The sequence below is a fragment of the Magnolia sinica genome, chromosome 14 (assembly GCF_029962835.1).
Source record: "Magnolia sinica isolate HGM2019 chromosome 14, MsV1, whole genome shotgun sequence".
NCBI lineage: Eukaryota > Viridiplantae > Streptophyta > Magnoliopsida > Magnoliales > Magnoliaceae > Magnolia > Magnolia sinica.
Genome location: NC_080586.1, coordinates 81,166,026 through 81,742,741, shown reverse-complemented (window position 1 = coordinate 81,742,741; position 576,716 = coordinate 81,166,026). Strand labels below are relative to the sequence as shown.

The window sequence follows — 576,716 nt, the reverse complement described above, 5'->3', positions numbered from 1 at the left end:
TACTTCGTAGATTTCTATATCCATCTTAATAACCATGTATAGGGACTATGATTCAAGCTTTCTACTTTAAATGTATATGTAATGGTCATAGCCGCAGTTGAGCCCAATGAATTACTCAATCTTAATAATCCATCGATTAGATCTAAACCGATGATCGCATGTGGCTCACTTGATAAGATTCTTACAATATATTCCAATGATGCTATAATAAGTACTTTATTAATAGATGTTATCTTTGGTTTCATCTAAGCAATAGTAGAAGTAATGGCCTTTTCCGGACGGATGCCTAATGCTGTGGTTATCAACCTAGTCTAGTACAGAAATGGATTCTTGGCAAGAAATAACGACCTTTACCTAAAAAGATCTATAACCATCTTTCCAGCAACTCGTGCAAGTGAGGTCAAATCACATCATTTTTCATCAATTGCCTTGAAAATGAAAAGAAACGGTCAGTATTTAGTAGAGGAAGTGAAGAAAAGAGAGGGATAGGTTACTTAACACATGAAAATTTAAAAATATGGATGCAGCTTGCATGTAGCTCCGGTTTATAAAAGTCGCCTGTGACCTCAAGCTCTGTAGGGGCAGGGCTGCTGTCATGTTTGTGTATATCTAATCCGTCCATATGTTTTGGTAGCTCAATCTAGGATAGTAGCCCAAACATGAGGGAGATTCATAACTCGAGTTGGCCACACCATAAAAAATAACAACGATTGACTGCCCACCATTAAACCTTGGTGGGAGCAAGAGAAGTTGTGGATCATGTTGGTATCTGTCATTTCCCTTCATCCAAGTGGAAGTCACCTTTTGAACGGAGTGGATGGATTCTAAGAAGGTTTCAACAAGATGTTTTCATCCTGCTCTTTTTTGGGGTGTGGCCCACTTGAGTTTTGGATCTTTTTTATGTTTATGCTAACGTTCTAAAATGATCTGAATAGATGAATGAACGGAGTGGATATAACACAAACATCACGGTGGGCCCCACAGGGCATGGTGTTACACGGAATTTCTGTAAAGTCCAAGTTACAAGCAAGTCACGCCCTTGAAATATAGGCCATCCATGATAAGTACCACTAAATGAAGGACTGCGATTGATGCATCATCTGGCCACGTGTATGATGCACTGTGGTCTATGTAAGACCCATCATGGTCATAAGGTTGGTGGGGACATATGATGGCATAGGCAATGAATGGTATGTATGATAGGTTTGGTCAGATGCATGTCTCCTACCTTTTCCTTGTCACCCATCTTTGAATTTGTTTTGTGTGGACAACCGAAGGCATGTAGGGAAAGCTGACTTGAAAGTGGCATGCAAGGGTAGATGCATGTGAAAAGAAGGACATGGCCCACCAATAGGAGATGAGTGGTTGTACTGTTAGCACGGACGCGGATTTCCTGCCAAAGCGAATTTCCTACACGCTAGTAACCTAAGTAGGGCCCACCGTCATGTTTTTGAGAAATCCATACCGTCCATCTGTTTTCTGAGATCGTTTTAAATCTTGAGAGTAAAAGTGAGCAGGATCCAAAACTCAAGGGGGGCGCACTAAAGGAAAATCTAGGTAGGGAAATTCCTACCGTTGAAACCTCCCTGGGTCGACAGTTATGTTTACATGACATCCATACCGTTCATAACGTCATTTCTACTGGGATGAGCTGAGAAAACAAATATTAGACTGATTCAGAACTTCTGTGGCCCCATGAATATTTCAACTGTGGAAGTTCAATCCTCACGTTTTCAGCCCACTTGAATATTGTATCCGGCTATTTTTGGCAATGTAGATTAAAATTAGCTCACAAAAATATATGAACGGAGTGGATTTCTCAAAAACATGACTGTGGGCCCCACTTAGGTTCCCAGTTAGCACATGCCATATGGTGGTCCACAAACATGATGTTTTGAAGCTTTAAACAGGCATTTATTTCCCAACAACACCAACAGGATGTGGTGTGGGCCACACCATGGGGGAAAATTGAGAGGGAACAGCCACCTTTGATTGCATGTGGGGCCATCTTGCTTTGCATGCATACGCAATCCAATCCATTCATCTGATACATCCCACCTGGATGACTGGACAGGTTAGAAATCAGACCTTCTTTAAGCTCAGGTGGGCCCCAGCGAAATCAATGGTCGGTGATCCCTCCCAACTATTACTGCTGGCGTGAATCTCATTTGAGTCTTGGATTAGCTTGTCTTTTCCGCCCCTGGCCAAACATGGGACACTTATGATGAACGGGTGGGATGTTATGCATACATCATGTGGGGCCCATTTCAAGCCATTACCACCCTCCGTGTCTTTGGGCCCACTTTAGTAGCTCATAAATGGAGAAAAGTACACTGATCCGATTTTTTTACTAAATGGTTGGTGGAAATTAATTCACAGTAAAGATGAAAATAATCAACGGTCTAAATTCGACGAAACAATGCCCACTAATCAGAGGTTAGGACCTAGGTTTGCCACAACTGGGATGGTTTAATTTGAGTTTTTTCCGAGTGCTGTGTATCAACCATCCTACTCTACTCGAGTATCAAATAACTCGTCTTCTCTGCGTTTCTTTTGAAGTGGGCCCGCGGTTCAGTGATCCAAGCCGTTGATTAATGCGTGTCAGTGTGGATGGTCTATGCTGACCATTGCCAGGATTGTACGATGAGAGAGTACGGTGTTAAACTCATAATCCCAGTTGTTTATCAACGACTGAATTCAGTACACGTGGCATATCCGCACGTGTGATTAAGATCCAAGCTTGTCACCCCCTCTATTCGCATCTTGGATGTGCTAGAGCCTAAAAATAACCTGGATTGTTCAATCCTAACCATTCGTTAGAAGGACTGTATGGTTTCTCGTCCATGGCCCATCACCATTGCAGTTACCGAACGAACGGTTCAGATCTCGTCCATATGTATCACGTATGTGACGATGACAGTGACGGCACGGTGCCCCATTGGCCACTACAGGCTACAGCCACCGGACTAGCTCCCATCCGATCTTCAACGTTTCCCATCAGGTCCTCCGAAATATTCAATTACAATATTCAACCCTTAGTTAGATTTAGACCGTTGATCAATTAGACTTACCTTATTCAATTCTAAATATATTTTAAGCACTAGAAAATAAAGTAGTTGCCAAACAAATGTTTCCTGGTGAACATACCTTTAAACTACCAAAAAGCTATGTTCTTCTTTTTTGTATATACATTATTATGAAAGTATAGTTATGAAAGATGTGGCATCGATGCATTTCTAGCATAATTGGATCAAAAGAAAGCGAACTATAAATTGATAATAACTTTTGATCTGGGTATTGTCATGGTGCACCTAATTGAGTATCAAAAATTGAAATATCACAAGAACTCGAAAGCAAGTTCTTTGGAAGTGGAGGAGACTACTGTAGAGCGGGTCGCGAACACTTTCAAAGAAGGCTTGATCGAAGGCAGAAGTCATCAAGATCATTAAAACTTTAGAATAAGTTACTCGACATACCATATATGATTTTAGAGTGGGGCAAGCTACTTTAGCCAACCAACTCGGCCACGTTGGGTTGCCCATGCTGAATTTGCGAGATTCTATTAGATCGACAGTTGAATTCCCTATTTATTTCTATTTTTACTATTTTTAGTAAGTTTTGGTTTGATTGTAAGTCTTCATCCGTTGGGCTTTAGGAATTGTGTTCAACGTAAAAAAAGTGTTTAGAAAAATTAGGAGGATAACATGGTTAAGCCACATGTGACACTTACTATAAATAATAAATTTATTATTTATATTAAGTTACAAATTTTAGGAAATTTTAATTGTAGTTTAATTCCAAAACTTCTTTTAAGGCTTGGTATCCCTATTTAAAAGGGTTGTAGACTCGTTTATTTCAATCAATCAATTACATCGTGAATTTTATAGAATTTATTTTCTATTTTCCTCCTCTTTTTTTTTTATTGTAGATTCTAGAAATCTTTATGAGGATTCCAGAAAAGCTTAGTGGATTTGAAGTAGTTATCCTTGAGAAAGACGGTGATTGACCTCATCACGTTCATCCCTGCGTCGTATGAACATGATGAGGTCAATCACCATCTTCCTCAAGGATAACTACTTTGAATCCACGAAGCTTCTTTGGACTTCTCATAGAGACTTTTCGAATCCACGGAAAAAAGGTAAGAAAATAAAAATAATATTCATGAAAATTCATAAATTGATTGATTGAAATAAACAAGTCTATAACCCTTTTAAATAGAGATACATACCAAGCATGGGAAGAAGTTTCGAAATTAAAGTACAACTAAAACTCTCTAAAATTCACAACTTACTATAAATATGGCTTAACCACGTTATTCTCCTAAAATTTCTAAACACTTTTCATGTTGGACACAACTTCTAAAGCTTAACGAATGAAGAGTTACAATCAAATCAAAACTTACTAAAAATAATAAAAATGGAAATAAACAGGGAATCGACCGTCGATCTGATGAAATCTCGCAAATTCAACATGGATGACCTTGCATACCCAGGTTGGCTGGCTAAAGTAACTCGTCCTACCCCAAAATCACATATGGTACGTTGAGCAACTCATTCCAATTTGCGAGATATGCCTGTTTTAAGATTTTGATGGTCTTGATGACTTTTGCATCCAATCGGGCCTTCTCTTGTCCATCTTGGACATGATGGTGTCCGCGACTCGCTCTACATCATAGAGGCCATATGATGCCACTGTGATCATTGTATGAACATTTATTGCACCACCTGAAGCTATACCTTTAGCCTAACTCTGATGTAAATATAAATTTGAGAGTGGGCCACCTCATAAAAAAAAATGGAATGACTAACCCTTGATTAGAAAAACATCTCTCTTTTTATAAGATTACTAGAAGACATAATATATTATAATAAGATATGTGGAATTGTAGCCAGTGGATTTAGGGCATTTTTCAATGATACAAACTATTTATTTAATAGACTTTTCCTTGATGGGATGCTACTGGATTATAAAAGGTTTACGGTGACTAAACCATGCTCAGAGCAAAAGAACCCAATTATTATAAGGTGGAAATAATCTAATTTAAGAAAATTTTGCTAAATACAACAAGCAAAACCAGAGTTGTCATATATAAAAGGTCATGATCAATAAAAATTTGCTTAGATTCAAAGGCTAAAGTTTATTTGTATCATATCACAATACATTGGGGAGTATTCGGGCTAACTTTCTTCACGTAGTGTGCAACTGCACCTTTTACCCTGGGTTGTTTGGGGTGAGTGATTTATTCAGGGTTTTAAAAATTTCAAATTTTAATAGTTTGTTTTTTTACCATGGGATTTATCAAGTCTTTGACATTTTCCAAATCTACACCTCAAAAATCCATGGGTATGGGACAAATCCTTAAATAAATAAATAAACTAAAACTTATCAAATCCTTAAATAAAAAAAATAAACTAAAACTTATCAAATCCTTCAAATAAAGGATTTTTAAAAATATAATAATAATAATAATAATTCCTTTGCAATAAATGTTCCTCAATTTTATAAATATGTAGTTAGATTCTCAAATGATGAATTTTTGAAAATTTTCAAATCCCACTCCCATGTCAAGTTCATGGATTCACCGAATCCCCAATCTCGATTCATTAATCCCAAACAGGGCCTATCCCATTCTCTCATTTTTATTTATTTATTTTTTCTTTCTTTCTTTTTCCTACTCTTCCTCACGTGCCTTGCACGTGCAATACCCCCCTAGTATTGTATTATATGGATGCTTAATTGGGATTAGTTGGAGACAAGGACATTTTCAGAAGTGCCAAGGATATGGTGGGCCCCACCTTTGCATGGAGAGAACAAGGTCATCCAAAAGACGATTATTACAAGCTTCCATCTCTAGGCTTACCTATAATGAGGAGAGCCAACAGAGGGACAGCTTGCGTACAATGTGCGTCTCTGATTAATTTAAATTATTGCAAACCAATCTCCCTGTTTACAGTGAGGATTTATGGTGTCTGAATGCACGAGGCTCTGTAATGTGTCCGGACGCACCTCCATTGCACTAGTGGGACCCATGGCAATGATCTAATGGGCCCCACCATGGTATATCCTAAAAATATCCCAAGCTGGATGATCCACATAAAGGGGAGCGGATTAGGTATGGCCCTTAGTGTGGGGCCCATCTTGATGTATGTATTTAATATCCATGCCTTTGATCCATTTTGCAAGATCATTTTATGGTATGATCCCAAAAATGAAGCAGTTCCAATTTTCAGGTGGACCATATCATGGGAAACAGTGGTGATTGACTATTATTGGGCGACAAAAGTTTTGGATCAAGCTGATATTTGTTTTTTTTTTCCCTTCATCCGTGTTCATATGACCTCATCAACAGGTTTGATGGAAAATAAATATTATGAAAATGTTATATTAGACCCTGAGAGTTTTTAATGGTAGGGCATTCAATCACCATTGTTTCTTGTAGTATGGTCCACTTGAGATTTGAATCTCTTCATTTTTGGGCTCATGACCTAAAAAGATCTCGCAAAACAGATGGAGAACATGGATATATAATACATACATCAAAGCGGGCCCATGTTTAGAGCCTGTGAGGGCCGCTCCTAATCTACTCCCCAAATAAAGGGACCAGAACTCTAACATGCAACTTGTGTTCCCCATCCGTGGTGGGATCATCAGATCAACGGTATGGATCACCCAATCATGGGTCCCACTTCTATGAAATGGGCCATCACGACCCTCTACACCACATGCATCAGGGCCCTAGAGTAGGCCTGTAATCTAGTGATCCAGACCGCTAACATGACTATACCTAAAATATCCTAGTTGGGAAAATATAAACCATTCAAAGACTTCACAAATAAGATGCTAAAAAATAAAATAAAATACCGTAGCGGTCCACAAGAAAAGACTAAAGATTCGATGGCTAAGATCTTCAAATCTACGGAGAATTTTTGGTACATCACCTTCCATTGATTGGGCCCATCATAGAAATGGCTGGAATCACACATGATCTGACCGTGGTATCAAAGATCCCGAGAAACATGGAGCCAAATGTCTAGATTGAGTTAGATTTTTTAGTGACCTCCCTTTATTCTTTCCTTGACTATGGAAGTACACTCCAAACATTTGCCGTGTCTCCAGACATCTTCTGACATAGAATATCAATGTTCTCCAGTAAGTGGTCCTCCAGCCTGATTTTCTATTAGACCATGGCTCATTTTTGTTAGTGGTTTAGACCAACTGTCGGACCCACATCATTTCAGCTACTTAATCTATAATTCTAATTAAAAAATGGGACTTGTTGGAATTTGTGAGTGCATTATATTTGGGCGGTCCTCAAACTACCATTATTATTATTATTTATAAAGAAAGGGAGGGTAGAGAATCCTAAGTCTGAGATTTCCATCACTAGGACTTGACAAGTAATCTGTTATTAGCATGCTTGGTCCTTTTAGGGTCTATTTGGGTATGGAAAATCATGATTTTGGTGGGCCCCATCCCCTTGACAGAAGATTCGCCTCAAGAAATCAGTGCTAGTGCGGCGCCGAATCCTACGTGGCTACACTTAATCCTGATTACGCGTGATCCGCTATAACTTTTTTTTTTTCTCTTTTTACATGGTGGTGATCCACCATCAACAATTGCGAGAATTAGTAATCATATTGATCGTAGGGCGACGCTATCAGTGAACCACAGGATCCCTCCTAATAAAGTGGGATCTAGCGACATGATTTTACAGCATCCTAGACGAGCCTTTGATCAGATGGATCGGATGGATCAAGAATTCAAGATGAAAGTCGATCTTCCTAGTTTTAATGGTCAACTCTACTTTAAGGACTTCCTCGATTGGTTGCTTAAAGTCGAATGTTTCTTCGACTACATGAACATAATGGAAGAAAAGAAAATTAAACTCGTGGCCTACAAGTTGACGGGTAAAGCTTCAGATTGGTAGGAACAACTTCAACACGAGCGAACGAGACGAATGAAGGCGCCAATCCGCATGTGGTCACGGATGAAGAAGTTATTGTGCATACGATTCTTCCATACCAATTACGATCAAGTATTATTCCAACAAAATCAAAATTATTGGCAAGATAACCAATCATTAAAGGGTTATGCAGAGAAATCCTATTATTTGTCGGCGAGAGGTGACCGGGTCAAAACGGAGTTGCAACAAACCACAGGATTCATCAGTGAAAAACATGTGACCCCTATGAGAACGGTGAGCCAACTCAAGACTTCTAAAGTGGAGGGACAATATATACAGTAGTTGAAGAGAAAAAATATGTGGAGCCTGTGAATATCCTAGAGGATTTGGAACCAGTATCGCAGGAGTTCAAGGGGGTTGTGCTTAATGACTTAGGGAATTTCAATTTTTACTATTGTAGCTGCATTCATTGAACAAAATAGCTGTCCACTTAAATGTCTGTAGTTTTATTGACCATTCTGGTGAAAGGGACCCATCTGTTCATTCTAGTGGTGAGTTGGGAAGGGTAGGTCAATCTACTCAAGCTGGAATCAAGCTGGAAGTGAATGGTTTAAGTGACTTGTGCTGATGAACTGGTGCAGGTCCAAAGGAATTTAAGTGACTAAAACAAGTCACACACAGCTCATTTGAGTCTTAAAACCATTAGTACTGACATAGCCCATGTTTTTGTGGCCAGTCCTAGTGCGGCTACAGCTCCTATTCAAGGAGAACTATTGCATGGAGTCAGCTCCACAACTGTGGAGTTGAGTCCAATTGGGACACTTTGTCAATGAACTGATCCTCACTGTTCATTCAGTCCAACATACATTTCACAGCTATCATGAAAAAAAAATCAAACCAAGCAGACCATCCTAAGCATCTGATCAACAAAATGGATGGTCAATATCATTTGTTAAGAAATTAGTGGGATCAACACTTTGACACATTTATCTGATAGGGGGTGTTTGGTATCATAATTTCACTAAGTGTGATCTGCAGTAACCCTTCCTAGTCAGTGCATAGGAGCGAAAAAATATGAAGCAAATCCAAAACTCAAGCAAGTTACATCATCGAAAAGGTGGGTAGGGAAATATTTCTATGGCCCCATAAATATTAGCTTGATCCATCTTCAATGTTTCTTGTTATGCAGTCTATTTAAGTTTTGGATCTACTTCATTATTGGACCATGTTATTCAATGACTGGGGAAAACGAATGGACAGAGTAGATTTCTTACTAAGATTTTGATTATTCCGATTTAAGTTCCAGTCATAAAAAGCTATATATTGTGGAAGTCTTTTGCAGACAATCCACATCTTCTAAATTTAATAGATGGCATAATTTGAATGTCCTAATAAAGTTGATGCTTTAGAACCACAAGTTATACATGATGAATTACAACAAACAAATGCATCCATTGGTTGGTCCTACTTTGACATCAATGATCTTGACCTTCTATTTCAGTAGGGGTGTACATCGAGTCAAACTGAGTCGAGTTGCTTGAACTCGGCCCAGCTTGGTCCTCAAGCTTGATTGGCCAGCTTGGCTCGGTTCGGTCAGCAGCTCAGGCCAGTTCGAGTCAAGTTCGCATGTGCAACATTTTTACAAACATATAGACTGTACCTTTAAAATCTCACTGTATGTAAAATAACAGTAGTGATTTTATAAGTATTTTATCAAATACCTTCTTAGCAACATAAAAATCAAGAAAAAAAAATGATATTTGTTTCATATACATGCCTTCCTTGCCACCATCCATACTTCGTTGAGTCATTTTATCAAACACTTTTTTTTTTTTAGCAAAATATCTTTCGTTGAAAACTCTAATTACATGGATGTACTTCGGGTTGCCCAAAATCTCAAAAAATGACAAAGGGCAACCTATCATAACCGACTATACATGGACTCCCCTCCTAATGGCACCAATGCCCGAAAAATCTAAAGCCACCCTACCCCTAACCTCCTGAGGAAGCTCCCTCACATTTTATCAAACGCTTGGTGAACAACATCAGTATCAAACTAACCGAGTCACTGAACTGGTTTGATACGAGTTTGATTTGAGTTGGGTTCGATCCGAGTTGAGTTGAGCTGGGGTCAGCTTAAACTCGGCTCGAACTCATTTTCAAGTTCAAAAAGTCAGCTTGACTCGGCTCTATCTCAGCTTCGAACCAAGTTGAATCGAGCTTTTTCGAGTCGATTCGGGCAAGCTAGCCAAGCTAGCTCGGTTCGTGTACCATGCTATTTTTCAGATTGGTTAGAGGTATCCTATTGGCATAGATTATACATTGGATGCTATGAAATATGTGTTAGGCCTAACGGATAATCTAGTCCGTAATCTATTAATAATTACTTTCCCTGGCATCTGTATGCATCCAATGAAGGAATTTTGATCACCAAAATCATATGTACTTACCCTATTTGAGGAACCTTTAAAACAACCTGATTAATCCTCACCTTTTTCCTCTTGAGCACTTTGAAAAATTGGAAAATCATCCTACATTGATAAAGTAGGTCCTACCAAAATTCCCCATACACAAAAGATCCGATTTAATCAAAGCCATTGATTTTATAATGGCCCACCTAATCAGGAAAAAGCTTACACAAGTGTCCTGCCACAACTAGAGCAATATAATTCATGTGGTGCATATCCATGCATCATTTCTCATCAAATTAAGTTTACTAATTTAAAATTTATCATGTTATATAAGCTTTCCAATATAAAAAACTAAAGGGTGTGTTTGGTTGCACAAATTTCATAAGATGCTATGAAATTTTGCACCAAATTACAATGATTAATCATTAAATATCATGAAATTTGGTTCAACCAAACATACCAAATAAAATACCAACATGAATCGAGCTAAGCATAGATTGCACAAGTCAATGAGGGCCGTTCATGATTAGGTAGGGCACATGTGAGTGTCCCCTGGTCAAAAAATTCAGGCTGGCCCACATGCCAAACTTGTATGAGGAAAAAAGAAAAGAAAAGAATGGTCAGAAAAACAAACCATCCATTCAGACCGAAAATGCACCTTTGACCTCTCTGATAAGTGGGCCAACCCACCCTGTGGTATATAGGGCATGGACGCGAATCAGATGGTGGTGGTGTGTTGATGTGTTGGGCGCTGTGGGGCTTAACGTGATGCATGTGTTTTATATCCACGCCTTTCATACTTTTTGCTCCCTCATTTTAGGGCATGTACCAAAAAATGAAGTAGATCCGAATCTCAGGTGGACCACACCAGAGAAGAAACTGGTAACTGAACGCTTACCATTAAAAGCTTCTTGAGGTTCTCAAAAGTTGGATCGGGATGATATATTTTTTTTTTAAAAATAAAAAATAAAAAATTCATCCATGTCTGATTGACCTTATCAATAGGTTGGATGACGAATAGACATTGCGGTGGGCCTTATAAAGGTTTTAATGGTACTGTCATTATCTGCATTGTTTTGTGTGGTCCATTTTAGCTTTAGATCTTCTTCATTTTTGGGTTTATGTATAAAATGAGCCAGAAAAAACAGATGGACGGTATGGATATAAGACATATGCATCAAGTTGGGCCCCACATCACCCAATACATCTCAAGCGAGCGAGTAGACATGCAATTCCTCTAGTTCAATAGATTAGGGCGACACAGGAGACCGGTTCCTCCACCCCTACTGTAGAATAAGCTTATTCTACAATGTTTTTGTGTGGGGCCTACTATGATGTAGGGCCCACGTCTACTCCATCCATGGACGTGGATTGCGTCATACCCCTACCCGTCTCCAGCTGGGAACGAGCAATAGCTTTGAGTGGCTACCGTGATGTATGGGTCTCATCCACACCGTCCATCCATTTTTTTCGTATTATTTTAAGGTAATATCTCAAAAATGAGGCAGATCTAAGGCTCAAGTGGACCACACCACAGGAATCAGAGGTGATAATGATTAGTACTGTTGAAACTATTTTAGAGCTCACCGTGATGTTTATTTGCCATCCAACCAACATAGACCTCGATGAAGAGAAAACAAAAATATCAGCTCATCCAAAACTTCTGTGGCCCCCCAAGAAGTTTTCAATGGTAAGAGTTTAATCTCCATTTTGTAGTCCACTTGATCCTTGGATCTGCCTCATTTATGGGTTTACAGCCTAAAATGATACAAAAAAATGGCTGGACAGTGTGGATAAAGCCCATACATCACGGTGGCCGCTCAAAGTTGCTGCCCGTTCCCACCTTTAGACGGTGGGGGTAGGACGCAATCCACTGAAATCGGAAGCGGATTGGCTAGTGTACCATACATCAGCTATATAGCTGGTGTATTGACGTCAGCAAGTTTTGTGGGTCTCATCATGAGGTATGTGTTATATCCAAACTGTCCATCTATTGGGCCAGAACGTCTTAAATCTTGAGACTAAAAATATGATAGATCTAACTATTAAGTGAACCACACTACAAAAAGCAGTGGGGATTGAATGTCTATTATTGAAACTCTTTTGGGGGTCACAGAAGTTTTGGATTAATATGAAATTTGTTTTTCCTCTTTATCTAGGTCTTTGTGACATTATAAACAGATCGGATAGAAACCAAACGTTATGGTGGACCCTATAAATTTTTTAATGGTAAAAATCATTATCCCCGCTGCTATTTGTGGTGTGGTTAAGTTGATCTTTGGATATCATTCATTGTTTTTTACAATGCTCCAAAATGAACTCGAAGAATGGATGAACTGTGTGAATATAATAAATACATCACTTTAGGGCCCATGTAACGTATTCTAGCACAGGCGGATCACGCCACGTTGGGTGAGGACGCCCACCGTTAAAACCTTCCGGATATTATTTGTGTGGCCCACCTTCTTCTGTTTATACCATCTAATCCATTCATGAGATGCGCCCCACCAGGATGAATGGACAATAATAATCAAGCTAATCTACAACTGACGTGGGCCAGATCTTACATTTGAGATCAGGACAACATGAAGGGACGTGCATGATGGACGACGAAGTGGATGTCATGCACACATCACGGTGGGGCCCACACACAGAGTTGTGGAGGAACCAGCCTCCCCTAATTAGTTATTTCATATGTGTGTGACAATGTCACAATCTTCTGTGAAGTCACAACCACCTCCTTACAAATCTCCATCCTTAAACAATGACAGGCGTGGATGGTAGTCGTTGTACGTCTCATTTGGTTCACTATCTCTACCATCAGACCATTCATTCACCATCTGTATGCATGTGGGTCCCACAGTTCTTCCATGATGGTATCATGGGTGGTCCACTTCCATGCATGAATGGTCGAATCCTAATGACGCATCAGATGATGTTAGGATTAGATATGTACACGATGTGGGGCCCGAAGGCCTATGGAAGGTGATACATCCATCCATGCATATGTATGGTGCGTACATGGAAATACATGGGTGGCATCCAATGCCCATCCATCCATCCACATTACAAAATCGATCGATCGTTCTGAACCGTCCATTAAGTACAGAAACCATTTTACGGGTAACCATGAAGAAACCACAATTATCCAACGATCCAATCCATCGTTGATTTTGGCCCTTTTACTCTACCATCGATTTTTCAAGACCTGGATGGGATGGCTACGATTGCATGGAAAACGTGATTCTTTAGAATCATAAGCAATCCATAATGGGCCCTTACAAATAGTACGGTCAAATTGTTGATTAGATCTATATTTTCTATAAACGATCTTGACCGTTCGTATTAAATATCATTGATCAAATGCTTATTATTTTCATATGATTGTAATAATTACTTGGTAGTGAATGTAATGGGCCTTCGATCTAATGAACAGTCTAGATCAAAGGATTGGATTACCAGAATGTACCAATACAACAAGGAGCACCATAACTTACAGTGCTCTGAGCGTACTGGAGCATTTCTCAAAAAAGAAAATCAGCTAAATTGAGAGCTATTTACCTACATCCAGCTGTCTAATATATTAATAATCATCCCTCTTTATTCTACTAAATTTTTGTACTTGTAGGACATCTGAACCGTTAAAATGTTTTACAGAGTTCAAATTACGTTTATAGGAAATAATATTGATTATTATTAGGTTTAATATATCTTACATTGAATCCACTGTAGACTATTCTTTCATTTCATTATTGTGAGGTACTGATCCGTAGATAATTTTTGAGAGTAATATTTGTAGAATTTCACACCAGTTAAATGGATTGGATTTTATTAAAATACAAAATTATAGCATAAATATTGGGGATGTATAATGAGTTATCATGCAGCCTGCTGTAGCTCATTTGCTCTCATCTAAATTTGGAAGGGTTAACAGTCACCTTCTTAAAATAGGGGCAAGATGGTCATTTTGTATTACTATTCAGCGTCTTTCTCTAGGGTAGTTTTGTCGATTTAAGGAGGGCGGCCCTGCCGTATACTCCATCGTACCATATGAAAATGGTGGTCCACCTTAATATCCACAACATATGCTGTACATACTGTCATCACAACCGTTCATCCTATGGACCTCACTGTGGATGACCCTCCTAAGAATTTCAGTAATCATAACACTTCAAATTCGAAGGAGGAAGGTGGGCCATGTCCAAAAGATAACATCGTCCATACAAGTAATATCCCTGGGCCCACAGATTGTACAAGCGGAGACCATGGTTCAGTTGCCAAACCCCAAGAAAAATAAAAAACGGTGGTCGGTATTCAATCTCAAGAGAAGGCTAGAGTTTGAATGGCTATGATCTTATGGATCCTATAGCCCTCCATCATGCTATATCTGTTACCATTTTTTGGGCCATGAGTTACTATGAGTGGACTCCATAGATCTGTAACCGTTCAATTGATCGTTCGTCCATTGATGGACCAGACCCAGATGCCTAGCCGTCCAAATTTCGGTCTATTCGATTAGATGTGCACCGTTGCTGCATTTCTTCTCAACCATCCGTTTGCATGTCACTTGTCAATAGATTAGGATTGTCCCACCAGTAGAATTTTTAGTCATGCTCTATCCACGGTGGGTCCCACTTGTGTTCGAATTAAAAACCCGAGTAGGTACTATGCATATCCACCGGATGATCAAATGCATTTACTCGACCAGTAGGCATCCATACGTTTTATCCAACGTTGAAAAAACCAAAAGAGAGATAATCAGATGCAGCAGCTGTATCTGAATTTCCTATATAGTCATCTTTTTCTGACTGAATACCATATATTTAAAATATCTAAACTGTTAAAAAGGTGGTCCACATGTAAATATATCATGTGATTTGAAAATCACCGGTCTTGCGATGACAGAAACTGAACAAAAAATCAATGGACGGAAAATGATATGACTGGATGTATTTTTGTGGCCCAAATAATGGGTGAATCGTATTAAATTCATAAAATACCATCATAATAGTGAGAATACATCTTTATCACGGATTGGATACTGTATACATCGATACTGTAGTGGAAAAAAATGGCTGAATTAAAACCTCTGATACAGCCGTTGTATATCATTGTTTCTCAAGAAAAGAAACTCCAATCCATGGTCCATCCACCGAGTTGCATGAAGGAGTTTTTACATATGTGAACTTCCACGTACAATGTTTACTTCTTGCTAATGCATCACTTGCAATGGAAAATCTGATACGTGAAAAATATGGGCCCCACGATGAAGATCTCTTGAAGAAAAATTAGTTCAATCAACCTATAAGGTGGGCCATTCACATACATTGAGATAGATCGTCAGATGTCCATTGATATCAAATGTGTAGCCTTCCTGATGAATGAAACATCCTGGTTTTCATATCAAGTGATCTATATGTTGTGATCCACATTTTGCACGGTTTGGATGTTATTTGGCAGGAAAGAAATCATTGTATGTGATAGTTCACATACAGGGTTGTACCGAAACATTGAGAGAGTGAAGAGAGACAGAATCCCTTTTGGCTTGTTTTGCGTGTGGAATCAAACACGCTTTGGGGGACCGCATTGGTACGCAACACTCGTTTTGCGAATCGTGGGACCCACCATGATTTTATGTGTCAATCCACTCCGTCCATCATGTGAGAACCACGATTTTAACCGTACACAAGAAATATCAGACCAATAAAAACTCTTAAAGGCAAAAACAATGGAAATAATATAAGACTGCCCCTAAAACCTTTAAGTCCACACGGTGTGGCACAAGTGAAACTTGATTCAGGCTTATTTTTGCATTTTAATTCCATCCTATTGAGATACACCTGATTAACGAATCTGATGAAAGATACACACCATGGTGGCCCCACACAAAAACCAAAAGTAGGCATCCCATCCCCATTGTTCCATGTGGTGTGGTCCACCTGATCTATGGATGTCACTGATTTTCCACCCCATACCCAACAAGAACAGAACCTGATGGACGGAGTGGATTTTACAAATACTACATGGTGAACTCCACAAGCTCGGTTGTTTTACCCACTACATAATTAAAACATGTGTTGTGGAGAACTTAGTCCATTGCATTTGTGGGATATCCATTAACAGAAAGTTAGGCGGTTTTCCTCTCTATCTCTTTCTGGTCTTCAATTGCTGCCACCACCCAAGAAAACCCATGAAAGAAAATAAACAAAATCCAACCGTCCATTTAAATGTCCCCACACAAAAACATTCTAAACCGTTCGAATACAGCCAAGGTCAAGAAATTCGTCGGAGAGACGCGCAGCAGCTGTGACTTCATAAGTCATATTAAGCAATTCCAGTTCTAACGAAGCAGTGTGAAATTCCAGGCCACGCGGCGAAATCAATGGTTGACAAATCTAGGAAGGAGAACAGCAATCACCGTCCATGCCTTTTTTCAAGATCATCAATCTTGAAGTCTGTCAATAGGGGCGAATTCAGTGGTTCAATTTCCCTTTGTTTGAAAGGTTTATTGAATTGAATTGCATCAAATAGATAGTGAAATAGAAAGAGATTGAATTTATTTTGGAATTATGGTTTTGATGTGGAATGAAAGGGTGTGAATTTAGTAGAATTTTGTAAGAGTTTGGTTTTTGATCGGTGAAAAATCATTTGGGTTTGTGAGGATTCCTTGTTTTGTTGGGAGATTAGAGAGGGTGAGTTGGATTCTTAACGGGAGAAGGAAAGGTGATTGGGTTTCTTGAGATTGTTAGTCAATAGAAAGAGATTGAATTTATTTTGGAATTATGGTTTTGATGTGGAATGAAAGGGTCTGAATTTACTAAATTTTGGAAGAGTTTGGTTTTTGATCGGCGGAAACTCATTTGGGTTTGTCAGGATTCCTTGAATTGGAAGAAAGGGTGGATTCTTTTTTAACTGGGAGAAGGAAAGGTGATTGGGTTTCTTGGGACTGTTAGTTATTTGAAAGAGTCTTGTTTTAGATTGGATTATTGAGGTGGTGTTGATGTTCTTCTTCTTCTTCTTCTTCGATGTCATCGTTTCGAGATTGAAGTTTGGAGTTTTCAGGTATGTTTTTTTATTGTGCTTTCATTGATTGGTTTTTCTTCTGAATTTCTGTGTAATTCTTGTTTTGTTTTTGCATTTGTTTTCATTTCTGTGAAGAATGCATGAATTGGGAGAAGTCCATTTTCATGTTGAGAGATTGAACAGGGGATCCATGTGCACGTGTGTGATATCTGGGTCGTTTGTCTGGTGGGGCCCTCTGGGAGATCTACTCTGTCGTGGGGCTGATACACATATGAAGACAGATGTTTTTACATGTATGGCCCACATGATGAGTGGACCTGTCGGATTTTTGGGCCATAGCAAGTTGATGGTGGCCCCCATGTGATGAGGAGCCTGTATCCCACACACCAGGTTCAATCTAGCCTCTTGAAAATCATCCTTAATATTTCTAAGGATTTCGTCACTTGTTTTTGCGTTTGTGCCATATCCACCGGTGATCTATACCGTTCATCTTGTAGCTCGTCATGAATGGGCTGTAACCCACAAATTGATCTGATCGGATGATCCTCACCATCGGATTAGTGTACTTTTTGCATGTACCATTCTGAAAATCTTCTTCTTCTTCTTCTTCTTCTTCTTTTGTTTTTTTTTTTTTTTGACGGTCCATTTTGAATGGTTGGGATGTAAGGAGAGGAGGTGGTCAGCAGATAGATTTTCTGTGGACGCGCCATCTCCGCCGTTCACATGGCTCTACTGCAGCGACTGGAACCGTTTACTGGTGGGCCCCACTTTGTATGAGACATGCACCCATGGTGTAAAACTAAGGATAATTTTAATCTTCCTGTAAATGGCCAGCAAACAGTGAATTAATTGATCAAACGGTCAGGATTGTCTGATTGGTTGGATGTTAGCACAGTACCCGTCCTTGATAGAGCCCACCGGATGAACGGTTCCAATCTCCGTGCATGGGCTACTTGTACGGTGGAGATTGCACCTAAACATTTGTAGTGTTGTGGCAAACTGCCAAAACAGTAATCATGCATTCATAACTCTGGATGCTCCTCTTTCTTTACATAAGGATGAATTAGTGGGAGATCTAGACCGTTGTCATGACGGCCCCCACCATGAATGGAACATCCACCAAAAGTATCATTGGGCATGAAAAACGACATTCCACAAATCGTCCCCATAGGATCATCCTAGCCCTTCAATTGCCAACAAATAGCAATCAGATACATCAAGGTCCACATTTAACAGAAAAGATCGCAAAATGGATGGCTAAGATTTTTCCAACTTGAGAGATTTCTGGGGCATGGTCCATCCATTTTACTCGCTGGACCAGGTACATGAATTTGTGGTGTCAGCAGGTCTGGCCTGGGCTAGTGTGGGGGCCGGGCACAAGGCCAACCAACTACAGACTGCATGGGCCTGAGGCCCATTGAAATTTTATCAGCCCAAAACTCAGTAGATAAGCATGGTACTAGCACACATCATGATCATCAGACATGCCACAGCTTGGAGGTGATCCAATGGACAGATGTACTTGATCCAAGCTGGCCCAAATTGCTGATCAGACCCGACAGGAGCCTTGGCCTGAACCCAGACTGTAAATGGCCAGACCCATGGCTGATGGGGTGGCCCACAGATTTTAAACTGGGCCCTTTTATAGTTCAAAATGCCGGCATCAGAATATGTATCTATACAGAATTTGGGTCATCTACCGCCATACAATGGTACATGTTACACACAAATATTGTATCATTTGGTTCACTAAATCAGATCTGTTGGTTATACACACCATCGTCCATGTTGGTGTGAATTTTGAATGATTTATTGCCATATAAAATTGAGTTAGTGATATTTTATTGATTGCTTGGGCTCAAAAGCATATACATCTCTGTTGATGGATATCAGACCATCCTCCTAAGATGGCCGGATATGGGTTCAGCCAAATGGGTGTAGGTACAGGTTGGGGTGTTATTTTTGAGCCTGATTAATAATCAGAACGGGTATGGGCACCAGGGCATACGCTGATAACTGAAACCGTCTGTGAAATTCAAATGGACAGAAGATTTTATCTGTTTCTAATCATGTGATTGATTTACAAAAAGAAACTAGAAAAACAGCATGAACATATCTTATTTTCTATTTATTTATTTTATAGCTGACTAAATCAAACTTTCTGCAATCAAAATGCATAGATAATCATAGACGATTCTAATGCATTCTTAGTTTTATATATGTATGTATGTATTTTTTTTTTTTCTGTAATGATTTCTTCAAGTAGAAGCTATGATTTTCTTGCATGCATTTATATATGTAATAATATTAAACATTTATTCACACTGTTTATATTCTTCAATCATACATCATCATATTGAGTTGAGTCAATTTCATACTCCTTTGAGTCTTCGAGTCGACCTGACCCGAAAGAACTTGGAATTTTTAAGATTTGGACCATGGTTGACATAATGGAACTCACCATGGATGACCCATACACCAAAATTTTCCAAGATTGGAAGATCCTAGATAGAAATTTTGGCTTTTAATTGATTGAATGAGAATTGAGAACCATTGCTGTATTTCTATCTTGATAATTTCTTTGTTGATTGCCTCCAAATGTTTAGGGGATTTTTGGTGAGTGGACCATCCAAGGTGGGGCACATGATATCAATGGTTCTGAATTTGGTTATTTTTTGACAATACAAATGATAAATTTGAACGCTTGAAATTTCTAATAGACAGTGATTTTCTGTGCTTTCATACTTCCATCTTTGGTGAATGAGAGAAAGAAATGCTTTTTTTTTTTTTGTTAAAAATCATCTATTGTGATCACCATTACCATTACTAAGGCAGTTTTTTTGTTTTTTTTTTTTTTCTTTTTTCCGATCCAGATAGAGCAAGCCGTAGAGTCAATTGAGTGAGAAGTTAGGTTCCAGACTAAAAATTCAGCTCTGTTATGGCGAAGAGAGTGTACAAGCAATCTCTACAGTTTGAAAAGGATCACCCAGGCTGTATGGGTGGTTTGATTAGTATTTTCGACTTCCGAACTGGCCGCCCTGCGCAGAGAATGATTTCAGATAAGCAACCTGGAAGCAGCGGCAGAGACGCTCTTGGTAAGGCATCAGTTATAATATAAGGGAGGGAAATTCCATCTTTGCTAGATGCATCTTTTTCTACTTTAGACAATGCCATAGTGGATTTTTACAGCAAAATGGCTTCATTTTATTTTATTTTTTCCCTATGAAAAAGTAGTAAAGTTGATAATTGTGGGCCCACATGGCTATTATATGAAATCCAATCAGTCCGACATATGCAACCCCACCATGATGAGGAGGCGAATCAAAATATGGCTGATCAAATTACCAGATGAGCTGCTCATGAATTCGTTTTTTTTTCTCTGTGGCACGGCCCACCTGATTATTGGACTGTACAGATCTTTGGTTCATCTGATTATCATGGTGGGTTGCGTTTGTTGTATGAGGTAAATATCATACACAGACAACATGGCCCCCACAACTCTTGACTATTCCACTTCTTAAAGAAAAATAAATAAAAATGGCATTTTGATCATTTTATTCCTCGGAAATCACCATTTCAAAATTTTCATGCTTTGGTGAAATTGAAATTTACTGAGTAATTGTGCAAAAATAAAAAATAAATAAATTCGGTAGTGCAAAAAATCCCTAGTACTCAACCTCTACTACCCAACTCCCCAATCAAAGACCCTTTTTCCTTTCTTTCATTGCTTTTTCTTAGTTTTGTTAACATAGAATAAGGGAATGTAGAAACGTCCCCAAAATGTATAAAATGACACGTGTGACAATCCATCTTTGATTTGAACCAGTTCATCCATTCATAAAAATATAGGAGCAACCCCGGTGCAAAAATCATGCCAACCAGATGATCTTAAGCATCAAATCAAAAGCATGGAAAATGGACAGTCACAAAAACAAAGTAGGTCCAATCATCATCTTGAAACATCTATATGATAAATCCCACTTTTTATTACTTTCCAAAGTAGCACTTTGGTTTGATGACTCAAACATGTGATCTATGACTCATAAAAAAACAGGCATAACAAATTGGCCTCATTCAAAGGTGAGGATGCCGTGCATCAATCTCTAAGACCCAAGCATCAGTGGGTCCCACAGCCCAAAGAATCACACCCACTGGCCAATCTAAATGTCCTGTCAGCAACTACAAATGGACAAAACACACCGATACATAGCTCAAGTGGTAGACTGCGTGAAGATGACCTTGTTTCAACACTGAAGTCTTGGTATCGATTCCTAAGTGGGGTGTGGCTAACAGTGAGGTGTGTGCGCTAATAAGCTAATAAAAAGAAAAACTACAAACGGACAAAACAAAACTGGGCTATGACCAGAAATTCATTGCTTGATGATTAGATCTTCAGACCCATGCAATTTTCTGAGACATGGCTCATCCAAAGGGAAGTGATTGTTTCAGATTCCCATAGACATGACCACTTCTATGGTGGCATCTCCTCGCATTCTTCTACAATAGAATGCAATGAATTTTTCGGAGCTGTAGGAAAACATTCCACAATGGCCAAAACAGAATAGTAATTACGCAGAGAACACAGAGAAAACCCTGCTATAAAAATGACTAATGCTGCTTCTGCAGATGACTGGAGTTGGTGGACTGAATTGATGGTCATGATTATGTGTGGCCCACTTCATATGTAGATAATGACAAGAAGGTTATAAATGGTCCACGTGTCTTTCCCTCAAAAGCTTTTAGTCTTTATGAGTGATGATTTAGCTTAGTCTTGTACTTGCATGTGTATTAAGAAAACCTTAATATATTAAAGAGAGACAGCCCATCATGGTCCACCGACAACTGGCATAGGGTAAGAATATTCAAGATCTCCACAAACACCCAATTGTGCAGAAAATATTCACTTATGTTATCAAAATGGACTGTATCAGTTATAATGTATTTGATAAATGATCTATTCCTGATGCTATGTGCATTGTGTTTTGGCTACTGATAAAGTGCTAATATTCGAAATGTTGATGTTGATGATGTTCATGCTCAGGTGCTGGATATCCAAGGACCAGACTCAATTTGCTAGCGAATGGTAGTGAAACACAAGAGGGAACGGATGGGAGCATTAGCGATTCATGTGTAAGTTGATGGAAAATGAATAACTGTGGTTATCTCTACGTAGTGTGTTTGGACTCTCAGTTGGACCAGATTGTTATACCTAAAAATAAATACAGAGGAAATGAAAGAAAAAATGGTGGAGAATTTTAACAATGATGACTAACGCTTAATTGCAACTCCATGCGTTCAAAGATGGAGTTGGAACGATCCGGGGGAATCATCATAAGTGCTGTGGAGCTACTTCTTAGGGCCTGCATGTAGAGGAAATAAAAAAGGAAAGAAAGAAAGAAAAGAAAATGGATGAGTTTTCCCATGATGGGACATTTCAATATTGTTTAGCAAATGAATATTGAATTTTAAGACAAATCATTACCCAAACACCATAGACAAATTCTCATGAACAAGATATAAGGTGATCATTTTGTGGACTGTATAAGACTTCCACTTGCTATCCAAATTATAGTTGCATGAAGCATGACGCAAAGGGCAACAAATTCGGATGCGAGAGTAGGGAAGTGTCCCTTTCAAAATGTAAACTAGTACAAGTAGGAAGCAGGAGTGAGAGTGGGAATCTGAAGCGGGGATTCGAAGTGGGAGTGGCACCTAATTAGAAGAATTCTGCAACTAAGATCCAAACAAGACCCACATAAATGGAATACACGGAATCCATATTTCAATACTCATGAAAATCTTGGAAAATCATCATTGGATAATCATTAGAATTTATTTATTATCATTTTTTTCCCCATTTTTCTGCTATCCAAACAGGCCCTAGGTCATTTCCACTTAGTTGATTTGAATGATTGCACTTCAATTTGGTTGGGCATTCAAGCCCAATTGATTTCTTCTCAGTGCTTTGAATAGCACTCACGACCGAGCCAAGCAAAGCTAAAATTGCATTTGCATCTAAAATCAAGCTAGGACAAGAATCAAGCGACTAAGTCAAAGCTGACACAGAACCAACATCACCATTTTAGGAGCTGAGATTTTGATTCTATTAAGGTAGATACCGATCACTGTCAGTATAACATAGGATTGATTATTTTTTTTCTCCTTTTCCTTTTCATTTTTAAGAAAGGAGAATCATCCCAGTTCACTATAGGAATCCTTCCATTATCCTCAACACCCATCCATCAACCTTTTCTAGTTGCTCTCCATTGATTTTGCCAACCAGGCATCTGATGCAGCTAGAGATAGAAACCAAAAAGGTTACATTCAAGTCACATTTCAGAAAATCAATCTTTCAAGATATGTTTGTCATTACTAATGTGTTTGTTTATGCCTCCTCATCTGTTTGTAATTATAAAACAAAAATGATAACACACCCTCAATGGATGGTAAGTTACTGTCCAACATAGGTTTGTATGACACCCAATCCATGCAAAAGGTGGGCCATACCATGAAAATCCCCCAGGCACAAACATCAGGAAGTCAAATCACCAAGAGATCAGACCATCCCATACAACATTGATGGTAATAATCAGAATTACAAGTGTAATTCAAAATACATGTGCAACTAGCTAATGAATCCACCAGCCCAATTATCTTCATTGCAGGGCCCGCCTTTTGCATGTCACATACATGACATGCTGTCACGTGTGCCATGGTGTATGGTTTGCCACCCATTAAGGTGTCTGTTATCATTGGTTATGAGATATGGATTTTTAACATAAGTGAGTGTTTCAGGACTGTGAAGAAAGCAGAACAACCAATGTTGGGTCCCAAAGGACAAGCGTAAAAGCGCTCATGGATGAAGAGATGTCGAAACCTCAGCCCTTAAAGAAGCAGATTACTGGAGCTAGCAATGAACAGATAAGATCCAATTCAGGACGTCGAGTCCGTTTGGGGAAAAAACGTAAACAGATAAACAAGACCTGCAAGGTAATCTGTGATCTACACCCAAATGATTTCGGAACGTCAGCAAGCTCGGAGCCTCGACAATCTAATCATCCAAAGTTGATGGAAAGATTTTCAGTAGTGGAAGAGTCTGGTGGTCCGAAGTGTCAAATTAAAAAAATGCATCCAAACCTTGAGAAGAGGACTGATTCTTCTAGCCGGAAAAGCTCAGGTCTTACTAAGCGTGGCCCACCTCATAAGCTTCAGAAGCATCCTATCATCGAAGAAAAACTAAGTGAGGATGCCGAGTCATTTCTAAATCAGAAATTTATCCATGCAAAACAGCTCATCAGAGATGGGGCCCTCCACCGGTCAAAAGAATACATGGACCTGTTAGAAATATTGAATTCGAACAAGGAATTGTTTCAGAAACTCTTACAAGATCCAAACTCATTGCTGGTGAAACACATTCAAGAACTACGAAATGCTCAATCAGAGAAACTATCAAAAGTTGAAGGGGTCGGAAATTCAAAGCAATGCAATGATGAGACTGTCAGTCACAAACAGTCTGGGAAACAAAACATGCATAGCTTCTTTAGAAGAAAAGATAAGACAACACAGATTAAAAATGTGTCGAACAAGATAGTCATTTTGAAGCCCAAGAACCCTGTAACCATTCGAGATTCTATGACTCTAACCAGTTCAAGCTCTTCGTCACAATCCCATTACACCTCGGGAAATCAAGCAGAGAGTGAAAGATTTACGTCCCATTTTTCCCTTACAGAAATTACACGCAAGTTGAAACATGCAATCAGAGAGAGAAAAAAGGAGCAGAATTCGACATCAGCAGACGGAATTCTACATAGGATTCCAACCAGGCTCCAGGATTCAAGAGCTATTTGTAGTACATCTTCCCAAAGTGAAAGAACCTCCGAGCATTCTAAGTTGAATGAATGCCAGTCAAGCATCGAATATGAAGCTGCATTCTCTAGTTCTGATAATCAAGGAGATTCAAATCAGATGACTGTCGTCTCCCCCCATCAAAGAGATTGTAACGTCTACAACGAAGCTAAAAAGCATCTTGCCCAGATGCTGAATGCCGGGCATGGAGGTGAGGATTTGCCGACTGGACAGTCACCAAGAACGTTGGGGAGAATACTTTCAATGCCAGAGTGTAACATGTTGTCTCTGAGATCAAGTCCTAGGGACAAGGAACCTGGCACTGTATCTGGTTTGACTCGTGACAGTTATCGACTCTGCGGTGAAAATGTATGGTTTTTCAACAAAGGAAAACCTGCCAACCGTTCAAGTCGAAGTCTGTTGACACAGAAAGCAGAGGATTTGTCATGCACTGAAGGTGGATATCCAGATGGGAAAATACAAGAGCGTAACTCAGATTCAGAACTTCCCAAGGGGAATCTTCCTGATCCTGAAATCCAGGAGAGCATCTGGAGTAGAGGAGAGTCATGGTGTAAGTTTCAATGTGGATCATGCAAAATGATAAGGAGATTCAGTTGATGAGGATTGAAGAGAATAGAATCTTTGCCTCACATGTGCTAGCAATTGCATGCATGAGCAAGTGCCTGACAATTCATCAAGTGGGCCTCATCTTGCACATGCATTGGTGCAAAAAATAAAGCCAGTCCCTTATCAGGTGGGCTACACGCATATGAGAAAATGGAGGTTAGCAAAAACAACCAACAGGCTTATACCCAATGCTCACGTGTGACCCCCTGATTAGATTGAGCCGACTTTTGGACCTGGACATGGTCACAGTGGGCCCCACCAGATGAATGAACCAGATACCACATGTATGATGCAAAGATCCACCTCGTGTGGATCTCCTTAGTGGGTTCTTCATTTCGTTCATTGCGTCATGATTTACTGACTGATGAAATTTTCTGAAGGTGACATTGAGATCGTAGAAGTAAGAGATGATGTACGCATCGAAGAGAATACTCCCTTAAACATACCGTCTGAACTACAAAGCAATACACCGATTATCGACAACAATCACAGCAGCAATGTACCTGAAAAGTGCGAGCAAGACGGATCCTCTGAATTTTTGAAACCGGTAAATGACTGATTCTTAGAGAACTCTAGAATTACTTCATTAGTCAAACTATCTGAGCTCAAATCACAGTAAACCCGATACATGGAATGGGTGTGCAAAGATCCAGGGAAACCAACTAGGCTCCCACCATACACGGTTTTGTGGCCCAAAAGATCAGGTTGGTCCTGTCATCAGGTGGTCTCCATATATGATGAATATGGACCATTGGTTATAACCATCCATTTTCTCACTCAACTTGGTCCACCTGATGACTGGATGAGCCTCATTTTCAGGCCACAGTACATACATGGTGAGCCCCTTTGATGAATAGACCAGTTCTCACACAGACGCCCAGTTCTCACGCAGACACATACACACATGGAGAGGACTTACACTGCTACTCTATTGAGCAGCCAACACAGATATCTTCTTGCTCCATTGGTAATTTTCCCTGTCATTTCAATTGTTTTGTTGAAGGAAGCTGATTGCTTGATGCTACAATTCTATTTTTATCTTTTCAGGACCCGTCCAAAGAGAAGACGACACCCACATCCACATTATCTCCCTTCTCAGGAAGCCATTTACTTATCGATAGAACAGAAGCTCCAGAGAACATAAGTGAAAAGCCAGAACGTCCAAGTCCGGTATCTATTCTTGAACCATTCTTCGTAGACGATGTTATCAGTCCTGCAAGCCCCCAAATAGGTATGCCTTATATCTACTGTAGAGCAATGTCACTTCTGCATATTGCATATGTGAATGATGATTCGAACCACTCATTAATCGTAGACCTAAATTATTAGTGAACAGACAATCCTAATCATGTAAAAAATGCTCTTCAAAAATCATTGGCCAATTTTAGTGGACTTTGTATACCTCTTTCTCAAATGGTTAGGATTTGTCTAAACTCTGTGATTTTTGGTCCATGGCCCATTCATGGTTGTCCCTAACGAATAAATAGATTGTAAATTGTAACACACACTTGGCACATGAATGGTATAGAAAGTGGGAGGACGAAAATTTGGTCCTAATGATAACTTCTTTTTTCAAAATTGGCACATTCAAATGTTATTTTTAATCTAGTATTTATACATTATAATGTTTTATTATTTAAATATTGAGTTGGCTTTTCCATGTCAACCTGAACAAAATCTAATAGCAAGAATAATCTAATGGACATCTGCAGCTAAGCTGCCAGTGGAACCACGGAGAATTCATTTCGACGAACGAGACAATCGTGATATTGATATAGCCACCTTAGATCCTGAAATCAATCTAAAAGATTGTGTGGTAGATCCTGAAATCAATCTAAAAGATTGTGTGGAGCAGAAGGAATTGAAGTTCAAGTATGTAAGAGCTGTATTGGAAGCGTCTGGTCTACAATTCGATGAATCCATCGAGTGGCGGCATTTTGCACACCAGCCGCTCAATCCATCTTTATTTGATGAAGTAGAAGCCTCATCTACCAGATCATCACACGAGTGGAGGCTCCTCTTCGATTGTATAAATGAAGTTCTCGAGGAGGTTTATCAGCAGTTTTTCAGCATCTCGCCGTGGACGTCGTTTGTCAAGCCAAACATTCGACCAACTCCAGTGGGGAAAGATGTCGTCCATAAGGTTTGGAGAGGCATTGATCGGTATCTCAACCCAGAATTTCCCCATACATTAGATGAGATCACGGGGAAAGACATGGAAAAATCTGGAAAATGGATGGATCTCCGAATCGATGTTGAATGCATTGGCATTGATATGGGAGAGGTCATTCTAGAAGAACTAATGGAAGAGGCGATACTCCAACTGCAGAATTGAATTTAGGTACCAGCATAGAGCTTTCATAGAAGGAAGCAACAGAGGAAGGGAGAGATCCAGCATGACACGACAATCTCAAGATTTCTCTCGAGTGTAGATTCTTGGGGCTAAAACGTATGTGGACATGTCATTTATCTTTGAGTTTCATGAAAATGTAAACATGAGAAATGATACAAGAACTTGCATAGCCATTGGATGATGGTGTCCAAATGGGAAGCTTTACAAATTCGATCCCCTCTACATCACCACTCAGCTCCCTCTCATCCAAATGTTATAAGTTCGGTTGTATGGCAACTCTCATGTAACATGAGTAGTGTATCATTTCCAATCAAGCAATCAATTTGCCTTGGCTAACAAATTATACATGTGGGACCAAGATTTTGGTTATCTATACCTACTTATGGTAGGCCTACGGCCTACCTGAAAAAGCCTCCCCCATCAGATGATCCTGAACATCCTAATAGGCCATTTTTCTCATGATCGTATGTGGACCATTGGCCATAATCATCCTTCTACCAAATGGCCCACCAAAGGAATGGCTCAGATTGCTAAAAGGTGAACCCCACCAGTACCGTAATAGGGTCGAATTAAAGAAAACATCTTTCAATCCAAATCATATGGTACCTGCTTATTTTATGTTTCATGTTCATGAAGGTTGAAACAAGCATTGCAACGATGATGTCAATGAAGTTGTGGAACGTGATCCTTGAGGAATTAACGGACGCACGACTGTAGGCTTTGCAAAATCTACGCAGGTTTTCAATTCTAATAATTGGAGCCATTGGTTCAGTGTCTAGAGCACCCATCTGTTGTGTCCCACTTTGGGTGGGCCATGCAAAAGATCTCCTCAATATGACAATCATAAACTTCCTATTCATGGCTTATAAATGATGATTAAGAAAAGAAACTGAAAAGAGTCGAAGGGTGGGTAGCTAAGATCCTCTAACCCTGACCATATCAATGGTCGCGATTACAGGAGCATGGGCCCCACTTATCAGAATTGAAAACCCATGAATAATGTGCAAAGCCTCAACCTGTGTATCCTAAAATTCATCATCCTTGGTACAGTAAGAAGTATTTTCATCACCGGGATTCAGAAAAGTATCTTCAGTTCAGATGGTTGAGGTCAACAGTGGTAAGCTATTGAGTGTATCAGTAGTGTGTTTGTTTGTCATCATTCCCTTCTTGTGTGTTGCTTCCATCAAAGGTGTTGTAACTTCTACTTGTTTGATACTGTTGTGATTAGGAAGTAATTGAAAAGAAGAATCCGAATCAGTTGTTATACGTGTATATGAAAAGCTCTCTTTGTTTTATTTGTATTAATTTTTTGTTTGTCTCCTTAGTACATGTACAGCAATCCAGACTGTCCACAAATAGTCATTTGTGGAAGGAGCAAAGTGCAAGAATCTCATTGATCAGATAGTGTCAACACTCAGATTTATCCTGTTGAATTCAGACAGGTATCTGCTGACCAATTTATCTTGACTAACCATCTGATTAAAACCAATTGGATGGTTAGAATCGTTCTGTCAGTGTAAATTTCAACATTTGCTCTAAACACAAAGCCCAAAAATTCAGACTGCCTGGATCGGCATACATCTATGACATGTGACATGAATAAGTCACCACCTTTGCAATGATGGTGAATCTGAAGACTACATAGAGAAAGGAAAATGGCCAATGCACTCCAAAAACTAAAAGAAAATAATGGTAAATCATAGAGAAAAATGTATTGATAAAAAAAAAGTATACAAATATAATAGAAACATTGTCCATCTACTTGAAAGGTGTGGGAGAGATTTTTCTCCATTGTCCATTTGCTTGAGAGGTGTGCGAGAGATTTGTCTCCCTTTTCAAGGTGTCTTAGGTGATGCTGGGGTCCATAGAGAACTTGTTTTTAGCATAGCACGGATGGGGTCAGTAAAAAAGAAAGGGTGGCTTGGAGGTTAGCCATGTTGGCGGTTATTCGGGCTCTATGGGGAGAAATGACCAATCAGTGCTTTTGGAATCAATATGGGTCGGCACCATGTCTTTAGAAAGGCAAAACTAGATACCTAGGGTTGGGCTTCTTGTTTTAAGGGTTTTGACATATGTAATTCTTCTATTGACATATGTAATTAAGGGTTTCGTATCTGCTGCTAACATGTTTTTTGGCGCTCTTTTTCAATACAAATTTTCATTACCTTTCTGAAAAAAAGAAAAGAAAAGAAAAGGGCAAACATAATTTAGGCTCGGCCAGAATCAATGGCGCGTTTAGAGATGATAAAGGGATCATTTTCGGATTCAATTGGTATTAAACCTTCCAAGTGTATACATTTGTGTATGTGTGTGCGTGTGCGAGTAGGATTTTGCAACAAGTAGGGAGAAAGAGTAGGATTTTGCAACAAGTGGGGAGAAAGCCATGGTACGAAAATCGCACCAGTCGGATGATAGTAAGCACCCCATCAATAGTATGGAAAATAGACAGTAAAGATTGAACAGATAAACAAAATAGGTCCAAGTATCATAACCATCTATCCAATAGATGCCATTTTCTATTGCTTATGATTCCAAATTAGCACTTTGATGATGATAACTATGTGATCTGTGTCTCATAAAAAATATAGATAGTTCGAACAAATCAGGTTAGGATCATCCAAATGAAATGATTCTTGCACCACGGCTTGCTCCCAATGGTACCATTGGATGAACTGTTAGGATTGATGATTGGCCATCCCATGTGGCAACATCTCCATGAAGTTGGGGATGGATGTTAGTAAAACCCATATATTTGGATATATATACATCCCCACCTTAATGGGGCCATTAGCAGCTTCCGCAAAGCTTTTAAATGGCACATGGCATGACCTATCATCAATTTGAATTGTCAATTCATTGATACAACTAATGGCTAGCCGTGGTGCAAAAACATGCCAGTTGGATGGCTGTAAAATCCAATCAATAGCATAGAAAATGGACAGTAAATATTGAGTGGAGAAACAAAACATGTCCAAATCATAATCTTGAAACATCTATTTGATATATCCAGCATTGTACTGCTTATGATTCCAAGGCAGCACTTTGGTTTGGAGACTCTAAATATGTTATTTATGGCTTGTAAACAATATACAATTGTAACATATTGGCCCCATTCAAAGGGTTAAATCATCCAACTGGATTGATTCTTGCACCATGGCTCTCCTCCAATGGCATTATTGACTGAAATGTCCAGATTGATGATTGGGTGTCCCACATGGCATTCAAAAGGTTTGGGGACGTTATATGACAAGCACCTCCAGCACGTCAATTACCTTAGAGGTAAATCGACAACTGAAAGCTTGCCCCAAGAGACCTCTTTCGCTAACATGCAAATCAGCATCGTAATTTTCCTTGGGATGGATTTTTTTTCTTTAATTCTTTTGAAAGCTTGCAAAATTTATTAAAACACCTGCGGAAGCTTAGGGAAAGAATACAAAGAAGGAAAGACAAAATTACAATCCTTTGGGGCTTCCAAGTTAGAAGCCCACTAAAAAACAAGCAATTTGACCCTCCAAACTGCACTCACCTAGAGCACACTAGTTGCGAAAGCAAGGTTTGTTATACTCTCCCGAAAGTACCAAAAGGCTCGCTATTATGGCTAATGCCAAAGTGCTTTACCCACCTTCCCAATCCCTCCAACATTTCAAGCTAAGAGGTAGTCTTCTATTGAGTTAGGCATCTCTCACACTTCGCCAAAAAGGGACATGGCTGAGGCCCAGACTGATCGAGCAAAGAAACAATGAATGAATAGGTGGTCTATTGACTCCACATCTCTCATACACTTCAAGCAAACATTTGGAATGACCATAGACTGCTTTTGCAGATTATCTATGGTGAGGATCCACTTCCTTCTAACCAAAGGAAAGCCACAACTTTAGGAGGCGTACCGTATCTCCAAGAACAATAAGGGTTGGTCTTCAAACTTGACTATATGTTCCAAATCAGACCATAGAAGGAACGAAATGAGAACTGACCGGATTTGTGACTGCACCAAGCCATTTTTTCTGGCCTCCCTATAATAGGGTGATGGTCTTTAAGAATGCCCAGCAGCCGCAACAAATCCTCCACTTCCTCTTCCCAAAGATCCTTCTGTGTAGCGGAGCCCAAACCACTTGCCCCTACACATTGAGTAGGATGTTTTTCTTACAAATATAGAATAGCTAACCCGGAAAACTCTACCATTAGAGGCCTAACACCATTCACCACACCAGGAATCCTCCCAAAATCAAAAGCAAGACCTGATGCAGGATAATTAATCACTTGCTCTAAAAGCTCGAACTGTTAGAGTATGGTGAATTAATCCCTTTATCTTATAGCTCAGGCCTCACATCTCATGGGTTTAGGACCTCGGCTGAACCCCCCTCATGAGCCCCAAATCATATGGGCCGCCCACCCCGAGTGTGTCTCCGCATCCCACGGGCTATCCCACTCGAGCTCGGTGTGAAATGCGCATTAATCACCCCTAGTGAGGAGTCTCGAACACGAGACCTCCCCTCGTGGGCCCCAAATCACATGGGTCACCCACCTTGAGTGAGCCCTTGCATCCCACAGGCGACCCCACTCGAGCCCAGTGTGAAAATGCCCCTACATTAAGACCCCTCGTCCAGGATGAAAGACACCCCCTCCTCCAAGGTATGGAAGCTTAATGTTGATAGTCGCTCTCATGGAAATCCAAGATGATCCAGTATTGACAACATTGTCAAGGACAATCAAGGCAGAATCAAATTCTTCTTTTCAGGTCCATGTGAAACGTGGGATTCCAACCATGTGGAATTATAAGCGATCAAGACAGAGCTTAGCCTTCCCAAAGCAAATCCCAATTCCTTCGCCCACCTTCATGTTGAAGTTGAAGGGAATCTTGAAATTATTCTATCTTGGACCATGAGTTATACCGAGACCCACAGAAACTGTTGTTTTGCATAAATGAAATCAGGTCCAAATGTGAATTAAGCTAGAGATACATTTAATAGTGTGTTATATAAGGAAAATGCTGCTGCTGAGAAAGGATTTGATCAAATGATGTTCGGAAATCAACATATTCCTATCTATTAGTGGCTAAGGATGTGCCCATGGCTATCAACAGTCTCAAATGACTCATGTGGAATTCCTGAGCCCACTGTCAAGAACAGCTTTTAAAGTCATCCTAACTCGATTCCTAAATCACAGTAAACTAACAACCATGCTTTTACTCTTGCGCCAGAGTATCAATGAGGGTAGACCTAATGTTGGTAGTTGTCCCACCTTTCCGTGGGCCTCCACGCATATGTACTAATGATGCACATCGGAATGCAGAGACTACTAAGGCAATGTTAAATGGTTAGACAACCACAAACATGACCGTGCATAAGGCACTGGCGTGCAGGGAATGCACCCAAGCCGACTAATGGCCCCATCCATTCTTTATGCGGGCTGCAGGTGAATGAGATGATGGACATGAAAAATGGATAACCAGTCCCTCACATTCAAAATACATGTGTCGGCTAGCCTAAATTTAAGCTACAGATCCCTGTTGGGTTCACCGACTCAAAAACCCAGATCTCGCACAGGTTTACCACACTAAGACAATGGGGCATGTGTATTCAGCTTTTGCAAGTGTCCACTCTGCATGCAACATTTCTCCAGGAAATTAGATGTTTTACACCTGCATTTTTCACAATTAAATTGGGCCACTCGCCACCATATTCCATCCTAATCTCAGCATTGTGATTGTGAGCCTAAGTTTGGGAATGGCTGAACTAGCGCATCCAGCTTCCTAGCCCTACTCACCAAAAGTTGGGTTGGTCCCAAAGACTGAGCATGAGCCTGAAATCAGACTTGATTAATAACTTTGATGGACCAGGCCAAGGTTCATCAGCATTGACACCCAAACCTGGCCCATGGCCATTTATGACTGATATGGGAGAATCCCTGCCCTGAATTTCAAGCCCAAATACTAGAAGGGTTCTAGCTGGTGTTCCCTTGCCTACTCTCCCATGAGAGATGAATGAGATGTATCTTTGCAAGAACAGCCAAACCAAAGCTATATGTGCTCTCGTTTCGTGAGGTTGGCTACATAACCAGTGTCACTCAATGACCAACAGAACCACAACATCACTTTGAGATTTTCTGTTTTCTCATGTTAGAATTGCTTGGGAAATGCTAACTATAAATGTGCATCTGCAGCCGCCAAATGTTAGTATCCCACATATGCCAACATGGCACACGTGGGATATCTGGGTTGTTTATCAAGAAAAGCCCAATGAACATCCTCCATCAAGAAAAGCCCAATGAACATCCTCCAACCCAAAATCAAGTCTGCCACGTGTATGAGGCGGGGCGTTGGCCATCCTTTCTGGACTGACCATTTTTGCTATTGTATGGCCCACATAATGACTGTACCGACCTAGTTTTTGGGTGATGAGATCATTTATCACGAGCCACATGCTGAATGGTTTGGATCTCACACGTGTGCTGCATTGGAATGTGCTGTGTTGTGCCTGGTTTTTGCAGATGTACATCTGAAAGTAGCATGCTGCTCATCTAAAATTGTTAATAATGGAAGTGTTACAGATTGGCTACTATTTAATAATACCCTGACATAACAAAGGAAACTGCATTGAATTTAACAAAGACTAGAAGCACACCTCATTAATTCAGTTAACAGAATTTCATTTGTGTTTCTTCTTTGGCTGCAAAGATGTGGCCACAAATATTGCTTTCTTCTTGACGAAAGCATTTGTTCTGCTCTCTGGATCACCATCTTCATCATCACTATGTTCTTCATTTTTCTCGGCTGTGTTGGACTCTTCTTGAATTTTGGCAGCTCGTTTTTTCCCACCTTCCAACTTAGCATGCAATTTCCTTTCAACAGGATCAGTTGAAACTGCAACTTTCGACTTGGGTGTAATTTTGGCCCCCAGTCCTAGCCTTCAGAAAAGCATGCAAGAACAAGCTTTACAAACCATAATGATGAAACAATGAGAAGATGATTGTTAATTCCATTTGCATGGATTCCATCCCCCTCTCCACACTGCCACATGTGCCAATGTACAAGATCCAAGCCATCCAACATCTGAGTCCCCCAAATGTGCCTTGGCCCAAGTATTAGGCCCCGGTCTACTCAGCATGTGGGCCACAATATACAAAACAAATAAATGGCTACCAAGCTTGACCACGTTCTTCTAGTAGTTTGTGTTGTCTCCAACTGATGGTGGACCCATCCTATGGACAGCTTGGATGTTCCACAAGAGTGCCAGCTTCGCCTTGGTGGTGGTATGTAAAGGGGCTATCATTTACAAGCATGTGGCATGCATGCAATGGGAAATGCGCGGACATGCAAGATTCACAATAAAAGAAACCTGGAAGGATGACCCTCCAATTCGACTTCTGCTGATTCATCTGTAGCTGATCCAGTCATATTATTCACCCATGCTTCGGCCTAAAAATGAATTACAGACATGAGTTTGACCATGGCTTTGCTCCCTAGTTACTGGTAATAATAATATGCTTATTGGGTGGAAGATGGATATGGGTGCTGGTAGTAGTTTTGGTAGATCTCCTTTGTATATCTTATGAACAATTCTGGAAATTTTCAACACACATTCTTAGGATGCCCTAGATGATTTTTTTTAAAAACCATTTTTTGGTACAAAACTAGGTATATTTTCTTTGTCATGAATTGAGTATGTCATGGATATGTTCCAAGTACATTTTAGGTTATAGTTTTTCGTGAATTTCATCAGTGGCGGATGTAGCCAAATTTTTCTCACTTCATTTCAAAGAAAACTGGAGATTCATATTTTTTTTTTCATAGTTTATGCTAATGTACTCCTTAACATCTTTTATCGATGAAAAACACAATGATGTTAGAGACACAGTCAGACAAAGCAGGTAAGCTGCAACCATTAGAAGACAACATATATTACTAAGAAATTAAGCAAGCATTGAAATATTCCCCAGGATGAGATACACAGAGAACCAAACCATGCAGCCCATCATGAGAATATGACAGCTTGCTTAATCTTTAGCCCAATGTAGTGCGTGTATGATTTCATTACACTCCGAATACTCAATGGATGATTCCTCTAAAATATCTCCTCAGCCATCTGGACACAAAAGGCATGACCTTCCAACAATATGAGGGGTTGGGGTTCTTTGATTGTTGAAGGTAACAATGGTGCCAATTATCGATATGAGCATGAGAACTACCAAGGATATCAAAGCATCAACAGCCTCAATATCCCTTGGCAGGGACCATAGGCACCATTGCCCCTCATCAAGATTATCCTGATTGTGCCTGACTTCCTCGAACAGAAGACCCAACATGATGAGTGATGATTGAAGTTGAGGATGATTCTAGTAACCTATAAAATTAGCTAAAACCATTGGAAATTTACTTTATGTGGTGTCAGATGACTGACAATGTCAAGCTATGACTCATGCTAGAAAATATAACACAAGCCCACCACTTCATGTAATGGAGACATACAAATGGCAAAAAGATACCAATTATCCATGAAAAAAAATAATGAAAATTAGTGCACATACATTCATTCCCATTCATGAAGACCGTATCCTATGCATATTTATGTATGTTATTAAGAACCCAAACAGCCCATCAGCTTATATCATGAGGCATACAAAATTTCTGTTCGTGAAATGAAAGATTGGTATGGAAGTACTTTGTTCTTCAAACCAAGAAAGCATAAAGGAATCAACATTTAAATTTTTTGAATGTGTGTTGGATGTCTGCCAAATAACAAGGGGCTTGAATGTTTTGCCGAATGGGGGGGTTATAATTTCCAGTGTTTGGGGCGGCAGAAATAGGAAACCAAATTACATCAGATACTGTTCTTTCCACTTTTTTCCACCCCAAATCACCATTGAGGACATTCATAAGAAGGCAGGTCCAAAACACTACAGCATTAATTTGGTCAGCAAAGCAACTTGCCTGCCTCTTGATTGTACCGACATGCAAACAGATGCTTAAGCATAATAATCCACCACAGTAGGGATAAAAGCTACAGCTGAGTACATATTGCATAATCATTCTACAAGTATGAAAACATCAAGGGAACTGTGATGCATTGACATGCATTTCCATGAGTTGGAAGGAGATAGATCTTACTATTTTTAGTGCCTTTTCCAATTTTACCACTTGAGGACAAGCTTTCAACCGTGCCTCAGTGCTTGTCATTGAGAAAATTGAGATTTTGAATCAAATCAGCGATTTGCAACTCCAAGAGATCACAGTTCATCTACTTGACCAAAACAAAAAAAAGAAGTTATCATATGAACGTAAATCACGTACATACAAGTACATAATGTAAAAGTGAACTACTCAAACAGAAACAAGGACAGAACTACCCAACTCCTCAAAATTATATAGACTGATTTGTACGGCCCGTCCAATGTAAAAAACCAAGACGAGGATTTGAGTATTTTGTCACATTCATCAACGATTACTCTTGATTCAGTTCCCTGTACTTAATACATAATAAGTCAGATGTCTTTGAGACATTCAAAAGGTACAAGGCCTAAGTTGAAAGACAATTAAAAGGAGTATCAAAGTCTTGAAGTCGGACCAAGGAGGATAATATTTGATTGAGTGAATTCGAAGAGTTATTAAACAGAGAAGACATTGTCGCTCAATGGACCACGCCCTACACTACTAAAAAAAAATGCCAACAAATATCGGGCAGCATAGAATGAAGTAGCCAGCCTATAGCAGTAAAGTAATCACATCCCAGTCCTCATGAGATGGGTCTCCTACTAATGGTGGCAGTTTCCCTCCAACATATAAACCCAATTTCCTTTTTAGTATATTTTGAGAGATTGGAGCAACAAAGATAGCTGTGACCATCCAATTTAAATGTAGTGATGAACAGGCTAGGATGTTTATCTGATGCAGCAGATCCACTCTTTTGACTATCCATATGTTATCATGATAATACAGAAGTACAAAGAGGAATGATGATAATTAGAAATGAATGCATTTGAGGGAATTTAGGAGTAGCACTAATAAGTAATAAGATGAAGGAAAGTAGATTTAGATGATTTGGCCATGTGCAACAGAGTTCAAGAACCACGCCGGTCAGGAGTGAGTAGGTAGAAATTGAAGGTGCTAAGGGCAAGGGACTGGAGGTAGTAAGAAAGGCATTAATGGGCTATGATCTAACTGAAGTTATGGCCATTGATAGAGTGGAATGGCGGAGCAAGATTCATGTAGCTGGCTCTAATTAATTGGGATAGAGCTTAGATGATGATGGTGATGGTTGAATAGAGAAGGACAATGATAGAAAGAAACCAACTGACAACAGTGAGAAGTTCTTAAACATGATGTGATGAACGGTAACAAGATTACGTACATAGGGCTGATACGATGCAGCGACAGTTGCTGGGCGACGGCGACGGGGTCTGATGCGGAAGAAGCGGCGGCGATGGCAACTTAGACGCGGCGCAAGGCCGTCGCTGTGGCGCTGCTAGACGACACGGAGATGGCTGGAACGCCGTTAGGGGCGGCTGCGTGCCGTCAGCTGAGGACGGAAAAGAGAAGTAGGAAGAAGGAGAAGAGGTTTGGCAGGGGAACGGATTTTTACCGCTGCAACTCCTCGAGGAATTGGATTTTACCAAACAACGCTTCAGTGGACGCGGATTGCGTAACGCAGTACGCTGTAACTACTGAGTAAATTCTACGGTACCCACCATGTATGTGTCTTATCCACGGAAACGGATTGGCTACTCCCCTGCTACCAGCCAATGGCCAGTGGTCGGCACTATGTGGGACCCACCATGATGTATATGTTTCATCCATGCCGTCCATCTATTTTTATAAATCATTTTATGATATGAACCCAAAAATTAGGTATATCCAAATCTCAAGTAGACCACATTACAGGAAACAGTGTTGATTGAATGTCGATTATTAAAAACCTTTCGGGGGCGATAAAAGTTTTGGATTAAAATGATATTTGTTTTTTTCCCTTCATCTAGGTATGCATGACCTAATCAACATATTGGATTTCAAATAAACAGTACAGTGGGCCTTAGGAGGATTTTAATGGTAGATATCAAATCATTATTGTTTTCTTGTGGTGTGGTACACGTGAGATTGAAATCCCTCTCATTTTTCACATCAAGCCCTAAAATAATCTGTTAAAATGAATGAACCGCATGGATAAAAGAAATAAATCATAGTGGCCCCACAGAGCACTGATCACTACAACTAGTGGCCGGGGAGTTTATCCACACGGTCCATACAATTTTACAGAAGGAACCCAAAGTTTAAGCGTATCCAAAGATTAAGTAAACCATACCCATACGAAACAATGGAAATTGTACACTTACCATTGAAAACTTCTCGGTAGCCACTTCAATTTGTATTTTCCCTTCTTCCATGTCGGTAGCAGGTTGGATGACAAATAATTGATCCTGTGAAGGTAGCATGTTGGATAACAAATAATGAGTCCTATGAAAGTTTTAACGTAGGGCATTACTGTCCACACTATTTCATATGGTGTTGATGTGGAGTGAGTCGCTAACACTTTCATGTCCAAGAGCGATTAGAGAAAGTTCCATTGAAGGCAGAAGTCGTCAAGACCGTCAAAACCTTAAAACATGCATATCTTACAAGCTAAAATGAGTTACTTGTCATAACATATATGATTTTGGTAGGACGCGCTGCTTTACTGAGGTTGCCTACGCTTAATTTGTGAGATTTCATCTAATCAATTGTTGAATTTTATGTTTATTTAAATTTTTACTAATTTTAGTAAGTTTTAATTTAATTATAGCTCTTAATACTTTAATAGTTATGTCCAATATGAAAAGTATTTATAACTCTTCATTACGTTCATTCCTGCGTCAAACGTGGTCCACTTGACATTCGGATATGCTTCAATTTTTGTCTGCATAATATAAAATGAACTGATAAAATAGATGGACGGCATGGGCAATTTGTAGCCCTACAGATTTTACTCAGTACGCATCCAGCGTCCACTCACGGTAACCGATATTCCGCCGAGCTTTTTAAAGAATGTAAATTACATTACTACCCTCTTTTGCTTTTCTCCGTGAGATAGTGGAAAATCAGTAGCGGTAACCCAACGTGGTGTATGTCTCACGTTCATCGTGGTAGACGAACCAAAAATACGCCGGATTCAATCCTAAAATGAGTTACACAAATTCATGATATACCAATTCAAGTGTTTGCCTATTGATGATCTGAGTAATTTGTGTTTTCCTCGTGTTATAATACTTTTAATGGGTTGGATGGTATACACATGTGGCCCACAAGTGTTAAGCTTCGCTACATTTTAAAGAAAAAAAAAAATTTAGATAAAAGCATTTTTATAAATTCATTCAAAAATTGCTCCTCCTGTGCTTACGTTGAGCTGCACTTTTTTTTCCAGAGCGGATTAGGTGTCATGCAAGTAACACCTCAGTGGAAGCCACCTGTAGGACTCTTACCAGGTGGGCCACACATGATCATCAGTTTAAATTTGACCATTGAATTATTCAAATTAATCAATTCAATGGACCTTACTATAGTTGTGATTATTGTAAATAATTTTGGGCAGGATGTTTGAACCGTTGTCATATGCGCTTATTAAGCTGAATATTAAAACCTATTATATGGATACCCTAAAGAGGAGAAGTGTGATGGGTAAGTTTTTCTAACCCTCTTTCTTACAAATACATGTTTTTGTCCCTTCACCCACATAAGAAAGAAAAATCCCTATTTCTATATTAAAGCTTCTCCTCAAGGTGTTGAGGTGTGGAAGACCAAGCATCCCTCGATTACAAGCACAAGATCACATTTGAGTGACTAAAGAACCAAATTTAACCATTGATTTACATGGACAATGTTTCGACCGTGTAGATCATCTTATTAAAGTAATTATAGTGATGCAATTGATAATCTAATTATTTTGGAACATCATTAGTGGGCCATGTGCCTAATAAATTAATAGTCTAATAACATATATGTTACACATGCAACTCTAGGAAGAATTTTAGATGCAATCTAAGCTTTCAATGTGGATAGCAAACCCCCTCTTTCAAGGGATTTGAAACCTCCGATTATTTTATGGTGCCAAACAAACCATGGAATTTGAAATACCCTCAAATCCATGGTGCCAAACAACCTCTAAGAATTTCGGCTACTCCTAAGATAATTAAGATAATATATTACGCTAAGATAGATTAATATATTTGATTTGGTTGGCACGTGTCATTCTGCCAATTCTTAGTTATAGTAATTGAGGCATTGTCTTTTGGTATTTCAATTCTTCTTCTCCTTTTGCCACATGTACTTCTAACCATTCTTCTTCCCTAGACCACTTCTGAATCTCTCGGTTGCACCACATTGTCTACTAACGTACATCAACTCGATCAACACCAGCTGTAATTTTATGAAAAGTGCTCCAAATATCTTTCCTCATGCAGTATCTATTCTATATAATGCCACATGTCATTCTCTCATTGGTTATTTCTGAAACGGTTAGAAATATAATACAGCAGGTACTACAGAGTCTGACTCAACTAGTTGTCCAAGTCATAAAATCATGCTTTCATTTCATTCCTCTGCCTTACAAGCGGCTCTTCTACAAGTCAACATTAACACTTGCGTGGTGTGACAAATTGATATCTACAAATGTTTGTTTTTGTTTTTTTGTTTTTATTTTTTTCCCACCAGCAATAGAAGCATCGATAGGGATGACGCAGAACTGAAAGTTTCAAAAGCCAAAAACACCACGTACCCCATAACAGATACAACGATAGACTAACTACAACATACCAACACAACATAAACCCTAATACCACGATAGACTAGCTACAACACAACATACCTATCTCATTTCATCAGGTTCTTATTGTTTCTTGACAAAGTGTGGCTGGGGGCATTAAGGGAGTCATGATTTTCCTGTCTCTAGTTTTATCAAGTCTGGAGTCTGCATAGAGATATGATGGGTGGCCGGGCCTCTTTTTTTGTTTGCTTGTGTCCGCCCGAAGCTGTTTGTAATTTTCCTGTTGGATTAATATATATACAACTATTTCCTTTATAAAAAAAAAACCCTAACATATAAAAAAGAAAACAACGCAAGCAGCAGAAAAGAAACATATGGCCTTTTGTTATGTGATGTCGAGTGGGTCACGGATACTTTCATGTCCTAAATGGACCAGAGAAGGCCCGATCAGAGGTGGAAGTGATCAGGACCGTCAGAATCTTAAAGCAGACATATCTTACCAACCTGAATGAGTTATTTGACATACCATATATGATTTTGGGGTAGGAGAAGCTACTTTAGCTACCCAACCCTGCTATGTTGGGCTGCCCACGCCGAATTTGCGAGATTCTATCAGATCAAGAGTTGCAAGTCCATTTTAATTTTGTTTTTACTATTTATAGAAATCATGACCGTCTATAAATACTAAGTTTACCCTTTATAGTAAGCCACATTTTTTAAAGGGAGTTTGAGTTGGAGTTTGATCCTGAAACTTTTTCCTAGGTTTGGAATCACTATTTAAAGGATTGTAAATTCATTTTTATCATCAATCAATCTTCATGGATTCAAGGAATCTCTGTGAGGAGTCCAAAGAAGCTCCGTGGATTCAGAGTAATTATCCCCTCGCGGAAGACAGTGATGAACCTTATCACATCCATCCCTGCGTCATTATGCGTGATTGTTTTGTATCCTGATCCTAATGTTGTAGATAATGGGCCAACATGTAGATGCATTATGGCCATTACTGGTTCAATTGGATATGCAGTATGCAATTAAGATGAGGATCACTTATCAGAATTCAACAAAGAAAATGTATATCGTGATTTACATCTACAATCTCTCCTCATGCATGTCACCTTGGTCTTTCCCAAATAGTTGGTATTTCTATGGTGGATGACTGCCTTGAGGACCACTGAATGGACAATTAGAATTTGCTGACCATATAATCTTATGCATAGAGTTCAGACAATAATTCTTGCTATGCTGAACAGGACAATTGTGTATAAGTTGGAATATTTATTATGATTATTCTATCACAGAAAGGTGGGAGCACACCACCTGTAATTTTATTGATACTTGAAAATTGTATACAATATATGGTGGCAATACTGACCAATTCCCTTTCACAAATTCTCATTAATACTTATCTATTACAACTCTCATAAAAGATACTAACCATTAAAAGGAAAAAAAAAAAAAACACTGTAAAGCAGCCAAGGTTACAACAATTATTGATTACTAATGACATAGCTTTTCAAGAAACTTCTTCAATCTAACATCCCATAAAGCAACAGTTACAAAAAGTCTTTCTTTCATCTCATCAAAGAAGCGGTAATAGGCAATCCTCCAAGATTTCTTGAGCACTAAAACGCCACAGAAGGCTCAAAAACCCACAGGAAATCCTAGTCCCATTGCAGTGTAAAACCAACGCATTTCATACTCTTTTTCATTTTCTTTTACATCAGTACTACCAGGAAGTAGACCTTGAGGTGTCTCATCGCCAGCACAATTATCTGTAAGAGGAGGTCCACAGAGTCCATTGTTGCCAATATAATTAGACGGATCTTCAAGTGTCTGGAGCTGATTTCCTGATGGAATTCTTCCCGACAAGTTGTTATAGGACAAGTTCAAGTAACTTAGAAAAGTTAAATCTGAGATGCTCTGTGGAATTGTGCCTGAAAGCTGATTTTTAGAGAAATCAAGAGACTCCAGCAATGTCAATTTACCAATCTTATCTGGAATCTTTCCGGTAAAATGATTTCTAGATAAGTGTAAGACATGCAATCCCAAAAGACTTGTGACTCCTTCAGGGATCTCTCCCGTTAAGTTATTGCTTGAAAGGTCCATGCAAGTAACAAGTGAAACTGTTCTTGTATATTCACGCATTTGCCCCTTCACTCTCATAAGCAAGTTTTCCTCGTAATTAAATTCTGCCCATCCAGAGGTAAGGTTGATCCTTCTAAAAGAAACAAAGTCATACCTCTTCTCCTCATTTTTCATTGCGATGAGATTTTCAAAACTTTGAGGAATTGTGCCACATAAACAATTTTGTGCCACATCAAGGATATGAAGAGAAGTTAGGTTTGATAATTGCGGTGGTATGTCGCCAGTAAACATATTGAATCGTAAACTCAGAATTCTTAAAGCTGGAAAGCTTTTGCCAATCCAAGTGGGAATATGACCCAAGAAATTGTTGTATCCAAGGTCGAGAGCCTTCAACCTAGAACAGTTCTTCAAAGATGAAGGAACTTCTCCTGATAGGGTATTGTTATTCAAGTGCATTGTTTGGAGTCGGCTTAACAGACCCAAAGACGTGGGAATTCCTCCCAATAACCTGTTTTTGCTCAAATCAAGCGCTTCAAGGGCTACACAGTTACCCAATCTCGACGGAATGGTACCAGTTATATTGTTTCGGGAAAGATCAAGGACAACTAAATATTTCAATTCTTCTATGGATGAGGTAATTATGCCACTGATTTGGTTACCTGCGGCATAAAAGAACTCTAGATAACGCATTGTGGATGTAAAATTTGGTGGGATTGGCCCAGAAAATTGATTGCTGGAGATATCAAGTACTCTGGATCCATTCAATATGCAAGGTATTTGACCACTGAAACGATTCGAACTCAAATCGATGAAGCCATGAGACTGCATCTTTAAAAGCTTGGGCAATTGGCCAGAAATCTCATTATTTGAAAGATCCAGTATAAGAAGTTGGGGAGTTAAATCCCAAAACCAGGTGGGCATGATGCCAGAGATGGTTGTGTTAGAGAGATCCAACCTCTGTATGTATTTTTGTGTGCGTAGCCAAGCAGGAAATTGAGGACCTAAATGAGATGATCCCAGCCTAATGGCCAGAAGCTGAAATGGAGGGACCCAATCTGGGTGTAGATCAAAAACCAAAGAATTGGAGTACAAACGCAAGCCCTCCAACTTCTTGAGGTTTTCAAAAAGACTTTCAGAAACATTTCCTGTCAAGGAATTGTTTGAGAGGTCAAGAGAAGACAAGTTAGAAAGTTGTCCTAAACTTGTTGGAATTGTCCCATTCAACTGATTATCATCGAGGAATAAATATTGTAAAGAAGACAATCCTCCAAGAGCTGCAGGGATATTCCCATTCAATTGATTCCCACGGAGACATAAATACTGTAAGGAAGACAACCCTCCAAGACCTGCAGGGATACTCCCATTCAACTGATTCCCTGCGAGATCTAAAAACACAAGGCTACTAATGTTAGCAATCCAGTTTGGAATTCTAGAGTTGAAGTTGTTGTAACTAAGATCAAGGACGTGGAGAGATGTGAAATTAACAGAAGGAAGAGTTGGAGAAATATATGAAAGATCACAGTATGGTAAACGTAGCTCAACGAGGGAAGGACATTTGTTCATTACGTGGACCCAATCATCGGTTGCCATGGAAAGGTTCACATAAGACATGTCGAGGTACTTTAGAGAAGGTAGGCTTCCCAACCACCACAGGTTTTTGGCACTCAAAGAAGAATAAGAAAGATTCAGGGAAAAGAGTTTAGAGAGGTTTCCAAGCTGATGAGGGATTCTCCCGCTGAACCCTGCATCTGACAAGTCCAAATGCTTCAACTCCTTAATGGAACCCAACAACTCTGGAATTGGGATACCATTAAAAGCATTATGGCTCAAGTTCAAGTAACGGAGATGTTTCAGTTCAAGCAAAGATGGATTGATTGAGCCACTCAGGCCCAAACCACTGCAGTCAAGATGAACAACGTACCGTGTTTTGGTGTTGCAGGTAATTCCTGTCCAATTGCAGCAGTCTGAGGCATCATCCCAAGAAGAGAGATGATTGAAGGACTCGTTGAGTGCCTTCCGAAAGCTAGTGAGAGCCTTTCTCTCCCAATCCAAGCAACTACTCACCTTCCAATATCCTCCACAACATAATAACAGTTTTAATAGAAACAGGGAAATAAGAAAGCCTCTTCTCTCCATTCCTTCTCTCTGTGCTGTGGAGAAGGAAATAGCTATGCTAATTTCTCCTTCCGCTGTCCTTGATTTATAAGATTTCAAGGATAGCCGATTAGATGAGACCCCGGCCTCACCCAAGACTGTGTGGCTCTTACCGTCAGGTTACCTTGGGGTCCACCTTGATGTATGTATTATTGATCCACACCGTCCATACGTTTTTACAGATCATTTTAAGGCATTATTCCAAAAATTAAGCAGATCCAATTATGATGTAGACCATACCATAAGAAACAGTGTTGATTGATCATTAATGAGTTACGAAAGTTTTTGATCAAACTGATAATTGTTTTTTTCCCTCATCCAGGCTTATGTGACCTTACCAACAGATTTGATGGTAAATAAACGCTGTGAAAATATTAAATTGCACCATAAGAAGTTTTTAATGGTAGGATAGTCAATCACCACTGTTTCTACTGTTTCTTATGGTATGATACACCTGCCAATTGGATCTGCCTAATTTTTGGGATAATAACCTAAAATTATCTAGAAAGACGGATGGACGTCATGGATAAATAATACATACATCCACGTAAGGTAACCCGACAGTAAGGGTGCCACCTCTCAATCAGTGAGGCCTGTATCTCACCTAATCCGCTCTCAATTTGAAGACCGTATCTAATTAACCATGATGCTAGTTAACCACCATTTTCTTCTGATGTAGAGCTGGTCGTGGACAGTTTCATGGCCAAGATAGATCAGAAAAGGCCCGGTCGACGACAAAAGTGATCTAGACCGTCAAACCTTAGATGGGGCATATCTTGCAATCCGGAATGAGTTATCGGGCGTAAAATATATGATTTGGAAGTAGAACGAGCTACTTTAGCCACCCAACCCTACTGCACAAGCTGGATTTGCGAAATACCCCCAGATCGACGATCGTTTCCCTATTTTAATTCTGTTTTTACTATAAATAGTAAATTTTAGTTTGATTATAACTCTTCATCCATTGGGCTTTAGGAGTTGCGCCCAATGTGAAAAGAACTTAGAATAATTAGTAGAACATCTTAGTGAAGCTAAATAGGACACTTACCCTTTTTTTTGGGCCAAAAACCTTGCGCACTAGTAGACATCACGACTGTCTTTAAATAGTATATGTTTAATATATAAAGTAAGTTGCGATTTCTAAGAGTTTTAATTATAGTTTGCTTCTGATTTCTGTCTCATTACTTGGTATCCCTATTTAAAGGATAGTGAACTCGTTTATTTCATTTATCAATTAAATTTCAAATTTATTAGAATTTATTTTTATTTTCTTGCTTTCTTTCCTCGTGAATTCGAAAAATCTCTATGAGGAGTCTAAGAAGCTCCGTGGATTCGGAGTAGTTATCATTGAGGAAGACGGTGATCGACCTCATCATGTTCATCCGTGCGTCATCTTCTAACACGATGCTATTCTTATTTTGACTATCCAGACGTCCAAAATTTAGGGAACACTGTGATATCTATGATCTTTTGTTGGCATGCTTTTCTGCCTTTTGATTTCTGCTTGCTTGGGGCAGCAGTCTTATTTAATTTCTGTACAAGTAGTTGTTTGGGTGATGTTGGTAGGCACAGGTTCTTCTATATATATAAAAAAAAGTCACAGGTTCTTCTGTACAACCATGGCTATGATAGCAACTGTACGTTTGAAATTCTATCCCCTCTTTGTTTGTGTGTGTCCTACTGGCTAGATGGAATATTGTCCCCCAGTTAGGCAGGCTTGAGAGGAGTATGCTGCTGGATGCTGGAAGAGAAAGTCACCATAGGCACACTGTAACAGGATCTGCTGGATTGAGCTGGTCAGTCAGTGGGTTTCGTTTTTTGTTAACCCCAGGGCCTGCTGGATTGCTGATGTGAAGGCTGTTTAAGGTACTGCTTCTGTTGTGGTTGATGCAGCACTCCATGGAGGCTTTGAGTGTTGGGTACGTGTACCATGCATGGTTCTTTTATAGCATGAATAGTTGGGTGTAAGTAAGGTGACCTATATTCTATAGACTATACTGTATCTTATACAGGTCCAGTCTTTCCTGCATCCTGGCTTGTTTTGTTTTCTACTGGTAAGATAGGTGAGGCTTGTTTATTTTGTGGTGTCCAATGACAGTGCTAATCCAAATGTAGTACAGTATTTTATTTTATTATCAAGATAAAGATATAAGTGGTGTGCTCCCACCTTTTTCGAAAAGATTTTTATAAAAAAAACTTGCTGATCAAGCGTGACTAACCATCCACTTGAAATGGTCAAAGAGTCACAACCATTTTTTAAAATGATTGATGTAGAGTGGATGGCAGACACTTTTATGGCAATGATGGACCAGAGAAGGTTCGATCGGAGGTAGAAACAATCCGGACCATTAGAACCTTAAATCACTCATATCTCGCAAATTAGATGAGTTTTTCGACATATTATATATGCTTTTGAGTAGAACCTACTTAAGCCAACCAATTAGCTATGTCGGGTTCCCCATGCCAAATTTGCAAGATTCCATCAGATCAATAGTCAAAAGTCCTGTTTAGCTTTGTTTTTACTATAAAAAGTAAATTTTAGTTTGAGTATAACTTTTGATCCTTTGAGTTATAGAAGTTATGGCCAACATGAAAAGGGCTTAGAAAAGTTAGGAGAATAATGTGGTTGGGCCAAATTGGACACTTATTATTTTTTGCTGAAAACCATGAAGTCTAGTAGGAATAGAGGTCTATATAAATTGTAAGTTTATTATTTATAGAAAGTCACATTTTTAGGGTGTTTGAGTTGGAGTCTAAGTCTAAAACTCCATCCTAGCTAGGTTTGAGTTCCTTATTTAAATAGTTGTAATTTTGTTTATCAATCAAGTTATTTTAAATCATCGTCATAGGTTTGAGTTCCTTATTTAAAAAGTTGTAATTTCGTTTATCTATCAAGTTATTTTGAATTGCCATCTTAAGTTTGAGTTCCTTATTTAAAGAGTTGTAATTTCGTTTATCAATCAAGTTATTTTGAATTATTCTAACTTTTATCCCCTGTGGATTCGAGGAAACTCCGTCAGGAGTCTAGAGAGCTCATGGATTCAGAGTACTTATCCCCTGAGAAAGATGGTGATTGACCTCATCACATCCCTCCTTGCAGCAAGGGGTATCAGAGTGAAGACTCCTCTTGGGCCGATAGCAACTAGTGATGGAGTCAAGCAAAATCCCATGGATGGTGATATCGGGATTCATTATCTAACAAAAAGAATGAAAGCATTCTACTAAGAGAGTTACTTGACTATGCAAGGGCCGGAGGAAACCATTGATCGTATTACAGATATGCTAATTCTGCCCCCACCCTAAGGTGACACTTAGCTGTCCATGATCGATGTACGACACAACCCTGTTTTCCGTACAATGCTTTTGGAGGCAAATCATAGTGCTATCTCAGAAGAGTCAAGCTCCAGCAACGAGGACGCCAGTAATGTCATTGCTTGACGGTCAGTTCATGGAGACGATTGAATAGATCATGCTGAAAGAAACTATCGAGGTAAGGTCAAACTTTATAATTTTAATAGCTTATTGCATGTAGAAGACTTCCTTAATTGGTTAGCCGTAATAAAGTGATATTTTAATTACACGAACATGTTGGAAGAAAAGAAAGTGAAGTTATTGCATTCAAATTGAAATTTGGTGCTTCAGCATGGTGAGAGCAATTACAGCTTTCACGTGCCCGACATAAAAAGGAGTCCATCTGATCATGTCCATGGATGAGATGCCTCTTCGATTACGATCCTCTTCAGTGATTATGAGCATGTATTTCTTCATCAATAACAAAATTGTCAGCATGAGAATCAGATCGTCACAATTACATCAAAAAATTCTAGCGGTTTGCAACATGGAATGATTTGTCGGAGACTGAATCACAGAAGGTAGCATAGTTTATATGGAATTTATGACTGCTAGTTCAGGACCAAGTTCAGATGTACCAGGTCGGGACTGTGTATGAAGCGGTTCAGTTGGCGGGTAGGGTGGAAATGCAGCTTGCAAGAGTCCCTACTTAAGCTTATCCTTTGACTCGGGCCCCCATGATGGGTCCCATGCAAGATTCAACGCTAGCCACAGGAAAGAAATCTGTAAGAGGGCGTCCTTAACCTCATACAATCACAAACATGCATGTGACATAGGGAGCTACTCATCTAGGCCTCAACGTGTAGCGCCCATAGCAGCAGAGCAGGATTCCAAATTCTTATGGTCGACCAAGGCTGGACCATTGTTTCCGCTGTGACCAACGGGGCCACTTATCGAACATCTATCCTCAATGCCCCACAACCCACTATGTCCATAAGTCCTTATTCAACACCAAACAAGTTGATCCCAGTTGCTGAGTTTTATAACCATGTACCCATGCTTCTATAGTTGAAATGGAAGGGAAAATGTTAACAACATATGCTTAGTAGGGTGAGTGATTTTGTCCATAATGGTGATTCGATGTGATCCGGCCATTAATGGTCTAGTGGAATCTTATGGATAGACCATATCCCCAACTATGCCACATTGGAAGATTATAACCACAAATCTTATGTGAATGTTGAACAATCTTGCTCGGCCTAATTGAAGGTAATCAACTGAATAATTATCTTTAAATGTTGTTATGTGTGAGGCCCACCTTGTGTGTGTGATTATGTGCACACCACACATTTGTTTATGCAGGCAATGGGCCGCCTTATACAGGCCCACCATGATGTATGTGATTATAATCATACTTAGTATACTTCATGATACATGTCCATACGCATCATTCACATACTTGTTATGAGGAGTGATTGAGCATAGCATGTGCCATTGGGCTGATTGTTTATGGGACTCCCTGAGAGGCGGAGTTGCCCCACATGAGCGCACGGTATGCGCAGGTTTGATGCATGATTGGATGGTATGACCCATGCATATCACATTTTGTGATATGACCACCGTACGCCCTAGCGACATTAGGGCCATGACCTCCACAAGCATATTGTGGATGGTTAGATGGGACATCGAAAATGTTTGGTCCTAGCATATGGGCACTTTGGATATCCGTGGGTGAAAGTTCCTAAACTCCCATGGTAAGGGGATGCTCCAACGTCTACACCAAGTGGAAGACATGAGCGATGAGTGCCGAATACTACGAGGTTGTGCTTTCCACTATGTCGTGGTCGGTTAGGAGGGGGTGTGGCCTTACCTGCCCGAGGGTGGGGGCAAAGCTAGGTTGAGTTTGACCAGTTCATAAGTGGGTCCGCTATCAACGAGCCGGATCGATATTGGTAGGTGGGTAGTGAGGTCTTTTCCACTCGGTGGGCTGCGGGGCCGGCAGGGGCCACAACCAGCTTAGAGTGTAATAGACCCCGGTGATAATCCTCGAGATGTATAGTACTGATATGTGGACTTACTGAGCAGGAGTTGCATACTCAGTATTTTACTCATTCATTCATTTATTCACTATCCACTCGGGCTGGTGGTGCGCAACTAATTTGTTATGTGTACCTTCGCAATGGCCATGATTTCGGTTGGGGCGCGCGACCAACCTGAGATTAGGAGTTTACCACATTGAGTCTGGCTATCCAAATTTAGGTATGAGACTGGTTTGGATAGAAGTCTCTTGTGATGAATCCCATAGTCTGCGATACTTTGTACTATTATCCCGACTTCACATTTTCTCTTGATCATTTCTTTTGCACCACATATTGCATTGCATCCCTAATACATAACATTTGGTTTACCACGAACTCGCATGTCATAGCCGATCTGCATTGCATACTTTGATATTGTATAACTCATGGACTTGTTAGTATTTCTGTATACTTTGATATTATATGATGCATGGACTTGTTAGTATTTCTACATAATCGGATATTATATGACTCATGAACTTGCCAATATTTCCGCTTATTCTGATATTGCATTTTGAGCATGTTTATACTGCGCACACACTTACACTACCCTCTAAGCTTTTTATAAGCTTATGCACGATAAATGCATGTAGATGATATTAGGGCACGGTAGAGCTGAGGCAGGAGCGTACGGCTGAGCTTCTGGAGTTTTCTTTTGATATCTCTATATTGTATTTTCCCTTTATGCCTTGTACTCAAAGCTTTTGATTATAGTTGATATGTGGTGGTGTTGTTGTTTGTATCTGGGTTATGCTCATTTGTATGCTTATTATAAGACAAATTCATGTTGAAAATCCTCATTGTAGGATCCCAGGATCAGAATTTGACGTATTTGCGTTGGGAGCCAAGAATGGGGTACTACGGAGGCTGTTGGCGCTGGATTTGACGATTGAAAACTTTGTGAGCTCGGTTTACGAGTTTGGGGCGTGACATAAGAGAATCTACTTTAGCCACCCAACCCCACTACGCTAGGTTGTTGATGCCGGATCGATCATAACTCTTGATCCTTTGAGCTTTAGGAGTCGTGCCTAACATGAAAAGGGCTTTAAAAAATTAGGAGAACAACATGATTACACCAAATTGGACACTTACTATTTTTGGCCAAAAACCATGAAGTCTAGTAGAAATCATGACCGTAAATAGTAAGTTTTCTGTTTATAGCAAGTTACATTTTTTAGGGAGTTTGAGTTAGAGTTTGATCCTGAAACTTTTTCTTAGGTTTGGTATCACTATTTCAAGGATTATAATTTCATTTTTATCATCAATCAATTTATTTTGAATTTATTACAATTTATTTTTCCCTCATGGATTTGAGAAGTCCAAAGAAGCTCCATGGATTCAGAGTAATTATCCCTTGAGGAAGACGATGATCGACCTCATCACGTCCATCACTACATCATCCTCTATCGCGTTTTTATGTGATCCAGGCCATGGGTCTAGTGGACATTCCCTAGATGGACCATGGTCCCCAAATATCCCATGTTGGAAGATCACCGCCACAAATCTTATGTGATGTTGAACAATCCTACCCAGTCCAATTGAAGATCATCAACTCAACAATTATATTTTAATTTTGAAGTTATTGAGAGAACTCAAATGGTTACGACAATTTGATAAGAGTATATTTGAGCCTTGGTCTAAATTGAGGTCCATGATCTAGACCGTGGGAATGGCTGTAGATGTATGTCAAGCTATAGCGAACTAATTGGGCAACATCTAGTCTTGCTGGATCAACATCCATCAGCACAGGGATATTTCAATGGCACGTCATGACCTATGAATACTTTTGCTTAGTATTCAATATTTCTACATGTCATAGAAAATGAGTCCATATAATGAGAATAGTTTATCTTACAAGCAATTAAGCATGGATATGGTTGTGATTAAAGTCAAAGTCAAGCAATCAACATTTGAGTGGGACCAATGCTCCTTTAATGCCATCATGTTCACTACCTCACCATGCTGAGAAATGAAGACTTATAACACACTCTTTAACAAGTTCAAAGTATATGTATAACAATCATTAATAGCATAACAAGGACACATTTAGGTTCTTCCACGTTGTCGCATTCATAGGCTAGACTAATAATCAACCTCATAAAGGAAAGGGAAAACAAAAAAAATAAAAAAATAAAAAAATAAATCATATAAGCAAAACCTCATTTTTTAAAAATCTTCCCTAGAGTCTACAGTTGGGAGAGTCCATGTCGAGAATATAGATAACATTCATTAATAGCATAACATGGACACATTTAGGTTTTTTCAAGCAGTCACATTCATATGCTAGACTAATAATCAAACTCATAAAGGTAAAACCAAAAAAATAAAAATAAAATAATAATCATATAAGCAAAACCTCATTTTGTATCTTCCCTAGAGACCACAGTTGGGAGAGTCCATGTCGAGAAATGTAGACTTATAACACACTCTTTAACAAGTTCAAAGTATGTAGATAACATTCATTAATATCATAACATGGACACATTTAGGTTCTTCCAAGCAGTCACATTCATAGGCTAGACTAATAATCAACTTCATAAAAGAAAGGTAAAATAAAATAAATAAATCTTATAAGCAAAACCTCATTTTGTATCTTCCCTAAAGTCTACAGTTGGGAGAGTCCATGTCTAGAATATAGATAACATTCATTAATAGCATAACATGGACACATTTAGATTCTTCCAAGCAGTCGCATTCATAGGCTAGACTAATAATCAAACTCATAAAGGAAAGGTAAAAAAAAAAAAATTAAAAAAAAAAAAATCATATAAACAAAACCTCATTTTGTATCTTTCCTAGAATATAGGGTTGGGAGAGTCCATGTCGAGAAATGAAGACTTATAACACACTCTTTAACAAGTTCAAAGTATATAGATAACATTCATTAATAGCATAACATGGACACATTTAGGTTCTTCCAAGTAGTCGTATTCATAGGCTAGACTAATAATCAACCTCATAAAGGAAAGGTAAAAAAAATAATTACATAAGCTAAACCTCATTTTGTATCTTCCCTAGAGTCTATAGTTGGGAGAGTCCATGTCGAGAAATGAAGACTTATAACACACTCTTTAACAAGTTCAAAGTATATAGATAACATTCATTAATAGCATAACATGGACACATTTAGGTTCTTCCAAGCAGTCGCATTCATAGGCGAGACTAATAATCAACCTCATAAAGGAAAGGTTTAAAAAAAGAAAAAAATTTATATAAGCTAAACCTCATTTTGTATCTTTCCTAGAGTCTATAGTTGGGAGAGTCCATGTCGAGAAATGAAGACTTATAACACACTCTTTAACAAGTTCAAAGTATATAGATAACATTCATTAATAGCATAACATGGACACATTTAGGTTCTTCCAAGCAGTCGCATTCATAGGCTAGACTAATAATCAACCTCATAAAGGAAAGGTAAAAAATAAAAATAAAAAATCATATAAGCAAAACCTCATTTTAATTTGTATCTTCCCTAGAGTCTACAGTTGGGAGAGTCCTTACATAGGTAGGGATTAGATCTAATGAAAATTGATAAAGGATGATGCAATTATAACCAATTTTTCTAGAGTTTTGGTGGAATCAAACGTCCTTTTTTACTATTTTTAGTAATTTTCATTATTTCAAAAAAGATTTCAATTTCTACTCAAATTAAGATCTAGCTTTTCTTTTATGTACAAAAGTACATTTGGTACATTTTAAGTGGCACTTTCATTCAATAACATAGATTTATTTGTCAATTTTAGAGATTTCTCTTTCCTTGATTAGATTTCATGAATGTAAAATCTAGCAAATATGTTCAGTAGGTGGGCGGCACATGATATAATTAAACCTATTTCAGAATCTTTTTATTTTTTGCGGTTATGGCCTATCCGATGATCTCATAGGCTTGGCATCCATGTTGATGGATTGTTTGTTGATCGGCTCTAAACCAAGGTATTCAAAATTAGTTATGTAATGGCCGTAACCGTAATAGCTATTACATAACGGTAACGGTCATAACCGTTACGCATTACGGGGCCGTGGACAGTGAAGGATGCACAAGGACTTTAGCCTTTGGATTGAGTTCATTTCTAACGATCCAAATTGTTTTAATTTGATGGTCACTCTCACCTTAGACGAGTTGTATGAAAAAAATAAAACTTCTTAGATTGTTATCTTTTTAATTATTTCACTCTTTTCTTTGCATTTGGATCATCTCCATGACATTTAAGTAATCAAAATGTTGAACCGAATGCAGACGAGAACTTAAGGATGAGTTTTTTTGAAGTGGAAGGGTTTGATGTACAGCAGGTCGTGGACACTTTCACGTCCAGGATAGACTAGAGAAGGCCCGATTGGATGCGGAGGTGATTCGGACCGTCAAAACCTTAAAACAGGCATATCTCACAAACCGGAATGAGTTACTCAACTTAACATATATTATTTTGGGGTAGGAGAAGCTACTTTAACTAACCAACCCGGTTATTCTGGGTTGACCATGCCCAATTTGCGAGATTCCTTTAGATCAACGGTCGAAAATCCATTTTATTTCCACTTTTACTATTTATAGTAAGTATTAGTTTGATTATAACTTTTCATCCAGCTTTAGGAGTTGTGTCCAACGTGAAAAGTACTTTTATAATAAGTTAACGAATTTTAGGGATTTTGAGTTGGAGTTTGATGCTGAAATTTCTTTAAGGTTTGTATCATTATTTAAAGGGTTGTGAATTCGTTTTTGTTATCTACCAATGAAAATTTGAATTTATTAGAATTTATTTCTATTCTTTTCTAGTTTTCCTCATGTATTCGAGGAATCTCTGTGAGGAGTCTAGAGAAACTTCATGGATTTAGAATAGTCATCCTTGAGGAAGATGGTGATCAACCTCATCACGTTCATCCTTGCGTCCATACGCCACTGGCAGAAGACTCATATCAATTCCCATCTCATATTGATACATCAGCCTATCAAATATACCATCAGGAGATGGTTATATGATATACATGTTCTGCGAGCTCTACCATATATTTCGGGCTGTCCAAGATATGGTTGTGCCTTATCCTCCCCACGTGTTACTAATGTAAAGCTATGTATACAATCTGTGGGTCCTATTGTGAATGGAGAATATATGCAAAATCACAATGAACAACAAACCCTACCCATCCAATTAACAGGTATCAAATGGATGGTTAAAGTTAAAATAGCGCGTGGTCGAAATTCAAAGGAAAAAATTATATGGTTACTATTATCTTCTCAGTGCAAGTTTATATAGCTGTCGTGCATAAAAATCTGGCCGTTAACCAAACAATATGAGCATAAAACCAACAATACAAACTCTTGGCATGCATGTGGCCCACCTGATGATCAGATTGATAACTGCTTTGATCCATTCTGCCTGTAGCCTTCCATGTTGGTGCCCATAGTTGGAAGCCCCGTCCAAGTTTTAACTGACACAGTGAAAGTTTTATGCTCTCTAACCATGATATAGGTGGTTTTCTTTTTTAGAGGAGAGGTGTGAGCTCACCACCTGTAGCTTTATTGATATGAAGAACTGGCTGTACAACCAATTGGGTGGATGTCACAAAAAATAATCAGCCCTTGCCTATCATATCACAACACTATATGGACCAAACCAGCTGCCAACTGCAGGATATGGACCACAATTAAGGTGGATTATAATAATCTCTAACATGTTGTAGGTAGTGGTTACAAGATTCGAACTCTGTTGGAATGGCAATCATATTTGATTAAGGAGGTATCTTTCTAAAAACCTTTTTAAAAAAGGTGCTGGATATCCAGATTTATCAGCAGGAGCAGCATTGTTTATAACAATCAGGCATGGCAGCAGCCTCCTCCATCACAACATCACAGAGCATTAAGGGGATGAGCCAAGCAGGGGAAATTGGAAGATTAGATACAACAGAAACCACCATTGACTGCAGCTTAACCGGAATACACCTTGAGAAGAACGACTTTTCCATTACACCAACTCGGTGCCACTGAGGACATTCAACAACAGAACTGAGAACATCATGCATTTCAATGCACTTTCACAGGCCCTGAATTTACATCAGCTAAAACCGTTCCGAACAGAGACAGCCACACCCTCATCCCAAACCATCCAACAACAGCTAGCCACTCCTAGTGCTTCTTCAATGATTGACATTCATGCATTGCAATGCACTTTCACAGGCCCTGAATTTACACACACCCTTCCCCTACCCACAACACACACAAGGCTTCAGCATCCTTACAACATATGCACCCCTGTCACCTGCTTACAAAATACACATGCACGCGCGCGCGCGCACACACTCTGATGTAGAGCAGGTCGCGGATACTTTCATGGCAAAGATGGATCAGAGAAGGCCCAATCGGAGGCGGAAATGATCCGGATTGTTAGAACCTTAAAACAATTGTATCTCGCAAACCGGAATGGTTTTCTCGATGTATCATATATGATTTTGGGGTAGGAGAAGCTACTTTAGCCAACCAACCCCGCTACGCCGGGTTGTCCACACCGGAATTACGAGATTCCATCAGATCGATGGTCGAAAGTCCCTTTTTAATTTCGTTTTTACTATAAATAGTAAATTTTAGTTTGAGTATAACCTTTGATTGATTGAGTTTTAGGAGTCATGTCCAACATGAAAGGGCTTAGAAAAATTAGGAGAATAGCGTGGTTTGGCCAAATTGGACCCTTACTATTTTCTGCCAAAAACCATGAAGCCTAGAAGGAATGATGACCATCTATAAAGTTTACTATTTAGAGTAAGTCATGTTTTTAGGGAGTTTTGAGACTAGAACGCCATCCTAGGTTTGAGGTCATTATTTAAAGGATTATAATTTATTTATTATTATTTTTTATATCATCAATCAATTTTTTCCAATTTATTAGAAATAAAATTTTTATTCCTCGTATATTCGAGGAAGCTCTCTGAGGAGTCCAGAGAACTCCATGGATTAGGAGTAGTTATCCCCAAGAAGACGGTGATCGACCTCATCACATCCTTCCCTGCGTCACACACACACTTCCCTTTAACAGCTTACCACGAAAGCAGGGAGGCAGATATACATCCCCCCCCAGAAAGTAAAAAAAAAGGACTCTATTGACAACCTTTAGCCCTGCCAACCTTGAATGAGAATTTACTGACAGACTGCAGATCCCTTCCCATTCTTGCTCCCAACTATCATCCATACATCCGAAACATCCAGTCCCAAACAACTAAACATCTGTTCAAACCATTGTCATAGAAACAGATCAAGTATCTCCTACTGGGTTAGCCAAAACCAAACTGAGCTCTACCTTTCATCTATATCTGGGCCACCTGTGATCGCCAACATAATCATTTGCCTCAGCCAATTGACATCAAAGCTCAACGTTTTATGCCCTCAGCCATCAGAATCAACCTAAGCCAATTGATATCCAAATGATGCCAACAGCAGCACTCATATATAAACATATAGAATTCTCCCTGTATGGTAGAAACCAGTGAGATGAGAAGGTGCTGATTAGGACCCTGGAGAGCTGAGCAGAGGGCTACTAATAAACAGACATACTCTTCACTAAAAACATCAGCAGGGCAAGAAAGAACCCTGATCATTTGCTAACAAAACAGGGCTTTTAAGAAATTATTACTTCAAAGAAAATGATCAATGATGAACAGGGCTTTCAATTGGAGAATCAATGAAAAAAGCTCAACAATGAACATGTCTGTTGATGAAACCCTACGATGATCCAATCAACATAGGCAGATAGATGGGGGTCTTGAGTTTTTCAAATGGGCTGGCCTACATATTTGTTTTCCTGGCCAGGGCCTGATCCCTATCAAATGCAAGGACTTTCCACTGGGACATCTATTTCCTGTAAATCTAAGCTCTGTGGGGCCTGCCATAATGTATGTGTTATATCCACTACATTGTAGATCATGTTAAGTGGACCTTTTTGGACCAAGCATGTTCACATAGAGACCCAACTGGGACATGACCTAGATGGAGATGGTTGCCACATTGTCATGTGTATTGTCATTTGCATCTACAGTCTCTCCTTATGCTTGTCGCCTTATTCTTATACCCTAAATAGTTGGTATTTCTATGGTGGATGACCATGTTGAGGCCCAATAGAGGGATGATCAAAATCCATTGACTATCATATGCATAGAGGTCAGACAATAATTTTTACTACGACAAACAGGATAAATGTTTGGAGAATGCAAAGAATGACAAGGCATTCTACTTACTAACCAAACTCTCTACATATCACAATAGTTCAACTAAAGAATTTTAGGAAGTGTCCCACTCCATACATATGTTACTTGGTCCAAAAATAAAGCCAGTGCACTCATTAGGTGGGTCACATCCATACATTAAATGTGGACCATCGACCTAGTTTAATAGCCATACATTTCCCTTGCAGCTGTGGCCAAAATGAAGAGTAGAGCAGGAATATTTAAAAATTGATGAGCAGATGAAGTGGGTAAAGCAGGAATATTTATTCTATTTTTATTTTATTTTATTTTTTTTACAGAAGGTGGGAGCACACCACCTGTAATTTATTGATACTTGAAAATTATATACATTAGTGGAGGCAATACTTAGCAATACTTAACGGAACAAAAAAAAAAAAAACTCCATAATGAAGTGACTTGGGTTACTAACAATCATTCATTACTCATGACCTGAATTTCCTTCAAACTTCTTCAATCTAACATCCTGTAAAGCGGCAGTCACAAAAAGTCTATCTTTCACATCATCAAAGAAGCGGTAATACGCAATCCTCCAAGACTTCTTGAGAATTAAAACGCCGCAGAAGGCCCAAAACCCTTTGACAAATCCGAGTCCCATGGAAGAGTAAAACCAAAGCATTTCATACTCCTCTTCATCGTTTTCTATGTCACCCTTGGCAGGCATTGGACATTGAGATGTCTCGTCATTGACACACTCATCTGTAAGAGGAGGTCCACAGAGTCCACTGTTGCCGATATAAATAGATGGATCTTCAAGTGTCTGGAGCTGATTTCCCAATGGAATTCTCCCAAACAAGTTGTTATTAGACAAGTTCAAGTGACTTAGAAAAGTTAAAATTTGGCATGCTCTGGGGAATTATACCTGAAAGCTGATTTATGGAGAAATCAAGAGACTCCAACAAAATAGGTCCAAGTATCATAACCATCTATCCAATAGATGCCACTTTGTATTGCTTATGATTCCAAATTAGCAATTTGATGATAATAACTATGCGATCTCTGTCTCATAAAAAAACAGACGGTTGGAACAAATTAACCTCATTCATAATGTTAAGATGATCCAATTGACATGATTCTTGCACCACGGCTTGCTCCCAATGGTACCATTGGATGAACTGTCAGGATTGATGATTGGCCACCCCATGTGCAACATCTCCATTAAGGTGGGGATGTTTGTTAGTAAAACCCATATATTTGGATATATATACATCTGCACCTTAATGGGGACATTAGCAACGTCCGCAAAGCTTTTAAATGGCACCTGGCATGACCTATCATCGATTTGAATTGTCAATTCATTGATACAACCAGCAGCCAGCTGTGGTGCAAAAACATGCCAATTGAATGGCCGTAAAATCCAATCAATAGCATAGAAAATGGACAGTAAATATTGAGTGGAGAAACAAAATAGGTCCAAATCATGATCTTGAAACATCTATTTGATAGATCCTGTGTTGTACTGCTTATGATTCCAAAGCAGAATTTTGGTTTGGAGACTTTAAACATGTGATTTATGGCTTGTAAACAATAAATAATTGTAACATATTGGCCCCATTAAGGGTTAAATCATCCGATTGGATTGATTCTTGCACCATGGCTCTCCCCCAATGGCATTATTGAATGAAATGTTCAGATTGATGATTGGGCGTCCCACACGGCATTCAAAAGGTTTGGGGATGTTATATTACAAGCAGCTCCAGCTCATCAATTACCTCAGCAGTAAATTGACAGTTGAAAGCTCGCCCCAAGAGACCCCTTCGCTAACATGCAAATCAGCATCATAATTTTCCCTGGGATGGAAACTTTTTTTTTTTTTTTTTTGAAAGATCACAAAATTTATTAAAACACCCGCCAAAGCAAAGACTTAGGTAGGTAAAGAGTACAAAGAAGGAAAGTCAAAATTACAATCCTTTAGGGCTTCCAACTTAGAAGCCCACTAAAAAATAAGTGATTTGACCCTCCAAACCACACTCCCCTAGAGCACACTAGTTGTGAAAGCAACGATTGTTCTGCTCTCCCCAAAGTATCAAAAGGCTCACCATTATGGCTAACTGCCAAAGCACTTTACCCACCTTCCCAATCCCTCCAACATTTCAAGCTATGAGGAAGTCTTCTATTGAGTTAGGCATCACCCACACTGGGCCAAAAAGGGACATGACTGAGGCCCAGACTGATCGGGCAAAGAGACAATGAATGAATAGGTGGTCCATTGACTCCACATCTCTCATACACATCAAGCAAGCATTTGGAATGACCATAGACTGCTTCTGCAGATTATCATTAGTGAGGATCCACTTCCTTCTAACCAACCAAAGGAAAGCCACAACTCTAGTAGGTGCACCATATCTCCAAGAACAATAAGGGTTGGTCTTCAACCCCGACTGTATGTTCCAAATCAGACTGTAGAAGGAACGAACCGAGAACTGACCGGATTTGTGACTGCACCAAACCAATTTTTCTGGCCTCCCTATAATAGGGTGATGGTCTTTAAGAATGCCAAGCAGCTGCAACAAATCCTCCACTTCCTCTTCCCAAAGATCCTTCTGCGCGGTGGAGTCCAAACCACTTGCCCCTACACATTGAGTAGGATGTTTTTCTTACAAATATTGACTAGCTAACCCGGAAAACTCTACCATTAGAGGCCTAACACCATTCAGCACACTAGTGATCCTCCCAAAACCAAAAGCGACACCCCTCGCCCAAGATGAAAGACACCCCCTCCACCAAGATATGGAAGCTTAATGTTGATAGTCACTCTCATGGAAATCCGGGATGATCCAGTATTGACAACATTGTCAGGGACAATCAAGGCAGAATCAAATTCATCTTTTCAGGTCCATGTGAAATGTGGGACTCCAACCATGTGGAATTATAAGTGATCAAGACAAAGCTTAGCCTTCCTAAAGCAAATCTCAATTCCTTAGCCCACATTAATGTTGAGGTTGAAAAATTATTCTATCTTGGACCACGAGTTATATCAAGACCTGCAGAAACTGTTGTTTTGCATAAATGAAATCAGGTCCAAATGTGAATTAAGCCAGAGATACATCTAATAGTGTGTTATGTAAGGAAAATGATGCTGCTGAAAGGATTAGATCAATCGATGTTCGGAAATGAACATATTCGTATCTATTAGTGGCTAAGGATGTACCCATGGCTATCAACAGTCACAAATGACTAATTTGGAATTCCTAAGCCCACTGTCCAGAACGGCCTTTCAAGTCATCCTAACCTGATTCCCAAATCATCCTAGAGTTGTGGCTGATTTTTGCAGATGTACATCTGAAAGTAGCATGCTGCTCATCTAAAGTTGTTAATAATGGAAGTGTTACAGATTGGCTACTATTTGATAATACCCTGACATAACGAAGGAAACTGCATTGAATTTAATAAAGACTAGAAACACACCTCATTAATTCAGTTAACAGAATTGCACTTGTGTTTCTTCTTTGGCTGCAAAGATGTGGCCACAAACATTGCTCTCTTCTTGACAAAAGCATTTGTTCTGCTCTCTGGATCAGCATCTTCATCATCACTATGTTCTTCATTTTTCTCGGCTGTGTTGGACTCTTCTTGAATTTTGGCAGCTCGTTTTTTCCCACCATCCAACTTAGCATGCAATTTCCTTTCAACAGGATCAGTTGAAACCGCGACTTTTGACTTGGGAGTAATTATGGCCCCCAGTCCTAGCCTTCATAAAAGCATGCAAGAACAAGCTTTACAAACCATAATGATGAAACAATGAGAAGATGATTGTTAATTCTATTTGTGTGGATCCCATCCCCCTCTCCACACTGCCACATGTGCCAATGTACAAGATCCAAGCCATCCAACATCTGAGTCCCCCCACATGTGCCTTGGCCCAAGTATCAGGCCCCGGTCTACTCACCACGTGGGCCACAATGTACAAAACAAATAAACGGCTACCAAGCTTGACCAAGTTCTTCTATCGGTTTGTGTTGTCTCCAACAGATGGTGGACCCATCCTATGGACAGCTTGGATGTTCCACAAGAGTGCCAGCTTCGCCTTGATGGTGGTATGTAAAGGGGCTATCATTTACAAGCACGTGGCATGCATACGATGAGAAAAACAGGGACATGCAAGATTCACAATAAAAGAAACCTGGAAGGACGACCCTCCAAATCGACTTCTGCTGATTCATCTGTAGCTGATCCAGTCATATTATTCACCCATGCTTCGGCCTAAAAATGAATTACAGACATGAGTTTGACCACGGCTTTGCCCCCTAGTTACTGGTAATAATAGTATGCTTAAGGTCTTTTTTAACAATCCCTGAAGTTTCATTGAAAAATTCAACTATTTTCCCAATGTTTCCCCATGTTATCCAAAAAGTGTAATAAATTATCCGATAAAAATGATATATCCCATGCAATAACCAATACGTATCTGTATCCCAAGGATGCGATAAGTAACACGATACCGATATTTCGAACATTGGTTCCAAGTACTTTTTAGGTTACAGTTTTTCGTGAATTTCATCAGTGGCGGATGTAGGCAAATTTGTCTCACTTCATTTCAAAGAAAACTGGAGATTCATATAATTCTTTTCATAGTTTATGCTAAAGTGCTCCTTAACAACTTTTATCGATGAAAAACACAATGATGTTAGAGACCCAATCAGCCAAAGCAGGTAACCTGCAACCATTAGAAGAATACATATATTACTAAGAAATTAAGCAAGCATTGAAATATTCCGCAAGATGAAATACAGAGAGAGCCAAACCATGCAGCCCATCATGGGAGTATGGCAGCTCCCTTAATCTCTAGCCCAATGTCATGCATCTATGATTTCATTACAGTCCGAATACTACACGGAGGTTTCCTCTAAAATATCTCCTCAGCCATTTGGACAGAAAAGGCATGACCTTTCAGCAACATAAGGGGACAATCCTAGGATCCAATTAAGACCTGTGTGTGAGGGCATGCGTGGAATGAGCACGAGACCTACCAATGGTATCACTGCATCAGCAGCCTCAATGCCCCTTGGCAAGGACCATGGCCCCACATCAGGATTATCCTGATTGTACCCAACTTCCTTGAACAGAAGACCCAACATAGTGAGTGATGATTGAAGTTGAGGATCATTCCAGTAACCTTCAAAATTAGCTAAATGACTGACAATGTCAAGCTACAATTCATGCTAGAAAATATAACACAAACCCACCAACTTCATGTAATGGAGACATACAAAATGGCAAAAAGATAGTAATTATACATGAGAAAATGAAAATTAGCGCCCATTCATTCCTTTCCATTCATGAAGACTGTATACTATGCATATTTATGTATGTTATTAAGAACCTGAACAGCCCATCAGCTTATATCGTTAGGCATACAATATTTCTGTTATTGAAATGACAAATTGGTATGGAAGTACTTTGTTCTTCAAGCCAGGAAAGCATAAAGGAATCAACATTTAAATTTTTTGAAGTTGCATTGGATGCATGCCAAATAACAAGGGGCTTGAATGTTTTGCGGAATGGGGGGTTATAATTTCCAGTGTGTGGGGCAGCAGAAATAGGAAACCAAATTACATCAAATACTGTTCTTTCCACCCCAAATCACCATTGAAGACATTCACAAGAAGGCAGATCTAAAGCTCTACAACATTAATTTGAGTAGCAAAGCAACTTGCCTGACCCTTGATTGTACAGGCATCCAAACAGAAGCTTAAGCATCCCTACAGTAGTGATAAAGGCTACAACTGAGTACATATTGCATCATCATTCTACAACAAGTTTGACAACACCAAGGGAACTAAGATGCATTGACAAGTTTTTCCATGACTAGGAAGGAGATAGATCTTACTATTTTTAGTGCATTTTCCAATTTTACCACTTGAGGATAAGCTTTTGACTGTGCCTCCGTGCATGTCATTGAGAAAATTGAGATTGTGAATCGAATCAGCTTTAGACGCAGCGATTTGCAACTCCAAGAGATCACGGTCTTCTACTCGACCAAACAAAACACAGTTAGTATATGAACGTAAATAACATACATACAAGTGCATAATGAAAACGGGAACTACTCAAACAGAAACAATGACGAAACTACCCAACTCCTCGAAATTGTATAGGTTGATGCGTACAGCTTGTCCAACATAAAAACAAGAGGAGGATTTGAGTATTTCGTCACATTAATCGATGATTACTCCTCAATTCAGTTACCTCTACTTTACATAATAAATCATGTCTTTGAGACATTCGACAGGTACAAGGCTCAAATTGAATAACAATTGAAAGGAGTATCAAAGTCTTGAGGTCAGATCAAAGAGAATAATATAGATCGAATGAATTCGAAGAGTTCTTAAACAGAGAAGGCATTGTCTCCCAATGAAGTAGACAGCCTATAATAGAAAAGTAATGGCATCCCCAGTCTTCATGAGACAATTCTCCTACTGATGGTGGCGGTTTCACTCCGGATATAAAACCCAATTTCCTTTTTAGTATATTTTGATGGATTGGGACCATGAAGATAGCTGCAAATATCCAATTTAACTGTAGTGATGCACAGACTAGGATGTTAATCTGATGCAGCAAATCCATGCTTTCAACTATCGATATTAATACGGACACACAAAGAGGAAGTTTGAGAATTAGAAATGAATGTATTTGAGGGAAATAGGAGTACCACCAGACTTTAGATGGTTTGTTCATGTGCAATAGAAATCAAGAAGTCTAACTGAAGTTATGGTCATTGATAGAGTGGAATGAAGGAACATGAGTCACGTGGCCGGCCCTAATTAATTGGTATAAGTCTTAGATGTTGAAGCACAAACATGAAGCGATGAACAATAACAAGGTCACTTACAAATGGCCACTGCGATGCAGCGACAGTTTCTAATCGACGCTGACGGAGTCTGATGCGGCAGAAGTGGCAGCGACGGCGATTTAGACGCGGTGGACTGTGGCGCTGCTAGACTACACGGAGGTGGCTGGGCGCTGCTGACTGAGGAGGCAAAGGAGGAGAAGAAAAAGGGAAGAGAGGTTTTGCCAAAATCGGATTGCGTACTGAGTTACGCAGTACGCTCTTGTCGTACTGAATAAACTCTGTTGGGCCCACCATGTATGTGGTCTATCCACGGTCTACATCCGTTTTTTCCGAGCCCAAAAAAGGAAGTATATCCAAAGATGGGGATAATGATTTGCACCGTTGAAACCTTGTTAGGTTCATTAGTGATGTTTATTTGTCATCCAACCTGTTTATAAGATCATACGTACATAAAAAACACAAATGTAAGTTTGATCCAAAATTTCTATGGTCCCAAGATTTTTTTCAACGGTAGATGTTCAATTCAACTGTTTCCTATGGTGGGGTCCATTTGAACATTATATATGCTTGTTAAAAAGGAGGATTGTGCGGATAAAATACATAAATCATGGTAGAACCCACAGAGTTTACTCGGTGCGCGTAGTGACTGATGGGATTTCTATGCGGACGCAGATTTCATGCCAAAGCCGTTGGCAATAAGTTCCTGCCAAAGTATGCTGGTTGGGACCCACCCATACGTTTTTGATAAATCTAGTGTGTCCATCTGTTCTGCAAGTTCGTTTTAGTATGTGTGACAAAAAATGAAGTGTATCCAATCCTTAAGTGGGCCACAAGAGGAGAAACAGTGGGAATTCAGTGAGCACCATTGAAGCATTCTTATGGCCATACAAGTGTTGTATCAAATATATTTTTCATGTTTTCACTTCATCCCATTTGGAATAACCTTATAAATGATTTGGATAGCATATAAATATTAAGGTGGAGCCGAGGAAGGTTTCAACGGTAGAAATTTCTTTCCCAAATTTCCCTCCAGTGTGACCCACTTGAGTTTTGTCTCCACCTCATTTTTAGTCACATGTATTATAATGAGCTCACAAAACAGATGAACGGAATGAATTTCTCACGTACATTGCAGTGGCCCTAACCAGCATCCCTTATGAGAATTTTGTGCACAAAAAAGCCTTTAGCATGAAATTCCCGTCCGAGCTTTACCAAATTGTGCTCCCAGTGTAGGTCCACTGTAATGTATGTGTCTTATCCATACCCTTCATCCATTTTTCCAGCTTACTTTTTGGTGTGATTCTAAAATTGAAGTATATCCAAAGCTTAAGTGGATTATACAACAGGAAACTATGCAATTTTACACATACATTTGAAAACTTCTTAAAGTATCACAAGTTCAAACTGACATTTGTGTTTTCCTTTCATTCATGTATTTGTAAACTTATAAATAAGTTTGGATAACAAATAAAGATCACCATGGGCTCTAAAAAGGTTTCAACGATGCATTGTATGGTGTGGAAGCGGATGTGTTGACGTCATCAAGTTATGTGGGTCCCATCATGAGGCATGTGTTATATCCCAAAAGTCATTTCATTTAGCAAGATCATCCAAGTCTTTAACCGAAAAATAAGACAGATCTAAAGATCAAATAGACCACATTGCAAAAAGCTGTGGAAGATTCTACCATTGAAACCCTTTTGGGTCAGAGCAAACGATGTTTGTTCTGGTTAGAGTGGTCGGTTGGCAGCTTGGGAAAGTGGAGGGTGCTGTTTATGTACATTTGGTCAAGTGAGGTTTGCTTTGGTCAGCTATGTATCCAACCCTTTTGCCTCTAGTCACTGCAGCCATGCACTCTGTGTGGACCAGGATTCGCTCTGCTCTCTCCGCAGCTTCCCTCTGCTACGCTGTCGTGGTTTTGCCATGCTGCAGGCAGATGGGCTGTGTCAAGATCTCTAAGCCATGGTTCAGTCTTCAGGCTGATATGTTTGGCCTCATGATTCCTGTCGGCCCTCTCAAACTGGCCCTATTTTACAGTCATTTTCATGATGGAAAATGGGGACTGTTTACCTGTCCTAGGTGTGCGATCAAGTATCTCGGGCTGAATCCTCGCTGGATTAGAATCTTTATCCTCCTAGTCCATGTGGTATTGGAGGGTTAGGATCGAGTCCCTTAGGAGCAGTTTGGAGGTGTGCTGCTGGAGATGGAGAGTGACGGGCAAGTGGACTGCCGGTACAGAGCAATAGGTGATCTCCCCCCAAACATTCGTGGTTTTTTGTTCTTAGACAAAATCGGCCTGGAAAGCCTGTGGTGGGGCTGATTTGTTTGTTTCCGTTTCTGTCCGAATTTTCCTTAGCTTCTCACAATATGTGGGCCCAACCAGTTCGGGCCTGCCCGAATCTTAGGCTATATAGCTGTTGTAATCTCATTGTGGAATGAATATATTGCATCTTTTTTGAAAAAAAAGAAGGCATGCCCCCTTTTGTTTTTGCTGGGGCATGCATGCCTGAATTGATGCATAGATCTTTTGTCGTATCAATAATATTACAGGTAGTGTGCTCCTACCTTTTGCCTGAAGAAAGAAAACACGAAAAAGAAAAAAAAAAGAAAGTTAGGCCCAACTAGGCTGGTTTGGGCCAAGTCCGGCTAAAATAACTTGAGCCCTACCTTGGCTAAAAAATTGATTGAGCCATGCATGTCAAGACTAAGCCCGACACACAAGCCACCCTTACCCACAACCACATATGAGAAATATGTGACTCAAAATAAAACAATTCAAATGGTGGGCCTTAGTATAGATGGGTAATAAACTGATCTAGAGTACATGAGAAATATTTAACTCAAATTAAATTATCCATATAGTGTAACCCATTTTAGATGAATCATAAACCAACATAAAATTGTGAAATGATAATTTATTTATTTGATATGTGGATGCTTGATGGATAATACTGATATATTTAATTTCAATTTAAGAGGAGCACATTATTTTTGAAATAGAGTTCAAAGTTGTTCCATGTTAACATGTGGTTCCATGTTAACATGTGTTAACCAAAATGAGTTAAGAAATTGTCCTGAATAAAACTACTTTTTATTAATAATTTGTGTTATGGTCTTTTTATTAAGAATTAGTCTAGAATAATTTCAACATGAAGGCGTGCAGGCTCTAAGGGGCCGTGAGATTGAGAAGAATGGATCTAATATGTATTGGAGCCGTGGATGATGATAGTTGATTTCTTTCTTTAAAAGAAAAGAAAAACTAAACTCTCTATGTATGACAATGGATCAACTTGCCAAATCATTGAAAGTGTCCCACTCCGTATGACTAGGCTAAAAATTAAGCTAGTGCATTCAATAAGTGGGTCACATCCATACATTGAATATGGAATTTCACTAACCATATGATTTCTCTTACAGGTGTGGTCCTATTGATGAGTAGAGTATCTGATGCATATAAAGTAGGAATATTTATTATAATAATAACAACAACAATAATAATTATTATTACAGAAAGGTGGGAGCATACCACCTGTAATTTTATTGATACTTGAAAATTGTATATAGTAGAGAGGGTAATAGACCAATCTCCTCCCCCAATTCTTATTACTAAGCATTTTATTACAACTCTCATATTAAAAATAAAAATAAAAATTACAAAGTAACCTATATTACAACAATTATTCATTACTCATGACTTGAGTTTCCACAAACTTTTTCAATCTAACATCCAGTAAAGCCACAATTACAAAAAAGTCTATCTTTCATCTCGTCAAAGAAGCGGTAATAAGCAATCCTCCAAGACTTCTTGAGCACTAAAATGCCACAGAAGGACCAAAACCCCACTGCAAATCCTGGTCCCATTGCAGAGTAAAGCCAACGCATTTCATACTCTTCTTCACCTTTTTCTACATCACCACTAACAGGCATCGGACCTTGAGATGTTTTATCGCTAACACACTTATTTGCAAGAGGAGGTCCACAGAGTCCATTGTTGCCGATATACATAGATGGATCTTCAAGCGTCTGGAGCTGATTTCCTGATGGAATTTTCCCCGAAAACTTGTTGTATGACAAGTTCAAGTGACTTAGAAAAGTTAAATTTGACATGCTCTGTGGAATTGTACCTGAAAGCTGATTTTTAGAGAAATCAAGAGACTCCAGCAATGTCAATTTACCAATCTTGTCTGGGATCTTTCCAGTCAAATGGTTTCCAGATAAGTTTAAGACACGCAATCCCAAAAGACTTGTGAGTCCTTCAGGGATCACTCCAGATAAGTTATTTGTTGAAAGGTCCATGCATGTAACCAGTGAAACCGTTCGAGTATATTCAAGCATTTGCCCCTTCATTGACACAAGCATGTTTTCCATGTAATATAATGTTTCTGTCAGTCCAAAGTTTTTCCCATAACGTGTTGTCTCCATCTCACCATAGGTAAGAAACAGGCTTAGCTTCTGCTCATTCTTCATGGCCGTGAGATTTTCAAAACTCTGGGGAATTGAACCAGATAAAAAATTCTGTGCCACATCAAGGAACTGAAGTGAAGCCAGGTTAAATAGTTGTGGTGGGATGCTGCCAGTAAACATATTTGACCGCAAGCGCAGAATTCTTAAGGCTGGAAAGCTTTCGCCAATCCAAGTGGGAATATGGCCTGAGAAATCGTTGTATCCAAGGTCGAGAGTCTCCAAACTAGCACATTTATTCAAAGGCAAAGGGATTTTTCCTGATAGGGCATTGTTGCTCAAGTGCAATGTTTGGAGTCGACGTAACAGACCCAAAGACCTGGGTATTCCTCTCGACAACCTGTTCCCGCTCAAATCAAGTGCCTCAAGGGCTACACAATTACCCAATCTCGATGGAATGGTACCACTTATATTGTTTTGGGAAAGGTCAAAGGCAGTCAGGGAGTTCATTCCTTCTATGGATGAGGGAATTATACCACTGATTTGGTTACCTTTAGCAGAAAAGATTTCTAAATTGTGCATTGTGGATGTAAAATTTGGTGGGATTTGCCCTGAAAATTGATTATTGGAGAGATCGAGTATCGTGGCTCCATTCAATATGCAAGGTATGGAACCACTGAAATTATTCCTACTCAAATCAATGGTGGCCTGAGACTGCAGTTTTAAAATGTTGGGCAATTGGCCAGAAATATTGTTATTTGAAAGGTTCAGTGCAACAAGTTGGGATGTTAAATTCCAAAACCAGGTGGGGATGATGCCAGAGATAGTTGAGTTAGAGAGATCCAACGCCTGTATGTATTTTTGTGTTCGTAGCCAAGGAGGAAATCGAGGACCTAAATGAGATGATGTTAGCCAAATCATAGAAAGTTGAAATGGAGGGGCCCAATCAGGGTGTGGATTAAAAACCAAAGGATTGGAAGAGAGGCGCAAGGTGTTCAAGTTTTTGAGGTTTTCAAAAAGAGTTTCAGACACGTTTCCTGTCAAGGAGTTGTCAGAGAGGTCAAGCCAATACAAGTTAGAAAGTTGTCCTAAAGTTGTTGGGATTGTCCCATTCAACTGATTCCTACTGAGATCAAAATATTCTAAGGAAGACAATCCACCAAGAAGAGTTGCGGGGATTGGGCCCAGTAGCATGCAATTGTGGAGAACAAGGATTCTAAGATTTTTTAGCTCAGGTAACCAATCAGGAATGGCTGCATGCATATGGTATCCAAGCAATGCCAGGATCTCTAAATTGATAAGCTTAGTTATGGCTCTTGGAATGCTACCTCTTGTATTCTCATCGAAAGACAGTAAGAGAGACTCAAGTGATGTCATATTGCCAATAGACACTGGGATTTCTCCATATAGATGACCCAAATACAGTTCAAGTATCTTGATCCTACTCCAGCTGCCTTCAAGGAGTTCTGAACAGTTAGCACTGAGTTTATCAAAACCTCCTCCCAACCCCAACACTTCCAAGTTTGGAAGTTGTGAAAATTGGTAAGGAACTGGACCATGAGAATTGGTATGCATGAGATCTAAAAACTCAAGGCTACTAATGTTCGCTATCCAGTTTGGAATTCTAGAGTTGAAGGGGTTCCAACTGAGTTCAAGGAGACCGAGAGATGTGAAATTAACAGAAGCAAGAGTTGGAGAAATATATGAAAGACTAGAACCTTGTAAGCGTAGCTCAATGAGGGAAGGAGAGTTGTTGATTACGGGCACCCAATCACGGCTTGCCATGGAAAGGTTCACATAAGACATGTCGAGGTACTTTAGAGAAGGTAGACTCGTCAACCACCACAGGTTTTTGGCACTCAAGGAGTAGTCATAACGTGAAGAAAGCTGCAAGGAAATGAGGTGAGAGAGGTTTCCAAGCTGATGAGGGATTCTCCCACTGAACCCTGCCGATGACAAGTTCAAATGCCTTAACTCTTTCATGGAACCCAAAAACTGTGGAATTGGGATACCATTAAAAGCATTAAAGCTCAAGTCCAAGAACTGAAGATGCTTCAGTTCAACCAAAGCTGGGTCAATTCCGCCACTTAGACTGAAAGCTGGATCTAAGAGGCCTCCATCATCCAAATAACTGCCGTTATAAGTGTGGAGATCGAGTTTAAGAACATACCCAGTCATGTTGTGGCAGGTAATTCCTCTCCATTTGCAGCAGTCTGAGGCATCATCCCAAGAAGAGAGAAGATTGGAGGGATCGTTGAGAGCCTTCTGAAAGGTGGTCAGCGCTTTTCTCTCAGAATCCAAGCAATTACTACTCACCTTCCAAAATCCTCCGCAATATATTATCACTTTTATTAGAAAGAGGGAAACATGAAAGCTTCTTCTCTCCATTCTTTATCTCAGCTGTAGAAATACAAAATAGCTTCTTTGATAATTTCTCCCGACGCTATCCTCAATTTATAAGATTTTAAGACCGTATCCATCCATCAAGTTAATTAACCACCATTTTCTCCCAACACGTGCCATTCATATACGACTAAACAGACGGACGCGCATATCCTGCGAACTTGCACCGGAAGTTCCTGCGCTGGGAACCCAGTGGGGCCCACTGTGATGATTTTGAGAAATCCTCTCCGTCCATCCGTTTTTTGAGTTCATTTTAAGACATGAGGACAAAAATGAACCGTACCTAATTCCCAAGTGGGCCGAAAATGTGAGAATTGAAGTTCGACAGTTGAAATATTCGTGGGCCAGAGAAGTTTTCAATCCTTCTAATATTTGTTTCTTCATTTCATCCCAGTATGAATGACGTTATTAACGGTATGGATGGAATGTAAACATCACTGTAGAACCCAGGGAGGTTTCAACGGTATGAATTTCCCTAACTACCTTTATCCTTTAGTACGGCCCACTTGAATCGTGGAACCTGTTCAATTTTACTTTCATAGCGTGAAATGAGCTCACAAAACCGATGGACGAGGTGGATTCCATACAAACATCACGGTGGGCCCCACCTGGGTTCCCAGCGCAGGTAGAAATCCGCCTCCTAAACTGACATCCAAGGTGCCAGAGACGAACGGTCCTGTCGAGAGCTCCGTGGGCCCACCGTGATGTATATGTTTCATCCACGCCGTTCATCCATGTTGAAAGTTCATTTAGGGCATAAACCTATAAAGGAGGCAGAACGAAGGCTCAAGTGAACCACACCGTGGGAAGGAATGGGTATTGAAAGCCTACCGTTGAAAACTTCCTTGGGGGGCAAGTTTTGGATCAACTTGATCTTTATGTTTTCCTTATAAACAGGTTGAATGGCAGATAAGCATCATAGTGGGCCTAGGAATTTTTCAAGAGTAGAGGTTCAATCACTAGTGCTTCCTATGGTGTGGTCCAGTTGAGCCTTCCATCTGCCTCCTTTTTAGTTACATGCCCTAAAATGATCTCTGAAAATAGATGGACGGCATGGATAAAATATATACATAACAGTGGGCCCGACGAAACCCCTGACAGGACCGGCCGTCCGTCTCTACCTAGGTCCTCGCATCCACCAGGCGAGTCTCCTCAAACCATAGATAAAATGACCTGCCACTAAGGTTTTAACGGACAGCTGAGGCCAGGCCAAGCTCTATTAAGTACAGCCCATGATATTAAAATTAAGTTCGCATCTGGCCTGGTTCATGTGTTAAAAATGAGATGCTTCCGATCTGTGCTAAAAGAGGGGCCTTCGACCAGTCAAAATTTGGTCGAACAATTAAATGACATCGAATTAAATTGATTTGTAGGCAAAAAAGAATTGGACAGTTTTTTTGTATTTTCAACAGATCAAAATGTTGGTCGACAATTGATCCCATTTCAAAATGTTGATGTATTGTACATTTTGCACTTCTCTTCTTTATTTTTTTTTTCTTAATGTGATTTGTTTCTATTTTCATTTTTTTTTCTTATTTAAGACAGTGTAAATGGGATTATGGTTAATGCAAATAGTGCTAAAAACCTTTGAGAGAGTTTTGGAGAGAGGAAAAGCTTAGAGCTTTGATTGGTGAGATTCCATCTCTCCTAGCTTGTTTTCGTAGTGCATTTTTGCCGTGATTTTTTTCCTTAATGGTACAGATGAGATGGCACGGTGTGGTACCTTTTTTTGTCCAGTACACCATGGCTCATTTTTCTCAACTTTCGTACTGGTGTGGCCCAGCTGTTGATAGTCTTGCTGGGTCACTAGATCAGAGTAAATTTAAGCCATGGTCTAAGCCTATGATATTAATGGTGGGATTAATTACATGCATGTCAAGTTATAGTGGACTGGACATAGATGGGTAACATACTGTCTTGCTGCATCTACTGCTCTGGTGAACATTTACCTCTACAAGGGCCCATTTTTTAAGACTACCCCATTTGAATAGGAGTCATGCCTCTTTAATATGATCTTGTATGCAGTCCCATCATTTGAGAGAAATCAAAGTGCCCATTTGGCATCTTTACTGATAAGAACTTATTTGCTGATTTAAAAAATAAAAAATAATTAAACTCCTATTTAAATTTAAATAGTCCATTTGAAAAGCTCTAATTTTAGAGTTTATTGGTCTTAAAAACTAGTTAAAAAGCTTTTGAAAGCAAATTATGAGGAGGTTACTTGTTTTTTTAGAGATAATTTAGCTTAAGCAGATAAACTTTTTAAATAATTTCCATCTTACCTTCCTCTCTTCTTAATTTCTTTAAGGTGGATTCACGTGGTTAGGAACTTATATTGAAGGTGGGGCTCCATATGATGAATGGTCCACATCAAGGTGGGCTCACAAATGCACGTTCACATCAAAGGTGGGCCACACATGATAGAGGACCCACGTCAAAGGTGGGACCTATATGATGGATAATGAGAGACCACATGATAGAAGGTTGACATCAAAGGTGGGCTCATATGATGAACGATCAGTATTGAAGGTTGGGCCCCACGTGATTCTTGGTCTACACAAAAGTGGGATCCACATGATGGATTGTAAACATCAAAGATTGGACCTACATGATAGATGGCCCACATCAAAATGTGGCCCCGCATGATGAACTATCTACATCAAGCGGGCTCCACATGATAGACGGTCCACTTATTAGGTAGCACACCTGGAATATAACCATTAGAACTGAACACATGCAGGAAACCATTCCACAACTTGTGGTGCGTACAATCTTCCTGGCCAATATGCTACTTGTGTAGAATATCAGTTGGTGCAGTCAAAACAGTAGGCCCCACTGTGAAGATCACCCTACTTCACAAATTAGCAGGTTGATACTCTGAAAGGTGGGCCGGTCCTCTATGTTTTATTAGATCAGATTCCAGCTGCATGTCCTGATAAGGAGTAGATGGGCCTAATTTTTATTTCAGGTGATCTTCATGGTCGGGCGACATATGTCCTATGATGAGTGGATGAGCCTAATTTTTATTTCAAGTGATCTTCATGGTAGGGCCGCCATATCACTCGTGTCTCATTTTTCTTACCTTTCAATCACATTCATCCAGGTGTGGCCCAGTTGTAGACGGTCTTGCTGGGTCATTAGTTTAGAGTAAATTTGAGCCATGCTAAAAACACGAGGCCTATGATATTAATGGTGAGAAATGGTTGTACATTTATGAATGTCAAGTTATAATGGACTTAGACAGCCAACATATGAGTCTTGCTAGGTCTATTGCTCGGGCGTGAACATTCACCTCTGCTATGGGCCCACTTTTTAAAACTGAACCATTAGGACATTGCAGATATGGCAAATCCGGACCTCATGAATCTTCTTGCCCGGTAGAGGAGATTACCTGTATCATTTATGTATTAGTAACATCAGCGTATCGTATCAGACACGCTGATGGGACTGGTGTGATTCAAGTCCAAGTCAAGATGTCGTCGAGTCAAGCCTATTTAATGTGATCTTGTATGCTGTCCCAACATTTCAGAGAAAAGAACGAGCTCATGTCTCTTTAACGTGATCTTGTATGCAATCCCACCGTTTGAGAGAAACCAAGAAAAATAGCATAATCTTTAATAATTTCCAAGTTGATATTGTACCGTTACATCAACGGTATCACTCATAGACCCCACAATGGAGAAGTCACGGCCCAATAATCCAGCCCATAAAGTCATGCAAACTACACATCATGGAAAAGTAAGATAGAAAATGGACATAGACAAGAAAAACTCAATTTGAATGTATAGGGAATAATATATCATAGCTAATAATGGTTTAAAAACACGTATGAGTCCACGGTGACTTATCTGAGTTGACTCAAATTCAGAAGCATCTGAGCTAGTTCCACACCATGAGTCAACCCTTGAGCCACTACCGACTCAGCCGAGTTGTCCTATTCAGCCCTGTCTTGGGTGAGTCCTGGCTCAACCAAAGACCAAATGAGTTTATCTAAGTTGTGAGTTTTGTAACCATGTACCTATAGCTTCTATAATTAAAATGGAAAGGAAAATGTTAACGTATTTCCTTAGTATAGCTAGTGATTCTATCTTCTGGGGGGGCGTGGTGATCGGAGGTGGAAGTGATTAGGATCGTTAGAACCTTAAAACAAACATATCTCGCAAACCGAAATGAGTTATTTAACGTATCATATATAATTTTGAGGTAAGAGAAGCTACTTTAGCCACCCAACCTCACTACGCTAGGTTCCCAATGCCGGATTTGCGAGATTCCATTAAATCAACGGTCTAAAATCCTTTTTAATTTCGTTTTTACTATTTATAGTAACTTTTAGTTCCATTGTAACTCTTGATCCTTTGAGCTTTAGGAGTCGTGCCCAACATGAAAATGGCGTAGAAAAATTAGGAGAATAACGTGATTAGGCCAAATTGGACACTTACTTTTTTTGACCGAAAACCATGAAGTCCAGTAGAAATCATGACCGTCTATAAATAGTAAGTTTACTATTTATAGTAAGTCATGTTTTTTAGGGAGTCTGAGTTTGATTCTAAAACTTCTTCCTTAGGTTTAGTATTACTATTTAAAGGATTGTAAATTTATTTTTATCATCAATCAATTTATTTTTGAATTTATTAAAATTTATTTCTAGTTTCTATTTTTTCCTCTTGGATTGGAGGAGCCCAAAGAAGCTCCAAGGATTTGGAGTAATTATCCCCCTTGAGCAAGACGGTGATCGACCTCATCACGTCCATCCCTGCATCATCCTCTGTGCCGTTTCCATGTGATCCAGGCCATGGGTCTAATGGACATTCCCTGGATGGACCATGGTCCCTAAATATCCCATATTGGAAGATCCTTGCCACAAATCGTATGTGATGTTGAATAATCCTACCCAGTCCAATTGAAGATCATCAACTCAACAATTATCTTTTAATTTTGAAGTTACGGAGAGAACTCAAATGGTTATGATAATTTGATAAGAGTATATTTGAGCCCTAGTCTAAATTGAGGTCCATGATCTAAACTGTGGGAATGATTGTAGATGTATGTCAAGCTATAGCGAACTAATTGGGCAACATCTAATCTTGCTGGATCAACATCCATCCAGCACAGGGATATTTCAATGGCACATCATGACCTATGAATACTTTTGCTTAGTATTCAATATTTCTACATGTCATAGAAAATGAGTCCATATAATGAGAATAGTTTATCTTATAAGCAATTAAGCACGGATAGTTGTGATTAAAGTCAAAGTCAAGCAATCAACATTTGAGTGGGACCAATGCTCCTTTAATGCCATCATGTTCACTACCCCACCACGTCGAGAAATGAAGACTTATAACACACTCTTTAACAAGTTCAAAGTATATAGATAACATTCATTAATAGCATAACACGGACACATTTAGGTTCTTCCAAGCAGTCGCACTCATAGGGTAGACTAATAATCAACCTCATAATGGAAAGGTAAAACAAAAAAAATAAAAAAAATAAAAATCATATAAGCAAAACTTCATTTTGTATCTTCTCTAGAGTCTACAGTTGGGCGAGTCCATGTCGAGAAATGAAGACTTATAACACACTCTTTAACAAGTTCAAAGTATATAGATAACATTCATTAATAGCATAACATGGATACATTTAGGTTCTTCCAAGCAGTCGCATTCATAGGCTAGACTAATAATCAACCTCATAAAGGAAAGGTTAAAAATAAAAAATCATATAAGCAAAACCTCATTTTGTATCTTCCCTAGAGTCTACAGTTGGGAGAGTCCTTACATAGGTAGGGATTAGATCTAATGAAAATTGATAAAGGATGATGCAACGGAGGATTTTAAAAGTCCATGTTATAACCAAATTTTCAGGGGTTTTGGTGGAATCAAACGTCCTTTTTATTATTTCAAAAAAGATTTCAATTTCTACTCAAATTAAGATCTAGCTTTTCTTTTATGTACAAAAGTACATTTGGTACATTTTAAGCGGCACTTTCATTCAATAACATAATTTTATTTGTCAATTTTAGAGATTTCTCTTTCCTTGATTAGATTTGGTACATTTTAAGCGGCATTTTCATTCAATAACATAAATTTATTTGTCAATTTTAGAGATTTCTCTTTCCTTGATTAGATTTCATGAATGTAAAATCTGGCAAATATGTTCAGTAGGCGGGCGGCACATGATATAATTAAACCTATTTCAGAATCTCTTTATTTTTTGCAGTTGTGGCCTATCTGATGATCTCATAGGCTTGGCATCCATGTTGCCGGATTGTTTGTTGAACGGCTCTAAACCAAGGTATTCAAAATCAGTTATGCAACCGCCGTAACCGTATACGGGGCTGTAATGACTGTTACAGAAAAAAAAGGCTGTAACGGTCTCATAACAGCCCCGTAACAACCCATAACGGCCCTGTAATAGTCCTATAACGGTCTTGTAACAGTTTTTTCAAAAAAATTTAAAACGGTTGTAACGGCCATTATGATCCGTACGTAGCATAACAGTAACAGTGGTGGCCATTACGACCACCATTACCGTTTTGAAACACCTTGCTCTGAATCCATACTCATGTTCCTTATTTTCCACTAGCGATATGCGCCAGTACATTCAAATGGACATGAGCTAGTGCAATTATCATGGTGACTATAGTCTTACACCATTCAGTCCACGTGTTACGCACACCGTGGAGTCATAAGATTTCTCTGCAATTGAAGAATTAGGAGTTGGCATTTCCAAGCCATTCAACCTGATTCATTAATTTTCGACCGTGTAGCAAATGGAGTGGTGGTGAAGGACCCAGCCCATATCTACATTACACCTCAGCCCATGAGCTAAGTAATTTCTCTATAGCACAGTTGGGCTCGCTGGTGAAATACTGAGCCCAACAATGTAAAAATGCTCCGCTTGGGCTACATCTCCTGGTTAGGCTTAGGCCTATATCTCATACACAGGCCTCAAGTCCCAGCAAGAAAAATGATCAACTTGACTTGGACGGCCCTGGTAAACCCAGCCCAGTTGCCACTCTAGTTCTCAAGGGATCTCTCGACATTGGTTATTTCTTGAAAGGACTATATACAGTGTTGAAGTTTTCATCTTTGATATGATATTTCCAATAGAATGCAGCAAAACCCTCTACAAGTTCCCTAAGCCAACACTGGTATAAATCTGGCCATCTGCACGGCATCACACGTGCCAACATGCAATATCAAAGCCGTCCAACACGTATCATATGGTGTTGCCCACACAACCCCAGTAGTGGGGTGGTGATGTTGGGGCCCACCATACATGTATGTGTTTTATAACCACAACAAACGGTGGTGATTGAACGCTTGCCATTGAAAACTTCATACAAAAGTTTTGGATCAAGCAGATATTTATGTTTTAGGTTCCCACTTGATCTTCGGATCCACTTCATTTTTAGATTCACGCCCTATAATGGGCTGGCAAAATGAATGGATGGCGAGTATATAAAACACCAGGACTTTAGCCTTTGGATTGAGTTCATTTCTAACGATCCAAATTGTTTTAATTTGATGGTCACTCTCACCAAATTTGCAAGATTCCTTCAGGTCGATAGTCGAAAATCCATTTTATTTCCACTTTTACTATTTATAGTAAGTATTAGTTTGATTATAACTTTTCATCCTTTGAGCTTTACGAGTTGTGTCCAACGTGAAAAGTACTTTTATAATAAGTTAACGAATTTTAGGGATTTTGAGTTGGAGTTTGATGTTGAAATTTCTTTAAGGTTTGTATCATTATTTAAAGGGTTGTAAATTCCTTTTTATTATCTACCAATGAAAATTTGAATTTATTTATATTCTTTTCTAATTTTCCTCCAGTATTCAAGGAATTTCTATGAGGAGTCTAGTGAAACTTCATGAATTCAGAGTAGTTATCGTTGAGGAAGATGGTGATCAACCTCATCACGTTCATCCCTGCGTCAATACACCACGGGCTGAAGACTCATATCAATTCCCATCTCAAATTGATACATCAGCCTATCAAATATACCAGGAGATGGTTATATGATATACATGTTCTGCTAGCTCTACCATATATTTCGGGCTGTCCAAGATATGGTTGTCCCTTATCCTCCCCACGTGTTACTAATGTAAAGCTATGTATACAATATGTGGGTCCTATTGTGAATGGAGCATATATGTAAAATCACAATGAACAACAAACCCTACCCATCCAATTAACAAGTATCAAATGGATGGTTAAAGTTAAAATAGCGCGTGGTCGAAATTCAAAGGAAAAAATTATATGGTTACTATTATCTTCTCAGTGCAAGTTTATATAGCTGTCGTGCATAAAAATCTGGCCGTTAACCAAACAATATGAGCATAAAACCAACAATACAAACTCTTGGCATGCATGTGGCCCACCTGATGATTAGATTGATAACTGCTTTGATCCATTCTGATGCCAGTAGCCTTCCATGTTGGTGCCCATAGTTGGAAGCCCCGTCCAAGTTTTAATTGACACAGTGAAAGTTTTATGCTCTCTAACCATGATATAGTTGGTTTTCTTTTTTAGAGGACAGGTGTGACGTCACCACATGTAGCTTTATTGATATGAAGAACTGGCTGTACAACCATTTGGGTGGATGTCACAAAAAATAATTAGCCCTTGCCTATCATATCACAACACTATATAGAATTTAAAAAAAAACAAAAAACCAACACAACACAACACAACACAACACAAAGCAACCAGAAGATAAGAGTTGAGATGGGTCAAGAAATAGCCTGAAACAGGTCCTTGCCAAAATGTCCCCAGCTACACTAAGAAGGCCCAAAGCACTCGACATCCAACTCCAATAGACGATCACCTCCTCAGTCATTCACTGTAAGACTCTTATCAGGTGGGCCACACATGATCATTGGTTTAGATTTAACCGTTGGATTATTTAGATTGAGTGATTTAGTGGGCTCCACTACAGTTGTGATAATTACAAATAAGTTTGGAACGGGACACTTGAACCATGGTTATTAAGCTGGATATGGAAACCAATGGTGTGGAGACCCTAGAGGAGAGAAGCGCGATGGGCAAGCATCTCTATCCCTCTTTCTTATAAATAGATATCTTGGTCCCCTCATCCATATATAAGAGAAAACTATAGTCTCATTGAGATATTCTCCAAAAGATATAAGGTGCGGAAGACCTAACATTTCATGGTTACGAAGGAATGTCTTCCCAATCAGGTATGCAATTTAAGATTATTGTGTTGAATCCCCATTATTGATGTATAAATGATCCGTCAATTCTGCAATATAGAAATAACATTCACATCTCCTCGACATTTAACAAGACCACGCCTAACCCGTTACACCGCCCGGTTGAAACTGCAGCCACATTTAGGCCTCATCTAACCAGTGGACGAGCTGACTCTAAGCAAAATACAGAGCATAGAACAAAAGGAGCAGTCACATTACCACAGAACCCGGGCAACAGCAATTAACCCCCAGCTGCATAATACAAATAACTCTGGAGCTCGACCACACCCCCTAGCTGCACATGACAACAGAACACACCCCTCAGCAGCCATCTGCTGACAATGAAAAAACCAGTGGCAAAAGAAAACCCCCATCCAATCAACAATTTTCTGCCATACAGCAAGAACAGGCAGCAATCTGAATCAGTTGGGACCACCAGAATGCATGAGTCCTGGAACCAATGGCTCTGCATGCGTCATGAAGATAGTTGGACCACACAACAGGCCAAACAGGCCCACCATCAGGCCATCCATTCACCCCACTGCCTCTATAGAATGTCTTCCGTGCCTTCGAGACAGAGTAGTGGCTATGTGGTCTCCGTCAATTTCATGTCACCCTAGATTCCAATCATAACCACTTCCCTTAGACAGCAGCTACATCCCAAAAAATCCCTAAAATCAACATCACGACACCTTATTTCACCGCTTTCCTGAACCTTGGTGCCTAACGTTTTCGTGCTATTGAATCTATCATGCGAACTGACTACATCAACAAATGCACCGGCCTAAACAGACCGTGCTCTTGAAACTAATTAAGGGAGAAAGGAAAAATGTCTTCATAGAAGCAGCATCTGGCACCTTCAACTGGGACAGAAGGAATCTGACAGCATCAGATACAACACAAGCGAACAGCACCAAGCCTGAGACAGGAAGAAGGAAAACAGAGAACCCTCTATAAGGGATGGGCCACTGAGGAAACAAGATTCAAAAGACACTCAAAAAACATCAGAGACAAGCAATCCCACACTACATCTGCCAAACCCTCCTACTCATGAAGCACATCGGCCTCAAACAAAGAATAAGGCAGGTAGCAGAGCACTATCCCTATAGCTCCACACGAAATTGGTAATCCCAGTTCAACTATAACAGTGTGAATCACAATTGTAGCACTCCACTCCTCACACGATTTTCTAGATGCATTACAACTTACAGGGGTCCACTGGTACACCCGATTACACTATCCAACACTTAGAACAATCTAGACCGTTGATCAATAAGGCCCACCTTATAGAATTCTTACACATCCACCCCAAACAAAGCATAAGGCAGGTAGCAGAGCACTCACAGGTACAAAGCTTCCCGAGAAAATCTCCAGCTAATACCAACCACATACAGACCTACTTCTAAAACACTTCTAAAGCCAGCCAGCCACAGCAACATGAAGCACCAAAGAAACAGCACTGCACATTGACTACAGTCCGTGCCAAACTAGAAGCAGGAAGCTCAGCTGCATCTGATTAAGACATACCCGAAGCTGTAAAAATGACAGCACAGGATGGCAGTTAAGACTCTTTGCAGACACCTTCTTGCATGATGCATTACCATGACACCAGGACCAAACCAGCTGCCAACTGCAGGATATGGACCACAATTAAGGTGGATTATAATCATCTCTAACATGTTGTAGGTAGTGGTTACAAGATTCCAGCTCTGTTGGAATGGCAATCATATTCGATTAAGCAGGTAGCTTTCTAAAAACCTTTTTTAAAAAGGTGCTGGATATTCAGATTTATCAGTAGCAGCAGCATTGCTTATAACAATCAGGCATGGCAGCAGCCTCCACCATCACAGAATCACAGAGCATTAAGGGGATGAGCCAAGCAGGGGAAATTGGAAGATTAGATACAACAGAAACCACCATTGACTGCAGCTTGGCCAGAATACACCTTGAGAACAACTTTTCCATTACACCAACTCGGGGCCACTGAGGACATTCAACAACAGATACTGAGAACATCATGCATTTCAATGCACTTTCACAGGCCCTGAATTTACGTCAGCTAAAACCATTCCGAACAGAGACAGCCACACCCTCATCCCAAACCATCCAACAACAGCTAGCCACTCCCAGTGCTTCAATGATTGACACTCATGCATTGCAATGCACTTTCACAGGCCCTGAATTTACACACACCCTTCCCCTACCCACAACACACACAAGGCTTCAGCATCCTTAAAACATATGCACCCCTGTCACCTGCTTACAAAACACACACATGCACGCACACACACACACACACTGATGTAGAGCAGGTCGCAGACACTTTCATGGCAAAGATGGACCAGAGAAGGCCTGATCGGAGGCGCAAATTATCCGGATTGTTAGAACCTTAAAACAATTGTATCTCGCAAACCGGAATGGTTTTCTCGACGTATCATATATGATTTTGGGTTAGGAGAAGCTACTTTAGCCAACCAACCCCACTACGCCGGGTTGCCCACACCAGATTTATGAGATTCCATCAGATCGATGGTTGAAAGTCCCTTTTTAATTTTGTTTTTACTATAAATAGTAAGTTTTAGTTTGATTATAACCTTTGATTGTTTGAGTTTTAGGAGTCATGCCCAACATGAAAAGGGCTTAGAAAAAAAGGACTCTATTGACAACCTTGAATGAGAATTTACTGACAGACTGCAGATCCCTTCTCATTCTTGCTCCCAACTATCATTTATACATCCGAAACATCCAGTCCCAAACAACTAAACATCTGTTCAAACCGTTGTCATAGAAACAGATCAAGTATCTCCTACTGGGTTAGCCAAAACCAAACTGAGCTCTACCTTTCAGCTATATCTGGGCCACCTGTGATCACGAAACATAATCATTTGCCCCAGCCAATTGACATCAAAGTTCAACGTTTTATGCCCTCAGCCATCAGAATCAACCTAAGCCAATTGATATCCAAATGATGCCAACAACAGCACTCATATATAAACATATAGAATTCTCCCTGTACGGTAGAAACCTGTGAGATGAGAAGGTGCTGATTAGGACCCTAGAGAGCTGAGCAGAGGGCTACTAACAAACAGACATACTCTTCACTAAAAACATCAGCAGCGCAAGAAAGAACCCTGATCATTTGCTAACAAAAAAGGGCTTTTAAGAAATTATTACTTCAAAGAAAATGATCAATGCTGAACAGGGCTTTCAATTGGAGAATCAATGAAAAAAGCTCAACAATGAACATGTCTGTTGATGAAAGCCTATGATGATCCAATCAACATAGGCAGATAGATGGGGGTCTTGAGTTTTTCAAATGGGCTGGCCTACATATTTGTTTTCCTGGCCAGGGCCTGATCCCTATCAAATGCAAGGGCTTTCCACTGGGACATCTATTTCCTGTAAACCTAAGCTCTGTGGGGCCTACCATAGTGTTATATCCACTACATTGTAGATCATGTTAAGTGGACCTTTTTGGACCAAGCATGTTTGCTTAGAGACCCAACTGGGACATGACCTAGATCGAGATGCTTGCCGCATTGTCATGTGTATTGTCATTTGCATCTACAGTCTCTCCTTATGCTTGTCGCCTTATTCTTATACCCTAAATAGTTGGTATTTCTATGGTGGATGACCATGTTGAGGCCCAATAGAGGGATGATCAGAATCCATTGACTATCATATGCATAGAGGTCAGACAATAATTCTTACTATGACAAACAAGATAATTGTTTGGAGAATGCAAAGAATGCCAAGGCATTCTACTTACTAACCAAACTCTCTACATATGACAATAGTTCAACTTGCCAAATTATAGGAAGTGTCCCACTCCATATATATGTTACTTAGTCCAAAAATTAAGCCAGTGCACTCATTAGGTGGGTCATATCCATACATTAAATGTGGACCATCGACCTAATTTAATAACCATACATTTCCCTTGCAGCTGTGGCCAAAATGAAGAGTAGAGCAGGAATATTTAAAAATTGATGAGCAGATGAAGTGGGTAACACAGGAATATTTATTCTATTCTATTATTTATTTATTTATTTATTTTACAGAATGGTGGGAGCACACCACCTGTAATTTTATTGATACTTGAAAATTATATACAGTAGAGGAGGCAATACTTAGCAATACTTAACAGAACCAAAAAAAATAAAAAAATAAAAAAAATAAAAAAAAAAGAACAAGAAAAAGAAAAAACTCCATTATGAAGTGACTTGGGTTACTAACAATCATTCATTACTCATGACCTGAATTTCCTTCAAATTTCTTCAATCTAGCATCCTGTAAAGCGGCAATTACAAAAACGTTTATCTTTCACATCAACAAAGAAGCAGTAATACGCAATCCTCCAAGACTTCTTGAGAATTAAAATGCCGCAGAAGGCCCAAAACCCTTTGACAAATCTGAGTCCCATGGAAGAGTAAAACCAAAGCATTTCATACTCCTCTTCATCGTTTTCTATGTCACCCTTGGCAGGCATTGGACATTGAGATGTCTCGTCATTGACACACTTATCTGTAAGAGGAGGTCCACAGAGTCCATTGTTGCCAATATAAATAGATGGATCTTCAAGTGTCTGAAGCTGATTTCTAGATGAAACTCTCCTAAACAAGTTGTTATTAGACAAGTTCAAGTGGCTTAGAAAAGTTAAAATTGGCATGCTCTGGGGAATTATATCTGAAAGCTGATTTATGGAGAAATCAAGAGACCCCAACAAAATAGGTCCAAGTACCATAACCATCTATCCAATAGATGCCACTTTGTATTGCTTATGATTCCAAATTAGCACTTTGATGATAATAACTATGCGATCTCTGTCTCATAAAAAAAAAAAAGAAGATGGTTGGAACAAATTAACCTCATTCATAATGTTAAGATGATCCAATTGACATGATTCTTGCACCACGGCTTACTCCCAATGGTACCATTGGATGAACTGTCAGGATTGATGATTGGCCATCCCATGTGGCAACATCTCCATTAAGGTGGGGATGGATGTTAGTAAAACCCATATATTTGGATATATATACATCCCCATCTTAATGGGGACATTAGCAACGTCCGCGAAGCTTTTAAATGGCACATGGTATGACCTATCATCGATTTGAATTGTCATTTCATTGATACAACCAGCGGCCAACCGTGATGCAAAAACATGCCAATTGAATGGCCATAAAATCCAATCAATAGCGTAGAAAATGGAGAGTAAATGTTGAGTGGAGAAACAAAATAGGTCCAAATCATGATCTTGAAACATCTATTTGATAGATCCTGTGTTGTACTGCCTATGATTCCAAAGCAGCACTTTGGTTTGGAGACTCTAAACATGTGATTTATGGCTTGTAAACAATAAATAATTGTAAAATATTGGCCCCATTAAGGGTTATATCATCTGACTGGATTGATTCTTGCACCATGGCTCTCCCCCAATGGCATTATTGAATGAAATGTCCAGATTGATGATTGGGTGTCCCACACGGCATTCAAAAGGTTTGGGGACGTAATATTATTATATTTATTTATTTACTGATTTATTTAAAAATCACTATTCATTTCAAAAGATATAGGCTATACAGTGAACTGCACAAAGAAAGCAAAAACAGACACCTCGCAACAAAAAAAAAAAAAAAACTGAGAGGGCCGAAACCGAAAAGAGGGGGTACAGCAGGGGGCACAGGCGATCCAGACTACCAGAAAAGGCCTAAGATAAGGCAAGAGAAAAGCGGAGGCCGAGTTAGGCAACAAATCTGAGCGATCCAAGGCCGGCCCTATCCAAGAAAATCATCCCACATACGAGAGGAGGAAGGGATGACAAGTGCAGGGAAATCGAGGAGTGCTGAAGGACGCTCCCTTCTTTTGCCATGCCATCGGCAGGGCCGTTACCTTCTCTGAGAATATGAGTGAAAGAAAATTCTCCTCGTCGGCGAAGACTATTCATCTGCGACAACCAATTTTTCCATTTCCAAGGGGGCTTAGACTGGTGAGTGAGGCAGAGGAACACCAATCGAGAATTTGTTTCAATAATTACTCTGTCCAAACCTTTATCCAAATAGAGCGACATCCCATCATGAATGGCACGATGTTCCGCCATATTATTTGAACTGACCCCGTATGCTGCGGTGAAGCCGAAAAGAAAAGAACCATTGTCATTCCTGCAGACGCCACCCCCGCCAGAGGGCCCAGGATTTCCTAGAGCCGAGCCATCGACATTTAATTTGACCCAACCTGGGGACGTAATATGACAAGCAGCTCCGGCTCATCAATTACCTCAGCAGTAAATCGACAGTTGAAAGCTCGCTCCAAGAGACCCCTTCGCTAACATGCAAATCAGGATCATAATTTTCCTTGGGATGGATTTTTTTTTTTGAAAGATCACAAAATTTATTAAAACACCTGCCAAAGCAAAGACTTAGGTAGGGAAAGAATACAAAGAAGGAAAGAAGAAATTACAATCCTTTAGGGCTTCCAACTTAGAAGCGATTTGACCCTCCAAACCACACTCCCCTAGAGCACACTAGTTGTGAAAGCAACGATTGTTCTGCTCTCCCCAAAGTATCAAAAGGCTTACCATTATGGCTAACTGCCAAAGCGCTTTACCCACCTTCCCAATCCCTCCAACATTTCAAGCTAAGAGGAAGTCTTCTATTGAGTTAGGCATCACCCACAGTGGGCCAAAAAGGGACATGACTGAGGCCCACACTGATCGGGCAAAGAGACAATGAATGAATAGGTCATTGACTCCACATTTCTCATACACATCAAGCAAGCATTTGGAATCACCATAGACTGCTTCTGCAGATTATCAATAGTGAGGATCCACTTCCTTCTAACCAACCAAAGGAAAGCCACAACTCTAGGAGGCGCACCGTATCTCCAAGAACAATAAGGTTGGTCTTCAACCCCGACTGTATGTTCCAAATCAGACTGTAGAAGGAATGAACCGAGAACTGACAGGATTTGTGACTGCACCAAGCCATTTTTGTGGCCTCCCTATAATAGGGTGATGGTCTTTAAGAATGCCAAGCAGCGGCAACAAATCCTCCACTTCCTCTTCCCAAAGATCCTTCTGCACGGCAGAGTCCAAACCACTTGCCCTTACACATTGAGTAGGATGTTTTTCTTACAAATATAGACTAGCTAATTACCCAGAAAACTCTCCCATTAGAGGCCTAAACACCATTCACCACACCAGGAATCCTCCCAAAACCAAAAGCGACACCCCTCGCCCAAGATGAAAGACACCCCCTCCACCAAGATATGGAAGCTTAATGTTGATAGTCACTCTGATGGAAATCCAGGATGATCCAGTATTGACAACATTGTCAGGGACACTCAAGGCGGAATCAAATTCATCTTTTCAGGTCCATATGAAATTTGGGACTCCAACCATGTGGAATTATAAGTGATCAAGACAAAGCTTAGCCTTCCTAAAGCAAATCTCAATTCCTTAGCCCACATTAATGTTGAGGTTGAAGGGAATCCCAAAATTATTCTATCTTGGACCACGAGTTATATCAAGACCTGCAGAAACTGTTGTTTTGCATAAATGAAATCAGGTCCAAATGTGAATTAAGCCAGAGATGCATCTAATAGTGTGTTATATAAGGAAAATGATGCTGCTGAAAGGATTAGATCAATCGATGTTCGGAAATCAACATATTCCTATCTATTAGTGGCTAAGGATGTACCCATGGCTATCAACAGTCACAAATGACTAATTTGGAATTCCTAAGCCCACTGTCCAGAACGGCCTTTAAAGTCATCCTAACCTGATTCCTAAATCATCCTAGAGTTGTGGCTGATTTTTGCAGATGTACATCTGAAAGTAGCATGCTGCTCATCTAAAGTTGTTAATAATGGAAGTGTTACAGATTGGCTACTATTTGATAATACCCTGACATAACAAAGGAAACTGCATTGAATTTAATAAAGACTAGAAACACACCTCATTAATTCAGTTAACAGAATTTCACTTGTGTTTCTTCTTTGGCTGCAAAGATGTGGCCACAAACATTGCTCTCTTCTTGACAAAAGCATTTGTTCTGCTCTCTGGATCAGCATCTTCATCATCATTATGTTCTTCATTTTTCTCGGCTGTGTTGGACTCATTTTGAATTTTGGCAGCTCGTTTTTTCCCACCATCCAACTTAGCATGCAATTTCCTTTCAACAAGATCAGTTGAACCCGCAACTTTCGGCTTGGGAGTAATTTTGGCCCCCAGTCCTAGCCTTCACAAAAACATGCAAGAACAAGCTTTACAAAACATAATGATTAAACAATGAGAAGATGACTGTTAATTCCATTTGTGTGGATCCCATCCCCCTCTTCACACTGCCACATGTGCCAATGTACAAGATCCAAGCCATCCAATGTCTGAGTCCCCCCACATGTGCCTTGGCCCAAGTATCAGGCCCCGGTCTACTCAACACGTGGGCCACAATGTACAAAACAAATAAACGGCTACCAAGCTTGACCAAGTTCTTCTAGCAGTTTGTGTTGTCTCCAACTGATGGTGAACCCATCCTATGGACAGCTTGGATGTTCCACAAGAGTGCCAGCTTCGCCTTGATGGTGGTACGTAAAGGGGCTATCATTTACAAGCATGTGGCATACATACGATGAGAAAAACAAGGACATGCAAGATTCACAATAAAAGAAACCTGGAAGGACGACCCTCCAAATCGACTTCTGCTGATTCATCTGTAGCTGATCCAGACATATTATTCACCCATGCTTCGGCCTAAAAATGAATTGCAGACATAAGTTTGACCATGGCTTTTCTCCCTAGTTACTGGTAATAATAGTATGCTTAAGGTCTTTGATAACAATCCCTGAAGTTTCATTGAAAAATTCAACTATTATCCCAATGTTTCCCAATGTTTTCCAAAAAGTGTAATAAATTATCCAATACAAACGATATATCCAATGCGATAACAGATACGTATTTGTATCCCAAGTATGCAATAAGTAACATGATACCGATATTTCGAACATTGGTTCTAAGTACTTTTTAGGTTAACAGTTTTTCGTGAATTTCATCAGTGGCGGATGTAGGCAAAATTTTCTCACTTCATTTCAAAGAAAACTGGGGATTCATATAATTTTTTTTCATAGTTTATGCTAAAGTGCTCCATAACAACTTTTATCGATGAAAAACACAATGATGTTAGAGACCCAATTAGCCAAAGCACGTAAACTGTAACCATTAGAAGACTACATATATTACTAAGAAATTAAGCAAGCATTGAGATATTCCGCAAGATGAAATACAGAGAGAGCCAAACCATGCAGGCCATCATGGGAATATGGCAGCTCCCTTAATCTCTAGCCCAATGTAATGCATCTACGATTTCATTTCAGTCTGAATACTAGATGGAGGATTCCTCTAAAATATCTCTTCAGCCATTTGCACAGAAAAGGCATGACCTTTCAGCAACATAAGGGGACAATGCTAGGATCCAATTAAGACCAGTGTGTGTGCGCACGCGCACGGAATGAGCACGAGACCTACCAACGGTATCACTGCATCAGCAGCCTCAATACCCCTTGGCAAGGACCATGGGCACCATGGCCCCTCATCAGGATTATCCTAATTGTGCCCAACTTCCTCGAACGGAAGACCCAACATGATGAGTGATGATTGAAGTTGAGGATCATTCTAGTAACCTTCAAAATTAGCTAAATGACTGACAATGTCAAGCTACGATGACTGACAATGTCAAGCTACGATTCATGCTAGAAAATATAACACAAACCCACCAACTTCATGTAATGGAAACATACAAAATGGCAAAAAGATAGAAATTATACATGAGAAAATGAAAATTAGCGCCCATAAATCCCTTTCCATTCATGAAGACTGTATCCTATGCATATTTATGTATGTTATTAAGAACCTGAACAGGCCATCAGCTTATGTCGTTAGGCATACAATATTTCTGTTATTGAAGTGAAAAATTGGAATGGAAGTACTTTGTTCTTCAAGCCAGGAAAGCATAAAGGAATCAACATTTAAATTTTTAGAAGGTGCATTGGATGTACGCCAAATAACAAGGGGCTTGAATGTTTTGCGGAATGGGGTGTTATAATTTCCAGTGTTTGGGGCAGCAGAAATAGGAAACCAAATTACATCAGATACAGTTCTTTCCGCCCCAAATCACCATTGAAGACATTCACAAGAAGGCATATCTAAAGCTCTACAACATTAATTTGGGTGGCAAAGCAACTTGCCTGCCCCTTGATTGTACAGGCATCCAAACAGATGCTTAAGCATAATAATCCCCTGCAGTAGTGATAAAGGCTACAACTGAGTACATATTGTATAATCATTCTACAACAAGTATGACAACACCAAGGGAACTAAGATGCATTGACATGTTTTTCCATGACTAGGAAGGAGATAGATCTTACTATTTTTAGTGCATTTTCCAATTTTACCACTTGAGGATAAGCTTTTGACCGTTCCTCCGTGCTTGTCATTGACAAAATTGAGCTTGTGAATCGAATCAGCTTTAGACGCAGCAATTTGCAACTCCAAGAGATCACGGTTCATCTACTCAACCAAACAAAACACAGTAAGTATATGAACGTAACTAACATACATACAAGTGCATAATGAAAACGGGAACTACTCAAACAGAAACAATGACAAAACTACCCAACTCCTCAAAATTGTATAGGTTGATGCGTACAGCCTGTCCAACATAAAAACAAGAGGAGGATTTGAGTATTTCGTCACATTAATCGATGATTACTCTCAATTCAGTTACCTCTACTTTACATAATAAGTCATGTCTTTGAGACATTCAAAGACATTCAAAAGGTACAAGGCTCAAATTGAACAACAATTGAAAGGAGTATCAAAGTCTTGAGGTCAGACCAAGGAGAATAATATAGATTGAATGAATTCGAAGAGTTCTTAAACAGAGAGGGCATTGTCTCCCAATGAAGTAGACAGCCTATAATAGAAAAGTAATGGCATCCCCAGTCCCCATGAGACAATTCTCCTACTGATGGTTTCACTCTGGATATAAAACCCAATTTCCTTTTTAGTATATTTTGATGGATTGGGACCATGAAGATAGCTGCAAATATCCAATTTAACTGTAATGATGCACAGATTAGGATGTTGATCTGATGCAGAAAATCCATTCTTTCAACTATCGATGTTAATACGGACACACAAAGAGGAAGTTCAAGAATTAGAAATGAATGTACTTGAGGGAAATAGGAGTACCACCAAGAAGTAATAAGATGATGAAAGTAGACTTTAGATGGTTTGTTCATGTGCAATAGAAATCAAGAACTGCACACTGCTTAAAAGGTGTGAGTCGTAGAAATTGAAGGCGCTAAAAGGAAGAGGAGATGGAGGTAGTAACAAAAGATTTGATGGGCAATGATCTAACTGAAGTTATGGCCATTGATGGAGTGGAATGGAGGAACATGATTCACGTAACCGGCCCTAATTAATTGGTACAAGTCTTAGATGTTGAAGCACAAACATGAAGCGATGAACGATAACAAGGTCACTTACAAATGGCCACTGCGATGCTGCGACAGTTTCTAGTTGACGCTGACGGAGTCTGATGCGGAAGTGGCAGCGACGGTGAGTTAGACGCGGTGGACTGTGGCGCTGCTAGACTGCACGGAGGTGGCTGGGCGCTGCTGACTGAGGAGGGAAAGGAGGAGAAACAAAAGGGGGGAGAGGTTTCGCCGAAATCGGATTGCGTACTGAGTTACTAAGTACGCTCTTATCGTACTGAGTAAACTCTGTTGGGCCCACCATGTATGTGGTCTATCCACGGTCTACATCCGTTTTTCCGAGCCCAAAAATCGAAGCATATCCAAAGATGCACACGAAGTGGGGATAATGATTCAACCATTGAAACCTTTTTAGATGTTTATTTGTCATCCAACCTGTTTATAAGATCATACGTACATAGAAAACACAAATGTAAATTTGATCCAAAACTTATATAGCCCCAAAGAATTTTTCCAACGGTGGATGTTCAATTCAACTGTTTCCAATGGTGGGGTTCATTTGAACATTATATATGCTTATTTTTTGGCTCAAGCCCTAAATTATTTGTTAAAATGGATGGGTGGTGCTGATAAAATACATAAATCCTGGTAGAACCCACAGAGTTTACTCGGTGCGCGCAGTGACTGTTGGGATTTCTCTACGGACGCAGATTTCATGCCAAAGCTGTTCGCAGTAAGTTCCTGCCAAAGTATGCTGGTTGGGATCCACCCATACGTTTTTGATAAATCTATTGTGTCCATCCATTTTGCAAGTTCGTTTTAGTATGTGTGACAATGAAGTGTATCCAATACTTAAGTGGGCCACAAGAGAGGAAACAGTGGGAATTCAGTGAGCATCATTGAAGCATTCTTATGGCCATACAAGTTTAATTTGTATCAGAATATATTTTTCATGTTTTCACTTCATCCCATTTGGAATAACCTTATAAATGGTTTGGATAGCATATAAATATTAAGGTGGAGCCCACGAAAGTTTCAACTATAGAAATTTCTTTCCCCAAATTTCCCTCCGATGAGTTTTGTCTTTACCTCATTTTTAATCACATGTACGAAAGTGAGCTCGCAAAACAAATGAACGGAATGAATTTCTCACGTACATCACAGTGGCCCTAACCAGCATCCCTTCAAAGAACTTTGTGTGCCAAAGCCTTTGGAATGAAATCCCCGTCCCATTTTTACCACATTGTGCTCCTAGTAGGCTGAGAAAACTCTATAGGTCCACTGTGATGTATGTATCTTATCCATACTGTCTATTTTTCTATCTTACTTTTGGGCGTGGTTGTAAAATTTAAGTATATCTAAAGCTAAAGTGGACCACACCATGAGAAACTATGGAATTGAACAAATACAGTGGAAAACTTCTTAAAGTATCATGAGTTCAAACTGACATTTGTGTTTTCCTTTCATCTATGTATTTGTAACCTTATAAACAAGTTGTATAACAAATAAAGATCATCATGGGCTCCAAAAAGGTTCCAACGGTGCATGTCACTATCCCACTGTTTCTGTGGATTGCTCAGCTTGACATTAGAGCCCTAGTGCATTGTATGGCGTGGAAGTGGATGTGTTGACGTCATCAGTTTGTGGTTCCATCATGACGTCCCAAAAGTCATTTCATTTAGCAAGATCATCCTAAGTCTTTAACCAAAAATAAGACAGATCTAAAGATCAAGTGTACCATATTGCAAAAAGATGTGGGAGATTGAACGTCTACCATTGAAACCCTTTTGGGGTCAGAGCAAAGGATGTTTGTTCTGGTTAGAGTGGTCCGTTGGCAGCTTGGGAAAGTGGAGGGTGCTGTTTATGTGCATTTGGTCAAGTGAGGTTTGCTTTGGTCAGCTATGCATTCAACCCTTTGCCTCTAGTCACTGCAGCCATGCATTCTCTGTGTGGACCAGGATTCGCTCATCTCTCTTGGCAGCTTCCCTCTGCTATGCTGTCGTGGTTTTGCTATGCTGCAGGCAGATAGGCTCTGTCAAGATGATATAGGCCATGGTTCGGTCTTCAGGCTGATATGTTTGGCCTCATGATTCCTGTCGGCCCTCTCAAAGTGGCCCTATTTTACAGTCATTTTCATGATGGAAAATGGGGACTGTTCAGCTGTCCTAGGTGTGCGATTGAGTATCTCGGGCTGAATCCTCGCTGGATTAGAATCTCTATCCTCCTGGTCCATGTGGTATTGGAGGGTTAGGATCGAGTCCCTTAGGAGCAGTTTGGAGGTGCGCTTTGCCCACACCCATAGGATGGAGAGTGACGGGCAAGTGGACTGCCGGTAGAGAGCGATAGGTGATCTCCCTCCAAACATCCGTGTTTTTTCGTTCTTAGACAAAATTGGCTTGGGAGGCCTGTGGTGGGGCTGATTTGTTTGTTTTAGTTTCTTTCCGGATTTTCCTTAGCTTCTTACAATAGGTGGGCCCAACCAGTTTGGGCCTGCCCGAATCTTAGGCTATATAGCTGCTGTAATCTCATTGTGGAATGAATATATTGCATCTTTAAAAAACAAAAGAAGAAGGCATGCTCCCTTTTGTTTTTGCTGGTGCATGCATGCCTGAATTGATGCATGGATTGTTTGTGCATCAATATTATTACAGGTAGTGTGCTCCCACCTTTTGCCTGAAAACAGAAAACACAATAAAGAAAAAGAAAAAAGTTAGGCCTAACTAGGCTGGTTTGGGCCAAGTCCGGCTAAAATAACTTGAGCCCTACCTTGGCTAAAAAATTGATTGAGCCATGCATGTCAAGACTAAGCCCGACACACAAGCCACCCTTACCCACAACCACATATGAGAAATATGTGACTCAAAATAAAACAATTCAAATGGTGGGCCTTAGCATAGATGGATCATAAACTGATCTAGACCACATGAGAAATATGTAACTCAAATTAAATTGTCCATATAGTGTACCCCACTTTAGATGAGTCATAAACCAACATAAAATTGTGAAATGATATTTTATTTATTTGATATGTGGATGCTTGATGGATAATACCTGATATATTTAATTTCAATTTCAGAGGAGCACATTATTTTTGAAATAGAGTTCAAAGTTGTTCCATGTTAACATGTGTTAACCAAAATGAGTTAAGAATTTGTCCTGAATAAAACTACTTTTTATTAATAATTTGTATTATCGTCTTTTTATTAAGAATTAGTCAGCTGGCTCTAAGGGGCCGTGAGATTGAGAAGAATGGATCTAATATGTTTTGGAGCCATGGATTATGATAGTTGATTTCTTTCTTAAAAAATAAAAAATAAAAAAATAAACTCTCTACGTATGACAATGGTTCAACTTGCCAAATCATTGAAAGTGTCCCACTCCCATGTGACTAGGCTAAAAATTAAGCTAGCACATTCAATAGGTGAGTCATCCATACATTGAAAATGGACCATGGACTGATTTCACTGACCATACGTTTCTCTTACAGGTGTGGTCCGATTCATGAGTAGAGTATCTTATGCATATAAAGTAGGAATATTTATTATAATAATAACAACAATAATAATTATTATTATTATAGAAAGGTGGGAGCACACCACCTGTAATATCATTGATACTTGAAAATTGTATACAGTAGAGAGAGTAATAGACCAATCCCCTCCCCCAATTCTCATTACTAAGCATTTTATTACAACTCTCATATTAAAAATAAAAATAAAAATTACAAAGTAACCTAGATTACAACAATTATTCATTACTCATGACTTGAGTTTCCACAAACTTCTTCAATCTAACATCCAGTAATGCCACAATTACAAAAAAGTCTATCTTTCATCTCATCAAAGAAGCGGTAATAGGCAATCCTCCAAGATGTCTTGAGCACTAAAATGCCACAGAAGGTCCAAAACCCCACCGCAAATCCCGGTCCCATTGCAGAGCAAAGCCAACGCATTTCATATTTTTCTTTACCTTTTTCTAAATCATCACTAACAGGCATCGGACCTTGAGATGTCTTATCACTAACACACTTATTTGAAAGAGGAGGTCCACAGAGTCCATTGTTGCCGATATATATAGATGGATCTTCAAGCGTCTGGAGCTGATTTCCCAATGGAATTTTTCCCAAAAAATTGTTGTGTGACAAGTTCAAGTGACTTAGAAAAGTTAAATTTGACATGCTCTGGGGAATTTTTCCTGAAAGCTGATTTTTAGAGAAATCAAGAGACTCCAGCAATGTCAATTTACCAATCTTGTCTGGGATCTTTCCAGTCAAATGGTTTCCAGATAAGTTTAAGACACGCAATCCCAAAAGATTTGTGAGTCCTTCAGGGATCACTCCAGATAAGTTATTTGTTGAAAGGTCCATGCATATAACCAATGAAACTGTTCGAGTATATTCAAGCATTTTCCCCTTCATTGACACAAGCAAGTTTTCCATGTAATATGATGTTTCTGTCAGTCGAAAGTTTTTCCCATCATGTATTGTCTTCACCTCTCCATAGGTAAGAAACAGGTTCATCTTCTGCTCATTTTTCATTGAGATGAGATTTTCAAAACTTTGGGGAATTGAACCAGATAAAAAGTTCTGTGCCACATCAAGGAACTGAAGAGAAGCTAGGTTTAATAGTTGTGGTGGGATGTTGCCAGTAAACATATTTGACCGCAAGCGCAGAATTCTTAAAACTGGAAAGCTTTCGCCAATCCAAGTGGGAATATGACCTGAGAAATTATTGTATCCAAGGTCGAGAGTCTCCAAACTAGCACATTTCTTCAGAGGCAAAGGGATTTTTCCTGATAGAGCATTGTTGCTCAAGTGCAATGTTTGGAGTCGACGTAACAGACCCAAAGACCTGGGTATTCCTCTCGACAACCTGTTCTCACTCAAATCAAGTGCCTCAAGGGCTACACAATTACCCAATCTCAATGGAATAATACCACTTATACTGTTTTGGGAAAGGTCAAGGGCAGTCAGGGAATTCATTCCTTCTATGGATGAGGGAATTATACCACTGATTTGGTTGCCTTTAGCAGAAAAGACTTCTAAATCGTGCATTGTGGATGTAAAATTTGGTGGGATTTGCCCAGAAAATTGATTATTGGAGAGATCGAGTATTGTGGCTCCATTCAATATGCAAGGTATTGGACCACTGAAATTATTCCAACTCAAATCAATGTTGGCCTGAGACTGCAGTTTTAAAATGTTGGGCAATTGGCCAGAAATATTGTTATTTGAAAGGTTCAGTGAAGCAAGTTGGGATGTTAAATTCCAAAACCAGGTGGGGATGATGCCAGAGATAGTTGAGTTAGAGAGATCCAACATCTGTATGTATTTTTGTGTTCGTAGCCAAGGAGGAAATCGAGGACCTAAATGAGATGATGTTAGCTTAATCATATAAAGCTGAAATGGAGGGGCCCAATCAGGGTGTGGATCAAAAACCAAAGGATTGGAAGACAAACGCAAGGTGTTCAAGTTTTTGAGGTTTTCAAAAAGAGTTTCAGACACGTTTCCTGTCAAGGAGTTGTCAGAGAGGTCAAGAAAAGACAAGTTAGAAAGTTGTCCTAAAGTTGTTGGGATTGTCCCATTCAACTGATTCATACCGAGATCTAAACTTTCTAAAGAAGACAATCCTCCAAGTAGAGCTGCAGGTATTGGGCCCAGTAGCATGCAATCGTGGAGATGAAGATCTCTAAGATTTTTTAGCTCAGGTAACCAATCAGGAATGGCTGCATGCATACGGTATCTATACAATCTCAGGGTCTCTAAATTGATAAGCTTAGTTATGGCTCTTGGAATGCTACCTCTTGTATTCTCATCGAAAGACAGCCGGAGAGACTCAAGTGATGTTATATTGCCAGTAGACACTGGGATTTCTCCATATAGATGACCCAAATACAGTTCAAGTATCTTGATCCTACTCCAGCTGCCTTCAAGGAGTTCTGAACAGTTAGCACTGAGTTTATCTGCATCTCCTCGGAGGCGCAGCTCTTCCAAGTTGGGAAGTTGTGAAAATTGATATGGAAACTCACCATGAAAATTGTTATATGAGAGATCCAAGAACACGAGGCTACTAATGTTAGCGATCCAGTTTGGAATGCTAGAATTGAAGTTGTTGGAACTGAGATCAAGGACACGGAGAGATGTGAAATTAACAGAAGGAAGAGTTGGAGAAATATATGAAAGACCACAACCTGGTAAGATTAGCTCAACGAGGGAAGGAGACATGTTCATTACGTGGACCCAATCATGGCTTGCCATGGAAAGGTTCACATAAGACATGTCGAGGTACTTGAGAGAAGGTAGGCTTGTCAACCACCACAGGTTTTTGGCACTCAAAGAATCTGACGAAAGGCGCGAGGAAATGAGGGGACGGGGGTTTCCGAGCTGGGGATAATTAAGGCGCAAGGAAATGAGGTGAGAGAGGTTTCCAAGCTGGTGAGGAATTGTCCCTCCGAACCCTGCCCATGATAAGTTCAAATGCCTCAACTCCTTCACCGAACCCAAGAAATCTGGAATTCGTGTGCCATTAAAAGCATTAAAGCTCAAGTCCAAGAACTGAAGATGCTTCAGTTCAACCAAAGCTGGATCAATTCCGCCACTTAGACTGAAAGCTGGATCTAAGAGGCCTCCATCATCCAAATAACTGCCGTTATAAGTGTGGAGGTCGAGTTTAAGAACATACCCAGTCATGTTGTGGCAGGTAATTCCTCTCCATTTGCAGCAGTCTGAGCCATCATCCCAAGAAGAGAGAAGATTGGAGGGATCGTTCAGAGCCTTCCGAAAGGTGGTCAGAGCTTTTCTCTCAGAATCCAAGCAATTACTACTCGCCTTCCAAAATCCTCCCCAATATATTATCACTTTTATTAGAAAGAGGGAAACAAGAAAGCTTCTTCTCTCCATTCCTTCTCTCAGCTGTAGAAATACAAAATAGCTTCTTTGATAATTTCTCCCGACGCTATCCTCAATTTATAAGATTTGAAGACCGTATCCATCCATCAAGATAGTTAACCACCATTTTCTCCTAACACGTGCCATTCATATACGACTAAACAGACATCCAAGGTGCCAGAGACGAATGGTCCTGTCGAGGGCTCTGTGGGCCCAACGTGATGTATATGTTTCATCCATGCCGTCCATCCATGTTGAAAGATCATTTAGGTCATAAACCTATAAAGAAGGCAGATCGAAGGCTCAAGTGAACCACACCATGGAAAGGAATGGGTATTGAAAGCCTACCGTTGAAAACTTTCCTTCATCCAGGTCTATGTGACCTTATAAACAGGTTGAATGGAGAAAAGCATCACAGTGGTCCTAGGAATTTTTCAAGAGTAGGGGTTCAATCCCTAGTGCTTCCGATGGTGTGGTCCAGTTGAGCCTTCGATCTGCCTCCTTTTTGGGTACATGCCCTAAAATGATATCTGAAAATAGATGGACGGTGTGGATAAAATATATACATAACAGTGGCCCAACAGAACCCCTGACAGGACCGTCCGTCTCTACCTAGGTCCTCGGCGTCCACCAGGCGCCTCCTCGAACCATATATAAAATGACCTGCCACAAAGGTGTTAACGGACAGCTTAGGCCGGGCCAAGCTCTATTAAGTACAGCCCATAATATTAAAATTTAGTTCATATCCAGTCGGTTCATGATGTTAAAAATCATATGCCTCAAATCTATGATAAAAGAGGAGCCTTTGACTAGTCAAAAATCTGATTGAGCAATCAAAAGATATCGAATTAAATTGATTTTTTGGCAAAAAAAATAAAATAAAAATTAGACAGTTTTTTGTATTTTCAACCGGTCAAAATGTTGGTCGACAGTCCATCCGATTTCGATAGATCGACGTGTTGTACAGTTTCCACTTTCTTTTCTTTATAATGTGTATTGTTTGTATTTTCATTTTTTCTTCTTATTTAAGAGAGTGCAAATGGGATTATGGTTAATGCAAATAGTACTAAAACGTTTGAGAGGGTTTTAGAGAGAGGAAAAGCTTGGAGCTTTGATCGGTGAGATTCCATGCATCTCTTGTAACTTGTTTTCGTAGTAGTGCATTTTCATTTTGTGCCATAGTTTTTTCCTTTAATGGTACAGATCATATGGTACGGTGTGGCTCTTTTTTTTTTTTGTCTGGTACACCATGGCTCATTTTTCTCAACTTTCGTCTTCCTACTGGTGTGGCTCAGCTGTCGACAGTCTTGCTGGGTCACTAGATCAGAGTAAATTTAAGCCATGGTCTAAGCCTATGATATTAGTGGTGCGATTAGTTACATGCATGTCAAGTTATAGTGGACTGGACATAGATGGGTAACACACCGTCTTGCTGCCTCTACTGCTCTGGTGAATATTTACCTCTACAAGGGCCCCTTTTTTAAGACTGCCCCATTTGAATAGGAGTCATGCCTCTTTAATATGATCTTGTATGCAGTCCCACCATTTGAGAGAAATCGAAGTGCTCGTTTGGCATCTTTACTGATAAGAACTTATTTGCTTATTTAAAAATAAAAAATAATTAAACTCCTATTTAAATTTAAATATTCCGATTGATAAAGCTCTAATTTTAGAGTTTATTAGTTTTAAAAACTAGTTAAAAAGCTTTTGAAAGCAAATTATGAGGAAGTTACTTGTTTTTTTTAGAGATTATTTAGCTTTAGTAAATAAACTTTTTAAATAATTTCCATCTTACCCTCCTCTCTTCTTAATTACTTTAAGGTGGATTCAAGTGATTAGCAACTTATATTGAAGGTGGGGCTCCATATGATGAATGGTCCACATCAAGGTGGGCTCACAAATGCACGGTCACATCAAAGGTGGGCCACACATGATAGAGGACCCACATCAAAGGTGGGACCCATATGACGGATAATGAAAGACCACATGATAGAAGGTTGACATCAAAGGTGGGCTTACATGATGAACGATCAGTATTGAAGGTTGGGCCCCACGTGATTCTTGGTCTACACAAAAGTGGGATCCACATGATGGATGGTAAACATCAAAGATTGGCCCTACATGATAGATGGCCCACATCAAAATGTGGCCCTGCATGATGAACTATCTACATCAAGTGGGCTCCACATGATAGACGGTCCACTTATTAGGTAGCACACCTGGAATATAACCATTAGAACTGAACACATGCAGGAAACCATTCCGCAACTAGTGGTGCGTGCAATCTTCCTAGCCAATATGCTACTTGTCTAGAATATCAGTTTGTGCAGTCAAAACAGTAGGCCCCACTGTGAAGATCACCCTACTTCACAAATTAGCAGGTTGATACTCTGAAAGGTGGGCCGGTCCTCTATGTTTTATTAGATCAGATTCCAGCCGCATGTCCTGATAAGGAGTAGATGGGCGTAATTTTTATTTCAGGTGAACTTCATGGTCGGGCCGACATATGTCCTATGATGAGTAGATGAGCCTAATTTTTATTTCATGTGATCTTCCCGGTAGGTCCGACCAAATCACTCGTGTCTCATTTTTCTTACCTTTCAATCATGTTCATCCAGGTGTGGTCCAGTTGTAGACGGTCTTGCTGGGTCATTAGTTTAGAGTAAATTTGAGCCATGCTAAAAACACGAGGCCTATGATATTAATGGTGGGAAATGGTTGTACATTTATGAATGTCCAGCTATAATGGACTCAGACAGTCAACATATGAGTCTTGCTAGGTCTATTGCTCGGGCGTGAACATTCAACTCTGCTATGGGCTCACTTTTTAAAACTGAGCCATTAGGACATTGCAGATATGGCAAATCCGGACCTCATGAATCTTCTTGCCCGGTAAAGGAGATTACCCTGTATCATTTATGTATTAGTAACATCAGCGTATCGTATCAGACACGCTGATGGGACTGGTGTGATTCAAGTCCAAGTCAAGATGTCGTCATTTGATTAAGAGTCAAGCCTCTTTAATGTGATCTTGTATGCGGTCCCAACATTTCAGAGAAACGAACGAGCTCATGTCTCTTCAACGTGATCTTGTATGCAATCCCACCGTTTGAGAGAAACCAATAAAAATAGCATAATCTTTAATAATTTCCAAGTTGATATTGTACCATTACATCAGCGGTACCACTCATAGTCCCCACAATGGAGAAGTCACGACCCAATAATCCAGCCCATAAAGTCATGCAAACTACAAATCATGGAAAAGTAATAAAAGCTAGGGACATAGACAAGGAAAACTCAATTTGGTATCTTCTCCACGGCCTATTTTGTGGAAGTCATTGAATGTGTAGGGAATAAAATATCACAGCTAATAATGGTTTTAAAACTCGTACGAGTCCACTGTGACTTATCTGAGTTGACTCAGATTCGGAAGCATCTGATCTAGTTCCAGACCATGAGTCAACCCTTGAGTCACTACCGACTCAGCCGAGTTGGCCTATTCAGCCCTGTCTTGGGTGAGTCTTGACTCAACTAAAGACCCGATGAGTTTATCTAAGTTGCCAATTTTGTAACCATGTACCTATAGCTTCTATAATTAAAATGGAAAGAAAAATGTTAATGTATTTCCTCAATACAGGTAGACGTGATCTATCCTTTGATGTAGGGTAGGTCACAGACACTTTCATGTCTAAGATGGACCAGAGAAGGCCCAATTGGAGGTGAAAGTGATTAGGACTGTCAGAACCATAAAACAAGCATATCTCGTAAACCGAAACGAGTTATTCGATGTATCATATATGATTTTGCGGTAAGAGAAGGTACTTTAGTCACCCAACCTCACTACGCTAGGTTTTCGATGCCAGATTTGTGAGATTCCATCAGATCAATGGTCTAAACTCTTTTTTAATTTCATTGTTACTCTCTATAATAACTTTTAGTTCCATTATAATTATTGATCCTTTGAGCTTTAGGAGTTGTGCCCAACATGAAAATGGTGTAGAAAAATTAGGAGAATAACGTGATTAAGCCAAATTGGACACTTACTGGTTTTGACCGAAAACCATGAAGTCCAGTAGAAATCATGACCGTGTATAAATAGTAACTTTACTATTTATAGTAAGTCATGTTTTTTTAGGGAGTGTGAGTTTGATTCTGAAACTTCTTCCTAGGTTTAGTATCACTATCTAATGGATTGTAAATTTATTTTTATCATCAATTAATTTATTTTTGAATTTATTAAATTTTATTTCTAGTTTTTATTTTTACCTCATATGCTCAAGGAGTCCAAAGAAGCTCCATGGATTTAGAGTTATTATCCCCCTTGAGGAAGATGGTGATTGACCTCACCACGTCCATCCGTGCATCATCTGTTGTGGCATTTCCATGTGAACACATTCCCTAGATAGACCATGGGGTCCCCAAATATCCCATATTAGAAGATCCTAGCAACAAATCTTATGTGAAGTTACGTTGAACAATCCTACCCAGCCCAATTGAAGATCAACAACAGGGGATTGAAAGTCTATTATTGAAACCCTTTGGGGAGGCACACAAATTTTGAATCAATATAATATTTGTTTTTCCTCTTCATCAAGGTTTGTGTGACCTCATGAACAGATTGGATGGAAAATTTACGTTATGGTGGGCCGTGATAATCATTTTCCCTCTATTATTTGTGGTGTGGTTTACTTGAGCTTTGGATGTGACTCATTTTAGGGCTTATGCGCTAAAATGATCTCTCAAATGGATGAAGGAGATCAAAGTTACATGGCCCCACAATGATGTATTTATTATATCCACACTATTCATCCATTTTGCGAGATCAAGCTCTGGTGTTGTACCAACCGTTCAAAGGATATAAAAGTTACATGAGCCCCGCAATGAAACATTTGTTATATTCACAACGTTTTTGATTTTGGAAGATCATTATAAAACATGAGGCCAAAAATGAGTAATATCTTAAGCTTAAGATCACCACACCATAAATAGCAGTGGGGACATAGGGCTGAGAATAGTGTTTATTTCCTAAGGTAACGCAGAACTAGTTGTAGAGGAAAAACAAATATAACGTCGATGGAAAACTTCTGTGATCCAAATTAATGAGTTTCAATGGTAGACGTTCAATCTGCCGCTGCTTTTGCAGTGAGGTCCACTTGATCATTGGATGTCTTAATTTTCGGCTCAAGCCTTACGATGAGCTCACCAAATGGTCGGACGGTTTGGATAAAATACATGCCTCATGATGGGACCCACAGAACTTGGTGACAACAACACACCAGTCAGGTGGGTGGTGCGTGGTACACCGGCCAATCCGCTTCCTCAAGCAGAGGATCTATCCAATGTCCCGGTGCTTTCTGCCTTGTGTCTGTACAACTGGGGCCGTGGCCTAGCGATCCAAACCGTTAATCTTATTTGGAAATGTAATGGATATAGATTCCTCAAAACATTCCTAGTTGAATGATCCTGAACCTTTTATTGGTGGTAAGGAAATAAACAGATAGGAAGAAAATACAGCAATGGTCGAAAGCAAAACATTTGATGGACATAGTCGGGCATGATCTATCCATCAGATCAATGCTTAAAGCTACTCGTTCCAACATATAATTGCTCCGTAAACATAGCCCGTGCTCCACATCCAATCTGATACTTTCCTCTAATCGGTACCTAAGATAACTAGAAATGCGTGGGTGGCCCATCCACGGTGGTACCCCATCAATGAATGGTCCAGATATCACACGTGTAAGATCCAAGCATATCACATGGGCATCAAATGTACCACAACCTCGGATGCGGATTGCCTACCGACGCTGGCAGTGAGTTGGCTACCGAACAATACAATGTGGACCTACCATGATATATATGTCTTATCCAACTGTCCATCTATTTTTCCAGATCGTTTTAGGTTATGAACTAAAAAATGAGCTAGATTCAAATCTCATGTGGACCACACCACAAGAAAACAGTGATGATTGAACGACCACCATTAAAAACTTCCCACGGCCTACAATAATGTTTATTTTCCATCCGGCCTGTTGATTAGGTCACATACAACTGGATAAAGGTAAAACACAAATTTCATTTCATCTTCATCTTAAAAAAATTTAAGCCCTACGAAGTTTTTAGTGGTGGCGTTCAATCACCATTGGTGTGATTACCGTGAGATTTGGATCTAATAAATTTCTGGGCTCATGACCTAAAATAATGAGAAAAAAAATAAAAATAAAAATAAAAGAAGGAAAAAAGATGGCTAGCATAGATAAAACACATGCATTATGACGGTGCTCACAAACACCATGCAGAAGTGACTGGCCTTTCACGCTGTCATGGGCAATCCCTATCCTTCAACTTGCTCTATTATGGGATCATAGGCAGTCAAATCCATGACCTCAATTAATCGTAGGCACTCAAATCCATGACTGGAGTATTAAAATACACTCTTATTTACCGCTAAGCCATATATCAGAACTTTGTCACAAAATTACAATCCCAAGATCAGATGGATTGAACAAACCTATCCTCTGATTTATGGACATTTGTTTGTGTAAATAAGACGGTTAAATATTTTTCATTTCTAATAGTTTAATAAGTGCCACCAATTTGGTAGTCATGTAACCAAATAAGATTAATTTTTGGTTCATGGTACATCAAAACTAGGTACCATAATTTCGAAAGTTTAGTTGTGGTGCAAGCAAATATCTATCAATATGGATTATTATGAGCCATATCTGGCGTGAATTACGGCGATTGAAGTCAAAGTCAATTTGTCAATATATAAGTATAGCTGTCTAAATTGTAGACCTACAAGTCTCATCTAGAGAAAGTTTGTTAGAGTGGATGAAAAGAAAGCAATAAATAGCTCATACGAGTCTTAATCAGTAAAACCCTTACCTAGACGTTCGGGAATTTGAAAATTAATGACCTTGATTTGCATGCATAATGCAACCAAATGCATGAAAGAAAAAAGAGATCTAAGGACAGGGACTTTGATTTGACATATGCGTGTAACCAACTGCATGGATGTAGCCTTTTGTCTCTCGTCCTCGATCGTAGCCAAGTTCTACCAGTCGCTGTTACCAATTAAGAGAGTACTTTATATATATCGCAGCAGTAAAAGGATAAAAATAGATAATTAAAATAAAATAAATGAAAAAATAGAGGAGCCATTTGGCATCTCTATTAATAATAGCTTGTTCGCCTAATTTAAGAAAACAAAAAAAAAAAAGTAAACTTTAATTTTGAAAATAGACTGTCCGATAAAACTTTGATTTTACCACTTGACTGTTTAAAAGCCGGCTAAAAATAAGTGATGGATGGGTCATTTACCTTTTAAGAGCTCATGTTAGACATATATCCGGTTAATTACGAAACAATTTTATTCTCAAAACTTTGTAAGTAATTCCCAACTTGCCTACTTATTTTCTCTTTACAATCTCTTTAAGGTGGGCCCTACATGATGAATGACACATATTGAAGGTGGCGCTGCATGATAAATGGTCCACATCAAGGTGCTCATGTCTCTTTAACGTGATCTTGTATGCAATCCCACCGTTCGAGAGAAACCAAGAAAAATAGCATAATCTTTAATAATTTCCAAGTTGATACTGTACCGTTACATCAGTGGTATTACTCATGGACCCCACAATGGAGAAGTCATGACCCAATAATCCAGCCCATAAAGTCATGCAAACTACGAATCATGGAAAAGTAAGATAGAAAATGGACATAGACAAGAAAAACTCAATTTGGTATCTTCTCCATGGCCTATTTCGTGGAAGTCATTGAATGTGCAGGGAATAAAATATCACAGCTAATAGTGGTTTTAAAACTCGTATGAGTCCACTGTGACTTATCTGAGTTGACTCAGATTCAGAAGCATCTGATCTAGTTCCACATCATGAGTCAACCCTTGAGTCACTGCTGACTCAGCCGAGTTGGCCTATTCAGCCCTGTCTTGGGTGAGTCCTGACTCAACTAAAGACCGAATGAGTTTATCTAAGTTGCGAGTTTTGTAACCATGTACCTATAGCTTCTATAATTAAAATGGAAAGGAAAATGTTAATGTATTTCCTTAGTACAGCTAGTGATTCTATCCTCAGATGTAGCCTGGGTCGTGGACACTTTTATGTCTAAGATGGACCAGAGAAGGCCCGATCGAAGGTGGAAGTGATTAGGACTGTCGGAACCCTAAAACAAGCATATCTTGCTAATCGAAACGAGTTATTCGACGTATTATATATGATTTTGAGGTAAAAGAAGCTACTTTAGCCATCCAACCTCGCTATGCTAGGTTTCCGATGCTGAATTTGGGAGATTCCACCAGATCAATGGTCTAAAATCCTTTTTAATTTCGTTTTTACTATTTATAGTGACTTTTTGTTCCATTATAACTCTTGATCCTTTGAGCTTTAGGAGTCATGCCCAACATGAAAATGGCTTAGAAAAATTAGGAGAATAACATGATTAGGCCAAATTGGACCCTTAATATTTTTAGCTAAAAGCCGTGAAGTCCAATAGAAATCATGACCGTCTATAAATACTAAGTTTACTATTTATAGTAAGTCATGTTTTTTTAGGGAGTCTAAGTTTGATTTTGAAACTTCTTCCTAGGTTTTGTATCACTATTTAAAGGATTGTAAATTTGTTTTTATCATCAATCAATTTATTTTTGAATTTATTAAATTTTATTTATAGTTTCTATTTTTCCCTCAGAGATTGGAGGAGTCCAAAGAAGCTTCATGAATTTGGAGTAATTATCCCCCTTGAGGAAGACGGTGATCGACCTCACCACGTCCATCCCTGCATCATCCTCTGTGGCGTTTCCATGTGATCCAGGCCATGGGTCTAGTGGACATTCCCTGGATGGACCATGGTCCCCAAATATCCCATACTGGAAGATTCTAGCCACAAATCTTATGTGAAGTTGAACAATCCTACCCAGCCCAATTGAAGATCATCAACTCAACAATTATCTTTTAGTTGTGAAGTCACTAAGAGAACTCAAATGTTTACGACGATTTGATAAGAGTATATTTGAGCCCTTGTCTAAAATGAGGTCCATGATCTAGACCGTGGGAATGGCTGTAGATGTATGTTAGGCTTTAGTGAACTAATTGGGCAACATCTAGTCTTGGTGGATCAACATCCATCAGCATTGGGATATTGCAATGGCACATGACGACCTATGAACATGAGTTGGGATATTGCAATATTTCTACATGTCATAGAAATGAGTCCATATAATGAGAATATTTTATCTTACAAGCAGTTAAGCACGGATGGTTGTCATTAAAGTTAAAGTCAAGCAATCAACATTTGCGAGGGACCACTGCTCCTTTAATGCCATCTTGTTCACTACCCCACCACGCCAATAAATGAAGACTTATAATACACTCTTTAATAAGTTCAAAGTATATAGATAACATTCATCAATAGCATAACATGGACACATTTAGGTGCTTCCAAGCAGTTGCATTCATAGGCTAGACTAATAATCAACCTCATAAAGGAAAATTTTTTTAAAATGTTGGGAAAATTTTGCTTACTCTTGCTCTTGATTTCTCATTTTCTTTTTTCTTTTAATGATTTTTTTTTTTTTTTTGCTATTTTGAGTTTCTGTTGATTCGTGACTTTAGAAATGGAAATTTAGAGAGTGGAACTTGAAATTTTGCGAATTTCTTTGAAAATACTTCTCATTGTTCTTATTTTTCATTTTCTTCATTTTGATGATCTTTTCTCTATCCTTTGTATACATTTTTTCCTATATGAGACCCTACATTTTCGAACTTGGAGAGAAGAATTTGGTTTCTAATGGCAGTTAGGTTCAGATCTTAGTACTGGAACAAGATCTATTGTATTTTTTTTCCCAAAATTTTGAGTCTCCCTATTATCTAGATCTGTAGATAAACGGATTAGTGCTTTCCTAAAAAATCTCACATTGTAAAGAGCTCGAAGGATTGAAAAATCTGCTCCAGCGCCATCATATCTTTAACTTGGATTATTGTCATTCTAAGCTTTTAGATCAGATCTGTAAAAAATAAAATTAAAAAATTAAAAATTTAAAATTTAAAATTTAAAAAAAAAAATTTGTTGCTTGCTATGAATGGCTCTACATGCCAACCTAGCACAAATCTAATTATAGGTACAATGTTTTAAGTTACTTTGTAAGACCCGTATCGTAGACCGTACCATTCCATAGGCTTCCGCGGTCCTCCTGGTCGAATTCCTGCGACTTGCGATCTGTTACCAGCATTTGCGTGCGATCCTGAGTCTTGTCCTGTATATTTAAGTCGGCTCAAGTCGAAACTTGTACCATCACGACCGCGCCGTCGCCGCGGTTCCGATGTCGTGTCTCGCGCACCAAGGCGATACTCGAGCCAGGAGATGTGGGCCAGCGTTCAGTTCGAGGAAAACACCGCGCGTTGCAAATCCCAAGAGAATCTATCAAATCCATCACATCAATCACTTCACTTGTCAAAAGTACACTCATCACTCAACCCATTACTCTCCCCATGCCCAAGTACAAAAGCAACCCCAAGAAAAGTCAACAAATACCTTACCACTCATGTCACTCCACCATCCCTCTCTCCCATCACTCCTCTCCCATTATCTCTCTCTCTCTCTCTCTCTCTCTCTCATTCTCTCTTCACTCAAGCAACTCCCAAGAGAAGCCAACGTCCAAGGAATTTCCTAGCTCCATGAGAGGCTTTGTGTGGCCCACTTCCTATCTCCTATCCCCACCCTCCAAAAACAATCTCAACCGTTGAAGTTCGTCCTTTGGAGCTCTAGATCGTGTTGGCAGAAGAAGGAAGAGGAGATCAAAGGTGGGTGCTTTTATTTGTTGATTTTATGATTTGAGGGTCCACATATGTGGGACCCATCTTGATGTATGCAATGTAGAGAGGGGCCCATAGTGGCGGGGTCCCTCTATCTCACCGTTTCTCTCTTCTCTCTCTCTCTCTTATATGGATGGTGTGTGTGTGCGGCCCACCATGAAGTATGTATTTTATTTATGCCGTCCATCGAGTGGCCCACATGGCAGTCCGTTTGGACGGGCCTTAATGAAAGAAAACACAAGTATCAATTTGATCTGGATCCGACGTGGGCCACACGTGTGGACCCCACTTGATGTACGTCTCCATCATATGATAGCAGGGAGTGGGGATCACTCCACACGTGCTACACGTGTGGAGATGGCCCACAATGGTGCAGCCACTCCAGCCATCCATCCAATGTCCAGAGAGCCTGGACGCTGGCACCTCATTCCGTCTCATACATACACATGTGCATATATGATATTACATCATTTAATATTTTATTATTGTTGTTATTATTAATACCTGTTACGGTGGGCCACCCTCTCACATGGGACCCACCATTATCATAAGCAATCTGCACCGTCCAGATGGATCTGGACGGTGGGCAGACACTTCATCTCTGTGTGTGTGTGTGTGTATATATATATATGTGTGTGTATATAATATAATATACATTTCTGTGGGCCCCCACGTGGCAATCATCCACGTTGAAGTGGAATGCTGGTTGTCGGTACACCAGCTATATAGCTGATGTATTGACGTCAGCAAGTAGGTGGGGCCCACCCACACCATGACGTTTATATTCCGCACCGTCCACACCACAGGACGGTGGGACCCCACATGTATGCTGCTGCACGTACAGCAGCAGTTGCATACCCCCACGGTGATGTATTCATTGTATCCACGCCGTCTATCTGCTTCTCCAGCGTGGGGCCCGCTGTAATTTTGTGGTGATCCACACCATCCAAATCATGGGACCACCATGATATGAGTTGTATCCAGGTCGTCTATCAGGGCCCTGGACGTGAGAAAACACAAATTTCAGCTTGATCAGAACCGTTGTGGCCCACCACACGGCACCACGATGTACGTGGTTTACGCTCGCTGCTAGTCCCTTTTTAGGGCGTGGGGGACCCACCTCACACGTGTGGCACATGTGAGGGTGGTATGTTTTATATATTCTAGCTGTCCGTCCAATTGCCCAAGACGGTGGGTCCCATTTCTTGGACGTCAGCACGCTACGTGCTTCATCTATACCGTCCATCAGTGACCCCATGACGCCATCAGGTTCTGTGGACCCCGCCGTGATTTATCTGTTAATCCAAGTCGTCCATCCAAGACGTCAGCAAGCTCGATGGACCCACCTATGATGTACGTGCTCCATCTGTCCGTCCACCATTTGGACGCTGGGACACTAGCCCAGCTAAATGCTGCTATGGCGACGTCAGCGAATTTTGTGGGGACCACAGTAATGTATTTGTATATCTGCACCCTCCACGTGGGCCCCCCCGGATGATGTGATGTGCATCCACGCCGTTCATCTATTTTACATCTCAACCATCCATCTGGACCATGGATCACACCATGATATATATGTTTCATCTGAGCTGTCTGTTTGGTGGGACCCACCTCGATGTATTTATTTTGTATCCACACTATCCATTCGAACGTGCTGCGTGGGCCCCTCTATGATGTATGTGCTGAATATGCACACCATCCATCTGGACGTTGCTACGTTGACTGACCATGATGTATGTATTTTGTATCCACCCTGTTCATCTGGTGGGCCCATTTAGAGGTGCAGGCCGACCTTGATGTATTTATGGCACATCTGTGAGGCCCACCTTGATGCAATTGCAGCCCATGTGATGCGACCCACTTGATATGTATAAGGCCCATTAGTGCGACCCATTGATGTAGCTCACTTAATGTGTATAAGGCCCATTAGTGCGGCCCATTGATGTAGCTCACTTGATGTGTATAAGGCCCATTAGTGCGGCCCATTGATGTAGCTCACTTGATGTGTATAAGGCCCATTAGTGCGCCCCATTGATGTAGCCCACTTGATGTGTATAAGGCCCATTAGTGCGGCCCATTGATGTAGCCCGCTTGATGTGTATGAGGCCCATGTGTAGGGCTCACCTATTGTGTATTCGAGGCCCATGGGCGTGGTCCATTGTGATGTATTCATGGCCTATGGGCAAGGCCCATTGTGATGTATTCGAGGCCCATGGTTTAGGCCCAATGCAATGTTTGCATAGCTCGTTACGTTGTGTATGGATCCTTTGTATGGGCCACTCCTTCGGAGCAATGTTGGTTGAATGTCCACATTGATGGATAATGATGGTTGGATGTCCACATTATGACCTTCTCTTAGGCCTTGTTCGGCCGATTGTCGATTATCGTTTGAGGCCGATCATCATGACCGATTTGCCGATTCTGATTACCGATCGATTTAGATTGTTGTGACCGATTTGCCGATTCTGATTACCGATCGATTTAGATTGTTGTGACCGATTTGCTTATTCTGATTACCGATCGATTTAGATTGTTGTGACCGATTTGCCAATTCTGACTATCGATCAATCCCAATTGTCGTGACCGATTGCCGACTCTGATTGACATGACCGATTTACAGATTATGATTATCGATCGATTCCGATTGTCATGACCGATTGCCGATTCTGACTATCGATCAATCCCGATTGTCGTGACCGATTGTCAACTCTGATTAACATGACCGATTTGCAGATTCTAATTATTGATCGATTTCGATTGTCGTGACTGATTGCCGATCTCGATTATCGAGGCCGATTATTTATTGATTCTGATTGTCATGGCCGATTACCGATTCCGATTGTCATGGTCGATTGACCAATTAGCAATCGAGGCTGATTGTCGAATCCGAGCATCGAGGCCGATTCTGATTGTCGAGGCCGATTGTATAGGTCAAATATCGGAGTCGATTCCGATTGTTGAGGCCCATTTCGATTGTCGAGGCCGATTATCGAGACCTATATGATGTATATGCAACCCGTGTTTGAGGCCCAGTATGACGTATATGCGGACCGTATTTGAGGCCCATCATGATGTGTATTAGGCCCTTATGTGAGGCCAAGGGTCCACTATATATTAGGCTCTATGTGGGCCACTCCTTGGTGGCAATGTTGGTTAATTGTCTACATTGTCAAGTCCGATTGTCGAGGCCGGTTATTGATACCGATTATGAGTATGTTACAGTATAGCATCACGATACATGCCATACGCATCATCTACATGTTTGTTATGAGATGTGGTTGACTATTGCATATGTCATTGTGCATGTTGTTATGAGACTCCCTAATAGGCGGAGATTGTCTCCCATGAGTATACGTTATGTGCAGGATTGATGCATGACTGGATTGTATAACTCATGTATCTTGCATTGTGTATTGTAATTACTGTACGCCCTAGCGACATCAGGGCCGTAGCCTCCACAAGTATTTCGTGAATGGCCAGATGGGACACCAAAAATCTGTTCTACATGGGGTGTTATAGATATCCCTGGGTGAAAGTCCCTAAACCCTCTTGGTTCCAGAGGTTGCTCCAACGTCTAGACCGAGTAGATGCATGAGCGCATGAGGGCCATATACCGTTAGGCCACGTCTCCCACTGTGTCGTGGTCGGTTGGAAGGGGGTGCGGCTTTACCTGCCTGAGAGGAGGGGGCAATGCTAGGCTGAGTCTGACCAGCTCGAGGAATGGGTCCGCTATCGATGAGTCGGGCCCGATATTGGCAGACGGATAGTGAGGTCTCTTCCACTCACCATGTTGTGTGCGATGGGGAGGCAATCTGGTTTGGAGTGTAATAGACCCCGGTGATTTTCTAGAGAGGAACCGTACTGATATGTGGACTTATTGAGTGGGAGTTGCATACTCTTTCATTCATTCATTCACTATTCACTCGGGCTGGTGGTGCATAACTATTGTTACGTGTACCTTCGCAATGGTCAGGATTTCAATTGGGCGCATGACTAACCTGAGATTAGGAGTTTACCACATTGAGTCTGACTATTCAAATTTAGGTATGAGACTGGTTTGGATAGAAGTCCCTTGTGGTGAACCCCGTAACCTGCGATAATGTGTACTATCATCCCGACTTCACACTCCAGCTTAGTCATTTCATTCGCATCGCATATTGCATTACATCCACATGTATATAGCATTTTGGGATTTGTTATGTTTCTGCATTTATATGGTTTAGATACGGCATCTAATATATGACTCCTCATTTGTATAGTTGATCTGTATCGTGTATTCTGATATTGTTCCTCATTTGTATAATTGATCTATATCGTGTATTCTGATGTTGTTCCTCATTTGTATAGTTGATCTGTATTACGTATTCTGATATTACTTGACTCATGGACTTGTCAGTATTTTCGCTTACTCTAATAACATATGATTCATGACCTTGCGCGTGCACACACTTACACCATCCTCTAAGCTTTCTATAAGCTTATGCACGATAGATGCGTGCAGGTGATGTTAAGTTGCAGCAGTGTTGAGCTTGGAGCGTGCAACGGTCTTCTGGAGCTTGATTTTCGATTTATGTATTTCCTTTTTAGCATTGTACTCAAGTGATTATCTTATTAGATATGTGATGATGATGTTGCCTTTGTGAATTGGGTAATCTTGTGGTTATGCTTATTACGAGTTAAATGTACAAAAAAAATAAAAAAAATCATCTTAGTAGGATCCCAGGATCGGAACCTGGCGTATGGACGCTATGAGCCGAGAATGGGGTACTACGGAGGCTGTCGGCACCGAATTCGGCAATCGGGATTCCTGTAAATCCGGTTTCCGGGTTTGGGGCGTGAAATACTTGCTAGGAATGGCTTTACTAATTATAAGCACAATGTTTTAGCTTTCGTTTTATTTGAAGTTATTATAATTTTTGTTGTAGGCCAATGATAATTATGTTGATGATGATTTATATTGCTATGAATGCCAGGTCAACCAAGGTGGACTCGATAGACTAATTAAACTTTCGTCTATATTTTCTGAAGACCCATCTGTGCTACAAGAGGTACATTGAGAGATGAGTTGTACCAGACTTAAAGTTGAATATATACGATAAGACAGATTACTATGCACTTGCAAATCCATTACTTTGTTTTATGAGAAATGCAAAAGGGACCAGCCTGAGTGGCATTCCATGGAACTTCCATTCTATAAACATGTTTGAGGATACATTTGAGACTGTTATATAAGCTTTTTTAACATGTATGGTGATCTATTTAGCCTTTTAAGCATGATAGGCTATCCTTAGGTAACTGTTGCATTAACTGTATACTCTATACTGATTTTTCTCTTTATGGTAGTGTAATAGTGCTTGAGGAACTACTTACATGTTGTCTATACAGGATGGCATGTGCACTACATGACTTTGCATGCACCTATATTGGCTCTAAAAGTCCACACAGTTATTAAAAAATAAGAAGGCTTATGCATAATTCATTTTACTTTTATTTTTATTTGTCTTGACCGAGTCTTGCACAAGAAATTTGGATCCTCATCGCACATTGGAGCATTGTTACAATGATCATTTTTACATGTTGGTAGCTACCTCAATGTCACATAGCTGCCACATGTACACTTAGTTTTTTTGAGATGACAATCATTCATGGTGTGGATGTTTAGGGGTTTTGTAATTTAATTAGGTGTCGTGCTCCCTTAGTAGTAGCTAAGGGATGTGTTGGTGACTCTAAAGGAGTCTTGAAGCCTTGGCGACCAATTTATACTAGAATATAAGATAATAGTAGGACCAATGTTGAGTAGAGTAATAACTACAGTGGATTGACATGAATTTTCAGCAGAGTATTGCATTGTTCAAAGTTGGATACAAGTGATGGATAAGAGCTGGATACAAAAGTCAAGGTAATGTGTTGAGCAATACTTTCTCCTTCAATTTGGTTTCCTTATAAAGTTGCATTGTTTTAAGAGTTCCCTTTGTTTCCTTGGACAATATAGGGTGAGCTTGGAATATGTTAAGGGCATGAAGGAATTCATTGAGTTTGCATTCAACAATGCTGCTAGCGAGGGGAAGATCTTATGTCCATGTGTAAAGTGCGCCAACCTCTTTTGGCGTGCTCATAAAGAAGTGGTAGATCATCTTGTGTGTGAGGGAATTATGCCGAATTACACCCGTTGGGTGTTCCATGGGGAGGCGTCTTCTTCATCGACTTCCGGCCCTGCAACTAGTACAAATGATGATATGCCTCCACGTGATGACATGCATGGATTGTTGCATGATGTGTTTGGAATATCAGGTGTGGATGACATGCCAACTGAGTTGCCATCACAGGAGCCAATACAAGAGGAACCGAATCCTGAAGCTGAAAGATTCTTCAGGTTGTTGCAAGATGCCGAACTAGCCTTGTACCTGGGATGTAAAAAGTTCGCGAAACTCTCATTTGTTGTTCGAATGTATCAACTTAAGTGCTTAAATGGATGAAGCAACAAGTTATTCACCATGTTGCTTGAATTGTTGAAAGAAGCACTCCCCGAGGGTAAGACGTTGCCGAGTTCCTTTTATGAGACCAAGAAGATTATTAAAGAACTGAGCCTCAGTTATAACAAGATCGATGCACGCCCCAATGATTGCCAGTTGTATTGGAAGACTAATGTGAACGATGAGTCATGTGCTGTGTGCGGTATATCCAAATGGAAAACGATGGAACATAATTCTAATGACGATGAGGCAACAACTATTCCCTCCAAAGTTAAGAAGATTCCAGCAAAGACATTGTGGCATTTTCCATTAATACCAAGGTTACAAAGGGTATTTATTGAAGCACAAACAGCTAAAAACATGAGATGGCATGACAAGGGACGAACCAAGGATGAGTGCATGAGACATCCTGCTGATTCTCCTATATGGAAATCTTTTGACGAGCAACACCCGAATTTTTCATATGATAGTCGTAATGTCAGGCTTGGATTAGCAACTGATGAATTCAATCCCTTCGGGACGATGAGTATTGCTCATAGCACATGGCCTGTTGTTTTGATGCCGTACAATTTACCACTGTGGATGTGCATGAAGTAGCCTTACATCATGATGTCTCTACTTATACCAGGCCCGCATGGTGTTGGCAATAATATCGACGTGTATCTACAACCGTTGATAGAAGAATTGCTTAAATTGTGGGAGGTTGGTGTTGACACTTATGATGCATTATCGAAGTTGAATTTTCGAATGCGTGCTACTTTGTTATGGACTATTAGTGGCTTCCCTGGATATGCAATGTTGACAGGATGGAGCACAAAAGGTAAGCTCACTTGTCCTAACTGCAATAAGGACACAGAGTCCCAGTGGTTGACACATAGCCATAAGTTTTGTTACATGGGTCATCGTCGATTCTTGGATAGAGATCATAGGTATAGACATGATAAAAGGAACTTTAATGGAAAGCTGGAGTTGAGAGAGGTGCCGAAACAATTATATGGAAATGAAGTGTTAGCTCAAGTGAGCAAAATTAACATAATATTTGGAAAGAAGTCTGATACCAATATTGGAAAGAAGAGAAATCGAGACAATAATAAAGAAAAGGGAAAGGCATCTTGTTGGAAGAAGAGAAGTATTTTTTTCGATTTACCATACTGGGCAGGTAATATGTTGCGTCACAGCCTTGATGTGATGCACATCGAGAAGAATGTATGCGACAATGTTCTTGGGACGTTGTTGAACATCGATGGGAAGACAAAGGACAATGTGAAGTCTCGTCTAGACCTCTAAGAAATAAAGATAAGACGAACACTTCACCCAAAGCAGAGACCATCAGGCAAAGCATATTTGCCCCTTGCGTGCTTTACAATGGCGAATAAGGAGAAGGATGATTTCTGCAGAGTCATAAAGAACATGAAGGTATCAGATGGTTATGCGAGTAATATCTCACGATGTACCAATCTCAAAATGAAGAAGATTTTAGGACTCAAGAGCCATGACACTCATGTTTTGATGCAACAAATACTTCCGATCGCCGTGCAAAGGACATTACCTCCAAACATGAGCTCAATCCTAATTGAATTAAGCTGATTCTTTAGAGATTTGTGTTCCAAGGTTGGCCGGATGCAGGATTTCAAGTTTCTTGAATCTCAGATTGCTTTAACACTTTGCCATTTAGAGATGATCTTTCCGCTGTCATTCTTTTGATATCATGGTGCATTTGCCTATACATTTAGCCAGCGAGGCAATGTTAGCCAAATCACTTTCTATTTCTTGTTATGACTAATACATAAATTTGCAGGTGAAACCGAATGCAATGGTTAAGGACAGCTTTCTTAGGGGCATCGCTCTCTGATCATCTCAAACCTGACTTCAATCCTCTTATCATGAAGAAACCCCACACCACCTATTTTGATGGATACAACTCCACTGATCATGTCAAGTCCTTTTAACTTCGGGACATTCCAAAGAAACCTGTGAAAACAGGAAACAAGTGGGAGTTTTGTAGAATTATAAGGTAACTTCATCCACCTTTTTTAATGTACCATTTATTTCAATAAATTTACCTGAAACATTGTCCAGTTGTTACTACTTTAAGGTTTCAAATTTTCTTCAGGCAATGTGTGGTTGTAATTTCACGGTTATGTTTCAGCCTTCCGCGCTTTTCAGAGTGATATTTTTATCTCGATTTTTTTTCGAAGTCATGAAAACTTTGCAAGATTATGTGAAATAAATTTTTATGCTTCTATTTAGGTTCTTCTATGAATCAAATATGTATTTGCAAAATGGTCTTGCTTGTACATCTTGATCATTAACTCTGAGCTTTCTACAGCTTGTGGAGAAACTTCTAATTGCTGCCATTGCAGATGCTGATGTTAGTGTTCGTCAGTCAATCTTTCTATCTCTGCATGGAAATGGAGGTTTCGATGAATTTTTGGCATAGGCTGATAGTTTGAGTACTATCTTTGTTGCTCTAAATGATGAAGTATAATTTTTGGCACAACCTGCCAATGGCTCTTCTATGAGCATTTGAACTGTTATCTTTATTTGAAATGTTTATGAACATAAGGGCATGTTCACTATCTTTTTCTTCTTTTTTTTTCTTCTTTTCCATGTCATAGGATTTTGATGTTTGAGAGTTTGCTATATTAGTTGCTGACAGATTGTCTGAAAAGAATCTAGCATATGTTCTGCTTGCACTTCGTCGCCATCTCATACAATTGTTGATGCATCTTGAGCAAAGGTAATCTGAAAGATATCTACTTTCCAATAATATTATTGATTTATGGGGAAATGGATGCCCTTTTATTTGTTTCACATCATTATCTTTGAAATATTCAGATCACAACTCTCTTGCTATTTAAGCAGTGCAGATAGCAAATGCAGAGAAGAAAGTGCTAAACTCTTGGGTTGCCTAATTCGCAGCCTAATGTTGTATTAGATGTAATCGAAAATCAAAAGTAGCCTTCATATACGGAGGTTAGTTTTTTCTAGTTGAATATTTAATACAGAAATGGCATTTTAGTGATGTCTCATTAGTAGGTTGCTGTCCTGCAGATGGGTAGCTATGATGCAATGCTTATGCAGAAGCTTGCTGCCATGCAGCAGTTGGAACGTGAGCTTGAGGCCATCTCTGCCATTGATTACCGGGGAATTATGTTATTCCTAGTGAAGAAGTTCTTGTAGGTCTGTATTGATTTAGTTTAATCGCTTCATTGAGGTTGAGTTTAAATGTTGTTGGTGGTTATCTTCCTTTGGCAGGAACGTTTGGAGGATCTAGCAGGTAAAGATGCCCAAGAGAAATCTGATGCTGCTATAGAAACCCTTTTACTAGAGCTTCCAGATGAAAGAAATGTCAATAAAAGACCGGATGATTCAAAACAGATACAAGAAAAGTCAAAGAAAAAGAAAAAAAAGATTATAGAAGAGATAAGAATATAAATATTTGTGGAACCTAATATTGTGTAACAGTTTGATTGTGTTTGTTTTGAAAACGTTAAGTAGACTGTTGTTAACTATTTTGTTGGTATTATGGCTTTCATGATTAATTGTTTCATGAGTGGATTGAATGAATGGATTAGTAGTTTAAATAAATATTTTTAAAAATTAAACATTTTTAGCCTCAATTTGTAACCGAGGCTTGGATTAGCCTCGGTTGTAGAGAACCAAGGCTGAAATTCCCGTGGCTAAAGACTTTAGCCTCAGTTGTTGAGAACCGAGGTTAAAAATAGATTTAGTTTCAGTTTGAGGCAATTGAGGCTAAAATTTGGATTTAGTCTTAGTTGAAAACAATGGAGGCTAAAATTTGGATTTAGCCTTGTTTCAAGAAAATTGAAGCTAAAAAGGTTTTTAGCCTCACTTAAAGAACCGAGGCTATAAATGTCATTTTAGCCTCGGTTGCTAAAACTGAGGTTAAAGCCTTTAGCCACAGGGGTTTCAACCTCGGTTTGGATAACTGAGGCAAAACTGAGGCTAAAGGCTTTTAGCCTCAGTTTTTAACCTTTTTAGCCACAGTTTTGAACCGAGGCTAAAACCCCCTTTTCTTGTAGTGACTTCTGACCATGATGAGAAATTCATCAACCACTTCTAATGGACTTTTTGGAATCGGTTTGGTACGCAACTTCAGTTCAATAGTGCCCACTACCTGCAAACTAATATGGGCACAATGAAGTTGTGAATCGCATTTTGGGAAATCTCATCTAGTGTATTTCAGGTGCTAAGCTAAAGCAGTGGGATATGACCTTGTCTCAAACGGAGTTTGCATTCAATAGTTTGGTGAACCACTCAACAGGAAAGTCATCGTTCCAGATTATTTATGGTCGAGTGCCTCGCCAGACACTTTTAGTCCCTTTGCCCAAGCTCCCGAGCATGAGCATTGCAATAAAACATATGGCAAACCGAATCATGAGCATTCATGCAGATATGAAAATTAAGTTGCATACTTTGAATGACAAGTACAAGGAGCAAGCCAACAAATAACGTCAACAAAATGTGTTCGAGGTGGGTAACAATGTTATGGTTCATCTACGTAAGGAGAAGTTTCCAACCGAGACCTACAATAAGTTGAAGAACAAGAAGATTTGACCGGTACCAATCCTCTGAAAGATCAATGATAACGCTTACGTTGTTGATCTTCTGGATGACATGGAGATCTCGCGTACTTTCAATATTGTGGACCTGAACAAGTATCATGAACCGAAGCAGGATGAGAAACTCGAGGTTAAGTTCTTCTGAAGTGGAGGAGACTAATGTAGAGAAGGTCACAGACACTTTCATGGCAAATTAAGATGGGCCAGAGAAGGCCTGATTGGAGGTGGAAACGATCCTTACTGTCAGAACCTTAAATCAATCATCTCGCTACCTGGGATGAGTTTTTTGACATATTATATATGATTTTGGGGGTAGGAGGACCTACTTAAGCCAACCAACCTGCTATGTTAGGTCCCACACAAGATTTATGAGATTCCATCACATAGATGGTCAAAAGTATCGTTTAGTTTCATTTTTACTATAAATAGTAAGTTTTAGTTTGAGTATAACTTTTGATCCTTTGAGTTGTAGAAGTCGTGCCTAATATGAAGATGGCTTAGAAAAGTTAGGAGAATAACTCGGTTGGGTCAAATTGTACACTTACTATTTTGTGCTGAAAACCATGAAGTCTAATAGGAATAAAGGTCATCTATAAATAGCAAATTTACTATTTATAGTAAGTCATGCTTTTAGGGTGTTTGAGTTAGAGTTCAAGTCTAAAACTTCATATTAGGTTTGAGTTCCTTATTTAAAGAGTTAATTATAATTTCATTTTTTTAATTATCAAAAAAATTATTCTAAATTTGTTAGAAATTATTCTTACTTTTATGCTTTATTGATTCCTACTTTTATCCTTTATTGATTCAAGGAGCTTTGTAATGAGTTTAGAGAGTTAACACATTAGTAGTTATGCCCTGAGCAAGATAGTGATCGACCTCATCACGTCTCTCCCTATGCCAATGGTGGTAGACTATGATAATAGTATAACTCCTGTGTAACATAGAATGACGTGGTACGTGCGATTGTAGCTTTGCAAGAAAATACAGTCTCCCATGTAGCCATCTACAATTTCTCAAAAACAGAGAAGGGCTGTTTGTGTTTGGTCCTCAAGCCCATAACATATAGTCTCCTCACACCTTATGTCTTTACAACTAGGGTCCATGGTTGATCTTAATGAGAAATGTAATGGATGGAGATTCCTATCCATTGGTGGTTTGGAAATAGATGGATAGGAAGAGAACATAGCCTACACTACCTACACTACCAAAAGTAGATTGTCACTTGTTCACTGCCTACACCACCAAAAATGGATTAAAGGCTACAGATTAAGGTCGTGGTTGTAATGTAGTAAGGATCGAGGTCGTGGTTGTCATGTTATATAAGTCGTGATTGTCATGTTATATGGATCGTGGCTATAATGTGGCAATGGTCGTGGTTGTCATGTTATATGAGTCGTGGTTGTCATGTTATATGGGTCGCGGTTGCTATGGGTCGTAGTTGTTATGTTATATTGATTGTGGTTGTCACATATTCACTTTCTTTACTACCAAATGAAAGGATAGCTATTGGTACTATAACCTAAGGCCCCCAATGGGGTGATCTGTTTCATCCACTTTATCGGTCAGCTCGCCATGGGCCCAAAAAGTTTTAACTTGGACAGTGTCCACTTATAACAAACATCACGGTGAGCCTGAAAAGTTCCAACCATGGGTGCCATTGTCATCATTATTTTCTATTATATGGCCCACACGAGCTCTAAATCAAGCTGATATTTGGGCCCTAGCCCTAAAATGACATGGTAAAAAGGATGAGATGCATGGATTATATATACACATACATCAATGTGGGCCCCACGAGTTGGGCTTGCCCATACTGAAAAAGGCTTCCGTCTATGTCACTTTATTGGGGATTGAAATAACAAGTAATTTCTTCTGCACTCTAAACCGTACAACTACTGATCCAAGGACAAAGGTTTTTTGTTCGAAATTTTTTCCAAATCTTGTCAACAAGCCACCCTCGGAATATTTGAAAAGTTGAATCCCTTTAAGAAATTTGACCATACAACAAAGCTAGTGGAGTCAAAATCCCAAAGAAATATTAACCATTTGCCTGTCAACCAGAGTAGTTGAGAAGTAAACATGGAATAGTCCATGCAAGCCTAATTTGAAGAAAACTTTTTATATCCTTGGAGGTAGTACGAGTTGTTACGACTCTAAACTAGTAAAATTGGAAAAAAATAAAAAGGCACAAAAAAAAAAAAAAAAAAAACGACCATCATAAAGTCAGGTTCACATGCATCCATTCACATGATACAAACAGCAAATTATTATTATTATTTTTTATACCTTATGTTATGGTAATTGATGTACTACCTTGACTTGTACTTTGTATGCATGCACAAGCACTCAGAAACAGTGAAGGGCTGTCCCTGTCTTGTCCTCAACTAGGGCCCATGGCTTGGTGATGCAAACAATCGATTCTAATAATAATGGTAATGGATAGAGATTCCTCAAAACAGTCCTGGTTGAATGAGTCTAAACCTTTTTTTAGTAGTTCAGGAAATGGATGGATGCGAAGAGAACGCAGCAATGACATACTTGAGCAAAGGAAGCAAAACATGTAATGGTCGGTCGGGCATGTTTTATCCACGATGAACTACATCAGATCAGTGCTCAGAGAACCTATTGGTCTCAACAAAAAGCTTCAGGATTATGTAATTGATCCGAAGAAATAACTTAGTACCTATAATGTTTTAAGTTGTAAATACATTACACCTAAAAAGAGTTTTAGGTGTAATCGGTTTATATGTTATGCTGTTTGGTTAAGTGGTAATTTCTATACAGATAAACAGATTGTGTGTTTGGCTATGAACCTTTCAAAATCTACAAACCATATAAGAAGAACATGGTTAAGAAGGCATTAAAGCATGCATACATTAAATGGATTAGATGTCTTCCACCCATCATGATATGTCCTAATTGCAATGTAGAAGTTTTTAATGGTGGCCATCCCATCTTTCCCTGATGTGGTCAATTTGATAATCAATGGCTGTTTTTTCAGAGCCATACGCATTACGATGTACTATATACATTAATGGAACTACATGATGGATAGATTAATTAGATGTACCATACACATTACAATAGACCCCACATATCATGAGTGCGTATCGACCATTTTGTTCTAACATGTATAATGCCTTTTAAGTTATAAAGACTTTACCAGTAATTTAAAACATAACTTTTTGCTAGTTTTAGATTACACCTAAAAGTTGTAATATTTTACAGCCCATAAAAGTCTTGGCAAACAAATACATGCATCCATACAACTCTTTAGGACTTTAAGTAATCCAAATCCAAACAACCCCTCATGGGTCCACATTCAAGCTGGTCAAGACGTGCTGGAAACTTTCCTATCATGTAATTGCTCGGAAGAAACAACCTTTGTCCACATTCAAGTTGGTCAAGCGTGTGCCAGAAATTTTCCTAGACCCAAAAGTCCAAATCAGTAATTCATAGAGAATTTGTTCAAGTAGCTCAAAAACCTGAAATTTCAACTGGAACTCCATGTGCAATTAAGTTGGTCGGCTCAAAGGCTAGACTGAATCTTTACTTGACTCCAATTGATAAATAATAACTAATTAAAACATAAAACTACGGTTTAATAATTAATATTAAACATTATAGAAATAGGTAAAATAAATAAAAACTACAAAGACAAGCATGACGGATTTACCCGGTCTCCCAATGGCAGCGTGTATCCTGAGTCACAGAATGAAGTCTTGAGTTTGAGTTGCATGGTCCCATGAACTACTCAAGTGGAAGAACAGCGGCCGAGTGCAACCCTTTCAATACTAGGCTAGTCTTTTAATCAAACAATTAGGGCCATGCTATGCTGAGTATGGCATGACCCTAATTGGACTCGGTTCTTTACACCTAGCAAGGTAGCCTGTATCTGTTTGCCTCTGTATCTGCAGTTTAGCATATGATAGATGAGGCCTAGAACCTTTTTGTTGGGGTCCACCTGAATAGCTGTAAATCCCAAAAAACACACACACACACACACACACACACACACACACACACACATATATATATATATATATATATATATATATATATGAAAATTCTGACAGTACATCTGGATGACCCTGCCAAAACTAGGCTAGTCTTTTAACCTGATGACTTATAAATATTCCATGAAGATGGCCATCAGTCAAACGACATTAGCCATCTTAATACGCATGGCCAAACACGTTAACGGACCTTTCTTTTCGAAAGTACGACTATAACTAATCCCGGTATAGTATGGAGGCGCAGTTATTTGAGCTTAACGTGGAAAAAAGTAAAAAGTAAAAAGTTAGGAAAGAAATGCTTGCAGATAGAAATGGTTTGGTCCCCATGTGTTTGCCAAGCTGGCATGTTGCACGCGAGTAGGATACTGTACAAGCAGTGCCCTGATGACCTAACACTAGCCTGTCGAAGCTATACGGCCCCACCATGATGTTTATGTTTCATCCACCAAGTCGGCCAAGGAAACGGATTGGCTACTCCCCTTGCCACCAGCCAACGGCTGGTGGACGGTGCTCTGTGGGCCCCACCATAATGTATGTGTTTCATCCATGCCGTCCATCTATTTTTTTAGATCATTTTATGGTATGAGACCAAAAATGAGGTATATCCCAATCTCAAATGGACCACATTAAAGGAAACAGTGTTGAATGAACGTCAACTATTAAAAACTTTTTGGGGTAATAAAAGTTTTGGCTAAATCTGATCTTTCTTTCTTTTTTTTTCATCTTGGTCAATATGACCTAATCAACAGATTGGATGTCAAATAAACTGTAGTGGGCCTTAGGAGGATTTTAATGGTGGATATCCCATCACTATTGTTTTCCTGTGGTGTCGTCCACCTGCGATTTATATCCCTCTCATGATCAATCCTTAAATGATCTGTAAAAATGGATGAACGGAATGGATGAAACAAATATATTATGGTGGGGCCCACAGAACACCGACCACCAGTCACCGGGCTGGTGGCAGGGGGAGTAGCCGATCCGTTTCCGTCTGCCAATATATATTGACAGCTCATTTAACGGCATGAATTCAAAAACAGGCAGATCTCGAACGTTGAAACTTCCCAAGGCCTACAATAATGTTTATTTGTCATGCAACCTGTTCACAAGGTCTCACAAATCGGGATGAACGGAAATTACAAATATCAGCTTGATCTAGAACTTATGTGGCTCTCAAGAAAATTTCAACGGTAAATGTTCAATCCTCACCATTCATGTGATATGGTCCACTTTAGCTTTGGATCTACTTCATTTTTAGGCGTATACTTTAAAATGAGTTAGAAAAATGGATGGATGGTGTGGATGAAACACATATATTATGATAGGGCTCAAAGAGGCGTTAGTGTCACCAAACAAACTGCGTCCAACCAACGCCCAACGGCTAGTTTGCAGAATCAAAACCTGTGGACCCTGGGATATACCTGTGGCCGCGCTGTGTGGATCCACAGACATGTCGGCGATAAATCTACTCCGTCCATCCGTTTTGCAAGAACACAATAGAGCATGTGTTTAAAAATCAGGCAGATCCAAAACTCATGTGGGCCATACCATGCGAAACAGTGGGATTTGAACGGTGGGTGGTGACAGATGTTTTTTATAAGGATGATATTGGTACCTACAGTTTATCTGAGTAGTAATAATCCTATGAACGGTTTGGATTCCATATAAACAATATGGTCGGCACGAGGAAGGTTTAAACGGTTTCTGTTCCCACTGCTTCTTTTGGCGTGGTCTACCTGAGTTTTGGATCTACCTAATTTTTGGAATATTATCACATTGTGGTCTTCTAAAACAGATGGATGTAGTGGATTTTCCACGAACATTTCTATTGCCCCACACAGCCCGGGTCACAGAAAGATCTCTGTGCCCAGGGCACAGGCAATCCATTTCCTCATTTTTCCTTTCCTCCATCTATCTCGTTGTAACTGATCATCTCATTATCTTTTTCTTCTATCTTCCGTTGTGTACACGATTCATTTTGATTTATTTTATTTTTAGCAAGACTAAATGAGTTGATCTAAGTTGCTGAGTTTGATAACCATGTACTGTGGCACAGCAGGAACTCTGACGTCTCTTGCCTAACATACACAATTTTTGCATATCACAGAAAATGTGTCCATGTGGTAAGAACACCGTATCATACAAGCAATCACACGTGGATGGCTGTGATTGAAATAAAAGTCAAGCAGTCAACACTTGAATGGGTCATATTCAAATGCTCCTTAAAATATGACATCACGTTCACAGCCGCACCATATGTCAAGAAATGAAGACTTACAACACACCCTTCAACAAGTTCACATTATATAGGTAGAATATATTAATAGCTTAACATGTATACGACATTTACGTGCTTCCAAGAGGTCCCATTCATAGGTCCCATAGTTGATAACCAAATAATTAAACTCATGGAGAAATGCCAAAGGTAAATAAAAAAATGGTAATCATACAAGCGAAACCTCATTTATCTGGTTCACAGCCTGGCATTGGAAAAGTCTTTAGGTATATGGAGATTAGATCTGATGTAGAAAGAGCAATGATTGCACTAATTGGCCAAAAAATGAAAAGATTAAAGAAAAAAAAAAAAAGGACGCTTAAATAGGACTAGAGCTTTGAATGGTGATAACTTTGCAATTGGTTGCTATGACATGGAAATTGACAAAGTGGGTTGTCCTAAAGGATTTCTTAGAAGAAAAGGTTGTTTTGGGTGGCTAAATTGCATTTTAGTACAAAACTTACTGTTTTGATTAAGTTTTTCCTTTCTTAGGATTTTAAAATTCCATTTATGATATTTAGTTGTTAATGAACGTAACAAATCATGATGATCATCCACCGAAAACTATGGGCAATGGCTCCCATATATCAGAATGTGCAAAATGTACTTACAGACATGTTTTCTAGATTTAAAATATAACATTGATTGTTTACTATATATGCAATGCTTATATATATTAAAATCAATGCTTTTAAAAACTGGAATTAAACAACTGTTAGAAAGTACCTTCATGCCCCGCTTAGTCATGTGGCCTAGGCGCACAAGTCATATACGTGCAGATGTGGAATCTGCTACCGCTGTTACAACTCCACTTAATGAAGTACTCCTGATCAACTTATAAAGGTTTCTATTCCTATATGCCTTCATGACTATGAGTGCACTCTTTAAAACTTTAAGGATACGATCGAACACGGTGAATTTGCACCCAAACACCTCTAGTGTTAATAAAAATACCAGACTCTTCCTCAGCTCAGGAACATATCTCACATTTGTCAAGATACACTCCATTCTATTAAACATCTTAATGCACATCGATCCAACACCAACCATGTTACAGATATTGTCATTGCTCATAAACATCTGGCCACCATCACACTTACTATAATTAGTGAACCAACTAATATGAGGAGTCATGTGATACAAAACCTTTGTATCCAAAATCCATTCATCGCTAAAATATCCGAAATTTGATGTGGTTAATATGCCACTACCACCCGCCTCCTTACTAGAATCCACAATGTTAGCATCTCTAAAGGAACTTTCTCCTTTCTCCTTTCTCGACTTAAGATTTTGACAATCGTTCTTCATGTGCCCTGTTATGTTATAGTTTTAACACTTCAGCTTGTCTTACCATTGGATTTGAATCGTGATCATGAAGATTCACTATCCCCCTCAGAATTTTTCCCTCTCGTAACCAGTACATCTGTAGAAGCACCCACGTCATCGCTTTTCTTTCTCATTGCCTTCGATTGAAGTACTGAGATAACAGTTTCAACGCTGATAGTTGTCCTATTGGTGCACATAGAGTTTTTAAATGACTTATACAATTCTAGAATAGAATTCAACAAAATATATGCTTGATCTTCATCTTTCATCATCTCATCTACATCCATCAATTTATAAATGAGCCTATTAAAGTTACTGATGTAGGCTTTAACATCAGCCCTTTCTATTTTCTTCAAATTGAACAACAGTAGGTTCAAAATTAAACGATTTTCAAGAGACTTCTTCACATAGATGTTTTCTAACTTCGCCCATATATCATACACAGTCTTTTCTCTCATAACATTGTAAAGGACCTCATTTGTTAGGTACAACTGGTTTGAGATATTGGCATTCTTATCCAACTTGTTTCATTCTTCTTCTTTCATAGATTCTGATCCCTTTCCAAGGAGTCCATCTTCCAATCATTGTAGAACTATGATGCCGTTCATCTTAACTTTCTATATTTCAAAGTTATTTTTATCGGAATACTTCTTTACGTCAAAATTCATGTTAGATGTCATTGATACCTTACTTTCAGATTCGATTTGCTTCCCAATGTTCGCTCTAATACCACTCGTTGGGACTCATGAAAACACAAAGGAGAATCAAGCAAAGTAATTGTAACCACACAAACAAACCTAACAAGAAGACAATCTGAATTTTACATGAAAAAATTCTTACGGAGAAAAACCACGACACAAAATGATAAGTAATGCACTATAAAAGCAAAATTACAAGAGATAGTAAATCTTATCGATTCAAACAACCCTCGAAATCTTTCGAAGCCTTAGCTATGCCATTGAACCCTTTAGAACACCTTAAAAAGCCTTAATCCTCTTCATAATCCCGATTATACCCGATTATATATATATATATATATATTACCCAATTGGAACAGGAAACAAGTTGTGCACTTATGTTACTCTACGTGCAGGCTCGATGGGACCTTCGATGGCATCGTCAAACATCGAAGACCAGTCGATGACATTGAAGATCCCTTGATGCCATCGAATAGCAACTTCCAAAATTGTCCAGTAATCAAATAGAATTTTTCTAAATTTTCTTGACAGGATCGAGCGATCTATCAATGGCATCAACATCATCTACATTTGTTCGATGGGATTGAATGATCTGTCAACGACATCGATAAACCCTATTACAGACATATTTAAGACATTAGACAACACAATCTTCCCTACAATATGCTACTTGGCAAGATACCAATACCGTGAAAACGGTTGGCCTAGCCGTGCCGTGAAGATCACCCTCGTCACTCCTGTATGTTTTGCCGGATCATTAGTTGTCCATTGATTCCAGCCATATGTAAGACTAATGAGTGGACGGGCCTTTCAGCTGATCTTCATGATAGGGCTCGCCATCTCCATGGTACTGATGTACACAAGTGGCTATTAGCAGACGGTGTGGTACCTTGGCTGTATCTGATGAGCTCTGATACGCCATGACTCATTTTTCTTAGTTTTCGATTGTCTTAATACAGGTGTGGCTCAGCTGTCAACAGTCTTGTTGGGTGATTAGATCAGAGTAAAATTGAGCCATACTCTAAAATGAAACCCACGATTTGATGGTGGGAATGGGTGTACATGCATGCAAGCTATGGTGGACTTAGATGGGCAACATACACAATCTTCTGGGTCCCTTGCTGTAATATGAACATCCACCTCTGCTATGGGCCCACTTTTGCTGACTGACCCATCAGGACATTGCAAATATCACAAATCAGGACCTCTGGAATTTTCTTGTCTAGCATATGAGATTATGGTGTATCATAGTAAATTGGGATGGCTGTGAGTCAAGTCAAAGTCAAGATATCACCATTTGAATGGGTCTTGCCTCTTTAATATGATCTCAGCAGCAGTCCCACTGTTTGACAGAAACCAAGACTCATAGCATACTCTTTGATAAGTTCAAATTTGATATTGTACCGTAACATCAACGATATATATCACTTATAGACCCCACAGGGGATAAGTCACAGCCCCATAAAGACATGGAAACTACTCATCATGAAAAAGTAAAGCAGAAAATGGTAATCAGACAAGCAAAAATCCTATTTGGTATCTTCTCTACAGCCTTCCTGGGGAAGTCCTTGTATGCGTAGGGAATAATATATCACACCTCATCATGGTTTTAAGACTCGTATGAGCCCACCGTGACTCATCTGAGTAGACTCAGATTCGGTAGCATTTGATCTGGTTTGATACCATGAATCACCCCCTGAGTCACCACCGACTTAGGCAAGAAGGCGGATTCAGCCCTGACTCGAACGAGTCTTGACTCAACTCAAGACTGAATGGGTTGATCCAAGTTGCCTGGTTTTGTAATCTACCTATGGCTTCTATAATTGAAATGAAAAGGAAAGTGTTAATGTACTTAGTACGGGGAGTGATTTTGTCCTCAGTGGTGTTTCAATGTGATCTAGGCCATGGTTTGGTAGACATCCTGTGGATGGACCATGTCCCCAAATATCCCACATCGGAAGATCCTAACCACAAATCTTATGTGGATGTTAAACAATATTCCTACCGGCCTAAATGAAGATCATCAACTCAACATTTATTTTTAAATTTCAAAGTCATTGAGAGAACTCAATGGTTAAGATAGCTTGATAAGAGTAAATTTGAGCCGTGCTCTAAAATGAGGTCCATTATCTGGACAGTGAGAATGGCTCTAGATGTATGTCAAGATATAGTGAACTAATTTGGCAACACCCAGTATTGGTGGGGCCCTTGTTCTGCTATCAACATCCACTTCTGTTATTTGCAAGCTTTGGCATGCCACTAGCACACTGCAAATCATGGCACTTAGGACCTTTTGGATACTCTTACCTTGCATACGAGAGATTTCTGCATGTCAAAGAAATGAGTCTATGTGGTAAGAATAGGAAACGAATTGGCTACTCCCCCTGCCACCAGCCAATGGGTGGTGGTCGGTGCACTGTGGGCCTCATCATGATGTATGTGTTTCATCCATTTCGTCAATCTATTTTTTTTATATATCATTTTATGGTATGAGACCAAAAATGAGGTATATCCCAATCTCAAGTAGACCACATTACAGGAAACAGTGTTGAATGAATGTCGACCATTAAAAACTTTTTGGGGCCATAAAAGTTTTCGATCAAGATGATTTTTGTTTTTTCCTTCATCTAGGTCTGTATGACCTAATCAACAGATTGGATGTCAAATAAACGGTACAGTGGGCCTTAGGAGGATTTTAATTGTGGATATCCAATCACTATTGTTTTCCTGTGGTGTGGTCCACCTAAGATTTATATCCTTATTAATTTTGGGATCAAGCCTAAAATGATCCGTAAAAATGGATGAAACACATACATCATGGTGTGGCCCAAAGAGCACCGATGGCTGGTGGCAGGGGGGGTAGCCAATCCGTTTATGTAAGAATATAGTGCATCTTATAAGCAATTATGCATCGATGGCTGTGATTGAAGTAAAGTCAAGCAATCAACATTTGAATGGAGCCAATGGTCCTTTAATGCCATCATGTTCACAACCCCACCATGTCGAGAAATGAAGACTTATAACAGTCTCTTTAATATATAAGCTCAAAGTATATAGGTAGCATACATTGATACCATAATACTTAGTGCTTCCAAGCAGTTGGACTCATTGGCCCCACAATGGATAAGGCACGACCCAACATCAAACTAACAGAGAAATGCGAAAGGAAAGGTAAAACAAAAAATGGTATTAAGATCTATGTAGAAATGGTACCCAACGGAGGGCCATGATCATTACATAAATTGGGCAAAAAGGGTTTATCAGTGAGAAGAGGATGATGATCTCTTCTTTTTAATCCATTCACCTGCTACATTAAGATCATACCTCATAGGTTTCAGAATTTGCAATGGAGAGAAAAATGTTAATGGCATGGGTTAGTAAGTGTACAATCATTGGCATAAGGGATTAGCCGGTATTAAGTGGATAACTTCAAATCCCCTGGTAAGAAAAATCATCCCTTGTTTGGGTCATCATAAGTTTCTGACATTGGGTCCTGCGCGGGAAGTAGGGAGGGCTACGAAGGGCTTTATGCAATCCTGACAGATTTTCGGAATCCATGGGATTTCCTCCTAGAAGCTTTTGGGCAAAGTTCCTACTGTGGAAAGGGTGGTGGGCCCCCCTTGATATTTGTGAGGAATCCACCCCGTCCATCTGTTTTACAGTATCATTTTACATTATTAAAAAAAAAAAAAAACCAATTCCATCCCACTTAAAACCATCTAATTCCTTGCGCCAAACACCCCTTAAGTGATTATTAAGAGATGCCCCTTGGAGGCTATATCTAGAACAAAAACTCAACATACACTTTAATGTATAGGGCCCAACATGACGTCCAACCAGGCCATCATGTGCACGCTCTCCTAGTCTCCATGCTTTCCAAATAACAGGTCAATCCAAAACTCATCTGGGCCACACAATGTAAAATTATGTCTAAAAACCTCTAAAATGACATATATGTTGTGGCTTACCCAAGTTTTGAAATGGCATACTTTTTTGGGATCAATTCTTCATGGTCAGATGCATCTTCTGAATGGTTTAAATGGACTATATGAAAGACATTGAGTCCCACATGTACAGTCTAAAAGGTTTTTAATGGTTTGTGTACCTCTCCCAACTGCTCCAAATGGTGTAGGCCACCTGAGTTTTGGATTGAACTCAATTTTGGGCGCCAATGCGAAGGATAGGGGCTCAAGCTATGGATGATTGGATATCAATGAAAAGGCAAAATGGAGCCCAGACGTTGATTTACTTTAAGCTTAATGCAGAAATGATTAGTGCATTAAACAGATCCACATTGCTTGCCTCTCCTTGCTTAAGGAAGCTCGCTCGATTAGGGAGCCTGAGGCATGAGGATCTCCTTTTCCAAGGCTTGGAAGATCTCCCCACCAAGATTCATGGGCTGATCTTCCTTGACAGAGCAGGCCTGGGCAGTCTTCGCATCGCTTAGGTTAGCTTTCGTATTCATGTATATGATAGGTGTGGTCCGTTACCTTTTTGTTGGGACCCGCCCGAATGGCTGCATCTCCAATTCACATATATATATATATATATATATATAATTCAGTCTTCTTTATTAAAACAAAAAAAATATAAAATGAAAGAAAGGAAAAAGAAAAAAGAGGGAAGCTCTTGGAGAGTGCCAGAGCCATGTATATGAGAATGCTCTTGTTTCCTACTATGTAGGATCTCTGCACATGTCAAGGGAGGAATCCTTAATTGGTTATAAGTTAGTTATGCTAACAAATCTTACAACCATGGCTTACTCCCTATAGCACTATTGAACAGACTGCCTTGATTGATGATTGGGTATCCCATGTATCATTTAAAAGCTTTAGGATGTTGCTAACCTCCCTATGATGGGGATTCGGCAAAATGTACTACTTTTCTCTAAATTTAGTGAGATGGCCCGGGCTAGAGTTTGTACCTATATTTGATTATTTGTTTCACAAAATATGCAGTCATCTTCCACATTCAGATGTGACGCAGGGATGAACGTGATGAAGTCGAGCACCGTCTTCATAACTGTTCTGAATCCACGGAATTTCTTTGGACTCCTCACAGAGGCTTTTTGAATCCATGAGAAAGAAAGCAAGCAAAATAGAAAAAAATTCTATAAAATTCGAAGTTGATTAATGAATGAAATAAACGAGTTCACAACCCTTTAAATAGGGGTACCAAGCAATGGGAGAGAAATCAGAAGCAGACTACGACTAAAACTCCTAGAATTCATAACTTACTATAAATAGTAAATTTATTTTTATAATAAGTGTCCTATGTGGCTTAACCACGTTATTCTCCTAATTATTCTAAGCACTTTTCATGTTGGACACAACTCCTAAAGCCCAATGGATTATATTCAAAATAAAACTTACTATTTATAGTAAAAATGGAACTAAACATGGAATTTGGCCGTCGATAGGATGGAATCTTGCAAATTCGAAGTGGGCAACTCGGCTATTCTGGGTTGGTTGGCTAAAGTAGCTTGTCCTACCCCAAAATCATATATGGTACGTTGAGTAACTCATTCCGTTTTGCGAGATATGTCTGTTTTAAGGTTCTGACAGTCTTGATGACTTCTGCCTCTGATCAGGCCTTCTCTAGTCCATCTTGGACATGAAAGTGTCCGCAACCCACTTTGCATCAGTCCCCTCCACTTCAAAAGAACTCGTCCTCGAATTCTCGTGTTGCTTCGGTTCATGATACTCCGTCTGGTGTGCCGTAACGATACCCAGATCAAAAGTTATGATCAATTTATGGTCCACCTTTTAGTCCAACCATGCTAGGAATGTATTTGTAAAATTTCTACATCAGACCCAACCGATTGAAAAAAACTCGTTATCGAGTTACTCAAGGGATTTGATTCATGATTCTGAGATAACTTTTAATGCCGATTTTTATTAGCCATTTTCTTATACTTGGCATTAGACTCTTGAGTTGTCACAATACATGTACTCATGCTTTCCTTGACTTGACTAGTATCGATCAGATCCTTCACTCCTACCTTCAAGATTTGACATTCTTTCTGACTCACCTGACAGTGAAGGCAGTTGGGCAAGTTAGCCACAGGAACAAGACTTATGTGATGTTGGATGTCATTCATGGGGGGTAATCCATCGAGTAAATCTTCTATACATAATAATTCATTAAAACTGTGAAGTTCGGCTTTAATTACCTTGATAGTATCTTTCAATATGATCTAGACGATTTCCTCCATGGACTGGTTGTCGGGTAAAGCCGTTATCGAGGTCCTCGTCGCTAGAACTCGCATTATCTGATATAACTCTACGATTCACCACTGGTAATGCTCTATGAAAATCGAGGTTGTGCCGTATTACAACCACGGGCGGTTAAGCATCACATAGGGCTTGTGGCGGAATTAGCGCATCCGCAATATAGTTGAGAGTTGGCTGCAGCCCTTGCATGGTCAACTGACACTTCTGGTGGAAAGCTTCCATTCTTTTCGAAAGATAATGAATCCATGAATTATCGTCCACAGGATTTTTGTTCATACCTTTGTTGTTTGCCATCGGTTCGAGGGGAGTCCTCGCTTTGAAACCAATTGAAGCAGGGATGAACGTGATAAGGTCGATCACCGTCTTCCTCATGGATAACTACTCCGAATCCACGGAGCTTCTCTGGACTCCTCACAGAGACTTCTCGAATCCACGAGGAAGAAAGCAAGAAAATAGAAATAAATTCTAATAAATTCGAAATTTAATTGATTGATTGATTAATAAAATAAACGAGTTAACGACCCTTTAAATAGGGATACCAAGCAATGGAAGAGAAATCAGAAACAAACTATAACTAAAACTCTATAAAATTCGTAACTTACTACAAATAGTAAATTTACTTTTATAATAAGTGTCCTATGTGACTTAACCACACTATTCTCCTAATTATTTTAAGCACTTTTCATGTTGGACACAAATCCTAAAGCCCAATGGATGAAGAGTTATAATCAAACTAAAACTTACTATTTATAGTAAAAACAGAACTAAACATGGAATTAGGCCGTCGATAGGATGGAATCTCACAAATTTGGCATGGGAAACCCGGCTATGCTAGGTTGGTTGGCTAAAGTAGCTCATCCTACCCAAAATCATATATGATATGTCATATAACTCATTCCGGTTCGCGAGATATGCCTGTTTTAAGGTTCTTAGAGTCCCCGAGGACTTCTGCCTTTGATTGGACCGTCTCTGGTACATCTTGGACATGAAAGTATCCGAGACCCCCTCTACATCAATATGGAAACAAGAAACTTCCAAACAAAGAACGCATTTAGATTCTTTGCCTGTCCAAATTAGTCAGGAATCTCAGTTTTGTTGAAATACTCGTGTCGTGATATTACTTTATCTAAGCTGCAATGCCGATTCTCCCACCTTCCCCAACTTTCTCAATTTCATGCCAGCCACCAATCATATCCACTACAATACTCACCGTGCTGCAACCCAGCATCTCCATCCCTGCCTTCCAGTCGGGAAATTCAAACCTGCCCTAGAGAATCCCTATTCCTTCTAGACAGGCCGCCTCCAACTCATCTGGGAAAGGGAAACTGTTGCCATGGCAGGATCCAGACATGGAAATTAACCTGTTGACACTATTGGAAGGTGGGACAGGATCTGGGCCCACTTATAACATCAACGTGGGTGTCAATGGCAACGTTGCTAACCTGAAGGAGTGCAGTCAGCTCATAGAGGATGAGATGTAGAGCTGGTTGCGGACACTTTCATGGCCAAGACGGACCAGAAGGCCCAATTGGAGGCGGAAGTGATCAGGACCGTCAGAAAACTAATGCAGGTGTATCTCGCAAACTGGAATGAGTTATTCTACATACAATATATGATTTTAGGGTAAGAGAAGCTACTATACCCAACCAATCCCCCTATGGTGGGTTGCCCACACCGAATTTGTGAGATTCCATCAGATCGATGGTCGAAAGTCCATTTTAATTTTGGTTTTACTATTTAGGGTAAGTTTTCGGTTGATCATAACTCTTGATACTTTGAGATCTAGGAGTCATGCCCAACATGAAAGGGGCTTAGAAAACTTAGAAGAATAACGTGGTGGGGCCAAATTGGACACTTACTATTTTTGACCAAAAACCATGAAATCTAGTAGAAATAATGACTGTCTATAAATAGTAAGTTTACTATTTATAGTAAGTCACTTTTTTAGGGAGTTTTAAGTTTTGATTATGAAATTTCTTCCTAAGATTGATATCACTATTTAAAGGATTGTAAATTCGTTTTTATCATTAATCAATTAATTTTCGAATTTCTTAGAATTTATTTCTATTTCCCTTGTGGATTTAAGGAATCTCTGTGAGGAGTGCCGAGAAACTCCGTGAATTTGGATTAAATATCCCCTAAAGAAGATGGTGCTCGACGTCATCATGTCCATCCCTGCATCAGGCTGTGAGACTGACAAGAACAAATTTGACTTATGTTGGAGTTGTGCATGATGATAGCTGATTTTTTTTATTTTTATTTTTTGCATATGAATTTTTGGCAGTTTACTGTTGGAATTGCTGTTTTATATATATAGAGAAATCGTTTTTATTATTATCTTTTGAAGAGGTTGAGACAGGTAATTATCCTGAGAGTGGTCTTTAGTTGTTTTAGAGCAGAACCCCCCTTCTTCACTTTGTTCTGATCTTATCATTCTTTCCCATGTATGCTGCCATCACATGATCAGGCATCCAATTTTCATTCAGCCCTGAGTCAAGTCAGGGCTAAATTCGGCCTGTTCGCCTGAGTCAGGGGTGACTTGTAATCCGGTGCTACTGAGTCCAAGTCAACTGGTCGTCCAAGTCTTAAAATCATGCTCTCAGCTCTCTACCTTTCAAGTGACATGATGGCTCTTCAGCAAGGCAGACACTAACACTCATACCCACACATGGACGTTTGTTATGCATGTTTCTACTGTACCTTGATCCAAACGGTCAGACAATAATTTTCTCTATCCTGAACAGGATAATTGTTTGGAGAATGCAAAGAATATTGTCAGTGCATTCGACTTTGCAGACCAAACTCTCTACGTATGACAATAGTTAAACTTGCCAAATCATGGGAAGTGTCCTACTCCATATGTGACTTGGCCCAAAAATTAAGTCAGTGCACTCATTTGGTGGTTCACTTCCATACACTGAATATGGAGCATCGACCGATTTTACTAACCATACGTTTCTCTTACAGGTGTGGCCCAATTGATGAGTAGAGCAGGCGACGCATATGAAGAATCAATATTTAATAATAATATTATTAATTTTTGTTTTACAGAAAGGTGGGAGCACACCACCTGTAATTTTATTGATACTTGAAAATTATATACATTAGATGGCACACTATTGACCAATCCCCTCCCCAAATTCTCATTACTAAGCTTTCTATTACAACACTCATCAAAGTACTAACCAAAAAAAAAAAAACACCAGTGTATAGTGACCTAGGTTACAAAGATTTGTTCACTACTCATGACATGGGTTTCCATCAAACTCCTTCAATCTAACATGCTGTAAAGCAACAATTGCAAAATAGTCTATCTTTCATTTTATCAAAGAAGCGGAAATAGGCAATCCTCCAAGACTTCTTGAGCACTAAAATGCCAAAGAAGGCCAAAAACCCCACGGCAAATCCTGGTGCTATCGACGAGTAAAACCAAAGCATTTCATTCTCTTCATCTTTTTCTACATCACCACCAATAGGCATTGGACCTGGAGATGTCTCATCACTATCACACTTATTTGGAAGAGGAGGTCCACAGAGTCTGTTGTTGCCGATATAAATAAATGGATTTTCAAGTGTCTGGAGCTGATTTCCAGATGGAATTCTCCCCGACAAGTTGTTATATGACAAGTTCAAGTAACTTAGATAAGTTAAATTTGACATACTCAAAGGAATTGCACCTGAAAGCTGATTTTTTGAGAAATCAAGAGACTCCAACAGTGCCAATTTACCAATCTTGTCTGGGATCTTTCTGGTCAAATGGTTTTGAGATAAGTTTAAAACACGCAATCCCAAAAGACTAGTGAGTCCTTGAGGGATCTCTCCAGATAAGTTATTGTTTGAAAGGTCTATGCATGTAACCAATGAAATTGTTCTTGTGTATTCAAGCATTAGCCCCTTCACTGACACCAACAAGTTTTCCTTGTAATATGATATTGTCATCTCTCCATATGTAAGAATGAGGTTCGTCTTCTGCTCATATTTCATGGCCATGAGATTTTCAATACTCCGAGGAATTGAACCAGATAAACAATTTTGTCCCAAATCAAGGACCTGAAGAGAAGTTAGGTTCAATAATTGTGGTGGGATGTTGCCAGTAAACATATTGGATCGTAAACTCAGAATTCTTAAAGCTCGATAACTTTTGCCAATCCAAGTGGGAATATGACCTGAGAAATTGTTGTATCCAAGGTCGAGAGTCTCCAAACTGGTACATTTCTTCAAAGATGAAGGGACTTGTCCCGATAGGGTATTGTTGCTCAAGTGCATTGTTCGGAGTCGACGTAATTGACCCAACGACCTGGGTATTCCTCCCGATAACCTGTTCTTGCTCAAATCAAGTGCCTCAAGTGCTACACAATTTCCCAATCTCAACGGAATGATACCACTTATATTGTTTTGGGAAAGATCAAGGACAACCAAAGAATTCATTCCTTCAATGGAAGGAATTATGCCACTGATTTGGTTACCTTTGGCATAAAAGAATTCTAAATTGTGCATTGTGGATGCGAAATCTGGTGGGATTGGCCTAGAAAATTGATTGTTGGAGAGATCAAGTATTCTAGCTCCATCCAATATGCAAGGTATGGGATCACTGAAATGATTCGAACTCAAATCAATGTAGGCCTGAGGCTGCAGTTTTAAAGGGTTGGGCAATTGGCCAGAAATCTCGTTATTTGAAAGGTTCAGTGAAAGAAGTTGGGGCGTTAAATCCCAAAACCAGGTGGGGATGATGCCAGAGATGGCTGTGTTAGAGAGATCCAACTCACCTAGGTATTTTTGTGTTTGTAGCCAGGGGGGAAATTGAGGACCTAAATGAGTTGATCCTAGCCTCATGAGATAAAGCTGAAATGGAGGGGTCCAATCAAGGTTTGGATGAAAAACCAAAGAATTGGAAGACAAAAATAAAAACTTCAACTTTTTGAGGTTTTCAAAATGACTTTCAGACATGTTTCCTATCAAGGAGTTGTAAGAGAGGTCAAGCCAAGCCAAGTTAGAAAGCTGTCCTGATGTTGTTGGGATTCTCCCATTCAACTGATTCCCTGAGAGATCTAATTTTTCCAATGAAGACAATCCTCCAAGAAGAGTTGCAGGGATATTCCCATTCAGCTGATTCTGACTGAGAGATAATCTTTGTAAGGAGGACAATCCTCCAAGAGCTGCAGGGATATTCCCATTCAACTGATTCATTGAAAGATCTAATTCTTCTAAGGAAGACAATTCTCCAAGAGATGCAGGGATTGGACCTGTCAACATGCAATCGGAGAGAACAATGTTCTTTAGATTTTTGAGCTCATCTAACCAATCCGGAATGACCGCATGCATATCGTATCTGATCAATGACAGGCTCTCTAAATTGATAAGCTTAGTTATGGCTCTTGGAATGCTACCTGTTGTGTTTTCTTTGGAAGACAGAGAGAGATGTACAAGTGAGGTAATATTTCCAATAGACTTGGGGATTCCTCCATACAGATGACTGAAAGACAGAGCAAGTAGCTTGATCCTACTCCAGCTGCCTTCAAGGAGTTGTGAACAGTTAGCACTGAGTTTATCAACATCTCCTCCGAACCCCAACTCTTCCAAGTTTGGGAGTTGTGAAAATTGATAGGGAACCTCACCATGAAAGTTGTTATATGAGAGATCCAAGGAAACGAGACTACTAATGTTAGCTATCCAGTTCGGAATTCTAGAGTTGAATTCATTCCCGTAGAGATCAAGGACGCAGAGAGATGTGAAATTAACAGAAGGAAGAGTTGGAGAAATATATGAGAGACCACAGTTTGATAGGTGCAGCTCAACAAGGGAAGGAGACTCGTTCATTACATGCACCCAATGATCGCTTGCCATGGAAAGGTCAAGAAAAGACATGTCGAGGTACTTGAGAGAATGTAGGCTTGTCAACCACCATAGGTTTTTGGCACTCAAGGAATTTGAAGAAAGCTGCAAGGAAATGAGGTGAGAGAGGTTTCCAAGCTGACGAGGGATTCTCCCACTGAACCCTGCCGATGACAAGTTCAAATGCCTCAACTCATTCATGGAACCCATCAACTGTGGAATTGGAATATCAGTAAATGCATTATAGCTCAAGTCCAAGAACTGAAGATGCTTCAGTCCAACCAGAGCTGGATCAATTCCACCACTTAGCTGAGGCATACCCAGATAACTGTCATTATCAGCATGGAGTTCGAGTTTAAGAACATACCCAGTTGTGTTGTGGCAGGTAATTCCTCTCCATTTGCAGCAATCTGGGGCATCATCCCAAGAAGAGAGAAGATTGGAGGGATCGTTGAGACCCTTCCGAAAAGTGGTCAGAGCCTTTCTCTCCGAATCCAAGCAACTACTCACCCTCCAATATCCTCCCCAACATAACAGTATTTTTAAAAGGAGGAGGGAAACAAGAAAGCCTCTTCTCTCCATTCCTTACGTCTGTTATAGAAAAGGAAAATAGCTTCTTTGCTAATTTCTCCCTCTGCTATCCTTCATTTATAAGATTTTCAGGCCCACCATGGATGACGCATATTCTAGAATCACACTCTTGAAGCAATGTTGACCATTTGTTTATTGGCCACTAGATGAATAATTGAAAAGTAAGCTCGAAATAGTCCATATAAGCTTAATATGGAGAAAACATTTTCTACATGTCGGAAGACTTTAGTAGATGTATATTTATTCAAATGAGTTTTATGACTTCAAATCAGAAAAATTGAGAGAAATATGAACAAAAAATTATCTTTACATGGTGCGAAAGTTCACATGCATCCCTTCACATAGAGTAAGCGAATTCAATTTTTTTGTACCGTATGTATATGTTGTGGTAATTTATATGCTGATAGGACTTGAATCAAGACTATTATTTGTTCTCCACCATTTAAAAACTCGTGGTATCTTTTTAAACAAATATGTATTTGCACGTGGGAACATGGTGCATCTCATTAGTTTGAACCATTGAACAATGGGCCCTTAAAAGTACCTAAGAATGGGTGTCCCGGGATGACAAGAATTTGAGTGCTAGCATTCATGACTTGGTTGGGTATCCCAATCGATAAAATTTATCATGAAGTAGAATTTATCAATTTGTACCAACACATCTTCCACTACCCCTCCCTGTATTTTCACAAATCGATTAGCAAGTTGCAACGTGTTGATGCTGATGTCTGGTCGTCCCTGCTAGTCCTTCACATGCCTGCAATTGTTCGGTCCAGTTTTACCCATAACAGATGCCTTTTACTATATTTTTTTATTCTTTTTTATAGAGCAGTTTTTAATTTTTTAATTTATTTGGATCAAATTAAAGTCTAGGGATTATTTTTCTTATGCAAGAACATTACATTTTTATTTTTATTTTCAAAAGATGATGCTATTCTTTATGAGGGGCAAATGTACAATCAGATTCACATTCCGGCTGACCCCTCACAGAAAAGGAAGGAAAGGCCAGCCTATCATATCTAACACTTCACTATTAGAAAACAGAAGGAATCTAGCTTACTCCCTTTTCTGTGAAGACAAAGGAATCTAACATTAGATATGCTGATATAAACAACACTTTTATTCAATGATATAAATTTTGTTTCTCATTTTTAGAGATTTCTCCTTCCTTGCAAATTCAAAAGTTATTTTTAAGGAGACTTCGCCTATCTTAGCCACTCAGCCATGATAGGTTCATCTCTCATGCAACGGAAAGCATAATGTTAATGACCATTGGCTAGTAGCCGTATAATCAGTAATTTTATATTCATCATATCACCCTAAAATGGTTCTTAAGAGATGCCCTCCGATGCTCAATCGTACGGAACAACATTTTTATGTGAATATGAAGCTTAACGCACACTTGATGTAGGAGCCCACCATGACATTCAATCCATCCATCATGTGCATCCATTCCTTGTCTTCTTGGTTGCCTAATATCAGGTCGATCCAAAATTCTTGTAGGCCACACAGAGAAAAATCATGTTTAAACCCTGAAAATTCGCATGTTGTGGGGCACCCAAGTTTTGGAATGGCATAAATTTTTAGGTGTTCGTTTTTGGATGCATATACTGAATGGTTTAGATTGAATATATGAAAGGCATTGGGCCTCAGGTGCAATGTAGAATGTTTTTAATGGCTTGGGTCCCTATCCCAACCGTACACTATGGTGTGGCCCACCTGAGTTTTGGTTCGGCCTGATTTTTGCGCACTAAGGTGAAAATAGGCGCTCAGATGATGGATGATAGGACATAAAAAGTAGAAAAAGAAGAAGAAAGCCCCATAAGATTGATTTGCACATTAAGCTTAATGTGAGTCCTTGCTTATGCCCGCATGGTGGGTAGACTGGTAAGAGTTTCAACACAAGGTTATAGGATCCAACACCCATTTTCGTGAAATCCCATTGTGGTGTGAGTGTGTGTTAAATTTAAAAAAAAATAAAAAATAAAAAATGTATGGTCACATCAAAGGTGAGCCACACATGATGGATGCCCCACATCGAAGTGTGGCCTCATGTGATGGACGGCACACATCAAAGGTGGGACCCCATGATGGATAATGGACATTGAAGGTGGAATCACGTGATAGAATGTTGACATCAAAGGTATGCTCACATGATGAACGATCGATATCAAGGTTGGGCCCCACATGATTTTTGGTCTACACAAAGTTGGGACCCACATGATGGATGGTGAACATCAAAGGCTTGTCCTACATGATAGATGGCCCGCATCAAAATATGACCCCGCATGATGGACTATCTACATCGAGTGGGCCCCACATAATGGACGGTCTACTTATTAGGTAGCATACCTGGAATATAACCATTAGAACTGAACACATACAGGAAACCATACCACAACTTTGTGGTGCCATATAATCTTATATGCTACTTGTATAGGATATCAATTTGCACAGTCAAAACAGTAGGCTCCACGGTGAATATCACCCTTCGTTACAAATTAGCAGGTTGATCCTCTAAAGGTGGGCCAGTCCTGTCTGTTTTATCAGATCATTGGTTGTCCAGTGATTCCAGCCGTATGTCCTGATAATGAGTGGACAGGCCTAATTTTTATTTCAGGTGATCTTTATGGTTGGGCCGACATATGTCCTGATAATAAGTGGACGAGCCTAATTTTTATTTCAAGTGATCTTCATGGTATGGCCGATCATGTCAATCATGTCTCATTTTTCTTACCTTTTAAATGTATTCATCCAGGTGTGGCCCAGCTGTAGACGGTCTTGCTGGGTCATTAGATCAGAGCCTTGCTAGGTCCATTGCTCTGGCGTGAACATTCACCTATACCATAAGCCTACTTTTTAAGACTGAGGCATCAAGACATTGCAGATATGGCAAATCTTATGAATCTGCCTACCACTAATGTCATTGCTTGTTTGGTAGGTGGGATTAGGTGGGATGAAATTGCATTTGGTTCCATATAAATTCCATCCAACATTTGGAGAGGATAGGAAGGGTTGAGATAAGATGGATGAAATTACATTTGGTCCCAAGTTGGATTTTTGATCGGTTGCATTTGGTCCCAAGTTAGATTTTTGATGGATTTTGAAATCACCACACATGTGGGCCCTACATTGATGTATATTTCTTATTAATATTGTTCATCCATATATATCCTTTATACAAGACATTCTAGTTATATACATAGACAAGTGACTGACATTCATTGTGAATTTGGTTCATTGGTTACAGTTCCATGATTCTACCAAACAAGGTTTTCTTTAATCCAGTGTTTTTCAAGGAGCAAATTTTTTTTCTCAAATGTTAGGATTAAATGGCCAAAATACCACAAGTAATTCCAGACATACAATCATTGTGCAATAATATTTTTAATCATATATAATGCAATTTCATACCACTTAATCCCAGGGACCAAACAAACCTTCAATAATACACCGTATGAGTCACGGTGATTGGACAGATATGACTTAGGTTAAAGTCAAGATGCCCCAATTTGGATGGGGTCACGCTCTTTGACGTGTTCTTGTTTGCGGTCCCACCACTTGAATGCAGTCATGTCTCATGTATCGTAAGGGTCACGGTGATTGGACAGATGTGATTCAAGTCAAAGTCAAGATGTCGCCATTTGAATGGGGTCATGTTTCTTTGATGTGATCTTGAATGCAGTCCCACCATTTCATAGAAATGAAGGGGGTCATGTCTCTTTAATCTACGGTCCCACATTTAAGAGAAAACGAAGACTAATAACTCTTTAATAATTTTCAAGTTGGTATTGTACAGTTACATCAACGGTATCACTCACAGACCCGTAATGGATAAGTCACAGCTCAATAATCCAGCCCATAAAGTCATGTAAACTTCTCATCATGGAAAAGTAAGATAGAAACCGACATAGACAAGAAAAACTCACTTCGGTATCCTCTCCGAGTAGGGGTGTATACAAACCTAGCTAGCTCAGTCAACTTGCTCGACTTGGCTTGAAAACGCTTGAATTGGCTCGGTTCGAAGTTGAGTTCGATCCGAGTCGAGCTGGTTTTTAGAGCTCGAAAATGACTTTGAGTCGAGTTCGAGCTGGTCCCGGCTCGACTCTGATTCGGTTCAATATATAGCTTGAACTCGGCATGACTCGAGTATTATCTGATGTTGCTCACCAAGTGTTTGATGAAATGACTCAACGAAGTGTCGATTGGTGGCAAGGAAGGTATGTTTCATCAAACAAATTTTTTCTTGATTTTGATGTTGCTTACAAGGTGTTTGATGAAATACCTGTAAAAACACTGCTGGTATTTTACATTCAGTGAGAATTTGAAGGTGCAGTGTTTATGAAAATGCCGCATAGGTGAACTCGGCTTGAACTAACCTGAGCTGCTGACCGAACCGAGCCGAGCTGGCCAGTCAGGATCAAGGACCGAGCCAAGTTGAGTTCGAGTTGAGGCCAGCTCGACGCGGTTCAACTCATGTACACCCATATCTCCAAGGCCTATTTCGTGGAAGTCATTGAATGTGTAGAGAATAATCCTCCTAAAGGAACGGATTCGCGGGTGTACCACACACCATTTCAGAGGGAAGCGAATTGGATGGTGTACCACACACCAGCGATATAGCTGGTGTGTTGACTTCAGCAAGTTCTGTGGGTCCCATCATGAGGTACGTCTTATATCTAAACCGTCCATACATTTGGAGAGCTACTCTTAAGGCTTGAGTAGAAAATTAAGATAGATCCAAGGATCAAGTGGACCACACTGCAAAAAGAAGTGGGGGATTGACCGTATACCATTGAAACCCTTTTGGGGGTCACAAAAGTTTTGGATCAGTATGATATTTGTTTTTAATCTTCATCCTAGTCTTTGTGACATTATGAATAGATTGGATGGAGAATAAACGTTATGGTGAGTCCTGTGAATGTTTTAATGGTGAAAATCATTCTCTCCGCTGCTATTTGTGGTGTAGTCCAGTTTAGCTTTGGATACGATTCATTCTTTTTGTTTTTTGGATCTTACTCTAAAATTATCTAAAAAATGAATGAACAGTGTGGATATAATAAATACATCATTTTGAGGCCCATTTAACTTTGATCTCTTTTAAACCGTTCGTATAACTCGGAGTCGGAGGAGCGTCAGTCGCTCGTCTTCGCACAACACGTGCCCACACTAGCTATATGGCTGGTGTATGGTACACCAGCCAATCCGAGAAAACGAAAACTAATAACTCTTTAATAATTTCCAAGTTGGTATTGTACAGTTACATCAACGGTATCACTCAGAGACCTGTAATGGATAAGTCACAGCTCAATAATCCAGCCCATAAAGTCATGTAAACTACTCATCATGGAAAAGTAAGATAAAAATGGGCATAGAGAAGAAAAACTCACTTCGGTATCCTCTCTGAGTAGGGGTGTATACAAACCGAGCTAGCTCGGTCAACTCGCTCAACTAGGCTTGAAAAAGCTTGAATTGGCTCGGTTCGAAGTTGAGTTCGATCCAAGTCGAGCTGGTTTTTAGAGCTCGAAAATGAGTTCGAGTCGAGTTCAAGTTGGTCCTAGCTTGACTTGACTCAGTTCAATATATAGCTTGAACTTGGCTCAACTCGAGTATTATCTGATGTTGCTCACCAAGTGTTTGATAAAATGACTCAACGAAGTATCGATTGGTGGCAAGGAAAGTATGTTTCATCAAACGAATTTCATTTTTTCTTGATTTTGATGTTGCTTACAAGGTGTTTGATGAAATACCTGTAAAAACGCTGTTGGTATTTTACATTCAGTGAGAATTTGAAGGTGCAGTGTTTGTGAAAATGCCGCATAGGTGAACTCAGCTCGAACTAGCCTGAGCTGTTGACCGAATCGAGCCAAGCTGGCCAGTCAGGCTCGAGGACTGAGCCGAGTTGAGTTCGAGCTAAGGTCAGCCAATTCGACTCGGTTCAACTCATGTACACCCGCATCTCCAAGGCCTATTTTGTGGAAGTCATTGAATGTGTAGAGAATAATCGTCTAAAGGAGCGAATTGGTTGGTGTACCACGCATCATTTCAGAGGGAAGCGGATTGGATGGTGTACCACACACCAGCGATATAGCTGATGTGTTGATGTCAGCAAGTTCTGTGGGTCCCATCATGAGGTACGTCTTATTTCTAAACCATCCATACATTTGGAGAGCTACTCTTAAGGCTTGAGCAGAAAATTAAGATAGATCTAAGGATCAAGTGGACCACACTGCAAAAAGAAGTGGGGGATTGACCGTATACCATTGAAACCCTTTTGAGGATCACAGAAGTTTTGGAACAGTATGATATTTGTTTTTAATCTTCATCCCAGTCTTTGTGACATTATGAACAGATTGGATAGAAAATAAACGTTATGGTGAGTCCTATGAATGTTTTAATGGTGAAAATCATCCTCTCCGCTGCTATTTGTGGTATAGTCCAGTTGAGCTTTTGATACGATTCATTTTTTATTTTATTTTTTAAATCTTGCTCTAAAATTATCTCAAAATATGAATAAACGGTGTGGATATAATAAATACATCATTTTGAGGCCCATTTAAATTTGATCTCTTTTAAACCGTTCGTATGACTCAGAGCCGGAGGAGCGTCAGTCGCTCGTCTTCACACAACACGTGCCCACACCAGCTCTATGGCTGGTGGATGGTACACCAGCCAATCCGCTTCCATTTCAGAGCACCGAAGGGGGTCATGACTCTTTAATATGATCTTGTAAGCGGTCCCACCATTTCGGGGAAAACGAAGACTAATAACATACACTTTAATAATTTCTAAGTTGGTATTGCATCACCGGTATCACTCAAAGACCCCACAATACATAAGTCATAGCCCAATAATCCAGCCATAAAGTCGTCCAAACTATTCATGATGGAAAAGTAAGTAAGAAAATGAACATCATAAAAGAAAAACTCAATTTGGTATCCTCTCCATGGACAGCTCCAGTAAGGAATATATATATATATATATATATATATATATATATATATATATATATATATATATATATATATATATATATATATATGGGAAAAGGTACTATGCGCTCGACCTCACCATAAGGTCCCGTGAGGTCGAGCTGTGTGGACCCCACCGTGATGCGTGTCGACCATCAACACCGTCCATTTGATGGGTCCCCTCTAAATTATGGGATATCCCAAAAATCAGCCATATACGGAACTCAGGTGGGCCATACCATCTAAAATCATGTGAAGACATGCCAAAAACATATAAAAGCACTTGGTGGGGCCCACCTGAGTTTTGAATGCTGCTGAAACTTGGTCTAAACCCTCATCCAAGTGGGACACACATAATGGATGGGCTAGATTTGCAAAACACATCTCGGTGGGCCCAAAAAATGATTATGAACGTTTTAATGGTGCACGGCCCCTCCCCACTTTTGTATGTGGTGTGGGCCACAAAAGTCATGGATTGACTTGATTTTTGAGATCTAGGACCACGATGGAATGGTGCATCTGACTGATGGGGTAGATGTTCGAAACGCATCACGGTGGGGCCCACACAACTCGACCTCATGGGACGGTCTTGTGAGGTCGAGCGCATAGTACCTTTTCCCTATATATATATATATATATATATATATATATATGTGTGTGTGTGTGTGTGTGTGTGTGTGTGTGTGTGTGTGTGTGTGTGTGTGTGTGTATATATATATATATATATATATATATATATATATCACAGCTAATCATGGTTTTAAGACTCTTATGTTGTCCACTGTGACTTCTCTGAGTAGACTCAGATTCGAAAGCTTCTGATCTAGTTGGACACCATGACTTAATTCCTGAGTCACTAGCGACTCAGTTGAGTTGGCCTATTCAGTCCTGACTCAACTCAAGACCGAATGAGTTTATCTAAGTTGCCTGAATTTTGTAACCACGTACCCATATATAGCTTCTATAATTGAAATGGAAAGTTAAATGTTAATGTACTTGCTTAGTACGGCTAGTGGTTTTGTCCTCCGTGGTGTTTCTATGTGATCCAGGCCATGGGTCTACTGGATATTCCCTGGATGGACCATGGTTCCCAGATATCCCATATTGGAAGATCCTAGCCACAAATCTTACAGGATTCTGATCTATACTACCTAGTCTAATTGAAGATCATCGACTCAACAATTATCTTTAATTTAATTTTGAAGTAATTGAGAGAACTCAAATGGTTACGACAATTTGACAAGAGTATATTTGAGCCCTGGTCTAAAATGTGGTCCATGATTCTGGACCATTGGAATGGCAGTAGATGTACGTCAAGCTATAATGAACTAATTGGGCAACATCTAGTCTTGGTGGATCAACAACATCCATCAGCACTGGGATATTGCAATGGCACATCACAACCAGCGTTTTAAGTAGTGAATAGCATGTAGCGTAGCGTTCATCCTTATAAAGCGTGAGAGGTAAGCTACATAGCGTGTAACGTAAGCTATATATTACTTTTAGATTTTTAATCAGGGTTGCTTTTAGTTGCATCAATTCATGATATTCTACACCAAATTAAATTGATTAATAATGAAATTTAACAAATTTTTATGATATTGACATTTGGTGCAACCAAATGCAACCTGAAGTAATAGGAAATGACAGTGATTAGTACAGAGGTAAAGAAAGAGCAACCAAACTAACATATATTATTTTACTACAAGCATTGAAAAGAATTGTTAATTTTTAATAAAAAATATATATAACAAATCATTAAAAGTATTAATTGATTTATTATTGTCGTGAAAAATAACTTATAATGTGAGCTATATTGCGTGCAGCGTGGTCTATGTAACATATGGCATACACAAATTATCATGTAGCGTAGGCTATACACGACTTAAACTATTTTCAGGAGTTACATAGTGTTAAGGTTATGCTACACTACGTGGTGTAAGCTGCACACTAAATAGCGCTGCTACACTACGTGGTGTAAGCTGCACACTAAATAGCGCAGCCATTTAAAACACTGGTCATGACCTATGAATACTTTTGCTTAGTATTCAATATTTCTACATCATAGAAAATGAAACGATATAATGAGAATAGTTTATCTTCCAAGCAATTAAGCATGGATGGTTGTGATTAAAGTCAAAGTCAAGCACTCAACATTTGAGCGGGACTAATGCTACTTTAATGCCATCGTGTTCACTACCCCACCATGTTGAGAAATGAAGACTTTTTTTCATCGAAAATCAAACTTTCTTCATTTACATATCATCATCATCTGAAATTAACATCCAAATCCCTAACTCTAAAAGCCCTATTTCTCAACAGGAAAAATACCAAATGATGTAGAGTGGGTCACGGACAGTTTCATGGCCAAGATAGATCAGAAAAGGCTCGGTCGATGACAAAAGCGATCCGAGCTGTCAAACCTTAGATCAGGCGTATCTCGCAATCCGGAATGAGTTATTGGGTGTAAAATATATGATTTTGGGATAGGACGAGCTACTTTAACCGACCAACTCGGCAGAAGCCGGGATTCGCACATGCAGAATTCGCGAGATTCCATCATATCGACAACCAATTTCCGTATTTAATTCCGTTTTTACTATAAATAGTAATTTTTAGTTTGATTATAACTCTTTGTCCGTTGGGCTTTACGAGTTGCACCCAACGTGAAAAGAGCTTAGAATAATTAGGAGAACGGTTTGGTGAAGCCAAATAGGACAGTTACTACTTTTGGCCGAAAACCTTGCACACTAGTAGACATCACGGCCGTCTATAAATAGTAAGTTTACTATTTAGAGTAAGTTGCAAATTTTAGGAGTTTTAGTTGTAGTTTGCTACTAATTTCTCTCCCATTGCTTGGTATCCTTATTTAAAGGGTTGTGAACTCGTTTATTTCATTCATCAATTAAATTTCAAATTTATTAGAAATTATTTCTATTTTCTTGCTTTCTTTCCTTATGGATTCGAGAAGTCTCTGTGAGGAGTCTAGAGAAGTTCCATGGATTCAGAGTAGTTATCTTTGAGGAAAACGATGATCAACCTCATTACGTTCACCCCTGCGTCAATTAGTATCAGAGCAAGGTCTCCCATCGGGCCGATGGCAAACAACAAAGGTATGAGCCAAAATCTTGTGAAAAATGATTCAAGGATTCATGATCTTACGGAAAGAATGGAACCTTTCCACCAGGAGAGTCAGTTGACCATGCAAGGGTTGCAGGCAACCCTCGACCGTCTTGTGGATGCACTACTTCCGCCATATAGGTGCTTCGCCGCCTATGATTGTTCCACCGCCCGTGGTTGCTATACGACACAACTCCGATTTCGGTAGAGCACTACCAGTGACAAACTGTAGGGATACACCAGATGATTCAAGTTCTAGTGACGAAGACCTTAATGAAGGTTTTGCCCGACGACCAATCCATGGAGGCGGTCATCTAGATCGTGTTGAAAGAGACTATCGAGGTAAGGCTAAACTCTCTAATTTTAATGGTTTATTATGCATAGAAAATTTTCTCGATTGACTAGCCGAAGTAGAAAGATATTTTGATTATATGGATGTGTCAAATCCTAAAAAGGTAAAATTAGTAACGTTTAAATTAAAATCTGATACTTTTACATGGTGGAAGTAATTACAACTTTCACAAGCTCGCAAGAATAAGGCGTTCATCTCATCATGACCACGGATAAGATGTCTTCTTCGATCACGATTTCTCCCCGGTGATTATGAGCAGATATTATTCCAGCAATACTAGAATTGCCGATAAGAAAATCGAACCGTCACAGATTACACTGAAGAATTCTAGCGGTTGACAACAAGAAACGATCTGTCAGAATCTGAGTTACAAAAGGTGGCACGATTTATAGGAGGGTTGCGATTGACAATTCAGGATCGAGTTTAGATGCACCTAGTCGGGACCGTAGATGAAGCTGTTCAGTTGGCAGGTAGCGCAGAAACGCAGCTTGCAAGAGTTTCGACTCGGCCTTATCCTTTAACTCGATCCTCTATAACGGGTCCCACGTAGAATCCAGTGCTGGCACAAGGGAAAGAACTAGTAGGAGAACGTCTTCAACCTCCTGCAACTGCAAACCATGATACGGGGAGCGGTTCATCTAGGCCTAAACATGTAGCACCCACAACAGCGGACCCGAGTAGAATTCCTAATCCTTACGTTTGGCCAAGGTCGAACAATTGTTATTGTTGTAGCCAACCAGGCCACTTATCAAACACCTGTCCTCAATGTCCAGCAGCACACTTGACCATAAACGAAGGAGGCGCTGAATGTAATGCCACAGAAGAAGACCCTGACTTTGATAAACATGAACAAGCCACTAAGGAAATAGCAGATGGCGAAGAATTGACGGGCGAGAATCGTGGCAAATCTTTACTTGTGAGGCAATTACTGTATAGCACTCACGACCGAGCCAAGCAAAGCTAAAATTGCATTTGCATCTAAAATCAAGCTAGGACAAGATTTAAGCGACTAAGTCGAAGCTAACACAGAACCAACATCACCATTTTAGGAGCTAAGATTTTGATTCTATTAAGGTAGATACCGAGCACTATCAATATAACATATGATTGATTTTTTATTTTTATTTTTTCCTTTTCTTTTTTAAGAAAGGAGAACTATCTCAGTTCACTATAGGAATCCTTCCATTATCCTCAACACACCCGTCCATCAACCTTTTCTAGTTGCTCTCCATTGATTTTGCCAACCAGGCATCTGGTGCAGCTAGAGATAGAAACCAAAAAGGTTACATTCAAGTCACATTTCAGAAAATCAATCTTTCAAGATATGTTTATCATTACTAATGTGTTTGTTTATGCCTCCTTATATGTTTGTAATTATAAAACAAAAATGATAACACACCCTCAATGGATGGTAAGTTACTGTCCAACGTAGATTTGTATGACACCCAATCCATGTAAAAGGTGGGCCATACCATGAAACCCAAGGCACAAACATCAGGATGTCGAATCACCAAGAGAGCAGGCCATCCCATACAACATTGATGGTTTAAATCAGAATTACAAGAGTAATTCAAAATACATGTGCAACTAACTAATGAATCCACCAGCCGAATTATCTTCATTGCAGGGCCCGCCTTTTACATGTCACATACATGACATGCTGTCACGTGTGCCATGGTGTATGGTTAGCCACCCATTGAGGTGTCCGTTATCATTGGTCATGAGATATGGATTTTTAACATAAGTGAGTGTTTCAGGACTGTGAAGAAAGCAGAACAACCAATGTTGGGTCCCAAAGGACAAGCATAAAAGCGCTCATGGATGAAGAGATGTCAAAACCTCAGCCCTTAAAGAAGCAGATTACTGGAGCTAGCAATGAACAGATAAGATCCAATTCAGGATGTCGAGTCCTTTTGGGGAAAAAACGTAAACAGATAAACAAGACCTGCAAAGTAATCTGTGATCTACACCCAAATGATTTCGGAACGTCAGCAAGCTCGGAGCCTTGACAGTCTAATCATCCGAAGTTGATGGAAAGATTTTCAGTAGTGGAAGAGTCTGGCGGTCGGAAGTGTTAAATTAAAAAAATGCAACCAAACCTTGAGAAGAGGACTGATTCTTCTACCCAGAAAAACTCAGGTCTTACTAAGTGTGAAAAACTCAGGTCTTACTAAGTGTGGCCCACCTCATAAGCTTCAGAAGCATCCTATCATCGAATAAAAACTAAGTGAGGATGCCGAGTCACTTCTAAATCAGAAATTTATCTGCAAAACAGCTCATCGGAGATGGGGCCCTCCACCGGTCAAAACAATACATGGACCTGTTAGAAATATTGAATTCGAACAAGGAGTTGTTTCAGAAACTCTTACAAGATCCAAACTCATTGCTAGTGAAACACAGTCAAGAACTACGAAATGCTCAATCAGAGAAACTATCAAGAGTCGAAGGGGTCGGAAATGCAAAGCAATGCAATGATGAGACTGTCAGTCATAAACAGTCTGGGAAACAAAACATGCATAGCTTCTTTAGAAGAAAAGATAAGACAGCACAGATTAAAAATGTGTTGAACAAGATAGTCATTTTGAAGCACAAGAACCCTGTGACCATTCGAGATTCTGACTCTAACCAGTTCAAGCTCTTCGTCACAATCTCATTACACCTCAGGAAATCAAGCAGAGAGTGAAAGATTTATGTCCCATTTTGCCCTTACAGGAATTACACACAAGTTGAAACACGCAATCAAAGAGAAAAAGGAGCAGAATTCGACATCAGCAGACGGAGCTCTGCATAGGATTCCAACCGGGCTCCAGGATTCAAGAGCTATTTCTAGTACATCTTCCCAAAGTGAAAGAACCCCCAAGCATTCTAAGTTGAATGAATGCCAGCCAAGCATTGAATATGAAACTGCATTCTCTAGTTCTGATAATCAAGGAGATTCAAATCAGATGACTGTTCTCTCCCCCATCAAAGAGATTCTAATATCTACAACGAAGCTAAAAAGCATCTTGCCCAGATGCTGAATGCCGGGCATGGAGGTGAGGATTTGCCAACTGGACAGTTACCAAGAACGTTGGGGAGAATACTTTCAACGCCAGTGTAACATGTTGTCTCTGAGATAAGTCCCGGAAGGGACAAGGAACCTGGCACTGTATCTGGTTTGACTCGTGACAGTTATCGACTCCGTGGTGAAAATGTATGGTTTTTCAAACAAAGGAAAACCTGCCAACCGTTCAAGTCGAAGTCTGTTGACACAGAATGCAGAGGATTTGTCATGCACTGATGACAGATATCCAAATGGGAAAATGCAAGAGCGTAGCTCAGATTCAGAACTTCCCAAGGGGAAACTTCCTGATTCTGAAATCCAGGACAGCATCTGGAGTAGAGGAGAGTCATGGTGTAAGTTTCAATGTGGATTATGCAAAATGCGGAGGAGATTCAGTTGATGAGGATTGAAGAGAATCTTTGCCTCACATGTGCCAGCAATTGGAGCCTGGCAATTCATCAAGTGGGCCTCATCTTGAACATGCATTGTTGCAAAAAACAAAGCCCGTCCCTTATCAGGTGGGCTGCATATGAGAAAATGGATGTTGGCAAAAACAACCAACAGGCTTATACCCAATGCTCATGTGTGACCCCCTGATTAGATTGAACTGGACCTGGACATGGTCACAGTGGGGCCCACCCAGATGACTGAACCAGATACCACATGTTTGATGCAAAGATCCACCTTTTGTGGATCTCCTTAGTGGGTTCTTCATATCTTTCATTGCATCATGATTTACTGACTGATGAAATTTTCTGAAGGTGACATTGAGATAATAGAAGTAATAGATGACATCTGCACCAAAGAGAATACTCAAATTATCTGAGCTCAAATCACAGTATACCCCATACATGGAATGGGTGTGCAAAGGTCCAGGGAAACCAACGAGGCTCCCACCATACACAGTTTTGTGGCCCAAAAGATCAGGTTGGTCCTGTAATCAGGTGGTCTACATATATGATGACTATGGACCATTGGTTATAACCATCCATTTTCTCACTCAGCTTGGTCCACCTGATGACTGGATGGGCCTCATTTTCAGGCCACAGTACATACATGGTAAGCCCAACTGATGAACAGCTCAGTTCTCACACAGACACACACAAATGGAGAGCACTTGCATTGCTACTCTATTGAGCAGCCAATGGAGCTATCTTCGTGTTCCACTGGTAATTTTCCCTGTCATTTCAATTGTTTTGTTGAAGGAAGCTGATTGCTTGTTGCTACAATCCTATTTTTATCTTTTCAGGACCCATCCGAAGAGAAGAAGACACCCACATCCACATTAGCTCCCTTCTCAGGAAGCCATTTACTTATTGATAGAACGGAAGCTCCAGACAACATAAGTGAAAAGCCAGAACGTCCAAGTCCGGTATCTATTCTTGAACCATTCTTCGTCGACGATGTTATCAGTCCTGCAAGCCCCCAAATAGCCGTAGATCAATGTCACTTCTGCATATTGCATATGTGAATGATGATTCAAACTAATCATAGACCTAAATTATTAGTGAACAGACAATGCTAACCATGTAAAAAATGCTCTTCAAAAATCATTGGCCAATTTTATTGGACTTTGTATACCTCTTTCTCAAATGGTTAGGATTTGTCTAAAGTCTGTGATTTTTGGTCCATGGCCCATTCATGGTTGTCCCTAACGAATAAATAGATTGTAAATTGTAACACACACTTGGCACATGAATGGTATAGAAAGTGGGAGGACAAAAATTTGGTCCTAATGATAACTTCTTTTTTCAAAATAGGCACAATCAAATGTTATTTTTAATCTAGTATTTATACATTATAATGTTTTATTATTTAAATACTGAGTTGGCTTTTCCATGTCAACCTGAACAAAATCTAATAGCAAGCATAATCTAATGGACATCTGCAGCTGAGCTGCCAGTGGAACCACGGAGAATTCATTTCGACGAACTAGACAATTGAGATATTGATATAGCCACCATAGATACTGAAATCAACCTAAAAGATTGTGTGGAGCAGAAGGAATTGAAATTCGAGTATGTAAGAGCTGTATTGGAAGCGTCTGGTCTACAATTCGATGACTCCATTGAGTGGCAGCATTTTGCACACCAGCCTCTCAATCCAACTTTATTCGATGAAGTAGAAGCCTCATCTACCAGATCATCACACGAGTGGAGGCTCCTCTTCGATTGTATAAATGAAGTTCTTGAGGAGGTTTATGAGCAGTTTTTCAGCATCTCGCCATGGACGTCATTTGTCAAGCCAAACATTCGACCGACTCCAGTGGGGAAAGATGTCGTCCAAGAGGTTTGGAGAGGCATTGATCAGCATCTCAACCCACAATTTCCCCATACATTAGATGAGATCACTGGAAAAGACATGGAAAAATCTGGAAAATGGATGGATCTCTAGAAGAACTAATGGAAGAGGAGATACTCCAACTGCAAAATTGAATTTAGGTACCAGCATAGAGCTTTCATAGAAGGAAGCAACAGAGGAAGGGAGAGATCCAGCATGACACGACAATCTCAAGACTTCTCTCGAGTGTAGATTCATCGTGGCTAAAACTTATGTGGACATGTCATTTATCTTTGAGTTTCATGAAAACGTAAACATGAGAAATGATACAGGAACTTGTATAGCCATTGGATGATGGCATCCAAATGGGAAGCTTTACAAATTCGACTCCCCTCCACATCATCACTCAGCTCCCTCTCATCCAATTGCTATAAGTTCCATTGTATGGCAACTCTCATGTAACATGAGCAGTGTATCATTTCCAATCAAGCAATCAATTTGCCTGGGCTAACAAATTATACATGTGGGACCAAGATTTTGGTTATATGAACCTACTTATGGTAGGCCTATGGCCTACCCGAAAAAGCCTCCCCCATCAGACGATCCTGAACATCCTATTAGGCCATTTTTCTCATGATCGTATGTGGACCATTGGCCATGATCATCCTTCTACCAAATGGCCCACCAAAGGAATGGCTCAGATTGCTAAAAGGTGAACCACACCAGTACCGTAATAGGGTCGAATTAAAGAAAACGTCTTTCAATCCAAATCATATGGTACATGCTTATTTTATGTTTCATGTTCATGAAGGTTTAAACAAGCATTGCAACGATGATGGCGATGAAGTTGTGGAACATGATCCTTAAGGAATTAATGGATGCACAACTGGAGGCTTTGCACAATCCACGCAGGTTTTCAATTCTAATAATTGGAGGTATTGGTTCAGTGTCTAGAGCACCCATCTGTTGTGTCCCACTTTGGGTGGGCCATGCAAAAGATCTCCTCAATATGACAATCATAAACCTCCTATTCATGGCTTATAAATTATGATTAAGAAAAGAAGCTGAAAAGAGTTGAAAGATGGGTAGCTAAGATCTTCTACTCCCTGACCATATCAATGGTCAGGATTACAGGAGCATGGGCCACACTTATCAGAATTGAAAACCCACGAATAATGTGCAAAGCCTCGACCTGCGTATCCTAAAATTCATCATCCTTGGTACAGTAAGAAGTATTTTCATCACCAGGATTCAGAAAAGTATCTTCAGTTCAGATGGTTGAGCTCTACAATGGTAAGCTCTTGAGTGTATCAGTAGTGTGTTTGTTTCTTATCATTCCCTTCTTGTGTGTGTTGCTTCCATCAAAGGTGTTGTAACTTCGACTTGTTTGATACTGTTGTGATTAGGAAGTAATTGAAAAGAAGAATCCGAATCAAGTGTTATACGTGTATATGAAAAGCTCTCTTCGTTGTATTTGTATTAGTTTTTTGTTTGTCTCCTTAGTACATGTACAGCAATCCGGACTGTCCACAAATAGTCGTTAGTGGAAGGAGCAAAGTGCAAGAATCTCATTGATCAGATAGCGTCAACACTCAGATTTATCCTTTTGAATTCAGACAGATATCTGCTGACCAATTTATCTTGACTAACCATTTGATTAAAACCAATTGGATGGTTAGAATCGTTCTGTCAGTGTAAATTTCAACATTTACTCTTAACACAAAGCCCAAAAATTCAGACTGCCTGGATCGGCATACATCTATGACATGTGACATGAATAAGTCACCACCTTTGCCATGATGGTGAATCTGAAGACTACACCGAGAAAGGAAAATTGCCAATGCACTCCAAAAACTAAAAGAAAATAATCGTAAATCATAGAGAAAAATGTATTGATAAAAAAAAAAAAAAAAGTATACAAATATAATAGAAGCATTGTCCATCTACTTGAAAGGTGTGGGAGAGATTTTTCTCCATTGTCCATATGCTTGAAAGGTGTGCGAGAGATTTGTCTCCCTTTTCAAGGTGTCTTGGATGATGCTGGGGTCCATAGAGAACTTGTTTTTAGCATAGCACAGGGGTGGGGTCGGTAAAAAAGAAAGGGTGGCTTGCAGGTTAGCCATGTTGGCAGTTATTTGGGCTCTATGGGGAGAAATGACCAATCAGTGCTTTTGGAATCAATATGGGTCGGCACCAAATGTCTTTAGAAAGGCGAAACTAGATGCCTTGGGTTGGGCTTCTTGTTTTAAGGGTTTTGACATATGTAATTCTTCCGTTGACCATTAGGTTTTGCATCTGCTGCTAAAGCCTTTTTGGCACTCTTTTTCAATACAAATTTTCATTACCTTTCCAATAAAAAAAAAAGAAAAAAAGAAAAAGAAAAAAAGAAAAGAAAAGGGCAAACATAATTTAGGCTTGGCCAGAATCAATGGCGTGTTTAGAGATGATAAAGGGAACATTTTCGGATTCAATTGGTACTAAACCTTCAAGTGTATACATTTGTGTGTGTGTGCATGCACGAGTAGGATTTTGCAACAAGTAGGGAGAAAGCCATGGTACGAAAATTGCACCAGTCGGATAATTGTAAGCACCCCATCAATAGTATGGAAAATGGACAGTAAAAATTGAACAGATAAACAAAATAGGTCCAAGTATCATAACCATCTATCCAATAGATGCCACTTTGTATTGCTTATGATTCCAAATTAGCACTTTGATGATAATAACTATGCGATCTGCCTCATAAGAAACAGATGGTTGGAACAAATCAGGTTAGGATCATCCAATTGACATGATTCTTGCACCACGGCTTGCTCCTAATGGTACCATTGGATGAACTGTCAGGATTGATGATTGGCCATCCCATGTGGCAACATCTCCATGAAGGTGGGGATGGATGTTAGTAAAACCCATATATTTGGATATATATACACCCCCACCTTAAGGGGGACATTAGCAACGTCCACAAAGCTTTTAAATAGCACATGGCATGACCTATCATCGATTTGAATTGTCAATTCATTGATACAACTAGTGGCCAGCCGTGGTGCAAAAACATGCCAATTGGATGGCCGTAAAATCCAATCAATAGCATAGAAAACGGACAGTAAATATTGAGTGGAGAAACAAAACAGGTTTGGAGACGTTATATGACAAGCACCTCCAGCTCATCAATTACCTCAGCAGTAAATCGACAGTTGAAAGCTTGCCCCAAGAGACCCCTTCGCTAACATGCAAATCAGCATCATAATTTTCCTTGGGATGGATTTATTATTATTATTATTATTATTTTTTGAAAAATTGCAAAATTTATTAAAACACTTGCGAAAGCAATGACTTAGGTAGGGAATGAATACAAAGAAGGAAAGACAAAATTAGAATCCTTTAGGGCTTCCAAGTTAGAAGCCCACTAAAAAACAAGCGATTTGACCCTCCAAACCGCACTCCCCTAGAGGACACTTGTTGCGAAAGCAATGTTTGTTCTGCTCTCCCCAAAGTACCAAAAGGCTCGCTATTAAGGCTAATGCCAAAGCGCTTTACCCACCTTCCCAATCCCTCCAAGATTTTAAGCTAAGAGGTAGTCTTCTATTGAGTTAGGCATCACCCACACTCTGCCAAAAAGGGACATGACTGAGGTCCATACTGATCAAGCAAAGAAACAATGAATGAATCGGTGGTCCATTGACTCCACATCTCTCATACACATCAAGCAAACATTTGGAATGACCATAGACTGCTTCTGCAGATTATCTATGGTGAGGATCCACTTCCTTCTGACCAAAGGAAAGCCACAACTTTAGGCGGCACATCGTATCTCCAAGAACAATAAGGGTTGGTCTTCAACCCCAACTATATGTTCCAAATCCGACTATAGAAGGAACAAACCGAGAATTGACCAGACTTGTGATTGCACCAAGCCAATTTTTCTGGCCTCCCTATAATAGGGTGATGGTCTTTAAGAATGCCAAGCGGCCACAACAAATCCTCCACTTCCTCTTCCCAAAGATCCTTCTACGCGGAGGAGCCCAAACCACTTGGCCCCACACATTGAGTAGCACCGAGCAACTGTGATGTTTTTCTTACGAATATAGACTAGCTAACCTGGAAAACTCTACCATTCTAGGGGCGGGGCTCTTGGGGATTAGACAGATGAGAGTGGCGGTGAAAGCTCTCGGAAGAGGACCTCCAGAAAATAGATAATGTGCAGCTGTGAGGATGTTGGGGCCCACAATGTCACAGCAACTAAGAAAGAAAGAAGCGGAGAAACCGTTGGGGCCTGGAGTGCTGTCCGTAGGGATGCTCTTGATGGCCTCTAAGATTTCATCACTCAATGGAGCTGCCATCAGTGATACATTGTCCTCTGTTGAGATAGAGGAAGGAATGCAATCCAGGAGATCAGCAGGGACATCAAAAGGGCTCCCCTGCAGCACCGAGGAGAAGAAATCTGTAGCCGTAGATTTTATTGAAGCCTGGTCAAACAGAACAACCCCATTATCCAGCTGAATTTTCGAAATGTTTGATCTTCTAGCATGGCAAGATGCAACGCTGTGGAAGAACTTAGTGTTGTGGTCCCCCTCTTGAAGCCAACGGTTTCTGGATTTTTGTTTCCAGAAAATTTCCTCGCATAGCTCCATGTGAGCAAGAATATCTCTGGCCTAATTCAGCTTAAGGGTATTCTCTGGATTGTTAACTTGAAGTATTCTGTCTTCAGCAACCGCGAGTTCCTCCTCGGCGATCTTGACGTTCTTGAAAACATTACTGAAAGTGTCCTTATTCTAGCACCTAAGGGCTGTTTTAACATTTCTAAGTTTAGACTGGAGGGTAGCCATGGGATCGCCTACGAAGTCCACTTCCCAGGTGCATCGAATAAGGTCCTGGCATGTGTCGTGAAGCGTCCACATTTGCTGGAATCTGAAGGGCTTTGGGAAGGATCTGAGCGTAGCTGGGGAAGAAAGGAGAAGTGGGGAGTGGTCTGAGTTCACCCTGGATAAATGTTGTACCTGAAAGTTTGGAAAAGAAACCTGTCAGGGGCCATTGCAGCAGATTCTGTCTAATCTGACGCACGATCTGGCCTGACCACTATGGTTATTACACCATGTGAATTGGTTTCCTGAAAAACCTGCGTCAAGAAGGCCTGCCCTGTTAAGAGCATCTCCAAAGTCTGAAGCACTGACACTATCGAAGGTGCCTCTCCCACGCCTCTTAGACGCAGATCAAACTGCATTAAAATCTCCAGCTACAATCCAAGGAAGAGCAGGGCCAACACCAAGCACTGCAATCTGGTCCCATAGGTTCCTACGGAGTAAGGTGGAGCATTTCACATAGACGAAGGAGAATAAGACAGTGACTGGGCTGCCCTGAGGAGTAACCGAGAGGGAGAGCATTTGGGAGGAAGCTGCAATGAGATCAACTGTTAGAAAGGGGCTATAGAAAACCCAAATCTTACCTCCCTGAGAAGTGTTAGATACTGAAGAATGGAAACCAAGCTGAAGGCCAACATGCACTCTCTTGTCCTCCCCGAACATTGGTTCAAGGATGGCTATAATGGAAGGCTTGAACTTGGTAATAAGGTGATGGAGGGTTGAGGTAGTTGCTGTGTTTCCCACTCCCCGAGCGTTCCGAATAAGTAAACTATCCATTAGTAACGGTCACCGAGAGAGATTTTCGACGCCTGAGTTTCCTCAATCTACCATTCCAGCTATCCTGAGATCTTGAGCATTCTGAGGGAAGGATGTCCCGGGGTTGGACATGAGTCTGATCATTGGTCTTCATTCTCCTGCGGTAAATACGATGAACAGGGTTGGACTTCTTAGGAGAGAAAGGAGGATGATTGTGGGGGGGGGGCGGAGCGGGGCGGGGCTGATTTCTCCCTTGAAAGGCAGAGAGGTGAGGCAAGAGGGGAAAGAAAGGAACCGTTGAGTTGGTTTGAAGGGGAGGCCTGAGGACTAGGGGAGGAGAGGTGTTGGTGTTGGGAGGCCTGATGAAGGGGTGAGTTGAGGGGGGTATTAGGTAGCTGTTTCTGGGGTTGGCTTTGATTAGGGAAAGGCTGAAAGGGATGGCCTAATGGAGATAGTTGAGTTTGAAAGGGCTGCTTGGGAGAAGTAGCCAGGTAAGATGGGATATAAGGGGTAGGTGAGTGGCAGGGAGAGAGTCTGAGGGTAGGGAGGGGATGGGATATAGGGGGTTTTAGAGCTTGAAAAATGGGGATAAATCAACCGTGAGGTGAGCATCCTCCACCGAGTCGAGCCTAAGGGTGCGAGCAGGGAAGGAGTTCCACGTAGCCACTTCGCCATCATCCTCAGATTCTTCAAACAAGGAGCCCAGTTTGAGAGGGTTATTCCCCTCAGAGAGGGCCTTCTGACCTGACCCAAAAAAACGAAGAGGCCAGCAATGGGTCTCCTTGAAATGCTGATGAGATTCCTAACAAGGGATCAATGGATGGAGTCAAGTGAGCGTGGAGTTGGGGGTTTTTGCAAACAGTTAGGATCTTCTGAGGGTTAGAAGAGGTGGGAGTAGCCCTGGTGGAAGGAGTAGGCGAGGGGATCGTGACCAGAAGATCTTCAAGTGTAGGAGTAGTGGCTGGTGGGTTAGGTAGATGGTTGGACATGTGATGAGCAGGGACAAAAGCTAAGAGGTTGGCATCATCCCAGGAGAGGTCACAAGTAGCAATGGATGAGAGAGAAAGGGTAGGTTCCAATGCTTGATGAGGAATGCTAGATACCTGATCTGGTATATTACCTGGGAGGGAAACGATGCAAGGAACATGAGGGGCTGGAAGGATGTGGGAAGGACTTGGTATGGGGGTCCGACCCATGAGAGGGACCTGGCCCGAAGTAGAGCCCTAAACTACAGCAGCAAGGTGGGATGTATCAAGATGCCTAATAGCATTGGGAGAGTTCTCAACATTGGTACGAACATCTGGTGGGCAGGTTGCAGTGACTGGGCCATTATGACAAATAGGTGGTGAGGGTCGAATAAGAGGCTCTTCTCTGCATACGGGATGGTTGATAACTGGGGTTTCTGCTTGGGATGGGTGACGAAAGGCCTTCTCCACCCATTACTTGGTAGATAGGATGGCAGCAGAGGTGTTGTCAAGCCGAGGGACATCTCCTATTGAGGAAGGGTGGATGGGATCAAAAACACCCCAAATGGGGTATTCTTTGCCTGCCACAAACAAGCTACGGATCCTGTGAATATTTGTTCCTGGACAGATCTTGACTTTACCCTAGCACCGATCTGAACTAACCCCACTAAGGAGCATCTGTCGATCTCCAGCACTTCCTCGAATGTATTTCCCAGACCAGTAAAGACTGATTCCATCCAAGCCTGTGCCAGAATATCATAAATGGTGATCCAAATACCTTCCTGGAGAAAGGAGGGCTTAGGACTCCATGCCTCCACCCGAGAGAATCCTAAAGAGGAATGCATTCTGAGATCGCGGTGGAAGGAGATGAGCTCTTCGCGAGTCTTGAATACTAGGAGAAAGCAGTCCTGAGAAAGGCGAGCAATCTCGATCACCGATGCAACATATCTGGAATTGGCTAGGGCACGAGAGATGTGTAACTGAGAGATTTCTCTGTTGACGGAATATGCAAATAGTGCCATGGATAGTTTACCCTGCATAAGGCGGACTTCTGAAGGGTCCGCTACAAAGGAGATAGAAGCCAAACCTGCTCTTGTGATTGGACGAGAAGCATCGCCGTTGCTGGAAGGGATGGCTGTGATTGGACGAGAAGCATCGTTGTCGCTGGAGGGGATGTCCCTGATGGGAGCTGAAGAAACGATGTTGCGATAGGAGCCCTTTTGTGATTTGTTCCCCTGATAGGTGGGATCAACTAATCGCCTCTTCGGTTTGGGGTTATCAATGGGGGGGAATTTCCTGGGGTTGGCCATAGCCGCTGTGAGGACCTTGCCATCGACCATCTTCCCATTCAAAACCCCAATGGCCGTGTAGGCGTCCACAGCGTAGAGGAAACGGACGAAGGCGTAGCTCTTGCGTCGATGGAGCCTTTCATTCCATGGGGAGAAGACATCTACAAGCTTCCCGAATCTCCCAAAAATCCTAAAGGGGTCATCTGGAGAGGTATCGAGCGTGATCTTCCAACGAAGAGGCTGAAGCTTCTAGGTTGGTTGGCCATAGATTTGGGGAAAAAAGGGGTTTTATCTCAAAAGGAGAAGCGAAGAAATCATCGCCCTAGAAATCGAAGGAGAAATCACCCAGCCTTCATCGCCCTAGAAATCGCCCCAACTGTAGAGGTTTAGATGTGTGTGCTTCAGCAAAAGGATGCAATAGATGTTAACATCGGATCTCCATCAATGCAGTTTCTTTAGGTTAAAAAAATAAAAAAAATGATGGTTTTGATGCATGGCATAGGGTTTTGGTGCATGACCCTAGTCTTAGGCAATGTAGGTTGTATGGGAAGCTGGAAGAGTCTTTTATCCACCTCCTGCCATGGCTAGTCAGACCTTGGTTCAGAAGGCTTTAGCTCTTTTTCGTAGTTGAATGAACATGAAGTTCTTCTATCAGTTTGTTTTGTCTCCAACTGATGGTGGACCCATCGTATGGACAGCTTGGATGTTCCACAAGAGTGCCAGCTTCGCCTTAATGGTGGTATGTACAGGGGTTATCATTTACAAGAATGTGGCATGCATACGATGAGAAAAACAAGGACATGCAAGATTCACAATAAAAGAAACCTGGAAGGACGACCCTCCAAATCGACTTCTGCTGATTCATCTGTAGCTGATCCAGTCATATTATTCACCCATGCTTCGGCCTAAAAATGAATTGCAGGCATAAGTTTGACCATAGCTTTGCTCCCTAGTTACAGGTAATAATAGTATACTTAAGGTCTTTTTTAACAATCCCTGAAGTTTCATTAAAAAATTCAACTATTTTCCCAATGTCTCCCCATGTTTTCCAAAAAGTGTAATAAATTATCCGATACAAACGATATATCCCATGCGATAACTTATACGTATTTGTATGCCAAGGATGCGATAAGTAACATGATACCGATATTTCGAACATTGGTTCCAAGTAGTTTTTAGGTTACAGTTTTTTGTGAATTTCATCAGTGGCGGATGTAGGCAAATTTGTCTCACTTCATTTCAAAGAAAACTGGAGATTCATATATTTTTTTTCATAGTTTATGCTAAAGTTCTCCTTAACAACTTTTATCAATTAAAAACACAATGATGTTAGAGACCCAATCAGCCAAAGCAAGTAAACTGCAACCATTAGAAGACTAAATATATTACTAAGAGATTAAGCAAGCATTGAAATATTCCACAAGATGAAATACAGAGAGAGCCAAACCATGCAGCCCATCATGGGAATATGGCAACTCCCTTAATCTCTAGCCCAATGTAATGCATCTACGGACTACGATTTCATTACAGTCCGAATACTACATGGAGGATTCCTCTTAAAATATCTCCTCGGCTATTTGGACAGAAAAGGCATGACCTTGCAGCAACATAAGGGGCGCACGCATGGAATGAGCACAAGACCTACCAATGGTATCACTGCATCAGCAGCATCAATACCCCTTGGCAAGGACCATGGGCACCATGGACCCTCATCAGGATTATCCTGATTGTGCCCAACTTCCTTGAACAGAAGACCCAACATGGTGAGTGATGATTGAAGTTGAGAATCATTCCAGTAACCTTCAAAATTAGCTAAATGACTGACAATGTCAAGCTACGATTCATGCTAGAAAATATAACACAAACCCACCAACTTCATGTAATGGAGACATACAAAATGGCAAAAAGATAGTAATTATGCACGAGAAAATGAAAATTAGCGCCCATACATTCCTTTCCATTCATGAAGACTGTATCCTATGCATATTTATGTATGTTATTAAGAACCTGAACAGCCCCATCAGCTTATATCGTTAGGCATACAATATTTCTGTTAATGAAGTGAAAAATTGGTATGGAAGTACTTTGTTCTTCAAGCCGGGAAAGCATAAAGGAATCAACATTTAAATTTTTTGAAGGTGCATTGGATGTACGCCAAATAACAAGGGGCTTGAATGTTTTGTGGAATGGAGGGGTTACAATTTCCAGTGTTTGGGGCAGCAGAAATAGGAAACCAAATTACATCAGAAACTGTTCTTTCCACCCCAAATCACCATTGAAGACATTCACAAGAAGGCAGCTCTAAAGCTCTACAACATTAATTTGGGTGGCAAAGCAACTTGCCTGCCCCCTGATTGTACAGGCATCCAAACAGATGCTTAAGCATAATAATCCCCTACAGTAGTGATAAAGGCTACAACTGAGTACATATTGCATCATCATTCTACAACAAGTATGACAACACCAAGGGAACTAAGATGCATTGACATGTTTTTCCATGACTAGGAAGGAGATAGATCTTACTATTTTTAATGCATTTTCCAATTTTACCACTTGAGGATAAGCTTTTGACCGTGCCTCCACGCTTGTCATTGAGAAAATTGAGATTGTGAGTTGAATAAACTTTAGATGCAGCGATTTGCAACTCCAAGAGATCAGACCAAACAAAGCACAGTTAGTATATGAACGTAAATAACATACATACAAGTGCATAATGAAAACGGGAACTACTCAAACAGAAACAATGACAAAACTACCCAACTCCTCAAAATTGTAGAGGTTGATGTGTACAGCCTGTCCAACATAAAAACAAGAGGAGGATTTGAGTATTTGTCACATTAATCGATGATTACTCTCAATTCAGTTACCTCTACTTTACATAATAAGTCATATGTCTTTGAGACATTCAAAAGGTATAGGCTCAAATTGAATAACAATTGAAAGGAGTATCAAAGTCTTGAGGTCAGACCAAAGAGAATAATACAGATCGAATGAATTCGAAGAGTTCTTAAACAGAGAAGGCATTGTCTCCCAATGAAGTAGACAGCCTACAATAGAAAAGTAATCGCATCCCCAGTCCTCATGAGACAATTCTCCTACTGATGGTGGCGGTTTCACTCCAGATATAAAACCCAATTTCCTTTTTAGTATATTTTGATGGATTGGGACCATGAAGATAGCTGCAAATATCCAATTTAACTGTAGTGATGCACAGACTAGGATGTTGATCTGATGCAGCAAATCCATTCTTTCAACTATCGATATTAATACGGACACACAAAGAGGAAGTTTGAGAATTAGAAATGAATGTATTTGAGGGAAATAGGAGTACCACCAAGAAGTAATAAGATGATGAAAGTAGACTTTAGATTCATGTGCAATAGAAATCAAGAACTGCAACTGCTTAAAAGGTGTGAGTCGGTAGAAATTGAAGGCGCTGAGAGGGAGAGGGGATGGAGGTAGTAACAAAAGATTTGATGGGCTATGGTCTAACTGAAGTTATGGCCATTGATAGAGTGGAATGAAGGAACATGATTCATGTAGCCGGCCCTAATTAATTGGTATAAGTCTTAGATGTTGAAGCACAAACATGAAGCAATGAACGATAACAAGGTCACTTACAAATGGCCACTGCGATGCAGCGACTGTTTCTAATCGACGCTGACGGAGTCTGATGCGGCAGAAGTGGCAGCGACGGTGATTTAGACGCGGTGGACTGTGGCGCTGCTAGACTACACGGTGGCGGCTGGGCGCTGCTGACTGAGGAGGGAAAGGAGAAGAAGAAAAAGGGCAGAGAGGTCTTGCCGAAATCGGATTGCGTGCTGAGTCACGGAAACGGATTGGCTACTCTCCCTGACACCAGCCCCGTGGCTGGTGGTCGGTGCTCTGTGGGCCCCACCATGATGTATGTGTTTCATCCATTCCGTTCATCCATTTATAAAGATCATTTTAGGTCTTTTTTCTAAAAATAGGAGGGATATAAACCTTATGTGGACCACATCACAGGAAAACAATAGTGATTGGATATCCATCATTTAAATCCTCCTCAGGCTCACTGTACTGTTTATCTGACATCCAATCTGTTGATTAGATCATAAAGACCCAGATGAAGGGAAAAAAATAAAGATCAGCTTAATCCAATACTTTTACGGCCTCCAAAAAGTTTTTAATAGTCGATGTTCATTCAACACTATTTCCTGTAATGCGGTCCACTTGAGATTGGGATATACCTCATTTTTGTATAATTTCATAAAATGATCTATAAAACTAGATGGACAGCATGGATGAAACACATAAATCATGGTGGGGGCCACAGTGCACCGAACACTAGCCATTTGCTGGTGGCAGGGGGAGTAGCCAATCCATAAACTCTGTTGGGCCCACCTTGTACGTGGTCTTTCTACGGTGTACATCCGGTTTTCATCTAATTTAAAGAGTTGAGCCCAAAAATTGAAACATATCCAAAGATAGAGTGTATCTTACACACGAAACAAACATTGGGGATAATGATTTCTAACATTGAAACCTTGCTAGGCCCCTAGTGATGATTATTTATAACCTGTTTATAATATCATACAGACTTAGAAAACACAAATGCAAGCTTATCCATAACTTCCATGGCCTCTAAGATTTTTTCAAAGGTAGATGTTCAATTCAACTATATTGCCTGTGGTGGGGTCCATTTGAACATTATATATGCTTCAATTTTTTGTCTCAAGCCCTAAATTATTTGTTAAAATGGATGGACAGTGCCGATAAAATACATAAATCACAAGGGTTTACTCGGTACGCATGGTGACTGTTGGAATTTCACTGGGGACAGATTTCATGCCAAAGTATGCTGGTTGGGAACCACCCATATGTTTTTGATAAATCTAGTGTGTCCATCCATTATGCAAGCTCATTTTAGTATGTGTGGCAAAAAAATGAAGTGTATCCAATACTTAAGTGGGCCACAATAACGAAAACAATAAGCATTCAGTGAGCACCGTTGAAGCATTCTTATGGCTATACAAGTTTTGTATTAGAATATATTTTTCGTGTTTTCACTTCATCCCATTTGAAATAACCTTATAAAGGCTTTGGATAGCATATAAATAGTTTTGCATCAGAATATATTTTTCGTGTTTTCACTTCATCCCATTTGAAATAACCTTATAAAGGCTTAGCATATAAATATTAAAGTGGAGCCCAAGAAGGTTTCAACGGTAGAAATTTCTTTCCCCAAATTTCCCTCTAGTATGACCCACTTGAGTTTTATCTCCACCTCATTTGTAGTCACATTTGCTAAAATGAGCTTGCAAAACAGATGGGTGGAATGGATTTCTCACGTACACTGCAGTGGCCCTAACCAGCATCCCTTCAAAGAACTTTGTGCGCAAAAGCCTTTCGAATGAAATCCCCGTCCGATTTTTACCAAATTGTGCTCTTAGTAGGCTGAGAAAACTCTATAGGTCCACTGTGATGTATGTGTCTTATCCATACTGTTCATCCATTTTTCCAGCTTACTTTCTAGCGTGATTCTAAAATTTAAGTATATATAAAGCTTAAGTGCACTACACCACAGGAAACTATGAAATTTTACACATACATTTGAAAACTTCTTAAAGTATCACTAGTTCAAACTGACATTTGTGTTTTCCTTTCATTCATGTATTTGTAAACTTATAAACAAGTTGGATAACAAATAAAGATCACCATGGGTGCTAAAAAGGTTTCAACAGTGCATTGTATCGCGTGGAAGCGGATGTGTTGACGTCATCAAGTTATGTGGGTCCCATCATGAGGTATGTGTTATATCCCAAATGTCATTTCATTTAGCAAGATCATCCTAAGTCTTCAACCGAAAAATAAGACAGGTCTAAAGATCAATTGGACCACATTGCAAAAAGCTGTGGAAGATTGAACGTCTACCGTTGAAACCCTTTTGGGGTCAGAGCAAAGGATGTTTGTTCTGGTTAGAGTGGTCGGTTGGCAGCTTGGGAAAGTAGAGGGTGCTGTTTATGTACATTTGGTCAAGTGAGGTTTGCTTTGGTCAGCTATGTATCCAACCGTTTGCCTCTAGTCACTGCAGCTATGCACTATCTGTGTGGACGGATTCGTTCAGCTCTCTCAGCAGCTTCCCTCTGCTACGCTGTCGTGGTTTTGCTATGCTGCAGGCAGATGGGCTCTGTCAAGATCTCTAAGCCATGGTTCGGTCTTCAGGCTGATACGTTTGGCCTCATGATTCCTGCCGGCCGTCTTAAAGTGGCCCTCTTTTACAGTCATTTTCATGATGGAAAATGGGGACTGTTCCCCTGTCCTAGGTGTGCGATCAAGTATCTCGGGCGGAATCATTGCTGGATTAGAATCTCTATCCTCCTGGTCCATGTGGTATTGGAGGGTTAGGATCGAGTCCCTTAGGTGCAGTTTGGAGGTGCGCTATGCCCACACCCCTTGGGAGGCGAACACCGCCGCGGATGGAGAGTGACGGGCAAGTGGACCGCTGGTACAGAGCGATAGGTGATTTCCCCCCAAACATTCGTGGTTTTTTTTGTTCTTAGACAAAATTAGCTAGGGAAGCCTGCGGTGGGGCTGATTTGTTTGTTTTAGTTTCTTTCCAGATTTTCCTTAGCTTCTTACAATAGGTGGGCCCAACCAGTTCGGGCTTGCCCGAATCTTAGCCTATATAGCTGCTGTGATCTTGTAATCTCATTGTGGAATGAATACATTGCATCTTTTTTATAAAAAAAAAAAAAAGAAAAAAAGATGGCATGCACCCTTTTGTTTTTGCTGGTGCATGCATGCCTGAATTGATGCATAGATCGTTTGCGTATCAATAATATTACAGGTAGTGTGCTCCCACTTTTTGCTTGAAGAAAGAAAACATGAAAAACAAAAAATTTAAAAAAAAAGTTAGGCCTAACTAGGGTGGTTTGGGCCAAGTCCGTCTAAAATAACTTAAGCCCTACCTTGGCTAAAATAATTGATTGAGCCATGCATGTCAAGACTAAGCCTGGCACACAAGCCACCCTTACCCACAACCACATGTGAGAAGTATGTGACTCAAAACAAAACAATTCAAATGGTGGGCCTTAGTATAGATGGATCATAAACTGATCTAGACCACATGAGAAATATTTAACTCAAATTAAATTATCCATATAGTGTACCCCACTTTAGATGAATCATAAACCAACATAAAATTGTGAAATGATATTTTATTTATTTGATATGTGGATGCTTGATGTATAATACCTGATATATTTAATTTCAATTTCAGGGGAGCATATTGTTTTTGAAATAGAGTTCAAAGTTGTTCCATGGTAACATGTGTTAACTAAAATGAGTTAAGAATTTGTCCTAAATAAAACTACTTTTTATTAATAATTTGTATTATAGTCTTTTTATTAAGAATTATTCTAAAATAATTTCAACATGAAGGCGTGCAGCTGGCTCTAAGTGGCCGCGAGATTGAGAAGAATGGATCTAATATGTATTGGAGCCGCGAAGTATGATAGTTGATTTCTTTCTCTAAAAAAAAAAAAAAAAAAACTAAACTCTCTTTGTATGACAATGGTTCAACTTGCCAAATCATTGAAAGTGTCTCACTCTGTGTGACTAGGCTAAAAATTAAGCTAGTGCATTCAATAGGTGGGTCACATCCGTACACTGAATATGGACCATAGACTGATTTCACTGACCATACGTTTCACTTCCAGGTGTGGTCCGATTGATGAGTAGAGTATCTGATGCATATAAAGTAGGAAGATTTATTATAATAATAACAACAATATTACAGAAAGGTGGGAGCACACCACCTGTAATTTTATTGATACTTGAAAATTGTATACAATGGAGAGGGTAATAGACCAATCCCCTCCCCCAATTCTCATTACTAAGCATTTTATTAAAAATAAAAATTACAAAGTAACCTATGTTGCAACAATTATCCATTACTCATGACTTGAGTCTCCACAAACTTCTTCAATCTAACATCCAGCGAAGCCACAATTACAAAAAAGTTTATCTTTCATCTTATCAAAGAAGCGGTAATAGGCAATCCTCCAAGACTTCTTGAGCACTAAAATGCCACAGAAGGTCCAAAACCCCACCGCAAATCCTGGTCCCATTGCAGAGTAAAGCCAACGCATTTCATATTCTTCTTCACCTTTTTCTTCATCACCACTAACAGGCATCGGACCTTGAGATGTTTTATCGCTAACACACTTTGCAAGAGGAGGTCCACATAGTCCATTGTTGCCGATATACATAGATGGATCTTCAAGCGTCTGGAGCTGATTTCCTGATGGAATTTTTCCCGAAAACTTGTTGTATGACAAGTTCAAGTGACTTAAAAAAGTTAAATTTGACATGCTCTGTGGAATTGTACCTGAAAGCTGATTTTTAGAGAAATCAAGAGACTCCAGTAATGCCAATTTACCAATCTTGTCTGGGATCTTTCCAGTCAAATAGTTTCCAGATAAGTTTAAGACATGCAATCCCAAAAGACTTGTGAGTCCTTCAGGAATTACTCCAGATAAGTTATTTGTTGAAAGGTCCATACATGTAACCAGTGAAACTGTTCGAGTATATTCAAGCATTTGCCCCTTCATTGACACAAGCAAGTTTTCCATGTAATATGATGTGCCTTTCAGTCGAAAGTGTTTCCCATGATGCATTGTCTTCATCTCTCCATAGGTAAGAAACAGGTTCATCTTCTGCTCATTTTTCATTGAGATGAGATTTTCAAAATTTTGAGGAATTGAACCAGATAAATGATTTTCTGCCACATCAAGGAACTGAAGAGAAGTTAGGTTTAATAGCTGAGGTGGGATGTTGCCAGTGAACATATTTGACCGCAAGCACAGAATTCTTAAAGCTGGAAAGCTTTCGTCAATCCAAGTGGGAACATGACCTGAGAAATTGTTGTATCCAAGGTCGAGAGTTTCCAAACTAGCACATTTCTTCAAAGGCAAAGGGATTTTTCCTGATAAGGCATTGTTGCTCAAGTGCAATGTTTGGAGTCGACGTAACAGACCCAAAGACCTGGGTATTCCTCTTGACAACCGGTTCTCACTCAAATCAAGTGCCTCAAGGGCTACACAATTACCCAATCTCGATGGAATGATACCACTTATATTGTTTCGGGAAAGGTCAAGGGCGGTCAGGGATTTCATTCCTTCTATGGATGAGGGAATTATACCACTGATTTGGTTACCTTTAGCAGAAAAGACTTCTAAATCGTGCATTGTGGATGTAAATTTTGGTGGGATTTGCCCAGAAAATTGATTATTGGAGAGATCGAGTATCATAGCTCCATTCAATATGCAAGGTATGGGACCACTGAAATTATTCCAACTCAAATCAATGTTGGCCTGAGACTGCAGTTTTAAAATGTTGGGCAATTGGCCAGAAATATTGTTATTTGAAAGGTTCAGTGAAACAAGTTGGGATGTTAAATCCCAAAACCAGGTGGGGATGATGCCAGAGATAGTTGAGTTAGAGAGATCCAACATCTGTATGGATTTTTGTGTTCGTAGCCAAGGAGGAAATCGAGGACCTAAATGAGATGATGTTAGCATAATCATATAAAGCTGAAATGGAGGGGCCCAATCAGTGTGTGGATCAAAAACCAAAGGATTGGAAGACAAACGCAACATGTTCAGGTTTTTGAGGTTTTCAAAAAGACTTTCAGACACGTTTCCTCTCAAGGAGTTGTAAGAGAGGTCAAGAAAAAACAAGTTAGAAAGTTGTCCTAAAGTTGTTGGGATTGTCCCATTCAACTGATTGCTACTGAGATCTAAATATTCTAAGGAAGACAATCCTCCAAAAAGAGCTGCAGGGATTGGGCCCAGTAGCATGCAATCCTGGAGAACAAGTCTTCTAAGATTTTTTAGCTCAGGTAACCAATCAGGAATGGCTGCATGCATATGGTATCCATACAATGCCAGGGTCTCTAAATTGATAAGCTTAGTTATGGCTCTTGGAATGCTACCTCTTGTATTCTCATCGAAAGACAGCCCGAGAGACTCAAGTGATGTTATATTGCCAGTAGACACTGGGATTTCTCCATATAGATGACCCAAATAAAGTTGAAGTGTCTTGATCCTACTCCAACTGCCTTCAAGGAGTTCCGAACAGTTAGCACTGAGTTTATCTGCATCTCCTCCCGCATCTCCTCCCAGGTACAACTCTTCCAAGTTGGGAAGTTGTGAAAATTGACGAGGAACCTCACCATGAAAATTGTTATATGAGAGATCCAAGGACACGAGGCTACTAATGTTAGCTATCCAGTTTGGAATGCTAGAATTGAAGTTGTTGGATCTGAGATCAAGGACACGGAGAGATGTGAAATTAACAGAAGCAAGAGTTGGAGAAATATATGAAAGACTAGAACCTTGTAAGCGTAGCTCAATGAGGGAAGGAGACATGTTCATTACGTGCACCCAATCATGGCTTGCCATGGAAAGATTCACATAAGACATGTCCAGGTACTTGAGAGAAGGTAGGCTTGTCAACCACCACAGGTTTTTGGCACTCAAAGAATCTGAAGAAAGGCGCAAGGAAATCAGGTGAGAGAGGTTTCCAAGCTGATGAGGGATTCTCCCACTGAACCCTGCCGATGACAAGTTCAAATGCCTCAACTCATTAATGGAACCCAAGAAATCTGGAATTGGGATGCCATAAAAAGCATTAAAGCTCAAGTCCAATAACTGAAGATGCTTCAGCTCAACCAGAGAAGGATCAATTCCGCCACTTAGACTGAAAGCTGGATCTAAGAGGCCTCCATCATGCAAATAACTGCCGTTATAAGTGTGGAGGTCGAGTTTAAGAACATACCCAGTTATGTTGTGGCAGGTAATTCCTCTCCATTTGCAGCAGTCTGAGGCATCATCCCAAGAAGAGACAAGATTTGAGGGATCGTTGAGAGCCTTCCGAAAGGTGGTCAGAGCTATTCTCTCGGAATCCAAGCAATTACTACTCACCTTCCAAAATCCTCCCCAATATATTATCACTTTTATTAGAAAGAGGGAAACAAGAAAGCTTCTTCTCTCCATTCTCTCTCAGCAGTAGAAATACAAAATAGCTTCTTTGATAATTTCTCCCGACGCTATCCTCAATTTATAAGATTTGAAGACCGTATCCATCCATCAAGATAGTTAACTACCATTTTCTCCTAACACGTGCCATTCATATACGACTAAACAGACATCCAAGGTGCCAGAGACGAACGGTCCTGTCGAGGGCTCTGTGGGCCCACCGTGATGTATATGTTTCATCCATGCCGTCCATTTGAAAGTTCATTTAGGGCACAAAACCTATAAAGGAGGCAGATTGAAGGCTCAAGTGAATCACACCATAGGAAGGAATGGGTATTGAAAGCCTAAACTTACTGGGGGCACAAGTTTTGGATCAACTTGATATTTATGTTTTCCCTTCATCGAGGTCTATGTGACCTTATAAACAGGTTGAATGGCAGATAAGCATCACAGTGGGCCTAGGAATTTTTCAAGAGTAGGGGTTCAATCCCTAGTGCTTCCTATGGTGTGGTCCAGTTGAGCCTTCGATCTGCCTCCTTTTTAGGTACATGCCCTAAAATGATCTCTGAAAATAGATGGACGGTGTGGATAAAATATATACATAACAGTGGGCCCCACAGAACCCCTGACAGGACCGTCGGTCTCTACCTAGGTCCTCGGCGTCCACCAGGCGAGTCTCCTCAGACCATAGATAAAATGACCTGCCACTAAGGCGTTAACGGACAGCTTAGGCCAGGCCAAGCTCTATTAATTAAGTACAGCCCATGATATTAAAATTAAGTTCATATCCAGTCGGTTCATGAGGTTAAAAATCATATGCCTCAAATCTATGCTAAAAGAGGAGCCTTTGACTAGTCAAAAATCTGATGGAGCAATCAAAAGATATCGAATTAAATTGATTTGTTGGCAAAAATAAAAATTAGACAGTTTTTTGTATTTTCAACCGGTCAAAATGTTGGTCGACAGTCCATCCGATTTCGATAGATTGACGTGTTGTACAGTTTGCACTTATTTTATTTTTTATTTTAATGTGAATTGTTTGTATTTTCATTTTTTCTTCTTATTTAAGAGTGTAAATGGGATTTTGGTTAATGCAAATAGTGCTAAAACGTTTGAGAGGGTTTTAGAGAGAGGAAAAGCTTTGAGCTTTGATAGATGAGATTCCATCTCTTGTAACTTGTTTCCGTAGCAGTGCATTTTCGTTTTGTGCCGTGGCTTTTTCCTTTAATGGTACAGATCAGATGGTACGGTGTGTTACCTTTTTTTTGTCTGGTACACCATGGCTCATTTTTCTCGACTTTTGTCTTCCTACCGGTGTGGTCCAGCTGTCGACAGTCTTGCTAGGTCACTAGATCAGAGTAAATTTAAGCCATGGTCTAAGCCTGTGATATTAGTGGTGGGATTAGTTACATGCATGTCAAGTTATAGTTGACTGGACATAGATGGGTAACACACCGTCTTGCTGCGTCTGCTGCTCTGGTGAATATTTACCTCAACAAGGGCCCATTTTTTAAGACAGCCCCATTTGAATAGGAGTCATGCCTCTTTAACATGCTTGCATGCAGTCCCATCATTTGAGAGAAATCGAAGTGCTCGTTTGGCATCTTTACTGATGAGAACTTATTTGCTTATTTAAAAATAAAAAATAATTAAATTCCTATTTAAATTTAAATATTCCGATTGATAAAGCTCTAATTTTAGAGTTTATTGGTTTTAAAAACTAGTTAAAAAGCTTTTGAAAGCAAATTATGAGGAGGTTACTTGTTTTTTTTTAGAGATTATTTAGCTTAAGTAGGTAAACTTTTTAAATCATTTCCTTCTTACCCTCCTCTCTTCTTAATTTCTTTACGGTGGATTCACGTACGTGATTAGTAACTAATATTGAAGGTGGGGCTCCAAATGATGAATGGCCCACATCAAGGTGGGCTCACAAATGCACGGTCACATCAAAGGTGGGCCACACATGATAGAGGACCCACATCAAAGGTGGGACCCATACGATGGATAATGGAAGACCACATGATACAAGGTTGACATCAAAGGTGGGCTCACATGATGAATGATTACTATTGAAGGTTGGGCCCCACATGATTCATAGTCTACACAAAAGTGGGATCCACATGATGGATGGTGAACATCAAAGATTGGCCCTACATGATAGATGGCCCACATCAAAATGTGGCCCTGCAGGATGAACTATCTAAATCAAGAGGGCTCCACATGATAGACGGTCCACTTATTAGGTAGCACACCTGGATTATAACCATTAGAACTGAACACATGCAGGAAACCATTCCACAACCTGTGGTGCGTACAATCTTCCTAGCCAATATGCTACTTGTGTAGAATATCAGTTTGCGCAGTCAAAACAGTAGGCCCCACTGTAAAGCTCACCCTACTTCACAAATTAGCAGGTTGATACTCTGAAAGGTGGGCCAGTCCTGTACGTTTTATTAGATCAGATTCCAGCCGCATGTCCTGATAATGAGTAGATGGGCCTAATTTTTATTCCAGGTGATCTTCATGGTAGGGCCAACATATGTCCTATAATGAGTGGATGAACCTAATTTTTATTTCAAGTGATCTTCATGGTAGCTAGGGCCGCCCATCTCACTTGTGTCTCATTTTTCTTACCTTTCAATTATGTTCATCTAGGTGTGGCCCAGCTGTAGACGGTCTTACTGGGTTATTAGATTAGAGTAAATTTGAGCCATGCTAAAAAATGAGGGCTATGATATTAATGGTGGGAATGGTTGTACATTTGTGCATCTCAAGCTATAATGGTCTTAGACAGGCAACATAAGGAGTCTCGCTAGGTCTATTGCTCTGGCGTGCACATTCACCTCTGCTATGGGCCCACTTTTTAAGACTGAGCCATTAGGACATTGCAGATATGGCAAATCCGGACCTCATGAATCTTCTTGCCTGGTAGAGGAGATTACCTGTATCATTTATGTATTAGTAACATCAGTGCATCGTATCAGACACGCTGATGAGACTGGTGTGATTCAAGTCAAAATCAAGATGTCGTCATTTGATTAGGAGTCAAGCCTCTTTAATGTGATCTTGTATGCGGTCCCAACATTTCAGAGAAACGAACGAGCTCATGTCTCTTTAACGTGATCTTGTATGCAATCCCACCGTTTGACAGAAACCAAGAAAAATAGCATAATCTTTAATAATTTCCATGTTGATATTGTACCATTACATCAACGGTATCACTCATAGACCCCACAATGGAGAAGTCACGGCCCAATAATCCAGCCCATAAAGTCATGCAAACTACACATCATGGAAAAGTAAGATAGAAAATGGACATAGACAAGAAAAACTCAAATTGGTATCTCCTTCAAGGCCTATTACGTGGAAGTCATTGAATGTATAGGAATGTATAGGGAATAATATATCACAGCTAATAATGGTTTTAAAACTCGTATGAGTCCATTGTGACTTATCTGAGTTGACTCAGATTCGGAAGCATCTGATCTAGTTCCACACCATGAGTCAACCCTTGAGTCACTACTGACTCAGCCGAGTTGGCCTATTCAGCCCTGTCTTGGGTGAGTCCTGACTCAACTAAAGACCGAATAAGTTAGTCTAAGTTGCGAGTTTTGTAACCATGTACCTACAGCTTCTATAATTAAAATGGAAAGGAAAATGTTAATGTATTTCCTTAGTACAGCTAGTGATCCTATCCTCAGATGTAGCCTGGGCCGCGGACACTTTCATGTCTAAGATGGACCAGAGAAGGCCCGATCGAAGGTGGAAGTGATTAGGACCGTTGGAACGCTAAAACAAGCATATCTTGCGAATCGAAACGAGTTATTCGACATATCATTTATGATTTTGAGGTAAGTGAAACTACTTTAGCCACCGAACCTAGCTACGCTAGGTTTCCGATGCCGGATTTGCGAGATTCCACCAGATTAACGGTCTAAAATCCTTTTTAATTTTGTTTTTACTATTTATAGTGACTTTTAGTTCCATTATAACTCTTGATCCTTTGAGCTTTAGGAGTCGTGCCCAACATGAAAATGGCGTAGAAAAATTTGGAGAATAACGTGATTAGGCCAAATTGGACACTTAATATTCTTAGCTGAAAACCGTGATGTCCAGTGGAGATCATGACCGTCTATAAATACTAGGTTTACTATTTATAGTAAGTCATGTTTTTTTAGGGAGCCTAAGTTTGATTCTTAAACTTCTTCCTAGGTTTAGTATCACTATTTAAAGGATTGTAAATTTGTTTTTATCACCAATCAATTTATTTTTGAATCTATTAAATTTTATTTCTAGTTTCTATTTTTCCCTCATAGATTGGAGGAGTCCAAAGAAGCTCCATGGACTTGGATTAATTATCCCCCTTGAGGAAGACGGTGATCGACCTCACCACGTCCATCCCTGCATCATCCTTTGTGGCGTTTCCATGTGATCCAGGCCATGGGTCTAGTGGACATTCCCTGGATGGACCATGGTCCCCAAATATCCCATATTGGAAGATCCTAGCCACAATTCTGATGTGAAGTTGAACAATCCTACACAGCCCAATTGAAGATCATCAACTCAACAATTATCTTTTAGTTGTGAAGTCACTAAGAGAACTCAAATGGTTACGAAGATTTGATAAGAGTATATTTGAGCCCTAGTCTAAAATGAGGTCCATGATCTAGACCGCGGGAATGGCTGTAGATGTATGTTAGGCTATAGTGAACTAATTGGGCAACATCTAGTCTTGTTGGATCAACATCCATCAGCACTGGGATATTGCAATGGCACATCATGACCTATGAAAATGAGTTGGAATATTGCAATATTAGAAATGAGTCCGTATAATGAGAATATTTTATCTTACAAGCAGTTAAGCATGGATGGTTGTCATTAAAGTCAAAGTCAATCAATCAACATTTGAGCGGGACCAATGCTCCTTTAATGCCATCGTGTTCACTACCCCACCACGCCAATAAATGAAGACTTATAACACACTCTTTAATAAGTTCAAAGTATATAGATAACATTCATCAATAGCATAACATGGATACATTTAGGTGCTTCCAAGCAGCCGCATTCATAGGCTCGACTAATAATCAACCTCATAAAGGAAAGGTAAACAAAAAGATAAATATCATGTCGGAAAACCTTATTTTGTTTCTTCCCTAGAGTCTACAGTTGGGAGAGTCCTTAACATAGGGAGGGATTAGATCTAATGAAAAATGATAAAGGATGATGCAATGGACGATTTTAAAAGTCTAATTATAATCCAATTTTAAGGAGTTTTGGTGGAATCAAACGTCCTTTTATTATTTTTAATAATTTTTATTATTTCAAAAAAGATTTCTATTTCTACTCAAATTAAGATCCAGCGCTTCTTTATGTACAAAAGTACATTTGGTACATTTTAAGAAGCACTTTCATTCAATAATGTAAATTTATTTCTCGGTTATAGAGATTTTTGATGTAGAGCACGTGCGACCAGAGAATGACCGATCAGAGGCGGAAGTGACCGTGATTGACAGTCGAAACTACATTTTAATTTGTGAGATTTCATCAGATTGATGGTCGAAACTACATTTTAATTTCGGTTTTACTTTTATAGTAAAAACGAAATTAAAACGTAGTTTTCAATCATAACTCTTGATCCTTTGGGCTTTAGGAGTCATGCCCAACATGAAAAAGGCTTAGAAATTTTAGGAGAATAACGTGGTTAAGCCAAATTAGACACTTACTATTTGGCTGAAAACTATACGTCTAGTAGAAATCATGACCTGCTATAAATAATAAGTTTACTATTTATAATAAGTCACGAATTTTAGGAAGTTTGAGTTGGAGTTTGATTCTAAAACTTCTTCTTAGATTTGGTATCACTATTTAAAGGGTTGTAAATTCTTTTTTTTAAAAAAATAAAAAAAATAAAATTATCAACCAATCTATTTTTTGAATTTATTTCTATTTTCGTATTTTTCCTCATGGATTTGAGGAGTTTTTGTTTGGAGACTAGAGAAGCTCCGTGGATTTAGAGTTATTATCCCCCTCAAGGAAGAGGGTGATCAACCTCATCATGTCCATCCCTATGTCAATTTCTCTCTCCTTGTTTAGATTCCATGAATGTAAAATCTGGCAAATATGTTCAGTAGGTGGGTTGCACATTATATAAATAAACATATTTCAGAATCTCTTTATTTTTTGCAGCTGTGGCCTATCTGATGATCTCATAGGCTTGGCATCCATGTTGCTGGATGCTTGTTGATCGCCTCTGATCCCACACGCATGTTCCTCATTTTCCACTAGCAATGTGCCTGTACATTCAAAGTAGACCTGAGCTAGTGCAATTATCATGGTGACTATGGTCTTACACCACCCAACCAACATGTTACGCACACCGTTGAAACATAAGATAATTCTCCGCAATTGAAGAATTGGGGCATTTCCATGCCATTCAACCCAGAATGGTTCCTTAATTCTTGACCGTGTAGCAAATGGATTGGGGGTGAAGCACCCAGCTCCATATCTACATTACTAATCTAAGTAATTTCTCTCTAGCCAGTTGGGTTCGCAAGTGATATACTTAGCCCAACAATGTAAAAATGCTCCGCTTGGGCTGCATCTCCTGGTTAGGCTTGTTAGACAGCTCACATACCTTGCATAACTAATATACCTAGTATAACTTGTTTCCATAGGTAGAGGATTTTGAGTTTATTGTTTTCCTTGTATAAATAGTTGTAATCTTTATATATTCAACCCCATTGGGTTGTCTCAAATACAGAAAACATTTTGGCTTCACTGTTTTCATGGTATCAGAGCCCTACTGATCCAAATCCGGCCACCCCCTCGTCACCGGCCCCACCTCCTACCAGATCCGGCCCCTCCTGCATCAGAAAACCCTGCTCCAGGCAACCCCTGCACTCCTTCTGCATTATCTCTGCTGCGTCAACAGATCCGTCCGCCCATTCCACACCCCATCCGATCTCCCCAAGCCCATCCGCTCTCCCCAGGCCTGTCTGATCGCACACCCTGGCTAATTCCCTGTTGCGCAGGCCCGCACGCTCCCTCCCTGCTGCATCTCTGCTACGCCCCTGCTGTTGCACTGCGTCCCTGCTACTGCGCACGTCCCTGCTTGAAATGGCCAAGCTTATATGTCCTTGGGGGGGAGGGGGGTGTGAATAGGACTATGCAAAATTTAAAATAAATACAGCGGAAATAAAGAAAGTGAGATAGCTAAATAAATTAATACACAATGCTGAATGCAATCTCAAAATATTGATTGTTCTAAGGACAACCATGCACCATAAAAATGGCAGGGCTACCTAACTAGAACAATTAGAGAAACTGAAGCTCAAACTAATAAAGAGATAGCAAGGAATAAATTGCAGAAATATAGATCTAAACTATTACAACATTCCCCACTGAGCTTTGAAATAAAATCATTACAATTATTCACATTCACATATATATCCCACAAATGAATAATTAAAAATATTAAATATAAATCACACAACCACAAAACACAAGGGATTATAGTGGTTCGCCTGTGTGTACACCAACTGTTACTAAACAGCCACACAACACTACTCCACTCCTAATATCCTCACACGGGGGTTATCGGCGTTCACTATCAAAGATAGGTTTTTCAGGTTCACTCAAAACCTTTATAATTGTGTCTTTCTCACATACCTTGTATAACTAGTATACCTTGTATAGTTTGTTTACATAGGTAGAGGATTCTGAGTTTATTGCTTTCCTTGTATAGATGGTTGTAATTTCTATATATTCAACCCTATTGGGTTGTCTCAAATATAGAAAAAAATTTGGCTTCACTGTTTTCAAGGCCTATATCTCATACACGGGCCTGAAGTCCTAGCAAGAGAAATGATCTTGACTTGGGACGGGCCTGGTTAACCCAGACCAATTGCCACTCTAGTTCTCAATTTTTTGAAAGGACTATATACAGAGTGTTGAAGTTTTCATCTTTGATATGATATTTCCAATAGAATGCAGCAAAGCCATCCACTAGTTTCCTAAGCCAACACTTGTATAAATCCAGTCATCTGCACGGCAACACATGTGCCAAGATGCAATATCATATGGCGTTGCCCACACAACCCCAGCGGTGGGGTGGTGATCATGTTGGGCCCACCATGCATGTATGTGTTTTATAACCACACCATGTATCCATTTTGCCAGCACATTCGGGGACATGAACTAAAAAACGAAGCAAATCCAAAGCTCAAGTGGACCACACCACAACAAACGGTGGTGATTGAATGCTTGCCATTGAAAACTTCATAGGAGCCACAAAAGTTTTGGATCAAGCAGATATTTATGTTTTAGGTTCCCACTTGATCTTCGGATCCACTTCATTTTTAGATTCACGCCCTAAAATGGGCTGGCAAAATGAATGGATGGCGAGTATATAAAACACATATATCATTGTGGGCCCCACTGTGCCCAACACATCTCCACACCACTGCTTGGGAGTTGGTGTGGGTGACACCACCCATTCGGCGTCCATGTTCAGAGGACGCTACCCTCCGCGCCAACGATAATAAAAAAGAGGGTTGCTAGAATACACCTGGTATATCAATGAAGGATGCACAAGGACTTTAGCCTTTGGATTGAGTTCATTTCTAACGATCCAAATTGTTTTAATTTGATGGTCACTCTCACCTTAGACGAGTTGTATGAAAAAAATAAAACTTCTTAGATTGTTATCTTTTTAATCATTTCACTCTTTTCTTTTCATTTAGGGCCGGTTTGATTTTTAGATGCAAGTGTAAATACTTGGTTAATTATGACACGTTCACCCGTTTGGAAATTTTTGGCAATTCCTACCTTGGAAACCGGTTCACAAGTGTTAGTTAAAATTTTTGGACCTCATGGTGATGTATATGACATATCTGTTCCATCCATCCATTTTACCACAACATTTTGAGATATGAGCCAAAAAATTATATAAATCCAATTCTCAATCGGTCCACACCAAAAGAAATAGTAGCCCTTAGAAGTTTTTTACAGTAAGTGTTTGATTCACTTTTTTCTGTGGCATGGTCCACTAGAGCTTTGGATATGCCTCAATTTTTTGGCTAATGCCATAAATTCAACTGGCATAATGGATTAACGGTGTGGATAAGTGATATGCATTACAGTGGGGCTCACAGATATTTTGCAATGTTCTCAATTTTTGTGTCCAAAAAGTAGGTAGTCAAATCAAGCACAGGTGAACATGTTGTAAATGCACATTAAAATAAATATTACCCCCTTTACAGGTATTTACCCCTGTACTAAAAAATCAAACAAGCCCTTAGATCATCTCCATGACGTTTAAGTAATCAAAAGGTTAAATCGAAGCGAGATGAGAACTCGAGGACGAGTTTTTTTGAAGTGGAGGGGACTAATGTAAAGCAGGTCGCGGATACTTTCATGTCAAAGATGGACCAGAAAAGGCCTGATCGGAGCGGAGGTGATCTAGATTGTCAGAACCTTACAATAGGTGTATCTCGCAAACCAGAATGAGTTACTCAATGCACCCTATATGCCAGGTTGATCACGTCAAATTTGTGAGATTCAGTTGGATCGACGGTCGAAAATCCATTTTATTTCCATTTTTACTATTTTTGTTAAGTTTTAGTTTGATTATAACTTTTCATTCTTTGAGCTTTAAGAGTTGTGTCCAACATGAAAAGTGTTTTTATAGTAAGTTATGAATTTTATGGAGTTTGAGTTAGAGTGAGATGCTGAAACTTCTTCCAAGGTTTGGTATCACGATTTAAGGGGTTGTAAATTCGTTTTTATTATCTACCAATGAAAATTTGAATTTATTAGAATTTATTTCTATTCTTTCATATTTTTTCTCGTGGATTCAAGGAATCTCTATGAAGAGTATAGAGAAGCTTCGTGGATTCAGAGTAGTTATCTTTGAGGAAGACGGTAATCGACCTTATCACGTTCATCCTTGCATCAATTGATATCAGAGAGAGAACTGTCCTTGGACCGATGATAAATAACTAAGGTATAGACAAAAATCCTATGGATGGTGATTCAGAGATGTATTATTTTTTGGAAAGAATGGAAGCTTTCCACCGGAAAAATCAGTTAACCATGCAAGGGCCGCAGGCAACCTTCAATCGTATTGCGAAAGCACTAATTTTGCTCCAAGCACAAGGCGATGCTCAACCGCCCATAGTCGTTGTACGACACAAACTCGATTTTCGAATAACACCACCCAATGATGGTAAATCGCAGGTCATCACTTTGATCGTGAGGAAGACGTTGTACATGCCAAAAGTAGAGATAGATATACAGCGGCGTGACATTTTTCGAACGAGATGCACTGTAAACCAAAAAGTCTGTAATGTGATCATCGATGTCAGGAGTAACGAAAATCTCGTGTCGAAAACAATAGTAGAAAAGCTACAACTCCATATGTTATTAGATTGATCAAAGAGGTCAACAAAATAGAGGTAACCGAATGATGTCGTATATCTTTTTCCATTGGTAAATATTATAATGACAAAGTAATGCGTGACATAGTCAAAATAGAAGCTTGTCACATGTTACTTGGTCGACCATGACAATAAAATATTGATGCTACGCATAAATGCTAAGATAATGTATTTATATTTATTAAAGACAGTGAAAAGATTATCCTTATCCCTATGGGAACGAAGAATCAATCCAAGACTTTTAAAGTGGAGGGTCAACAATCTCTCATAACCGAACATAATTTTGTTAAACAACCTGAGGAAACGGAAAATGTAGATGCATTAGTTAAAAAAGAAAACTATATGGAGCTTGTGAACATCCTAAAGGATTTGAAACTAGTGTTGCAGGACTTAAAGACGATTGTGATCAATGAATTCCCTAATAAATTACCTCCCATACAAGATATACAAAACCACATTGATTTTGCCTAGGGGCAAGTCTTTCTAATTACCCACATTATTAGAAAGAATGTGAGATCTTGTAAGTACAAATGAAGGAACTGATCCATACTAGTCATGTCAAGGAGAGCATGAGTACATATATTGTGTCAGCTCAAGAGCATAATGTAAAGTATAAAGAAAAGGTTGATAAACATCGGCGCTAGAGATTATTTGAGTATCATGAGCGAAGTCCCTAGAATAATTCGAGGATGATTTTTTCCCAAGTGGAGGGGTCTGATGTAGGATGTGGTACCGATACATTTCTAGCATGGTTGGACCAAAAGAAGGTGAACCGTAAATTGGACATAGCTTTAGATCTACGTATCGTTACGGGGTACACAACCTATCAGTGATAAAAGGTGTTCGATGCAGGCGACCAAGTTATGGTACATCTATGCAAGGAGAGATTTCTGACTGGGACTTACAACAATTTGAAGAATGAGAAGATTGGATAAGTACTAATTCTCCGAAAGATCAATAATAACACTTATGATGTTGATCTTCCGGATGACATGAAGATTTTGCGTACTTTCAATGTCGCTGACCTGACCGTATCATGAACCATATTCGGACGAGTTCTTTTGAAGTGGAATGGACTGAGGTAGAGCGGGTCGCGGACACTTTCATGTCCAGGATGGACCAGAGAAGGCCTGATCGGAGGTGGAGGTGATACGGACCGTTAGAACCTTACAAGTTGTGTCCATGCCGAATTTGCAAGATTCCACTAGATCGACAGTTGAAAATCCATTTTATTTCCGTTTTTACTATTTATAGTAAATTTTAGTTTGATTATAACTTTTCATCCTTTCACCTTTAGGAGTTGTGTCCAACATAAAAAGTGCTTTTATAGTAAGTTTCGAATTTTGGGGAGTTTGAATTGGAATATGATGTTGAAAGGTTTGGTATGACTATTTAAAGGGTTTTTAATTCGTTTTTATTATCTACCAATGAAATTTCAAATTTATTTCTATTCTTTCTTATTTTTCCTTGTGGATTTGAGGAATCTCTGTGAGGAGTGCATAGAAGCGTCCTGATTCGTAGTAGTCATCCTTGAGGAAGGTGGTGATTAGCCTCATCACGTTAATCCCTGCATCAGTACACAACCGACAGAAGACTCGTATCAATTCCCATCTCAGATTGGTACATTGGCCTATCAAATACATCATCAAGAGATGGCTCTATCATGTACATGTTCTACTAGCTCTACCATATCAAGGCATTAGGCTGGGTCCTCGGTTATTTCAGGCTGTCTAAGATATGGCTGTGCCTCATCCCCCTCCACGTGTTACTAATGTAAAGCTATCTAGACAGTCTGTGGGTCCTACTATGAATGGGGCATATTTGTTAAATCACAATGATCAACAAACCCTACCCATCCCATTAACAGGTATCAAATGGATGGTTAAAGTTAAAATAGCGCGTGGTCCAAATTCAAAGGAAAAATAAACTCTTGGCACGCATGTGGCCCACCTGATGATCAGATTGATAACTGCTTTGATCCATTCCGATGCATGTAGCCTTCCATGTTGGCGCCCATAGTTCGAAGACCCGTCCAAGTTTGAATTGATACAGTGAAAGTTTTATTCTCTCTAACCATGATATCGGTGGTTTTCTTTTTCAGGGGAGAGTTGTGACCTCACCACTAGTAGCTTTATTGATATGACGAACTGGCTGTACAACCATTTGGGTGGATGCCACAAAAAATAATCATCAGCCCTGGCGTGTATATATATATATGGAAAAGGTACCATGCGCTCGACCTCACAATTAGCTCCCGTGAGGTCGAGCTGTGTGGCCCCACCGTGATGCGTGTCGACCATCAACACCGTGCATTTGATGGATACCCTCTAAATTATGGGATATCCCAAAAATCAGCCGTATATGGAGCTCAGGTGGGCCATACCATCTAAAATCATGTGAAACACAGTTAAAACATATAAAAGCACTTGGTGGGGCCCACCTGAGTTTTGAATGCTGCTGAAACTTGGTCTGAACCCTCATGCAAGTGTGACACACATAATGGATGGGCTGGATTTGCAAACCACATCTCAGTGGGCCCAAAAAACTGACTATGAATGTTTTAATGGTGCACGGCCCCTCCCCACTTCTGTATGTGGTGTGGTCCACACAAGTCACGGATTGACTTGATTTTTAAGACCTAGGCCCACGTTGGAATGGTGCATCTGACTGATGGGTTAGATGTTCGAAACGCATCACGGTGGGCCCACACATCTCGACCTCATGGGAGGGACTCGTGAGGTCGAGCGCATAGTACCTTTTCCCATATATATATATATATATATATATATATATATATATATATATATATATATATATATAAACAAAAAAAATAAAAAACAAAAAACGAGAAAATGGAGCTGAGACGGGTTAAGAAATAACCCAAAACAGGTCCTTGCCAAAATGTCCCCAGCTACATTGAAAAGGCCCAAAGCAGCTGACTCAACCTCCGACTCCAGTAGACGATAACATCCCCTGCCATTCACATCTCCTCGACATTTAACAGGACCACGCCTAACACATTACACCCTCTAGTTGAAACTGCAGCCACATTTAGGCCTCATCTAGACGGTGGACAAGCTAACTCCCTCTAAGAAAAATACAGAGCATAGAACAGAAGGAGCAGTCACATTACCACAGAACCCAGGCAACAGCAATTAACCCCCAGCTGCATAATACACATAACCCTGACCCCCTAGCTGCACATAACAACAGAACCCACCCCTCAGCAGCCATCCGCCCGCTGACACTGAAAAAACCAGCAGCAAAATCCAATCAAAAATTTTCTGCTATACAGCAAGAACAGGCAGCATTCTGAATCCGTTGAGACCACCAGAATGCATGAGACCTGGAGCCAATGGCTCTGCAGGTGTCCTGAAGAAAGATGGACCACCCATCAGGCCAAACAGGCCCACCACCAGGCCACCCATTCACCCACTGCCTTGACAGAATGTCTTCCTTGCCTTCGAGATAGAGTTGTGGCTATGTGGTTTCCCTGAATTTCATGTCACCCTAGATTCCAATCATAACCACTTCCCTTAGACAACAGCTACTTCCCAAAAAAATCCCCCAAAATCAACATCACAACACCTTATTTCACCACTTTCCTGAACCTTGGTGCCCAACATTTCCCTGCTATTGAATCCATCATGCCAACTGACCACATCAACAAATGCACCAGCTCAAACAGAGCGTGTTATTGAAACTAATTAAGGGAGAAAGGAAAATTGTCTTCATAGAAGCAGCACCTGGCACCTTCAACTGGGACAGAAGGAATCTGACAGCATCAGATACAATACAAGCGGACAGCACCAAGCCTGAGACAGGAAGAAGGAAAACAGAGAACCCTCCATAAGGGGTGGGCCACTGAGAAAACAAGATTCAACAGACACCCAAAAAACATCAGAGACAAACAACCTCACGCTACATCTGCCAAACCCTCCCACTCATGAGGCACATCCTGTAATCTATATGTGGAATTGCAAAGGACCTTGCAATGCATTGGATATGGAGATCAAAAGAACTAGATAGCATACCTTACTCTGATGGGAATTTTAGCTTCAGTTGATGTGTTGGATTGAGGACCCAGCCCTGTTTTATAGTTATAGAGGGTAGTGGTTTGAAACCATCCAAACATCTTCTCCTAAAGCTCCACACGAATTTGGTAACCCCGGTTCAACTATAACACTGCGTGTGAATCACAGTTGTCGCACACCACCCCTCACATGATTTTCTATATGCATCACAACTTAGTGGGGTCCACTGGTACACCCAATTACATTATCCAACACCTAGGACAATATAGACCGCTGATCAATAAGGCCCACCTTATAGAATTCTTATACATCCACCCCAAACAAAGCATAAGGCAGGTAGCTGAGCACTGACAGGTACAAAGTTACCTGAGAAAATCTCCAGCTAATACCAACCATATACAGACCTAATTCTATAACACTTCTGAAGCCAGCCAGCCACAACAACATGAAGCACCAAAGAAACAGCACTGCACATTGACTACAACAGCCCGCACCAAACTAGAAGGAGGAAGGTCAGCCACATCTGATCAAGACATACCCGAAGCTGTAAAAATCACAGCACAGGATGGCAGCTAAGAACTCACTGCAGACACCTTCTTGCATGATGCATTACCATGACACCAGGACCAAACCAGCCGCCAACTGCAGGATATCGACCACAATTAAGGTGGATTATAATCATCTACAACATGTTGTAGGTAGTGCTTACAAGATTCAAGCCCTGTTGGAATGAGAATCATATTCAATTAAGGAGGTAGCTTTCTCAAAACCTTTTTAAAAAGGTTCTGGATATCCAGATTTATCAGTAGCAGCAGCATTACTTATAACAATCAGGCATGGCAGCAGCCTCCTCCACCACAGCATCACAGAGCATTAAGGGGATGACCCAAGCAGGGGAAATTGGAAGAATAGATACAACAGAAACCACCATTGACTGCAGCTTAGCTCGAACACACCTTGAGGACTTTCCATTACACCAACTCAGCGCCACTGAGGACGTCCAACAACAGATACTGAGAACATCATCATCCAGGCCCTGCGCCTGCTAAAACCGTTCCGAACAGAGGCAGTCACACCCTCATTCCAAACCATCCAACAACAGCTAGCCACTCCCAGTGCTTCTTCAATGATTGACACTCATGCATTGCAATGCACTTTCACAGGCCCTGAATTTACACACACCCTTCCCCTACCCACAACACACGGGGCTTCAGCATCCTTAAAACACATACACCCCTGTCACCTGCTTACAAAACACACATGTGCGCGCGCGCGCACACACACACACAAATTTAGAGCGGGTCGAGGACACTTTCACGGCAAAAATGGACCAGAGAAGGCCTGATCGGAGGCAGAAATGATCCGGACTGTTAGAACATTAAAACAGTCGTATCTTGCAAACTGGAATGATTTTTTCGATGTATCATATATGATTTTCCCATCGAGGATTTGCAAGATTTCATCAGATCGACCATCGAAAGTCCTTTTAATTTCGTTTTTACTATAAATGGTAAGTTTTAGTTTGATTATAACTTTTGGTCCTTTGAGTTTTAAGAGTCATGCCCAACATGAAAAGGGCTTAGACAAATTAGAAGATCATTTTTTATCATCAATCAATTTTTTCCAATTTATTAGAAATTATTTCTATTTTTATTCCTCGTGAATTCCAGGAAGCTATATGAGGAATCCAAAGAGCTCCATGGATTAGGAGTAGTTATCCCTAAGGAAGACGGTGATCGACCTCATCACTTCCTTCGACCTCATCACTTCCTTCCCTGCGTCACACACACACTTCCTTCTAACAGCTCACCAATTACATTTAAAGATAGAATAACATTAAAAAAAATGATGATAATAATAAATAAATAAATAATCAGGCCAGACACAGAGCCACCACTGGACAGAGAACTGCGAAACAGAAGACAGCAGGGAGGCAGACATATATAAAAATAAAAAAATAATAAGGGACTATTGGCAACCTTTAGCCCTGCCAACCTTGAATGAGAATTTATTGACAGACTGCAGATCCCTCCCCTATCTTGCTCCCAACTAGCATCTATACATCCGAAACATCCAGTCCCAAACAACTAAACATCTGTTCAAACCATTGGCATAGAAACAGATCAAGTATCTCCTACTGGGTTAGCCAAAACCAAACTGAGCTCTACCTTTCATCTATATCTGGGCCGCCTGTGATCACCAAACATAATCATTTAGCTCAGTCAATTGAATCAAAGCTCAACATTTTATGCTCTCAGCCATCAGAATCAACCTAAGCGACTTGATACCTAAATGATGCCAACAGCAGCACTCGTATATAAACATACAGATTTCTCCCTGCATAGTCGAAACCAGCGAGATGAGAAGGTGCTGAACAGGAACCTGCAGAACTGAGCAGAGGGCTACTAATAAACAGACCTACTCTTCACTAAATAGATCAGCAGGGCAAGAAAGAACCCTGATTATTTGCTAACAAAACAGGGCTTGTAAGAAATTATTACTTCAAAGAAATGATAAATGATGAACAGGGCTTTCAGTTGGAGAATCAATGAAAAAGCTCAACAATGAACATGTCTGTTGATGAAAGCCTATGATGATCCAATCAACATAGGCAGATAGATGGGGGTCTTGAGTTTTTAAAATGGGCTGGCCTACATAGTTGTTTTCCTGGCCAGGGCCTGATCCCTATCAAATGCAGGGACTTTCCACTGGGACATCTATTTCCTGTAACCCTAACTCTGTGGGGCCTGCCATAATGTATGTGTTATATCCACTACATTGTAGATCATGTTAAGTGGACCTTTTTGGACCAAGCATGTTCACATAAAGACCCAACTGGGACATGACGTAGATCGAGATGCTTGCCACATTGTCATATGTATTATCATTTACATCTACAGCCTCTCCTTATGCTTAATGCTTGTCGCTTTATTCTTATACCCTAAATAGTTGGTATTTCTATGGTGGATGACCATGTTCAGGCCCACTAGAGGGATGATCAGAATCCATTGACTATCATATATATATGTATAGAGGTCAGACAATAATTCTTACTATGACAAACAAGATAATTGTTTGGAGAATGCAAAGAATGCCAAGGCATTCTCCGTACTCACTAACCAAACTCTCTACATATGACAATAGTTCAACTTGCCAAATTATGGGAAGTATCCCACTACATATGTTACTTAGTCCAAAAATTAAGCCAGTGCACTCATTAGGTGGGTCATATCCATACATTAAATGTGGACCATAAAGCGATTTTAATAACCATACATTTCCCTTGCAGCCGTGGCCCAAATGAAGAGTAGAGCAGGAATATTTAAAAATTGATCAGCAGATGAAGTGGGTAAAGCAAGAATATTTATTCTATTATTTTTACAGAAAGGTGGGAGCACACCACTTGTAATTTTATAGATACTTGAAAATTATATACATTAGAGGAGGCAATACTTAACAATACTCAACGGAAAAAAAAAAAGAAGAAGAAGAAGAAAAAACTCCACTATGAAGTGACTTAGGTTACTAACAATCATTCATTACTCATGACCTGAATTTCTTTGAAACTTCTTCAATCCAACATCCTGTAAAGTGGCACCAGTTATAATAAAGTCTATCTTTCACATCATCAAAGTAGTGGTAATACACAATCCTCCAAGACTTCTTGAGAATTAAAACGCCGCAGAAGGCCCAAAACCCTGTGACAAATCCGAGTCCCGTGGAAGAGTAAAACCAAAGCATTTCATACTCCTCTTCATCCTTTTCTATGTCACCCCTGGCAGGCATTGGACATTGAGATGTCTCATCATTGAAACACTTATCTGTAAGAGGAGGTCCACAGAGTCCACTGTTGCCGATATAAATAGATGGATCTTCAAGTGTCTGGAGCTGATTTCCAGATGGAATTCTCCCAAACAAGTCGTTATTAGACAAGTTCAAGTGACTTAGAAAAGTTAAATTTGACATGCTCTGAGGAATTGTACCTGAAAGCTGATTTTTGGAGAAATCTAGAGACTCCAGCAATGCCAATTTACTAATCTTGTCTGGAATCTTTCCAGTCAAATGGTTTCTAGATAAGTTTAAGATACGCAGTCCCAAAAGACTTGTGAGTCCTTCAGGAATCTCTCCAGATAAGTTATTGCTTGAAAGGTCCATGCATGTAACCAGTGAAATTGTTCGAGTGTATTCAAGCATCTGCCCCTTCACAAACACAAGTAAGTTTTCCTTGTAATATAATCCTGACTTTCCATCGTAAAAAAAGCGGCTGATCTTCCGCTCATTTTTCATTGCAATGAGATTTTCAAATCTTTGGGGAATTAAACCAGATAAACAATTTTGTCCCACATCAAGGACCTGAAGAGAAGTTAGGTTTAATAATTGTGGCGGGATGTTACCAGTAAACATATTGGCTCGTAAACTCAAAATCCTTGAAGCTGGAAAACTTTTGCCAATCCAAGTGGGAATATGACCCGAGAAATTGTTCTGTCCAAGGTTGAGAGTCTCCAAACTAGTACATTTCTTCAGTGATGAAGGGACTTCTCCCGATAGGCTATTGTTGCTCAATTGCATTGTTTGGAGTCGACGTAGCAGACCCAAAGACCTGGGTATTCCTCCTGATAACCTGTTCTTGCTCGAATCAAGTGCCTCAAGGGCTACACAATTACCCAATCTCAGTGGAATGATACCACCTATATTGTTTCGGGAAAGGTCAAGGACAGTTAAGGAACTCATTCCTTCGATGGATGATGGAATTATGCCGTTGATTTGGTTACCTGAGGCTGAAAAGAATTCTAATGTGTGCATTGTGGATGTAAAATTTGGTGGAATTGGCCCAGAAAATTGATTGTTAGAGATATCAAATGCTCTGGTTCCATTCAATATGCAAGGAATGGGACCACTGAAATGATTCGAACTCAAATCAATGTAGGCCTCAGGCTGCATTTTTAGAGGGTTGGGCAATTGGCCAGAAATCTCATTATTTGAAAGGTTCAGTGAATAAAGTTGGGATGTTAAATCCCAAAACCAGGTGGGCATGATGCCAGAGATGGTTGTGTTAGAGAGATCCAACTCCATTAGGTATTTTTGTGTTTGTAGCCAGGGGGGAGGTTGAGGACATAAATGAGATGATCCTAACATAATAGCATAAAGTTGAAATGGAGGGACCCAATCAGGATGTGTATAAAAAACCAAAGAATTGAAAGACAACAATACATGCTTCAAGTTTTTGAGGTTTTCAAAATGACTTTCAGAAAGGTTTCCTGTCAAGGAGTTGTAAGAGAGGTCAAGCCACAACAAGTTAGAAAGTTGTCCTAAAGTTGTTGGGATTGTCCCATTCAACTGATTCTCCCTCAAAGATAACCTTTCCAAGGAAAATAACCTTCCAAGAGCTGCAGGGATATTCCCATTCAACTGATTCATTAAGAGATCTAATTCTTTTAAGGAAGACAATCCTCCAAGAGCTGCAGGAATATTCCCATTCAACTGGTTCTCCAAGAGAACTAATTATTCTAAGGAATACAATCCTCCAAGAGCTGGAGGGATTGGGCCTGTCAGCATGCAATCATAGAGAAAAAGCTTCTTTAGATTTTTGAGCTCATCTAACCAAACAGGAATTGCCTCATGCATATGGTACTGATACAATGTCAGGCTCTCTAAATTGATGAGCTTAGTTATGAATGCTGCCTCTTGTATTCTTATTGAAAAACAAAGAGAAAGACTCAAGTGATGTCATATTACCAATAGACACAGGGATTTCTCCAAATAGATCACTCAAATCCAGATAAATTAGCTTGATCCTACTCCAGCTGCCTTCAAGGAGATGTGAACAGTTAGCACTGAGTTCATTTGGAAATCTTTCAGACAGCACCAACTCTTCCAAGTTGGGAAGTTGTGAAAATTGGTGAGGAACTGAACCATGAAAATTGTTATATGAGAGATTTAAAGAGACGAGGTCACTAATGTTAGCTATCCAGTTTGGAATTTTAGAGTTGAAATGGTTCAAATAGAGATCAAGGACATGGAGAGATGTGAAATTAACAGAAGCAAGAGTTGGAGAAATATATGAAAGACCACAATATGGTAAGCGTAGCTCAACGAGGGAAGGGCACTTGTTCATTACATGCACCCAATCATGGCTTGCCATAGAAAGGTTGACGGCAGTCATGTCGAGGTACTTGAGAGAAGGTAGGTCTGTCAACCACCACAGGTTTTTGGCACTCATGTAGTCATCAGAATATGAAGAAAGCTGCAAGGAAATGAGGTGAGAAAGGTTTCCAAGCTGATGAGGGATTCTCCCACTGAACCTTGCATCGGACAAGTTCAAATACCTCAACTCCTTCATTGAACCCAAGAAATCTGGAATTGGGGCACCATTAAAATCATTACGGCTCAAGTCCAAGAACTGAAGATGCTTCATTTCAACCAGAGCTGGATCAATTCCACCACTTAGATTGAAAGTGTGGAGATCGAGTTTAAGAACATACCCAGTTATGTTGTGGCAGGTAATTCCTCTCCATTTGCAGCAGTCTGAGGCTTCATCATCCCAGGAAGAGAGAAGACTTGAGGAATCGTTGAGAGCCTTCCGAAAGGTGGTAAGAGCTTTTCTCTCTGAATCCAAACAACTACTACTCACTTCCAAATATCCTCCGAAACATAATAGCAGTTTTAATAAAAAGAGGGAAAGAAGAAAGCTTCTTCGCTCCATTCCTTCTCTCTCTCTCTAGAAAAGGAAGATACCTTGTTTGATTTCTCCTCTACTGTCCTCTATTAATAAGATTTGATGGCCGTATCAGTCAAAGATAATGATTAACCACCAATTTTTCTAGCCAGTGCTTGTTTGATTTCTCCGCCACTGTCCTCAATTTATTAATAAGATTTGATGGGCGTATCAGTCAACGATATTGATTAACCACTAATTTTTCTAACAAGTGCTTGTTTGATTTCTCCTCTACTGTCCTCAATTTATTAATAAGATTCGATGGTCGTATCAGTCAAAGATAATGATTATCCACCAATTTCTCTAACAAGTGCCATTCATATAAGACCGGAAATGGATTGGCTGCTGTACCACACACCAGCTATATAGCTGGTGTATTGACATCAGCAAGTTCTGTGGGTCCCATCATGAAGTATATGTTGTATCCAAACTGTCCATTCATTTTGGGAACTCGTCTTAAGGGTTGAGCCAAAAAATAAGACGGATCTAAAGATCAATTGGACCACACTGCAAAAAGCAGTGGGGGATTGAACGTCTACCATTGAAACCGTTTTGGTGGCCACTGAAGTTTTCGGATCAATATGAATTTGTTTTTCCTCTTCATACATGTATTTGTGGCCTTATTAACAGATTGGATGGCAAATAAACGTTATAGGGAGCCCTGGGAAAATCATTATCCTTGCTGTTATTTTTGGTGTAGTCTATTTGAGATATGGATATGATTCACGTTTCTGTATAATGCTCTAAAATGATCTGGAAAAATGGATGAACAGTGTGGATATAATAAATACATCATCGTGGGGGCATGAAACTTTGATCTCCTTTAAACCGTTGGTAGAACTGGGAGCACCGGGAGCGTCTGCGCTCGTCTTGGCAGCGACAGATATCTACAGCAGCCATGTAGGCACCAGCAATATATCTTGCGTAGGTACGTGTCGTGAGAAGAGGAGCGCTTACGCTCCTTGAGCTCCGATTTGTACCATTCATGGCCCCCTAAAGGATGTATTTATTATATCCACACCGTTTCATCAATTTTTTGAGATCATTTTAGGGCATGAGCCAAAAAATGAATCATATCCAAGCTCAAATGGACCACACCGTAAATAGAAGTGGGGAGAATGATTTTCACCATTAAAACATTCATAGACCCACCATAGTATTTATTTTCCATCCAATTTATTCATAAGGTAAAAAAGACTTGGATGAAGAGTAAAAACAAATTTCATATTGATCCAAAACTTATGTAACCCCCAAAAGGGTTTCAATGGTAGACGTTCAATTCCCGGCCGCTTTTTGCAGTGTGGTCCATTTGATCGTTATATCCATCTTATTTTTCATCACAAACCTTACCACTTAGGATGAGCTCTCCAAATGGATCGACAGTTTGGATATAGCAGATACCTCATGATGGGATCCACAGAACTTGCTGAAGTCAATACACTAGCTATATAGTTGGTGCGTGGTACACTAGCCCAGTAACCGGGCGGGGGTAGTGACGCTACTAGTAGCCAGGTGGGGTAGTGACGCTGCCCGTAGTCAAGTGGTAGTGGTCGGTGCTCTATGGGCCCAACCATGATTTATGTGTTTCATCCACACTATGGATCCATTTTAACACATCATTTTAATAACTTATACAACAAACGAGGCATATCAAAATCTCAGGCGGACCACACCATGGGAAAACAATAGTAATTGAATGTGTACCATTAAAAACCTCCTAGGGCCCACTATAATGTTTATTTGACATCCAACCTATAGATTAGGTCATACAGACCTAGATGAAGGTAACAAAAACAAATATTAGCTTGATCTAAACCTTTTGTAGCCCCCAAGACCTTAAGTTTTTAATGGTGAGAATTCAATCAACACAGTGTGGCCCAAGTAAGATTTTGACCTAGCATTCATACCATAAAATTATCTAGGAAAATGGATGGACGACATGGATGAGACACATACATCATGTTGGGGGGCACAGAGCACCAACCACTAGCCATTGGCTAATGGCTGGGTGAGTAGCCGATCCATTTCCCATGTGGACAGACTGTATCTCTCAAATTACACTGTTCAAGCAATCCTAACCATCCACTTAAAATGGTTGAAGATTCACCACCATTTTTTAACACAGTGGTAGATAGAGGTGGGCATCGAACCGAGTCGGACCGAGTTAGGTCCTACTTGACCTAATCCGGTATTGTGAAAACCCTGACCCGAACTCAATCTGAATTGAATCTTGGTTGGGCTAATCCGAACCGAGTTCGACTCAATCAGAGATACCGAGTCAGATCGAGTTGGCTATGGTTCGGATCGGGTTGACTTTATAAGTCCGGCCTTACCGTACCGCGCGCACCCAAACTAGGCCACAGAGAGCCCGAACTCACTACTCCGGCGCACCCGAACCAGGCCAGGCACACCACACCCAGCACGAGCAAGGCCGACCGTACCGCAAAGCGAACCTAGGTTGATCCCAAGTCGACCTGAATGAACCACAGCAGGCTAGGCCGTTCAATCATAGTGGGCAATTCAAATTTAAAAAAAAAAATTACCCGTATTTGTATGTCACTGTGCGGATGGGTGGCCGGACCAGGGCTGCTGCCGGTGCGGACTGGTGGTCGGATTGTGGTTGCTGCCTATGCGGACAGGTGGAGGGGAGAGAGAGAGAGAGAGAGAGAGAGAGAGAGAGAGGAGGAGGAGGAGGAGGAGGAGGAGGAGGAGCATCCGAACGGAAGAGTGCCGGAGAATGCGACTCCGGGATCGAGTTAGGTGCGGCAGCTGACTACTAGGGTTAGGGACTGGTAGGTTTAGTTTAGTTTTTTTTCTTTCTTTCTTTTGAATATATAGTAACCAATTATCAGTATGAGTCGGATTTCGGATCGGATCGAGTCTGACCGGATTGAATTTCGGTTCGAGTCGGGTTGGGTTACTGTATAACCTGAACTCAACTCAATCGGGATTAGGATCCGCGTGGGTCTACTCAATCCGATCAGAAAACCAGCATTCAGTTTGGATCGAGTCCGTGGAGTCAGGTCCTACCCGGCTCTAGCTGTGGATTATCACTAGCAATACATACAAGTGCAGTGCAGCACTAGACGAGAGGAGCGGATTACGGACCATTTTCATGTATTTATTGTTTATCTACTCGGTTTATCTGTTTTTCCAGCTTGTTCTGTACCAAAATGAAAGCTCATCCAAATCTCCTGTGGAACAAAGGAAAACTAAAGCAGATCCAAATATCCGGTGGAATAAAGAAATGGCGAAAGTGATTCTTGACCATTAAAAACAATTTGTGGGCCTCAGCAGTTTTGGATCGATATGATATGGCGTGCGTGACAGGATCCATCCAAGCCGCGTACACCGACGGGGTGATGTGGTCTACACCACGCAATCCAAATCTACCGACAGGATCCACTTGCGTGCTCCATTGTTATTATTTGTAGGAGTAGTGAAGGGCTGTCCTTTTCCGGTCCTCAAGCTGAGGACATACACAGTGTCCTCAAGCCTAATGTCTTTAATTAGAACTGGGGGCCATGATTTCATGATCCAAACCGTTGATCTAAATGGTTTGTCATGTTAATGAGCAGATGGGCCTGATTTTTATATCAGGTAATATTCATGATAGGGCCTACCACCTCTGTAGTACCGATGTCCTGCACAAGTGGCTGTTGCGGGAGAGAGTACCTACACCATTAGCCATTTTTCTTGGAAACGGCCCTGATACCAGCCCCGTGGCTGGTGGTTGGTGCTCTGTGGGCCCCACAATGATGTGTGTGTTTCATCCATTCCGTTCATCCATTTTTACAGATCATTTTATGGCTTGATTCCAAAAATGAGAGGTATATAAATCTCAGTGGACCACACCACATGAAAACAATAGTGATTGGACATCCATCGTTAAAATCCTCCTAAGGCCCACTGTACTGTTTATTTGACATCCAATATGTTGATTAGGTCATACAGTCCCAGATGAAGGGAAAAAACAAAAATCAGCTTGATCCAAAACTTTTATGGCCTCAAAATGTTTTTTTAATGGTCCACACTCATTTAACACTGTTTCCTATAATGTGATTCACTTAAGAATGGGATATACCTCATTTTTTTTCTCATACTGTAAAATGAAGCAGGGATGAACATGATAAGGATAACTACTCCGAATCCACGGAGCTTCTCTGGACTCCTCACAGAGACTTCTCGAATCCATGAGGAAAAGAAAGCAGAAAATAGAAATAAATTCTAAGAAATTCGAAATTGATTAATTGATGAATAAAAACGAGTTTACAACCCTTTAAATAGGGCTACCAAGCAATGGGAAAGAAATTAGAATCAAACTACAACTCAAACTCTTAGAATCCGCGACTTACTATAAATAGTAAACTTACTATTTATAGACGGTCGTGATGTCTACTAGTGCGCAAGGTTTTCGGCCAAAAATAGTAAGTGTCCTATTTGGCTTCACCAAACCGTTATCCTAATTATTCTAAGCTCTTTTCACGTTGGGCGCAACTCCTAAAGCCTGACGGATGAAGAGTTATAATCAAACTAAAACTTACTATTTATGGTAAAAACGAAATTAAAACAGGGAAACGACCATCAATCCAGGGGTATTTCGCAAGGCGTAGCTGGGTTGGTTGGCTAAAGTAGCTCGTTTTATCCCAAAATCATATATTTTACACTTGATAACTTATTCCAGATTGTGAGATACGCCCGATCTAAGGTCCGACGGTCCAGATCACTTCTGTCGTCGACCGGGCCTTTTCTGATCCATCTTGGCCATGTAATTGTCCACGACCCGCTCTACATCAGTCTCCTCCACTTCAAAAGAACTCGTCCTCGAGTTCTCGTCATGCTCTGGTTCATGATACTCGGTCAGGTCCGCGACATTGAAAGTCTATGAGATTGCCATGTCATCTGGAAGATCAACAATATAAGCGTTATCATTAATCTTTCGGATGATTAGCACGGGTCCAATCTTCTTATTTTTCAACTTGTTGTACGTCCCGGTCGGAAATCTCTCTTTGCGCAGATGGACCATAACGCGGTCGCCCACCTCGAACACTTTTTGTCGCCGATGCTTGTCCGCTTGTTCCTTGTACTTTTCGTTCGAGGCATGTAGCTTGGTCTGCACTTCTGCATGGATGCTCATGATCTTGTCTGCCATATGTTCTGCTGCAATGCTCGTGCCCGGGTGCTTGGGTAGAGGGACCAAGTCAAGTGTGTGGCGAGGCACTCGTCCGTAGATAATCTGGAACGGTGATCTCCCTGTCGAGCGGTTCACCATGTTGTTGAATACAAACTCTACTTGGGACAAGGACAAATCCCACTGCTTCGATTTTTCTCCTGAAATACAACGAAGGAGGTTTCCCAATGTGCGATTCACAACTTCGGTCTGCCCATCAGTTTGTGGGTGGTAAGCACTGCTGAATTGAAGTCGTGTATCGAATCGATTCCATAAAGTCCGCCAAAAGTGGCTAATGAACTTCGTGTCACGATCGGAAGTAATGATCTTGGGGACCCCGTGTAGCCGAATGACCTCCCTGAAAAATAAATTCTCCACGTGTGTTGCATCGAGGGTCTTCTTGCATGGGATAAAGTGCATCATCTTTGAGAAACGATCTACCACCACGAACACCGAATCCATGCCACGTTGTGTTCGTGGGAGACCAAGCATGAAGTCCATTGATAAATCCTCCCAAGGACCGTTAGGCACAGGTAATGAGGTGTAGAGGTCCGTATTCTGAGATTGCCCCTTAGAGGTCTGACAAACATGACAACGTTGTATGGCTTTTCCCACATCACGTACTAACTGCAGCCAGTAATACCGCTCTTCCACAAGAGCTCGCGTCTTGTCTCGCCCCAGGTGTCCACCAAGGCCACCTCCATGTAGCTCCTGAATAATCTTCTCCCTCAAAGAACTTTGGGGGATGCACAATCGATTCCCTTTGAAGAGAAAATCGTCCTGTATATGAAGGTCACTGGGGTGACCTTCTTGACACTTCATCCAAGAATCTTTGAAGTCCTCATCCTCAGCATACAGCTCCTTGAGACAGTCGAAGCCGACTAGCTCGTTGCTCATTGTAACTAGTAGTGATGCACGACGGCTAAGTGCATCAGCCACCTTGTTCTGCTGCCCTGACTTGTGCTTCAGAATGAACGTGAATTCCTGTAAAAACGCAACCCATCTAGCAAGCACACGATTCACGTTAGTCTGACTATTAATAAACTTTAATGCTTGATGGTCAGTGTACAAAACAAACTCTCTTTGAATCAGATAATGCCGCCAATGTCGCAGCGCCTGAACAACTGCGTACAACTCAAGCTCATAAGTCGACCACTTCTTTCGGGCTTCGTTGAGCTTCTCGCTGTAACGAACTGCCTTCTTGTGATAATACTCCTCCAATTCCAACGTATGAAGCGTCACACTCAACCTCAAACAATTTGTCGAAATTAGGAAGCACCAAGACCGGTGTTGTAGACAAACGATGCTTGATCTCATGAAAGCTCTTATCAGCTTTATCGGTCCACTGGAACGGTCCTTTTTTCATGCAATCTGTGATAGGCGGGACTATGGTGCTAAAATCTCACACAAATCGACGATAGAAAGTCGCCAACCCGTGAAAACTCCTCACCTCATGAATGTTTGTCGGGATCGGCCATTCCCTAATAGCTCGCACCTTTTCATCGTCCACACGAATGCCTATGGACGTTACAACAAATCCTAGAAACAATTGACTGTCAGTCAAAAAACTACACTTCTTCAAGTTGAGGTACAACTTGTTAAGTTGTAGGACCTGTAGCACCTGCCTGAGATGTTTCCTGTGCTCCACCTCATCCTGGCTATATATCAATATGTCATCAAAATATACTACCACAAATCGGCCAGTGAACGGTTTTAGAACTTGATTCATTAAACACATAAAAGTACTTGGTGCGTTCGATAGGCCGAAGGGCATGACCAGCCACTCATACAACCCTTCATTGGTCTTGAATGCCGTTTTCCACTCATCACCGGGTCGAATACGGATTTGATGGTACCCGCTCCTTAGATCTAGTTTAGAGAACACCTTGACCCCTTCTAACATATCGAGCATGTCGTCCAACCGTGGTATTGAAAACCGATATTTGATGGTAATTTTGTTGATTGCTCGGTTGTCGACACACATGCGCCAGCTTCCATCTTTTTTTGGCGTTAATAATGCTGGTATGGCACATGGGCCCATGCTCTCTCTCAAGAGACCCTTACGGATCAATTCCTCCACTTGGCCCTGAAGTATCTCACACTCCTTCAGACTCATCCGATAATAAGGGCGATTGGCAGGCTAGCCCCAGGGACGAGGTCTATGTGATGTTGGATGTCCCTCATGAGGGGCAATCCATCAGGTAAATCCTCAGGCCAGACTTATTTGAATTCGTTTAGCAACAATCTTAAACTTGGAAGGATGTTTGAGGGTTCCTCTTCCTCGCCCTTCACCACCACAGCGTATACCTCGCCGATTTCCTTGGATTCTTCCATAAAATCTCGAATGGTCAAGAGAGAACTCCCGTCCACTTTAGAGGCTTCAGGGTGGTTCTCTGGTGCCATAGGGGCAAGGATTATTTTTCGACTATCCTTGACGAATATGTAAACATTATCTCGTCCCCGATGGGTCGCATCACGGTCCGACTACCAAGGTCGACCAAGTAACATATGACAAGCTTCCATATCGACCACGTCACAAAGTATTTAACTTTATAATTTTTGCCAATTGAAAACGAGATAGTGCATTGTTCAGTTACCTTAGTCTCATTCACCTTTTTTATCCAGCCAATTGAGTACGGGGAAGGATGTTTCATCGTTGGTAGCCGCAACTTGTCCACCATCACTCTTGAGACGATGTTCTCGCTACTACCACTGTCTATGATCACGTCACAGACCTTTCCATTGACGGTGCACCGAGTACGAAATATATTGTGTCGTTGTGGATGTAATTCCTTTCGTGGGGCATACAGCAATCGCCTCACAACTAGAAATTCGCCACGATCCTCGCCCGTCATTTCATCGCCACATGCTATTTCTTCAGTGATTTGTTCATGTTCATCAAAGCGATGGTCTTCTTCTGCGGCCTCATCTTCAGTACCCCCTTCGTTTATAGTCAAGTGTGTTGCGGGACGTTGAGGACAAGTGTTTGATAAGTGGCTTGGTTGGCCACAGCGGTAACAATTGTTTGACCTTGGCCGAGCATAAGGATTTGGAATCCTACTCGGACTCACTGTTGTAGGTACTGCACGTTGAGGCCTGGATAAGCCGCTCCCCGTATCACGGTTTGCGGTTGTAGAAAGTTGAGGTACTGGGTCTTTTCCTCGTGGCAGCACTGGATCCTACGTGGGACCCGTCATGGGGGGTCGAGTTAAAGGATATGGACGAACAGGAGCTCTTGCAAGTTGTGTTTCTGCCCTACCCGCCAATTGAACTGCTTCATCCACAGTCCCGACTAACTCGTTCTTGAATTGTCGGTCGCAACCCACCTATAAATCGTGCCACCTTTTATGACTCAGATTTTGATAGATCGTTTCGTGTAGCCAGTTGTTAGAATTCTTCAGTATAATCTGTGACTGTTCGATTTCCTTGCCTGCAATTTTGATATTGCTGGAATAATATCTGCTCATAATCACTGGGGAGAAATCGAGATCGAAGAAGACGTCTCATCCGTGGCCATGATGAGATAGGCGCCTTGTTCTGGCGAGCTCGTGAGAGTTGTAATTGTTCCCACCATGCAGAAGCACCAGATTTTAATTTAAACGCTACCAATTTTACCCTTTTATGATCTGGCACGTCCATGTAATCAAAATATCTCTCTACTTCGGGTAGCCAATCGAGAAAATCTTCTATACGTAATAAACCGTTAAAACTAGGAAGTTCAGCCTTACCTCGATAGTCTCTTTGAGCACGATCTAGATGATCACCTCCATGGATTGGTCGTCGGGCAAAACCCTCATTAAGGTCCTTGTCCCTAGAACTTGAATCATCTGGTGTAGCCCTACGGTTTGCCACTGGTAGTGCTCTACGGAAATCGGGTTATGTCGTACAGCAACCATGGGTGGGGGAGCCACCACGGGTGGTGGAGCACCGCCTAGGGCTTGGGGCGGAAGTAGCGCATCAGCAAGACGGTCGAGAGTTGCCTGCAGCCCTTGCATGGTCAACTGACTCTCTCGGTGGAAAGCTTCCATTCTTTCCGAAAGATAACGAATCCCTGGATCACCGTCCACAGGATTTTGATTCATACCTTCGTTGTTTGCCATCGGCCCGAGGGGAATCCTCGCTTTGATACCAATTGACGTAGGGATGAACGTGATAAGGATAACTACTCCGAATCCACGGAGCTTCTCTGGACTCCTCACAGAGACTTCTCGAATCCATGAGGAAAAGAAAGCAGAAAATAGAAATAAATTCTAAGAAATTCGAAATTGATTAATTGATGAATAAAAATGAGTTTACAACCCTTTAAATAGGGCTACCAAGCAATGGGAAAGAAATTAGAATCAAACTACAACTCAAACTCTTAGAATCCGCGACTTACTATAAATAGTAAACTTACTATTTATAGACAGTCGTGATGTCTACTAGTGCACAAGGTTTTCGGCCAAAAATAGTAAGTGTCCTATTTGGCTTCACCAAACCGTTATCCTAATTATTCTAGGCTCTTTTCACGTTGAGCGCAACTCCTAAAGCCCGACGGATGAAGAGTTATAATCAAACTAAAACTTACTATTTATAGTAAAAACGAAATTAAAACAGGGAAACGACCGTCAATCCAGGGGTTTTTCACAATTCCGGGCTGCGCAACCCGGCATAGCGGGTTGGTTGGCTTCAGTAGCTCATTCTACCCCAAAATCATATATTTTACGTCAGATAACTCATTCCGGATTGCAAGATACGCCCGATTTAAGGTTTGATGGTCTGGATCACTTCTGTCGTCGACCGGGCCTTTTCTAATCCATCTTGGCCATGTAATTGTCCGCGACCCGCTCTACATCATAAAATGATCTGTAAAAATAGATGGACGGCATGGATAAAACACATACGTCATTGTGGGGCCCACAGAGCACCAACCACCAGCCATTGGCTCTTGTCAGGGGGAGTAGCCAGTCCGTTTCCATTTTTCTTCGTACAGCTGTGGTCTGCTGTCAACATTCCGCAGTAAGTGGAATTGAATCATGCAGCATTAGTCTTCGTACAGCTGTGGACTGCTGTCAACAGTCCACAGGAAGAGGATTTGTATTATACAGCATTAGTCTTCCTACAGCTGTGGTCTGCTGTAAACAGTCCACATGAAGAGGGTTTGTATTATACAGCATTACTCTTCGTACAGCTGTGGTCAGCTGCCATGAGTGTAGGGGGAATTGTATCATCCAAACATTAGTCATTTTTCTTAGATCCAATCGCCTAAGAACCACGTTGTATTCAGCTGTCAACTTTATAAAAGAAATGAATAGTATAATTGTAGATACCCCACCTAAAATTAAAATTACCACAAGTTACTCTTTGAGTTTTAGCTTAGCTTAAATAAAATTATCTCCTAGACTTAAAAATTATTGAAAATTTAAATGGATTAAACATGGAGCATCCTCCGCACGTCTCGAAAATAGCCGATAGAACCGGCTAACAACAAATCAAGTGAAGATTTGTTCACGACCGTGCATTTAAACTCTATAATCTTGGAAAGTCTCTATACATATCAACTGATGTATGAAAAATGAATAAAACAATCAAAAGGACAATCAATCAAATTGTCAACAATTAATTTCATATACTAGATGATTATACTTTTAATAAGTCAAACAAAATCTGCTCCAAGTGATTGTAGTCTCATTAGGAAGCTTATCTAATTATCTTTACAAAGAGAATAAAATTAGCAAAAACAGACAAACAACAAACAAGATAAATGTATTTGAGTAATTTACTTTAAAAAATTAAAATTAAAATCTTAATATTTTAATGTTTAAGAAAGGTAATCATTACGATTATATATATATATACAATTATTATCTTTATATAAATATTTATTATAAAATAAATATATGCTTTTAAAATAAATATAAATAAAGACATCATTACTTTTAAATTATATATATCATATATTATATATTATATATTAAAATCTTTATTGCATTTAGATGTAAGATATATAATATGTTAATTTATAAATTAAATAGAGACACCCACAACGTCATCCTAAAAACTACGGCCATCTTAAAGATTTGTGTCATCAAATCGTGTCTGCCAATGTCTATATAAGAAACTTGTTGTCACAAGAAGAAAAAAGAAGAAAAAAAGGAGGGGAAATGGAAGCATGAGGGAGATCAGTGAGTCGAGAGTAGGAGAGAACAAGAAAAAAAGAAGAAGAAGAGATAAACAGATAGGAAGAGAGGTACAAAGAAAGAAACAAAGAACAGAGAAGGCGATAGGAAAATATAGAGATATTCCGAGGGTTGGATTTCACCCAGAAGTGCTGCTCGAGGTATCTTAAAGATTTTTAACTTGCCAACACGTTGCTTGAGATGGGAGAAAAAAAGTAATTACGAAGTCATTGAAGATAAGAATTTGTCTACATCAATTTAAGTCATATTCTATGCTACACATTTTAAGTGCATCAATTACATTCACATTTTCTTCTATCTCATTCTGCATTGTTCTCCTTCTTTCATTTTCTTTTAATTTATTTGTCTGCCTATCATGATCTTAAATCTTTGGAAGCAAGGCGAATTTGTACTTCATCTTATTTACTGCATTTTCAATATATATATATGACTGGCCACGTCGTCACTTACTAACCTTTGACGCTCGAGGTGAGCTTATTGGCAGCTGGTACCAATAAAGAACCGTATAAATAAGATTAATTAACCGTAGAAAACTAATGAATCCAACCGATCACTTAAACATCGAGTTTAGCCCCATGATTTGAGCCTGATTAATAATCGGAACGGGTATGGGCACCAGGGCATACGTTGATAACCGAAACCGTCTGTGAAATTCAAATAGACATAGAAGATTTTATCTGTTTCTAATCATGTGATTGATTTACAAAAAGATAATAGAAAAACAGCATGAGCATTTCTTATTTTCTATTTATTTATTTTATAGCTGATTACATCAAACTTTCTGCAATCTAATTGAACACAATCAAAATGCATAGATAATCATAGACGATTCTAATGCATTTTTAGTTTCATGTATGTATGGTTTTTTTTTTTTTTTTTCCTGTAATGATTTCTCCAAGTAGAAGCTATGATTTTCTTGCATGCATTTATATATGTAATAATATTAAACATTTATTCACACTGTTTATATCCTTCAATCATACATCATCATATTGAGTTGAGTCAATTTCATACTCCTTTGAGTCTTCGAGTCGACCTGATCCGACAGAACTTGGAGTTTTTAAGATTTTGACTATGGTTGACATAATGGAACTCACCATGGATGGCCCATGCACCAAAATTTTCCCAGATTGGAAGATCCTAGATAGAAATTTTGGCTTCTAATTGATTGAATGAGAATTGAGAACCATTGCTGTATTTCTATCTTAATAATTTCTTTGTTATTGCCTCCTAATGTTTAGGAGATTTTTGGTGAGTGGACCATCCAAGGTGGGGCACATGATATCAATGGTTCTGAATTTGGTTATTTTTTGACAATACAAATGATAAATTTGAAGGCTTGAAATTTCTAATAGACAGTGATTTTGTGTGCTTTCATACTTCCATCTTTGGTGAATGAGAGAAAGAAATGCTAATTTTTTTTTTTCTTTTTGGTTAAAAATCATCTACTGTGATCAACATTACCATTACTAAGGCAGTTTTTTTTTTTTTCGATCCAGATAGAGCAAGCCGTAGAGTCAATTGAGTGAGAAGTTAGGTTCCAGACTAAAAATTCAGCTCTGTTATGGTGAAGAGAGTGTACAAGCAATCTCTACAGTTTGAAAAGGATCACCCAGGCTGTATGGATGGTTTGATTAGTATTTTCGACTTCCGAACTGGCCGCCCTGCTCAGAGATTGATTTCAGATAAGCAACGTGGAAGCAGCAGAGACGCTCTTGGTAAGGCATCAGTTATAATATAAGAGAGTAAAATCCATCTTGGCTTGATGCATCTTTTTCTACTTTAGACAATGCCATAGTGGATTTTACAGCAAAATGCCTTTAATTTTAATTTTTATTTTCTTCGATGAAAAAGTAGTAAAGTCGATAATCTTGGGCCCACATGGCTATTATATGAAATCCAATCAGTCCAACATATGCAACCCCACCATGATGAGGAGGTGAATCAAAATATGGCTGATCAAATTACCAGATGAGCTGCTCAGGAATTTGTTTTTTTTTTTTTTTTCACGGCACGGCCCACCTTATCATTGGACTGTGCAGATTTTTGGTTCATCTGATTATCATGGTGGGTTGCATTTGTTGTACGAGTTAAATATCATGCACATACCACACGGCCCCCCCAACTCTTGACTATTCCACTTTTTAAAGAAAAATAAATAAAAATGGCATTTTGATCATTTTATTCCTCGGAAATCACCATTTCAAAATTTTCATGCTTTGGTGAAATTGAAATTTACTGAGTAATTGTGCAAAAATAAAAAATAAATAAATTCGGTAGTGCAAAAAACCCCTAGTACTCAACCTCTACTACCCAACTCCCCAATCAAAGACCCTTTTTTCCTTTCTTTCATTGCTTTTTCTTAGTTTTGTTAACATAGAATTAGGGAATGTAGAAACGTCCCCAAAATGTATAAAATGACACATGTGACGACCCATCTTTGATCTGAACCTGTTCATGCATTCATAAAAATATAGGAGCAACCCCGGTGCAAAAATCATGCCAACCAGATGATCTTAAGCATCAAATCGAAAGCATGGAAAATGGACAGTCACAAAAACAAAGTAGGTCCAATCATCATCTTGAAACATCTATATGATAAATCCCACTTTTTATTACTTTCCAAAGTAGCACTTTGGTTTGATGACTCAAACATGTGATCTATGACTCATAAAAAAAAAGGCATAACAAATTGGCCTCGTTCAAAGGTCAGGATGAACCTGCCAGGGTGAATGAAATAAGGGGCCGTGAATCAATCTCTAAGACCCAAGCATCAGTGGGTCCCACAGCCCAAAGAATCACACCCACTGGCCAATCTAAATGTCCTGTCAGCAACTACAAATGGACAAAACACACCGATACATAGCTCAAGTGGTAGACTGAGTGAAGATAACCTTGTTTCAACACCGAGGTCTTGGTAGCGATTCCCAAGTGGGGTGTGGCTAACAGTGAGGTGTGTGCGCTAACGAGCTAATAAAAAGAAAAACTACAAACGGACAAAACAAAACCGGGCTATGACCAGAAATTCATTGCTTGATGATTAGATCTTCAGACCCATGCAATTTTCTGAGCCATGGCTCATCCAAAGGGGAGTGATTGTTTCAGATTCCCATAGACATGACCACTTCTATGGTGGCATCTCTTCGCATTCTTCTACAATAGAATGTAATGTATTTTTCGGAGCTGTAGGAAAACATTCCACAATGGCCAAAACAGAATAGTAATTACACAGACTCACAGAGAACACAGAGAAGTCCCTGCTATAAAAATGACTAATGCTGCTTCTGCAGATGACTGGTGTTGGTGGACTGAATCGATGGTCATGATTATGTGTGGCCCACTTCGTATGTAGATAACGACAAGAAGGTTATAAATGGTCCACGTGTCTTTCCCTCAAAAGCTTTTAGTCTTTATGAGCTATGATTGAGATTAGTCTTGTAATTGCATGTGTATTATGAAAGCCTTAATATATTAAAGAGAGACCGTCCATCATGGTCCACCAACAACTGGCATAGGGTAAGAATATTCAAGATCTCCACAAACACCCAATTGTGCAGAAAATATTCACTTATGTTATCAAAATGGACTATCAGTTATAATGTATTTGATAAATGATCTATTCCTGACGCTATGTGCATTGCATTTTGGCTACTGATAAAGTGCTAAGATTCCAAATGTTGATGTTGATGATGTTCATGCTCAGGTGCTGGATATTCAAGGACCAGACTCAATTTGGTAGCGAATGGTAGTGAAACGGAAGAGGGAATGGATGTGAGCATTGGCGATTCATGTGTAAGTTGATGGAAAATGAATAACTGTGGTTATCTCTACATAGCCGTGTTTGGACTCTCAGTTGGACCAGATTGTTATACTTAAAATAAATACAGAGGAAATGAAAGAAAAAATGGTGGAGAATTTTAACAATGATGACCAACCCTTAATTGCAACTCCATGTGTTCAAAGATGGAGTTGGAACGATCCAGGGGAATCATCATAAGTGCCGTGGAGCTACTTCTTAGGGCCTGCATGTAGAGAAAAAAAAAAAAGGAAAGAAAAAAAAAAAAGAAAATGGATGAGTTTTCCCATGATGGGACATTTCAATATTGTTTAGCAAAGGAATATTGAATTTTAAGACAAATCATTACCCAAACACCATAGACAAATTCTCATGAACAAGATATAAGGTGATCATTTTGTGGACTTTATAAGATTTCCACTTGCTATCCAAATTATAGTTGCATGAAGCATGACGCAAAGGGCAACAAATTCGAATGCGAGAGTAGGGAAGTGTCCCTTTCAAAATGTAAACTAGTACAAGTAGGAAGCGGGAGTGAGAGTGGGAATCCGAAGTGGGGATTCGAAGTGGGAGCGGCACCTAATTAGAAGGATTCTGCAACTAAGATCCAAACAAGACCCACATAAATGGAATACACGGAATCCATATTTCAATACTCGTGAAAATCTTGGAAAATCATCATTGGATAATCATTAGAATTTATTTATTATCATTTTTTTTTTCCATTTTTCTACTATCCATACAGGCCCTAGGTCATTTCCACTTAGTTGAATTGAATGATTGCACTTCAATTTGGTTGGGCATTCAAGCCTAATTGATTTCTTCACAGTGCTTGGAATAGCACTCACGACCGAGCCAAGCAAAGCTAAAATTGCATTTGCATCTAAAATCAAGCTAGGACAAGAATCAAGCGACTAAGTCAAAGCTGACACAGAACCAACATCACCATTTTAGGAGCTGAGATTTTGATTCTATTAAGGTAGATACCAATCACTGTCAATATAACATAGGATTGATTTTTTTTATTTATTTTTATCCTTTTCCTTTTCTTTCTTAAGAAAGGAGAACCATCCCAGTTCACTATAGGAATCCTTCCATTATCCTCAACACCCATCCATCAACCTTTCCTAGTTGCTCTCCATTGATTTTGCCAACCAGGCATCTGATGCACCTAGAGAGATAAACCAAAAAGGTTATATTCACGTCACATTTCAGAAAATCAATCTTTCAAGATATGTTTATCATTACTAATGTGTTTGTTTATGCCTCCTTATCTGTTTGTAATTATAAAACAAAAATGATCACACACCCTCAATGGATGGTAAGTTACTGTCCAACATTCGTTTTTATGACACCCAATCCATGCAAAAGGTGGGCCATACCATGAAAATCCCCCAGGCACAAACATCAGGAAGTCGAATCACCAAGAGAGCAGGCCATCCCATACAACATTGATGGTTTAAATCAGAATTACAAGTGCAATTCAAAATACATGTGCAACTAACTAATGAATCCACCAGCCCAATTATCTTCATTGCAGGGCCCACCTTTTACATGTCACATACATGACATGCTGTCACGTGTGCCATGGTGTATGGTTTGCCACCCATTGAGGTGTCCGTTATCATTGGGTATGAGATATGGATTTTTAACATAAGTGAGTGTTTCAGGACTGTGAAGAAGGCAGAACAACCAATGTTGGGTCCCAAAGGACAAGCGTAAAAGCGCTCATGGATTAAGAGATGTCAAAACCTCAGCCCTTAAAGAAGCAGATTACTGGAGCTAGCAATGAACAGATAAGATCCAATTCAGGACATCGAGTCCGTTTGGGGAAAAAACGTAAACAGATAAACAAGACCTGCAAGGTAATCTGTGATCTAGACCCAAATGATTTCGGAACGACAGCAAGCTCGGAGCCTCAACAGTCTAATCATCCAAAGTTGATGGAAAGATTTTCAGTAGTGGAAGAGTCTGGTGGGCGGAAGTGTTAAATTAAAAAAATGCATCCAAACCTTGAGAAGAGGACTGATTCTTCTACCCGGAAAAGCTCAGGTCTTACTAAGTGTGGCCCACCTCATAAGCTTCAGAAGCATCCTATCATCGAAGAAAAACTAAGTGAGGATGCCGAGTCATTTCTAAATCAGAAATTTATCCATGCAAAACAGCTCATCAGAGATGGGGCCCTCCACCGGTCAAAAGAATACATGGGCCTGTTAGAAATATTGAATTCGAACAAGGAATTGTTTCAGAAACTCTTACAAGATCCAAACTCATTGCTGGTGAAACACATTCAAGAACTACGAAATGCTCAATCAGAGAAACTATCAAAAGTCGAAGGGGTCGGAAATTCAAGGGAATGCAATGATGAGACTGTCAGGCACAAACAGTCTGGGAAACAAAACATGCATAGCTTCTTTAGAAGAAAAGATAAGACAGCACAGATTAAAAATGTGTCGAACAAGATAGTCATTTTGAAGCCCAAGAACCCTGTAACCATTCGAGATTCTATGAATCTAACCAGTTCAAGCTCTTCGTCACAATCTCATTACACCTCGGGAAATCAAGCAGAGAGTGAAAGGTTTACGTCCCATTTTTCCATTACAGAAATTACACGCAAGTTGAAACATGCAATCAGAGAAAGAAAAAAGGAGCAGAATTCGACATCAGCAGACGGAACTCTACATAGGATTCCAACCGGGCTCCAGGATTCAAGAGCTATTTCTAGTACATCTTCCCAAAGTGAAAGAACATCTAAGCATTCTAAGTTGAATGAATGCCAGTCAAGCATCGAATATGAAGCTGCATTCTCTAGTTCTGATAATCAAGGAGATTCAAATCAGATGGCTGTTGTCTCCCCCCATCAAAGAGATTGTAACATCTACAACGAAGCTAAAAAGCATCTTGCCCAGATGCTGAATGCTGGGCATGGAGGTGAGGATTTGCTGACTGGACAGTTACCAAGAACGTTGGGGAGAATACTTTCAACGACAGAGTGTAACATGTTGTCTCTGAGATCAAGTCCCGGAAGGGACAAGGAACCTGGCACTGTATCTGGTTTAACTCGTGACAGTTATCGACTCCGCAGTGAAAATGTATGGTTCTTCAACAAAGGAAAACCTGCCAACCCTTCAAGTCGAAGTCTGTTGACGCAGAATGCGGAGGATTTGTCATGCACTGATGGCGGATATCCAGATGGGAAAACACAAGAGCGTAACTCAGATTCAGAACTTCCCAAGGGGAATCTTCCTGATTCTGAAATCCAGGAGAGCATCTGGAGTAGAGGAGAGTCATGGTGTAAGTTTCAATGTGGATCATGCAAAATGCGAAGGAGATTCAGTTGATGAGGATTGAAGAGAATAGAATCTTTGCCTCACATGTGCTAGCAATTGCATGCATGAGCAAGGGCCTGACAATTCATCAAGTGGGCCTCATCTTGCACATGCATCGGTGCAAAAAAGAAAGCCAGTCCCTTATCAGGTGGGCTACACGCATATGAGAAAATGGAGGTTAGCAAAAACAACCAACAGGCTTATACCCAATGCTCATGTGTGACCCCCGATTGAGCCGATTTTTGGACCTGGACATGATCACAGTGGGCCCCACCAGATGAATGAACCAGATACCACATGTATGATGCAAAGATCCACCTCGTGTGGATCTCCTTAGTGGGTTCTTCATATCTTTCATTGTGTCATGATTTACTGACTGATGAAGTTTTCTGAAGGTGACATTGAGATCATAGAAGTAAGAGATGATGTACGCATCAAAGAGAATACTCTCTTAAACATACCGTCTGAACTACAAAGCAATACACCGATTATCGACAACAATCACAGCAGCAATGTACCTGAAAAGTGCAAGCAAGACGGATCCTCTGAATTTTTGAGACTGGTAAATGACTGATTCTTAGGGAACTATAGAATTATTTCATTAGTCAAACTATCTGAGCTCAAATCACAGTAAACCTGATACATGGAATGGGTGTGCAAAGATCCAGGGAAACCAACTAGGCTCCCACCATACACGGTTTTGTGGCCCAAAAGATCAGGTTGGTCCTGTCATCAGGTGGTCTACATATATGATGAATATGGACCATTGGTTATAACCATCCATTTTCTCACTCAGCTTGGTCCACCTGATGACTGGATGAGCCTCATTTTCAGGCCACAGTACATACATGGTGAGCCCACTTGATGAATAGCCCAGTTCTCACACAGACACATACACACATGGAGAGGACTTACACTGCTACTCTATTGAACAGCCAATGCAGATATCTTCTTGCTCCATTGGTAATTTTCCCTGTCATTTCAATTGTTTTGTTGAAGGAAGCTGATTGCTTGATGCCACAATTCTATTTTTATCTTTTCAGGACCCATCCAAAGAGAAGACGACACCCACATCCACATTATCTCCCTTCTCAGGAAGCCATTTACTTATCGATAGAACGGAAGCTCCAGAGAACATAGGTGAAAAGCCAGAACGTCCTAGTCCGGTATCTATTCTTGAACCATTCTTTGTAGACGATGTTATCAGTCCTGCAAGCCCCCGAATAGGTATGCCTTATATCTACCGTAGAGCAATGTCACTTCTGCATATTGCATATGTGAATGATGATTCGAACCACTCATTTATCGTAGACCTAAATTATTAGTGAACAGACAATCCTAACCATGTAAAAATTGCTCTTCAAAAATCATTGGCCAATTTTAGTGGACTTTGTATACCTCTTTCTCAAATGGTTAGGATTTGTTTAAACTCTGTGATTTTTGGTCCATGGCCCATTCATGGTTGTCCCTAACGAATAAATAGATTGTAAATTGTAACACACACTTGGCACATGAATGGTATAGAAAGTGGGAGGACGAAAATTTGGTCCTAATGATAACTTCTTTTTTCAAAATTGGCATGTTCAAATGTTATTTTTAATCTAGTATTTATACATTGTAATGTTTTATTATTTAAATATTGAGTTGGCTTTTCCATGTCAACCTGAACAAAATCTAATAGCAAGAATAATCTAATGGACATCTGCAGCTAAGCTGCCAGTGGAACCACGGAGAATTCATTTCGACGAACGAGACAATCGTGATATTGATATAGCCACCTTAGATCCTGAAATCAATCTAAAAGATTGTGTGGTAGATCCTGAAATCAATCTAAAAGATTGTGTGGAGCAGAAGGAATTGAAATTCGGGTATGTAAGAGCTGTATTGGAAGCGTCTGGTCTAGAATTCGATGAATCCATCGAGTGGCAGCATTTTGCACACCAGCTGCCCAATCCATCTTTATTTGATGAAGTAGAAGCCTCATCAACCAGATCATCACACAAGTGGAGGTTCCTCTTCGATTGTATAAATGAAGTTCTCGAGGAGGTTTATGAGCAGTTTTTCAGCATCTCGCCGTGGACGTCGTTTGTCAAGCCAAACATTCGACTGACTCCAGTGGGGAAAGATGTCGTCCACAAGGTTTGGAGAGGCATTGATCGGCATCTCAACCCACAATTTCCCCATACATTAGATGAGATCACCGGGAAAGACATCGAAAAATCTGAAAAATGGATGGATCTCCGAATCGATGTTGAATGCATCGGCATTGATATGGGAGAGGTCATTCTAGAAGAACAAATGGAAGAGGCGATACTCCAACTGCAGAATTGAATTTAGGTACCAGCATAGAGCTTTCATAGAAGGAAGCAACAGAGGAAGGGAGAGATCCAGCATGACACGACAATCTCAAGACTTCTCTCAAGTGTAGATTCATCGTGGCTAAAACTTATGTGGACATGTCATTTATCTTTGAGTTTCATGAAAACGTAAACATGAGAAATGATACAGGAACTTGTATAGCCATTGGATGATGGCATCCAAATGGGAAGCTTTACAAATTCGATTCCCCTCTACATCACCACTCAGCTCCCTCTCATCCAATTGTTATAAGTTCGGTTGTATGGCAACTCTCATGTAACATGAGTAGTGTATCATTTCCAATCGAGCAATCAATTTGCCTTGGCTAACAAATTATACATGTGGGGCCAAGATTTTGGTTATCTGAACCTACTTATGTTAGGCCGTAAAGCCTCCCCCATCAGACGATCCTGAACATCCTATTAGGCCATTTTTCTCATGATCGTATGTGAACCATTGGCCATAATCATCCTTCTACCAAATGGCCCACCAAAGGAACGGCTCAGATTGCTAAAAGGTGAACCCCACCAGTACCATAATAGGGTCGAATTATAGAAAACGTCTTTCGATCCAAATCATATGGTACCTGCTTATTTTATGTTTCATGTTCATGAAGGTTGAAACAAGCATTGCAACGATGATGGCGATGAAGTTGTGGAACGTGATCCTTGAGGAATTAATGGACGCACAACTGGAGGCTTTGCACAATCTACGCAGGTTTTCAATTCTAATAATTGGAGCCATTGGTTCAGTGTCTAGAGCACCCATCTGTTGTGTCCCACTTTGGGTGGGCCATGCAAAAGATCTCCTCAATATGACAATCATAAACTTCCTATTCATGGCTTATAAATGATGATTAAGAAAAGAAACTGAAAAGAGTCGAAGGGTGGGTAGCTAAGATCTTCTAACCCTGACCATATCAATGGTCGCGATTACAGGAGCATGGGCCCCACTTATCAGAATTGAAAACCCACGAATAATGTGCAAAGCCTCAACCTGTGTAACCTAAAATTCATCATCCTTTGTACAGTAAGAGGTATTTTCATCACCAGGATTCAGAAAAGTATCTTCAGTTCAGATGGTTGAGCTCAACAGTGGTAAGCTAGTGAGTGTATCAGTAGTGTGTTTGTTTCTTATCATTCCCTTCTTGTATGTTGCTTCCATCAAAGGTGTTGTAACTTCTACTTGTTTGATACTGTTGTGATTAGGAAGTAATTGAAAAGAAGAATCCGAATCAGGTGTTATACGTGTATATGAAAAGCTCTCTTCATTGTATTTGTATTAATTTTTTGTTTGTCTCCTTAGTACATGTACAGCAATCCAGAGTGTCCACAAATAGTCATTTGTGGAAGGAGCAAAGTGCAAGAATCTCATTGATCAGATAGTGTCAACACTCAGATTTATCCTGTTGAACTCAGACAGATATCTGCTGATCAATTTATCTCGACTAACCATTTGATTAAAACCAATTGGATGGTTAGAATCGTTCTGTCAGTGTAAATTTCAACATTTGCTCTGAACACAAAGCCCAAAAATTCAGACTGCCTGGATCGGCATACATCTATGACATGTAACATGAATAAGTCACCACCTTTGCAATGATGGTGAATCTGAAGACTACACCGAGAAAGGAAAATGGCCAATGCACTCCAAAAACTAAAAGAAAATAATGGTAAATCATAGAGAAAATGTATTGATAAAAAATAAAAATAAAAAAGTATACAAATATAATAGAAACATTGTCCACCTACTCAAAAGGTGTGGGAGAGATTTTTCTCCATTGTCCATTTGCTTGAGAGGTGTGCGAGAGATTTGTCTCCCTTTTCAAGGTGTCTTGGGTGATGCTGGGGTCTATAGAGAACTTGTTTTTAGCATAGCACAGATGGGTTCGGTAAAAAAGAAAGAGTGGCCTGGAGGTTAGCCATGTTGGCGGTTATTCGGGCTCTATGGGGAGAAATGACCAATCAGTGCTTTTGGAATCGATATGGGTCGGCACCATGTCTTTAGAAAGGCGAAACTAGATACCTTGGGTTGGGCTTCTTGTTTTAAGGGTTTTGACATATGTAATTCTTCTGTTGACCTTTAGGTTTTGTATCCACTGCTAACGCATTTTTTGGCACTCTTTTTCAATACAAATTTTCATTACATTTCCGAAAAAAAAAAAAAAAGAAAAAGAAAAGGGCAAACATAATTTAGGCTCGGCCAGAATCAATGGCATGTTTAGAGATGATAAAGGGAACTTCAAGTGTATACATTTGTGTGTGTGTGCATGTGCGAGAAGGATTTTGCACCAAGTAGGGAGAAAGCCATGGTATGAAAATCACACCAGTCGGATGATTGTAAGCACCCCATCAATAGTATGGAAAATAGACCATAAAGATTGAACAGATAAACAAAATAGGTCCAAGTACCATAACCATCTATCCGATAGATGCCACTTTCTATTGCTTATGATTCCAAATTAGCACTTTGATGATAATAACTATGCGATCTCTGTCTCATAAAAAAAACAGATGGTTCGAACAAATCAGGTTAGGAACATCCAAATGAAATGATTCTTGCACCACGGCTTGCTCCCAATGGTACCATTGGATGAACTGTCAGGATTGATGATTGGCTATCCCATGTGGCAACATCTCCATGAAGGTGGGGATGGATGTTAGCAAAACCCATATCTTTGGATATATATACATCCCCACCTTAATGGGGCCATTAGCAGCTTCCACAAAGTTTTTAAATAGCACATGGCATGACCTATCATCGATTTGAATCGTCAATTCATTAATACAACTAATGGCTAGCCGTGGTGCAAAAACATGCCAGTTGGATGGCTGTAAAATCCAATCAATAGCATAGAAAATGGACAGTAAATATTGAGTGGAGAAACAAAACAGGTCCAAATCATAATCTTGAAATATCTATTTGATATATCCCACATTGTACTGCTTATGATTCCAAAGCAGCACTATGGTTTGGAGACTCTAAATATGTTATTTATGGCTTGTAAACAATATACAATTGTAACATATTGGCCCCATTCAAAGGGTTAAATCATCCAACTGGATTGATTCTTGCACCATGGCTCTCCCCGAATGGCATTATTGAATGAAATGTCCAGATTGATGATTGGGTGTCCCACATGGCATTCAAAAGGTTTGGGGATGTTATATGACAAGCACCTTCAGCTCATCAATTACCTCAGAAGTAAATCAACAACTGAAAGCTTGCCCCAAGAGACCCCTTCGCTAACATGCAAATCAGCATCATAATTTTCCTTGGGATGGATTTTTTTTCTTTAATTCTTTTGAAACCTGTGGAAGCTTAGGGAAAGAATACAAAGAAGGAAAGACGAAACTACAATCCTTTAGGGGCTACAAGTTAGAAGCCCACTAAAAAACAAGCAATTTGACCCTCCAAACTGCACTCACCTAAAGCACATTAGTTGTGAAAGCAAGGTTTGTTATGCTCTCCCCAAAGTACCAAAAGGCTCGCTATTATGGCTAATTTCAAAGCGCTTTACCCACCTTCCCAATCCCTCCAACATTTCAAGCTAAGAGGTAGTCTTCTATTGAGTTAGGCATCACTCACACTTTGCCAAAAAGGGGCATGACTGAGGCCTAGACTGATCGAGCAAAGAAACAATGAATGAATAGGTGGTCCATTGACTCCACATCTCTCATACACATCAAGCAAACATTTGGAATGACCATAGACTGCTTTTGCAGATTATCTATGGTGAGGATCCACTTCCTTCTAACCAAAGGAAAGCCACAACTTTAGGAGGCGTACCGTATCTCCAAGAACAATAAGGGTTGGTCTTCAAACTTGACTATATGTTCCAAATCAGACCATAGAAGGAACGAACTGAGAACTGACCGGATTTGTGACTAAACCAAGCCATTTTTTCTGGCCTCCCTATAATAGGGTGATGGTCTTTAAGAATGCCCAGCAGCCGCAACAAATCCTCCACTTCCTCTTCCAAAGATCCTTCTGCGCAGCGGAGCCCAAGCCACTTGCCCCTACACATTGAGTAGGATGTTTTTCTTACAAATATAGAATAGCTAACCCGGAAAACTCTACCATTAGAGGCCTAACACCATTCACCACACCAGGAATCCTCCCAAAGTCAAAAGCAAGACCTAATGCAGGACAATTAACCACTTGCTCTAAAAGCTCGAACTGTTAGAGTATGGCGAATTAATCCCTTTATCTCATAGCCCAGGCCCCACATCTCATGGGTTTAGGACCTCGGCCAAACCCCCCTCGTGGGCCCCAAATCACATGGGCCGCCCACCCCATGTGTGTTCCCGCATCCCACGGGCTACCCCACTCGAGCCCAATGTGAAATGCGCATTAATCACCCCTGGTGAGGAGTCTCGAACACGAGACCTCCCCCATGGGCCCCAAATCACATGAGTCACCTACCCCGAGTGTGCCCTCGCATCCCACAGGCGACCCCACTGGAGCCCAGTGTGAAAATGCCCCTACATTAAGACCCCTCGCCCAGGATGAAAGACACCCCCTCCTCCAAGATATGGAAGCTTAATGTTGATAGTTGCTCTCATGGAAATCCGAGATGATCCAGTATTGACAACATTGTCAGGGACAATCAAGTCAGAATCAAATTCATCTTTTCAGGTCCATGTGAAACGTGGGATGCCAACCATGTGGAATTATAAGCGATCAAGACAAAGCTTAGCCTTCCTAAAGCAAATCCCAATTCCTTCGCCCACCTTAATGTTGAAGTTGAAGGGAATCCTGAAATTATTCTATCTTGGACCACGACTTATATCGAGACCTGCAGAAACTGTTGTTTAGCATAAATGAAATCAGGTCCAAATGTGAATTAAGCTAGAGATGCATTTAATAGTGTGTTATATAAGGCAAATGCTGCTGCTGAGTAAGGATTAGATCAAATGATGTTCAGAAATCAACATATTCCAATCTATTAGTGGCTAAGGATGTGCCCATGGCTATCAACAGTCTCAAATGACTCATGTGGAATTCCTAAGCCCACTGTCAAGAACAGCTTTTAAAGTCATCCTAACTCGATTCCTAAATCATAGTAAACTAACAACCATGCTTTTACTCTTGTGCTAGAGTATCAATGAGGGTAGACCGAATGTTGGTAGTTGGCCTACCTTTCAGTGGCCCCCCACGCACATGTACTAATGATGCACATTGAAATGCAGAGACTACTAAGGCAACATTAAATGGTTAGATAACCACAAACATGACCGTGCATAAGGCACTGGTGTGCAGGGAATGCACCCAAGCCGACTAATGGCCCCATCCATTCTTTACGCAGGCTGCAGGCGAATGAGATGATGGAAATGAAAAATGGATAACCAGTCCCTCACATTCAAAATGCATGTGTCGGCTAGCCTAAATTTAAGCTATAGATCCCTGTTGGGTTCACTGACTCAAAAACCCAGATCTCGCACAGGTTTACCACACTAAGACAATGGGGCACGTGTATTCAGCTTTTGCAAGTGCCCACTCTGCATGCAACATTTCTCCAGGAAATTAGATGTTTTACACCTGCATTTTTCACAATTAAATTGGGCCACTCGCCACCATATTCCATCCTAATCTCAGAATTGTGATTGTGAGCCTAAGTTTGGGAATGGCTGAACTAGCGCACCAAGCTTCCTAGCCCCACTCACCAAAAGTTGGGTTGGTCCCAAAGACTAAGCATGAGCCTGAAATCAGACTTGATTAATAAGTATGATGGACCAGGCCAAGGTTCAACAGCATTGACACCCAAACCTGGCCCATGGCCATTTATGACCAGTGTTTTAAATATCGATGATATCGGCCGATATATCCCATGATATATCTTGTATCCCACCTGTGCGATACGAAACACACAAGTAGCGGGATATATCCCACATGTTCGATCCGGTGAGCATTTTTCAAATTTTGATTCCTTTTTTTTTCTGTAAATCATGTTAAATCGATGTCAAATTGTTACAAAACATGAAAAATCATGGATTGGGAGCTTCGATTTCGAGATTTGGAGGAGAATGACAGAGTTGTGGAAAATTGAAAAAAATCAAAATTTTCCCAATTTCTCGCAAATCGGTCTCAATCTGTGTCTAAACATAAAATCAAACATGTATGTAACCTAATCTAGTGATTCTTCTTCAGCTTTTGAATGTATTTGTTGTGTTTTCACATGTCTTCTTACATTTATAAATTATATGAATATACTTGCATCAATTCAGTCAGACAACGCGTAGATTAGGACCACATACAAAGAAAGCCTATTATGTGCACTTGTTTTTTGTAATGTTTTGATTTGTAAGTGTGTATTGATGTCTTTTTTAACAATCACTGAAATTTCATTAACAATTCAACCAATTTCCAATGTTTCCCCGTGTTTCCAACAACAACGATACATTACGCGATACAACCGATATATCCCATGCGAAAACCGATACGTATCCGTATCCCAAGGGTGCGATACGTAATGCGAAACCGATATTTCGAACACTGTTTATGACTGATATGGGAGAATCCCTGCCCTGAATTTCAAGCCCAAATACTAGAAGGGTTCTAGTTGGTGCTCCCTTGCCTACTCTCCCATGAGAGATGAATGTGATATATCTTTGCAAGAACAGCCAAACCAAAACTATATGTGCTCTCTTTTCATGAGGTTGGCTACATAACCAGTGTCACTCAATGACCAACAGAACCACAGCATCACTTTGAGATTTTCTGTTTTCTCATGTTAGAATTGCTTGGGAAAATGCTAACTATAAATGTGCATCTGCAGCCGCCAAATGTTAGTGTCCCACATATGCCAACATACATGGCACACATGGGATATCTGGGTTGTTCATCAAGAAAAGCCCAATGAACATCCTCCAACCCAAAATCAAGTCTGCCACATGTATGAGGTAGAGCATTGGCCATCCTTTCTGGACTGACCATTTTTGCTATTGTATGGCCCACATAATGACTGTACCGACCTAGTTTTTGGGTGATGAGATCATTTATCATGAGCCACATGCTGAATGGTTTGTATCTCACACATGTGTGCTGCATTGGAATGTGCTGTGTTGTGCCTGGTTTTTTGCAGATGTACATCTGAAAGTAGCATGCTGCTCATCTAAAATTGTTAATAATGGAAGTGTTACAGATTGGCTACTATTTAATAATACCCTGACATAACAAAGGAAACTGCATTGAATTTAACAAAGACTAGAAACACACCTCATTAATTCAGTTAACAGAATTTCACTTGTGTTTCTTCTTTGGCTGCAAAGATGTGGCCACAAATATTGCTTTCTTCTTGACGAAAGCATTTGTTCTGCTCTCTGGATCACCGTCTTCATCATCACTATGTTCTTCATTTTTCTCGGCTGTGTTGGACTCTTCTTGAATTTTGGCAGCTCTTTTTTTCCCACCTTCCAACTTAGCATGCAATTTCCTTTCAACAGGATCAGTTGAAACTGCAACTTTCGACTTGGGTGTAATTTTGGCCCCCAGTCCTAGCCTTCAGAAAAGCATGCAAGAACAAGCTTTACAAACCATAATGATGAAACAATGAGAAGACGATTGTTAATTCCATTTGCGTGGATTCCATCCCCCTATCCACACTGCCACATGTGCCAATGTACAAGATCCAAGCCATCCAACATCTGAGTCCCCCACATGTGCCTTGGCCCAAGTATCAGGCCCCGGTCTACTCAGCATGTGGGCCACAATATACAAAACAAATAAATGGCTACCAAGCTTGACCACGTTATTCTAGTAGTTTGTGTTCCAACTGATGGTGGACCCATCCTATGGACAGCTTGGATGTTTTACAAGAGTGCCAGCTTCGCCTTGGTGGTGGTATGTAAAGGGGCTATCAATTACAAGCATGTGGCATGCATGCAATGAGAAATGCGCAGACATGCAAGATTCACAATAAAAGAAACCTGGAAGGACGACCCTCCAATTCGACTTCTGCTGATTCATCTGTAGCTGATCCAGTCATATTATTCACCCATGCTTCGGCCTAAAAATGAATTGCAGACATGAGTTTGACCATGGCTTTGCTCCCTAGTTACTGGTAATAATAATATGCTTATTGGGTGGAAGATGGATATGGGTGCTGGTAGTAGTTTTGGTAGATCTCTTTTGTATATCTTATGAACAATTCTGGAAATTTTCAATGCACATTCTTAGGATGCCCATGATGATTTTTTTAAAACTATTTTTTGGTACAAAACTAGGCATATTTTCTTTGTCATGAATTGAGTATGTCATGGATATGTTCCAAGTACATTTTAGGTTAAGTTTTTCGTGAATTTCATCATTGGCGGATGTAGCCAAATTTGTCTCACTTCATTTCAAAGAAAACTGGAGATTCATATTATTTTTTTCATAGTTTATGCTAATATACTCCTTAACATCCTTTATCGATGAAAAACACAATGATGTTAGAGACACAGTCAGACAAAGCAGGTAAGCTGCAACCATTAGAAGACAACATATATTACTAAGAAATTAAGCAAGCATTGAAATATTCCGCAGGATGAGATACAGAGAGAACCAAACCATGCAGCCCATCATGAGAATATGACAGCTCCCTTAATCTTTAGCCCAATGTAGTGCATGTATGATTTCATTACACTCTGAATACTCAATGGATGATTCCTCTAAAATATCTCCTCAGCCATCTGGAGACAAAAGGCATGACCTTCCAACAATATGAGGGGTTGGGGTTCTTTGATTGTTGAAGGTAACAATGGTGCCAATTATTGATATGAGCATGAGAACTACCAAGGATATCAAAGCATCAACAACCTCAATATCCCTTGGCAAGGACCATAGGCACCATTGCCCCTCATCAAGATTATCCTGATTGTGCCCGACTTCCTCGAACAGAAGACCCAACATTATCAGTGATGATTGAAGTTGAGGATGATTCTAGTAACCTATAAAATTAGCTAAAATCATTGGAAATTTACTTTATGTGGTGTCAGATGACTGACAATGTCAAGCTACGATTCATGCTAGAAAATATAACACAAGCCCACCACTTCATGTAATGGAGACATACAAATGGCAAAAAGATACCAATTATCCACCAAAAATTTAAAAAAAACGAAAATTAGTGCCCATACATTCATTCCCATTCATGAAGACCGTATCCTATGCATATTTATGTATGTTATTAAGAACCCAAACAGCCCATCAGCTTATATCATGCGGCATACAAAATTTCTGTTAGCGAAATGAAGGATTGGTATGGAAGTACTTTGTTCTTCAAACCAAGAAAGCATAAAGGAATCGACATTTAAATTTTTTGAAGGTGCATTGGATGTCTGCCAAATAAAAAGGGGCTTGAATGTTTTGCCAAATGTGGGGTTATAATTTCCAGTGTTTGGGGCAGCAGAAATAGGAAACCAAATTACATGAGATACTGTTCTTTCCACTTCTTTCCACCCCAAATCACCATTGAGGACATTCATAAGAAGGCAGATCCAAAACACTACAGCATTAATTTGGTCAGCAAAGCAACTTGCCTGCCCCTTGATTGTACAGGCATGCAAACAGATGCTTAAGCATAATAATCCGCTACGGTAGGGATAAAAGCTACAGCTGAGTAGCGGGTGTGTGTGCGTGTGTTAAAAAAAAAAGAAAAAAAAAGCTACAGCTGAGTACATATTGCATCCAGTGTTCGAAATATCAGTATCGTGTTATGTATCGTACCCTTGGGATACGGATACGTATCGGTTATCGGATGGTATATATCGGTTGTATCGCGTAATGTATAGCTGTTGTTGGAAACATGGGGAAATTGGTCGAATTTTTCAATGAAACTTCAGTAATTGTTAAAAGAGACATCAACACACATTTATAAATCAAAACATTACAAAAAACAAGTGCACATAATAGGTTTTCTTTGCATGGAGTCCTAATCCATGCATTGTCTAACTGAATTGATGCAAGTATATTCAAAGTCTATTCATATAGTTTATAAATGTAAGAAGACGTGTGGAAACACAAACAATACATTCAAAAGCAAAAGAAGAATCACTAGATCGGGTTATATACACATTTGATTTAACGTTTGGACACAAGGATTGCAACTGATTTGCAAGAAAGTAGGAAATTTTGATTCTTTTTTTTTTTTAATTTTTTTAATAAATTTTCCGCAACTCGGCCCATCTCCTCCAAATCTCAAAATTGAAGCTCCCAATCTATGATTTTTCGTGCAAAACATGAAAAACCATGGATTTGCAACAATTTGACATTGATTTAACATTATTTATAGAAAAAAATTTTAAAAAAAAGGATCGAAAATGCTCACCAAATCGAACATGTGAGATATATCGCACTACTTGTGAGTTTCGTATCGCACAGGTGGGATACAAGATATATCGTGCGATATATCGGCCGATATCGTCGATATTTAAAACACTGATTGCATCATCATTCTACAAGTATGAAAACATCAAGGGAACTGTGATGCATTGACATGTATTTCCATGACTTGGAAGGAGATAGATCTTAATATTTTTAGTGCCTTTTCCAATTTTACCACTTGAGGACAAGCTTTCGACCGTGCCTCAGTGCTTGTCATTGAGAAAATTGAGATTTTGAATCAAATCAGCGATTTGCAACTCCAAGAGATCACAGTTCATCTACTTGACCCAAAAAAAAAAAATAGAGTTATCATATGAACGTAAATCACATACATACAAGTACATAATGTAAAAGTGAACTACTCAAACAGAAACAAGGACAGAACTACCCAACTCCTCAAAATTATATAGACTGATTTGTACGGCCCGTCCAATGTAAAAAACAAGACAAGGATTTGAGTATATTGTCACATTCATCAACAATTACTCTCGATTCAGTTCCCTCTACTTAATACAAAATAAGTCAGATGTCTTTGAGACATTCAAAAGGTACAAGGCCTAAATTGAAAGGAGTATCAAAGTCTTGAAGTCGGACCAAGGAGGATAATATTTGATCGAGTGAATTCGAAGAGTTCTTAAACAGAGAAGACATTGTTGCTCAATGGACCACACCCTACATTACTAAAAAAATTGCCAACAAAAATCAGGCGGCATAGAATGAAGTAGCCAGCCTATAGCAGTAAAGTAATCACATCCCAGTCCTCATGAGATGGGTCTCCTACTAATGGTGGCAGTTTCCCTCCAACATATAAAACCCAATTTCCATTTTAGTATATTTTGAGAGATTGGAGCAACAAAGATAGCCGTGACCATCCAATTTAAATGTAGTGATGCACAGACTAGGATGTTGATCTGATGTAGCAGATCCACTCTTTTGACTATCCATATTTTATCATGATAATACAGAAGCAAAAAGAGGAATGATGAGAATTAGAAATGAATACATTTGAGGGAATTTAGGAGCAGCACCAATAAGTAATAAGACGAGGGAAAGTAGACTTAGATGATTTGGCCATGTGCAACAGAGTTCAAGAACCACGCCGGTCAGGAGTGAGTAGGTAGAAATTAAAGGTGATAAAAGGGCAAGGGAATGGAGGTAGTAAGAAAGGCATTGATGGGCTATGATCTAACTGAATTTATGGCCATTGATAGAGTGGAATGGCGGAGCAAGATTCATGTAGCCGGCCCTAATTAATTGGGATAGAGCTTTGATGATGATGATGATGATTGAATAGAAAAGGACAATGATAGAAAGAAAACTACTGACAACAGTCAGAAGTTCCTAAACATGATGTGATGAACGGTAACAAGATTACTTACATAGGGTTGATACGATGCAGCGACAGTTGCTGGGCGACGGCGACGGAGTCTGATGCGGCAGAAGTGGGGGCGATGGCAACTTAGACGCGGCGCAAGGCCGTCGCTGTGGCGCTACTAGACGACACGGAGATGGCTGGAACGCCGTTAGGGGCGGCTGCGTGCCGTCAGCTGAGGACGGAAAGGAGAAGTAGGAGGTAGAAGAGGTTTGGCAGGGGAAGGGATTTTTGCCGCTGCAACTCCTCGAGGATTTGGATTTTACCGAACAACGCTTCAGTGGTGTACACGGGTCAAGCTAGCTCGAAAAACTCGCTCGACTCGGCTCGACTTAGCTCGGTTGACTCCGCTTGAAAGGTTAACTCAAGGCGAGCCAAGATTGGTTACTAAAGCACGAGTTGAGTTCAAGCCAAGTTCGACCATGGTGTATTTCAACTCAACTCGACTCAACTCGAAGCTCAAGCTCAAGCTTGACTCGGCTCAAGTAATATATATTATATATATTATATTAATATTAAATATATATAATATATATATTTAAGTTTTAAAAAAAAAAAAAAAACTTAAAAGTTTTACTAAAAAATCCTACCCGACCCTATCCGTCCCCATTCCTTCTTTTTCTTTCCCTTATACTAACGATGTAAACTCGACTCGACTCGAGATAAACTCGACTTGACTCGAACCACTAGCTTGACTCGAACTCAACTTGAAAGCTTTGGCAAACAAGCTAAGCTTCAATGTTGAGCTCGAGGACGAGCTCGAACTCAATTATAACATGACGAGTCAAGCTGAGCTTGGCCCACCTCGACTCGACTTAGCTCAATGTACAGCCCTATTTAGTGGACGCGGATTGCGTAACGTAGTACGCTGTAGCTACTGAGTAAATTCTACAGTATCCACCGCTTCCCATATGTGTCTTATCCACGTAAATGGATTGGCTACTCCCCTGCCACCAGCCAATGGCCAATGGTTGGTGCTATGTGTGACCCACCATGACGTATATGTTTCATCCATACCGTCCATCTATTTTTATAGATCATTTTATGGTATGAACCCAAAAAATAGATATATCCAAATCTCAAGTGGACTAGGAAACAGTGTTGATTGAACGTCAATCGTTAAAAACTTTTTAGGGGCGATAAAAGTTTTGGGTAAAACTGATATTTGTTTTTTCCCTTCATCTAGGTATATATGACCTAATCAACATATTGGATTTCAAATAAACAGTACAATGGGCCTTGGGAGGATTTTAATGGTAGATATCAAATCATTATTGTTTTCCTGTGGTGTGGTCCACCTGAGATTTATATCCCTCTCATTTTTGGGATCAAGCCCTAAAATGGTTTGTAAAAATGGATGAACAACATGGATAAAAGAAATAAATCATGGTGGCCCCACAGAGCACCAACAACTACCACCAGTAGCAGGGGAGTTTATCCACACGGTCCATACAATTTTACGGAAGGAATCCAAAGTTTAGAGAAATTTACCACTGTAAATGCCACTTTTTATCCAGTGTCTTTTAGTTGACATCTGAAACTTAACTTACTAACTTAGACCTTGCTCGTACGAACAACGCATTTGAGGACGAAAATACCCCTGGTTTACCAAGCAAACCTATAGCTACGAATTATAACCATAGCTATAGGTGGGGTGGGCTCGCGGCCCCCGCCACTTGCAGGCCTGTCCAGTGGGGTCACGCCGTTATAGCGGCCCCTATGGTTACGGATTATAACCGTAGCTATGGGTGCCTTAAGCTGGTTTGACAGCCTCTCCCCCACTCCTTTATATATATATATATATATAGGGAAAAGGTACTATGCGCTCGAGCTGACAAGACCGTCCCATGAGGTCGAGCTGTGTGGGCCCCACCGTGATGCGTTTCGAACATCTACCCCATCAGTTAGATACACCATTCCATCGTGGGCCTAGGTCTCAAAAATCAAGTCAATTTGTGACTTGTGTGGGCCACACCACATACAGAAGTGGGGAGGGGCCGTGCACCATTAAAACATTCATAATCATTTTTTGGGCCCACCGAGATGTGGTTTGCAAATCCAGCCCATCCATTATGTGTGTCCCACTTGGATGAGGGTTCAGACCAAGTTTCAACAGCATTCAAAACTCAGGTGGGCCCCACCAAGTGCTTTTATATGTTTTAACAATGTCTTCACATGATTCTAGATGGTATGGCCCACCTGAGTTCCGTATACGGCTGATTTTTGGGATATCCCATAATTTAGAGGGGACCCATCAAATGCACGGTGTTGATGGTCGACACACATCACGGTGGGGCCCACACAACTCGACCTCACGCGGGCTTATCGTGAGGTCGAGCGCATAGTACCTTTTCCCATATATATATATATATATATATATTCTTTTTCACACACACTCATGCCTTGTTTTGTTTGGGCGTTGAGACCAAAATTGAAGTATATCCACACCTCAACCGTACCATACCACATGAAACAGTGGAAGTATTGATTTCCACCGTTGAAATCTTTTTAAGGCATGCAATGATGTTTATTTTTCATCCAACATGTTCATAAGATCAAACAGAAATAGATGAAAGGAAAAAAACAAATATCAGCTTTGTCACGCCCCATACCCAGAAATCGGATTCACAGGAATCCCGATCACCGAATCTGGTGCCGACAGCCTCCATAGTACCCTATTCTCGGCTCCCAGCGCCCATATGCCAAGTTCCGATCCTGGGATCCTCTAAGGAAGATTTTCCAACGCACATTTATCTCGTAAGAAGCATAACCACAAGTTTACCTAATCACAAATGCAACATCATCATCACATAAACATTTGAATACAATGCTAAAAGGAAAATACATATGTATCGAAAATCAAAGCTCTAGAAGACCGCTGCATGCTCTAAGCTCAATGCTACTGCAACCTAACATCACCTATATGCATCTATCGTGTATAAGCTTATAGAAAGCTTAGAGGGTGGTGTAAGTATGTGCATAAGATAAGTGTTAAGTATTCAATACAATGCCATAATCATACACTATCGGAAATACTAGCAAGATCATGAGTCATACAATATCAGAGTACGCAATACAGATTAGCTATGCAAATGAGAAATCATAAAGAGTCATATATCAGATGTCAAGGATTCAATGCAATATGCGGTGCGAATGGAATGCCCATGCTGGATTGTGAAATCGGGATGATAGTACGTAGTATCGCAGGCTATGGGATCTACCACAAGGGACTTCTATCCAAACCAGTCTCATACCTAAATTTGGATAGTCAGACTCAATGTGGTAAACTCCTGATCTCAGATTAGTCGCGCGCCCCAACCGAAATCCTGACCATTGCAAAGGTACATGACAATTAGTTGCGCACTACCAACCCGAGTGAATAGTGAATGAATGAGTGAGTATTTAACTCCTGCTCAATAAGTCTACATATTAGTACGGTTCCTCTCTGGGATCATCACCGGGGTCTATTACACTCTACGTCAGCTTATCGTCTCTATCCGAGCACACAACTGGGTAAGTGGAAGAGACCTCACTATCTACCTACCAATATCGGGGCCGGCTCATCGATAGCGGACCTATTCCTCAAGCTAAATAAACTCAACCTAGATATTGCCCCCTCACTCAGGCGGGTAAGGTCACACCCCCTCCCAACCAACCACGACACAGTGGGAGTTGCGGCCTACTGGTATAAGGCCCTCATGTGTTCATATATATCCACTCGGTCTCGACGTTGGGGTGTCCTCTGGTACCAAGAGGGTTTAAAGATTTTCACTTAAGGCCATCTATGGCAGCCTGATGCTAGTAACAGATTTTCGGTGTCCCATCTGGCCATCTACGACATGACTGTGGAGGCTACGACCCTGATGTCACTAGGGCGTACAGTAATCACCATCATACAATGCGAGATGCATGAGTCATATAGTTCAATCATGTATCAATCCTGCCCATACAGTGCGCTCATGTGAGATAACTCCGCCTATTAGGGAGTCTCATAAACCACATGCACTATGGCATATGCAATTGTCAATCACATCTCATAACAAACATGCAGATGATGCGTATGGGCATGTATCATGATGTTATGCTATCACATACTAATAATCGGTATCAATAACTGGCCTCGATAATCGACATCGACAATCAGCCCCGACAATGTGGATATTTAACCAACATTGCCCCCAAGGAGTGGCCACATAGAGCCTAACATATAGTGGACCCATGGCCTTACAAAGGGCCTAATATACAAGACCATGTCTCCCACTCAAGGGCTTAATACACATCACGATTGGCCTCTCCCATGGGCTTAAGATACATCACAATGAACTCCATCACCTGGCCCTTAAATGCATCGCAATGGGCCTCATCACATAGGCCTAATATACATCACAATGGGCCTTCAACACCAGCTGAATACATATCACAATGGGCCTCAAATACAGGCCGCATATACATCACATTACGTCTCGTCAATCGGCCTCGACAATCAGAATCGGCCTCGATAGTCGGAATCGGCCTCGACAATCGAAATCGGCCTCGACAATCGGAATCGGCCTCGACAATCGGAATCGGCCTTGACAATCGGAATCGACCTCAACTATCGGCCTCGGCCTCGACAATCAGAATCGGCCTTGACACTTGGAATCGACATCGATAATCAGAATCGGCCTCACAATTGGAATCGGCCTCGACAGTCAGAATCGGCCTCTACAACCGGCCTCGGCCTCGGCCTCGACAATCTGCCTTGGCCTTGACAATTGGAATCGGCCTCAATAATCAGAATCGGCCTCGACAATCAGAATCGGTCTTGACAATCAGCCGAACAAGGCATAAGGGAAGGTCACAATGTGGACATTAAACCATCATTGCTCATTAATGTGGATGTTTAACCAACATTGTTCCCAAGAAGTGGCCCACATAGAGACAAACATATAGTGGGCCTATGGCCTCACACAAGGGTCCCATACATCAAGTTGGTCATAATTCATCACATCGGGCTACTCCCATGGGCCTTAAATACATAACAGGTGGGCCCTACACATGGGCCATTAATATATCTCAATGGGCCACGACTTATGGGCCATAGTACATCACAATAGGCCTCAACCCACGGGCCCCAAATACATCTCAATGGGCCTTACCAAATGGGCCAAAAATACATTACAGTGGGCCTCTTCACACGGGCCGAAAATATATCACAATGGGTCACACCAATGGGCCTCATATACAATAAGTGGGTTATATCAATGAGCCGCACTAATGGGCCTCATATATAACACGTCGGGCCTCATGGATAAGCTACAAATCCATCAAGGTGGGCCTCATGGATGGCCACAAATACATCAAGGTGGGCCTCATCACATGGGCCACACCAAAAATCATTTCAATAGTTGTAGGTGTAACATGTGTATCACTGCACACTATCATTCTATGGGGCACATGGCCACTAATGATGATCAACGGTGTCCAACATTGGGCGTGCAAATCAACACCGTCCAACCATTGTCCATGTAAATCAGCACCGTCCAAAAGATTTCCCATGTAAATCAGCACCATCCAACCATTGGGCGGTGCCGATAACACATAAATCAAGTGGGCTCCACGGATCTTGCTGACGTCCTTCCGCATAGCAGCCACATCGCCGGGGCCTACTGTCCAGATGATGGACGGCGTGAATAAAGTACATACATCAGGGTGTGCTCACACCGCACCGTCCATCATAAAATACATACAACAATGTGGTCCCATCCCACACGTGTGGGTGGGCCCACATGTGCGCTGAAATGGATGGACGGTTATGGTTGTAACCATACCTCCACGGACATTGCTGACGTCCCTAGCAACTATAAAGCTGGTGCGTGAGTGGCTAGCCCACCGTCCAGATGATGGACGGTGAGGATACAACGCATGCATCATGGGGGGGTCTACAAGCATGGCCCACCATCCAATACTATATATATAATAATATATAATATTAATATTTATTATATATATAAAAATATATACGCGTCCAGGCCCCTGGACGGGCGACCTAGACAAAACACTTGGATGATGTGGGCCCCACGTCATCTGGGATGGACGACCAAGATAAAATCCATACATCGTGGGGTCCACATGATCTGCATGGACGGTCGGCGTGTAAGCAACACATACAAAAGGGGTGGGTCCCACAGAACCTTGTGACGTCGATGCAGCAAGTGCTGCTAGTGTGAAGCATTGTAGCCACTCTGCTTCCCAAGGTGGATCCCATGTTGGGCCCACAACTGCTGACGACAACTGGGTGGGCTGCTGGCCCACCGTCCATCATGTAATAAATGCATCAGGGTCCCACCACTAAAAAAAGGACGGATGGTCAGGATATAACAGATACGTCATGGTGGGGTGGATCTCCACTGTCCAGATCTGTTGGACATATAATAAATACATCATGGTGGGGGGCATCAGGGTGGGCCACACACATCAAAAGAGAGAGAGAGAGAGAGAGAGAGAGAGAGAGAGAGAGAGAGAGAGAGAGAAATAGGTTATGGGAGGGGCCCCACCACTATGGGCCCCTCATCCATACATTACAACATACATCGAGTGGTCCCATTACATGTGGGCACTCAAACCATCAAAATTACATAAATCAAACCTTAGAAAACACCCACCGTTCTTGCTTCTTCTTGGGCTCCTCCTCATCTTAGCTCCAATGGGACATGATTCAACGGTTGAGATCGATTATGGAAGGTGAGACGGGTGGTAGGAAGTGGGCCACACTAGCTTCTCTCTATGGGAGGCTCTCTTGCTTGGACGTTTCTTGCTTGGAGAATGAGAGAGAGAGATGATGGGAGAGAAGTGATGGGAGAGAGGGATAGTGGAGTGACATGAGAGGTAAGGTGCTTATTGACTTTAGGGTACTTGTGTAAGGGATAAGTAAGGGTAGGGTAGGGTTGCTTGATGTGTTGAGTGATGGGTTAAGTGATGTAGTACTTGACTTGTACGTAATCCTTAATGGGATTGATTGATTGATTGAGGTGACATTCGGGTAGAGATTCTCTTAGGTTTTGCAACGCGTGGCGTTTTTCTCGAACTGAACGCGGGCCTATATCTCCTGGCCTGGGTATCGTCTCGGCGCAAGAGATACGGCATCGGAACAGCGACGACGGTGCGGTCACTAGGGTACTAGTCTCAGATTGAACCGACTCTGGAATACAGGACACGACTCAAGGTCGCTCGCAAATGCCGATAACCGATCGCGGGTCGCCGGAATTCGACCGGGAGGACCGCAGAGGCATACGGAACGGTACGGGATAGGATACGGGTCTCATAAGCTTGACCTAAAACTTACTGAGCCCCGAGAACTTTTCAATGGTAGAAGTTCAATTCACACTATTTACATTGGTGTGGTCCACTTGATCTTTTTATAGGCTTAATTTTTGGGTTAAAGCCATAAAATTATCTGGTAAAATGGATGAACGGATTGAATAAAATACATAAATGAAGGAGGGCCCCCATAGAGTTTACTCAGTACACTTAGGGTACTGAGTTCCTCAGTATGTAAGCCACTTCCTGACGCTCTTTGAACTCTGAGTTGTACGAATGGTTCAAAAGATATCAAGGTTACATGGCCCCATGGTTATGTATTTATTATATCCACAAAATTCATCCATATTTCGAGATCATTTCAGAGCATTATCAAAAAACCAAAAAATAATAATCATATCCAAAGATCAACTGGACTACACCACAAAAAGCAGCGGGGAAATTGATTTTCATTGTTAAAAATTTCATAGGGTCCACCATAATGTTTATTTACCATCCAATCTATTCATAAGGTCACAAAGACCTAAATGAAGAGGAAAAACAAATTTCATATTGATCTAAAACTTCTCTGACTCCTAAATATTGAGTGAGGCAAACTGAAAATGAAGCAGGGCAAACTAAAAATTGAGCGTGACAAACTAGAAATTGAGCGGGGCAAACCAAAATTTGAGCGGGACAAACTAGAAATTGAGCGGGGTAAATCGTAAATTGAGCTGGACAAACTAGAAATTGAGCGAGGCAAACAGAAAATTGAGCAGGGCAAACTAGAAATTGAGCGGGGCAAATTGAAAATTGAGCGGGGCAAACTAAAAATTGAGCGGGGCAAACTGAAAATTGAGCGGGGCAAACTAGAAATTGAGCGGGGTAAATTGAAAATTGAGTGGGGCAAACTGAAAATTGAGCGGTGCAAATTGAAAATTGAGCTGGAAAAACTAGAAATTGAGCGGGGGAAACTAGAAATTGAGCTGGGTAAACCGCAAATTGAGCAGAGCAAACTGAAAAATGAGGGGGGCAAACTAGAAATTGAGCGGGGCAAACTAAAATTTGTAAAATCCTGTTTGGTGGACCATGAAATTGTAATCAACGGACCAAATTCACAACGAATGTCATTCACTTGTACACATATATAAGTAAAATGTCATATGTAAATGGTGTATATGGACGAACGACATAGAAAAATGCATGCATCAATGTGGGGCCCACATTTTTAATGGATTTCAAAATCCATGAAAATCCTTCATGGACCAAATGCATGCATTAGTTTGCCTCGCTCAATTTCTAGTTTGCCCTGCTCAATTTTCAGTTTGCCCCGCTCAATTTCTAGTTTGCCCCGCTCAATTTTCAGTTTGTCCCACTCAATTTCTAGTTTGCCCCGCTAAATTTTCAGTTTGCCCCGCTCAATTTCTAGTTTGCCTCGCTCAATTTTCGGTTTGCCCCGCTCCATTTCTAGTTTGCCCCGCTTAATTTTCGGTTTGCCCTGCTCAATTTCTAGTTTGCCCCACTCAATTTTCAGTGTACACTTGTAACGCCCCGAATTTTCAGGAGCCGAGTAGGAACTCGGCTCCCGAATTCTCGGGTGCCACGTATGCCCTAATGAGCTCTAGATTCCAATGCATTTATGTTTATTATTAGCAATGACGGGTTTATCAAACTATAAGCATGAGGATACATTTAATGAACAACAATAGGTACACAATTTATCATGCATAGGATACATTTAATAAATAGCAAACAACATAGAATCCTAAACACTATTGTTAATGCAAATGCATAGTTATGATATGATGCATACTCCTCTCAAACCAACACTCCCTTAAGTGACGACATCTTACGTTCGCAATGAACCAACACTCCCTCAAAAGTGACCTTGACTGCATAATCGCCAACAATAATAAATGCAATGTCATGGAACATGTTAGCCAGGTTGATTAGTTAAGTTTATTCATTTAGCAGGTTAGGGAAATCGGAATACCCTAATGGAGTTATTGCCCTAACCCGATCATGCGACTTAAGGGCCGTGGTCATGTGACTCTCGCGACTCTTAGCCCTATATTGGGGTCGTCAATCCCGAAAAGTAGTATAAATATAGACGAAACAGATTGGAACTTAAATGTCATACTCGTGGTCACTATAGGGAGGTTATCACCCTAACACAGGCCGACAACACGGGTACAATGTCCCATACCACCGTTCCCGGCTCACGTCACCCTAGCGTAGGACGACAGCACGGGCATAGTGTTTCATACCACCATCCCCAATTCATTAGACTTTGTGGGGCATAAATTATAGTTAATAAATGAGCGCGATGGTCTTACGATACTTCAGGTTTGTACAGGCGTGACCAAACATGGTTAACGTACGAGGATGATCGACTAGTAATCAATGTGCCCCGACGGGCTAAACCGTAACTAATCGGCCTGAGAACATTGCCTCGTATAGTCCAACTACGGCCAATAACCTACGGTTCAACTATTCGGGCCAGATTCACTCATGGATAGGTCCAATAAGGACCGCCCAAGGAATTCCAAGTAATCGGCCGATCCATAGGAGAATATACAACAATTTACAACAAAATATGGATTCCTTGAATGTAATTCATATATGATAGACACAATTTCCGTATAATCAGTACATGAATAGTCACACACAAAGTTCTACTCAAATTTACAGGTTCTACATAACATATTCCAGCCAATACAATTATGTGGACAGGCATATAGCAATGCACTAAAATAAATCTTCCGTAGGTCAACATACATCATATAATTCAGCCATGCATTGAAAATCCAAACAAGTGACTCGACCCAATCAACCAATCCTCATCATTACATGCCTACACTCAAGCATATTCAATCACAAATTCAGGAAATCAGAGAATCAAACATCAAACAGCAATTCATGTCTTCTTTCTAAGCAAATTAACTCCAAATCAGGGAATCAACAGTAAATCAACAACAATTTGGGAAAAATCAAATACTTGCATCCTACACGACATGCAAATCATTAAGTCATATGATTGGAATATTAGGGTCTCATCCCTTTTTATAATTTTAGTAATTTCTAGTCCCTTATCCTAGTTATGTAACTCAAACATAAATTCAGCCACATGCACAGACAATTCACCAATCACGTTCATTAAACCTACTATAGGTACAATAATCGGTCGCCTAAAGGTAATGGTCTGCACTTATTCTTGGCCGGAGGTTACTGAGATTGTCTTAGTGTTGCCGGGTTCGCAAGCTCGAGGTGTCGAGGCCCTGCATTGCATAGAACGGAAGATAAGACACATGCATGTTGTAAAAATTAGGAAAGATGTAATTTGGAACCCCATCTTACCATAGATGGGTTGGAATCCCACTCCAACAACGATTGGAGTTGGCGTGGAGAGGTGAAAGTGCCAGGGTTTCAATATCTCAAGCTCCAAGCTTGCACGCAGCATTAGAGGAGACCCTTCTTTCTCCTCTGACGCAGGGATGAATGTGATGAGTTCGATCACCGTCTTCCTCAAGAGGATAACTACTCCGAATCCACGGAGCTTCTCTGGACTTCTCACAGAGACTTCTCGAATCCACGAGGAAAGAAAGCAGAAAATAGAAATAAATTCTAATAAATTCGAAATTGATTAATGAATTCCAATAAAAGAGTTCACAATCCTTTAAATAGAGATACCAAGCAATGGGAGAGAAATCAGAAGCAAATTACAACTAAAACTCCTAGAATTCGCGACTTACTATAAATAGTAAATTTACTATTTATAAATGGTTATGATGTCTACTAGTGCGCAAGGTTTTCGGCCAAAAATAGTAAGTGTCCTATTTGGCTTCACCAAACCGTTCTCCTAATTATTCTAAGCTCTTTTCACGTTGGACGCAACTCCTAAAGCCCGACGGATGAAGAGTTATAATCAAACTAAAACTTATTATTTATAGTAAAACGAAATTAAAACAGGGAAACGACCGTCGATCCAGGGGTATTTCACAAATGCGGCTTGTGCAACCCTGCATAGCAGGGTTGGTTGGCTAAAGTAGCTCGTTCTACTGCAAAATCATGTATTTTATGCTCGATAACTCATTTCAGATTGTGAGATACGCCCGATCTAAGGTCCGACGGTCCGGATCACTTCTGTCGTCGACCGGGCCTTTTTTGATCCATCTTGGCCATGAAACTCCACGACCCGCTCTACATCAACCTCCCTTGCTCTCTCTCTCTCTCTCAGCTGCTGGAGTTTATAGGAGTGAGAGAGAAAGTGCTGGATATTTATATCAAGAATTTAATTCCGTTAACCCTGCAGTTTGGTGAAATTCCTCCAATGACCCTGTGGGCCCATTTTTGATTATTGGGGCTGCCCTGATGGCCCCCTTACCCATCTAATTTATGGGATAGGTGCCCCATGGCCTGATGAAGGCTATGCAAAGTTTGACGGCAAACGGATGCTGGGTTTTGCCACAATGGTCCGATTTGCGATTAATGGTCACAGTTTCTCGATCGGGGGTCAAATTTGGCGGATGAGTGCCTGAAAATATCTTCAACCTATGGTACAAATTTAGGTGGAATCCGACAGCTGAAATGTCCTAATTTATTGTCTTAAGTGGCGGGCCATTTGCTTTAAAATTTAGATTTTTGGACAATATTAGGGAGAGTTGCATTTTACAAGTGCCGACAGGACGATGCAAATCGTCTGTTTCCAGGCATCGTTTGAGTCCATATTCCGTGATGGACCATAAGCCCAGTGAGACGTGCATTACTCTATAATTTTTGGAACTAGTGGCCCACTAACGAGCGACATAGAGCTTGTTCAGGTAATCGGAGCATTTTTGGAATAAATTGGGTATAGAGACTTCTTGAGCGCAGTGGTTGAGGCATGTATTAACTAAGTTCATGGTATGACCTATTCGAAATTAGTGAAAGTGGAGATTTGATCATGATCACTTTAAACCGCCTGTTTTAGGTTAAAAGGGTTACTGGGTTGATTTGGTTAATTAATTAAGGTTTGACACATAGCTGGCTCGACTTTGGGTAGTTTTTTTAATTTAGTTGCGGTTGTTTGATTAGTGAGTGGCAGGTTGGTTAGATTTGGAGTTCTATGTGAACGAATCATGGGGCTAAACTTGATGTTAAAGTGATCGGTTGGATTCATTGGTTTTATATGGTGGATCAATTTAATTGTACGGTTCTTTATCGGTACCAGCCACGTGTAAGCTCACCTTGAGCATCAAAGGTCCGTAAGTGATGATGTGGCTACTCATTAAAAAAAAATTTAAAGGATTTTTGTAAATCCAAAACAACGAAAATTTAGGGTGTTATAGCCCCGTTCAATTTTCAGTTTGCCTTGCTCAATTTTTAGTTTTCCCCGTTCAATTTTCAGTTTGCCCCACTCAATTTTCAGTTTATTCCACTCAATTTTCAGTTTGCCCTGCTCAATTTATAGTTTACTCCGCTCAATTTTCAGTTTGCCCCGCTCAATTTCTAGTTTACCTTGCTCATATTTTAGTTTGCTCTGCTCAATTTCTAGTTTGCCCCGCTCAATTTTCAGTTTGTCTCGCTCAATTTCTACTTTACCCCACTCAATTTCTAGTTTACCCCGCTCAAATTCCAGTTTACCCCAATCAATTTTCAGTTTGCCCCACTCAATTTCTAATTTGACTAGCTGGATTGGCTGGTGCAAGTTATGTGGGTCTTATCATGAGGTATGTATTACATCTAAACCGTCCATCCATTTGGTGAGCACATATTAAGGCTTGAGACTAAAAATAAGATAGATCTAACTATCAAGTGGACCACATTGTAAAAAGTAGTGGGGGAGTGAATGCCTACCATTGAAACCCTTTTAGGGGTCAGAGAAGTTTTGGATCAATATGAAATTTGTTTTTCCTTTTCATTCATGTCTTTGTGACCTTATGAATAGATTGGATGGTAAATAAACGTTATGGAAGACCCTAAAATAAATAGTATAGTGGGCCTTAGGAGTATTTTAATAGTGGATATCCAATCACTATTGTCTTAGCAAGGTGTGGTCTGCCTGAGATTTATATTCTTATCGTTTTTTGTATCAAGCCCTAAAATGATATGTAAAAATGAATGAACGAAATGGATGAAGCAAATATGTCATGGTGGGCCCACAGAGCACCGACCATCAGCCATTGGGCCCGTGGCAGTGGAGTAGCCAATCCGTTCCCCGGATGCGGATTAGGTAACGACAGGTTGAGTAGCGAGTAAGCAACTGAAGTGACGTCACCAAGTTCTATGGGCTCCACTATGATATATGTGTTATATCCACACCATTCATCCATTTTTAGATATCATTTTAGGGTATAAACCAAAGAATGAGGCAAATAAAAATATGTAGTGAACCCTACCAAAGAAAACAGTGGGGAGAGTGATTCCAACCGTTGGAACTATCCTAAGGCCCATCATAATGTTTATTTGAAATTTCAACCTGTTAAAAAGTTAAAAAAGACATAAAATAAGGGAAAACACAAATATCAGCTTGATCTAAAACCTTGTGGCCTTTATAGTTTTTAATGTTGGACGTCACTGTCCCACTGTTTTCTTTACTGGGGTCCACTGGAGATTTGGATTTAACTCGTTCTTTGGATATTGCCCTAAAATGATCTCTCCAAATGGATGATAGGTGTGGATACAAAACATACATCATGGTGGGGCCCACGAGCATCAGCGCTCGTCTTCGCACACCGGCCAATCCGCTTTCGAAAGGCTGGGGTATTTTGGTCCTCAAATGCTCGTCCGTAGGTCCACCATCTAAGTTGGTAAGTTAAGTCTCATATGCTTCATGAAAAATGCTGGATAAAAGGTGGCGTCTACGGTGATAAATTTCTCCAAAGTTTGAGCATATCCAAAGATTAAGTACACCATACCCACCGGAAACAATGGGAATTTGGACACTTACCATTGAAAACTTCTCGGTAGCCACATCAATTTGTGTTTTCCCTTCTACCATGTCGGTAGCAGGTTGGATGACAAATAATGGGTCCTATGAAGGTATCAGGTTGGATGACAAATAATGGGTCCTATGAAGGACTTGCTGTTCTGCAAGTCAACACTAACACTTGCGTGGTGTGACAAATTGGTATCTACATATGTTCTTTTTTTTTTTTTTTTCCACCAGCAATAGAAGCATCCATAGGGATGATACAGAACTGAAAGTTTCAAAAGCCAAAAACACCACGTACCCGTGACAGATACAACGATAGACTGGCTACAACATACCAACACAACAAAAATCCTAATATATTAAAAAGAAAACAATGCAAGCAGCAGAAAAGAAATATATAGCCTTCTATTATGTGATGTCGAGCGGGTCACGGATACTTTCATGTCCTAAATGGACCGGAGAAGGCCTGACCGGAGGTGGAAGTGATCAGGACCGTCCGAATATTAAAATAGGCATATCTTACCAACCGGAATGAGTTATTTGACATACCATATATGATTTTGGGGAAGGAGAAGCTACTTTAGTTACCCAACCCTACTATGCCGGGCTGCCTATGCCGAATTTGCAAGATTCTATCAGATCAACAGTTGCAAGTCCATTTTAATTTCATTTTTACTATTCTTAGTAAGTTTTAGTTTGATCATAACTCTTGATCCTTTGAGCTTTGGGAGCCGTGCCCAACATGAAAAGGGCATAGAAAAATTAGGAGAATAACGTGGTTAGGCCAAATTAGACACTATTTTTGGCCGAAAACAATAAAGTCCAGTAGAAATCATGACCGTCTATAAATAGTAAGTTTACCATTTATAGTAAGCCACATTTTTTTAGAGAGTTTGAGTTGGAGTTTGATTCCGAAACTTCCTAGGTTTGGAATCAATATTTAAAGGATTTCAAATTCATTTTTATCATCAATCAATCTTCATGGATTCGAGGAATTTTTGTGAGGAGTCCAAAGAAGCTTCGTGGATTTAGAGTAATTATCCCCTCGCGGAAGACAGTGATGAACCTCGTCACGTCCATCCCTGCGTCATTATGCGTGATTGTTTTGTATCCTGAACCAAATGTTGTAGATAATGGGCCAACATGTAGATGCATTGTGGCCATTACTGGTTCAATTGGATATACAGTATGCAGTTAAGATGAGGATCACTAATCAGAATTCAACAAAGAAAATGCATATCGTGATTTACATCTACAATTATCTCCTCATGCATGTCACCTTAGTCTTTCCCAAATAGTTGGTATTTCTATGGTGGATGACTACCTTGAGGACCACTGGATGGACGGTTAGAATTTGCTGACCATATAATCATATGCATAGAGTTCAGACAATAATTCTTACTATGCTGAACAGGACAATTGTGTATAAAGTTGGAATATTTAGTATGATTATTTTATCACAGAAAGGTGGGAGCACACCACCTGTAATTTTATTGATACTTGAAAATTATATACAATATATGGGGGCAAGACCAATTCCCTTTCACAAATTCTCATTAATACTTATCTATTACAACTCTCATAAAAGATGCTAACCATTAAAAGAAAAAAAAAAAAAAACACTGTAAAGCAGACAAGGTTACAACAATTATTAATTACTAATGAGTTACAACAATTATTGATTACTAATGACCTAGCTTTTCAAGAAACTTCTTCAATCTAACATCCCATAAAGCAACAGTTAAAAAAAGTCTTTCTTTCATCTCAACAAAGAAGCGGTAATAGGCAATCCTCCAAGATTTCTTGAGCACTAAAATGCCACAAAAGGCCCAAAAACCCACAGGAAATCCTAGTCCCATTGCAGTGTAAAACCAACGCATTTCATACTCTTTTTCATTTTCTTTTACATGATCAGTACTACCAGGAAGTGGACCTTGAGGTGTCTCATCGCCAGCACAGTTATCTATAAGAGGAGGTCCACAGAGTCCATTGTTGCCGATATAATTAGACGGATCTTCAAGTGTCTGGAGCTGATTTCCTAATGGAATTCTTCCCGACAAGTTGTTATATGACAAGTTCAAGTAACTTAGAAAAGTTAAATTTGAGATGCTCTGTCGAATTGTGCCTGAAAGCTGATTTTTAGAGAAATCGAGAGACTCCAGCAATGTCAATTTACCAATCTTATCTGGAATCTTTCTGGTGAAATGATTTCTAGATAAGTTTAAGACACGTAGTCCCAAAAGACTTGTGACTCCTTCAGGGATCTCTCCCGATAAGTTATTGCTTGAAAGGTCCATGCATGTAACCAGTGAAACTGTTCTTGTGTATTCACGTGTTTGCCCCTTCGAAGTCACAAGCAAGTTTTCCTCATAATACAACATTCTTGTCTGTATATAGGAAAGACAGCCATTTGGCTTTAGCTTATTTTTCATTGCAGTGAGATTTTCAAAACTTTGAGGAATTGTGCCAGATAAACAATTTTGTGCCACATCAAGGATTTGAAGAGAAGTTAGGTTTGATAGTTGCGGTGGGATGTTGCCAGTAAACATATTGGATCGTAAACTCAAAATTCTTAAAGCTGGAAAGCTTTTGCCAATCCAAGTGGGAATATGACCCGACAAATTATTGTATCCAAGGTCGAGAGTCTCCAACCTGGAACAGTTCTTCAAAGATGAAGGGACTTCTCCTGATAGGGTATTGTTGTTCAAGTGCATTGTTTGGAGTTGACTTAACAGACCCAAAGACATGGGTATTCCTCCTGATAACCTGTTCTTGCTCAAATCAAGTGCTTCAAGGGCTACACAATTACCCAATCTTGACGGAATGGTACCAGTTATATTGTTTTGGGAAAGATCAAGGACAACTAAATGTTTCAATTCTTCTATGGATGAGGGAATTATGCCACTGATTTGGTTATGTGCAGCAGAAAAGAATTCCATATAACGCATCGTGGATGTAAAATTTGGTGGGATTGGCCCAGAAAATTGATTGTTGGAGAAATCAAGTAGTGTGGATCCATTCAATATGCAAGGTACAGGGCCACTGAAACGATTGAAACTCAAATCAATGTAGACATAAAACTGCATCTTTAAAAGGTTGGGTAATTGGCCAGAAATCTCATTATTTGAAAGATTCAGTAAAAAAAGTTGGGGAGTTAAATCCCAAAACCAGGTGGGCATGATGTCAGAGATGCTTGTGTTTGAGAGATCTAATTTTGTTACGTATTTTTGTGTTCGTAACCAAGGAGGAAATCGAGGACCTAAATGAGATGATCCCAGCCTAATGGTCTGAAGCTGAAATGGAGGGACCCAATCTGGGTGTAGATCAAAAACCAAAGAATTGGAGGAAAAATGCAAGCCCTCCAACTTCTTGAGGTTTTCAAAAAGACTTTCAGACACATTTCCTGTCAAGGAATTGTCTGAGAGGTCAAGAGACGACAAGTTAGAACGTTTTCCTAAACTTGTTGGAATTGTCCCGTTCAATCGATTCTCCTCGAGCTCTAAAGATTTTAAGGAAGACAATCCTCCAAGAGCTGCAGGGATATTCCCATTCAACAGATTCTCACTGAGATCTAAATATTGTAAGGAAGACAATCCTCCAAGAGCTGCAGGGATATTCCCATTTAATTGATTCATACTGAGAAGTAAAGATTGTAAGGAAGACAATCCTCCAAGACCTGCAGGGATATTCCCATTCAACTGATTCCTTGAGAGATCTAAAAACACAAGGTTACTAATGTTAGCAATCCAGTTTGGGATTCTAGAGTTGAAATTGTTGTAACTAAGATCAAGGACGCGGAGAGATGTGAAATTAACAGAAGCAAGAGTTGGAGAAATATATGAAAGACCACACTGGAATAGTTTTAGCTCAATGAGGGAAGGAGACATGTTAATTACGTGCAGCCAATCATAGCTTGCCGTGGAAAGGTTCACATAAGACATGTCGAGGTACTTGAGAGAAGTTAGGTTTGTCAACCACCACAGGTTTTCGGAACTCAGGGAGGGGTAATAATCTGAAGTTAGGTAAAATGAAGAAAGCTGCAAGGAAATGAGGTGAGAGAGGTTTCCAAGCTGATGAGGGATTCTCCCACTGAACCCTGCTTCTGACAAGTTCAAATGCCTCAACTCCTTCATGGAACCCACAAACTGTGGAATTGGGATACCATTAAAAGCATTGTAGGTCAAGTCCAACAACTGAAGATGCTTCAGTTCAACCACAGCTGGATCAATTCTGTCACTCAGGCCCAAACGACTGCAGTCAAGATGAACAACGTACTGTGTTTTGTTGTTGCAGGTAATTCCTGTCCAATTGCAGCAGTCTGAGGTATCATCCCAAGAAGAGAGACGACTGGAGGAATCGTTGAGAGACTTCCGAAAGGTGGTGAGAGCTTTTCTCTCCCAATCCAAACAACCACTCACCTTCCAATATCCTCCGCAACGTATTAGTATATTTAAAAGAAAGAGGGAAATAAGAAAGCCTCTTCTCTCCATCCCTTCTCTCTGTGCTGTAGAGAAGAAAATAGCTACTTTGCTGATTTCTCTCTTCGCTGTCCTTGATTTATAAGATTTGAAGGAGAGCAGACTAGGTGAGACCCCGGTCTCACCCAAGATGGTGCGGCCCTTATCTTCAGGTTACCGTGGGGCCCACATCGATGGATCTATTATTGATCCACGCAGTCCATCCGTTTTTTCAGATCATTTTAAGCAGATCAAATTATCATGTGTACTATACCATAATAAACAGTGGTTATTGACCATTAATGGGCCACGAAAGTAGTTATTATTATTATTATTATTATTATTATCAAGCTGATATTTGTTTGTTTGTTTGTTTTTTTTTCCCTTCATCCAGGCTTATGTGACCTTACCAACAGATTTGATGGTAAATAAACGCTATGGAAACATTAAGTTGCACCCTAAGATGTTTTTAATGGTAGGAGGGTCAATTACCACTGTTTCTTATGGTATGGTCCACCTGAAAATTGGATCTGCTTAATTTTTGGAATAATAACATAAAGTTATCTGGAAAAACGGATGGACGTCATGGATAGATTATACATACATCAAGGTGGGCCCCATGGTAAACAGACGGTAAGGGCGGCACCTATTGATCAATGAGGTCGGGGTCTCACCTAATCCGTTCTCGATTTAAGTATCTAACCATGATGCTAGTTAACCACCATTTTCTTCTAACACGTGCTATTCATATTTTGATTATCCAGACGTTCAAATTTTAAGGCACGCTGTGATATCTGTATTTTATTGGCATGCAGGTTTTTCTGCCTTTTGATTTCTGTCTGCTTGGGGCAGAATAGTCTCATCTTCTGTACAAGTATTTGTTTGGGTGATGTTGGTATATATTTGGAACAGGTTGTTCTGTACAACCACCGCTGTGCTAGAAGATGTACGTTTGAGATTCTGCATGCCCCCTCTTTGTTTGTGTGTGTCCTACTAGCTAGATGGAATTGTCTCCTGTTAGGCAGGCTTGAGAGGAGTGTGCTGCTGCATGCCCCCTCTACAGCACCGTAGCTGCTGCGTGGTACTGGGACGCGGATTGCGTACTGAGTAACTCAGCACGCTAACCATACTGAGTAAACTCTGTGGGGTCCACCATGATTTACATATTTTATCCACTCTGTCCATCCATTTTAGAAGATAATTTGAGGGCTCTGGACCAAAAACAAAGTATATCCAAATCTCAAGTGGGCCTCACCATGGGAAACAGTGTGAATTAAAATTACACCGTTGAAAATTTCTTAGGGGCCACAGAAGTTTTGGGTCAATCTGTTATTTGTGTTTTCCTTTCATCCATATTTGTGTGATCTTATGAACAGGTTGGATGACAAATAAACATCACTGTGGGGCCTACCAAGGTTTCAACGGTGGAAGTCATTATTCCCACTGTTTCCTGTGGTGTGGTCCACTTGAGCTCTGTGAATGCTTTAATTTTCAGCTCAACCACTAAAATTAGCTGGAAAAACAGATGTACGACGTATATAATCCACACACATTCATGGTAGGCCCAACTGAGTTTACTCAGTACGTTAAAAGCGTAATGAGTAACTCAGTACGCAATCCGATTTCGTGGCATTGACGCTGACGGAAACGGATTGGCTACTCCCTGTGTTTGGTGATCTGTCGGCCCACCATGATGTATGTATTTCATCGATGTTGTTCATCCATTTTTACAGATCATTTTTAGGCTTGATACAAAATATTAGAGGGATAAAAATATCAGGTGGACCACACCACAGGAAAACAATAATGATTAGATATCCTCCATTAAAATCCTCTTCAGGCTCCAAATTGGGTCGGATCTGATCGGATCGGATCCATTCGGATCGGGTTTCGGATCGGATCGGTCCAGATTGACCATGATCTGATCCCGATCCGAAAATCATTCGGATCTAAAATGCCTAACTCGATCTGTACTGATCCAGGCCGTCGGTTCGGTTAGGATTGGGTCGGATCCACCGGATCGGATCAGTTTTGCCCAACTCTAGTCGTGGCCTTTTGATGAATGGCTGGGTTATTTCACTTGTCTAACTTGTACACTTCGCAAAGTTGTCATTTCTTCGTTTCAATGAATTCTTTATCTTTTCAATTTTTCTATGGTGCAGTGCCTTCAAATTCTCATGTTTATCTTAAGATATTATTATTATTATTATTATTATTAAAGACTTTAAATTCATGTGTTTGTCTTAAGATTTATTTTATTTTATAAAAGACTTTAAAATTCATGTGTTTGTCTTTATAAGATTTATTTTAATTTATTAAAAACTTTAAATTCATGTGTTTGTCTTCAGAATTTTTTTTATTAAAGATTTCATATTCATGTGTTTGTCTTGAGAAATTTTTTTAATAAAGACTTTAAATTTATGTGTTTGTCCTAAGACGTTTTTTATTCAGAGGAGAAAAGGACGTTTAATTGTGAAATAATAAGAAGCATTCTTCTTCTTCATCTTCATCAGCACCATCTTACTTCTTCTTCTTTTTTTCTTTTTTCTTTTTTTTAAAATAATGGATTTCCATTTAATATTGTTATAACAACAATTCTTTATTCATCTGTCATGATTTATTTATTTTTGACGCAGGGAAGGGTGTGATAAGGAAGACCACCGTTTACTTCAGGTGTGTAAAATGTTGAATCCACGAGGCTATTCTTAAATGCACAAGAAAGAAAAGGAAAATCAAATTTTTTATTAATGAATAATAATCTTTAAATCTCCGATTATATAGCTTATAAAGAAATATAATGTAACACCCCAAACTTTTCAATACTCGAGTATTCAAAATTCTCGAGTGTTACTATGAAATTTAACTTATTATGTACATGTGTACGATACCAATCTAGCTATTCTAACCTTACATCTATTCTCCAACACGAATATAACCGCTGAGAACAATCTCCATTCATAGATCAAGCCATCTAACCGTTGATTTTAAGATAAGATCATTATATACCAAAGTATTCTCACTTGTCTATCATAACCTATTGTTCAGTCAACTATTCACCACTAGGTAAAGATATCTAACCGTCCACTCCGAGTTTGGACCACCTGATAGTAAACTAACTAATTGATCTCTACATCTGCACTCGTACACATATCGAATTGATATTCTGATCTGTTGATCTCGTTCACCTCTTATGAATATACTTACCCCACCATCAAAACTACAATTTGAGAAATTACACATGTGGACAAGTCACTTAAATCTAACAGTATACATGTTCTGCGCCTTAATCACTCTAAAAACCCACTTGTGATCATCCAGTTATAAAAATGACCATACACCCATTTACATATATGATCAGAGTACTAATCATCAAGTTTTTTTATTCTTAACATGTCATCTGGCCATCCATTATGTCGGTTGATATATGTACATTCCCTTAATTAATTTGGTGAATAATTCTTTATTCATAATGATTTAGATATAAGTTCTTTTATAGAATTACTTAGAAATGTGCTTCTAACCATGTAGAACCATTAGATTTTCTAAAACTCTCATATCAACAATAATTACGAAAATGTCATTAACCTAGACCCTTGAATTCTAGATCACATGGTTCTCACTATCTGTTTGATGTGAAATTTTATATCATGCGTATGTATCATAAATTAACCATACATATCAAATTTCAGCCTTTAGATCAATGTAAAAGTGACCCAATTGATAAATCAACCCTTTAACTATTGATTTTGGTGTCCATTAGGTGAAGAAACCTCCTGGGTAGTCATTGTAGGATATTTCCCTTCATATGAACGACTTGGATTGCTTATAATATGGACCAAGTGTGAAATATGAAGACCCCACTTTGATAGGCTTTCCCTTAGGTGTGAAGTTATCCTTTCGAGGTTTACCAACTCTTTATAAATCTGGATCTTCTGATTTAACCACTTCCTATCGTCAATAGTAACTCGAATTTAAACCACACTTTGTCCTTGTATGACTACCATATCATACAAAATTTATACCCCGATTTATGATCCTACATCGTTAAATGATGACCACCTTGACTCCAATTCCTTTCTTTTGGTGCAAAAGGTGAAATTTTAGATTTAGGCTTCTTTTACCATTATTAACCATCAAATTTTGTCCAATCCTGTTCCTATCCTGACTACACATTTCTCCCAAAATTGGGCCCAGATCATTAAGTGTGGACCGTTAATTGAGAGTTTCATGGCCAAGATGGATCATAAAAAGGCCGATCGATGACAGAAGTGGTCCAGATCGTCGAACCTTAAATCGGGCGTATCTCGCAATCTGGAATGAGTTATCGGACGTAAAATATATGATTTTGGGGTATAACGAACTACTTTAGCCACCCAACACTATTATGCGTGGTTAATTACACAAGCCGGATCTGCGAAATACCGCCAGATCGACATCCGTTTCCCTATTTTAATTTCATTTTTACTACAAGTAGTAAGTTTTAGTTTGATTATAACTCTTCATCTGTTGGGCTTTAGTAGTTGCGCCCAACGCGAGAAGTGCTTAGAATAATTAGCAGAATAGTTTGGTGAAGCCAAATAGGACACTTACTATTTTTGACCGAAAACCTTGCGCACTAGTAGACATCACAACCGTCTATAAATATTAAGTTCACTATTTATAGTAATTTGTGAATTCTAAGAGTTTTCGTTATAGTTTGATTCTGATTTCTCTCCCATTGCTTAGTATCCCTATTTAAAGGCTTGTGAACTCGTTTTTTTTTTTTTTAATTTTAAGGAACACTCATTGTATTCATTTGTGGGAAAATTACAGTATTTTGGGAAAACCACGGGGAATAAAATGGCCCCGATGGATCCTATCATGCAGACCTATACAATTTCGGTTTCTCTAATGGAACCTAGCCCAACCTTATCTAGAAAGATCAGCCCTCTAATCAACGGAGGGAGATGACGCGCCTCACTATACCAATGGCTCTGTTGGCACTCGCTACCTTCATGCGCCAACCCATTGGCTTCCCTTCTGATGTGTACGAATTGGTAAAGCCCAAGGCGATTAAGGGAAGAAATCTGAGTTATCCAATGCCTCCATTTCCAGCCAGCTTCGGACTTGTGGTTCAACGCATTTACAACCACACTAGAATCTGATTCGACCACAACCTTCTCGAGGCCTTGGCTGGTGTAATACAACAGGCCCTCATACATGGCTCTCAGCACAGTAGGCCCTCATACACAACTCATTTAATTGATTCATTAATCAAATTACGAATTTATTAGAATTTATTTCTATTTTCTTGCTTTCTTTCCTCGTGGATTCGAGAAGTTTTTGTGAGGAGTCCAGAGAAGCTCCATGGATTCGGAGTAGTTATCCTTGAGGAAGACGGTGATCGACCTCATTATGTTCATCCCTGTGTAAATTGGTATCAAAGCAAAGACTCCCCTCGGGTCGATGGCAAACAACGAAGGTATGAACCAAAATTCAATGGACGTTGATACAGGGATTCACTATCTTTCGGAAAGAATGGAAGCTTTCCACCAGGAGAGTCAATTGACCATGCAAGGGTTGCAGACAACCCTCGACAGTCTTGCAGATGCGCTGCTTCGGCACCGAGCCCTAGGCGATGCTCCACCGCCTATAGTTACTCTATCGCCCGTGGTTGCTGTACGACACAACTCCAATTTCCGTAGAGCACTACCAGTGATAAATCGTAGGGCTACATTAGATGATTCAAGTTCTAGCAATGAAGATCTTAATGAAGGCTTTGCTCGACAACTAATCTATGGAGGCGATCATCTAGATCGTGCTGAAAGATACTATTGAGTTAAGGTCGAACTTTCTAATTTTAATGGTTTATTACGCATATAAGATTTCTTTGACTGACTAGCCAAAGTAGAGAGATATTTTGATTACGTGGAAATAACAGATCATAAAAAGGTGAAATTGATAGCATTTAAATTAAAATTCAGTGCTTCTGCATGGTGGGAGCAATTACAACTCTCACGTGCCCGACAAAACAAGGCGTCCATCTCATTATAGCCACGGATGAGACGCCTTCTTTAATCGCGATTCTTCCCCCATGATTACGGGCATATATTATTCTATCAATACCAGAATTGCCGACAAGGAAATCGAACCGTCACAGATTACACTGAAGAATTTCAGCAGTTGTCAATACGAAATGATCTGTCAGAATCTAAATCACAGAAGGTAGTATGGTTTATAGGTGAGTTATGATCGATAATTCAGGATTGAGTTCAGATGCACCCAGTCGGGACCGTGGATGAAGCAGTTCAGTTGGCAGGTAGGGCAGAAACGCAACTTGCATGGTTTTTGCTCACAAGGATCGCCAGGCTGGTAGCAGAACAGTGTGGTTTCTGCTTTCAGAATAGCACCACATGCACCCCGCTTGCGCCAGTCATTGTACGCATGCACATGAGCACGGGTTTGTGTAAACCATGGAGTCTAGGTCATTTTTGAGTGATGCACACGATGAACGGTTCAGATCATGAAAGTGGGCCCTTCTTAGTGGGTCACATTCGGTTGAAAATGAACACTGTCCATCTGTCTGTTTTGGTAGAAGAAAAATCAAAAGGAGGGAGAAAATCTCCTTTTCTTGGTTGGCTCAGTCAAACTCATTTGACCGAGTAGCCTAACTCAATGCACATTGGGTGTGCACCATCTGTCCACACGCACCACATAGGCTGGGGTCCACTGTGATTATTTTGATCGAATCCATGCCGTCTATCGAGTTTTGCTTGCCTTATTGGGACATCTGGCAAAAAATGAGGTAGATCTAAGGCTTAGGTGGGCCATACTCTTAAAATTCTAGTTCTAATAGTGGATTCCTGTCAACCTTATAGTCGGATTTAGGTTAGAATGAGGGTGAACGTTCAAGTAAGCTAGGTTAGTGTCCATACTAGGTTAGGTGACACGATAACACCCGAGTATTGATATGTTCAGGGTGTTACAATTTACCCCCCTTAAAAAGAATTTCATCCCCAAAATTCAGTACTTCTACTTAAATGGGATGAGGATAATCTATTTTACCATGTCCCTTAGCATTCACCACCTTTCCCATGAAGTATGTTTGTATGCTCAATTGTTCGTGACTGACTACTAAGACTGGGGTTATTACAATATACCCCCCTCAAAGATGAATCTTGCCCTTGAGATTCGGCAATGCTTGCCCCAATTATTAATGGTATGAATACTAGGGTTATCCTAATCATGTACCTTATTTCGAATATGTCCAAGTGTACTATTACAACTTGGTTTTGACAAGTTATATCTAAAATTTCCCAGAACTATTATTCCTTTATTCTAACAATTCAACCAATGTATATATGTTCCCCTAGAGATTGAAAATCTTTTTAGTATCTACCTAGGACTAGAGATTTATTTCAATGCCTAAAACGTCAGAATTCCACATAGTATTTACTAGGTTTAAAAGTTCATTTAGGTGACAACTAATAATGATATTACGTCCCTTATTTTTTCTTTTACTTTTAATGGTACTTTCCCTGCTATCTAAAGTACAATATAATTATCAGTTTTCAGTGCTTGAGCTAACATGAACGGATGGTTGTAGTAGGTTTGAGTCTGATAGATTGATCCTCTGCATGCGCAGAACAGAGGACTTATTATATCATTTCATAACTCTAGTAAATCTCGATCTTCTACCTAATCAGGACATTGAGATCATTAGAATTTGCTAGGATATGAAATTTGGATCAAACAATGCAACTTCACTTAAATATGGTTCCATTAACCCGTGATCCTAATTATTCTAGACTCTCGGAGAATATTATGTGATCATCTATTTTCATAACATATAAGTCTATGGGGTTCATTACGCTTTCATTGCGCACTCTGATAATATAAGTGCTATGGGAAAATTTTAGGACCGTGATTTTCTACATGGAATCTGAGTTTAAAAGTTGCCAAATTCACATAGGATTTCAAATCTAGTCTCGGTATGCTTAGTCTAGGGTTGGAAATTTATCCAAAAGTCTAACCTCACCTTTAGTTAACCCTAAGTGATGTGAATTATCGTTTCTAACTAATGAGATGTATTAGGGAATTCAAATTATAATTCCTAACATGATTCTTAAGTTTAGGGAACGTTCACGTCCGATCTAATGTACAATGTGATGGGTAAGGAATTCCCCACAAAGCCTAAGTTTGATCCATTTGCTGATTATTATAACAATGTTATTCCTAACTATAGAATTTTAGGAAAGTTCATATCCTGGATTTTCAGAAAATTTTCATTTGAAAGTCAAGTATAAGGAATGTCCTTGTCTAGCCTTACGTACATCATAGTGAGAATTTATCCTCCCATGATACCTAGGTTTAATTTTTAAGCTCAAATGACTAAACATAAAATTTTCAAGGGAACTTAAATTCATTTCTAAGTTTTACAATTATCCAAACAATGTTCTAGGGACCCTAACATTTTGAGTTTCTATATCCTCAATTTTTATTTTATTTATTTATTTATTTGATTTGTTCGAACGGCTATACTAATAATTTCTAAGGGGACTTCAATTTGGGTCTCTAGATTTTCCAAAATTTCCTAAGTCCAGGTGAGATTCAACTAGGTTCAAATCTATAATTTCAACATTCTAATTTGAGACTTTTAAGGTTTATATAAGTTCATTTTCCAAGGCCTGGTTTGTCTAAACTCGCTCTGATACCAACTTGTAACGCCCCAGTTTTCGAAACCCTACCTTGGACACAAGCAAGTTTGGTCTAGCTGGGCTGGTTTGGGCCAAGTCCGGCTAAAATAACTTGAACCCTACCTTGGCTAAAAAAATTGATTGAGCCATGCATGTCAAGACTAAGCCCGACACACAAGCCACCCTTACCGACAATCACATATGAGAAATATGTGACTCAAAATAAAACAATTCAAATGGGGGGCCTTAGTATAGATGGATCATAAACTGAGCACATGAGAAATATGTAACTCAAATTAAACTGTCCATATAGTGTACCCCACTTTAGATGAATCATAAACCAACATAAAATTGTGAAATGATATTTTATTTATTTGATATGTGGATGCTTGATGGATAATACCTGATATATTTAATTTCAATTTCAGAGGAGCACATTATTTTTGAAATAGAGTTCAAAGTTGTTCCATGTTAACATGTGTTAACCAAAATGAGTTAAGAATTTGTACGGAATAAAACTACTTTTTCTTAATAATTTGTATTATGGTGGTTTTTAGGCATCATCCAAGAAGTCACACCTGTGGGACCAAATCATTTAGCCCTGAGTCGAGTCAGGGATAAAATCTGCCAAATTCACCTGAATCAAGGGTAACTTGTGATCGGGTAAACTAGTTGTGGGAGTTTTAAAACCATGCTCACAGCTCTCAGCCTTACTAGCTAGTGACATGATGGATCTTCAGCAAGTCAGACACTAACACTTGCATAACACTTGCATGGTGTGACCATTGATACCTACACTACATGGCCGTTTGTTATCTGTGTTTCTTTTGTGCCCTTATCCAAATGGTTCAGATAATGGGACACCATGTAGATGCATGATGACCATTACTTGTAACCCTAAGTTCTATGGGGCTCACCGTGATGTCTATGTTGTATACTCTCCAACCATTGGTTCTGGTAGATCATGATAGAACAATATGAGCTCTAAAAGCATACATATTTAGTACCGATCATGTGTGGCTCGGTCAATGAGTGGGTAAGTTGGCCTATTTGGACAAGCATGTTAACACAGACCCAATTGAGACCCGGCCTAGATCTTGCAGATGCCTGCCACGTTGGCATGTGTATTGTGATTTACACCTACAATCTCTCATACAGATCGCTTTATTCTTAATATTGCTTGGTATTTCTATGGTGGATGACCATGTTGAGGCCCAGTAGATGGCTGATCAGAATCCACTGACCATATAATGATATGCACAAAGGTCAGATGAAGAATATTTCATACTATGATGAACATGACAATTGTTTGGAGAATGCAAAGAATGTCAATGCATTGGACTTTAACTAAACTCTCTACGTATGACAATGGTTCAACTTGCCAAATCATTAAATAGGTGGGTCTTTTTCTTTCTTTTAAAATTTTTTTTTTTAATTTTTTTTTTTTTTTGGGATTCACCAGCTATATATTGATAATGGAAAATGTACATGTTGGAGATGGGCGGGTCCCACAGACAGACAGGCCACACCTATCATGTGGAAAAAAAAAAAAAAAAAAAACAGAGGAAGAGAAAAAAGATGAAGAGGCTGAAATTCGCTGATGGGAAGGAGATAACAGGCAAAAGCCTCCATCAGGAGCTGAGGAAAGACACCCAAAATTGTAATAAATGGACACAACCAAGAAGAATGGGCAGGAAAATGGCAGAGGCCGCCCCCAGCGTGAGGCGAAGGGAGACATCTGTATAAAGCAGGGTCAGCCGTCCCCTGTTTTGGGTTTGGATAGTCTGATTTGGCCAAGGTTTGATCTATCAAGAAGCATGAAACCTCTTATGGGCCTTGGAAGGTCATTCGGAACAAGAAAGAGCATGTTCGGGGCACCCCCGCTTGCCAATTTGGCCAGTCCATCAGCTATAGAGTTACCCTCCCCGTATGTGAAACAGAAACGGGTGTTGAGGGCCTGGGTAAGCTGTTGAATTATTCCCGAATAGTACCATATGTTCCGGCTGTTGGATTTGTTGGTATTGGTCACATCCATACATTGAATATGGACCATGGACTCATTTCACTGACCATACGTTTCTCTTGCAGGTGTGCCTGATTGATGAGTAGAGTATCTGATGCATATAAAGTAAGAATATTTATTATAATAATAACAATAATAATAATAATTGTTATTATTACAGAAAGCTGGGAGCACACCACCTGTAATTTTATTGATACTTGAAAATTGTATACAGTAGTAGAGAGGGTAATAGACCAATCCCCTCCCCAATTCTCATTACTAAGCATTTTATTACAACTCCCATATTAAAAATAAAAATAAAAATTGCAAAGTAACCTAGATTACAACAATTATTAATTACTCATGACTTAAGTTTCCATCAAACTTCTTCAATCTAACATCCAGTAAAGCCACAATTACAAAAAAGTCTATCTTTTATTTCATTAAAGAAGCGGTAATAGGCAATCCTCCAAGACTTCTTGAGCACTAAAATGCCACAGAAGGTCCAAAACCCCACCGTAAATCCTGGTCCCATTGCAGAGTAAAGTCATGTTGCGAAGCACGCCAACAGCGCAGTGAGTCTAGATCCAAACTCAGGCCTCACCCACAAACGATAAGCAAGAAGAAATATAAAGTAGAAACAAATCAAAGCAATCCAAACAAACCATAAGACAAGATATACGTGGAAAAACTCCAAAACTAGGATAAAAAACCACGGATGCAAACTTTTACTATGAAGAACGAAGATTACAAGGTAATATACTAACCTCTCCCTTGGAAGAACATAGAAAATCCCTTACTCACACCTTAGAATTATTTTCCAATATTCACCTTAGCCCTAAAATAGCCTTAGGGACCCCAATTATAGTTTTGGCAACTTCCCTTTCTCACCCTTGCGAAAGGCGACTCAAAAATTCGCAATCCGCATCAGATTCGAAAACGAATCTGCGTAACCACGACCGGTCAAGCAGACCGCACGACCGGTCAAGCGGACCGCACGACCGGTCGAGCATGGGTCATGACCGGTCGAGCACCTCGGAACCAAAAAACTTATGCTCGCTGGACTTTGAATCGTATCAGTCCACGATTGGTCAAGCAGGGGCCACGACCAGTCGAGCAGGGCCCACGACCGGTCGTGCGGCCCCCATATGTGGCTCCACATCTCAACAATCTCTCACTTGGAGACACATCGCTATAAAACTTTGTCTTCTTCATCCGGAGTGCACCACCTCCTCGTCTTCAAGCCTGAAGACCAATTAAAGCTGAACAGAGCTTCATCTTCTCTAGTGTGACTGCCTTAGTCAACATATCCGCAGGATTCTCACTTATATGAATCTTCTCTAGAGCAATCGATCTATCTTCTAGTAACGAACGTATAAAGTAATATCTGATGGCAATATGCTTGGTCCTTGAATGAAAGGCTGAATTCTTAGCCAAGTGTATTGCACTTTGACTGTCACTGTACAGCTTGCAATCTGCTTGCTTCTTACCCAATTTTTCTATGAAACCTTGCATCCACACCATCTCCTTACACGCTTCTATAGCCGTAACATATTCTGCTTCCGTCGTACTGATAGATACTATCTTCTGTAACTGAGAGACCCAACTGACTGCAGCACTACCCAGAGTAAAGACATAACCTGTAGTGCTTCTTCTGCTATCGATATCTCCTACCAAATCGGAACCCATGTAGCCTTGTAGCTTGATTTTCGATCCACCATAGTACAGCCTTACATCCTTAGTACCTACTAGGTATCTAAAGATCCACTTCACAGCTTCCCAATGTTCCTTTCCGGGGTTGTTCATGAACCTTCTAACAACTCCCACTGCTTGAGCAATGTCTGGCCTCATGCTCACCATAGCATACATAAGACTCCTAATAGCTGACGCGTATGGGACTTTAGCCATGTAATCTCATTCCTCCTGTGTCTTTGCACCGCTCCTTAGATGGCTTGAAGTGGTTGGCTAATGGAGTGCTAACCAACTTAGCACCTCCCATATCGAATCGATCAAGTACCTTGGCTATGAACTCTGCCTGTGACAAAACCAATTTCTTATTTTCCCTATTACACTTTATCCTCATGCCTAGAATTTATTTTGCAGCTCCTAAATCTTTCATGGCAAATTCTCTAGACAGTTGTCTTTTGAGATCTGAGATGTCTTTCATGCTTGAACCGGCCACAAGGATATCATCAACGTACAGAAAAAGTATGATGTATGGCATATTAAACTTCTTCAAATAATAACAGTGGTCTGTATGACATCTCATAAAACTATCAGATTTCTTGTACCACTACTTCGAAGCCTGCTTCAAGCCATATAAGCTCTTCTTCAGTCTGCATACTTTATTCTCCTTTCTTGGTGCCACGTATCCTGTTGGTTGATGCATATATATCTCTTCTTCAAGGTCTCTATGAAGAAAGGCTGTCTTAACATCTAGTTGCTCTAGATGTAAGTCCTCTGTAGGCACTATACTCAAGACCATGTGAATCGTAGACATTTTCACCACCGGTGAAAATATTTCAGTGAAATCGATACCTGCCTTTTGTTGAAACTCTTTCACAACCAATCTAGCCTTGTACCGTTTCGAACCATTGTGCTCTTCCTTCAGTCTGTAAACCCACTTGTTATGAAGAGCTTTCTTATCCTTAGGTAGAGTGACTAGCTCCCATGTACGATTAGACTCAAGAGAGTCCATCTCATCATCCATGGCCTGCTCCCACTTAATCCGTGTATCCGACTGTAATGCCTCTTCAAAACACTCTGGTTCACCATTATCTGTCAGCAGTAGATAATGTAAGGAGCGTGAATATCGGATCGTGGGTCTTCTCTCCCAAGTAGACCTCTTCACAACTGGTGTATGCAGCTCTGCCTCATAATGCTCTTGAACATGATCATCCTGTGGCGCTGTAATACCCATGTCCTGTAACTCTTCCAACTCTACGAATTCTTTCTCCTCGGCCTTATTTTCCTACACACTGTCCTTATGCTTCACTTTTTCATTAAAGACTACGTCCTTGCTTCTAATGATTTTTCCTGTTTTCTGCATCCCAAAACCTGCAGCTAAAATCATGCTGCTCGTAGCCTATAAACGTGCACCTCCTGGGCTTCGCATCCAATTTGTTTTTGTGCTCTGCATCAATGTGAATATATAAAGTGCAACCAAACACTCTGAGATGTACAAGGTTCACTTTTTTCCCAGTCCACGTTTCTTCTGGTAGCCCACCATTCAATGGTGCTGAGGGACTTCTATTTATGAGATATGTGGCAGTATTCACAGCATCTGCCCAAAAAGTCTCGGGTAACCCTGCATGTAACCTCATGCTCTTGACGTGTTCAAGGATTGTCCTGTTAATGCGCTCAGCCACACCATTCTGCTGTGGTGTCCCTAGAATTATTTTCTGATGTTTAATTCTATTTGCTACACAATACTCCTTAAATCTCTTATCACAGCACTCACCCCCATTATCAGATCTGAGACATTTTACTGTTTTACCTGTTTTATTTTTTACCATAACTTTTCACTTCTTAAATACATCAAATACATCAGATTTATGCTTTAAGAAATAGATCCACAGTTTTCTACTAACATCATCAATAAAATAAACAAAATAACGTGAGCCACCAAGAGATAATACTTGTGCCGGTCCCCACACATCAGTGTATACAAGTTCCAACAGATGCGTCTTTGGAGTGCGTCCCGTCTTCTTAAAACTTACCCTCTTCTGCTTGCCATACATGCAGTCCTCGCAAAATTTCAAGTCAATAGACTTCAGCCCTGGTAGCTTCCCTTTTGACAATAACACTTTCATCTCTTTCTCACTCATATGTCCCAACCTCTGATGCCATAACTGCCCATTCACTCCAGTTGATGCAACTGCGAGTGAACTATACGATCCTAAAGTCACTTACAAAGTACCTTTCTTCTTACTTTGAGATATCATCAATGCACCTTTTGTGATCTTCTAAGAATCATTGGTGAATGTCGTCACATAACCGGTATCGGCCAACTGCCCCACTGAGATCAGATTCCTTCTTAAACTCGATACATGTCTAATATCCTTCAATTTCAACGCCGTTCCGTCTTTCTGATTTATATAAACGTCTCCCTTTCTAACAATACTGCACGGCTCATCACCACCCAGGTAGACTCTCCCAAAATCACCTAACACATAATGACGCAGAACTTCCTTATACGAGGTGGCATGAAACGAAGCACCCGAGTCTATAACACAAGACTCATTCCTCGCATCAAGAAACAAGACCAACGCCTTTGTGTCACTTTCCTCAGATAGATTCACTGAATCCTTCCCTCCTTGAGAGCTTCCTTCTTGTTTCTTGAGTGCCCTGCAATCACGTTTCATATGCCCCTTCTTGCCGCAATGCCAACACCCGTCTTTGTCTTTCGGTCCTTTGGACTTCTTCTTCGACTTAGAACACCCATGTTTATTACCTCATTTGTTCAGGGATCTTCCTCTTCCTTCAATGTTTAGAGCATTCCCTGAATCCCCTGAAACTCCTGATGTCTTTCTTCTAGATTCTTCGCTAAGAATTAGACTGGCTACATTATCAAATTTCAGCTTTGTCGACCTTGAAGAATTGCTTACAGTAATCACCAAACCATCCCAATTGTCTGGCAAACTGGACAAGATCAATAACGCTCTTACCTTATCCTAAAAAATAATGTCGACAGATTCCAACTGGCTCGTGCGTGACTGTATTGAACTCGTTTAGATGTTCAGCCACACTCCCATCATCTGACATCTTCATGTTGAATAGTTGTTTCATAAGATGAACTTTGTTAGATGCTGATGACTTTTCATACATGGTGGCTAGGGCTTCCATTAATTCTTTTGTAGTTTTCACCTTGGATATATTGAAGGCGACGCTCTTAGACAAAGAGAGTCAGATCGTTCCTAAAACCTTCCTATCCAGTAAAAACCATTCATCATCTGTCATCTTTTCTGGTTTCTTCTCTTTTCCTCCTAGAGGAATCTAGAGATCCTTCTGATACAAATAATCCTCCATCTTCATCTTCCAGAAGGCAAAGTTTGAACCATCAAACTTCTCAATTCTAGTTTTCCCTTCTTCCGTCATTGCTCCCAATAGAACTAAACCAATAGCTCTTATACCAGTTGTTGCGCAGCACGCTAACAACGCAGTGAGCCTAAATCCAAACTTAGGCCTCACCCACAAACGATAAACAAGAAGAAATATAAACTAGAAACAGATCAAACCAATCCAAACAAACCACAAGATAAAATATATGTGAAAAAACTCCAAAATTAGGGTAAAAAATCACGGATGCAAACTTCCACTATGAAGAACGAAGATTACAAGGCAATATACTAATCTCTCCCTTGGAAGAACATAGAAAATCCCTTGCCCACACCTTAGAAATATTTTTCAATATTCACCTTAGCCCTAGAAAAGCCCCAGGGACCCTAATTTATAGTTTTAACAACTTCCCTTTTGCACCCTTATGAAAGGTGACTCAAAAATCCGCAGTCCGCATTAGATTCAGAAATGAATCTGCGTAACCACGACCGGTCGACCACCTCGGAATAAAAAAAACTTATGCTCGCTGGACTTTGAGTCGTGCCAGTCTACGACTGGTCGAGCAGGGCCCACGACCGGTCGTGTGGCCCCTAGATGTGGCTCCACATCTCAATAGCCAACGCATTTCATATTCTTCTTCACCTTTTTCTACATCACCACTAACAGGCATCGGACCTTGAGATGTTTTATCACTAACACACTTATTTGCAAGAGGAGGTCCACAGAGTCCATTGTTGCCGATATATATAGATGGATCTTTAAGCATTTGGAGCTAATTTCTTGATGGAATTTTCCCTGAAAAGTTGTTGTGTGACAAGTTCAGGTGACTTAGAAAAGTTAAATTTGACATGCTATGAGGAATTGTACCTGAAAGCTAATTTTTAAAGAAATCGAGAGACTCCAGCATTGTCATTTTACCAATTTTGAATGGGATCTTTCTAGTCAAATAGTTTCCAAATAAGTTTAAGACATGCAATCCCACAAGTCATGTGAGTCCTTCAGGAATCACTCCAGATAAGTTATTGCTTGAAAGGTCCATGCATGTAACCAGTGAAACTGTTCTACTATATTCAAGCATTAGCCCCTTCATTGACACAAGCAAGTTTTCCATGTAATATGATGTTTCTGTCAGTCCAATTTTTTTCCCATAATGTGTTGTTTTCCTCTCTCCATAGGTAAGAAACAGGTTTATCTTCTGCTCATTCTTCATGGCCATGAGATTTTTAAAACTTTGGGGAATTGAACTAGATAAAAAATTCTGTGCCACATCAAGGAACTGATGTAAAGCTAGGTTAAATGGTTGTGGTGGGATATTGCCCGTAAACATATTTGACTGCAAGCACAAAATTCTTAAGGCTGGATCTTCCAATCCTTGTTGAATTAGGACGACCTTCATTTTCACCTTTTATATTTTCCTAGAATACTTCTCTACAGTGAACTTCATGTTAGATCAAAAGTCCAATATCTTAATGCAATTGTGTTTGATGGATGAGGTCCTCTATAATGATATGAGAGAGAAGACTACAACAATTACATGGGTGAAGTTAGAGAACCATCTATGCGAAGAAATCTCTTGAAAACCGTTTGTCTAATTTGAAGATGATTGAGGGGGCTGATGTTGAGGCCCACATAAGTAACTTCAATGAGCTCGTTTGTAAATTGCTGAATGTGGATGATACGATGAAGGATGAAGATCAAGCATGTATTATGTTGAATTCTCATCTAGAATTGTATGAGTCATTTAAAGACTTTTTATGCACTGGTAGGACAACCATTAGTGTTGAGATCTTAGATCAGCACTTCAGTCGAAGGTGATAAGAAAGAAAAGCGGTGATGTGGGTGCTTCTACAGATATACTGGTTATGAGAGAGAGAAATTCTAAGTGTGATAATAGATTTTTGCGATCGAAATCCAAATTCAAAGTAGGGGCAAAGGCAAGTTGAAGCGCTGGAATTGTGACATGTCAGGGCACATGAAAGACTGTCAGAATCCTAGACCTACTTTAGTCCAGAGATATAGACTGGTGGTAGAAGATTATTGTTAAGTATAGAAAGGAGAAATCGGAGAATTCTTCTAGAGAGACAACCTATCATAAGCCAACAACTCGGACATAGTGTCCCATGTCACAATTTTCTGCTCATGAGACTCTAGTAAGTAGGATTATAATAAATTTTAATGGTTACATGTAGCGTCTGTAATATAATGAATTCAGGGTGTTCTATTTATATAAACCTATACAACTAGGGGCCACTCATAACCCAACATGTACACATTACGATCACAAATCCAGATATAGTCCCAGTAAAAAGGTTCTCCCAACAAGCCACATTGCTACCAAGTCCCTTTAAGGACATAACAAAATAATACAATTTACAAGCCACATGGTCACAAATAATCCACAATATGGTGATGCTATGACCAAATAATATTTAATATGTTCACAAACTGCCACTACTTTAAGGAACCTTCAATAACCTTCAAGTAGCATAACAAGACAACACATACAACCCAATACTTCCATTCAATTGCAACATCAATAGCATTACATGAGTGAGATCGTTTATATTGTGATCATGTGTTGAAACTCCTGAGAGTCTACCACCCGAGTAAGAGTAAGGACCCAATTCCACAATATAAAATATATTAGATTCGACAACATATATACAATAATATTCAAATTATATTCTCTAGCATGTAAGATCTAATCAAAATTAGAATATTCAAGTAAACTAGCATATATAATAGATTAACCTTGGAAAACAAATAAAAGAAACTAATTCAACTATTCAAATGGGAAACGCTTGAATGGTGGTCCTCAGCTCAGGTGCTTGTCTAAATTTCAACTCAAATCGGACTCCAAATTCAACATCTTTACTATAAACATAAGTGGGGTTATTCCAATTCACATATGTTTAGGCTTCCATTCCTCGTGAAGTAGGTTTGTATGTACAAGTCTATATAATTGACTACCTAAATTAGAGCTGTTACATGATATGATTATGGCTATGGAATTGGTGGACATTTAGTGCAGATTCTAAAAGAAAAATTATTCAATAGTCCTATTTCTGGTAGCTAGCATACCCGAATCAAAGGCTAGGATTGTTTAACGAGTATGACTGTGTATTATAGACGGGGTTTCAAATTTTAGTCGGTTTAACTTGGGTTAACAAGTGCCATTTTTATAATATGGGAGTGCATGTGTATCAAGGGTCACACACCGACTGAGTATCATATAACTACTCTTTTGAAAATGTTGGTAAACCCGTCAACAGCGTGGTTTTACAACGACCAGGCCGGCCAAATCGCTGACGTGAATGTGGACAGTCCATAAACCAAAATAGTGCACTTATAAATAATAATGACCATTAAAATTTTTCCCTTGAAATTAAATCTTTTTTGTGTCCGTTTCATAGCCATCAATTCATGATTAGGATTTCTTGATCAGTGTGATTTTAGAGATATGCTCCATTCTTGTGACCCATAGTTTGAATGGTCTGGATAGCTATAAGGGGATGCCACATGTTAGGAACAAAATATTAGTGAATTATATCAGAGCCCGTAAATAAATCAAGACCATGCATGCTAAGTATAAGGTGGGCCCTAGGAAGTTTCAATGGTGGAAGTTCAATCACCACGGTTTCCTGTGGTATGGTCCACCTGAGATTTGGATCAACTTCATTTTTACAGTCATGCCCTGAAATGAGCTGAAAATTTTGAATGGACAGTGCTGACATACAGTACAGACATCAAGCTGAGCCCCACAGTCAGGTCTGCACCTTTGTTTGGTAAGGCCAACGCCTACCTAATCAGCCGGGAAAACTAGCTATGTGCGGAGGGATGCCAATTTTGTAGACCTCTGTATGGAGCCAGGGTAGCCAAAACCTCAGTGGAGCTGGCTGTGATGTCTGCGATGAATCCACTCAACGTATCCGTTGAGCCAGCTCATGCTAGGACGTATGCTCAAGAAGCAAGCAAATTCAAAACTCAAGGGGGCCACACAACAAGAAACAGTGGGATTGATTCGATTGAACTCCTACCTTTGAAAGCTTCATTGGGCCCACATAAACTTTGGATCAGGCTGTTGTTTGTTTTTCCTTCATCATCTTATGGATGGGTTAGATGGCATAGAAATATCACGGTGGGCCCCAAGAAGGTTTCAATGGTGGGCTTTTTCATCCCAACCATTTCCTGTGGTGTGGCCCACTTTTATTTTAAGTCTTCCTCACTTTTGGGCTCAAGCTCTAGCATGAGCTAGGGAAGCTGACAGAAGGAGTAGAGTTCACTTGGATTTTTTTATTTTTTATTTTTTTGAAAAAATTAAGCTTTAAGTAAGTTTTACTTTGTAACTTGTATTAAGATTGGAATTTTGATATTTTTGGTTGCTACGAATTAGGGTTTATTTTTTCTTCACTAGTGGTGTAATCGAGAGTTGATCATAGACGATCTGATATTAATAAAGTATTATGAATTTCCTTTTAATTTTCTTGGATTCAAGGGCCATTACACCTTTTGGGTTCAAAGTCGTGGCCTTTTGATGAATGGCTGGGTTATTTCACTTGTCTAACTTGTACACTTCGCAAAGTTGTCATTTCTTCGTTTCAATGAATTCTTTATCTGCAATGCCTTCAAATTCTCATGTTTATCTTAAGATATTATTATTATTATTAAAGACTTTAAATTCATGTGTTTGTCTTAAGATTTATTTTATTTTATTAAAGACTTTAAATTCATGTGTTTGTCTTAAGATTTATTTCAATTTATTAAAGACTTTAAATTCATGTGTTCGTCTTTAGAATTTTTTTATTAAAGATTTCATATTCATGTGTTTGTCTTGAGAAATTTTTTTATTAAAGACTTTAAATTTATGTGTTTGTCTTAAGACGTTTTTTATTTAGAGGAGAAAACGACGTTTAGTTGTCAAATAATAAAGAAGCATTCTTCTTCTTCATCTTCATCAGCACCATCTTCTTCTTCTTTTTTAACCATGGATTTCCATTTAATATTGTTATAACAACAATTTTTTATTCATCTGTCGTAATTTATTTATTTTTGACGTAGGGAAGGGCGTGATGAGGAAGACCACCGTTTACTTTAGGTGTGCAAAATATTGAATCCACGAGGCTATTCTTAAATGCACAAGAAAGAAAAGGAAAATCAATTTTTTTATTAATGAATAATAATATTTAAATCTCTGATTATATAGCTTATAAAGAAATGTAATGTAACACCCCGATTTTTTCAATACCCGAGTATTAAAAGTTCTCGAGTGTTACCATAAAATTTAACTTATTATGTACATGTATACAATATCAATCTAGTTATTATAACCTTACATCTATTCTCCAACACGAATATGACCGCTGGGAACAATCTCCATTAAAAAATCAAGCAATCTAACCGTTGATTTTAAGATGGGAACATCATATACCCAAGTATTCTCATTTGTCCATCATAACCAACCGTTCAGTCAACTATTTACCGATAAAGATATCTAACTGTCCACTCCGAGTTTGGACCACATGATAGTAAACAAACTACTTGATCTCTACATCCGCGCCCGTACACATATCGGATTGAGATTCTGATCCGTTCATTTCGTTCACCACTTATGAATATGCTTACCCCATCATCAAAACTACAATATGAGAAACTATACATGTGAATAAGTCACTTGAATCTAACGGTATACATGTTCTGCCTCTTGATCACTCCAAAAACCCACTTGTGATCATCTGGTTACAAAAACGACCATACACCCATTTACATATATGATCAGAGTACTAATCATCAAGTTTTTCTATTCTTAACATGTCATCTGATCATCCATTATGTTGGTTGATGTATGTACATTTCTTTAATTAATTTGGTGAATAATTCTTTATCCATAATGATCTAGATATAAGTTCTTTTATAAGAATTACTTAGAAACGTGATTAAAACCATGTAAAATCATTAGATTTTCTAAAACTGTCATATCAACAATAATTACGAAAATGCCTTTAACTTAGACCCTTGAATTCTAGATCATGTGGTTCTCACTATTCGTTTAATGTATATCATAAATTAACCATACATGTCAAATTTCAGCCCTTAGATCACTGTAAATGTAAAAGTGACCCAATTGACAAATCGGCCCCTTAACCATTGATTTTAGTGTCCATCGAGTGAAGAAACCTTGTGGGTTGTTATTGGAGGATATTTCCCTTTATATGAACGACTTAGATTGCCTATAATATGGACCAAGTGTGAAATATGAAGACCCCGCTTTGGTAGGCTTTTCCTTAGGCGCGAAGTTATCCTTTCGAATCTTACCAACTCCTTATAAATCTGTATCTTCCGATTTAACCACTTCTTGTAGTCAATTGCAATTCAAATTTGGATCACACTTTGACCTCATATGACTACCATATCATACAAAATTTATACCCCGATTTATGATCTACACCGTTGAATGATGACCGCCTTGACTCTAATTCCTTCATTTTGGTGCAAAAGGTAAAATTTTAGATTTAGACTTTTTCCACCATTGATTAATCACAAAATTTTATCCAACCGTTTTTCTATCCTGACTACACATTTCTCCCAAAATTGGGCCTTGATCATTAAGTGTGGACCGTTAATTGAGAGTTTCATGGCCATGATGGATCATAAAAGGCCCGGTCGACGACAGAAATGATCCAGACCGTCGGACCTTAAATCGGGCATATCTCGCAATCCGGAATGAGTTATCGGACGTAAAATATATGATTTTGGGGTATAACGAACTACTTTAGCCACCCAACCCCGTTATGCCTGGTTGCACAAGCCGAATTTGTGAAATACGGCCAGACTGACACCCATGTCCCTATTTTAATTTCATTTTTACTACAAATAGTAAGTTTTAGTTTGATTATAAGTCTTCATCTGTTGGGCTCTAGTAGTTGCGCCCAAATAGGACACTTACTATTTTTGGCCGAAAACCTTGTGCACTAGTAGACATCACGACTGTCTATAAATAGTAAGTTTACTATTTATAGTAATTTGCAAATTCTAAGAGTTTTAGTTATAGTTTGATTCTGATTTTTCTCTCATTGCTTGGTATCCCTATTTAAAGGGTTGTGAACTTGTTTATTTATTTTTTTTTTTTAAAGCAACACTCATTGTATTCATTTATGGGAAAATTATAGTATTTCAGGAAAACCACGGGGAATAAAATGGCCCTGAGGGATCCTATCATGCAGACCTATACAATTTCAGTTTCTCTAATGGAACCCAGCCCAACCTTATCTAGAAAGATCAGCCCTTTGAACCACGGAGGGAGATGATGCACCTCACTATATTAATGGCTCTGTTGGCACTCGCTACCTTCATGCGCCAGCCCATTGGCTTCCCTTCTGATGTGTATGAATTGGTAAAGCCCAAGGCGATTAAGGGAAGAAATTTGAGTTATCCAATGCTTCCATTTCCACCCAGCTTCAGACTTGTGGTTCAACTCATTTACAACCACACTAGAATTTGATTCGACTACAACCTTCTTGAGGCCTTGGCTGGTGCAATACAGTAGGCCCTCATACACAGCTCTCAGCACAACAGGCCCTCATACACAACTCGTTTAATTGATTCATCAATCAAATTACGAATTTATTAGAAATTATTTCTATTTTCTTGCTTTTTTTCCTCGTGGATTCGAGAAGTCTCTGTGAGGAGTCTAGAGAAGCTCTATGGATTCGGAGTAGTTATCCTTAAGGAAGACGATGATCAACCTCATTATGTTCATCCTTGCGTAAATCGGTATCAAAGCAAGGACTCCTCTCAGTCCAATGGCAAACAACGAAGGTATGAACCAAAATCCTGTGGACGATGATAAAGGGATTCACTATCTTTCGGAAAGAATGGAAGCTTTCCACCGGAAGAGTCAATTGACCATACAAGGGTTGCAGGCAACCCTCGACCGTCTTGCAGATGTGCTGCTTCGGCACTGAGCCCTAGGCGATGCTCCACCACCTGTGGTTACTCTACCGCCCGTGGTTGCTATCCAATACAACTCCGATTTTCGTAAAGCACTACCAGTGATAAATCGTAGGGCTACATCGGATGATTCAAGTTCTAGCGATGAGGATCTTAATGAAGGCTTTGCTCAACAACCAATCCATGGAGGCGATCATTTAAATCATGCTGAAAGAGACTATCATGGTAAGGCCGAACTTTCTAGTTTTAATGGTTTATTACACATAGAAGATTTCTTCGATTGACTAGTTAAAGTGGAGAGATATTTTGATTACGTGGACATGACAGATCATAAAAAGATGAAATTGGTAGCATTTAAATTAAAATTCGGTGCCTTTGCATGGTGGGAGCAATTACAACTCTCACGTGCTCGATAAAACAAGGCGCCCATCTTATCATGGCCACGGATGAGACACCTTCTTCTATCGCGATTCTTCCCCCATGATTACCAGCATATATTATTCCATCAATATCAGAATTTTTGACAAGAAAATCGAACCATCACAGATTACACTGAAGAATTTCAGAGGTTGTCAATACGAAATGATATATCAGAATCTGAATTACAGAAGGTAGCATGGTTTATAGGTGGGTTATGATCGACAATTCAGGATCGAGTTTAGATGCACCCAGTTGGGACTGTGGATGAAGTAGTTCAGTTGGCAGGTAGGGCAGAAACGTAACTTGCGTGGTTTCTGCTCATAAGGATATTCAGGCTGACAGTAGAATAGTGTGGTTTCTGCTTTTGGAATAACATCGTCGTTGTACGCATGCACATGAGCATGGGTTTGTGTAAACCATGGAGTCTAGGTCATTTTTGAGTGACGCACACGATGAATGGTTCAAATCATGGAAGTGGGCCCTTCTTGGTGGGCCACAATCAGTTGAAAATGAACACGGTTCGTCTGTCTGTTTTGGTAGAAGAAAAATCAAAAGGAGGGAGAAAATCTCCTTTTTTTGGTTGGCTTGGGTCAAACTCGTTTAACCGAGTAGCCTAACTCAATGCACATCAGGTGTGCACCAACTGTGCACATGCACCACGTGGGGTGGGGTCCTGTAACGCCTCGAACTTTTCAATACTCGAGTATTGAAAGTTCTCGAGCGTTATCAGGAAATTTACTTAGTATGTATGTGTGTACGATACCAATTCAATTATCTTGGCTTTAAATCCTTGTCCTTACACAAATCTAACCGTTGGGAATGATTCCCATTCACAAAACAGGTCATCCGACCGTTGATCATGTGGATTAATATACGTACATTCCCGTAAGTCAAATCGATGGTTGATCTTGCATCCATAAATATTTGGACATAAGTTCTTTCATAAGAAATGCTTAGAAACACGACCACAATCGTGTAGAACAGTTAGATTCCACAAAACTTGCACATCCGCAATAATTATAAAAATGCCACTTAACTGAACCCCTTAATTCAAGAACACATGATTCCCACTATCCTTTTGGCATAAAAACTTATACCAGGCCTAAGTATCATGAATAAACCCTACATGACAAAGATCAGAAGTTGGATCAGCGTGATCGGTGGTTAACATGAATATTCCTTCAAACATGGGCCACCCGACCTTTGGATACGCCTCAAATTTGGGCTTAGCCCTTAAAATGGATGAGAAAAATAATTGGACGGTGTGGATTTCTTCGGAACACCACCGTGGACCCCACATACAAGGTGAACATACATGGATCACATGCAACCGCAATTGCACAGCGACCGTGAGCACGGTCAAAGCAGGGTAGACCCGTGCTTTCCATGCTGAGAGGAAGAATCCTCTCCCTAGCGGATTCCCGTGGCGAAGATGTTTAAACCGAGGATGCGGACGATGTTGATGGGCCACCACTCCGACCCAAACGCTCAATTCGGACCGTCCATTTACCTCCAAAGGACCGTCTGATCAAAGCCTAGAGGGAGAACTTGCAAAGAAGCAACGAGAACGGCTTCACCAATTCAAGCGTAAGATAGATTACACCATAGGGAGATCTTGCGGGTCACCACGGATTCGATCCCTACAGCACCCTATTCGGCAAGTATTTCAAGGGAAATCTAATGGAGGGTGTGGATTTATCAACACACTGGAGAATGTGGGCCCCACAGACACCACTGCAGCCTTACGCACAAGAGCTGAGTCTGAGCATCCCGGACGAACCAGCTAGAAACAAGATCGGATCTGGAATCAATATGATGATTAAGACCGTCTAGACGTTGGGAAATGGAGTTTCGACCGTCCCCATGAAGTCAGATTGGTCGGATTGGTAGGCCATCCATGCCAACCGCGGATCAAACGCAGGTTTTCCGTGGTTTCGCTGCGCAGGAGCGGAAATTCGTCTCCGAACGAGACTCTGCTGGAAACAGAGCACCCACCCTATAAAAGGGGGCGTCCTGTCCAGCGGAGGAAGGAGAAAGAAAGGAGAAAACGTGAGAAAGAGAAAGAGAGAGAGAGAGAGAGAAGACATGTAGCCGAGCAACAGTAGGCCTGCTGCCATCCAGCAGGGGAGGAAGAAAAGAAGGAAAAGAGAAGAAGAAAGAAAGAAAGAAAGGAAAGAAAGAAAATAGAAGGAAAGAAAAGAAAGAAAGAAAGAAAGAGAAGGAAAGAAAAGAGAAAGAAAGAAAAGAGAAAGAATGAAAGAAAAGAAGAAAAGAAAGAAGAAGAGGAGCTCTGACGCGCCGTGTCAACTCGGCTGAGTTAATCTGAGTCTGGAAAGCTGGAGTGTCGATTTAGTTATCCTACCCAAGTCCGGTGTCACGCCCCAAACTCGGAAACCGGGCTCACAAAATTCTCGACCACCAAATCGGGTGCTGACAGCCTCCGTAGTATCCCATTCTCGGCTCCCAGCGTATATACGCCAGATTCCGATCCTGGGATCCTACAAGGAGGATTTTCCAACATACATTTATCTCGTAATGAGCATAACCACAAGATTACCCAAATCACAAAAAAGCAGCAGCATCATCACATATCCACTAATATAATCGTTTGAGTACAATACTGAAAGGGAAATACATATATAAAATAAATCAAGGCTTCAGACGACCGCTGCACGCTCCAGGCTTAAGGCTGCTGCCACCTAACATCACCTGCACGCATCTATCGTGCATAAGCTTATAGAAAGCTTAGTGGGTGGTGAGAGTGTGTGCATAACGTAAGTGCCAAGTAAGCAATATCAGAGTAATCAGAGTAAGCGGAAATACTGAAAAACCCATAATCATACAATATCAGAAACACTAGCAAGACCATAAATCATACGAAATCAGAGTAATACGAAGACATGCTAATAGGCCCATAGATACCATCAGTCTTATCCAGGCTATGCGACGCAGAAATATAATAAAAACAATATCATATACGGATGAAGCAATGTAAATCAACTATGCAATGCGGAGACAATAAGCCAAATATCAGATGCCGCTGATACAATGCAATATACAAATCCTGATGAGTCCATGAATACCGTCAATTGTATTTGGGTCATATAATGCATAAACATAGTAACCCGAAATGCCATATGCGGTGGATGTAATGCGATATGTGGTGCGAATGGAATGACCATGCTGGAGTGTGAAGTCGGGATGATAGTACGTAGTATCGCAGGTCACGGGGTCCATCACAAGGGACTTCTATCCAAACCAGTCCCATACCTAAATTTGGATAGTCAGACTCAATGTGGTAAACTCCTGATCTCAGGTTAGTCGCGCGCCCAACCGAAATCCTAGTCATGCGAATGTACACGTAACAAATAGTTGCACACCACCAGCCTGAGTGGATAGTGAATGAATGAATGAATGAGTATGCAACGTCTGCTCAATAAGTCCACATATCAGTACAGTTCCTCTCTGGGAAATCACCGGGGTCTATTACACTCTAAACCAAATTGCCGCCCCATCGCGCGCAACAAGGTGAGTGGAAGAGACCTCACTATCCGCCTGCCAATATCGGGCCCGGCTCGTCGATAGCGGACCCATTCCTCGAGCTGGTCAGACTCAGCCTAGCATTGCCCCCTCCTCTCGGGCAGGTAAGGCCGTACCCCCTTCCAACCGACCACGACACAGTGGGAGACGCGGCCTAACGGTATACGGCCCTCATGCGCTCATGCATCCACTCGGTCTAGACGTTGGAGCAACCTCTGGAACCAAGAGGGTTTAGGGACTTTCACCCAGGGATATCTATAGCACCCCATGTAGAACAGATTTCCGGTGTTCCATCTGGCCATCCACAAAATACTTGTAGAGGCTACGACCCTGATGTCGCTAGGGCGTATAGTGATCACAATGCAAAATGCATGAGTCATACAATCCAATCATGCATCACTCCTACGCATACCATGTGCTCAGGTGAGACAATCTCTGCCTATCAGGGAGTCTCATAACAACCTGCCCAATGACATATGCAATGGTCAACCACATCTCATAACAAATATGTAGATGATGCGTATGAGCATGTATCATAATGCTATGCTGTCAAATACTCATAATCGATATCAATAACCGGCATCGACAATCAACCTCTACAATAAGAACATTTAACCAACATTGCCCCTAAGGAATGGCTCACATAGAGCCTAACATATAGTGGACCCGTGGCCTCACACAAGGGCCTAATACACATCACGATGGGCCTCATATAGGTCTCGACAATCGGCCTCGGCCATCGAAATCGGCCTCGGCAATCAGAATCGACCTATACAATCGGCCTCGACAATTCGGAGTCGATACTCGGCCTCGACAATCGGAATCGGCAAATCGGTCACGTCAATCGGAATCAGCAAATCGGTCACGACAATTAGGATCGATCAGAATCGGCAAATCGGTCACGATAATCAGAGTCGGCAAATCGGTCACGTCAATCGGAATCAGCAATCGGCTACGACAAGCAGGATCGATCGAAATCAAAATCGGCAAATTGGTCACGACAATCGGGATCGATCAATAATCAGAATCGGTAAATCAGTCACGACAGTCGGGATCGATCGATAATCAGAGTTGGCAAATCGGCCACGACAATCGAGATCGGTTGATAATCAGAGCCGGCAAATCGGTCACGCCAATCGGAATCGGCTACGGCAATTGGGATCAATCGATAATCAGAATCGGCAAATCGGTCACGACAATCGGGATCGATCGATAATTAGAGTCGGCAAATCGGTCACGACAATCGGGATCGATCGAAAATCAGAGTCGGCAGATTGGTCACGACAATCGGGATCGATCGAAAATCAAAGTCGGCAAATCGGTCATGACAATCGAGATCGATCGATAATCAGAATCGATAAATCGGTCACGATAATCGGGATCGATCGATAATCAGAGTCGGCATATCGGTCACGACAATTAGGATCGATCGAAAATCAGAGTCGGCAGATCGGTCACGACAATCGAGACTCGATAATCAGAATCGGCAAATCGGTCACGATAATCGGTCATAACAATCGGAATCGGTAAGAATGAACTTAACAAGGCTTAAGGGAAGGTCACATGAGGACATCTAACCATCATTACCCATCAATGTGGACATCTAACTAACATTGCTCCCAAGGAGTGGCCTACATAGGGCCAAACATATGGTGGGCCCATGGCCTCACACAACAAGTGGATCGCATCAAAAGGGCCACATATACATCTTATCGAGCCGAAAATACGTCACAGTGGGCCTTACCAAATGGGCCGAAAATACATCATGAAGGGCCTTATCAAGTGGACCGAAAATATATCACAGAGGGCCTCGTATACATCAAGTGGGCCGCACAAATGGGCCTCATAAACATCAAGTGGGCCACATCAATGGACGGTATAGATATATAATGCATCCATCACGGGAGGCCGCATAAATGGACGGTGTAGATGTACAATACATGCATCAATGGTAGGCCCTTGGACGGTGCGAATATAGAATACGTATACCAAGGTGGACCCCATCACATGAGCCTTAAATACAAGGCAAGTGGGCCCTATCGCACGGGTCTCAAATATACATCATGATAGGCCTCATGGATGGGCCGCACCAATGGATCTCAAGTGGGCTTGGACCACAAAATTCCTTTCAATAATTGTCGGTGTAACATGTGTATGTACACTGTCATTCCATGGGGCACATGGCCCACTAATGATGATCGGCCCTGTCCAAACATTATCCAGGTAAATCAGCACCATCCAAACACTTCTCATGTAAATCAACACCATCCAAACATTTCTAGCACCGTCTAGCACTGTCCAGACGGCGTGGAGGAAATAAATACGTTACGTAGGCCCTATGGTGATGGACAATTGGGATCCAACACATACCACACGTACAAGCATATATATATACTTGTTGTGTCAGACCCTCTGATCGGCTGACACGGGACCACTAGCGAATGGTCACCTGATGGACGGTCACTCTTTGCTCGTCTAGCTGATGAACGGTGTCTATACATCACATGCTGCTGGTGGGGGTCCACGTGCATGTGCTGGACACAGCACACATCAGGTGGGGTCCATAGATGGTGCAAATGAAACACATCCATCACGGCGGTTCTCACAGTCCTAACTGGACGATGTGCACATTCAACACATACCATAAGGTGGGCCCTACCCCTCACACGTGTAGTATGTATGGGCGGGTCCCACGTCCCGCAAGAGGATGGGCAATGTGGGAATACAATATATACATACAATATTGCGGGGCCATGGACGGACGGTGTGGAAGGACCACAGCAATAAGGTGGCCCCACGTGGATGGCATGGATGTAAGCACACACATAAAAAGTGGGGTCCACACCCTATCTGGATGGCGTGGATGCCACACGTGCATGATGGTGGGCGTCGTAGATGGAGGGCGTGGATGAAATACAAACATCATGTGGACCACGTCCACGAAACTTGCTGTCGTAGTACGACATCTTGCTGCTGGGATCCACTGTCCTTCCAACGGACAGCGTGGATACAGAATGCATACATCGATGTGGGCCCCACCTCCACATGTGCAGCATGTGTGGAGTGGGTCCCACGGCTTCCAAAACGGACGGACGGTATAGATATAACATGTGCATCATGGTGGGGTCCACACACGTGGCCCCCCAAATATATGATATTATATGCATATAAAGTCTCCAACGTCAGGAACGGATAGACGGCTGGAAAGGAAAAAAGAAAAAAAAGAAAAAAGAAAACACATGAAAAAGGGTGGGTCCCACGTAGGGCCCACCATAATGTTTATTCACCGTCCAATCCATTCATAAGGTCACAGAGACCTGGATTAAGATGAACAATAAATTTCATATGGATCCAAAACCTATCTGACCAAAAAAGAGTTTCAATGGTAAACGTCAATCCCACTGTTTCCAGTGACGTGGGCCACCTAAGTTCCACATACAGCTGATTTCTTTTGGGGTGGCCCACACTAGAAGGGGCCCAATAAAATGCATGGTGTGGATGCTCCACATGCATAACGCTGGGGGCCAGAGATGGGGTCCACACTTCCAGCGACCAACCAGGCTGCGGACGCTGCTTGCTGCAGCGTCCTCTGGACGCTGACAGCAACAGGTCTGCAGTGACATTATTTTTTTTTTGTTTTTTTTTTTTTTATTTTTATTCATATATGGGACCCACATCAAGACAATCCAGTCCGTCCACTGGGTTCACCTGCTCGTGATGGGTCTAATAAGCCCGATATTCAACATATTTGATGTATAGAAACATCGCAGTGGGCTATAACAGATATTAGCCATAAATATCACTATTCTCAACAACATGGCCTGCCGAAGATTTGAGTTGGCTCCGTTTTTCGGCTCAACGCCTGAATTGAGCAGGGAAATAGGGTGGACGGTGTGGATTAAACACATGCATCATGTATGGGGCCGTTGTGGGCCCACTCTCCTCTCTACTTAAAATAAACCAGACGCTGCTTGCAGCAGCGTTATGTGGACGCTGGCAGCAGCGTCCTCCATGCCGCATCACACTCACGCTGTAGTGGGATTTCGCCAAATATGTGGGCCCACCTGGTGGATGGTCCGAATAAAATACATACCTTATGGTGGGGTCCATCAAGGTGGGCCACAAGGCCTGATCATCATCATAAAGTGAAGGAGAGAGAGAGAGAGAAAGAGATCGATGAGAAGGGGAGGGACCCGCCACTGTGGGCCCTCTTATACGATGCATATATCAAGATGAGTCCCACCATAAGTGGGCCCTTAAATCACAAATTAAAGCATAAGATTACCTACCTATGATCTTCTCCTCCTTCTTCCACCAACGAATCATAGAGCTCCAATGGACGAACTTCGATGGTTGAGATGGACTTTGGATGGTGGGATTGGGTGGTAGGAAGATGGGCCACACTAACTTCTCCCCCATGGAAGCCATGGACGTTGGATACACATGGGTGTTGCTTGGAATGGAGTGAAGTGAGAGAGAAAGGAGTGATGTAAGGGAGTGATGGGAGAGAGGGATGGTGAGGTGATGGGAAGGTTGACTTTGGGGATAGGTAGGGTACTTGACTTGATGGGTGTACTTGACAAGTGAAGTGATTGATGTGATGGGTTCTCTACGGATTTACAGCGCGCGGCGTTTTCCTCGAACTGAACGCGGGCCTACATCTCCTGGCTTGGGTATCACCTCAGTGCGAGAGACGCGATATCGGAACCGCGGCGACGGCGCGGTCGCCAGGGTATAAGTCTCGGGTCGAGCCGACTCTGGAATACAAAATACGATTCGGGGTCGCACGCAACTGCCAATAAAAGATTGCGGGTCGTCGAAATTCGACTGAAAAGACCACGGAAGCCTACGGAACGGTACGAGCTAAGACACGGGTCTTACATCCGGCCCATCTCCTTGATGTTCAGATCTTAGCAATCCAAAAGAAGGAAGAGAAAGAAAGATAGAAGGCATTGTAGTGTGACTCACTGAGTCAGAGTCGAGTTCGGATAAAGGTAAGGTTTTAATTAGAAGTGTTACAACTATTAAATCTAATTCTAACATCAACATAAACAGACCCTAGATAAATCCTATTTGTTCAAACCATGTGATTTAGGATATAGTCTGATATACAGGGGCATACATGGACATCTAGCCTTAATTGAGGACGATTCAATTTAAAGGTGAGGGTTTTATTCTTTAAGCTTACACTAATTTAAGTTACTATGTTTATCTTGCCTTTCCATGCCTTTTGTGATATGAATTATCTTGCATTTTCATACTTTTGATGATCAGAGTTATCATGCCTTTTCATACCTTTAATGATGTGATTCATCCTGCCTTCCATGTTTATATTTTTCTGAGAATTATCCTACCAATTGATTTAGTTAATATCATCACAACTAATGACCCTTTTAGGATTATGACATGATGTCAAATATAAGTAATTTCTCTGAATTTATGTGAGGCCATGGAGACAAGCCTTGCCCCTGCCTCGTCTTTTTATTTGAGTTGGCCTTGCCACTCGTTTCTAAATTGAGTTGACCATTGCCACTCTCCTTATTATTGAGTTGACCATTGTCACTCTTTTCTTATTATTTTGGCCATTACCACTTTTATTGAGTTGACCATTGTCACTCTTCTCTTTATTATGTTGGCCTTGTGTAAGACCCGTATCCTAGTCCATACTGTTCCATCGACTCCTGCGATATTTTCCGTCGAATTTCGGCAACTTGCGACGTATAATCGACGTTTGCGCGCGACCGTAAGTCGAATCCCGTAAATTTGAGTCGGCTTAATCCGAGACTTATATCATTGCGACTGCACCGTCGCCGTGGTTCTAACACCGTGACTCACGCATCGATGCGATACCCTGGCCGGAAGATGTGGGCCGACGTTTATTTCGAAGAAAACACTGTGCGTTGCAATCCCAAGAGAATCTGTACAACATGTCACATCCATCAATCAATTAATCCCATTAAGGGTTAAGTACACCATCACCTCACTCACATCCCCAAGCAACCCATAAGTCAAAAGTTTTTTACACACCCCATACCCTTCTTACATCATCTACCCCTAAAGTCAACAAAGTCCTTACACACCCATCCCTCTCTCCCATCTATCACTCCATCACCCATCACTCTCTCTCCTTACAACCCCTTCTCTCTCCTTACAACCCCTTCTCTCTCTCTTTCTCAACACTCTATCCCAAGCAAGCAAGAGAACTCACGTCCAACCATTTTTAAGAGAGAAAAAGTGATTTTTGGTGGCCCACTTTCCCATCCCAAAACCTTCATCCTAGCCATCCATCCCTCATCACCCTCCATCAAAGTGAAGGATAAGGAGATTGGCTTTCCAACGAACTAAGAAGATCAATCGGTGGATGCTTATTAGGCTAGATATTATATATATATATATATATATATATATATATATATATATGTTTTGATAATGAGCCAAGTGAGGCCTACCGATTGATGTTATGGATCTCACTTTGGACCCTTGATGTGGCCGATGGACCACCTTGATCCTCATGATCATTCCATAATGGGGCTATTCTCCATGGACCCCATTATGATGTTTATCTTCTTTACATAAATAGGGTCATCTAGACCGTACATTTTGGTGGAGAAAGGATTTCCACCATTGATTTCGAATCGGTGGGCCATATGTATTGTGATCCACTTTAATTTATGTTGTAAACATGGAAGGGAGGGCCCATAGTGCCGGGGTCCCTCCATCACTCGATCTCTCTCTCCTTCTCTCTCTTTCCCTCTCTTTCTTTTATTCTTGTTGAGTGATGATGTAGTGTGTGGCCCACTTGGATGGACCCCACCTTAATGTATGTTTTATCCATACCACACATCCATTTGGTGGCCCACCCGAGCAAGGCCTACCTTATGCATGTGTATGCCAAGACCGTCTAGCATCCAAGGACGCTGGACGTGGAAAGAAAACACAAATATTAGCTTGGTTATTCAAGCTTTTGAGTGGACCGCTTGTGTAGGCCCCACCTTAATGTAAGTATCCAATCCACGTCGTCCATCCTATTTACCAGCTCATTTTAGGCGTTGAGCCGAAAAATGAAGCTGATCCAACTTTCTGGTGGGCCATACCTTAGCAAACACTGATTCTCACCGTTTAAAGTCACTTGAATTTTTTTACACGCCAAAAGATGCCCAATATTGGGCTTGATGGGTGGATTATGGACTATGGAATCCATTGGGTGGGTCGGATTCACCTGATGCGGGCTCTACCACGAAAAAACCGTGAAAAAATGCGATTTCCAAAAAAAAATTCATGCAGCAGGCGCTACTGCTGCCAGAGGCACAGGCAGCGCCTGCGGCATCTGGCGGACGGACGAACAGGGACCCACGGTCCCAGCCATGGGCCCCACCATGATGTGTGTTATGTATCCACTCCGTGGGCCCTTAGGACAGCGGGCTGCCCTCCAAAAATCAGGCCCATCCAAAGCTCAAGTGGTCCACACCATAGGAAACAGTAGGGTTGAACCGTCTGCCATTGAAACCCTTTTTGGGTCCACAAAAGTTTTGGATCAAGATGAAATTTGTTTTTACTCTTCATCTAGGTCTGCGTGACCTTATGGACAGATGGGATGGCATATAAGCATTATGGTGGGCCCCACATGGGACCCACAGTGATGTATGTGTTTATTCTCACCGTCCACTGACAGTGGACAGTGAAACCAATCCCCCCCCCCCCCCCCCCCCCGTGTTCCATCCACATCGTCCAGGAGACGGTGTGTGTGCACGTGTGTGTGTATGCGTGTGTGTGTGCGCGTGTGTGTGCGCAAATATATATATATATATATATATGTATATATATAATATTATATTATATATAATATTGTATATATATGTATATATATAATATTATATTATATATAATATTGTATATATATACTGTATATAAATTATCTATTATATTATACATAATATATATATATGATGGTGGGCCTTCATGTGGACCCCCCCACCATGATGCTTGTGTTGCATACAAACTGTCCAACCATTTTGAAAGTTCTTTTTACAGGCTTGAGACTAAAAATAAGACAGATCTACAGTCCAAGTGGACCCCACCTTGGTATATATATAAGGCCATCGGATTAGGCCCATCTTGATGTATTATGGCCCGTTGTTGGGGCCCACTTGAGTATAGACATGGGGCCCAATTGGTGTGGCCCATTTGATGTACATAAGGCCTATGTGATTAGGCCCATTCGATGTATTTATGGCCGTTGTTGAGGCCCACCTTGATATGAATGTAAGGCCTATGTTATAAGGCCCATTTTGATGTATTCAAGGCCCATGGGTTATGGCCCATTGCAATGTATTCTAAGGCCCATTGATGTGGCCCACTTGATTATATAAGGCCCATATGATACAGCCCATTTGATGTATTTGAGGCCTATGGGTTGAGGCCCAATGAGATGTATATAGGTCCATTGCAATGTGTGATTCCCTATGGTTTGTGTAATGATGTTTTATGGGAGGCCATGCCTACGGAACAATGTTGGTTTGACGTCCATATTGTAAGAATAATGTTGGTTAAATGTCCACATTATGACTCTCCTTAGGGCCCATTGATAGGCCCATACTTGTTGATAATTCATCACTTTATAACATGCTTAGTATAACTCTATGATTCATGCCCATGCACATCATATATATGCTTGATATGAGGAATGTTTGATCATAGCAAAGCCATTGGGCTGAGACATTTACGGGACTCCTTATGAGACGGAGTGCCCCCACATGAGTGCGTGGTACGCACAGGATTACTACATGATTTGACGATGTGACTTATGCATTCTGTATATGTGTGACTTGATCACTGTACGCCCTAGCGACATCAGGACTGTGGCCTCCACAAGCACATCGTGGATGGTCGTATCGGATACCGAAAATAATGGCTCTAGCATTGTGGGCACTTAGGATGTCCTTGGGTGAAAATTTCAGAACCTTTTTGGTACCAGGAGATGCTTCAACGTCTAGACTGAGTGGATACACGAGCGCCCGAGTGCCGAATACCAGTAGGCCGCCTCTCCCACTGTGTCGTGGTCGGTTAGAAGGGGGTGTGGCCTTATCCGCCCGAGTGAGGGGGCTATAAGCTAGGCTGAGTTTGACCAACTCGCAAATGAGTCCGCTAATGACGAGCCGGGTAGGTATTGGCAGACTACTGGTCAGGCGAATAGTGTGGTCTCTTCCACTTGCTTGACTGTGCAGCTAGGGAGGAGGCAGTCAGTGTAAGGTGTATTAGACCCCGGTGATATCCAGAGAGGAACTGTACTGATATGTGTACTTAATGAGGACTGACATGCTTGTTTTGCATCTCGCATATGACATTTGGCTACATAGGCCTCGCATTGCATGGCCTTGGTATGACCGATAGCATTCATGCCTTGCATTATATAGCTTTGGTATAGCTGATAGCATTTATGGACTTACCCCATATTTCCGCATTACTCTGATATTGCACACTTGGCGCTTGCATTGCGCACACACTTACACCACCCTCTAAGCTTTTAAAAGCTTATGCACGACCGTTGCATGCAGGTAGCATTGGATAGCAGCAGCGCTGAGGCATGAGTGTGCATCTGATCATTTTAGAGCTTTTGATCATCTTGTATTACCCTTTCCGCATTGTATTTAAAAGTTTTTTTGATATAGTGGATACGTGGTGATGTTGTTTTGGTGACTTGGTTATGCTTGTGGTTATGCTCCATTACAAAAAAAATTCATACCGAAAATCCTCCTTGTAGGATCCCAGGATCGGAATCTAGCTTGTGAGTACCGGGATCCGAGAATGGGGTACTACGGAGGCTGTCGGCGCCGGATTCGACGACCGGGAATTTTGTGAGCCTGTTTTTCGAGTTTGGGGCGTGACACCTTGTGCTGTCTATCTTTATAGCTTAGGCATATGTCTCGCTATTCCAGGACCTCCATAATTCAGTTTATATCCTTCATGATTCAGATTCAGTTTTATGTTTTAAGATTCAATTTATCTCTGTAAGTGCAAGTGATGTGTAAGATGTATCACAACTAGTGATTCAAATATTCTATCATAGACGTAATGCGCTCTGGGTAGTGACCCTCTTGGGGCACATAAGTCCTTGAGCTTTCGGGTAATTGTGCACAAATCGATGTGTGAAAGTCGCAACAGCGTCACATCAATCCGGGATTGCATGTCACAAATAGTCGCTCCATGAACAAATTGTGTCACGTAAATCACCCAGCCCATGTGTTGTGCATTCTGAGGAGTTCTCGTAAATCCATAGTAGCGTCGACCATGTCGGTGAATATCCATATAGTGAGAGTGCGGGTCGAGTCGGTTATCTATAGATTGTATTCCACATTATGATGATCACTACGTATGATGTGCCCCACATACTTTGGTAGGCATTCATCTCACGTAGGTTGTTTGCGCATGCTGATACCCTCCTGTTAGTGGAGCACGGGACATATCAGACCCTTACTTTACCTGTTATGAATCTCTTGAATTATTGTTAATCTTAAAGGATAACCTTTACTATGAGTACGACATTGACTCTCTCCCAACCGTACAGATTATGCAGGTGACATACAAATTGAAGACCTAGTGAATATTCTCCCTAAGGAAGATTATCTTGAAAGAACAAAAAGATAACTTAGGATTTAGTTTTATTCTTCCGCTGTGAACTCGATGAATGTAATAAGCTTCCATTGAGAAGGCCTTTCATTGTTCTTTTTACATTGATGAAGTATAATCAATATAGTTAGTATTATTCTTATGAATGCTACCTTCTGAATGTAACTGGATGTGATCCAAATGAAAAAAATAGGGTGCGATTTTCAAAAGCATCCAAGTTATATATTATTAACAATCGGTTTCCTCGGGCACGAGTATAAACTCTGGCCGTGAAAATTCGGGATGTTATAGGTCTACTGTGATTATTTTGATCGAATCCATGTCGTCTATCGAGTTTTGTTTGCCTTATTGGGACATCTGGCAAAAAATGAGGTAGATCTAAGGCTTAGGTGGGCCATACTTTTAAAATTCTAGTTCTAATAGTGGATTCCCATCAACCTAATGGTCGGATTTAGGTTAGAATGAGGGTGAACATTCAAGTAAGCTAGGTTAGTGTCCATACTAAATTGGGTGACAAGATAACTACTGAGTATTGAAGTGTTCGCTAAAGGCTGTAAACAATTTTTTAAAAAGTTTGAAAGGTTTACTTTTAGCTACGTAAATTTTTGTAGCTAAAAAATGCGGATGAGACTTTTAGCGACGAAAATTTTCGTCGCTAAAGGCTGTAAACATTTTTTTCAAACAATTCGAAAGGTTTACTTTTAGCTATGAAAATTTTCGTAGCTAAAAAATGCGGATGAGATTTTTAGCGACGAAAATTTTCGTTGCTAAAGGCTGTAAACAAGACTTTTAGTGATGAAAATTTTCGTCATTAAAGGCTATAAACAATTTCTCAAAAACTTCGAAAGGTTTACTTTTAGCTACGAAACGTTTCATAGCTAAAAAAGTGGATGAGACTTTTAGCGACGAATAGTTTCGTCGCTAAAGGCTATAAACAATTTAACTTTTACCTATGAAAATGTTCGTAGCTAAAAAATGTGGATGAGACTTTTCCCGATGAAAATTTTCGTCGCTAAAGGCTGTAAACAATTTTCTCAACAAATTCGAAAGGTTTACTTTTCGTCGCTAAAGGCTGTAAACAATTTGTCAAAGGTTTCGAAAGGTTTACTTTTAGCTACGAAACTTTTCGTAGCTAAAAAACGTGGATGAGACTTTTAGCGAAAAAAATTGTCGTCGGTAAAGGCTGTAATTTACTTTTAGCTATGAAAATGTTCGTCGCTAAAGGCTGTAAACAATTTTTTTTAAAATTCAAATAGTTTACTTTTAGCTACGAAAATATTCGTAGCTAAAAAATGTAGATGACACTTTTAGCGACGAAAACTTTCGTCACTAAAGGCTATAAACAAATTTTCAGAAAATTCAAAGGTTTACTTTTAGCTACGAAAATCTTCGTAGCTAAAAAACGTGGATGAGGCTTTTAGCGACGAAAATTGTCGTCACTAAAGGCTGTAATTTACTTTTAGTTATGAAAAGTTTCGTCACTAAAGGCTGTAAACAATTTTTTTGAGCTACGAAAATTTTCGTAGCTAAAAAACGTGGATGAGGCTTTTAGCGACGAAAATTGTCGTCACTAAAGGCTGTAATTTACTTTTAGTTATGAAAAGTTTCGTCACTAAAGGCTGTAAACAATTTTTCAAAAAAATTGAAAGGTTTACTTTTAGCTACAAAAAGTTTCATAGCTGAAAAACGTGGATGAGACTTTTAGCTACAAAAAGTTTCATCGCTAAAGGCTATAAATAATTATATATATATATATATATATATATATAAAATTAAAAGGTAATATTTAAATGATTTGTAGTATCACATGAAAAAGAATATTGAAAGTTTAGAAATTTTAACTATGTTTAAGAAAAATTTTGTGAACAAAATAATGCTTTTGAAGAAAAAAATCGGCATTTTGAAATTTTTGAGAAAAAAATAAAATATGAGAAATTTTTTGAGATTTTGAAAATAAAAATTCAAATTTTGTATTTTAAATATTTTTGAAATATTTTATAATAAAAATGATATTTAGTTAAAAGAGTAAAAAAAATATACATTTTGAAAAAAAAATGTTATTTTTAAAAGGAAATTGAAATTTATTTGTGAAAAATAAAATTACTAAATTATTAGGCACATCCACTAATTGATCCTTTAATCGTTTTTTGACAATCTAATCAGTTCAAATTGAAGAGTAAATAATTTCAGATGTTTAAATCAAATTTCACTGAAATTGTTGATTAATCTTGTATGCCCAATATCTTTCTCATATGTAGCTTGATTGAGGTGAGTAACTAGTCAAATTGAGAGTATTGATCAGTAAAATAGAGTGAATGGACCAGACATGTAAAATGGGTCAAATATTCTGGTCAAAATTGTGACCCAAGTTACTGACCTCATGAGAACCTAAGAATTGATGCTAGTAAGTTTTGTAGGCCCCATCATGATGTGTGTCGAACATCAACATAGTGGATTTGATGTGTCCCCTTTAAGTTATGAGATATCTCAAAAATCATCTGTATACGAAGCTCAAGTGGGCCATACCATCTAAAACTATGTGAAGACATCCTAAAAAATATAAAAGCACTTGGTGGGGCCCACATGAGTTTTGGATGCGGTTGAAACTTGCTATGACCCCTCATCCAAGTGGGACACACATAATGAGTGGGTTGGATATGTGAATCACATTTAGGCAGGCCCAATATATGATTATGAATGTTTTAAGGAAACCCCTCTCTACTATATTATGTGGTGTGGCCCACCCAAGTCATGATTGACTTTATTTTTAAGCTCTTGGCCCACCCAAGTCATGGATTGACTTTCTCCATATCGTTCAACGCTTTTATCGGATCATTTTAAGATATTAACTAAAAAATGGGGTGGGTCAAAGGCTTAAGTGGACTACAAAGTGGGGATTGAACATCCGCCATTAAAAATAACATTCACAGAAGTTTTGGATCAAGCTGATGTTTGTGTTTTCTCTTCATTTATATCTTTTTAATATTCTAAATATATATATAGTTTTTATATTATATGAGTGATTTTTTTTTTTTGTTTTTTATAATTAAAAAGTAATATTTAAATGATTTGTAATATCACATGAAAAAGAATATTGAGAAGTTGAAAATTTTTAACAATGTTTGAGAAAAATTTTGAAAACAAAATGATGCTTTTGATGAAAAAAAATCAGCATTTTGAAATTATCGAGAAAATTTTACCGAAAATTCGGGATCAACCCATGCCGGCGTTCATCCATTTTTCGAGATCATTTTAGAAAATTTTTCAAAAAATGAATCATATCCAAAGATTAAATGGACCATACCACAAATAAGGGGAACAGATTGGCTACTCCCCCTGACACCATCCAATGACTGGTGGTTGGTGCTCTGCGGGCCCCACCATGATGTACGTGTTTAATCCATGCCGTCCATCTATTTTTAAAGATCATCTTATGGCATGAGACAAAAAATGAGGCATATCCTAATATGAAATAGACCACATTACAAGAAACAATGTTGAATGAGCGTCAACTTTTTAAAACATTTTGGGGGCCATAAAAGTTTTGGATCGAGATGATTGTTGTTTTTCCCCTTCATCTAGGCCCGTATGACCTCATAAACAGACTGGATGTCAAATAAATAGTACAGTTGACCTTACAATGATTTTAATGATGGATAACCAATAACTATTGTTTTCATGTGGTGTGGTCCACCTGATATTTGAATATGATTCATTTTTGGGCTTATATCATACAATGAGTTGGCAAAACAAATGGATCATATGGATATACAATATATAAATCAAAGTGTGCCCACATCTACCCCATCAGTCAGATGCACCATTCCATGGTGGGCCTAGGGCTTAAAAATCAAGTCAATTTGTGACTTTTTTGGGCCACACCACATACAAAAGTTGAGAGGGGTTACCCTTCATTAAAATATTCATAATCATTTGTTAGGCCCACCGAGATGGGGTTCACAAATCTAGCCCATCCATCATGTGTGTCCCACTTGGATGAGGAGTCAGACCAAGTTTCATATGCACAAAAATTTTAGGTGGGCCCCACCAAGTGCTTTTATATGTTTTAGGCATTTCTTCACATGATTTTAGATGGTATGGCCCACCCAAGTTCCGTATACGGCTGATTTTTGGGATATCCCATAATTTAAAGGGGGCCCATCAAATGCACGGTGTTGATGTTTGACACATGTCATGGTGGGGCCCACACAGCTTGACCTTTGTGTTTAATCCATGCTGTCCCCATGAGGTCAAGCGTGTGGGCCCCACCATGACATGTGTCAAACATCAACACCATGCATTTGATGGGTCCCCTTTAAATTATGGGATATCCCAAAAATCAGCCCATACGGAACTCCGGTGGGCCATACCATCTAAAATCATGTGAAGACATGCCTAAAACATATAAAAGCACTTGGTGGGCCCCACCTAAAATTTGGATGCATCTGAAACTTGGTATAACCCCTCATCCAAGTGGCACACACATAATGGATGGGCTGGATTCGTGGACCACATCTCGGTGGGCCCAAAAAATAATTATGAATGTTTTAATGGAGGGTAACCCCTCTCAACTTTTGTATGTGGTGTGGCTCACACAAGTCATAGATTGATTTGATTTTTAATCCTTGGGCCCACCATGGGATGGTGCATCTAACTGATGGGTAGATTTTTGACACGCATCATGGTGGGGCCCACAGAGCCATACCAGACCCTGGCCTAAATTTGGGGGCCCGCTTAAAAATAGAGCGGTGCCCAAAAAACCCCCAAATCCCAAATATGCTCTCTCTCTCTCTCTCTCTCTCTCTCTCTCTCTCTCGTTCCTGATCTCTCTCTGTCTCTCTCTCTCACTCATTACATCTACCTACAACAAGAACAATGATTCTCGAGCCTTTCATCTGATCAATCTTTCAACGATCGGAGTTTGCAAGCTTAGAGTGGTTGACGCTATGATCTGGTCCTTATTTTGAGGGATTTTTCAGTTTTTGTGGTTTTTCTGAGGATCAGAAGTGGTTTTTGGAGCTGGATTTAAGGTTTTTGTTGTGAAAAGTATGGAGAGAGTTTTAGGGACCTGAAGATCTAATTCTCATCTGGTTGATTTGATTCTGGTAGGAATCGTCGTGGAGATTCTGGCATCAGTGAGCGGTTAGGATTATGCAGCAACAAGGAGGATCGGTTTAGGTATTTTTGTAATTTATTGGGAATTTTTGTGTTGCAGCTAGTGCACCCTGTTGGGGATTTGCTCTGCGGAATCACATAGATCTAGATCTAGATCTAGGATAGCAATTCAATAGTAACAAGCAATCACAGAAGAACACAGAGTTTTAACGTGGAAAACGCTTGCGGGAAAAAACTACGGCACAAAGCGACAAAAATCCACTATGAAAAGAAAGTTATAAGAGAGAGGACTTACTCGATTCAAACAACCTTGAATCTTACTCTTGCTACACCCTTTGATAACCCTAAAACCCCTTTAGAAAGCTTTAGAATAATTTCCCACCCCTAGACAAACCTTAGGGACACCTATTTATAGTTTAGGCAACTTCCCTTTCGTATCCCAGTTACAAAAGGACTCAGATTTTCGCAATCCGTAAAATCGCGGAATGAATCTGCGTAACCACGACTGGTCGAGCATCCTGGACATCAAAAGACCCAAGTCGCTGGATTTTGAGTTGAGCAGGCTACGACTGGTCGTGTAACTCCCACGACCGGTCGTGCACGGTAATTTTCAGATTTAAGACATCTGACAACAATCTCCACCATGTCCTCAATCTTCAACCGTATAGCTCCTGGATCTCTTCTCTTATCTCTTCATCGCATTATAGCTTTAATCAACGCTTCTCGTTCATACTTCGTCCTTCTTTTACGCTATTGCCAAGCCCAGAGAAGTTGCACAGAACTTGAACTTCTTGATAGGAACGACCTTAGTGAGCATGTCTGCTGGATTCACGCTAGTGTGAATCTTTTCCAGTGTAACGCCTCCTTCCTCAAGCACCTGCCGGATAAAGTGGTGACGAACATCAATGTGTTTAGTACGTGAGTGATAAACAGAATTTTTAGCCAAATTAATAGTGCTCTTGCTGTCACAATTAACCAGCACGGCCTCCTGCTGAAGTCCCAATTGATTTATCATGCCTCTGAGCCAAACACCTTCTTTAATCACTTCCGTCACTGCCATATATTCTGCTTCGGTCATGGAAAGAGCCACCACAGACTGAAGCTTCGACATCCAACTGATTACTCCACCTGAAAGTATAAACAAGTATCCTGAAGTAGACTTCCTGGAATCTATACTGCCTGCATAGTCAGAATCCACATACCCTACCAACTTTGTCCCTATTTTTTACAAAGTTAAGACGCAGTCTTTCGTACCTAGAATATATCGAAGTAGCCATTTCACCGCTTCCCAATGTTGCTTGCCGGGGTTTGACATGTATCTGCTCACAACACTAACTGCCTGTGAAATATCCGGTCTCGTATAGACCATGACATACATTAAACTGCCAACTGCATTCGAATAGGGCACATGAGACATAACCTGCTTTTCCTCATTGGATTTAGGACATTGTTCTGAGGAAAGCTTGAAGTGAGTCGCATGGGAAACGCTCACCGACTTTGCCTGATCCATCCCATACTTGATCAATACCTTTTCAAGGTATTCTGCCTGTGATAACTAAAGCCTGCTTCTCTCTCCATCTCTATGAATATCTATGTCGAGAACCCTCTTTGTAGCCTCCAGATCTTTCATCTCGAATGTCCCTGATAACTGAGTCTTCAGTACGTTGATTTCAGACATATCATGACAGGCGATCAACATATCATCAATATACAGTACTAGGATGATGAATTTTGCATCACTTAGTGTCTTGTAATAGACACAGTGATCGTATTCACTCTGAGCAAATTTCTGACTCATCATGAAAGAATCAAATTTTTTATACCACTGCCTAAGCGACTGTTCCAGGCTGTACAATGACCTCATTAACCTGCAAACCTTTTTCTCTGCCCCTTTAACTTCGTAGCCCTCTGGTTGCTTCATGTAGATCTGCTCTTCCAATTCCTCGTCAGGAATGCAATCTTCACATCCATCTATTCTACCTCGAGATCGTATTGGGCAACCAGCGCCAATACGAATCTGATAGATACCTGCTTAACCACTGACGCGAATATCTCTGTGAAATCGATTTCTTCACTCTGAGCATAACCCTTCGCTACCAACCTTGCTTTGTATCTATCCTGTTTCTTTTTGAATAACCACTTGCATCCGATCACTTTTCGGCTCATAGGAAGCTCCACCAGCTCCCATGTGTGATTTTTGTGCAACGAGTCCATCTCATCGTCCATAGCCGCCTTCCACTTTTCTGCATCAGGCTCATCAAGAGCCTCCTGAATAGTAGATGGGTCACCCTCATCTGTAATGAGGGCATATGCAATATTGGAGTCGTCCCTATATCTTGCCGGTAACATGCGATCACGCGGTGGATTCCTTCTCACAGGTGGCTGCTCCACCTGATCATGTACCTCTGTCTTCGCATCTGTCTCTGCCTGTGTATCATCTGTATCAATCTGGACGTCTACGATCACCTTTTCCGGTTCCTCTTGCTCCTTTTGATCATTCTTGCGAAATAGGGAGCTTTCATCGAATCTGACGTCACGGCTAGTGATGACCTTGCGTGTGACCTTGTCGAATAACCTGTAACCTTTCACACCAATGCCATAGCCGACAAAGATATACTTTTTGGCCCTATGGTCTAGCTTATCTCTCTCAACTGACGGTACATGAGAGTAAGCCTCACAACCAAATATGCGTAGATCTGAGTAGTCGAGTTTCTGACCACTCCATACTTCCTCTGAGATTTTACATTCAATTGCCGTTGAAGGAGAACGGTTCACCAAATAACAAGCCGTGTTAACGGCCTCAGTCCATAGGTCCTTGCCCAACGTAGCATTACTTAACATGCATCTGGCCCTCTCTAGGAGAGTCCGATTCATTCGCTCAGCCACACCGTTTTGCTTGGGCGTGTGGTGCACTGTGTTGTGCCTGATGATCCCTCCGTCCTTACAATAATAATTAAATTCAGTGGAAGTAAATTCTCCACCATTGTCAGTCCTTAAAATCTTTATTTTTTGCCCTAACTGTTTTTCCACCATTACCTTCCATTGGTTGAATATGGTGAAAACTTCGGATTTACATTTCATGAAGTAAACCCAAACTTTCCTGGAGTAGTCGTCAATGAATGAAACAAACCATGACGACCCCTCAATGGAAACTTCTGGCGATGGCCCCCATATGTCAGAGTGCACATAATTAAGCACTCCCTTACAAACATGTTTTCCAGATTTAAAAGACAGTCTAGATTGTTTACCATATATACAATGCTCGCATATATCTAAATTAAAAAATTTAAAAACTGGAATCAAACACCGATCAGAAAGTACCTTCATGCCCCGCTTGCTCATGTGGTCCAGACGAGCATGCCACATACGTAGAGACATGGAGTCTGCAATAGCTGCTGCCGCTCCACTTGCTGAAGTTCTCCCAATCAACCTGTAAAGGCTTCCGTGCCTCTGCGCTCTTATAACTACGAGTGCCCCTTTTGAAACTTTAAGGACACCATCAATACCAGTGAACTTGCACCCTATAGCCTCGAGTGCACTGAGAGAAATCAGACTTTTCTTCATATCAGGAACGTGCCTGGCGTTAGTTAAAGTATGCTCCATCCCATCAAACATCTTGATACTCACTGTACCAATAGCCACAACATTACAAGCATTGTCATTGCCTATAAAAACCTGTCCACCATCGCATTCCTTGTAACTGGCGAACCAACTCCGATGAGGAGTCATGTGATAAGATGCTCCTGTGTCAAGTATCCACTCATCTTTATGATTGTTGTGTAAGTGACCAATCATGAAAACAGACAGAACATCACCACCACTTGATTCTTCATCAGATGTGACCATATTGGCCTCCTTGGAAGAAGCCGCTGAATTTTCTTTCTTCGTTTTAGGATTTCTACAATCCTTCTTCATGTGTCCAGATAACTCACAATTCCAACACTTTAATTTTCCTTTGCCCTTACCCTTAGATTTGGATCTAGGTCTTGAGGATCCTGTACCTCTCTCAGAATCTCTGCCCCTCATAATCAGTGCATCGGAAGATGCCCCCATGTCACCGTTTAACTTTCTCATAGCTTTTTCTTGAAGGGCTGAGATAATGGTGTCAACACTTAGGGTTTTATTTGCGGTGCACATCGTGTCCCTGAAAGACTCATTTGATGCAGGAAGAGAATTCAACAATATACATGCTTGTTCCTCATCTTTGACCGCTTCCTCCATATCCAGCAATTTGCACATCAATTTATTAAAGTTGCTGATATGGGCTTCTAGATCTCCACCCTCTGTCATCTTGAAGGAATAACACTGTAGCTTCAAGTGTAGGCGATTTTCAGAGGACTTCTCTGCATATATGTTCTCTAACTTTGTCCATATACTAGCCGCAGTTTTCTCCTTCAAAACATTATAGAGAACTTCATCCGTGAGACATAAACGGATAGAGGCTAAAGCATTACTATCAAGGTTTTCCCATTCATCATCTTTCATGGTAGATTTCCGCTCCTCAAGAGCCTTAATCTTGCCTTGCTTGGTTAACAGGCTAATCATCGTAACCTTCCATAACTCAAAATTATTTTTGCCTGAGTACTTCTCAATAACAAACTTGCCGTTTCCTAGTATTACTAATCCTGCAGATTCAGATCTGTGCCCCAACGATTTTCTCTGATACCACTTGTTGGGGATTTGCTCTGCGGAATCACACAGATCTAGATATAGGATAACAATTCAATAGTAACAAGCAATCATGGAAGAACACAAAGTTTTAACGTGGAAAACCCTTGCGGAAAAAAATCACGGCACAAAGCGACAGAAATCCACTATGAAAAGAAAGTTACAAGAGAGAGGACTTACCCGATTCAATCAACCTTGAATCTTACCCTTACTACACCCTTTGATAACCCTAGAACTCCTTTAGAAAGCTTTCGAATAATTTTCCACTCCTAGAAAAATCCTAGGGACACCTATTTATAGTTTAGGCAACTTTCCTTTCGCATCCCAGTTGCGAAAGGACTCAGATTTTCGCAATCCGCAAAATCACAGAATGAATCTGCGTAACCACGACTGGTCGAAGGATGGCCATGACTAGTCGTAAGACCCCTATGACCGGTCGTGACATCCCCTCGACCGGTCGAGCATCCCGGACATCAAAAGACCCAAGTCGCTGGACTTTGAGTCGAGCAGGCTATGACTGGTCGTGTAACTCCCACGACCGGTCGTGCACGGTAATTTTCAGATTTAAGACATCTGACAACACCCCCTTTCATTTACTTCTCTATGTATTTCATATTTCTCCATAAGGGGGTTGATTGTTGAGTTAGAACCCCTTCAGTTTGGGAACACTCATCATTTGTTTCTTTGAGTTTTTAGGACATTGCTAGAGAGCACCCGGAAAGATTTTTTGGTGGTTGTACTTTCAAATGCACTGTAACTTTCCTGGTCCATGTAATTTTCAAGAAGAAAATTGGGTGCATGCACCTGGTAACGTCTTTTCTTCAATAACTTCTTTAACAATACAACTAATGATGGGAAGATTCAGACACTTGGTTTTGTTGTTCTTGTTGAGCAGCATTGAAAAAATCAGAGGAAATTCATGCATAAATATATCAGAGTTTTTTTCTCTATTTTTTTTGGCAATATGAAACGTTGGTTTTGGTTGTTTTTCAAAGCAATGGTACACACCAGTTGTTTGATTGAGTGCTTCATAGAGTTTTGGAAGTTGGTTTTTGTCCTGATGTCGGGATTTGATAGTTTGATCATTGAAATTGAAAGATATATACAGGTTCTGGATGTAAATCTATATGAAGCACCATTCAGTCAGCTGTTGCTGCACTGATCTTAGATAGAAATTTTGATTCTTGGAAATTAGGTTGGAACATTTAGCCTCTCCATTGTATATTGTCTACGTTCCTTCATTGCTTCCTTTCCTCTGTTTTCTCAATAAAATTTCATTAAATTTTCATTGAAAGATAACCATTTTTAGGTTGTGTATGGTGCAACTCATTGTATCTATAAAATAATCGTATATATTAACAATATTTAAAAAATATATACTTCATTTGGATTGTGCCCAACAGAATCAAGTTGGAAGTGTGTTGTTCAGTCAAATAGGAAATGTCAAAAAATGATAATTTTTAGTAGTGTTTGTAATGAGGAAGAAGCCCTTCAACTCTAATTGAAGTTGAAGTATGGAGTGACCCTTCTGGACAGATTGGATACCTTTTATACATAATGGTGGTATCCACATGTGAGCAAAAATCGAACGCCTCAAGATGAGGGTATTGTTGTGTTATTTTTCTGTGAAAGAAATATCACATCCTGTGACGTAAGGGACCAATGCAATGGATAATTCTTCGTTATTTCACATTACTGGGAAACATTAATAACTTTCATCTTCTCCATTTGAAACAATGGTCGTAATTCAATTCACTTGCGCTTCTAAAAACCGCTTAATTAATGGTTTTGGAATTTGTTTTTGGGCATCTGAGTTTCTTCCATGAAAGTGTTGCTTCTACAAATCTAATCACTTAAAGAATGTTGCACACTCCAGTTTTCCTCATGATATGAGTTTACACAATTATCTCCAAGAAAAAGAGGTTGTTTTGTTCCCTGTTGTATTGATATCACCTTCCTTGGATGATGATAGGTTTTCTATATGCATCAGCATCAGCATCAGCATAAAAATAATATATGTTTCAACACTATCACATAGTCATATACAGCACCATGTCGGATTTTCCAACAGTGACAGGTTTAATTGTCTGGTACAGTCACATGTTTTTGTGCCTATGTTACTTTGAAGATGACTCCTTTCTAGTATTATCTTAAATGAACCCATTCTTTTTCATCACAAGTATATATAAATACTTCTAACGTTGATGACTATCTTGTGGAATCAATAATTAGACTAGCCACAGACTCCAATGCAGGAGAAGTTTATTACAGGTACTCAATTAGAACCAAGCATCATTTCATCCAATCCCCAATAAGAATTTCTGATTTTTCTTGGAAAATGTATTTTAACTTTAACAGTTGCCAGCTTATGTTGGAAAATGTTTTGTTTGAATTTTGAAATTTGATTTGGATACTACAATGGATGGCTCCATCTTACATGTGATTATATGGTAGGATGTTATTTTTCCACCTTATACACCGTTTCTAAGTCATTCTCTATATATCGGTATTTTGATTAAATAAATGAAGTTTGAAATTGTGTTGATTGGTGGCTCTCTCTGTAATAATCTTATATTTTAGAATGGTATTTGGTGCTCTACTGATATCTGTCGAAGAAGACAGATTTTGCAATTTCTCATTTGGTAGAACTGATTGTTTGAATATCTTGTTTCCATACCAAGATTTCTCATTTTTCTGTTCCCCATTGTTTTTTGTGATTTTCACTTTGTACCTTCTTCTTTGAATTCTTTTATAATAGTTAGCATGTTGGCAAATAGTTCTTTGTGGCATTGGCAATGGAATTCAGCTCAGTTCTAGATATAAGGCATTATATTGAATGGACAGTCAAATCTTGGTGTAAATATTTTTATTAGTTGATTTTTTCTTTCCCTTTTTTTTTTTTTTTTTTTTTCTGTGTGGCATTGGCAATGGAATTGTGCAGCATGGGATTTTGAACAATAGAAGGCAGAAAGCAGGTCTTGACTAAGGTGAGTACTGCGGTTTTATCCTTGACAAGTTTTTTCTCAACATCACTTGACAGTTTCGTCCTCTTGAGTACTTGTCATTGCCTCTGGTGACTATTGTAGTAGCAAAGAAAAGGTCTTCACCTAAAAAAAAAGGTTCTTATTAAACAATTTTATAAGACAAATATTGACTCGGCTAAGTTTTCATGGCCCGGTGGATTGGCCAAGTCAATGCAAAACTTGGCCGATTTTTGTATAGGACTGATGCATAGTATGAATCAGCCGAGTGGTTGCAGGTTTACATATCTGGGGCTAGTGCTTTTTCAGGATGAGTAGTGGCTCGAGCTGTTAGTGAGGTTGTAGTTGGCAATCCGGTCAAGTGAGATCTTACACATTTCATTCCATGTTAGCATTATGTTGCTTGTTCTATTTTATATTTGAATGTTGTTTATTTATTTATCTCTCTCTCTCTCTCTTATATATATATATATATATATATATATATATATATATATATATATATATATATATATATATATATATATATATATATATATATATATATCTATAAGGCCCATTTGATGAGGTCCGATTGTTACATGGGTGTCCCTTAACATATGGTGGAAGTGTCTTCTTACCGAGAAATTAGTGTTGAGGACCACCATCTATGTGATCTAAGATTCCCTTGTTACATGGGTGTCCCTTAACATATGGTGGAAGTGTCTTCATACCGAGAAATTAGTGTTGAGGACCACCATCTATGTGATCTAAGATTCCCAACCAAAGGGAATTACATGAACATCTCTTTGATTGATTGTTGGGGTCACAACATGACAACCTCTCATGCATTTAGAGGCAAGATCATGTCCATAACATCTGGCTCTGATTTCAGCTGTGGCCTATTTGCTGAGAACAGGAATGCTTTTTGTTGGGGGTGATGAAACTATGAGTGGGGTTTTGAGCTTGATTCCTAGACATGCAAGGTTTCAGATGATTTCAGCTAGTGAGTTTCTGTTCCTGGCCCTTTTTGTTTTTAATTTACAGGATGTTTCATCATTTCTTGAATTGTATTTTTTTTTTCTTGGAATGTTTTGAATTTCTTGAAAGTTGAAAATATTTGTTTCATCATTTCTTGTTTTTATTGTCTAAAACTAGGAGTTTCTTCTATAACAACATGTCTAAAAGTTCAATGATGTATGTTCCAGATGGAATTGCCGGACTTGCTTCATATTCGAATCAGCTGGTATCCAGTTTCAAATTTTCTCTTATTTACATAACTTGGAAACAAGCCACACACATTAATTTCTATCTGATCATCTCTTACCTCTTGTCATTTCTCATGGTAGGACATGGAACATTTTGGAGATGTTGGTTCCTTGGATGATAATGTGGAATCGTTCTTGTCACATGATGATGGAGATGCAAGGGACATATTTGGTACATTAAAAAGAAGTCCAACAGAGCACAATACAACGTCTTCAAAGGGTAATTGATTTTCTTTTATGTCATTTTTGGACAGACACTGCAATTATCTGAAGCTATTATAAATTGGGGTGCAGCTTGGTTAGGTGGGGTCATGTTTAGGGTCAATCTGAGCCCAACCTGACCTCAAGAGGACCCAACCTGCAATCTGACCCAGCCCTAATTCCAACCTTAGGTGCCCAACCCAAACCGAATCCGAACCAACCCAAACCGAATCCGACCTAAATCTAAAACCTAAATGTATTCTCAAATCCTTAAACCAAACCTACACCTAATCCTAATCTCAACTCCCTAACCTAAACTTAAACCTAACTTGAAAACCCAAACCTAAACCCGATCCTGAACCTGAACCCGATTTCCTAAACCTAAACTTATAACCTTAACTTAAACCTATTCTCAAATCCCAAAACCTATAACCTAAACTTAAACCTAATCCCAGATGAATTGGACTTCTATCTTGAGAAAACGCCATGATTTCAGGTAGTTATTATTGTAATGGAAAGTTAAAAAAATTAAAAGAGAGAGAGAGATAATGAATTCATGGAAAGAAATGTTATTTATCATGAAGGCTGCTTTCGCCGGGTTTGATGTAGAAATCGTCGCTAACTTCACAGAAAGACAAATAGCATCAGTGGCCACATATTGCAACCTGGATTTAAACAATGTTCGAGGTGCCGTCAACAATGTTAACAGAATCTTCCAGGTCAGATTGTTGATTGGACCTGATTTTATTTAAATGATCTTGATAATCCATTTTATTTAAATGAGCAGACTCGGATGTGCGTCGGAGCTATTCGGATATTGAGTGGGGGTCCTTGGAAGGTGGGAACCACTGTTATGACCATGATGAAGCTGTTCATTTCCTATGGACAACATTGGAGTGGCCTGACTATTTGGACAGGTCGTGTTTATATCTGTATTTGCTCGAAATCGATGGAGCAGACCCAGATGTGCGTCGGAGCTATCCGAATGTTGAGTGGGGGTCCCTGGAAGGTGGGAACCGCTGTTATGACCATGATGAAGTTGTTCATTTCCTATGGATAGCATTGGAGTGGCCTAACCATTTGGACAGGCCGTGTTTATATCTGTATTTGCTCAAAATTGATTGAGCAGACCGGATGTGCGTCGAAGCTATCCAAATGTTGAGTGGGGGTCCCTGGAAGGTGGTAACCGCTGTTATGATCATGATGAAGCTATCCATTTTCTATGGACAGCATTGGAGTGGCCTGACCATTTGGACAGGCCGTGTTTATATCTGTATTTGCTCGAAATTGATGAAGTAGACCCGGATGTGTGTCAGAGCTATCCGGATGTTGAGTGGGGGTCCCTGCAAAGTAGGAACCGCTGTTATGACCATGATGAAGCTGTCCATTTCCTATGGACAGCATTGGAGTGGCCTGGCCATTTGGACAGGCCGTGTTTATATCTGTATTTGCAAGGACCACACCCTTAACCTATAACCTAAACCTATTCTCAAATCCCAAAACCTATAACTTAAACCTAAACCTTAACCAAAAACCTATAACCTATAACCAAAAATCTATAACCTAAACCTAAACCTACACCTAATCCTAATCTCAACTCCCTAACCTAAACCTAAACCTAAACTTGAAAACCCAAACCTAAACCTGATCCTGAACCCGAACCCGATTTCCTAAACCTAAACTTATAACCTTAACCTAAGCCTATTCTCAAATTTCAAAACCTATAACCTAAACCTAAACCTATATAACCTTAACCTCAACCTAAAACTTAAACTATAACCTAAACCTCAACTTATAACCTTAACTTATAACCTAAACCTATAACCTAAACTCAATTTCCTAAACCTTAACCTATAACCTAACCTAAACCTAAACCTATAACCCGAACCTGATTTCCTAAACCTAAACCTTAACGTATTCTCAAATCCCTAAACCTAAACCTACAACTAATCCTAATTTCAACTCCCTAACCTAAACCTAAACTTGAAAATCCAAACCTAAACCTGATTCCGAACCTGAAACCGATTTCCTAAACCTAAACTTATAACCTTAACCTAAACCTATTCTCAAATCTCAAAACCTATAACCTAAACCTAAACCTATATAACCTTAACCTAAACCTAAAACTTAACCTATAACCTAAACCTTAACCTATAACCTTAACTTATAACCTAAACCTATAACCTAAACTCAATTTCCTAAACCTTAACCTATAACCTAACCTAAACCTAAACCTATAACCCGAACTAGATTACCTAAACCTAAACCTTAACGTATTCTCAAATCCCTAAACCTAAACCTACACCTAATCCTAATCTCAACTCCCTAACCTAAACCTAAACTTGAAAACCCAAACCTAAACTCGATCCCGAACCCGAACCCGATTTCCTAAACCTAAACTTATAACCTTAACCTAAACCTATTCTCAAATCTCAAAACCTATAACCTAGATCTAAACCTATATAACCTTAACCTAAACCTAAAACTTAACCTATAACCTAAACCTTAACCTATAACCTTAACTTATAACCTAAACATATAACCTAAACTCAATTTCCTAAACCTTAATCTATAACCTAACCTAAACCTAAACCTATAACCCAAACCTGATTTCCTAAACCTAAACCTTAACGTATTCTCAAATCCCTAAACCTAAACCTACACCTAATCCTAATCTCAACTCCCTAACCTAAACCTAAACCCAAACTTGAAAACCTAAACTTGAAAACCCAAACCCAAATGTAAACCCGAACCCGAACCCGATTTCCTAAACCTAAACTTATAACCTTAACCTAAACCTATTCTCAAATCCCAAAACCTATATAACCTAAACTTAAACCTATATAACCTTAACCTAAACCTTAACCTATAACCTTCACTTATAACCAAAACCTATAACCTAAACTCAATTTCCTAAACCTTAACCTATAACCTAACCTAAACCTAAACCTATAACCCGAACCCGATTTCCTAAACCTAAACCTTAACGTATTCTCAAATCCCTAAACCTAAACCTACACTTACACATAATCCTAATCTCAACTCCTTAACCTAAACCTAAACTTGAAAACCCAAACCTAAACCCGATCCTAAACCCGAACCCAATTTCCTAAACCTAAACTTATAACCTTAACCTAAACCTATTCTCAAATCTCAAAACCTATAACCTAAACCTAAACATAAACTTGAAAACCCAAACCTAAACCCGATTCCGAACCCGAACCCGATTTTCTAAACCTAAACTTATAGGTTATAGTTTAGGTTTAGGTTTAGTTTTAGGTTTACGTTTAGGTTATAGGTTATAGGTTTTAGGTTTAGGTTAAGGTTTAGGTTTAGGGTATTTTTGTTTATGATGTTAAGCTTATATGTATTTATGCGTGAATGAATGTGATGTGGATAAGATTGTTTGTGTTTAGATGAATGTAGTTTATGTTTGGATGGATTTACTAGTTTGACTTTAGATGGATGTGAATGTGAATATGATGAAATATATTATATAACAATTGTATATCAGGATGAATATGATGAAATATATTGTAACAGGTGTATATCAGGAATTTTGTGCTAGAATATTTTTTTTTTTTTTAAAAGAGACTTTTAACGACGAAAATTTTCGTAGTTAAAAGTTATGCCAGCAATTTGTTAGCGAACTTTTCGAAGGTAAAAGTTATGCAAATATTTTTTAGCAACGAAAATTTTCGTAGCTAAAAGTTTTACAAAATATTTTTAGCGACGAAAATTTTCGTAGCTAAAAGTTATGCAAATATTTTTTAGCAATGAAAATTTCCGTAGCTAGAAGTTTTATAAAATATTTTTAGCGACAAAAATTTTCGTAGTTAAAAGTTATCCAAATATTTTTTTACGACGAAAATTTTCGTAGCTAAAAGTTTTTTAGCGACGAAAATATTCTTCGCTAAAAAGTTTACCTTTGTCGACGATTCAAATTTTTCGTCGATAAAAACCTCTTGTGTCAGCCTTTTATTGACGAATTTAGCGACGAAAATTTTCGTTGCTAAAGGTATTTAGCTACAAAAATTTGGAATTTCGCGACGAAAATTTTCGTCGCTAAAGGTGGGATTTCTTGTAGTGAGGGTTGTGATGTAGTAATAAACTTAGTGAGACCGAGGTCGAATCCCAAGGGACTAATACTTGTACGTAATCTGAAACTAAGTAGAACTAGAACTAGATTAAGATGAAATCTAAATTGATTGTAATTTGAGGAATAATGATAAAATAATTATCTAAAACTTAAAGAATTCAGGGAAAGGAAACTAGGGATTCAGAGGATCCACTTATAGAGATCAGGGAGATCTTATGCTTGCTTCAAGAACTCAACTGGACTTAGAGTCATATCTTCGTCCAGTTGAAGGGTGTAACTATGAGACCCGTATCCTAAACCGTATCGTTCCGTAGGCTTTCGTGGTCATTCTGGTCGAATTCCTGCAACCCTCGACCGGTATTCGACGTTTGCACGCGATTCTAAGCCGAGTCCCGCATATCAGAGTCGATTTGACTTGAAACTTGTACCTTAGCGACCGCGTCATCGTCGCGGTTTCAACGCCGCGACTCGCACTCCGATCCGATACCTGGGCCAGGAGATGTGAGCCCACGTTTATTCCAAAGAAACGCCGCGCATTACAAATCTCGATGGAATCTCTATAACGTGTCACATCCATCAAGTCAAGTATACCACCCTTACCTTAATGCTACCTCACCTTATCCCAAGTACAAGCAATCATCACTCTTTTTCCTTAAGTCAACTCTCTCTCTCCCCACCCATCATTCTTTTACACAATTTTCAACTAAGCCCATACCCTATCCATCCTTTTCTTACAACACCCATCCCATATCATCCCATCACTCCTCTCTCTCTCATTTCTCAAACACTCTCTCAAGCAACAAAATCTCACACGTCCAAGCTCCCCAAGTTTCCAAGAACAACCCAATGTAGCCCACTTCTCTACCACCAAAAAACTCTCATCCCCACCATCAAAACTTCATCAACCTCCATCAAAATTGAAGGCAAAGAGCATAGGTATCGAAGGAGCTAAGGAAGAAGGCCGATAGGTGGGTGATCCACCGTTGATTTTAATTTTTGGGCCCACTTGTTGTGGGACTCACATTGATATATGCAAAATGTAGAGAAGGGCCCATAGTGGCGGGGTCCCTCTATCTCACCGTTTCTCTCTCTTCCTCTTTCTCTTGTATGGACGGTGTGTGTGTGTGGCCCACCACCAAGTATATATTTTTATCCATGCCATCCACCTTGTGGGACCCACCTAAAGGATCCGTTGGACGGAAAAACACAAATATCGGTTCTTCGTGAGCTGGTGGGTTCCACACGTGGGACCCATTTGATAATGGATTGGCTAGTGGCCATTCTCATGTGGGTCTTTCCTCATTTGAGGTATGAGATTTATCCCCACCGTCCATCGAGGATGGTGGGATTTCACCATAAAATTTGTCCAGCACAATGGACTATCTCGTTTCAAAAAAAAGAAGAAGAATGTATATATAATATAATATATATGCATGTGTATATATATAATATAATATATATGTATGTAATATAGTTTATATAAATATATGATGAGGTGGGCCACACGTGTGGACCCACCACGGCAGGCGCATTAGATCTGCACCGTCTAGAACCTCCAGGGGTCTGGACGGTGGGCTCCTTATGTCTTTTATATATATATATATATATATATATATATATATATATATATATATATATATATATATATATATATATATGATATTATATTATAATATAATACAATATTATATTATATTATATTAAAGTATGTATAGGTATGCATACCTGCTGGGGGTGGGCCATGTACGTGGGACCCATCTTAATGCAAGCGATCTGCACCGTCCAGAGTTCTGGACGGTGGGCTGACCACCAGGCGTATGTTATATCAAGCCGTCCATCCAGCTTGTATCCCCACCGTCCATCTGATTTGATGGTGGGCCAGCAGTTGACGCCAGCTGCTGCTGCACGTGCAGCAGCAACACTTTAGAATAATAATAATAATAATAAATGAAGCTGATACACGTCAGTGGTGGGCCACATGTGGATTCCCACCCAGACGCATGAGTTGTATCCCTACCGTCCATCCCCTACGTGGGACCCACCGAATGATGGATGTGCTACATCTAGCCGTTCATCCATTATGCTAGCTCGTCTCAAGTCTGAGACCGGAAATGAGATAGATCTAGTATCAAGTGGACCACACTATAGAAGGCAGTGGAGTTGACCGTCTACCATTGAAACCCCTTTTGGGTTACAGCAGCCTTGAATCAATATGATATTTGTTTTTCCTCCCTGTTTAGGTCTCGGTGACCTTATGAGATGTATGGATGGAAAATAAATGTTATAATGGGCCCTCTAAAATTTTAACAGTGTGAATCATTATCACTACTATCGCTTGTGGTATGGTCCAGATGATCCTTGGATATGATTCATTTTGTGATAATACTCTAAAATGATCTCTATCTATAGATGAATGGTGTGGTTAGTTTCGGCCCATTTGATTCGGCCCATTCGAGTCGGCCCATTTCATTCGGCCCATTCGACTTGGCCCATTGATTTGACCCATTTGATTCGGCCCATTCAACTCGTCCTATTTGATTCGGCTCATTTGACTTGGCCCATTGATTCGACCCATTTGATTCAGCCCATTCGACTCGGCCCATTTAATTCTGCCCATTCGACTCGGCCCATTTGATTCGGCCCATTCGACTCGGCCCATTTGATTCGGCCCATTCGACTCGTCCCATTTGGTTCAGCTCATTCGACTTGGCCCATTAATTCGGCCCATTTGATTTGGCCCATTCGACTTGGCTCATTAATTCGACCCATTTGATTCAGCCCATTCGACTTAGCCCATTAATTCGACCCATTTGATTGGCCCATTAGGTTCGGCCCATTTGATTCGGCCCATTCGACTTAGCCCATTGATTCGACCCATTTGATTCGGCCCATTCGACTCGGCCCATTTGGTTCGGCCCATTCGACTTGGTCCATTGATTCGGCCCATTAGATTTGGCCCATTTGACTCGGCCCATCTGATTCGGCCCATTCGACTTGGCTCATTGATTCGACCCATTTGATTCGGCCCATTTGACTCAGCCCATTTAATTCAGTCCATTCGATTCGGCCCATTTGATTCGGCCCATTTGATTTGGCCCATTTGATATGGCTCGTGTGAGCGGCCCACTTGATGTATATGTGGCCTATATGATGTGGCCCACTTGATGTATGAGAGGCCCATGGATGTGACTCATCGTGATGTGTATTAGGCCCTTGAGTGAGGCTCATGGTGTTGTATATTAGGCCATTGTATGAGGTCATGGGCCCACTATATGTTTGACCCTATATAGGCCACTCTTTGGGAGCAATGTTGGTTAAATGTGTACGTTGATGGACAATGATGGTTGAATGTCTACATTGTGACCTTCCCTTAGGCCTTGTTAGGTCCATTCTCATAATTCTCTTGTGGGTTAACTTAGATAAGTGGGCCCCATTCGCCATAAACGGATGGTTTTGCGCTATTGGATTTGATATAACCCCGGCCGAAGGCCGATTCTTATATTATGGTTGATTGACTGTTTCTTTATGGACCCCGACTTGTTTACATGCTGATTATCGGTGCCGATTATCGATCATTGGTGCCGATTATCGAGGCCAATTCAGATTATCGAGGTCGATTCCGATTATCGAGGTCGATTCCAATTGTTGAGGGCGATCATTGAGGTCGATTCTGATCATCGAGGTCGATTCTGATTATCGAGGTCGATTCCGATTGTCGAAGCCTAATGTAATATATATAAGGCTCATGGGATGTGACCCTTTGTGATGTATATTAGGCCCGTGTTAGAGGCCCATTGTGATGTATATGTGGCCCATGTGATGCGGCCTACTTGATGTATACGAGGCCCAATGTGACGTATTTATGGCTATCCATTGAGGCCCACCTTGATGTGATGCATAATGGACTCGTGTGAGAGGCCCATTGCGATGTGCTTGGGGCCCATGGGTTGTGGCCCATTGTGATGTATTCGGGGCCCATGGGACGTGGCCCATCCGATGTATATATGCCCATGTGATGCAGCCCATGTGATGTGTATTAGACCCATGTGACGCGGCCCATTATAATTGTATGAGGTCCATTGTGGTGCATTTGAGGGCCAGGCTATGGAGCTCATTATGATGTATGTTAGGCTCATGTGAAAGGCCCATCGTGATGTGTATTAAGCTCTTGAGTGAGGCCCATGGTGTTGTATTTTTGGCCGTCTTGTGAGGCCATGGGTCCACTATATGTTAGGCTTAATGTGGGTCATTCCTTAGAGGCAATGTTGATTAAATGTCTACGTTGTCGAGGTCGATTATTGATGCCAGTTACTGATACCGATTATGAGTATGTGATAGCATAGCATCATGATACATACTCATACGCGTCATCTACATGTTTGTTATGAGATGTGGTTGACCATTGCACATGACATTGGGCAGGTTGTTATGAGACTCCCAGATAGACAAAGATTATCTCACATGAGCGCACGGTATGCGTAGGATTGATGCATGACTGTATTGTATGACTCATGCACCTTGCATTGTGTGTTGTGATTATTATACGCCCTAGCGACATCAGGGCCATAGCCTCCACTGGAATATCATGAATGACCAGATGGGACACCGAAAATCTATTATTAGCATCGGGCTGCCATAGATGGCCTTGGGTGAAAATTCCTAAACCCTCTTAGTACCAGAGGACGTCTCAACGTGTAACGCCCTGAAAATCGGGGGTCAAGTAAAAATCCAACTCCTGAGTTCCAACACATCACTTATGCAACATATTTAATGATGATTAAATGTTGTCTGTGTTAGTGCATTAATCATGAGTGGGATTATATCAAAATAGTAATTCATACTCCAGATCAATTCATATAACGCAAGTGGAAGACTGGAAAATATATATAAATGTGTATGAACCAAAAGATCATGATCAGTCTCCAGAGTATGAATACATCACTGAGTCATCATATACATGTAATAGTTCAAACAGTTCAACTACAAAAATAAACCCTGTAGCCCCGTCGATCCGGATGGCCTAGGCCAAACTCCCGGAGAACTGCATATACGAGAACTCGTCCTGATCATCATAGAAATCAGGCTCCGCCTCTTGAGTCGCATCATCATCTGCAACTAAGACAGAGTTTGGTAGGTGTTCAGAACACCATCCCAGAACGTGGGAGTGAGTGATCAACTCAGTGGAACAATAAAGCAAAGGTTAACATGTTATCAATTCAGTCAAGCAGTAATGATAACGTAATTCAAGCAAACATCCCTAAGTACTGTGATTAATGCAAGAATGATATGAATAATAATGCATGCCCTCGCCTATGCTCCTTCAGCGACTTCATCTTACGATAGCGCATGCAACACTGCCACAGTGCTTGACCTGCTACGCCAAATGCACGCGTAATGCGGTGCATGAGCATGATTACCAAGTTCTTATTAGTCCTTTTCATACAGCAGGATTGGGAAGCTAAGGTACCTCCCTTATATCAATTCTCAAACAATGATCCATTCTAGGGTCGTCAATCCTAATAAATCTCATATGATAATACGGTTCTAGGTCACTGCAAAGGGCTCGTCACCTTATCAGTGCAGGCCTAGTGTACTCTTCTTGCTACGTAAGGGCTCGTCGCCTCTACGTAGTTTTAGTGTACACTCGAGGTCACTACAAAGGGCTCGTCACCTTATCAGTGTAGGCCGATAGCTTGAATACAGTGTCCCATACCACCGTATTCAGCTCACGAGTCTGGGTTGCTCATTGGTCACTACGGGGAGGCTCATCACCCCCGCGTAGGCCGACAGCTCGACCATGGTGTCCCATACCACCATGTCCCGTTCATGAGTCTTAGCGGATCGAGGCAGCAAGGTTTAAAAGGATTTTCAATGGTGAGTTTGGTATCTTAGATTCAAGCAGTAGCGTCCATACATGGTGAACATACATCGGGTCAATCGGATTACTTGACGAACTCGATTAGTACGAGCGCACGTTGAGTTGATCGATATGAAGTGCGTAAGCACTCCGTGTGGCCTAACCACTGCCGACATCCTAAGTACAGCACGGATTCATCGATCACGTCCTATGTGGCGAGACAACCTCAGCCACCAATCAGAACCTGTTACCGATTGTCTGGACTATTTCATAGTCCCAAACACCTTCAATGATAACAGATAATCATACAAGCAAATCAGAACAGTAATGGATCAACAATTCCAATCATACAAGCATGTGAGCATTGATGGATTTCAACCTAAACATGAATTCATACATAAACAGCGTCTAAGTAAAACAGAAAAAGAATGTAAGTTGCATGGAGGAAATCATACACATCGTTAAGGTAGTTGAGAATCTCTTCTCAACGCCCATAAAAAGTACAATATATTACACACTTATTCATTCAGACATTTCTACAAACACTTAGACTCCACATCCCAACATACATGACGTATGTTGGTGATAACACATATTAGGACCAATCCTTTCACCAAGGAGTTGTTACACATACAACTAGCACAAACACACGATAACAAATCATGGCAAACCCTTGTTCATATTTCATATGTATACGATACTTTCTACATATACATGGAATACACAAATCTCAATATAGTTCATATATATCAGAAATGCAATACAAATATCGCATTTTGCATGTGAAATTGCACCCACATCAGTACTAAACCATTAACCGACATTGAAAGCCTCGAAAACCATAACCTATACGTTTAAAGTCCGCACCTTTCGTCGGTTGACTTGTAATGAACTCAGTTTAAAGCTAAGTCTTTTTCTATGGTAGATTTGGCAACCTATATGATAAATTAGGTTAGCTATTTGATAACCTACACTATCAGAAACCCTAGAACAGATTAGAGTTAGGTTTTCTTACCTAAGAACATAATCGAATTCGCCGGAATAGCGATCCAATAGCGATGAATAAGCACGGGAAGAGGCAAGGTAGAATACCAAGAATCTTCTCCAAGTTCTCTCTTACTTTCTCTCTGTTTACTCTCTTCTCTCTCCTAGGGTTTTTCTCAAATTCGTATGGAGTGAATGAGAGAGGGTTTAAGGTCCTTATATAGGCCCAGGTTTGATTGAAATGGCCCCAGGGCCAAGGTATACTTAGGTTATAACCAAATATAGGTCGTTCCGGTCCAACGGAGCACTTCTGGTGGCCCCTTTTCCACGTGCGGTCGGACTTAAGCTTCCTAACCATGGATCTAGGTCAGGCTGAGTTTTCGTACCGATCGGATTTACCGATCAGCCGTGTCGGACCAGTTTCAGTTCAGTGGTCACAGTCACTCGATCAGGGCCACAAGTACATCGACATGTGTGGGACATTTCTCCTGATCCGAGGGTATATTTGGGTCGGATTCTGACGATCTGAATCCTTATATTTGGCCCGCAAGTGACACGACTCAGATTACTTAAATTTGAATTTTATTTCTAAATAGTTTCACGTTTCTCACACTCTTCGCTCCGGGCTCAAGTTGTGCATTTCTAGACACAGTTAAGACTTGATTTCCAAGGGGGTTGTCAAGTCCAGTAATGCGGTCATAACCGTATAGTTTTGGGGTAATCGAATTTTCGACGTGCAGTTCAGGTCCGATACGGAGTTTCAAGATGCTCCCGAGAGCAATCAGGCTTAAGGATGGATTCTAGATTTCAGGGTAATGTAGCGTCAATGATTCTGCATGTTTTAGGTCTTGCAGATCATATTTAAAGCGATTAGTGCTAATTTCATAAGCACTCTAGCTTAGCACTTGCTAATATTAACCTAATTTCTAAAGGATTTGGTTCTGGGTGATTTCTGCCTGAGGTGGTACTCGGGTCTTTGTACGAATTTTTTTGAGACGTTGCACAATGTCGAGACCGAGTGGATATATATGAGCGCATGAGGGCTGTATACCAGTAAGTCGTGTCTCCAACTGTATCGTAGTCGGTTGGGAGGGGGTGTGGCCTTACCCGCCTGAGGGAGTAGGTATAGCTAGGCTGAGTCTGACCAGCTCCTAAATGGGTCCGCTATCGAAGAGTCGGGTAGGCAATGATATACTGCTGGCAGGCGGGTAGTGAGGTCTTTTCCACTCGCTGGGCTACTCGGTTTGCAGGGGAATAGCCAGTTTGGAGTGTACTAGACCCTGGTGACGATCCCAAAGATGTACAGTACTGATATGTGGACTTATTGAGCAGGAGTTGTATACTCATTCATTCATTCATTCACTATCCACTTGGGCTGGTGGTGCGCAACTACTTGTTACGTGTACCTTCTCAATGGTCAGGATTTCGGTTGGGGCGCGCGACTAACCTGAGATCAGGAGTTTACCACATTGAGTCTGACTATCCAAATTTAGGTATGTGATTGATTTGGATAGAAGTCCCTTGTGGTGGACCCGTAGCTTGCGATACTACGTACTATTATCCCGACTTCACACTCCAACTTAGTCATTTCTTCGCATCGCATATTACATTACATCCGCAGGTATATGACGTTTTGGGTTGTTATGTTTATGTACTTATATGGCCTAGACAGACTTAACATGATTTACATATTGCTTTGCATCCTCGGCATTTGATATTTGACTCTATATAACTCCTCATTTGCCTAACTGATTTGTATTGCGTACTCTAATATTGTATGATTTATACACTTGCAGTATTATCGCTTACTTTGATATCGTATGATTCATGATCTTGCCAATAATTTCTATATTGTATGATTAAGGCATTGTATTGAATACTTGACACTTATCTTGTGCACACACTTACACCACCCTCTAAGCTTTCTATAAGCTTATGTACGATAGATGCGTGCAGGTGGCATTAGGTTGCAGCAGCGTTGAGCTTGAAGCGTGCAGCTAACTTCTGGAGCTTTGATTTTTGATATATGTATTTCCCTTTCAGCATTGTATTTAAATGTTTATATTAGTGGATATGTGATGATGATGTTGCATTTGTGATTTGGGTAAACTTGTGGTTATGCTTCTTATGAGACAAATGTACGTTGAAAAATCTTCGTTATACGATCCCAAGATCGGAATCTGGCATATGCGCACTGGAAGCTGAGAATGGGGTACTATGGAGGCTGTAGGCACCGGATTCGGCGATCTGAAATTTTGTGAGTCCGGTTTCCGAGTTTGGAGTGTGACAGTAACCATGAAAATCAAATTGAACTTCCTTTGATATAGTTTTCAAGAGATGAAAGGTATATGAATTAGAATGGATTCCATCACTAAACCATGCCCAGGAGACAAAGTAAACAACAGAATTAAACTAATTACCAACTAATCAACAATGTATGAAGGTTAGGAAGGATATCGTCATCCGACCATGCCCAGGAGACGCTGGTGAACAACAGGGCTTCCTGACGTCGTAAACATTAAAAGGAAAGGAACATGCTCAAAGCTATCGCAAACCCGTTGTAATTTTAGTCACAATGGACCATTAAAAACTAAAAACATTCCCTATTAATCAAACAAACATCAAAGTAATTCAACTAACATAATCCAAGCCATAGAATCTTCCCATCACTCCACAAGCTTCTCCTCTTAGCCCTGGCTAAGAGGTTTACCTAAACATGATTGGGCTAGAACTCTTTAAAAAAAACAGTAAATAAAATAAAATAAATCTAAGAATACTCTCTTTCTCTCTCTGACGTCCCAGGAGATAGCCCCCATTAACTCTCTCCTCTCTTCTCTTTATAGCTGCCAAGGGCAGTGAAGAGGGAGTCGGTTTGGAGAACCGACATTACCGCTGGAGTCGATGGAGACTTTCGCAGTGCAATTCGCAGCCTGCGCAGAAAACGCAGAAACACAAGAGGAGTTGCATTTTGACTCAACCCATGGACGTTCCTCATACAAGATCTGAGCCATTCGGTCGTCTTGGCGTTGGTCGGTCCCACCTTGGGAACAATTTAGACAGTCCAGATGGACGGACCGATCCTAACCACGTCTGCAAAATGGCCCGCAGTGTTTGGGTCTCGGATGTTGAAATAGAGCCTGTGTAACAGGCCGTACGTTGTGACGTTGGTGGGGCCCATGATCCCTGTTGTTTGAAAAATCCACGCAGTCCATCAGCTTTGTGGTGAAATTTCAATCAGATGCACAGTTTTGGCTATCTTTTGACGCGGCCCACCTGATCTTTTGTATCCATCGTCTGTCTTCCGTTTGGATGGTTGGAAACCATTCTTCACTGTCTTTTGAGGGTTCATCACATAGGCTTTGGCCAGTGGCCCTGTGTAATTCCAATGGACAGTCCGGATCAAACCACCGCATCATGATGATGGCCCACAAAAACTCCTCCGCACGCTCTGTTTGAGCGTTCGGAAGTGGGAGAAGGATTTGAATTCCTAAAAAAAAAAAAGGAAAGCTCGGTCAAAGCTTTGTTGACTGAGCTTCTGGTTTGGTACTTTGCGAGTGCACAGCCACTGTGCACTCCCATTCACGTAAGGTGGGTCCCACCTTGATGTATATGTGAAATCTGCTCCATCCAACCATTTTTCCACCTCAATTAAGGGTTTGAGACCAAAAGTGAAGCATATCCAGATGTCAGGTGGGCCCCAGATTGATAATTCATAGGCTGATCTGACCGTTGGGCCACTTCCACAGGGATCCAAGGACTGAAATTTGACGTGTACGGTTAATTTGTGGTCCTCAAGCCATAAGGAACGCCTCAGGTGGTGCACACTATAAGGAACGCCTCAGGAAAAGATCAGGCCAACCAGCTCATGGGGTGGGCCACAAATGTAATCTTGATCAAACTACAGCCTGTCCATTGATTTCAACGGTTTAGCCCATATGATGAGTGGGCCATCCTCCATCTGATCTTTATGGTTAGGCCCACTTTTTGCACGGCTCAGATACAACATTGTATATGAACACGTGTCCTTGAGAGAGAGAAATAGAGAGAGAGAGAGAGAGAGAGATTTACTGTAAGTTCCCAAGTAGAGATATTTATTCCCGAAAACACGACCGATCCTTGCTTCCCACCATCCATTGTGATGATGCCTGCCAAAGTTCGGTAATGTGCTAGAAACGGTCATCAGAAAACTCAATTTCCGATTATGCGTCAGATGCCTTATTTATGCCCGCAGCCTTACTCTCCACACGTGTCATTGTGGCATACATGAATTAGCTATAGAGGCCTTTCTTCCATCAGGTGGGCCTCACTATGCATCTCCAATGGTGTACGGTTAATTTGTGGTCCTCAGGCTATATATGAAGTCTCGAGCCAAACGGATGATGAGAACCTTGTGATCTCACATTTTGGACCTTTTTAAGCCACTTGAGCTTCAGTTTCTCGATTTTCTCGGATCTCTGGTGTGTAAATTTATCGATCTCGGTCCCCTAGGGTCCGTCCCCTAAATTTTTCAGAAGGTTTTTCAACAAGATCATCCAAAAGCCCATTTTGCAGTAGGCTTGGATGTCCTGGAGCGTGAATGCCTAGAGAAATTGAGGGACCTCAGCATAAAGTTTTCTTTTAATTGTCTGGAGTGTCCAAAGTATATACGATTCACCTGTGGCAGAAAAAATTTCGAAGTTAGTACACCATGATGAATCAGATACTACAAGTAGATGAAATTCAGAAAAATTTGTAGTAGGTGGTGTAGTCTCATCACACGCCGAAGTTTCACTCTTTAGTTCAATTTTCAGTTCCTCCTTTAATGGTAAACATTCAGGATCTGGGGGAGGAGATATTTCAGAATAAGGGCTCTTTCGGTCCGTGACAACTACCGAGGTATTGTCTTGCGAGGTATCTATTATTTCTTGTATCATGGGATCATTTGAATCTTTAAAGTATGCAAAGCAATCATCCAAAGAGTCGAAACATTCAGTTGAAAGGAATTCATTCATCCTATCGAGATCTGTGATGATATGTCTAATAACTCATTTATCTTCTTCGAGAGTAGAAATGAGCATACTCTCTTGATTGTTCTCAAGGTGAGATGAAATCACCACTGCGTATATCTCTTCTTGACCTAAATAGGCATATTCTAAATCAGAGGGTAAAGATTTTAGGTCAAGCTTCGGTGGCTTGAGGATAGACGATAAAAGCACGATATCAGTTTGGGGCAATTCTTCAAATTATGGCCTCCACCAGTTAACTTCAAGTACTGACGCAGTATCAAGCAAGGCACACGTCTCCCTAATCATGTCATCATCCAAGTCATGGGAGTGTGCTAGGCACGTCTCTAGAGGGTCAAAGGATAAGGTTAGATGCGTTCTATCTTCCACGAAAGAATCAATCATGTTAATGTCGTGAAAATCGTCATCATCCTTGAAATTTCTGCTGTTATTGAAAAAGATGTTTGACTCCAATGTCATATTCCCGAAAGACATGCTCATGACTCCATTTCGGCAATTGATAATTGCGTTTGAAGTGACCAGGAATGGACGACCAAGAATGATAGGAATCTGAGTGCTTCCATTATTGACGGGTTCAGTTTCAAGGATGATGAAATCTACAGGGTAATAGAAGCTTTCAACTTGAACTAACACATCCTCAATTATCCCTCCAAGTATACGAACAGAACGATCAGTAAGTTGTAATGTGGTTAAGGTGCTTTTCAATTCATTTAACCTTAGCTGTTTGTATACCGAGTAGGGAATCAGATTGACGCTCGCTCCTACGTCAAGAAGTGCATGCTCAAGTTTTTGTTATGTGAATGTTTCAATCACAAATGCTGCAAACAATTTCATTAACCTTATCCTTCTTTCCTTCCATGGCCTTGAATTTTCTTATGAGATTAGTCACTTTGTAATTGAGATCATCCTCTTCTTTCAGGAGATACAATCCACCTTTCTCCTTAGATTAAGTCAGCCTAGACGTGGTGTTCGAATTTGGGTAATGGTCCCATGATTATGTTTTTTCAGCAAGTCTATCGAGGTAATCCCATACCTCATCGACATCTTTATTCATGATTCTCCATTACACATTGTCTCGACCAATTGGCACATGGAAGATGTCAGTCCATCATAGAAAACATTTGTAATGCGCCACGTTTCAAAGCCGTGTTGTCGACATGAGCTGACAAGATCCTTAAACCTTTCCCAACATTGGAAGAATGTTTCATCCTCCTTTTGGGCGAAGTTCATGATTGCTTTTCTAAAGGTAATCGTTTTATGATGTAGAAAGAATTTCTTTATGAATTCCCTCTGCATATCATTCCATGTGCTAATGGATCTAGGATGCAGTGAATGTAGCCACGTCTTAGCCTTCTCCTTCAAGTAAAAGAGAAAGAGTTTTAGCCTGACTGTATCCTCAGATACATTAGGAAAGTATAAAGTGGCTATGCTCTCATCGAACTTTTTCAGATGTAAGTATGAACTTTCTGATTCAAGCCCATGGAATTTAGGAAGGAGTTGGATAACCCCTGGCTTGATGTTCATATGTCCTATATTTTCAGAAAAAATCATGCATGAGGGCGTACTTACCCCCGCTGGTTATAAATAATCTTGTAAAGTATGAGGCGAGGGTCCTTGATGCACCTCATTCTCATCCTGGATGACCTCCAACCTAGGTGGGGGTAGTGTTTCCGGTTGATTTGTAGTCATTACTTCAATTAACTCTGGGGACCTTAAGCGGTGTCTAGTCCTGCGATGGATAGTCAACCCCTCAACTAATCCTCCTTCAGTCAAGAGACGTCGAGTGTTATCACAAACCCACTTGGGCATGAAACACTCGCAGCTCTCAATTTAGATTCTAAACCTAGACCTAAGAGGAAGAATAGAAAGGAATTCTAAAAATAAAGAGGAATGATGGAAAGAAGTTACCGAATTCAAAGTCCTAAGTTAAGATCCTACAAAACAAACAAACCAAGTTAGTATTTAGATGAAAACAATCTAATCTAGAAAATAGAGAAAGTAAAAAAAATTAGAACGAAGTTACCAATTTTGAAGATCTATCAACAACCCTATAAAACAGGAAAGTTAGTTTTAAAAACCAAATAAAAAGAAAAATCTAAAACTAAAGTTAGTAAAATCCTAATCTTAAACTAATTCTGAAACCAATTAATTTCAGAGAATCGTAGTCATCAGTCCCCGGCAACGGCGCCAAAAACTTGTTCACTCCCCAAGTATAGAGTTGTGATGTAGTAATAAACTCGGTGAGACCGAGGTCGAATCCCAAGGGACTGATACCTGTACGTAATCTGAAACTAAGTAGAACTAGAACTAGACTAAGATGAAATCTAAATCGACTATAATTTGAGGAATAATGATGAAATAATTATCTAAAACTTAAAGAATTCAGGGAAAGTAAACTAGGGATTCAGAGGATGCACTTGTAGAGATCAGGGAGATCTTATGCTTGCTTCAAGAACTCAATTGGACTTAGAGTCCCATCTTCATCCAGTTGAAGGGTGTAACCATGAAAATCAAACTGAACTTCCTTTGATATAGTTTTTAAGAGATGAAATGTATATGAATTAGAATGGATTCCAGCACCAAACCATGCCCAGGAGACAAAGTAAACAATAGAATTAAACTAATTACCAACCAATCAACAATGTATGAAGGTTAAGAAGGGTACCGTCATCCGACCATGCCCAGGAGACGATGGTGAACAACAGGGCTTCCTGACGTCATAAACATTAAAAGGAAATGAACATGCTCAAAGCTATCGCAAACTCATTGTAATTTTAGTCACAACAGACCATTAAAAGCTAAAAACATTCCCTATTAATCAAACTACCATCAAAGTATTTCAACTAACATAATCCAAGCTGTAGAATCTTACCATCACTCCACAAGCTTCTCCTCTTAGCCCTAGCTAAAAGGTTTAGCCGAACATGATTGGGCTAGAACTCTTAAAAAAAACAGTAAATAAAATAAAATAAATCTAAGAGTACTCTCTCTTTCTCTCTCTGACTTCCCAGCGGATAGCCCCCATTAACTCTCTCCTCTCTTCTCTTTATAGCTGCCAAGGGTGGTGGAGAGGGAGTCGGTTTGGAGAACCGACGTTACTGCTGGAGTCGGTGGAGACTTTCGTAGTGCAATTCGCAGCCTGCGCAGAAAACGTAGGAACGCAAGAGGAGTTGCATTTTGACTCGGCCTATGGACGTTCCTCATACAAGATCTGAGCCATTCGGTCGTCTTAGCGTTGGTCGGTCCCACCTTGGGAACAATTTAGACGGTCCAGATGGACGGACTAATCTTAACCACGCCTACAAAATGGCCCGCAGAGTCTGGGTCTCGGATGTTGAAACAGAGCCTGCGTAATAGGCCGTATGCTGTGACGTTGGTGGGGCCCATGATCCCTATTTTTTGAAAAATCCACGCCGTCCATCAGCTTTGTGGTGAAATTTCAGTCAGATGCACAGCTTTGGCTATCTTTTGACGCGGCCCACCTGATCTTTTGTATCCATCGTCCATCTTTCGTTTAGACGGTTGGAAACCATTCTTCACTGTCTTTTGAGAGTCCATCACCTAGGCTTTGGCCAGTGGCCCTGTGTAATTCCAATAGACAGTCCGGATCAGACCGCCACATCATGATGGCGGCCCGCAAAAACTCCTTCGCACGCTCTGTTTGAGCATTCGCAAGTGGGAGAAGGATTCAAAATCCTTTAAAAACATAGGAAAGCTCGGTCAAAGCTTTGTTGACCGAGCTTCTGGTTTGGTGCTTTGCGAGTGCACAGCCACTGTGCACTCCCATTCATCGAAGGTGGGTCCCAACTTGATGTATATGTGAAATCTGATCCATCCAACCGTTTTTCCACCCCAATTAAGGGTTTGATACCAAAAGTGAAGCATATCCAGATGTCAGGTGGGCCCCAGATTGACAATTCATGGGCTGATCTGACCGTTGGGCCATTGCCATAGGGATCCTAGGACTGAAATTTTATCTGTACAGTTAATTTGTGGTCCTCAGGCCATATATGAAGTCTCTAGCTGAACAGACCATGAGAACCCTGTGATCTTGCATTTTGGACCCTTTTTAGGCCACTTGAGCTTCAGTTTTTCAATTTTCTCGGATCTCTGGCGTGTAAATCTATCGATCTCGGTCCCCTAGGGTCTGTCCCTTGCTTTGGTGATTCTGGAGCGTTAAATCCATGTATTTAGCACCCTTTTTTAGTTCAAACTCCTAAATTCACCTTGCAGCACAAACACGATTAAAATAGAGCGTTAAACGGTATCCGGTTCGTAAAATCAGGTAATCATTAGGGTCTAATATGCAATATTCGACCCTCAATACTAGAATCTCGGGGAATATCATATGATCATCTATTTTCATAGCATATAAGTCTATGGGGTTCATTATGCTTTCATTGCGCACTTTGATAATCAAAGCCCTATGCAAAAATTTCAAGACCATGATTTTTTACATGGAATCTGAGTTTGAAAGTTGCCAAATTCACATAGGATTTCAAATATAGACTCGGTATGCTTAGTCTAGGATTGGAAATTTATCCAAAGTCTAACCTCACCTTTAGTTAACCCTAAGTGCTGTGAATTATCGTTTCTAACTAACGAGATGTATCAGAGAATTCAAATTATAATTCCTAATATGATTCTTAAGTTTAGGAAACATTCACGTCCAATCTAATGTACAATGTGATGGGTAAGGAATTCCCCACGGAGCCTAAGTTCGATCCATTTGCTAATTATTATAACAATGTTATTCTTAACTATAAAATTTTAGGAAAGTTCATATCCTGGATTTTCAAAAAAATTTCATTTGAAAGTCAAGTATGAGGAATGTCCTTGTCTAGCCTTATGTACATCATAGTAAGAATTTATCCTCCCATGATACTTAGGTTTAATTTCTAAGCTCAAATGACTAAACCTAAAATTTTCAAGGGAATTTAAATTCATTTCTAAGTTTTATAGTTATCCAAACAATTTTCTAGGGAGCCTAACATTTTGAGTTTCTATATCCTCAATTTTTATTTTATTTTATTTATTTATTTTATTTTTTTTCGAATGGCTATTCTAATAATTTCTAAGGGGACTTTAGTTTGAGTCTCTAGATTTTCCAAAATTTCTTAAGTCTAGGTGAGATTCAACTATGTTCAAATCTATAATTTCAACATTCTAATTTGAGACTTTTAAGGTCTATATAAGTTCATTTCCCAAGGCCTGGTTTGTCTAAACTCGCTCTGATACCATCTTATAACGCCCTAGTTTTCAAAACCCTACCTTGGACACAAGCAAGTTTGGTCTAGCAAGGCTGGTTTGGGCCAAGTCCAGCTAAAATAACTTGAACCCTACCTTGGCTAAAAGAATTGCTTGAGCCATGCATGTCAAGACTAAGCCTGACACACAAGCCGCCCTTGCCGACAACCACATATGAGAAATATGTGACTCAAAATAAAACAATTCAAATGGTGGGCCTTAGTATAGATGGATCATAAACTGAGCACATGAGAAATATGTAACTCAAATTAAACTGTCCATATAGTGTACCCCACTTTAGATGAATCACAAACCAACATAAAATTGTGAAACCAACATGTGTTAACCAAAATGAGTTAAGAATTTGTACAGAATAAAACTACTTTTTCTTAATAATTTGTATTAAGGTGGTTTTTAAGCATCATCCAAGAAGTCACAACCTGTGGGACGAAATCATTTAGCCTTGAGTCGAGTCAGGGATAAAATCAGCCAAATTCACCTGAATCAAGGGTAACTTGTGATCGGGTAAACTAGTGGGAGTTTTAAAGCCATGCTTACAGCTCTCAGCCTTACTAGTGACTTGATGGATCTTGAGCAAGTCAGACACTAACACTTGCTTGGTGTGACCATTGATACCTACACATGGCCGTTTGTTATCTGTGTTTCTTTTGTGCCCTTATCCAAATGGTTCAGATAATGGGAGACCATGTAGATGCATGATGACCATCACTTGTAACCCTAAGCTCTATGGGGCTCACCGTGATGTCTATGTTGTATACTCTCCATCCATTGGTTGTGGTAGATCATATGACAGAACAATATGAGCTCTAAAAGTATACATATTTAGTACTGATCATGTGTGGCTTGGTCAATGAGTGGGTAAGTTGGCCTATTTGGACAAGCATGTTAACACAGACCTAATTGAGACCTGGCCTAGATCTTTCAGATGCCTGCCACGTTGGCATGTGTATTGTGATTTACATCTACAATCTCTCATGCAGATCTCTTTTTTCTTATTGCTCAAATAGTTGGTATTTCTATGGTGGATGACCATGTTGAGGCCCACTAGATGGATGATCAGAATCCACTGACCATATAATGACATGCACAAAGGTCAGATGAAGAATATTTCATACTATGATGAACATCACAATTGTTTGGAGAATGCAAAGAATGTCGATGCATTGGACTTTAACTCAACTCGACAATAAGCCCATGGTTGCTGCAGTTTCTATGGCCCAGATCAAATGGTGGGCTAAATCGTTGTTTGAAGGTAAGGAAAAGATTGGCTTCATTCGGGATCAGATTTCACCCCCAAGCGGAGTTTCCGGGCCGAAATATGGACGAAGCTAGTCAGGGTTTGGGTCAAGTTGAATGTAGATGGCTCAGCAAGAGGTAACCTGGGTATGTCAGGGGGAGGAGGTATTTGCGGAGGAGACCGAGGTAACTTCTTTTTTGCCTTCTCGACCGGGTACGTGATGGGATCCAACAATAGAGGAGACTGAGTTTTAGTTGGAGTTTGATTCCGAAACTTCTCCCATGGCTTAGTATCCCTATTTAAAGGGTTGTGAACTCATTTATTTCATTCATTAATCAAATGATGAATTTTATAGAATTTATTTTTATTTTCCTTGCTTTTTCCTCGTGGATTCGAAAAGTCTCCGTGAGAGTCCAGAGAGGCTCCGTGGATTCGGAGTAGTTATCCTTGAGGAAGACGGTGATCGACCTCATCACGTTCATCCCTCCATCACATACTCTTTAATAAATTCCAAGTTGGTATTCTATCGTTACATCAACTGTATCACTCATAAACCCCATAATGGATAAGTCACAGCCCAATAGTCCAGCCCATAAAGTCATGCAAACAACTCATCATGGAAAAGTTAGAAAATGGACAGAAGGCAAGAAAAACTCAATTTGGTATCTTATCCATGGCCTATTTCGTGGAAGTCATTGAATGTGTAAGGAATAATATATCACAACTAATCATGGTTTTAAGACGGTCTAGCCAAGATTGGGAGTGAGGTCCAAGGTAGGACTGTCTACCACTCAACGGCGAACCTCCCCCCTCATGCTCAAGGCTCTTTTTTCCTTGATAGGGTGGGGTTAGGTGCAGTCAGGATGGACCAGGAGTAGTAGTTTATTTATTTTGTGGATACTTAGTAGAGCTTTAGGATAGGTGAGGCAATCAGCTTTTTGTTGCCCACCCGAAAATTTGTAAATTTCCACATATGAATGCTATAATATTAAAAAATAAATAAATAATCATGGTTTTAAGACTCGTATGAGTCCACTGTGACTTATCTGAGCAGACTCAGATTCGGAAGCATTTGATCCAGTTCGACACCATGACTCAACCCCTGAGTCACTACCAACTTAGTCGAGCTGGCCTATTTAGCCCTAACTTCGGTGAGTCCTGACTCAACTCAAGACCGAATGAGTTTATCTAAGCTGTCGAGTTTTGTAACCACGTACCCATAGCTTCTATAATTAAAATGGAAAGGAAAATGTTAAGGTATTTCCTTAGTATGGTTAGTGATTTTGTCCTCTAATGTAAGGTGGGTCGCAGACACTTTCATGTCTAAGATGGACCAGAGAAGGTCTGATTGGAGGCAGAAGTTATCAGGACTGTCAGAACCTTAAAATAAGCATATCTTGCAAATGGAAATGAGTTATTTGACGTACCATATATGATTTTGGGATAGGAGAAGCTACTTTAGCCACCCAACCCTGCTACGCCAAGTTGCCAATGCTGGATTTGCGAGATTCCATCAGATCGACGGTCGAAAATCCTTTTTAATTTTGTTTTTACTATTTATAGTAAGTTTTAGTTGGATCATAACTCTTGATTAGAGCTGAGCATTCTTGACCAGATCCGACCCGATCAGAACAGAACCGACGACCTGGATCGGTGCGAATCGAGTAGGATTAATCAGATCCGACCGTCTTTTGGATCGATCTCGGATCGTGATCCATTCGGACCGATCTGACCCGAACACCGAACCAAATGGATCCGACCGATCCGGAATGGGTACTTCCTATATATATAACTTTTAAATTTTTTACCCTAATACTTTTACCCCTCTTTCTTTCTTACCCTACCCATCAAACGAACTTTTACCCTCTTTCTTTCTAACCCTACTCATTGAACGATCCTCTCTTCTTATTCTTTAAATCTCTCGATCCAAAGCCGCAACAACAATTCCGGCCATCCCTAATTCGAAGAAGACATGTATACTTTTTTGTTTTTTGTTTTTTTTTTTTTAATTTCTTTTCCCTAAGTCCATAACCAAACGATTCCAAACCCTAACCTAAGTTAGATAATTAGATCCACTAGGTTGGAAGTTGGAACCATTATGACGTTCATCTGGTGCAAAAATCAACCCTATCGGCTCCTCAGGTGGGCCACACATGAGAACAATGTGTAGCCATTGATAAATAGAAAAATGTAAATGTGGTCCACCTGATGAGTCGATATGGAATATTTACATATAAGGTGATCATCATGTTGGTGCCAACATATTGGATGGTTTGAATGTTGTACAAAAATGAAAGTTTGGAAGTTATCTACTAGTTGTACCATAACTTTCAATCCAACCCGTTGGACTTAAGACTTGCTATATATATATATATATATATATATATATATATATATATATATATATCAGTCAACCTGTTAGAAATCAGATTGCGTACTGAGTTATACTATATGCTTTTATTGTACTGAGTAAACTCGGTTGGGCCCACTGTGAATGTATGTGGTTTATCCACACCGTCCATCTATTTTTCCTGCTAATTTGAAGGGTTGATCCCAAATTTGAAGTAAATCCAAAGCTCAAGTGGACCATACCACAGGAAATAGTGTGGAATAATGATTTCCACCGTTGAAACCTTCCTAAGGCCCACAGTAATGTTTATTTGTCATCCAACATGTTCGTAAGATCACAAAAACATGGATGAAGAGAAACCACAAACATCAGCTTAATCCAAAACTTCTGTGGCCTCCAAGAAATTTTCACTGGTAGAGGTTCAATCACACTGTTCCTGTGGTGTGGTCCACTTGAGATGTTTATATGCTTCCGTTTTGGGCTCAAGTCCTAAAATTATCTGTTAATATGGATGATAAAATAAATAAATAATGGTGGACCCCACAGAGTTTACTAAGTACAACAAGGGTACTGGGTTACTTAGTACGCAATCCACTTCCAACCTGTTAATAGCTAATCCGCATCCCACACGCCAGCTGCATAGGTGACAGGCTGTTGCCTGTTGTAAATACGTGTAGTGCGAAGACGAGCGCGTACGCACCTTGAGCTCCGAGTTGTACGAACGGCTCGAATGAGATCAAAGTTACATGGCCCCACCATAACGTTTATTTTCCATCTAATCTTTTAATAATATTAAAAATACATGGATGAAGTGGAAAAATAAATTTCATATTGATCTGAAAAAGGGTTTCAATGGTAAACGATCAATCCCCCACTATTTTTTGCAGTGTGGTCCAACCGATCTTTAGATCTGTCTTATTTTTTGGCTCAAGCCTTAAAACAAGCGCTCCAAATAGATGGACGGTTTGGATATAACACATACCTCACCACCACCAGCCAATCTGCTTCCAGTTTGTATCGCCCACTTCTCTCTTCCGATCCGAACGTTACTCAACCCGATCCGATACGATTTTTCTGACTGAGCCGAACTCAGTTTGGGTCAGGCTAGCAGTGCATCGGATCGGATCGAGTCAGATGATCCGGATCCAGTCCCGGATCGGATCGAGTTTGGATATGGCCATGTAGAATACAGACCAAGTCGAGTTGGACCCAATCCGGTCCGACTCGGTCCGATGCCCAGCTCTACTCTTGATCCTTTGAGCTTTTTGAGTCGTGCCCAACATGAAAAAAACTTAGAAAAATTAGGAGAATAATGTGATTAGGCCAAATTGGACACTTACTATTTTTAGCCAAAAACCATGAAGCCCAGTGGAAATCATGACCGTCTATCAATAGTAAGTTTACTATTTATAGCAAGTCACATTTTCTTAGGGAATTTGAGTTAGAGTTTGATTTTGAAACTTCTTCCTAGGTTTGGTATCACTATTTAAAGGATTATAAATTCGTTTTTATAATCAATTAATTTAGTTTCCAATTTATTATAATTTATTTTTAGTTTCTATTTTTCCTTCATAGATTTGAGGAGTCCAAAGAACCTCTGTGGATTCAGATTCGGAGTAATTATCCTCTTGAGGAAAATGGTGATTGACCTCATCATGTCTATCCCTGCATCACCCTCTGTGGTATTTTTATGTGATCTAGGCCATGGGTTTTGTGGACATTCCCTGGATAGACCATGGTCCTCAAATATCCCATATTGGAAGATCCTATACAAAAATCTCATGTGATGTTGAACAATCCTACCCAGCCTAATTGAAGATAATCAACTCAACAATTATCTTTTAATTTTAAAGTCACTGAGAGAACTCAAATGGTTACGACAATTTGATAAGAGTATATTTGGGCCCTGTTCTAAAATGAAGTCCATGGTCTCGGGAAAGGTTGCAAATGTAGGTCAAGCTATAGTGAACTAATTGGGCAACATGTAGTCATCCATCAGCTTTGGGATATTGCAATGGCACCTCATGACCTGTGAATACTTTTACTTAGTACTCAATATTTCTACATGCCATAGAAAATGAGTCCATATAATGAGAATAGTTTATTTTACAAGCAATTAAGCACGGATGGTTGTGATTAAAGTCAAAGTTAAGCACTCAACATTTGAGTAGGACCAATGCTCCATTAATGCCCTCGTACACTACCCCCACCATGTCAAGAAATGAAGACTTATAACACACACTTTAATAAGTTCAAAGTATATAGATGATGTTCATTAATGGCAAAACATGGACACATTTAGGTGTTTTCAAGCAATCGCATTCATAGGCTAGACTAATAATCAACCTCATAAAGGAAAGATTTTTTTTTTTTTTTTTTTTTTTTTTTAAAATCATGTACGAAAAACCTCATTTTCTATCTTCCCTCTACAGATTGGTAGAGTCCTTACATAGATGAGGATTAGATCTAATGAAAAATGATAAAGGTTGATGCAACGGAGGATTTTAAAAGTCCAATTATAATCCGTTTTCAGGAGTTTTGGTGGAATCAAACGTCCTTTTTATTATTTTTAATAATTTTTATTATTTCAAAAAAGATTTCTATTCCTACTGAAATTAAGATCCAGTCTAGTTGTCCTCGAAATCTCGACCCGCTGCCCACAGGTGCTTCACTGATGTAGAGCAGGTCGCGGACAGTTACATGGCCAAGATGGATCAGAAAAGGCCCGGTCGACGACAGAAGTGATCCAGACCATCGAACCTTAAATCAGGCGTATCGGGCGTATCTTGCAATTTGGAATTGCGAAAAACCCCTGGATCGACGGTCATTCCCCTGTTTTAATTTCGTTTTTACTATAAATAGTAAGTTTTAGTTTGATTATAACTCTTCATCCGTCGGGCTTTAGGAGTTGCGCCCAACGTGAAAAGAGCTTAGAATAATTAGGAGAACGGTTTGGTGAAGCCAAATAGGACACTTACTATTTTTGGCCGAAAACCTTGCGCACTAGTAGACATCACGACCGTCTATAAATAGTAAGTTTACTATTTATAGTAAGTCGCAGATTCTAAGAGTTTGAGTTGTAGTTTGATTCTGATTTCTTTCCCATTGCTTGGTACCCCTATTTAAAGGGTTGTGAACTCGTTTTTATTCATCACTTAATCAATTTCGAATTTATTAGAATTTATTTCTATTTTCTGCTTTCTTTCCTCGTGGATTTGAGAAGTCTCTGTGAGGAGTCCAGAGAAGCTCTGTGGATTTGGAGTAGTTATCCTCATCACGTTCATCCCTGCGTCACTCACTCCACTATCAGGAAACCTAGCCAACGCCAAGCACGACTTCTGTTCCCCACGTCCACCCCAGCAATCCCAGAACCCCCCATTCCACACCTCCGCCTCAGCTTTTTAGCCCCCAAGTTGAAGACCTAAACCACTTACTCTGTCACAGCAAGATAACATCCCCTTGTCTGGGATCATTTTGCCAACATATGGCTTCTCCCCCTCAATCCTTATGAGTCCATTAAAGCCAGAATCCATCACTGGACCTCAGCGGAGTCTTTCTCCTCCTATCGGCGTTTGATACGCGGCCTGGTCCCTTTCATCATCATCTGGGAAATTTGGATTAGAAGGAACGGTGCTAAATATGAAAATCGCCATTTCTCAGCAGCCTCCATTATCAACAGGGTGTCCAGCTGGCTCCTTAAGATCGGATCCCAGCTTCCAGACATAGATATGGTTGCCTGTTCAAGGTTGATCCAACAGGGATTTGCTAAGGCAGCCCACTCCCATCATTCACCGTCAAGGAAGGCTTCAATTGTCAGATGGATTAAGCCCACTGAGAGCTGGTTGAAATTGAATGTTGATGGCTCTGCGTGGGGCAATCCAGGAGCTGGTGGTGGTGGAGGAGTATGCCGAAACAACGCCGGTAATTTTATCTTCGCCTTCCATAAATCTTACGGTCAAACCTCGAACACGCTAGCAAAAGCCCGTGCCATGCTCGATGGCCTCAATTTATGCAAGAGGTTGGGGCTCAATTCAATCATTGTTGAAACTAATTCCCGTGTCCTCTTTGATGCGGTCTCTAATCATTCAGCCTCCAGCGGTTGAATACTTTGGTACATCCTAGATTCCATTCATCAGCTTGCTCATCTTCTTAACCTTAGATTCCGCCACACCTTCCGGGAAGGTAATTCTGTGGCGGATGGTCTTGCCAATATCGCTAGTAGACAAAGTCTTCCTCAATCCATCCGAGCTCCCCAGGCACGTTAAGGGTTCTTTGGTTCTTGACAAAGCGGGTGTTGGTCAGATTCGACTCAGCAAAAACAAGATAGGTGTTGGCTGATTCCTATGTTAAGGATTCCAGTCCTGTCTGGCTCGCTGGCCAACGCATTTCTGGGATCCCCTTCCTTTTGCCCGTTCTTGTTTTTATTGTTCATTGTCTAGATGCTCCGCATGATAGGCTTGGCCCGGATTCAAATTTTTTTTTTTGGACCAGCCCAAATGATTGTACATCTCAAGTTTAATGAATATAATCCAGTTTATTTTTTATTTTTTTTTAAAAAAAACATCCAGCGTTTCTTTATGTACCAAAGTACATTAGGTACATTTTAAGAAGCGCTTTCATTCAATAATGTAAATTTATTTCTCAGTTATAGAGATTTTTGATGTAGGGCAAGCGCGGTCCAAGAAGAACAAGAGAAGGCCTGATTGGAGGCAGAAGTAATCATGATCTTTAGAACCTTAAAATAGTCATATCTGGCAAATCGGAATGAATTATTCGACGTATCATATATGATTTTGGGGTAGGAGAAACTATTTTAGCCAAGCAACCCTTCTATATTGGGTTGCCCATGCCAATTGTGAGATCCCATCAGATCGATGGTCGAAACTCCATTTTAATTTCATTTTTCTATTTATAGTAAGTTTTAGTTTGATCATAACTCTTGATCGTTTAAGCTTTTGGAGTAGTGCCCAACATGAAAATGGCTTTAAAATTTTAGGAGAATAACGTGGTTAGGCCAAATTGGACACTTACTATTTTTTGCCAAAAACTATGAAGTCTAGTATAAATCATGACATTCTACAAATAATAAGTTTACCATTTATAGGGAGGGGCTGCTGGACTTGAAGGTTAGGGAGTTTCTTGGCCCAACTGCGCCCCCCGTCCCCCCCCCCCCTCCCCCGTTTTCTCTTTTCTCCCTGAGGAAGTCAAAGACTTCATCTTCCAAGGTGGATTCTGCACCTCGGAGGTCCCAGACTCATACATTTGGTCGTTGGAGCTGTCGGGTGAGTTTTCTGTCAAGTCAACGTGGCAGGCTACCCATTCGAGTGGGCAGAGAAAAAGTTGGGCAGTTTGGGTCTGGTACTCAACACTTCCCCCAAAGATATCCTGCTTTATGTGGAGGGTTCTACAGGACGCTATTCCAGCAGATTCCATAGTGCAGGCTAGGGGCATCTCAATGGCCTCAAAGTGTGATTGCTGTGGTTCGACCGGCAGCCATAGCCCATCTGAGGAGTTGCTACCGCATCTCTTCATTGAGAGCTTCCTAGCTAAAACAGTATGGAACCATTTTGGAATGATTTTCAGCATTGCCTTAGTGAACAACCAGTCGGTTGAAGACAGAATGAAGGCTTGGTGGGCTGCCTCCTCAGCTATGGGTAAAACATCACTCTTACAGGGCCTGGCCCCCCTATTCATCCTATGGGAATTTGGAAATCCAGGAACAAAGCGAGGTTTGAGGGAATGGAAGTCCTTCCAACGAATACTATCTTTAGTATTATTGGGTGGTTTAAATCTATTTGTCAGGCGTTTCCATCTAGCTTCAACCGTTCCTTGACTAGGGGTAGTATACTCAACGACCTGGGGATTGAAACTCCCTCCTCGCAGAGGTTGCGCCCGTCAATTGTGTCGATTGTGAAATGGCTGTATCCGGTTGGGGATTGGTGTAAATTGAATGTTGATGGTTCGAGTAGGGGTAACCTGGGCCTTTCGGGGGGTGGCAGGATCTGCAGAGGGGAAAAAGGAAAATTTGTGTTCACTTTTGCCATTTGGTATGGCCTCAACAACATTGCCGAGCTTAGAGCAATATGGGATGGCCTAGTCATGTGTCTTCACATGGGGATCAGAAAGGTCCAGGTTGAATCAGATTCAAAATTAGTGGTGGACTTAATGAACGGCAAGGGTCAGGGGAATGCAAGCTAGAGCTACTGGCTGTCCCGTATTCAGAATATCAAGGCTGGAGGTCAGTTTTCCTTTTCCCATATCCTCACGGAAGCAAATGCCACGGCCGATGGCCTGGCAAAGTTGGAGAGCTCTCAATAATCCCACTCCACGTTCACCGAGCCCTCAGCCCTTCCTCATCGCATTCGAGGCTTGGCCCTGTTAGACAGAGCTGGTCTGGGCTCCACCAGTCTTTTCCCAAGTGGGCCTTAGGTTTGCTCCTATGTTAGTCGAGCTGCCCTATTTTGTTTTGCTGTTTTTTTGGCTTTTCTCTTGTCTGTAGTTTCCTCATGATAGGCTGCTCTTGGTCATTTTTCCGAGAGGCACCCTGAAGCATTGCTTTCCCTGTAAATCTTTGCAGATATATATGATATAAAGAGAGGTCTTTTGGTATTAAAAAAAAGTTTACTATTTATAGTAAGTCACGAATTTTAGGGAGTTTGAGTTGGAGTTTGATTATGAAACTTCTTCTTAGGTTTAATATTACTATTCAAAGGGTTGTAAATTCATTATTATTATCAATCAATCTATTTTTTTGAATTTATTAGAATTTATTTCTATTTTCCTATTTTCCCTCGTAAATTCGAAGAGTTTCTGTTTGGAGTCCAGAGAAGCTCCATGGATTCAGAGCAATTATCCCCCTCGAAAAAGAAGGTGATCGACCTCATCACGTTCATCCTTGTGTCAATTTCTCTCTCCTTGTTTAGATTCCATGAACGTAAATCTGGCAAATATGTTCAATAGGTGGGCCGCACATGATATAAATAAACCCATTTCATAATCTCTCTTTCTTTCTTTCTTTTTTTTTTTTTTTTTTTTTTTTTTGTAGTTGTGGCCTATCTGATGATCTTATAGGCTTGGCATCCATGTTGCTGGATTGCTTGTTGATCAGCTCTGATCCCACACTCATGTTCCTCATTTTCCACTAGTGATGTGCCCGTACATTCAAAGTAGACGTAAGCTATCCCAATTATCATAGTGACTATGGTCTTACACCATCTAGCCAACATGTTACGCACACCATGAAAACATAAGATTTCTCTGCAATTGAAGAATTGAGACTCTAGCAAAATGTCGCCCTGCTGCCTCCCAAGATCTCGCTCCTGGCATGGAAAACCATCAAAGGCGCATTCCTGGTAGAGTTCGCAGTGCAGGCCAGAGGGATATCTTTAGCGTCGCAGTGCGTCTGCTGTGACAGGGCAGCGGGTCAGGTCCCAGCGTGTGAGACATCCCTTCATCTCTTCCTCCTCAGTGATCGGGCTGCAGCTATTTGGTCACACTTCGCAGCTATTTTCGGCAGGAACAATCTGGCAGCCAGTTCAATTGAAGACAGGATGCGTGATGGAATGGGCCTGCTCTTGGGGGTTGGGGTGGGGTCCTGAATAAGCTGATCCCCTGTATCATTCTATGGGAGATTTGGAAGGGCAGGAATGAAGCGAAGTTTGAGGGGAGGCATCCCTCATGTCAGATGCAAATCTCGCGGGTCAACGGGTGGGCGCAAGCGATCATCAAGTCCCGGAATCCTACGAAGTCTAACTTGTGGGCAAACAGTCGTATCCTAGCTGATTTGAGGACCGTACATCGTGCCTTCCCAGCTAGAAGGGCCCAGGTAGTGAAGTGGCTTAAGCCTCCTGCTAACTGGGTTAAGATGAATGTAGATAGGTCTTCTATGGGAAATCCAGGCAATGCGGGGGGAGGAGGAATTTGCAGAGGGGAGCTAGGGGATTTTATTTTTGGGTTCTCTGCGGGATATGGGTTGTCATCGAACACTAGGGCAAGAGCAGTTCATGACGGGTTGTTTCAATGTCTAAGCAGGAGCTTGGCTAACATTATCATAGAATCGGACTCCTTCCCGGTGGTGAACATGTCCACAGGGAAGTCCAATCCTGGTTGGAAATGGAAGTATTGGTGTAGCAGGATTAAGGGCCTAATGGCCAAGGGCCAGGTTAAATTTCAGCATATACTTAGGGAAGGGAATGGGCCTGCAGATGCTTTGGCTAGGCTGGGCAGCTCCTCTCAATCCTCAATTCTTTTCAACGCTAGCCCGTGCCTTCCTCGGGAGGTCAGGGGTCAGCTTTTTCTTGACAAGCTAGGATTAGGCTTGGTTAAGGCTTAGATTCCAGCTCGGGTGGCCCCTCCTGCTGCGGGGTTTTTCTTTTCTATGTTTCTTGTTGATAAGTTAGGCGTTACGATAGGCTTCTCCTGGTTTTTTCGTCAGGGGATCCCGAATTTGTAAAATTTGGGTGCGGCTCCCCTTTTGTGTTGCCCACCTGAAGATGGAATATATATAGTCTCTCTCAAAAAGAAAAAAGAAAAAAGAATTGGGAGTTGGCATTTCCAAGCCTTTCAACCCGAAATGATTCATTAGTTCTTGACTGCGTAGCAAATGGAGTGATGGTGAAGCACCCAGCCCATATCTACATTACTATATCAATACCTGCCCATGAGCTAAGTAATTTCTCTGTAGCTCAGTTGGGCTTGCAAGTGAAATACTCATTCCAACAATGTAAAAATGCTCTGCTTGGGATGCATCTCCTGGTTAGGCCTATATCTCATAGGTAGCCCCAAGTCCCAGCACGAAAAATGATCTTGACTTGGGACTAGGGCTGAAAGTCAGGCGGGTTCAACCCGACTGACCCATGACCGACCTGACATTGAGTTGGGCTTGGGCAGGTTGTATCGGGTTTGGTCTTGAGCTTGGGCTATATAAACACCAACCCAATAAAACATGGGTCAGGCACGGGTTGAGGTCCTGGGTTGCCCGACCCAACCCGAACCCGATCGATATATAAGTTATAAATTATAATTGAGTGTGAATGTCTCCGTTGAAGGTACAAGAAGTTCCAATGTCATCGGGTCTCATTGGTCCATGCCATTTCTGATTACTCAAGCTAACAAGATATGCCGGATTTCTCTCCCACATAGATTGCGTGCTACACAACACTACTGTCCTATATTTTAGCTTGTTTGTTTAGAAAAAATAAAGTTCTTTATGATAAATAACTACGTATATAATTAATAAAATTAAAATAATAATAATAATAAAATCATAGGTACAAAAAATAAGATGTGTATTGAAATACGATAGACTAATGTAATCACAAAAATATTAGCATGCATCCACCCAACCAACCTGACTGATCCCGCTTGGGTTGGGCTTGGGTTGAGAATTTCCAACCCGAGGTTGGGTTAGGGTTGAGGTATACCTTGGGTTGGGCTATGGTTGAGTAACAACCCGACCCAACCCGCCGGATGGGCCTGGTTAACCCAGACCAGTTGCCACTTTAGTTCTCAATTTCTTGAAAGGACTCAATACAAGAGTGTTGAAGTTTTCATCTTTGATATGATATTTCCAATAGAATGCAGCAAAACTCTCCACAAGTTCCCTAAGCCAACACTTGTATAAATCCTACATACGGCCATCTGCATGGCATTACACGTGCCAACATGCAATATCGAAGCCGTCCAGCACGTATCATACGGTGTTGCCCACACAACCCCAGCGGTGGAGTGGTGATGTTGGGCCCACCATACATTTATGTGTTTTATAACCACACCATGTATCCATTTTGCCAGCCCATTTTACGGCATGAATCTAAAATTGAAGTGTTTTGAAGATCAAGTGGGAACCTAAAACACAAATATCTGCTTGATCCAAAACTTTTGTGGCTTCTATGAAGTGTTCAATGGCAAACGTTCAATCACCACCGTTTGTTGTGGTGTAGTCCACTTGAGCTTTGGATTTGCTTAAGGTTGAATCGAAGCGAGACGAGAACTCGAGGACAAGTTCTTTTAAAGTAAAGGGGACTGATGTAGAGTAGGTCGCGGACACTTTCATGTTAAAGATGGACCAAAGAAGCCCCGATCGGAGGCAGAGGTGATTCGGACCGTTGGAACCTTATAACTGGTGTTTCTCGCAAACCAGAATGAGTTACTCAACATACCCTATATGATTTTGGGGTAAGAGAAGCTACTTTATCCAACCAACCTGGCATAGCCAGGTTGATCACGCCAAATTTGTGAGGTTCAATTGGATCGACGGTCAGAAATCCATTTTATTTCTGTTTCTACTATTTTAATTAAGTTTTAGTTTGATTATAACTTTTCATCCTATGGGCTTTAGGAGTTGTGTTCAACATGAAAAGTGTTTTTATAGTAAGTTACAAATTTTAGGGAGTTTGAGTTAGAGTCTATGCTAAAACTTCTTCCAAGGTTTGGTATCACTACTTAAAGGGTTGTAAATTCGTTTTTATTATCTACTAATGAAATTTCCAAATTATTAGAGTTTATTTATATTCTTTCATATTTTTCCTCATGGATTCAAGGAATCTCTATAAAGAGTCCAGAGAAGCTTCGTGGATTCGGAGTAGTTATCTTTGAGGAAGACGGTAATCGACCTCATCATGTTCATTCTTACGTCAATTGATATCAGAGAGAGGACTCCCCTTGAACCGATGACAAATAACGAAAGTATAAACCAAAATCTAGTGGACGGTGATTCAGGAATGTGTTATTTTTTGGAAAGAATAAAAGCTTTTTACCGGGAGAGTCAGTTAATCATGTAAGGGCTGCAGGCAACCCTCGACCGTATTGTGGAAATGCGAATTCTGCCCCGAACACAAGGCAATGCTCAACCGCCCGTAGTCGTTGTACGACATAATCCCGATTTCCATAGAGCACCACCCGATGATGGTGAATCGGAGGCCACCACTTTGATCGTGAGAAAGACATTGTACATGCCAAAGGTATAGATAGATTTACAGCCGCATAACATCTTTCTAACAGGCCAAACATGCCCACCACCAGGCCACCCATTCACCCACTGTCTCGATCTATAGAATGTCTTCCATGCCTTCAAGACAGAGTTGTGGCTATGTGGTCTCCGATCAATTTCATGTCACCCTAGATTCCAGTCATAACCACTTCCCTTAGACAACAGCTACTTCCCAAAAAATCCCCCAAAATCAGCATTACAACACCTTATTTCACCACTTCCCTGAACCTCAACATTTCCCTACTATTGAATCCATCATGTGAACTGACTACATCAACAAATGCACCAGCTCAAACAGAGTGTGCTCTTGAAACTACTTAAGAGAGAGGAAAAATGTCTTCATAGAAGCAGCACTTGGCACCTTCAACTGGGACCGAAGGAATCTGACAGCATCAGATACAACACAAGCGGACAGCACCAAGCCTGAGACAGTGACGCAGGGATGAACGTGATGAGGATAACTACTCCGAATCCACGGAGCTTCCCTGGACTCCTCACAGAGACTTCTCGAATCCACGAGGAAAGAAAGCAGAAAATAGAAATAAATTCTAATAAATTCGAAATTGGTTAATTGATGAATAAAAACGAGTTCACAACCCTTTAAATAGGGGTACCAAGCAATGGGAAAGAAATCAGAATCAAACTACAACTCAAACTCTTAGAATCCGCGACTTACTATAAATAGTAAACTTACTATTTATAGACGGTCGTGATGTCTACTAGTGCGCAAGGTTTTCGGCCAAAAATAGTAAGTGTCCTATTTGGCTTCACCAAACCGTTCTCCTAATTATTCTAAGCTCTTTTCACGTTGGGCGCAACTCCTAAAGCCCGACGGATGAAGAGTTATAATCAAACTAAAACTTACTATTTATAGTAAAAGCGAAATTAAAACGGGGAAACGACCATCGATCCAGGGGTTTTTCGCAATTCCGGGCTGCGCAACCCGGCGTAGCGGGTTGGTTGGCTTCAGTAGCTCGTTCTACCCCAAAATCATATATTTTACGTCAGATAACTCATTCCGGATTGCAAGATATGCCCGATTTAAGGTTCGATGGTCCGGATCACTTCTGTCGTCGACCGGGCCTTTTCTGATCCATCTTGGCCATGTAACTGTACGCGACCTGCTCTACATCAGTCTCCTCCACTTCAAAAGAACTCGTCCTCGAGTTCTCGTCATGCTCTGGTTCATGATACTCGGTTAGGTCCGTGACATTGAAAGTCCGTGAGATGGCCATGTCATCTGGGAGATCAACAACATAAGCGTTGTCATTGATCTTTCGGATGATTGGTACCGGTCCAATCTTCTTATTTTTCAACTTGTTGTACGTCCCGGTCGGAAATCTCTCTTTGCGCAAATGGACCATAACGCGGTCGCCTACCTCGAACACTTTTTGTCTCTGATGCTTGTCCGCTTGTTCCTTGTACTTCTCGTTCGAGGCATGTAGCTTGGTCTGCACTTCTGCATGGATGCCCATGATCTTGTCTGCCATATGTTCTGCTGCAATGCTCGTGCCTGGGTGCTTGGGCAGAGGGACCAAGTCAAGTGTGTGGCGAGGCACTCGTCCGTAAATAATCTGGAACGGTGATCTCCCTGTCGAGCGGTTCACCATATTGTTGAATGCAAACTCTGCTTGAGACAAGGCCAAATCCCACTGCTTCGGTTTTTCTCCTGAAATACAGCGAAGGAGGTTTCCCAACGTGCGATTCACAACTTCGGTCTGCCCATCAGTCTGTGGGTGGTAAGCACTACTAAATTGAAGTCGTGTATCGAATCGATTCCATAAAGTCCGCCAAAAGTGGCTAATGAACTTCGTGTCACGATCAGAAGTAATGGTCTTGGGGACCCCGTGTAGCCGAACGACCTCCCTGAAAAATAAATTCGCCACATGTGTTGCATCGAGGGTCTTCTTGCATGGGATAAAGTGCGCCATCTTTGAGAAACGATCTACCACCACGAACACCGAATCCATGCCGCGTTGTGTTCGTGGGAGACCAAGTACGAAGTCCATTGATAAATCCTCCCAAGGGCCGTTAGGCACAGGTAACGGGGTGTAGAGGCCCGTATTCTGAGATTGCCCCTTGGAGGTCTGACAAACATAACAACGTTGTACGGCTTTTCCCACATCGCGTACTAAGTTGCGGCCGATAATACCGCTCTTCCACAAGAGCTCGCGTCTTGTCTCGCCCCAGGTGTCCACCAAGGCCACCTCCATGTAGCTCCTGAATAATCTTCTCCCTCAGAGAACTTTGGGGGATGCACAATCGATTCCCTTTAAAGAGAAAATCGTCCTGTATATGAAGGTCACTGGGGTGACCTTCTTGACACTTCATCCAAGAATCTTTGAAGTCCTCATCCTCGGCATACAGCTCCTTGAGACAGTCGAAGCCGACTACCTCGTTGCTCATTGTTACTAGTAGTGATGCACGACGGCTAAGTGCATCAGCCACCTTGTTCTGCTGCCCTGACTTGTGCTTCAGAACGAACGTGAATTCCTGTAAAAACGCAACCCATCTAGCATGCACACGATTCACGTTAGTCTGACTATTAATAAACTTTAATGCTTGATGGTCAGTGTACAAAACAAACTCTCTTTGAATCAGATAATGTCGCCAATGTCGCAGCGCCTGAACAACTGCGTACAACTCAAGCTCATAAGTCGACCACTTCTTTCGGGCTTCGCTGAGCTTCTCGCTGTAGAAGGCTACCGGCCTGCCTTCCTGTGATAATACTCCTCCAATTCCGACATATGAAGCGTCACATTCAACCTCAAACAATTTGTCGAAATTAGGAAGCACCAAGACCGGTGTTGTAGACAAACGCTGCTTGATCTCATGAAAGCCCTTATCAGCTTTATCGGTCCACTGAAACGGTCCTTTTTTCATGCAATCTGTTATAGGTGCGACTATGGTGCTAAAATCTCGCACAAATCGACGATAGAAAGTCACCAACCCGTGAAAACTTCTCACCTCATGAATGTTTGTCGGGATCGGCCATTCCCTAATAGCTCGCACCTTTTCATCGTCCACACGAATGCCTGTGGATGTTACAACAAATCCTATAAACAATAGGTTGTCAGTTAAAAAACTACACTTCTTCAAGTTGAGGTACAACTTGTTAAGTTGTAGGACCTGTAGCACCTGCCTGAGATGTTTCTTGTGCTCCGCCTCATCCTGGCTATATATCAATATGTCATCAAAATATACTACCACAAATCGGCCAGTGAACGGTTTTAGAACTTGATTCATCAAACGCATAAAAGTACTTGGTGCGTTCGATAGGCCGAAGGGCATGACCGGCCACTCATACAACCCTTCCTTGGTCTTGAATGCCGTTTTCCACTCATCACCGAGTCGAATACGAATCTGATGGTACCCGCTCCTTAGATCTAGTTTAGAGAACACCTTGGCCCCTTCTAACATATCGAGCATGTCGTCCAACCGTGGTATTGGGAACCGATATTTGATGGTAATTTTGTTGATTGCTCAGCTGTCGACACACATGCGCCAGCTTCCATCTTTTTTGGCGTTAATAATGCTGGTACGGCACATGGGCTCATGCTCTCTCTCAAGAGACCCTTACGGATCAATTCCTCCACTTGCCCCTGAAGTATCTCACACTCCTTCGGACTCATCCGATAATGAGGGCGATTGGGCAGGCTAGCCCCAGGGATGAGGTCTATGTGATGTTGGATGTCCCTCATGGGGGGCAATCCATCAGGTAAATCCTCAGGCCAGACTTCTTTGAATTCGTTTAGCAACAGTCTTAAACTTGGAGGGATGTTTGAGGGTTCCTCTTCCTCGCCCTTCACCACTACAGCGTATACCTCGCCGGTTTCCTTGGATTCTTCCATAAAATCCCGAATGGTCAAGAGGGAACTCCCCTCCACTTTAGAGGCTTCAGGGTGGTTCTCTGGTGTCATAGGGGCAAGGATTATTTTTCGACTATCCTTGACAAATACGTAAACATTATCTCGTCCCCGATGGGTCGCATCACGGTCCGACTGCCAGGGTCGACCGAGTAACATATGACAAGCTTCCATATCGACCACGTCACAAAGTATTTGATCTTTATAATTTTTGCCAATTGAAAATGAGATAGTGCATTGTTCAGTTACCTTGGTCTCATTCACCTTTTTTATCCAGCCAATTGAGTACGGGGAAGGATGTTTCATCGTTGGTAGCCGCAACTTGTCCACCATCACTCTTGAAACGATGTTCTCGCTAGTACCACTGTCTATGATCACATCACAGACCTTTCCATTGACGGTGCACTGAGTACGAAATATATTGTGTCGTTGTGGATGTAATTCCTTTCGTGGGGCATACAGCAATCGCCTCACAACTAGAAATTCGCCACGATCCTCGCCCGTCATTTCATCGCCACCTGCTATTTCTTCAGTGATTTGTTCATGTTCATCAAAGCGATGGCCTTCCTCTACGGCCTCATCTTCAGTGCCCCCTTCGTTTATAGTCAAGTGTGCTGCGGGACGTTGAGGACAAGTGTTTGATAAGTGGCCTAGTTGGCCACAGCGGTAACAATTGTTCGACCTTGGCCGAGCATAAGGATTTGGAATCCTACTCGGACTCGCTGTTGTAGGTGCTGCACGTTGAGGCCTGGATGAGCCGCTCCCCGTATCACGGTTTGCGGTTGTCGGAAGTTGAGGTACTGGGTCTTTTCCTCGTGGCAGCACTGGATCCTGCGTGGGACCCGTCATGGGGGGTCGAGTTGAAGGATATGGACGAGCAGGAGCTCTTGCAAGTTGTGTTTCTGCCCTACCCGCCAATTGAACTGCTTCATCCACAGTCCCGACTGGGTACATCTGAACTCGGTCCTGAATTGTTGGTCGCAACCTACCTATAAATCGCGCCACCTTCTGTGACTCAGATTCTGACAGATCGTTTCGTGTAGCCAGCCGTTGGAATTCTTCAGTATAATCTGTGACTGTTCGATTTCCTTGCCTGCAATTTTGATATTGCTGGAATAATATCTGCTCATAATCACTGGGGAGAAATCGAGATCGAAGAAGACGTCTCATCCGTGGCCATGATGAGATAGGCGCCTTGTTCTGACGAGCTCGTGAGAGTTGTAATTGTTCCCACCATGCAGAAGCACCAGATTTTAATTTAAACGCTACCAATTTTACCCTTTTATGATCTGGCACGTCCATATAATCAAAATATCTCTCTACTTCGGCTAGCCAATCGAGAAAATCTTCTATACGTAATAAACCGTTAAAACTAGGAAGTTCAGCCTTACCTCGATAGTCTCTTTCACCACGATCTAGATGATCACCTCCATGGATTGGTCGTCGCGCAAAACCCTCATTAAGGTCCTCGTCGCTAGAACTTGAATCATCTGGTGTAGCCCTGCGGTTTGCCACTGGTAGTGCTCTACGAAAATCGGGGTGATGTCGTACAACAACCATGGGTGGTGGAGCCACCACGGGTGGTGGAGCACCGCGTAGGGCTCGGGGCGGAAGTAGCGCATCCGCAAGACGGTCGAGAGTTGCCTGCAGCCCTTGCATGGTCAACTGACTCTCCCGGTGGAAAGCTTCCATTCTTTCCGAAAGATAACGAATCCCTGGATCACCGTCCACAAGATTTTGATTCATACCTTCGTTGTTTGCCATCGGCCCGAGGGGAATCCTCGCTTTGATACCAATTGACGCAGGGATGAACGTGATGGGGATAACTACTCCGAATCCACGGAGCTTCCCTGGACTCCTCACAGAGACTTCTCGAATCCACGAGGAAAGAAAGCAGAAAATAGAAATAAATTCTAATAAATTCGAAATTGGTTAATTGATGAATAAAAACGAGTTCACAACCCTTTAAATAGGGGTACCAAGCAATGGGAAAGAAATCAGAATCAAACTACAACTCAAACTCTTAGAATCCGCGACTTACTATAAATAGTAAACTTACTATTTATAGACGGTCGTGATGTCTACTAGTGCGCAAGGTTTTCGGCCAAAAATAGTAAGTGTCCTATTTGGCTTCACCAAACCGTTCTCCTAATTATTCTAAGCTCTTTTCACGTTGGGCGCAACTCCTAAAGCCCGACGGATGAAGAGTTATAATCAAACTAAAACTTACTATTTATAGTAAAAGCGAAATTAAAACGGGGAAACGACCATCGATCCAGGGGTTTTTCGCAATTCCGGGCTGCGCAACCCGGCGTAGCGGGGTTGGTTGGCTTCAGTAGCTCGTTCTACCCCAAAATCATATATTTTACGTCAGATAACTCATTCCGGATTGCAAGATACGCCCGATTTAAGGTTCGATGGTCCGGATCACTTCTGTCGTCGACCGGGCCTTTTCTGATCCATCTTGGCCATGTAACTGTACGCGACCTGCTCTACATCAGACAGGAAGAAGGAAAACAGAGAACCCTCTATAAGGGATGGGCCACTAAGGAAACAAGATTCAAAAGACACTCAAAAAATATCAGAGACAAACAACCCCACATTACATCTGACTTCAACAGCCCTGCGACAAACTAGAAGCAGGGAGCTCAGCTGCATCTGATCAAGACATACCCGAAGCTGTAAAAATGACAGCACAGGATGGCAGCTAAGAACTCACAACAGACGCCTCCTTGCATGATGCATTACCATGACACCAGGACCAAACCAGCTGCCAACTGCAGGATATCGACCATGATTAAGGTGGATTATAATCATCTACAACATGTTGTAGGCAGTGCGTACAAGATTCAAGCTCTGTTGGAATGAGAATCATATTCGATTAAGGAGGTAGCTTTCTGAAAGCCTTTTTTAAAAAGGTGCTGGATATCCAGATTTATCAGTGGCAGCAGCATTACTTATAACAATCAGGCATGGCAGCAGCCTCCTCCGCCACAGCATCATAGAGCATTAAGGGGATGAGCCAAGCAGGGAAAATTGGAAGATTAGATACAACAGAAACCACCATTGACTGCAGCTTAGCTCGAACACACCTTGAGAAGGACTTTTCCATTACACCAACGCGGTGCCACTGAGGATGTCCAACTACAGATACTGAGAACATCATTCAGGCCCTGCGTCAGCTAAAACTGTTCCGAACAGAGGCAGTCACACCCTCATTCCAAACCATCCAACAACAGCTAGCCACTCCCAGTGCTTCTTCAATGATTGACACTCATGCATTGCAATGCACTTTCACGGGCCTGAATTTACACACACCCTTCCCCTACCCACAACACACACAAGGCTTCAGCATCCTTAAAACATACACACCCCTGTCACCTGCTTACAAAACACACATGCATGCATGCACGTGCACACACACACACACACACACACACACACACACACACACACACACACACACACACCGATGTAGAGCGGATCGCGGACACTTTCATGGCAAAGATGGACCAGAGAAGGCCCAATCGGAGGCGGAAATGATCTGGATCGTTAGAACCTTAAAACAATTGTATCTCGCAAACCAGAATGGTTTTCTAGACATATCATATATGATTTTGGGGTAGGAGAAGCTACTTTAGCCAACCAACCTGCTATGCCAGGTTGCCCACGACGGATTTGCGAGATTCCATCAAATCGATGGTCGAAAGTCCCTTTTAATTTTGTTTTTACTATAAATAGTAAGTTTTAGTTTGATTATAACCTTTGATTGTTTGAGTTTTAGGAGTCATGCCCAACATGAAAGGGCTTAGAAAAATTAGGAGAATAACGTGGTTGGGCCAAATTGGACCCTTACTATTTTTTGCCAAAAACCATGAAGTCTAGTAGGAATGATGACTGTCTATAAAGTTTACTATTTATAGTAAGTCATGTTTTTAGGGAGTTTTGAGTCTAGAACTCCATCCTAGGTTTGAGGTCATTATTTAAAGAATTGTAATTTCATTTTTTATCATCAATCAATTTTTTCCAATTTATTAGAAATAAAATTTTATTCCTTGTAAATTCGAGGAAGCTCTCTGAGGAGTCCAGAGAGCTCCATGGATTAGGAGTAGTTATCCCTAACGAAGAGGGTGATCAACCTCATCACGTCCTTACCTGCGTCACACACACACTTCCTTCTAACAGCTTACCACGGCAGAATTTACTAACAGACTACAGATCCCTTCCCATTCTTGCTCCCAACTATCATCTATACATCCGAAACATCTAGTCCCAAACAACTAAACATCTGTTCAAACTATTGGCATAGAAACAGATCAAGTATATCCTACTGGGTTAGCCAAAACCAAACTGAGCTCTACCTTTCAGCTATATCTGGGGCAGCACTCATATATAAACATATAGAATTCTCCTTGTACGGTAGAAACCAGTGAGATGAGAAGGTTCTGATTAGGAACCTGCAGAACTGAGCAGAGGGCTACTAATAAACAGACCTACTCTTCACTAAAAAGATCAGCAGGGCCAGAAAGAAAGCTGATCATTTTGCTTAAAAAACAGGGCTTTTAAGAAATAATTTCTTCAAAGAAAATGATCAATGATGAACGGGGCTTTCAATTGGAGAATCGATGAAAAAAGCTCAACAATTAACATGTCTGTTGATGAAAGCCTATGATGATCCAATCAACATAGGCAGATAGATGGGGGTCTTGAGTCTTTCAAATGGGCTGGCCTACATATTTGTTTTCCTGGCCAGGGCCTGATCCCTAAACCCTATCAAATGCGAGGACTTCCACTGGGACATCTATTTCCTGTAAACCTAAGCTCTGTGGGGCCTACCATAATGTATCTGTTATATCCACTACATTGTAGATCATGTTAAGTGGGCCTTTTTGGACCAAGCATGTTCACATAGAGACCCAACTGGGACATGACCTAGATCGAGATGCTTGCCACATTGTCATGTGTATTGTCATTTGCATCTACAATCATTGTCATGTGTATTGTCATTTGCATCTACAATCTCTCCTTATGCTTGTTGCCTTATTCTTATACCCTAAATAGTTAGTATTTCTATGGTGGATGACCATGTTGAGGCCCAATAGAGGGATGATCAGAATCCATCGACTATCATATGCATAGAGGTCAGACAATAATTCTTACTATGACAAACAGGATAATTGTTTGGAGAATGCAAAGAATGCCAAGGCATTCTACTTAGTAACCAAACTCTCTACATATGACAATAGTTCAACTTGCCAAATTATAGGAAGTGTCCCACTCCATATGTTACTTGGTCCAAAAATTAAGCCAGTGCACTCATTAGGTGGGTCATATCCATACATTAAATGTGGACCACCGACCTAATTTAATAACCATACATTTCCCTTGCAGCTGTGGCCAAAATGAAGAATAGAGCAGGAATATTTAAAATTTGATGAGCAGATGAAGTGGGTAAAGCAGGAATATTTATTTTATTTTATTTTTTACAGAAAGGTGGGAGCACAGCACTTGTAATTTTATTGATACTTGAAAATTATATACATTAGAGGAGGCAATACTTAGCAATACTTATCAGGAAAAAAAATAAAATGAAGTAGAAGAAGAAGAAGAAAAAACTCCATTATGAAGTGACTTGGGTTACTAACAATCATTCATTACTCATGACCTGAATTTCCTTCAAACTTCTTCAATCTAACATCCTGTAAAGCGGCAGTTACAAAAAAGTCTATCTTTCACATCATCAAAGAAACAGTAATACGCAATCCTCCAAGACTTCTTGAGAATTAAAACGCTGCAGAGGGCCGAAAACCCCGTGACAAATCCGAGTCCCATGGAAGAGTAAAACCAAAGCATTTCATACTCCTCTTCATCGTTTTCTATGTCACCCTTGGCAGGCATTGGACATTGAGATGTCTCGCCATTGACAAACTTATCTGTAAGAGGAGGTCCACAGAGTCCACTGTTGCTGATATAAATAGATGGATCTGCTGATTTCCCGATGGAATTCTCCCAAACAAGTTGTTATTAGACAAGTTCAAGTGACTTAGAAAAGTTAAATTTGGCATGCTCTGGGGAATTATACCTGAAAGTTGATTTATGGAGAAATCAAGAGACTCCAACAAAATAGGTCCAAGTATCATAACCATCTATCCAATAGAATAGATGCCACTTTGTCAAATTAGCACTTTGATGATAATAACTATGCGATCTCTGTCCCATTAAAAAAAATAATAATAATAAAAAAAATCAGATGTTTGGAACAAATTAACCTCATTCATAATGTTAAGATGATCCAATTGACATGATTCTTGCACCACGGCTTGCTCCCAATGGTACCATTGGATGAACTGTCAGGATTGATGATTGGCCATCCCATGTGGCAACATGTCCATTAAGGTGGGGATGGATGTTAGTAAAACCCATATATTTGGATATATATACATCCCCACCTTAATGGGGACATTAGCAACGTCCGCAAAGCTTTTAAATGGCACATGGCATGACCTATCATCGATTTGAATTGCCAATTCATTGAAACAACCAGCGGCCAGCCGTGGTGCGAAAACATGCCAATTGAATGGCTGTAAAATCCAATCAATAGCGTAGAAAATGGACAGTAAATATTGAGTGGAGAAACAAAATAGGTCCGAATCATGATCTTGAAACATCTATTTGATAGATCCTGTGTTGTACTGCCTATGATTCCAAAGCAGCACTTTAGTTTGGAGACTCTAAACATGTGATTTATGGCTTGTAAACAATAAATAATTGTAAAATATTGGCCCCATTAAGGGTTAAATCATCTGACTGGATTGATTCTTGCACCATGGCTCTCCCCCAATGGCATTATTGAATGAAATGTCCAGATTGATGATTGGGTGTCCCACACAGCATTCAAAAGGTTTGGGGACGTTATATGACAAGCAGCTCCAGCTCATTAATTACCTCAGCAGTAAATCGACAGTTGAAAGCTCACCCCAAGAGACCCCTTCGCCAACATGCAAATCAGCATCATAATTTTCCTTGCGATGGAAATTTTATTATTATTATTATTATTTTGAAAGATCACAAAATTTATTAAAACACCTGCCAAAGCAAAGACTTAGGTAGGGAAAGAATACAAAGAAGGAAAGACAAAATTACAATCCTTTAGGGCTTCCAACTTAGAAGCCCACTAAAAAATAAGCCATTTGACCCTACAAACCACACTTCACTATAGCACACTAGTTGTGAAAGCAACGATTGTTCTACTCTCCCCAAAGTATCAAAAGGCTCACCATTATGGTTAACTGCCAAAGCGCTTTACCCACCGTCCCAATCCCTCCAACATTTCAAGCTAAGAGGAAGTCTTCTATTGAGTTAGGCATCACCCACACTCGGCCAAAAAGGGACATGACTGAGGCCCAGACTGATCGGGCAAAGAGACAACGAATGAATAAGTGGTCCATTGACTCCACATCTCTCATACACATCAAGAAAGCATTTGGAATGACCATAGACTGCTCCTACAGATTATCTATAGTGAGGATCCACTTCCTTCTAACCAACCAAAGGAAAGCCACAACTCTAGGAGGCGCACCGTATCTCCAAGAACAATAAGGGTTGGTCTTCTACCCCAACTGTATGTTCCAAATCATTGTAGAAGGAACGAACCGAGAACTGACCGGATTTGTGACTGCACCAAGCCATTTTTGTGGCCTCCCTATAATAGGGTGATGGTCTTTAAGAATGCCAAGCAGCCGGAACAAATCCTCCACTTCCTCTTCCCAAAGATCCTTCTGCACGGTGGAGTCCTAACCACTTGCCCCTACACATTGAGTAGGATGTTTTTCCTACAAATATAGACTAGCTAACCCGGAAAACTCTACCATTAGAGGCCTAACACCATTCACCACACCAGGAATCCTCCCAAAACCAAAAGCGACACCCCTTGCCCAAGATGAAAGACACCCCCTCCACCAAGATATGGAAGCTTAATGTCGATAGACACTCTCATGGAAATCCAGGATGATCCAGTATTGACAACATTGTCAGGGACAATCAAGGCAGAATCAAATTCATCTTTTCAGGTCCATGTGAAGCGTGGGACTCCAACCATGTGGAATTATAAGTGATCAAGACAAAGCTTAGCCTTCCTAAAGAAAATCTCAATTCCTTAGCCCACCTTACTGTTGAGGTTGAAGGGAATCCCAAAAATATTCTATCTTGGACCACGAGTTATATCAAGACCTGCAGCAACTGTTGTTTTGCATAAATGAAATCAGGTCCAAATGCGAATTAAGCCAGAGATACATCTAATAGTGTGTTATATAAGGAAAATGCTGCTGCTGAAAGGATTAGATCAATCGATGTTCGGAAATCAACATATTCCTATCTATTAGTGGCTAAGGATGTGCCCACGGCTATCAACAGTCACAAATGACTAATTTGGAATTCCTAAGCCCGCTGTCCAGAACAGCCTTTAAAGTCATCCTAACCTGATTCCTAAATCATAGTAAAGCAACGACCATGCTTTTGCTCTTTCCTATAGCATCAATGAGGGTAGCCCTGATGTTCGCAGTTGTCCCAACTTTCAATGGGTCCCCACGCACATGTACTAATGATGCACATCGAAATGCAGAGATAATTGAGGCAATGCTAAATGGTTAGACAACCACAAAATGACCATGCATAAGGCACTGGTGTGCAGGGAATGCACCCAAGCCGACTAATGGCCCCATCCACTCTTTATGTGGGCTGCAGGCGCATGAGATGATGGACATGAAAAATGGATAACCAGTCTGTCACATTCAACATGCATGTGTCGGCTAGCCTAAATTTAGGCTACAGATCCCTGTTGGGTTCACCAGCTCAAAAAACCCAGATCTTGCATAGGTTTACCACATTAGGACAATGGGGCACGTGTATTCAGCTTTTGCAGGTGTCCACTCTGCATGCAGCATTTCTACAGGAAATTAGATGTTTTATACCTGCATTTTCCACAATTAAATGGGGCCACTCGCCACCATATACCATCTAAATCTCAGCATTGTGATCGTGAGCCTAAGTTTCGGAATGGCTAAACTGGCACGTCGAGCTTCCTAGCCCTACCCACCAAAAGTCTGGTTGGTCCCAAAGACTGAGCATGAGCCTGAAATCAGACTTGATTAATAAGTATGCTGGACCAGGCTCAGGTTCAACAGCATTGATACCCAAACCTGGCCCATGGCCATTTATGATTGATATGGGAGAATCCCTGCCCTGAATTTTAAGCCCAAACACTAGAAGGGATCTAGCTGGTGCTGCCTCGCCTACTCTCCCATGAGAGATGAGTGTGATATATCTTTGCAAGAACAGCCAAACCAAAGCTATATGTGCTCTCTTTTCGTGAGGTTGGCTACATAACCAGTGTCACCCAATGACCAACAGAACCACAGCATCACTTCGAGATTTTCTGTTTTCTCAGGTTAGAATTGCTAGGGAAAATGCTAACTATATATGTGCATATGCAAGCGCCAAATGTTAGTGTCCCACATATGCCAATATGGCACACGTGGGATATCTGGGTTGTTCATCGAGGAAAGCCCAATGAATATCCCCTAACCCAAAATCAAGTCTAACACGTGTATGAGGTGGGGTGTTGGCCACCCTTTCTAGACTAACCATTTTTGCAATTGTATGGCCCACATTATGACTGCACCGACCTAGTTTTTGGGCGATGAGATTATTTATCACGGGCCACATGCTGAATGGTCTGGATCTCACACACGTGTGCTGCATTGGAACGTGCTGCGTTGTGCCTGGTTTTTGCAGATGTACATATGAAAGTAGCATTTTTTTTTTCAAAAGGCAAAATATCATTCAACAAAAAAGGGGGATACAAATGTACTTCGGGCAGGCCCCACAACAAAAAAGGAGGGGGGCCCACCTATCTTGAGAGAAAAGAAAAAAGCACGAAAACATCAACAAGGATCTACCCCTGCACCGGTGTTTCTTGCAAGTTACCCAGCCCCACACGATCCAGGAAGTCGAGGCCTCTCGTAATGCGAGGGCGGCTTGGAACAGACACAAAAAAGAATTTGGCCTGGCTTTCACTACCTAAGGGGGCTAGGCTATCGGCGACCCCATTAGCTTCTCTAGGGCAGTGGGAGATAGATAGACACATCTGAGCTTTGAGATACTGGATCCTGGCCCGGTTCCAAGGAGGGGAGGAGACCCCATTGAGGATGTCCACCACTACCCTGGAATCACTCTCGACCTCCACTTTGAGGAAACCCCTAGACTTACTGAGGGAAATGCCCTCCCAAATGGCTCGGATCTCCGCCCTGGAATTGGAACCAAAGCCAAAACAGGCAGCAAAGGCAAAGAGGAAAGAACCGGTGCTGTCCCTGGCCACTCCCCCACCACCTGACGAGCCTGGATTGCCCTTGGCCGAGCCGTCCACATTTAGCTTGATCCAATCAGGTTGAGGTTTCTTCCACTTGACAATACGAGCAGAATTTTTGTGCTGGATATTGGTTGCCGGCCGAAAAACAGAGAGGGCCGCCATTAGGGACCTGTTTGGAGTTCTAGGAGGGGGAAGGGAGGGAGTGAGACGGCAAATCCAAAGGAGTATGTGGGATATTGTCCTGGTTTGAGAGGAGACAATGCCATCAAATCTAGCCTCATTTCTGGAGCGCCAGATCTCCCAGAAAATGAACATGGGCAGCAGCCCCATTAACATAAGATTGCCGTCCGACTGTTTAGCCGAGAGCCACCACCTTAAAGCCCTGCCTAGAGCCGTGTTAGTAGGAAAAACAGGGATGTGGAAAATGGACTGGAAGTGGTTCCATACTCCGAAAGAAAGGGTCGCTCTCGCAAAAAGGTGGTCCAAGGACTTAGAATTTGGGCGGGAATAGCAACATTCACATTTAGAGCTCAACTGGACGCCCTTAGCTTGGACTCTACCGTCGACCGGGACTGCTTTCTGGATGATTTTCCATGTTAGCAAGCTGATTTTGAGGGGGATTTTAGAATGCCAAACCCAGCGGGCCCAGGGAGAAAGAGGCCCCTGTGGACGGGATAGCTACCAAGCGGATCGGAAGCTGAATTCTCCAGATGGTGACTGCGACCAGATCTTCTTGTCGTCAGCTTCGGATGTGCAGATGCCGTCCTCAATGACATGGTCCACCACAGCCCAAGGAAGAAGAAGACGCACCGCAACCGGGTCGTGCCAACCAAGAGGGCCAATAAAAGAGGAGATTTGCTGCGTCGACTGGGGGAGAGTGGGCGCTGACCACTGACGCAGGGGGCCCAGGCCGCTCCAATCAATGCCCCAAAAATCAGAATTACCCATGTCAATCAACCAGGTTGAATTTGCTTCAACCAGTTGAAAGTGTTTTCTGATTTGCTTCCAGACAGGGAAGGCCCACGCAGCAACATTACCTTCGACATGGGTAGGCGGGGGGCTGTTAGACTGATAAGCAGGGAGGTATTTACCTTTCATGAAGTTAGCCCAACTGCTATCTTGGCCTCTATACAGAATGGTCCAAGCCAATTTCATCCTGAGAATTTGCATAGTCTCCTTCAAACCACGGACACCGAGGCCACCTTCCGTTTTCGGGTGGGAGATCCGTTTCCAGCTGATCCAATGTAAGCGTTTCCTGTCCCCTTCCCAGCCCCAGAAAAAATCAGCAAAAGCGGCTTCGAGGTCCCGTAACAAGGAACGAGGAATGTCCGCAGCCGCCAATGTGTGAACCGGAATACTCGATAGGACATGATTGATAAGGGTGATCTTGCCTGCTTGGGAAAGAATTTTGGCTTTCCAGCTAGTGATCCGATGCTGAATCTTTTCAAGAATGGGATGGAAGAAAGATTTTTTGCTTCTACCGTTAAAAATTGGAATACCTAAGTAGGTGAAAGGAGGAGCGCATCTCCTGAATCCAAGGATATTCTGAACGATTCGGGCTCTTGTTTCGGACTGGTGAGGAGACAGAATGAAGAAACTTTTGTTGGGGTTGATGCATTGGCCTGAAACAAGGTGTTAGCATTCAAGGAAAATCTTTATTCTTTGTAGAGTTCCATTAAGGATCAGATTTTTGTAGCCTCTACTCAGGACTTCATCAGCCAAAATGAAAAGGGCTGGAGAGAGGGGATCCCCCTGACGGAGGCCCCTCGTAGAATTGAAGAATCCACAGGAGTTGCCGTTAATTAGGACGGAGAACCAAGCGTTCGACCAGCACTTCTCGACCAGCTGAATCCAACCTTCGTCAAAACCAAAATGCCTAAGGACCGCAGTGAGGAAGTTCCAGTCTAACTTGTCATAGGCTTTCTCAATGTCGAGTTTAATGAATATATTACCCCCTCTGACACGACATCTGAAAGTAGCATGCTACTCATCGAAAATTGTTAATAATGGAAGTATTACAGATTGGCTACTATTTGATAATACCCTGACATAACAAAGGAAACTGCATTGAATTTAATGAAGACTAGAAACACACCTCATTAATTCAGTTAACAGAATTTCACTTGTGTTTCTTCTTTGGCTGCAAAGATGTGGCCACAAATATTGATTTCTTCTTAACAAAAGCATTTGTTCTGCTCTCTTGATCACTGTCATCATCATGACTATGTTTTCATTTTTCTCGGCTGTGTTGGACTCTTCTTGAATTTTGGCAGCCCGTTTTTTCCCACCTTCCAACTTAGACAACAGGATCAGTTGAAACTGCGACTTTCGACTTGGGTGTAATTTTGGCCCCCAGCCCTAGCTTTCAGAAAAGCATGCAAGAACAAGCTTTACAAACCGTAATGATGAAACAATGAGAAGATGATTGTTAATTCCATTTGTGTGGATCCCATCCCCCTCTCCACACTGCCACATGTGCCAATGTACAAGATCCAAGCCATCCAACATCTGAGTCCCCCCACGTGCCTTGGCCCAAGTATCAGGCGGCAGTCTACTCAACACGTGGGCCACAATGTTCAAAACAAATAAATGGCTACCAAGCTTGACCAAGTTCTTCTAGCAGTTTGTGTTGTCTCCTACTGACGGTGGACGCATCCTATGGACAGCTTGGATGTTCCACAAGAGTGCCAGCTTCGCCTTGATGGTGGTATGAAAAGGGGCTATCATTTACAAGCATGTGGCATACATAAGATGACAAAAACAAGGACAAGCAAGATTCACAATAAAAGAAACCTGGAAGCACGACCCTCCAAATCGACTTCTGCTGATTCATTTGTAGCTGATCCAGTCATATTATTCACCCATGCTTCAGCCTAAAAATGAATTGCAGACATAAGTTTGACCATGGCTTTGCTCCCTAGTTACTGGTAATAATAGTATGCTTAAGGTCTTTTTTAACAATCCCTTAAGTTTCAATGAAAAATTCAACTATTTTCCCAATGTTTCCCAATGTTTTCCAAAAAGTGTAATAAATTGTCCAATACAAACAATATATCCCATGCGATAACTGATACGTATCTGTATGCCAAAGATGTATAAGTAACACGATTCGGATATTTCGAACACTGGTTCCAAGTACTTTTTAGGTTAACAGTTTTTCGTGAATTTCATCAGTGGCGGATGTAGGCAAAATTTTCTCACTTCATTTCAAAGAAAACTGGGGATTCATATAATTTTTTTTCATAGTTTATGCTGAAGTGCTCCTTAACAACTTTTATCAATGAAAAACACAATGATGTTAGAGACCCAATCAGCCAAAGCACGTAAACTGCAACCATTAGAAGACTACATATATTACTGAGAAATTAAGCAAGCATTGAAATATTCCACAAGATGAAATACAGAGAGAGCCAAACCATGCAGGCCATCATGGGAATATGGCAGCTCCCTTAATCTCTAGCCCAATGTAATGCGTCTATGATTTCATTACAGTCCGAATACTACATGAAGGATTCCTCTAAAATATCTCTTTAGCCATTTGGGCAGAAAAGGCATGACCTTTCAGCAACATAAGGGGACAATGCTAGGATCCAATTAAGACCAGTGTGTGTGCACGCGTGGAATGAGCACGAGACCTACAAATGGTATCACTGCATCAGCAGCTTCAATACCTCTTGGCAAGGACCATTGGCACCATGGCCCCTCATCAGGATTATTCTGATTGTGCCCAGCTTCCTCGAACGGAAGACCCAACATGATGAGTGATGATTGAAGTTGAGGATCATTCCAATATCCTTCAAAATTAGCTAAATGACTGACAATGTCAAGCTACGATTCATGTAATGGAGACATACAAAATGGCAAAAAGATAGTAATTATACATGAGAAACATGAAAATTAGCACCCATACATTCCTTTCCATTCATGAAGACTGTATCCTATGCATATTTATGTATGTTATTAAGAACCTGAACAGCCCATCAGCTTATATCGTTAGGCATACAATATTTCTGTTATTGAAGTGAAAAATTGGTATGGAAGTACTTTGTTCTTCAAGCCAGGAAAGCATAAAGGAATCAACATTTAAATTTTTTGAAGGTGCATTGGATGTACGCCAAATAACAAGGGGCTTGAATGTTTTGCGGAATGGGGGGTTATAATTTCCAGTGTTTGGGGCAGCAGAAATAGGAAACCAAATTACATCAGATACTGTTCTTTCCACCCCAAATCGCCATTGAAGACATTCACAAGAAGGCAGATCTAAAGCTCTACAACATTAATTTGGGTGGCAAAGCAACTTGCCTGCCCCTTGATTGTACAGGCATCCAAACAGATGCTTAAGCATAATAATCCCCTACGGTAGTGATAAAGGCTACAACTGAGTACATATTGCATCATCATTCTACAACAAGTATGACAACACCAAGGGAACTAAGATGCATTGACATGTTTTTCCATGACTAGGAAGGAGATAGATCTTACTATTTTTAGTGCATTTTCCAATTTTACCACTTGAGGATAAGCTTTTGACCGTGCCTCCATGCTTGTCATTGAGAAAATTGAGATTGTGAATTGAATCCGCTTTAGACGCAGTGATTTGCAACTCCAAGAGATCACGGTTCATCTACTCGACCAAACAAAACACAGTTAGTATATGAACGTAAATAACATACATACAAGTGCATAATGAAAACGGGAACTACTCAAACAGAAACAATGACAAAACTACCCAACTCCTCAAAATTGTATAGGTTGATGCGTACAGCCTGTCCAACATAAAAACAATAGGAGGATTTGAGTATTTTGTCACATTAATCGATGATTACTCTCAGTTCAGTTACCTCTACTTTACATTAAGTCATATGTCTTTGAGACATTCAAAAGTTACAAGGCTCAAATTGAATAACAATTGAAAGGAGTATCAAAGTCTTGAGGTCGGACCAAAGAGAATAATATAGATCGAATGAATTCGAAGAGTTCTTAAACAGAGAAGGCATTGTCTCCCAGTGAAGTAGACAGCCTATAATAGAAAAGTAATGGCATCCCCAGTCTTCATGAGACAATTCTCCTACTGATGGTGGCAGTTTCACTCCGGATAGAAAACCCAATTTCCTTTTTAGTATATTTTGATGGATTGGGACCATGAAGATAGCTGCAAATATCCAATTTAACAGTCGTGATGCACAGACTAGGATGTTGATCTGATGCAGCAAATCCATTCTTTCGACTATCGATGTTAATACGGACACACAAAGAGGAAGTTTAAGAATTAGAAATGAATGTATTTGAGGGAAATAGGAGTACCACCAAGAAGTAATAAGATGATGAAAGTAGACTTTAGGTTTGTTCATGTGCAATAGAAATCAAGAACTGCACACTGCTTAGAAGGTGTGAGTCGGTAGAAATTGAAGGCGCTGAAAGGGAGAGGTGATGGAGGTAGTAACAAAAGATTTGATGGGCTATGGTTTAACTGAAGTTATGGCCATTGATAGAGTGGAATGAAGGAACATGAATCACGTAGTCGGCCCTAGTTAATTGGTATAAGTCTTAGATGTTGAAGCACAAACATGAAGCGATGAACGATAACAGGGTCACTTACAAATGGCCACTGCGATGCAGCGACAGTTTCTAATCGACGCTGACGGAGTCTGATGCGGCAGAAGTGGCAGCGACGGCGATTTAGACGCGGTGGACTGTGGCGCTGCTAGACTACACGGAGGTGGCTGGGCGCTGCTGACTGAGGAGGGAAAGGAGAAGAGAAAAAAGGGAAGAGAGGTTTTGCCGAAATCGGATTGCGTACTGAGTTACTCTGTACGCTCTTATCGTTCTGAGTAAACTCTGTTAGGCCCACCATGTATGTGGTCTATCCACGGTGTACTGTCTTTCCATAGGGTTGAGCCCAAAAATTGAAGCATATCCAAAGATCAAGTGTATCATATACGGAAAACAGTGGGGATTGTGATTTCTACCATTGAAACCTTGCTAGGCCCTTGGCGATGTTTATTTATCATCCAACCTGTTTTTAAGATCGATGTTTATTTATCATCCAACCTGTTTATAAGATTATGTATAAATAGAAAACACAAATGTAAGCTTGATCCAAAACTTCCATGGCCCCCAAGATTTTTTCAACAGTAGATGTTCAATTCAACTGTTTCCTATAACGTGGACCATTTGGTCCATTTGAACATTATATATGCTTCATTTTTGGGCTCAAGCCCTAAATTATTTGTTAAAATTGATGAACGGTGCCGATAAAATACATAAATGATAGACCTCACAGAGTTTACTCGGCACGCCTAGTGACTGTTGGGATTTCTATAGGGACGCAGATTTCATGCCAAAGCCGTTTGCAATAAGTTCCTGCCAAAGTATACTGCAGGTTGGGACCTACCCATGTGTTTTTGATAAATCTAGTGTGTCCATCCGTTCTTCAAGCTCATTTTTTATGTGTGACAAAAAATGAAGTGTATCCAATACTTAAGCAGGCCAAAAGAGAGGAAACAGTGGGAATTCAATGAGCACCGTTGAAGCAATCTTATGGCCATACAAGTTTTGTGTCAGAATATATTTTTGGGGTTTTCACTTCATTCCATTTGGAATGAACTTATAAATGGTTTGGATAGCATATAAGTATTAAGGTGGAGACCAGGAAGGTTTCAACGGTAGAAATTTCTTTCCCCAAATTTCTCTCTAGTGTGACCCACTTGAGTTTTGTCTCTACCTCAGTTTTAGTCACATGTACTAAAATGAGCTCACAAAATAGATGGACGGAATAGATTTCTCACATACATTGCAGTGGCCCTAACCAGGGTCCCTTCAGAGAACATTGTGCACAAAAGCGTTCGGCATGAAATCCCCGTCCCATTTTTACCAAATTGTGCTCCAAGTAGGCTGAGAAAACTCTATAGGTCCACTGTGATGTATGCGTCTTATCCATACCATTCATCCATTTTTCCAACCTACTTTTTAGTGTGATTCTAAAATTTAAGTATATCTAAAGCTTAAGTGCACTACACTACAGGAAACCATGCAATTTTACACATACATTTGAAAACCTCTTAAAGTATCACAAGTTCAAACTGACATGTGTTTTACTTTCATTCATGTATTTGTAAACTTGTAAACAAGTTGGATAACAAATAAAGATCACCACGGGCTCTAAAAAGGTTTCAACAGTGCATTGCATCGCGTGGAAGCGGATGTGTTGATGTCATCAAGTTATGTGGGTCCCATAATGAGAAATGTGTTATATACCAATAGTCATTTCATTTAGCAAGATCATCCCAAGTCTTTAACCGAAAAATAAGACAGATCTAAAGATCAAGTGTACCACATTGCAAAAAGATGTGGGAGATTGAACGTCTACCATTGAAACCCTTTTGGGGTCAGAGCGAAGTATGTTAGTTCTGGTTAGAGTGGTCGGTTGGCAGCTTGGGAAAGTGGAGGCTGCTGTCTATGTGCATTTGGACAAGTGAGGTTTGCTTTGGTCAGCTATGTATCCAACCCTTTGCCTCTAGTCACTGCAGCCATGCACTCTCTGTGTGGACCAGGATTCGCTCAGCTCTCTCGGCAGCTTCCCTCTGCTACGCTGTCATGGTTTTGCTACGCTGCAGGCAGATGGGCTCTGTCAAGATCTCTAAGCCATGGTTCGGTCTTCAGGCTGATATGTTTGGCCTCATGATTCCCGTCGGCCCTCTCAAAGTGGCCCTATTTTACAGTCATTTTCATGATGGAAAATGGGGACTGTTCACCTGTCCTAGGTGTGTGATCGAGTATCTCGGGCTGAATCCTCCTGGTCCATGTGGTATTGGAGGGTTAGGATCGAGTCCCTTAGGAGCAGTATGAAGGTGTGCTTTGCCCACACCCCTAGGGATGCGAATGCTGCTGCTGATGGAGAGTGACGGGCAAGTGGACCGCCGGTACAGAGCAATAGGTGATCTCCCCCCAAACATTCGTGGTTTTTTGTTCTTAGACAAAATTGGCTTGAGAAGCCTGGGGTGGGGCTGATTTGTTTGTTTTAGTTTCTTTCCAGATTTTCCTTTGCTTCTTACAAAATGTGGGCCCAACCAGCTCGGGCCTGCCCAAATCTTGGGCTATATAGCTGCTGTGGAATGAATATGTTGCATCTTTAAAATACAAAAGAAGAAGGCATGCTCCCTTTTGTTTTTGTTGGGGCACGCGTGCCTGAATTGATGCATAGATAGTTTGTGTATCAATAATATTACAGGTAGTGTGCTCCCACCTTTTGCCTGAAGAAAGAAAACACGGAAAAATAAAATAAAATAAAATTAGGCGTAACTAGGCTGGTTTGGGCCAAGTCCAGCTAAAATAACTTGAGCCCTACCTTGGCTAAAAAAATTGATTGAGCCATGCAGACTAAGCCCGACACACAAGCCACCCTTACCCACAACCACATATGAGAAATATGTGACTCAAAATAAAACAATTCAAATGGTAGGCCTTAGTATAGATGGATCATAAACTGATCTAGAGCACATGAGAAATATTTAACTCAAATTAAATTATCCATATAGTGTACCCCACTTTAGATGAATCATAAACCAACATAAAATTGTGAAATTATTTGATACGTGGATGCTTGATGGATAATACCTGATATATTTAATTTCAATTTCAGAGGAGCACATTATTTTTGAAATAGAGTTCAAAGTTGTTCCATGTTAACATGTGTTAACCAAAATGAGTTAAGAATTTGTCCTGAATAAAACTACTTTTTATTAATAATTTGTATTGTGGTCTTTTTATTAAGAATTAGTCGAGAATAATTTCAACATGAAGGCATGCAGCTGGCTCTAAGGGGCCGTGAGATTGAGATGAATGGATCTAATATGTATTGGAGCCGTGGATTTCTTTCTTTAAAAAAAAAAAAAAACTAAATTCTCTACGTATGACAATGGATCAACTTGCCAAATCATTGAAAGTGTCCCACTCCGTGTGACTAGGCTAAAAATTAAGCTAGTGCATTCAATAGGTGGGTCACATCCATACATTGAATATGGACCATGGACTGATTTCACTGACCATACGTTTCACTTCCAGGTGTGGTCCGATTGATGAGTAGAGTATCTGATGCATATAAAGTAGGAATATTTATTATAATAATAACAACAATAATAATTATTATTATTACAGAAAGGTGGGAGCACACCACCTGTAATTTTATTGATACTTGAAAATTGTATACAGTAGAGAGGGTAATAGACCAATCCCCTCCCCCAATTCTCATTACTAAGCATTTTATTACAACTCTCATATTAAAAATAAAAATAAAAATTACAAAGTAACCTATATTACAACAATTATTCATTACTCATGACTTGAGTTTCCACAAACTTCTTCAATCTAACATCCAGTAAAGCCACAATTACAAAAAAGTCTATCTTTCATCTCGTCAAAGAAGCGGTAATAGGCAATCCTCCAAGACTTCTTGAGCACTAAAATGCCACAGAAGGTCCAAAACCCCACCACAAATCCTGGTCCCATTGCAGAGTAAAGCCAACGCATTTCATATTCTTCTTCACCTTTTTCTACATCACCACTAACAGGCATCGGACCTTGAGATGTTTTATCGCTAACACACTTATTTGCAAGAGGAGGTCCACAGAGTCCATTGTTGCCGATATACATGGATGGATCTTCAAGTGTCTGGAGCTGATTTCCTGATGGAATTTTTCCCGAAAACTTGTTATATGACAAGTTTACGTGACTTAGAAAAGTTAAATTTGACATGCTCTGTGGAATTATACCTGAAAGTTGATTTTTTGAGAAATCAAGAGACTCTAGCAATGTCAATTTACCAATCTTATCTGGGATCTCTCCAGTCAAATGGTTTCCAGATAAGTTTAAGACACGCAATCCCAAAAGACTTGTGAGTCCTTCAGGGATCACTCCAGATAAGTTATTTGTTGAAAGGTCCATGCATGTAACCAGTGAAACTGTTCGAGTATATTCAAGCATTTGCCCCTTCATTGACACAAGCAAGTTTTCCATGTAATATGATGTTTCTGTCAGTCCAAAATTTTTCCCATTATATGTTGTCTCCATCTCACCATAGGTAAGAAACAAGTTTATCTTCTGCTCATTCTTCATGGCCATGAGATTTTCAAAACTTTGGGGAATTGAACCAGATAAAAAATTCTGTGCCACATCAAGGAACTGAAGTGAAGCTAGGTTAAATAGTTGTGGTGGGATGTTGCCAGTAAACATATTTGACCGCAAGCGCATAATTCTTAAAGCTGGAAAGCTTTCGCCAATCCAAGTGGGAATATGACCTGAGAAATTGTTGTATCCAAGGTCGAGAGTCTCCAAACTAGGACATTTCTTCAAAGGCAAAGGGATTTTTCCTGATAGGGCATTGTTGCTCAAGTGCAATGTTTGGAGTCGACGTAGCAGACCCAAAGACCTAGGTATTCCTCCCGACAACCTGTTCTTGCTCAAATCAAGCGCCTCAAGGGCTACACAATTACCCAATCTCGATGGAATGATACCACTTATATTGTTTTGGGAAAGGTCAAGGGCAGTCAGGGAATTAATTTCTTCTATGGATGAGGGAATTATACCACTGATTTGGTTACCTTTAGCAGAAAATATTTCTAAATCGTGCAATGTGGATGTAAAATTTGGTGGGATTTGCCCAGAAAATTGATTATTGGAGAGATCGAGTATTGTGGCTCCATTCAATATGCAAGGTATGGGACCACTGAAATTATTCCAACTCAAATCAATGTTGGCCTGAGACTGCAGTTTTAAAATGTTGGGCAATTGGCCAGAAATATTGTTATTTGAAAGGTTCAGTGAAACAAGTTGGGATGTTAAATCCCAAAACCAGGTGGGGATGATGCCAGAGATAGTTGAGTTAGAGAGATCCAACATCTGTATGGATTTTTGTGTTCGTAGCCAAGGAGGAAATCGAGGACCTAAATGAGATGATGTTAGACTAATCATATAAAGCTGAAATGGAGGGGCCCAATCAGGGTGTGGATCAAAAACCAAAGGATTGGAAGACAAAAGCAAGAAGTTCAAGTTTTTGAGGTTTTCAAAAAGACTTTCAGACACAATTCCTGTCAAGGAGTTGTAAGAGAGGTCAAGAAAAGACAAGTTAGAAAGTTGTCCTAAAGTTGTTGGGATTGTCCCATTCAACTGATTCGAACTGAGATCAAAATATTCTAAGGAAGACAATCCACCAAGGAGAACTGCAGGGATTGGGCCCAGTAGCATGCAATCTTGGAGAACAAGTCTTCTAAGATTTTTTAGCTCAGGTAACCAATCAGGAATGGCCACATGCATATGGTATCCATACAATTCCAAGATCTCTAAATTGATAAACTTAGTTATGGCTCTTGGAATGCTACCTCTTGTATTCTCATCAAAAGACAGATAGAGAGACTCAAGTGATGTCATATTGCCAATAGACACTGGGATTTCTCCATATAGATTACCCAAATACAGTAGAAGTAACTTGATCCTACTCCAGCTGCCTTCAAGGAGTTCTGAACAGTTAGCACTGAGTTTATTTGCATCTCCTCCGAGGAGCAACTCTTCCAAGTTGGGAAGTTGTGAAAATTGGTAAGGAACTGGACCATGAAAATTGGAATACCTGAGATCTAAATACGAAAGGCTACTAATGTTAGCTATCCAGTTTGGAATGCTAGAATAGAAGTTGTTGGAACTGAGATAAAAGACACGGAGAGATGTGAAATTAACAGAAGGAAGAGTTGGAGAAATATATGAAAGACCACAACCAGGTAAGATTAGCTCAACGAGGGAAGGAGACATGTTCATTACGTGCACCCAATCATGGGTTGCCATGGAAAGATTCACATCAGACATGCGGAGGTACTTGAGAGAAGGTAGGCTTGTCAACCACCACAGGTTTTTGGCACTCAAAGAATCTGAAGAAAGGCGCAAGGAAATGAGGTGAGAGAGGTTTCCAAGCTGGTGAGGAATCGTCCCTCCGAACCCTGCCCATGATAAGTTCAAATGCCTCAACTCCTTCATCGAACCCAAGAAATCTGGAATTCGGGTGCCATTAAAACCATTAAAGCTCAAGTCCAAGAACTGAAGATGCTTCAGTTCAACCAAAGCTGGATCAATTCCGCCACTTAGACTGAAAGCTGGATCTAAGAGGCCTCCATCATCCAAATAACTGCCGTTATAAGTGTGGAGGTCGAGTTTAAGAACATACCCAGTCATGTTGTGGCAGGTAATTCCTCTCCATTTGCAGCAGTCTGAGCCATCATCCCAAGAAGAGAGAAGATTGGAGGGATCGTTGAGAGCCTTCCGAAAGGTGGTCAGAGCTTTTCTCTCGGAATCCAAGCAATTACTACTCACCATCCAAAATCCTCCCCAATATATTATCACTTTTATTAGAAAGAGGGAAACAAGAAAGCTTCTTCTCTCCATTCTTTCTCTCAGCTGTAGAAATACAAAATAGCTTCTTTGATAATTTCTCCCGACGCTATCCTCAATTTATAAGATTTGAAGACTGTATCCATCCATCAAGATAGTTAACCACCATTTTCTCCTAACACGTGCCATTCATATACAGACTAAACAGACATCCAAGGTGCCAGAGACGGACGGTCCTGTCAAGGGCTCTGTGGGCCCACCGTTTTGTATATGTTTCTTCCCCGCCGTCCATCCATGTTGAAAGTTCATTTAGGGCATAAACCTATAAAGGAGGCAGATCGAAGGCTCAAGTGAACCACACCGTGGGAAGGAATGGGTATTGAAAGCCTACCGTTGAAAACTTCCTTGGGGCACAAGTTTTGGATCAACTTGATCTTTATGTTTTCCTTATAAACAGGTTGAATGGCAGATAAGCATCATAGTGGGCCTAGGAATTTTTCAAGAGTAGAGGTTCAATCCCTAGTGCTTCCTATGGTGTGGTCCAGTTGAGCCTTCGATCTGCCTCCTTTTAGGTACATGCCCTAAAATGATCTCTGAAAATAGATGGACAGCATGGATAAAATATATACATAACAGTGGGCCCGACAAAACCCCTGACAGGACCGACCGTCGGTCTCTACCTAGGTCCTCGCATCCACCAGGCGAGTCTCCTCAAACCATAGATAAAATGACCTGCCACTAAGGTTTTAACGGACAGCTGAGGCCAGGCCAAGCTCTATTAAGTACAGCCCATGATATTAAAATTAAGTTCACATCTGGCCTGGTTCATGTGTTAAAAATGAGATGCTTCCGTTCTGTGCTAAAAGAGGGGCCTTTGACCAGTCAAAATTTGGTCGAACAATCAAATGACATCGAATTAAATTGCTTTGTAGGCAAAAAAGAATTGGACAGTTTTTTTGTATTTTCAACAGATCAAAATGTTGGTCGACAATTGATCCCATTTCAAAATGTCGATGTATTGTACAGTTTGCACTTTTAAAATTTTTTTTTTTTAATGTGATTTGTTTCTATTTCAATTTTTTTTCTTATTTAAGACAGTGTTAATGGGATTATGGTTAATGCAAATAGTGCTAAAAACCTCTGAGAGAGTTTTGGAGAGAGGAAAAGCTTAGAGCTTTGATTGGTGAGATTCCATCTCTTGTAGCTTGTTTTCGTAGTGCATTTTTGCTTTGTGCCATGATTTTTTTCCTTAATGGTACAGATGAGATGGCACGGTGTGGTACCTTTTTTGTCTAGTACACCATGGCTCATTTTTCTCAACTTTCGTACTGGTGTGGCCCAGCTGTTGATAGTCTTGCTGGGTCACTAGATCAGAGTAAATTTAAGCCATGGTCTAAGCCTATGATATTAATGGTGGGATTAATTACATGCATGTCAAGTTATTGTGGACTGGACATAGATGGGTAATATACTGTCTTGCTGCATCTACTGCTCTGGTGAACATTCACCTCTACAAGGGCCCATTTTTTAAGACTGCCCCATTTGAATAGGAGTCATGCCTCTTTAATATGATCTTGTTTGCAGTCCCACCATTTGAGAGAAATCAAAGTGCCCGATTGGCATCTTTAATGATAAGAACTTATATGCTTATTTAAAAAATAAAAAATAATTAAACTCTTTTTTAAATTTAAAAAGTCCGTTTGATAAAGCTCTATTTTTTGAGTTTATTGGTTTTAAAAACTAGTTAAAAAGCTTTTGAAAGCAAATCATGAGGAGGTTACTTGTGTTTTAAGAGATTATTTAGCTTAAGCATATAAACCTTTTAAATAATTTCCATCTTACCCTCCTCTCTTCTTAGTTTCTTTAAGGTGGATTCACATGATTAGGAACTTACATTGAAGGTGGGGCTCGATATGATGAATAGTCCACATCAAGGTGGGCTCACAAATGCACGGTCACATCAAAGGTGGGCCACACATGATAGAGGACCCACATCAAAGGTGGGACCCATATGATGGATAATGGAAGACCACATGATAAAAGGTTGACATCAAAGGTGGGCTCACATGATGAACAATTAGTATTGAAAGTTGGGCCCCACATGATTCTTGGTCTATACAAAAGTGGGATCCACATGATGGATGGTGAACATCAAAGATTGGCCCTAAATGATAGATGGCCCACATCAAAATGTGGCCCCGCAGGATGAACTATCTACATAAAGCGGGCTCCACATGATAGACGGTCCACTTATTAGGTAGCACACCTGGAATATAACCATTAGAACTGAACACATGCAGGAAACCATTCCACAACTTGTGGTGCGTACAATCTTCCTGGCCAATATGCTACTTGTGTAGAATATCAGTTGGTGCAGTCAAAACAGTAGGCCCCACTGTGAAGATCACCCTACTTCACAAATTAGCAGGTTGATACTCTGAAAGGTGGGCCAGTCCTGTATGTTTTATTAGATCAGATTCCAGCTGCATGTCCTGATAAGGAGTAGATGGGCCTAATTTTTATTTCAGGTGATCTTCATGGTCGGGCGACATATGTCCTATGATGAGTGGATGAGCCTAATTTTTATTTCAAGTGATCTTCATGGTAGGGCCGACCATATCACTCATGTCTCATTTTTCTTCCCTTTCAATCATGTTCATCCAGGTGTGGCCCAGTTGTAGACGGTCTTGCTGGGTGATTAGTTTAGAGTAAATTTGAGCCATGCTAAAAACATGAGGCCTATGATATTAATGGTGGGAAATGGTTGTACATTTATGAATGTCAAGCTGTAATGGACTTAGACAGTCAACATACGGAGTCTTGCTAGGTCTATTGCTCTGGCGTGAACATTCACCTCTGCCATGGGCCCACTTTTTAAAACTGAGCCATTAGGACATTGCAGATATGGCAAATCCGGACCTCATGAATCTTCTTGCCCGGTAGAGGAGATTACCTGTATCATTTATGTATTAGTAACATCAGCGTATCGTATCAGACACGCTGATGGGACTGGTGTGATTCAAGTCCAAGTCAAGATGTCGTCATTTGATTAAGAGTCAAGCCTCTTTAATGTGATCTTGTATGCGGTCCCAACATTTCAGAGAAACGAACGAGCTCACGTCTCTTCAACGTGATCTTGTATGCAATCCCACCGTTTGCGAGAAACCAAGAAAAATAGCATAATCTTTAATAATTTCCAAGTTGATATTGTACCATTACATCAGCGGTATCACTCATAGACCCCACAATGGAGAAGTCACGACCCAATAATCCAGCCCATAAAGTCATGCAAACTACAAATCATGGAAAAGTAAGGGGACATAGACAAGAAAAACTCAATTTGGTATCTTCTCCATGGCCTATTTCGTGGAAGTCATTGAATTTGTAGAGATCGAATAAATATCACAGCTAATAATGGTTTTAAAACTTGTACGAGTCCACGGTGACTTATCTGAGTTGACTCAGATTTGGAAGCATCTGATCTAGTTCCAGACCATGAGTCAACCCTTGAGTCACTACCGATTCAGCCAAGTTGGCCTATTCAGCCCTGTCTTGGGTGAGTCCTGACTAAACTAAAGACCGGATGAGTTTATCTAAGTTGCCAGTTTTGTAACCATGTACCTATAGCTTCTATAATTAAAATGGAAAGAAAAATGTTAATGTGTTTCCTTAATACAGCTAGACATCATCTATCCTTTGATGTAGGGTGGGTCACAGACACTTTCATGTCTAAGATGGACTAGAGAAGGCCCGATTGGAGGTGGAAGTGATTAGGACCGTCAGAACCCTAAAACAAGCATATCTCGCAAACTGAAACGAGTTATTCAACGTATCATATATGATTTTGGGGTAAGAGAAGCTACTTTAGCCACCCAACCTCACTACGCTAGGTTTCCGATGCCGGATTTGCGAGATTCCATCAGATCAATGGTCTAAAATCTTTTTTAATTTCTTTTTTACTATCTATAATAACTTTTAGTTCCATTATAACTCTTGATCCTTTGAACTTTAGGAGTCGTGCCCAACATGAAAATGGCTTAGAAAAATTAGGAGAATAGCGTGATTAAGCCAAATTGGACACTTACTAGTTTTGACCGAAAACCATGAAGTCCGGTAGAAATCATGACTGTCTGTGAATAGTAACTTTACTATTTATAGTAAGTCATGTTTTTTTAGGGAGTGTGAGTTTGATTATGAAACTTCTTCATAGATTTCGTATAACTATCTAATGGATTGTAAATTTATTTTTATCATCAATCAATTTATTAAATTTTATTTTTACCTCATATGCTGGAGGAGTCGAAAGAAGCTCCATGGATTTGGAGTTATTATCCCCCCTTGAGGAAGATGGTGATAGACCTCACCACATCCATCCCTGCATCATCTGTTGTGACGTTTCCATGTGAACACATTCCCTAGATAGACCATGGGGTCCCCAAATATCCCATATTAGAAGATCCTAACAACATATCTTATGTGAAGTTACGTTGAACAATCCTACCCAGCCCAATTGAAGATCAACAACAGGGGATTGAAAGTCTATTATTGAAACCTTTTGGGGAGGCACACAAATTTTGAATCAATATAATATTTGTTTTTCCTCTTCATCAAGGTTTGTGTGACCTTATGAACAGATTGAATGGAAAATAAACATTATGGTGGGCCGTGATAATCATTTTCCCTCTATTATTTGTGGTGTGGTTTACTTGAGCTTTGGATGTGACTCATTTTTGGGCTTATGCGCTAAAATGATCTCTCAAATGGATGAAGGAGATCAAAGTTACATGGCCCCACAATGATGTATTTATTATATCCACACTATTCATCCATTTTGCGAAATCAAGCTCTGGTGTTGTACCAACCGTTCAAAGGAGATAAAAGTTACATGAGCCCCCCAATGAAACATTTGTTATATTCATAACGTTTTTGATTTTGGGAGATCATTATAAAACATGAGGCCAAAAATGAGTAATATCTTAAGCTTAAGATCACCACACCATAAATAGCAGTGGGGACATAGGGCTGAGAATAGTGTTTATTTCCTAAGGTAACGCAGAACTAGTTGTAGAGGAAAAACAAATATAACGTCGATGGAAAACTTCTGTGATCCAAATTAATGGGTTTCAATCGTAGACGTTCAATCTGCCACTGCTTTTGCAGTGAGGTCCACTTGATCCTTGGATCTCTTATTTTTCGGCTCAAGCCTTACGATGAGCTCGCCAAATGGTCGGACGGTTTGGATAAAATACATGCCTCATGATGGGACCCACAGAACTTGGTGACAACAACACACCAGTCAGGTGGGTGGTGCGTGGTACAACGGCCAATCTGCTTCCTCAAGCAGAGGATCTATCCAATGTCCCGGTGCTTTCTGCCTTGTGTCTGTACAACTGGGCCGTGGCCTAGCGATCCAAACCGTTAATCTTATTTGGAAATGTAATGGATGTTGATTCCTCAAAACATTCCTAGTTGAATGATCCTGAACCTTTTATTGGTGGTAAGGAAATAAACAGATAGGAAGAAAATACAGCAATGGTCGAAAGCAAAACATTTGATGGACATAGTCGGGCATGATCTATCCATCAGATCAATGCTTAAAGCTACTCGTTCCAACATATAATTGCTCCGTAAACATAGCCCGTGCTCCACATCCAATCTGATACTTTCCTCTGATCGGTACCTAAGATAACTAGAAATGCGCTGGCGGCCCATCCACGGTGGTACCCCATCAATGAATGGTCCAGATATCACACGTGTAAGATCCAAGCATATCACATGGGCATCAAATGTACCACAACCTCGGATGCGGATTGCCTACCGACGCTGGCAGTGAGTTGGCTACCGAACAATACAATGTGGACCTACCATGATATATATGTCTTATCCAACTGTCCATCTATTTTTCCAGATCGTTTTAAGTTATGAGCTAAAAAATGAGCTAGATTCAAATCTCATGTGGACCACACCACAAGAAAACAGTGATGATTGAACGACCACCATTAAAAACTTCCCACGGCCTACAATAATGTTTATTTTCCATCCAGCCTGTTGATTAGGTCACATACAACTGGATAAAGGGAAAACACAAATTTCATTTCATCTTCATCTTAAAAAATTTTAAGCCCTACGAAGTTTTTAGTGGTGGCGTTCAATCACCATTGGTGTGATCCACGTGAGATTTGGATCTAATAAATTTCTGGGCTCATGACCTAAAATAATGCGAAAATAAAAATAAAATAAGGAAAAAAGATGGCTAGCATAGACAAAACACATGCAGTATGACGGTGCTCACAAGCACCATGCAGAAGTGACTGGCTTTTCACGCTATCGTGGGCAATCCCTATCCTTCAACTTGCTCTATTATGGGATCATAGGCATTCAAATCCATGACCTCAATTAATCGTAGGCACTCAAATCCATGACTGGAGTATTAAAATACACTCTTATTTACCATTAAGCCATATATCAGAACTTTGTCACAAAATTACAATCCCAAGATCAGATGGATTGAACAAACCTATCCTCTGATTTATGGACATTTGTTTGTGTAAATAAGACGGTTAAATATTTTTCATTTCTAATAGTTTAATAAGTGCCACCAATTTGGTAGTCATGTAACCAAATAAGGTTAATTTTTGGTTCATGGTACATCAAAACTAGGTACCATAATTTCAAAAGTTTAGTTGTGGTGCAAGCAAATATCTATCAATATGGATTATTATGAGCCATATCTGGTGTGAATTACGGAGATTGAAGTCAAAGTCAATTTGTCAATATATAAGTATAGCTGTCTAAATTGTAGACCTACAAGTCTCATCCAGAGAAAGTTTGTTAGAGTGGATGAAAAGTAAGCAATAAATAGCTCATACAAGTCTTAATCAGAAAAACCTTACCTAGACGTTCGGGAATTTGAAAATTAATGACCTTGATTTGCATGCATGATGCAACCAAATGCATGAAAGAAAAAAGAGATTTAAGGACAGGGACTTTCATTTGACATATGCGTGTAACCAACTGCATGGATGTAGCCTTTCGTCTCTCGTCCTCGATCGTAGCCAAGTTCTACCAGTCGCTGTTACCAATTAAGAGAGTACTTTATATATATCGCAGCAGTAAAAGGATAAAAATAGATAATTAAAATAAAATAAATGAAAAAATAGAGGAGCCATTTGGCATCTCTATTAATAATAGCTTGTTCGCCTAATTTAAGAAAACAAAAAAAAAGAAGTAAACTTTAATTTTGAAAATAGACTGTCCGATAAAACTTTGATTTTACCGATAAAACTTTGATTTTACCACTTGACTGTTTAAAAGCCGGCTAAAAATAAGTGATGGATGGGTCATTTACCTTTTAAGAGCTCACGTTAGACATATATCCGGTTAATTACGAAACAATTTTATTCTCAAAACGTTGTAAGTAATTCCCAGCTTGCCTACTTATTTTCTCTTTACAATCTCTTTAAGGTGGGCCCTACATGATGAATGACACATATTGAAGGTGGCGCTGCATGATAAATGGCCCACATCAAGGTAGGCCCACATAATGCATGCATGGTAACATCAAAGGTGGGCCCCATAAGATGAATGGTCGACATCAAGGTGGTCCCATATAATACACTGTCACATCAAAGGTGGGACCCATATGATGGATGGCCCACATCAGAGTGTAGCGCCCACATCAGAGTGTAGCCTTACATGATGGAGGATCCACATCAAGTAGGTCCCACCTAATGGACGGTCCACATCAAAGGTGAGACCTACATGATGGATGGTGGACAATAAAAGTGGGACCACATTATAGAAAGTCGACATCAAAGGTAGGCCAACATGACAAACAACCCATATTGAAGGTTGGGCCCCACATAATGAATGGTTTACATAATGGTTGGGCCCCACATAATGAGTGGTTTACACCTATTTTCAGTGCCCTGAGATAGATCAATGAAAAGCTACCATGTGTTGGAACTACAAGTTTATTACTCATGAAAATCTGACTTACACTTGAAGATATGACCAACAGATCTTCCTTCAGCGATAAGCATTTCGTTAACAATGTGGTGGTATAAACCCTTATGCATTCCTTTAGGGGAGTGAACCATTGCATGCCACATGGCTACAATTAACAAGCCAATTAATGCGACAATGCGTCCAACATGTATATAAAGATCCACCAAGAGAGGACGAATCCTATCACAAATGTAGTATAATATACTCAGTAAGACCATCTCTCATAGTCCTTTTAAAATGAGAGATTTTCCCATACACATTTGACGAATTTAAAAATACTTCGATGATATCGAATATCAGAAGATCGGTCCAATATCCAAACAAATCTGGTCATTGTTTAGACCTAAATCAGGAAAAAGTGAATATCAGGCAAATAAGATCCCAAGTCATACATTGATCAAAATTAAGAGAATGGGATAGCTGATGAATCTTTTTCAACTTGTTCAATAACAAATCAGGATCAGGTAGACACACTCCATCAACTCCACCATGGTCTCTATTAGAAAGGACATAGAGTTCAAGATAAACACATGAGGCGGTTTGATCGGGCTATCAAGATGCATAGCTTTGATTGATTTGAAATTCGGAATCAATGGTAGAGATTTCCTCAATGGATTCCTATACTCATATGCAGTTCATATAATTATTTCCTAAAAGAGATCAACTATTGTCCTATGTCCACTGCTACAATACTGTAGGATTATGACGTAGAGCGGGTTGTAGACACATTCATGGAAAAGGACCAGAGAGAAGGCCCGATCATAGAAGACACCTTCATGACAAAGATGGACTAGAGAAGGCCTAATCGGAAGTGGAAATGATCCGGACCGTCAAAACCTTAAATCAATTGTATCTTGCTAATCGGGATGAGTTTTTTGACATATTATACATGACTTTGGGGTAGGAGGACCTACTTAAGACAACCAACCTTGCTATGCTGGGTTTCCCATGCTAGATTTGCAAGATTCTATTAAATCGATAGTCAAAAGTCCCATTTAATTTCATTTTTACTATAAATATTAAGTTTTAGTTCTAGTGTAACTTTTGATCCATTGAGTTGTAGAAGTCTGCCAACATGAAAAGGGCTTAGAAAAGTTAGGAGAATAATGTGGTTGGGCCAAATTGGACAATTACTATTTTTGGCCGAAAACCATGAAGCTTAGTAGGAATAGAGGTTGTCTATAAATAGTAAGTTTTCTATTTACAGTAAGTCACGTTTTTAAGTTTTTTAAGTTGGAGTCTAAGTGTAAAATTCTGTCCTAGGTTTATGTTCCTTATTTAAAGAGTTGTAATTTGCTTCTTCTTTTTTCCATCAATCAAGTTATTTTAAAAAAAAATTAGTAATTATTCCTGCTTTTATCCCTTGTCGATTTGAGGAAGCTCTGTGAAAGGCCCAGAGAGCTACATGGACTCAGAGTAGTTATCCCTGAAGAAGATGGTGATCGACCTCATCATGTCCCACCCTATGCAAGATTAGATTAAATGTATACAACCTTAAGTTGTGGAACTCCGCAGATGAACATATATACTAGGTAAAGGTGGAGGTACACTCACACTCACAATTTCTAGCAACTATTCATCTGTCAAACAAACTACATAATTAGACTTCTAGCAACTATTTTCATTGGCGTGTGTGATTGGTAACAACATTGTCTCACAATTAAGCTAGTCAAAACTCAAAATAACAAACTTCATAACACCCCTTTTTTTTTCTGTTCTGTCAATTTGTCAGCTCAAGATTGAACTCAAAACTAATGCAGATGACGACTTCAAAAACTTTTTAATAATAGAACTCACATGTTCAAAAATTTTCATCAATCAAGTATCTCAATTTACAAAGATTGTCACCAGCATTCATCCTAGAGAAACAAAATGTTTGTATGTCCCGAACAAGAACTCAGTGAATATCACATAAAATTGAGAAACTACAGACAGTACGAGAAGAAAGAAAGAAAAAAAGAAAAAAGTAAGAACTTCGATGGGCCTAGTTTGAGATGTAATTAGGCCGGCCAATTTATTTGAGGGGCCACAAATTCAAGCATAGGCTCAAAACTCAGATCAATGACCAAGCATGGCAGTGGACGGGCTGGTCTATGTCTTTTTATACATGCATATTGTTAGGCAAGCTGGTTAGGCTTGGGGCCAAACATCAGGCACGGTTAATACGTTGATCATGGACCAAGTTTACATCATATTCAATTGAGGCCTATCAGAAGGCTATGCCATTCCCATTTATTAAAAATAGGTTTTTTTTTTAAATTTAATTTAATTTTATTAAACACACACGCTTACACTCACAAACAACATATGGGCACTTGAATCCATGATCTCAGCGTTGAAACTCCCAATTTAAAATTAGACCCAAGTTATAAAGGACTGTGATTAGGCCCAATTCCGAATGAGTTGATACAGGCTTGGTCTAAAGTCTTCCTTTGTAACTTCACCGATGCAAGTCCCCCAATGGACCACGGAGAAGACTTAGACAGACTTCGTCTAAAAATAAATAAACCCGTCTCCGGGCTAACTATGGATGTAAATCAAGTTTATGGAATCATGGTGTGAACCCAAACCATGGTGTGAGCCTCAGAAGCCCAATCGGCCTGTAAAGTCCACTGCTAGAACTAACCGTAGTTAGCAATTTGACATAGGCCAAAAATATGGTATACAAATAATACACGTACTATGCATGAATTTGCTATAGAAGAAAAATAGCACATTCTTGTCTCTCACTAGATGGGAGCTGATTAGCAGTTACTGGGTAACAGCTTAGTGGGTGTTACCTAACTGTGTGGGGCCACCTTGATGTATTCGTTGTATATCCGTGCTGTTTTTCTGTATTTTAATTTCATCCTATTTTAGGACGTACTACCAAATCATAAGAAGGTATAATTCTCAGGTGAGCCATACCAATGGAAAAAATGATGAATAACCATTAAAAGCTTTTTGTGGGCTACAAAAGTTTTGGATCAATCTGCCTTTCTATATTCCCTTCATTCAGATATTCTTGACATTATCAACAGGTTGGATTGCAAATAAAAGTTATCAAAATCATACAATGGGCCCTTTGGAATTTTTAATGGTGAGGCACTCATTCGCCGCCTTTTCCTGTGGTGTGGTCCACCTGAAATATGGATTTGTATATTAATTTTTGGTACTCCATCTTATAATGGTCTGTAGAAACGGATGGATGGCATGGATAAGCAACACAACATCAAGGTAGGCCCTGTCATGCTGGTAACACCTAATCCGCTCCCTCGCTAGGAGACGTTCCCACGTCTCCACCACCACAACATGGTGTGGTGTCCCATGCATCATTTAAAGCATGGGGACATCTCTAACCTCTCATGATCGGGACGCTTGGATTCCCCTTTGCCAAATACACTACCTTCTCTGATTTAAGTGAAATAACTCTGTTTTTGTTTATTTGTTTCTAATATATGTTGCTATCTTCAACCATTCACTTGGAAATAGGGCTGTTAACGGGCTGGGCCTGGATAGGTGTCAGCCCTGATTTTGAACTGTTTCGGGCTGGCTCTATTTAAAATTCCGACTTTTCTGGCCCTACTTGGAAACAAGTAACTTCCAAAAAAAATGAAAGGGTTACGTTCAATTTTTTGCCTGTCAAAATTAGTCCAGAATCTCAGTTTCAGTTAAAAACTCGTGGCAAGATATTGTTTTTCTCCATCTGCAGCCCGACTTGGATCACATGCAGCTGCCTGCTGCAACAATCCAATGGCATCTCCAAGCTACAATGTCGATTCTCCCACCCTCCCTGACATTCTCAATTTCGTGCCAGCTCCCAATCACATTAGCTGCAGCACTGGCCACGTTGCAACCCAACGTCTCTATCTGCCTCCCAGTCCGGAAATCTGAACCTGCCCTTTTTTAATTTTTTGGGTTAGCTTGTTAGTACACACCCATGTCAGTACACACACTCCATGTTAGCCACCCCTGCTAGTGGTCGATACCAAGACCTCAAGTGTTGAAACCAGGTATCTCCACTCAGTCTGCCAGTTGAGCTATGGATCTGGGTGTAATCTTAACCAGATGCATAGAGAATATTGGAATGTGCAAACCAGATGCATAGAGCTGTACACGAGCCAAGCTTGCTTTATATATATATATATATATACATATATATATATATATATATATATATATATATATATATATATATACCTTAAACCCTACTTTACCTGTCTGTCCCTTTCTTACCCAACTCACTGCGCCCGAGCTCCACGATCTTGACCCCACCATGATGTATGTTTGTATCCACATTGTCCATCTATTTGGAGAGATTATATTAAGGCGCCTCATCACAGAAAACAGTGGGGACACCCACCATTAAAAACTTCTAAGCACCACGAAAGTTTTCTATCAAGCTAATATTTATGATTTCCCTTTTTTCATGTCTCCGTTAACACATGAACAGGTTAGAGCATCATGGTGGACCTTAGGAAGGTTTTAACAGTGGGCTTCACTCTCCCCACTGTTTTATGCAGTGGGGTCCACTCCAGCTTTGGATCTGCCTCATTCTTAATTCTTTATATCATGCCCTAAAATGCTCTATCCAAATGGAGGGCCAGTGCTGATACAATACATACGTAATGGTAGGGTTCATAGGACTTAGAGACGTCACTTTAGTAGCGAGTCTCTCTACTCAATCTATCAGTGCCTAATCCGCATCCGAAGGAAAACGGATTGGGATCCTTACTCTTGCTTGGGTGGTAGACTCTCAGGAGTTTCAACACCCGGCCAAGGGTTTGAGTATCCATAGTGGTAAAATTCCACCGGCGTGAGTGTGTAGGGTGTGTGTGCGTGTGTAAAATAAAATAAAATAAAAGGAAATGGATTGGCTACTCCCCTGCCTCCATCTCAATGGCTAGTGGCCAGTGTTCTATGGGCCCCACCATGATGTATATGTTTCATCCATTCTATTCATTCATTTTTACAAATCATTTTAGGACTTGATCCCAAAAACAAGATGGATATATAAATCTCAGGTGGACCACACCACATGAAAACAATAGTGATTGGGTATCCGCCATTAAAATCCTCCTAAAGCCCACTGTACTATCTACATGACATCCAATCTGTTTATTAGGTCATACACACCCAGATGAAGGGAACAAACAAAGATCAACTTGATCCAAAGCTTTTATACACCCCAAAAAGCTTTTAATGGTCCACGTTCATTAAACACTATTTCATGTAATGTGGTCCACTTGAGATTGGGACATACCTCATTTTTTGTCTCGTACCATAAAATGATCTAGAAAAATAGATGAACGGATTGGATGAAACACATGGATCATCATGGGCCTATAGAGCACCGGCCATGAGCCATTGGCTGGTGGCAGGGGGAGTAGCCAACCCGTTTCCCGACTGAAGAGGATTGGCTGGTGTACCACACACCACCAACCTGGCTTGTGTGAGTACGTGGATTACACTCCTTGAGCTCCTGAGTTGTAGGAACGGTTCAAAGAGGATCAAAGTTACAAGGCCCCATAATGATGTATTTATTATATCCACACCGTTCATCCATTATTAGGGATGTACACGAGCCAAGCTAGCTCGAAAAGCTCGCTCGGCTTGGCTCGATCTAGCTCGATTTGACTCGACTCGAACTATGAATCAAGGCGAGCCAAGCTTTATATGACCTAGCTCGTTTTGAAAACAAGTCAAGTTCAAACATAGTGGAGTTTGACTCGACTCAACTCGAACTCGGCTTGGCTCGAAGCTCGAATATATTATTATATATATTAATGTATATTATATTATATTTAAAAATTAAAAAAATTAAAACATAAACCCTATTGTATCCGTCCATTCCTCTCATACCATTTTCCTTCCTTACTTAACCCGCCTCTCTCTCTCTCTCTCTCTCTCTCTCTCTCTCCACTCGGCCACTCGCCTAAGCTTAACTCAACATTTACCTGGCTCGTCTCAGCCGTACGGCCTACACTCACCTGAGCTCTCTCTCTCTCTCTCTCTCTCTCTCTCTCTCTCTCTCTCTCTCAATATCAACAACAAAGTACCATCTATAGTTTTATCTAATATTTTATATATGTGTGTGTGTGTGTATTATTAATTAAATATTTGATTTGGGGGTTGGGTCAGTTGGGTCGGGTTGCTGGGTTAAGTCAAGTGCGGCTTACGGCTTGGATCAGGTTAGGAGTAAGCTTGACTCAACTCGAGGTAATCTCACCTCGACTCGATCCATTAGCTTGCCTCGAAAGTTTTGCCAAACAAGCCAAGCTTCAATAGTAAGCTCGGGGCAAAGCTCGAGCCCGAGAAGAGCATGGACAAGCCAAGCCAAGCTTGGCCCACCTCGACTCGGCTTAGCTCGATGTACAACCCTATCCATTATGCGATATTACCTTAGAGCATGATACCAAAACTGAGTCATATCTAAAGCGGAAGTGGATCACATAACAACTAGTGGTAGGGACAACAATTATCACGGTTAAAACATTCGTAGGGCCCACCGTAACGTTTATTTTCCATCCAATCTGTTCATAAGGTCACAAAGACCTAGATGAAGAGGAAAAACAAATATCATATTATCCAAACGTTTGCAGTTGCTTTCTGCACTAAGTGCGCGTGCGTGCTAGAATTGAAATTGCAGCTTCAATTCAATTCGAACAATAATGACCCCGTGCGTTAAGATCATATGGAGACATGTAGTATATGACTGAGGTTCAAAGAGATCGATTGCCCATTCAACCACTTCCTCGATGTGTAAAATCAGATCAGTTGATATTCAGAGTGTAGGGTTCGTCCGCTGGTGATAGGTTGCACATTTGTCTTCTGTACGAAATGAATTTTCAATACAAATAAAAAATAGAAAAAGAGATCCTTATAATCGGTTGCGAAGAATAGCTGAGAAACACATTTTCGATGGATGAACTAAATTCAATGCGAGAGCTTGGACTCGTATTACAACTAAAGATTACCAGCTACCTGGTTACTGTTATGAATTACACTACAGAATGTAAAACGGTAAACTCAAAAAGTAATGATTACACTATGAGATGTAATTCACTTAGTAACGCTACCAAAAAAAGGGGCAAAGGATTCAGACCACGTTACTTTTTTGCTACGGACATAAACCTTAACTATGATTGCTATGGTTTTAATCTGTAGCTAAAAAGTTTATACAACATTACTAATTAATAGTATTATAAGGGGCTCTATAAGGCCTAAGAAAAACAATATGTTCTATCTGAGCCGTCTATATATTTTTAAATATGACGAAAAAAAATCAGCTTGATCTAAGGCTTAAGTGGACCACACGGTAGGAAACATTGATATTAAATTACTGTTTCTTCTTATGGTGTGGTCTACTTTGGCCTTCAATATATCTGAAAATTTCCATCATAAAGTAAAATAATTTATTAAATTTATGGAGCAGAATGGATTAATGAAATACGTCATGATGGGCCCCACGGATCCCCTGATTGCAGCTTCTACGTCCGTCCGTTAAGTAAAACACCAAATTTGGGCGCGTGCTCAAACAGAGCCGTGCCTAAACACCCGTCTTTCAGTCTATCTGTCTCGGTCTCTCTCTCTCTCTCTCTCTCTCTCTCTCTCTCTCTCTCTCTCCGTTCCCTAATCAGAGCTTTGGGAAAGCTCTTCTTTCCCTAATCCTCTCTCTCCCTCCCGATCCTTGCTCCATCTCTCTCATTCTCCTCCCTCTCTCTCTCTCTCCAATGCATCAGCCATGAACGCCCTCTTCTCTCTCTCTCTCTCTGTTCCCTAATTAGCCCTAACCTCTCTCTCCCTCCCGATCTCTACTCCATCACTCTCATTCTCCTCCCTCTCTCTCCAATGCATCAGCCGTGAAGAAACATAGGCCGTGAACGCCCTCTCTCTCTCTCTCTCTCTCTCTCTCTCTCGATTACGGTAGCCGTGAATCTCCTACTCGAAGAAACACACGCCGTGAAGCTCCTCTCCATAGGTTTGATATCTTCTTCTATTTGTATCTCTTTTCCTGTCTTTCAGATTTGATATGCGCTAACTGGTTGATGAAATGGCATGCTATATGTTTGTTGAAATGGGTGGATGTGATTTTTTTTTTTTTAATCTTCTGTAATAGATACATGATTGGAGAGTTAATTTGAAATGGTATGCTATATGTTTGTTGAAATGGCTGGATAAGAAATCATATGATCATAGAAAATTTCCACTAGTATTAGTAACAGACATTTGAGTTTACCTCCTATGCCTCCAACGGTCAAAATAGATTGCATAGCCACACCACTAGCCTCAGCTGAAGCCATCAATCTTAGTACAAGGAGACCCACGGATGAGAGTTAGTCTAAGGCTAGCAACCTTTCTCGATCAGGCCCAGTTATGTTTTGGGTGGCTAGAGCACGAGTAAATACATTTGTCTTCCACCTATGCAGAAACCATACAAATGCAAGAATAACTGCTCCTCTGCAAGCTTGTGGAATATATTGCGATGCAATTGTGGTGGGCGCAATCATCACACCTCTGTTGAAGAAAATGAACAACAAAAACTCTACCGATAAGTTATAAGCCACTGAAAAGAAATGCAAACATAAGAAAGAGATGGTCTAGTTTATGCTTATAGCACTCAATGCAGCAAATCTGGAATACAAATTCTCAATCCAAGCAATTCTTTGCAATTGTGATAGAACATTCATAATCTCAATATAACGAGCATTTGAGGAAGCCTAGGACTTGTGCAGAGTGCATCCAATCAATTTAAAGGTCATCTCTGGAGAGGCAAACTCTGAAGTGGACTCTCTAGCCAAACAAGGCGTTGTATGCTCTGATGTACATATCATATATATGCATTGATGATTCTGTAGGCTTGGGTTCTTGTTCTGAGTGGCGGCTGGTGCCTTTTCTGATGTCCACACGCGTGCGCGGACACACACACACACACATATATGTATGTATATATGTTTATATTTATTTATTTATATATAATCATTTGAATGTTCTCTGTCAAAGTTTACAAATTCAAACTCAACTTGACAACAAGTTAAAGATTAGAAGCAGTGCAACCCTAGAAGGCTTGAGAATGCCGCATGGCATGCATTGGGACTAGTTTGTGAAATCAGTTTCCATACTTTGAATTTGTTTTCCTATATACATTTATATTTATATTTATATTTATTTATATATAATAATTTGAATGCTCTCTGTCAAAGTTTACAAATTCAAACTCAACTTGACAACAAGTTAGATATTAGAAGCAGTGCACCCATGAATCTTACATAGATTAAACAATCCATGATTGAGACTTGAGGAAAAGTTGAGGTGTATTGTTGTCTCCAGTCAAGTCATTAATGTTTGAGGTAAATTTGTGTTTGGATTCTTATTTGTTGTAGTTTGATGCAAGATAGGTTTTTATTACCTAGGAGTTTCTGAGGATGTTGCAGCGTCTTCTCAGCCATGGACTTCAAGCATGTTGTTATTGTTGAGCGTTAGTAATCTCTTTTAGCCATGTAGTGGTGTCGTGGTTATAACTGAAGATAGCTGTATAGCCTTCTTGACCTTAGGTAGTAAGGATCCTTGGAGTCTTTGTCCCCAATGTTGATCATTCTTAATTCTTTCCATTAAGTCATGCATGATATGCTTGATACAAACCCATGAACATGCCATGCTAGAGGTCGACCCCACATGTGTCAAAATGGCATTTATGTCCAACATATGAGCTTGGTGCCAAGTCTGGCACTACATATACATGAACATGCCTTGTACCTTTTTTTTTTTTAGAAATAAAAAACAAGTTAATATCCTTCACCATCATGTCTTAAACCACACTTAAAATTTCTAAAATATAAAAACCAATAAAGAAAAGCTTATGCCATATAGACCAAAATCCCAAATAATTTGGAAGCATCTCAACTTTCTAATAGTTTCAACGAATCTGATCTGGCAACATAAAGTCGCAGACATCATTGATCAGAATTACATGAACAAATTAGCTAGGCCTCGATGCCTTGAATGTTGTCTTAAGCTTCCTAGTTGGTGGCCTAACCTTCTTGAACACCAACTTGAACTCGATTTTGGAATCATGAAATTGCTTGGTATTTTCTCTCTTGCAAAGCGAGTCAGGTATGGTAGCTGTCTTGATGATCCGAATGCAAGGAGACCTTACACTGTGGTGAGAAGTCATCTCGTCATACATGTGCTCAACAACACCATTAAGAGTGGTGTCCTGGTATTCCTTGTATATATTGTGGTAACAAGTTCTGCTCTGGTATCGCAACCAAATTCCGTAGTTCTCAACAATGGTGGGATTCCTCTCAAAAATCTCATTGATGGCAAGCACTTGCTCGATACTGATGGAACATGCCTTGTACCTAAATCCAAGTTGGTCCCAACCCTCAATATGGGCAATCCATCAAATGGGTCCATCCTTGATTGCCCCTCTCTCTCAAAAAAATCACTTTTGACTAGATGATCTTAACTATCCAATCAATGGCTAAGGAAATTGATGGTTTATATTATTCGTACTACAAACAGTCATTAATCTAGACTTTCCATGATGTGGGTCTTGAGCTTTATTGTCCATTCATTTTTCCATATCATCGCGGGTCACGAGCCCAAAAATGAATGGGCATTCAATAATCATTGTTTCGTCTTATGTAATCCACATAAGATTTGGATCTTCCTTTTTTCAGTCTCATGCCCTAACATGATGTAGAAAAATGGATGAATGGCATGGATGAAACACATACATCATGTGGTGACCCACACAACACCGTAAGTAGGCAATCCAGGTCCCTCGTGATATGCCCATGAAAACTTAAAGCTATTAAAAGACTAAATTCCAATGATATTCATAGATGCATGTGTTTAGAATTAGATCCGTGAATGGGTGAAAAATAATAATAATAATTTTTTTTTTGTAAGGTGCAGGTTCAAAATGAACCCAGCGGTTAATTAGGATTCGGCTATAACAGATAGGGAGTGGATGACACTAAGTTTTCCGAACCCTCGTTTTATTTCTGGAATCAGAAGCTTTGTGAAGTTTGCACGAGAACACCTTCCTGGTAGAGAAACCATTCTTTGTCCATGCGCCACTTGCAAATGTTTATGATTACCAGTTTCTTATGATGATTTGGAAATACATCTAATGAAAAATAGATTCGACTCAAGCTATAGGGTTTGGGACATGCATGGTGAGTATGTATCGCCTAAGCATACTGAATATGCATCAAGTTACCAACAATACCACAATGTCCTGAACTTAAATGAGGTTCACAACGTGATTGTTCAAGAACTCGATGGTAATAACCTAGATGAAGTTGTATAGGATGAGCCGAATGTGACCCTTGTAGTCGAAGGCGTCTTTGGGAAAAATGAAACTGATGAGTTTGAAGAAAATCTACGAGACGCAATGATTGAGCTATACCCAGGGGCCCAAGATTTCACCGTGCTGACTTTTATTGTACAACTTTTCAAATTAAAGGTGAACCATGGATGGAGCGAAAAAAGCTTTATAGAGCTCCTTCAACTAATAAAGAAGGTGTTACCTTCCAGTAAGAAGGCCCCTACTAATACCTACCAAGCGAAGAAGATCATTACAAAGTTGAGTCTTGATTATGTGAAGATCTATGCTTGTCCACATGACTATATCTTGTACTAGAAAGAGAACGAGATGAAAATCAGTTGTCCAACTTGTAATACAAATGAATGTTGAGAAAAAACAATCTCGAGTACCTGCTAAGGTGTTAAGGTATTTTTCATTAACACCAAGGCTACAAAGAATGTTCAATATGCCATGGTTAGCGAAAGAAATGTCCTAACACTCAACCAGAAAATTGCAACCTGAAAAGATGGAGCATCCGGCTGATTCTATTGCATGGAAGAATCTTGATGAGAAGTATATGGATTTTTCAACTGAGCCTTGTAATGTTCGATTGGGCCTGACTATAGATGGGTTAACCCATTCGGTGCTTTGACTACAGCTCATAGTTCATGGCCCGTTATGTGTGTGACGTATAATCTTCCACCAAAGCTTTGCATGAAACCTCAGTTTACTATGTTGACTTTGTTCATTGAGGGATCACAACAACCAGGAAAGGATATTGATGTTTATTTGCGACCATTGATTGATAAATTGCAAGACTTATGGCATAAAGGGGTCACGACGCTTGACACATATCATAAAAATAAATTCAAGATGCGTGCCGTTTTGCTCTGGACAATCTATGACCACTACCAAAAAAAGGGAGAAAGGCTACGGATATAGCTATTCCGTAACACGACCGTCGTCGTAGGTGCCATAACAATAGGTCTGGAACCTATGGCTACGGATTTAATCCGTAGCTATAGGTTCAATAGCTACAGATATAATCCGTAGCAATTCTACCTGTAGCAAAAACTTCAAACAGCTACGGATATTATTTGTAGCTGAAAGTCCATAGCAATAGGCCAAAATTGAAAAGGCTACACCTGTCTGATTAGTGGCTACGGATTTAATCCGTAGCTATAGGTTAAATAGCTACAGATATAATCCGTAGCAATTATATCTGTAGCAAAAACTTCAAACAGCTACGGATATTATTTGTAGCTGAAAGTTCGTAGCAATATGTCAAAATTGAAAAGGCTATACCTGTCGGATTAGTGGCTATGGTCAATATCCGTAGCTATTTTGTACATTGAAAAATTAAATCATTTGTTCATTCAGTTACCACCTGTACAATCATATATTCATTCAATTACAATCATTCATTCATTCAATCAATTACATCATTCATTCATTCAATTACAATCCTTCATTCAATCAATTACATCATTCATTCATTCAATTACAATCCTTCATTCAATCAATTACAATTATAATCCTTCATTCAATCAAATTACAATTACAATCAATTACAGTTACAATTACAATAATGCTGAAAATACAAATCTTTAGCTTCATTAGAGAAATGTGCTCGACTTCACCCTGAAATTTCAACAGCTTCGTATATTCCATCATCCTACAAACAGTCATGTCATTCATAAATTAGAATGCCCATTGGGGAAAAGAAAGACAGTGAAAGAAGTGCATCACGTATAACCACTTTTTTTTCCTTAATGAATTAAAAAAAAAAAAAACTCAAAGAGGAATGAAATTAACATAAAAGAAATGGTCTCACCATATGATTATAGGTTTTGGTTTAGGTTTAGGTTATAGGTTTAAGTTAAGGTTAGGCTATAGGTTATAATTAAGTTTAGGTTATAGGTTATAGGTTTTAGTTTAGGTTTACGTTAAGGTTGAGGTTTATGTTATAGGTTATAGCTTTTGGGAACTTGATTATAGGTTAAGATTTAGGTTTAGGAAATCGGGTTCGAGTTCGGGATCGGGTTTAGGATTGGGTTTTCAAGTTTAGGTTTAGGTTAAGGAGTTGAGATTAGGATTAGGTGTAGGTTTGGGTTTAAGGATTTGAGAATACATTTAAGTTTTAAGTTCAGGTTTAAGTTAAAGGTTTAGTGAAAGGTTATAAGTTTAGGTTAGGTTTAGGTTTAGGTTTAAGTTTAGGTTATAGGTTATAGCTTTAGGGAATTGAGAATGGGTTATGGTTTAGGTTTAGGAAATCGGGTTCAGGTTCGGGATTGGGTTTAAGTTTGGGTTTTCAAGTTTAGGTTTAGGTTTAGGTTAGGGAGTTGAGATTAGGATTAATTGTAGGTTTAGGTTTAGGGAATTGAGTTTAGGTTATAAGTTTAGGGAGAGGTTAGGTTTAGGTTATAGGTTTTGGGATTTGGGAATAGTTTTAGATTATAAGTATAGGTTTAGGTTAGGTTATAGGTTAAGGTTTAGGGATTTGAGTTTAGGTTATAGGATTAGGTTACGGTTTATGTTTAGGTTATAGGTTTTGGGATTTGAGAATGGGTTCGGGTTTAAGTTATAGGTTTTGGTTTTGGTTTAAGTTATAGGTTTTGGTTTAGGTTATAAGTTTTTAGATTTGAGAATGGGTTCGGGTTTAGGTTATAGGTTTTGGTTTTGGTTTAGGTTATAGGTTTTGATTTAGGTTATAGGTTATAGGTTTATGTTAAGGTTTAGGTTTAGGTTAAAGGTTTTGGGATTTGAGAATGAGTTCAAGTTTAGGTTATAGGTTTTGGTTTTGGTTTTGGTTTAGGTTTAGGTTTAGGTTATAGGTTTTGGGATTTGAGAATGGGTCGGGCTTAGGTTATAGGTTTCGGTTTTGGTTTAGGTTATAGGTTTTGGTTTAGGTTATAGGTTATAGGTTTTGGTTAAGGTTTAGTTTACGTTATAGGTTTTGGGATTTGAGAATGGGTTCGGGTTTAGGTTATAGGTTTTGGTGTAGGTTATAGGTTTTCAGATTTGAGAATGGGTTCGGGTTTAGGTTATAAGTTTTGGTTTTGGTTTAGGTTTAGGTTATATGTTTGTGGATTTGAGAATGGGTTATGGTTTAGGTTTAGGAAATCGGGTTCATGTTCGGGATTGGGTTTAAGTTTGGGTTGTTTAGGTTTAGGTTTAGGTTAGGGAGTTGAGATTAAGATTAGGTGTAGGTTTAGCTTTAGGGAATTGAGTTTAGGTTATAGGTTTAGGGAAAGATTAGGTTTAGGTAATAGGTTTTGGGATTTGGGAATAGTTTTAGGTTATAAGTATATGTTTAAGTTAGGTTATAGGTTAAGGTTTAGGGATTTGAGTTTAGGCTATAGGTTTAGGTTTAGGTCTAGGTTTAGGTTTAGGGAATTGAGTTTAGGTTATAGGTTTAGGGAAAGGTTAGGTAAAAGTTATAGGTTTTGGGATTTGAGAATAGTTTTAGGTTATAAGTATAGGTTTAGGTTAGGTTATAAGTTAAGGTTTAGGGATTTTAGTTTAGGTTATAGGATTAGGTGTAGGTTTAGGTTTAGGGATTTGAGTTTAGGTTATAGGTTTAGGTTTAGGTTTTAGGTTTAGGTTTAGGTTTAGGTTTGGGTTTTGGGATTTGAGAATGGGTTCGGATTTAGGTTATAGGTTTTGGTTTCGGTTTAGGTTAAGGTTTTGGGATTTGATAATGGGTTCGGGTTTAGGTTATAGGTTATATGTTTTGGTTTTGGTTTAGGTTATAGGTTTTGATTTAGGTTATAGGTTAACGGTTTAGGTTAAGGTTTAGGTTTAGGTTATAGGTTTTTGGATTTGAGAATGAGTTCGGGTTTAGCCTATAGGTTTTGGCTTTGGGTTAGGTTATACGTTTGGTTTAGGTTATAGGTTATAGGTTTAGGTTTAGGTTTAGGTTATAGGATTTGAGAATGGGTTCGGGTTTAGGATATAGGTTTTGGTTTTGGTTTTGGTTATATGTTTTGATTTAGGTTATAGGTTAAAGGTTTAGGTTTTACGTTTTGGTTTTGGTTTTGGTTTTGATTTAGGTTATAGGTTATAGGTTTTGGTTAAGGTTTAGGGAAAGGTAATAGGTTTTGATTTAAGTTATAGGTTATAGGTTTAGGTTTTGATTTTGATTTAGGTTATAGGTTATGGGTTTAGGTTAAGGTTTATGTTTAGGTTATAGGTTTTGGGATTTGAGAATGAGTTCGGGTTTGGGTTATAGGTTTTGGTTATAGGTTAAGGTTTAGGTTTAGGTTTAGGTTATAGGTTTAGGGATTTGAGAATGGGTTCGGGTTTAGGTTATAGGTTTTGGTTATAGGTTATAGGTTTAGGTTAAGGTTTAGGTTTAGGTTAAAGGTTTTGGGATTTGAGAATGAGTTCAAGTTTAAGTTATAGGTTTTGGTTTTGGTTTAGGTTATAGGTTTTGGTTTAGGTTATGCGTTTAGGTTTAGTTATAGGTTTTGGGATTTGAGAATGGGTTCAGGCTTAGGTTATAGGTTTTGGTTTTGGTTTAGGTTATAGGTTTTGGTTTAGGTTATAGGTTATAGGTTATAGGTTTAGGTTAAGGTTTATGTTTACGTTATAGGTTTTGGGATTTGAGAATGGGTTCGGGTTTAAGTTATAAGTTTTGGTTTTGGTTTTGGTTTAGGTTATAAGTTTTTGGATTTGAGAATGGGTTATGGTTTAGGTTTAGGAAATTGGGTTTAGGTTCGGGATTAGGTTTAAGTTTGGGTTTTCAAGTTTAGGTTTAGGTTTAGGTTAGGGAGTTAAGATTAGGATTATGTGTAGGTTTAGGTTTTGGGAATTGAGTTTAGGTTATAGGTTTTGGGAAAGGTTAGGTTTAGGTTATAGGTTTTGGGATTTGGGAATAGTTTTAGGTTATAAGTATAGGTTTAGGTTAGGTTATAGTTTAAGGTTTAGGGATTTGAGTTTAGGCTATAGGTTTAGGTTTAGGTTTAGGGAATTGAGTTTAGGTTATAGGTTTAGGGAAAGGTTAGGTTTAGGTTATAGGTTTTGAGATTTGAGAATAGTTTTAGGTTATAAGTATAGGTTTAAGTTAGGTTATAAGTTAAGGTTTAGGGATTTGAGTTTAGGTTATAGGATTAGGTTTAGGTTTAGGTTTAGGGATTTGAGTTTAGGTTATAGGTTTAGGTTTAGGTTATAGGTTTAGGTTTAGGTTTAAGTTTGGTTTAGGTTATAGGTTTTGATTTAGGTTATAGGTTAACGGTTTAGGTTATAGGTTTTTGGATTTGAGAATGGGTTCGGATTTAGGCTATAGGTTTTGGCTTTGGTTTAGGTTATAGGTTTTGGTTTAGGTTATAGGTTTTAGGTTTACGTTTAGGTTTAGATTATAGGTTATAGGATTTGAGAATGCGTTCGGGTTTAGGATATAGGTTTTGGTTTTGGTTTTGGTTTTGGTTATATGTTTTGATTTAGGTTTAGGTTATAGGTTTGGGTTTTAGGTTAAAGTTATAGGTTTAGGTTAAGGTTAGGGTTTAGGTTAAGGTTATAGGTATAGGTTAGGGTTTAGGTTTAGGTTTAGGTTTAGGTTATAAGATATAGGTTTAGGGAATTGAGAATAGGTTAAGGTTTAGGTTTAGAAAATCGGGTTCGGGTTCGGGATCAGGTTTATGTTTGTGTTTTCAAGTTTAGGTATAGGTTTAGGTTAGGGAGTTAAGATTAGGATTAGGTGTAGGTTTAGGTTTAGGGATTTGAGAATACATTTAGGTTTTAGGTTTAGGTTTAGGGTTTAGGTTTTAGGTTAAGGTTTAGGTTTAGGTTAAGGTTAAGGTTTAGGTTATAGGTTAAGGTTTTAGGTCATAGGTTTTGGTTTAGGTTAAAGGTATGGTCCCTGCAAATACAGATATAAACACGGCCATCCGACGCAAATGCCAGGCCCTTCCAATGCTGTCCATAAAAAATGGACAGCTTCATCATGGTCATAATAGCGGTTCCCTCTTTCCAGGGAACCTCGCTCTTCCGAATAGCTCCGACGCACATCCGGGTCTGCTCCATTAATTTCGATCAAATACATAAACACGGCCTGTCCAAATGGCCAGGCCCCTCCAATGCTGTCCATAGGAAATGGACAGCTTCATCATGGTCATAACAGCGATTCCCATCTTCCAGGGACTCCCGCTCATCCAGATAGCTCCGACACACATCCAAGTTTGCTCCATCAATTTCGAGCAGTGGTTCATAAATACAGCATGTCCAAATGGCCAGGTCACTCCAATCATGATTCAAAGAAGAGAACTCGAGGGTTTTCCTTACCTTCCATTGTATGCTTCCAAGGTGCAAATGACCCCTGAAAGACACATACATCCTAGGAATCGATCGCTTCTCAAAACCGCAGACTGTTTTGTTTTGAAACTCGTTCATCTCACCTGAAAAACCAGCTGAAGCAGATCACTCTGAAAAACAGAAACAGGTGCAAAGGCAACAACTATGAAGACAAATTGTAATTAGAGTTTCAACGCTCAAAATAAAAAGAGATGGTATGAAATACCTCAGATATTTCATGGCCAACGTTTCGGACATGAATAACCTTAGAAGGCTCTGTCATCTTAGCAGATCTCTGCAGCAAGCAAAATGGCAGAGAATCCAGGAATTTCACTATTTACTATTTACATACAGGTAAAATATAGTTGAATTCAATGTAAAGAAAAACAATCACAACCAATTCATGTCATTTACTTCAACATATAAATTTAGGGGGAAAAAACCAGTAATCTTTATAGATGAGGGCCATGAAAGCCCAACTTTCATTGATCCAAACCGTACATATGGTGATAACTAGACACTCTAGATCCAGACCGCTGCTAGAAACTAGACACTCTACCCACAGAAGATTCCAGCCAATCCATGTCCATGGAGAGACCTTTTGAATTAATGAACAATCAAAAGTTTCAATTAAGCGAATCGAAAATTAGGTGGCATGGCATGCAACAAGGTTATTACATGCCATCTCACAAAGACTACACAAAAGGGTAGGCTAAATCAGATGATCCCAGCCCTTTAAGTGTGGGTTTATTTTCTCACCACCATCTGTTTTTACATATCATAGATAATTAGCATCATTAAAACCAACAACATATAAGTATACATGTTATCAAATGTACAGTAAGATCTAATCACTTTAAGACCTGGCTGAACATCGAATCTAAATTCTCGAGTTTTTGAACATGTCAGAGTTTCTCTGATGGCAACTCACTATTAGGATTTTATAATGAGGATGGTGTTAGTAGCTTCCATTGGCCTTCCATGTATATTGAACAGTCCCATAAAGTGGCACACATGAAGAAGATGAGATCTGTACACTATGCATCTAGTGGCCCTGTTATGGATGGTATGATGGACCATACAAAAATCACATTGCACTAGACAATACAAACTGCTGATTACTAAATTACATTAACCAACAGATTAACCTTTTGACACTGTGTCTAAAAGGTAAACTCTGTAGTCTAATCCAGATAAAGCAATCCAAGAGATATTGAATCAATGAAAAAAGAAATCCAAACTCACTTGGCTTGTAGATGTTTATAGAACGACACACTTCCCCTTCCTTCATGAGTCAAGATCAACATCGGCACCATCTTCCTCAGCTTCATCTTCTGGGTCATTTCCAAGATCTAAAAAAGTCAATGAATAACCATTAAAATGCTTCATCTTCTAGGTTCATTTCCAAGATCTTATATAAGTTCATTTCCTGCTACATCCTTTTGATTCTAAAAATCATTAATTAGAAATGGAACCAATTCTCTGCAAAGAACAAAGTTTAACATAAATACTCTTGAACCATGTAAGCAACACTTCAAATACATGAATACTCTAGCTCCAGCTTCTTGGCATTCATGATGCATTACATTCCCCAATAAAGGCTGCCTACACTATTTAACAAATCAAATATTTAAAAATTATTGCATCTGGATGAATAATTGCCTATGGAATCATGAAAGATTTGAAAATATTCAAACATATAAGAGAACTATCCTTCTATTTTTGAGGTAGCATTTGGAGTTACTGACAAATCATGGATGACAGTTGGTAGGGCTTTCAGCTACCCACCCAATCATAATCATAAACATTTAAAGAATAAATATCCAAATATATAAGAAAAAGAATGAAATAATGATGTAAATGTAAGTTAACTTAGTGAAACATATTTTTCCAAACATGTCATCTTGGCCTTTGGATGAAATATTGATTTAAATGTAAGTTCCTAAGCACACTTCCTTCTTAGGAACTTGCAAGCTCCACAAGGAGATCCAAACCCTGTCATCTTGGCCTTTGGATGTTTGGTTTTGATATCTTTTCCAGACCAGTGCAAGCACTATCACCATGTTTATAAACACTAGAGAGATAAAAGGTGGGCCACCTTATATGGATATTTTAAGTACACCTGGTCTGCTAAGTGGCCTTTTTTTTTCCTGGGTCGACCTTGTCGACTTGCCAAAAACCAATCTGCGAGTGGATTTTTTTTAGCTCCCATTTCACCAAGTGGTGACCCAACAGAGTTGGCAGAAATGAATCCATGGAGGTTGGCTCAAAACAACAATTAGCCATCAAAATGCCCCTTTTGAGGATGCGTTGAAACAGGCCCTGAATGAGCAAATATGCATGTCCATGTGTTGATAGACAGGTTTCCATCAATGTTTCATGCATTCCAATCACCGAAAAACTACAAACTAATGTTGATAGACAGATTTCTGAAAAGGATTTAATGGTTTTAAATCCATGGTTTTCTGGAAAAGGTCCATTTCCTGGACGTCAAATTCAACGGGGAAAGTAAGATGGTTAATATTACTTTTCACAGTGTAAAGTTTCAGTTATGTCTCTTCTTTACCTTCCATTTTCTTCTTAACAAGAAAATCCATATTTACTAATATTCCCATTTTTCTATTTTTCAAAAGCATGAGTTCGGACTCCGAACTCATTGATGGGGTGTAAATAAAATAACACAGGAGAGAAATTATGGGGCCCTGTACATCAGTCGATGTGAATAGTATAGCACACTCCAAAAGTTGGCTGCCAAGAACCTATTTGTCTGTATAAAAAAGAAAACAACACATGCCATCACCACTCCCACATACAAGAAAAGGACTGGACCAGTACTAACAATAGAGATGCACACACTAATATGAAATGATCATATTTTTCTCTATTTTTTCCCTTCTCCATCATAAAACAAGCAGTTATTTCTTTGCGATAGGAATTTGGAAGTAAACAAAAATAAGGGTAAGCACTAGCAAAAAGAAAAAACAGAAGAAGAAGAACCATATACTTAGAAGCATGAAAAAGAACTACCAATCAGGCCATGAAAAAGAACTAGACCGAAGACCCATTTGTCTTTCAGAATCAGATTCTGAGTTGCTGGATGAATTTATCTTATATGTAAAATTTATCTCCCAAATTCAAATTAGAGCTTGGTGAAATTTTCCCAACCTAGATCCTTAGTTGTTTAATTTTCTTGTGTGTAAATTGCTAAATCTATCACCAAAAATCAGATTCTTCTTCTAGGTGATCAGATTTCTTTTGCCGAATGGTGTTCATTTTTGTGTCTTTCCCAACCTGATTCTATATGTGGATTTGTACGTATTTTTTGAAACCTGATTTTTTTTTTTCTACTGATCCATAGATAATACCATGTTGACTTTGAATCATCCAAGATCATATTTTTTTCCCATTGAATTGTTCTCTGCACACGTGCTAAATTTTAATTGAATTGTGAACGTCATTCACAGTAAACTTGCTGGCTTTGCTGAACTTTCAGGGCTCACCATATGTGTTGGATCACAAAGCTCCAACTAGTAGAAGTTTTTATCAATATCTGAACCATATATATAAATAACAAATGACATAATACAAATATTAAAGGCAAGAGAAAGGGAAAGAAAGTTCAGGCAAAGTCATCTTGCAACGAGGAAATTTACTTGTGTAAAATATGTAATCAACTGTGCCAATGAAATCTCTAGTGCACTTTGTGAACTATGGTTCATTAGTCGTGGGGTCCATTTTCCTTCTTTGTTGCTCCAAACCAATTCCAACTCCCACCATCCTTACAAAGGATGAGTATGCACTGACCTGTAACAAACACATTGTCACAACTTGTGCAAAATAAGTGGGTGGTTGAAGGGAAGTGGCAGCAGGTTGAAGTTTTACCATTGGAAGTTGATGAATTAATTTGTTTGCAGGATGCAAGATTCCAAGAGTGTCTACTGTCAAGTCAGGATGCAACTCATCCACCTTCCCCATAGCCAGATGTTCATTCAACACTTGTGATGTAAAATTATACATTGGCAATTGCAAAGAATGCAAAGAAATCAATTGACACTGTGAATTGGAAAAATGAAAAATTGAAGATCATCTATTCTGAGATTCCACATAGAAAGCACACACCTTCCCAGCAATCAATTTAATCCTCATAATGCTAATAGTTTTACATGTACTTCCATGAATGACTTCGGAACCTTTTGCATTCTTTTTCAAATGATGGAAAGCTATTTCACCCTATGAACATTAAAATAATCTGAAAGAGATTGCTTGATCACAATCAAATCCAACAATAAATAAAACATGCCACCAAATTTCATGGAATGGAATCATATACCTACTTTACACACAACAACACCCCTATATGAAGTGTAACTAGAGCACATTCCCTACTTCAATGGATTCAACTTTTGCAACATAAGCAAGTAAAAATCAAGCCACAAGTCAAACTGAAAAGAGTGCTCAACTAAGTTACAATTTAGGTGTGGCGGTAAGGATTTTTTTACTTTTTCTTTTTTACTTTTTATGGCATTACTATGAGGGATTTACAAACTATTGCAGTAAATAAATGGAGATATGCTGTCTGTGACTCTACATGCACATTAACATTACAATAACATATGAGCAACATTTGCAAGACAATTCATGAAGGTCTTGCAGGATACACTATGGTATTATTACCAACTCAATGATATCAACATGCACAAAAAATAACATAAACTATCTCAACCAGAAACAAAGTCACAATGCAATAACTTCCCAATCATTATACAAAGCATTGTTACATGATTAATCCTGAGAACAGTAAGGAAGAAAATGTGAGGGACCAGCTGAACAAGGGCATTGTACCTGATGATGCCTAGCAGGTCTAAGTAAGGCCTGGTTCAGGGAGCCACCTGCAGGAGTACTCCGAATGCCATTTCAAAGTCTTCTAGAAAGAAAAGTGGAAAAAAAAAAGGAAAAGAAAAGAAAAACCCACTTGAGTTCTTTGAAACCCGTACCATAAAGCTTGAGTTGTGTTTCAAGATCATGGCTCCCACTCGAATCACCTGCACTACTGCCAATGGGCTGTTTATCAATCAACCGCCTCCTTTTCTTGGTCATCGCTTCTTTAAGAATTCAACTTATCAAATATCAAAATACTATCAAACAGATCTCAAACCAATTTCCAAAGAAAAGCAATGAAATCATCAATGAAAATAGAGAATTCTGCATAAAAAAACACTAAAAAAAACAAATGAACTTTTTCTGTGGCACTCTTTCTTTGCACCAAGGCCACATCTCTTCTGGTAAGCTTTCACGTCAAATTAATGTGTATGATAACCATCAGTAATTTTTCAGCAACGATCTAGAATAAGAAAGAAAGAACCAACATATAGAGGTGAAAGAGAAGGAATAAACATACACAAGTGTAAGACATGCAAAGTTGTAGGGTCTCTCCAATTACAGCTAGCAAATGTCTTCTTTGCACACACAACACAATTCGATAATGATATTCAGACAATCACTGTAAGAGTCTCTCCAATTACAGCTACAAGAACATTTGTGTCTAGGTCCCATAAAGTGACAATATCCTCTGCAGCAATATAGCTAGAACAGAGCCATCGCCAGAAGATACAGCAGTTGTCATTGACCTTTTCTTGCATGGAAATCAAGTTCTCAATCAAAACGTGGACTAGAGCAGTCCAATCTCTGTCATTTTTGGCTCATTGCTCACCAATGTAGTGACAACCGGTGCACAGTCCCAATCACTATAAATAAATAGAAAACGAGATGTGAAAATCTTATTTAAGGCATGCATTTGTAAAACTAAAGATTTTACATATATTCCAACCATCCACATTCAAAAGAAAAGAAAAAAAAATTGCTAATTTTATGAAGTGACACATTTCATTACAGAGATTATCTGAAAATAAACAATTATAAATAAATAGAACATGAGATGTGAATATCTGAGCTAAGGCATGCATGTGTAGATCTAATGATTCTATGTGTACTCCAACCATCCACACTCAAAAGAAAAGAAAAGAAAAGAAAAATCTTCTCTTTTTTTTTGGCTGAATTTTATGAACTAACACCATTCATTTGAAAAATTAGCTGAAAATAAAATATAAAAACAATAGAAAATGAGATGCAAAAATCTGATCAAAGGCATGCATTTGTACATTTAATGATTCTACATGTATTCCAACCATCCACACTCAAAAGAAGAAGAAAAGAAAACTAATTTTGCTGAATTTTATGAATTGACACCATTAATTCCAAAAATTACTTGAAAATAGAAAGTTAACAAAAAATGAAAATGAGATGCAAAAAATTGAACTAAGGCATGCATGTGTAGATTTAAAGATTCTACATGTATTCCAACCATCCACGCTCAAAAGAAAATAGAAGAAAAAGCTGACACTATTCATTACAGCTGACACTATCCATGTATTTTGTGAATTTCAGTCCATGTAAGATGAACAAACATCCCTTGTAATACGATGAGCCAAAAGAGCTCGAAACTACTCTACACATGATAGGAAAAGTGATAACAGGCGGGAAAAAGTTTCAGACCTTGAAGAAGGCTCCTTAGCTGACTCTTCGATCACCTAAGATGACTCAGACAAAGGTGTAGAGCTCTTGTCAGTATTTGGGCCATTTGTGAAGATTGCATTAAGCCCAAAACTAGCATCAAAGCTTCCGAAACTCAATCCAGTTCTCTCAGCTTCAGGGACATGAAGATGGTTTGGAATGATGACGTGTTTGTCTGAGAAATGCAAATCCTTTAGCTTCTTTTCCAGCTTCACTGTTACCTCTTGAGTCTGCAGCACTAGACACAAATAGTGACTGAGAACTGACTTCTTAGTAGCCTTGATGCATAAATCAATCAAGCAAAACTCAATGACCTAAACTTGAATCAGCCGTATTTTCAAAGCACAATTTGACATGCCCGTGCAGCAAATGTTTATAAAAAGATCAACCATTGAAACCTTAGAAATGAGTTGTATATTCACATTTTGAACTTTATCTTGGCACATACAACTGAACAAGCAAAATAAATTCAGATCAGTGCAACTGCTTTTAGTGTACTATGAAGTCAGATTCTAAGGTTTTTTTTTTTTTTTGAATGGTAGCTAGTAGCTACTAAGAAGTCAAAGAGTGAAGTTTTGTATGAAAGATATATATATATATATATATATATATATATATATATATATATATATATATATATATATATAGATATATAAATGAATGGATAGAAATTATAAACAGATTCAATACCTGAAAGTTGCAAAATGCAAATACAGTCTATTAGTTCTAATTCCAGAGCTTATCTGCAAGTTGCGTGCAAGTGATAATGGAGAGATCTATGAGCCTAGATGCAATATCCTGATACCTGTGGCCATCAATGGCAATTGTACACACATTAGTACTAAGATTTAGTGACTAAAATCATCCACTGAAAGAGTCATCATCCAAGATCATATCTAAGGCATAATCATAATAGGGAACCTGTCCTTGCAGTCCACATAAATTGAAGTCATCTTGTATATAATCCTCATGAACTTCACAAAGGAGCTCATTTCGTCTCAAGCCACAGAACCAAGAGATCCATGATGAATCATCTCTCTCATAACAGCTAAGTTCTGTCTCTTCGTTGCCTGTCTCTGAGAGGTCTTTAAAATAAAAATAACCCAGTTCAGAAATTAGGATTCAGAGAAATAAAATAATGCAAAGATATAAGAAAAGATATACCCATAACAAGTTGTTAGGAGAAAAGGCCTTTTATTTGAGACAAGCAAATGCATTGCAATGAATTTGAGACCATCCAAGTGCTAAAGCAAGCTTCAACAGTAACCAAGTACACCCACATCCCGCAGTTGATCCTAGCATTAGACTCATCATAGAGCAGGTTAGTAGAATTACTAGAAGCGACAAATGGTATCTTGGAGATATGTATATAACTAATACAACTATACAAAGATATTCTCTTTTGTGGACTAGTTCCATATCAATGAATAATACACACAACATTTACAATAGTGGATCAGGTCAGAACGGGTGCCTTTAGTCACCTACCACAATTCAATATCATATCCTCAATCAGTCAACATTTTTTCCTTGCAAATATTTTTTTTTTTTTTTGAAACAACACCTTTGGAAAAGATTGTTATCATTCATAATCCTTTTACAACAATAACACTTCAACATACAACATTATTCAAATAAAATTCATGCCTAAAAAATAGCTTATCCAATCTCATCTCCAGCAAATACAAATTCATGCCCACATCTGGCTATATTCCAAGTTCCAACATCTTAAATGGTGGCTCACATATGTTGACTCATCACTACTACTAACTACTATGATGATCCACATTCTTACTCATGACTACATGCAATGGATGGCTGACAAGGATCATATCTAGGATCAAATGACAATTGACAATTGACAGCACGATATGAAGCATCAAGCGATCTTATTCTTATTGCTACATCAATCTATAGGATCCTACCAAAATCTAAAAATCCCAAAATAAAGCTTAAATGGGGAATTTATCAACAACTGAGATGGCCTGCATTTTGCATGCTTGCAATCCCCAAATTGCATTGGCTTGCGTCATTAAACATTAGGAACGTTTCAACTACTACCTTGTGAAGGGAGACTATGTCTTTAGATCTATGCAGCAAGCTGAAGCAAGTTATCAAGCACCACCTGTCTAGCAACTGAGTGCTATATGCAGCAAGCTGAAGCAAGGCATCAAGCACGACCTTTCTAGTCAGTAATGCAGGAATAGCTCCCCTCTCCATCACAGTCAATGCCCCACATGCATTTGCAAACTTGAGAGCCCCTCTCAATCGATCTTCATCTTGAAGCAACAAAAAATCAGAAGCAAAGAAGAAAATCAATACAAAAAAAAATAATAATAATAATCTTGAGAGCCCCTCTCAATCGATCTTCATCCTTGCATAGAAATTCAATACAAAAATAGATTCATCATCACGTACCTAAGCGAAGAAGAAATTGCAATCAGATGATTGTTAAATGCCTGGAACTTCTAACCACCTGGGACTCCTAGGAGGATCAAGCAAACATGAACAGGGGCGGTGGCTGCCGACGAAGGCTTTGGTGGATGAGCCGGGGCAGTGACGAGGGTTGGATGAAAGGAGTTTTGAAAACCCTAGCAGATCAATGTTGAGTTTGCGGCGAAAGGGGAAACCCTAGCGAGAGAGACAGAGAGATTGAGAAACAGAGAGAGGGAAATGCGACTGAGTGACAGAGAGTGGATGAGGGAGTGCGAGAGATCGCGAGAGGGAGAGGGAAAGGGAGAGGGTCAGTGCGAGAGAGAGAGAGAGAGAGAGAGAGAGAGCGGGGGTTTTGGTTTTGGGAATTTGGGTGCGCGCGGGTGAGGAGTGCGGTTCGGGATTATTTTAGGGGTGACGGACATCACCGTCTGGATTTTGTTTCGAATTGTGGGGCCCACCGTTGTGTATTTTATCTATCCACTCCGTCGATTCATTTTAACGGCTCCTTTTTATGGTTTATTCAACATATGATTCAGATCTAATATTTAGGTGGACCACACCACATATTAACGATATAAATTTATTTTTTATTCTTTCTCATTGTGTGGTCCACTTAGACTTTTGATCTTTCTAATTTTTTGTCCCATGCACTGAAATAATATTTCAAAATTGATGGACCGATTAGATAAAACAAATATATTACAATGGGCCTCATGAAGCCCCTTAAGCATAGTCAGTCTCTAATAAGGTCCTATGGGGAGGTATGCTTTAGCTACAGATTAAGTACGCTTTAGCTACGGATTAAATCCGTAGCTACTTAGCTACAGATTAAATCCATAGCCATAGACCTCTATAGACCGCAGCCTTTGCTCATTTTTTTGGTAGTGGACTTTCCAGCATATGGTAATGTTTCTAGTTGTAGGACCAAGGGTAAGTATAGTTGTCCTGTATGTGGTCCCAACACAGATTCCTTGCGACTCCAATATGGAAAGAAACATGTTTATAAGGGTCACAGACGATGGTTGCCAATGTCAGACCAGGCAAGGAAGGACACAAGTGCTGGCACATTTAATAAGAAGGTGGAGATACGATGTCAACCCATTCGTCTGGACGGGATTGAGGTCGAAAGACAGACTGCGAACCTGCATATGCAATGGGGGAAGACTGAGAAGAGGAATATGATGGGTATTAATGGAGGCCGACAAGAGCTAACGGGTGATATTGAATCACTGTGGTTCTTTAAACGGTCTATATTATTTGATCTGGAGTATTGAAAAGATATTTTGGTGTGTCACAACCTTGATGTTATGCATGTCGAGAAAAATATATGTGAAATCTTTATCGCCTTATTGTTGAACACACCTGGCAAGACCAAGGATGATGCTAATATACGCAGGGACCTGAAATGGTTGGGAATTAAGAAGCGTCTATGGTTAAAAAAGAGCAATGGCAAGATGATTTAGAAACAAGGTCCTTTTTGTTTAAGAAAAGAAGAGAAAAAACTTTTCATCTAGACTTTGCATGACATGTGTGTTCCAATCGGTTTTAGTGTGAATTGAAAGACCATCATAAAGGGAGATTGCGTGGATTTAAAGGGAATGAACTCTCATTCTTACCATGTGTTGATGCAACATTTGCTCCCAGTTCTCATCCAGCATGCATTCAGGGTTAGGAAGGTCATTCATTCTATAATTACAAGCTTTTGCACTTTCTTTAATGCCTTGTGCTCGACAACAGTAGACGTTCAAACGCTCCTCACTCTTGAGAGGGGTATGGCTAGGACGTTATGTCAGCTTGAAATTATATGCCCTCTATCTATATTTGTCGTGATGATGCATCGTCGATCCACTTGGCTTATGAGGCTTACATATGTGGTCCTGTATACTATCGATGGATGTATCCATTCGAAAGGTATGCTATAAATTTAGTAAGAATAATCTGGCTTAACATCTACGGTTGTATGTATTTGTAATATATCATTATCTTTGTCAGGTTCATGAAGACATTCAAGGCCTATGTCCGTAACAAAACGCGACCTGAGGGTTGCATTGCAGAACAATATATCTAAGAGGAGACAATTATATATTGCAACCAATATAGAGGAAAACAAAAAACAAGTCTCTTGGAAAAATTGGAAAAACGGTTTGATGGAGTCATTTCAGGACTACAAAAGTTGCAAGATGTCACTGATGACGATAACAATGATGACAATGTTGGTCCAATAGGTTCAGGTCAAAGTGTTATCCTAGCGGGTATCGAATACAAACAGGCTCTTACATGGGTACTGAAGAGTCATCCCAGCTATGATGTGTGGGAAGGGTATGCATAATTAGCTCATTTGTATATATCTTCTTTACTTTATGCGATTTCAATATAACAATGGTATCAAATAACGCGCAGGAAGCACAAAGATTTCTTGTAGCGATGTTACAGGAGGAACAACAGGGTGCCTAGTGAAGATGAATTCATACCTTGGTTTAAGAGGTAACCAGAGTTTAGCGAATCTGACAATAAAGAATTTAAAGATATAGTGAGAGGACCTTTAGCTTTTTGTACTCAATACAATAAGTATTGTATTAATGGTTTTCTCTATGTCACTAAGGACTATGAGGAGAATAAAACGAACCAAAACAGTGGGGTTATGACAGAGGGTATGACCACCTTCCGATCTAGTGCTAAGGATATGAATACAGTGGATGAAAATCAACCTTACTACGGAGTCCTTCGTAGAATTATCGAATTGGAGTACAGAACAGGGTACAAGCCCGTCTTGTTTAAGTGTGATTGGGTGAAGGTGACGCATCTTGGTGTTTCTTTTAATGTCGAAGCAAATCTGAGATTAGTAAATTTGTCCAGTCTTTACGGTTCAGACCAATTGGGTGACGAGCCGTTCATTCTTGTGGAGCATGCCACGCAAGTTTTCTACTCCGGAGATCCAAAAAATCCTGAATGACATGTGGTATTGGAGGTTCCAAAAAAGATTTTTATTGAAGAAGAGACATGCCATCTATCGGAACGATTTAAGGATATAACTGATGCCGATGCAGGACCTAATCTCACCTCATTGACAATTGTTGATGGGTTGATATTCAATGAACCTGAAGACATTAGTGTTGTAGTCGAGAAAACAAAGAAAAGAAAGCGACCAAGGAGAATCTCTTGAATTGTTTATATTTTCTAAGCATGTAACAATATGATATTTATTAGAGGAAATCCAATCAAGGTATGGATAATGTAGTGAATTGTTTGTACTCTATCTGTTATCCAAATTATTGTATTAATCATTAGTGTTTTTATTTTAATTTATTTATTTTAATTTAAATAGGCACATGGATTCACCACCAAAGGCATTGGGTGTGCACTTGACCGAGACTACAGATGCAAGTAAGACCAAAGGTAATATGATAGTTCTCCTTAATTAGATATGTAAATTTTAATTTTCTTATATATTGGCGGTAATCAACGATGTGTATATATAACTGTTATTCTTTTTATGTTGTTGTGCCAGCTTCTTCTTCTTCATCTAGAAAGAGAGGTCCTACTAGGGGTGCTTTTTTACATGAGCAACCTGATAGGAAAAAAGTCCTAAAGACGAACCCGAACCAGATTTCCTAAATCAAAACCTTAACCTATTCTCAATTCCCTAAAACCATAACCTATAACCTATAAACTAAACCTAAACCTAACCTAAACCTATAACCTAACCTAAACCTAAACCTAAACCTAAACCAAAACCTATAACCTAAACCTTAACCTATAACCTCTAACCTATAACCTAAACTTATAACCGATAACCTAACCTTAACCTAAACCTAAAACCTAAACCTAAATCTATAACCTAAAACCTAAACCTAAACTTATTACCTAAATGTATTCTCAAATCCCTAAACCTAAACCTACACCTAATCCTAATCTCAACCCCCTAACCTAAACCTAAACTTGAAAACCCAAACCTAAACCCGATCCTGAGCCTGAACCTGATTTCCTAAACCTAAACCTTAACCTATTCTCAATTCCCTAAACCTATAACCTATAACCTATAACCTATAACCTATAACCTAAACCTAAACCTAACCTAAACCTATAACCTTAACCTAAACCTAAAACCTAAACCTAAACCAAAACCAAAACCTATAACCTTAACCTATAACCTAAAACCTAAACCTAAACCTAAAACCTAAATGTATTCTCGAATCCCTAAACCTAAACCTACACCTAATCCTAATCTCAACTCCCTAACCTAAACTTAAACCTAAACTTGAAAACCTAAACCTAAACCTGATCCCGAACCCGAACCTGATTTTCTAAACCTAAACCTTAACCGATTCTCAATTCCCTAAAGCTATAACCTATAACCTATAACCTATAACCTACACCTAAACCTAACCTAAACCTATAACCTTAACCTAAACCTAAAACCTAAACCTAAACCTAAACCTAAAACCTAAATGTATTTTCAAATCCTTAAACCTAAACCTACACCTAACCCTAATCTCAACTACTTAACCTAAACCTAAACTTGAAAACCCAAACCTAAACCCAATCCTGAACTCGAATCCGATTTCCTAAACCTAAACCTTAACCGATTCTCAATTCCCTAAAACTATAACCTAAACCTAAACCTAAGCTAAACCTATAACCTAAACCTAACCTAAACCTAAACCTAAACCTTAACCTTAACCTAAACCTAAACCTAAACCTAAACCTAAACCTTAACCTAAACCAAAACCTATAACCTAAACCTTAACCTATAACCTATAACCTATAACCTATAACCTAAACTTATAACCGATAACCTAACCTTAACCTAAACCTAAAACCTAAACCTAAAAGTTAAAACCTAAACCTAAACCTAAAACCTAAATGTATTCTCAAATTCCTAAACCTAAACCTACACCTAATCCTAATCTCAACTCCCTAACCTAAACCTAAACTTGAAAATCCAAACCTAAACCCGATCTTGAACCCAAACCTGATTTTCTAAACCTAAACCTTAACCTATTCTCAATTCCCTAAAGCTATAACCTATAACCTACACCTAAACCTAACCTAAACCTATAACCTAAACCTAAACCTAAAACCTAAACCTAAACCTAAAACGTAAATGTATTCTCAAATCCTTAAACCTAAACCTACACCTAATCCTAATCTCAACTCCTTAACCTAAACTAAAACTTGAAAACCCAAACTAAACTCGATCTCAAACCCGAACCCGATTTCTTAAACCTAAACCTTAATCTATTCTTAATTCCCTAAAGCTTTAACCTATAACCTATAACCTAAATCTAAACCTTAACCTAAACCTAAACCAAAACCTATAATCTAAACCTTAACCTATGACCTATAACCTAAACTTATAACCTATAACCTAACCTTAACCTAAACCTAAACCTAAAACCTAAACCTAAACCTATAACCTAAACCTATAACCTCAAAACCTAAACCTAAACCTAAAACCTAAATGTATTCTCAAATCCCTATACCTAAACCTACACCTAATCTCCCTAACCTAAATCTAAACCTACACCTAATCTTAATCTCTACTCCCTAACCTAAACCTAAACCCGATCCAGAACCCGAACCCGATTTCCTAAACCTAAACCTTAACCTATTCTCAATTCCCTAAAGCTATAACCTATAACCTATAACCTATAACCTAAACTTAACTGTTGAGGGTCAAATATTGCATATCAGACCCCAGTTTTTGCCTGGATTTACAAACATAGTACTGTTATCGGCCTGATTTAATCATGTTTGTGATGCAGAAAGTATTCACGAGCCTGGACTGGAAAAGGGTACTAAAAGCATGGATTTAACAGTCTGAAGTCACTAAGGCAAGCAACGGACCCTAGGAGACCAAGATCGATAGATTTGCACGCCAAGGATCCAAGAAAATCGAGGAATTGAAGCTCAAGTGGCTTGAAAAGTGTCCAGAATGCAAGATCATAGGGTTCCCACCATCTGATCAGTTCGAAACTCCATACGTGGCCTGAGGACCATAAATGAACCGTACACGTAAAATTTCATCCATTGGATCACTCTGGAAGTGTCCCAATGGACAGATCAGCCTATAAAATAGTGATATGGGGCCCACCTGATCTTTGGATACACTTCAGTCCTGGACTCAACGTCTTAATTTAAAGGAGGAAGTGGATGGACGGAGTGGATTTCTCGAATACATCACCTGGGACCCACATCATACAGTGCATGTGCACGGCACACACACCAGCCGCGCCGCGCCGGACGGTCAGCCCAGGCAAAACAGGGCTGACCCGTCTTCTTCTCCCGCACCAACAGCGGATGGACAACATCTGTCCGTTTTTCAGTAGTGGGCCCCACTCGCTCTCCAGATGACAAATCTAGACCATTCATCATATTCCCATGGTCCATATTACCAAGGCCTAGGTGGAAGAGTTTCAAAATACCAGTGACAATGGTGTCTCAACCATTTCAACGCAGGTTGAACGGCTTAAGATTGATCATGTGGGCCGCACCAACGGACGGAAAAAACCATTCTTTTCCGACCGAAATTTTGGGAGAAAACCGATGGACGGCGTGGATTCTCCATTGCTGTCAGTATTGAGCCCCACCAACGTCACAGCGAGAGCCTTTCGCAGGCCCTGTTTTAGCGCCGGACGCTGCTCGGTTTTTGCGGGCCGTTACGCAATCTCAACGGCGATCAGATGGGTAATCCAGACCGTCCATTTTATAGGGATAGAAAATCTGACCAAGATAGGGAGGATTGCTCGCTAATCAGCAAGGAAAGTGGGTGATTTTCTGCACGCCTTCTTGGTTGCGTAAGAAGATTTACACAAATCTCGTGGCTGCGTAAAGAGTTTGGATCCGACTCCAACACGGCATGTCCTCTTGGGCGTGAGAACAGTCAGCCGGCGGTATCAACCTATATGAAGGAGAGAGAAGAGATGAACCAAGGAGCGTGGAGACTCTTTGGAAGGAGGAACGTGGAGGCTGAAAATGGGAGCAAAAGCAGTTGCTTTTGGCTGGACGTCAGGGAGAGAGAAAGAGAAACAGAGAAGACAGGTAGCGTGGAGGAAGCATTAGAAGGAGGGGTTACTGGAGGCTTGGGCTGGACCTGGACCTGGTTTTTTCCTTTTTCCTTTCTCCTTCTTCTGTTGTTGATTTTGAATCAAGCCCATTCATGTGTGGCTAAACCTCTTAGCTAGGGCTAAGAGGTGAAGCCTGTAGCGAGATGGGAGACTACTTTATGCTTTTAATGTGAATGCATGAACTGAATTTGTTCTTTGATGATTATGAAAGGACTGTTTTTAGTCTTTAATGGTCTGTTATGACTGAAATTACAATGGGTCTGCAATGGCTTCGAATATTTCCTTTTTTCCTTTTGATGTTATGACGTCAGGAAGCCCTGTTGTTCACCATCGTCTCCTGGGCATGGTAGGATGATGGTACCCTTCCTAACCTTCATAGCATGTTGATTGGTTGGTGATTAGTTTAATTCTGTTGTTAACTTTGTTTCTGGGGCATGGTTTGATGATGGAATCCATTCTAATTCATATACCTTTCACTTCTTGACAACTAATCAAAGGAAGTTCAGTTTAAATTCCATAATTCTTGATGCAGGCATAAGATCTCCCTGATCTCTACAAGTGGATCCTCTAAATCCCTAGTTTCCTTCCTCTGAATTCCTTAAGTTTTACATTAATCTCTCACCATTATTCATCAATTTACATTTGATTTTGATTGCATCTTAGGCTAGTTCTATTTCTACCTAGTTTCAGGAAACGTACAAGTTTCAGTCCCTGTGGATTCGACCTCGGTCTTACCGAGTTTATTACTACATCACAACCCTATACTCGGGGAGTGAACAAGTTTTTGGCGCCGTTGCCGGGGACTGACGGTTACGTTTTTTTGAAATTAATTAGTTTTAGAATTAGGTTAGGATTATGATTTTTACTAACTTTAGGTTAAAGGTTTTTTATTTTTTAGGAACTAACCTGTTTTCTTGATTTTGTAGGACTCTGACATGAGTTTCTAAATTGGTATTTCCTTCGTAATTTCTCTACTTTTTCTGTTTTTAGAATTAGGGTTTAAATCTTAGAAATTTTCTAACTCTAGTATTTCTCTATTTGTAGGAAATAGTTTATTTTTAAAAACTTTCCTCTTTTGTTTTTAGAAACTAGGTTAGTTATTTCCCTTTTTAGAGATTAACCTTCTATTTTTGCTTTCTAGTAACTTTCTAATTCTAAACTCTTTTAGAATCTAATTTTTTTCCTAACTTTCTACTCATAGAATTTTTGTTTAGAAACTAACTTTCCTATTGTGTAGGCCTTTAAGAAAGAAATTGCTAATTCGGTAAGTTCTTTCTCTCCACTTTCTATTTTTCATATCTCTTAGTAATTTATTTTCTAGTTAGACTTTCCTTCTTTTAGAAACTAGTTTACTTCTATCTTCCTTTTTAAAGATTTTTTTATTATTATTCTAGACATTCTCTTCAAGAACTAACTTGTTTGTTTTCTTTTGCAGGTCCTTAACTTAGGGGCTTCAATTTGGTAATTTCTTTCCAACTCCCTCTCTCTTTCTTTTTAGATATTCTTTTCCTTTCTTAGGATTAGGCTTTAAATTTGATTGAGGGCTGTGAGTGTTTCATGCCCAAGTGGGCCCGTGACAACACTCGATGTCTCTTGACTGAAGGAGGATTGGTTGAGGGGTTGACTATCCATCGCAGGACTAGACACCATTCGAAATCCCCTGAGTTAATTGAAGTTATGGCTGAAGACCAACCTCCTCTACTTCCACTCAGGGTGGAGGATACCCAAGATGAGAATGAGGTGCAACAGGCACCCCCGCCTCGTACTTTACGAGATTATCTACAACTGACGGGAGTGAGTACGCCCTCATGCATGATTTTCCCTGAAAACACAAGACAAATGGACATCAAGCCAGGAGTTATCCAACTCCTTCCCAAATTCCATGGACTTGAATCAGAGAGTCCATATTTACATTTAAAAGAGTTCGATGAGATTATAGCTACATTATGTTTTCCTAATGTATCTGAGGATACAATTAGGCTGAAACTCTTTCCTTTTTCCTTAAAAGAGAAAGCTAAGACGTGGTTACATTCACGGCGTCCTAGATCCATTGGCACATGAAACGACATGCAGAGGGAATTCATAAAAAAATTCTTCCCACATCATAAAACGATTACCCTCAGAAAAGCAATCATGAACTTTGCCTAAAAGGAAGATGAAACATTCTTCCAATGTTGGGAAAGGTTCAAAGATTTGGTCAGTTCATGCCCACAACACGGATTTGAAACATGGCGCATTACAAATTTTTTCTATGATGGACTGACATCTTCCATGCGCCAAATGGTCGAGACAATGTGTAATGGAGAGTTCATTAATAAAGATGTTGACGAGGTATGGGATTACCTCGATAGTCTTGCTGAAAAAATAAAATCATGGGACTATTATCCAAAGTCGAACACCACGTCTAGGCCGAATCAATTAAAGGAGAAAGGTGGATTATATCTCTTGAAAGAAGATGATGATCTTAAGTGTAAAGTGACTACGCTCACAAGGAAAGTTGAGGCCATGGAAGGAAAGAAGGATAAGGTGAATGAAATTGTTTACGGCATCTGTGATTGCAACATTCATACAACTAAAAATTGTCCTACAATACCCGCCTTTCGAGGAGTGTTGAATGAACAAGCTAATGCCGTAAACAACTATCAAAGACCTTTTACTGGACCTAACTCAAATACATACAATCCTGGTTAGAAAAATCATCCAAACTTTAGTTGGAGGAATGGACAAACGGCTACTCCTCCAGGTTTCTTCAATCAAAATCCAAATCAAGTGAAACCTCAAGAGGAACCGGTTCAAAATTCCATACAAGAACTAGCTCAGGCAATGCGGGGAATTATAGATTTTATGCAAAAGATAGATTCTCGGATGACGGTTATAGAAAAGGGGATGCTTCCTGCACAACCTCTCCCCAATCCTAAACCGCAGTACGAGATTAATGATCCCAGCTCTTCAAATCAGATGGGGCACGCTAAATCCATCACCACTCTTAGGAGTGGAAAGATCATTGATAAAACTCTTCCGGTTAGGCCCGAAAAGCCTCAAGAACCAGAAGAGGGCAACAATGATGGAGCTAGTGATGCCCCACAAAAATTAGAACCGGAACTTCTAGAGAAGCCAGTTGTTCCATTCCCCCAACGGTTGGTTTCACCAAAACCTCTTTCTAACTCTCAGGATATCCTAGAGGTGTTGAAACAAGTGGAAGTCAACATTCCTCTATTAGATGTCGTGAAACAGATACCTTCATATGCCAAATTCCTGAAAGACTTATGCACGACCAAAAGACGGCAAAGTATTCAAAAGAAAATTTTCTTGACTGAGAAAGTGAGTGCCATCCTAAAGCAAGACGTGCCACAGAAATTCAAAGATACCGGTAGCCCAACCATATCATGTGTAATCGGGAACCATCGAATTGATCACGCACTTCTTGACTTAGGAGCGAGCGTCAATCTGATTCCTTACTCGGTATACAAACAGTTAGGTTTGGGTGAATTAAAACCCACCCTAACCACACTACAACTTGCTGATCGCTTTGTTCATGTACCAAGAGGGATAATTGAGGATGTGTTGGTCCAAGTTGATAGATTTTACTACCCTGTAGATTTTATCAATAACATAAGCACTCAGATCCCCGTCATTCTTGGCCGCCCATTCCTTGCCACTTCAAATGCAATTATCAATTGCAGGAATGGTGTCATGACTATGTCTTTTGGAAATATGACATTAGAGTCAAACATATTTTTCAATGACGGCAGAAACTTAGAGGATGATGACAATTTTCACGACATTGACATGATTGACTCTTTCGTGGAAGATACGACACCTCTAACCTTATCCTCCGACCATCTAGAGACGTGCCTGGCCCACTCTCATGATTTTGATGATGACATGATTAGGGAGATGTGCACCTTGCTTGATACTCCACCGGTACTTGAAGTTAACCGGTGGAGGCCACAATTTGAAGAATTGCCACAAACCGATGTAGCGCCTCTACCGTCTAACCTCAAGCCGCCGAAGCTTGACCTAAAAACTTTACCCTCTGATTTGAAATATGCCTATTTAGGTCAAGATGAGACATACCCGATGGTGATCTCTGCCCACCTGGAGAAAGAACAGAAGAGTATGCTCATCTCTACTCTCATCGAGCATAAAGGAGCCCTGGGATGGATGATAGCGGACATCAAGGAAATCGATCCCTCGATTTGTACTCACCGCATATATCTTGAGGATAATGTAAAAACCGCTCGGCAACCATAACGTAGACTAAATCCAAACATGAAGGAAGTGGTTAAGGCCGAGGTTCTTAAATTATTGGATGTGGGTATCATATACCCTATATCTAATAGTCAATGGGTGAGTCCAACTCAAGTGGTCCCTAAGAAGTCCGGAATCACCATCGTAGCCAATGCTAATAATGAACTCATGCCAACTAGAGTCACTACTGGTTGGAGAATGTGCATTGACTACAGGAAGTTGAATACCGTCACGAGGAAAGACCACTTTCCTTTACCATTCATTGATCAGATCCTGGAAAGGTTAGCTGGTCATTCCTATTACAGTTTCCTTGACGGGTATTCGGGCTACAACCAGATAGAGATATCCCCTGAAGACCAGGAAAAGACCACATTTACATGCCCCTACGGTACCTTTGCCTATCGAAGGATGCCATTCGGACTATGTATTGCCCCTGCCACCTTTCAGCGATGTATGCTTAGTATCTTTTCTGATATGGTGGGGCAATATCTAGAGGTCTTCATGGATGATTTCTCTGTTTATGGTCCATCTTTCAGCAAGTGCTTGGAAGGTCTTAAATGTGTGCTGAAAAGATGTGAAGAAAAGAACTTAGTACTTAATTGGGAGAAGTGTCATTTCATGGTTCAGAAGGGAATTGTCATTGGGCACATCATCTCGTCCAAGGGAATCGAGGTAAATAAGGCAAAAATTGATCTTATCTCTAACCTACCTCCACCCAAGAACATCAGAGACGTGCGATCCTTCTTAGGACACACAGGATTTTACAGGCGATTCATAAAAGACTTTAGTCTCCTCTCTCATCCTTTATGTACTCTTCTTCAAAAGGATGCTCCGTACGAGTGGACTGAGCAATGCCAGGAAGCTTTCACCAAGCTTAAGGGCACGTTAACCACTACACCTATCATGCAGCCACCCGACTGGAGCCTTCCTTTTGAGCTTATGTGCGACGCTTCTGATTATGCTCTTGGGGCGGTCCTAGGCTAGAGAAAAGATAAGAGGCCCTACGTCATTCATTACGCAAGTAGAACTTTAAATTCTGCCCAGGTGAACTACTCGACTATGGAAAAGGAACTCTTAGCTGTAGTGTTCGCCTTGGACAAATTTAGGTCCTACTTGATCGGATCCAAGATCATTTATCTACACAGATCATGCAACACTTAAGTATCTTCTTTCTAAGAATGATTCTAAGCTCCGTTTGATACGATGGATCCTTCTACTCCAAGAATTTGATTTGAAAATTAAAGATAAAAAAGGAGTAGAGAACATAGTGGCCGATCACCTTTCTCGCCTTAATACCTCTGATTCCCTTGAGATGACCCATATCAACGACATGTTCCCTGATGAACAACTGTTCCGAGTTTCCCATTCACCTTGGTTCGCTGATATTGCTAATTATCTTGCTACAGGTGTCATACCGACACAGTGGACTGCGCAAGATAAGAAGAAATTCTTCACCGAGGTGCGCAACTTTTTCTGGGATGATCCTTATTTATTTAAATATTGCCCAGACCAAATCCTAAGGAGATGTGTACCAGACGATGAGCATCAGAGCGTCATCTCCTTCTGTCACTCACAGGCCTGTGGTGGTCACTTTTCTGCTAAAAAGACCACGGCCAAGATTCTGCAATATGGCTTTTACTGGCCCACTATGTTTAGGGACACTCATGAGTTTTGTAAAGCTTGTGAGTGTTGTCAGAAATTGGGAGCATTGTCCCGTCGAAATATGATGCCTTTGAATCCCATCCTTATCATTGAAGCATTTGATTGCTGGGGCATCGATTTCATGGGACCATTCCCCCAATCATTTGGAAATCTGTATATTTTGCTCGCCGTGGACTATGTCACTAAATGGGTTGAAGCGATTCTGTGTCGAACTAATGACCATTGCACGGTCATTAAGTTCCTAAAAGAAAACATCCTTTCTCGATTCGGAATGCCTCAAGCCATCATTAGTGATGGGGGCTCACACTTTTGTAATAGATCATTCGAGAGCTTAATGAAGAAATACGGTATCTCTCATAAGGTGAGCACCCCATATCACCCATAGACAAGTGGGCAAGCTGAGATTTCTAATAGGAAAATTAAACACATTTTAGAGAAAACGGTTAACCCTGACCGTAAGGATTGGTCAATCCGATTGACCGATGCCTTATGGGCATACCGTACTGCCTTTAAAACCCCTATTGGAATGTCCCCCTTTAGACTTGTCTATGGGAAATCTTGTCACTTGCCTGTGGAGCTGGAACATAAAGCGTACTGGGCGATCAAAAATCTTAATTTCAATCTGGACAACGCTGGCTCGCTACGTAAACTTCAATTGAATGAACTTGAGGAAATCCGGAATGACGCATATGATAATTCGAGAATTTACAAGGACAAGATGAAAGCATTTCATGACTAACACATTTTGCGAAAATCATTCACGCCTGGTCAAAAGGTCCTTTTGTACAATTCTCGATTACATCTCTTTCCGCGTAAGCTTCGATCTCGTTGGACCGGCCCTTACCTTGTTGTTACTATTTTTCCTCATGGGGCCGTTGAGATAAGAGATCCCGACAATGGCAAGGAGTTTAAAGTCAATGGCCATCAATTGAAACCATTTGTCGAGAAATTTGATTCAAAGGACATGTCCATGCCCCTGACTGCTCCTGTTTACCAGGATTGATCTCCTAGTCTGATGGAGGTATAGGTAGGTTTATCGCTTTCATAGGACTAGGGGAGTTGCTTTATTTGTCTGGCTGAAGGCGGTAAACTTAGCGCTCCTGGGAGGCAACCCAGCTCTTCCTTTCATTTCTATCATTAGCCAGTTCAAAGTTTGTGGGTAACATTGCTGCAAACCCTCACGAGACTACAACTCGTCCACTAGGGGCAACCTAGGGGTTTAAAGGCTTGATGCATAAGCTAAATGCAATCGAGAGCACCTACGAAAGTGGTATATGTAGGATTTTATTTTTGTTATTTTTGTGTTGCCTTCTCTCTCGTGCTGACCGACGCCCATGCTGCGATATCTTTGGAAAGCCTCTTGATTCTTTCATCCAGGTACTATCTTTCCATCACTCCTCTTATATTTTCGTTGTCCCATGTGCATTGCATGCTTATTTCTTTTATATTTAAGACAATGTAGATTTTAGGTTGGGGGTGGGAGATTAGGTTTCCTAATCTGTATTTTCTTGGTCTTGAGCGAAAATTGTGAAAATTTTAAATTTTTCTGAAATTTCGTATGAATTCAAAGTGATTTTGATGGCCATCTAGGACACTTGGAATTACAAAATACATGATGTTGGTAATTTATGACTCTTGGATTAAGAGTTTGAACTATTAATCCATGATTAGAAGTTTTAAATATTGATTGAATCATAATTTTACATGTCACATCTCGCTTACACATTAAGGTTTCATTCGATATTGAAGGATTAATTTGGTGATCACTAAGCTTGAAAGGAACCAACCTGAGAAATTGAAAAGATTGGGCGAATGGTTTTCACCATAGGTTTGCTCCCTACAGGTGAAGGTTTGATTCCCCAATGTTGACATTCATAAACTTTTTGGCGACCGGTCTTTACCATAGGTTTGCTCCCTATAGGTGTAGATTCGATTCTCCTCCTTGGCTGTACTTTAAAAAAAATGTTGACATAGTGTGCAAATCATTAAAAGCTGGAAGAATGAATCAAGCTGTGGTTTAGGTGTTGGTTATCATGAATTCTCTTGTGGTTACCAATGATTACCTGAAATAGAGAAGTGAATCTTAATAATGTTAAGCTGAGATTACACTATACACTCATGGAACTCAATATTTTGAATCGTTCTAATTAATGGATTAATATCTGAGCTTGATTATGAAGGTTACCGTGAGCTTGATTCCAGGAGAAAGTAATGCCAACATTCATGAATCTTAGAATTCGAATATCTGAATTGTTTTTCATAAATCTCTTGAGTTTGTAGAAATTGTCCTGTAAGTCTTAATTTATTTTTCGCATACCTTGCTCGGGACTAGCAAGATGCTGGTTGGGGGTTGTGTTGAGGGTCAAATATTGCATATTAGACCCCAGTTTTTGCCTGGATTTACAAACATAGTACTGTTATCGGCTTGATTTAATCATGTTTGTGATGCAGAAAGTATTCACGAGCCTGGACTGGGAAAGGGTACTAAAAGCATAGATTTAACAGTCTGAAGTCACCAAGGCAAGCGACGGACCCTAGGAGACCAAGATCGACAGATTTGCATGCCAAGGATCCAAGAAAATTGAGGAATTGAAGCTCAAGTGGCCTGAAAAGTGTTCAGAATGCAAGATCATAGGGTTCCCACCATCTGATCAGTTCGAAACTCTATACGTGGCCTGAGGACCATAAATGAACCGTACACGTAAAATTTTATCCATTGGATCGCTCTGGAAGTGTCCCAATGGACAGATCAGCCTATAAAATAGTGATATGGGGCCCACCTGATCTTTGGATACGCTTCAGTCCTGGACTCAACGTCTTAATTTAAAGGAGGAAGTGGGTGGACGGAGTGGATTTCTCGAATACATCACCTGGGACCCACATCATACAGTGCATGTGCACGGCACACACACTAGCCGCGCCGCGCCGGACGGTCAGCCCAGTCAAAACAGGGCTGACCCGTCTTCTTCTCCTGCAGTAACAGCGGACGGACAACGTCTGTCCGTTTTTCAGTAGTGGGCCCCACTCGCTCTCCAGATGACAAATCTAGACCATTCATCATATTCCCATGGTCCATATTACCAAGGCCTAGGTGGAAGAATTTCAAAATACTAGCGACAATGGCGTCTCAACCATTTCAACGCAGGTTGAACGGCTTAAGATTGATCACGTGGGCCGCACCAACGGACGGAAAAAACCATTCTTTCCTGACCGAAATTTCGGGAGAAAACCGATGGACGGCGTGGATTTCTCCATCGCTGTCAGTATTGAGCCCCACCAACGTCACAGCGAGAGCCTTTCGCAGGCCCTGTTTTAGCGCCGGACGCTGCCCGGTTTTTGCAGGCCGTTACGCGATCTCAACGGTGATCGGATGGCTAATCCAGACCGTCCATTTTATAGGGACAGAAAATCTGACCAAGATAGGGAGGATTGCTTGCTGATCAGCAAGGAAAGTGGGCGATTTTCTGCACGCCTTCTTGGTTGCGTAAGAAGATTTACACAAATCTCGTGGCTGCGTAAAGAGTTTGGATTCGACTCCAACACGGCATGTCCTCTTGGGCGTGAGAACAGTCAGCCGGCGGTATCAGCCTATATGAAGGAGAGAGAAGAGACGAACCAGGGAGCGTGGAGACTCTTTGGAAGGTGGAACGTGGAGGCTGAAAACGGGAGCAAAAGCAGTTGCTTTTGGCTGGACGTCAGGGAGAGAGAAAGAGAAACAGAGAAGACAGGTAGCGTGGAGGAAGCATTAGAAGGAGGGGCTGCTGGAGGCTTGGGCTGGACCTGGACCTGGTTTTTTCCTTTTTCCTTTCTCCTTCTTCTATTATTGATTTTGAATCAAGCCCATCCATGTGTGGCTAAACCTCTTAGCTAGGGCTAAGAGGTGAAGCTTGTAGCGAGATGGGAGACTACTCTATGCTTTTAATGTGAATGCATGAACTGAATTTGTTCTTTGATGATTATGAAAGGACTATTTTTAGTCTTTAATGGTCTGTTATGACTAAAATTACAATGGGTCTGCAATGGCTTCGAATATTTTCTTTTTTCCTTTTGATATTATGACGTTAGGAAGCCCTGTTGTTCACCATCGTCTCCTGGGCATGGTAGGATGATGGTACCCTTCCTAACCTTCATAACATGTTGATTGGTTGGTGATTAGTTTAATTCTGTTGTTAACTTTGTTTCCGGGGCATGGTTTGGTGATGGAATCCATTCTAATTCATATACATTTCACTTCTTGACAACTATATCAAAGGAAGTTCAGTTTAAATTCCATAATTCTTGATGCAGGCATAAGATCTCCTTGATCTCTACAAGTGGATCCTCTGAATCCCTAGTTTCCTTCCTCTAAATTCCTTAAGTTTTACATTAATCTCTCACCATTATTCATCAATTTACATTTGATTTTGATTGCATCTTAGGCTAGTTCTATTTCTACCTAGTTTCAGGAAACGTACAAGTTTCAGTCCCTGTGGATTCGACCTCGGTCTTACCGAGTTTATTACTACATCACAACCCTATACTTGGGGAGTGAACACTAACCTAAACCTATAACCTAAACCTAGAACCTTAACCTAAACCTAAATCCTAAACCTAAACCTATAACCTTAACCTAAACCTAGGTTTTGAGTTTAAAAGTCTATCCTAAGTTTGAACACATTACTCATGTTGGATTTTGCCATAGTTTAGAAGATTTGTAGGTACATTTTTTATTTCTTTATATATAAGTATTTTTTTTTTTTGTCTTTCGTCCTTTTAAGATGTGTACAAAGGCATGCTTGTTTAATTGTGTCTACAAATGCTATTTTATAGAGGCTGACAAACTAAAGAAGTCAGTGGAGGATGAAATTTATTTTCTCAAGGGAAGGGTTTTAGAACTTGAAAGTGATCTTGTGTCGAAGTCTACAAAAGTTACATCTGCAGTTTCAAGGAAAGAAGAAGCTCTATCTTCTGCATTTGCTAAAATTGACCGTTTGAAGGAAGAAAATTCTGTAAAAATGTGGGCATTATTGAATGCATATGGAGGGTGTTTACTGTGTTGGAGTGTATTTGTTTCTTGCACATGAGGGCACGCCTTAGTTGTAATTCTTATGATATGTTGAGCAAAGTGAAGTATTGTTTATTTAGAAATGTGAATGTAGGATGCATTGTATGATTTGATTGCTATTTATAATAAACACATCGTTTCATTTTTTTCTAATTGCATTTTATGTTCTATTTCTATCAGCATTAAGCTTAGATGAGTTATCAATCACAGCAGGTTCTTGCAATGGAAACAGGTCGTATTATTACAATTTTTTAAAAAATAACTACAAATATAATCTGTAGCTATAGCTACGACTTTTGTCCGTAGCTATTGGTATCTATTGTTACGGATATTATTAGTGTTATTGGTATATATTGCTATGAATAAAATCCCTTTTGCTAAGGATACGATCCGTAGTACGTCCGTCGCTATTGGTGGGGTAGCTAAAGGTATTGCTATGGATATAATTTGTAGCGATTGGGATCTATTGCTACGGATATAATCCGTAGCGATTGGTATCTATTACTACCAATATAATCCGTAGCGATTGGCATCTATTGCTACGGACTATATCCGTAGCGATTGGTGTCTATTGCTACGGACAATATTCGTAGCAATTGGTATCTATTGCTATGGATATAGTTCATAGCTAGACCTTTAGCTACCCCACCAATAGCGGCAGACGTGCTACGGATCATATCCGTAACAAAAGGGCTTTTGCTACGGTTTTTGGTTGTAGCCTTTGCCCGTTTTTCTTGTAGTGGAAGTAAAAGATTATGCTACGGAATGTAAATCGACAAGATAATTGAAAGGATAATTTAGAGGGTAGATTCGGTTGGGTTGGTATGAAACCATTTCCTTTATTACATTCTTCTTCCATTTATAGCTATGATCCACCCAATTTGGATTCTTCCCATGTTCTGACAGTTTCCATAGCCATTTTCCATTACTTCTCTCTGGATGCTTCCCACGCCTTAGCTTCATTTCCTTCTCCTCTTGCCACCTGTCATATAACCGTTCGAGCACAATTGCTTCTCTATCGACCGCTCAAGCAGTACAAAGCACCTCTTGAATATACTTATCGAGAAATCTCCTAAGTACATATCTGTAGATCTTCGAATGCACCATGCATATCGATACAGATCACATGTAACTCCACCCAATTGGTCGTGGCAGGGTATGACGATAATGAGGACGAACTTTGCTCCCACGTCACTTCACCTCTTACAGAAAGGTGACCGCGACATATGACCCCGCATTAATAATGCATTTATTATGTACACGGGTCATTAGGGCATCAACCGCCTTTGGCCAACTCATCGTAATATGTCAACAACAATCGCGTTTGATCGAAACGAGGGAGGAACCTTGTGCTGACACATGTACTTTCATTGATTCTTAAAAAATCATAATGATGCCCTAATAAATTCTTCATTCCTATGGCCGATATAAACATCGTTTCGAATTTCTATCCTCGTACTCTCATTTCGTCTTCCTACTCCGAAGCTTACTTCTCCGAAAACCTCATTTCCTTGTTTCAATCTTCAATAATGTTTACCTCTTCTTCATCTGCTCCTTCCTTTGAACAAACGGATCTAATAGTCATGGTGGACGCTCTTGAAGACAAGTGTGTTGAGAAGATGGTTTTCGAATCGCCCTTGGGCGACTATATTTGCTTGGGTCTTGCGTTCTCCCCTGCAACGAAGATGGAAGAAGTTCAACCGATGGATCCATTATTCCCCATATGGCCCAGGGAGACCCTCCTGATCCAATTTGACTTCATCCCTGATGCCACAAATGTCTTGTGGCCAAAGCCACTCATAGAATAGGAGTCCAGGTTTGCTTGTGTGTCTTCCTAGCATGAGGAGACTTAGAGAGAAGCAGGTATCTATGAATGCATCAAGCTCTCTGTCCAATAGTATCCTTTGAACCCAACCCTTCTCCTTGTTGCTTCAGCTTTCTAGATCACGTCGACGAACACTTTCTTTTTCGACTATGGTCTGATGAGCCCGACCATTTTGGATATCTTGGCTCTAGCCCAGCTACTTCCCTTCGACAAAACTATTTATCCGAGTTTCGCGCCCAATCGTAGCAATGATTTCCCCAGTAAGAATGCAAGAGCCTACACCAATGTCATAAAGGCTTATCACAATCTCAACGACCCGGGCGATGAAGAGGAACACGTAGCCTTCTTGCTTCTCTAGATCTGCCGACATCTGCTATGTATGAATGCTCCGCAAGTCACCATAGAGTATGTTTCTTTGGCCGAGAACCTCTCAAGGATACAGACTTGCCCTAACACCTTTTGTGCTCGGCCACTTATACAAGGGGCTTTATAAAGTCACCCACAAGGGTTTGTACTATGTAGGAGGACCACTATGGCTCCTGTTGATGTGCCTTTATTAATATTTCCACCCCTCCCTTATACATCACTCCATGCATTCTGACATGACTTACACTTCGTTTGGTGAACGGATACTCCATTCTCTTCAGGAGCATCACTCATGCGAAGTGTATCTGTCTACATTATTTTTTTCCCTTTGAATAAGACCAAAAAGAATTGGTCTTTCATGCCTTTATCCGAAGGAGAATACGGCCCAAGCTGGCTCACCGGCCTATTTACTTCAGATGAAGAGGAGTATGCAACCCGATCGCATCAAGCCAGGGAAAGCTATCTCATCAGCTGGGATCTTTCATGTAAGGGGTCGGTGAGCTAGGTTATTTATAGTCATGGTCTTTTTATTATTCATTTGTATTATGGTCTTTTTATTAAGATTTTGTCCAGAATAATTTCAACCTGAAGGCGTGCAGCTGGCTCAAAGGGGTTATGAGACTGAGAAGAATAGATCTAATTTGTATTAAAGCTGTCGACGATGATAGCTAATTTCTTTCTTAATATTATTTTTTGGCAGAGGTGGCATGGGTCCCACCAAAAGTTTTGTATTGACTTTGGGTAGATGTTGGAAGATTTTAATTAATTTATTTCTTTTGTCTAGAAGGTAGTTGTAATGAGGAAGAAAACCGTTCCTAAATAGGAATTTTGGTGCAGTGAAGTCCTCCGCTTGATAGGCAACTGGATGTGATTAGGCAGCTAACCATTGGAATAACCTCCTTTGTCGCTGTGCGCCTTTGCTAAGGCCTGGTTTGGAAGTTGTATATATACAGAAATTTATTTATTTACTTATTTTTTACCAGAAGTTTGATATGATAAAATGTCTTGAAGATGGCCTATAGCTTCTTTTTTTTTTTTTGGCTCAGTTCCCATTCTTTATCTTGTTCTGGTCTATCCATTTCTCCCATGCATGTGTGTAACCATTACATGATTAGGCTATTCATTTTTTAGGTGGACCACAAAAATGGTATAAATCTGAACCATTGGTTGAACTTCTTCAATGACACATCTCTTCAAGATTTTTTGGCTTTAGTAATGAAACCAAATGGCGTTTAGGAATCATCCAAAAAGGTGCTTAGATTCTCTCATCATTCTCTACCATGGTTACGACTCGGAGACTTTGGACCAGATCATTTAGCCCTGAGTAGAGTCGGGGCTAAAATCAGCCAGATTCGCCAGAGTCAGGGGTCACGTGTGATCGGGTGCTGCCGAGTCTGAGTCAAATGGTTGCCGGAGTCCTAAAACCATGCTCTCAGCTCTCTTCCTTACTAGTAATTACATGATGGCTCTTCAGTAAATCAGACACTAACACTTGAATGGTGTGACCATTGATACCTACACATGGTCGTTTATTAATTGTGTTCCTTTTGTGTCCTGATCCAAACGGTTCAGATAATGGGCCACCATGTAGATGCATGATGACCATTGCTGGTTCGGTTAGAGATATAGTGCATGGTTAAGATAAGAATCAATCAGAGTTTAGCAAAGAAAATGTCCAGTGAAGAAAGCCTAGGATCTTCCAATCAATCCAAACTGGAGACTAGTAGTTCTTGCTATTTGGACAGTTTGGATTAGCTGCATTTATGTTGCCTGCACATGCGTTTGCATGCATGGCTCATACCCTACCATTGTATAAGCAATTCTCAAGTGATGACTACTTGCTAGACTCTCTGCACGTGTCAATATGTGACGTTATGCGAGATCTACACCATCCATAGCTGTATTGAGTATCAACGTTCAACAGGCGGGTCGCAAGTGCAATAATTACATTCAACATAAGCAGATGGATGGGGTTCCTGAATTTTTCAAATGGGCCATCCCATTTAATTGTTTTCCTAAGTGGGGTCTGAACCCTATCACATGCGAGGCATTTCACAGGGACGCCCATTACTTATTACCCTATGCTCTATTGGGCCCACCGTGATATCTGTTTTATATCCTCTCCATCCAATGGTTGCAAAAGATCATGTTAGAAGCATCTGTTGTTGTGTCTCAGTGGTAAATTTTATGGAGTTTCAATATGAAGTCATGGGTTCGATCATCCCTTGTGGTGTTAGTGGTCGAGAGTGCATGGGAGAGAGGTGTGTGTGTTAAAGAGAGAGATTATGTTAGAATATGAGCTCAAAAAGCATGTATATTCTAGGGCTGAAAGTTGGGCGGGTTCAACCCGACTGACCTATGACCAACCCGACATTGGGTTGGGCTTGGGCAGGATGTATTGGGTCCACTCTCAGGCTTGGGCTATACAAACACCAACCCGATAAAACTTGGGTCGGGCTCAGGTTGAGGCTCCCGGGTTGCCCGACCCAACTCGAACCTGATCTATATATAAATGTAACAATATTTATTATTATTATTATTATTATTATTATTATTATTATTTTATTTTTTACGGAAAGGTGGGAGCACACCACCTGTAATTTTATTGATATTTGAAAATTGTACATTGTAGAGTGATAATATGAAACAATCCCCTCCCCTAATTCTCATCACTAAAAGCTTTCTATTACAACTCTCATAAAAGTACAGTAAAAAATAAAACAAGAAAAAAAAAAAAAAAAACTATTGTGAAGTAACCTAGGTTACAACAATTATTCATCACTCATGATTTTGGGTTTCCATCAAACTTCTTCAATCTAACATCCTGTAAAGCGCCGGTTATTAAAAAAGTCTATCTTTCATCTCATCAAAGAAGTGGTAAAAAGCAATTCTCCAAGACTTTTTTAACACTAACACGCCACAAAAAGCCCAAAACCCCACCGCAAATCCTGGTCCCAACCCAGAGTAAAACCAACACATTTCATGCTCTTCTTCACCTTTTTCTACAACATCACTAACAGGCATTGGACCTTGAGATGTCTCATCATTGGCACACTTATTAGTAAGAGGAGGTCCACAGAGTCCATTGTTATTGATATAAATAGATGGATCATCGAGTGTCTGAAGTTGATTTCCTGATGGAATTCTCCCCAACAAGTTGTTGTATGACACGTTCAAATAACTTAGGAAAGTTAAATTTGACATGCTTGGAGGAATTGTACCTGAAAGCTGATTTTTAGAGAAATCAAGAGACTCTAGCAATGCCAATTCACCAATTTTGTTTGGAATCCTTCCGATCAAATGGTTTCCTGATAAGTTTAAGACACGCAATCCCAAAAGAGTAGTAAGCCCATCTGGGATCTCTCCAGATAAATTATTGCTTGAAAGGTCCATGCAAGTAACAAGTGAAACTGTTTTTGTATATTCACGCATTTGCCCCTTCATTCCCACAAGCAAGTTTTCCTCATAATGTAATTCTAACCTTCCATAGGCAGGGTCGATCCTTCCATAAGAAACAAAGTAATACGTCTTCTCCTTATTTTTCATTGCAATGAGATTTTCAAAAGTTTGAGGAATTGTGCCAGATAAACAATTTTGTGCCACATCAAGGATTTGAAGAGAGGTGAGGTTTAATAGTTGTGGTGGGATGTTGCCAGTAAACATATTAGATCGCAAACACAGATTTCTTAAAGCAGGAAAGCTTTTGCCAATCCAAGTGGGAATATGAACTGAGAAATTGTTGTATCCAAGGTCGAGAGTCTCCAAACTAGCACATTTCTTCAAAGGCAAAGGGATTTTTCCTGATAGGGCATTGTTGCTCAAATGCAATGTTCTGAGTCCATATAACAAACCAAAAGACCTTGGTATTCCTCCCGACAACCTGTTCTTGCTCAAATCAAGTACCTGAAGGGCTACACAATTACCCAGCCTCGATGGAATGATACCACTTACATTGTTATGGGAAAGGTCAAGGACAGTCAGGAAATTAATTGCTTCTATGAATGAGGGAATGATGCCACTGATTTGGTTACCTTTAGCAGAAAAGAATGCTAAATACTGCATTGTGGATGTAAAATTTGGTGGGATTGGGCCAGAAAATTGATTGTTGGAGAGATCGAGAAAAGACGCTCCATTCAATATGCAAGGTATAGGACCACTGAAATTATTCGAACTCAAATCAATGGCTCCCGGCAACTGCATTTTTAAAGGGTTGGGCAATTGGCCAGAAATCTCGTTATTTGAAAGGTTCAATGAACGAAGTTGGGTTGCTAAATCCCAAAACCAGGTGGGTAAGATGCCAGAGATGGTTGAGTTAGAGAGATCCAAGTACATTAAATGCTTTTGTGTTTGTAGCCAGAGAGGAAATCGAGAACCTAAATGACATGATCCTATCGAAATCACATAAAGCTGAAATGAAGGGGACCAATCAGGGTGTGGATCAAAAACAAAAGGATTGGAAGATAAATGCAAGGTTTTCAAGTTTTTGAGGTTTTCAAAAAGACTTTCAGATACCTTTCCTGTCAAGGAGTTGTAAGAGAGGTCAAGCCAAGACAAGTTAGAAAGTTGTCCTAAAGTTGTTGGTATTGTCCCATTCAACTGATTCCCACTGAGATCTAAATATTCTAAGGAAGACAATCCTCCAAGAAGAGCTGCAGGTATTGGGCCCAGTAGCATGCAATCGTGGAGAAGAAGACTTCTAAGATTTTTTAGCTCAGGTAACCAATCAGGAATGGCTGCATGCATATGGTGTCCGATCAATTCCAGGGCCTCTAAATTGATAAGCTTAGTTATGGCTCTTGGAATGCTACCTGTTGTATTCTCGTTGAAAAACAGATGGAGGATTTCAAGTGATGTCATATTGCCAATAGACACTGGTATTTCTCCATATAGATGACCCAAATACAGTTCGAGTATCCTGATCCTACTCCAGCTGCCTTCAAGGAGTTGTGAACAGTTAGCACTGAGTTTATCTGTATCTCCTCCCAACCACAACTCTTCCAAGTTGGGAAGTTGTGAAAATTGGTAAGGAAATGGACCATGAAAGTTGTTATTTGAGAGATTTAAAGACACGAGGCTACTAATGTTAGCTATCCACTTTGGAACTCTAGAGTTGAATATGTTAAAATAGAGATCGAGTACATGGAGAGATGTGAAATTAATGGAATCAAGATCTGGAGAAATAAACGAAAGGCCACAATATGATAAGCGGAGTTCAACGAGGGAATGGCACTTGTTCATTACGTGCACCCAATCATGGTTTGCCATAGAAAGGTTCACGCCAGACATGTCGAGGTACTTGAGAGAAGGAAGGTCTGTCAACCACCACAGGTTTTTGGCACTGAGGGAGTGGTAATTATTTGGAGAAAGCTGCAAGGAAATGAGTTTAGAGAGGTTTCCAAGCTGATGAGGGATTCCACCACTGAACCCTACATGTGACAAGTCCAAATGCCTCAACTCTTTCATGGAACCAAACAACTGTGGAATTGGGATACCATTAAAAGAATTATAGCTCAAGTCCAAGAACTGAAGATGCTTCAGCTGAAAAAGAGCTGGATCAATTCTGCCACTTAGACTGAAAGCTGGATCTAATCGGCCTCCATTAGCCCAATAACTGTAGTTATAAGTGTGGAGGTCGAGTTTAAGAACATACCCAGTTATGTTGTGGCAGGTAATACCTCTCCAATTGCAGCAGTCAGAAGCATCATCCCAAGAAGAGAGAAGATTGGAGGGATCGTTGAGAGCCTTCCGAAAGGTTGTCAGAGCTTTTCTCTCCCAATCCAAACAACCACTCACCTTCCAATATCCTCCGCAATGTATTAGTATATTTAAAAGAAAGAGGGAAACAAGAACACCACTTCTCACCATTCCTTCTTTCTCTCACTTTGCTCTAGAAAAGGAAAATAGTTTCTTTGCTAATTTCTCCTTCTGTCATCGTTAATTTATAAGATTTGAAGACCACAACCATCCATGATGCTAGTTAACCACCATTTTCTCCTAACACGTGTCACTCATTTAAGGCGATGCAGACGTCCAAATTCACACTGTAAATAGACCTAGAATCACGCTAATAAAGCAATCCTAACCATCCACTTGAAATGGTGGTGGACTATCACAGGAGTGTAGATCTAATGTTGCTCTAGACGACACGACCGGCAAGACCGGAGATGATTAGTTGAGACCCTAGACTCACCCAAGACGGTGCGGCCCATACCGTGGGGCCACCATGATGTATGTATCCTGTAATATTCGAGCCGTCTATCCATTCTTTTTTCCAGATCATTTTAGGGTATTATCCCAAAAATGAAGTAGATCCAATAATCAGATGGATCATAGCATAGAAAACAGCGGTTATTAAACGCCCTGCCATTAAAATCTTTTTAGGGTGGAACTTAAGGATTGGATTAAAATGATCTGGAAAAACGGATGGACGGCTTGGATTCAGGATACATACATCAATGTGGGCCCCACGGTAAGGGCCGCACCTTACCATCTCGGGTGAGTCCGGCGTCTCTTCTATTCGGTTCCACAGACGAGTCTTGCCAAGTAAACAGCCAAGGACGCGGATTGCCAGCGTTGAAACATTCGATCATGAGCTACAAAAGTTTTGAAACGAGCCGAGGACATACAGCCTCCTCCGGCGTTATGTCTACCGCTGGGCCTCATGGCCTCGTGATTCAAACCATTGATCTAAATGGGAATTAAATAACGGATAGAGATTAATCCTCAAAACACTCTTAGTTAAATTATATTAAACCTTTATTAGAGGTCTCGAAATAGACGGATGGAAAGAGAACATAGTTATGGTCCACATGAGCAGAAGACAGCAAAACATGTATAGCCATAGTCGGGCATAATCTATCGACTTTGGACTACATCAGATCAATGCTCAGAGAACCAATTTGTCCCGCCACAAGGCTTAAGGACAGCTCAAGAATCGTCTGTGGGATGTATGTGTTCTATATCCAAGTCGTCCATCCATTTTGCCAGCTCTTTTAGGAAATGAACCCGAAAACAAGCAAATTGAGCACTCAAGTAGACCATATCACATGAAATAGTGAAGATAACTAATGATACTTACCATAGAAACCTTAGGACTACCATTATGTTTATTTGCCATCTAACCCAATATTTATAAGACAGATAAACTTGGATGGAGGAACTAATTTTATCTCGGTCCAAAACTTTTTTTACCCTAAAAAGTGGTGGGTGTTCAATCACCAGTGTTTCTCTTCGTGTGGTCTGCCTAAGCTCATGATATACTTTCTTTTTTGTTTCATGCCCTGAAATGAGCTGGCAAAATGGATAGATGGTGTGTGGACATAAAACACATTCCGACGGGGATTAATTGTTGTTGCCCGCACGACCTCTGGTGGTGGTGTGGTGATGTGTTGGGCCTGTAGGGCCCACCAAAATGCATATGTTTCATATCCACACTGTTCATCTGTTTTGCCAGCTCAACTTAGGCATGAACCCAAAAACCAAGGACGTCTGATCAAGCTCAAGTGGACTAGACTATAGGATATAGTAGGGATAATGACACCCACCTCCCTAGAACCCACCAAAATGTTTATTTCCCATCTAACCTGTTTAAAAGGCACAAGATTGGATGAAGGGAAAACACAAATATTACCTTGATCCAAAACTTTTTGGCTCCTAAGAACTTTTTAATGTTAAGCATTCAATCAGCACTTTTCGCATCTTCTTTATGTTTTGTATTTTCCTTTCATCCAGGTCCCCATGGGTGCGTTAGGTCTTTTCGTGGGACCCACCTTATGTTGTATATCCATGCTGTCGGTCCATTTTTTGAGATTATTTTCAGACACGGGCCTAAAACTGAAGTATGTCTAAATCATAGGTGGACCACACCACATTAAACAGTGGTGAGTGACCATTACAAACTTTTTGTAGGCCATAAAAGTTTTAGATGAATCAGATATTTCTGTTTTCCCTTCATCCATGTTTGTGTGACATTATAGACACGTTGAATGGCAAACAAACATTACAGAGGACCCTAGGATGTTTTTAACGATGGGTGTTCAATGGTCAGTCTTTCCTGTGGTTTGGTTCTTGTGAGATTTGGATCTGCGTATTTCTTGGAATTGTGCCATAAAATAAGATGGCAAAATAGGTGGACAGCATGATACATCAAAGTGGGGCCTATGGAAAACAGCCGATGAAACTCGGTCAGTCCCGATCTGAGTTGGAGTCCATATCTCTCTCTAGCATGTGAAACCTCCCTTAAACAAGCCATACAAGTACCAGTGTGAAATACAAACCTTTTGACGCCTCCCTAAAAACGTCCAGGGCATATGTGAATGTGAAATACAAATCTTTTGGCACCTTCCTCAATGTTGAACACAAACCTTTTGATGATGGCTAGTCCCGTTGTCCAGCTCGATCCATTGTCTGGGCATGGTTGCCATTTCAAACCTGAAAAAAAAAAAGAAAAAAAGAGCTGAGCCAGGCTTCGGATGACTGGGTTTATGGTTAGCCTGGGGTCCGGGCCCAGCCTATTGCAACCGTGGACATCACCTAGTGGGTCCAATTTCACATCCGGAACTATTCATCACTTCGTAATTCAGTCCAATGACAAAGTAGATTGACCTGAACTTCGAGTACTAGACTAGATTGTCTCCACACGCTGCACCTATACTTGTAAACTGTAGAATTTGGAATGGTTATTTCATTAAAATAATAAGGTATTTTGGGATTTATTTATTTATTTTTATTTTTTTTAAAAAAAAGAAAAAAGAAAAGAAAAGAAGAAGATATATTGGAAAATATGTCCATTTCTTTCTATGAGCGGACAGGCCTGATTTTTTATTTCACGCGATCTTCATGATAGAGCCCACACTCTCTATGGTATTGATGTCCTGCACAAGTGGCTATTAGTGGGCAGTGGGTCCAAGATCCCACGGGGAATAAGAGCTGACCATTCATTTGTTATTTAAATGGTCCCTACAAGTCGAACAGTCTAACATAGAGAAACCTTTCTCTACACGCTAAGAAATTTAGAAATGGCCTTGATTTGTCATGCACGAGAAAGAGTGTTTTGACGAGGGGGACCTTGATTTAACATATGCGAATACCCAACTAAATTCTATAAGAGAGAGAGACTGGAGGACAGATAATTGGAAGGGGATTGGCCGGTGTACCACACAGGACGCGACACATACCCACACCAGCCATGTTGGTGGTGTGTGGTATACCAGCCAATCCCTTTCCTTGTTTGGTACGTGGCTACCAAGGGCTTGTTTGGTACATGGGCTTAGATAAGATTAGGTGGGATGGAATTGCATATGGTCCTGCCCAAATTCCGGTTTGGGTGGGATGAAATTGCATTTGGTTCCAAGTGAATTTTGAAATTCATTGCACATGTGGGCCTCACATTGATGCATGTGGTTTACCCACACTATTCATCCATATGCGTCCTTTACATATGACATTCCAGTTATATAAGTGTCCAAGGAGCTGATATCTGCCGTGCATTTGGTTCATTGCTTACAATTCTATAGTTACCAAACTGGATTTTGCTTAATCTAGCGTTTCTCCTATGGCAAGAATTTTATTTCAAACATGGAGATTAGATGACCAAAATACCATAAGTATTTCGAGACATGCAATCATTGTGCAATAATGATGTTAATCCCATCTAATACAATTCCATATATACCATTTAATCCCATGGACCGAAAAGAGCACAAATAACATATAGTTGTACAAAGCACTATCTCATTAATGTTGTATTTATGTCTGGGTATCTTTTTAAATTATTTTCATTAAGCTAGGTTCTTAATTAAGATAATTGTCAAAGGATAACTTTCATTAGTTTTCTCTCATTTCATCACTTTTCCTCATAAAATGACAAAAATGCCCATCATTAATAATGTAGCTTAATTGCTTTCAATGTAAATATCATATTCATAAGGTATTTATTGTTTACAATTTCTAAGAAAGTTACACCAAGAGTCTGATGGGGATGGTGTATTATGTACTGATAATGTGGCTACTCAACGGTGCATTGTGGGGCGCCTCACCATGATGCAGGTGTTTTATCCATGCCATCCATCCATTTCCATATCATTTTATGGCATGAGCCAAAAAATGAGCAAGATCCAAATCTGATGTAGAGAGGGTCATAGATAGTTGGACCTTAAATTAGGCGTATCTTGCAATCCAGAACGAGTTTTCGGACGTAAAATGTATGATTTTGACGTAGAACGAGCTACTTTAGCCAACCAACCCTACTACGCTAGGTTATCCAAGCCGGATTTGCGAAATACCGCCAGATCGATAGTCTTTTCCCTATTTTAATTCTATTTTTACTATAAATAGTAAGTTTTAGTTTGATTATAACTCTTCATCCGTTGGCTTTAGGAGTTGCGCCCAATGTGAAAAGAGCTTAGAAAAATTAGGAGAACAGCTTGATGAAGCCAAATAGGACACTTACTATTTTTGGCTCAAAACCTTGTGCACTAGTAGACATTGCGACCATCTATAAAATTGTAAGTTTACTATTTATAGTAAGTCGCAAATTCTAGGAGTTTTAGTTGTAGTTTGATTCTGATTTCTTTCCCATTTCTTGGTATCCCTATTTAAAGGGTTGTGAGCTCGTTTTTATTTCATTCATTAATCAATTTTGAATTTATTAGAATTTATTTCTATTTCTTGCTTTCTTTCCTCGTGGATTTGAGAAGTCTTTGTGAGGAGTCAAGAGAAGTTCCATGGATTTGGAATGATTATCATCTTGAGGAAGACGGTGCTCGACCTAACGTCCTCCCCTGCATCAAAATCTCAGGTGAATCACACCACAGGAAACCGTGGTCATTGAGCTCCACCACTAAAAACTTCTTTGGGGCAATAGAAATTTACATAAAGATCATATTTATGTTTTCCCTTCATCGAGGCATGTTTGACCTAAATAACAAGTTGGATTAAGCTAACAATTCATGTGTTAGCCATTAGATGATTAGTTGAAAAGTAAGTGAGATTGGATCGATATAATTGCTTAATTTAGAGAAAACCTTTCCTACAAGTTAGGAGATTTTAGTGGAGATAGTTTTGATCAAATGAGGTGCTATGACTCAAAACCAATAAATTGAGCAAAATATAGACAAAAAATTATTTTGACAAGGTGTGGGTGTTCATGTGCATCCATTCGCATCTAGTAAATAGTGCAAACAACAAATTAAGATTATTATTGTTGACGTAGTATTCGGCTCACCCCTTTTGTTACTTCGATACTTGCATAGGAAGAGGACAATGGAGACCCTAGCTAATACAGGGGACCCTCCGATGCCAAAGTCAAGCTTGGAATCTGGGTCTAATGAAAGTTTGAGGGTGAGAGGGTGTATCTGAGTGTGTGTACCTTTCACCTTTCGGCGTCTCCTATTTATAGAGGAGAAGTGATCCCATGTAGTTTCCGGGATCTTCCTTGGAGGGGATCATTATCCTAGACGATCCCGAGATCTTCGAACTCCTAGATTTTTGGGATCTTCCGAGGATCTCGGAAGAAAATCTTTGATATTGAGCCGACTCTGGGCAAGATACCTTGGCTCGACTCTAGGCAAGATATGACGATGGTCGTTCCGATGGGAGCGACTAGCAGAGCTCGGCTGATTGTTGACCAAACTTGGAGTATCGGTGTATTTGAATGGCTCATGCTGGTCGAATCTCTCTTCGCCGAGGGGCTGACTCTTGATCAGCTATTAGATAGGGTACGGTCGATCCATAGTTGACCTATTGTTGGCTGACGACCGTCTTATTGGCCGACTTAGATGATAGGTCGGACTGAGGTTGGGCCAAGGCCTGGTCGGCTTATGCCTGATCGATGCCGACCTATGAAGTAGGTTGGTATGAGATGGCCTCTAAAAGGCCCTTTGAGGGTCCTAAAGGTGCATCAGCTTCCTTGGAGGTCTTGCCTTATGGCTCTGGACATGTAGGCCTTGGTCAGGCTCGGTACCTAGGGATTTTGGGCCATGTCTCTCCTTCCGGCTATCTGGACACGTGTGCCTCGGTCAGTCTCGGCGCCTAGTGAGTCCGGGCCATGCCAATAGAGTTGATATATTCTATAAGCTGACTTATCGACTTGTCATATTTTTCCCCCAACAATTATTATTATTATTATTATTATTTATATATGTTGTAGAATTTATGCACTATATGTGGTGGAAATTTGTGTGCAGATGGGATTTGATTCACGGCTATATTGTTTGTTCTACGCCATTTAAAAACATGTGGTGACTTTTCACACCTTTAGCAACAGTACTGGGTTTGTTAATTTAGTCCAATTAATTTAACTCATGTATATGACATTTACCATTTCTTGGTGCCAATATAAGCATCATATTCTGTGGGTCCCACCATGAGGTATGTGTTATATCCAGACTATCCATCCATTTGGCGTGCTTGTTATAAGTATTGAGTCAAAAAAATAAAAAGATCAAAAGATCAAGTTTTGAATCGATATGATAATACTTGTTTTTCCTCTTCATCAAGGTTTGTGTGACCTTATGAACAGATTGGATGAAAAATAAATGTTATGGTGGGCCCCATGAATGTTGCTGCGGTGATGATCATTTTCCCACTGCTATTTGTGGTGGGGGTTCACTAGCTTTGGATGTGACTCATTTAAGGGCTCATGCACTAAATGATCTCTCCAAATGGACAAAGGAGATCAAAGTTATATGGCACCACAATGATGTATTTATTACATCCACCGTTCATCCATCCTGCAAGATCATTTTACGCATGAGCAAGCTTCAAGCGATGTTGTTCCTGAGCTCCATTTTGTACCAATGGTTCATAGGAGATCAAAGTTATATGGGCCCCACAATGATATATTTAGTATATATACACCGTTTTCCATTATGCGAGATCATTTTAGAACACGAGCCCAAAAATGAGTAATATCTAAAGCTTAAGTGGACCACACCATAAATAGCAGTGGGGACGTAGGGCTTAGAATAGTGTTTATTTCGTAATGTCACGCAGACCTGGTTGAGGAGGAAAAACAAAAATAACATCAATCGAAAACTTCTGTGTTCCAAATGGGTTTTAATGGTAGACGTTCAATCCGCAGTTGCTTCTGCAGTGTGGTCCACTTGATCTTTGGATGTGTTATTTTTCGGCTCAAGCCTTACGATGAGTTCGCCAAATGGTCAGACGGTTTGGATATAACACATACCTCGTGATGGGACCCACGGAACTTGGTGACGTCAACACACCAGTCAGGTGGGTGGTGCGTGGTACACCGGCCAATCCGCTTCCTCAAGCATAGGATCTACATAATGTCCTGGTGCTTTCTGCCTTGTGTCTGTACAACTGGGGCCGTGGCCTAGCGATCCAAACCGTTAATCTTATTTGGAAAAGTAATGGATGGAGATTCCTCAAAATGTTCTAGTTGAATGAACCTGAACCTTCTATTGGTGGTCAGGAAATAGACGGATAGGAAGAAAATACAGCAATAGTCGAAAGAAAGACTTTAAATGGACATAGTCGGGCATGATCTATCCATCAGATCATTTAATGGCTCCGTAAAAATAGCCTGTGCTCCACATTCAGTCTGGTACTTACCTATAATCGGTACCTAATATAACCAGAAACGCGCGGGTGGCCCATCCACGGTAGTACCCCGTCAATGAATGGTTCGGAGATCACATGCGTAAGATCCAAGCACTGTGGGATGCCGCAGCTGATAAGTTAGGGTGGTCCAGCTATTAGGTAGCCACACGTGCAATATGGATCATCCGAACTGAACAAATAGGCATCAACGGTAGCACAACCTTGGACGCGAATTATCTACTGACGCTGCCAGTTAAGTGGCTACCGAACAGTGCAATGTGGACCTACCATGATATATGTGTCTTATCCATGCTGTCCATCTATTTTTATTTTTTTTTTTAGTCCAGATCATTTTAAGTTATAAGCTAAAAACTGAGCTAAATCCAAATCTCATGTGGACCACACTAGAAGAAAACAGTGTTGATGGAATGACCACCATTAAAAACTCCCGACAGCCCAATGTAATGTTTATTTTCCATCCAACTTGTTGATTAGGTCACATGGAACTGAATGAAGGAAAAACACAAATTTCGGATTCATCTAAAAATTTTGTTAGTGTGATCCAAATGAGATTTATGAGATTTGGATCTAATAAATTTTTGGGCTCAAGCCTTAAAATATTGTGGAAAAAAATAAATAAAAAATAGATGGCCTGCATGTATAAAACACGTGCACCATGATGGGGCTCACAAGCACCATGCAGAAGTGACTAAGGCAATCCATGTCCTTCAACTTGTGCTATGATACAATCATAGGCACTCAAATCCATGCCATCTATTAATTGTTGGCATTTTTTTTTTTGTTAACTTGTTAGTACACCCACTGTCAGATCATACTTCACTGTTAGCCACACCCACTAGGGAATCCATGCTAAGACCTCAGTGTTCAGACAAGGTATCTTTCACTCAATCTATCACTTGAGCTATGGATTTAGGTGTTTAATTGTTGGCACTTAAATCCATGACTGGAGTGTTAAAACACACTCTTATTTACCAGTAAGCCATATATTGGAACCTTGTCACAAAGTTGCAATCCCTTGAACAATCCTATCCTCTAATCTATGGACATTTGTTTGTGGAAATAAGACCATTAAATATTTTTCATTTCTAATAGTTTAATAAGTGCCACCAATTTGGTAGTTACGTAGCCAAATAAGCTTAATTTTTGGTTCATGGTATATCAAAACAAGGCAACTTAATTTAAAAAGTTTATGACGCAAGGATGAACATGATTAGGTCGATCATTGTCTTCCTCAATGATAACTACTCTGAATCTATGGAACTTCTCTAGACTCCTCACAGAGACTCTCGAATCCATGAGAAAAAAAGGCAATGGAAATAAAAAATAAATTATATAAAATTCATAATTTGATTAATGAATGAAATAATTGAGGTCACAACCCTTTAAATATTGATATTAAGCCATGAGAGAAGTTTTGGAATCAAACTACAACTTAAACTCCCAAAAATGGCAACTTACTATAAATACTAAACTTACTATTTATAGACAGTCATGATGTCTACTAGTGCACATGGTTTTTGGTCAAAAATATTAAGTATCCTATTTGGTTGAACCACAATGTTATCTTAATTATTCTAAGCACTTTTCATGTTGGGCGCAACTCTTAAAGCTCAATGGATGAAAAGTTACACTCAAACTAAAACTTGTTATAAATAGTATAAACAAAAATAAAATAGGATTTCGACCATCAATTTGATGGTATCTTATAAATTCGGCATGGGCAACCCGATGTAGCAGGTTGGGTAGCTAAAGAAGCCCATCCTACCTCAAAATCACATATGATACCTTCAATAGTTCATTCTGACTTGTGAGATATGTATGTTTTACGTTATGATGGTTTGGATCACTTTCACTTTTGATCAAATCTTTTTTTATCCATCTTGGCCTTGAAACTATTCGCAGCCCACTCTACATCAGTTTAGTTATGGTGCAAGCTAATTTCCATGAACACGGTGCCTTACGAGCCATATCTGGCGTGAATCATGGAGATTGAAGTCAAAAGTCAATTTGTCGCTATTAGTATAGCTGTCTAAATTCTAGGCCTACAGGTCTCATCACGAGGAAGTTTGTTAGAGTTGATGAAAAGTAAGCAAGAAATAGCTCATACAAGTCTATTTCGGATAAACCTTGCGTAGACGTTGGGGAACTTAAAAATGACGTTGATTTGACATGCATACAGTAACCGAACGCATAAAAGAAAATAGAGATTTAAGGACAAGGACTTGGATTTGATATATGCGTGTAACCAACTGCATGGATGGAGAGAGATTTGATGACCGAGAGAATTTACCTTCTTACATCGTTAGCCTTCGTCTCTTGTCCTCATGGTCAATTTATACTACTCACCGTTACCAGGAGCCTACTTTATATATTGCAGCAGTGAAATGATAAAAATAATTTCTTAAAATAAAATAAAATGAAATAAATGAAAAGATGGAGGAGTCATTTGGCATCTCTATTAATAATAGCTTTAGCTTAATTTAGGAAAAAAAAAAGAAGTAAACTTTAAATTTGAAAATGGACAGTCACATAAAACTTTGATTTTACTATTTTTTTTTTCTTTTTAATTTTTAAAAGGAAGATGGAAATCATTATTCCACCTTATCTTTATTGATGAAATACTAGGATGTACAGCCATTTAGGCGGATCCCAATAAAAAGGATTCGGACCTCGCCTATCATATAGAACACATACACATGGTTTTATAGGAAAACGGAAAAACAAAACCAAATTTGGTTGGCCCTTGAAGCGCAGCGGTAACAATTGATGATGCAAACAACAGCGACCTACAAATTTAGATGGTCTCCAAGGAAAACTGAGAAAAAGACAGATATGGCTTCAGCTGCCTCCCCAACCTGCACTTGGCAAAGGAGAGCTGAACGGGGCCAAAAATAGGGTTGACACAGTTTCCACGCAACCCCATCTTCAAGATGCCGCTTCAACCAGGCCTGAAGCTAAACGCGATCGGTCAGAAACCCTATGATGCTCAAACAAACATCTACCAATCAGCAGCTCCATCCACCCAGCTAGAAAAGCTCGGCAAACCCCTCTACTGATTGTTGCCCCTGAATTTGACAATCTAACTTGCAAAAAGGACCAATGAAAATTTTTCCTGCACTGAAACTGGATAGCTTGAAACGCTTCAATAGCCAGATTTATTTTTATTATTTTATTATTTTATTTATTTATTTTGTGTTAGCTTTTTAGTTCACACCCATGTCAGTACACACACTCCATGTTAGCCACCCCCGCTGGGGATCGATACCAAGACCTCAAGTGTTTAAATGAGGTTTCTCCACTCAGTCTCCCAGTTGAGCTATGGACCTGGGTGTTAATGCTCCAATAGCCAGATAGACCTGAAGCCATACCCAATCGGCCAGAACCCCTCTAATGCTCAAACGAACAGCTTCCAATCAGCAGCTCCATCCACCCAGCTAAAAAAAGCTGGGCAAACCTTAAATTCGGCAAACTTTGATTTTTACTAAACTTTTTAAAGCCAGAAAACAAAACAGTGATGGATGGGTCATTTACTTTTTTAGAGCTCATGTTAGGCATATTCGGTTAATTATGAAACAATTTTATCCTCAAATTTTTTCAACTAATTCCCAGCTTGCCCACTTATCTTCTTTTAACAATCTCTCTAAGGTGTGCCTACATGATAAATGATGCATATTGAAGGTGGCCATGCATGATAAATGGTCCACATCAAGGTAGGCCCACATAATGCATGGTAACATTAAATGTGGGGCCCATAAGATGAATGGTCCACATCAAGGTGGTCCCATATAATACATTGTCACATCAAAGGGTGGGACCCACATTATAGATGGCCCATATCAAAGTGTAGCCTTACATAATGGAGGATCCACATCAAGTAGGCCCCACCCGATGGACAGTCCACATAATAGGTGAGACGTACATGATGGATGTTGGATAATAAAATTAAGTGGGACCACATTATGGAAGGTTGACATCAAAGGTAGGCCAACATGACGAACGACCCATGTTGAAGGTTGGGTCCCACATGATGAATGGTCTACACCAAGGTGGGCCCACATAATTCATAGTTCATATTAAAGGTGGCCCCACATAATGGATGCCCTAGATCAAGTTTACGCATTACGCACGGCCAGACGCAAACGACTTTCGTGGGCCATTGTGCGATCGTATTGATGGTCGGATCCATGATCTGGACCGTACACATGTTACAACAGGTGGCCATAACCCTAGCCAAGATATCAGAATCAAGAGATGAATTGATTTCGCGCCGGAATTCTTCTCCAGAAGGTGAGTAGTTTCGCATGGCTCTTTCGCACATTACTGGGCTGCGTAAGGGAACTTTAGCATGAAGTTCTTGGACTCAAGCCGACCTATAGCAGAGTATAAGAGGAGAAGCACGTGAGGAGGCCAGGGGATCAGAGGGAAGAAACAAGAAAGGACAGGGATCTAAGGCTTGGGGCTGGACGTTTGCATAGAGAGTTTGTTTTTTAAGTTTTAATTTTTTTTATTTTTATTTATTTATTATTAGTTGAGAGATCAAGCCCGATCATGTTGGGCTAAACCTCTTAGCTAGGGCTAAGAGGTGAAGCTTGTAGCGTGATGGGAGTTTTTTATGTTTTTTTTTCTATTTAAACTGAACTGATGATGTTTCTAGTTTAATTAAAGGAATGTTTGAAGCAGGCATAAAATCTCTTTAAGTGGATCCTCTGAATCCCTAGTTTTCTTCCTCTGAAGAGGCCCCACATAATGGACTGTCCACATGGAGTGAACACTAGATCAAACTGCAGCCCCGCATGATGGACAATCTACATCAAGTGGGCCCTACATGATAGACAATCCATGGCAAAAGTGGAACCCGCATGGTGGATGGTGGACGTTAAAGGTGATGAACTACCCATATTGAAGGTTGGGCCCCACATAATGAATGGTCTACATCAAGGTGGGCCCACATAATTCATAGTTCATATCAAAGGCGGGCCCCACATGATGGATGACCTAGATCAAAATGTAGCCCCATATGATCGACTATCCACATCAAGTGAGCCCCACATGATAGACAATCCACAACAAAGGTGGGACGCACATGATGGATGGTGGGCATTAAAGGTGATGAACTACCCATATTAAAGGTGGGCCCCCATATGATGACTGGTCCACTTCAAGGTGGGCCCACATAATGCATAGTTCACATTAAAGGTGAGCCTCATATGGTGGATGGGTAACATCAAAGTGTGACCTAACATGATGGACCATTGTTGAGGGTCGAATATTGCATACCAGACCCCGATTACTGCCTGATTTTACGTACACAATAATACCTAATATTATAAATTAATCGTGTTTTGTTGCAGGATGTAATAAGAAGCTTTGATTGAGAAAGAGTATTAAAAGCATGGATTTAACGCTCCGAAGTCACCAGAGCAAAGAACAAACTCCAGAGGACTAAGATCAACGGATTTACATGCCAGAGATCTGAGAAAATCAAGTCATTCACATTAAAAAGGTTTGAAAATGGTCCAGAATGCAAGATCAAAGGGTTCTCGCCATCCGATTGACACGAAACTTCATACAAGTCCTGAGGACTTTAAATTAACCGTACAAATCAAATTTGAGCCATCGGATCCCTGTAGAAGTGGCCCAATGGGCAGATTAGCCCCTTAAATCCTTAAGTGGGGCCCACCTGATCTCTGGATATGCTTTAGTTTTGGACTCATAAACTTAAATGAGGCTACAAAACAGATGGACGACGCAGATCTTTCACATATATCACCATGGATCCCACATGTACATTGAATGTACGTGAGGTGCAAGTGCACTCACTGTGCAACGGATGAGAGTCCTTGGTCAAGTCGGTTGACTCGACCTTCTTCACAAAGGAAACACCGTGCGAACGCTGTTTCACCGACTTTGAGTAGTGGGGCCCATTCTTCGCCCCATTGCATGATCAGAGCCGTCCATTCACTCCATAGATGGGGTAAAACCCTTTCCTAGCTTTCCTTTTCAGCCCATACACGTGTACGCACGTGGATCGTCAAAAATGCAAGATTAACGGTTGAATAGAAAATCCGTGGGCCACACAAGAACTAGACCAAAACCACACCATCCCGGATTATTTTTCGCCAGGAACTCAATGGGCGTGGTGGATTTCATCGAAAACAAAACTGTGGGGCCCACCGATCATCACAGCGTCCCTGTATACGCAGGGACGTGCATTCGCACGTTCGGCCCTCCGTGGCCATTCCGTGATCTTAATCGTCGCCGGATCACTGATCCAAACTGTCCAAAGTTCCAAGCAGAGGGTTCTTTTCCTCACTAAGAAAGAGAATTTGAAGAAGAGTATCATGATCGGTTTTTCACCGTGCAAACGCAATCCGAACGACAGTCTAAGAAAGCCAATGGGCCACACCAAATCTAATCCAAAACCAGCCATTCTTGACTGATTTTTCGAGAAGAACACATTCGACGGGGTGGATTTTGCAAATGACAGCTACAATGGACCCCACCGGTAGCACAACGGAAGAAAAGCGATTTCTTCCTCTGTTTTTGCATGACCAACCTTGCTTGGCCTTATAAAAGAAAGAAGTGAGAGATCGGAGTGGGGATCGAAGCTTGGCTTGGGCTGGACATGGAGCACAGAGACAGAAAGTGGAGTTGTTTTATTTATTTATTTTTCTTTTTGTTTATGTTATTTTTGGAATTAGCCTAATCATGTGGTTAGGCTAAACCTCTTAGCTAGGGCTAAGAGGTGAAGCTTGTAGCGAGATGGGAGACTCCATTTTATGCTGGTAATTTAATTTAAATTTATAAACTGACTTTGATTTTAGTTTGATAATTAAGGGAATGTTTTTAGTTTTTAATGATCTGTTGTGACTGAAATTACAATGGGTCTACAATGGCTTTGAGTATTTCTTTTTCTTTATTGTGATTAAGACGTCAGGAAGTCCTGTTGTTCGCCATCGTCTCCTGGGCATGGTTGGATGACGGTATCCTTCCTAACCTTCATAGCATGTTGATTGGTTGGTAATTAGTTTAATTCTGTTGTTTGCTTTGTCTCCTGGGCATGGTTTGGTGATAGAATCCATTCTAATTCATATACCTTTCATCTCTTTAAAACTATATTAAAGGAAGTTCAGTTTAATTTTCATGGTGATGGCATAAGATCTCCTTGATCTTTACAAGTGGATCCTCTTAATCCCTAGTTTCCTACCTCTAAATTTCTTAAGTTTTACATTAATATTTCACCATTATTCCTCAAATTATAATCAATTTAGATTTCATCTTAGGCTAGTTTTATTTCTACCTAGTTTCAGGTAACGTACAAGTATCAGTCCCTTGGGATTCGACCTCGGTCTTACAGAGTTTATTACAACATCACAACCCTATACTTGGGGAGTGAACAAGTTTTTGGCGCCGTTGCTGGGGAGTGACGGTTGCGATTCTCTGAAATTAATTAGGTTTAGAATTAGTTTAAGATTAGGATTTTACTAACTTTAGTTTTAGATTTTTAATTGATTTCTAGAACTAACTTATTTTCTTGTTTTGTAAGATCCTGATATAAACTTCTGAATTGGTAATCCCTTTCCAATTCCTCTACTTTTTTTATTTTTAAAATTAGGGTTTGAGTTTTAGAAATTTTCTAATTCTAGTATTTTTCTATTTTTAGGAAATAGTTTATTTTTATAAACTTTCTAATTTTAGGTTTGGATCGATTTTCTATTTTAGAAACTTTCTAATTCTGGGTCTTATTTTTAGAAACTAACTTTCTATTTTTTTTTTGTAACTTTCTAAGTCTAACTCTTTTAGAATCTAACTTAGTTTCCTAATTTATCTTTAGAAATTCTCTACTTGTAGACTTTTTGTTTAGAAACTAACCTTCCTATTTTATAGGCTTTTAAGATAGAAATTTTCAATTCGGTAAGCTCTTTCTCTACTTTATATTTTTCAGATCTCTTTTAGGAACTTACTTTCTAGTTTAGGACTTTTCTAATTTATTTTAGAAATTTTCACTTTCTTTTAGGAATTCTTTTTTTAGAAATCAGTTTACTGCTATCTTTCTTTTTAAGGATTTTTCTTCTCTTTTTAGAATCTAATTTATTTTGTTTTATTTTGCAGGTTTTTAACTTAGGGACTTCAATTTGATAATTTCTTTCCAACCCTCTCTTTCTTTTTAGATTTTCTTTTCCTTTCTTAGGATTAGGTTTCGAATTTGATTGAGGGCTGCGAGTGTTTTATGCTTAAGTGGGCCCGTGACAACACTCGACGTCTCTTGATTAAAGGAGGATTGGTTGAGGGGTTAGCTATCTATCGTAAAACTAAACACCACTTGAAATCCCCTGAGTTAATTGAAGTGATGGCTGAAAACCAACCTCTTCTGCCCCAACCTAGGGTGGAGGACATTCAGGATGAGAATGAGGTGCATCAAGCACCCTCGCCACGTACTTTACGAGATTATTTACAACCAGCGGGGGTGAGTATGCCCTCATGCATGATTTTTTCTGAAAATACAGGACGTATGGACATCAAGCCAGGGGTTATCCAACTCCTTCCTAAGTTCCATGGGCTTGAATCTGAATAAACATATTTACATTTGAAAGAGTTTGATGAGATCATAGCCACTTTATATTTTCAAAATGTGTTTGAGGACACAGTCAAGCTGAAACTCTTTCCTTTTTCCTTAAAGGAGAAGGCTAAGACGTGGTTACATTCACTGCGTCTTAGATCCATTGGCACATGGAATGATATGCAAAGGGAATTTATAAAGAAATTTTTTCCACATCATAAAACGATTACCCTTAGAAAAGTAATCATGAACTTCACCCAAAAGGAGAATGAAACATTTTACCAATGTTGGGAAAGGTTCAAGGATTTGGTCAGTTCATGCCCACAACACGGCTTTGAAACATGGCGCATTACAAATTTTTTCTACGATGGAGTGACATCTTCCATGCGCCAAATGGTCGAGACAATGTGTAATGGTGAATTCATTAATAAAAATGTCGACGAGGTATAGGATTACCTCGATAGTCTTGCTGAAAAAACAAAATCATGGGACTATTACCCAAAATCGAACACCATGTCTAAGCTGACTCAATCTAAGGAAAAAGGTGGATTGTATCTCTTAAAAGAAGAGGATGATTTCAAGTATAAAGTGATTTTGCTCATAAGAAAAGTTGAGGCCATGGAAGGAAACAAAGATAAGGTTATTGAAAGTGTCTACGGCATATGTGATTGCAATATTCATACAACTAAAAATTGTCCTACGATACCCGCCTTTCGAGAAGTGTTGAATGAACAATCCAATGCCGTAAATAATTATCAAAGACCTTTCAATGGACCAACCTCTAATACGTACAATCCTGGTTGAAAAAATCATCCAAACTTTAGTTGGAGAAATGAACAAACTGCTACTCCTCAAGGTTTCTTCAATCAAAATCCAAATCAGGGAAAACCTCAAGAAGAACCGGTTCAAAATTTCATGCAAGAGCTGACCCAGGCAATGCGAGACTTTATGCAAAAGATGGATTCACGTATTACGGTTATAGAAAAGGGGATGCTTCTTGCACAACCGCTCCCCAATCCTAAACTGCATTACGAGATAAGTAATCCCAGCTCTTCAAATCAAATGGGGCACGCTAAATCCATCACCACTCTTAGGAGTGGGAAGATTATTGATAAAACTCTCCCGGTTAGGCCCGAAAAACCTCAAGAACCAGAAGAGGACAACAATAATGGATCTAGTGAGACCCCACAAAAATTAGAACTAGAACTTCTAGAAAAGCCAGTTGCTCCATTTTCCCAACGGTTGGTCGCACCAAAACCTTTCTCTAACTCTCAGGATATCCTAGAGGTGTTAAAACAAGTGAAAGTCAACATTCCTCTACTTGATGTCGTAAAACAGATACCTTCATATGCCAAATTCCTGAAAGACTTATGCACGACCAAACGATAACAGAGTATTAAAAAGAAGATCTTCTTGACCAAGAAAGTGAGTGCCATCCTAAAGCAAGACGTGCCACAGAAATTCAAAGATCCCGGTAGCCCAACCATATCATGTGTAATCGGGGACCATCGAATTGATCATGCACTTCTTGACTTAGGAGCGAGCGTCAATCTGATTCCCTACTCAGTATACAAATAGTTAGGTTTAGATGAATTAAAATCCACCCTTACCACAATACAACTTGCTGATCGCTCTATTCGTGTACTAAGAGGGATAATTGAGGATATGTTGGTCCAAGTTGATAGATTTTACTACCCTGTAGATTTTATCATTCTGGACACCGAACCCATCAATAACATGAGTACTCAGATTCCCGTCATTCTTGGTCGCCCATTCCTTGCCACTTCAAACGCAATTATCAATTGCAGGAATGGTGTCATGACTATGTCCTTTGGGAATATGACATTGGAGTCAAACATCTTTTTCAATAACGGCAGAAACTTAGAGGATGGTGACGATTTCCACGACATTAACATGATTGACTCTTTAGTGGAAGATACGACACCTCTGACCTTATCCTCTAACCCTCTAGATACGTGTCTGGCCCACTCCCATGATTTTGATGATGACATGATTAGAGAGACATGTGCCTTGCTTGATACTGCACTGGTACTTGAAGTTAACCGGTGGAGGCCACATTTTGAAGAGTTGCCCCAAACTGATGTAGTGCCTCTACCGTCTAACCTCAAGCCGCCGAAGCTTGACCTAAAACCTTTGCCCTCTGATTTGAAATATGTCTATTTAGGTCAAGATGAGACATACCCGGTGGTGATCTCTTCCCACCTGGAGAAAGGACAAGAGAGTATGCTTATATCTACTCTCATTGAGCATAAGGGAACCCTTGGATGGACGATAGCGGACCTCAAGGGAATCGACCCCTCGATTTGTACTCACCACATATATCTTGAGGATAATGCGAAGATCGCTCGGCAATCACAACGTAGACTAAATCCAAACATGAGGGAAGTGGTTAAGGCCGAGGTTCTTAAACTATTAGATGTGGGTATCATATACCCCATATCCGATAGTCAATGGGTGAGTCCAACTCAGGTGGTTCCTAAGAAGTCCGGGATCACTATCGTAGCCAATGCTAATAATGAACTCGTGCCAACTAGAGTTATTACTGGTTGGAGAATGTGTATTGACTACAGGAAGCTGAATACCGTCACGAGGAAGGACCACTCTCATTTGCCCTTCATTGATCAAATCTTAAAAAGGCTAGCTGGTCATTCCTATTACTGTTTCCTTGACGGGTATTCGGGCTACAATCAGATTGAAATCGCCCCTGAGGACCAAGAAAAGACTACATTTACATGTCCCTACAGCACCTTTGCCTACAGAAGGATGTCATCCGGATTATGTAATGCCCCTGTCAATTTTCAGTGATGTATGATGAGTATCTTTTCTGACATGGTGGGAAAATATCTAGAGGTCTTCATGGACGATTTCTCTATTTTCGGTTCATCTTTCAACGAGTGATTAGAGAGTCTTAAATGTGTGCTGAAAAGATGTGAAGAAAAGAACTTGGTACTTAATTGGGAGAAGTATCATTTCATGGTTCATAAGGAAATTGTCCTTGGACATATTATCTCATCCAAAGGAATTGAGGTAGATAAGGAAAAAATTGATCTTATCTCTAACCTACCTCCACCCAAGAACATGAGAGACATGCGATCCTTCTTAGGACACGCAGATTTTTACAGGCGATTCATAAAGGACTTTAGTCTCCTCTCTCGTCCTTTATGTAATCTACTTAAAAAGGATGCACCATACGAGTGGACTGAGCTATGCCAGGAAGCTTTCACTAAGCTTAAGAGCATGTTGACTAGTACACCCATCATACAACCACCCGACTGGGGCATTCCTTTTGAACTTATGTGCGACGCGTCTGATTATGCTCCTGGGACAGTTCTAGGCCAGAAAAGAAATAAGAAACCCTACGTTATTCATTATGCGAGTAAGACTCTAAATCTTGCCCAAGTGAACTACTTGACTACGGAAAAGGAACTCTTAGCCGTAGTGTTCGCTTTGGACAAATTTCGGTCCTACTTGATTGGATCCAAGATCATTATTTACACTGATCACGCGGCGCTCAAGTATCTTCTGTCTAAGAATGATGTTAAGCCCCGCCTGATCCGATGGATCCTCCTACTCTAGGAATTTGACCTAGAAATAAAAGATAAAAAGGGAGTAGAGAACATAGTGGCTGACCATCTTTCTCGCCTTAATCTCTCTGATTCCCTTGAAATGACACATATCAATGACATGTTCCCTGATGAACAATTGTTCAGAGTCTCCCATTCACCTTGGTTCGCTAATATTGCTAATTATCTTGCCATAGGTTCCATACCGACACATTGGACTGCGCAAGATAAGAAAAAAATTTTCACCAAGGTACGTAACTTTTTCTAGGCTGATCCTTATTTGTTTAAATATTGCCCAGACCAAATCTTGAGGAGATGTATGCCAAACGATGAACATCAGAGTGTCATCTCCTTTTGTCACTCACAGGCTTGTGGTGGTCACTTTTATGTTAAAAAGACCACGGCCAAGATTTTGCAGTGTGACTTTTAGTGGCCCACTATGTTTAGGGACACTCATGAGTTTTACAAAGCTTGTGAGCATTGTCAAAAATTGGGAGCATTGTCTCGTCGAAATATGATGCCTTTAAATCTCATCCTTATCATAGAAGCATTTGATTGCTGGGAGATCGATTTCATGGGACCATTCCCCCAATCATTTGAAAATTTATATATTTTGCTCGCCGTAGATTATGTCACTAAATGGGTCGAAGCAATTCCATGCTGAAATAATGACCATCGCACGGTCATTAAATTCTTAAAAGAGAAACATCCTTTCGCAGTTCGGGACGCCTCGAGCCATCATTAGTGATGGGGGCTCACACTTTTGTAATAGACCATTCGAGAGCTTAATGAAGAAATACGGTATCTCTCATAAGGTGAGCACCCCATACCATCCACAGACAAGTGGACAAGCTGAGATTTTCAATAGGGAGATCAAACATATCCTAGAGAAAACGGTTAACCCTGATCGTAAGGATTGGTCAATCCGATTGACTGATATCTTATGGGCATACCGTACTGCTTTTAAAACTCATATTGGAACGTCTCCCTTTAGACTTGTCTATGGGAAAGCTTGTCACTTGCCTGTGAAGTTGGAACATAAAGCGTACTGGGCAATCAAAAATCTAAATTTCAATCTGGACAACGCTGTCTCGCTACGTAAACTTCAATTAAATGAACTTGAAGAAATCCGGAACGATGCGTACGAGAACTCGAGAATTTGCAAAGACAGAATGAAGGCGTTTCATGACCAACGTATTCTACGGAAATCATTCACACCTGGTCAGAAAGTCCTTTTGTATAATTCTCGATTATATCTCTTTCTAGGTAAGTTTCGATCTCGTTGGACTGGCTCTTACATTGTGGTCACTGCGTATCCTCATGGGGCGGTTGAGATAAGAGATCCTGACAATGGTAAGGAGTTTAAAGTAAATGTACATCGCTTAAAGCCATTTGTCGAGAAATTTGATTCAAAGGACATGTCTATACCTCTGACTGATCCTGTTTACCAGGATTGATCTCCTAGTCTGATGGAGGTATAGGTAGGTTTCCTATTTTCATAGGACTAGAATAGTTTCCTTTATGCTGTTTTAGGATAGACGGTAAACTTAGCGCGCCTAGGAGCCAACCCAGCTTTTCATTTTGTTTCATTTTCCTAGTTAGTTAGTTCAATGTTTGTGGGTAACATTGCTGCAAACCCTCACGAGACTACAACTCGTCCACCAGGGGTAACCTAGGGGTTTAAAGGCTTGTTGCATACACAAAATGCAATCGAGAGCACCTGCGAAAGTGGTGTAGGTAGGATTTTATTTTTGTTATTTTACTTCTTTTGGTTTCTCTCTTGTGCTGACCCGCTCTTACGTAGATATTTTTGGAAAGCCTCTTGATTCTTTAGTCCAGGTACTATCTTTCCATCACTCCTCTTATATTTTCGTTGTCCCATGTGTATTGCATGCTTATTTCTTTTACATTGAGGACAATGTAGATTTTTAGTTGGGGGTGGGAGATTAGGCTACCTAATCGGTGTTTTCTTGGTCTTAAGCGCGAAAATTATGAAAATTTTTAAATTATTCTGGAATTTCATATGAATTCGAAGTGATTTTGACGGCCATCCTGGATTTAGAATTACAAGATAAGTGATGTTGGAAATTTATGACTCTTGGATTCAGTTATCTTTTAGATTTCACAATTAAGTTTAATTTGTTAATTCAGAATTAAAAGTTGTAAACATTGATTGAGTTGTGATTTCGCAGGTCACATCTCGCTTCCACATTAAGGTTTCAGTTTGATATTGAAGGGTTAACTTAGTAATCATTAAGCATGTAAGGAACCAGCTTGGAAAATTTGTCCGTCATGATAAAAAAAAAACCACACAATTGGAAAGGGTTGGGCGAATAATCTTCACCATAGGTTTGCTCCCTATAAGTGTAGATTTAATTCCCCAAAGATGATATATTAAAAGGGCTGGGTATACAGTCTTCACTATAGGTTTGCTCCCTATAGGTGAGGATTTGATTCCCCTTCTTGGCGTTACCTTTAATGGAAAAATCAAAAGCTGGAGGAATGAAAAGATGATCTGTAAGGCAAGTTTTCGTTATCATGAATTCTCTTGTTAGTTACCAATGATTTCCTGAAATAGAGAAGTGAATTTTAATGATGATAAGTCGAGATTAGACTATACACCCATGGAACTTAATGTTTAGAATTGTTCTGATTGATGGATTAATTCTTTGAACATGACTATGAAGTTATCGTTCGCTCGAGTCCAGGAGATAGTAATGCCCAACATTCATGAATCACAGAATTCTAGGATCTGGAATGTTTTTCAAAAATCATTCGATTCTATAGAAATTGTCCTGTAATTCTCAACTTATTTTTCACATAATTTGCTCGGGACTAGCAAAATACTGGTTGAGGGTTGTGTTGAGGGTCGAATATTGCATACCAGACCCCGATTACTACCTGATTTTACGTACATGATAATGCCTAATATTATAATTTAATCGTGTTTTGTTGCAGGATGTAATAAGGAGCTTTGATTGAGAAAGAATATTAAAAGCATGGATTTAATGCTCCGAAGTCACCAGAGCAAGGAACAGACTCCAGAGGATTGAGATCAACGGATTTACATGCCAAGGATCCGAGGAAATCAAGCCATTCACATTAAAAAGGTCCGAAAATGGTCCAAAATGCAAGATCACAGGGTTCTCGTCATCCGATTGACACGAAACTTCATACAGGTCCTGAGGAATTTAAATTAACTGTACACATCAAATTTGAGCCATCGGATCCCTGTAGAAGTGGCCCAAGGGGCAGATCAGCCCCTTAAATCCTTAAGTGGGGCCCACCTGATCTCTGGATATGCTTTAGCTTTAGACTCATCAACTTAAATGAGGCTACAAAACAGATGGACGGCGCAGATCTTTCACATATATCACCATGGATCCCACATGTACATTGAATGTACGTGAGGTGCAAGTGCACTCACTGTGCACCGGATGAGAGTCCTTGGTCAAGTCGGTTGACTCGATCTTCTTCACAAAGGAAACAGCGTGCGGACGCTGTTTCACCGACTTTGAGTAGTGGGGCCCATTCTTCACCCCATTGCATGATCAGAGCCGTCCATTCACTCCATAAATGGGGTAAAACCCTTTCCTAGCTTTCCTTTTCAGCCCATACACGTGTACGCACGTGGATCGTCAAAAACGCAAGATTGACCGCTGAATAGAAAATCCATGGGCCACACAAGAACTAGACCAAAACCACACCTTCCCAGATTATTTTTCGCCAGGAACTCAATGGACGTGGTGGATTTCATTGAAAACAAAACTGTGGGGCCCATTGATCATCACAGCGTCCCTGTGTACGCAAGGACATGCGTTCGCACGTCCGGCCCTCCGTGGCCATTCCGTGATCTTAATCGTCGCCGGATCATTGATCCAAACCGTCCAAAGTTCCAAGCAGAGGGTTCTTTTCCTCACCAAGAAAGAGAATTTGAAGAAGAGTATCATGATCAGTTTTTCACCGTGCAAACGTAATCCGAACGGCAGTCTAAGAAAGCCAATGGGCCACACCAAATCTAATCCAAAACCAGCCATTGTTGACTGGTTTTTCGAGAAGAACACATTGGACGGGGTGGATTTTGCAAATGACAACTATAATGGACCCCACCGGCAGCACAGCGGAAGAAAAGCAATTTCTTCCTCTGTTTTCGCATGACCAACCTTGCCTGGCCTTATAAAAGAAAGAAGTGAGAGATCGGAGTGGGGATCAAAGCTTGGCTTGGGCTGGACGTGGAGCACAGAGACAGAAAGTGGAGTTGTTTTATTTATTTATTTTTCTTTCTGTTTATGTTATTTTTGGAATTAGCCTAATCATGTGGCTAGGCTAAACCTCTTAGCTAGGGCTAAGAGGTGAAGCTTGTAGCGAGATGGGAGACTCCATTTTATACTGGTAATTTAATTTAAATTTATAAACTGACTTTGATTTTAGTTTGATAATTAAGGGAATGTTTTTAGTTTTTAATGATCTGTTGTGACTGAAATTACAATGGGTCTACAATGGCTTTGAGTATTTCTTTTTCTTTATTGTGATTATGACGTCAGGAAGTCCTGTTGTTCGCCATCGTCTCCTGGGCATGGTTGGATGACGGTACCCTTCCTAACCTTCATAGCATGTTGATTGGTTGGTAATTAGTTTAATTCTGTTGTTTGCTTTGTCTCTTGGATATGGTTTGGTGATGGAATCCATTCTAATTCATATACCTTTCATCTCTTTAAAACTATATTAAAGGAAGTTTAGTTTAATTTTCATGGTGATGGCATAATATCTCCCTGATCTTTACAAGTGGATCCTCTTAATCCCTAGTTTCCTGCCTCTAAATTTCTTAAGTTTTACATTAATATTTCACCATTATTCCTTAAATTATAATCAATTTAGATTTCATCTTAGGCTAGTTCTATTTCTACCTAGTTTCAGGTAACGTACAAGTATCAGTCCCTTGGGATTCGACCTCGGTCTTACCGAGTTTATTACTACATCACAACCCTATACTTGGGGAGTGAACAACCATCCACATCAAATGGGCCCCACTTGATGGACAATTAACATCAAAGGTGGGACACATATGATGGATAATGTACATCAAAGGTGGGCTCACGTGATGGACGGTTGACATCAAAGGTGGGCCTACATGATGAATGATCCATATTGAAGGGGAGGCCCATATGATGGCTTGTCCACATCAATGTGGGCCCACATAATGCAAAGTTCCCATCAAAAGTGGGCCTCACATAATGAATGACCAACAACAAAGTGTGGCCCAACATGATGGAACATCCACATAAAATGGGTCCCACTTGATGGATGGTCCACATTAAAGGTGGGACCCACATGATGGATAGTGGACATTAAAGGTGGGCTTACATGATGGACAGTTGACATCAAAGTTGGGCCCACATGATGGATATACTGGGCCTTGCATGATGGATGCCTTGCATTAAAGTGTCGCCCTCTCGTGATGGATAGTCCACATCAAGTGGGCCCACCTAATGGATGATCCACATCCAAGGTCCCATATGCTAGATGGCCCGTATCCAAAGTAGTCCAACAAAATGGACTCCATTCTTTTATCATTTGGTCCATTTATGGTGATATCAACCAAAACAATCGTTTGAATTGCTATTATAATGAATTTCTTGTAATTTTAAAAAATGACATCTATTGCCATTGAAAAACTCTTATTTTAATATTTTAACAAGCGTGCTCATTTCAAATAAGTGTTTTTCTTTTTTCTTTTCTTTTTTTCTTTTTTTTTTTTTTTTTTGAGTTTGAAAAGTAATTTTATCAAACAAGATTATTTAAAACAAAAGCTAGGAGTGAGCTTATTTAAAACAATATCTAGAACCAAGCTTATTTAAAACAAAAGCTACAACAGAAAGAGCTTATTGGAGTATCTCTTATTTAAAAAGCTCTTATTTGATTAGAGTAGAGATGCCAAACGAGCCCTAAAATACCTGGCCTACTCTTTAAGAACTAGTCCAATCAGCCCTTAATGGTGGTTTAGACTTGTTTACATTTACATTTATTAAGGCATAAACATAAAAATATAATAAAAAAATTTCCATCTAATTCATGTGAACTTTGTTTACACCCATTTTTCGTGCCCTGTCATGGATGGAAAGCTACCATGTGTTGGCACTATGAATTTATTACTAATGCAAATATGACTTGCACTTGAAGATGTGTTCAACAGATCTTCCTTCGGCGTTAAGCATTCCATTATTAATGTGGTGGTACAAACCCTTACGCATGTCTTTAGGGAAGTGAACCGTCACATACCACGCAACTACAATTAGCGAGCCAATTAATGCGACAATGTGCTCGGCACGTCTATAAAGATCCATCGAGAGAGGATGAATCCTATCACAGCAAATCTTTTTATGATATATATAATCAGTAAAGCCGTCTCTCATAGTCCTTGTAAAATGTGAGATTTTCCCATGGACGTTTGAAGAATTTGAGAAGGCTTCAATGATATGGAATATTCGAAGATCGGTCCAATATCTAAGCAAATCTGGTCATCGTTTGGACCTAAATAAGGATAAAGTGAACATCTGGCAAATCAGATCCCAAGTCGTATATTAATGAGAATTAAGAGAATGGTATAGCTCGATGAAAGATCTTTTTCAAATTCTTTGAAAACAAATCAGATTAGGTTGCCACACTCCATCAACTCCATGATCTCTGTTAGAAAGGACAAAGAGTTCAAGATAAACATAGAAGGTGGTTTGATCGGGCTATCAAGATCATAGCTTTGATAGATTTGATGTTTGGATTCAACGGTAGAGATTTCCTTAATGAATTCATGAACCCATATGCAGTTCATACAATTGTTTCCTAAAATGGATCAACTACTGTCTAATGTCTATCATTATAGTACTGTAGGATTATGATGTAGAGTGGGTCACAGACACCTTCATGCAAAAGATGGACCAAAGAAGGCCCAATCATCGCAAACACCTTCATCGCAAAGATGGAAGATTAGAGAACGCCCAATCGAAGGCCGTCGGAACCTTAAATCAGTTGTATCTTACAAATCGAGATGAGTTTTCCAACATATTATACATGATTTTGAGGTAGGAGGACCTACTTAAGCCAACCAAACTGACTATGTTGGGTTGCCCAAGCTGGATTTGCAAGATTGCATCAAATCGACGGTTAAAAGTACTATTTAATTTTGTCTTTACTATAAATAGTAAGTTTTAGTTTGAGTATAATGTTTAATCCTTTGAGTTGTAGAAGTCATGCCCAACATGAACATGGCTTAGAAAAGTTAGGAGAATACAATGGATGGGCCAAATTGGACACTCACTATTTTTGGTCCAAAACCAAGAAGTTTAGTATGAATAGAGATTGTCTATAAATAACAAGTTTACTATTTATGGTAGGTCACATTTTTAGGGTGTTTGAGTTGAGTCTAAGTTTAAAACTCTTTCCTAGGTTTGTGTTCCTTATTTAAAGAGTTGTAATTTGGATTTTTTTTAATTTTTATTTTATCGTCAATCAGGTTATTTTGAAAATTTTAGGAATTATTCCTGCTTTTATCCATTATGGATTCAAGGAAGCTCTGCGAGGAGCTCAGAGAGCTCCATTGATTCAGAGTAGTTATCCCTGAGGAAGACTGTGATTGATCTCATCACATCCCTCCCTGTGTCAGATTTAGATTAAATGTTTACAACCTTAAGTTGTAGAACTACGCCCATAAACATATATACTAGGCAAAGGCAGAGGACACTCACACTTGACTTCAAGCAACTATTAATCTGTCAAACAAACAACATAACTAGACTTCTAGTGACTATATTCTCACTGGCGTGTGATTGGTAACAACATTGTCTCACAAGTAAGCTAGTCGAAACTCAACACAACAAACTTCAGAACACCCCTACAATCTAAGGGCTTTTTTCTGTTCGGTCAATTTGGCAGCTCAAGATTGAACTCAAAACCAATGCAGACGGCGAGTTCAAAAACTCGTTAATAATCGAACTCATATGCACAGAAGTATCTCGATTTACAAAGATTGTCACCACAAAGTTCATGTCATCACCATTCATCCGAGAGAAAGGCAATGTTTGTATCTCCCCGAACAAGAACTCATAGCGAATATCACATAAAATTGAGAGACTAAATACAGTGAGAGAAAAAAGAAAGTAGGAACATCAACGGGCCTAGTTTGATATGGACTGACGTAGGCTGGCTGATTTATTTGAGGGGCCACAAATTCAAGCATAGGCTCAAAACTCAGATCAATGACCGAGCGTGGCAGTGGACGGGCTGACCTATGTGTTTTTATACATGCCTATTGTTAGGCAAGCGGGTCACGCTTGGGCCTCAAATATCGGGCACAGCTAATACGTTGATTATGGACCAAGTTTACATCATATTCAATTGAGGCCCATCTAGAGGCTATGGGGCACCCATTTATAACAAAATAGTTTTATTAGTATTTTTAATACATACACTTACACCCACAAACAACATATGGGCACTCGAACCCATGACCTCACCGTTGAAACTCCCAATTTAGAACTAGGCCCAAGTTATAAAGGACCGTGCTTAAGCCCAATTCTAAATGAGTTAATACAGGCTTGGCTTCGTTTTTTTTTTTTTGGTAAGATTTGTCTTTACTTCATACCTGGGAGAAATTACAAGATAGATACAATTTGGGTTACCCAAGGAGCGCAAAAGGACCTTCGAGCCCACCTATCATAACAACCTATACAGAATATGATTCTCTGATGGAACAATACCAATGTCACCTTATACAGGCTTGGCCTGAAGTCTCCTCTCGTCACCTTACCGATGCAAGTCCTAAATGGACCACAGAGAGGACTTAGACATAAAAATAAACAAACTCAACTCTGGATTAACTATGGATGTAAATAAAGTTCATGGAATTATGGATGAGCTCAAAACATGGTGCATGAACCTCAGAAGCCCAATATGCCAGTAAAGTCCACTGCTAGACCTAATCGTAGTTAGCAATTCGGCATATGCAAACAATGTGGTACACAAATAATATATGTGCTATGCATGAATTTGCTATAGAACAAATATAGCACATTCTTCTCTCACAAGGAGGGAACTGATTGGCTGTTACGGGGTAACAGCTTATAGTAGGGGTTACCTAATTGTGTGGGGCCACCTTGATGTATTTGTTGTATATCCATGCTGTCCATCAGCTTTTTTCCATTCAATTTTGGGACGTGGTACCAAATAATAAGAAGATCCAATTCTCTTGTGGACCGTACAAACAGGGAAAAAAATGATGAATAACCATTGAAAACTGTTTGTGGGCTACAAAAGTTTTGGATCAATCTCATCTTTCTCTTTTCTCTTCACTCAGATCTTCTTGACATTATCAACAGGTTGGATTGCAAATAAAATTTACCAAAACCTTACAATGGGCCCTTTGGAATTTTTAATGGTGAGGCACTCATTGGCCACTGTTTCCTGTGGTGTGGTCCACCTGAGATATGGATTTGCATAATGTTTGGTACCCCTTCCTAGAATGGGCTGTAGAAACGGATGGACGGCATGGATAAGAAACATAACATCAAGGTAGGCCCCATGGTATGGTTAACACCCACTAAGCTGTTATCCGCTTCCTCGCTGGGAGACGTTCCCACGTCTCCACCACCCCAACATGATGTCCTGCGCGTGCATCATTTAAAGCATTTGGGACATCCCTAATAACCCCCATGATCGGGACGCTAGTATTCCCCTTTGCCAAATACACAATCTTTTTTCTTTTTTCAAAATACCTTATATTCAAAAGGATCTAGAGCACATCAAAACTGTATTGGGGAAGATTCGGGCAGGGCCAACGAAAAAGCTGCAGGCCCACCTTTTCGTATGAAAAAGAAAGACAGGGGAAACGAGATCAGGACACACGAATACTGCCCCAACCCGATTATCTTCTCTGATTTCAGTGAAATAACTCTGTTTTTATTTATTTGTTTCTAAAATATGTTGCTATCTTCAACATTTGCTTGGAAATAGGGCTGTCATCGAGCCGGGCCTGGGTAGGTCTCAGCCCGGTTATGAAATGTTTTGGGCCCGCCTTTTTAAAATTCTGATTTTTCTGGCCCAACCCGGCCCGTTGACATCCCTACTTGGAAACAAGTAACTTCAAAAAATAATAATAATAAATAAAATGGTTGCGTTTATTTTTCACCCCAGTCAAAATTAGTCCGAAAGCTCAGTTTCGTTTAAACACTCGTGGCAAGATATTGTTTTTCTCCATCTGCAGCCTGACTTGGATCACATGCAGCTGCCTGCAACAATCCAATGGCATCTCCAAGCTACATTAATGTCGATTCTCCCACCTTCCCCAACTGTCTCAGTTTCATGCCAGCTCCCAATCATATCAGCTGGCACTGGCAATGTTGGAACCCAACCTCTACATCTGCCTTCCAGGCCGGAAACTCGAACCTGCCCTAAAGAAGCCCTATCCTTCCAGGCGGGCTGCCTCCAACGCATATAAGAAAGACAAATCGCTGCCATATGATGTACAAGGTAGCATGGATGCATTCTTCACGTGGCTGGACTAAAAGAAGGGCAAATAGAAGCTGCAGAAGTAATCCGCCATATCCGGGGCACAGTGCTATGTAGGACGTGACATAATTGGGTCCTAGCCACGTCGTTTCAAAGAAATTTATTCTGGATATGAAAACATTGCCGTTTGAAGTGTGAATCATAAATCGGCCATAGCTTTTCATCTGGGTATTTTTGTGGGGGTGCACGACTTTCAATTTTTATGTAAAGGGCCATCTAGGGTGAACCGATTTGCAAAGTATGTTGTGTCCCTCCGTTTCATGAGAAAGTGCATACTTTCAATTCAAAAATGAAATTTTAGAAAAAAGAATTACTACTTTTAATAATTCTGATTTTCGTCATATTTTCTTATTTTTAAAATTTTAGATTTCCATCTTTTTTTAAAATTTCTTATTATCATGCTGAAACTCCTCTAATAAGGTTTATCTAAACTTTATTTTTTGGCAATTTGTTTTATATGAGTTTTACTATTTTAGGTCACTTTCAATTAAAGTTAGAATTTTACTATTTTGGATAATTTTAAATTATAATTTTATTTTTTTCTTCATTAGTAGTGTAATCGAAAAAAATATAACATTAGATTATTTTTAATTAAAATATTTGATTTTTCTCTTATTTTCTTATGGGTTCAAGAATTTACTTTGTGGATTCAAGACCTTTACTACTTGAAATATATGGTGATCTTCTTCATTATTATTTCACGTTCTTTCCTATGTCAGTTGGTATAATTGCAAGGCTTTCCTTCAGTTCAATGGCATCTAATGATAGTTTCACTAGAAAAATCTATGAGCCATGCAAGAATTGCATGAAGTGATCAACCATTTAACAAAAGCCTTACGACAAACACGTGATCGTAATGATGAGCAAGTTCAGATCGACAATAGAACTTGCGGTCATCATGTTTATGGTGTGACATCAGTGACGAATCATAGGCCGCCACCTGATAACAGTGAATAACAAGCAACGACTTTTATCATGCATAAGCTATTGTATACCTTGGAGGAGAAGATAGATCAGCAGTACCATGACATCTTTCAAATGAGGTGCACCGTGAACCAAAGAGTCCGTGATCTGATCATAGATAACATGAGTAATGAGAACCTTATACTGAAGGCTGGTGGAAAAGTTACAACTGAAGACAAAAGTTACCCCTTTTCGTACATGATTACATAAATTACGAAGGTCAGTGAAATAAAGGTAACTGAATGATGTTGTATTCCCTAAGTAATGCGTGACGTGATCGATATGAAAGCTTGTTACATTTTACTTGGTTGACCATTGCAGTACAAGGTTAATGCCACCCATAGAAACCAGGGTAATATTTTTATTTTTGTTAAAGATGATAGAAAGATTATCCATGCCCCTATGAAAGCTTGTCACCGATTATCCACACCCATAAGTAATTTCTAAAAAAGATGAAAATCCAAATTTAAAAAAATAAGGAAATATAATAAAAAGTAGAATTATTGAAAGTTGTAATTTTTTTCTAAAATTCAGTTTTTGAACTGGAAGCATGCATTTTCTCATGGAATGGACAGATGCGACCTGCTAGGTAGATCAATTGATCCAGGATGGCCTGCTACATAAAGATCGATAAGTTGTGTGTTCCGTTACGATATACGGATAAAAAAAGGTATGATGGATTTACAATTCAAACTTCAAATAGCAATTTCTTCTTATCTAGCTGAAAACCATGAAGTCTAGTAAAAATCATAACCATCTAATTTACTATTTATAGTAAGTCACGATTTTTAGATAGTTTGAGTTGGAGTTTGATTTTAAAACTTCTTATATTTGAGGTTACTATTTAAAGGGTTGTAATTTCATTTTATCATCAGTTAATTTATTTTCAAAATTATTAGAAATTATTTCTATTTTTTTCTATTTTCCTCGTGAATTCAGGGACTCTATGTGAAGAGTCCAAAGAAGCTCCGATTCAGAGTAATTATCCCTTGAGCAAGACGGTGATTGACCTCATCACGTCCACCCCTGGATCATCTCGCCATTCTTTTTTCAGGTGCACCACCACAATAGTATAAATTAAAACATTGGTTGAACTTCCTGAATGTTACATCTTTCAGGCTTTTTTGAATTAGTAATGAAACCAAACGATTTTTAGACGCCATCCAAATTGGTATTTAGATTGTCCCATCATTCTTTACCATGGTTATGACTCTGAGACCTGGACTCGACACTAAAATTGGATTCATTCGCCTGAGTCAGGGATGAATCGTGATTGGGTGCTACAGAGCCTGACTCAACTGGTTGTCCAAGTCATATAACCATGCTTTCATCCTACAAGCGACATGTTAGCTCTTCTGCAAGTCGGACACTATTGAGGATACAGTATACAGTTTTTTTTTTTTTTTTTTTCTAAAAACCTTTGTACCATTGATAATATAAACATCGCATGTACAAACCAGGGAGGATACAGTATACAGTTAAGATGAGGATCAATGACCGGAGTTCAACAAAGAAAATGACTGTTGTTGAAAGTTTTTTTTTTTTGACAACTGCAAATTATTTTTTAATTTTGAAAGAAAGAAAGATTTTATTAACAAAGACTATTCAGGGACTAGCAGAATTTTGAGAGATCTTCGCGAGGATTCTGGTGGGATCCACTGCGATGTTTGTGAGAAATCCAACCCGTCTATCCATTTTTGTAGCTCATTTTAGGACAAATGACAAGAAATACGAATAAATCCAAAACTAAAATGAGCCACACGAGAGGAAACAGTAGGGATTTAGTGACCACCGTTGAAATATTCATATGGCCACATAAGTTTTATATCAGTCTAAATTTTCATTGTTTTCACTTCATCCCAGTAAAATTGGCCTTATAAACGGTTTGGATGGCAAACAAACATCAAGGTGGAGCGTAGGAAGGTTTCAACGGTAGTCATTCCTTTCCCCACTGTTTTATCCTGTATGGCTCACTTGAGTTTTGGATCCTCCTCATTTTTGGTCGCATGCCCTAAAATGAGCTCGACAAATGGATGGACGGATTAGATTTCTCATAAACATCACGGTGGATCCCACCTTGCAGCCCACCGCAGAAACCAATTCCTGTGTGGTGGCTACTTGCAAGTCTCTCTACTCATGTTAGCGTAGCTCATTTGATGCTGGCATCTGTCTCAATTTTTGTCTCATATCCTAAATGATATGAAAACATGGATTGATGGAGTGGATCCGCAGAAAATCTGCTTCTTCTGTGATGCAGATTTCGTGAGAAAGCTTTCGGCATTAAGATCATACGCTGGGATGCTAGGTGGGGCTCATCGTGGTGTTTGTGAGAAATCCACTCCTTCCATCCTCTTTAAGAGATCATTTTAGGACATGAGGCTGAAAATGAGGGGAATCCAAAGGAAAAGTGGGGAAAGAGTTTTCTACCCTTGAAATCTTCTTGGGCTCACTTTGATGTTGATATTCCATGCAAACCATTTATAAGTTTATGATGAGGTTTTCCTCCTCAGTTCAGGGGAGAGACAATGCAGCGGGTTGAAAATTCGGAGTGTTTCACCGTACTGCATGACCGGTCGTGAGCCTCGCTCGACCGGTCGTGGGTGGCGCTCGACTCAAAGTCCAGCGACCATCCAATGTTTTTTGTTCGAGGTGTTCGACCGATCGTGGGAGGTGGTCAACCGGTTGTGACTGGCGCTCGACTAGTCGAGGACCCTGCACGACCAGTCGAGGTTAAGCAAATTCGTTTCCCGATTTTGTACGGATTACGGAATTTGGGTCCAAGGATGCGGAAGGGAGTTTCCTAAATTATAATAGGGGTCCCTAGGGCTTTTCTAAGGTAAGGGAGAAAGAATACAGAGGGTTTCCTAAAGCTTTATAAGGGTTTACTAAATAGTTTAGGGTTATCAAAGGTGTGTGAGAGTGAGTGAGAGAGAGAGAGAGAGAGAGAGATGAAGCTTGTGGAAGCGAGGTTCTACTCGTAAAGGTGATCTATTGTGCACTTGATATCTCAGTGCTTCTATGTCCTCATAATCGGTTAGATCTCTCCATTTTTCTTTTATTTTCTTAATGTTTATCCGCTCCTGCGATAGTGAAGAAGGTTGTAACGTTCTACTTCACAGTGGATTGTTGATTTGGACGAAGTCCCGTGGTTTTTACCTCTTTGAGATTTTTCCATGTAAAAATCTCTTGTGTCGTGTGGTTTATGTTTTGATTGTTTTTTCATTGCATTATTATTCCATAATTCTGGTTTATTCTGGAGGGCTAGATCCTAAGGTTTTGTGCAAGGCCCCCAACAAAGTGGTATCAGAGACAGGTTCATTGAACAGGTAGGATCGATTTGGAATTATGGAAGGTGGCTCATCAAGGATGATCAGCCTCAATGGTTCTAACTGGACCATATGGAAGGCTAAGATGGAGGGCTTGTTTTATTACAAGGACCTATATTCTCCAATTTTAGGCATATCAGCAAAATCTAAGGAAATGTCTGATGATGATTGGAAGAGGATGGACCGGAAGGCGATGGGGTTTATTAGACAATGGCTGCATGGTTCTATGTTTCATCATGTGTCTATGGAGACCTCAGCCGCTAACCTATGGCTGAAATTGGAAGGGTTGTATGAGAGGAGGACAACCGGTAATAAAATTTTCTTGATAACGCGACTTATGAATCTCAAGTTCAAGGATGGTGGTTTTGTGGCCAAGCATATAAATGAGGTCAGCAATATGTGAACCAGCTCTCCGCTACGAAGATGGTCCTGAATGATGAATTGCAGGCTTTGCTATTGCTTAGTTCATTGCCTGACAGTTGAGAGACATTGGTGGTGCCTCTAAATAACTCCACGCCAGACGGAAAGATATCCATGGAACAGGTAACCAGTTGTCTCTCCAATGAGGAGACAAGGAGGAAGTCTCAAGGGTTTACTCAGTTAGAGGCCCTTATGACACAGGAACGTGAGAGAGGAAAGAACGGGAAGGGCGGGAAGGCCCGAGATAAATCAAGAGGCAAGTCGAGTAACAGGAAGGATGTTGAATGCTGGAATTGTGGTAAGAAGGGACACTACAAGCATGAATGTGTGGTAAGAAGAACGACAAGAAAGGAAAAAGAAAGGAGAATAAAGATGAATCAGATTCCACTGTGGTCGCTTTAAATGGTGACGTCATAATTATTCTTTCAACAGATCACGATATACGTCTCACGGCTACGAGTTAGGACACTAACTGGGTGATAGACTCAGGAACTTCTTTTCATGCGACTCCACGCAGGGACTTCTTCACAAGCTACACGTCAGGTAACTATAGGACCATGAAGATGAAAAATTCTGGAGTATCGAAGATCGTAGGGGTCGGTGATATTTGTGTGAAGACCGATGTGGGCTGCACATTGGTTCTCAGGGATGTGAGGCACCTCCCAGACCTTCACCTCAACTTGATGTCGACAGGAAGGTTGCATGATGATGGCTATGAAAGCCAGTTTGTTGGTGGGCGCTGGAAGCTCATCAAGGGTTTGTTGATCGCAGCCAGAGGAAAGAAGTGTTGCACCCTTTACAAGGCAAGTGTCAGTGTGTGCAAGGATGGGTTAAACGCAGCGAAAGATTCAGCTATTGACATGTGGCACAGGCGTCTAGGCCACATGAGTGAAAAAGGGCTTCAGCTACTAGCGAGGAAGCAGCTCCTTCCAGGCATGACAAGTACACCTCTCAAAACATGTCTTGATTGTTTATCAGGAAAACAACATAGAGTTTCATTTATTAAATCTGCTTCTCATGTTAATAAAGGGCATGCATTAGATTTGGTTTATTCTGATGTTTGTGGTCCTATGAGGACAAAAACCTTGGGTAGGGCATTATATTTTGTTACTTTTATAGATGATGCATCCAGGAGGGTTTGGGTTTAGGCTTTGAAATCCAAGGACTATATCTTTGGTGTGTTTAAATTGTTTCATGCTATGGTCGAGAGAGAGACATGTAGATCATTAAAGTGCATCCACACTGACAATGGTGGTGAATACATTGGCGACTTTCATGAGTATTGCAAGTCCCTGGGTATATGGTATGAACAGATAGTTCCTAAGACCTCCCAGCATAATGGTGTAGCTGAGCGAATAAATCGCACCATTGTAGAGAGAATCAGATGCATGTTATCCCATACGAAATTGCCCAAGACGTTCTGGGGAGAAGCGATGTACATAGTAGTATATCTGATAAACAGGTCTCCATCAGCCTCTTTGAATGGAGAAGTGCTTGAGAAGGTGTGGACTGGACAGGATTCATCGTACAGTCATCTCAGGGTGTTTGGATGCAGTGCATCCGTTTACGTACCAAAGGATGAGAGGTCCAAGCTCGACATGAAAATCATGCAGAGTGTGTTCTTGGGGTACGGTGATGAAAAGTTCGGTTACAAATTATGGGATCCGACCAAGAAGAAGCTCGTCAAGAAAAGAGATGTGGTTTTCTTTGAAGATCAGTGTATAGAAGACATTAGTAAGCCAGAGAAGAACCAGCCCAGTTCAGGTATGTTAGAGAACATGGATCTGATTATTTCTCCCGCAGTGCCTGATGACGGGGGAGTACATTAATTAGGTGTAGAGGACGAGTGAGTTTCTACAGAAGATGGACCAGGGGAGCAGCCCCCACTTGATCTACCTGTTGAGCCACAGGTGAGGAGGTCATATAAGGACAGACAGCCGTCCAATAGGTACTCGCCATATGAGTACATTATGTTGACTGATGGGGGAGAGTCCGAAGACTATTCTAAGGCCTTAGTCGACGAGCACAAGGAGGAGCGGTTGAAAGCTATGTAATGGGAGATGGAATCCTTACATAAGAACCACACCTATGATATGATAAAATTGCCTAAGGGCAAAAAAGCTTTGAGCAACAAGTGGGTGTTCAGACAGAAGGTTGAGCAGAAGAATTCACAGACAAGGTTCAAAGCCAGACTTGTGGTGAAAGGGTTCGGCCAGAGGAAAGGAATAGACTTCGAGGAGATATTCTCACTAGTGGTGAAGATGACATCTATACAGGTGTTGCTTGGGTTGGCGGCTTGCATGGATCTAAAGATAGAGTAGTTAGATGTTAAAACTGTCTTCCTCCATGGTGACCTGGAAGAAGAGATGTACATGCACCAACCAGAGGGGTTCAAAGTCAAGGGCAAAGAGCATATGGTGTGTAGGTTGAGGAAGAGCTTGTATGGGCTGAAACAAGCTCCACAGCAATGGTACAAGAAGTTCGACTCGTTCATGTTATAGCATGGGTATGACAGAACGAAATCGGACCACTGTGTGTTCACGCGTAGGTTCTTAAATGGTGATTTCTTAGTTCTTCTGTTATACGTTGATGACATGCTCATCATGAGAAAAGACATCAAAAAGATCAATAAGCTGAAATAGGAGTTGGGCAAGTCTTTTGCAATGAAAGACTTGGGCTCAGCTAAACAGATCCTAGGAATGGAGATAACCCGTGACAGAAGCAGTAGGAAGCTTTGGCTGTCAAATATTGAGAAAGTCTTATAACGGTTCAATATGAATGCAGCAAAACTGGTCAGTACTCCACTGGATGGTCACTTCAGATTGAACGACAGGCAGTGTCCCAAGACAAAGGCAGAGGTGGATGAGATGTAGAAGACACCCTACGCGTCAGTAGTAGGAAGTTTGATGTATGCTATGGTGTGTACGCGCCCAAACATAGCATATACAGTTGGTGTTGTCAGCTGGTATCTTGCCAAACCTGGTAAAAAATATTGGGCAGTTGTGAAGCGGATACTGCGGTATCTAAGAGGCTCATCCAGGTTGAGCCTATGCTATGGTAACGCAAAACCTGTGTTAGAGGGCTACACAGATGCAGATATGGCAGGTGACATAGACTCCAGGAAGTCTACATCAGGGTTCATGTTCACGTTGCAAGGGGAGCGGTTTCTAGGCAGATCAAGCTACAGAAGGTCATAGCATTGTCAACGACAGAGGCCGAGTACATTGCAGTCATAGATGCATGTAAAGAGATGCTTTCGATGAAGAGGTTTCCACAGGAACTTAGCTTGAAGCAGGAGCAGAACGTGGTCTATTGTGATAGTTAGAGTGCTATACACTTGAGCAAGAATCCAAGTCAGCATCTAAGTCGAAGCACATAGAAATTCGGTATCACTGGATCAGAGATACTTTAGAATAGAAGATGTTACAGCTTGGTCAGACATGATGACCAAGGCCTTGCTCAAGTGTAAGTTTGAAGTTTGTAGAAACCGGGCTGGCTTGAAGAAGGTGAATCCCTCCTGAGTCGGAAAGGGAGAGATTTGATGGAGTTTTGCTCAGTTCAGGGAAGAGACAGTGCAGCGGATTGAAAATTCGGAGCGTTTCACCGCGCTGCACGACCAGTCGTGGGTGGCGCTCGACTCAAAGTCCAACGACCGTCCAATGTTTTTGTCCGAGGTGCTCGACCGGTTGTGGGAGATGATCGACCGGTCGTGAGTGGCGCTCGACCAGTCGAGGACCATGCACGACCAATCGAGGTTACGCAAATTCATTCCACGATTTTGTGCGAATTGCGGAATTTGGGTCCTTTCGCAACAAGGATGCGGAAGGGAGTTTCCTAAACTATAATAGGGGTCCCTAGGGCTTTTCTAGGGTAAGGGAGAAAGAATACAAGAGGGTTTTCTAAAGCTTTACAAGGGTTTACTAAAGGGTTTAGGGTTATCAAAGGTGTATGTGTGTGTATGAGAGAGAGAGAGAGGGAGAGAGAGAGAAAGAGAGAGGGAAGCTTGTGGAATGGAGGTTTTACTTATAGAGGTGATCTACTATGCACTTGATATCTCAGCGCTTCTACGTCCTTATAATCGATTAGATCTCTCCATTTTTCTTTTATTCTCTTACTGTTTATCCGCTCCTGCGAGAGTGAAGAAGGTTGTAACGTTCTACTTTATAGTGGATTGTTAATCTGGACTAGGTCCCGTGGTTTTTACCTCTTTGAGGGTTTTCCACGTAAAAATCTCTTCTGTTGTGTGGTTTATGCTTCGATTGTTTTTTCATTGTATTATTATTCCATAATTCTGGTTTGTTCCGGAGGGCTAGATCCTAAGGTTTTGTGCAAGGCCACCAATAATTTAATTCTCACTGGGATGAAGTGAAAATACGAAAAAAATTGTCTCATACCAAACTTTTGTGGCCATAAAAATGTTTCAACCATGGTGACTCCCCACTCCTTCCTCTCGTGCGGGCCATTTGAGTGTTGAATCCACCTCATTTTCGGTCACATGTCATAAAATGATCTCTCAAAGCAGATGGCCAAGGTGGATACCTCAAAAACATCACCGAGGGGCCCACCTAACATCATAGCGCATGAACTTCCATCAAAAAAGCCAAAATTGTTGGTGATGATTCGATGTCCTACTCCTGAAAACTATAGATGCGTGCGTAGGGTCTGGACTTTTTATTAGGTACGCCGTGCAATGGATGGCCTTTTTGTTATAGACGTGATTGAGATGGAAGCGGATTGAGTACACTGAGTAGCTCAGTACGCTAAGCATAGTGAGTAAAATCTGTGGGGTGCACTGAGGTTTATATATTTTATCCACTCCTTCCAAACATTTTAACAGATAAATTTAGGGCATGAATCTAAAAATAGAGTATATATAAAGAATAAATTGACCATACCATGGAAACAGTGTGAATTGAACATCTACAGTTGAAAAATTCTTAAGGGCCACAAAAGTTTTGGATCAAGCTTATATATGTGTTTTCCATTCATCCAAGTTTTTGTGATCTTATGAACAGGTTGGATGCTAAATAAACATCACTGTGGGGCCTAGCAAGTTTTCAACGGCGGAAATCGTTATTCCCACTTCCTGTGTTATGATCCACTTGAAGCTTTGGATATGGTTCAATTTTGGGTTCACCATTAAATAAGCTGAAAAAACCGATGGACAGTGTGGATAAGCTATATAGAATCACGGTGGGCCCAACTGAGTTTACTCAGTACGACAAGAGCATACTGAGTTACTCAGTACGCAATCCGATTTGATTAAGATTGCTAAATCGTGAACAGTTGTATAAGTATTTTAGTTTCCTAGTTGGACAGCTCAGATTAATATAAAAAAAATAATAATAAATAAATAAAAGGAAAAGATTTTCATGCTTTATTTACGCATGCAGTTCCCTGTGTGGCCCACCTCTTGGATTGAACGGACACCAATGAAACCTTATTGGGGCCACGGCCTTCCTAGAAGGACCTTTCGTTTTTTATAGAAGAGAGCTTGCAGTTCGAGTGGCAGACGTGAATTTTTATCATCTGAAAAATAAACAAGTGATTTTAAAGCCACAATTCCTTAAATCTGGTCCTTACAAGCTCTTGTCGCAACCATGGCACCGTACGGGGCCACCTCGACCAAAAATCCAAACCGAACTAAGGCATGGGTGGAGAACATTTGTTTTCAAGGAGACGCATGACTACTAAGAGCACCACGTGGGGAGATCGTGCATCACATCCACGCTGTCCATCAGGTGCGTTGCCTTATATTCTCCTTAAATGTCAAAAGTTTGGTCCGTCCAGTACTCAGGTGGGCCACACTATAAGGAAGAATTGAGATGGGGTGCTGACCATTTGTTCTGTATGACACAACCGTGTTTATCATATGCCATCCAATCCATTCATGTGGTTCTTCTCACCAATTTGCAGGTGCTTGCGAATTGAGAGTTTTTAGGCAGATTTTACACAGCTCATGTAGCTATTATCACGGCTTCGCATGGGGTGGCACGCCTTATTAAAGGGTTAGATCTCATCCATATTAACTCATCGGTCCACATCAGTGAATAGAGTCACTCTCCTAAAACACCAAAAATCAATGGCCACGATCTTCCTTTTGGGAAAATAATTGATCTATATTAACAAATGTAGCTTGAAAGATGAACAATTGCGATTGGTTGATCATAACTTCATGCTGGTGATCAAAGTATCGACAGCATGCAAAACCCAGAACAAACTAGAAAAACGACTTCTCCCCCTTCCGTGTCGAATACAAAGCATGGTGTGTTTAGTCTAACCTACAATCCCGTGTGTGGGTCCCGCCATGATGTGTTCATAACATCCAATCCGTCCATCTCGTGTGTACCATCATGTTCTCCATGAATACTAAAATTAACCTTTAAAATCACGTAGCCTCCTTTACAGTTTTGTAATGGCCTTTTGTTTGGGATGTCTATTCATCCTCGTTGTCTTGAAAGTTTTGTAATGGATCCTTGTTGTCCGTGTCTTGTGAATGAATATTGGAAATCTATAAACATTGTCGCCCCAACACAATATCTGCATTCAATACAAAAACTTTTATGAAAAGAAATCTCTTTAGAACATGAGATTTAAGAAGATTACTGAAAACCCATGGATTCAACAGAGAAACTTCTATGAACAGAAAACTCTTAGAATATTAGCAGTACTAGGCTTACTTGTACTCCAATCTCGGATGCAATTGCCTTGTATTCTTTTTCCAGCTCAATTACCATCATCAGGTGACTCTGATTTATTCTACTGATCAACCCTCTCTTTTGCTGCAATATCTTCTAAGACATGAGAGTGTTTAACAATCAAGGGAAGGTCAATAACAGGTTCACCCATTATTGGCTCAGGAGCTCCACCTGGAGAAAAGGAGTAGAACTCTGACGAACGCACCACCACCGTCATGGCCCTAGATGTGGAGATTGATCGAACAAACTCATCCTTCAAGGCTCAGTATCCACCAGAAAGTTCAAGTTATCTGTCCATGTCATCGCCAAGATATACGCCACATGTCCTTATCTAACTTCATTATCTTTTTAATTCTAGCAAATGGAAAGCTGCGGTGCTTCAAGTCTTTCAATCTTTTTTTAACCACAATCAATGTCATTTTCCAAGGGGAACTATTTCCTACAATAAAAACCTTGCAAATGTTATTTGATGTCTTAAATCTATCTGCAATTGATGGACATGCTACCCGATCCTCCCAGGAAAGAAAAATAACCACCATCAGAACAAAAGTAAGCTTCGTATGAAAACAGAAGAAACTATCTAATCAAGATCAATTCAATAAGAAATCCGAAAAAGAAGATATTAAGTCCCAAAATTTAAAACGTAAGCTTCATATGAAAATCACATATAATATCTAATGAAGATTCATTTCAATAAGAAGTCCAAAAAAGAAGATGATAAGTCACAAATTCAAAATAGAAAAGAAAAATAACCATCATCAGAGCAAAAGTAAGTTTCATGTGAAAATCACATATGAAAATCACATATACTATATGTGGTTGTCATGTTATATGGGTGGGTGATCGTTGTCATGTTGGACGCGGATTCCATCCTACCCCCACCTGGACGGTAATCCATCTGGGCTGGGCTCTGTAGGGCCCATCGTGATGTAAATGTTTTATCCACGCCATTAAATGCTTTTATCAAATCATTTTAAGGTATTATCCTAAAGATGAGTCAGGTCCTCAACTCCACTAGACCACTTCAAAGGAAGTTGCACTGATAATGACACCCGCCGAGACCTTTCAAAGAGCCAACGTGATCTTATATATATATATATATATATGCCATCCAACCTATTAATGACGGTATTTAGACGTGGATGAAGTGAAAACACAAATATCAGCTTGATCCGAAACCTCTCCAGCTCCCAAGAAGTTTTTAATGGTGGACGTTAAATCCCTATTTTGTGGTCCACATAAGCCTTTTACCTACTTAAGTTTTTGCTTCTTACCTTAAAATGATCTAATAAAAGTGTTTAACAGCGTGGATAAATCACTTACATCACGGTGGGCCTCTGCCTGGACAGATTATCGTCCCGGCGGTGGTAGGACGCAATCCGCGTCCCATGTTATATGGTTCGAGGTGGTCATGTTATATGGGTGGGTTGTAGTGGTCATGTTATATGGTTGGTGTCATGTTATATGGGTGGGTTGTGGTTGTCATACTATATGGGTGGAGTTCGTCATGTAATATGGGTGAGTTAACGGTTAGCATATGCACCGTGGTAACCCAAGGGATGATGGTGAGTGACGAACTCGGGGCCACATATTTGAATAGGAGGAACATTTATAGCCCTGATCCGGCTGTTTGGGCAGATCGTTCATGGGAAGTGCCCTCACCTGCATGATTATCCAAACCAGACATCCCTTGAGCGTCACCATAGATGGGCCAATAACCAAGATTCATTGTTTTGAGATGGTACTCAAGCGGGTGAAGCGGTGGCGCAAAGGGTCATATATGGGCCAGGTTGAGGTTAGCTCAAGTCCGGCCCATTTGAAAAAATAAAAATAAAAGGTCCGACCTTCTGATAGACATGTGAAAAATTCTGACTGAACCCAACCCACAACCCATTACCATATGGTATAACCGGATTCATTTTAGTGTAATTAGGATATATATATACACACACGTGTGCACCTTTCCAAATGTGCTACGGGCATAGAATTTGAATGGTCCACGTAATGTGGCACCCCTTGAAACTTGATGGGCCCAAAGAGAAACGCAAATCAAGGGAGGAAATTGTTTCCTTTTTCCATGGCCCACCAGAGTCTTATATTGGCTGAAAGTTGAGCTTGTGAGGTTTTAAGGGGTGCTGCATCACGCAGACTGTTCAAATTTTGCACGGTGCTCACGTAAGAGGGTGCCAAGGTGAGCATTCCTCTGTACGCGCGCGCACACATGTGTGTGTAGAGGTATGCTCACTTGCACACCTATACGCTTTTGTACAAGTGTCATGGGCTCAAAATTTGAATGGTCCATGTGATACGGCACCCCGTGCAGCCCCTGAGACCCGAGTGTGTGTGTGTGTGTGGAAAATGGTACTATGAGGTCGATCTCATGGAAACTGCACATGAGGTTGAGTTGTGCGGGCCCCACCGTGATGTGTCTCGAATATATACCCCATCAATCAGATGCACCATTCCATGGCGGGCCCCTGGCTTAAAAATCAAGTCAATCCATGGTGGGCCACACCACATATAATAGTTGAGAGTGGTTACCCTCCCATTAAAACATTCAAAATCATTTATTGGGCCCACTCAGACGTGGTTCATAAATCCAACCCATCCATTGTGTGTGTCCCGCTTGGATGGGTTTGGATGGCATATAAATATCTAGGGAAATCTCAGGAAGGTTTCAAGTGGGCTAAAAATGGGAGGATTGAACTTCCACAGTTTAAATATCCGTGGTTGAATAGAAGTTTTAAATCATGATAATATTTGTGTTCTCAATTCATCCTAGTACAAATGACGTTATGAACGGTATGGATGGCATGTAAACATCATTATTGAACCCAGGGAGGTTTCAATGATAGGAATTTCCCTACCCACATCTTCCTTTAGTGTGACCCACTTGAATCTTGGATCATGTTCAATTTTTCTCTCAAGTATTAGAATGATCTCACAAAACAGATGGATGGGGTGGATTTCTTAAAACATTGACAGTTGGCCCTACCTAGGTTTCCAGCGCACAAACTACCTGGTAAAGATTTTGGCATGAAATTTGCGTCTGATGCTCTTGATGAACGAGCATCATAAATGGATTGGCTACTGCCTTGTTGGTGCTCCGTGGACCCCAACAAGATTTATGTGTCTCATCCATGCCGTCCATATATTTTTAAAAATAAATTTATAGTATGAACCCAAAAACTGAGGTAGATCAAAATCTCAAGTGGGCCATATAGTGTTGATTGAACTCTCACCATTAAAAACTTCTTGGGGCTACCAAAGTTTTGGATCAAGCTGATATTTGTTTTTTACCATCATCCAGGTCTGTATGACGTAATCTACGGGTTGGATGCCAAATAAACATTATAGTGGGCCCCATGAGGTTTTCAATGGTAGATGTTCAATCACTATTGCTTTCCCATGGTGTGGTCCACCTGAGATTTTGATCTACCTCATAAATGAGGTAAATGATTAAAATAATGTGTAAAAATGGATAGAAGGTACGGATAAAATGCATAGATCATGGTGGGCCCACATGGCACCAACCACTTGCCGCCTGGCTAGCTGCAGCGTCACTAGCCAAACCACCTGGATTGCATCCTGCCCCGCCCGTCTGCAGCTAGGAACGTGCCAGAACTTTGAGTAGCCACCGTGATGTATGGGTTATATCCACATCATCCATAAATTTTTTTTAGTATCATGTTAAGATATAATCCCAAAAATTGGGCAAATACAAACACAGGTGGACCACACAATTGGTATTAAACTCTTACCGTTGAAAACTTCCTGGGGGCCACAAAAGTTTTGAATCAAGCTGAAATTTGTGATTTTTTTTTTTTTTTTTAAAAGTAAAAAGGAAATTCACTAATATACGACCTTTATAACCCTTCGGGCAGGTTTCCACAAAAAGGAAATGAACCACACCTATCGTATACAGACAGACCCACTAAAAGGACCCGCACCAACGGACTGGACCAGAGAGGCTACGCAAAAGCACCCCCTCAAAACCCTGACAACGAGTAGACAAACGAAAAAACAGAGGAGCATCAAGAAACTACGCTAGAAGGTTACCCAGCCTAGCCCTATCGAGGACCAAACTGCCACTAATCCTCCTTGGCAACTCCAAAGAAGAATGATAAAAAGAGTTGGCGCATCCCCTTCAGAAGCCATCTTGGCTAACGCATCTACCACAGAGTTTCCTTCACAGAAAATTTGTGATTTCTCTTAAACCAGGTCCATAAAACTTTATGAGTGGGTTGTATGGCAAATAAACATAACAGTGGGCCCTAAAAAAATTTCAATGGTGAGAATCATTATCACTTCTTCCTGTGGTGTGGTCAACTTGAAATGGTTTGGCTTTGCCTCGGTTTTGGGATAATGCCGTGAAATGATAAGGAAAAATGGATGGACTGTGTGGATAAACCCACCATGATGGTAGGAACGGGCAGGAGCTTTGAGTGGTCACCATGATGTATGGGTTTTATTCACACCGTCCATCCATTTCTCCTTATCATTTTAGGGCATTATCCCAAAACTGAGGGCCTAAGGCATATCTAAATCTCAAGTGGACCACATGACATCTACCGAAAAGTTAGAGGAGGAAACATCCTCATCAACGTAGATATGGAAAAAGCCTACGATGGGCTCGATTGGGGTTTTCTTACGGCAATCCTTCACAAATTCGGCTTTAGTGGGATTGGGATGGAAATGGTTCAAAAATGCCGGTATAACTCTTGGCTCTCGATTCTAATAAATTGTGAACTATGTGGTTTCTTCAAATCCTCAAGAGGCCTTCGCCGAGGGATCCCATCTATCCGGGTCTCTTAATTATCACAACGGTAGAGGTTCTAAGTAGAGGTTACAAACAACTGATCGTCTGAGGTTTTTGTCGTTCATTCTAGACTAGTAGAAACTGCCCTCTCGTATCCCATATGGTGTTTGCAGATGACACATTTCTACTTGCAAATGGGAACAACGTCTCCCTTCAGCGTATAAAGAATTTCCTCCTCCAATACCAAAGAACATCCGGCCAGAAGATTAACACCTAGAAAAGCTTCTTTGTTCTCTTCACCAGTCAATCAGACATGCGTGCCAGATCTGTCCAGCGTATCATGGGTTTCAATAGAGGGACGACCACCTTTACTTATCTTGGAGTTCCTATCTACAAGGGTAGACCCCACAAGGCTTACTTCCAGCCCGTTTTAGAGAAGATATTCAACAGAATTTTAGGATAGAAATGTAGACTGCTATCACAGGTAAGGGTGCACACGGTTCGGTTCGGTCCGGTTCTAGGGTGAAACTGAAACCGAACCGTTCCTAATGGTTCTGGAATTTTCAGAACCGGAACTGGACCGTTAGCACACTAGAACCGAACCAGAACTGGACCGTGAAAACCGGTTCAGTTCCACAGTTCTGGGTTTTGTTTAAATCTAGCCCAATTACAATTTGCTTCTCTTTCCAGGAGTGCACTTCAACTTAAGTAGAGATTTCTAGCATCAGGCATTCTTTCTTGGAATGCAAATAAAGTGTTAACAGGCTAACAACAACTAGCATAGAGGGAGAAGATGGATGGCAACCTGTTCAAAGGCCAAGCAATCACACATAGGGGCCTGAGCAATCGCAAGCAAGGGCTTGGGCAGCCGACAACCGAACGACGAGAGAGAGAGAGAGAGAGAGAGAGAGAGAGAGAGAGAGAGAGAGAGGGCAGGGGCCTGGGCGACTGCACACACCGCACCACGTAGACAGCGAGAGAGAGGGAGACGGTAAGAGAAAGAGAGATAGAGAGACTTAGAGAGAGAGAGAGAGGGAGGGAGGGAGGGAGATGGGGAGTGAAGAGATTGGGCAGGGGCGAGTGAGAGAGAGGGATGACCAGAGTGAGCCACACATAGTTACAGGGTGAGAGATGGTGAGAGAATGAGAAAGAGATAGGTTTTTATTTATTTATTTATAAATCTTTAAGTTGGAATCAATAGTTCGGATCTAAGGTTCAGATTCACGGTTCTGGGCCACGGTTCAACGGATCGGTTCCACGGTTTAGGTCCACGGTTCGGTTAACGGTTCGGTTCGGTCTTACATGCCCCTAAACCGGAACCGAACCGTATCCAACGGTTCTTGCAATTTTGGACCCCAGTGCTGTCTAGAACCATACCGATCCAATGGTTCTGGTCCAGTTCCACGGTTCTACCGGTTCAATGTGCACCCCTAGTCATAGGCGGACCGACTAACACTTTTAAACCATGTGCTTATTGGTATCCCAATCCACACTATGGTGGCCTTTGATGTCCCTGTTGGCTTGTTGGGCGATCTGAAAAAGGCCTTAGCTGACTTCTTTTGGGGATGGGATGGTAATCGCAAAAAATGTCACTGGGTCAAATGGTTGACGATTGCAATGTCCAAATCTGAAGGAAGGCTAGGGGTGAAAAGCTTAAGCAGCGTCATGAAAGCTTTCAAACTGAAGATGGCTTGGAGCATCGCGTGCAGGGGCAGTGACAGCTTTTGGGCAGCGTTCATGAGAGAGAAATATCCCAACCATGTGCTAGCGTCAGGGGGCATTAGTAGAGCGACGTTTGCATCAACATTGTAGAAGAAAATCTGCAATCTTCTCCCAACTGTCTATGCACACACCCACTGGCTTATTGAACGTGGCGATGTCTGTTCTGGGATGATGATTGGTCTGGTCTAGGCCCCCTGAAGGAATGGAAACTTCAAGTGCTGCCCCACCAGCCTCATCAGGTTCTAGATTGGACAGGGCCTAATGGTTGGCGTGATCCTTCTCGTGTCCGACCTCTTCTTCCCGAAGTAGTGCTCGATCACATCTTAGATGAGGGAATTTGCACATCATCCTTGGAGGACAAACGTATCTGGGCTAACTCTTAGTCGAGAGAATTTACCATTCACTCAGCATGGCTATTTTCTAAACCGTTAGGGTCGAAGAAGATTGGAGGGCAAGGAACGCTGCCCATTTTGAAGAGGTAGAGACTTCCGGCTCTAGGGTTATCTTCCACATACATTGTTGGCTTAGCCTCATTGGCCCCCTCCTCCCTCCACCAAAATCTATTACGTGGTCCATGTCGATCACTCTTAATGCCTCGGGGATAGAAATTCTAGCTGCGGGGCCGCAAAAAATTCAGGTTGTAAAGTGGATCAGACCTCAGCAGGGTTGGATCAAACTCAATGTCACTGGTTTGGCTTTAGGAAACTCAAGGCCTTAGTAGCAAGGGAGACCTCCTATTTGCTTTCGCTTATGTTTATGGCTTCGGCACCAACACTCGAGCAGAAATTAGGGCTATTCTTGATGGCCTCACCCTGCGTGCCAGGTTCAGGTTCTCCAAAGTGGAAGTTGTGAGTGACTCTAAGTCTGTCGTGACAGCCCTCTCTACCCAATCTTCAGTCTCATGGCCAGTGTGGTATTAGAGGGCTAGGATCAAGTCACTCATGCTCAGTATGGAAGTGCGGCTGGCCCACACTCCTAGGGAGGCTAACCACCCTGGAGATGGACTGGCTTGGCCATGCTGACTTGCTATTCTAAACGAGGCAAGACCTCCCTCCAAAGATTCGTGGCCTTTTGTTCTTGGACAAAGTAGGACTAGGCAGCCTGCGTAGAGGCTAACCGCCTCCGGTGTTTCTTGGCTTTCTTGCTTTTGGTATCTTTTTAATATAGGCGGGCCCAAATCGTGGGGCCTACCCGAATCATACATTGTAAAAAAGAAGGATTTTCTGATCCATTGAAATGAGATTTCTCTTTAAAAACAAAAACAAAAACCGTTCGGACATTTTCTTTGGAATAATGAAACATGTTTTTTTCAAAATGTTTTTAAAAGTAAACCTTAAACATTGATTAACGTGGTCTAAGTAGTAGAATGTAAGAATTCTATAAGGTAGGCCTAATTGATCAACAATTTATATCTAACTAGGGGTTGGATATTCTAATCAAACATACCGGTGCGTCCCATTGAAGTTGTGATTATTCTAAATTTGTGTAAAAGTTATATGCTTCAACTGTGTTACACGCCCATTTAGATGCTTCTCAGAAGGTGTAAGGTGCGTAAAACTTCGACAATCACCTACGGCAATGCTTCCCAATCATGCATGCCTTTCCTTTTTCTCATTTCATGTGCATACACGATGCATAACACGATCGTTTTCAATTACACAATTCATTTCACAAACACTGCCACATATGCGGACAATCATAATTATATATTATCCGGGCTGAGGCCTGAACTCTGCCACATACCAGGCCTTTCCACAGGGACATGATTTCCCGTAACCCTAAGCTCTGTGGGGCCTAATGTGATGCTTGTGTTATATCTGCTCCATCAAATGGTTGCGGTAGATCATGTTAGAATGTGATATGAAAAAGCATGCATATTTAATACTCATGTGTGGCTTAGCCAATGACTAGCCAAGTGGGCCTTTTTGAGCCAAGCATGTTCACATAGAGACCAAACTGGGATTGGCCTATATCTTAGAGATGCCTGTCACATTGGCATATGTAATATTGTGATTTACATGGCATGTCACCTTATTCTTAATCCCCAAATAGTTTGTATTTTTATGGTGGATGACCAGTTTGAGGCCCACTAGATGGATGATTAGAATCCACTGACTATATATTCATATGCATAGAGGTCACACAACTAGGATGAACAAGATAAATGTTTGGAGAGTGCAAAACATGTCTATGCATTCGACTTGCTAACCAAAGTCTCCACGTGTGACAATGGTTCAACTAGCCAAATCATAGTCCCACTCCGTACCTTGGCCCAAAAAATTAAGCCAATGCACTCATTAGGTGGGTAACTAACGGTGTACTTCTCTTACAAGCGTAGCCCAATTGATGAGTAGTGCAGCTACCACTTGTAATTTTATTGACACTTGAAAATTATGTACATTGAAGGGGGCAATAAAAAAAAACACTGTAAAACGACTTGGGTTAATGACCTGGGTTTCCATAAAACTTCTTGAATCTAACTTCCTGTCAAGCGACGGTTACAAAAAAGTCTATCGTTCATCTCATCGAAGAAGTGGTAATATGCAATCCTCCAAGACTTCTTTAGAACAAAAACGCCACAAAAGGCCCAAAAACCCACAGCAAATCTTGGTCCCATCGCGGAGTAAAACCAATGCATTTCATACTCTTCTTCATCTTTTTCTATATCACCTCCAACAGCCGTTGGATCTTGAGGTATCTCATCGCTAAAACATTTATCTGTAAGAGGATGTCCACAGAACCCATCGTTGCCAGCATAAATAGATGTATCTTCAAGTGTTTGAAGCTGATTTCCTGATGGAATTCTCCCCGACAAATTGTTATACGACAAGTTCAAGTGACTTAGATATGTTAAATTCGACATCCTGATAGGAATTGTACCTGAAAGCTGATTTTTGGAGAAATCAAGAGACTCTATCAATGCCAATTTACCAATCTTGTCTGGAATCTTTTCAGTCAAATGGTTTCTGAATAAGTTTAAGACACGCAATCCCAAACGACTAGTGAGTCCTTCAGGAATCTCTCCAGAGAAGTTATTGCTTGAAAGGTCCATGCATGTAACCATTGAAATTGTTCTAGTATATTCAAGCATTTGTCCCTTCGCTAACACAAGCAAGTTTTCCTTATAATATGATATATACTTTCCATAGAAAAGAAGCTTGTTTGTCTTCTGCTCATTTTTCATTGCCATGAGATTTTCAAAACCATGAGGAATTGAACTAGATAAACAGTTTTGTCCCACATCAAGGACCTGAAAGGAAGTTAGGTTTAATCATTGTGGTGGGATGTTGCTTGTAAACATCTTGGATCGTAAACTCAGAAACCTTAAAGCTGGAAAACTTTTGCTAATCCAAGTGGGAATACCACCAGAGAAATTGTTGTATCCAAGGTCGAGAGTCTCCAAACTAGTACATTTCTTCAAAGATGATGGGAGTTTTCCTGATAGGCTATTGTTGCTCATGTGCATTGTTTGGAGTTGACATAACAAACCCAAAGAATTGGGTATTCCACTTGATAACATGTTCTTGCTCAAATCAATTGCCTTAAGCTCTACACAATTACCCAATCTCAATGGAATGATGCCATTTATATTGTTTCCAGAAAGATCAAGGACAATCAAGGATTTCATTCCTTCCATGGATGAGGGAATTTTGCCACTGATTTGGTTACCTCTGGATGAAAAGAATTGTAAATTGTACAATGTAGATGTAAAATTTGGTGGGATCGACCCAGAAAATTGATTGTTGTAGAGATCAAGTACCGTGATTCCATTCGATATGCAAGGTATGGGACCACTGAAATGATTCGAGCTCAAATCAATGTAGGCTTGAGGCTCCATTTTGAAAAGGTTGGGCTATTGGCCAGAAATCTCATTATTTGAAAGGTTCAATGAATTAAGATTGGATGTTAAATCCAAAAACCAGGTGGGCATGATGGTTGAGATGGTTGTGTTAGAGAGATCCAGTATATATAAGTATTTTTGTGTTCTTAGCCAGGGAGGAAATCGAGGGCCTAAACGAGATGATCCTAGACGATTGATATGTAGCTGAAATGGAGGGGCCCAATCAGGATGTAGATCAAAAACCAAAAAATTGGAAGACAACAATAAGGCATTCAGGGTTAGTTTGGGCTGTGGGATTAGAAGGGATTAGGTGGGATGGGATTCCAAAAACATATTTATTATCCATTGCAGGGATTCCCTATTGCCATGGGATAAGATTAATGCTATGCTTTGTTGGTAATATGGTGGTACATTGAATGGATATACCCACCATCATTTGAAATGACTGTGAACAACACACATGTGTTATATCTAAACCGTTCATTTGTTTTGTAACCTCATTTTATGGCATGAACCTAAAAATGAGGTAGATCCAAAACTTATGTGGCCCCAAAGAAGTTTTCAATGGTAAGTATTCAATCCCCATTGCTTTCTATGGTGGGGTCCACTTTAGCTTTAGATTTACCTGGTTTTTTGGCCCATGCTCTAAGGGCCGGTTTGTCCGGGTGGATTGGAAGGGATTGAATGATATTAGGGTGGATGGCATGGATTTCTAGGTAATGATGGTGTTGTCAGTGGATTGTCTTGAGATCCATGGGATTGCTATATCCTTGGATTGCTATATCCAGTCTGTTTGGCACGCCCGGCCAATCCCGGGATTAAACCTTCCCATCCCTTCCAATCCCTCGTACCAAACACGTCCCAGGCAAATTTGAACGGATTAGGGTGGATTGGATGGGATTTAAAGGTAATGATGGTGTTGTCAGTGGATTGTCTTAAGACCCATGGGATTGGGATCATATCACCGACTCTGTTTGGCACGCCCGGCCAGTCCCGGGATTTAACTTCCAATCCCTTCCAATACCATCCTATCCCTTCCAATTCGACCGGCCAAACGTGCCCTAAAATAATCTCGAAAAATGGGTGGACGGTGTGGATATAGCCAACACATCATGATGGAACCTACACAACTTGCTAACATGAGTGAAATTGGCACGGGACCAACGCAATTCCAATAAATTCTAATTCCAAGCTTTTCCATTCTTCCCAAACATGAAGTGGAATTGGCACAGGACCAGATGAATCCCATCCCACCTAATCCCTTCTAATCCCACTGCCCAAACACGCCCTAAAATGACTTTCAGACACATTTCCTGTCAAGGAGTTGTAAGAGACGTCAAGCCTATCCAAGTTAGAAAGTTGTCCTAGAGTTGTAGGGACCTCACCATGAAAGTTGTTAGATGCAAGATGCAAGGACACGAGACTACTAATGTTAGCTATCCAGTTTGGAATCGTGGAGTTGAAGTTGTTCGCTGCGAGATCAAGAAGACGGAGAGATGTGAAATTTATAGAAGCAAGAGTTGGAGAAATCTATGAAAGACCACAGTTTAATAAGCGTAGCTCAACGAGGGAAGGAGACATGTTCATTACGTGGACCCAATCATGGCTTGCCATGGAAAGGTTCACATAAGACAAGTCTAGGTACTTGAGAGAAGGTAGGCTTGTCAACCACCACAGGTTTTTGGCACTCAAGTAGTTGTTAGAATATGAAGAAAGTTGCAAGGAAATGAGTTTAGAGAGGTTTCCAAGTTGATGAGGGATTCTCCCACTGAACCCTGCATCTGACAAATGCAAATGCCTCAACTCCTTCATGGAACCCAACAACTGTGGAAATGGGGCGCCATTAAAATCATTATAGCTCAAGTCCAAGAGCTGAAGATGCTTCAGTTCAACCAGAGCTGGATCAATTCCGGCACTTAAACTTGGACCTGAGAAGCTGCGGAGGTCGAGTTTAAGGACATACCCAGCTATGTTGTGGCAGGTAATTCCTCTCCATTTGCAGCAGTCCGAGTCTTCATCATCCCAAGAAGAGAGAAGGTTGGAGGGATCGTTCAGAGCCTTCCGAAAAGTAGTCAGAGCTTTTCTCTCCGAATCCAAGCAACTGCTCACCTTCGAATATCCTCCAGAGTATAATAGCACTTTTAATAGAAAGAGGGAAACAAGAAATCCTCTCCTCTCCATTCCTTCTCTCTCTGTTTTGTAGAAAAGGAAAATAACGTCTTTTCTGATTCTGATTTCTCCCTCCACTATCCTTGATTTATAAGATCAGAAGACCATACCATCCATGATGCTAGTTAACTACCATTTTCTCCTAACACGTGCCATTCAAATAAGACTATCCAGCCGTCCAAATTCTTAGGCACAATGTGTACATTCCATATCTGTAAAATCAGGCTGATGAAGCAATCTTAACCGTCGACTTAAAAATGATTGAAGAGTCAACACCATTTTTTAAACGGTGGTAGACTATCCAAGGCTATGGACCAACCATGATCGATAGAGTAATGCATAGGGTGTAGCTCCAAATTAAACTTCGCGAGGCTTCCGAGGTACCATTTCTAGTCAACAATCGCCGGCTGTCCTGTCTGCTGGCAAAAGGCTAATATTTTATTTTATTTTTAAATTATCTCTCCAGCATTTCATTCCCTAAGACAAAATTTACATGACTATGGGGCTTTCCGGGAGAAAGGTACACTCCTATGGACCAATAATGAATAGAGTAATGCATAGGGTGTAGCTCCAAATTAAACGTGGCAGGCTTCTGAGGTACCATTTTTCGTCAACAATGGCCGGCTGTCCAGTCTGCTGGTAAAAGGCTAATATTTTATTTTATTTTTAAATTATCTCTCCTGCATTTCATACCCCGAGGCAACATTTACATGACTTTGGGGCTTCCCGGAAGAAAGGGTCCTGGTAAAGCCTGTCAAAACAAAAGCAGGAAAGGTTGAAGATAATATTGGAGAAGACATCATCCAGGCAACTCTCACGGCCTCCGGCCCCAGACACTGATAGATCCCACCGGAGACATGCCTGATAGCTCCCAGACCCACTTTACCCAGTAAGATGAGACCCCTAGCGTGGGATGGGAGATTCAAGAAATGACGGACCATAGTAGATGTTTGACTCTGACTGCCCATGCGAGCCATGCCATCTACTGGTGTGTTACTTTCCCTGAAAATATGGACAAACTCCACCTGACCTCTATGCTTAATACTCTCAATTCCGGATAACCAATATATCTATTTCCAACCCGGGAGGGAGCTACCGTTCAGAAACGTCACCACCAGCTGGGAGTCTGATTCCACAACAACTTTAGATAAGCCCAATTTGAAACAGATTAGCAGTCTGTCATGGACTGCCCGGAACTCAGCACTGATGTTTGAGCCAACCCCATTGCCTTCCGAGAAAGCAAAGATGAGCTCTCCCTTATCACATCTGCAGACTCTCCCTCCTTCTGACACACCTGGGTTGCCCCTAGCAGACCTGTCTACGTTCACATTTGCCTAGACTATGGTAGGCTTAAACCACTTGACGATCTTAGGAAGTTGCATCGGCAGGGTAGGAGCTACCATCCCCAAATCAGAAAGAATCGAGCGGTTGGCCATTGATAGAAAGGGCCTCGGCGTGCACTCACTGATGGAGGATAACCACCATCTGACTTTCACAATCAGGTCCACTGCAGATGGGGTTTTCCCATCAAATTTAGCAGAATTTATGGATTTCCAAATTTCCCAAAGTATAATACAAGGGACCAGCTTCTGTAAGGTTCATACTCCCCCTCCCGACGCAGGGGCGATCCCCCATTGGCCTAATCTGGCCTCGATCGATTGGGCGCAATGCCGAAAACTCCTCCAAAGAACTCTCAGCTTGCTGCCGCTAGAGTGTTGGAGAGGAACAGATGTTGAAGGGACTCTCCTGAGTGGCCCTGGGAAGAGTTGGCTACGCAGCATACACACTTTGATGCCAGAAGGATCCCGCGCGCTTGGATGGCACCATGCTTTCAACAATACTTTCCAAATGAATAGTGAGATTCTTGGAGACAACTCCGCGTGCCACACCCATCTACCCCATCCCATGCGGGGCCATGTAAGTTTACTCATCTCAGGTAAAAGGCTAATATGATGATGATGATGAACGGGCGTTTGAACCTTTTGGCAGTGGTCCACCATGGGCCTAGGAGTTGGGATGGTAAAGAGAGGAGGTGGTCAGCAGATTGATTTTCTGTCGACACGCCATCTCCGCGTTCCATGATATGACTCAAGTGCGGTGACTGGAACCATATACTGGTGGTTCTAGCCTTGGATGAGCCATATGGCCATGGTGTAAAACTAAGGACAGCTCTAGTCTTCCTGTAAGTGGCCCCCAAAATGAGGGGAATCAATTAATCAGACAGATTGTCCAATCGGTTGGACGTTAGCACAGCAACCATTCTTGATGGAAGCCACCAGAAGAACAGTTCCAGTAATTGTGCATGGTCCATTTGTGCAGTGGAGATTGCACCTAATGACATGAAAAACTGGTGCAAAGAGGAACATGATGAGGTCGATCACTGTCTTTCTCAAGGAATAACTCCTCACATATGATTCGTCCATATGATGGAATATCATAAATCTGGTGTGGGCAACCCAACATAGCAGGGTTGGTTGGCTTAAGTAGGTTTTCCATCCAAAATAATATATAATATGTTGAAAAACTCGTTCTGATTTGCGAGATATGATTGATTTAAGGTTCTGACTGTCGGATCATTTCTGCTTACACTCGGGTCTTCTTTGATCCATCTTTGTCATGAAAGTGTTTGCGAGCAGCTCTGCATCAAAAACCTATTTAACATATTGTTCGGCCAAAAGGATCATCCTAGCTCCTCAACTGCCAACAAATAACAATAAGAAATACCAAGGTCCACGTTCAAAAGATAAAAGACCGAATTTTTTTTATTTTTATTTTTTTAAAGGATGGACAGGGTCTTTCAAATTTGGGAGATTTTTGACGCATGGTACATCCAATTAGTGAATCTTGAAAACAAGAAAGAGATGACAAGGTTCATGAATATGAGGTGTCAATGTGCCGTGTTAGCCAGGGCCAAGGTGGGCCCAAGCACAAGCCCAACCCAGTTACAAATACATAGGCCTGAGGCCCATTAAAATTTTATCAGCCCAAAACTCGGTGAAAAGAATACTTCCAATGCTCACCATTATCAGACAGCACAGCTCGGAGCTGATCCAACAAACAGACATACTTGACACAAGATGGACCGCATGGTTAACCGAACCTGAATTTTTTAGACCTGCCGGGGGCTTAGGTCTAATCTTTCTCCCATTTTCACAACTGATCCATCCATACCGTATGATTATTTCGGTCTCCCCCTATCATTCATCACACATCGAAAGAAAGGTTATGAAAGACTGCAAAGTAAAATACGTGATTTGAATTAAGTTTTGATCAGTTTGCTAGTGGTCCAAATGTCCGTACAGTCGTGGATTCACATGTCTCCCACCATTAAAGATTGATGGCCTGTGGGCCTAGGATGAATTATTCAATTATCAATCGGGTCCAATCATGGATCGGCCTTTAATCAAGACCCGAATGTACTCTATCCAACCAACGCCAATAAAAAATGACCGTGAGCACGTTTTCGGCACAGAACCTTTATGAAAAAGTAAAGACTGACGTAGAGCGGGACGCCGGCAATTTCATGGCTAACATGCATGGACTAGAAAAGGCCCGCTGCAGAAATAATCCAGATTGACAGGACCTTAAAAGGGAGTATCTCGCGCACTGCAATGAGTTATCCAACGTACCGTATATGATTTGGCGTAGGATGAAATTTTAGCCATCCAACCCCACTATGCTAGGTTGTGCATGCTGAATTTGTGAGATTCCATCAAATTGACCATCAAATTTTCGTTTTTACTACTTATAGTAAGTTTTAGTTTGATTATAAGTCTTCATACTTTGAGTTTTAGAAGTTGCGTCCAACAAGAAAAGTGCTTTAAAAAGTTAGGAAAATAGCATGGTTAAGTCAAATAGGACACTTACTATTTTTTGCTAAACCATGATATCCAGTAGGAATCACGATAGTCTATAAATAATAAGTAAGTCACGATTTCTAAGAGTTTTAGTTGTATTTTAATTCCAAAACTTATTCCAATGCTTAGTATCCCTATTTTAAGTATTGTAAACTCATTTATATCAATCATCAATCAATTTATGAATTTTTAAGAATTTATTTCTATTTCCTTATTTTCCTTGTGGATTCGAGGTGTCATTATGAAGAGTCCAGGGAAACTCCGTCGTTTCAGAGTAGTTATCCCCTTGGGGAAGATGGTGATCGACCTCATCACATTCATCCTTGTGTCAAAGATGAACGCATCTGCATTCCTCATATGCCCCATATGTTAGTAATCCACGTCAGGGTAGGTAAATAAATGGACCCGCAATTGGTTGTTTGATGGCTCTAAAATAGACCACCCAACAGCTGCCAAGGTCCCATGCCAGCTAGGAACGAGCTTTCTCTTTCATTTGTTTGGTGGTGGATAATGCTACAAGGAGAGACGTGTGGATCAGGCCTAGAGTCTAAAATTCATTAGATACCACACCAACTAATATTAGATACAATACTAAAATTTAAATAACATACCATATGAAATTCACTCCAACCGTTTAATATCACACAAAAATTTAGGCATGGGGATTTTACATAAACATAAATACTGTACCATATGAAATTCACTCCAACCATTAAATACTACACTAATTAAATTTAGGCACAGGAATTTTACATAAACATCGTGGTGGCCCTACTTAAATACCACACTAAAATTTAGGCATATGGATTTTACATAAACATAGTTGTGGCCCCACCTAAGTGGAGTGATAATTATATCAGTTAACCAGCTAGTTTTTTGAAAAAGGTCGTTAGTCCTGAATTTCACAAATGTTTTTTTTTTTTTTTCCGTAAAATTGGCTAAAAACATATTTTCATGCTGTTGTTTTCTTGATTTTGTCAGGAAAATTCTTCTTAGATATTAAATTTACAATAAAATTCTTTTAAACTTTATATATTTCAAATCATGCTTCTTACTTTATAGCTGAGAATACAAATACATTTTACCCATCCATCATCTATCGTGGAGACCGGCTGCAAATACCTAAAATCATTCTCTTCATAATATTCTCCAAGCTTCGCTCTCTGTCTCTCTCTATGTGGGTCCCACCACAATGTCCTTCATAAATCCTCACCATCCATCGGATGCCCCACACATTGTTTTGCCTTGTTCCTAAAAATGAGTTGATTCAACACTCAAGGCGATCCACCCCATTAAAATTACACATAAAACTTTTCATGTGTTATGGTCCACTTCATGTTTGGAGTTGGGTTTGCTAGAGGGTGGAAACCCATTCCAGCAGTCTCTCTAAAGTGCATGTTAACGTTTTACCTATTGGTCCCACCACGATGTTCTTGAGAAATCCACTCCATCCTTCAATTTCGCCAACTCATGTTGGCATGTTCACCTTCAGCATGTTAGCATTTTACCTATAAGCCCCCTTGATGTATGTGTTTTATATCCATGTCATTCATTTGGTTTTAGCAATGGCTCAAAAATGTAGATTCTTTTTTTTTGTTTTTTTTTGTTTTTTTTTCTCCCCAACTCTTCATTAAAGATTAAAAGCTTAAGTGCCATTTAATTAAACATTTCAATGCAATGCGTAAAGCTAAAAATTCTGACCGAATGTAACTTTCAAAGGACAATCTCAAAATCCAAAATGCGGAATACATCTAAAATGCACTGATAAAAAATAAAAAAATAAAATAAAATAAAAATAAAAAATCAAAACATAAATCTCAAAAAAGTTCCTCTTAAAACTAAAGTTTACTGAGTTTAACCTCTTAAAAACTGAAGTTTACTGAGTCTAATCTCCTTCTTCGATGACCTTTGTTCCCAATCCCTTAAGCCCTTCAGGTGGGACCTCTGCTACGGTGACCAACGAATAAAGCTCTTCCTTGGCATCTTCCTCTTCATTCCTCTTGTGGGCGATGTGCACACGGACACGTCTAGACCCACCCCGGATACCCCTGCTCCATGTGTGCTTGTTTAGCTTCACGTCGACCCTAACATCTGTTGTCCTCATCGCCTTCTGTGCAAACGCTTCAAGAAAAGTGAGCATAGCTGTCGGTTGGGGCTACCCTTTGCCGGCGGCCAAATTTACCGGCCGTGGGCTTAGGGGCCCTATAAATAAAATAAAATAAAATAAATTGTAGCCCCCCACTCTCTCTCTCTCTCTCTCTCTCTCTCTCTCGCCGCTCCCTCTCCCTCTCCGCTTGCTCTCGCTCTCCCTCCCTCCCTACCTCTCCCTCTCCCCCTCCCTCCCATTCCTAAGAAGGTTAGGGTTTTCGTCATCTCTCTCATTTTCAGTACTGCGTGCAGATTTTTTTAGTTAAAGGAAATGCAGGTGAAGGATGCCTATGATGAGGAAATGAAAGTCATGCACTACTATGATATTTTTAATGATGATATATGACATACCCATTTCTATCTGAGCCATTCTTCATCTCTCTCTTATATGTTCCGCCAGCAATTGCCTGACAGCCGGCAGTTTTCTATGCCTTTAACGGCGGTTTTAACCACCAATAAAGGGTAGTTTTCTTGTAGTGAAATTTCCTCATCACTTTTATGACTTTGGGAGCCATTTTTTTGAAGGTGCATCCATGAAGACGCCCGTAGAGATTGATAGTGTATTCTCTTGTCACTACCTCCTCCTTTCTCCCTTTGGCTGTCTTCTCCACCATCTTCATAGGTCTTCTCTCCCCTGCTCTCTCAAAAATGTAGATTCAAATATCAGGCATACCACACAATATGAAGCAGTGGTGATCAACTATTAGAAGCTTCTAATTATGGGGCACAAAAAGTTTTGGATTAAGCAAATATTTATGTTTTCCCATCATCCAAGTCTATGCAACCTTATCAAAATGTTGGATGACAAACAAACATTACGGTGCACCCTTGGAAGTTTTTCATGATGGGCATTCAATCACCAATGTTTCCCATTGTTTGGTACCCATGAGATTTGGATATACTTCATTTTTTGACTCATGCCCTAAATGAGCTGGCAAGATATATGGACAAAGCTGATATGCATATCAAGGTGGGTCTACGGTCATAGCTTGACCGAACACAGTAAAACACTGGCTGAATCTGCTCTCATTCAAATGGACCCATGCCAGCAAAGGGGTTTATTGGATAGGACCGTAAAAATTCAACATTAGATATCTCTCGACTGTTTGGTTTTTTTTTTTTTTTTGGTGTGGTTGATCTAAATTACATGTCCGCCTGATGTTTTAGCCGTGGGCCTAATTTTAGATTACGCAGGTCTTGGATCACACAACTAATGCTCGGAGTGAATTTCACATGCACATTAGGGTGGGTTTGGTGTGACTCCATATTTATTTTCTTTTCTTTGCTAATATACTAACCTATACATCTCCAACAGGAAGTGGATTGGCTGGTGTACCTGCAGCAGCTATATAGCTGATGTGGGTACGTGTCGTGTGAAGAGGAGCCTTGACGGTCCTCGAGCTTCGAGTTGTATGACCGCTTTAAATGAGATCAAAATTACGTGGCCCCAAGATGTATTTATTATATCCACAATCGTTTATCTAATTTTGAGTTCAGTTTAGAGCATGAACCAAAAAAAAGCGAATCATATCTAAAGCTCAAATGGAGCACACCATATATATATATATATCTATATATCTATATATATATATATAGATATATATATATATATATATATATAGCAGCTGGGATAATAATTTTCACCGTTAAAACATTCATAGGGTCCACCACAAGATTTATTTACCATCCAATCTGTTCATAATATCACAAAGACCTCGATTAAGAGGAAAAACAAATATCATATTGATCCAAAACTTCCGTGACCCCAAAAAGGGTTTCAATGGTAGACGTTCAATCCACCACTGCTTTGTTCAGTGTGGTCCACGTGATCCTTATATCTATCTTATTTTTCGCCTCAAGCCTTACGACAATCTTATCAAATGGATGGACGGTTTGGATATAACACACACCTCATAATGGGACCCACAGAACTTGCTGACGTCAATACACCAACTATATAGCTCGTGCAAGGTACACCAGCCAATCCGCTTCCTCTTCAGCAGTCGCGGGAATGACGTAGGTACGAAAGTTAAATCTCAGAAACGGATTGCGTGGTGGCACGGACCTCGCTAGTGTGTTGACGTCACCAAGTTTTTTGGTCCTACCACGATGTATGTGTCATATCCACACCTCCATCTATTTTGTAAGATTATCTTAGGGAATTGGCCAAAAAATGAGACAGGTCTAGAGCTCAAGTGGGCCACACCATAGAAAGCAGCGGCGGTTGAATTTCTACCATTGAAAACTTCTTGGGGTCATAGAAGTTTTGGATCAAATTGATATTTGTGTTTTCTCTTCATCCTAGTCTGTGTGACCTTAGAATAGGTTAGATAGCAAATAAACATCACAGTGAGGCCTAGGAATATATATAGAACCCAGATCCATTTTCTTCACTCAACTCTTACAAAAACAGCCTTCTAATCGTAGCTCCAAAGCAACTAAAACCTCTACTCTTATAACCCTCCATTTCAGGCCCCTATTTAAACAAGACCCACCTGCCCATCATAACCACACACTGAACAAACAAAACCCAAAAGGTTCTTCTTTCATTATCTTACACATCATCTTCACACCAATGGCACCATTTTCACTGCTACTGACCACCCTTTTCATGTCTTTGTCATTAACCTTCTTGATTACCTCAATCAGCACCATTGATGCAATGGACAACAATGCCCACGAGAAAAGATGTACAAAATCTGGACATTCGGTTTCCCACAGAGCGAAAAAGGCCCACGGGAATGCCTATCATACAACCTATAAAGATTTAAATTCCCTGATTGCACCCAGCCCTACCCTATCTAGCAAAATCATTCCCCGAATAGGGGGAGAGAGATCAGCGGTCTCCCTATATAGTTTACTCCCTTAGGCAGCGCTGCCTTCACGGGCAGACCATCCCCTGGACAGTTAGCTTCCTGAGCAATGTGAGTGAAACGGATGTTACCCGACTTCATAACGCTGGTTTTTCAAGCCATCCAGTAAGCCCATGTTCACGATGGCTTAGACCTGCCCATGAGAGAGTCAATCACAAGCTTAGAATCCGATTCAACCTCCACCAAACACAACCCGTAGCTGAAACAGAGGAGCAGACCATATAACACTGCACGCACCTCAGCGATGTTGTTAGAACCCACCCCATATCCATTCGAAAAGGCAAGGATGTGGTTACTTCTAGCTGACCCATCAACATTTAGCTTTACCCAACCTTCTCTTGGTTTAAGCCACTTCACAACCTGAAATCCCCTGGAAGAGGTGGAGGATATGGCCATCCCCAAAGCCCTTAGGGATAAGCGATCACTCCACGAGGTAGGGGCAGAGTAAGATTCCCCTTTGCATATCCAGCCTAATGGTGCACGTAATTGTCCCCATTGCTTTCTAGCCCACTTGCACTTTGGATATGTGTCATTGTTTGACCCATGCCTTAACATGACCTCGCAAAATGGGTGGACTCTGTGGATATAACACATACGTCATGGTCATGCCCACAAAACTTGGTGACATCAACAGACCACCGATGTCACACCATGCAATCTGCTGGGTAAATCTCTTCAAACAGTAACTGTAAGGACTCTAATCCACCATGATGCATGTGAAGTCTACTTTGACCATTAGTTGTGTAATCCTACATTAGATAGTTCGCCAAAAAATCATGCTGGCATGTGATTACAGTGGAACACAATAGATGAAACAATTGAGAAAAATGTCCAATGACTCTCTGTGAATATGATAAGAAATCCACTCTAACCATTGGATTCCACAAAAAAAAAAAAAACATTTAAGCATAGCGCTCAAGAATTCAGGTAGGTCACATGTGAGGAAACAGTTTAGAATGTGGGTATCGGTGTGTACAATGATTCTAATCGTATGGTCCACCTAAATCAAAGATAAGGCTGGTTTTTATGTTTATGCCTAAATTTAATTCATGCAATTAGTCATTGTATTGAAATTTTCGAAATGAAGGTTAGGACCAATAAAGCTTAGGATGTCACAGAGCATAATTTCCTTTGATAAATATGGTGAGTCAAAACACGGGAATATCATATGTTGCATGGAGCATAATTTCCTTTGATAAATATGGTGAGTCAAAGCATGGGAATATCATATGTTGCATGGAATTTTTAGGTAAAAACACTGTTCTTTTTATCTCTTTTTCGTTTTTGTACAAACAGACCCTTACACAATATGCAGAGTTTCACACAATATGCAGAGTTTTTCAGTTTGTACGAAGTGGTGCCCGTGGTTCAATTGTCTAGATCATTGATTTATTTGGTCCTGCCATTGGAAAAGATAATGAATGGGGTGTTCCTTTCGGGATACAGCATTAATTACTTAGCAGACAAGACAACATAAAGCTAAAGAGAACAAACAACAGCAACGTCATCAACAGGATCCTGTACATCTCAACCTTGTGAAATTACTAGAATTTCCCATTAATGCCGGTAAGCATTTTACTGATTGAATTTACTCTGCTATACGGAAACCAACAAGCTTCATTTCTTATTCTTCTTCTTCTTCTGAGAAATACGATAATATTAAAAGTTACTAGTTTTCGGAACTGCCTGCTAATTTAAAAATTCTGAGAAATGAAAACACTTTTACAATCAAATCATTGGTCCGTTTACCAAAAAAGGAAAAAAAAAATATCTACTTTGAAAGGTGTAAAATTCTATAACTATTTCAAGTTCTATAAAATGGAGAGTAAGTACCGAATTCTCTGTAGCAACTCGGAACTTCCCATGTATGAAAAGTCCAGCCCCTCCTCCCATGATTAATCCATTAAGAATTGAAACCTTGAACCATGTTTCTTAGTTAGTATTGAAAATTTTTGTATTTTACAGATTAAGAAAAAGAGAACTGGACTTTGCACTCCTAAACATGCATGCAATTTTCAATACAGAGTAACCATGAAGAAATGCCAAAATTAAAGATGTACTACCTAAATTTTCCTGTATGTTGCCAATATATAATTAAAGATGTATTCATTCCAAGCAAAATTTGCACCAAAACTCCAATGACCTGATGTGTACAAGTAATTAATCTATCAAAACCGGCATAAAAATTGAGGGAAACATCATAAAATGTTTTTAGCTGGGATGAAATTAAGTTGATGATGATAATTCACTAGTTCTACTTCTTTGTTACCAAGCATGAACAAAAATAAAGATAAACAAGATTTTGTTTTCAATTAGATAACTCTCTGTCATTGGATTTCAGGAAACCAATAAATTGCTCCAACCAGCTGACAAGACTCTGAAAACAATGGCAATAGAATTTGCAGAGTGTCAGGAGTGGTCAAAGTAACAAGTTTTTCTTTTCCATTTGCAGAGTTGCTAAATCTTTAATGTACAACATTTGATTGATCAATATTTGTTTTTCTAATAAACCAAAATAGCATGACATACACTATGATGTTTGGCATTTTTATCCAAAATTTACTCAGAATTGCTAGTTTTACTGGAAGAACGCTTTACTAGTACAAACGTGTGTGCACTAAAGCTCAGCTACACACACGTGTAAAGATTCAATCCATCCATCAGGTTAGTCCGAACTTGTACATGTTTCCAAAAAGAAATTTGGGTTCTATCAACGTGTGGGCTTCAATACTGGAAACATGTAGATGGGAACCGTACATTTGTTATGCAAACTGTAGCCCACCTGGCAGGTGGATCAGCATAATTCTTGAGCTAGGGCATCAATATAGTGGTGTTATTTTGGGCCATGCTGTCCCATGGTGGCATGTACAAGAACTTTATTACACACGTTTGGGCTTTGCGAAGCTCAAAAACAAACTTTTAAAGAGTTATACTGTACTATAATCATGTGGCACATAATCCTCGATGCACAGGAACTCATGAATTATATGACTCGGGCCAAAAAATCAGGCCCATCCACTCATCGGAGGGCAATATTCTTCATAAGGCAATATTAGTACATCGATCATGGTGTGCATGTGATGCATTGCGAGAAGGTTACACGAACTGGTTATGTAGTAAGACATGGACGCAGATTAGCTACTGACAGGTTGAGTAGCGAGACTGCTACTGAAGTGACGTCACCAAGTTCTGTGGGTCCCGCCATGATGTATGTGTCGTATCCACACCATCCATCCATTTGAAAAGATTATTTTAGGGCATGAATCAAAGAATGAATAAGATACAAATCTGTAGTGGACCCCACTACAGAAAACAGTGGAGAGAGTGACATCCACGGTTGAAAAGTTCTTAAGGTCCATCGTGATGTTTATTTGCCAACCAACCCGTTCAAAAGTTAAAAAATACATCAAGAAAAGGGAAAACACAAATATCAGCTTGATCGAAAACTTTTGTGACCTTAGAATTCTTTAATGGTAGGCGTCACTTTCTCCACTGTTTTCTGTGGTGGGGTTCATTGGAGCTTTGAATCTGACTAATTCTTTGGTTCATGCCATAAAATGTTCTCTCCAAATGGATGGATGGTGTGGATACAACACATACATTATGATGGGACCCACATAACTTGGTGACGTCACTTCAGTAGCCAATCTGGCCACTCAACCTGTCAGTAGCTAATCCGAGTCGGTAAGACATTTACACTGTAAGGGTCATCAATGCATGCTCGAGTAGACTGTCATTGGGCTCCCTACTCTTGCAGACTATCATAAGTTTCAACACCCGGTCAAGGGTTCGAGTAGTCCCATCCGTTCACCTTTCTGCATTTGTATAATAGAAAGAATGGAGTATTAGGTTCTCACGAGCCCGTGTGTTACTAGCTGGTAGGATTATGTGATTGTTGGTTGGTCCATCACCAAGACCACATCATCTAGTGATCCGTATAGTAGATACATTGGCACTACTATAATCGTGCATAGGGTTGTACATGAACAGAGTTGGCTCAGTTAATTCCCTCCACTCGACTCAGTTTGAAATTGGGTTCGAGCTGAGTTGAGTAGATTTTTTAGCTTGAAAAAATCTCTTGCTAAGTCCAAGCTAAACCAAACTCGACTTGACTCGGCTCTAGTAACTTGACTTGGTTTGAATCGATTCGACTCGTATCGGGTTTACTTTATATATATATTAAAAATCATAAAACTTAAACTCGAACTCAGCTCGTAGGCTTGAACTCAAACTCAGCTCAAAAGGTCTGTAGCTAGCCTGAGTTGCTGCTTGATGTTAGATAAAATGTGTTGGATATACCGAAAAGAAGATTAAAATAAAATAAATTTCAATTTCGTTTCACTAGGTTGAATCACGTAAAATGATACGCTGTCCTTAAATCGTGATTCGCCCCCTTATCAATTATTGATGGATTACAAGTGAATTGCTTCCATGATAAGACAAGCCTGTCTCTATCTTGCATGTAGCAATCACGATGAGTCCACTTAGGAATGATTTAACACAGCAGATCTATCTTGGCAGAATCAAACAGTGGGTATGTTCATAATATTCTATGAAGGAGATCTGAAGAATCTAATGGAATGGGAGAGATCGTTGTTTTAGATGATGAATTTGGACCGGAATGGTCTAGCTTATATAGACACCACGGAGTGGACCGTTGCTAGGTAGCCATCAATGGTTCAAAACGTTTGAAAAACGTTTCTGACCCTTGATCATTAATTTCATCTGTTTCTGGTCGTCGGATCGAAAGATTTGACCGTTGGATCATCATGGTTCGTCCGTTTTTAGACCGTTGTGGCTTTCAAGGCCGATAGTCATTTTCAGAAATGGCTAACCGTTTCCGATTTATGATCCGATCGTTCTTAGTCGCCTATAAAACCTTAACTCATTTCAGACTCATCGCACCTAGGCTCCTACCAAACCACTCACACCACGCACGTGTGAAGCATGCAAAGTGCGCCACTACAACCACACTACGCTCATACCTAAGCGCGAGCGCACGCATGTGTTTCAGTGCATACGCAACTCGAGCATCAAAATCTCTAAAACATTCAAGTAAAAATACTACACACATATCCACATATAAACCCTAAAACACTTTTTATCATTTTCGATGTGAGACTAAAATTACACACTACACTTTTTTTATTTGAAATTTCCAAAAATCATTTTGACGGCAAATTCTTGAAATTTTGAATTATTTTAAAAAAACTACAAATTTCAAAACCTAAGCTGCTGCTTACTGAGCCAGGCCAAGCTGCCTAGCCAAGCTCGAAGGCTGAGCCAATGAGGGTGGGCCTCACTAGCTAGGTCCCGATGAGGGTAGTACCCAATCTACCCCCAATTGAGATCCCGCATCTTTGTTTTCTGTCCGTGTTAGCTATGCATTCCAAAATTTAACCTCATTTGTAGCCAATTGAAGCTAACCTTGGGTGAAGCCTACCATTGAAAATTCCACTTGTAACATGTCACTCTCAAATTTTTGGCAGGGATGGATTTTTTAGGGAGGCTGATTGCGTCCTACCCCGCATGTCTCCGGCTGGGAACGGGCAGGAGCTCTAAGTGGCCACCGTGATGTATGGGTTTTATCCACACCGTCCATCTACTTTTCCATATCATTTTATGGAATGGAACCAAAAAATAAGAAAATCAAGGCTCAAGAGGACCGCACTACAGCAGTGGTGGCGATGATGCTCACCCTTGAAACTTTCCTAAGCCCTACGGCGAAATTTATTTACCATCCAACCTATTCATAAAGTTACATAGACTTGAACGAAGGGAAATCACAAATATCAGCTCGATCCAAAACTCTCGTGGCCCGTAAGAAGTTTTCAACGGTAAGAGGTTAATCCCCGTTATGTGGTCCACCTGTGTTTTTGATACGCCTCAGTTTAGGCTCTATATCCTAAAATGATACGGATAGATGGATGGACGGTGTGGATAGAACTCATACATCACGGTAGCCACTCAGAGCTCCTGCCCGTTCCCAGCTGGAGACGGGCGGTGGTCGGACGTATTCGAGATGCATGGTGAGGATTAGGTGATGGATCGCATGCATGGTTTGGATGCATGATAGGTGGGTTGCATGAAGTGAGAGTTCACCATGGAAGGATATGCTGCAAAACATGCAAAAGGAATCCTACAATTTACATTGGACAAAAGTGTCATAGTCGTAGAATTTTTTTAAACCTACGCCTCTGATATATCCCTGTCCTATTTTTGGCGGGAATGATTCTTTAGATGTTTGATGCGAATGAAGAGAGCGGATTCGGTGCGGCCCTTGCCGTGGGGACCACCTTGATGTATGTATTCTATATCCTGGCAGTCCATGCGTTCTACCAGATAAATTCAGGGCATTAGTCCAAAAGGAATTTTGGAACGGGGCACTCCATTCCTCACCCGATGCCAATGGGCGAAATCAGCATCCAAAGCCAAAATAGCTGACAAAAGCACTTACCATTGGCTGATGGTGGCCTGTTTGGCGGACGCGGATTGCCTACTGACACGGTCGGTGCTGTGGGCCACGCATGATCTCTGTTTTATGTACTCCATTCATCCAATTTGCTTTTTCCTGACTGTTTAAGGGAATGTGGAGAAAAATGAGATTGATTCAAATCTCATGTGGACCACACCATATGAAACAGTTTTAATTAACAGCTCACCATTAGAAACTTCTTAGGACAACAAAGTTTTGGATGAAGCTTATATTTGTGTTTTCTCTTCATCTATGTCCGTGTGACGTAATCAAGAGGGTAAATGAAAAATAGACATTACGATATGCCCAAAAGGTTAGATGGTAAATAGATATTATAGTGGGCTTTAGGAAGTTTTTAATGGTGGTGTTCATCACCACTGTTTTCGTGTGTAGTCTGCTTGGGATTTGGATTTGCTGCATTTTTGAGTTCGAAAATGATCTGAAAAAATAGATGGTGTTTGAGACTTGTGGAAGCACATGAAGATGAATCAAGCAAAGTATTCTAATCGAATAATCAAATCCAATCACAAATACTTTAAATTTAACATGGAAAAACCCTTGGTAAAAACCAAGGCACAAAGTGATAGTAATCACTATGAAAGCGAAAATTACAAGAGGTAGAGAGAATACCCGATTTGAACAAGCCTGGAAGCTCCCCTTATAAGCCTTTAAAAATCCTAGGAACGAATTAAAAAGCCTTGAGATGCACCATAATCTCAATTACACCCCTATTTATGGCCTATAGGAGAATTACAATCAAAATTGAAAACAAATCTCGTAGATATGCAACTCTGCATAAATCTGCCCGATAGTTCGATGGCACCTTTGATGGTATCGATAGACCATTGATGCCATTGAACCCACTTCGATGGCATTGAATTAACAACCAAAACATTCTAGCAACTACACAAGAATTTCTCGAATTTTACCAATGGCATCGATTTGACTTTCAATGTCATTAAACACCCTTCAATGGCATCGAACAAGACACCAAAAGTGTCCAACAACCAACTTGATTAATTTCGTATTCTATCGATGACATCGAGTTAACTTCGATGGCATTGAAGCCTGCTGGATGGCATCAAAGCTTGCTCGAATTTGTCGTCAACAGACCTCTTGATTTACAAATTTAAGACATTAATCAACAAATGAATGGGGCAGATGAAACACATACATGATGGTGGGGTCCACATATACTGTCTAATAGTCGCCTAGCTATTGGCAGCGTCGGTAGGCAATCCGCTTCCCCGCTTGGCTGCCAAATCTTGAATGCTCTTTAAAGAGACTTATCCCTCTCTCTCGGGAAATTAATAATAATAATAACAAAGATAACATAAGAGTCAAGATGGAGGACCAAGAAGAGAAAGTGCCTTTGCTGCTTGAACCAGCAGTCGAAGCCGGTGAAGTTGGTTTGAGCCGCAAGATCCTGATCGAATCAAAGAAGCTATGGAGAATCGCCGGGCCCGCCATCTTCAACCGCCTAGCTATGTACACCATGAACATCATATCGCAAGCCTTTGCCGGTCACTTGGGCGATCTTGAGCTTGCTTCCTTCTCCATCGCCTGCACCGTCATCCTAGGACTTGTATTCGGGCTCATGGTAATCTTCTTCTCCCTCTCTTTCCTTCAATTACAGATTCCTTCACTAAATACATTTCCAACAATCAAATAACATCTATCACTGCAGTTAGGGATGGCAAGTGCTCTAGAAACGCTATGCGGACAAGCTTTCGGAACAAAGAAGCACCACATGTTGGGGATCTACCTGCAACGGTCTTGGATCGTCCTCGTTGGCATCTCGATCCTGATTTTGCCAGTATATATCTATGCAGCTCAGATCTTGATGTTCATGGGTCAGTCACGAGACATCGCCGAGATGGCAGGGAACATATCTCTATGGATGCTCCCTACTCATTTCTCCTTCGCCTTCCAATTACCTCTTCAAAGGTTCTTGCAGTGCCAGCTCAAGAATGCTGTTATCGCATACGTGTCTGCGGTGGCATTGGTTGTCCACATATTCATTAGCTGGCTCTTTGTGTCCGTGCTTGATTTCGGTATCATTGGGGCTGCATGCACCATGAATTTCTCATGGTGGGTGGTGGTGCTTGGCCAGTTTGGTTATACTGTTTTCGGATGGTGTCCTCTTACATGGACCGGTTTCTCTAAGGAAGCCTTCTCTGGATTGTGGGAGTTTCTCAGACTCTCCGCAGCTTCGGGTGTTATGTTGTGGTACTCTCTTTCTCTTTGCTTGAGTTTATTGTATATTTTGTATAATTTAATGGTGCCAGCGTATCAACCATCACACCCTGCCCTAGTATAAAATAATTCTGACGCAGGGAAGGACATGATGAGTCCACGTTTTACTTAGGGATAATTACCCCGAATCTAAGAACCTTCTCTGAACTATTTACAAAGATTTCTCAAATTTAGAAGAGAATAAAACAGAAAATAATTTCTAATAATTCAAAATAAATTAATTCATGACAAAAACCGAATTTACAATTCTTTAAATAGTGAATTCTAACTTAGGATGAAGTTTTAAGACTCAAACTCCCTAAAGACATGACTTATTATAAATAGTAAACTTATTATTTATATACGATCATGATTAGAGCCAGGCACGAGACCGACTTGACTTGACTGACTCGACTCATCCGACTCGTTCAAACCCGACTCAATTCGAACCGAATGGGTGAGCCAGTCCGAATTGAGTAGGCTTCGCCCAATTCAAACTCAAATCGAGTCAAGATCCAGTCAGACTCAACTCGATCCAAAATCCGACTCGACTCGTTTCCGTGTGTGTGTGTGTGTGTGTGTGTGTGTGTGTGGATATATAGATAAAACCTAATTTCTAATTATCTCTAACCTTATCGACCGCACCCGACCCCGACCCGATCCTAAACTCTCTCCCTCCCTCCCTCCCTCCCTCCCTCATCCTCCTCCTCCTCCTCCTCTTCCAAGCCCAACAACCACCAACCACCACCCCCACCCTCTCTCTCTCTCTCTCTCTCTCTCTCTCTCTCTCTCTCTCTCTCTCTCTCTCTCTCTCTCTCTATCCAAATCGGTGCCAACTCGACCTGACTTAGTACCTCTAATCGGATCAGACTCGGTCCAGATCAGTCCAGGCCATACTAGGATTCGGATCGGGTTAGACATGCTGGACACTTTTTCTTTTTTTTTTTTGAAAAACTTTTAGATATATCAAGAATGTCAAATTCAGTATCAAGTCAGATCGAATTCAGGCCAGGCCTATTTCAAAACCAGATCGAGTCAGGTTAGCCCTAACTCGATCCGACTCGACTCAATGCCCAGCTCTGGTCATGATTCTTACTAGACTTCATGGTTTTCGGCAAAAATTAATAACTATAAAATTTGGCCTAACCACGTTGTTCTCCTAATTTTTCTAAGCCCATTCCACATGCCCAACTCAAAGGATTAAAAGTTATGATCAAACTAAAACTTACTATTTATAGTAAAAACTAGCGTGGGCAACCCAGTGTAGCGGGGTTGGTTGGCTAAATTAGCTTCTCTTGCCACAAAATCATATATGATGTGTCGAAAAACTCATTTCGGTTTGTCAGATATGACTGTTTTGAGGTTCTGATGGTCCTGATCGCTTTCGCCTATGACCTGCTTTGGTCCATCTTGGCCGTGAAAGTGTCCGCGACCCACTCTACATCAAATTCTAACATTGTTTTTTTAATATATTTATTTATCACAGTTTAGAGAACTGGTACTATAAAGTGTTGATCGTGTTAACTGGGAATATGAAGAATGCTGAAATCGCGGTCGATGCGTTATCCATCTGGTTCGAGTCTTGTACTTTATTTTATTTTATTTTGAGAATGTTATGCCATAGAACTGATCTCGTGTGAATCTCATCACCGTTCGATCTACGTCATGTTACCATTCGGTGTTGATCGGAGGTTAGTCAGATTCGCGTGTAGTGAAGTGGGTCATTTTTCCTGTATCTTCTTCGGTGAATGATTCCTTTTGTTACCTTTTTGGACAGCATATCCATCAATAGTTGGGAGATAATGATTCCATTTGCATTCTTCGCTGCAACTGGGTACGCTCCTTTGAATGCTAATCTTCTTTCTTTCTTTCTTTTTTTCTTTTTTTTTTTTTTTCCTTAAAAAAAAATAAATAAATAAACAAAATAAACAAAAATAAACAAAAAAATAAACAAAAAAAACTTTTAGGGCCCATTTGATTTGTCTTGAAAGAGACATGAACTGTGTGATGTCGGTGCCATTCTACCTGCCAAAACTTTGTGAGCATCAACATGCTGTGGGTGTCTTATAATCAACCTCATCAATTCAATTTGCTAGCTCATGTCTGGGCGTGAGCCTAAAAATGAGGCAGATCCAAAGCTAGGGTGGACCACCCTTTAGGAAGGGGTGGGAATGATGATGCCCATTGTTGAAACCTAGATGGGGCCCACATGTGTTTATTTGACATCCAACTTGTTCACAAGATCACGATTGACATAGATGAAAGGAAAAGAAAATATCTAACTTGATCCAAAACTAAAAGCCCTTGAGAAGTTTTCAATGGTAGGCATTCAGTCCCCAATCTTTTATATGGTGTGATTCACTTGAGCTTTGGATCTATCTCAATTGTGGGATTATGCCCTAAAATAATTTGAAAAAAAAATAAATTAAATCAATTAATGGCATGGATATAACACAAAAATCTAAATTCTCTGCCTGCCACAAGCAGAAAAATCCTACTTTCCTGCATCATGATTGGCCAAAATTATCACTGACATTATGAGCACTATTGCATTAAATGCAGCATACGACGATATGGCCAAGTGAAAATGCAGCATCCAATGATATGGCCAAATGAAAATATAACACAATAAAATTATTCTTAATAATGCAGGGTGGAAACTATCTCACATATAGTGACAAGTGTGTGCCTCGACCCAGCGCTAATCTGATCATGATAATAGATGTGGGTTTCCCAAGCACAAATTCCTTTTTTTTCTTTTTTTCGAATATTTCAAGTTTAGTGTTCAATAATTTTAACAGTCTAACAGTGTCTGCTAGCACCTACTGAAAAACCAAAGTTAGTAGACTCCATCAGCGGTTTTGCCTCTATCACCATCCATTATCAAACCCAAATTCTTAAATACATACAAGTTTGACCACACAAGACGTGTCATTCCTTCCATTTTCTTGGATTACTTCTCACATAATTGATGACATACCATGAAGGGGAGTGATTTTATATACTATGGAGTGAGTGATCGTTCATATAATTTGCATACACATGGCCAACGAATTAAGCCGTTGAGATCTTGTGTCCCACTGTAGATGGGTCCCTTAAAAAAAATTTGATTGAATCCATCCCGACCTCAAATTAATGGACATAAATATTTTGGTTGTTGTTGAATCTAAACTCTTTTCCTGTTAATGGTCCACTAGCTTTCCACCAATAGCGCGTATTCTCTACAAATATGGGCAAGTCAGGACATCATGTCAGTGTAGAGTTTGATTTATGACCCATCTAAAATGGGCCTTATATTCCTATGAGTACAATCTGTAAATGTATTATTAAACACTTCCTTAATCAAGGTTTAAATCTTGTAAATAGTATATGGTGTTTGTGATTATTACAGAGTACGTGTTTCGAATGAACTCGGAGCTGGAAATGGGAATGCTGCAAAGTTTGCTACAGTTGTATCGGTGGTGACATCTTCGGTGATCGGACTCTTCTTTTGGGTGGTGATCATGGCCTTCCATGACAATCTGGCTCTGATCTTCACATCAAGCACTGTGGTTATCGATGCAGTTAACAGATTGGCTGTCCTATTGGCTTTCACCATCCTCCTTAATAGCATCCAACCAATTCTCTCTGGTGAGTCTTGGGTCTGTGGCCCACTAACACGCGATATTCCCGTGTTTCAGATTGAAATAATTCACCATCTAGGCCAGAATTGCAGGTAGAAATCACTAAAAAGCAACTAGAATAAGAAGCATGCATATGGAATTGGGCATCTGTTGATCTGAACCGTGAATGGATCGTGTCCTAGAAATCTCTGAAATTGGAATATCTTAGACATCACTTTTCCTTTTCTCAGTTGATTGTGGACTGCTGCTGTATTTCTTTTCTTGTCCATCTATTTGTGGGCCACTAGTCTAAAGGTTAGAGTGTTATATAGGGTTTTGGAATAGCAGGTAGGATATTTTGGAAGGGTCCATCCATGGCGAGGCCCAATCTGCACATTGTTGGAAATTGTAACATGATAGATTTGTTGATAGAGTGACTTTAATTTGGTGCAGTGTTGTTTGGTCCACCATGAAATTTATAGGTCGACCTAAGCATATTGGGATGTTCTCAGTTGATGAGATCTACTTCAGTTGACTGAGAGATTTTGATGATGTCTCTGTCGAGCCGAACGTGCGACCAAGTAAAATGTACAAGTGTGAGTTTCTACTTCTAATTTCGTACAAAATCCTATAAATTGGCTTCTAATCACACAATTAGAATAGAACGAAATGAGCTTAGTATGGGATTTTGAGAAATAAGTTAGGGTATCTCATCTATAATTTATTCTCTCTTATAACTTTCTGATTATAGTTAATTGTTCATGGCTTATTACCATGTTTTTTTTGTTTTCACATAAATTAATTTTTTCATGTAAAATTTATCCATTCTTTGTGGTTGCTTAAAATTTTCTTTTCCTGTTGCCTTGTATATATGCATCAGTCTCAAGTTACTTCTACACCATAGATAAGTGGTGTTAAAACTTGTTGCATCCCCAGTAGGATTATCATAGCCATTTATCTCTTCAAATGAACCAACTTTCAATTTAGCCGTCTGGTTGAAGGTCACTGTTCACATGAGTTGGACCAATGCCTTACAGTTTTCCATCTGGTCTAATCAGATTAACCATTCCATTTCCATTCAATATATATATATATATATATATATCTGAGTTTGGTGTTCGGGAAGTTCGTTAACCGTTCACCAAGTCCGGCAAATGGTGAGGAGGCTGTCACGACCCAAGTTTGGGACTTGGGAAGTAGTAGATCCTGGGTTCCAGATTTGAGGTGTAACAGAAGTTTTTCCATCCAGTCCATCTGAGTTCATTGAAAAATTCTGCGATAAACACTTCTTTAAATTTGGCATTATTTTTCTCATGATACTGTTGATAAAAGTAACCTGCTGATGCATGTAAATATGTGGTTAAGATTGAAATTTACACTGGTTGAGCTTGCAGACCAATCATTTACACCAATGTGTCACATCTGCGGGACATTTGAACCAGGCATGTATAACTCATCAAGCGTACTGCACCATTGAAATAGATGGCTGATGGTATAACTCAAAGTACAAATGTGGTCCACTTAATGAGTTGATCAGCCTGATTTTCATGGTGGGTCCTAAGTTTTGGAAGGTCACTTATCATGTGCACATCTGAGATGTCAGTAAGAAAAACATTATTGCATGCTAAGTCAGCATACAACCGGCAGCAGGTGATCAGTTTGCCATTCTTATTATGTAAGTACGTCACCACCAAGAGCGTCTCGCATCTCACTGTTATAATACACCTTCATGCATCATCGTAATATGATGGAATACCCATATGCTAACACGTGAATCGATCGAAAATCTGGACCGTACAATATGCTTGAGCCACATTTTATTGCACACACTCCAAATTTTGCTTTTATCTGATGATGTTAACCACTCAGAGAATGGGTTCCTTTGTCCATAGGAAAAGGCCTGCTACTCTCTGGCCTACGTACATACCGGGGTCACTTTCTCTACCATGGGAAAACGACTAAACGTTCATGAAATCCGCCCAGTCGATAGGGTGCATCTAGCACAAGCCTAACCGAGACGAGCTTGGCCTAGCTAGCCTCGGATCGGCCAGTAGACTACCCAGATTGAACTCAGCTCAGCTCAGTCTTCGAGCCTGACTGGCTAGATCAGCAGCTCAGGCCGGCTCGAGCCCAGTCGTGCTGAGTTTGAGCTCAATCTCTTGAGATAAGTTTGAGTTCAAGCCTACAACGTGAGCCGGAATTTAGATTTTAGAAATTTTAATATATATAATATATAATTTATAATTTATTTAAATGTAAATATTTACAAAATATTTATATTAAGTGAACTGATCTAAGTTGAATCGATTTGAACTGAGTCAAGTTTCGAGTCGAGTCGAGTCTAACTCGGTTTAGCTTGGACTCGGCTCAAATTTTTTCTATCTCAATTTTTTTGTTTTTTTCAAACTTTTCCGAGTTGAGTTCAGTGAGTTAACCGAGCTAACTCGGTTCATGTACAGCTCTAGGAGCATCACCCCTTGTTAAACCTAGCAAGATTCCAGAAATCAGGTTGATTCAATACTTAGGTGGGCTACGCCATAAATTTATAGCTAAAAACCTCTAAATTCAGGTAGTATGGAATGAGTTCTGGGATACTGTGATTTTTAGGTAATTATTTCGTCTGATGAGACACATCAGATGAATGGATTGGATGGCCCATAAACACCACAGTGGGCCTACACAAAACTAGTGAAAACTAATGGTGGATGATCCCAAGTTCCACCTACGTGGCTCTTGGTGCGTGAGGTACGGCTCTTTGTTCAGGTAATATCAACGGATGCCTTCATAATTTTGTCCACCACACACTTTCAGGTCATTGAACAAATGGTTAGGATCATACGAACATCACAGTATTTGGGCCATAAGCAAGTATTATTTCGGTGCAGCAGACGGATGGTCTAGATGGCACGATCATATATTTTCAAGGTTATCAACTAATAGAGATCAGTATTGCAGGTGTTGCAGTGGGGTCTGGTTGGCAAGCGTACGTGGCATATGTTAACATTGGATCTTACTACTTAATTGGAGTCCCTGTTGGAGTTTTATTGGGATGGCTCTTTCATCTTGGAGTCCTGGTACTACTCTTCTTCACTTTAGATAAAATCTGACACATGTGGAGTGATCTTGATCGTCTATCCGTTGGGCTTCACTTTGGATGGCTCTGGGCAGGGTTTGGGCATCTGGGCTGAAGTTTATGAAAAGGCTCACCGTTTCTGAGTTTAATGGGTGGGCCTGCTTTTGGATTGAAGACCCAACTATTAAACAGAACACCTCTTGATTGTGGCCCATTAAAATTTGGACCCTTAAAGGGCTGCTCAAACATGACCTGGCCCGGTCCATCCCTGGCTCTGGTTTTAGGATGTTTGCAGAATGTCCTGTGCCTGTTTCAAGTTCGATATACATATATTGTGACTGAGCATAGGGCTCAAGGCCCACTATGAATGGGCCAGGCCCCATGAGGGACAAATAAAGAGGCAGAACTTGGGCTGACCTGATTCCGACCATTGTCAATCACTAACTTATCTGAAGATCGTATTTAGTTTTCTTTTCTTCAAAATAATGATATTTAAGCATTGAACGCCTGCATATAAAATCACAGGGTATCTGGGCCGGAATGATTGGTGGGACCGCCATCCAGACGCTGATTTTGGCTTACATGACACTGCGGTGTGATTGGGAAATGGAGGTAAGGCGTGCACACACATCACATCCAGCATCCCTCTGTTGTATTTTGAATTACTACTTGCATTCATTTTAATATCTTAACAAGACTATTTTGTGCTATGTCATCACAGGCCAAGAAAGCGAGCGGGCGAATGAATAGAGAGGTGGTTTCTTCATGAAAAGTCTGGAGGAGATTGAATTTCATTAATGCCTAAATGACAGTGATTAGATTCACCAATGGGCAATGTATTTAGGTCGGATGCCCGACTGATCAAGCTCACACATGCATGTGAAGGAGACTTGCAATATTGTTGAATTGATTTTGGTATTCAACTGAAGTTACTCAGGGAATAACTACTCCGAATCCAGAGAACTCTCTGGACTCCTCACTAAGCTTCCTTGAATTCACGAGGGATAAAATTAAAAATAATTCCTAATAAATTTGAAATAAATTGATTGATGATAAAATAACAAAATTACCATACTTTAAATAATGAGCTCAAACCTAAAATAAAGTTTTAGACACAAACTCCAAATCAAACAACCTAAAAACGTGACTTAATGTAAAATAGTAAACTTACTATTTATAATCGGTCATCATTCCTACTAGACTTCATGTTTTAAAAATAGCAAGTGGCCAATTTAACCTAACCATGTTATTCTTTTAATTTTTCTAAGCCTTTTTTATGTTAATCATGACTCTTATAACTCAAATGATCAAAAGTTAAGATCCAATTAAAACTTATTATTTATAGTAAAAACGAAAATAGAATAGACTTTTGACCATCGATCTGATGGAAGCTAACAAATCCAGCATGGGCAACCCATTGTAGAGGAGTTGGTTGGCTAAAGTAGCTTCTCTTACCCTAAAATCATATATGATATGCCGAAAAACTCATTCCAATTTATGAGATACAACTGTTTTAAGGTCTTAACGGTACAGATCATTTCTGCCTTGGATCCGCCCTTCTCTATTCCATCTTTGCCATGAAAGTGTTTGTGACCCACTCTACATCAAAAGTTCTCAGGTGATAGCATCTCTAAACTGCAATGCCGATTCTTTCACCTCTAAGTTTTATCAATTTCATGCCAGCCACTAATTATATCTGCTACAGCACACGCCATGCCACAACCTAGCATCTCAAACCCCGTCCTCCACTCTGGAAATCTGAACCTTCTCGACATAGCCCTTTCCTTTCAGATGGGCCATCTGGGAAAGGCAGGCCATTGCCATCATTGGACCCGGACATGAAAATCGACCTGAGGACGTTGTAGGAAGATGGGACAAGATGTGAGTTTGCTTTTGGCAACAAAAATGTAAGACTCAGTAGTGACGTTGTGAACTTGAAGACGAGCAATTATCTCAAAGGGGTGTGAAATTGAAGAGAATGGATCTGACTTATAATGGAGTTGTGGATGATGATTGCTGATTTCTTTGTTAAAATTATTTTTTGGCTGAGGTGATGGTGGTTCCCACAACAGGTTTTGAATCGATGGTGGGCAAATGTTGGGAGATTTCCTTTCTAAAGGGGAGGTGATTTTAAAAGAGGAACAAGGCGTCCTCTGATTTACGGGACATGGTCAGGCTGCTAATCACGTAAGGAGGGACATGATGAGATCAATCACTGTTTTTTATGTAGAGCGAGTCGTGGACAGTTTCATGGCCAAGATGGATCAGAAATGACCCCGTCAATGACCGAAGTGATCTATACCATCGAACCTTAAATCGAGCGTATCTTACAATCTGGAATGAGTTATCAAGCGTAAAATATATGATTTTAGGGTAGAACGAGCTACTTTAGCCAACCAACCCTGCTATGCCAGGTTACGCAAGCTAGATTTGTGAAATACCCCTGGATTGACGGTCATTTTTTAATTTTAATTCCATTTTTATTATAAATAGTAAGTTTTAGTTTGATTATAATTCTTCATCCATTGGGCTTTAAGAGTTACGCCCAACGCGAAAAGAGCTTAGAAAAATTAGGAGAACAGCTTGGTGAAGCCAAATAGGACACTTACTATTTTTGGCCAGAAACCTTGCGCACTAGTAGACATCATGATCGTCTATAAAAAGTAACTTTACTATTTATAGTAAGTTGTGAATTTTAGGAGTTCTAGTTGTAATTTGCTTCTGATTTCTCTCTCATTGCTTGGTATCCCTATTTAAAGGGTTGTCAACTTATTTATTTCATTTATTAATCAATTTTGAATTTTATAGAATTTATTTTATATTTTGCTTGCTGTCTTTCTCATGGATTCGAGAAGCCTCTATGAGGACTCCAGACAAGTTCCGTGGATTTGGAACAATTATCTTCTTGAGGGAGACGGTGCTTGACCTCATCACATTCATCCTTGCATCAATTGGTATCAGAGTGATGATTTCCCTTGAGCCGGTAGCAAGTATAGAAGGTATGAACCAAAATCTTATAGACAGTGATCCAGGGATTCGTGATCTTGAGGAAAGAATAAAAGCTTCCACCTGGAGAGTCAGTTGACCATGTAAGGGCTACAGGTAACCCTCGACCGTCTTGTGGGTGCGCTACTTCTGCCCCGAGCCCTAGGCGGTGCTCCGCCACCTATGATTGCTCCACCACCCGTGGTTGCTATACAACACAACCCCGATTTCCGTACAGTACTATCAGTGGCAAACCATAAGGTTACACCAGATGATTCAAGTTCTAGCAACGAGAACCTTAATGAAGGTTTTGTCCAACGACTAATCCATGGAGGCGATCATCTAGATCGTGCTGAAAGAGACTATCGAGATAAAGCTGAACTTCTTAGTTTTAATGGTTTATTACGCATAAAAGATTTTCTCAATTGGCTAATCGAAGTAGAGAGATATTTTAATTATATGCACGTGTCAGATCATAAAAAGGTAAAATTAGTAGCGTTTAAATTAAAATCCGGTGCTTCTGCATGGTGGGAGTAATTACAACTCTCATGAGCCCGCCAGAACAAGGTGTGTATCTCATCATGGCCACGGATGAGACATATTTTTTATCACTATTCTCCCCCAATAATTATGAGTAAATATTATTCTAGCAATACCAAAATTGCCAACAAGAAAATCGAACCGGCACAGATTACACTGAAGAATTTCAACGGTTGGCAACACGAAATGATTTGTCAGAATCTGAGTCACAGAAGGTGACACAATTTATAGGTGGGTTACGACTAACAATTCAGGACCAAGTTCAAATGTACCTAGTCGGAACCGTGGATGAATCAGTTTAATTGGCGGGTAGGTTAAAAACGTAACTTGCAAGAGTTCCTACTCGGCCCTATCCTTCAACTCGACCTCTCATGACAGGTCCCACGCAGGATCCAGTGCTGGTACGAGGAAAAGATCTAGTAAGAGAACATCATCAATGTCCTGCAACTGCAAACCATGATAAGGGGAGCGGCTCATCCAAACCTCAATGTGCAACACCCACAACAGCGGGCCCGAGTAAGATTCCAAATCCTTATGCTCGGCCAAGGTCGAACAATTGTTACTGCTGTGGCCAACCAAGCCACTTATCAAATACCTGTCCTCAATGTCCTGCAGTACATTTGACCATAAACGAAAGGGGCACTAAATATGAGGCCGCAGAAGAAGACCCTGCCTTTGATGAGCATAAACAAGCCACTAAAGAACTAGCAGATTGCGATAAATTGACAGGTGAGTATCATGGAGAATCTCTAGTTGTGAGGCGATTACTGTATATCTTAAGGAAGGAATTACATCCACAGCGACACAATATATGCCACACTCGGTGTACTGTCAATGGAAAGGTCTGTGATGTGATCATAGATAGTGGTAGTAGTGAGAACATCGTCTCAAGGGTGATGGTGGACAAGTTGTAACTACCAATGACAAAACATCCTTACTTGTACTTAATTGGCTAGATAAAAAAGGTGAACGAGACCAAGGTAACTGAATAATGCATTATCTCATTTTCAATTGGCAAAAATTTTAAGGATTAAATACTTTGCAACATGGTCGACATGAAAACATGCCATATGTTACTCGGTTGACCCTGGCAGTTGAACCGTGATATGACCCGTTGAGGACGAGATAATGTCTACATATTTGTCAAGTATAGTAAAAAAAATAATCTTTGCCCTTATGGCACCATAGAACCACCCTGAAGCCTCTAAAGTGAAGGAGAGTTCCCTCTTGACCATTCGGGATTTCATTGAGGAATCCAAGGAAACCAACGAGGTATATACCATAGTGGTGAAGGGCGAGGAATCGGAACCGTTGAACATTCCTCCAAGTTTAAGACTATTGCTAAAGGAATTCAAAAAAGTTTGGCCTAAAGATTTACCTGATAGATTGTCGCCCATGAGGGACATCCAACATCACATAAACCTCATCCCTGGGGCTAGCCTACCCGACCGCCCTCACTATCGGATGACTCCAAATGAGTGTGAGATACTTCAGGGGTAAGTGAGGGAAATAATCCGCAAGGGTCTCTTGAGAGAGAGCATGAGCCCATATATCGTACCAGTATTATTAATAAAAAAAGATGGAAGCTGGTGCATACGTGTCGACAGTCGGTCAATCAACAAAATTACCATCAAATATCGATTCCAAATAACACGGTTGGACGACATGCTTGATATAATAGAAGGGGCCAATGTGTTCTTTAAACAAGACCTAAGGACCGGGTACCATCAGATTCGTTTGACTCGGTGATGAGTGAAAAATGACATTCAAAACCAAGGAAGAGTTATATGAGTGGCTGGTCATGCCCTTCGGCCTATCGAACACACCAAGTACTTTTATGCGTTTAATGAATCAAGTTCTAAAATCGTTCACTGGCCGATTTGTGGTAGTATATTTTGATAACATACTGATATATAGCCATGATGAGACAGAGTATAGGAAACATCTTAAGCAGGTGTTGTAGGTCTTACAAATTAACAAGTTGTATATCAACTTGAAGAAATGTATTTTTTAACGGATAACTTGTTGTTTTTAGGATTTGTTGTAACGTCCATGGGCATCCGTGTGGACGATGAAAAGGTGCGAGCCATTAGGGAATGACCGATCCCGACAAACATTCATGAAGTGAGGAGTTTTTACGGGTTGACGACCTTTTATCATCGATTCATGCAAAATTTTAGCATAATTGTCGCACCTATTACAAATTGCATGAAAAAAGACTATTTCAATGGACCAATGAAGCTGATAAGAGCTTTCATGAGATTAAGTATCGTTTGTCCACAATACCAGTCTTGGTGTTTCCTAATTTCGACAAGCTATTTGAAGTTAAGTGTGACACTTCATACGTCAGAATTAAAGGATATTATCACAGGAAGGTAGGATGGTAGCCTTCTATCGCAAGAAGCTGAGCGAAGCCCAAAAGAAGTAGTCGACGTATGAGCTTAAATTGTATGCAGTTGTTCACGCACTGCGACATTGGTAACATTATTTGATTCAAAGAGTGTTTGTTTTGTATATTGATAATCAAGCATTAAAGTTTATTGATAGTCAGACTAACGTGAATCATGTTCATGCTAGATGGGTTACGTTTTTACAGGAATTCGCGTTCGTTCTGAAGCACAAGTCAGGATAACAGAACAAGGTGGTTGATGCACCTAGTCGTTGTGCATCACTACTTGTTACGATGAGCAACGAGGTGGTCAGCTTCGACTGTCTCAAAGAGTTGTATGCCGAGGACGAGGACTTCAAAGATTCTTAGATGATGTCAAGAAGGTTACCCCAGTGACCTTCATATACAGGATGGTTTCCTCTTTAAAGAGAATCGATTGTATATCCCGCAAACTTTTTCGAGAGAGTAGATTATTCAGGAGCCACATGAAGGAGGCCTCGGTGGACACCTTAGGCGAGATAAGACGCGAGCTTGTGGAAGAGCGGTATTACTGGGCACAATTGGAATGTGATGTAGGAAAAGCAGTACAATGTTGTCATTTTTGTCAAACCTCTAAGGGGCAATCTTAGAATACGAGCTTTTATACCCCGTTACTTGTGCCTGACGGTCCTTTGGAGGATTTATCTATGGACATTATGCTTGGTCTCCCATGAACACAATGTGGCATGAATTCAGTGTTTGTGGTGGTAGATCATTTCTCCAAGATGACGCACTTTATCACATGCAAGAAAACCCTTGATGCAACATACGTAGTAAATCTATTCTTTAGGGAGGTCGTACGACTACACAGGGTCCCCAAGACCATTACTTTTTATCTTCATACAAAGTTCATTAGCTACTTTTAGTGGACTTTGTAGACTCGATTCGATACACGACTTCAATTCAGCACCGCCTACTACCCATAAACTGATGGGCAGACCGAGGTTGTGAATCACACGTTGGGAAACCTTATTTGCTGTATTTTAGGAGAAAAATCAAAGTACTGGAATTTGATCTTGTCTTAAGCAGAGTTTACATTCAACAGCATGGTGAACCACTCGATAGAAAAATCACCATTCTAGATTATTTACGGACGAGTGCCTCGCCACACATTTGACTTAGTCCCTCTGCCCAAGCTCCCAGGCACGAGCATTGTAAAAGAACATATGCCAAACCAGATCATGGGCATTCATGCGAAAGTGCAGACCAATCTACATGCCTCGAACAAGAAGTACAAGGAACAAGCGGACAAGCATCGGCGACAAAAAGTGTTCGAGGTAAGCGGCTGCATTATGGTCCATCTGCTTAAAGAGAGATTTCCAACCGGAACATACAACAAGTTGATGAATAAGAAGATTGAACCCGTCCCAATCATCCGAAAGATCAATGACAACACTTATGTTGTTGATCTTCCAGATGACATGGAGCTCTCATGTCATGGACTTTTAACGTTACGGACCTGACTGAGTATCATGAACCATAGCAGGACGATAACTCGAGAACGAGTTCTTTTGAAGTGGAGGGGACTGATGTAGAAGGGGTCGTGGACAGTTTTATGGCCAAGATGGATCAGAAAAGGCCCGGTCGACGATAGAAGTGATCTGGACTGTCAAACCTTAGATCGGGCGTATCTCATAATCCAGAATGAGTTATCGACTGTAAAATATATGATTTTGGGGTAGAACAAGCTACTTTAGCCAATTAACCCCGCTACGCAGGGTTTTGCAAGCCAGATTTGTGAAATATCTCTGGATTGATGGTCGTTTCCTTATTTTAATTCCGTTTTTACTATAAATAGTAAGTTTTAAGTAGTTTGATTATATATAACTCTTCATTCGTTGGGCTTTAGGACTTGTGCCCAACGCGAAAAGAGCTCAGAAAAATTAGGAGAACAACTTGGTGAAGCCAAATAGGACACTTACTATTTTTGGCCGAAAACCTTGCGCACTAGTAGACATCACGACCAAGTTTACTATTTATAGTAAGTTGTGAATTCTAGGAGTTTTAGTTGTAGTTTGCTTCTAATTTCTCTCCTATTGCTTGGTATCCTTATTTAAAGGGTTTTGAAATCGTTTATTTCATTCATTAATCAATTTCGAATTTTATAGAATTTATTTTCTATTTTACTTGCTTTCTTTCTTGTGGATTCGAGAATTGGGGAGTCCAAAGAAGTTCCGTGGATTCGGAACATATATCCTCTTGAGAGAGATGGTGCTCGACCTCATCAGGTTCATCCTTGTGTCAATCTTCCTTAGGGCATATCTACTCCAAATTCACATAGCTCTCTATGGAGTTCTAGAGTCAAACTCAAACACCCTAAAAATGTGACTTACTATAAATAGTAAACTTATTATTTATAGATAGTCTTCGTTATTATTAGACTTCATGATTTTCTATCAAAATGTGACTTATTATAAATAGTAAACCTATTATTTATAGACAGTCTCCGTTGCTACTAGACTTCATGGTTTTATGCCAAAAATGTTAATCTCCTCACTTTTTAAAGCCTTTTTCCTGTGGAGCACAACTCCCACAACTCAAAGGATTAAAAGTTATATTCAAACTAAAATTTACTATTTATAGTAATTAAAAAAACAAAAAAAAAAACAAAATTAAATGAACTTTTGACCATGAATATGATGGAATCTTGCAAATGTGGCATGGGCAACCCAACATAGGGGGTTAGTTGGCTTAAGTAGCTTCTTCTACCCTAAAATAATATATAATATGTCGAAAAACTGATCTCAATTTGCGAGGCTGATTTAAGGTCCTGACGGTCTGGATCATTTCTGACCTGCTCTACATCAGCTAACCACTAGAATGACCCCTTCGCAGCCATGAAAGTGTCTGCGACTGACTCTACATCAACTAACCACTGAAATGACCCCCTTCGTAGCCATGAAAGTGTCTGTGACTAGCTCTACATCAGCTAACCATTGGAATGACCCCCTTCGCAGCTATGAGCCATTACACAAATTGAGATGAGTAAAATGTCTCCAAAATGATTTGTAGCTGGTTTTTTAGCTTAATCCCCTTTCTTTACCTTGTTCTGGTCTATCATTCTCTCCCATGTGTGGGGCCATCACATGATCAGGCCATCCATTTTTACGTGGACCACTAAAATGGTATAAATTTGAACAATTGTTTGAACTTCCTAACATGACACATCTTTCAGCCTTTTTCATTTAATAATGAAACCAAATGATCTTTTAGTGTCATCCAAATGGGTGCTTAGATTCTCCCATCATTCTGTAGCATAGTTATGACTCAGCAATCTGCACGACTCATTTAGCCCTTGATGCAGGGGTCAATGTCATGGATAACTATTCCAACTCCATGGAATTTCTCTGGACTCCTCATAGAGGCTTCTCGAATCCATGAGAAAAAAAGCAAGTAAAATAGAAAATAAATTCTATAAAATTCAAGATTGATTAATGAATGAAATAAAGGAGTTCACAGCCCTTTAAATAGGAATACTAAACAATTGGTGTGAAATCAGAAGCAAATTACAACTAAAAGTCCTACAATTCACAACTTACTATAAATAGCAAACTTACTATTTATGGACGGTGTGATGTCTACTAGTGCGCAAGGTTTTTGGCTTCACCAAGTTGTTCTACTAATTTTTCTAAGCTCTTTTTGCGTTGGGTGCAACTCCTAAAGCTCAATGGATGAAGAGTTATAATGAAACTAAAACTTACTATTTATAGTAAAGATAGAATTAAAATAAGGAAATGACCATCGATTCAGGGGTATTTCACAAATCCGGCTAGTACAACCTAGCATAGCGGGGTTGGTTGGCTAAAGTAGATCGTTCTACCCCCAAATTCATATATTTTACGCCCGATAACTCATTCCGGATTGTGAGATACGCCGATCTAAGGTATGATGGTACGAATTACTTCCGTCGTCGAACAGGCCTTTTCTGATCCATCTTGGCCATGAAACTATCCGCGACCCGCTCTACATCAGCCCTGAGTCAGAATCAGGGCTAAAATTCTCCTGATTCACCGCAGTCAGAGGTGACTCATGATGTCGTGCTATTGGATTTGAGTCAAGTGGTCGTCCGAGTCTTAAAACCGACATGATGGCTCTTTTGCAATCCAGATGCTAAGGCCGTTTGGTAGCCGTGATTTGAGTATATTTGAATGAAATTTGACTGCACTTCAAATATTTTTTTTTTTCAAAAGAAGAAGAAGAAGAAGAAGAAAAGCCTTAACTTTCTGTGTTTGGTAGCAAAACGACGGAAGAGGATTTGGATTTAAATGCATTCCAAAATTTTCAAAAGTTATGATTTGAAATAGCAGCATTTTGCTATTATTCCAGACTCGTCACACTTGAAATATAGTTTGTACAACAGTTCCAGTGGGCCTAATGTAATGTTTATATGAAATACACTCTGCCCACTAAGTGCTTCACCCTATGTTAGGCTCGGGCTCAAAAATCAACCCATTTGTGAGTTAGTTGGACCACACTACTGAAAACAGTGCATACGCAAGTTATACCCTCTAAATTATTTTTCTTAGTGTTGCCCACCCTAATCACGGATGAGATTTGACTTTTGGGATCCAGGCCTAAATTTTTGTGAGACATCTAATGGTTGGAGTGGATTTCATATAATCATCATAGTGGGATTGTAAAAATCAAGGATGAATGTTTCTCTACCATTGTTTCCTTTGGTGTGGCCCGCATCAATTACATATGGATCTAATTTTTGGCACCCGTGCCTAAATTTAGGCATCTAATGGTTGGAGTGGATTTCCTATAATCATCACAGTGGGCCTTTGTAAACATCAAGGTTTGACGTTTCTCTCTCAAGTATTTCCTATCACAAGTCACTCTTAATTGTTGGCCTTGAGTGTAAAGTTGAATGATTCATCTCTCTCTCTCTCTCTCTCTCTCTCTCTCTCTCTCTCTCTCTCTCTCTCTCTCTCTATATATATATATATATATATATATATATATATATATATATATTTGTTTGTGTGTGTGGAAAAGATTCTATGTGGTCAAGCTCATGGGAACTTCCCATGAGGTTGAGTTGTGTGGGCCCCATTGTAATGCTTGTTGACCATCAACACCGTGCATTTGATGGGTCTCCTTTAAATTATGGGATATCTCAAAAATCAACTATATACGGAACTCAGGTGGGCCATACCATCCAAACCCATGTGAAGACATGCCTAAAACATATAAAATCACTTGGAGGGATCCACATAAGTTTTGGATGCGGCTGAAACTTGGTCGGAACCCTCTTCCAAGTGGGGACACACACAATAGATGGTTTGGATTTGTGATCCACATCTCAGTGGGCTTAAGAAATGATTATGAATGTTTTAATGGGAGGATAACTCCTCTCAACTATTGTATGTGGTGTGGCCCAACCAAGCCATGGATTTACTTGATTTTGAAGGCTATGGCTCAACATGGAATGGTACATCTGACTGATGGGGTAGAAGTCTGCACACATCACAATGGGGCCCACACACCTCAACTTCATGGGAAGTTCTCGTGAGCTCGACCGCATAGAACCTTTTCCATATATATGAACCTTTTCCATATATATATATATATATATATATATATATATATATATATATGGAAAAGGTTCTATGCGGTCGAGCTCATGAGAACTTCCCATGAGGTTAAGTTGTGTGGGCCCCACCATGATGTATGTCGAACATCAACACCGTGCATTTGATGGGTCCCCTTTAAATTATGAGATATCCCAAAAATCAGTCATATACAGAACTCAGGGAACTCAAGTGGGCCATACCATATAAAATCATGTGAAGACATGCACAAAATATAAAAGCACTTGGTGGGGCCCACCTAAAATTTGGATGCATCTAAAACTTGGTCGGACCCCTCATCCAAGTGGGACACACATAATGGATGGGCTGGATTTGTGAACCACATCTCGGTGGGCCCAAAAAATGATTATGAATGTTTTAATGGAAGGTTAACCCCTCTCAACTTTTGTATGTAGTGTGGCCCACAAAAGTCATGGGTTGACTTGAATTTTAAACACGAGGACCACCATGGAATGGTGCATCTGACTGATGGGGTTGATGTTCAACACACATCACGGTGGGGCCCACACGGCTCGACCACATGGGAAGTTCCCATGAGCTGGACCACATAAAACCTTTTCCTATATATATATATATATATAGAGAGAGAGAGAGAGAGAGAGAGAGAGAGAGAGAGAGAGATTATATTGGCAGTATTTTTTTGTGCCCATCGAAAGTTGTAGCTGGTGGGCATTCAATCACGATTTTTGCTTGCAGCGTAGTCCACTTGAGATTTGGATTTGCTTAACTTTTGTTACCATAACCTAAAATAAGCTTGAAAAATTTATGGACACCTTGGATAAACATCATATACATTAAGGTGAGCCCCACCATCAGGGAAACGCCCCTACCGTGTTACCCAGGCAAAACATATTCCGCTCTTGTCAACGACTGGATCTCCAGGCCGAATCCAAAAAGTATCAGGGATGCAGGTGGGCCCCTTGGCAATGTCATGTGAAATCCACTTTGAGGTCTAGACCTTACGACATGCGAGGTCTTCCCACAGGGGAGCCGATTAGGTGAGGCCCCGGCCTTCCCCAAGATGGTGCAGCCCCTACCATGAGGGCCTACCTAGATGTCTGTATTCTATATCCATGCCATCCATCCATTTTTCCAAATCATTTTCAAGCATGATCCCAACAATAAAGCAGATCCAATTCTCAGGTGGACCATACTATAGGAAACAGCAGTGTTCGACCATTAATGGACAAATAAACATGACAGAAACATTGCAGTAGACATTACAGAAACATTAAGTGGGCCCCACGAATTTTCCAATGGTAGGGCATTCAATAACCATTGTTTCCTATAGTACAGTCCACTTGAGATTTGGATCTCCCTCATTTTTTGGTTCATGCATGCCTTAAAATGATCCGTCAAAATGGTACATCAGGGTGGGCCCCACAGTAAGGGCCGCACAATCTTGGGTGAGTCTGGCGCTGCACCTAATTTACTCTCCAATTCCTGTTACTCTAAGCTCTGTTATGTATCATATTTCCAAACTCAGCTCTGAAAACATCAAGAAACTAGCAGCGGGGAGAAGATGAAGATCTCCTCTCCTCCATTGGCATAATGGGTGAGTTTATTTCAAGAGGCTTTCCCTTGTTCGTCGGAAATATCACTTTCGATACAAACAGAGAAGACATAAGCCGCATTTTTGGGAAATATGGAAAACTATATGACGTCTTCATCCCTTGGAATGAGAGATCCAACAGACCGAGAGGGTTCACATTCGTCAGATTCCTGTATGCAGCTGATGCATATGCTGCCATGGGTGTTCTAAATGCAAGACGAGTGGATGGCAGGCCTCTGAAGGTAGAAATAGCTAACACTAGAAGGAAGCTGCCCTCCCCACGACCTAAACCCACGCTCCCTCGCTCCTCAGGCCAATCATTCCACGACATCACATTGGCAAAGAATCTGGAACTTCCGACTAGGCCCTGCAGACCAAATCCAGTGCTGCCGCATCAAACTCTCCACAAGCCGATTAGGGGAAACCTTTGTTTCACGGCCAATGCCGCAGAGATCCCCATGAATCACCTCATCCAAGCCCTGTCAGAATCCAAATATACGGCCTTGGCAATCGCGGTAGCTCATATTCATCTAAGCACGTTCCTATTGTCCTTCAAGACAAGGGAAGACCTGCTCTCCTTCAATGTGGACGTTGAGCTCCACTGCAGGATGGGCTTAGTTAAAGTCGTTCCTTGGTCCCCCAAATGGGCCCCATATGAGGTATGCGTATGGATCTCTCTGTATGGAATTCCTCCCCACGCATGGATGGAATCGGTCTTTGTGGGACTGGGATCTACCTATGGTTCGGTGATAGAAGTAGATAGTTGCACCATGCTAGGTCGGGATCTCTCTAGGGCTCAGGTCAAGATTAAGCTGCTGCCTGACCGAGACCTCCACAGCTCAAGGACTTTGCTAGTGGCAGATAGAGAATACCCCATTTGGGGAATGATTGAATAGCTTAATCCTCTCTCGAATGGTGAAGCCCTCATTAAAAACCCTCCGTCCTCACCCCAAAGGTCAACCAGGGAGTGGGTGGAAAGAGCTTTCCACCAGCCAAGCCAACCCCCTGCCTCAACTGCCATCCAAAACCAGAATCCTAAAAGCCCATCCCCCGCTTTTCCCTCCAATGCTTTACCTTGCCGAGGCCTACCACATGCTCGACCAAAGTCCGCTGACAACCCACCCATTCCGATACTAGCTACCACTCAAATTCCTGTCAGCCCTCTACTCCCTGCCCCATTCCTCAGGTCCCTCGCCTTCCTATACAGGAACAATCCCTGTCACCAATACACCCAACCCCTGTTTGTCAGAATGCCACACCCGCTATCGCAGCATGCCGATAGCATGCTTCCCCAAAGCTCCTGGACTGCACCAAATGCGGCGATATGCATCCTGAAATCAGCTCTCCACCAGGCCTAAAACATGGTTGGAGTCATTCAGCGGCAGAACCTTTGAACCTTAGTAATCAAGCACCTACTCCTTCACATCAGGTTCAAGGTATAAGCCTACCCCATGGTAGCAGCAAGCACGACAAAAAGCATTCTGTGAATGGTCTGATGGATTCCCAGGCAGAACTGATCGATATTTCTCCAGCTCCCAAATCCCAGAAAAGATCCAGGCTAGTGTATAGAGCCCTTTCAGAAGGCAGCAGTCCATTGAAACTAGCGGATACTTTTGAGCAATTGGAAGAGGATGTTGAAGTCTCAAATTGGAATGCATTCCATCAGACAGTTGCTGTCAGGGAGGATCCACTCAACACCATCTAGTTCTCAGTAGATCTCTCCCCATTCTTCCAAAATGCCCCTACTCAACTTCTCCAGCAATCAGAATTGCATCAAATGGATAGCCGAGTAGTGAATCCAGACCCGTCTCCTAGCCGATTGATGCAGGACATGGAAAATTAAATATGATATGCAAGATTGCAGGCTTAGATCACACCAATTCAGAAACAATCACACAAATTCCACATCCCACATGAAAATCCAAACATTCAATTAAAGGGGAATCTATGCGGGTCCAAGCCGACACAGGCTAGGACTGGACCAATAAAATTATAAACCAAACAATATCAAAGGGAAATAAAATCAACTACTCATGCATAAAAATCAGTCCCTAATCCAAGGGATTCCCTAATTTCAATTCAAGGAACCCTAAGGTGATAAAAATGGGCAAATCAATTAGGGATCATGTAATATAGGGTTAGGATTCATGAAAAAAATGGCTATGAGAGGATAAAAGAAGATAAAAACCTGAACCAAAAGATGATCCCGCGTGTGGACAGCAACAATGGTCCAGATGGACGTGTGTGTGATCCCGGCCGCACGTGTATGGGGCCCACTATTCAGAAAAAGGCCACCTTGGCCCTGGTCGGCCAGGGATGGACTCCAAAACCCCTAAATTTCAGCTCGATCCGATGCACGGTTTGTGCGTGGTGCTCCGCCAAAGTTTCAGCCCTCCTGCAGGGCTTAAAACCTGCTTCAATGAAGAAATCTGATGCAACAAAAGGACAAATTTGACATATGGATGGTGGGGGAAGATGGAAAAAAAAGGTGATGGAAGATGGGGTGAATTGGGATCGATGTGGCTTCGCACCACGGTAGTTAGCCCTTCGAAAAGGGAGGGCTTCACACCCACTTTTGAATTCTTCCACAACTCACGAAGAGAGCAGAAAAATAAAGCAGAAATTTTTTATTAACTTCAATGAATGAAAAGAACTACAAAGGGTGCCTATTTATAGGGAGAACCCTATACCCAAGAACTCGCACCATGTGCGACACCTATTACTTGGCGATGAAGTAAACTAAAATAAAAACCAAACAAGAAAATCTAAAGCGTTCACGATGTTCTAAATAATAACAATAAGCAAAACTTAAAATATAAAACCAATCCGACGAGTGGGCCACGATCATGAGATCTCATGGTGGGCTTTTCTTGACTATCGGGCCACTTTTCTGAACCAAAACTTGTCTTCTAGCTAGGAGGCCCTCCCTGGACGTCGTCATCGAGCCAGATCGATGGTGGGGTCCTCCTTCTGCGTATGTACGTGCGTAGGGGTGGTGGTGTGCGGGCGTGCGTGTGCACGATGTCCTCATCAACTCTCCCCGGCTGCGAAGATTTCGCCACTGGCGAAATAAAACTCCTGAACCGCTCTAGGATATCTGGATCAAGTCTCTGAAGCTCCTCCTCAGTGAGCCACGTGCTGTCCGAAGTTGGGCGTGACTTCCATTTAACTAGGTATTTCTGAAACCCGTCATCCGACGTGGAAATTATCTCATGGTCCAAGATATCCTCTATTTCCTCTCTGGGTGTGTGAAGGCTAGGTATGGAAGGCAGAGGCTGAGATGAAAGGTCGGGAAGAGGCCATGGATCAAAGGGTAAGGTTGGGACATCAGGATGGGTGGGCGAAGGGCTGGACAAAGTATCAGTGGGTCCCTGAAAAGTAACTAAATTCTCCACATCGGATGTGAAACTAATTCCCATGAAAGGTGGAAGATCTACCTCATACACATTGAGACCGTTTTGTTTTATAATTTTGACGGGTCCAGCGCTACACGCGTGTAACTTACGAACGGCCCTCGAAGGATACCGCTCGGGCCTGATGCAGACCATCACAGAGTCCCCAATATTGAATCCTTTGAAAAATTTATACTGGTCTGTAGAAAATGTGCAATGTTCATTATTAGTCATGATCTTCTGCCTGATTTCTTGATGCCATGAATGAATGTGATGCGCAAAAGACTCTGCAGACTCTGACGGCCTATGGGACAGTGACATAGGGACAAGATCAATAAGTTTCCTAGGTTTATAATCAGTAAGGACTTCACGAAGACTTAGACCTGTGAACCTATCAATAAAATTATTCAACGTAAACTCGGTTGTAGGTATTACGGTGTCCCATGTTCTGGTGTGCTCTATATCCCTCCTAGGGGGAGACTCATTCGGTAGATCATCAGGAAAGATATCACGTAACTCATCCATTACCGGAATGGCCTCAGTGGGTAACTCTACACTAGCCGCTGGTGCACTCTCTCCAGCCACAAGGCCACACATGTTGTACCCCTCAAAATAGTGGTCTTTATGTCTCTCATGGGGTGGGTGTCCGGGTGCACACCCATAATTGATTCCTTGACCAACTCCATTCATTAGTGTATCCTCCAGGCCACCTGCTTGAGATTGGACATCTACCCCAATGGTGGGGTTTGTCCTAGCGATGGTCTTTAGTCGGGTAATGCGTACATCAAGCTGTTCACAGCATTGGTCCATTTCCAAGCGCTTAATCATAGACTCCAACGTCTGAGATATCTTGTTTAGTGACTCTTGCAATTGTTCCATGTTTAGTGTAGGGTGCAAACCGAAACTGCGACCCGTACGTGTGGGCATATAGTGACTTGCTCAACCTAAAGACCTTCTATGACAACTATATGCGTCTAAAAACTAAATGACCCTACGAGACTCTATATGAAGGAGACTACACACTGTTACTAAAATTCAGCTATATATGATGGACTGAATGCATGAAGGACTCAAACTAAACCCTAAATATGTTGTGAATTCCCCTACAAGAACCCTAAGCTTTGATACCAAATTTGATGCAGGACATGGAAAATTAAATATGATATGCAAGATTGCAGGCTTAGATCACACCAATTCAGAAACAATCACACAAATTCCACATCCCACATGAAAATCCAAACATTCAATTAAAGGGGAATCTATGCGGGTCCAAGCCGACACAGGCTAGGACTGGACCAATAAAATTATAAACCAAACAATATCAAAGGGAAATAAAATCAACTACTCATGCATAAAAATCAGTCCCTAATCCAAGGGATTCCCTAATTTCAATTCAAGGAACCCTAAGGTGATAAAAAGGGGCAAATCAATTAGGGATCATGTAATATAGGGTTAGGATTCATGAAAAAAAAACGGCTATGAGAGGATAAAAGAAGATAAAAACCTGAACCAAAAGATGATCCCGCGTGTGGACAGCAACAATGGTCCAGATGGACGTGTGTGTGATCCCGGCCGCACGTGTGTGGGGCCCACTATTCAGAAAAAGGCCACCTTGGCCCTGGTCGGCCAGGGATGGACTCCAAAACCTCCAAATTTCAGCTCGATCCGATGTACGGTTTGTGCGTAGTGCTCCGCCGAAGTTTCAGCTCGCCTGCGGGCTGAAAACCTGCTTCAATGAAGAAATCTGATGCAACAAAAGGACAAATTTGACATATGGATGGTGGGGGAAGATGGAAAAAAAGATGATGGAAGATGGGGTGAATTGGGATCGATGTGGCTTCGCACCACGGTAGTTAGCCCTTCGAAAAGGGAGGGCTTCACACCCACTTTTGAATTCTTCCACAACTCACGAAGAGAGCAGAAAAATAAAGCAGGAATTTTTTTATTAACTTCAATGAATGAAAAGAACTACAAAGGGTGCCTATTTATAGGGAGAACCCTATACCCAAGAACTCGCACCATGTGCGACACCTATTACTTGGCGATGAAGTAAACTAAAATAAAAACCAAACAAGAAAATCTAAAGCGTTCACGATGTTCTAAATAATAACAATAAGCAAAACTTAAAATATAAAACCAATCCGACGAGTGGGCCACGATCATGAGATCTCATGGTGGGCTTTTCTTGACTATCGGGCCACTTTTCTGAACCAAAACTTGTCTTCTAGCTAGGAGGCCCTCCCTGGACGTCGTCATCGAGCCAGATCGATGGTGGGGTCCTCCTTCTGCGTATGTACGTGCGTAGGGGTGGTGGTGTGCGGGCGTGCATGTGCACGATGTCCTCATCACCGATGCATCAGACCTCTTCCGTTTTCTCTGCCCGATCCCATATCCTCAGAGGCAGACCCCCCCTACTCGTCCCATCTCTCCATTAGACGAGGGTGAAGCTCAGAATCTCTATGGTCTCAAGGAAAAGGATCAGCCTCAAACGAAACCTGACTCAAGCATGCAACAGACAGAAGCAGGATCAGCTAGAAAAAGGAGTGGAATCAGGAAACCAGGAAAGAACTTATGCTACTATCGTAGAGGAAGACCAGCCTCTACAAGCACAAAAGGTATTGAAGTCAGCTGGAATGGAAGACTTAGAGAATTGAAGTGCAGAATGATGTTGGCTGAGCAAGAAAACAATGGATAGCCTGGTCGTCTAGAATGCTCAAGGGGTAGGTAACTCGCCCACAATCAGGAGTACACTTAAACGATTGATTAAGCTCTTCAAGCTGACAGTGGTGGCTGTCCTGGAACCGATGCTCAAAGACGAGAAATGGGTGAAGATCGGCCTCAAATTAGGATTCCACAATTCCATTTCCAATGCATCCCAAGGAGGTAAAGTGTGGATTTTTTATGCCCCTTTCCTAGCCATTAATCTTATTGCCTCTACTAGCCAAATGCTCTCTGTTGCTGTTGGTTTCCTGGGCCATCCTATTGCGGTGATGGCTTCATTTGTTTACGCTAAATGCTCCTGAATTCAGCGGAGATCGCTGTGGGACCAGCTAGGCGCTCTGGCTTCAGGCCCGGCTATTCCGTGGTTTGTTGCGGAAGATTTCAACTCGGTACTCACCCAAGCAGAAAGAAGAGGAGCTGCCTCTTTTGACAGGTGTAGTGTGGCGGAATTCTCGGAGGGGCTGATCAGGGCGGGGCTGGTTGATGCAGGCTACTATGGTAACAAATTTACCTGGTGTAACAACCAAAGAGGGCAGGCCAGAGTTTGGGCCAGGTTGGACAGGATTTGCTACAACAACACCTGTTTTTCTATCTTCCCAAATTTCCAGGTTTGGCACTTGGCCAGGCTCAACTCAGACCATGCGCCACTTCTCGTATCTTTCCCGCAGCAAATTCGATCCTTCCCCAAACCATTCAGATTTCAACATATGTGGATGTCCCATGAATCCTTCCTTGATCAGGTCAAGAAGGCTTGGAATACATAATTCGTGGGCTCCCCTATGCAGACCCTACAGAGTAAAATGAAGAATGTGAAGAAGGCGTTGATCAGTTGGAACAGAGAAACCTTTGGGAATGTGTTCTACAATATAAGGAAAGCAGAACATGATCTCATCGAAGCAGAACGGGCCGCTCAATGCACGGACAGCCTGGATTCCCAACAGGCCGTTAACAGGGCCAAAGCTGAGCTGACGAAACCGGAAGCCCAAGAGGAAATCTTTTGGAAACAAAAGTCCAAAAATCGTTGGCTCCAAGAGGGGGACGAGAACAAGAAGTTTTTTCACATCTCAGCCACCGACCGTGCAAGGAGATCTCGCATCAGCGAGATCAAGCTAGCTGATGGATCGTTAGCTGCTGACCAGGAATCAATCAAGAAAGGTGCAATTGAGTTCTTTTCTTCTCTCTTGGAAGCCCAGCCTCGTGCCCTTCCAGGAGACCTACTTGACGTCATCCATCCATCCATTTCTGTGGAAGATAGCACCATGCTTATGGTGGAACCTTCCCTAAATGAAACCCACGCTGCTGTGATGAGCATCCTGAAGGATGGGGCCCCCGGGCCTGACGGTTTCACAGGGGCTTTCTTCCAGGGCTGCTGGTCTATCGTGGGGCCTGATATTCTGGCAGCGACGCACTCTTTCTTTGCTGGTGAGCCATTTTCGGGGCTTTTACAGCTACAATGATTTGTCTCATTCCGAAAACCTTAGTGCCAGAATCTTTTGCGAACTTTTGCCCCATCAGTTTGTGCAACTGTATCTACAAAATCTACTCAAAGATTATATCCAACAGGCTTCGCAAAATACTGCCCAAGATCATCTCGGTGAAACAGGGTGCCTTTGTGGAAGGTAGAAGCATCGCGGAGACCTGCGCGCTGGCCCAAGAGTTGTTTCGAGACATCAACAAATGCGTTAGAGGTGAAAATATTTTCATTAAACTTGACATAGAGAAGGCCTATGACATGCTGGATTGGGCTTTCCTCAAAGCGGTCCTTCGTTGCTTCGGCTTTGACGGTGTCTGGATTTCGATGGTTGAGAAGTGTTGGTCAAACTCTTGGTTCTCCGTCCTGGTCAACGGAGAATCTTGCAGCTTTTTTCACTCTGCAAGGGGCCTCCGTCAAGGTGATCCACTCTCTCCAGCCCTTTTCATTTTGGCAGCAGAAATTCTGGGCAGGGGTTACAAAAATCTGATCCATAGTGGGAGAGGTCAACCATTCAGTGCTCGTAGGAACTACCCCATGGTGTCCCACCTACTCTTCGCTGACAACACGTTACTGCTTGCCAATGCGGGCTGAAACACTTTATTGCGGATTAAAGCTTTCCTGGATCGCTACCATCAAGCAACAGGCCAAAGCATCAACCCCAGGAAAAAAAAATTCATATTGTATGCCCATCAGTCCGAGGCCAGAGTCAAGGCGCTTCAGAATATCCTTGGTTTCAGGAGATGTGATTCCCCATTTACATATCTGGGTGTTCCGATATTCAAGGGAAGAAGTAAGAGAGCCTTTTTCCAGCCCATTCTTGAGAGGATCCATCAGAGGATTGCTGGTTGGAAATCAAAAATTCTCTCCTAAGCAGGTAAAATTACTCTTATTGACCATGTTCTCAGTAGCATTCCGGTCCACATGCTGGCGGCATTGGACATCCCCCGTTCTCTTCTGGGAGAGTTAGAATCTTCCTTCGTAGATTTTTTCTGTGGCTGGGAAGGGGACAGAAAACGGTTGCACTGGATTAGTTGGAAACACCTCTCTTCCCCGAAAAGGGAAGGTGGGCTGGGCCTCAGAGGACTGAGGGCTGTAATGCAGGTCTTCAAGATGAAAATGGCCTGGACCATTATGAATAGAGGCAAAGACAGCTGTTGGGCCAACTTCATGAAGAGCAAATACCTCTCAGATAGTCAGTCGGTCAGCCCGTCTAATTCTTCATTAGGAGGGAATAATGTTGCATGGGCCTCCGCTTTGTGGAAGCATATCCGTCAGTACTTTCAGCTGATCGCGGCCAACTCCAAATGGATTATTGGCAAAGGGGAATGTGCCTTTTGGGAGTACGACTGGAGCGGTCTGGGCCCCCTGCGTCAATGGTCTCCGCACCTCTCAGCGCAGCCACAGCAGCAGGTCATTTCCTTCATTGGCCCACATGGGTGGCGCGACCCAAATGCAGCAATTCTCCTTCTTCCTCAGGTCGTTTTAGACCACGTCATGGAGGAGGGCATTTATACGTCAAATTTAGAGGACAAGAAGATTTGGATCAATTCGCCGTCGAGAGAATTCAGCACCAGTTCGACCTGGCAGATCTCCCATCCGCATGGGGTGAATACAGCGTGAGCCTCTTGGGCTTGGCATCCAAAAATTTTGCCCAAGCTCGGCCTTTTTACCTGGAAAATCTTCCACAAGGCCGTCCCGGTTGACGATAGAATCCAAGCCAAAGGGATTCACATGGTCTCCAGATGTGAGTGTTGCAGCTCCCCGCCCAACTATGAATCCTTAGACCATGTTTTCTCTACGGGCAGCCTCGCTTCGGTGGTATGGAATCACTTCCAGTCAATATTCCATGTTTCCACCCTTACGTCTGACTCAGCTCTTGGCAGGGCCTCGAAGTGGTGGCACTTGGCAAAGCAGATGGACTGCAATCTCATTTTTAATGGGCCTGCTGCTCATTTTTATTTTCTAGGAGATTTGGCTCTCCAGAAATGAGGCCAGATTTGATGGGATCGTGCCTTCTCATGCTAGGACCATCTCCCGTGTGCTCCAATGGATCTGCGGTATCAGTCCCACTCTTCTCCCAACAGATCCTTAGAGGCTGCTCTTGCTGGCCTTCGTATCTCCGCTAGCATCCACCACAAAAGAATTGCCCAGGTTGTCAAATGGAAGAAGCCTCAGTCGGATTGGATTAAGTTGAATGTGGATGGCTCGGCCAGGGGTAATCCGGGTCTGTCAGGTGGAGGGGGCGTCACTAGGGACAGGGCCGGATCCTTTCTCTTCGCTTTCACCTCAAGTTACGGCTTTGGATCAAATTCCAGGGAGGAAATCAGAGTCATTTGGGAGGGCATGTCCCTTTGTAAGGTTAGAGGCTTCCACAAGGAGGAAGTGGAGAGCGATTCCAAGGTAGTGGTGGACATGCTTAATGGTGTCTCCTCCCCTCCATCGAACATATTCTATTGGTGGGCCAGGATCCAGAACCCCATGTCCTAGATTGATATATCCATCTCTCACTGTCCAAGAGAAGTGAACGTGGTCGCCGACGACCTAGCTCGTAGAGGGAGTGAGAGCCAAGCCCACTCCCTCTTCCTTTCAGCATCGAACCTCCCTCTTGTTACAAGAGGCCTGATTTTTCTTGATTTGGTGGGCCTAGGCAATTTGCGAGATGTGCCTTCTTAGTTTTGGTGGGGTGCAAAGCAGGGCTGCTCTTTTATTTTTATCTTCTTTCACGATAGGCAAGCCTTTCCCTCTTTTGTTGTGGGGCCCGCCTGAAGTAGATTTGTATAGCCCTCACTTAATATGAATAGACAATCTGATTTTTTTGGAAAAAAAAAAAATATTCATTCAATCCTTTGGTTTCAGCAGATAATGTTATACCATGAGCTCAAAAAGTACGCATATCAAATAATCATGTGTGGCTTGGCCAATGAGTGGGTAAGTGGGCCTTTTTTTTTACCAAGCATGTTAACACACAGACCTAATTGGGACATGGCCTAGATATTTCAAATGCCTGCCCTATTGTCATGTGTATCATGATTTACATATGCACTCTCCTCAAGTATGTTGCTTAATTTATTTCTTATTTCCTAAATAGTTAGTATTTCTATGGTGGATGATCACATTGAGGCCCATTAGATGGACGATCAGAATCCACTGACCATATAATCAATCACATGCATGGCGATCATATAATACGTCTTACTAATAGGGTAATTGTTTGGATAATGCAAAGAATGTGAGTGCATTCAATTTGCTAACCAATCTCTCTTCAAATTCTCATTACTAAGCTTTCTATTACTACTCTCAAAATATGTATCAGCAAAACAAAACAACCACCATGAAAAAACCGCCATTACATTATGCAAATGTTTCCAACTATAGCACTATCCATAGTTATGCTTCTTGAGACTTCCGACTAATTAATATATACTTTGGATTCAAACTCGATATCGATATTGGTGAGGCCAGGATCGCTGCATAGTTTCAATCCATCTAACAAGGATACCAAGTAGGAATTGGACATGGACATGTGATACAAATAAACATTTCATCTGAAGATATTGCAAATATCAATTAAAAATAAAAATAAATTAAGATGCAGTTTCGACAATCATTCATTAGTCATGACATGAGTTTTCATCAAACTTCTTTAATCTAATATCATGTAAAGAGGCAGTTACAAAAAAAGTCTATCTATCATCTCATCAAAGAAGCGGTAATAGGCAATCCTCCAAGAGTCATTGAACATTAGAAGACAGCAGAAGGCCCATAACCCCGCGGCAAATCCTGGTCCCATGGCGGAGTAAAACCAAAGCATTTTGTTGTCTTCTTCGTCTTTTTCTACATCACCACCAACTAGATTAGGACCTGGAGATGTCTCATCACCAACACACTTATTTGGAAGAGGACGTCCACAGAGTCCGTTGTTGCCCATATAAATAGAAGGATCTTGAAGTGTTTGAAGCTGATTTCCGGATGGAATTCTCCCCGACAAGTTGTTATACGAGAAGTTCAAGTAACTTAGAAAAGTTAAATTTGAAATGCTCATAGGAATTGTACCTGAAAGCTGATTTCTGGAGAAATCAAGAGACTCCAGCAATGCCAATTTACCAGTCTTGTTTGGGATCCTTCCAATCAATTGGTTTCCAGATAAGTTTAAGACACGCAATCCCAAAAGACTTGTGAGTCCTTCGGGGATCTCTCCGGTTAAGTTATTGCTTGAAAGGTCCATGCATGTAACCAGTGAAACTGTTCTAGTGTATTCAAGCAATTCCCCCTTCACTGACACAAGTAAATTTTCCCTGTAATATAATATTGAATTTCCATAGGAAAGAAAGTGATCCATCTTCTGTTCATTCTTCATGGCCATGAGATTTTCAAAACTTTGAGGAATTGAACCAGATAAACAATTTTGTGCCACATCAAGGACCTGAAGAGAAGTTAGTTTTGATAATTGTGACGGGATGTTGCCAGAAAACATATTTGATCGGAAACTCAAAACTCGTAAGGCTGGAAAGCTTTCGTCAATCCAAGTGGGAATATAACCTGAGAAATTGTTGTGTCCGAGGTCAAGAGTATACAAACTGGCACATTTCTTCAAATAAAAAGGGATTTTCCCTGATAGAGTATTGTTGCTCAGGTGCATTGTTCGGAGTTGATGTAACAGACCCAAAGACCTGGGTATTCCTCCCGATAACTTGTTCTTGCTCAAATCAAGTGCCTCAAGTGCTACGCAATTACCCAAACTCAATGGAATGATACCACCAATATTGTTTTGGGAAAGGTCAAGGACAGTCAAGGAATTCATTCCTTCTTTGAATGAGGGAATCATGCCACTGATTTTGTTACCTTTGGCAGAAAAGTATTCTAAATGCTGCATTGTGGATGTAAAATTTGGTGGGATTGGCCCAGAAAATTGATTGTGGGAGAGATCAAGTGCTTTGGCTCCATTCAATATGCAAGGGATGGGACCACTGAAATAATTAGAACTCAAATCAATGTAGGCTTGAGGCAGCATTTTTAAAGGGTTGGGCAATTGGCCAAAAATCAGGTTATTTGAAAGGTTCAGGGAAAGAAGTTGGGGTGTTAAATCCCAAAACCAGGTGGGGATGATGCCAGAGATGGTTGTGTTAGACAGATCTAAAATATGTACGTATTTTTGTGTTCGCAGCCAGAGAGGAAATCGAGGACCTAAATGACATGATCCTAAGTAAATATCGGAAAGCTGAAATGGAGGGGCCCAATCAGCGTGTGGATCAAAAACCAAAGAATTGGAATTCAAATACAAGGACGTCAACTTTGTGAGGTTTTCAAAAAGACTTTTAGACACGTTTCCTATCAAGGAGTTGTAAGAGAGGTCAAGCCAATACAAGTTAGAAAGTTGTCCTAAAGTTGTTGGGATTGTCCCATTCAACTGATTCCCACCAAGAGATAATCTTTGTAAGGAAGACAATCCTCCAAGAGCTGCAGGGATATTCCCATTCAACTGATTCCCTGAGAGAATTAATTTTTCCAAGGAAGACAATCCTCCGAGAGTTGCAGGGATTGGGCCTGTCAACATACAATCCGTGAGAGTTAGGCGTTTAAGATTTTTGAGCTGATATAACCAATCAGGAATGGCCGCATGCATATGGTATCCATACAAAGACAGGATCTCTAAATTGATAAGCTTAGTTATGCCTCTTGGAATGCTACCTGTTATATTCTCATTGAATGACAAAGTGAGAGACTCAAGTGATGTCGTATTCCCAATAGAGTCGGGTATTCCTCCATGCAGCTGACTGAAAGATAGATAAAGTATCTTCAGTTTCCTCCAGCTGCCTTCAAGGAACTCTGACCAATCAACGCTGAGGTTATCATCAGTTGATCCCAACCACAACTCTTCCAAGTTAGGAAGTTGTGAAAATTGATAAGGAACCTCACCATGAAAATTGTTACGTGAGAGATACAAGGACACGAGGCTACTAATGTTAGCTATCCAGTTTGGAATGCTAGAATTGAAGCCGTTGGAACTGAGATGAAGGACACGGAGAGATGTGAAATTAACAGAAGGAAGAGTTGGAGAAATATATGAAAGACCACAACCGATTAAGCTTAGCTCAACAAGGGAAGGGGACATGTTCATTATATGCACCCAATCATGGCTTGCCATGGACAGGTTCACATAAGACATGTCGAGGTAATTGAGAGAAGGTAGGCTTGTCAACCACCAAAGGTTTTTGGCACTCAAAGAAAATGAAGAAAGCTCAAGGGAAATGAGTTTAGAGAGGTTTCCAAGCTGATGAGGGATTCTCCCGCTGAACCCTGCATCTGACAAGTTCAAATGCCTCAACTCCTTCATCATACCCAAGAACCTTGGAATTGGGATACCATTAAAAGCATTATGGCTCAAGTCCAAGAACTGAAGATGCTTCAATTCCAACAAAGCTGGATCAACTCCGCCACTTAGCTGATCTGAGAGGTTTCTGTGGAGGTCTAGTTTAAGAACATACCCAGTTATATTGTGGCAGGTAATACCTCTCCAATTGCAGCAGTCTGAGGCATCATTCCAAGAAGAGAGAAAATTGGAGGGATCGTTTAGAGCCTTCCGAAAAGTAATCAGAGCTTTTCTCTCCGAATCCAAGCAACCACTCACCTTCCCATATCCTCCGGCGTATATTAGCACTTTTAATAGAAAGAGGGAAACAAGAAAGCCTCTTCTCTCCATTCCTTCTCTCTCTACTGTAGAAAAGGAAAATAGCTTCTTTTCTGATTTCTCCCTCCGCTATCCTTGATTTATAGGATTTGAAGACCATATTCATCCCATCCCATCCATCATGCTATTTTACCATCCTTTTCTCCTAACACGTGCCAATCACGTATGACTATCCAGATGTCAAAATTTTGGGGCACTCTGTGGATGGACCATATCTCTAAACATGCTGCTAATGCAATCCTAACCATCAAATTAAAATGGCTGAAGAGACACCCAGATCCATAGCTCAACTGGCAGACTTAGTGGAGATACCTCGTTTCAACACTTGAGGTCTTGGTATCGATCCCTAGCGGGGGTGGCTAACATGGAGTGTGTGTACTGACGTGGATGTGTACTAACAAGCTAACCCAAAAAATTAAAAAAAAAAAAAAATTAATTAAATTAAAATTCAAAAAATGGCAGAAGAGTGACCACCATTTTTTAAATGGTGGTGAACTATCACTGGAGTATGACCCTACTTAGCCATGTAGTACGCTCTTATCGTACTGAGTAAACTCTGTTGGGCATGTGGTTTATCCACACCGTTCATCCGTTTTTCGGCTCATTTTATGGGTTGATACAAAAATTTAAGCTTATACATATCTCATGTGGACCACACCACGGGAAACAGTGGGAATAATGATTTCTACCATTGAAGCCTTCCTAGGACCCACAGTAATGTATATTTGCCATCCAACCTATTCATAAGATTACAAAGACGTGAATGGAAGGAAAACATAAATATCAGATTGATCCAAAACTTATGTGAACCCCACGAACTTTTCAGAAGTAGACATTCAGTTCACACGGTTTCTGTGGTGTGCTCCAATCGAGTTGGATATGCCTCGTTTTTGGCTCAACATCTAAAATTATCTTTTAAAATGAATGCACAGAGTAACACATCCATCATGGCGAGGCGAGTCTCATAATTAGGGATGCAGATTGCATAGCGGTACCCTAGTTAGTATTGGTCAGCACTCTGTGGGGCCACCGCGATTTATGTATTTTATCCACTCTGTCCATCTATTTTTTTTTTTTTCAGCTCTTTCCAGTGCATAAGCACAAAATATGAGGCGGATCCAAATTTGAGGTCCTTACCACAAGAAATAGTGACAATTGAGCGTCCGCCATTAAAATTTTCTTAGAGACTATTGCAATAATCATTTGCCATCAAACATGTAGATTAGGTATGATTTTACTGAGAGTTGGATTCTGATGAAGAGAAAGCACAAATATCAGCTTGATCCAAATCTTTTGGGCTCCAAAGGGTCTTTTTAATGATTAGTGTTATATCACCTGGTATGATTTTACTGAGATTTGGATTCTCCTATTTCTTTTTATGTTCATATTTCAAAACCAGCTATTAAATTAAACTGAGAGCATGAATAAGTAGGAATATGGATCCTTTACTTGCTACAAAATGTATATTTTTATTTACTGTAATGCGATGGGGCCACATAATCACATATCGTATTTAATGCAGCAGTGCAATCAACGTCAGTGATGATGTTGTTACGGGTGGGGTCTACGGAGCTTTCCCCGCACCACCCACGTCGGTACTGGAGGTGTCGCTACGAACGCGAATCCAGCGCTCTAGGAAACAGAGAGCTCTGTCTGGTCTTCAAGCCGAGAATATAGGTCTCCCCAGGCCTTGTGCCTTTACAACTGGGGGCCATGGCTTCGTGATCCAAGCCGTTGATCTCAATGGTATGTCCTGTTAATGAGAGGAAGGGCCCGATTTTATTTCAGGTGATCTTCTTGGTAGGACCCACTGTCTCTACGGTGCCATTGTCCAACACCATGTTGGGGACACATTATACGCATGTATCTCATTACTTCCGATACACCATTACTCTTTTTTATCGGGGCATTTGTATGGTAAGTTGTTTTAATTTTTATTTTAATTGTTACTTAAGCAGTTTACCTTAAACAATTTTATTTTATTTTATTATTATTTTTTTGAACCAGAGATTTCATATATCAAATTAACAAAGTAATTACAGCCCGACGCTTAGAGCGTGCTTGAGAAACCACACCTAGCCATAAACAAACCAAAACCCACAAAGAAAAGGAAACCCCAAAGGACCCAGCACCCCACAGAGGGAACGGCCCGAGCCCAAGAAGACAAAAATCCACCTTATAGACATTCAGGTTTCTGCAGGAAAAAAAAAAAACCCTGAGAGAAGCCTATCATAAGACGAGAAGCCGAAAAATGCCACAAGCTAAGGCAGATCTAACCACTATGGGAGGAAAGCCGAACTGCCCCCAGACCCAGCCTATCTAGGAAAAGGCTTCCTCTTATGTGCCTAGGGAGGAGCGAATAATGACGAAAGAACGAAGAAACGTAGGACTCACATCCCATACGGGCCATACTATCTGCTGGGCCATTTACTTCTCAATGAATGTGCCTAAAACTAATCCGACCAAAAGCTCTCCGACGCAGAATTCTTTCTATCCAATAGGTCCATTTCCATAAGGGGCACGTGATGCCATTAAGAAAATCAATCACCAGCTTTGAGTCTGACTCTACCATAATCTGGGGAATTCATAAACTGACACAGAATGTCATCCCGTCATGAATTGCACGAATCTCCGCATATGTGTTGGAAGCAAGCCCATAGCCTTCTGAAAATGCGAACATAAGCTCCCCGTCATGATTTCTCCAAACGCCGCCACCCCCAGCCGGCCCCGAGTTTCCCCTAGCCGAGCCATCTGTGTTAAGCTTGGCCCAACCCCTGGTAGGTTTCACCCACTTGACGACTGAAGGGGGGGAGAAACTGAGATCCCCAAAAATGCACGAGAAGATCTAGAGGGGGAAGGGTACAATAGTTCAGGGCCACTCCGAGCTAGCAAGGAAATCCACCATTTCACCTTGAACACAATCTCATCTACCTGCATAGCCTTGCCTTCGAATCTTGCCAAGTTCCTAGACTTCCAGATCTCCCACAAGATGAGAGAGGGGGAAATCCTGTGAATCGAGGATAGATGCTGGTGCAGACCTGCAGAGATCCACCATAGATCGAGGGTATCTAGGATGGGCAAGTTAGAGGCGAAAGGGACACCGAGGGCCTGCCCAAAAACCTTCCAGACGGCTGAAGCTGTTTCGCTAGGGAAGAAAAGATGATGTAGAGTTTCAATACTGTGTCCTACAGGTGCAACTCCATTGCAACAAACGCACTTGGAAGCCAGAGATATGTTAATTTAATTTCATACAATATATTACTAATTTTAAAATATTTTTATTAATTTATCTTATCTCACCTTCTAATTTTTACTTTTTTACGTTGGGTCTACCTTTAATATCCTATCTTTAATGTTGATTGCTTGTTATATTAGGCTACCTTGACCTTGACCTTATTTTCAATGTGAACCATCCATCATGTAATGTGTACCTACAATATTGGCCATCCTCCCTACAAGGCCCACCTTTAATGTGGGTTATGCATCATCCACTGTCACCTTGGATGTGTATTATTAATTACGTCGGCCATTAGATGCCAATCATCCATCATGTGTCATATAGGCCCAACTTCAAAGGCTATCATCATACCAAGCATACCTTAATTTATGTTGTTTATCGTGAGGAGGCCGACATGTGGATAGTCCATTATGTGGGGCCAACTTAATGTCTATCATCAATCATGTGAGGCTTGCCTTCGATGTCCACTGCCCATCATTTGGAGCCCACCTTTGATGAAGATCGTCCATAGCGTGGGGCCCTCCAACTAGGTTGCCCATCATGCCGGGCTTACCTTAGATGTGAGTCATTCATCATTAGGACTAACCTATGATTTGGATCATCCATTGTGTGGGACCCACCTTGATGTGGATCATCCATCATGTGGGGCCCACCTTCACCATCCACTACTCATCATGCAAAGCACACCTTTGATGTGAATCGTCCGTTATGTGTGTCACACCTTCCAAGTGGGTTGCTGATTATGTTGAACCGCTTTGGATGTGGGCCATTTATCATTAGACGCTGACCTTTGATATGGACAGTCTATTATGTGGGCTCACTTTGATGTGAGTTATTCATCATGTGGGGCCTACCTTTAATGTGAACCATCTATTGCATGAGCCTTTTCTTTGATGTGGACCGTCCATATACATGGCCACCTTTGATATGAAATCATTTATCATGTGGAGAGAGGAGAGAGAGATTTTAAATAAATAAAATAAATAATTTTTTTAAAAAAACCAAAGGCTAAAATAACAAAACAGTTTTACTCATTCCATAAGTTTAAGGTATAAGCTACTTTTACGAATGTGGTTAAAAAATAATTTTTATTGAAAAAATAACTTGTTGCACAAGTAAAAATCTTACTTACCGAGCTGTATAAAAAAGGCCCTTATCTTTCAATTGTCTCGTACTAGCGTGGCAGCTGTCTAGGGTCTAGAATAAGAGGAATTACATGCTACTCAAGCTGCATTTGACACGTAGGCACTCAAAAATTATACAAGTGACATATATTAATTCAAATAAAACTCATTAAATAAGGCAGGCTATTGTCTCAAAGATAGAATCCAAAGATCATGTTGGTTGAAAAATCCTAACAATCTGCGCCCTTTATGAGTGTCCACCAATTTGATATTCTAATAATCCAATGAGCTTAATTTTTGGTTCATAGTGTATCTACTGGGCACCAAAATTTGAATGGTTTAATTTGACTACATGTATGACACGTGTGCATCTTTTAAGTAATTGCTAAGTGCCAGAGTATCATCCAACACACTGTACCAGAGTATCAAAGATTTTTCTCTAAGCACACTTCATCGTAGTGTTAAGTTTTCTCCCGGGGATGAGAAATTTCCGACTGTACGACCCATTTATGGCCCATTCCCGAGACGAAGCCCATCTCATTTTACTTTCCAAGAATCAGCCCCAGATGTACGGACGCCTTCCAAAAGGTCGAAAATGCCCCTGGTTTTTCCTTCAAGCGGATCGGCTGGTGCTCGAGGACGAGCGCTGACGCTCCTCGAACTCCGAGTTGTACGAACGGTTCAAAGGAGATCAACGTTACATGGGCCCAACAGTTATGTATTTATTATATCCACAACGTTCATCAATATTTTGAGATCATTTCGGAGCATTATCCAAAAATAAAAAACAAAAAATCATATCCAAATATCAACTGGACCACACCACAAAGAGCAGCAGAAAATTGATTTTCACCGTTGAAACTTTTGTAAGGCCCACCATAACATTTATTTTCCATCCAATCTATTCATAAGGTCACAGAGACCTGGATGAAGAGGAAAAACAAATTTCGTAATGATCCAAAACTTCCGTGACCCCTAAAAGGGTTTCAACGGTATACACGTTCAATTCCCCACTGCCTTTTACAGTGTGGTTCACTTGATAGTTAGATCTATCTTATTTTTCGTCTCAAGCCTTAATATGAGCTCGCCAAATAGATGGACGGTTTGGATATAACACAGACCTCATGATGGGACCCACAAAAACAATATAGGAAAAAAAAAATGCCGCGGCATTCTGGCAGATTTAGTTTTTTATTTTTATTTTTATTTTTTTCTTTTTTTACGGGGAGAACTTTTTCTCCCTTACATTTTTCTCAAATACATAAATATGTAAATCTATATATATAAGTATATAAAAATAATTTTCTATCTCTTAATTCATTTCTTTGTCTATTTATTTAACAAGCATATCTCCTCAACTAGAATGAGTTACTTAATCGTACCATATATGATTTTGCGGTAGGAGAAGCTAATTTAGCCAACCAACATAGTAATTTTCCAAGATTCCATCGGGTCCATGGTTAAAAATCCACTTCACAGTCAATTCACTTCACTTCACGGCCATTTTCCACGCACTTCGTGATCAATTCACTTCACTTCACCATCATTTCCATGTATTTCACGGTCATTCCCAGTGATTCCGTGTTGATTCACGGTCAATTCGACGCACTTCATGGTCAATTCACTTCACTTCACGGCCATTTCCACGCACATCGCGTTCAATTCACTTCACTTTACCGTCAATTCCATGCATTTCACGGTCATTCCCGACAATTCCGTGTTGATTCACGGTCAATTCGACGCACTTCACAGTCAATTAACTTCACTTCACGGCCATTTCCACGCACTTCGTGGTCAATTCACTTCACTTCACCGTCATTTCCATGCATTTCACAGTCATTCCCGGCGATTCCGTGTTGATTCACGGTCAATTCGACGCACTTCACGGTCAATTCACTTCACTTCACGGCCATTTCCACGCACTTCGCGGTCAATTCACTTCACTTCACCGTCATTTCCATGCATTTCACGGTCATTCCCAGCGATTCCGTGTTGATTCACAATCAATTCGACGCACTTCACAATCAATTCACTTCACTTCACGGCCATTTTCCACGCACTTCGTGGTCAATTCACTTCACTTCACACGCATTTCCATGCATTTCACAGTCATTCCCGACAATTCTGTGTTGATTCATGGTCAATTCGACGCACTTCACTTCACGGACATTTCCATGCACTTCGCGGTCAATTCACTTCACTTCACGCCCATTTCCATGCATTTCACGATCAGTCCCGACAATTCCGTGTTGATTCACGGTCAATTCGATGCACTTCACGGTCAATTCACTTCACTTCACGGCCATTTCCACGCACTTCGCGGTCAATTCACTTAAATTCACCATCATTTCCATGCATTTCACGGTCATTCTCAGCGATTCCGTGTTGATTCACGATCAATTCGACGCACTTCACGGTCAATTCACTTCACTTCACGGCCATTTTCACGCACTTCGTGGTCAATTCACTTCACTTCACCGTCATTTCCATGCATTTCACGGTCATTCCCGGCGATTCCGTGTTGATTCACGGTCAATTCGACGCACTTCACGGTCAATTCACTTCACTTCACGGCCATTTCCACACACTTCGCGGTCAATTCACTTCACTTCACCGTCATTTCCATGCATTTCACGGTCATTCCCAGCAATTCCGTGTTGATTCACGGTCAATTCAACGCACTTCACGATCAATTCACTTCACTTCACGGCCATTTCCACGCACTTCGCAATCAATTCACTTAACTTCACCATCATTTCCATGCATTTCACGGCCATTCTCGGCGATTCCATGTTGATTCACGGTCAATTCGACGCACTTCACAGTCAATTCACTTCACTTCACGGCCATTTCCATGCACTTCGCGGTCAATTCACTTCACTCACGCCCATTTTCATGCATTTTACGGTCATTCCCGGCGATTCCATGTTGATTCAAGGTCATTTCCATGCATTCCGTGTTTTTTATTGCTGACTGATGTCTTAAATATGTCAATGAGGGTTCGATGACACCGAACCAGCTTCGATGTCATTGAAGCCAGTTCAATGACATCGAAGTCGGTCGATGCCATCGAAGTCAGTTGATGCTATCGAGTATTTTTCAAATTTTCGCCCTTGCTCACTGGACATATTTTGTCATTTTGTCACGCCCATTTCCATGCATTTCACGGTCATTCCCGGCGATTCCATGTTGATTCACGGTCATTTCCACGCATTTCATGGTCAATTTTCTTCGCTTCACGGTCATTTCCACACATTTCATGGTCAATTCACTTCACTTGATGGTCAACTCTGAGAAATCATCATGAATGGGTCATTTTATCATTCATCACAATGATCGTGAAAATGCATGGAATTGACCGTAAAGTGAAGGGACTTAACCGTTCAATTCATGAACATTTCCATTCACTTCACTTCACGGTCATTTTCACGCATTTCAATGTCAATTCGCTTCACTTCACGGTCATTTCCATGCATTTCACGGTCATTCTCGGCGATTCCGTGTTGATTCACGGTCATTTCCATGCATTTCACGGTCATTACCGGCGATTTCGTGTTGATTCACGGTCAATTCCCTTCACTTCATGGTCAATTCCCTTCACTTCACGGTCATTTCTATGCATTTCATAGTCATTCCCGACGATTCCGTGTTAATTCACGATCATTTCTACACACTTCACGGTCAATTCCCTTCACTTCACGATCAGTTCGCTTCACGACCATTTCCATGCATTTCACGGTCATTCCCGGCGATTCCGTGTTGATTCATGGTCATTTCCACGCATTTCACGGTCAATTCCCTTTCACTTCACGGTCATTTCCATGCATTTCACAGTCAATTAGCTTCACTTAATAGTCATTTCCATGCATTTCACGGTCAATTCGCTTCACTTAACAATCATTTTCATGCATTTCACGGTCAATTCGCTTCACTTAACAGTCATTTCCATGCATTTCACGGACAATTCGCTTCACTTAACAGTCATTTCCATGCATTTCACGGTCATTCCCGGCGATTCCGTGTTGATTCATGGTCATTTTCACGCATTTCACGGTCATTTCCATGCATTTCACGGTCATTCCCGGTGATTCCATGTTGATTCACAGTCATTCCCATTAGGGCTGAAAGTTGGGTGAGTTCAACTCGACCGACCCATGACCGACCCGACATTGGGTTAGGCTCGGGCAGGATGTATCAGGTCCGATCTCAAGCTTGGGCTATAGAAACACCAACCCGATAAAACTTGGGTCGGGCTCGGGTTGAGATCTCGGGTTGCCCGACCCAACCTAAACCCGATCAATATATAAGTTACTTATAAATTATAATTGAGTGTGGATCATTTGTGTCAAAGGCACACTAGTAATGTTGGGTCTCATTTGTCCATGTCATTTCCAATGACTCAAGCGAATAAGATATGCTGGATTTCTCTTTTTGTAAATAGATTGCATGCTATGCTAGATGACTTTTAAAGGAGTAGTTGTCCTATATTAAAATACAATGAACTAATGTAATAAAGAAAATTTTAGCACGTATACAATGACCGTGAAATGCATGGAAATGACCGTGAAGTGAAGGGAATTGACCATGAAATGCATGGAAATGACTGTGAATCAACACGAAATCGCCGGGAATGACCGTGAAATGCATGAAAATGACCGTGAAGTGAAGCGAATTGACCGTGAAATGCGTGGAAATGACTGTGAAGTAAAGGGAATTAACCGTGAAATGCGTGAAAATGATCGTGAATCAACACGGAATCGTTGGGAATGACTGTGAAATGCATGGAAATGACCGTGAAGTGAAGCGAATTGACCGTGAAGTGAAGGTAATTGACCGTGAAATGCATGGAAATGACCGTGAAGTGAAGCGAATTGACCGTGAAGTGAAGGGAATTCACTGTGAAATGCATGGAAATGATAGTGAATCAACACGGAATCGCCGGGAATAACCGTGAAATGCATGGAAATGACCGTGAAGTGAAGTGAATTGATCATAAAATGCGTGGAAATGACCGTGAAGTAAAGGGAATTGACCGTGAAATGCGTGGAAATGACCGTGAATCAACACAGAATCATCGGGAATGACCGTGAAATGCATGGAAATGACCGTGAAGTGAAGCGAATTGACCGTGAAATGCGTGGAAATGACCGTGAATCAACACGGAATCACCGGGAATGACCGTGAAATGCATGGAAATGACCGTGAAGTGAAGGGAATTGACCGTGAAATGCATGAAAATGACCGTGAATCAACACGGAATCGCCGGGAATGACCGTGAAATGCATGAAAATGATCGTGAAGTGAAGGGAATTGATCGTAAAATGCATGGAAATGACCGTGAAATGCATGGAAATGACCGTGAATCAACACGGAATCACCGGGAATGACCGTGAAATGCATGGAAATGACCGTGAAGTGAAGCGAATTGACCGTGAAGTGAAGGGAATTGATCGTGAATTGCATGGAATTGACCGTAAAGTAAAGCGAATTAACCGTGAAATGAATGGAATTGATCGTGAAGTGAAGCGAATTGACCGTGAAAGTGAAGGGAATTGACCGTGAAATGAAATGAATGAAATTGACCACGAACTGATTTAAATTGGCCACGAAGTGAATGAAATGAATTTTCGACCATCGACCTGATGGAATCTTGGAAAATAAGTAGGTTGGTTAGCTAAAGTAGCATCTCCTACCCCCAAATCCTATATGGTACGTCAAGTAACTCATTCTGGTTTAAGAGATATGTTTATTAAATGAATAAAGAATGAAATGAATAAAAAGAGAGAATTTTTTTTTATATGCTTATATATACATATTTATATAAATATGTATTAGAGAAAAATGTAGGAGAGAAAAAGTTCTCCTTATAAAAAAAATTAAAAATTAAAAAGTACAAAGGTGGAACAGCGAGTTGGGGTCGACCGGGTCAGTGGGACAGTGACTTGGGTTTGACCGGGTCCAAACCCGGTCGACTCCAACTCGCAGTCCACCTTTTTGTAATCGGCAGCTTATGGCTACGGCTATAGCTACGGTTATAATCCGTAGCCAAAGGTTGCCCCGCTTTCATAGATCAAAAAGCTGAAAAAGCAGGGGCATTTTCGACCTAAGAAATGGGGCCGTATAGTTGGGGCTTATTCTTGGGAGGTAAAAAGCGAGTGGGCTTTAACCTTAAGTATAATAATTTATCGATGAAAATAGAACTAATTTATAATAATTCATAATAATTCGAAATAAATTGATTAATGATATAAAAAAATATATATATAAATAAAATAAAAAAATAATTATTATAATTCTTAAAATAGTTAACTCAAACTTAGGATGATTTTTATAATCAATCTCCAACTCAAACTCCCTAACAACCTGTAGCAAACTTACTATTTATAGATGAGCATAATTCTTACTAGACTTCATGGTTTTTGGCCAAAAATAGTGAGAGTACAGTTTGGTCTAACCACATTATTTTCCTAATTTTTCTAAGTCATTTTCATGTTGGGCATGACTCCTACAACTCAAATGATCAAAAGTTATGAACCAATTAAAACTTACTATTTATAGTAAAAATAAAATGAACTTTCCACCGTCAATCTAATGAAATCTTCAAATCGGGCATGGGCAACCCGGCACGGGTTGGTTGGCTAAAGTAGTTTCTCCTATCCAAAATCATATATGATATATCCAAAAATTCATTTCAGTTTGTGAGATACGACTATTTTAAGGATCCGATGGTCCTGATCACCTCCAGCTCCAATCAAGCCTCTAATCAATCTTGAGCCCTTCTCTAGTCCATCTTGGGCATGAAAGTGTCGCTCTACATCACTAAAGGTGTATGAAACCCTTTACTCACTGCTATCCATGGGACCTATGGTCATAATACTCTTCCGAGTCAGGTGCGACTCAGATGAGTTAACTCAAACTAGACGGGACTAATTAATTAAGTTCCACGTGACAGATCACCCTCAAGTTAGGTGAGTCGAGACTTGACTGAGGGCCAATCAATTCGATCCCAAGCTTTCCATTTTTCTTCGTTTCACACTCAATTCAATCCATTGGATTCCGAGCTTTCCATTTTTTCTTCCTTTCATAATCAATTCGAAAGGCCAGGAGTTTGTATTTTGTGCAAATTTCTTTTTCAAGGTAGAATAGAATGCTAGGCCGTAATACACGATTTAGAAAGCCTGAAACTGATCGATCATTGTCCTTATTCCGAGGCGGACACGTTAATGTCAGAAATGAAGCCGTATAAGAGACGCACATGAATTTGTCGTGTGAAGGAAGGATTCTAAGTCATCGGGTCATAAACCATCCTATTCAATGTGGAAATCTGTTGATGATGATAGGTGGCCTGTATCACATTTAGATTAGGAGGGAAATTTAGTCCGTCCACTGTCAATAGGTTACCACCAATTTTCTAACGGTGGTTGATTTTCTAACGGTATGGAGAGCGTCTGTACCAATGTTTGGTCTATGACCCGATGAGGATAATGATGTCCACCATTGAAATCTTTCTAAGGCCCCCAATAATGCTTATTTATCATCCAACCTGTTAATAAGGTGACACTGAACTTGATGAAGGGAAAATACGAGGATTAGCTACTACATCTTAGTGGGTGTTACCCTTACTGTGTGCGGCCCACCTTGATAAATGTATTTCATATCCAAGCTGTCCATTTATATTTTCTTCAGCTCATTTAAAAACATGGTACCAAAATTTAAGCAGATGCAAATCTCTGCTGGACCACACCACTGGAAAATGTGGTGAATAACTATTAAAATCTTTTTGTAGGCTTAAAATGGGCCTTGGGAAGTTTTTAACGGTGAGCGTTCAACTATCACTATTTCTTGTGGTGAGGTCCACTTGAGACTTAGATATGCTTAGGAATCGTTTGGTACAGTAGATTTCAGGGATTTCACACACCCGAACACACTCACGCCCCTAGTGGGAATTTCACCACCTATGGATGCTTGAACCCTTAACCGGGTGTTGAAACACCAGAGTAAGGAACCTCATGTGGTTTACTCTCCCCGAGCTTTAGATATGCTCTAATCTTGACATCACGACCCAAAATGAGCCAGCAAAACGAAAATATGACATGGATAAAACATATGCATTATGTTGGCCCCACATAGTCCCACCATCACCGAGACATCCCGCCACCACAGACATCAGTGGTGGTAGGGTGATGCGCACAGATGAAGCATATTAGTTGCAGCCCCAGTCTCATCTAAGATGGTACCACCCTTAGGATGGAGCCCATTTATATGTACCGTATATCCATCACCAGTGTTTCTTCTAGTACAGTCGACCTGAGATCTGGATCTGCTTCATTTTTGGTCTCATGCCCTCAACCTATCTGTCAAAAATGGCATGTATATACAATACATCCATCAAGATGCGACCAACGGTTGGGTGAGGAGGGGGCTGCTCCTAATACATGATCGTTTGGGCACTGAGTCCAAAATTGAAGTATTTTCGAAGGAATCCAAATCCTTTGTTTTCCACTAGTAAAATTATGCTTAATTGCATTGTGATTGATCCACATCATCACTGATGTTATCAGCACTGCTTCATAAAATGTCGTGTGTGATAATGTGGTCCAATTAGAATTTTTTGTCCTGCATGTGCCAAGTAGAGGATCCGGATTCTTTCCAACGCTCAAGTATTAGGTTCTGTTTTACTGCATTGTGATTGATTCGCATCATCATTAACATTGTCCCCCCAACACTTCGTCCATGTCTGTGTTATCTTATGGACAAGTTTGATAGCAAATAAACATCTGTCCGCCCTAAGAAGTTTTCAACATTATTCCCACTGTTTCCTTTGGTACGGTCCACTTGAGCTTTGGATAGAATTCAATTGTCGCTTTAACCCCTAAAATGTGCTGGAAGGAAGGATGGACGGCGTGCATAAACCGCATACATTCACATTGGCCCAACAGAGTTTACACCGTATAATAAGAGCGTACTGACTTACTCAGTAGACAATCCGATTTTTTTCCAACGATGTCTTTAAAACCGGTCGCCGTCAGTCTTTCACGCGTTTTGACTAAATACTTTTTCATGGACGAAATTACCCGTAAGATTATTCGAACACGAACCTTCCAGTACTTTCCACGAAATTAGGTAAGACTTACTTTCCCGATACTTGCTGTAAATCCGAATGGCCAATGAGCCCAATAAATAAATCTGTAGATTGAAAGCCCAAATGCACCACATAATAATAATAATAATAATAATAAATAGTAGAGACTGCACGCCTAACATTGCAAACTTTTGGAGGCTATGGAAGTCTTCGATCATTCTAATATTTTTGTCTTCCCTCCGTCTAGGTTTGTGTGACTTTATCAATAGGTTTGGATTGCAAATAAACATCATGTGCATACTAAGGTTTCAATAGTGGGCGCTATTGTGCCTGCTGCCTCCTCTGGTGTGGTCTACTTCAGCTCTGCATCTGCCTTATATATTGGGCCCACACAATTAATGATATCCAAAATCGATAGAGGGTATGGATAAAATACATACGATGTTGTATTTTAAATTATTTTAAAATAATTTAGTGTTTCAAAATATCTATTATGACAGATTATGGTTGTGGTCATTGGTGCCTTATAGATGTGTCTTTTCACTTATGTTTAAAAGGTTGCATCCTTTCATATTTTATTTTGAAAAATTGTTACTTTTGAAGCCCAAGGGTCGCACCAATTGGGTTTAAACACAATAGTCATAACCCTTTTTGAAAGGCTGTCTCCACACCCTTAAGGGTGTCTTCACAAAGTCTATAAATAAACTTCTAATTTAAAATTTTAGAATGGATTAAAAAATTGGTTTTCTCTTTAAAAATTTTATTCAAGTATTTTCTAGTTCGAGTTAAGACTACAAGTGGTTCGAGCTCGTGTACAGTGAGTGCACCGCTGAGACCGAGTCATAGTATAAGGACGGAAACAGGAATGTCGAGGGCTGCCGGCATATGCACAGTCATACTAGTGAGCATATGGTTCACCAGTGTGAGCCTACCAGCTTGGGAAAGAATCCAACTCTTCCACCCTTCAATTCTCTTCTGGATTTTATCGATCAGGTTGAGGAAATAAGCCTTCTTGGGTCTACCTTTGAAGATGGGGACTCCAAGATAAGTGAAAGGGGCCTCAGCTTTCCGAAATCCCAGGATGGCAACTGTGTCTCTACACCGAGCTTCAGATAGGGAGGCAGCAGGAATGAAGAAGCTCTTGTGGCAGTTTATCTTCTGCCCTGAGGCCTTCTCATACTTTTCAAGAAAGGAATAGATCACAACTAAGGATTTTTTGCTACCATTGGCGAAAAGAATGATGTCGTTGGCGAAGAGGAGATGAGAAACAAGGGGGCAGCTCCTGCGTGATTCCTCTAGTCATTAGCTGCGTGAATCCCCTTCCAAATACTTCAGCTGCCAGAATGAAAAGCCCTGGAGAGATAGGGTCCCCTTGGCGGAGACCTCTAGACAATTTGAAGAAGCTCGCTAATTCACCGTTGATGATGATAGAGAACTAGGAGTTGGACTAGCGCCTTTCCACCAAAGCGATCCATTCTCTACCAAATCCGTATTTAGCTAGCACCGGCTTCAAAAATGACCAATTAAATCTGTCATGGGCTTTCTCCATATCTAATTTCATTAGGGTGTTCCTGCCTCGAGTTTTTCTGTTGATATCTCGAAATATTTCTTGGATTAACACTCAATTTTCATATATAGATCGACCTTGCACAAAGGCTCCTTGCTCGAGTGAGATTATAGCAGGAAGAAGCTTTCCTAATCTAGAAGCAATAACTTTAGAGAATATTTTATACAGGTAATTACATAAACTGACCGGTCTAAATTTAGCAAAGGTTCTAAAATGGGCCTTATATTCCTGTGAGTACAATCTGTAAATGCATTTTTAAATACTTCCCTAATCAAGGTTTAAACTTTGTAAATAGTCTGTAGTGTTTGTGACTATTACAGAGTACGTGTTTCGAATGAACTCGGAGCAGGAAATGGGAATGCTGCAAAGTTTGCAGCAGTTGTATCAGTGGTGACATCTTCGGTGATCGGACTCTTCCTTTGGGTGGTGATCATGGCCTTCCATGACAAGCTGGCTCTGATCTTCACATCAAGCACTGTGGTTATCGATGCAGTTAACAGATTGGCTATCCTATTGGCTTTCACCATCCTCCCTAATAGCATCCAACCAATTCTCCCTGGTGAGTCTTGGGTCTGTGGCCCACTAACACATGATATCCCGTACTTTAGTGTGAAATAATTCATCATCTAGGCCAGAATGTAGTAGGAAGAAATCACTAGAAAAGCAACTAGAATGAGAAACACATGGAATTGGGACGCGGATTGCGTCCTACCCCAGCCCTTGTGTGGCCAACGTGATCTATGAGTCTTATCCACACCGTCCATCCATTTTTTTCGTATCATTTTAATTTACAAGACCAAAAATAAGGTAGATCCAAATCTCATATGGACCACACCATAAGAAGCAGCGGTGATAATGATTCTCACCGTTGAAACTTTTCTAGGGCCCACCGTAATGTTTATTTATCCAACCTATTCATAAAGTTACATAGACCTGGATGAAGAGAAAAAACATATATCAGCTCCATCCAAAACTTCTATGACCCCCAAGAACTTTTCAATGGTAAGAGTTTAATACCCATTGTGTAGTTCACTTGAGACTTGGATCTACCTCATTTTTTGCCCTTTACCCTAAAATGATACGAAAAAAATGTATGGACGGTGTTCCCAGCTGGAGACAGGCGGAGTATGACGCAATTCGCGTCCCTGCATGCATCATCGTAATATGATGGAATACCCATATGGTTACATGTGAGTCGATCGAAAATCTGGACCGTACAATATGCTTGAGCCACATTTTATTGCACACAACCCAAAATTTGGTTTTATCTGATGATGTTAACCACTCAATGATAGGTTCCTTTGTCCATAGGAAAAGGCCTGCTGCTTGCTGGTGTAGGTACATACCCGGGTCACTTTCTCTACCATGGGAAAATGACTCAACCTGCATGAAATCCACCCAGTCCATCGGGTCCATCACTCCTTGTTTAGCCTTAATTCTAGAAATCAGGTTGATTTAATTAATACTTAGGTGAGCACGCCATAGATTTATACCTACAAACCTCTAAATTCACGTGGTATGGTACGAGTTCTGGGTGTTGAGGGTCAAATATTGCATATCAGACCCATTTATTGCATAGATTTACACGCATGATACTGCTTAATGGCCTGATTAATCGTGTTTTGTCTCTCGAACATTACGATGGACCCAGATGTACATTGCATGTACATCGGGTACAGGTGCACGAGCCATGCACCGGACGGAGAGTCCGGTCAAAACACTCGCTGACCGAAGTCCCTGTTGCGAAAGGAAACAGCGACCGATACTGTTTCGACGGGCGCTCGATGTGGGCCCCACTCGCGCCTCATTTCGATAATCCGGACCGTCCAGTCATTCCAGAGGAGCCAACCGACCGTACAAGAGGGGTTTCTTCAAACCCATACACGCATATGTGCGTGGGTCTCTGTTTAAACGCAGGATGGACGGCTGAGTTGCAATTCAATGGGCCGCATCAACGGATAACCAAAACCGTCCATCTCCGACCGGAATTTCGGTGATCGGATCAGCAATCCAAATCGTTCATTCTCATCAACAGGGAGCCGTGACCACCTCCAAGGAGTCCGATTCTGATTTTGGACGATCAGTCGTCCAAAATCTCGATCCAAACACAAGATGTTTTGCGTTTCACTACGCATACAAACGCGATTTGAATAGCTGGCCGCGAGAGGACTGTCGCCGCAACCTGTTTCTGGTAGGACTCTGCAGGAGCTCGCGAGAGGACAGTTCTATAAACGGGGGAGGACGTCTCTTCGGCTGGAGACTTTAATGTTTTTTTCCTTCTTCTTCTTTTTAGTTGGAATTTCACCCATCTCATGCTCGGCTAAACCTCTTAGCTAGGGCTAAGGGGTGAAGCTTGTAGCCTGATGGGAGAGATGTTGCTGGTGCCCTTTGATTAAGATTGAAGAGATTATTTTTGACTTAATTTTATGGGAATATTTTTAGTTTTTAATGGCATGTTACAATGGCTTTGAATATCTTTTTATATTTATGAAGTCGGAAGCCTGTTGTTTATCATTGTATGGGCATGGTAGGATGGTGGGCCATTGTTTGCTTTGTCTCTGGCATGGTTTGGTATGGAATCCATTCTAATTCATACACCTTTCATCTCTTGAAACCTCTATCAATGCCTCTGAATCCCTACAAGTGGATCCTCCGTAGATAATTCTTCCACAATTATTTTTTAAATTTATGGGATCACATCTTACTAGTTCTAGTTACTGGGATACTGTGGAACCTTTTTGGGTCACAATTCTTGGGGAGTGAACACTGATGCCTCAGATGAGAAACATCAGATGAATGGATTGGATGGCCCATAAACACCACAGTGGGCCCTACACAAAACTAATGAAAACTAATGGTGGATGATCCCAAGTTTCACCCACGTGGCTCTCGGTGCGTGAGGTACGGCTCTTTGTTCAGGTAATTAATATCAACGGATGCTTTCATAATTTTGTCCACCACACACTTTCAGGTCATTGAACAAATGGTTAGGATCATACGAACATCACAGTATTTGGGCCATAAGCAAGTATTATTTCGGTGCAGCAGACGGATGGTCTAGATGGCACGATCATATATTTTCAAGGTTATCAGCTAATAGAGATCAGTATTGCGAGTGTTGCAGTGGGGTCAGGTTGGCAAGCGTACGTGGCATATGTTAACGTTGGATCTTACTACTTAATTGGAGTCCCTGTTGGAGTTTTATTGGGATGGTTCTTTCATCTTGGAGTCCTGGTACTACTCATCTTCACTTTAGATAAAATCTGACACGTGGAGTGATCTTGATCGTCCATCCGTTGGGCTTCACCTTGGATGGTTCATAATAAGATATGGGTTCGTAAGTTATAGTCCCCACGGCTCGATGGGGAAAATGGGCTGGGTCTGGCCCTCTGGGCTGAATGTGCGGGCTTACCTTTGGATTGAAGGCCCAACTATTAAACAGAACACCTTTTGTTTGGGCCCATTAAAATTTGGATCCTCGAAGGGCTCTTCAAACATGGCCTGGCCGGTCCATCCCTGGCTCTGGTTTTAGGGTGCTTGAAGAATGTCATGTGTCTGTTTCAAGTTCGATTTACAGATATTGTGACTGTGGGTTCTAAGGCCCATAATGAATGGGCCAGACCCATGAGGGATTAATAAAGGGGCAGAACTTGGGCTGACTTGATCCAGACCTTTCTCAATCACTAACTTGTCTTAAAATCGTATTTAGTTTTCTTTTCAACAAAATAATGATATTTAAGCATCCAACGGCTGCATATAAAATCACAGGGTATCTGGGCCGGAATGATCGGTGGGACTGCCATCCAGACGCTGATTTTGGCTTACATGACACTGCGGTGTGATTGGGAAATGGAGGTAAGGCGTGCACACACATCGCACACCTAGCATACCTCTGTTGTACTTTTAATTTCTACTTGTATCCATTTTAATATCTCAACAAGACTATTTTGTGCTATTTCATCACAGGCCAAGAAAGCGAGCGGGCGAATGAATAGAGAGGTGGTTTCTTCGTGAAAAGTCTGGAGGAGATTGAATTTCATTAATGCCTAAATGACAGTGATTAGATTCACCAATGGGCAATGTATTTAGGTCGGATGCCCGACTGATCAAGCTCACATGCATGTGAAAGGAGAAGGAGACTTGCATTGTTGAATTGATCTTGGTATTCAATTAATTGAAGTTAATTAGTGTTTATTTGTTAGAATCCACATGTGTAACACGACATTTGTTAAACCCATTTGAATGCCCAGTGACGCACGGAAGGAATCAACGTCATCCTCAGAGAAAAACTACTCCGAATCCATGGAGCTTCCTTGAATTCATATGGGATAAAATTAGAAATAATTCGTAATAAATACGGAGTAAATTGATTGATGATAAAACAACAAAACTACAATGCTTTAAATAATGAGCTCGAACTTACAACAAAGTGTTAGACTCAAACAATCTAAAGTAGTGACTTAAACAACCCAAAAATGTGACTTACTATAAATAATAAACTTACTATTTATGGATGGTGACCATTCCTACCTTATTTTCCTAATTTTTTGACGCAGGGATGAACGCAGGGATGAACGTGATTAGGTCAATCACCATCTTCCTCAAGGATAAATACTCTGAATCTACGGAGCTTCTTTGGACTCCTCACAGAGACTTCTCGAATCCAAGGGAGAAAAAAAAAAAAAAAAGGAAAATAGAAAATAAATTTTATAAAATTCATAAGTTGATTAATGAATGAAATAAATGAGTTTACACCCCCTTTAAATAGGGATACTAAGCCATGGAAGAAGTTTCGGAATCAAACTATAACTAAAACTCTTGGAAATTAGAACTTACTATTTATAGACGGTCGTGATGTCTACAAATGCACATGGTTTTCGGCCAAAAATAGTGTCCCATTTAACTAAACCACATCTTTCTCCTCATTTTTTAAAGCCCTTTTCATGTTGGGCATGAGTCTTTTAACTCAAAGGATCAAAAGTTAAGATTAAACTAAAACTTACTATTCATAGTAAAAAATGAAAATAAAATGGACTTTTGACTGTCGATCTGATGGAATCTCATAAATTTCGCGTGAGCAACCCGGCATAGCAGGGTTGGTTGGCTAAAGTAACTTCTCTTACCCAAAATCATATATGATAAGTCGAAAAAATCATTCCAATTTGCGCGAGATTGTTGAGGGTCAAATATTACATATTAGACCATAGTTATTACTCGATTTTACGAACATGATACTTTTTAATGGCCTATTTTAATCTCGTTTGTGATGCAAGGTGTATTTAGGAGCCTAGTCTGAAAATGGGTAATAAAAGTGTGGAATTGATGCTCCAGAATAACCAAGGCAAGGGACAGACCCTAGGGCACCGAGATCCAAGAATTTACATGCCAGAGATCCGAGAAAATCAAGTTAGTCATATTAAAGAGACCTGAAAATCATCCAGAATACAAGATCATAGGATTCTCACCAACCGATTGACTTGAAACTTTATATATAACCTTAGGACCATAAATTAACCGTACATGTCAAATTTCAGTCATTGGATCCTTGTGAAAATGTCTCAACAGTCAAATCATCCCACAAATCGTCAAATTGGAGCCTTTTCAACCGTCCAAACGAAAGACCGTCGTGCAATGAGAAATCTCGTGGGCCACACCGAATTCGATCTAGAAACCGTCCATCTTTCTGAATTTCTAATGTTAATCCAATGGACAGACTGGATTTCTCATAGAATATCAAACATGGGGCCCACCATTCGCCACAGCGCAAGAAGCGTGCATAGGCTCCGCGTCTGTGAAAATCGATCGTCCCGAAACTCAGGCCGAACACAACACAGTTAGCGTTGCTGTGTAACGTTGAGAAAAAGAGGGCGGAAAGTTTACGCACGAAACTGACCGACTTCGACCGACTTCCACCACTACAACCGACTTACTATTGCTATAAAAAAGAGATGAAAGAGAGAAGGAAGGCATCCAAGGCTTAACGTCTGAGAAGAGAGAGAGAGGGAGAGAGAGAGAGAGTTCCGAATTTGCTAAGGCTAAGAGGTGAAGCTTGTGGCGTGATGGGTAGTGTTCTACGGGCTTGATTCATGTTATGAACTGATTTTGATTATAATTTGATTATTAGGAATGTCTTTAGTTTTTAATGATCTGTTATGACTTAAATTACAATAAATCTGCAATAGCTTTGAGTATTTCTTTTCTCTTGTTTTGATTGTGAAGTTAGGAAGCTCTGTTGTTCACCATTGCCCCTTGGACATGGTTGGATGATGGAATCCTTCCTAACATTCATACATCTTTCAGATTGGTTGTGGATTGGTTTAATTTTGTTGTTTACTTTGTCTCGTGGGCATGGTTTTGTGATGAAATCATCTCTAATTCTCATATATACCTCTCATCTCTTGAAAACTAGATCAAAGAAAGTTCAAATTGAATTTTAGTGATATATCTTCCAACTGGATAAAGATGGGACTCGAAGTCTGATCTCTACAAGTGGATCCTCTGAATCCCTAGCTTCCTACTTTTGAATTTACTAGTTTTAGATTATTATTTCACCATTATTCCCTCATATTCACTTGATTTAGATTTTATCTTCTTCTAGTTCTAGTTCTGGTTGCTTTCAGATTACGTACAAGGTTCAGTCCCTATGGATTCAACATGGTCTTACCGAGGGGATTATTACTACATCACAACCCTATACTTGGGTGTGAACAAAGATACAACTGTTTTAAGGTTCTGATGGTCCGAATCATTTCCACCTCCAATCGGGCCTTCTCTGGTCCATCTTTGCCATGAAAGTGTTCGTGACCCATTGTACATCAAAAGTTCTCGAGGTGATAGCATCTCATAGCTGCAATGCATATTCTTTCACCTCCGATTTTCTCAATTTCATGCCAACCAGTAATTATATCTACTACAACACAAGCCATGCCACAATCTAGCATCTCTATCCCCATCTTCCACTCTGGAAATCTGAACCTTCTTGAAAGAAGCTCTTTCCTTTCGGATCGGCCACCTCTAACGCATCTGGGAAAGGCAAGTCATTGCCATCATTGGACCCGGACATGAAAATCAACCTGAGGACGTTGTTGAAAGATGGGACAGGATGTAGGCTTGCTTTTGGCAACAAAATTTTACGACTCAGTAGTGACGCTGCAAACTTAAAGATGAGCAATTATCTCAAAGGAGTGTGAAATTGAAGAGAATGGATCTGACTTATATTGGAGTTGTGGATGATGATGTTGGGATTTGTGCTGCGGAATCACATAGATATGGATCTAAAAACCACTGCACAAAGTGATGAAAATTCTACTATGAAAGTACAAATTATAAAGACAGGACTTATCCGGCTTGAACAATCCTCAAACCTCACATTCTATCCACTAGAATGCCTTGAATCCTCTTGGAATACATCTCAATCCCGTATACACCCCTTTATATAGGTTTTGAAAGAAACCAAAACATAATAGGAAACAAAAATCACAAAATCTGTGTTTCCATGGAAAATCTGCATAACCCTTCAATGACATCGAACTAACTTCGATGTCATCGAAAAATGACAAAACAGACTTAAGACATCATTTATCAACAGATGATTGTTGATTTCTTTCTTAAAATTATTTTTTGGCTAAGGTGATAGTGGATGGGACTTTTGACCATCAATCTAATGGAATCTCACAAATCTGGCATAGGCAACCCCGCATACTAGGGTTGGTTGGCTTAAGTAGCTTCTCCTACCCAAAATCATATATAATATGTCCTTATCATGCTTCTATTTCTTCAGTGAAGGGAGATTCGGGAAAAGATGGAATAAGAAGACGTGTTTCCCAGAATGAACAAGATACGAGCTGAGAAGGGGGAGTTAACAACCGTCTTAAAAAAAGAACACCCGACTCTATCCATTCACAAGAACTCGATTCTCTGTCCAAACATCACATACCAATACATGCGGTCACTATCATAGGTACTCAAGATAGTGTCCAGAGAGGTAGATAGATAGGACTACTAGTTGCTCGATCAGGACCCTAAATTTATTGCAAGCCAAAAACTTCACCTCCAACGTAGTACTTTCCCCACCTCCTTCAAAAACTGAATCAACTCCCCTATTCTACCGTCCCTCACTTTACACAGGGGAACGACTGACTCTCAAAAAGAGAAACATGCAAGAATGACCAGCACCAACTAAAGGAGCCGAGCAAGAAGCAGGGGAAGAGGGATTCCACCACTGTCAGCACATCAGAGGGAGAGAATATATAATATGTCGAAAAACTTATCCGGTTTACGAGATACCACTGATTTAAGGTCCTGATTTGGCCTTCTCTAGTCCATCTTTGCCATGAAAGTGTCTGTGAACCGCTCTATATCAGCTAACCATAGGAATGACCCCCTTCACAGCTATGAGTCATTGCTGTTGCATTATTCGAAAGTTGCATACATAGGGAAATTGCTTTTAATTTTTTACACAAATTGAGATGAGCAAAATATCTCCAAAATGATTTCTAGTTGTTTTAAAGCTCAATCCCCTTTCTTTACCATGTTCTGGTCTACAATTCTCTCCCATGTGTGGGGCCATCACATCATCAGGCCACCATTTTTAGGTGGACCACTAAAATGATATAAATCTGAACAATTGGTTGAACTTCCTAACATGACACATCTTTCAGCCTTTTTCGTTTGATAACGAAACCGAATGGTCTTTTAGTGTCATCCAAACGGGTGCTTGGATTCTCCCATTATTCTGTAGCATGGTTATGCAACCTGTACAGCTCATTTAGCCCTGAGTTGGAATCAGGGGGCTAAAACTGTCCTGATTCGCCCCAGTAAGGAGTGACTCATGATGCGGTGCTATCGGATCTGAGTCAACTGGTCGTCCGAGTTTATATCCATGCCATCCACCCATTTTTCCAGATCATTTCAGGGCATGATTCGAAAAATGAAGCAGATCCAATACTCTGGTGGACCATACCATAGGAAACAGTGGTGATTGACCATTAATGGGCAAATAAACATTACAGTGGGCCCTACGAATTTTTTAATGGTAGGGCATTCAATAACTACTGTTTCCTATAGTACAGTCCACTTGAGATTTGGATCTCCCTCATTTTTTTTGTCCATGCCCTAAAATGATATGTTAAAATGGATGGTGTGGATGTAGCAACCATACATCAATGTGGGCCATACCTTAGAATAATAGGAAACAGACACTTACTATTTTTGGAAAACCTTGATAGACATGACCATTCTAGGAGTTTGAGTTGTATGGATTTCTTTCCCATTGCTTGCTTATTTAAAGGGTTGTGAACTCGATTTTAATCATTCATCAATCAATTTCGAATTTATTAGAATTTATTTCTATTTTCTGCTTTCTTTCCTCGTGAACATTACAGTGGGCCCTACGAATTTTTTAATGGTAGGGCATTCAATAACCACTCTTTCCTATAGTACAGTCCACTTGAGATTTGGATCTCCCTCATTTTTTGCTCCATGCCCTAAAATGATATGTTAAAATGGATGGTGTGGATGTAGCAACCATACATCAATGTGGGCCCCACGGTAAGGGCCTCACATTCTTAGGTGAGTCTTGGGCTGCGCCTAATTTACTACCCATTTCCAGTAACCCTAGCTCCGTGAGGCCTACCACGTGTTATGTATCATATTCATTCCATCCATTGGTTGCAGTAGTTCATGTTAGAACATGAGCTCAAAAAGTACGCATATCAAATAATCATGTGTGGCTCGGCCAATGAATGGGCAAGTGGGCCCTTTTTTTACGAGTTAACACAAAGACCCAATTAGGACCTGGCCTAGATCTTGTAAATGCCTGCCCTATTATCATGTGTATTGTGATTTACATAAACGGTCTCTCCTCAAGCACGTTGCTTTATTTCTTATTTCCTAAATAGTTAGTATTTCTATGGTGGATGATCACATTGAGGCCCACTAGATGGACGATCAGAATCCACTGACCATATAATCAAACACATGCATAGGGATCAGATAGTACTTCTTACTATATGAATAGGGCAATTGTTTGGAGAATGCAAAGAATGTGAGTGCATTCAACTTGCTAACCAATCTCTCTCCAAATTCTCATCACTAAGCTTTCTATTACAACTCTCAAAATATGTATCAACCAAACAAAACAACCACCATGAAAAAACCGCCATTAAAGGATGCAAATGTTTCCAACTATAGCACTATCCATAGTTATATACTTTGGAGTCAAACTCGATATTGACATAGGCGAGGCCAGGATCGCTGCATAGTTTCAATCCATCTAACAAGGCTCAAGCCTTCTCTACCTTGTTCGAGAAGCCAACAAGGATGCCAAGTAGGAATAGGACATGGACATGTGATACAAATAAACATTTCATCTGAAGATAATGCAAATATCAATTTAAACAAAAAATAAATTCAGAGATGCAGGTTTCGACAATTATTCATTAATCATGACATGAATTTTCATCAAACTTCTTCAATCCAATATCCAGTAAAGAGGCAGTTACAAAAAAAGTCTATCTATCATCTCATCCAAGAAGCGGTAATAGGCAATTCTCCATGAGTCATTGAACATTAGAAGACAACAGAAGGCCCATAACCCCGCAGCAAATCCTAGTCCCATGGCAGAATAAAACCAAAGCATGTTATTGTCTTCTTCATCTTTTTCTACATCACCACCAACTAGCTTGGGACCTTGAGATATCTCATCACCAACACACTTAACTGAAAGAGGAGGCCCACAAAGTCTGTTGTTGCCCATATAAATTGAAGGATCTTGAAATGTCTGGAGCTGATTTCCAGATGGAATTTTCCCCCACAAGTTATTACATGACAAGTTCAAGTAACTTAGAAAAGTTAAATTTGAAATGCTCAGAGGAAGTGTACCTGAAAGCTTATTTTTTGAGAAATCAAGAGACTCTAGTAATGCTAATTTACCAATCTCGTCTGGGATCTTTCCGGTCAAATGATTTCCAGAAAAGTTTAAGGCACGCGGTCCCAAAAGACTTGTAAGTCCTTCAGGAATCTCTCCAGATAAGTTATTGCTTGAAAGGTCCATGCATGTAACCAGTGAAACTGCTCCAGTGTATTCAAGCATTTTCCCCTTTATTGACACTAGCAAATTTTCCCTGTAATATGATGATACCCTGTAATATGATGATACTATCCCTCCATAGGAAAGAACAAGGTTTATCTTCTGCTCATTCTTCATGGCCATGAGATTTTCGAAACTTACGGGAATAGAACCAGATAAACAATTTTGTGCCACATCAAGGAGCTGAAGAGAAGTTAGGTTTGATAGTTGTGGTGGGATGTTGCCAGTAAACAAATTTGATCGTAAACTCAGAATTCTTAAAGCACGGAAGCTTTCGCCAATCCAAGCGGGAATACAACCTGAGAAATTGTTGTGTCCAAGGTCGAGAGTCTCCAAACTGGTACATTTCTTCAATGATGAAGGGACTTCTCCTGATAGGTTATTGTTGCTTAAGTGCATTATTCGGAGTCGACACAACTGACCCAAAGACCCAGGTATTTCTCCTGATAACTTGTTGTTGCTCAAATCAAGTGCCTCAAGTGCTACACAATTACCCAAACTCAATGGAATGATACCACCAATATTGTTTCGGGAAAGGTCAAGGACATTCAAGGAATTCATTCCTTCTATGAATGAGGGAATCATGCCACTGATTTTGTTACCTTTGGCGGAAAAGAATTCTAAATATTGTATTGTGGATGTAAAATTTGGTGGGATTGTTCCAGAAAATTGATTGTTGGAGAGATCAAGTACTATGGCTCCATTCAAAATGCAGGGTATGGGACCACTGAAATGATTCAAACTCAAATCAATGTAGAAGGCCTGAGTCTGCATTTTTAAAGGGTTGGGCAATTGGCCAGAAATCTGGTTATTTGAAAGGTTCAAAGATGAAAGTTGGGGTGTTAAATCCCAAAACCAGGTGGGGATGATGCCAGCGATACTTGTGTTAGAGAGATCCAACCCCTGTACGTATTTTTGTGTCCGTAGCCAGAGAGGAAATCGAGGACCTAAATGACATGATCCTAGGTAAATGTAAGAAAGCTGAAATGGAGGGGTCCAATCTGAGTGTGGATCAAAAACCAAAGAATTGAAAGACAAATCCAATGATGTCAACTTTTCAAGGTTTTCAAAAAAACTTTCAGACACTTTTCCTGCCAAGGAGTTGGAAGAGAGGTCAAGCAAATACAAGTTAGAAAGTTGTCCTAAAGTTGTTGGGATTGTCCCATTCAACTGATTCCCACGGAGAGATAAACTTTGTAAGGAAGACAATCCTCCAAGACGAGCTGCAGGGATTGGGCCTGTCAGCATGCAATCCATGAAAGTAAGGTGTTTAAGATTTTTGAGCTTATATAACCAATCAGGAATGGCTGCATGCATTTTGTATCCATAGAAAAACAGGCTCTCTAAATTGATAAGCTTAGTTATGGCTCTTGGAATGCTACCTGTTATATTCTCACTGAATGACAAAGAGAGAGACTCAAGTGATGTCATATTCCAAATAGAGTTGGGGATTCCTCCATGCAGCTGACTGAAAGATAGATCAAGTTTCTTCAGCTTCCTCCAGCTGCCTTCAAGGAACTCTGACCAATCAACCCTCAGGTTATCATCAGTTGATCCCAACCCCAACTCTTCCAAGTTAGGAAGCTGTGAAAATTGATAAGGCACCTTACCATGAAAATTGTTATGTGAAAGATACAAGGACACGAGACTACTAATGTTAGCTATCCAGTTTGGAATGGTAGTTTTGAAGTAGTTAAAATGGAGATCAATGACACGGAGAGTTGTAAAATTAACAGAAGGAAGAGCTGGAGAAATATATGAAAGACCACAACCGATTAAGCTTAGCTCAACAAGGGAAGGAGACATGTTCATTACGTGCACCCAATCATGGCTTGCCATGGAAAGGTTCACATAAGACATGTGGAGGTAATTGAGAGCAGGTAGGGTTGTCAACCACCAAAGGTTTTTGGCACTCAAAGAATAATCTGAAGAAAGCTTCAGGGAAATGAGTTTAGAGAGGTTTCCAAGCTGATGAGGGATACTCCCACTGAACCCTGCATCTGACAAGTTCAAATGCCTCAACTCCTTCATCATACCCAAGAACCTTGGAATTGGGATACCGTTAAAAGCATTATGGCTCAAGTCTAAGAACTGAAGATGCTTCAATTCCAACAAAGCTGGATCAATTCCGCCACTTAGCTGATCTGAGAAGTTTCTGTGGAGGTCGAGTTTAAGAACATACCCAGTTATGTTGTGGCAGGTAATACCTCTCCAATTGCAGCAGTCTGAGGCATCATCCCAAGAAGAGAGAAGATTGGAGGGATCGTTCAGAGCCTTCCGAAAAGTAATCAGAGCTTTTCTCTCCGAATCCAAGCAACCACTCACTTTCCCATATCCTCCGGCGTATATTAGCACTTTTAATAGAAAGAGGGAAACAAGAAAGCCTCTTCTCTCCATTCCTTCTTTCTCTATTTCTGTACTGTAGAAAAAGGAAAATAGCTTCTTTTCTGATTTCTTCCCCGGGTATCCTTGATTTATAGGATCTGAAGACCATATTCATCCGATCCCATCCATCATCCTATTTTACCATCATTTTCTCCTAACACGTGTCAATCACGTATGACTATCCAGATGTCTAAATTTTGGGGCACTCTGTGGATGGACCATATCTCTAAACATGCTGATAAAGCAATCCTAACCATCAGATTAAAATGGTTGAAGAGTCACTACCGTTTTTTTAAATGGTGGTGGACTATAACTGGAGTATGACTCCTACTTAGCATAGAATGATGTAGTATGCTCCTATCGTCATGAGTAAACTCTGTTAGGCTACCGTGACAGTATGTGGTTTATCCACGCCGTCCATCCGTTTTTCAGCTCATTTTATGAGTTGATACAAAAATTTAACCATATACATATCTCATGTGGACCACACCACGAGAAACAGTGGGAATAATGATTTCTACCGTTGAAGCCTTCCTAGGACCCACAGTAATGTATATTTGCCATCCACCTGTTCATAAGATTACAAAGACGTGGATGAAAGGAAAATATAAATATAGGTTTGATCCAAAACTTACGTTGGCCCCAAGAATTTTTCAAAAGTAGACCTTCAATTCACACGGTTTCCCATGGTTTGGTCCAATTGAGACGGATATGTTTCATTTTCAAGATCTAAAATTATCTTTTAAAATGGATGGACGGAGTGGATAAAACACATTCATCATTCATCATGGGGAGGCGAGTCTCATAAGTAAGGATGCAGATTGCGTACTGATCCCGCTGTACCCAAGTCAGTTACTGGTTAGCACTCTGTGAGGCCACCGTGATTTATGCCTGTCCATCTATTTTTTTAAGCTCTTTCTAGTGCATAAGCACAAAAAATGAGGCGGATCCAAATTTAAGGTCCACCTCACCACGAGAAATATTGACAATTGAGTGCCCACCATTAAAATTTTCTTTAAGGCCTATTGTAATAATCATTGGCCATCAAACATGCAAATTAGGTCACACAGACATGGCTGATGAGAAAACACAAATACCAGCTTGATCCAAAACTTTTGTAAGGATTTTTTTAATGATTAGTGTTATATCACCGCTGCTTCTTATGGGATGATTTTAATGAGATTTGGATTCTCCTATTTCTTTTTATGTTCATATTTCAAAACCAGCTATTAAATTAAACTGAGAGCATGAATAAAGTAAGAATATGGTTCCTTTACTTGTATTTTTATTTACTGTAATGTGATTGGACCACATAATCACGTACTGCATCAACGTCAGTGATGATGTTGTTACTGGTGGGGGTCTACGGAGCTTTCCCAGTACCGACCGGTACTGGGGGTGTCGCTACGAACGCGAATCCAGCGCTGTCGGAAACAGAGCTGTGTCTGGTCCTCAAGCCGAGAATACAAGTCTCCCCAGGCCTTGTGCCTTTACAACTGGGGGCCATGGCTTCGTGATCCAAGCCGTTGATCTCAATGGTATATCCCGTTAATGAGAGGAAGGACCTAATTTTATTTCAGGTGATCTTCATGGTAGGACCCACTGTCTGTATGGTGCCATTGTCCTACACCATGTCGGGGAGACATTATGCGCACGTATGGTAAGTTGTTTTGATTTTGATTTTGATTGTTACTTAAGCAGTTTGCCTTAAATAATATACTTATTAGTCAAAAAATGAAAAAGTTAATTTAATTTCATACAATACATCACTAATTTTAAAATATCTTTTATTAATATCTCTTATCTCACCTTCTAATTTTTACTTGTTCACATTAGGTATACCTTTAATATCCATTTTTTAATGTTGATTGCTCATTATGTTGGGCTACCTTGACCTTATTTTCAATGTGAACCATCCATCCTATAATGCATACCTTCAATATTGACCATCCACCTTGCAAGGCCTGCCTTTGATATGAGTTATGCATCATCCAGTGCCACCTTGGATGTGTATTATTCATCAAATCAGCCATTAGATGTGAATCATATATCATGTGTCATGTAGGCCCGACTTCGAAGTAGGCTATTATCACACCGGGTGTACCTTAAATGTATGTTGTTTATCATGAGGAGGCCGCCCTTCAATGTGGATAGTCCATTATGCGGGGCTGACTTAACTTGTGTCATCAATCATGTGGGGCTTGCCTTCAATGTACACTGCCCATCATTTGGAGCCCACCTTTGAAGAAGATCGTCCATAGCATGGGGCCCTCCTTCAACTAAGTTGCCCATCATGTGGGCCTACCTTAAATGTGAGTCATTCATCATTAGGGCCAACCTTTGATGTGGATCATCCATTATGTAGGGCTCACCTTGATGTGGATCATCCATCATGTGGGGCCCACATTCAATATCCACTGCTCATCATGTGGAGCACACCTTTGATGTGAATCGTCCATTGTGTGTGTCGGACCTTCCAAGTGAGTTGCTGATTATGTGGAACTGCTTTGGATGTGGGTCATTCATCATTAGATGCTGACCTTTGATATGGACCGTCTATCATGTGAGCTCACCTTGATGTGAGTCATCCAACATGATCTTTGATGTGGACCATCCATATACATGGCCAGCTTTGATATGAAGTCATTTGTCATGTGGAGAGATGAGAGAGAATTATAGAAAAAATAACTCGTTGCATAAGTAAAAAAATCTTACTTGCCCAGTTGTATAAAAAAGGCCCTTGTCTTTCAATTGTCTTCGTTCTAGTGTGGCAGTTGTCCAGGGCATAGAATAAGAGGAATTACATGCTACTCAAGCAGCATTTGACACGCACGCACACTCAAAAATTATGCAAGTGACATATTAATTCAAATAAAACTCACTAAATAAGGCAGGCTATTGTCCCAAAGTGACAATCCAAAGACCATGTTTGTTGAAAAATCCTAACAATTTTTTATTGATAAATAATTTGTTTGCCAAACATACTTATTAGCTAAATAAGTAGAAACCAAGTATAAGTTACTTTTGACATAAGTAACTTAGGATCCAAACCAACCCTTAATATATCCACCCTTAGTTTTATATTTTAATTATAATATATTAATTCAAGTCAATAAATACAGTCTAGTCTTCGGGTGGGCCCCACTTAGTTGGATAAGAATCAAGTTTTATTTTTTATTTTTTAAAAAAACAAGAGAAAAAAAAGAAAAGAAAGAAAAGAAAAGAAGAAAAGATTTGAGCAAAGGCTCGACCTAGACTTTTCCATCTATAGAAGTCTTTAGCCATACGTGTGTTGACCCGCTTTATTTTAGGTCCAGGTCAATTATTGCTTGCCCACCTGATACACGGCTAGTTTGTTATAGACACGTTTGCTGCCTGCTGAAACACCAGGCCTTTCTATTTCAGATGAGGAGCCATACTCCTGTGATAGTCCACCACTATTTAAAAAAAGTGGCAGTGGCTCTTCAACCGTTCACATGGCTTAGCCGTAGATTGTCTAAATTGCTGATCCAATTTTAGATGGAGCATTAAAAAATAAATAAAATGCACTGATAAGATGACACTGATCATCTGATCTTGCAACTTGGTTGACTACCTATGTTAGTTTTAATAGGATGGTTAAAATTACTTTATAAGCTTGATTTTAATGCTATATATGTCCCGGCAATGATGTGCCCTGCCATTTGGATGGATAGGAATACACGTGTGCCACGTGGAGTATGAGCCACCCGTTGGAAATTGTACAGATTAATATAATTTCTGTATAATATAGAAACTGAAAAATAAAATTAGCTTGAATAATGACAGGCTGAAGCACGTCTGAAATGTTGTCCTTAAAGCGTTATTTGCCCCTACTCAAATGGATTGAGTATGCTGATAGGTTATAGGCAAATCGCTTCTAGGATACGATGAGCCTGGTGTGGGTCTGCGTTCAGCAAACATGAAGGCCCACCAAATGGAACTCTTGTACACACTATCTGGCAGAATTACAATATAGAAAAAATTCCAAAAAAGAAAAGAGGAGAATATGTGATTTTAGAAGACCGCTGCACTGGTCAGTTCTTCAGTCATTGGTTCAGTTGAACCGTTTTAGACCACACCGTTGGTCTGTTCTTCAAGCAAAGGTTCAACCCTTGCTGTCTTGCTGGAATTACAAGAGTATAGGAGAGGAGTGATGACTGTCTCAATTCGTATGGGTCTGCTGGAGTGGGTTGACAGATGGTTTGGAAACCCATCTAAACCATCCTTTTATAGGCTATGGTGGCTAGGGGGTTATGGTCCAGAGACATAAATTCCATTAAGCCATTTCTGACTGTCGAAAAACTAGCCGTTTTATGGCCATTAATCTACTGTTGTGCATGCTGACTGTTGTGAGACAGCAGCTAGCTGTTTTCTAACTGTTGAGCTAGCCATGCAGCAGTTACAACTGGTCTGTGCACTAATGGCATAACTGTTAGAGTTTCTGCTGCAACAGCTCTTTTCACTCCCTATATATATACTGAGGGATATCTCTCCCAGTCCTCTAGTCTTTCTGTCAACCAGTCACTCGTCTTAGCCACTTAGTCGCACCGCGACTCGCACACGTCTCGCTCCGGTTCGGTCAAGGTCGCGAAGGAGCGACCCTCTGCGACACAATACGGACGTGTGAAGTGCAAAGTGCACCACTAGCGCCTCTACAACCACATTGCCTCACATGCCCACGACTTTCCACCGAGCCCATGCTCGAGTCCAAGTTCGAGACCGAGACCGAGCCCGTGCCAGAGTCCAAGTTCGAGACCGAGACCGAGCCCGAGCTCGAGCCCAAGCCCGTGCCCGTGCCTGTGCCTAAGCCCGAGCGCGACCATTCTCCTTTAGACCATGTGGGTAAATATTATAATACTCTACCATTCTCATATAAACCATTTTTTCTTCTCCTCCTTTTCCAATGTGGGACTATTCCCAAAAACTCACAAAACAGTATTTTTCCAAACAACTTTTTATATATTATATATTATTTTATTAAAAATTAATATTTTTTGCAACAATCCCCCACTTGATTTTTTTAAAAAATATATTTTCTCGATTAAACATTTCTGCCAGAATAATCAGCTTATACGCATACAAAAAGTATCTTTCGATTTTAATCTTTCCTTAGTGTAAGTATCTCAAAACTCTGTCGAAATGACTGGTAGCCGCAGCGTTGAACCAGTTATTCCTATAAAACAGAGTTGGAGAAACCACAAACATATTCACTATGTGTTTATTAGAGTTTACATAATCTTGCTCAGCACATTTAATGGTCATGTGCTTATCCTAATTCGTGAACGATCCCGAGAGAAAACTCTTAACTCTAATGCGAGACGGCACCATCTCTACGTTCATAAAGGTGAAATCCTTCCAGTGTCTCCGTTACTATAAGATACTTGTCCTTTAGACTAGATTTCATTAAGAGTTTTAAGACTCAACCCTCTATCATAATACTCAACACTTATCTATTATGGATGAGGTTATAAAATTTAGTGCTGAAAACTTTCCACATATCAGTAACTTGTTCTTACCCATTAAACTCAAAATTAGAAATTTTCTGACTTTAAGTTGGGTTACCATCACTAGTGGAACTTTGATTGAAGAGTTTCAACTCTATCCCTCTAGATGTAGCATTTACTACCTCTCTCGGTAGAGGTTTAGTGAAAGAATCTGTCAGGTTGTTGTTTGATTTCACGTAGGAAATAGCAATAATTTCATCTCGAATCAATTGTCTGATGTAATCATGTCAAAGACTGATATGTTTAGACTTACCATTATAAGTGCTGTTATAGGCTCTAGCTAATGTGGCTTCACTATCACAATGTAGTGACACAGCCGATATAGGCTTTACACAAAGGGATTTCTAATAAAAAATTCCTTAGCCACTTAGTCTCTTTGCTTGTTGCAGCCATGGCTATGAATTCAGACTCCATAGTCAAGTGCATTATGCAAGTCTGTTTCTTGGATCTCCAAGATACAACTGCACCTCCTAAGGTGAATATCCACCCTATAGTAGACTTGTTATCCCCTGCACTCGATATCCAGCTCGCATCGGTATATCCTTCTAATACGGTAGGAAACTCTGAATAAAATAATCTTAAGTCTTTGGTTGCTTTTAAGTAACCAAGGACTCTACTGATTGCATTCTGGTGTTTAGTTCCGGGGTTACTAGTAAACCTACTAAGTTTACTCACAGCATATGCGATATCAGTTCTAGTGCATTCCATAACATACATAAGACTCCCTATCGCACTCGCATATTCTAATTGTATAACTGTTCTTCTAATATTTTCTTTTAGCTTGATACTTGGATCAAATGGGGTCTTTGCTTCTTTTATATTTAAATAGTTAAACTTGTTTAGTATCTTCTTAATAGAATGAGATTAACATAAAGTATAACCCCACAATGTTTTTTAACTTTAATACTTAGGATGATATCAACTTGTCTAAGATCCTTCATTTTGAATACGGAAGATAGAAACCTCTTTGTTTCAGTCACACCTTTCATTTTATTACTTATTATTAACATGTCAACAACATACAGACAAATAATAATGATATAATTACCATCTACTTTAGAATATATGCATTTGTCAGCTACATTATGCATGAAACCATGAGATAGTATTTTTGAATCAAACTTCTCATGCCATTGTTTTGGTGCTTATTTTAATCCATACAAAGATTTAACTAATTTACATACTTTGTTTTCATTTTCTAGTAGAACGAATCATTCAGGTTGTTTCATGTATACATCTTCATTGAGGTCACCATTTAGGAATGCGGTCTTTACATTCATTTGGTAGATGCGAAGATGATGTATGGAAGCTAGCGCAAATAATATCCTAATGGATGTTATTCTAGCTACAAGAGAGTATGTGTCAAAGTAATTTATCTCTTCTTTTTGTCTAAAACCATTGACTAATAGTCAAGCTTTAAAGGTTTGGATATTCCTATCAGTGTGATATTTCTTCCTAAATACCCACTTACAACCTATGGGTCTAAAACCTGTAGGTAAGTTTACTAATTCTCATGTTTGATTTGACAGTATGGATTCCATTTCATCGTTTATAGCTTCTTTCCAGAAAGCTGAGTCTCTATAGGATACAGCCTCTTTATATGTTTTAAGATTATCTTCTATAGTCATCACTATAAGTATTTTTCTTATAACATTTTCTCTATCTTCTTCTACAAGATGGAAAATGATGTGATGTGAGTTTATGTAGTCATCTCCTAGGCTCTTCTCTATTCTTGTCATTTGACTCCTACGAGATTCAACAGGAGCTTCCACCATCTGTGGAGTTGTGCTATCTGGTTCTCTATTAGGAGTTTGAATTTCATTATCCTTTGACTCCAATGATAGTAAGTTCTCAAAGAACTCAACGTCTCTTGATTCTATTACTGTATTAGACTCTATGTCTAGAAGTTTATAAGCTTTACTATTTGTACATACCCTACGAAGGCGCACTTAATAGTTCTTGGTCCTAACTTAGTTCTTTTTGGATCAGGGGTTCTGCAATATGCAAGATACCCCCATACTTTTAAATATCTTAGGTTAGGTTTTCTGCCTCTCCATGTTTCATATGGAGATATTTTATATTTTTTAGACGGAATTCTGTTTAGTATATGGCATGCTGCAAGCAGTGCCTCACCTCATAGATTTAGTGGCAACTTTGCTCTTATCAGCATTGAGTTGACAATTTCTATTAATGTTCTATTCTTCCTTTCAGCTATTCCGTTTTGTTGAAGTATGTATGGCACTGTACATTGATGTATCAGTCCATGTTCTTCACAGAAATTATTGAATTCATTAGAGAAGTATTCTCTTCCTCTATCACTACGGAGAATTTTTATCTTTTTATTTAGTTGATTCTCTACTTTTGCTTTATATATTTTAAACATGTTCAATGCTTCATCTTTACTCTTTAATAGGTACACATACACATACTTAGAGCAATCATTTATAAAGGTTATGAAGTAACGTTTACCTCCACGAGTAAGAATGTCATTTAACTCACAGATATCATTGTGCACAAGATCCAAAATTTGAGACGATCTTTCAACACTTGAAAAAGGTTTCTTCGTCATTTTGGATCGTATGCACACTTCACATTTTTCGATTTCATTATCTGTGTATGAGATTAAACCATTCTTAGCCATGAACTTCAAGGTACTATACCCTATATGGGCTAGTCTATCATGCCACAATCCAACGAATTCAACCATATACGCAGAAGTGCTACTTTCATTTAGAGAAAACTTAACCATTTCGTTACAAGCATATCCCTTTCTGACAAAATTCTCATTCTTTGATAGAATCAGTTTACCTGATTCGTATACCACCCTTATGCCTGGTTTACCCAGAAGATCCCCAGAAACTAAGTTTCGCCTTATGTCTGGAACGTTAAGTACATTTGTCAGAATCACTTTCTTTCCAAAAGTAAATATCAGTTCGACAGTTCCTTTGCCAATAACCTTCGATCGGACTTCATTACCCATTTAGACTTCTTGACCATCGGTCAATTCCTCATAGGTTTTTAAAGCTGATTTGTCGTAGCACACATGTACTGTAGCGGCAGTATCATACCACCAACCTGGAACTTTGCCTTGGATGGTATTCACCTCAGTGATCATAGCCACGATATCGCCTTCTTCTACTACACTTGCCTCTTTTTTAGATTTGCGATAACGGCATACTCGAACATAGTGTCCGGTTTTCCCATAGACATGGCATGGGCCTTTGAACTTTTCGTTCTTCTTTTGGGTGTTTTTCTTGAATTTTCCTTTATTGGGATTTAGAGAATTGTCCTTCTCGGGATGTTTGTTATTAGTGTTCTCTACTGCATGTACCTTGGACGAGGCATTCCCGTTATCATTCTTTTTGTGGCGGTTACGGGATTCTTTCTCAATCCTGAGGTGTTTCTGGATTTGTTCCAGTGTGTAGTCCTCGGTTTTATGTAGCAACTTCTTTCTATAGTCTTTTCACATCGGTGACAATTTAGCGATTATAGCCCCGACTTGAAATGATTCGAGAAGATTAATCTTTATCGCTTTGATTTTGTTTACTATATTAGCTGCAGTTCTTGGATTTGGGGCAGCAGCGGTTTATTATCTACCATACTTGAGTCAAAATACCTGGCGATGAGAAACTTGTTGGTATCTTCTTCTTCAGGCTTGTATTTAAACTCCAAAGCGACCCAGATCTCATTTGCTGATGACGTCTATTAGTACAGATCATACAGGCAGTCAGAGAGCGCGTTCAGAATGTGTCCTCGACACAAGAGTTCATCTTCGGCTCGTTTGGTGCAAGCAGCCACTTGTTCAAGTGTGTCTATGTCGGATGCTTCAAGTAGCGCTTACAAATTTGGATCTAATATGTAATAGATCTTCAGCGCCGTCAGGAGAAATTTCAGCTTGTCTTGTCATCCTGTAAAATTGGTTCCATCGCACCGATCAAGATGTATCAAGTCCTAATTCATCAACTTGATGGATGAAACACTGTCGACTTCCATAGAATAACACTTTAAAATTATTAGAAATTATACAGATTAATATAATTTCTGTATAATATGGAAACCGAAAAATAAAATTAACTTGAATAAGGACAGGCTAAAGCATGTCTGAAACGCTATTCTTAAAGCGTTATTTGCCCCTACTCAAATGGATTGAGTATGCTGATAGGTTACAGGCAAATCGCTTCTAGGATACGATGAGCCTGGTGTGGGTCTGCGTTTAGCAAACACGAAGGCCTACCAAATGAAACTCTTGTACACACTATCTGGTAGAATTACAATATAGAAAAATTTTCAAAAGAGAAAAGAGAAGAGAATATGTGATTTTAGAAGACCGCTGCACTGGTCAGTTATTTAGCCACTGGTTCAGTTGAACCATTCTAGACCACACCGTTAGTCTGTTCTTCAAGCAAAGGTTCAACCCTTGCTGTCTTGCTGGAATGACTAGAGTATAGGAAAGGAGTGATGACTGTGTCAATTCATATGGATCTACTAGAGTGGGTTAAGAGATGGTTTGGAAACCCATCCAGACTCTCATTTTATAGGCTATGGTGGCTAGGGGGTTATGGTCCAGAGACATAAATTCCATTAAGTCATTTCTAACTGTTGAAAAACTAGCCATTTTATGGCTGTTTTTACTATTGTGCATGGCCATTAATCTGCTGCATGCTGACTCGCACACGTCTCACTCCGGTTCGCTCAAGGTCGCGAAGGAGCGACCCTCTGCGACACGATGCGGATGTGCTAAGTGCGCCACTAGCGCCTCTATAGCCACACTGCCTCACATACCCACGCCCTCGCACTGAGCCTGTGCCCGAGACCGAGACCGATACCGAGACCGAGACCGAGCCCATGCCCCGTGCCCGAGCCCGAGCCCCAGCGCACGCCCGCGCGCAGGTCGCGTGGGTGTTCCAGTGCGTAGCACTGGAACACGCAAGTTTACGCACTGGAACACGCAAGTTACGCACTGGAACCCGTAAGTTCATTCTCCTTTGGACCATGTAGGTAAATATTATAATACTCTATCATTCTCATATAAACCATTTTTTCTTCTACTCTTTTTCCAATGTAGGACTATTTCCAAAAACCCATAAAACGTTGTTTTTCCAAACAACTTTTTATATATTATATATTATTTTATTAAAAATCAATATTTTGTGCAACAATACCACTAATGGTGTGAATGATCTGGAGGGACACAATCAGCCCCTGTTTTGATGGTGTTGTATATGGACATTTTACGACATGTTCCCGCACATTAGGCCAGTTTGGGAGCATGGATTTGGAACCCTAGGATTCGAAACCCTCTAGATTTGAAACCCCTTGGATTTGAAATCCTCCTGTTAGGTTTGGGACAATGGACTCAGAATCACCTGTAATCCAAAAGTAGCTATGCATGATATATTTATATGGGTTTGAGTTTAAATATTAAATCAACACGAATATCTCTAATTAGTGTACGTATGTAATATTTGACATGATGGTTGTAATAAGCCTTTTGAAATGTATACGATTGGCCAAAAAATGATGAAATTCCAAGTCTCGGATGGGTCACAAGCACAAGAGCACATTCGAGTAATTAACCAATGATTTTTAACCGTTGATATTTGGATGGTGTAGATCATTATATTAATGTTTACTTTATAGTGCCCCCAACCAATGATTTTTAACCATTGATATTTGGACGGTGTAGATCATTATATTAATGTTTACAACCCATTGATATTCGAGCATGTCCAAGTCTCAATTGGACCTCACCACAAGAAATAGTGATAAATGAATGCTCACCATTAAAAACTTCCAAAAGCCCATTGTATGGGCCTGATTTTTGAGTTCTATGCCTAATTTTTGATGTGGCATCTAATGGTTGGAATGGTACTGTGAAAATCAAAGGTAGATGTCTCTTCCTCCTCTGTTTTATTGGTGTGTCCTACCTAAATCAAAAGTCAGCATGATATTGTCTTTAGATGTAGAATAAGCTGACACATCCAATGGTCGTAGTGGATCTCACATGCACATCAAGACATCATGGTGGGCCTAATAAAAATGAGGTTAGACATTTGTAACATCCCATAATTTTCAGTACTCGAGTGTTACTATTATAATCTAGGTTAGCGTATTTGTATGAAGATACAAATAATGTACACTGTTCGCCATCATTTGATAAGTCACAACTCATTACTTAGTGTCAATAGTCAGAATGCCAATATCTCATATCCCACCGTTGATTTAAATAAATTGGTAACTAAATATTAAAAACCCATGCATTTTGGCCCACTTAGAAGCCCGAATAATTTAATCCTTATAATCAAATACTTATAGAAGACTGAATAAATAAATAAATGGCTCTAATTGGGCTGTTATCCACATGAACAAATTAGAAATGTACATATAGTTGTATATATATAAATCTAAAAACAAATAAATAATTTATCGTAGAAAAAAAAAAAAAACATGAAGAACATCTCCAAAGAGAGAACCATGAGAATTAAATACGAATAATTGATAATATATATATATAATAAATTAAAATGAAATATGAAATATTCCAAAAATGTTATTTAATGTTATAAATATATATTAGACCATTTAATTCATAATCTGACAATTAAAATCTAGTTAAATGGTTCCGTAGACCCATTTTAGCCGTTGACATTCAATTTCAGAACAATCCGACCATTAGATCGACGAGAATCCACCGTTGAGGGAAAACATCGTGCCCATCTGACCAGTGGAACGCGCCATAAGGACAAAGGAAGTCCCCGAATGTAATAATACAGCCCACCTGGGCCGTGGCTCCACCCCAAACCTAGGTAGGACCTTTAAGATTGAACCCCAAGACAATTGATCGGAGCAGATCAGACATCGGAGCCGTGATGTGCCCCAAAGATAGGTGCACGTACACCCAAGCTCTAATGCACGATGTGCATTAAACAACTCCCTGCGGTCAAACAATATTTGACCGAACTCAAATCCAATTTCTTAAAGCACATCTCCCGCCAAACGTACGATTTAAAAATAAGTATCTTTGAACTTCAAAGTGGACCACCATGGCCAGTTTCTGGGTAATCCAAACCGTTCATTTTGTTGGTGGGATCCACCCCAACAAAACCATATTAGGATAAGGGCCTCTACAGAGGAACGTAGGAAATAGCTTTGAGCCGTCCATTTTTAGCAAACACGGCTGGGTCTTTAAAGGGCGGACGGATTGCTGGCGTGAAGGGCAAGGCGGCGTCGATTTACCCAAGGAATCACTGACGTGCACCGCCAGCCAAAGAGAATTCTCTCTCTCGAGCCATACACTCCCTGACATAGATAAAAAGTGGAAACAGAGCTTTCCATTTATAGAAAGCGGCGTCTGGCATCGGCGGCCGTCGATTGGGGATGGGCAGAACCAATCCCAGCCTTTGGATCTCCATCTCCTTGCCTATAAAGGGAGATGTTAGTGCCCTCGGAATCCACATCTAAGGAAGGATGAAAGAAAGAGAGGAGAGAAAACTGAGAGAGGGAAGAAACAGAGAGGAAAACTGAGCGTACGGTGAGCTCGGCTCGCACTGCCCCCACTCAGTCCGTGAGAACGGACCGAGCCAAGTCAGTGTAAGACTGCAGCCACACCACTTGAGGGGTGAAAGAGAAAGGAAAGTGAGAGAAAAGAGAGGAAGAAGGTGAGGGTGGTGGCTGTGTGCGTGACAACCCAAGTTCGGGTCGGACCCAACTGCACCAGGTAAAACTTCTTTCTCTAGGAACTCTAAAATGAACTGGGACTAAAGCTCCACCACACCTCTCCCGCACCCGAAACAAACCCCCAAACAAAGCCTTGTTCATAACTGAAAAACACCCTGCAGCTAGAACCACACGCCGGACCAAGAACAGGCCCTGTTTTGGTGTCGATGGTGGCCTGCGTTCAGGCACTGTTTCGAGGCCGAAACTGACCCAAGTATGGCCCTGTTTTTAGGCCAAGCAGTGACGTATAAATGGCATCAGGAAGTTGTTAAGACTGAGTTCTAGGACAGCCTAAAAATCGGGCTTTGTTGAGCTGCTGCACACCTCAGGAAAAATAAAATAAAATCGGACGGAGAAGCGGCCATTTTTCGACATGAAAACGGCCCTGATCGGACCATTCTTTGGCTGAGAGAAGTGGCAATCACCATGCCACCATTTGGGCATCGACATGAGTGTGAAACGGCCAGGAAAAGAGCCGTGGTTGAGCTGAAAATCAGAGCCGGGAATGATTTCCAAAACGGCTGAAGCAGGGACCGTTTTCACGATAGGTAGGGTGCTGTACATGTTGCAAAGCAAGGAAGAAGTGCCGGTGGGCTACACCAAATACACCTGGGCCTTGCCAAATGCAGGTGGGCCTCACCCAAAACCAATGAAACTCCTGAGTTTTTGGGCCCTGCACAAGTACAGGCAAGCCGCACACCGTGTCAACAGGTGGACCCCACCATACAACAACTGGTGGGCCACGTATGTGGCCCCACCTTGATGAGGAAGCTCGTCCAGGCTGTCCATTCATTTTCTCAGGCCCTGGACGTCCTGCTTTAAAATAATAATAATAATAATAATAATAATAATAATAATAAAATAGTGTATTGAAATATAGAAGCATGCATCTTTACGTGCATGTGGATACAACATAATATAATATACTATATTGCATACAGCACCGCTGTTGAATGCGTCCTTCCATGCAAATGTGATGCATGAGGACTGCATACAGGCCGTCCATCAGAGGTTTTCTACGGGCCGGATCTGAGAAGTTCATCCAAACCTTCCATTCTCAGCTCACCATTGCGATAGTATGGAGTCCCCTCCATTTCATGTAATAAAGTATTACATGTGGGCCCCACACCCATGTGGAACCCATGATAATATAATATTCAGATTTATATCAGGTACATATGAGTTATAACGTTTAGATAGGTATCAGAGGCATGCAACGTTATATAAGGCTGGAATATACATCAGATGCATGTAATATATGATATTCATATACATGTGCATGTGGCATTAATATGATAATTACATGTATAATGGGCACATGTGGTGGGCCCAACTAAAAAGCTGGTGGCCTGCACTGCTGGTGGGCCACACCATCAAGCCACAGTGGGCCGCACAATGCCCAAACGCCCATCTAAAAACGATGTGCCCAGGACCCTCCATCAAAAGACGTTCTGAGCTGGGCTGCCCTACACGTTCAAAATAATAATAATAATAATAATAATAATAATAATAAATGTATATATATCTAAATGCATATGATGAAAATAAAAAAAATATATATATAATAATAATGTGATATAATAAATAATTAGGAAGTATTGTATAGCACATGTGTTGTGATAGGGACCACTTACACATAAACTCACCCAGCCGTCCATCTGTTTTCTTCTGGACGGTGGATTTCACTGATTAACTGACATCAGTAAGATGGATGCCATCTTAAGGTATGTAATACCTCTTAACTGTCCAGACTGCAGGCCCCATTTGTCATGGGCATATGGTGCATCCACACCATCCAAGAGCCTAGTCATATCCCTGGTGGGTCATGCCCATGAGGTATATGTGGTATCTCAACCGTCCAGGTAGGATAAACGGTAAGGCAGGGGTAGCATCAGTGCCATCTAAACCATCCGTTAGATACACCCCATGATTGGTCAGAGATGGCCGAGATATCAAACTACCTTCTAAAACTCTACGTGCCATACATGTGGACTCCACCCTACTATACATGATTCATCTAAACTGCCACCTCGTGATGTGTTGCATATCTGCACCATCCACCGGACTTCACTGTGATATATCTGTTAATCCAAGTCGTGGGAATACCTGACAAATGTAAATTATAACTCTAGGAGACTCCCTGAGTAACCCCGGACCAAAACAAGGCTCAGACCAAGTTCGAAAACACTACCATACAGGTGATGATTCTTCCCCTTGAGCTTTCCATCTTCTCATTAGCTTAAGTTATAGTTTTTATATAAATTTATATTTGATATCTCTCTCTTACAATCACATGTGCTGGTGGAAATTGAATTGCTATATTGCCTGCTTAATGTTCATCTTATATGATTGTTCATGGATTATTTGTGGATTGCTTATGGAACTTGAATTGGTACACCAGTGGGAAACCCCCACCTATATGTGTACACCCATACTTGGGATGTAACCCGACTGGTTGTGATAGTAATGGACCTTCGGCTCAGTGGTTACTGAATGTTGGTTTAAATTAACCAGTGATGTGGGCCTACCATCCAGAGTTGTTGTGTCCAACGGTTTTCAAGGATGGTCTTTTATCGCATGATTTTGATACTCGCCCTATGTGGGTTATTTTGATATTTGTCTTGCTTTGATATCGCCGTATGTGTCCTT

At 40.4% G+C, this 576,716-nt stretch overlaps 18 protein-coding genes, 5 long non-coding RNA genes, 3 other non-coding genes and 1 pseudogene across 36 annotated transcripts; 8 read left to right on the top strand and 19 right to left on the bottom strand.

The window, feature by feature from the left end:
* The first annotated feature begins 17,200 nt into the window (after positions 1–17,200).
* On the top strand, positions 17,201–29,434 carry LOC131224723 (uncharacterized). Of its 2 annotated transcripts, XM_058220038.1 has the most exons (8): positions 17,201–17,376; positions 20,211–20,432; positions 22,379–22,467; positions 24,133–25,753; positions 26,190–26,356; positions 26,857–27,040; positions 27,522–27,626; positions 27,660–29,434. In XM_058220038.1, exons 2-8 carry the CDS (start codon positions 20,276–20,278, stop codon positions 28,142–28,144), a joined length of 2,808 nt encoding a protein of 935 aa, XP_058076021.1. In that variant the 5' UTR covers positions 17,201–17,376; positions 20,211–20,275; the 3' UTR covers positions 28,145–29,434. The 2 variants fall into 2 exon arrangements, with proteins under 2 accessions (XP_058076021.1, XP_058076020.1); XM_058220037.1 differs by having other exon boundaries at positions 27,522–29,434.
* Positions 29,435–43,257: 13,823 nt separating this feature from the next.
* LOC131225923 (receptor-like protein EIX2) lies at positions 43,258–46,110 on the bottom strand. The gene has a single exon (XM_058221534.1). It carries the CDS (start codon positions 46,108–46,110, stop codon positions 43,531–43,533), a length of 2,580 nt encoding a protein of 859 aa, XP_058077517.1. The 3' UTR covers positions 43,258–43,530.
* Positions 46,111–70,057: 23,947 nt separating this feature from the next.
* LOC131224725 (receptor-like protein EIX2) lies at positions 70,058–73,078 on the bottom strand. The gene is made up of 2 exons (XM_058220041.1): positions 70,234–73,078; positions 70,058–70,191 (listed from the first exon to the last, which is right to left on the bottom strand). Exon 1 carries the CDS (start codon positions 72,895–72,897, stop codon positions 70,234–70,236), a length of 2,664 nt encoding a protein of 887 aa, XP_058076024.1. The 5' UTR covers positions 72,898–73,078; the 3' UTR covers positions 70,058–70,191.
* A 24,567-nt stretch (positions 73,079–97,645) lies between these two features.
* On the bottom strand, positions 97,646–143,782 carry LOC131224721 (receptor-like protein EIX2). 2 transcript variants are annotated; one of them, XM_058220036.1, is made up of 2 exons: positions 143,272–143,782; positions 97,646–100,367 (listed from the first exon to the last, which is right to left on the bottom strand). In XM_058220036.1, exons 1-2 carry the CDS (start codon positions 143,765–143,767, stop codon positions 97,819–97,821), a joined length of 3,045 nt encoding a protein of 1,014 aa, XP_058076019.1. In that variant the 5' UTR covers positions 143,768–143,782; the 3' UTR covers positions 97,646–97,818. The 2 variants fall into 2 exon arrangements, with proteins under 2 accessions (XP_058076019.1, XP_058076018.1); XM_058220035.1 differs by lacking the exon at positions 143,272–143,782 and having other exon boundaries at positions 97,646–101,011.
* LOC131224733 (uncharacterized) lies at positions 120,818–121,757 on the top strand. 2 transcript variants are annotated; one of them, XR_009161160.1, is made up of 2 exons: positions 120,818–120,959; positions 121,090–121,757. It is a non-coding gene; the product is annotated as an uncharacterized LOC131224733 (long non-coding RNA). The 2 variants fall into 2 exon arrangements; XR_009161159.1 differs by having other exon boundaries at positions 121,085–121,757.
* On the bottom strand, positions 140,574–143,252 carry LOC131224726 (receptor-like protein EIX2). Its single transcript, XM_058220042.1, has one exon. It carries the CDS (start codon positions 143,216–143,218, stop codon positions 140,630–140,632), a length of 2,589 nt encoding a protein of 862 aa, XP_058076025.1. The 5' UTR covers positions 143,219–143,252; the 3' UTR covers positions 140,574–140,629.
* Positions 143,783–156,527: 12,745 nt separating the features above from the next.
* Positions 156,528–159,927, top strand: LOC131225922 (uncharacterized; annotated as a pseudogene).
* Positions 159,928–175,332: 15,405 nt separating this feature from the next.
* On the bottom strand, positions 175,333–177,561 carry LOC131224728 (receptor-like protein EIX2). Its single transcript, XM_058220044.1, has one exon. The coding sequence runs from the start codon at positions 177,323–177,325 to the stop codon at positions 175,385–175,387; it is 1,941 nt and encodes a 646-aa protein (XP_058076027.1). The 5' UTR covers positions 177,326–177,561; the 3' UTR covers positions 175,333–175,384.
* LOC131224724 (receptor-like protein EIX2) lies at positions 175,433–365,826 on the bottom strand. Its single transcript, XM_058220039.1, has 3 exons — positions 363,108–365,826; positions 267,215–267,367; positions 175,433–175,563 (listed from the first exon to the last, which is right to left on the bottom strand). The coding sequence occupies exons 1-2, from the start codon at positions 365,761–365,763 to the stop codon at positions 267,345–267,347; spliced, it is 2,679 nt and encodes an 892-aa protein (XP_058076022.1). The 5' UTR covers positions 365,764–365,826; the 3' UTR covers positions 175,433–175,563; positions 267,215–267,344.
* On the bottom strand, positions 193,529–246,413 carry LOC131224730 (uncharacterized). Of its 4 annotated transcripts, XM_058220049.1 has the most exons (5): positions 232,197–232,432; positions 230,966–231,095; positions 228,381–228,460; positions 227,671–227,953; positions 193,529–193,547 (listed from the first exon to the last, which is right to left on the bottom strand). In XM_058220049.1, exons 2-4 carry the CDS (start codon positions 231,032–231,034, stop codon positions 227,695–227,697), a joined length of 408 nt encoding a protein of 135 aa, XP_058076032.1. In that variant the 5' UTR covers positions 231,035–231,095; positions 232,197–232,432; the 3' UTR covers positions 193,529–193,547; positions 227,671–227,694. The 4 variants fall into 4 exon arrangements, with proteins under 4 accessions (XP_058076032.1, XP_058076031.1, XP_058076030.1 ...); XM_058220048.1 differs by lacking the exons at positions 193,529–193,547; positions 232,197–232,432 and adding an exon at positions 246,396–246,413 and having other exon boundaries at positions 227,540–227,953; XM_058220047.1 differs by lacking the exon at positions 193,529–193,547 and having other exon boundaries at positions 227,540–227,953; positions 232,197–232,429.
* On the bottom strand, positions 196,449–197,636 carry LOC131225083 (receptor-like protein EIX2). The gene has a single exon (XM_058220503.1). The coding sequence runs from the start codon at positions 197,634–197,636 to the stop codon at positions 196,449–196,451; it is 1,188 nt and encodes a 395-aa protein (XP_058076486.1).
* LOC131224727 (uncharacterized) lies at positions 212,426–221,704 on the top strand. The gene is made up of 6 exons (XM_058220043.1): positions 212,426–212,687; positions 214,673–214,761; positions 216,436–218,059; positions 218,490–218,656; positions 219,138–219,321; positions 219,803–221,704. Exons 3-6 carry the CDS (start codon positions 216,766–216,768, stop codon positions 220,423–220,425), a joined length of 2,268 nt encoding a protein of 755 aa, XP_058076026.1. The 5' UTR covers positions 212,426–212,687; positions 214,673–214,761; positions 216,436–216,765; the 3' UTR covers positions 220,426–221,704.
* On the bottom strand, positions 248,066–250,870 carry LOC131225082 (receptor-like protein EIX1). The gene has a single exon (XM_058220502.1). The coding sequence runs from the start codon at positions 250,868–250,870 to the stop codon at positions 248,066–248,068; it is 2,805 nt and encodes a 934-aa protein (XP_058076485.1).
* Positions 293,896–302,310, top strand: LOC131224736 (uncharacterized). Of its 2 annotated transcripts, XR_009161164.1 has the most exons (4): positions 293,896–294,059; positions 294,215–294,283; positions 301,830–301,875; positions 302,148–302,310. It is a non-coding gene; the product is annotated as an uncharacterized LOC131224736 (long non-coding RNA). The 2 variants fall into 2 exon arrangements; XR_009161163.1 differs by having other exon boundaries at positions 293,896–294,283.
* LOC131224731 (transcriptional corepressor LEUNIG_HOMOLOG-like) lies at positions 302,592–304,421 on the top strand. Of its 2 annotated transcripts, none has more exons than XR_009161157.1 (3): positions 302,592–302,854; positions 303,007–303,094; positions 303,198–304,421. XR_009161157.1 is itself a non-coding variant. In XM_058220051.1 (3 exons), the coding sequence occupies exons 1-3, from the start codon at positions 302,770–302,772 to the stop codon at positions 303,342–303,344; spliced, it is 270 nt and encodes an 89-aa protein (XP_058076034.1). In that variant the 5' UTR covers positions 302,592–302,769; the 3' UTR covers positions 303,345–304,421. The 2 variants fall into 2 exon arrangements, 1 of the variants encoding a protein (XP_058076034.1); XM_058220051.1 differs by having other exon boundaries at positions 303,057–303,094.
* LOC131224735 (uncharacterized) lies at positions 348,364–355,569 on the bottom strand. The gene is made up of 2 exons (XR_009161162.1): positions 355,433–355,569; positions 348,364–349,053 (listed from the first exon to the last, which is right to left on the bottom strand). It is a non-coding gene; the product is annotated as an uncharacterized LOC131224735 (long non-coding RNA).
* LOC131224734 (uncharacterized) lies at positions 350,024–351,437 on the bottom strand. Its single transcript, XR_009161161.1, has 2 exons — positions 350,505–351,437; positions 350,024–350,470 (listed from the first exon to the last, which is right to left on the bottom strand). It is a non-coding gene; the product is annotated as an uncharacterized LOC131224734 (long non-coding RNA).
* Positions 357,581–359,168, bottom strand: LOC131224732 (uncharacterized). The gene is made up of 2 exons (XR_009161158.1): positions 358,937–359,168; positions 357,581–357,961 (listed from the first exon to the last, which is right to left on the bottom strand). It is a non-coding gene; the product is annotated as an uncharacterized LOC131224732 (long non-coding RNA).
* Positions 365,827–409,488: 43,662 nt separating the features above from the next.
* On the bottom strand, positions 409,489–409,595 carry LOC131226363 (small nucleolar RNA R71). The gene has a single exon (XR_009161753.1). It is a non-coding gene; the product is annotated as a small nucleolar RNA R71 (small nucleolar RNA).
* A 33,298-nt stretch (positions 409,596–442,893) lies between these two features.
* LOC131226413 (small nucleolar RNA R71) lies at positions 442,894–443,000 on the bottom strand. The gene has a single exon (XR_009161800.1). It is a non-coding gene; the product is annotated as a small nucleolar RNA R71 (small nucleolar RNA).
* Positions 443,001–477,170: 34,170 nt separating this feature from the next.
* Positions 477,171–477,878, bottom strand: LOC131225081 (receptor-like protein EIX2). The gene has a single exon (XM_058220501.1). It carries the CDS (start codon positions 477,876–477,878, stop codon positions 477,171–477,173), a length of 708 nt encoding a protein of 235 aa, XP_058076484.1.
* An 87-nt stretch (positions 477,879–477,965) lies between these two features.
* Positions 477,966–480,716, bottom strand: LOC131225078 (receptor-like protein EIX1). The gene is made up of 3 exons (XM_058220500.1): positions 480,147–480,716; positions 479,921–480,065; positions 477,966–478,363 (listed from the first exon to the last, which is right to left on the bottom strand). Exons 1-3 carry the CDS (start codon positions 480,714–480,716, stop codon positions 477,966–477,968), a joined length of 1,113 nt encoding a protein of 370 aa, XP_058076483.1.
* A 5,730-nt stretch (positions 480,717–486,446) lies between these two features.
* On the bottom strand, positions 486,447–487,323 carry LOC131225813 (large ribosomal subunit protein eL31-like). Of its 2 annotated transcripts, XM_058221404.1 has the most exons (3): positions 487,193–487,323; positions 486,639–486,681; positions 486,447–486,536 (listed from the first exon to the last, which is right to left on the bottom strand). In XM_058221404.1, the coding sequence occupies exons 1-3, from the start codon at positions 487,321–487,323 to the stop codon at positions 486,447–486,449; spliced, it is 264 nt and encodes an 87-aa protein (XP_058077387.1). The 2 variants fall into 2 exon arrangements, with proteins under 2 accessions (XP_058077387.1, XP_058077386.1); XM_058221403.1 differs by having other exon boundaries at positions 486,447–486,681.
* LOC131226532 (small nucleolar RNA Z221/R21b) lies at positions 486,995–487,078 on the top strand. Its single transcript, XR_009161907.1, has one exon. It is a non-coding gene; the product is annotated as a small nucleolar RNA Z221/R21b (small nucleolar RNA).
* Positions 487,324–497,274: 9,951 nt separating the features above from the next.
* LOC131224720 (protein DETOXIFICATION 27-like) lies at positions 497,275–551,524 on the top strand. 2 transcript variants are annotated; one of them, XM_058220034.1, is made up of 9 exons: positions 497,275–497,657; positions 497,745–498,286; positions 499,779–499,865; positions 500,070–500,126; positions 501,684–501,922; positions 504,850–504,867; positions 550,486–550,586; positions 551,121–551,207; positions 551,319–551,524. In XM_058220034.1, exons 1-9 carry the CDS (start codon positions 497,403–497,405, stop codon positions 551,364–551,366), a joined length of 1,434 nt encoding a protein of 477 aa, XP_058076017.1. In that variant the 5' UTR covers positions 497,275–497,402; the 3' UTR covers positions 551,367–551,524. The 2 variants fall into 2 exon arrangements, with proteins under 2 accessions (XP_058076017.1, XP_058076016.1); XM_058220033.1 differs by lacking the exons at positions 550,486–550,586; positions 551,121–551,207; positions 551,319–551,524 and adding exons at positions 505,493–505,579; positions 505,689–505,890 and having other exon boundaries at positions 497,281–497,657; positions 504,850–504,968.
* Positions 529,241–532,418, bottom strand: LOC131224719 (receptor-like protein EIX2). Its single transcript, XM_058220032.1, has one exon. It carries the CDS (start codon positions 532,351–532,353, stop codon positions 529,324–529,326), a length of 3,030 nt encoding a protein of 1,009 aa, XP_058076015.1. The 5' UTR covers positions 532,354–532,418; the 3' UTR covers positions 529,241–529,323.
* Positions 551,525–557,850: 6,326 nt separating the features above from the next.
* Positions 557,851–560,838, bottom strand: LOC131225077 (receptor-like protein EIX1). Its single transcript, XM_058220499.1, has one exon. The coding sequence runs from the start codon at positions 560,836–560,838 to the stop codon at positions 557,851–557,853; it is 2,988 nt and encodes a 995-aa protein (XP_058076482.1).
* Between the last annotated feature and the right edge of the window lie 15,878 nt (positions 560,839–576,716).

What these genes read in the sequence shown, in the direction of transcription:
- LOC131225923 (XM_058221534.1), bottom strand. Translation starts at nt 46,110, where the DNA reads ATGGAGAGAAGAGGCTTTCTTATTTCCCTGTTTCTATTAAAACTGTTA.
- LOC131224719 (XM_058220032.1), bottom strand. Translation starts at nt 532,353, where the DNA reads ATGGAGAGAAGAGGCTTTCTTGTTTCCCTCTTTCTATTAAAAGTGCTA.
- LOC131225082 (XM_058220502.1), bottom strand. Translation starts at nt 250,870, where the DNA reads ATGGAGAGAAGAGGCTTTCTTATTTCCCTCTTTCTTTTAAATATACTA.
- LOC131225083 (XM_058220503.1), bottom strand. Translation starts at nt 197,636, where the DNA reads ATGAGTTCCTTAACTGTCCTTGACCTTTCCCGAAACAATATAGGTGGT.
- LOC131224725 (XM_058220041.1), bottom strand. Translation starts at nt 72,897, where the DNA reads ATGAAAGAGTTAAGGCATTTGAACTTGTCATCGGCAGGGTTCAGTGGG.
- LOC131224724 (XM_058220039.1), bottom strand. Translation starts at nt 365,763, where the DNA reads ATGGAGAGAAGAAGCTTTCTTGTTTCCCTCTTTCTAATAAAAGTGATA. An exon ending in CTCAAAAAATCAACTTTCAG is followed by an intron (nt 267,368 to 363,107) that starts GTATAATTCCAC and finishes ACAACTTTTCAG; the next exon opens with GGAAAATTCCATCAAGAAAT.
- LOC131224730 (XM_058220048.1), bottom strand. Translation starts at nt 231,034, where the DNA reads ATGACAAGCACTGAGGCACGGTCGAAAGCTTGTCCTCAAGTGGTAAAA. An exon ending in TGGAAAAGGCACTAAAAATA is followed by an intron (nt 228,461 to 230,965) that starts TTAAGATCTATC and finishes ATTCATTTTTAG; the next exon opens with GCCGAAGCATGGGTGAATAA. An exon ending in TTGGAGGGTCGTCCTTCCAG is followed by an intron (nt 227,954 to 228,380) that starts GTTTCTTTTATT and finishes GCTTTTCTGAAG; the next exon opens with GCTAGGACTGGGGGCCAAAA.
- LOC131225813 (XM_058221403.1), bottom strand. Translation starts at nt 487,323, where the DNA reads ATGGTGGAGAAGACAGCCAAAGGGAGAAAGGAGGAGGTAGTGACAAGA. An exon ending in GTCATAAAAGTGATGAGGAA is followed by an intron (nt 486,682 to 487,192) that starts ATTTCACTACAA and finishes TTTTCTTGAAGC; the next exon opens with GTTTGCACAGAAGGCGATGA.
- LOC131224731 (XM_058220051.1), top strand. Translation starts at nt 302,770, where the DNA reads ATGCTTTTTGTTGGGGGTGATGAAACTATGAGTGGGGTTTTGAGCTTG. An exon ending in GTTTCAGATGATTTCAGCTA is followed by an intron (nt 302,855 to 303,056) that starts GTGAGTTTCTGT and finishes TGTATGTTCCAG; the next exon opens with ATGGAATTGCCGGACTTGCT. An exon ending in CTTCATATTCGAATCAGCTG is followed by an intron (nt 303,095 to 303,197) that starts GTATCCAGTTTC and finishes TTCTCATGGTAG; the next exon opens with GACATGGAACATTTTGGAGA.
- LOC131225081 (XM_058220501.1), bottom strand. Translation starts at nt 477,878, where the DNA reads ATGAAAAATGAGCAGAAGACAAACAAGCTTCTTTTCTATGGAAAGTAT.
- LOC131224727 (XM_058220043.1), top strand. Translation starts at nt 216,766, where the DNA reads ATGCATCCAAACCTTGAGAAGAGGACTGATTCTTCTACCCGGAAAAGC. An exon ending in CCTCTGAATTTTTGAGACTG is followed by an intron (nt 218,657 to 219,137) that starts GTAAATGACTGA and finishes TTATCTTTTCAG; the next exon opens with GACCCATCCAAAGAGAAGAC. An exon ending in TCCTGCAAGCCCCCGAATAG is followed by an intron (nt 219,322 to 219,802) that starts GTATGCCTTATA and finishes GGACATCTGCAG; the next exon opens with CTAAGCTGCCAGTGGAACCA.
- LOC131225078 (XM_058220500.1), bottom strand. Translation starts at nt 480,716, where the DNA reads ATGGAGAGGAGAGGATTTCTTGTTTCCCTCTTTCTATTAAAAGTGCTA. An exon ending in CTTATGTGAACCTTTCCATG is followed by an intron (nt 480,066 to 480,146) that starts GCAAGCCATGAT and finishes GGTCTTTCATAG; the next exon opens with ATTTCTCCAACTCTTGCTTC. An exon ending in TGCATCTAACAACTTTCATG is followed by an intron (nt 478,364 to 479,920) that starts GTGAGGTCCCTA and finishes TTTCATCCAGAG; the next exon opens with GTAACCAAATCAGTGGCAAA.
- LOC131225077 (XM_058220499.1), bottom strand. Translation starts at nt 560,838, where the DNA reads ATGGAGAGAAGAGGCTTTCTTGTTTCCCTCTTTCTATTAAAAGTGCTA.
- LOC131224723 (XM_058220037.1), top strand. Translation starts at nt 20,276, where the DNA reads ATGGCGAAGAGAGTGTACAAGCAATCTCTACAGTTTGAAAAGGATCAC. An exon ending in CAGCGGCAGAGACGCTCTTG is followed by an intron (nt 20,433 to 22,378) that starts GTAAGGCATCAG and finishes GTTCATGCTCAG; the next exon opens with GTGCTGGATATCCAAGGACC. An exon ending in GAGTAGAGGAGAGTCATGGT is followed by an intron (nt 25,754 to 26,189) that starts GTAAGTTTCAAT and finishes AATTTTCTGAAG; the next exon opens with GTGACATTGAGATCGTAGAA.
- LOC131224728 (XM_058220044.1), bottom strand. Translation starts at nt 177,325, where the DNA reads ATGCATGCAGCCATTCCTGATTGGTTACCTGAGCTAAAAAATCTTAGA.
- LOC131224720 (XM_058220034.1), top strand. Translation starts at nt 497,403, where the DNA reads ATGGAGGACCAAGAAGAGAAAGTGCCTTTGCTGCTTGAACCAGCAGTC. An exon ending in GACTTGTATTCGGGCTCATG is followed by an intron (nt 497,658 to 497,744) that starts GTAATCTTCTTC and finishes CTATCACTGCAG; the next exon opens with TTAGGGATGGCAAGTGCTCT. An exon ending in GCATTCTTCGCTGCAACTGG is followed by an intron (nt 500,127 to 501,683) that starts GTACGCTCCTTT and finishes TGATTATTACAG; the next exon opens with AGTACGTGTTTCGAATGAAC.
- LOC131224721 (XM_058220035.1), bottom strand. Translation starts at nt 100,926, where the DNA reads ATGGAGAGAAGAAGCTTTCTTGTTTCCCTCTTTCTAATAAAAGTGATA.
- LOC131224726 (XM_058220042.1), bottom strand. Translation starts at nt 143,218, where the DNA reads ATGTCTTTTCTTGACCTTTCCATGGCAAGCGATCATTGGGTGCATGTA.